This window comes from Microtus pennsylvanicus, chromosome 3, assembly GCF_037038515.1.
Source record: "Microtus pennsylvanicus isolate mMicPen1 chromosome 3, mMicPen1.hap1, whole genome shotgun sequence".
Lineage (NCBI taxonomy): Eukaryota > Metazoa > Chordata > Mammalia > Rodentia > Cricetidae > Microtus > Microtus pennsylvanicus.
In genome coordinates this window covers 127,965,079-128,515,358 of record NC_134581.1, presented here as the reverse complement: position 1 = coordinate 128,515,358, position 550,280 = coordinate 127,965,079, and the positions used below count along the sequence as shown (strand labels likewise).

General features: G+C 38.5%; 2 protein-coding genes, 1 non-coding gene and 1 pseudogene across 9 annotated transcripts; 2 read left to right on the top strand and 2 right to left on the bottom strand.

Moving 5' to 3' along the window:
* Positions 1–22,679: 22,679 nt before the first annotated feature.
* Hsdl2 (hydroxysteroid dehydrogenase like 2) lies at positions 22,680–61,325 on the top strand. 5 transcript variants are annotated; one of them, XM_075967109.1, is made up of 13 exons: positions 22,713–22,854; positions 32,160–32,323; positions 34,641–34,739; positions 35,218–35,332; positions 37,805–37,908; positions 39,096–39,194; positions 42,682–42,876; positions 44,453–44,524; positions 49,562–49,627; positions 49,724–49,759; positions 49,793–49,912; positions 51,653–51,781; positions 60,270–60,544. In XM_075967109.1, exons 1-13 carry the CDS (start codon positions 22,838–22,840, stop codon positions 60,380–60,382), a joined length of 1,329 nt encoding a protein of 442 aa, XP_075823224.1. In that variant the 5' UTR covers positions 22,713–22,837; the 3' UTR covers positions 60,383–60,544. The 5 variants fall into 5 exon arrangements, with proteins under 5 accessions (XP_075823220.1, XP_075823224.1, XP_075823223.1 ...); XM_075967108.1 differs by having other exon boundaries at positions 49,724–49,912; XM_075967107.1 differs by having other exon boundaries at positions 49,688–49,912.
* A 33,557-nt stretch (positions 61,326–94,882) lies between these two features.
* Positions 94,883–491,193, top strand: Sntg1 (syntrophin gamma 1). 3 transcript variants are annotated; one of them, XM_075967101.1, is made up of 19 exons: positions 94,883–95,121; positions 249,749–249,822; positions 324,059–324,112; positions 333,237–333,371; positions 345,855–345,911; positions 346,779–346,836; positions 347,852–347,895; positions 347,984–348,025; positions 386,555–386,657; positions 387,312–387,394; positions 393,899–394,029; positions 402,743–402,872; positions 417,463–417,501; positions 464,855–464,971; positions 466,911–466,982; positions 470,057–470,209; positions 473,431–473,523; positions 485,535–485,645; positions 489,725–491,193. In XM_075967101.1, exons 3-19 carry the CDS (start codon positions 324,086–324,088, stop codon positions 489,881–489,883), a joined length of 1,554 nt encoding a protein of 517 aa, XP_075823216.1. In that variant the 5' UTR covers positions 94,883–95,121; positions 249,749–249,822; positions 324,059–324,085; the 3' UTR covers positions 489,884–491,193. The 3 variants fall into 3 exon arrangements, with proteins under 3 accessions (XP_075823216.1, XP_075823219.1, XP_075823218.1); XM_075967104.1 differs by lacking the exon at positions 347,984–348,025 and having other exon boundaries at positions 489,725–490,191; XM_075967103.1 differs by lacking the exons at positions 94,883–95,121; positions 249,749–249,822 and adding an exon at positions 316,661–316,750 and having other exon boundaries at positions 489,725–490,200.
* On the bottom strand, positions 247,861–247,963 carry LOC142847409 (U6 spliceosomal RNA). The gene has a single exon (XR_012910170.1). It is a non-coding gene; the product is annotated as a U6 spliceosomal RNA (small nuclear RNA).
* On the bottom strand, positions 474,181–483,950 carry LOC142847333 (aldo-keto reductase family 1 member B1-like; annotated as a pseudogene).
* Positions 491,194–550,280: the final 59,087 nt, after the last annotated feature.

The window sequence follows — 550,280 nt, the reverse complement described above, 5'->3', positions numbered from 1 at the left end:
TTTATCTGTGTCACTTTGTTGCCTGCCATGGGGAACTAGCTCTTGTAGACCTGAGACTCATTATCTATACCAACTTGTCATTCCAAAAAATCCATAATAAAAAGATTATATGCCTGAATAAAATGAACAAAGCTGTACTTTATTTCCTAAACAAGCCCAGTGTAACATTAGGGGCTGTTTGTTGGGGTTCCTTTGCTGCCCAGTTCCACAGCCCCAAAGAATCACACAGAAGTCTACATTAGATATAAACTGATTGGCCCATTAGCTCAGACTTCTTGCTAACTCTTATAACTTATATCAACCCATTATTAGCCCATTATTATTATCTGTGTTAGCACATGGCTCAGTACCTTTTTCAACGAGGCAGATCACATCCTGTTTCTTCGGTGGTCTGGGCAGAACTTGAGAAATAGCTTCCTTCTTTCCAGAATACTCCTGTTCTCATCACCCTGCCTCTACTTCCTGTCTGGTTGTCGCGCCTGGCTACTGGCCAATCAGCCTTTATTTAGAACATAATTGACAGATACAGAATTGTTCCACACTAGCCCAGTTTTGTAACAGAGGCATAGATAAGTGGATACAGTTTATAAGAGAAAACAAGGCAAAACTTTTCCTTTCCCACGGCCCTGTGTCCTAAATTCAAAGGTTTGAGCTCTGTGAGCTTGTGTGCCACTCTGAGGGCCACTGTGCTGTCCTGATAGCCTAGTCAACCCAAATCAGAGAGCTCATTCAGTGAGAGACCTTGTTTCAAAAACAAAGTGGAGAAGGACTGGAGAGATGGTTAGGAGCACCCGCTGCGCCTGAGGAAGTTCCCAGCACCCACGCAGTGTTCATAACCATCAATAATTCCAGTTCTAGGGTATTCGATGCCCTCTTCTGACCTGAGACCTCTGAGAGTAATAGCACACGTGATACACATACATACATGCAGATAAAATACTCATAAAATAAATAAACCTATCAACCTAGCATGGTGGCACACATCTTTAATCCCAAAACTCAGGAGACAAAGGCAGGCAGATCTCTGAGTCTGAGGCTAGCCTGGACTACATAGCGAGTTCCAAGACAGCCAAATTTCACAGAGAAACCTAGTCTCAAAAAAACAAAAACAAAAAGTAAATAATAAACCATACATGTATGCTTGTATGCATGTATAATAAAGTAGAGAGCTGTTAACTAAACACCAGATGCTGACTCCTGTTTTCTGCAGGCATGTACACACGCAACAACAACAATTATTACCACCCAAGGAAAGAATGGAGTTTGCAATCTTTTTTTTTTTTTTTTTAGGTCTTCCGTAATTTCAACAGAAGGTTCTGGGTTTTCAGAACGATTCAATATTACCCACATGATTTTGGAATTAGCATTTAAGCACTTTATATTATGATATTCTGTCTTGGTGCCAAAGAGGTTAATCTCTGCAGAGTCTTATATACTTTAAAAAAGATAGTTCTAAATAGTTTGTATTTTTTCCCCTGTGTTTTTGTTCTGGTTTGCTTAAGAATTTCCCCCCTGAAACTTGTTTATCTAATAAGAGGCACACCCCTTCATTATTATGTTTACACAAAAAGTAACCTTTGAACACTTAAGCTATTCCCCTATGCAGTGGATGGTTAACATTTAACCCACATTGATGTTTACAGGTTAAGACTTCTTAAGACATAAAAGATGCCATTTAAAAAAAAATGCCAATATAGTTCAGAAATAATACTAGCCATTAGTTGAGTCTCAGAAGGTCATTATATGAACATTTTATCTCATGACAATTCCAAAATAATAACCATTAACATCTGCTGCTTAAAATGGAAACCTCTGAAATCAAACTAAATGGGAAAAGCCAGTTTCAAAAGCTTATATACTGTGTGACTCCATTTCCATAGCATTTTCACAAAATTGCAGAGCAAAAAAACCAGTCAGTGTTTGGAAGAGATTAAGATCAGGAGGCGGGGAGTAGATGCCTGTGACTGTAAAGTCTATGCAAGGGGGATATTTGCGGTGATGAAAACTATTCTGAATCCTGATTTGCAAGGAAAGTGTACTTACACAAATCTTCCCGATAAGATTGTGTGGCGCTTCAGATACCCAGCCGTATAAAAGGGACAGGCACGTGTATACACCAGTGTCAGTTTCCTGGTTTTGATGATTTGCTCTAGTTAAGATGATACCAGTAGATGGAACTGGGCAAGGGAACACGGGGCGTTGTTGCATTATCATTTAAATTTCTCTGTAAGGATATTTCATTTATATTTCAATAAATAAAGCGTGTCCGAAAATCCGAAAGTAAAACAGACATCCTGGTCAGCCTTACACACCAACAAACCTTTAATCCCAGTAACCACACTAGTTGCCATAGAAACCGAGCAGTGGTGGTGCAGGCCTTTAATCCTGGCACTAGAGAGGAATATAAGATGGGAGGAGATAGCTCTCACACACAGCCTCATTCTGAGACTCCTTGAGGCAGGATCGCCATTTCAGACTGAGGTAGAGATAAGAGCCAGTGGCTGATTGTCTTGCTTTTCTGACCTTCAGATTGAACCCCAATATCTATCTCTGAGTTTTTATTAATGGTGATACATTTCTGTATACTACAATTATTTCAAAATAAGGCAATAGTTTTAAGAGATCAAATATCTGACTGTTCCCTTAGAATTTGTTATTTGCTCAGCACTTATACAATACCAACTTCAAAGGCTTCACAAAAAAACATTTCGGTATGGTCTTCCTGAGACTTTCTCACTATGGTTGTCAAATGAAACCGTAATAGCTGATACATACAGAATCTGTGTGGCTTCAGCCCTTCTTCAATTCCTTCCCCACGGTTGAAGGAGGTGGCATCAGTGTCTCCCATGTGCTCACTTCAGATTACTGTGCACTCCAACAGTTTAAAATAATTTATGATTTTTTCCTTGTATTTTTCTTCTAGTTTGCTTAAGAAATTCCTTCCCTGGAATGACCACGAGTAATGTCTATTTTGCCCCTCCTGACTTAGTGCTGTGAGCCTCAGGGTCAGCAGCTGGTGCAGAGGAGTCCTGGTTATATCACATCTGGAATGAACACTCTGTTACCTCCTCCCGCTGGAGTTAGAGTATCGAACCCTTGCCAGACTTGCTTTGGACATTCTGAAGCACTTTTCCAAAAAGGGAGGAGATTCCCGTCTTCTGTCTTTTTGTCATCCTATACCACAAAGCTCCCAGAGTTGGCCAGAATTTTTAATATAACTATTCTTATTTGGAGGTGGGGTATGAGACAGGGTTTCTCTGTGTAGTTTTGGAACCTATCCTGAAACTCACTCTGTGGACCAAGCTGGCCTCAAACTCCCAGAGGTCTACCTGCCTCTGCCTCCCAAGTGCTGGGATTAAGGTGTGCACCACCCCTGCCCAGCTGTCCTTATTTTTATTCAGAGGAAAATCTTTAGGGCTTAAACCAGAGGGTAGTCAAAGTGATAAACACTAATGTTTTAGGAATCACTAGACTTAGAGACTGACCTTCTGTCCTTAAAACTTGTACCCCTAGCTGGGTGTAATGGCACACACATTTAGTACCAGTACTCAGGAGATAGAGGCAGGAGGATCTCTGTGAGGTCAAGGCCCAGCCTGGTCTGCATAGTGAATTCTAGGACAGCCTGGGCTACACAGAGAAACTCTGTCTCAAAAAAGCAAACAAAAAACCAGCTGTGGAGTGGTGGCACATGCCTTTAATCCCACCACTCAAGAGGAAAAGGCAAGTGGATCTCTGTGAGTTTGAGGCCAGTCTGGTTTACAAAGGGAGTGTCAGGAGAGCCAGAGCTGTTACACAGAGAAACCCTGTCTTGAAGACAAAACTGGTACCCCCTAGTCTCTGCATGAAGTACAAGTTCCTAACCTAGAAGTCTCCTGAAGTCAGATATCAGAAAGATTAAACCACTGGGACAGTAGAGAATTTCTACTTTCGGCCAACCACTCACCTCCAGGAAAGAGGTGATTGAAGATTAAACTCTTGAGAAATTCTTGAGACAGAAGGTTTATATAACTCAGAAGTAAAATATCTATTCCCAAAGGTTGTGGTGGCACAACGCAGCACTCGGGAAGCAGAGACAGGTAGATCTTTGTGAATTCAAGGCTAGCCTGATCTACAAAGATTTCCAGAGTAGCCAGGGCTTCGTTACCCAGAGAAACCCATTCTCGAAAAACCAAACCAATGTGTATATGTGTGTATGTATACATATATATGCATATGTTCACATATGTGTATGTGTGTATGTATATATAGATGTGTATGTGTCTGTATATATATGTATATGCATATGTAGTATGTATGAAAATACTTTCATCCCCAACACTCAAAAAACCAACTACAACAAAATTCTTTTAATGTCTTTTTTTTTTTTAAAAAAAAATGTTATATGTATGGGTGTTTTGCCTGCATGGATGTCCATGCACTCTTGGCATACCTTGTAGGTGGAAGTTCCTTTCCCTCCCAGTCCAGCAGCCATTCAATTCCAAAGAAACACACAGAGGCTTATATTAATTATAAACTGTTTGGCCTATTAGCTCAGGCTTATTATTAACTAGTTCTTACAATTTTAAAGTATCCAATAATTCTTATCTATGTTTAGCCAAGTGGCTTGGTATCTTCTCAGTAAGGCATTCTCATCTTACTTCCTCTGCTTCTGGATGACAATTCACTGCCTTTCCTCTTCCCAGAATTCTCCTAGTCTTCCTGCCTGGCTACTGGCCAAACAGCATTTTATTAAACCAATATGAGTGACAAATCTTTACAGTGTACAAAAGCATTATCCCTCAGCAATGCCTGATACCATAGAAGCCAGAAGAAGGCATTGAATCCACTGGAACTGCAGTTACAGAGGATTGTGAGCTATATGGGTACTGGAAATTGAAGCTGAATTCTCTGGAAAGAGTAGCTGATACTCTTGATCATCTGTGTTGATCTGAAAGAAAATGGCCCCAAAGAGACTGGCACTATTAGGAGGTGTGGCCTTCTTGGAGGAAGTAAGTCACTGTGGGGGCAGGCTTTGAGGCCTCTTTTGCTCACACTTCCCTGTGTGATTCCAGTTGACTTCCTGTTGTCTGGAAAATGCGGGACTCTCAGCAACTCCAGCTCCACATCTGCCTGCACACCACCATGCTCCCCATCATGATAATACTGAACTGAACCTCTGAAACTGTAAGCGAGCCACCCCAATTAAATGTTTCCTTTATAAGTATTGCCATGGTCATGGTGTCTCTTCACAGCAATAAAAGCCCTAACTAAGACACACCATCTCTCTAACTTCTGTGGCAAAATTCTCACAGAGATCCTATGTACTTCCAGGTTTCTGGATACATGAAAGTGTTGGGAGGATGGTGTTCCCAGAGATGGCCTAGAAGTTCTTCTTTCACCCCTGTACCTGACCATATGGACCTCTTCTGCCTTGATGTTACTGTTGTGTGCTGTGTAATAAGCCATCCAAAACAAGTACAGCGGGGTTTTTGTTTGTTTGTTTTGTTTTCCCAAGTGTGCTTGAATTTCTCATCCCTCTGCCTCCACTTCTCAAATGTTACAATTATAAGCATGCCCTGTTACAGCTGGCAAAAATTTTTAAATTAACCATAACTTTGAGCAATTTTGAATTTATAGATACATTTCAACGATAGAATTTATGCATATTCTACACCATTTCTGCTATTGTAGCTTACATTGAAGCAGCATATTTAATGAAGTTAAATAATTCTGATATTATTGCTGGTTTTTATTAAGAGAGGTGACTCAGAGGTTAAGAGCACTGACTGCTCTTCCAAAGATCCTGAATTCAACTCCCAGCAATCACATGGTGGCTCACAACTCTCTGTAATGGGATCTGATGCCCTCTTCCAGCCTGCAGGCATACGTGCAGGCAGAACACTGTATACATAATAAATAAGTAAATCTTAAAAAAAAAAAATAATCGGGGGGTGGTGGCACACGCGTTTAATCCCAGTACTGGGGGAGGAGAGGCAGAGGCAGGCAGATTTCTGTGAGTTTGAGGCCAGCCTGGTCTGCAAGAGCTAGTTCCAGGACAGGCTTCAAAGCTACAGAGAAACTCTGTCTCAAAAAACTAAAAAAAACTAAAAAAAAAAAAAAAGAGTTGCTTAGTTTTTAACCTATCCTATATATCCTATAATCCTATCTAAGACAGCAAGTTCCATTAAGTCATCGGGTCCCCTGAGGATCCTTTTCTCAAACTCTGACATCTGTAAACTCTAGTGTTCAGAGGTCTTGTAGGATGTCCTTCAAATGGAATTTGACTTTTCTGTCATATAAACTGAATTATAGGACTGGAGAGGCAGCATACAGAGATGAAACACCATTTTTCACACTGTATCTAAGGTGCATATTGTACTGTGAATTGTCATGGCTGAGACTGACTTTGAACACCTGAGTGAGATAAGAATTAAGAATTTATAGTTTTTGAGGCTCTAAAACTCCACAGAGAAACCCCGTCTTGAAAGAAAAAAAATGTAGTTTTTTTAAACTATTTTTTCTCTCTTCATCCTTTTTCTAGATTTTATTCTCTGGGAAGACATCATCGTACACAGCTCCAGCTTAAGGAATGGGTACTGCTCTCCACTTCCTCCAAGGGACAGCATTTGCCTAAGTTATTTGGGATTATGTGTTGTCGTTCTTCCCCCATGAATTTGCATACATAACCACTTAATTTTTTTTCATTACAGACTCACAGACCTTCATTTTATAATGTGACATTCATATTATAACCTAGTGTCATTTCATCTTCATTTCCAAATTGTTCTAGCCATTGGCCAGTGGGAGCTATTTAAGCTGATTTTTGTGTTCCTTAACATACTCCCATGGGTGTTGGGGGTATGTTTGTGTATTTTTTCTTTAGTCTCCCAGTATTTCCCAGGTTAGTCTCAAACATACAGACACAAGGAATCCTCTGTCTCAGCCGCCTGAGCCCTAGGACCACAGGCACAAATTGCTGGCCCCAGCTACTCTTGAACACTTCTTGACTTTTAACTCTATGGTATTACAAGATGTTCCCAGTCATCTTGTTTATTTTCTGCCCCTGTGCGAGGATCAGTCATTTGTCAAAAACAAGATTTGGGTACTAAATATGTTCACTGCTTCTAAAGTTTAACTTGAGAATTTCCAAAGATCCATCCTGTAATGGAGGGAGAGAGAGAGAGAGAGAGAGAGAGAGAGAGAGAGAGAGAGAGAATATACATGTGTTCAGGTATGCATGCATAAGTGGGCATGTGTGTAGGCCAGAGAACAACCCTTATACTATTCACTTTAGTTTTTCAAAGCCAGGTTTTCCCGCTGGCCTGGAACTCACTGAGTCTAATGAGCCCCAGGTATGTGCCCGTCACTGCCTCTCTAGCCCTGGAGTTACAAACACACACCATCACACCCAGATTTCATTCTTACTTAAAATTTTTTTTTAAAAAAAAAGGAAAGAAAAAAGAAAAGAGAAAAGAAGTTTGAGGCTTAAACTCTGGGTCCTTGTGTGTGGTACTCTATCAGCTGAGATCCCACTCTCTGCTGCGGGGGCTTTATACTACCATCAGTATAAATGTATACTAGGGTTTACTCTGGGCCACAGTGGCAGATCAGCTTGGCAGGCCACTCACCCACCCTTCAGCCTCCCTTCACGTCCATGTTTCAATAATGGATCAGGAAACCGAATCCTGAGAAATAGAAACATATGGTGCATTGTCTCTTCTTCGGGTCTCCCTCTCTTGTGGGAACGGCCCCCAGGGGTGTTCTTAATTTACAGACCACACACTTTAGCTCTAGTCTTCACTCTCCCAAGCTGCTACTGCGCCTTCAGGAACATCTCACTTGCTAAAAATGGCGCTGAGCTACCCTTTGGAGGGGATTCTCGTCAAACCCCATTGCTCTCCCTGATTTGGGGACACAAAGCAAAGTATTCTTCATAGCCTGTGGAGTGTACTCTATCAGTGTCCTGTAGTCATTGACGTTTCTCTTCTGGCCATGGTCCTGTCCCCCCCCTTTAAGGGACGCCATCTTTCCCAGACGTTCTCCAGCAGTCAATGACTTCCACTGAAGCCCTTTGACACTTCTCATCCAGCCTTTCACCAGTCCTTAGTATGAGTTTTTTCTAACTTATCTAGAGCTAACTGGCTAAGAAACTGAGCCCTGGGCCTAATCTTTTCACAGAAGGAGGGGAAAACTGCTCTCCGGTACCAGAAAATTGCTTTCCTCCAGCCGGTATATATGTATCAAGACAGCTTCTGTGCTGAGTCAGCATTCCTTCTGACTGCTGGAGTACAAAGTAGATAAATATTACAGATGCCTGTTGTTGAGAGGGACCTTGGCAGGCCAAGGGGTCACGGAGGGTGAGGGACAGACACGCCGCTGTGCAGGCAGAGCTTATGTGGGAGGTGGTATTGAGATAAAGGGGGTGGGGGAGGGAAGAGAGAAAGAGAAATACAGAGGAAGAGATAGAAGAGGCAAGGACCAGTCTGCCTCTTCAGAGGAGCCACGGGACGAGAGAGCAGGAATGGGCAGAGCTTGCCTCTTACAGGGACCGTGTGCCCCTGTGTACAGACGTAGTGATGTAGAAGCCATAGGACCTGAGCTGGCCAGGGTGTTGCCTGAATCCTAACAATGCCCGCAATAGCATTACCGTAATAACTGGTCTATGGTGAGGGTGGGGGATAATTTCTTTTCAAGTATCTGAGAGCACATAACAAGCATGAAATATAATATTTTTTTTTCTGGGCGGGAGGTGCCACATATAGCCCTGACTGCCTTTGAACTTGCTATGTGTTGTAGACCAGGCAGCCCTCAAACTTCCAGAGATCAGCCTGCCTCTACCTCCAAAGTGCTGGAATTAGAGGCTTGGGCCACCACACCCAGCAGGGAATAGAAGTTTTATTTTGTAATTAGAACAAAACCTTCACCCTAGTCAGTGGTTCACACTCGTCCACGTAATTGTCTGCCAGAGTCTTTAGCATAGAGCCAAGCGGGTTGGTTAGCATATACCTGTCCTCTGTTTCCAGCCCTGCCTTTGTTGAAGTAATAGCCTGACGTAAAAAGGTAGTGGGAAAGTTCCTGGAATGTGAGACAACTGGCTAGAGCTAGCTGTTCTCCCTTCCCCGTGTGGCTCTGAAAAATGTTTAACTGCCGACGATTCCACAGGACGTCAGGCAAATGTTCAACCCTGAGTAGGCAAATAAGCAAAAGGTCAGTCTAAAAAAGAAGAACAATCACACACACACACACACACACACACACACACACACACACACACACATGAAAACAGAACCCCATCTGGAATGTTGCTCCCTGAGAATGCATTATTTATGTAACTGGGAAATCGACCCTCCCTGCCTCCCTCCCACCGCCCCTGGCAGCAGAGTGACTTGCACCAGGGCCTTAGGTCTTCATATCTCCTGTCTTCCAAAACACAGGGAGGATGAGACCTTAATCAAAAATTTCATTTTGTGGAGGCAGCAGGAGGATGGCACCTAGGAGGTTTTGGCAGAGACTAGAAATACAGGGTGTTTCCAAAGCTGTTGGCCTCTCTGTGGCAAACTACAAGCTATTAAGAGATCTAGGGAGAGGCCCTGGGGCTGGATTCTTAAACTAATTTCAAAAAGGAGGCACAATCTAAAAGCCCAAAGGCAAAGGACCTGTTAACTATCCTGCGTCCTCACGGAGGAGAAAGGAAGATTACGCTGATAAGGAAATGTCAAGCAATTCTCTTTCTCAACACGTAAATGCAATAATTCTATTTTTCATAATTCAAATTTCTCTTTGGAAAACGCAGGTACATTTGCCATAATATTTCCTGACAGGGCACCCAGAAGAATTAGGTGAAAAACTCTCCAATGAAAGTTGGGCTATACATGCTCACCCTGGACTTTCTTGCTAGTTACTTTCAAAACAAAATGAGTGATTCAGACAAGAAAATGTTTGACTTGGGAAAGGAGGCTGGATCCTGGCGTGGGAGCAGCCCCGTGCGTGGGGAACAGCAGCAGATGGAGGTGGGGAAGGCAATTGTAACGAAGGAAATTTGCACAAAGGAGATGTTCTCAGAGTAGAACACTGGGAGTGTGGCTGTGCTCAGGAACCCGGCGATGGCTCATGTTCTGATCCTTTTGTCTTGAGATAGGGTATCAGTTAAGAATTGGGCCCACCCATATTTAACAGAAAACTCAAAGTAACTAGGAAAAAATTGCTTTTTGTTTTTTTTCGGTTTTTTTTAAAGATTTTATTTATTTATTATGTGTACAACATTCTGTCTCCATGTATGCCCGCAAGCCAGAGGAGGGTTCCAGACCTTATTACAGATGGTTGTGAGCTACCATGTGGGTGCTGGGAATTGAACTCAGGACCTTTGGAAGAGCAACCACTGAGCCATCTCTCCAGCCTTTGTTTTTAATATTGTACTTCATCAGAAGAAGTTCGGCTCTGGGTTCAGGCTGGTTCATTACAAACCCAGTCTTCTTTCGGTTTCATCCCGTTGAGCATATGACTCTCTCAGCGTCATAAGTGGCTGAAAAGTCTTCAGAAAACTTTTCTCGAGTCCGGAGAGATGGCTCGGCGGGTAAAGGGCTTGCTGCACAGGCGCGAGGACCTGAGTTCAGATCCCCAGCACCCACGTAAATGCAAGGTGGGCATGGCGGCCCAGCCATGACCCCAGCTGCAGGAAGACAAAGACAGGATCTCCAGAGCAAGTGGGTAGCTGGACTATCCAGGGCACTCTCTGGGTTCAATAGGGAGCTCCTGCCTGGAAGATGCCCAGTGCCAGCCCCCAGGGCCTCCCTAAACACTTGCAAACACTTCTCCTCTGCCCCTTCTCCGGACACCTTTAAAAAAGAAATGAAAAACAAAGCTTTCCCAGAATCTTTCCAACTTCTTTCTCAGTCACACTTTGGTCTCATGACCACGATTAGTTGCAAGAGAGCCTGGTACAGGCAGTGCTTTTGCGGAACGTACTTCTATAGGTCACTAGGTGTCAAGTTGGGAGCGTTGGCCCCAGTCCCTCCCATCTATCCCAGCCCACAGGCTTGGCCTGGACTCCAAATCCCAGCAGGCCAGGTCCTGACTCCGCCCTGGACCACTCCCCAGGCCCTTTCTTCCTTCCTGGGGTCGCTCGTTTCTGCCGCTTCCCGAGAGCGCAGATCTCCCATTAAACCTGGATATTTCTTAATTTGGCTTGTTTTGATTCGGCTTGATTGGGAATTTTTGTGTCGGCGGGGAGCTTGTATTAGGAAATATTCTTAACACTAGGAATCTCTGCTAAAGCTGTTGTCATATAAAGGGAAAACCTTTTTTTTTTTTTTTTTCCTCAGGACAGGTTTTCTCTGTGTAGCGTTGGAGCCTGTCCTGGAACTGTCTCTGTAGACCAGGTTGGCCTGGAACTCACAGAGATCTGCCTGCCTCTGCCTGGGAATGCTAGGGCACAGCCACCATCCGGAAAAACTCTTCTCTTATGTACTGGTGGTTTTACCCACAGGAGGGAGGACTCAACAAGATTTGGAGCTCCCCAGTGGGAGCCTGGAGTGCAAGCCTCAGGGACAAAGAGCCTTTGATGGCCCCCAGTTAACCAGGGATGAGTCAGCGACTCTGCAAAGATCCCTGGCAGCCAGAAACAAATTTAAACTCCTGGGCGCAGATTCTCCAGTTCCGCTCTGCTGACAATTTAGGGGGCCCTCTTCCTCACAACCTCGCAAGGCAGAGAGAAACACCGGAGCCACCAAACTTGTTTGGGACACCTTTCGATGGTTTTCCTTCTCTCCCTAGATTTGATGCTCTCTCACAATTGGCTCTCATTTTCTTTGTTTAAAAGGATGTATGTTGTTTTTTTATGTGTACGGGTGTGGGTTTGTGCACATGAGTGTGGGTGACCTCACAAGCCAGCCAGAGAGGGTGTCAAACCCTCTGGAGCTGGAGTTAAGGAGGTTATGAGCCCCCCACCTCCCCAGCATGGGTGCTGGGAGACAAACTCAGGCAGTCTTCACGAGTGGTCCTCACTCTTACCCGCTAAGCCCACTGTCCAGCCTGGATTGGTCCTTATTCTACATCTAGTCTTCAAACAAGGCCGTACCCCCCCTAGCATGAGGAGGACTTTAATTACATTTTGGGTTAACATGAGATTTTTTTTAATTATTATTATTATTATGATATGGCTTTTTTGTCCCAGCAGTAAGTTTCCATTTCCCCAAGAAGTAGGTCACTTCCCCTTACCTGAGATGAGTCTCTCTGCCCATGCTACACCACAAAGAAAAGAGGGGGGTGGGGGCCAACTGTAACCCCGGCCACCAACAACTGTTTGTGTACTCATACATCAGTGCAAGGTACCCTATTACAGCTGTTTCCACATCAGTGTAATGCGGTGGGTTAGGAGAGAAATGTCCCCCCGTGGGCCCATGGATTTAAACACTTTGCTGCTCTTTTGGTGGAAGATATGAGAGCCAGAGTTATAGCCAAAGTTATGTTTTAAGTTTTAGTTACTGTGCCTAAGAGGTCCATAAAACAAAAATGCCTCTAACCTGTAAGCCCCTTCTTCAAGGACAGATACTCCCTGAAATTCTGGAGGCTATTGCCCCCCTGAAGGCCCATGAGGCTTTGCTGCCAGTTTAACACTGTTCGGAAGTGATAGAGTAGGGGCCTACTGGAATGGCTTTGAGTTGTTTGGAGCTTTTCATCCAAAGGGATTGTGGGACCTGTCTCTTTCTCTGTCTTTGTTTCCTGGCTATGAATACGCTTACTCATGAAGTATGAAGCCCAGTCACATGAAGCACGTGATGTGCTTCCTCACACAGGACTAATGTCCTAGCCAATCATGGTTAGTGCCCCTGCTCTCTATACGAGAAGCCCCAAAGCTCTGTCTAAGCTGATTATCTTAGCTATTACAGTAATAGGAAGCCAACCTGGATAGGCTTCTACCGATTTCACGAGAATCCCTTTATATAAGAGCCAGACTCGGGATGTTCTAACGCTCTTCCGAGTTATTTCAATTTGCAGTCAAAGTTAATAACTACTGTAGCAGGCAGGGGATGCTGGTGTACACCTCTAATTCAAACACTAGGGGGGCAGAGACGATCAGATCTCTGTGAGTTCGAGGCCAGCCTGGTCAGGACAGGCTCTAAAGCTACAGAGAATCCCTGTCTGGAGAAACAAAACAAACAAACAACAACAAAACTACTGTATTAGGCAGGGAATGGTGGTTCACATCTTTAATCCCAGTACTCAAAAGGCAAAATCAGGCAGATCTCTGTGTGTGTGTGTGTGTGTTTTTAAATATATTTATTTATTATGTATACAATATTCTGTCTGTGTGTATGCTCTCAGGCCAGAAGAGGGCACCAGACCCCATTACAGATGGCTGTGAGCCACCACGTGGTTGCTGGGAATTGAACTCAGGACCTTTGGAAGAGCAGACAATGCTCTTAAGCTCTGAGCCATCTCTCCAGCCTGATCTCAGTGTGTTTGAGGCCAGCCTGGTCTACTTAGTGAATTCTGGGACAGCCAGGGCTACACAGTGAGACTGTGTGGTACCCCAACTGTCTGGGGGTAGTGGGGGCGGGGGAGTCGCACCAATCAAGAAGGAGAATAAGGAGAAAGAATAACTTCTGAGCTTAAGGTCTAGTCTCTTGGTTATTTATTTATTTTTGGGTTTTTTTTTTTTTTTTTTTTTGAGAGAGAGGGTTTCTCTGTGGCTTTGGAGCCTGTCCTGGAACTAGCTCTGTAGACCAGGCTGGTCTCAAACTCCCAGAGATCCGCCTGCCTCTGCCTCCCGAGTGCTGGGATTAAAGGCGTGCGCCACCATCGCCTGGCCAGGTCAAGTCTCTTGAAACCCCTCATTCAAATGGGGTTGAAAGGGAGGCAGCACATATTGAGGGGTGGGGGAGGGGTAGAAGCAACACTTGTGCTCTCAGAAATGCTATCCTTCAGAAGTCCAGCAGGAATGGAGACACCCCACCTTCTCAAACAGGCAGAGTGGATCCGTCACCGCCAGACTGGTCTGAAGAAACAGAGAAAGGAGTCCCCTACCAGAGGTGAAAGGATGTTATCCCTTCTGGTAAGTATGGGCACGTGTGAGAGCTAACACAGAGCACACACACCCGAGAGAGAAAGTCAAATCTCAGCGTTCTGAAAACCGCCAAACCACAGAGACACAAGAAAGGAACAAGTACGTGCAGAACCACCTGGACGAAAATCAGTGAAGTTTGTCTTTACTGATCGACAATAACCTTGAATACGAACAGATGTATTTTCTCAGTGGAAAGGGAGAGACTCACTGGATGGATGAAAAAACAAAAACCAATGAAGACGCCATGAAATGTGGCCTATAAGAAACTGTCTTTACTAGAAAAGACACACACAGATAAAAAGGAAGGGGTGGGAAAAGATCACCGGGCAAACATAAATCAGAAGGGAACAGGAGTCATTATAATTGTGCAGATAGAGTAGGCGTTAAAATTATATTTAAAAAGATAACGACCTGAGTGTGGTGGTGCATGTCTCTAGTCCTGACAGAGGACTAAAGGTGGATCTTAGTGATTCCAAGTCAGCCTGGTTTACACAGCAAGTTCTAAGCCAGCCAGAGCTACAGAGTGAGACCCTCCCTATCTGGGGAAAAAAAAAAACATGTTGCTGAATGATGTGTCTGAGTTCCAGGACAGCCAGGCTACACAGAGAAACCCCAAACAAACAAAAGAAGATGTCAGTGTCGTTCCCAACTACATAGTGAGTTTAAGGCCGGCCTGCGCTTCATTAGACCATATCTTTAAAATAAGAAGCAAAAGAGTCAATGAAGTTGAAGTTGTCTCTTCATTGATGAATGAATAAAATGATAAAAGGACAAATCCACCAGGAAGAAATAGCTATTTTAAATTCATAAGCACACAATGAATGCAATAGCGCTTAATTCTAGAATACAAACACTTTTAGGTATAGACGAAGAGACAAATTATAATACAATATATCCAGACACTTTAATATCCCTCTCCTATTAATACAAAATTCCCCATACCAAAACCCACAAAGAAACATTAAACTATACGATCGGCCAAATGGCACTAACAGATATCTTCATGGTTTGTCTTCCGGCAGGCTGCAGAGTAAGCAGCAGGGCTCACACTTCCTTCCCATCAGCAAGTGAATTATTCTCTAGGACAGACTGACTGTATGCTGGGCTATCATCGGAGTCTCAGCAAATTCAATAAAATTTAAATCATGGCATTTTTTTCTCTGAGAGAGAAGAGCCAGCAAGAGGAGCTTTAGAAATTGTACAAATATGTGTAAACTAAGTAACATTTTCTTGAATGAATGAGCCCTTGAAAGATAAAAAAGGAAATTTAAAATGTCTTCAAAGAAATGAAAATGAAAACACAGCATATTGAAACCTCCGGGACCCAGTGAAAGAAATGAAAACAAAAAGCAGGACTCAGAGGAAGGAAGTCTGGAGGAGCAAGTGCCTGCATCAACAATGCAGCAAAAGATTTCAGGAACAGGTGAACAGCGCATCGTAAGGAACTAGAGAGACAAGACCAAACCAGAACTTAGCAAAAAGAGAGAAGTACATGATGTGACAAGACTCAAGAAACAAGACTGGGGCTGGGGATACAGCTCAGGGGGTGAGGACCTGAGTTAGTTCCTAGAACCTGTGTACAAAAAGCCCTGAGCCATGGCCTATGGGGAGGCAGACAGGTAGTTCCTGCAGCGGGGGTGGGGATGGGGTGGGAGGATGGGGTGGGAAGATGGGGTGGGAGTGGGGGGACTCCCTGGTCAGCCCAGCTGGTCTAGTCAGTGAGCTCCAGGTCAATGGAAGACCCCCCCCCCACACACACAGTGAATGACTCGTAAGGAATATCCAAAGGTGACCTCTACATGTCCAGGCACATGGGCCACCATGCACGTGTGAACATGCACAGGAACATGTACTTAGAAAGACACACACAAAAAAGAAAGAAAGTAGCAACGAAATGGGCAGGTTGGAATGTAATGAGTTGGAAAATGTAATGATAATTTCCTTCCAAGACTAAAATTAGAAGAGGATGTTCTCCCCTCCTTTGTTTTTTGTTTTTTATTTATTTATTTATTTATTTATTTATTTATTTATTTATTTATTTATTTATTTATTTATTTATTTATTTATGAGACAGGGTTTCTCTGTGGGATGGTCTGGCTTTGTAGACCAGACTGTGCTCACAGAGATCCGCCTGCCTCTGCTTCCCAAGTGCTGGGATTAAAGGTGCGTGCGCCACCACGCCCAGCTTCACGCCCCTTTGTAGTTGGAATTATATACCACCAGAAAGAATACAAATGAAAATACAATGTTGAAGCCATCCTACGGCCATTGTGCAGCCACTGGTGGGACAATTCTATGTGGAAGGTTTGGTCCCATATCAGAAGCAACTGCCACGCTCTCAAACTCCCAGGGATTTCTTCCAACGTGACTCGGGGGCAAAGTGACCTATCTGTGCAGGAAGAAAAGGAGTGTTTTGGGCTGGAGAGATGTCTCAGTGGTTAAGAGCGGTGGTTGCTCTTCTAGAGGTCCTGAGTTCAATTCCCAGCACCCACATGGTGGCTCACACCCATCTGTAATGAGATTTGGTGCCCTCTTCTGGCATGTAGGCATACATGCAGAAGAACAGTGTATACATAATAAATAAATAAATCTTAAAAAAGGAACGCAGTTCAATTTAATATTTAAAAAAAAAAAGTAGTGTTTTTCAAGAGACCCCTGAGTCTCCTAAAGCCACTGCAAACATCTGCTCTTGGTTATAACATAGACTAAATTTCTTTTTAAAAGATTTATTTTCAGGGCTGGAGAGATGGCTCAGAGGTTAAGAGCATTGCCTGCTCTTCCAAAGGTCCTGAGTTCAATTCCCAGCAACCAGATGGTGACTCACAACCATCTGTAATGAGGTCTGGTGCCCTCTTCTGGCCTGCAGGCATACACACAGACAGAATATTGTATACATAGTAAATATTAAGTAGATTTATTTTCAGCTGGGCGGCGGTGGTGCTCGCCTTTAATGCCAGCACTTGGAAGGCAGAGGCAGGCAAATCTCTGTGAGTTTGAGGCCAGCCTGGTCTACAGAGCAAGTTCCAGGACAGGCTCCAAAACTACACAGAGAAAACTCTGTCTCCAAAAACAAAAACAAACAACAACAACAACAAAAATCATGTGTGTATGTGCGTGTGCGTGTGTGCACACGCACATACACACACACACACACACACACACACACACACACACACACACACACACACACACACACACACACGAGGGTACACACAGAGGCCAGAGAGGGCTTTAGGAGGCCTGGATCTGAAGTTACAGGTGGTTGTTAACCTCCAGATGGAGGACCACTTAATGGTAAAGTATTATTTTTCTGAGCACACTAACTGTAATTTTAGTTCTTGAGAGGCAGAAACAGGAAGATTGAGAGCTTGAGGTCAAAACATTTCTTTTAGGGATTTAAATTTTGTGTATTTTTAAAAAAGATTTTTTTACTTATTATGTATACAATATTCCTTCTATGTATGCCTGCATGCCAGAAGAGGGCACCAAATCTCATTATAGATGACTGAGCCACCATGTTGTTGCTGGGAATTGAATTTAGGACCTCTGGAAGAGCAGTCAGTGCTCTTAACCTCTGAGCCATGTCTCCAGCTCCCCTTGTGTAATCTTTTTTGTTGTCCCAAAATACATATTCTATTATTATTATTATTATTATTATTATTATTATTATTATTATTATTATTATTATTATTATTATTATTTTGATTTTCGAGACAGGGTTTGTCCGTAGCTTTTTGGTTCCTGTCCTGGAACTAGCTCTTGTAGACCAGGCTGGCCTCGAACTCACAGAGATCTGCCTGCCTCTGCCTCCCGAGTGCTGGGATTAAAAGTGTGTGCCACAACAGCATGGCATAGTCTTACTTTTTATAGCTTTGCCTTAACTCCAAATGTAATAGTCTATCACAATGTTAACAGATTCAAGTGTTCCTGGCTAATAAAATTTGAATTTTAAGGCAACACCGCCACCTGGCGGCGGTTGTTTTGAGTGTTTTCCTTTATCTCTCGAATGTGCGCAGAGACGCCGAACAAGGCGGTTATCTGAGATTGTGACACCACTTTCTAATGCTTCCTGCACCATTTTACATTCTCTGCTGCGACGTCTGAGGGTTCCAACTTCTCTGTGCCCTGAACACTGGTTAGCTTCTCTCTTTTTCATTCGTAGCCATCTTAGTAGCTGCAAACTGATGCAGTCTCGTGGTATTTAGGTACATTTCCTTTTATTTAACGGGGCTGTACTTTTCTCCATCGCCCGACTGGATACTTGTACTTTATGAGATAGATGATTTATACATTTGATTGTCCACTCTATCAATTGTCCTTTCGATTTCTATTTATTTTAGACTGGGTCTCATGTAACTAGGCCAACACCAAACTCACTGTGAAGTTAAGGATGGTCTTGAGCTTTTGGAAGCTGTAACCCACCGCCCCCCCCCCTCCAGATCCTGAATTTCTGGTAAACAACTTGTTTTCCTCTGCTCTGAGACAGCCTGCAGCTGCTCTGAGCAGGAGACCCTCAGGAGTTCCTGATGACAGGGGAGTGGTTTCTGGTGTGTTTGGCTGGGGCGTGGCTATCGGTTAATGATCTCTATATAAGCTGCCCCTGAACACAATAAAGGGGGCATTCTTGGGGCATCCTGGGATCAAGGATGACCTGTGTCTCTGTCTGTGAGTCTTTGTGTGTTTCAATCTTCAGCCCCTTGCCCGGTTCCCAAACTGTATGGTAGCGCATGGAGCGAGGGCGAGGTGTGCTACATTAAGCTCCTGATCTACCTGTCACCACTTCCCTAGTGCTGGGATTACAGTCGGTCATGTGACAACATGGCCAGCGGTCTTTCCATACCTTGAGAGCATCTTTTGAGGCACAAATATTTTTTTTTTTTTTTGTTTTTCGAGACAGGGTTTCTCTGTGGTTTTGGAGCCTGTCCTGGAACTAGCTCTTGTAGACCAGGCTGGTCTCGAACTCACAGAGATCCGCCTGCCTCTGCCTCCCGAGTGCTGGGATTTAAGGCGTGCGCCACTACCGCCCGGCGAGGCACAAATATTTTGAGTAGCTGAAAAAAGAGGCTCAGAAATTAAAGTAAACTCCCCCGGTTCTCTCAGGAACCGGGGTAAATGCAGGGCAGCTGTGGTACTCGCCTATAACTCTGGCCTGTTTCCTAGACAAACCGGTTAGTAAGACTAGGCATATTAGACTGAGAGACACCGCCTCAAGGAGTAACGCCCCTGACGTCAACCTGTAGCCTCCACTTGGATGCAGACACATGCTTATGCGCACCACACATTTCTACCCCCATACATGGAAGAGCTCGCATACACACATGTGAATATTGGAAAAGGGAAACTAAACACACTCAGGAGGGAGAAAATCGGTTTTACTGAGGACAGGGCGAGGGGCAGCAAGTGGGCTGACAGTCCTGCACTAGTCTACCCTCTGTCTGAGGACTTTTAAACTCCCATGGACCCCAGCGCCTGGCACTTCTTGTCTGTGCTTTTGTTGCTCTATTGAAAAATCCATCGCCAAATGCGAGGCTATGACCGTTGACCTCTGTGTCTTCGTCTGAGATCTTTGCAGCTCTGGTGCTTGTGTTCAGGGCTTTGATCTATTGTGCACTAGTTTTTCCACGAAGGTTTGCTCCAGTTATACGCCTGTGGATTTCTAGTTATCTCGACACCTTGCAGAACAGGATGTTTTGGCCCAAACTGAATGGCGTGTACATACTTGATGAAAGCAATTGCCAGCAGTCGGGTGAATTCCTAGGCTGCCGAGTCCATTGCGTTGGTCTACAGGCTGACTCTTTTACTAGTACCTTCCTGGCTTTTTGTTGTTTTGGTTGAGAAGGATCTGAATTTCACCTTGCATTAGTGTTCTGTCGCTGTGACGAGACACCGGGTGAAGACAACTTAGAAGAGTTTGGGGGTGCAGTCCGTTCTGTCGGGAAGGCAGCTGGTCACTGCATGCAGAGAGAGCCAGGAAGAGAGAGATGAATAGCAGAACTCAGACTGTCTTCTTTTCCTCCAGTCCTAGAGCCCAACCCATGGAATCGGGCCACCTAATAGTGTTAATCCTCCCTCCCCAGTCAAACTTTTCTGTAAACACCCTCGATTATCCTTTCAGAGAGGTGTTTCCATGGCGATTCTAATTCAGCCAAGTTGACAATGAAGATCAATCACTGACCTGTTACTCCTCTTTATCGTAAACACCCCAAATTGGTGTGTTACAGTTGATAGAATTAATGATCCAACACTGACCTATCTGTGAAGTCCATGGTTTACCTTAGCGTTAATGTTATGCTGCACATTTTACGGTGTGTCTTGTTCAGGGACAGCATCTCACCATGCAGTTCTCCGACAGAGTCCTGCTCAGTTACCCAGTGTTAACCCTGAGTTTGCTATGGAGCCCAGGTGGGCTTTGGTCTTGTCACTCTCTTCCTTCATTTTTCCAAGAAACTGGGATTATAGAGGTGTCAACATGGCTGGTTTTTTTAAAAATTAATTTTGGGGAAGCTGCAGCGCTGGCTTAGTGGTTAAGAGCACTGACTGCTCTTATAGAGGACCCATGTGGTGGCTCATAACTATCTCTAATTCCAGTCCCAAGGATCCAGTGCAATCTTTGGGTTCCAGAGAGAAATGCCTACATAGGAGGCACTGAAATACATGACTGACAGACATAAAATAATAATACACCATCATATACCACTGTATGGTGGCAGAGCATAACTTTAATCCCAGCACTCAAGAGGCAGAGGCAGGAGGATCACTGTGAGTTTGAGGCCAGCCTGGTCTACCTAGTGAGTTCTGGGACAGCTAACAAGACTGAGTCTTCCTTGCCCATTCACCACCTATATCATTGCTTTTGTTTTGTTTTGAGATGGGGTCTCACTACACAGATTAGGCTGGTCTCAACCTCCTAAAGGCTAGGTAGAAGCACAGCCCCCCATGTCTGCCTTGTATGCTACATTAATCACTACTGTGGAAGGCTGTGGGTAGCTCTAAGTCATATTTTAACACTAGTCAAAATAGTGCAGTAGACTTAATCATTTAATTATTGTTTAATTAAATCAATAATTTATTTAATTTCTGAGATAGGTTCTCACTAGATAATGTCACCTGCCTCAGCCTCCAGAGTGCTGGAACCAAAGGTGTATGTCACCACGCCTGACTATCTTTATGTGTCTGTGGATGCCCATGTGTGGGGGTGTCTGTGGATGCCCATGTGTGGGGGTGTCTGTGGAGGACAATCAGAGCCCCAGGAGCTGTACACGCAGATGGTTGTAAGTCACCAGATACAGGTGCTGGGAATCAACCCCAGGTCCTCAGCAAACACAGAATTAATTTTAAAGCATGGAGCCATCTTTCCAACCTTGTTATTTATTTTATTAATTTAAAGATTTAATTTAGGGCTAGAGAGATGGCTCGTGGTTAAGAGCACTGGCTGCTCTTCCAAAGGATTCGGGGTTTGATTCTCAAAACCCACAAGGCAGCTGACATCCGCCTTTAACTCCAGTTCTAGGGAACCTGACACCCACTTCTGGCCTCTTCTGACAGTTGCAGACAGGAAGAGTACAGACATGCAGGCAGGCAAAACACCCATAAACATAAAATAATAAAAATTTTAAGATTTCATTTTAACATACCTATAAAAATTGGCACTAATAATTTAGAAATAAACTTTCCACAAATGCATCCCTCCCACCTAGTTTAGGTGTGGGCTTACAAGATACCAGTTTTTTGTTTGTTTGGCTGGCTGGTTTTTAGAAACACGGTTTCTCTGTGTGGCACCGACTATCCTGGAACTAGCTCTGTAGACAAGGCTGGCCTCGAACTCACCGAGATCCACCTGCCTTTGCCTCTGGAGTGTTGGGATTAAAGGCGTGCACCACCACCGCCCTGAAAGATACCAGTTTTATGACTGAAAAACTTCATAATTTTCTTTTTCCTTAAGTTGGTTTCCTGAATTAGGCTTCAGATAATCTCTTTAGCATCTTTTCTACCGTTACAAAGTACAAAACAATTTCATTTCCAGGGTGGCTGAGTTAGGTATAACTTCCAAGGCGAAACCGGATCCCAGAATCGATCTCATTCCAGGACTAAGGATTTTCTTCTCCAAATTTGGCTTCTGTGGCCCAGATAAACGATAAATTCTTGGGGGTGACCCTTGCAAAGACCTCTTCCAGAAGGTCCCCTCTCGTCGCCTGTCTACAGACACTGGAGGTCTGGGCTAAGTCCAGATTCGGTGGCAGCTAAAAGGCGACGCAGATCAGCTTATGCAAAAGCATTTTTCAGACGTCCACCACCTTTCCCGAGGGACCTCGGGGCGAGCGCCTTGGCTCGGGGATGGACAGGGGAGGACGACGCTCAGCACCCCCAGATCAGTCCCCGGCGCGCCCCTCCAACGGCTATCCTGCCGGACCCGAGCGGGCGCAGCGCCGAACCTCGGACTGCCCAGAAAGCCTACGTAGGGCTGATGCTCGGGACACGCCAGCAGTCCGGGGTTGAGACTGATTGTCCTCGCCAGACCCGGGAAAGGGGCGGGGCGGAGAGGGGCGCCTGAGCCGCTTGCGCAGAGCGTTGGTTTCCTGGGTGTCGTTTGTGGAGCCGAAGGAAGTCCCGCCCGGTGCCCGGCGTGCGCAGGCGCACTCAGCGAGCTCCATCTTGTTGGGAAGCCGGTTCCCGAGCGGGCTCGGGGCGGGGCGGGACGGGGGGCGCGGCTAAATGCGGAGGGCGGGTTCGCCTGTCACTCACGGCTCGCCGCTGTCCCTCCGTTGTTAACAAGTCCTCCGAGCAGGGAAGGTCATGCTGCCCAACACCGGGTAAGGGGTCCGGGGTGGGTGGGGAGCGGGTCGCGAGGTCGCCCGTGCTCGCCGTGCTCCCCGGCGTGGTCCGGTGAAGCTGCCGCGCGCTCCGGATCTCCGGTGCGCCGCGAGGATCGAGTCTCTGGGACCCGCGGAGACAGCGCGTGCACAGGAACCCAAAGTTGTGTAGGATGGGGCGCAGCGGGGTTAGCTACCCCACAGGGAGGGTCGCGAGGGTCGGTGTCCCCGACATCCCAGTGTGGCCCCAGCCTTGTCTTTAGCTTGGCCCGGTGACAGCATTGCTTTCGGCTTCTAGGTGAAAGGTCTCTTGGGACAGTAACTTTAAACTTTCTGTTTGATTCCTATGCTCGATTGTAGAATAATAAAAGAATGGTGGTGTGTTTTGAAAGTGGTTTTCAAGTTAACAGCGAGTTAAAATGTTACAAGTATCTTTGGCTGCAGTTTCTTTTCTTTTTAACGTAAGGTGAAGTGTATTTGCCCTAACATAGCCAGACATAATGGCATGAGATTTTAATCCCAACAGAAGGATTGAGGCTATCCTGGTCTACATAGTGAGTGCTATGTCAACAAAGGCTACAGAGTGAGACCATGTCTACGCCTCACCTCCTCCCCCGCCCCCCAAAAAACCCCTCACACATATATTAACACGGTTGTGAAGCCAGTCGCCAGGACTTCTCGGTCTTGGGAAAATCCAAACAATGCCCATTAAGCAATGTTCTTTCAGTGTCTTTCCCACTACTTAGTCCTTGCCAAACGCAGGACTACTGTGTTCTATGAAGTTTGGGGTATCTTAAGCCAGTGACAAACCCGTTCTGTAACTAGCTTGAGACATATAGACAGCTAAAAGACTTAAATATTCAACTTCTTTCTGATATATTTGTAATCTTTACATTTATAAACATATTTTGTATACCCTACAGGAACACCTCTTATTTTTTAGAAAATAGTAGCAAACTCCATTTTAGGCTTGCTGTTTTTTTTTTTTTTTACCTGATGTGTCTTGGGGTGTACATAGGTTTCCAGTACATGCAACTCTTCCTTGTCTTCTTTAATGGTTGCATATTATTATTGAAGACCATCATTTATTTAACCTATTCCTTATTGTTGGATATTAAATCACTTCCAGTTGTTTTGTTATTTATTTATTTTTTATTTTATTTTGATTTTCGAGACAGGGTTTCTCCGTAGCTTTTTGGTTCCTGTCCTGGAACTAGCTCTTGTAGACCAGGCTGGCCTCGAACTCACAAAGATCCTCCTGCCTCTGCCTCCCGAGTGCTGGGATTAAAGGCTTGCGCCACCACTGCCCAGCTTGTTGTTGTTGTTGTTTTTATTCCATTTTTGCTCTGGCAATATCTGAGAAGACTGTGAGTGTCACAGCTGAAAGGAGATGCTCAGGGAGTGGAGCCATGAGATGCATGCTGGCTCCTTACAAGCAATGCGCAGCCTCCGATAACGGAACTGCGCAGTCCGAAATGCCAGCTGTGCAGAGACTGGGATGAATGGTTTAAAGCCATCTCTGTATCTTCTTATTTACCTGCTTTAACCAATGAGGTCCTTTCGTCAATTGTGTCATCACTCTGCTCTTTTAAGGCTGTTTTGCTTTTGTGACATGCCTGGAAGACCACACTACACCAAGGTCCTTTATTTCAGGTGGCATTCTAGTGCATTATGGTCTCACAGTGTCTTATTTACTCATTTGGTAGTGCTGGGGATTGAACTCAGGGATTCACATGCCTCAGCCAAGTTCTTCTAAGCTAAACTCCCCAGCCCTTACTGCTATACTTTTAATAAATATTTTACAGCAAGCATATATACATGTGTACTATATTCATATTTTCTCATCCACCTAAGGTTTATTTTGGACTAGGAAGTAAGTTAGGAAGCTCACTTCATTTTGGCTCGGATGGCTTTCCCACTGTCACAGCCAAAGTAACTTGATGATTTCATTCTTTCTTTTCTTTTGGTATACTTATACCGCTATCACGCATGAAGGTTTTGTGTGCCTAGGAATCTGTTTCTAGACTCTATCCTCTATTACCTAGTCTGTCTATTCATGTGTTAGAATGAAGTGATTTTTTTTGTTGTTGTTTGTTTCTCTGTGTATGGCTCTGGTTGTCCTGGAACTAACTCTGTAGACCACGTTGGCCTTAAACTCGCAGAGATCTGCCTGCCTCCTGACTGCTGGGACTAAAGGTGTGCACCACCACTGCCCAGCAAGAGTCAAATATTTTTAATTACTTTAGTTTTATAAGCTATTTTAAAATCTGGAAAAGCCAATTCTCATTTGCATTATGTTTTAGAATCTTCCTGGCTATTCTTGGGTATTTAGTTTAGAAACTTGAGAACTTGAGACTGGCTAGTGTATCTTTTTTTTTTTTTAAAGAAGTCGTTATTCTTTTTAAAAATGGTTATAATTTCATCACATTTACTGTAATTTTGAGAAACTCCTAGTAAATAAGAGTTTGGGTTGTCTCTGCATTTGCAGATTCTAGCTACCTCCCAGGGGCATTAAGAATGCCCTTGCTATTGGCATCCTTATCCTAGTCTTTGCAGCTGAGGGCCTAGCAGACAGATCTGGCTGCCTCTGCTGCTCTGGCTGCCAGTGCCCTGGACTCCCAGTGAGCACGAGTGTGCCCTTTATTCTACTGGGATTCAGTCCAGCTGTGTTACAGGCAAAGGGATATGCCTGTAAATCAGTTGTTGGCAGACATTTTTGTGTGGGTACTTATCCTTAAACATCTCTTTATTTGGATTTTTAACTTTATTTTCATATGTGTGTAGCATGAGTATACAGTGCCCATGTAGGCTATAAGAGGGGGTCAGGTTCTCTGGATCTGGGCTTAGTGTGAGCTGCCGCTGTGCGTGCTTAGTACTGAACTCTGGTCTCTACAAGAGCGCTGAACTCTCTTCTTTAGCCTCTGAGCCATCTCGCTAGGCTCTAAACATCCCTTTGGTAGTTTATGTATACTTTTTGTTTTGATACAGAGTCTCACTGTAGCCCTGGCTGGCCTTGAACTCACAACGTTTCTGCTGCAGTGTGCGCTACCACAGCTGTCTTCTTATGTGAGTGTGAGGAATGGAATTCAGGTCTTCAAACTTGTGGAAACTCTTTAATGACTGAGCCATCTTTTCAGGCCTCTACATGTCTAGCTCCTGTCCTGTCTTATTGACAGATCACATGGCATCTTTGTTCTCTCCTTTGACATGGGTGAGAGCCTGGAAAACTTTTTATATTCTCTAACCCGGCTCCCAGGTCCTTGTTCTCCCTTGTCCCCATTTAGAGGAGTCAGGTCTCTGTTAGTATCTAGTAATTATTATCCAAAAACTCAGTGATTCCTTTTTCTCCCCCTCTCCTCTCCCCATTCCCCCTTCTCTCTTCTGTCTTTGAGGTAGAGTCTCTAACCCAGGTTAGCCTGGAACTTACTTTATATTCCAGGCTAGTCTTGAACTCTTGGTAATTCTTTGCTTTAACATTCCAAGAGCTAGGATTTCAGGTGTGTTCAGCTTAGAACTTCTGTGTCACGCTTCTAACATGACGGTTTATTTTTTCCCTTGTGGCACTGAGTATCAAACTCAGGGCCTCATACTCACTAAAGCATGTGTGTGCTTTTGATCTATTGGCCTATACCCTCGACCTCAACCTTTTTTTTCTTTTCGAGTCAGGGTTTCTCTGTGTAACAACCCTTACTTTGTAGACCAGGCTGGCCTTGAACTCATAGAGATCCACCTGTCTCTGCTTCCGAGTGCTGGGATTAAAGGCCTATGTCTCTACTGCCCAGATTTTTTTAAACAATTTTTGTTTTGTTTTGTTTTGCTTTTAAGACAGGGTTTCTTTGTGTAGCCTTGGCTGTCCTGGAACTTAATCTGCAGGGCAGGCTGGCTTCCAACTCCCAGATCGACCTGCCTCTGCCTCAGAGTGCTGGGGTTAAAAGTATGTGCCACCATGCTGGGTTTATCATAGTCTTTTGTTCAACAAAAGCTAGAAGGTCAAGCCAGAATCCAGGACTGGGAAACATGCTTTTTCTCTCTGTGGAAGGAGTGTCCCAGAATTTGTGGTTATCTTTGAGATTTTCTTTGATCCATAACAGTGCCATATAAGATCTGGTGGTTGATTTGTGAGGAAGGGGCATAACCAACACACTCCTCCCCCTTTACATGGGCTAACTCAGGATCCTGTGTACCGGAGGCAGCCACCCTCTCCTGATCTCAATTATTTGATTGGATTTAGAGTCATCAGGTGCCATGCCTCTGGGTGTGTCTGCAGGGGGTTTGAAAAGGGGTTAGCTGAAGATAGAAGACCCACCCTGAGAATGCGGAGATGCACCATAGCATGGGATGGGGCTGGGCTAAGCAAGAAGGAGGAAGGAAGAATCAAACAAATGGGTAATGGCTTTCGTCTCTTTGCTTCCCGTTTGCAGTCACAGTGTGACCAGCTGCCTCACTTTCCCACCGCCATGCCTTCCCTGCTGTGGAGCCCCTGAACTGGGAGCCTAAAGAAACTCTTCGTTGCTGTTTAAAAATATTTATTTTCTTTTATGTGTGTCTGTTTCTGTGTGTCAGTGCGTGCCTACAGAGGCCAGAAGGGGGAGTCGGATCCTTCGAGCCTGGAGTTAGAGGGATTCATAAGCTGCCTGAAATGGGTGCAGGGATCCACATTCAGTCCTATCTAGTCCTGCGATAGGACAGTTAGCACTCGTAACTGCCGAGCCAACTCTCCAACTCTCCGCATTGCTTTTAAAAGGATTTTTTTCTGAAAGCTTTTTCAGCATCTAACGAGATGGCCACGTGGTTTTTATTTTTCAGTTTGTTTATATGGTGGATACACTAACAGATTTTCGTATGTTGAACCATTCCTACTTCTCTGGGATGAAGCCAACTTGGTCATGGTGGATGATGGTTCTGATGTGTTCTTGGGTTCAATTTGCCAGTATTTTATTTAGTATTTTTCCATTAATGTTCATGAGTGAGATTGGTTTGTAATTCTCTTTCTTAGTAAGTCTTTCTGTGGTTTGGGTATCAGGGTAATTGTAGCCTCATAAAAAGAGTTTGGCAATGTTCTTTCTGTTTATATTGTGTGGAACAATTTGAGAAGTATTGGCCCCTCAACCAAAGAATGGATAAGGAAAATGTGGTACATTTATACAATGGAGTATTACACAGCATAAAAAAATAACGACATCTTGAAATTTGGAGGCAAATGGATGGAGCTAGAAGACATCATATTGAGTGAGGTAACCCAGACCCAGAAAGACAATTATCACATGTACTCACTCATAAGTGGTTTATAAACATAAAACAAAGAAAACCAGCCTACAAATCACAATCCCAGAGAACCCAGACAACAATGAGGACCCTAAGAGTGACATACATGGATTTAATCTACATGGGAAGTAGAAAAAGATAAGATCTCCTGAGTAAATTGGGAGCATGGGGACCCTGGGAGAGGGTTGAAGGGGAGGGGAGAGGCAGGGAGGGGAGCAGAGAAAAAATGTAGAGCTCAATAAAATCAATAAAGTAAAAATTCTTGGAAGAAAAGGAATTTTGTCACACTGAGACAAGAAACCAATTCATAAGGGAGCAGTTTCACTGTTGTGTGTGTGTGTGTGTGTGTATGTGTATGTGTGTGTGTGTGTATGTGTGTGTGTGTATGTGTGTGTGTGTATATGTGTGTGTGTATGTGTGTGTGTGTGTATGTGTATGTGTGTGTATGTGTGTGTGTATGTGTGTGTATGTGTGTGTGTGTGTGTGTGTGTGCTCTAGAGACACTCTAGCACAAGTGACTGGAAGATGAATTGGCGACATTGGTAGCACTATTGCTGACAGTAGAATAGATAACTTACAATATGTTCATGTGTGGATTCATGTATTGATGAAAAATAATAAGTATAGTTATTTAAGTCATGGGTAGCTCTCTAAACAGAATTATATATTTTATGAATCTCTTATTTAGAGCTCAAAATTAGGCAACAACCCTAGATATTACATTGTTCATTTTTTTGTAAAAGGTCAGCTGTTAATACTAGGTTTTGTGAGCCAAAGGCTACATTGGCGGTGGATACACTTATATAGTAAGACATAAAAATCAATCTCCTTAATATTTTTACTGTTTTTTGTAGTGCAGTATCATGAGCAGTTTTGAGGGCTGCTAGAGTGAGCTAGCTTCCTAGGCTGCTATGACAAAGCTCACAAGCTGGGGTGTTTATCTGTAAAGGGTCATTCTTAGCTCTCACCCTCCCTCTACACACATAGGTAATGATTTGGACTTAGCTTATGGGCCATAATTGCCTGACCCTGGGTTAGATACAGATGTATAGATACTGTAAATTATTTTAAAAGAAGGAATAATAATATTTAAAGTAGTTTCTGCTTTGTGGGGTGGAAGAAAAAAGCAGGTAGAATTGGAAAATGTTTTACTTACTTTGCATTGCTATGACTAAAATACCTCTCAGAAACAAGGAAGGGAAGGCTTATTTTGACTCATAATTTCAGAGGGTCTCAGTCCATCATGTTGTGTGTATGTGTGTGCGGCCAGGATAGCAGGGAAATGTGGAGGCTCCACATCACAGTGGACCAAGATGCGACCAAGATGCGGAGAAAGGGGCATGAAGAGGGGGGGCAGATATAACCTTCAAGGGCCTGTCCCTAGTGACCTCGCTCCAGCCTGTCTCCTACAGAAGCACCCCCAACAAAAACAAGACTGTGGAGGATGTTTCTTTTTCCTCTCTCTCTCTCTCTCTCTCTCTCTCTCTCTCTCTCTCTCTCTCTCTCTCTCTCTCTTTCTCTCTCTCTCTCTCCCCCCCCCTTTTCATTTTTTGGTTTGTTTCGAGATAGGATTTCTCTGTGTTACAGTTCTGGCTTCCAGGAACTCACTTCGTTGCCCAGGCTGGACTCAAACTCACAGAGATCCACCTGCCTCTGCCTCTGCCTCTGCCTCTGCCTCTGCCTCTGCCTCCTGTGTGCTGGGATTAAAGGCGTGCACCATCACTGCCCAGCTGGTGGCTTTGGTTCTATTCTGTTTCTTGGCTTGGATAGTAGGTACGCCATTGTTTGTTTTTCAATTTATTTAACTTTATTTTATGTGCATTAGTACAAAGGTGTTGGACCCCCTGAAGCTGGAGTTACAGACAGTTGTGAGCTACCATGTGAGTGCTGGGAATTGAACCTGGGTCCTCTGGAAGAGCAGCCTGATGTGGGAGTGTCATATATCAATCTGTTGATTTCATTGGTTAAGTAATAAACAAACTGCTTGGGCTCATAGCTTAGAACATAGGTGGGTGGAGTAAACAGAACAGAATGCTGGGAGGAAGAGGAAGTGAGGTAAGATGCCTCAGACAGAGACGGACAGCTCTGCTCTCTGGAACAGAGACGTCATGCTCCTGGCTCCTGGGCAGACACACGCAATGAAGCTCCGACCCAGGATGGACGTAGGCTAGAATCTTCCCTGTAAGCGCACCTAGCTGTGCTACATAAACTATTAGAAATGGGCTAGTCCAGGTGCGAGAGTTAGCCTAGAAGAGGCTAGATAGAAATGGGCCAAGCAGTGATTAAAAGAATACAGTTTCCGTGTAATTATTTCGAGTAAAGCTAGCCGTGGGGGTGGCCGGGTGCTGGGGACACAGCCCCGCCGCTCCTATTTCAACAGTAGCCAGAGCTCTTAACCCCTAAGCTGCCTTTCCAGCCCCCTTCCCATTGTTTGTTTCTATTAAAGCTTTATCTGCTCATTTTTCAAGGTTTTTTGTTTGCTGTATTTTACATTTTTGTCTCTTTCCCACTTCTTCACTTTGGTTTCTTCCAATCAAAGTGATTTATGATGATTTGAATGACTGTTTTCCATAAGCTCAGATTCTGGAGTATGTCACTGGGGTGAGCTTTGAGGCTTCAAGGCCAGGCCACCATTCCCAGTTTGCTCTCTGCTTCCTGCTTGTAGTTGAGATGTGAGCTTCCCAGGTTGGTGTTGAGCTGGCAGGCCTGCCTGCTGTATTGGATGGTAGGCTCCTCTCCTTCTGGCACCGTAAGCCCTCTTCTGTAAGTTGCTTTAGTCATGGTATTTTATCACAGCAATAGAAAAGCAACTAATATATGATTATTCCTTATTTCAAACTGCCACTGCCTGCACCTAGGATGCCCTACTCTGGTGTAATCCCCCCGATTGGCAGGCACTGCTTGTCTCTCTGTTAACAAATCGCCGGTCTCATTATCACTTTTTCTTGTAGTTACCCTAACAGCAGAGTAAGTAGAAAATTCAGTGTGAAGGTAGGAGGTGTAGAGAAGTGGGAGCTAGGGATGTCAGGGTGTTTGAATCAGGGCTTTTTCCAGTCAGCCTGTTCTTGCTCCTTCTAAGTTTGCTTAACAGCTTTACTGAGATGTAATTCTTACATCAATCAGTCAGTAGTTCTGTATCTCCGGAGGAAAAAAGTCACCACAATCAATTTAAAACCTCTACCATCCCAGAAAGAAGTTCCTAGCCCTCAGCTGTTGGCTCCCAAACCCTCTCCCTCCCTCTCCAGGCAGCTGCTGGGCTTGGGTCTCCACAGGTTGATTTCTCTGTCCATGTCATATAATATGGTCAGTGTGAGTAGATGGTTTGTCCATACTGTGGCACAGCTTGGTAATTCATTGCATTTTGTTGCTGAACACTATTCCATTGTGGGGTAAACCACTTATATTCATCCTTCATTACTTAATCCATATTTGGTTTTTCCACTCTCGCTACTATTTGTAGACAACTTTTTAAAGATCATGTGTTGTTGTAGTAAATTTGACAAGTACTATATGAATGTGAAGGATAAAACTTTATGTGTGAATCTGTCACTCACAAATAAGCCTTGTTGATGTGCATAGTGCTCCCTGCCTGTATCCCAGCACTTGGAAGGTAGAAACAGAACTAGGGGCCCAAGGACAGACTGTGCTGCATGAGACTCTGTCTCCAAACAACAGCAAAACAAAATCTAGACTGGTGGATGAGTCCGTGGGCAAAGGGGCTGCCGGGTAAGCCTGAGGACCTTGATTGAAATCTCCAGCTCCCCTGTACAGAGCTGGGTATGGTACACTAACCTGTTACCTCATACTCTAATTCTTTTAAGATTTACTTTGTATTTGAGCAGATTGTGTTTGTCAGGTCTCAGTTAAGACTGGCCAACTGCAATTGTCATAAATAATTTATCAGTCGTGTCCAGTGGAAATATAGAAGGATTCTAATTTGTCAGGTGGGTTGGGGGTAATCAGGAAATCACAAAAATGTGTGTAAGCTGGTATAGATAAAGCAGTGAAGTTTCTAATAAAGTCACCTTTGCTCTGTTTAGGAAGCTAGCGGGATGCACGATTTTTATCACGGGTGCAAGCCGAGGCATTGGCAAAGCTATTGCATTGAAAGCAGCGAAGGATGGAGCAAATATTGTAATTGCTGCGAAAACCACCCAGACACACCCGAAACTCCCAGGCACAATCTACACTGCTGCTGAAGAAAGTGAGTGTGATGACTGCCATTGCATGGACTGCTCTTACCGTGGTCTCAGTACATAGTTTGCTGTAGGGTTTAGTGTACACTGTTTGAAAGTTACTCAAGAAATAATTGTGTTTAGGGCTGGTGAGATGCTCAGCAGGTAAAGAAAGGTGCTTGCTGCCAAGCCCGACAACCTGAGCTAGATCCCCACACCCACACTGTGGAGACTGAAAGACCCTCAGAGAGGACCTTTTCCTCCAATGAAGTCCCCAGAACCAGGACACTCCGAGTCCAGACCACAGGATGCAATTAGCAAGAGGTTTATTGAGTAAACACAGGTACCTGCGGGCAGCAAGTCTTTTGGAGGACTTGCGCGCCTGCAGACTGGGGGGAGGTCTTTTTATAGGGAAGAGCAAAAAGCAAGTTTACAGAAGCAAAAGCGTGGTTATCGGTTGATTGGAATGAGGCGGGGGCATGAATGGTTTCCTCTCTCAGCATGGATGCCTGGCCTATCTTATAGATATCCTGTTTTGCAGTCAACCTGCTTTGTTGATGTCCTATCTTATCGATATCCTGCCTTGCAGTCTTCCTATCTCATAGACATCCTGCTCTCTCAAGCACATGGGATGTTCTTACAAGAGCAGGCTGGCTGCTGGTCCGGAGAATTTTTTTTTTTTAAAGCAAATAGGACGTTCCCCCGGGAGCATGCTAGCTGCGGGTTTTGAGGAGGGGGTCTGTAGGGTCTTTCAGAGACAACTGGCTTTCTGTAAGTTATAGCATGTGCACGTGCAATAAAATAAAGTAAATAAATGGTGGTGCACATTTTAATCCCAGCACTTGGGAGGCAGAGGCAAGCGGATCTCTGTGAGCTCCTGGCCTGCCCAGGTGGTGGTGCTGAGTTGGTCTCAGCTACTTTCCTTCCAACCCTGAGTGGGCACACAAACAACGGGGCCCACAAATGCCATTCAAATGCTCCATAGCTAGAGTTTGCATTGGCAGCACAGCCCAAGAAGCTGCCTTATTAAAAAGGTGTGGCTTTTTTTCTGCTACCAGTGCATCAGGAAAACCTCCGTTAAGGGAGCGGCAACACGCCACCAGCTGAAAAAAAGTGAGGCTAAACTTTGTTTTTCTGTGTCTAGAATTTTTTTCAAGCTTTTTTGGGTTTTACATGGATTTAGTCCACCACATTGCCGTGCCAAACTGTTGCGAGGAAGCTGCTTGTTGGTTTCCGGCTGTCCGGCTAGCTTAGACCCAAAACAATCCCACAGAAATTGTATTAATTAAATCACTGCTTGGCCCATTAGCTCTAGTTTCTTATTGGCTAACTCTTTTGGTGTAGGAGGTCCTTCTGTGTATTGGTTTATTGTTTATTGTTTATTGGCTAATCAGTAAAGAAACTGCTTGGCCTGCTAGGGCAGAACTTAGGTAGGTGGAGAAGACAGAACTGAATTCTGGGAGGAGGAAAGCAGAGAGAGAGAGAGAACCGTCATGGAGATGCCAGAGTCAGATATGCTGAATCTTTCCTGGTAAGCCACAACCTCATGGTGACATACAGATTGTTAGAAATGGGTTGAATCAAGATGTGAGAGTTAGCCAATATGAGGCTAGAGATAATGGGCCAGGCAGTAATTTAATTAATACAGTTTCTATGTGGTTATTTTGGGTATAAGCTGGCCACGTGGCCGGGATGAAAAGCAGGCCCTTTCTTCCTACTACACTCTTATATTAATTTGACCCATTTCTATTAATCTTTATATTGCCACGTGGCTGTGGCTTACCAGGTAAAGTTCACAACATCTATCCGCAGCAGCTCCATGGCTTCTCTCTGACTCTGCCTTCCTCCTCCCATGCTATAGGCCAATCCAGTTTCCTTATTCATTAACCAATAAAAGCGACACATAGACAGAAGGACCTCCCACAACAGGGAACATTTTATTTTTAGATGTTTATTTTATTGCATTAGTGTTTTTACCTGCATGTATGTGTGTGCGCTGTGTTGATGCTTGGAGTCTGCAGTGCCCCAGTTGGCTGAGTTAGTCCATCTGTCTATTGTGATTGTAAGACCTTGTAATGTATCTCGATTGTGCTGGAAATGGGGATTTTTTTCTATTGTTGCATCAGAATGAAGGTTTAATTATAAACACCTTCATGCAGCTGGGCAGTAGTGGCACATGCTTTTAATTCCAGTACTTGGGAGGCAGAGGCAGGTGGATCTCTGTGAGTTTGAGGCCAGCCTGGTCTACAAGAGCTAGTTCCAGGACAGGCTCCAAAACTACAGAGACTTGAAAAACCAACAATAAAATAAAATAAACACCCTCATGTGTTTTTGTCTTCTTTGTAGTTGAAGCGGCTGGAGGAAAGGCCTTGCCGTGTGTTGTTGATGTGAGAGATGAACAGCAAATCAACAGTGCGGTGGAAAAAGCTGTCGAGAGATTTGGAGGTAGTCCCTTGATTCTGAAATAATTCCTGAACATTGATGAAATAGAGATGTAACCACCGCCTTTCTCAGAAAGGTCATACATAGGTCAGGGAGGACTAGAGAGGGTTTGACCCAACGTTCCTGGAGCCAGTGAGAGAAGACTGATACTTAAGGGTTGAGGCTACAGCTTGTAAACACTAAACCTCCTTGCAGTTTTTCATAGAGCTGGTCATTGGCTGAATCTCCAGTGTGCCAGCAAAAATAAGTTTTGAAAGATTTGCCGGATCTGGCATTGGTATATTGGTCAGTCATATAGTCTAATTATGTATGTGTGTGTTTTATAGACCTATGTATATGTATGTATGTTTATATTTTTGAATCAGCTGAGGGATAAACCATAGAGGAAATGTTTTGTGTGTATGAGAAGGAGAGAGAGAGAGAGAGAGAGAGAGAGAGATGCTGACTTGCATCAATATGGAACTGATTTCTTTGGACACAGGAATTGATATTTTGGTGAACAATGCGAGTGCCATCAGCTTGACCAACACGTTGGATACTCCTACAAAGAGAGTGGACTTGATGATGAATGTGAACACCAGGGGAACCTACCTCACGTGAGTCAGAAACAAGGATGTGGGGCAGGATGTCCTATTGTGTTCGCAGAGAACTTACATATAAACAGATGGGACCAGACAGCAGTACAGCTTAAAATCTAGTTGGCATATGATTAAGCTAATGATATTAATATCTGTCTTAGGGTTACTATTGCTGTGATGACCAAAAACAAGTTGGCGAGCAAAGAGTTGAATTGGCGTACACTTCTACATTGAAGTCCATCATTGAAGGAAGTCAGGGCTAGAACTCTATCTAACAGGGCAGGAATTTGGCGGCAGGAAGTGATGCAGAGAGTATGAAGGGGTGCTGCTTACTGGCTTTCTCACTCTGGCTTGCTCAGTCTGTTTTCTCATAAAACCAAGACCACTCACAATAGGCCAGGCCCTCCCATATTGATCACTAATTAGTTACAGCCTGATCTTATTGGGGCATTTTCTTAATCCAGGTTCCCTCCTCTCAGGTGACCTTAGCTTGTGTTAGGTTGACAAGAAACCGTCCAGCACAGTGTCTAAGTGCTGAGAGTTTTCAATTTGATATATAAGACAGAGCTTATGTGATGTGTGATGTGGATTTGTAACGTTAGTGGCCCTACTGACTAGCAAATTGCAGCTGGCAAGGTTTTATCTAATAGATAACAGGAAAGCCAGTGCATTTGATGTAAACAAGACGAATCCCTCCTCTGATTGCAAAGTATGGTCTTATTAGAATGGACTCAGTTTTTCCCTATTGATTGGTTGAGGTACAATTTTAGTTTTAATGAAAATCAGTTATAATATTGTTTGCCTGTCCTCATTTCAACTCTATGAAAGTGAAACACTGGGCTGGAGAGATGGCTCAGGGGTTAAGAGCACTGGTTGCTCTTCCAGAGGTCCTGAGTTCAATTCCCAACAACCACATGGTGACTCACAGCCATCTTTTTTTTGTTTTTGTTTTTGTTTTTCGAGACAGGGTTTCTCTGTGGTTTTGGAGCCTGTCCTGGAACTAGCTCTTGTAGACCAGGCTGGTCTCGAACTCACAGAGATCCGCCTGCCTCTGCCTCCCGAGTGCTGGGATTAAAGGCGTGCGCCACCACCGCCCGACCATCTGTAATGAGTTCTGGTGTTCTCTTCTGGCTTGCAGGCATACATGCAGGCAGAGCACTGTATACATAATAAATAAATAAATGAAAAAATATTTTAAAAATGAAATACTTTTAGGAATGAAAAACAGTTTTTTTGGTTAGGGTTAAGGTTAGGGTTACTATCAAAACCACTACAAATATAATCAATACCTCTAATCTGTAGTAGCATTGATTGTATTTGGTGTCTAAACTGCAGTGACTGAGCAATGGTGGTGCACACCTTTAATTCCAGCACTTGGCAGACAGAGATAGGAGAATCTCTTGAGTTCAAGGCAGCCTGTTCTTCAGAATGACTTCCAAAACAGCGAGGGCTACACAAGAGAAATGCTGTCTCAGAAAGCTAAAAGGAGAAAAATGTGGTAATTGGTAACAATTTTGTGTTTGTAAAAAATAATAATAGTTAAAAAAAAACTGATGTAAATGAAGGGTGGTTTAGCTCACAATCCGCTCTCACCCCTTTTTTTTTTTTTTTGGTTTTTCGAGACAGGGTTTCTCTGTGGCTTTGGAGCCTGTCCTGGAACTAGCTCTGTAGACCAGGCTGGTCTCGAACTCACAGAGATCCGCCTACCTCTGCCTCCCGAGTGCTGGGATTAAAGGCGTGCGCCACCATCGCCCGGCTTCTCACCCCCTTTTTTATTTCAGTGTTGGGGCTTGACCTTTATGCTTTATATATCATAGACATATGCTCTACAGCTGAACTATGGCTCCAACTTCAAGAATTCCTCTTGTTGTACTTTTCAGACCGGGTCTCCTATGCAGCTCAGGTTGACCTGGAACTTGCAATCCTGCCTCAGCTTCTTGAATGCTGAGATTATAGTCATGTACTGCCATGTTTGATGTCCTTAGATGTTCTTGAATATGAAATAAGGTTATAACTGAGCTACAGTATGTTGTTTAGCTATATGATGTTATAACTTTAATACTTAAAATTATAAAAATATTGAATATAAATCTTTTTTTAAAAAGACTTACTAAGAACTAGAATGCAGATTTACCCAGTGACATACAAAGGGGGAAGAAGCAGGATTTGAACCTTTGACTATCTGACAGGTATATTAACTGCGTCTGTAAATTGTGTGTTTGGGTGGGAGAATTTGGGAGAAGTTGTGGTTGAAGATATCCTCGGTTGAGCATAAAGCTAATAGAGAAAGGATATGATTTTTTTTCCATCAAGCAGATCATGTGGTCAGGGTATGAAACATTGGTTTCAAAGCATGAAAGTTCCATTTATTATCTTCTTTCTTGGAACTCTACCAACAAGATGTACCAGACAGATCACTGAGCGAATTCAGCTGCTCTGTGAAGTACTTTTAAACGTAAGCTATTAACTTGTGTTTTCTTTCATTTTCAGATCCAAAGCGTGCATTCCTTTTTTAAGAAAGAGCAAAGTAGCTCATATTCTCAATCTCAGCCCACCCCTGAACCTAAATCCTCTGTGGTTCAAACAGCACTGTGGTAAGTGTTAGCTGAGGGGATAGTTTGTTTGGCTAATTTGTTTGGAATTAATCAGTGTATTAATCATGTAAGCATAGTCTGGACATGATGCTTAATATTGAATGTCAGTGATCAAGATAGTAAATTCTTTCTTTCTTTCTTTCTTTCTTTCTTTCTTTCTTTCTTTCTTTCTGTCTGTCTGTCTGTCTGTCTGTCTGTCTGTCTGTCTGTCTGTCTGTCTCACCAGATAGGGTTTCTCTGTGTTGCACCTCCCTTAAAGTAATATCATATATTTAGTTCTTATTCTTATATTTTACTCTTATTTAGGAAGGCTCTGGGGTAGGAACCCGCAGAGCAAGACTAAAGTTATACACTGGTTGATGAAGTTAAGTGAATCGGAAGCCTTTATTTTTTAAATGATGTGAGTGTGTGTCTCTGTGTGAGTATGTGAATGTGAGTGCTGGTGCCCTTAGTGGCCAGGAAGACATCAGGTCCCCTGGAGCTGGAGTTACAGGCACTTGTGAGCTGCCTGACATGGTGCTCACATGAGGACTCAGGTCCTCTGCAAGAACAGTATGCACTTAGCTGCTGAACCATCTCTGCAGACCCTGATTGCTTTTCATTTTATGGTGCTGGAGTTGAAATCCAGGCTTCACAAATGCTAAGCACATATTCTACTGCTAAGCTACACCACCATACCTGTGTTGTTGAGTTGTGAGTGAAACTTTCTCTGTAAATAATCACCTTCATTCTTTGTTTGTTTGCTTTGTTTTTGAGATAGGATCTTAGTATGTAGCTCTGGCTGTCTGGGAACTTGCTCTGTCGATCAGGTACTCACATTAGGCAGCGTACGACTGCCTGTGATGCCAGCCCAGGGGCATCTGACAACTCCAGTCTCCTCAGGCTCTCACTGGCACATACGCACACACAGATGTATGCATATCAACAACAACAAAGTCTTTAAAAACAAACGAACAACCCCAGCATATTTGGTTAATGTGTAAACTATACTCCCAGTACTTGGGATGCTGAGGCAGGAGAATCAGGAGTTTAGAGTCATTCTTGTCTACATAAAGAATTATCTTATGTATTTTGTAATTTGAAAAGAATTGTCAAAAATTTTCTCAGGGAGAAAATAGCAGCAGAAAGTTGGGTGTTTCCACTCAAAGATTAGTTTCTCAATTATTATTCTTTGTGGTTTCTTTCAGCGTATACCATTGCCAAATATGGCATGTCTATGTGTGTGCTTGGGATGGCAGAAGAATTTAGAGGTGAAATTGCAGTCAATGCCTTATGGCCTAAAACAGGTTTGTACTTAAAAGAAATCCTTAATTTGATTTTTACCTCTCCTCCACACCAGGCTCAAACCCATTGTCTCACTTTAGTGAACACTCTACCAGTGAGCGAGTTCCTCAGTTCTATCCTTGACATTTTGTGAAACATCTCAGGTCACCTGAATCTTGATGTTCGCTGTGCAGATGACAGTCTTTAACTTAGACTAAGTGGCTGACTCTTTAGCCAGCAGCTATGATGGGAGCATAATGCTAGAACATACAGAATGTATCATAGAAGCCAACAGGAATGGTGTCAGCAAATTCTCTTAGATTTTTTCAGATTGAAAGACTAATTGAAAAAGTGGTAGTTGCAGTTAGGCATATATACCTAGCGATTGTCCAGATATACCTGAGATGGTGGCAGAAGACTCACTTGAGCATGGGACTTCACAGTATGCCAGAAGGTAATAATGTTTGTAAAAAATACAGTAAAATTAGCAGTCTCTGGCACTGAAGAGAGAAGGTTTTAACTTATTTATTCATTTATTTTACTTTTTTGGGACAGAGTCTCTCTTTCATATAGCTTTGGCTTTCCTACAATTCACTATGTAGACCAGGCTGGCCTTCAAATCACAGAGATCTATCCGCCTCTGCCTATAAGTGCTGGGAGGCACCCAGCCAGGTTTTACCTCCTAATAGCTCAAAAAGTTTCACTTTTTTGAGAATGTGGATTTTGAGCAAAGATTCGGAAGTGATTGAAGTGAGCCTTGTGGCTGAGAGAAAAGTGTTTAAGGATGCAGCCAATGCAAAAATCCTGTGGATGGAAATGCCTGTTATCAGGATCCAGGAACAGTGAGAAGACCTTAAAAAACTCACTGAAACCTACAATGACTACAGTAAGATTAATTGTTGCAGGATATTTGTACACTGTGTGAAGTTGTATTACTGAGACTGGTGTAATAAAGGTTGAATGGCCAATAGCTAGGCAAGAGTTTTAGGTGGGATTTCTGGGCAGAGCGAGAACTCTGGGAAGAAGACAGAACTACCCACCAGATATGGGGGAAGCAGGATGGATAATATGGAGATGAGGTAACAAGTCATGTGACAGAATGTAGATTTAAAAATCTGTATTTTATGATATGAATGCTTTGCCTGCATGTACATCTGCACACCAGATGAGGGCGTTGGATCCCAGGAGACTACAGTTCTAGATGGTTGTCGGCTGCCATGTAAATGGTGGGAATTGAACTCAGGACCTCAGGAAGAGCAGCCTGTACAGTTTACCACTGAGCCCTCTCTCTAGCCTCAGATTTCAGTGAGTGTTGATAAGTAGTAAGTGGATGAGAGAATGTGCAGTATGCCTGCCTTCTGCTAGCTCTAAACTGGTCCTTCTGAACAAAGCTTGTGTAATAGGTAGACATTGCATAACAGGAAGGATGGAGGGTATTATCAGGACTGAAAGGATTTGCTGAGGTCTTTGCTAGCTCTGAGGTATTTGTTTTAGGTGGTTTACTAGACACTTTGGAGCCACTGGTATCATTAGGCCCTTGACACCACTGAACTTACAGTTGTGTTCTTTATGATGACTGATACAGTAGTCACATAGAGAGCACTTTGGAAACACAGAAGGAGGCCTTGCAGCCCATGTTAAAGAGCTAAAGAGTTTCAGATGGAGGTATAAATTGAAGTATGGTCTCCAGGGGATGTTGGGGTCAGCAGGAAGGAAACTAGGCAAGATATTCTTGGACAGTAGAAACAACAGACAATCACGTGCAGCATGGGAAACCTGTGTGCATAGTGGACTGCCGGAGATTGAGGAGGTGTTTAATGGGTGTGGGCTGTCATTTCCCACAGCAGTCGAGCATTCGAGCATCTGCAGTGCGCCAGGTTCACTGGAATGCTGGGTAGAGCGGGTGGGAATGGGTGAACTAGACTTTGGTCTATCATGTCAACTTAAGCCACCTGATTTTTTTTTTCCTTACTTCTTGGCACAGAGGATTAAACACAGGCCTCACACATCCTAGGCAAGTACTATTAGAGTTCCTTCCCTAGCCTGGTAGCTTCAGTTTCAAGTGATTCAGTAGAGAGCTATTGGAAAGATTTTAAAAGGAGAGTGGTAATAAGCGGGGGGGGGGGGGGGGTGTAGGAGCAGTAAAGTCATCTGGTGTTTATGTAGACGTTTAGGCTGACGTGGTGGGTGAATTACAGAGAGGAGCCTGACGGTTAGCTAGACTACTGCATTGTTCATGAGTGAAGGCAAATGAAAGTGATTCAAGAGAGTAGCTGTGCTCCAGGCTGGAGGTGAGGTGTCTGTGTTTAGGAACACATTCCCTCTTGTGTAGAGTCATCAGGAATCTCCCCTGACTGCCTTTCAAGGAGACGGGGATTCATCCTACTTAGTGGGATGGACGCCAGGAAACATATTATTATAACAGCGGTGTTTCAGCTGTCTGCTGGCCTTGGCTGGGCTCAGCATTGCTTCTCCACACTGGCAGCTGTGCCCTCCTGGCTATAGACTTTGCCTCTGATGAATTTAGCATGTACAGAGAAGGGATGGGGCCAGAGGAGGATCTCGGGTTCTCAGCTAGGTTGTTTTCAATTGTGATTTTTTTCTTTTTACAAGATCTTTTCAGTTTCTGCTGAGTAGAGGGAGTGGCTGCCTATTAACTTTTGGCAGGTCTGGATCTGAGTGGTGGAAACAGAACAGTCCACTTTGGAGCAGATTTTATGCAGGCGGGGGTGGCCCTGGAGCTGCTGATTTGGTTATGGCAGCAGAGAGGAGAGTCACCTCCAGCCTTGTCATTCCTGGTGGTACAGTAACAAATAAGAAATATGTGTTTTCCAATGCAAGGAGCAGAGACGAAAACATTGGGAAGAGAGCTTTATATTTTAGAGAAAGGAAGTTCAGATCCAAAGGGTCATAGTAGCTTGCCAAAAATCTTGGCCCAGCCTGGCTGTGGTGGTACATGCCTTTAATCCCAGCACTCGGGAGGCAGAGGCAGGCGGATCTCTGTGAGTTCGAGACCAGCCTGGTCTACAAGAGCTAGTTCCAGGACAGGCTCCAAAGCCACAGAGAAACCCTGTCTCGAAAAAAACCAAAAAAAAAAAAATATCTTGGCCCAGTCGGTATAAAAACCCCACTCGCCCAACTTCCAGCTCAGTGCTGTTTTTGTTAGTCTTCTCCCAAGACTGCTGTACAAATTCTTGAACATTCTATTCTAAATGAGAACTCTAAGGAGGTTTGCTGTGCTTCTCATGAAGGATTTCTGCAGGTGCAGTCTGCATTGAGTAACGGACGTATCTGCTTGTCTGTCTCCTTGGTTCTGTGTTGAGGAAGGGATATGTTTGTTTCTTTGTCTTCCTGGTTCTCTCTATAGAATGTTAATAAATTCCTTATCATGGCCTTATTTTTCATCATCTGAGAAAGAAATTTGCCTTGGCAATTTTGAGTAGAGTACCGTCTTGTTATTCCATAGTCTTCTTTGACATGGAGTGATGTGCATCCATGTTTTCTCCACAGCCATACATACTGCTGCTATGGATATGCTTGGAGGGTCTGGCGTGGAAAGCCAGTGTAGAAAAGTTGACATCATTGCGGATGCTGCGTACTCCATTTTCAAAAGGCCAAAAAGTTTTACTGGCAACTTTATTCTTGATGAAAATATCTTAAAAGAAGAAGGAATAAACGATTTTGATGTCTATGCAATTAAACCAGGTACTGCTTATGGCTGTTTAAAGTAATAATGTCTTCCCACATTTTATGCAATCAACAGACATGTTTCGTGTGTGTTTGTGTGGTTATAAAATGAGTATATTATGTTAGAAGCTATCTTCCACCGAAGGGAAACCTCCCCACCCCCTCCACCCTAGAAGTGAGGCGAGAGCTCTTGGAGTTGCAGGAGGATGCAGAAGCTTGTTTCAGTTATCCGCTTCCAAATTAGGAGATTGAACATTTTGAAGTTAGTCTTAGAAATCCGAGTAAAGATTCAGACATGTCTGACACATGACTCAGGAGTAGAGTTCTTTATTCTCCTTTTTCTCAAACAAACAAACAAAAATCCACCCCTTTAAAAATGTTTGCTGTTAAGCACAGCCTCGTAGACCATGGGGATGCAGGAGCAAATCTGCCTTACAGAGTTGTCTGACTGGAGATTTCCAGAACCTCCCACTCTTTAAAATCTCTTCCTTTGAAATTACAGATACTATGATAATGAATATGGTGGTACATGCCTTTAATTCCAGCATTTGGGAAATAGTGAATTCAAGGCTAGCCTGGCCTACATAGTGAGACTGTGTCTCAAAAACGAGAAAAACAAAAGAAAACAAAAAGACCTTCAGGCATCTGAGAAAATGGTGGAGTGTGTCAATTGCTTTCTGTGGAAACATGAGGACTTGAATTTGGATCAAGTCAAAGATTAGGGACTGTAGCCACGTAGTAAAAGGCTGATGAGTGTGTTTTGTACCTTCTGATCTCAGAGCTGGGAGACAGGAGACGGATTTGTTGGGCCATTGGTCTAACTGAATCAGTGAGCTCCAGATTCAATGAGAGGCTGTAAAAAATAAGGTGGAAAGTGACTGAGGAGGACCTCTACACACATATACGCACGCACGCATGCACGCGTGTGCGTGCGTACACACACACATACACGTGCACAGAGAAAGAGAGAGACATGGGTATGCAGAACCACACATACGTGTAGACACGCACACTTTTATATCCCTGCATACAAATACATACCTGGCATTAGTCACATATAATTCCAGTGGGTGGGAGATAGAGGCAGGAGGATTGCTGCAAGTTTCCTGGTTCTAGGTTAGCCAGAGCTAGTAAGACTTTGTCAGAAAATAAAATGAAACAAAAAATTAGATCTTAGCCAGGCAGTGGTGGCACACGCTTTTAATCCTAGCACTTGGGAGGTAGAGGAAGAGGGATCTCTCTGAGTTTAAGGCCAGTCTGGTTTACAGAACTAGTCTTAGGACAACCAAGGCTACACAAAGAAACCCTGTCATGAAAAACAAAGCAAAAAAATAAATAAAATTAGATTTTAAGATGAAGTTTGTCATAGTAGAAGAGGATAACTAAGTTACAGAAAAGAATAATAAATTAGATCAAATAGTTCAAGTTACCTGTGGGCCCTTTCCAGTGACACAAAAGGATTTTTTAAAAAGGATATACATTTTATTAAAATTGTTAAATTTGTATGTAATATAGTATAATTATTATACTATGTTATAATATAATTATAATATGTTATAATTATTATAACATTATTTGGTGGTTAATTTTTCAGGCCATCCCTTGTTACCAGATTTCTTCTTAGATGAACATCCTGATGAAATTATGAAGGAAACAGAATCCCATGGTAAGATTCTAGGGCACGCTTTATTTTATTATTATTTTTTTTATGTGTATGAGGATTTTGCCTTCCTGTATGTCTGTATACCACATGCATGCTTGGTGCTGCAGAGGCCAGAACAAGGTGTTGGATCTCCAAGTGGACTGGAGTTAGAGATGGTTGTGAGCTGCCATGTGGATGCTGGAAATTGAACCTCTGGAAAGGTAGCCAATGTTCTTAACTGCTGAGCCATCTCTCTAGCACCAAGATTCTAGAATGTATATATATATATATATATATATATATATATATATATATATATATATGTACATATATATATGTGTGTGTGTGCGTGTGTGTGTATGTATACACATACATATATTGAAACAGTCTCACTATATAACCTCGGGTGGCCTTGAACTCATAGAGATCCACCTGTCTCTGCCTCCCAAGTGCTGGGATTAAAGGTGTGTACTGCCATGTCTGCGCAAACCATACTTTACTGTTTCTTGTAATACATGGAATTGATGCTATAACAATATTTTTGCCTTCTGTCTCTAAACCAGAGGTTCTCAACTGTCCTAATGCTGTGACCCTTTAATACAGTTCCTCATGTTGTGATTGACCCCAACCCTAAAATTATTTTCTTTGCTACTTCATAACTGTAATTTTGATTCTGCTATGAATCGTAATGTAAATATCTGATTTGCAAGATATCTGATAGAGGACACCTGTGGAAGAGAGGGATTGCAACCCACAGTTGGGAATCACTGCTCTTAACTATTTTGTAACTTAAACACATTATGTAAAATTCTGTAAGGCTAGAAAGAAAGATTTTTGTTTTGTTTTTGTAACTGTCCCCAAGTTTTTTTTTTCTTGACAGCTGTCTTTGAATAGTTTATATTGATATTTGGAGGAAAATGTGTCGTATTAGAGTATATCTAACATAAGTTTTACAGTGTGCTCCTGAGTGCTGGGATTAAAGGTGAGTGCCACCACTACCCAGCTAGGGAGTTCATTTCAGAGGAGGTTTTGGGCTTCCCTCATTTTGTTTTTGTAACTCAGAGACAGTGGGCCTTGAATTATGGGCCTGTGTGTGTGTGTGTGTGTGACATTTTAAGCCTTGTGATCTATCTAGCATACTTATACCCGTGCTTTAGTGAAACACACCACAAGAAACATAACAAAAGTTTCTAGGAACGAATTTTTTTCTGTGCCTTTAAGCTATCTGTAGGACCTTGATGCATTTACTGCCAAGCTTTATTTCCAGGTTAGTCACATCTTCTCTGTGTTTATGCTTTGTCTAAATTTTTGAAGAAGCTAAAAATTAGGTAAATAAAGGATAATTTTTCTTTTGTACAATTAAAAAAAGCTATAGAAAGGAAAATAGTGACTCATAGCCCTACAGTCCAGAGACTTTGGATTTAAAAGTTAGATCCCAGATTTACCAGGAGGAAAAACCCAGGAAACAAGATATCAGTCTCTTTCTCAGAAGGTTTCTTACAGAATAGCAGAAGTCACCCAGAACTCTTAGAAAATCTTGTTCTTGACCCAACACCCTAAGATTGGCTGTCTTTGGGTGGGAGACATATGAACCGAGTTTAAAGTTCTTGTTTTCAAATAAGAACCATCTCATTGGTCATCTTACATTCCTTAGTGCCTCCTGTGCTGAGTGCTTTGGCAGCATTGTTTAATACTGAGGACCTGCAGAGCTGTGCTCACACAGCTTCAGGTGGCAGAACCAGGGTTTAGATTCACGTTTTTCTAATTCCAAAGCCTGTGTCTTTAACCAGTGTTCACAACTGGTGTTCCTAAAGCCTGAATCCTTAAAAGTCCTTTAAAGTGTTAGAAGTTGTCCAGTAGTGCCATATATATATAACGAGGAGTTGCCACGGAGACTAACTATGTAGTTGCTGTGTTCAGCAGCTCTCTCCCTTTGGAACAGTATCAGCCAGACGGTCGTGTGTGATGTGGAGTCAGGACAAGAGGGGTTAGAAGAGTGGAATGTGAGACCCTGACCCTCAGCTTCGGCGGGTAGATTTGTCATTAGCTATTTCCATTACCAAAGTGTTCCTGTCCAGAGGCCGGGACACTCCTGTCTTTTGGCAGCCTCTTCTCGACACAGTGCTCAAGACAGCAGTGAGTTCTGTAGCTCTCTCTGCCTGTCCTTTCTGGGGTCACCACCAGCAGGTACAGTGGACATCTGTAGGCATCGCGGTGCACTTACACAGGCAGTGGTTAGCACATCTGGCCTGCGGTGGGGCTTGCCTCTGCCAGATGTTTTTTCGTGTGCATATCCAGATCTAGTGCATGTTTGCTGTGTATTTTGACTCAAAAAAGCTCTGTGTGTAGCCCTTATTTTCCTGGTTAGAGATTCACATTTCTTTTGAATCCACTACTGATAATTTGTTCTGTGAATATTAATTAATATATCTGTATATGTACATAGATACAATACAAATTAACACACATACATTATATGTGTATTATATATATTCATATCACACACATATATACATTTATCTGATACAAAATATATGTTATATATAGAGGGAGAGGAGCGAGAGTATAAACATTGCACTTGGTTTTAAATTAATGGAGTTTTACTTTTTCCAGCACTTGTTGTTCCTTATCTTAGCTCCCTGCTGGAACACGGAGCCTACTTGGTCTTTTCTAGTTTATTTCTCTATTGTTACTTAGTTATAGTTTTGGTTGCTTGTGTTCATTTGCTCTGAGTTCTCAGAAGTGTGCATTCCTAGCTTGGCTACCCTCTCCCTGTCCCCTATAGTTAGCGGCACCCTTTGTTAGTCTCTCTTCTTGCATTTTTTCTTCTGTATTTGGAAAAACCCTGTCAAGTTTATCTTCAGTATTATAGAGAATAATCTGCCAAGAATCTCTACAGTTTTTTTTTAAACAGGATTTGTCTGTGTTACCCTAGCTGTTCTATTCTAGAACTTGTTCTATAGACCAGGCTGGCCCCTAACTCAGAGATATCTGCCTGCATCTGTCTCCCAAGTGCTGGGATTACAGATGTGCGCCACCACTGCCTGACTGGAGTTTATCTCTGTTCAATTGTCTGCACTGAGAGCAGTCTCTGTTGCACTTTGTTTCTCAAGTTACTGGCGTCAGAGTTGCTTCTGTACTTCATCCTCTTGTTCCTCTGTGATGCATGGTTTCACACCTATTCCACACAGTGTGTCTGTAAGGCCTGAGGTTTCGGAGAAGCTTCAGGTTCACAACAAAATCAGAGGAAGGTGCCAGATGGCTGTCTGTACCCTGTGCCTGTTGTGGTGCCGCCATCCTTCATGGTGATGTACTTGTCACACTTGAGACCAGCACAACGTAAGCATAGCTTTCATGTGAAGGAACTGCTGAGTTTTGTAATGAACTGATTGTATAATAGACTTTGGAGTTTTTTTTTTTCAGCATAATTTACTCCTACTCCAGTGGGATACTGTTTTCACAGCATCAAGTTATTGTTTCATTCTTGTTAATCTGTTCTCTTGTAGGAGATACCCTGGAGCTAGTGTAGTGAGATGGCAGGGACATAGTCATTGCTTTTGCTCCACTCTGTCCTTCTAATGAATTCCTTTCTCTGTAGGTTCGAGCTAGGACCATGGTACAAGGCCAGCATAGGCCCATCTTTGCCTCTGCTAGGGAAAATCCTCTTCTCGCTTTTCCTGTTTATGTGTATGAGGTTTACCTATCTGCATCCATAGATATCACATGTGGACCCAGTGCCTGCTGAGACCATAAGAGGACATCTGATCCCTTGGAACTGAAGTTCCAGCTGGTTGTAAACCAACATGTGGGTGCTGAGAATTCAACCCAGGTTCTCTGGAAGAACAGCCAGTGCTCTTAATTGCTGAACCATCTCTCTAGACCCTGCCTTTCCCATTTTTTATCAGCCTAGCTGCGGGCATGTCCTTTCCATGATAAGTACCACTGCAGGATTCCTTCTCCCACCCAGGGCTCCTTTTCCCACAGAATCTCACCCCCAGCTCTTCCAATAGACTTGACCCACCCCACAGAACTCACCCTCCTCTACTCTCTGCTCTTCTCCTTTGGGAGCTTTAAGCTTAGAACTCGGAGTTAAAAGATGAGAAGGAAGAATAATATTGAATCATTCTCAAAAAGCAGCATCTGTCAAACAGAAGGGTAAGCTCCGACTCTAATCCAGAGGCTCAAATATGTGAGTGCCTTTCTCCTTTGTTTAAATAGATTGACTGTTCCTGCTTTGAGATTTCTCTTGAGCCAAAGCACAAGCAGGCCTGTGTTTATTAGGCTGATTCTGTGTACCATAGAGTTTCTTCCTAGATTCATACAGCAGATTGTGTATGGATCTAGGTAGTGTGTGTGTGTGTCTGTGTGTATCCTGTTCTGGAGATTAAAGTCAAGGCCTTACACATGCTAAACAAGTGTTCTAATAATACATCTGCAGGCCTGTTTTGGTACATTAAAATTATTTGTGGGTGTGTGTTTTTGGGTGTGCATGCGTGTGCATGCAAACATGCACACACGAGTGCCCAGTTTTCATGGCACACATGGAAGTGGGAAGTGGTTCTCTCCTGTCACCTATAGGATTTAGGGACGGAACTTAGGTTCAGTATGTGGAAGAAAGATTAAGTGAATACATTTTACTTACAAAGTAATATTTACTTGTCTACTAATTGAAGCTAAGTCTTGCAGATCTCCATCTTTCTTACCATGGCATCTTTTTTTCTTATTTCATTTTATAGCTCAGATGGACCAGCCAAAAGGGTGATTAATATCCCTTAAATTAGAGTTACTTTGTTTAGTAGTGACTTTGGTTTGGTTGTTTGTAACCTGTTTTAAAAGCCAGTCTTTTACTTTAGAAAGATACTGTTTTAGCATTTATAGCCATATCTGACGTGGTTGGCTACTTTTCCCATCAGTTAGGTTTATGCCTTTAGATGCCTTAATGGCTTTAAAATCATTTGGTCAAATAGGGCTATTTGCTAGTAAGTCTGTCTTGCTTTAATTTTGTGTTTGACCTTACACTACCAAGGCCTTAAGGCTGTTTATGTAAATTATATTTTACAGATCCTGTGCCGGAAGTAAAAGAAGAGAAGCTGCAGTCAGAGCCGCAGCCACCACCGCAGCCACAGCTGCAGTCACAGCCACCACCGCAGCCACAGCTGCAGTCACAGCCAGCACCGCAGCCGCAGTCACCACCGCAGCCGCGGTCACCACCGCAGCCACAGCCGCAGCCGCAGCCGCAGCCGCAGCCGCAGCCGCAGCCGCAGCCGCAGCGACCACCACCGCTGCTGCAGCAACAGCAACCACCTAGACCACATTTTGGAGCTGTGGAAGAAACATTTAGAATTGTTAAGGACTCGCTCAGTGATGAGGTTGTTAAAGCCACCCAAGCAGTCTATCAGTTTGAACTCTCAGGTGAAAACTGTGTCTGACGATTGGGGCTTTTATGAAACAGTGGGAAGAAAACCAGCCTTTGGTACCTGGATTGTTAGCTGTATCTAGAACTATTGAATATATATGCTCAAAAACAGCAAATAATTATCGATTTGTATTTTTTGAGTTAGACTTGTTTATATGGAAACATGTAGAATACATTTTCACAGCATATACTTCCAGTGTTAATGTAATACAGTAATTTGTCAGTTGTGGGCAGCTGACCACTTTTATCTTTAAATTAGGTCAGTATGAGTACAGTATGAAAGCCTCTACACGAGCCAGACTGTGGTAGCACACGCCTTTAATCCCAGCACTTGGGAGGCAAAGGCAGGAGGATCTCTGAGTTTGAGGCCAGCCTGGTCTACGGAGTGAGTTTCAGGACAGCCAGGATTGTTATACAAGAAACCCTGTCTCAAAAACCAAATCAACAACTCTTAATGTTTTCCCATATAATAAAAGTAATACGGGTTGGTGGTGGTTTTAGGAAGTATTTTGGTTCCGCTGTATGCATACTTGGTCACTCTTTATGCTATTCTCTGTCACATCTTAATCTGCCCTTCTTTTTACTTCCTTTTTGTTTCTGAACTCATAGTCTATTCTTGAGTCTTTTTTTCTCCCTGACATCCCAAACCTGCTGAACCTTTTGTGCTTATTTAATGACTTGTCTATCAATGGCTTAGTTTTGGATGCATCAAACTATCTGGTTGCCCCACAGTTGCTTCAAGGCTGCCCAGTCTTTTTAGACAAAAATTAAAGTAGCGCCATCAGCTGGACTTACAGGGATCATCTATTCTCCCTCTTCAGATAGGTCTAAGCAGCACTTTAGACTTCTCTGTTGTCAGCTCCCTGCCCTCAGATATAAGTCAGCCACGGGCCCTCCTTTTCTCCCCAGTGGGACCCCTTATCTCTCCATCAGATCCCAAGCTTGATTAACTGTACTGGACTCTTCCTCAGATGGAGAGTTTGATCCAGTAGGTAGGGGGCATCTGAGTGTCTCCATTTCTGACAGATGGGTACTTCTAGCAGTGCAGGGGTCTAGGTCCCATCTCCTCCGGCCTCCTCAGGAGTCGTTCTGCTGACTCTTCTTCAGTGTGTACACCCTGCAGCGTCCCTTCCGGCAGTTATTTTAAAGTTCGCAGCTCTCGTCTCTTTTTACAACAGAATGTAACGGTAATCCCAAACCGTGCGCTTGTTCAGAGCCATACTTGCTCTTGCCTGCAGCGTACTCTATTGAACACGGTCCCTTCGGTTTTTCTCTGCTCTGCAGAATTTGTTTCCACCACAGTCCTAGATGATGGTTGTGCCACCAGCGGGGGTTTGTTGCCCCTCCCTGTAGCACCTCTGCAGTTTCTGAGGCTGTTGACCACTTCTTATAGAAACACCTCCACAGCCTCTGTTTTCTTCAAACTGAATGCTATACCCAGTAAACACTGAGCCATTTCCTTCACTCCCGCCCTTCTTAAGCACTGTTGTTTGTGAATCCCACTGCTCCGGCTTTGCCACTTCTCTATTCACATGCCTAAACCACCTGTTTCCTCTCTGGAGAAGAGCCTGGCTTTTCTCTTTGTTACTGAATGTTTTCCAGAACCTAGTACGGCACTTGAACCATAGTAAGTGCTAAGTTGGATGGTAGCCTGAGGATTTTAGCCAGGGCCAGCGTGTTAGCAGGTTGTTAACGCAGAGGGATGATTGCGCTTATTTCCACATTTATCTGTGCAGGGGAGGATGGTGGCACATGGTTTCTGGACCTGAAGAGTAAGGGTGGGAGAGTTGGACATGGAGAGCCCTCCGACCGGGCGGATGTGGTGATGAGCATGACCACCGACGACTTCGTCAAGATGTTTTCAGGTGAGTTTTCAGCTCTCTCAGTTTACTTGTTTTAAATAGACGATTTCTCTTTTCCCAGATAATGAAGGTTCAGAACTGTTCCTAGCAGTGGGTGCTACCTATGCTGAAAGTACATAGTCTTGGGAAGGCTGTTCTTAGGTTACCTCGTCTGCCGCTTCTACCCCATCTGACAAACGGAAGATCGATGGGAGATCTTTCCTTGTTCATCACTGAGAAGCTAATAATATAATGTTGGGAACAAAGAGATAATTAAAAAGATTGCTAAGTAGGCTTTATTCTACCGGAACTAAGGTACTGTACTTTCAAAGCGTAGTCACTGGAGGTTCAGAACTCACAAATAGCTCACTTATTAAAGTCAAGTCCTGCTTCAGCCTCACCAGATGCCATAAGGGAACCAGGAGCCAGCTTTTTTGTGTGCTTTTGTGGAATTTCTGTTCCAGGGAGTCCTTTGCATGATTTTATGTTGTACTCAGTTAGCTCTAACAGTGCCTGTAGACAGAGACTGTGCTTTCATCTCCGGCCGCCCAGACCTGAATAACCACACAGAAACTGGACTAATTACACTATTTGGCCAATGGCTAAGGCATTTTTCTAGCTAGCTTTTATGTCTTAAATTAACCCATTTCCATTAATCTGTGTATTGCCACGAGGCTGTGGCTTACGGGTAAGGTTCTGGCCTCCTTTTCCTTCGGCAGCTACCTAGCATCTCTGTGACTCCGTCTACTCTCTCTATCTCTGTTCAGATTTCCCACCCGGCTTTACTCTGCTAAGACATTGACTGAAACATCTTTATTCATCAACCAATAAAAGAAACACATACACAGAAGGACATCCCACATCAAGTGCCAAAATAATTTTAAGAGTGATTTGTTCTATTTTCTTCTCTAAGAACAGTACTCAAACTGGCAAGTTAACACAAGTTCTAAAAAATTAGGAACAGTACTCTCAATTAAGATTTTATAATATTCAAATGTAAAATCTTTCATGTAATGAACTATAAAGTGTTAAACTCATATGTTCATTCTTTTTAATTCTTGTTTTTTTTTTTTTGACCAAATAACATCTTTATTAAGGTAGAGTACACGTATGGCATAATTCACCCGTTCAGAGTGGATCGCAGTAACCAGTAGGTGCATTTTATCCCTGGGAGTCCCCCCACCCCGGGCACATGCTTCAGTAGTCACTTACACCAACAGTCTCAGTTTTTTTTTTTTTTTTTTTTTTTTTTATTGAGAAAAGGAAAAAAAAGTTTCAGCCTCCTCCCAGCCTCCCATTTCCCTCCCCCTTCCCCCCACTCCTCTCTCCCTCCCTCTCCAATCCAAAGAGCAGTCAGGGTTCCCTGCTCTGTGGAAAGTTCAAGGTCCGCCCCCCTCCGTCCATGTCTAGGAAGGTGAACATCCAAACTGGCTAGGCTCCCACAAAGCCAGAACATGAAGTAGGGTCAAAACCCCGTGCCATTGTCCCTGGCCTCCCATCAGCCCCCATTGTTCGCCATGTTCAGAGAGTCCGGCTCCATCCCATGCTCTCTTATTCACAGTCCAGCTGGCGTTGGTGAGCTCCCACTAGATCAGTCCCACTGTCTCAGTGGGTGGGTGCACCCCTCGTGGTCCTGACTTCTTTGCTCATCTTTTCCCTCCTTCCGCTCCTCATTGGGACCTTGGGAGCTTACTGAACAGTATCAGTACATTTTGAGCCCTCCAAAGTTCTGTTTTCCAGTTGTAATTAAGGGATACTAGTGGGGGCTACATCATATATGAACCCAATCACCAAAGTTTAACTATTATGTGTATGTGTGTTCAGGTGCAAATGCCCAAACATATACATATGAAGAAGGCAAATGAGGACATCTGGGACCCTGCTCTATCATGCTCTTCCATATTCCCTTTTGACAGGGTCTCTTCTGAAACCTGGAGTTGGGCTGCCTGCCTGCTAGCAAACCCCAGCAGTCCTATCTCGGGTCCTCACAGCTCTGGAGTTACAGACGTGTGTGTAGACATGCTCAACTTTTACACAGGTGTTGGGATTCAAACTCAGGTCCTCCAGCTGTGCAGCAAGCACTCTACCCGCCAAACCATCTCTCTACTCTGTTTAACTTTTATAGTAGTATTAAGTGTTCATTGAGCAAAAATTAGAAAAAAACACCAGAAAGAAGAAAACACAATTGTTTTTTACTACACCATTGAAAGATGATCAGTTAATTTGGGTTAGCATCCTATATACATACACATATATACACACGCACACACACACATATACACACATACGTTTATAAAGCAAAATTATATGATTATTATATTTGATCTTTTCAAATTGTACATGTATAACATCTTCATGAATTTTTGCTTCCAGTCATTTATAGTAGTTTGCTGTATCTAAAACTATTATTTTTGATTTACTGGAGATTATGTGGCAATGCTCAGTAAATGTTTGGTTTGTTTTGGTTTTGTTTCTGTTTTTTTTTTTTTTTGAGACAGGATTTCTTTGGGTAATCTCGACTGTTCTAGAACCTACTCTATAGACCTGGTTGGCCTCAAACTTACAGAGATCCGTCTGCCTCTGCCTCCAGAGTGCTGGGATTAAAGGTGTGCACCACCATCACAGCCCAGCTTTGTTTTTGTGTATTTGGGACAGGGTCTCTCCTGACTGTCCCAGAACTTGCTCTGTAAACTAGACAGACATTGAATTCACTGAGATCCTCTAGCATCTGCCTACTGAGTGCACCACTGTACCCCAGCCTAAATGTTTGGTAAATATGAATCATAGATTTTTTTTAAAATTAAGGACAATTTAAATTAAAAGTGTATTGTGTTGGTCTTGGTAGTATATGATTATAATCCTAGCACTTTGGGAGGCTAACACAGGAAGATTGTGAGTTCAAGGCCCTATGTAATGAGTCTGAGGCCCATTCAGATCCTGTCTCAATAAACAAAGTGAAACAAAAAGGCATTGTCAACATCTAAACTGAAACAAGTTAACCGTACTTAATATTTATTATCGTGTAATTGCTGTAGGTTAAGAAATATATGTAGCTTAAGATAAAGTATTTTTCACTGGGGCTGGAGAGATGGCTCAGTGATTAAAAGGACTGGATGCTCTCCTAGATGGTCTGTATGTGGTTCCCAGCAACCACATTGTGGTTAACAATTTTCTGTACCTCCAGTCACAGTGGATTTGACCCCCTCTTCTGTATATAGTCTATAGTACCTCTGCAGACACTATATGTACATGTTGTACATATAGTCACAGTGGATTTGACCCCTCTTCTGTATATAGTCTATAGTACCTCTGCAGACACTATATGTACATGTTGTACATATAGTCACAGTGGATTTGACCCCCTCTTCTGTATATAGTCTATAGTACCTTTGCAGACACTATATGTACATGTTGTACATATAGTCACAGTGGATTTGACCCCTCTTCTGTATATAGTCTATAGTACCTCTGCAGACACTATATGTACATGTTGTACATATAGTCACAGTGGATTTGACCCCCTCTTCTGTATATAGTCTATAGTACCTCTGCAGACACTATATGTACATGTTGTACATATAGTCACAGTGGATTTGACCCCCTCTTCTGTATATAGTCTATAGTACCTTTGCAGACACTATATGTACATGTTGTACATATAGTCACAGTGGATTTGACCCCTCTTCTGTATATAGTCTATAGTACCTCTGCAGACACTATATGTACATGTTGTACATATAGTCACAGTGGATTTGACCCCTCTTCTGTATATAGTCTATAGTACCTCTGCAGACACTATATGTACATGTTGTACATATAGTCACAGTGGATTTGACCCCTCTTCTGTATATAGTCTATAGTACCTCTGCAGACACTATATGTACATGTTGTACATATAGTCACAGTGGATTTGACCCCTCTTCTGTATATAGTCTATAGTACCTCTGCAGACACTATATGTACATGTTGTACATATAGTCACAGTGGATTTGACCCCCTCTTCTGTATATAGTCTATAGTACCTCTGCAGACACTATATGTACATGTTGTACATATAGTCACAGTGGATTTGACCCCTCTTCTGTATATAGTCTATAGTACCTCTGCAGACACTATATGTACATGTTGTACATATAGTCACAGTGGATTTGACCCCTCTTCTGTATATAGTCTATAGTACCTCTGCAGACACTATATGTACATGTTGTACATATAGTCACAGTGGATTTGACCCCCTCTTCTGTATATAGTCTATAGTACCTCTGCAGACACTATATGTACATGTTGTACCTCCAGTCACAGTGGATTTGACCCCCTCTTCTGTATATAGTCTATAGTACCTCTGCAGATACTATATGTACATGTTGTACATATAGTCACAGTGGATTTGACCCCTCCTCTGTATATAGTCTATAGTACCTCTGCAGACACTATATGTACATGTTGCAAGGACAAATATGCAGGCAAAAGCCCATATACATAAAATAAAAATAGGTAAATTAAAAAATAATAGTTTTTATGGGCTGGAGAGGTGACTCAGTGGTTAAGAGCACAGGTGCTCTTTCAGAGGACCTGGGTTCAATTCCCAGCACCCACATGGTAGCTCACGATTACCTATAAATTCCAGTTCCAGGGGATCTGACACCCTCACACAGACATACACGCAGGCAATACACCAATGCAGTACAATAAAATTATTTATCTAAAAAAGGCTGTAAAATTATGTATCCAGGTGTTTAGCTACGTTTGAGCACCACTTGCATCCCTGGTACCGAGGGAGACCAGAAGAGGGCACCAAATCTCCTTCAACTGCAGTGGAGTTATAGACATTTGTGAGCCCCTTCATGTGGATGCTAGGAACCAAACTCAGGTTTTCTAGAAAAGCAGCAAGTGCTGTTAGCCACCGAGACATCTCTTCAGCTCCCTAACTTCTCATTTTTAAATTGTCTTTTGTCCATAAGTTTTAAGAATTATTTTTAGATTTCCAGGTATATTACATGCAAATACTTTCTTTTTTTTTTTTTTACTCATTTTCTTCTTCTTTTCTTAAAAGATGTATTTATTTTTGTATTTGAGTCTGCATGTCTGCCTGAATGCCAGAGAGGGCATCAGATCTCATTATTGATGGTTGTGAGCTGCCATATGGTTTGCTGGGAATTGAACTCAGGACCTCTGAAAGAGCAGCCAGTGCTCTTAACTACCGAGTCATCTCCCCTACCCCTCCTTCACTTTCTTTTTTTTTTTAAGAAATTTTTTTTAAAAAAAAGATTTATTTATTAATTATGTATACAGTTTTCCCTGCTGCAGGCCAGAAGAGGGCACCAGATGTTATTAGAGATGGTTGTGAGCCACCATATGGTTGCTGGGAATTGAACTCAGGACCTCTGGAAGAACAGTCAGCGCTCTTAACCTCTGAGCCATCTCTCTAGCCCCTTCACTTTCTTGATGATACATTTTGAAGCAATTTTAAAAAGTTTTGGTAGAAGTATAAATTTATATTTTTCTTGTTGCTTATGCTTCTAGTGTCATATCTAAGTAAGGTTCTAACGATTTGCCCTTTGTATCGGTTATGTTGTATCGTTGTGGTGAGATGCCGTGACCACAGCTCCCATACACAGAGTTGATTTCACCTACTGCTCCAGAGGGAGCATCCATGGTGGTGGGGAGGATGGCAGCAGGTGCGCAGCGCTGAGCGATCACATCTCTACTGTACATAAGAGACAGAGAACACAAGCTGGGAACCAGGTGTTCAAATACGTGAGCCTCCAGGGACATCCTCATTTCATTCACAATACCCCCCCCTTTTTTTCTTTTAAGACTTTAAATTTTTAGTTTTTATATTTAGGTCTGTGGTCCATTTTGAGTTAACTTTTTAACCTTTGTGTGAGCTGTGTGGATGGGGTGGATGGGTGTGTGTACCATGGCACTTCTGTGGAGGCCGGAGGACAACTTTGTAGATCTGTTCTCTCCTTTAACCTTCATGTGGGCTGTGGGTATTGAACCAGGCTGACCCATCTCTCCAGCGTCAATATTGTTATTTTTTATTATTACTACTAATATTATCGCTAGTAATCTCCACCATCATGAATTATTTCAGGGTTTTTCTTCTGCACCTGCATTTCCTAGTATCATCAAATTCCTTTTTGTGCATTTTTTGCTTTGTTTTGAACCTGCATGTGTCACAGGTGAGAGGTGCACTAGGCCACTAATGTTCCAGACCCGTGCTGTGCCTTCTGCAGATATGAGCAGTGTCTAAACTGTCAGAACGTGAGGAGGTCGTAAGTGCTAGTCGGGCATGCCTGGCTGAGAATGGGAGCACAGCTGTATACCAGCTGTGTGCCTTTGAGCAAGCCGGATTCTTCCTTGACCTTAGTTCTCCTATTAATCCTGTGCTCCAGATTGAGCTGACAGTGAGTTAATAGGAGAAAGGAGAGCAAAGGTCCTTTTCTACAGAGCTAATCTTATTTGTTAGTAGCTACAGCCTTTGTGGGGAGGAGTTGAGACAGGGTTTCTCTGTGTATGTAGCCCTGGCTGTCCTGGAACTAGCTCTGTAGACCAGGCAGGCTCTGAACTCACAGAGACCCACCTGCCTCTGATTGCCAAGTGCTTGGGATTAAAGGTGTGCGCCACCACCACTCAGCCTACATTTATGCTTACATTTCTCTGGCAGAAAAAATACCAGTATCTTTTTGTATTTATAGAGTATATTGTAGTTGGATTTTTCTCACAAATAATGACACAGAGACTGTTATTAATTATGAAAACTCAGCCTTAGCGTAGGCTTGTTCTCAACTAGCTCATAACTTAAATTAACCCATTTATATTAATCTGCATTCTGCCTCGGGGTGTTATCTTTCTTCCATCCTGCACCTCCTGTTTCCTGTCCGTGTCTCCTGGTGAATCCCGCCTTCCCAGAGTTCTCTCTGCCTGCAAGTTCCATCTGTATTCTCCTGCCTAGCTATTGGCCATTCTGCTTTTTATTTCACCAACCACAGCAACTCATCTTCACACAGTGTACAAATATCCCATAATATTATACTTAAAAAAATCATTTCTTAAATAGTGTGTCTGTCTGGATATGGATATACCCAGGCTCAGAGACCAGAAGCTTCAGATCCTTTGGAACTGGAGTGATGGCCATTGTGCTGGGAAACAAGCTCAGCTCTTCTCAGAGCACTGTTTAGGTTCTTCACACTGAGCCGTTTCTACAGTCCTACATACACTGTACTAAACATTTTAATGTACGAGTGTTTGCATGTTCATTTGAGTACACGTGTTTGGGTACCACTGTGAATACATGGAGATTAGAGAACAACCTTGGGTGTCATTCCTGTCTTCCACCGTTAGGCAGGCTGTCTCTGTTCAGTGATGTATATGCCATGCTAGCTGTCCGCAAGCATCTGTAGATTCTATCTCTGTCTCCCATCTCAAGGTAGGAACACTAGGATTATAGACGTACACTTCTTTGCCAAACTTGACAGAGGTTCTAAGGTCCTCACGCTTGCGCAGCAAGTGCTTTACCCTCTGAGCCATCTGCACAGTTCCTACACTATATACTTACCGGTCTTAAGTTGTTTTTCATTTTGACACAGTGTTTAGCTCAGGCTGGCTTTGAACTTAGGATCCTCCTGACTCAGTTACCAAGTGCTGGTGTTAAGATGTGTGTTGCCATGCCCAGCTTAGTAATCATTTCTTAGATTTTTTGCACCATTTGATTTTTTGAATTTAAACTTGAAATAAAGAGTTTAATGAGCTGTAACAGATTGGAACATTAAATAACATAGTATTTACTACCAGAATTAAATAACATAGTATTTACCTACCAGAATTAAATAACAGAGTATTTACCTACCAGAATTAAATAACAGAGTATTTACTACCAGAACTCATCTGGGGGCTGCATTTCTGTAGGGTGCTGTAACCAGCATGTGTATGAATGTATGTAACCAGCATGTGTATGAATGTATGTAACCAGCATGTGTATGAATGTATGTAACCAGCATGCGTATGAATGTATGTAACCAGCATGTGTATGAATGTATGTAACCAGCATACATATGAATGTATGTAACCAGCATGTGTATGAATGTATGTAACCAGCATACGTATGAATGTATGTAACCAGCATACGTATGAATGTATGTAACCAGCATGTGTATGAATGTATGTAACCAGCATGTGTATGAATGTATGTAACCAGCATACATATGAATGTGTGTAACCAGCATACGTATGAATGTGTGTAACCAGCATACGTATGAATGTATGTAACCAGCATGTGTATGAATGTAGCTTGTTGCCATTACTTTCTGCAGACTGTTTCTTACGTTATCTTTTACATGACAGGATATTGTTAACATCCAAGTCAGGAGCTGAGATTCCCAGGGTAGTAGTATGCAGTGCTGTAACAGGAATTTCTGTGCTCTGGGGTCCCTCTTAGAATGCATGTTCTTGAAGTGGCACGACACTTAGGGCACTAATGCTGCGTTCTCTGTCTCATTTCACATTTTAGGGAAGCTGAAGCCGACCATGGCATTCATGTCAGGAAAACTGAAGATTAAAGGGAACATAGCCCTAGCAATCAAACTGGAGAAGCTAATGACCCAGATGAATGCCAGACTATGAGGGACAAGAAGCAAAAATGACTCGTAGAAGTAAAAAGCTCAACAGTTAAAAATCTGTTGTTTCCTCCACTGTCTTATAAGGACACATATGTTTTTTCTGGAAAAATTAGAATTTCTGTATCTATAAGACTTGAAATTGTAATTAAAACAACTAACCAATCATGTTTAAGTCTCACTAAGTGGCCTCCTAATATATTGTGTTTTTTATCTTTTTTCAGTTTTTTCCTGGAAGCCTTTATTTCATTCATGCTTTTTTTTTTTTTTTGGTTTTTTTGAGACAGGGTTTCTCTGTAGCTTTGGTGCCTGTCCCGGAACTAGCTCTTGTAGACCAGACTGGCCACGAACTCCCAGAGATCTGCCTGCCTCTGCATCCCGAGTGCTGGGATTAAAGGCGTGTGCCACCACCGCCCGGCTCATTTATGCTTTCTTGCATGAAAAGTAATATTATGTATCCAGCACTAGAATTAGCTATTTACAAAACTTCTCATGTAAAATGAAGTTACCTTATCTTCACAAAGAGCTGGGTGAAGAACTGAATCTCTTTCTTATCCACTGCCCCTGCCTTCTTAAAAAAGGACTTTGTCAGTGTATAATACTTGCAGGCAAAATTTTGTTTAACTTATAACAAGCATTTTATACTATTGATACTATTCTAGATATCTTTAAATTTTTAGCTTTCCCCTCTTTTTTCCAGATAGGGTTATCCAGCTGGCTTTGAACTGAGGCAGGTCTCCTGCCTCAGCTTCCATAGTGCTATGATGACACACAGGAGCCACCATGCCAAGCTAAATCCAGTTTTCAAGTGCTAATTTATAGAATTAATTTTGCGAGTATGCCTTATGCCAGGTAGTAGTTCTCTCTGCTCACTACCTTAGCAGCTTTTTAAAAACAGATTCTTTAAATCGTGTTACCCTTCAAATAAAGATGAATTTATCTCTTTTTCATTCTCTGTGCCTTTTTTTCTTGTCATATTATACTGTTAGGCCAATATAGCGGTAATAATAATGTTAAGAATAGATACCCTAGCCTGTATAACACAGTAGACCAGTCTCAAAAATACAACAGTATAGCCGGGCGGGGTGACACACAGCTTTAATTCCAGCACTCAGGAGGCAGAGTGGATCTCTGTGAGTTTGAGGCCAGCCTGGTCTACAAGAACTAGCGCTAGTTCCAGGACAACTGGGACTATAACACAGAGAAACCCTGTCTCAAAACCCCAAAGACATACACACACACACACACACACACACACACACACACACACACACACACACGAAGAATTTACTTACAGATTTATCTATATATATAAGCAGTATAAAACAAAACCCATTTTATCTAATATGTAAATCACTATATAGTCCATTCAGTATATATATAATATACTGTCGTATAATACACTGTTCTGTCCCCACCCAGAGTTAAGCAACCATCACCACAATGAATTAGAACCTTAAAAGAAGCCAGGCAGTAGTGACATAACACCTCTAATCCCAGCACTCAGGAGTCAGAGGCAGGTGAGTTTCTGTGAGTTCAAGGCCAGCCTGGTCTACAGCCAGGGCTGTTACACAGAGAAACCCTGTCTCCAAACAAAACAAAACATTCCCTCCCCTTCTCCCTCCATCCCTTCTTTGCTTTGTGGCGTCAGAAATCAGTTCTTCCTTCCACCATGTGGGACCCCGGAGTTGAACTCGGGCCATCAAGACTGGAGACAAGAGCCTTTGTATACCTTGCTGTCTTACAGCCCCAATCAAAATGTTTATCACCTCCCCAAAGCATACAAAGGCGAGCTAAACCTGCAGGGTGGGCTGTCTGTGTGCCCTGCCAGGGGCTTGGCTCTCGAAAACATCTTTGGTGGTTGTAATTTCATAGAAGCTCTTCATTTTTTAAGTGTCTGTCTCTAAGTCATAGAAGACTGAGCTTTTGTTGATTTGGGCGGGGGAAGTTTAAGTCTTTTGGAGAAAATGGTTGGTAATAGCTGACTTCCTGAGTCTGAAGGTGCTTTGACCAAATTTGGTGTTAAAAAGGAGAAATCTGCGAACGCAGATAGAGTCAGTGAAGTGACAATCCTTTTCTTTTCTTGTGGTGCTGAGGATCAAACCCAGGGCCTCACGCACCTTCGGCAAGTGCTCTACCACTGAGTTATAGCCTGAGCTCAGATGTGGCAAACTTCTTTACCTTCACATTCGCTCAGACCCTTACAAGTCTAGCTCCAGGTGGTTCTGGTTTGGAGGTGGGTGGGACTGGCCCGCAATAAGGATGTCATGAAGATGGTGGCTTCCCAGGGAATGGGTTGGGTGTCCTCTGAGGTCCTTGACACTTTTGAGATAGCAGCTCCAACTCACACTTGCCTCTTCTGAGCCATTTACTTACACCAGCACTCTAGCAAAGACGCTGTGTCCAAATTATTTCTCCTGCAGACAAGGGCATACATAGAGCACCTGCTAGTTCTTGAGTCACTGGCTGGGTACATGTGTCCCTGCAGGGGATATTTTCTTATATGGATGGATTTTAGGTTTTTGGGCCTTGAACCTTGTGTGACTTTCCTTTTCCTATGTCTCTTTAGCTTCCTGCTGCCAAAGGCTTTGTAGTCGGTAGCTTTTACTCTGGCTTAATGCCTACTGAGTTTTTCTTCCAACAAAGGTCGTAGACAGCAACTGTGGCTATCCAAAGGGGTTGGAAGTCTGCTTGCATCCCGCAGGCTAGTCAGATCTGTGCCAAGGTCCTGTGTTGGTGGACCACTCTTTCCTGTGAAGACAGAAGATGATAGTTGTCGGAGGAGCAGGAGTGTGGCTGGAGAGGGCCAGAGGGAGGTGAAATGCTTGAGGAGCTGTTTTCCTGGGGAGCAGAGAGTCCTTTGCTGCAGCTCTCTCCAGAGTGAGTCTTAAGAAGTCCTAGTGGCTTGTGAGTAGCAATCAGCTTTCCTATCAGTTCACTGTGTACTTCCCTGGTCCCTTCCTTGGGTGCTGGCCCCTTCTCCTCCTTTCAGCAACTCCAATCTTCACAGCTCAGCGAGACAAAGACGATGATGTGGACCAGACACACCCGTGAAAGGCAGAACTGGGAAGACTCCAACGGGAGAGGTGAGGAATCCCTTTTGCTCACAAGAAAATGCCAAGCTTCTTCTCAGCAGGTGAGGAAGTGGCACAACAGCTGTGGGAGGGGCCTGCAGAAGAGGCCCCGCGCCTGTGGACAGTGCGTCTGTGCAGGCCTGGCATGGGAGAGGGACTTGAGAGTGGAGGCCAGTGCTTTGCCGTTTTGTCACGGCAGATCTCAGAGTACACTGAAGAAGTTTTTCTCCCCGATGACTGCTTTCTTCTTCTCAAACTCTCCCTGGAATGGATGCAACTTATGAGACTAGAGGTGTGTCAGAGAGGAAACACGTGGAGGTGATCCGGTGGGTCCTGAGACAGGTGCTGACAAACCAGCAGGAATTATCAGCAGGTAGAGAAGCAAGGTAAAGATTTTGGCTGGTCTTTGTTGTTGGTCAAACAATAAACAACATAAAAGAAAACAGCATAAAACTGTTTTATTGTTATCTGTATCAAAAAGCTGTCTGGACTCCTGCTAACCCAAATACAATGACCTGAGCTCAGAAAGAAATTTTGAGCCCTGACCCTAAGTGCAGCCGCAGCGGCAGTGGGTGGTCATCGGCTGCTGCCAGCAAATCTGTCCGAACCGTTTGTTCCAGCTCTCTGCTTGCAATAAAACTTGTGATCACACCAGAAAACACAGACAGAACTTTTCAATACAACAAACACACACCATTTTCTCAAGAAACAGGCCAAACTTTTCAATAGGACAGTATTTTCCAATCAGAATTGTTGGAGACAGCTTTGACAAGGATACCATTGACGAGGGTAGGGGCATGGGGACTAGAAAAGTAAAGAGAACGAAGATGTGAGCGAAAATAATAGAAACAAACGATAGTACTGGGAGGAAGTTTCAGTGAATACGGAAAATCACTCCCATTTATTTTCCATTTGCTTAAATACCCTGACCCTAAAAGGTAGGAGTAAGGTAAAAAAACAAACAAACCTGCATCCATGTGATACAAGGAATGAGCTGACCATTCATTCCTAGTTAAATATTCTGTTGCCAGAACAAGACAAGGAACGCTCACCCTAGACAAAAATATTCTGTAGGAAAACCATTCCCTGGGTAGAATCCAGTGTTATCTCCCTAAGGGAGTAGGAACTTAGTTGGGTCCTTAGACTTTTGTTTGAGGCAGATACAGATCTACTTCTCTATACCTGAAATACAAGGTCTAGATATTAGCCACACCTGTTGACAATAACCTTGAGAGAGCAGAACTCTCTAATTTAAATCAAGGTGGGACCTTTAAGGTAGAAACAGACAATAGCTTTAAAGGAACAAAAGTAAGTTCCAAATCTCTGACCTTTAGTCAGGATGGACAGGATCTACCTGTATGGGGCATCTTAATGTCCAAGAACACCAAGTAGCCATACCTTAGGTCATGGTGTGTAGCCCTACTTGTTTTCAACAACTGTGAACAAGCGGAAACTCTCTGACCTTCAGACGACGTGGAAATAGGCTCACATTTTTGGGCCTCCACACAGAATTAACCAAATATGGTCAATTAACTTTAAATACCGACCCCTTTAAATGATATTTATAAACCGTGGTATCTGAATGACCAAAGTATCCCTGGTGGAGCTAAAATAGGCCTTGGCTACACATCACAACATGGAGCCAAAGTGTGGTCAGGTTTGGCCAGAAGCTGAGGCAGGCAACCCCCAGGGGACACTGCAGGAGCCCCATCCACCATCATGGAAAGGGGGCAGCACACTGGTATGGGAGGCCCTTTTGTATATGTGTTGCTTTTATTTGTTAATGAATAAAGAAGCTGCTTTGGCCTGTGATAGGGCAGAGTAGAGCTAGGCAGGAAAACTAAACTGGATGCTGGGAGAAAGTAGGTAGAGTCAGATGAGAAGCCATGTAGTTGCTAGAGAAGAACGAGCTTTTATTCTCACAATCATAATTCCTATCTATGTCTAATATATGAAAACTATTTATTGACTTTTTATGCTTGTGTGTATGTGTTACATGTGTGCATGAGTGAGGAAGCCCTCAGTCAAGATCAAATGTCTTTATCGGTCTCCATCTTATGATTTGAGGAAGTGTCCCTCAGTGAACCTAAAACATGCCAATCCAGCTAGACTGCCTGACCACTGAGCTCCGAGGATCCAAATGCCTCCTCCAGAAGCCCGCAGAATTGCACCACCAAACTTAGCTTCGATGTGAAGACTGGGGGTCTCCATCTCTTCAGTCCCCTACACGGGCCTGAGTAAACAAGACATCCAATTGTGTAACAATTTCTCAAAGAGAAAACTTTCCACTGTAGGAAGAAATTCCTTAAGTATGGTATTTGAAAGCGTAGCGAAACGTTTCGTATTTCAGGGAAGTTCTTAAGCTCAGGAAATTAAAAAAAAAAATAGCTTCTCTGCGAATGTATTCAGCAAAACTTGATCAGATGATTACCGCTCCCCTAGTTTAGCTCCACAATGAGAAACACACAATTATATACCCAGATGCTTAAGAAACCCAAAACTCTTCAGTTTGGTTGAAAGCTAATCTTTAAGGACAGACAGAAGATTTTAGAATTCTTTACTGTGAATCTAACTTTTGTTAACAGGCAGCTGAACAAACTTTTATTACTGAAATAGTGTATGTTCTTTTTAAAATAGCCACAAGAGGGCAGTCTTTCCTAAGAAATAGGTTAAAAATGATCCTAAACCTGTGAGACAGCATTTCTTTTTACAATATATTACCCATTATAAAGTAAATTTAAATACACCACACATTAAATCCAGTGAAGGTATCTAATCTCTGAAAAGTCAACAGAAGATAGCAGAAGATCCTAATGATCCTATGCCTACAATTTTAAGTTCAATGCATAAATTCATTTAATCCCTAAAAGAGCTTGCAGACGGATCTTTACCATCTCTGTTTGTTGTGGAATAATCTTTTTGTTCACCGCGAAGATGTGTTTTTGCCAAGGTACCTTCTGATTGGTTAATAAAGAGCTAAATGACCAGTAGCTATACAGGAATTATAGGCAGGTCTCTAGAGGACTCTGGAAAGGGAGGAAGAGAAGACTATGGAGACTGAGGACGAGGAATGAGTGACACACAGAATGGGAATGAGGTAAAGGCCACATGGTAGAATGTAGATTAATAAAAATGTGGGTTAAGGCCGGGCGCTGGTGGCGCACGCCTTTAATCCCAGCACTTGGGAGGCAGAGGCAGGCGGATCTCTGTGAGTTCGAGACCAGCCTGGTCTACAAGAGCTAGTTCTAGGACAGGCTCCAAAACCACAGAGAAACCCTGTCTCGAAAAACCAAAAAAAAAAAAAAAGTGGGTTAATTTAAGTTGTAAGAGCTACCGGGACAAGCCTAACATAAGGTCAAATTTTCATAAATCATAATAATTTCTATGTCATTATTTGGGAAATGGCTGGCAAGACAGAGAAAGACTCACAACATCTATTTGTGGAAATACTGGTTACTAAGAAGTTAACTGTTAATCTAAATGTACCCCCCCTCTCCAAAAAAGAAAAAAAGTAAGAGTTAGGTGCACAAACTAAAACAAATGAGGTAGATTTTTCCAAATTCCATTCCACACACTGCATGCTCACCTTGCCAACTATCATGGCAGACACAGAGTTTTTCTACTGTTAGGTCACAGAAGCCATGATATGGACTGCCCCAATTGAATTTACAGTATGGAATATCAACATGCTTCCCTTTTCCAGTATTGATCAAATTCACAATATACTAGACTTGCAACAGAGACATTTGTAGATGGAAGTTTCTGTCCCACCCAGTCCCAAAGAATTTTATAAACTGTTTGGCCTATCAGCTCAGGCTTATTATTAACTAGCACTTAAAACATAAATTAATCTATACTACTTGTTCATGTCTAGCATTCTTATCTTGCTTTCTCTACATCTGGCTGGTGACTGACTCTGCCTTTTCTCTTCCCAGAATTCTCTTATTCTGGTTGCTCCATCCAGAATTCCTGCCTGGCTACTGGCCAATCAGCATTTTATTAAACTAGCAAAAATCTTAACAATGTACAAGAGCTTTATTCTATAGCAGACACTAGTTGTATACTTTCCATAACCAGAGCAATTGTTAGGGACAAGAATTGATAATGTAAAACATCATTCACAGGCCCAGATATTATTCATATACTCAAAATCAAGAAAATTAAAAAATAAATTTGAGTGATTTTTGTAGACTTAATTTTTATCTTTTCATTGGTGTTTACTAATTTAACCTAATTTCACAATGTGGCTTTGTTCTTTGTTCTGTATCCCATTTTTAAGAGGCAGGGTCTCAGTGTAGTTCAGGCTGGTCTTCTACCTCAGCCTCCCAGGGCTGGCATTGGATAAGCTGTCACACCACAGCTTCCCTTCCACTACTCATAATTTCAGTTGTTACCTATTTGTCTTAGTTCATCAAATAAATATATTTTGTCTCAAATTCTAATGTGTAAGATTCACACATTTAGTTTCTGAAGTTTCTGTGCAACTCCAAGTGTGATATTTATAAATCCTTAAATAAATATTTTGAATATGTAGTTTAAGAAAAAGAAAAGTTTATGAACTCCTGAAACTTAAGAGAACCAAGAAATGACTTAGCTATAACCCTAAGACACATGCTACCACCTGGACATCCAAAAAGACATGGTTATAACATTTTATTTTATTTTATTTTTTTGATTTTTGAGACAGGGTTTCTCTGTGAACATTTTATTTTAATGCCTTTTAACTGATTATATTCTAATATATTTTCACTTTTCCTTGCCTAAGTATTTGGATACATTATTATGCAAAAAATTTGGTAATAAATTGTTGATCCAAAAGTATTTTAAATACTTTATTTCTGATGAATTTTTTTTTCTGATCAGCAATTTGTATTTTCATGAAGAAAAGAAAAAAAATCAATTTTTCTGTAGCCATTCCTCTAAAAGCAGCTGAAAGCAACTCTTATTACTTCATCCCTCAGATTCTACATTAAAAGGTTTTTAATAAAAATAAATATGTTAGAGAGATGGCTCGTGGTAAACAGCAATGGCTATTCTTCCCAGGAACCCTGGTCCAATATACAGCACCTACATAGGGGCTCACAACTCTCTGTAACTGCAGTTCTAGGGTCTCCTACATCGCTTTCTGGATTCCATAGGCATTAATCATGCATGTGATACACGAATGTGCACAGGGACAAAACACACATGCACATAAATACAATTTTGAATATTTAAATAAATAACTATTTTGAACAAAGTCAAAGAGAACACAAAGTTCTGAAGAAAATCAGAAGACACTAAAACATGGATAAAATAATGAAGCCAATATAAGACTTCAGCAAAAAGATGAAAATATTGAAAAAAAAAAGCAAACGGTGTTGGAGGGAGAGAGGCTGCTTGTTGGTTCCCGGCCACTTAGACCTGAAATGATCACACAGAAACTGTATCAATTAAGTCACTGCTTGGCCCATTAGCTCTAGCTTCTTATTGACTAACTCTTACATATTAATTTAACCCATTTCTATTAATCTATGTATCGCCACGTGGCTGTGCCTTACCAGCTAAAGTTCCGTGTCTGTCTCCAGCGGGGCTACATGACATCGCTCTGACTCAGCCTTCCTTCTACCTTGCTATAGGCCAAGCCAGCTTCTTTATTCATTAACCAATAAAAGCAACACATAGAGAGAAATTGTGGAATGAAAAGCTTAAAAGTCAAATAAAAAATGTGAAAAGCCCTGTCAATAGACAAATCAGGTGGAATACCAGAATATCAGTACTTAAAGGTGAGGTACACACATGAATAGGGCATGTGAGACCACTTTAAAGCCAAACTTTTAAATCATGGGTAATAAAAACACAGAGAATACACTTATTAAAAATCATAGTAGAAAATTCTCCAAATATAGGAAAGAAACGGCCATCAGATGCAGGAGCCATGTAGCTTCCCAATTAAGACCAGAGAAGAAGTTCCTATACCAAATGTAAGTAAGTTTTATTTTATTTTATTTTATTTTTTTTTAAATTTATTTATTTATTAAAGATTTCTGTCTCTTCCCCGCCACAGCCTCCCATTTCCCTCCCCCTCCCCCAATTAAGTCTCCCCCCAGCCCGAAAAGCAATCAGGGTTCCCTGTCCTGTGGGAAGTCCAAGGAACCCCCACCTCCATCCAGGTCTAGTAAGTTGAGCATCCAAACTGCCTAGGCTCCCACAAAGCCAGTGCGTGCAGTAGGATCAGAAACCCATTGCCATTGTTCTTGAGTTCTCAGTAGTCCTCCTTGTCCGCTATGTTCAGAGAGTCCGGTTTTATCCCAGGCTTTTCCAGACCCAGGCCAGCTGGCCTTGGTGAGTTCCCAATAGAACATCCCCATTGTCTCAGTGTGTGGGTGCACCCCTCGCGGTCCTGAGTTCCATGCTCGTGCTCTCTCTCTTTCTGCTTCTGATTTGGACCTTGAGATTTCAGTCCTGTGCTCCAATTTGGGTCTCTGTCTCTGTCTCCTTTCATCGCTTGCTGAAGGTTAATATTCAGGAGGATGCCTATATGTTTTTCTTTGGGTTCTCCTTATTTAGCTTCTCTAGGATCACTAATTATAAGCTCAATGTCCTTGGTTTATGACTAGAAACCAAATATGAGTGAGTACATCCCATGTTCCTCTTTTTGGGTCTGGCTTACCTCACTCAGGATAGTGTTTTCTATTTCCATCCATTTGTATGCAAAATTCATGAAGTCCTTGTTTTTTATTGCTGAGTAGTACTCTAATATGTATAAATTCCATACTTTCTTCATCCATTCTTCCATTGAAGGGCATCTAGGTTGTTTCCAGGTTCTGGCTATCACAAACAATGCTGCTATGAACATTGTAGAGCATATACTTTTGTTGTATGATAAGGCCTCTCTTGGGTATATTCCCAAGAGTGGTATTGCTGGGTCCAGGGGTAAGTTGATCCCGAATTTCCTGAGAAACCGCCATACTGCCTTCCAAAGTGGTTGCACAAGTTTGCATTCCCACCAGCAATGGATGAGTGTACCCCTTTCTCCACAACCTCTCCAACAAAGGCTATCATTGGTATTTTTGATTTTAGCCATTCTGACAGGTGTAAGATGGTATCTTAAAGTTGTCTTGATTTGCATTTCCCTGATCGCTAAGGAAGTTGAGCATGACCTTAAGTGTCTTTTGGCCATTTGAAGTTCTTCTGTTGAGAATTCTCTGTTCAGCTCAATGCCCCATTTTATAATTGGGTTGATTAGCCTTTTACGGTCTAGTTTCTTGAGTTCTTTATATATTTTGGAGATCAGACCTTTGTCAGTTGCGGGGTTGGTGAAGATCTTCTCCCAGTTGGTGGGTTGCCTTTGTGTCTTAGTGACAGTGTCCTTTGCTTTACAGAAGCTTCTCAGTCTCAGGAGGTCCCATTTATTCAATGTTGCCCTTAATGTCTGTGCTGCTGGGGTTATACGTAAGAAGTGGTCTCCTGTGCCCATGTGTTGTAGAGTACTTCCCACTTTCTCTTCTATCAGGTTCACTGTGTTCAAACTGATATTGAGGTCTTTAATCCATTTGGACTTGAGTTTTGTGCATGGTGATAGATATGGATCTATTTTCATTCTTCTACAGATTGACATCCAGTTTAGCCAGCACAATTTGTTGAAGATGCTCTCTTTTTTCCATTGTATACTTTTAGCTCCTTTATCGAAAATGAGGTGTTCATAGGTTTGTGGGTTAATGTCAGGGTCTTCTATTCGATTCCATTGGTCGACTTCTCTGTTTTTATGCCAATACCAAGCTGTTTTCAATACTGTAGCTCTGTAGTAGAGTTTGAAGTCAGGGATGGTAATGCCTCCAGACATTCCTTTGTTGTATAAGATTGTTTTGGCTATCCTGGGTTTTTTGTTTTTCCATATAAAGTTGATTATTGTCTTCTCCAGATCTGTGAAGAATTTTGATGGGATTTTGATGGGGATTGCATTGAATCTATAGATTGCTTTTGGTAGAATTGCCATTTTTACTATGTTGATCCTCCCAATCCAGGAGCAAGGAAGATCTTTCCATTTTCTGGTGTCCTCTTCAATTTCTTTCTTCAAAGACTTAAAGTTCTTGTCAAATAGATCTTTCACATCCTTGGTCAGAGTTACCCCAAGATATTTTATGCTATTTGTGGCTATCGTGAAAGGTGATGCTTCTCTAATTTCCCTCTCTGTTTCCTTATCCTTAGTGTATAGGAAGGCCACTGATTTTTTGGAGTTGATCTTGTATCCTGCCACATTACTAAAGGTGTTTATCAGCTGTAGGAGTTCTTTGGTAGAGTTTTTGGGGTCGCTTATGTATACTATCATATCATCTGCAAATAACGAGAGCTTAACTTCTTCTTTTCCGATACGAATCCCCTTGATCCCTTTATGTTGTCTTATTGCTATTGCTAGAACTTCAAGCACTATATTGAAGAGGTATGGAGAGAGTGGACAGCCTTGTCGTGTTCCTGATTTTAGTGGGATGGCTTTGAGTTTTTCTCCATTTAATTTAATGTTAGCTGATGGCTTACTGTAAATAGCTTTTATTATATTTAGGTATGACCCTTGTATCCCTAATCTCTCCAAGACTTTTATCATAAAGGGGTGTTGAATTTTGTCAAATGCTTTTTCAGCATCTAATGAAATGATCATATGGTTTTTTTCTTTCAGTTTATTTATATGGTGGATTACATTGATAGATTTGCGTATGTTGAACCAGCCCTGCATCTCTGGGATGAAGCCTACTTGATCATAATGGATAATTTTTCTAATGTGTTCTTGGATTCGGTTTGCCAGTATTTTATTGAGAATTTTTGCATCGATATTCATGAGTGAGATCGGCCTGTAATTTTCTTTCTTGGTTGGGTCTTTGTGTGGTTTTGGTATCAGGGTAACTGTAGCTTCATAAAAGGAATTTGGCAATGACTCTTCTGTTTCTATATTGTGAAATACATTAAGGAGTATAGGTATTAGCTCTTCTTGGAAGTTCTGGTAGAATTCTGCATTGAAACCATCTGGTCCTGGGCTTTTTTTGGAAGGTAGATTTTTGATAACGGTTTCTAGCTCTTCGCGACTAACAGGTCTATTTAGATCATTCACCTGGTCTTGGTTTAGCTTTGGTATGTGGTACTTATCTAAAAAAATGTCCATTTCTTTTGCATTTTCTAGTTTTGTGGCATACAGGCTTTTGTAGTAAGATCTAATGAGTCTCTGAATTTCCTCTGTGTCTGTGGTTATGTCCCCCTTTTCATTTCTGATCTTATTTATTTGCATGTTCTCTCTCTGTCGTTTAATTAGTTTGGATAGGGGTTTGTCGATCTTGTTGATTTTCTCCAAGAACCAACTTTTTGTTTCATTGATTCTTTGGACTGTTTTCTGCGTTTCTATTTTGTTGATTTCCGCCCTCAGTTTGATTATTTCCAGTCTTCTACTCCTCCTGGGCGCATCTGCTTCTTTTTTTTCTAAAGCTTTCAGGTGTGCTGTTAAGTCTCTGGTGTATGCTTTCTCTGTTTTCTTTAAGTGGGCACTTAGTGCTATGAACTTTCCTCTTAGCACTGCTTTCATTGTGTCCCATACGTTTGAGTATGTTGCCCCTTTATTTTCATTAAATTCAAGGAAGACTTTAATTTCTTTCTTGATTTCTTCCTTGACCCAGGTGTGGTTCAGTAGTTGACTGTTCAGTTTCCATGAGTTTGTCGGCTTTCTGGAGGTAGGATTGTTGTTGAATTCTAACTTTAATCCGTGGTGATCTGATAAGACACAGGTGGACACTGATATGTTTTTGTATCTGTGGAGGTTTCCTTTGTTTCCGAGTATGTGGTCAATTTTCGAGAAGGTTCCATGGGCTGCAGAGAAGAAGGTATATTCTTTCCTATTTGGGTGGAATGTTCTATAGATGTCTGTTAAGTCCATTTGCTTCATTACCTCCAGTAGTTCTCTTACTTCTCTATTAGGTTTCTGTCTGATTGACCTGTCCATTGCTGAGAGAGGTGTATTGAAGTCTCCTACTACTAGTGTGTGTGGTTTGATATCTGCCTTGAGTTTTAGTAATATTTCTTTTACATACGTGGGTGCTTTTATATTAGGGGCGTAAATATTCAGGATTGAGACTTCATCCTGACAAATTGTTCCTGTTATGAGTATAAAGTGTCCATCTCGATCTCTTCTGATTGATTTTAGTTTGAAGTCAGTTTTGTTAGAAATTAATATGGCCACACCTGCTTTTTTCTTAGGACCATTTGCTTGAAAGATCTTTTCCCAGCCCTTTACTCTGAGTAGATGCCTGTCTTTGTGGTTGAGATGTGTTTCTTGCAAACAGCAGAATGTTGGATCCTGTTTTCGTATCCAATCTCTTAGCCTGTGCCTTTTTATAGGTGAATTGAGACCATTAATATTAAGTGATATTAATGACCAGTGGTTGTTTATGCCAGATATTCTTATTGTTTTTGGAAGTAGAATTTGTGTGTCTCCCTTCTTTGAGTTGTGCTAGCGAAGGGTCGCTAGATGCCCGAGTTATTGTAAGCAGTGTTGGCAATGTTGGATTCCTTGGGTTGCGATTTTCCTTCTATTACTTTCTGTAGGGCTGGATTCGTGGCTACGTATTGTTTAAATTTGTTTTTATCCTGGAATGTCTTGATTTCTCCATTTATAGTGAACGAAAGCTTGGCTGGGTATAGTAGTCTGGGCTTACATCCATGGTCTCTTAGCTTCTGCAGTACTTCTATCCAGGACCTTCTGGCTTTCATTGTTTCCATAGAGAAATCAGGTTTAAGTCTGATCGGTTTACCTTTATAAGTTACTTGGCCTTTTTCCTTTGCAGCTCTTAGTATTCTTTCTTTAACCTGTATATTTTGTGTTTTGATTATTATATGGCGAGGGGATGTTTTCCTTTGATCCAGTCTGTTTGGTGTTCTATATGCTTCTTGAATATTCAAAGGAATATCTTTCTTTATGTTGGGAAAGTTTTCTTCCATAATTTTGTTCAAAATATTTTCTGGGCCTTTGAGCTGTGACTCTTCTCCTTCTTCTATTCCTATTATTCTTAGATTTGGTCTTTTTATTGTGTCCCATATTTCCTGAATGTTTTGTGATGAGAATTTGTTGGCTTTGCAGTTTTCTTTGATCAGAGCATTTATTTTCTCTATGTTGTCCTCAGAATCTGAGATTCTTTCTTCTATTTCTTGTATTCTATTGATTATGCTTGTTTCTGTAGGCTCTGCTCGTTGACCTAGATTTTCCATATCCAGCTGTTCCTCAGTTTGTGTTTTCTTCCTTGCTTCCATTTCAGTTTTCAATTCTTGAACTGTTTCCATTACCTGTTTGATCGTTCTTTCTTGGTTTCCCAGGGTATTATGTACGTATTTACTCATTTCTTCAAATTTTTGGTTATACTTCTCATCCATTTCTATAAGGGCATTTTTCACATGTTGTTTAAGGGACTCTACAGCTTTCATAAAGTCAATTTTTTCCACTTCTTCTGTGTTATGGTGTTGGAGACCTTCTGTTGTAAGATCGTTGGGTTCTGGTGTTTTCATGTTGTTTTTCAGATTATTGGGTGAATTCTTTCCTTGGCGCCTGCCCATCTCCTCCTATCGATGCTATCTAAGGGGTCTTTTAAAACTGGTTCAGGTTCCCCTGCTGGCCAGGGGCTCCTCTTACAAAATGCCCTTGCTCTGTTTCCTGGTTCCTGCCGGGGGCCAAGATCCCTCTCACCCCTCAGAAAGGTCTTCAGGAATAGGACCCGGCTCCTCCTTTGCCAGGGACCTCCCCAACCGAAGGCCTACCTCTTTGGTTTAATTGTAGTGGGGCGATCTGTTCTTGGTGTTGCGCGCGGTCCCTGCAGCCTGCTTCTGCTGCTGGGACGGTTCCTGCCGCCAGCAGCCTGTGTCCTCTGCTGCCGCTCTGGTCCCAGTGGGTCCCTGCCCGCTGCGCTGGGCGTCCTCCGGCCGCGTTCCGCCCGGTTTTCCGGCCGCGTTCCGCTGCCCGGTGTTCCGGCCGCGTTCCGCCGCCCGGTGTTCCGGCATCGTTGCGTTCCGCCGCCCGGTGTTCCGGCCGCGTTGCGTTCCGCCGCCCGGTGTTCCGGCCGCGTTGCGTTCCGCCGCCCGGTGTTCCGGCCGCGTTGCGTTCCGCCGCCCGGTGTTCCGGCCGCGTTGCGTTCCGCCGCCCGGTGTTCCGGCCGCGTTGCGTTCCGCCGCCCGGTGTTCCGGCCGCGTTGCGTTCAGCCCTGTAAGTAAGTTTTAAGCAGAGAGAGCAAACAGTGGACGCTGGAAGGTGTCTAAGAAAAGATCAAGTCACATACACACAAGGTAATCAGAATCACAGATAATTCTCACTACAAAAGATCAAGCCACATACACAGAAGCTAGTCAGAATCATAGAAACTTCACACAAGAAACTGTACAAGCCAGAAGGGCAGAGTAACACATTTCAGTCACGTAAAGACAATACTGACACCTGAGATGCACCTGAAACAGGGAAGAAGAGAGTCAAGGTGATAACATTTATCAAGAAGCAAAGCCAGTTTCATAAGACAAATACTGTTTATCATTTACCAAGAAGCAGAGCCAATTTCATAAGATAAATACTGTTGGATGTAAAGACAGACTTACCACAACACAATAGCAGGTGGCATCAGTACCCCACATTCAACAGAGGGGCCACACAGACAAAACGTTCAACAAAGCTTGTCAGACTTAAATGACTTAGTGGACACCTATATGACATTTTAACCCAGACATGCAGTCTGTACAACCTTCTCAGCAGCCCCTGAGGATTCTCTCTAAAAATGGAACACAATTTAGGACACAGAAATGTCTTAACAAACATCAGCAAATCGGAACAGTATTTGTGCTCTCTTTGATTACAGTGGCATAAATAGAAATCAACAGGAGACTAGAAAATACACAAGTCATAGAGGCTGAAAAATACATTCCAGAGTCAATTTTAAAATCTCTACAGACAAATCAAAATGAAAACTCAACATACCAGAACCTATACATTAAAATAAAAGTGGTTATACATGGTTATAAAACCCATTCAGTAAAACTGTAGGAATATCAAATAAAAAAACTTAATGATGGAACTTCAGGTCTTAAAAAAGAAGAAAAAAAAAACAAAACTAAAGTCAGTAGGCGGAAAAAAGGTAAAAGTATCAAGGTAGAAATTAATAAAACAGAAATAAGCAATCTAAAGATTAAACAAAATGGGATAGTTTCTTCAAAGAGATAAGACTGACAGACCCTTAACCGAACTATCCAAATAAAGAGAGAAGATCAAAACTAATAAAATCAAAGCTGAAGAGAAAGACAGTGCAACACATACCAACGATACCCAGAAGATCACAGAAGAGCTATGAACCATAGGATCATTAAATAATTAAACCAGACACATTCTACAAGATCAACCCATCAGAGTCAAGGGTTTTTTTTTTTTTGTTTTAAACCAGGATGCAAGACATTTTGTAATTATTGCCTTGTGTATAAAGTGGATGTTTCTTGGGGTAAATTTCTCTCTGTAGTTTACTCCCATCTGTTACAAACTTGGGATTTATCTCCCACAGTTCAGCACTATTTAATAATTTACTGATTACTATCTTCCCTATGCTTTTGGGGTTTACTGAATACATCCTCTAGCTATGTGTAGAAGCAATTTCCCACTACCAGGTGTTTGTTCCTTTCTTACTTCCCTCCCTGCAATTACCTTTATTGATAGGCATTTGCTCAGTGCCTAGGGCCCAGGCAAAGCATTCCTATTTTAGACATTCCCAGATATCCAAGGACATAGAATTACTACATGCCCAAAGCTTTTGGTTCATAGCTGCTCAGATAGATGGAAAAAATGTTCATGCCCTGGTTTTACCTTACTTATAGGTAAGGAGAACAATGACCTGGTGTGGGAGGTCATTCTGCCTGTGTGTTGCTTTTCTTGGTTAATGAATAAAGAAATTGCTTTGACCTGTCGATAGGGCAGAGCTTAGGTAGGCAGGGAAGATGGAACTAAATGCTGGGAGAAAGAAGGATGGAGTCAGAGAAACACCATGGAGTGGTTGCCACAAGGGATAGACGTGTTGAAACTTTCATGGTAGGCCACGACCTCGTGGTGCTGCACAGATTAATGGAGATGGGTTAAATTAAGATGTAAGAGTTATACAATAAGAAGTTAGAGCTAATGGGCCAAGCAGTGGTTTAATTGGTTTAATTAATACAATTTCTGTGTGATTATTTTGGTTCTGGGCAGCTGGAACAAACAAGCGGCCTTCCTGTTACAATGACCCAAAGCTAACCTTGCATTAAAAGATCCCTAGGTCCTCACACTTACTGTCACTTCAGATTTTAGCTCAGGATTATTACTTGTGTCATACTCTCAGGAAGAATAAGTGTATACGTGTATACTACTATACAAGAGACTAAAAGACAAAAACCACATGATGATCTCTTCAGACACAGAAAAAGCCTTTGAAAAAAATCCAGCATCCCTTCATTATGAAAAGTCATGAAAGACGAGGGATATAGGGAGGATAAATATTATGTCATAATAAAGATAATATACAGCAAGCCCACAGCCAGTATCAACATAAACTGAGAGAAACTGAAAGCATTTCCATCAAATCAACAAGAAAAAACTGTTCATTCTCTCCATACCTGTTCAATAAAGTAACTGATGACAATTGATGACTTACCTAGAACAACAGGACAGCCGAAGGAGATCAAGGTCATACAAATAGGAAAAGAAAAAGCCAAAGTGTGTTTATTTGCCAATAATATTATTTTATATGTAAGAACACTAAAAACTCCACAAAGAAACTTCTGCAGCTGAAAAATACTTTCAGAGAAAAGGAAGGATACAAAATTAGCACCCTAAAGTGAGTAGCCTTTATTTATACACATGAAAGACTAAGAAAGAAATCACAATTACCTCAAAAAAGTAAAATATCTGGGAGTAACTTTAACCAAGCAAGCAAAAGTCATATATGATAAAACTTGTAAGATAAAAGCTTTAAAACCTTGAAGAAAAAATTGAAGAAGATATCAGAACATGGAAAGATCCCCCATGTTCATGAATCTGTAGGATTGATACAATGAAAATAGCCATCCTACCAACAGCAATCTAAAAATTTAATCCATTCCCCACAAAAGTCCAAAATAATTCTTCACAAGAATGAAAAAAATTTAGCTTCATATTGAAAAAATAACCCAGAATAGCAAAAAACATCCTGAACAATAAATGTGTTTCTGGAGTTATTTTCATCCCCGATCTCAACATGTATGATAGAGCTATAGCAAAATAAGCAGCAAGGTACTGGAATAAAAGCATACGTGTTGATCAATGGAATGATATTCAAGACTCAGATTAATTCCACTTATCTATACACACCTGAATTTTCACAAAGAAACCAAAATATCCACTAGAGAAATTATAATATCTTCAACAAATAAATGAAGGTAAAACTAGATGACTAAAGGCAGAAGAATACATAAATATCAATATTTATCATACTGCAAAAACCTTAACAAAGACCAAGTACATTAACAACAGGCCAGATACCCATAATCTGATGGAAGGCATTTTGCTGGGGAATAGGCTTGAATGCATTATCACATGAAAAGAAATTCTGAAAAAGATATTGATAGAGTAATTGAAAAGTTTCTGTATGGCAAAAGACACCATCAATCAGACAAAGTAGCAGCCTACAGAATGGGAAACGATCTTTAAAAATTACACTTAAATAAATGGTGAGTATCTTAAAGATATAAAGAACTAAAAATTGGACATCAAAATCACAACTCAATAAAAACGGGGTATGGATTTAAGCAGAGAGTACTCAAAAGACAAAACATAAATGGCTGAGAAGTACTTAAATTTTCAACATCATTTGTCATGAAATAAATCAGATTAAAATTTACTTTGAGAATTTGGCATACACTAATCAGAATGGCAAAGAACAATAAGATAAATGAGAGATAGCTCTTGGTGGCAACGATCTGGGGAAAAGCGAAAGTCATCCCTTGCTGGTAGGAGTGAGAGCTTTTATAACAGCTATAAAAATCTGTGTGTAAGTTCTTTGTGGTTGTGATTTGTAGGCTGGTTTTCTTTGCTTTATGTTTAAAAACCACTTATGAGTGAGTACATGGCAAGTAGAAAAAGACAAACTCTCCTGAGTAAATTGGGAGCATGGGGACCTTGGGAAAGGGTTGAAGGGGGGAGGGGAGAGGCAGTGAGGGGGGCAGAGAAAAATGTAGAGCTCAATAAAAATCAATAAAAAAATCTGTGTGTTGGTATCTAGTGAAGCTAGGAACAAATAGACCTCAAGATATAACTATATAATTCCTGGGTATATAGCTATAGGACTCTACATCCTATTACATTTTTCTGCTACTTGGTCACCCATGTTCATGACTTCTCTCTTCCAGAAATTTAATCATCCTAGATTAAATTGTGCAATGAAACATTATTAAAATGTTAAAAAATGAAATTATGAAGTTTTGCAGGTGAGTGGATTTAGATAGAAAAAAGTCATCATTGGTAAGACAAACAATGTACGATTCCTCTTCTATGTGGATATTAGATCTTAAGCCTTCAACCTGCATACCACAATACATATAAATATCAAAGGTTAGCTACCTAGTAAGGCATTAGAGGGGAAGATATCTTCTAAGGAAGGAGGAATAGAATATATTATTATAAAGATATAGTAGGAAGACAGGAGTGAGAGGACTAGATTGGGAGGGAAGTAGGAGGGGGGAAGGGAGGGAATATGGAGAGGGACAAGTGATACTAAGGGCCATTTGAGGGGCCCTATGGAAACCTAGCACTTTCAGATACTACAGATATCTAAATGGAGTTATCAAATAATACTGGAGACATTTCCCTAACTAGATAGCTTACATCAATAAATGAAACCTCCGATTTCAGAAATGTGCTACAATTAGTTGAGTCATTGACCAAAAATACACCAAGGAAAACGCCAAACTTCTCAGGCTTTGGGTGATGCCCTTATAGCTTAAGAGAACACTTTCCTACTCCAACGTGTAGCTGTTAAGCTGCTATCCAACTAAAGCCTTCATTACTCCTGACTACTGTTCATGGAACTGAAAGTTATTGTAAATACTCTTGGGAGAAAACTAAGGATTAATCCAGACACAATTCCTTCTACACACAATGGTGAGCTACCAGGAAAATATGCCGGGGCTACAGTGGCACAGATGTTGTGAGTAATCAACAATTTTCTGATTCATTTAAGATCCCTGAGATGGAACCCATATCTTACACTGCTTGGGGCCAAGAAGCTGAGACTAGAAAACCAAATACTATTGTTTTTTTCCACCACCCACCTGCTCAGCACACTTTAGCACTGTGTAAGCTTAACTTCCCACGTGTTTGATTTCAGTACATTCTGGAAATAAAGTATAAAGTCCTGTATCAGCATGTTTCTGCCTCTAATTCTGGAGATCAATCATGAGCAGTAGAAATAGCTTATTGTTTGTGGGACACCTTGGGCTCCTCTGGTTAAAAACTCATAAAGAGGCAGAAGTAAACCTCTTAAGGCAGAGACAGAACTTTCATAATTGATGTCTCTGTTTACTCTGAGATAATTAGAACTAAGGATATATTTTCCCTGAGCTAAGTTACTCTCATTTCATATGTGCCAGTAAGTTTATTGCTATATTTCACAAATTTTATTGTATTTGCCTAACCTCTTCATTTAATTATTGTAATCTTTATAGACATCAAAAGAGCAGGGTTTATATGCAAATTGCATATGATTATAGTCATACAAACCCTGCTCTTTTGATGTTTTCTCAATAAAAAAAAAGAAAAGATTAGGGCATTCTGACTGAAGAGCATATCAGGTAATACCCCGTAGGCGGAGACTGCTCGTTTGTTTCCTGGCTGCCCAGACTTGAAATAATTACACAGAAACCATGTTAATTAAAACACTGCTCAGCCTATTAGCTCAGGCTTCTTATTAACTAACTTTTACATCTTAAATTAACCCTTTCTATTATTCCTATTAAGGCTGTGGCTTACCAGGTAAAGTCCTGCTGTCTGTTTCCTTTGGCAGCTACACGGCATCTTCTTGACTCTGCCTGATCTCTCTCTCTTTTTTCAAGTCTGTCTATATTCTTCCATGGTATAGGCTGAAGAAGCTTCTTTATGAACCAACAGTAATAAAACATATTCATAGCATACAAAGAGGAATCCCACATCATTTCTTCTTTCTGTCTAAATAAAAAGGAAGGTTTTAACTTTAACATAGTAAAATTACAATAACAAATCAGATATCAAGCAAGAATTATAGTTACAATATTTAGTCCATTTACATTTGAGAAATTAAGGAAAATACTCTATCATCTATTCTATCTTTGTGAATCTAAAGTTTTATATATAATTCATCCTGTATCATAACTAAGGAAAATTGTAGCTACCTTTCTTCAACTCTTCAAAGACCCTAGACAGATATAATGCTACTTAAGTTAGCAATAAGTGCATTGTAAACAAATTCCAAAACTCTAGAATTGACAGAGACATATTGCTGCCTGGAAAGTCACCCAAAGTTCTTTTGTAACATTGGGGCATCCATCACTAGCCTATAGGTCCGTAGTATCTGGCAGACTTTTCATGAGGCAGGTAATTTGAAAGACTGTTTTGCCTCTATTGGCAGTTGGTTAGTCACTTTCTTCTCTTATCCTGTAGAATGTCTGACAGACTCTTTCATGAAACAGGAACCCTGAAGAACTGTTTCATCTTTAGGTAAGTTTAGCAGTCATTTTGCTGTGGTGCTGCATGTCTGGTTCATAGAGCATATCATCAAGCAGGCCAAGCAAGAGCAGTTATTTGCCCAAATGGCTAGCAAACTTCATAAGGAGCCACTTTGATACTCACCATCCTCTTGAAGTAGACTGGTGCTGCTAGGAGCAGATCTCTCTCATTGTCATGAAAAGACAGTATCTTAAAGGCTATCAGCTGAAGGAGTTCCCCCAGAAATACCCAAATTGTAAACAGTAACCTGCAGAATGAAATATAGTGTACGGCAATTTTTGTAGTTTTAGATGCTATTGAAAGATTGTAGATCCTTGAGAGAAAATTGCTTTATGAGAGGTATTTAATACTCAGAGATGATATTAAAGAGAACGAGTGTTCTTAACTTTTTCCCCTGTTGAGAGTCTGAGCTCTCGTGTTCAAAGCCTTAAGACTAAGCAATGACTATTTAGCATCTACCTGATTTGACATGACAATCAATTTCACTCTACTTCTCTGAATGTGGATTTTGACAGGCTTCAGAAACAAGGGGAGAATGGAACTAGAGGTGAATGCTTGGCATTTAGAAAACTCCAGCATACAGGGACTAATGTCACCATTACAGTGATCACTATTGCTATAGCTGTCATTCATTCACCTAAGCAACAATCATATGAGAAGTTTAACATTGGGGAATTTAGAGAAGTGGAGGCAATTCCTAGAACTCATTGATCACTCTTAAAATATGGGTGTCTAAATGGTATATTTCAAGCTGAATAATGCATTTCTCTTATGGTTATATTAGGGCTATTTTAGAGGCTCACAACTGTGTCCATTCTTACCAGGAAAATATGCAAAATTTATTCAGCAATTAATTTTTCATCTAAAGGTGTCCATAAGATCCCTAATTGAGAAATTTTACTGGAATATGCATCAGCATGTAGCATATAAATGTGCTTAACTATCTGTAAAAATGTTAAACCCTTCATGGCAGACTGTGCATCCAATCAATTATTGATCAGAGTAGCAGAAACACATCAAACTGTGACTTCAAGTGCTAATCAGCCCTTGACTTCTTGTTTTGCTTGATGTTGAAGTGTTGTAATTAATGGTGACCACTTTGCTACTAAGGAGGGCAAACACTTTCTGAACAGTCACCAAGTATAGTTTGAAGCCAAACTAAACTTGGCTTAACTACAGATGTCCTTAACTACAGCACATTAAAAGGACAGAAGGTAATGAATTCCTGGCCATCCTAAGTCTCTCAGAAAACAAGACAAAAAAAGTCAATCAAACAAACACACAAAATAACTTTACAGGGCCTTTTAGTAGCTACTTAATTTTCTTGAAAATTTGAGTAATTAACACCTATGTTAATTTTGTATATATATATTTATATATGAATCCCACTGAATTATAAAGTCAAAAATTATCTACAAGAGAAATTTCATATCATGATGTGGGATTCTCTTCTATATGCTGTGATTACTGTTGATTAATAAAGAACTGCTTTGGGCCTATGGAAGGGCCGAACAGAACTAGGCAGGGAAAGCAAGGCTGAATGCTGGGAGAAAGAAGGCAGAGCAGAGGGAAGCCATGTAGCCCCACTGGAGACAGATGCTGGAAATTTACCCAGTAAGCCACAGCCTCGTGGCAATACATAGATTAATGGAGATGGACTAACTTAAAATATGAGTGGGATTCCTACTGTGTGACCTTGCTAATAGGTATCTGACTATTGAAACAACGGTCCAAATAAATTGTAATTTTCCATGCTAAAAAGCAGGAAAAGAATAAAGCTTTTGCTAGACAGAGTAGAAGCAGATTTCATACCATTTTATTAATTTGCCAGATTGCCTTGCAGAAGAGACTGGAACATAGACAATCATTGTAGTATGATTTTCTGTTGCTATAATTAAATACTGACCTAAAACAACACAGGGAGGAAAGGGTTTATTTCACCTTCAAGTTCATTGTTGAAAAGAGCTCAAGTAGGAGCCTGGAGACAGGAATTGAAGCCAAGGCCGCGGAGGAGCACTGCGTATTGGCTTATTCTCTGTGCCCTGCCCAGTTTCTTCTCTTCTATATTCCAGGACCATCTGCCAAGAGGTGGACCTGCCAACAGTGGAGTGGCCTTTTCAGGTCAAGCATTAATCAATAAATTGTTCCCAGAGACATTCCCAGAGGCCAATCTGATGGAGGTTACTTTTCAGTTGAGTTTCCCTCATCCCAGATGACTCCAGTTGTGTTAAGTTTACAAAAAGTAACTAGAACAACAATAGTGTGCCAATGATTTGTATGACCATACTTTGACCAGGAAAGCTTAGTTTTATATAATTTCTTTTTCTTCATATGAAAATTTCTGGTTATAACTTGGAAGACTGTGTGTGTGTAGATGGTGCTTTCACTAGATCTCTTTTTTCTTCTTTTCAATGTTGCCACATCAAATACATCTCTTGTCTATGTTTTCATTTATTTTCTCTTTAGCAAGAATATTGAGGACAGGTTAGTGAACCGAGGTGTTGGATCTTCAATTGTCCAATCTTTGACCCTTTAATTCTGAAAACTATTTTCCATTTTGATGTTTTTCTTTGACCTGTAAGTCCTCAAAAGATTCACTATATGAGTGCTGAATGAAATCATGAAAGAATCAAATTAATTCTCAATGTACACTGGTGCTGCAGAGAAGCATAACTTACAGAGACATTGAATCTCTCTCTTCCTAGCAGAAGTCTCACTCAGGAAATTAAGTTTAGATTTGTCAAAGTCACCACGACTTCTGATATTACAAAAAGTCACAAAAATATTTTGTTCCAAAAGTATAAATCTCCATTTATAATAAAGTCTGTGTTGAATATAAATGGGGAAGGAGAATTATTACCTAAACATTTTTTAAAGGTTGGAACCTGCAAACAAAATAATGTGATAAAATCTATTAACACTTATGACGAGTCATGAGACTCTTGACATTTCTCTTGAATGAAAGAGCTTCAGTCAGTGGTTCAAGGGTTCTTCATAGACATGGAAGAAAAAAAGGGGATAGCCCTGACTGGTCCCCATGTTGGTTAAGTATGCTCCCCTCCCCACATGCTCACAGCTTCTTAATGGGCCTGGAACCTCATCACCTGAAAGGAGAAGGCAAGCACCAGTAACCATTGCCTTCCAGCATCATCCCTTAAGGAAGCCTATGTGCCAGGTCTTCAGCTGAATCAAGGAAAACTACAGTGAGTTGTAAATCTATGCTACGCATATATAAAAATGACTGACAGGGGCAAAAGAACTTCTTTTTTAAATTAGGAACTCAATCCATTTTACACCATCGCTCTTACTACATTGTATTAGTAAAAGCTAATCCTGAAGCTACACGGAGTCAAGAGGTAAAGAAATAAAGCACATCTCTATGGAAATCGCAAAGATTCATTGCAGAATGCACACAAAGTATATCATTAATTAAATCTGTTATTTTAATCACTCCTCTAGATAGCCAGGGGTACCTTGAGGTTGCAACTGATAAGCAGTTATGTTCTACACATCTGTGTATCTGATTAAGAGACTTTGGCACAAAGACAAGCCTACAACAGAACATACATCGGGTTTCTTCAGAGAGTTACAACTTTCCATCTGTGGAGGCAGAGAAGGCTGGAATTCAGCAGTAAAACAGGATGATATTTATGCTATATACAACAAACAATTTTGAAATGCATCAAAAATTTATATTTTCACATGTTGTATTCCAGATACTGATTCTAACATTTCTAAAGAAATAAAAATATTTAACTATGCCCTACCCTTCCTTTTAAAGGACAGTTTATACTCTATGATGTTGAATGTTAGGACCAATGTAATTTTGTAAACTTTTATAAGGGTTGACAGTAATGAGATGAAGATACTTTGGGGTTTGAACAAAGTTGAGACTTTTAAAGACTATGGGGACTTTTAAGGTTAGATTGAATACATGTTTCCTTATGAAATCATGATAAGCCCCATGAGAGACAGGTGGGAGTTTCTATTCTTTTTTTTTTTTTTTTGCTTCTTGAGTGTGGATGCAAAATGAACAACCAGATTCCTTCTCTGTAGCACAAATAATAAAAACCCAGAGTCAGATATATTGGTTCAACCCAAAAACCAGAAAAGCAAAGCAGGCAAGCCACTGGAGAAAGAAGGCTTACCACTACGAAGGCTACCATAGACTAAACAGACTAAGACTCTCTTCTCCTCCCATTTTATATTCCCTCTAGTGCTGGGATTAAAGGTGTGTGACTCCCTAGTACTGGGATGAAAGGTGTGAGCCACCACCACCTGGATTTGTTTCTGCATTGACCATGTGTAACCCAGGGTGGTCTTGAACTCACAGAGATCCATCTGCCTCTGTCTCCCAAATCCTGGGATTAAAGGTGTGTGACACCACTGCCTGCCCTCTAGTGACTTAGCTTTGCCCTTCTGATCTTCAGGCAAGCTTTATTTACTAAAACATAAAGTATCACTATGCTTCTCAACACAAAGCCTTCCTACTGTCATTGTCTCCTCTGAAGTGGTGGAAACTATTTCCCTGGGATGATAAGCCAAAATAATTCACTTATTCATTAAGTTTATGTTGCTAGGGTTTTTTAATCATAATAACAGAAATATACCTAAGAGAGTAGGTGAATGACGATGAACATCGGCATAGCACATTGGTTGTGGGCTTTAACCAGGCTAGGATGGAATATTAGAAACAGAAAATGGACAGCCCAGTATTTTTACTAGATGGTGACCCAAAGAGTGGTGTCAGATATCTCACGCTTGTTTGCAAGCTTGGGGAACATTCACATTAAATATTGAAATGTCAAATACACAGACTCCATATATTTGTAACTCAAAGGCTTGGTCTGCTCTTTCATGGCTTTGTTGTTTTGTTTTTCTTCTTTACAGATAAAGTTATTAATGCCATATTTAAATTGTTTAGTTTTGGTTTTATTGTTATATATTATATTATATATTTTATATTGTTATCTCTTAGAAGCCTGCTTCTTTTCTGATAAAGAACAGAAAGGGAGTACATCCAGAGAAAAGGGGAAGGAGAGTGGAGCTGAGAAGAGTAGAAGGAGGGAAAATCATAATGAGGATATATTATGTAAGAAAAAAAATATCTATTTTCAATAAAGGGGGCTAGTGCTACCAAAAAAAAAGCAGTGGAGATATGGGGCTTCCTAGAGTATATCTATTTCCTCAGCATTCATGAAGTGGGCACAGGAGTATCAAAAGTACAAGGTCATAACTTTAGCCAAAAATACCAGACAAGTAAAAGTAGAGGGGTAAGAAGTAATCCTGAAGAAACCCAAGGTTGAGAGGCTGTGACAATATGTTTTCAGCATAGCAGACTAAAGGGAGTATTGCTGTGTGTGGAAAGAATCACCTCAGAGAGGAGTGCATGGGGGTTGCATGGGGGGGGAGGGTGGGAGAGAGCAGGAGGATGGGAGGAAGGGGGAACTGTGGTTGGTTTGTAAAATGAAAAAAAATATTAAAAAAAAGAATCACAGTAACTGACGGACAGCTTAAAAGCAGACTGCAATCAGGACAAATATAGTGTTCAGGGCAGGGAGAACAAGAGGTGAAGTTTTCAGGACTGAACTCATTAGGGTTCTTGACAGAGAGTCCAGATTAGAAGCGTCTAAGGAGGTAAGAAAAAGTAAAAACAGGAAAGACACATTTTAGAAACCCTTTTCCAAGCTGTTTTCTCCCCTTTGAAATAAAGCACTGAAATTCACCAGGAAGCATATCTCCAAATGTTATGTGACATCCATTTCTTTTTGTTTATGTGTATCTGCACACACATTCACGTACATCCATTCATAGGCACACATATTATACATATACATGCACACATACAGAAGCACAAGAACCTTTTTTTAAAGAAAGGAACTTTGGATAACATGCTGTTATCAAAAGATTAGATAAAATGCTAACTATTAAAACCATTTAATAAATATTTAGTTTAGCTTGGTAAAACTGGTAGTGTGCTTTCTAAGTAGACTTTTGTTTTTGAAATCAATTGTTGGTAATTCATTGCTAGTAAGGTGTAAAGGTATTTCCATATTTCTAAAATCAATTATATGTATGACATTTCTACCCATTGGCGCTTGGTGCTAAGGAATCCAAGATGTACATGGAGGTTTAGTTCCTGACAAAGACGTGTGGAGAAATGAGGTTGTGCGGAGGGAAACTTCTCAAGATGCAATATTCTCCAGAGGGAGAAACACATCTTACCCTGCATGAATGATCTTTACAATCCAGGGTGTTCTAATGGACAGTGACATCCCTTCTTTTGGGGAAGGTTGAGTAGTAAATTAAATAACTCAGCGGCTTTAAGAAATCTTGGAACTGGCAAAACGCAACAGGTCTCTCATTCCCCATGCTTCTAGAAAAAAGAAGGACGTCTGAGAGACGCTTTCAAACAAATTAACAGTCTACAAGACTCCGAGAGAAGACAGGCTGCCTGGAAGAGGCAGACAACCTGAGTTGCGTAGGAGCAGCAGGGAATCACCAGAGCTACCTGGAAGAGGCTCAAACGAACAGATATTCCTGGAAAAAGTACTCTTCTACTTGTTGAGATGCCTACAGGTTAAACAGGAGACTCTGTTTCCAGTTTCTGTGAGTTGTCAGTCATTGGAGTGCATAACGCCTGTCTGCGCTCTATGCGCTACCATACAGTTCACGAGCTTTGGGCAAGGGACTGGAGATTGAAACATACAAACACACACAGACAGACAGAGACACGGACCCCTAGTCGCTGGTAAGAAGCCCTTTATTTAATAGCACCATGGAGGCTTATATACCCAACACAGTCAGGTGGGCCAACATGTGAAAACCGTATCCTCTGATTCTCAAGGCCAAGGCAACACGTACTCGTGAAGCAGAGCTGGTAAACAACTTTGACACAGCCTTCAGTAATTCAAATCAGAAGGAAAATAAAGATCACTAGCAGGGAAGAGCAGCTGGAGGCCAGGACTCCGAATGGTCCCAACAAGTCGTGGTGATACAACTGTTATCTTTGTTGTTGTTTTGTCAATTCTGTGACTGTAAGAAGTTCCGCATCCATATTCCTCTAATTAAATCCAATAAAACTAATTGGTTCATGAGTCAGGAGTTGGGTGTTATTCATACTTTAGTCTCTCCTCAGTTCCTTGTCTGGGTGAGTAAACATTTGCTCGTATCTGCCCAGGAAGAGTGCTACAATGCTAAAGACGCAGGTGGAGGCCCAAAAATGTGAGCCTATTTCCACCCTGACCAAAGAAAGAGGTCAGAGAGTTGGGACTTCTATACCTTCAAGGTTATTATTTGTTTCTATCTCAAAGGTCTCGCCTAGATTCAGATCAGAGAGTTCTGCTTGCTCAAGGTTATTGTCAACAGGTGCCGCTAACAGCCAGACCTTTTACTCCAGGCACAGCGAAGTAGATCTGTTCCTACCTCAAACAAAAGTCTAAGGACCCAACTAAGTTCCTACTCCCTTAAGGAGACAGCTATGGAATCCACCTAGAGAGTGGTTTGCCTACAGAATGTTTTGGTCTAGGGTGTGAGCGTTACTTGTCTTGTTCTAGCAACAGAATGTTTAACTAAGAATGTAGCACAACATTCAACTGGTCTGTTCATTTCCTTGTATCATGTTAATGCAGTTTTTTATCTTACTCCTACCTTTTGGGATTGGGAGTATTTTAAGCAAATGGAGATTAAATGCAAGTGATTTCAGTATTCACTGGAAACTCCCTCTTGGTACTATCCTATGCTTTCCGTCAGAATGTCCTACTGGAGGCCAGTTAACACCGAGTTCATGTGTTGAGTGCTTACTCTGTGAAGTAGGTTGCGTTGTTTTCATTTTAGGATAAAAAACACAGCTGGAAAAACTTCTCAGTCAGTAAAGTGTCCATCACACAAGACTAAGGACCTGAGATCTATGTATTTGAACAGATAGGCATTGCATTGTGTACCTTTAATCTCGCCACTGGGGATGCAGGGAGTGCTCCATGGGGCACTCCGGTCAGTCAATTCATCTGAATAGGTCAGCTACAGATTCAGTGAGAGAGTTTCAAAAAAATTATGTGAGGAGTAATCGAGAAGGCCTGCTTGTCTGCTTCTGACCTCTGCACACACACACACACATGAGAATGTGTGCCTGTAAACACATCACACACACACATGAATATATCATATTAGATCAAGATTGATGGGGGTAACATGGAAATACAAGAAGGCAGACAACCATCTCCAGAAACATAATTGTTCTTTTAATCAGGACAACTGAAGGGATGGGGGCTCTCCTTCCAAAAGGAGACCGCACGCGTGTGACATCTTGGACTTTGGGAACTTTGGTAGGTGAAAGAGTCCATCTGCAGGTCATTTCCCCTGAAGTGTGTGAGTGGATGGGAACCAGCGAGGTTGGTCTTGGATCTCCTTATTGAATGCTTCCAGAGGTGATATCAGTCAATTTTCTTGTCTGGAATTTCTCAGCCCACGCTAGGCTTTTAGGTAAGTTATCACATACCAATGGTAATAAAACAAAATGAAGAATATATTAAAACATTCAAATGCAGAAAGTGGCATTCTCTTTCAAGTGGGTCAGCACTGGAGTCAGAATTGCTTAAGAGAAAACATAAGAAGTGTGGACTGGAACAGCAGGGAGTTGGCTGTGGTTGCAATGACTCATTTTCTTAGGTTCACAGACGTCTGCTTGTCACTCGTCCCTCTGTGCACAAATAGCATTGAGCAAATTGTACCGAGTTCTGTTCCTCAGTCAAGGAGAGACCTCTGTGTTCATCCGCGACCAGCTGTGCTCACTGCTCCAAGCACAGGACGTTCAAAAGGCTTACCTGGTGATTGTTCAACAAAGAATATCTGCATGATTAAAGGCAAAACACCCTGACCAGTCCCTATTGACAGAAAAGAAGCAAAAAAAGTACCACAGAGAAACACTTTGTTAGAAAACCCTCAGAAGAACGCTTTCAAGTAACTATTTCATTTGAGTAATAATCTCCTACAGGTTAGCTTTAATTGTATTTGATACAATAGAAACAAATGAACTAAAATTAAAATGAAGACATTGAACCTGTAAATTGACCATGTTGCCAAAGTAGGTGTTATTCCTGTTGCTTGAACTCTAAATATTAAGTGAACCCAGATAAAGTTACAATTGTTTGTTGATACAAATAAAGTCTCTTAAGTTGCCTGTGCTTGTAATCAAGTGTAGCCGCAGCATTGAAAGGCCATGCCTGAGACGATACAGCTTTTTTTTTTGTAGAAATATACAAAGCATAAGAAGTTTTCTTTCCCTCCCTCCCTCCCTCCCTCCCTCCCTCCCTCCCTCCCTTCCTACCTTCCTTCCTTCCTTTCTTTTTTTAAACAAACATTGGTGGTTCCATATGACCATGAAATTGAAATGGCACGAAATACCACCCTTTTCATCCTTGAAACCTAGATGACTAAACGGTTAGCAGGGTTGGAGAACCTGTACAGGCATGAGCGAAAGGTTATAATAGTATCATGTTCCATTTAACTCTCGCTTTGAACTGCCAAACACTCCGATACCAATTCACATTGTCTCCAAAATGTGCCTAACTATTCTGTTTCTAAGATCCTGGCCTTGTGAAGTGTGTTAGGTGAGGCTGCATCTAAATTGAGGATTGACTAGTTGAGGACTCTAGTCACTGCCTGTTCCTCACAGGCTGCTCTGCTGACTTACCTTCTAATATATATATAAATATATATAAAATATATGTATATATATACATAATACACACATGTATGTGTAAATACACATAAAGTACAAAAATATATACACACGTTTGTATGTATACATACACATATAGTATAGAAGATAGGTTACTTTTGTTTTACATATATATACTTCTATATATAAGAACACATATAGAAAACAAAAGTAACTTTTAAGAATAAAAATGATTGAAATTTTCATTGTACAAGTTTTATTCAACAGCATCTTTTTAAAGACTAGTTTTCCAATGCACCTCGGCCTATCTGCCCTTTTAGTATTCTTTCCATGCGTTTGTCCCATCGGATGATCCTCCGCATTTGTTCATCACCATCTTCATTCAACAGTGCTTTCCGAACCAGGAGAAACGTGCAACAGATTTGCTTCTTCAAGAAAAGACGTCAAACTACTATAACCTGTTAGTTCCCGACAGCTTCAATTAATCAACCATTTCTTTTTATGTAGTGGCCACAGAGAGGGAGGAGGAGAGGGCTGAGAGCGAGGCTCTGCGTTGGCATGAATCTGTGCTCTACAAAGGGAAATCTGTCCCTGTGGTTGGTAAGGATGTGCATTTGCTTTAAATTTGCAGCATCCCTGTGCTATATTTATAGGCTTTTGTTCGCCGGGCTAATTTCCTGTGATGATTTATGTCTCCATACATACAAGAAACAATTTAAACAATTACTTGAATCAATTGAAGTAAGCATGTAACGAAGCAAAGAAAACAAACACAGCCTTTAATTTAAGCAAGCTATTTTTATCCTCTGACAAAAATAGGGTACCTTCTGAAACGTATTTGGACAAACACGTATTTGTTTACACGGATACAAGAAAAGCGTGTTTGCACTGGTGGTAAGAAGAGGGAAAAGTAATTTACCATAAGCCTTTCCCCAGGAACCGAAAAACAAAACAGCTTTTTAAAATTAGCTAGCTCCCAAACTGCGTCTTTGGATCTTGTGCTCAGGCACATCACCATCACCAGGTGCTCGTGGGACTCCGGAGTTATAATGTGCCCCAGAGTCAGGTTCAGACCTGTAGTGAGAGAGCATGGGCCTGGCCCCTCGTCCTGAAATGAGGGCTGCGCTAGCCTGGGCCTCTCGCAGCAAGAACCACGAGGAGCAGGAAACAGGGAATGGCCCCAAATCAGGGAAAGCAGGCCCAGCTGCTTGAGGAACTGCGCTCCTCGTGCTTTTTTCCCTGAAGCCATGTCCTCTCCGGGCAGCAGCCTAGCCCTTGGCGGGGCTGCTGCCTCCCTTCCTCATCCTGCAGCCCCGTAAACTCCGCAGAACGCCATCTGGCGACGCGGGATGACCCGCAGGCACCGAGCCTCCAGCGGAGGGGAAGCGAAAGCACAGCTGGCGGGAGTGCGGGGGGCGGGGGAGGCGAAGCGTGGAATAATTCCATGACTTCCCCAGTCAGTCCGAGGCGTGGGAAAAGCAAGAACCGGTGCGGGCGGAGAGCGGGCATCCATCCGCATCGGGTGAACCCTAGTGCCTTGGCAGCGACCCTGTGCTCCGCTCGTTCGGGTCCCTAGGTGGGAACAAACTCCGGGTGCAGAAGTCCGCGCTGCACAAGTCCTTTGGCTGGAGTTAGGCGCTGCCCAGGCTGGTGTCAGCCGGCGATTTGCAGCTTTCCCATAGTCACTCCCGGCGCCGCAGGGGCGCGGTTTTAAGCAGCTGGCCCCATTTTCCCATGCTGTGTATTTCAATTGCCCCATCTCACTCCATTCGTGGAGGCACCGTTTGCCACGTGTGGATGGCGGAGCCCTCAGCAGCCTCCTATAGGGTCACCAATGTGAGCCCGTGTCCAGCTCCACAGGAAGCTTCTCTAATGGAGTGGGGTTTGCACTGCACCGCCAGGAGCCGGACTGCTGAGCTTAGACGCCTGAGCGTCTCGATCCTATGCCTAAACCTTACCCAAGTCTTTTAGGGATGGCCTAGCAGCCCCGCTTACCTGATCGACTACACTCATCCAGTCTTTTGTTCCGCGAGACGCTTTCGCCCCTGCGGAAACCCAGGCGGTGGGAGGGTCGGTGCTAGAACGCAATCTCCTTGGCCTGGCCGCACGCTCGGACTTCGGTGTCTGTGGCTAGCTCTCCACCGCGCCACAACGCCTCGGGAACAAAGGTATCCCAGTCCTCTCCCTGTCCCTTCCTCCTGTTTCCGCATTCTCTGGCAAGACTCTGTCTCTGTGTGAGGAGGGAACTGGGCATCCTTACTTCGTCATCTTGGAATTCCGCTTAGGGCTTCGAAATGTGAATATGTCCCTGCCTTGGGAAGCAAGATTGCTGGCCCCTTCAAAATAGTCCTTCTCGTTTCATGTGGTTAAAGATTCACGAGCTTGCCAAGCACCTCTACAGTTTGCACAGTGCTCAGCTCCCCTCCTCCTCCCCTCTCTTCTATGTCTCTTTCTCTCTGCACCCCCCCCCCCCCAACCCCGCGTGCGCCCGTGCGCGCGCCCATGTTCGTGCGTTCTTTTCATTTCTACCATTAGGAAACCCACTCAGAGCCTCCGTGAACTCAGAAGACGCTCAGTTCTTATTTCCCACGGATTCCTGACTCTCCGGAAACGCTGACAGCGTATACACTGGAGGATATTATGCTGGAGAGACCACTGATTCTTAAGAAATGAGCCATGGAGAAAAAAACGGCAAAGCTGGAAGCCCTGGAAGAGGCCTTAGCACGAAAATAGGATCTGCGTTCGCCTACAGGGTCCTAATCCCTTCTCTTCAGCACCGGAGGGGATGGACAGCGTCTCCCAGCTGGGCCTCCGTCTTGGGGACTTAGGTGTGCTGCTGCGGCTGCCTCTACTGCTGTCCTTGTGGTCACTGTCATGGACAAGAGCTCTCGGCAGCTAAAAGGCGGTGCCTCCGGTCCCCTTCCTTGATGGTTGAAAACCTGCCTTCCTCATCCTCTTGTCACTCATAGGAACCCGACTCCGCGTGGTTAAACTCTGGGCAGCAACTCCAAAAATAATTTTCTGCATGGGCTGGAAGGAAAGCAGGCAGAAGAGTGGAGCTGAAGTTCTTAGAAGCACCAAGGAACTGTAAGCGCTGCAGCAGGAGTTGAAATACCCACAGACCCACAGTTCTTTAAACAAGAACTTCCCGGACTGGATTGCAGCTGTGGTGGAAACAGCTTTGCGAGAGGTTGGAGATACCCCAACATTAGAGTAGCCGAAAAGACTCCATTTCCTCTGCTCAGCAGGTATGTGATAACACAATTATGTCCATGTTTCCACGCACACTAATGACTTTGGAAAAGATGAATTTATATGTTGAGGATTAAGGAAAGTAAGTATTTCTGGTTGTTTTAAAATGGTTATTCCCACACTAGTATCTTGTAAAAATCTGTTCCTTGATAAATTGGTCTGGAATTTTATTTTTCTAGAGTCTCTTAGGTGACGGTAGTGGCAACAATATGTAGGTGGCTTACATTAGCATAGCAAACTTTTACTTGGCCATTTTCTTCCTGCTTAGCTAGCACCTCTGGGTATCTGTGCACGTCTTACTTGTTATTTTCTTTAAAACTAATGTGCGCTGGTGTTTGGTGATCATGACCATTCAGCTAAAAATGTTTCTGGTTGTGTTATATTACATCTGAAACTCAGTCAAAAGTTGGAAATGGTTCAATCACTTGTAATATTTTAGATGGTGATAAGTTGCTAAAATATTTACAGGGACATATACACACACTTGTGCGTGCATATGCACGCATGCACAGACACACATATTTCAATATCTGACCCCTTTTATATTGAGGGCCTCTAAGTGTCGTTAGAATCTGCAGACTTATCAACAGATACCTCAAGGTGCTCTGTCAGCCTTGATCCTCTAGAAGACAGGATTAAGCACCTTCCTTGTGCCTCTTTAAGAGTGGGATTTTCCTCACCATTCTGACTGGTTACTTCTACAAAACACACTTGTCTCTGAAATCAACTAAGAGGCAGAGACTAATCAGTTCTTCACACACTGTACATTTAACATGATGATTTTTTTTTTCTTGATACTTCTACCCAGACTCTTCCTCTACGGCTTTAAAATCGCACCTTCCACAATGACCTTGGTGAGCACTGTGCTTTAATGGAAAGGTTTCCCCTGTGAAACTGTCACACAAATGTAGAGTTCATGCCTGACATTTCAGAAAGAACTCACCCAAGTCCAGTGAGCGCATTCTGCTCATCCGGAGAGCTCGGAATCACAGGAAGGAATCACACAGTCGTGATGGTATATGCTTAACCAAGCCTGTGGAATGAGTTTGTCTCTGAGAAAAACTGCAGGGGTTTGGAGGATTTATTTCTTTTAATTTTATATATCACGCATAGCTGAAAATAGAATACCTTCACATCCCAATCACTCTAACTCTCACTTTGTCAATTTGAGCACCGACTCCTCTGAGACAGGGTGGTATTTGTTGGTGGACCAATGGCTGCCTGTTTCCCATTGACTGGGATGAACAGTTCTGCTCTGAAGAGCTGTCGTTTCTTAACGATCACTGACCTCTCACCAAGAAGCAGCTTGCATCACAGATAGAGAGCAGGAACTCCTCGGGGGCACGGCTGCCCTACATAGGTCAGAAATGATCGCCAGAAGAATAGGAGGCTGCGCTGATTGATGTGGATTCTTCTAGTGTGCCCCATGCAGAATCATTTTATTTTCTAATCCAAGAATGCAAGCAGATTTCAGGAGAGTTGCAGCATGTGACTCGACTATCATTTTGGATGTTAATTAATTAATGTAAATGGACTCCCCCATTGAGTGGCGCATAAAATGAAACGTGGGAATGTGTTCTGGAATGAAGCCTGTGTGTCTTATGATCGTTTCCTTCTCAGTTGTGGAGGGGGGCAGGCTTTCTCCATGTGGAACAGAAACTGAATGAAGTAAAAGGTATCTGTGCCTAATCCCCTTGCAGATTTGCTCACGGAAGTAAATAATTCTGATTCACCACTTAAATATCAAGAGAGTGTATTGACGCACTTGCCAGCTGCTCTCCCTGGGGAAATGTAGCACTGAGATAGGATTTTTGTTAAGACTATTTAGTAGCTATCTAAAGGGTCATCTCTAATCACAATTAACTGAAAAAATAAGGGTGTAAACAGATACGTGAGCCGATAAAGGAGTAAGAGGGTTCCTGTAAATCAGCCTTCATTTTGATTCCACTCATCTCTGAAATGAAATCAACACTTGATTTGAAAAGTGTCTCCAATGCATGCAATCAGTCCCTGTCTAACTGGATATTTTGTTTTATATTGGAGAAAGGATGTCCAGGCTTCACAAATACCAACTCAATTAGTATATTAATCCTAGAGGTGAGTTGAATCCTGGAATCTCTTCTAGTGTTTTCCTCTTTTTGCCTAGACATGGAGTTATAACAGGTTGGAAAGAAATTCTGACTCAAATCTTTGCATTATAAATTATTATAAAAACAGGCCATGGATGCTGGGAATGATAAATAATATGTCTAATTTAAACATTGAGGAAGCTGATACAGGAGAACTGTGTCAAGTTTGAGGCCCATATGTGATATAAAGTGAGCTGTAAATTAGTTTGGGCAAAATATTCAGATTCTATTCGCAAATATCTGAAAACCAAAGTCAAATACAAACTAAATCATAAAACCATAAACCATTTGTCTAAACTTTTGTGTAGACTACATGAATGTTAATTGACTATCTAAAGGTAATTCTCATTAATTGTAGATCATTTCAATTTGAGGGTCTGAGGCTTGTCTTTGAAATTGTTCATTTTCTTGAGTTTTAGTAAATTAAAAAATTTTAAATATGAGATTATCATTTTCAGATTTAAGAAGGTCCTTTGATAGTTGGTATTATTTTACTATTTAAAAGGTGTAGTAACAGGCAATGAATCTACTCACTGCAATCTGACACATGAAGTGAAAGCTACTAATGAAGAAAAGAATATTGCTAGGCAGAAATAGGTCATCATACATCTCCCAATACCTGTACAGTGAGAAAGAGTAGAACACTTACTTAGTATCTTCTTCCTCTGTAACCGAATGTGATAAACATGGTATACAGCAAGTGCTTTTTGGTGGTGAAACCATCAGGCTTCCTGGAATCCTGGTGTAAGGTGTAGGACAAGTCACTCAACTCACTGATGCTTGATTTTTTCCCACAAGTTGGGAAATTTTTATCAGCCAATAAGAAGCAAATCTTTACACATAGAGACACCTATATTTCTTAAATGTTAATTGACAGGTTAAATGATATGTATTTTATGGACAAGTAGGAAGTTAACTATGATGCTCTGAGAGTCTCCCGAGAACTTCCGTGCTTTATCTGTTAGCTCTCATGAGGAATTCCTAGTAGCATTCATTCACTCATGGAAAGGTTTCCTAAAGTTGCTGCATGTCGAGGATGTAGAGAAAAGCCCTCTTGGTGAAAATGGAAAAAATTCCTGATAATGCTGCTCTCTTTACACCTCTGTCCTTTATATAAAAATGTCAAAGTAGGTAGAATTTGGTTTAAAAATGTTTGTCATTCAGCATTAGAGTCATGTCATCTACCAGTTGCTCAGATCTAGGTCAGCACCATCCCACTCCACTCTAACAACTTCCATTGTGATTTCTGGACATGTTGTCACTGTCTTTGTGTGTGATTTTTCTCTTCTGGGAGGGAAGAATATTTATTACTGATTGTATGGACACAGAAACTCAGAAGACTATATAGACTTTGAAACTGTCTAAAGACTACTGAAGAATTAAGTTTGATTTATGGTCAGTGGGGCTGGGGAAATGCGGCTCTGTGGGGCTGGCTGTTGGGACAGTCAGGTGCTATGAAGGTGCAGTCTTCATCTGGTCTGCAGCCTAGGGTATGCGCAGATGCCTCTTCAGTGCTCTGTTTCCATCAGATGTCATTTTCTATGATGTCACATATTTTTATTTCTGTAGGAATTAGGCTACCACTAAAAATACTGGTAGTATGTTTAAGATGAATGATTGCTTGACAGAATAGTCATTTCTAAAATGTTTTGTGGTCAAAATATTTGGTGATTGGTCTAGAGCCTAAGAAATTGTAATCATTTGGGTGTAGGATTTTTAATTATGAGAATTGGCTTGTTTCTTATATAAAAGAGAAGGAATGAATGATAAAGATTTAAGGAAAAGAATAGAAAGTAAAGACAATTTCTTACCTGAGAACTTTGTCCTTTATCAGTGATAACCTTGCTTAAAATTGTAAATATTCCAAGAACTAGAGAAAATTTGGGCTTTTAGTGACTTGACTTTCAACTTGCCAGCACAGTCAGAGTATTACTGTTTACTAAACAGTAATAAACAGTTCTTTAAATATTTGATAATTTCAGGTTGTGGTAATATTTTTTTAAGTTAAAAACAGGAATGAACACACAAACCAATACTATTACAGATGTATTTTATTGAGTTTATATTTTAGTGATGAAGTTGTTAGAGATATTGTCTTGTACTTTCTGACTTTATCAAAATGATAAAGGATTGAAAGTCATAATTTAAGAGCATTTTTCAGTCATGGTGGGCCAAGCTTAGTTCTGATGAGGACAACTGCATCCCAAGGGGTGAAATTCAGAGGACAGTCAACCAAAACCGGGTGACAAGATGCCATCAGGACACAAGGGAGAATCAAGAGTCAGAACTAGCTGACCTGTGTACGCTTTGTACCTGTCATGTCAATGCCAGTATTTTATCCATACATAGTACTCTTCAGAAGGATTTAAAAAATTGACAGAGGTGGGAAGTTGCATTTCATGAGAAAGGGAAAACTAACACTTTTAATACAGTTATCTGAATGGAGATACTGCTGAAGTTTTAAGACTCTGTAAGCTATTGGAGAGAATGATCATATATATATATTTTATGTTAAGTATATTTATATTATAACACACACACACATATATATATACTGAATCATAACAAATACACATACACAAATACACATGGGAGGGAATTTCTTTTGTTTAATATGAGTTGTTATATGTTATTTTTTAGGTAACCATGTAAAATACACAGGACAGACCAATAACAAGTTTGCTTTAGTAACTACACTACTGACTTTCATAGTAACATGAAACATGTTATTTACTTGAGGTGGAAAGAAATCTGGAAAAATGATATGTCTGTTTTTCTTACTATACCTTCCCTCTATATATTTTCTTTGTTTTTGATGTGAAAAACTTAGATAATTCTGAATATACAGAATATACATATGCATCTTATTTCTTACATTTTTTCTTTTTTGCTGTAGATTTTTTTATTACTTTCATTTTTTATTTGTGTGGGTGAGATGACATGTGCAAGTTCATGATATGTGTCATGCATTAATGGAAACATGACACACACTTCATTGGAGCTTAAGCAACAACTTAGCATGAAGTAATGGCTTCTCTCCCTGTCATTTGGGTCCTAGGGATTGAAATCTAACCATCATGTATGGCAGTAAGCATATTTGCTCTGTGACCTAGAAGACCAAAAGAGGCTAATTCCATAGGATAGCTAGGAATCCCTAGGTGGTTGAGGCAAAATGTTAATTTCTGTTTGTTGATGCCCAGGTTCCTTTCTTGAGCCGCTCAGATTCTCTGTGTAACCGCCTGGCGTTATCACGTATCCTACAGGGGTAAATTATTGACGTTTCTGGAGGCCAATTAAGCTTTCTAAATCAACAATGTACCATTTAGCAAATTACCTCTTCACCACACTTAAAGGCTCCCCAGTAACCTAAAGGAGTTAATGTACCACCAAACCATGGGTAATTTATTCCTTCTTTGCTGGTAAATCAGACAGCTGAATGCATTAACGGAAGCTGTTCCGGACTGTCACTGTGGAGCACCAGTTCACCACCTAAGCCATGTAGATTAAGAAGGTCCTGATCAGCATGGAAGGGGTGAAGGGTGTTGTATGCAGTGCTGTTACCTGGATTTGTCAGAACAACAGTCAGGTCTCAGTGGCGTCCCTAAAGGTCATCAGTGCACACCACCTGTACATGTGGAAGCATAGGTATGTCAACAATCTGTGGTCTCAAAGGAATGTCTGGTCGTAGATTTACATTCAAGTGTTCGTTTTGAAATAATTAGCACCCTTATCCTTCACACAGTGGCAATTGGCTATTAATGTCTTGACCATATTTGTAAAATGCAATAACCTATTCCTTCTGAATTAAAAATAATTCTATGTAGATAATTGTATGTAACCCTTTTGGCTATAACCTTAAAAATGCAGTGATTCAGGCCTACCTTTTATTATTTACTATTGTTTTTTCTTCATATTGCTATTCTACCAGAAGAATCTGGAAATCCAACTAGAAAAATGATTTTCAGTTATTTTTCCTTTTAACCATGTCTCCTAATCTTTTAAAAATAAACATAATATCTGATATCTGATAAATTTTAGAACACTGTCAGAATTACAGAGCAATGCTGAAAATGTAATTGCTTTGTGGCACAAAGGCCTTTTCTCAACTATGAAATTTCTTTGGACTCTTGTCTCATTTCACTCTGATCAGAAACTCTTTTGGAAGAGGATAAGGAGAAATAAGGTATAATCACAGAAAAAGAAATCAATTGAGTTCTAGAAATAATTACTTTTTAAACCTTTTTTTTTTTTTTGACAGGATTTCTCTGTAGCTTTGGAGCCTATCCTGGCACTCTCTCTGTAGACCAGGCTGGCCTTGAACTCACAGAGACTCATCCGCTTCTGCTCCTGAGTGCTGGGATTAAAGGCGTGCACCACCACAGCCCAGTACCAGTTTATGAAGCTTTGAACAGGATGTTTTTCATGCTACGAAAACAGAATTGCAAATCCCATAGATTCTTCCTTTGATATGCTGCCCCAGAACATTTGAATAGGAGCTTCATTTTAGTATTCTCAGCTAAGCCAATTCCTATCCTTCTACATGTAGAGCAAGGCTGCATTTTAAGAGGCTGAGCCTTAGGAGCAACATGGCACTCAGATTTAAAAAAAAAAAAACAAAATTAAGTGTAAACCTTAGAAGATATCATACTTATTCCTGTTGAATGTGTATTTTGCACACTTGGACCATAAAAACTATATGGAGATTTAAAAAAATAGTTGGCACATGATGAATTACTTAGCATATATTTTTGTAAAGAATGAAAATTTCCTGGCTGGCAAATAGGATTTGTGATCTGTATCGCAGTATTTAGAACAAGGCGATCTTTTATAAATGATGTCCTAGTATTTATGGAATGAATATGAGATGCAGCTGCAGGTTTTAATGGCTTTTCATAAAATATGCTATAAAATGCATTAGTAGTAACTGTCTAACTGATGAGAACCAAGACATTTTAAAACATCATTAGACATACATATTGGTTTGTTAAAGTAATATGTGTTCCTGTAATATTAGTGGCTTTGTAATTTTCTATGGTATTTTGAAGAAAATTTCAAGTCAAATAAATTTTAGTGATTCAGATTAGTACAGAGATGAAATCTGTTAAAAGCAATATAGTTTAAGATATACAAATGATAAAGGGTTGAAACAGTCAAATTTAAATAGTATGTAGAATTGTCAAATAATTTTCACACTTAACACACCAAAAATAATATTTCAGTAGCTTTTGATTAATTAGTCTTTCCTTAAAAATGGATATACTAAATAAGAGAAAATAACTTACAAAAAGTCTCTGTTCAACAGTTGTCTTGCTTAGTTTACAACTCTTGCTTTCAACATCAAGTGGCCAGAATACTGATGAGATGGCAAGTACAATTTATCATTCCGAGACTTCTTTCTGTTAGTTATTTGCAACTGGGTAAAACCTAAGGTTTGCCACCAATTTGAAGAAGATTAGAGTGTAATGAAGTCTGGCAAAATCAAGATGGCATTACAAGACAGAGCTAGCTATGCGCTTATTGTTTGTAATATCCAGTTGACCATCCGAAAGTATTAGTTGTTTGTTATGATTTTAAACTTTAGTTCATGCCTGAGTTTAAACAGAGCCATTTACTTCATGATTATATTTGAAGATCAGCGAGAGAAAGTTACCTATGGACATGTGATTTTAACTCCAGCATAAAAAAGGAAAATGAGTAAAGAGCTGGAAGAGAAGCAGGGCAGGGTTCAAGCTTTACTAAGGTATATAAATTTTGGATTTAGATAACGACTGTTTCATATGTTTTTATTTTGAGATCATTATGAACTTTAAGGGAACTGTAAAAATAGTTTCTTGTGGGACCTCATCCATCATGCCCTGATGTAACATCTTACAGAATTACAGTTTGGGGTTAAACCTAGGTATTGACAATTGTGCAGTACAATAAAATAGAATATAGCCATTCTTTGTGTCTCACCATTGTTAACCTGAACTCATTTGTGACTGTGAGAATTAAAATAGGAGCTGTTCTTCAAAGCTGGTATGAAGATCCAGTAGTAGAGCCCCTATCCTAAGACTGTTTGGGAGTTTCTTCTAAACATATGTTTACTAAAGATCCAGAAATCATACAGCATGGCATGTACCCTAATGAACTGAAAACATTTATCTGCACACCAAATTTGCCCAAGAATAGCTATAATGGGTTTATTCATAAATACCAAAATTGGGGCAACCAATATACCCTCCGTCTACTGTAGCACAGACAGACAACCTGCATCATGAGACATGAAAAAGTGCACATTTGTATTTATATCCACAGACTGGTACAGTTCTTTACCCTTGACGGTAAAGTTTCTCAGTGTAGTGGGCAATGTTTATGGTAGAGGAACATTATGTCCTTTGTGGAAAATAAAGAACTGTAAATACTTAGCCTTAACTGTGATATCTATATCAACTCCTCCAGCTTCACAGCTCAGGGAACACTGAGTAAATGGGGCTAAAAGAATAGTAAGAGCTGGAGGAGACGTAGGAAGACTTTTCTTTCCTGACTGCCAGTTCCCAAGTAACGGAGACAGAGATTTAATGTTAATTTTAGCTGCTTGTCAATGGCTCAGGGTTATTACTAATTTAGCTCTTGCAGCTTAAACTAAGTCATTTCTATGAATCTATAGTCTGTCAGATGGAGTTACCTCTCTTTCATCTTGCACCTACTATTTCCTCTCTGCATCTCCCTGGCAACTCCTCTGACTCTGCCATTCTTCCTCCCAGTCTCCTTAGTCTGGTTCTCCTGCCTGACCTTATCTTGTCCAGCCATTGGCCAGCCAGCTTCTTTATTAAGCCAATCACAGTATAATTTCCACAGTATAGGAATATTTCACAAGTGGTACTGTGCAATGCTGTCATCCTAATATCACATGTCTATTTAACACATGAACTGATAGCCACAGAGATTACCTACCCAAGACCTGCATAAGATCCAGCATGCCAAAAATTACAAACACGGAGGAGGGATGGACTCCCAAAGCCACGTCCACAGCTGAGAAGCTATTGACAGCTGATGACTGCTGTGTGAAGGGCAGTCACTTTTATTCAGGAGTATAGTCACTGGAAGGTCATTGATGCTCCACGGGATGGCCACATGTCCATTGGCTTGGCAAAAAGGGGAACGATAATACAGAGTATAGGGACTTTTGAGAGCGGTGACACCAATTTATGGAATTGTGATTAAAGATACACATTTTCATACATTGACTAAGCCTATAAAATATGCAATAATAAGAACAAACCCTAGAAATCTGCATCAATTGTCACAAACAGTTGTGCTTTTTGATGGCAGACATCTATCACAGGAGGTCTGTGATAGGCGCAGGGCACTTATAAGAACTTTGTATTTTCTGATCAACTTTCTGTTGATGTAAACTATTCAGTTGGTGGAGTGACTGCCTAGCATGCACAGATCCCTACATTCAACCCTAGCACCGAACATTGCTATTATTCTGTACACTTGCAATACTATCACTTAACAAGCAGTAGCAAGAAGATCAGGAGTTCAAGAGACTCTTGGTATACATGATACCCTATCTCAAAAAAGAGTCTTTAAAATTTTCAAAACTAGAGAATTCCAATATATTTAAAAATTAAGAAACATTTTACCTGTATAATGACAAAATATTTTACATAGAACAATAATAAATACTACACACAAGATGTTGTAGAGCACAGATAATTTAAAGGTAAATTTCTAGCCTGAAATATTTTTTAAAAAGTAAAAAAAAGGTAAAAGTGATGAAGAACATTGATGTAAATTCTAAACATATAAAAACATCACATTGCAAAATTAAAGTAAGGCTATAGTTAATATCTGAACGCAATTAGCATAAGCAAGAAAAACTTAGTATGGAAAAGTCAACAGTGTAAAAAATGGTTCTTTAACAATTTGTTGGCAGAATGCTGGACTTGTGGAACACTCGTGAGTAAGGACTGGGCGGAGTCAACAAGCATAGTGTTCATAGGTTTAGGAAGTATGTTTTTCAAACTTTATGGCATTCTCTGAGTTTATCTGTGGTTCTGGCGATGGTTGAGATATAAGGAATCAAGTGATTCATGCAGGAATAAAGCCAACTCGTACTGGGGACCCTGACTGCAGCTGTCATGGCTGTTGCTATTAGAGCTTGAATCTAGCCATGGGTATCTTATAAAGCAACCCATCCCTTTGCTTTACAAACCTAAAATAGTATTGCATGAAGAAGTAGAAAATTGAAAACCTAACCAAAGGAAAACAAAACTTAGAGCAGATAACAAGAAATTTCTGTGAGCAAATAAAGGACTTGAATTATTGACCCCCCTTACATCATGGAAAAAGAAATAAATTCCACACAGCTTTAGAGTCAAGGTGCACTGAGTAGTTAAACTATTCTAGAGAATATAAAAAGGAAGGCTGTTGCAAATGCTATGCATGTATTATGGTTGAGTATGAAATGTCTACAGCAGGTCTGGATGCTAGAATCTTGCTTCCCAGACAGTGGGGCTGCTTTCCTAGGTGATGGAAGCATTGAGAAGTGATGCCTTGCTTGAGCAAGTATGTCATTGGGTTGTGCCTTGAGGATTATTTGTAGTCTTCAGTCCCTTCCCCTTTCACCATGTCCTCTTCTCCCTGAGCTAATGTCTACCTGCCACATACTGCTTTGCCATGCGGCTCAGCTTCTCCAGGTTCAGAGTAAGTAGGTCGAAGCACTATAGACTGAACTTATGAAGACATTAACCAAACAAACCTTTCTTCTTTTTATGACTTTCTCCTATTAGTGAATTAATAGTGGCATAAAAGTGATGCATGCTTTAGATTCAAATTTTGTCTACTGATACATGAAAATAGTAAAATGCAAAGCACAGAACAAAAAATATTAACAAGCCACAAACAGAAACATTAAACACAACCATTAAGACTGAATTGCCTGGGTAAAAGTAAGCCAAAAGCATCTTAATTATTTATAAAGTCTCAGAGCTGTTAATAATTGGGAGAGGGCCAGCAAGATGGCCCAGAGGATTGAAGCACTTGTCTCCAAACCTGGTGACCTGAAATTGATCCCTGAGACTCCCATGGTGCAAGGAAAAAGCTTACTCAGTGTTGCTTGACCTCTACCAGTACATTGGCAAGTATGTGCCAACACATATTTATAAATAAGTGCACATGCACACAGAAATGAATAAATGTGCTTTCTCAACCTGAATTATATGCAGATACATGTGTATATATGTATATTTAAGTTATTTGATAGTATGTCATATATGATTATCATATATTCATAAATATTATTGAGAGTTTACTTTTATTAGTTTTTCATGCTACCTTTGTAAGTAATGGATTTCATTATGGTTTTCTATACATATGTCTCATTATACTTTGTTCTTATAAGGTTACCTTCATTATTGTCTTTTTTTATGCCTTTTACCCTCCCATGGCTGTTTCTCGTCTTCAAGTCCCATTTTCTGCTTTATTAAATTTTTTCCATTACCCTCATTTACCTTTTTCATTAAGCTTCTTCCTCCCAACTCATGAGCTTCACTTTATTTTCATGTCCCTCCTGATGAACACACATAGACCCCCCCACTTCTCTTTTAAAATAATTTTTATGGAAAATAATATTTTCTAACAATATATTCCAGTTATGATTTCCCATCCGCCAACTCCTCCCTGCTTCCCCATACACCCAATTCCATTTCTTTTTCTTTTTTTAATTATTTATTTATTTATTTATTTATTTATTTATTTATTTATTTATTTATTATGTATACAATATTCTGTCTGTATGTATGTCTGCAGGCCAGAAGAGGGCACCAGACCTCATTACAGATGGTTGTGAGCCACCATGTGGTTGCTGGGAATTGAACTCAGGACTTTTGGAAGTGCAGGCAATGCTCTTAACCTCTGAGCCATCTCTCCAGCCCCCCATTTCTTTTTCGATAAAAAAACACAAAAAATCCAAACAAACCAAAACCACAAAATCAAAACAAAACAAACAAAAGCCAAAGAAATACCCTCCCCCACACACATTGGAAACCATAATATATTAGCAAAAGACCCATAAGACCAAAAATGCCCAAACAAAGCAATATGATACAAAGTGTCTACAAATATACCATTGAATTAATTTGATTTGTGTTGGCCATCTAATGCTGGGTTTAGGCCCACCCTGAACCATGGTTAATATACACATTTAGACTGCATTGGAAAAATCTGTTTTTTGTTGTTGTTGTTTTTGTTTTTTTGGCAAAAGTGTATCAGTTACAGATAGCTTCTTGGTTCATGTTGAGAGCCCATGTCTATGTTCCTGTCTCAGGGCTTGGACCCAGTCTGCCTTGAACCTATAAAGGCCTTGTGCATATTGCCTCAGTCTCAGTGAGTTCATATTGTAAGGGTCTGACAATTGCTGAAAGCAGATGCCAGACTCAAATAGTATGTAAAAACAAAGAACATTTACTCTACAGAAACAGCCAGCATGCGGGGTCAACCTCTTACAAAAACTGGTGACCCAGACAGGGACATGCAGGTTTCTTTTAAGCACAGCTATAGAAATTCCAGGAAAAGTTAGGTCATTTCAAACATGACTAGTCAACCAAGCAGCAGTTATACCAGTATAATGTTGATTGGCTGGTATTTTAGTTTTCCCATGTTTAGACATACTTGGGCAAGATTGGGCAAATCCAGACATGTCTCGAAGGGGGTTGCAGGAGCTGCCCTTATCTGTTCACTGCCTTGAGATACTGGAGGGGCCCGGCACAAATGTGGTACATGCTGTTTCCTTTGTCCCTGTTATCATGGGCAGCAGATTAATGGTCCTTTGTTTTTTCTGAGAAAGCCTTGCTGTTCTTTCAAAAAAAAAACTGGAATTCAGTTCTAATGGTACAAAATTGGAAAATTTAAACCCTTCAATATGTGTATCATTAAAAAAAATATGTGTATCATTGCTGTTGTGTTTGGAAGACACTGCTTCCCTGGCGTCATCCATCACCGCTAACCATCTTTTTGTCTTCTCTTCTGCATAGATAGATCCCTGAACCCTGAGGGAAGGGGTTTGATGAAGACATCGTACTTAGTTAGGGTTGAATTCTCCAAAGACTCTGTTGCTCTACATATTTTCCCATTGTGGGTCTCTGTGTTCATTCCTATCTACTTCAAGAAGGAGCTTCTCTGATGGTAGCTGAACAATGATCTATGGGTATAGCAAAAATGTCATTAGGAGTCACTTTATAGCAATAAAATGTCCCTTTGCCAGAAAAATAGCATTTGGTTTTCTCTAGAGCCATGTCTATCTAGACTCAGGTTCTTAGATACCCCAGCAATGTCAAGCATGGGTTTCATCTCATGGAATGGAGCTTTAATTCAACCAGAGTGGTGGGATAGTCTGAAAACTGTTTTTATTTGCATGTCTTGGATGGCTAGTGATACGAAATGCTGTTTACCTATTTGTTGGCTATTTAAATGTCTTATTTATTTAACATTTTATCGTTTGACAGTTTCATTCATTTACAGGAGTTTTATTTATTTTCATCCCTTCAAGCTTATTATTCTACACCCCACCACCAGTGGAAACTTTCTTTTTGGCAAGCACACCTATATTCATGTCGGTGAGTGTGTGTATCTCAAATAGTTTAATTAGACTTTATTGCAGGGGCATATGTGGAGCAAAGAATCAGTGGCTATACCCCTGATGAAACTGACTGCACTTCCCCCAAAACCGTTAGGTGCCAATAGTCTCTAGAGAGGGGCGTGGCCCCACCGGCTCCTCTTCTGCTGCTGCTGAAGTGTCAATAGGCCCTACGAGGTGCACGTGTTGTGCAGATAATGACAGAGAAGCGCAATAGCCACGCATGTCCACAGGCATTCTGTTGTACATCTCCCGTCCTGCAGCTCATACTGCAGCTCATTATTTCCATATCCTCTTCCCGAATGTTCGCGTACCTCAGAGGGAGTGAAAAAACTGCCCCGTTGTGCGAGGCGGACTTTGGCCAGCTCTGGGTTGCTACTTCAACTGCCTCCCACTGCAGAAAGAAAAAAGCTTCTCTGGGCCCCTAAAACAATGCAGGATATTTCCATTACTTTTGCTTGCCAACCGGAATTTTATGATAAGACCTTATTACTGAAAACACTGTGCATTTTGGTGACGAGACATTGAGAAATCAAGCTAGATCTGAGCTGGAAATGTCTTCTTAGAGACATTTGATGACAATATTCACCAGAAAGTCAAATTCTACTCACTCCGTATAGGAACCTGACAACAGACCAAAGTACAGATTTTATCAAAGCCCTATTTGGAATATTGGGGTTACCTGCAGGAACAGAAACTTCTTAGGAACATTGGCATCACCAAGGCCCACCCCAGCTTGGGCGACAAGCTCCGAAAAGCTGGGAACCTGGTGCCAAACTTCTAGGCTTTCTGGGCTCAGCCGCTCCCAGGCAGCTCAGCTGGTCTTTCTTCTAGGTGATTTGATGGATCTTTTTCTTCCAGGCTGCTTCACTAGGCTCTGGTTTTCCAGGTGGACTCTTCGGGCCCAGCTTCTTCTAGGCAGCTCAGTTTGCCTGAAGGTGTCTCTCAAAAGCCTTGATGCTTATATCTACTTGGGGAGGAGGGGCCTAGTGAATCTCCTCCATTCCAGTGACTTTCTGAAGCCGTGTTACTTGTTTACCTCCTGGGGATAAACTGTTTCACTTTCCCTTAGAACATCCTGTTGTTTCACCTTCCTGTAAATATCCCGTCTTAAAATACTCTGTTTTTCAACCTCTTTTTCACATCCTATTCTTAAGTAGGTTTCCACAAATATGCAAGGTTTTTAATCTTGGAGTGAACTATACCGCCTCTTAGTGCCAGGAGAAGATTCACAGTCGTAACAAGCTGTGAACCACTTCCGAAGCTACTGCTGAGCGAGATGTGCCCTCTACTGCAGCAGTGGCTTGGCTGTTGTCCTGTTGTGGTATTGGTCTGGGGTCAATCACCCAGTCTGGCTCAAATTTTGGTTTTAGTAAGTTGGAGGCTTTTTATTTAAAAGAGACTGGCCAGGAAGGAAACAGAAGGAGCCCCAGTTCTCATTAGCCAAAAGTTTATAAAAGTGGTTAACATTCGGGGGAGTCAAATTAACTTATCCTGTCTGGGTGTGGAAAAGGCTTGATTTTGTAACAGATATTCAGCAGGTGCCTCAGCCGTCCAAGCGGCAATCATTCCATACAAAGGAGGAACCGTGCAGTTAGCCTGTTTGCGTGACACATTACCTTGGAGAAAAAGCTGAGGCAGTAAAATATAGTGCAACAATAAGCTATTTTCCAAGAACAGCCTAGCTTCACAAAGAAGAGGTCCATCTCGGGTCAGCTAACAGTGAAGATTCAAGGGAACAACCTCCTTATGGGTTATATAGGCTAAAAATAATTTTGTTTGTACAAGGCTAGCACAGTAAATTTATCTTCTAAACAAAATGTTTACCATCACAGTTGTGGGTTAACCAACCAACCACTTTATTTGAAGCCGATTGCATGAAAGAGATCTCATGATCGTTACTGAGAACCTGATCAAGGGGTTCCATGATTGGGGAACTCGTAGGCCTTAGTTAGTGGAAAGCTTTTGGAAACCTCTCTCTCCTCTTTTCCCTGTCGTATGCTTTGTTTTACTAAGTTTTTCTTAGTAGCTCCTGTTTGGTTGGCATAAATGATGCAAGAGTCAACAGTAATTAGTAGGAACAGAAGAGTCAAAGGCCCTGAAATGGCTGACATCAGAATTACTATCTACTAGGAGCCTGGAAGTGAGAATGGGGACTTGCCATTTACTTCATATCAGGTCATCCCCCATTTTTTTTATAAGTACAGCCAAATTATCTCTAATCCTGAGTGGTTTGTATAGAAGTAGCATTTTTTGAGCTATATATTAACCTCTCTGTATTATTTTTGTTTTTTTGAGACACTCTGTTTTACATAGAGCAGATAGAGCTTCCTATCATGTTATAGAACTATTTTAGATAATGAATCTACCCATATGTAGATCTGGACCTATTTGGTTTTTAACAGGTAGCTTTCTTGGTATTTCAATAGGAACCATAGGTAGCAAATCTCTCCCTTACGTAAGGGAGTCTCCTCCCAATCCAGTGTTGTAGCTTGTTAAGGACATGTGGTAATTTATTCTCCATAATTACTTCCTGCTGAAATTAGAGCATCATCACGATGTCCAGGAAGGCTGGAGTATTAGTTAAAGGCTGGGAAAAGATTTAGGCAATGGAGCATTCATCAGAAGCATCTGGTTCATTTGCCCAACTGAAGAGACAGGGAGCAATCACATCGGCGGGACTGGTTCACAACAGCTTTGAACAAGTTCAGAGCTCACAGCAATTTGGAGCTATTTATTCCTGGATGGAGTCTGTCGGTCAAGTGGAAATCTGCTGAAACAGATACCTAGTAGGGACAGAAGTTCAAGTTTAGGAACTTAAGAGAAAGTCTTATATTTGGAACTTTCAGGCACATTGTCCTAGTAGATATGGCAGAGAAAGAATCTCGAGACCAGGAGAGAGAGATGGAGAGAGAGAGACAGAGAGAGAGAGAGAGAGAGAGAGAGAGAGAGAGACAGAGAGAGACAGAGACAGAGAGAGACAGAGACAGAGAGAGAGAGAGAGAAAGAGAGAGAGAGAGAGAGAGAGAGAGACAGAGAGAGGGACAGAGAGAGAGAGAGAGTGAGTGAGTGAGAGAGAGAGAGAGAGAGAGAGAGAGAGAGAGAGAGAGAGAGAGAGAGCGAGCCCATCCTCAGGAAGAGAAAGGTAGGGAAACTTACTTACCTGCAATCTATTTGACTCATGAGAGGTGGATACAAGTCTTATGTCTCCCTCAATTCCCTGAAGCTTGCAGGAGTTTTTAGTTTATAAAAAGAGATAAAATTTTAGATATATAAGCTTTACCATTGCTGGTAATCTATACTAATATCCGTATTGTAGAAAAGGCAGCTAACAGGTATGTATAAGAAACCTCAGTATAGCAATAGCATAAAGGGGGGAAATCTTTAACAAATTTTTATCTTTTTATATATCTGAAATCATTTTTATATCCTCAGAACTCTTTGAAACTTCGATATCCACAGATATTTATATACTTTAGAGTATTTCAGATACTTATAACTTCTATGGACTTTAAACTTGTTTTTAAATCTAATCATTTATTAGAGACATGAGTAGTTATTTAAATAAAGGAAGAGTAAAAAGAGTAAAAAGTTACATCCAAAACCTCTTTATCCTTTAATATAAAGCAAGGCAAACTGTCTGTTTTTTTTAGCAGGATGCTTTGGAACTCTGGAAAAAAGCAAGGCCTGATTTTTATATATGAATATGAAATGAACTAATAAGGTGGCTTAAGCTTTGGGGGAATGGACTGGTTGTCTGCTGCTTCCAAACTGACAAAGCTACCATTAGCCTAGTCAATAATGCTATCAGTTCTGAGAAGATTAAATTACAGCAAGAAGTATAATGCGAATGGCCTATTTGTCAATTGAATTGACAGAAACTTACCCATAACCTAGACAGACACCCCAGCAGGCTTCTGTGGTATTGATGGCTTCATTAGGAACAGAGGTCCCAAAGGCAGTGTAAGCCTTTTGTTGCCAAGGCCCACAAGGTTTAAGGGGCATTCCTGTGGAGGAGGATTATGGAAGGAAAAGTGGGGCAATCAATCCTTCAGTGTCCTGCGTGTCCGTAGTTTGGGTAAGGTCCTGGCAATGGATGAGCTATGGGGCAGTTTGTTTAGTGTTGAGCATTAGCATAATCCGTATGGAGGTGTCCTTTCCTTTCCCATCGTCTTCTTAGGAGGAACTGAGGTCAGCTCTAGGGGCTGGAGTTCTATATGTCACAGCAAGCTTTTTCCACCAAACATTTTAAATGTCATATTAATCAGATCGCTGACAAGTTTGAGGTCAAATATCTATTTGTGTCTTAATTATCTTTAAGAGTTTATAATATGATTCCTGCTGGGAAATGGAAAATCAGTTTTCTCTAATGCGGTGTTATTGAATATATCAACCACACTCGAGGGTAGGCCCTAACCAGGATTCCTTGACCAACACAAAATGGAACTCATATTTTTGGCATATTTTATTTAGTTTTTCTGCGTTTGTTGTTTGTTTTATGTTTTCAGAGAGAGAGAGTATGAAGTTGGTTATCTAAGGAACTGGGGAGGATCTGGGAGGAGTTGAGGAAAGGAAAAAATGTGATGAAAATATATTATATTAAAAATATTAATTAATCAAAAAGTGTTTATAATAAGTTATTAGCTTTTATAAGATTAGGGCTTAACTTCATCTCTGTTAAGTATGAGGCTTAAAAATAAGTTTCTGAGTTGATGCTCCTTTTAATATTAAAATAAAAATTACAAATAATGCTGCTATGAACATAGTTGAGCACATACTTTTGTTGTATGATAGGGCATCTCTTGCACTACTGCACGTACTGGCTTTGTGGGAGCCTAGGCAGTTTGGATGCTCATCTTACTAGACCTGGATTGAGGTGGGTGGTCCTTGGACTTCCCACAGGGCAGGGAACCCTGATTGCTCTTTGGGCTGATGAGGGAGGGAGCCTTGATCAGGGGAGGGGGAGGGAAATGGGAGGCGGTGGCGGGGAGGAGGCAGCAATCTTTAATAAATAAATAAATAAATAAATGAATAAATTAAAAAAAGATTTTAAAAACAAAAATACAAAAAAATATTAAAATAAAAATTTAAATCATGAATACAGGCGATTGGGAGACTGACAACTTTAGCTTCTTGGTCCTTACATTGTGTACTATAAAAGAATATAAAAGTTTCTTGTATGACTCTGTTTATCCAAATATCTAAAGCTTAACATTGTTAATAAGACAGAGAGGTAGGGATTCATGCTTAAGCCAGTCTCTGTTAGCCTGAATAGACCTTAGGCTAGGAGAAACTCTATGCCAGAGTGCTTAGGTAGGAACATCCTAGTCTCTGGGGTTTAGTGTTTGATGTTCATAGCTGTGGACTTAAATTTTTAGCCTTTTATTTATTCATTTTTAAGGATTCTATATCAACAAAGGAATCCTCTTAAAGTTTAAAATCTCTTAACTGTGTGCTCCTGTAATTTTTTTTTAAAATAAAGTACCATTTTTTACTTCCAGATGGAAGATGCTAGGCAGAACCACAGTCTGAATCAGGCAAAATCAAGCTCCAAGTGCAAAGGAGTCAATGTTCACTACCTGGGATTCATTTGTCACTCTCTGGGATTTCCCAAGGGACTCAGGTTGTTTCTTTGGCTCATCGTTGGCTGCATACATTGCCTGTTTTTTGGGTTCCAGCCAACTCAACTACATTGTGGCTGGTGTTTCTGGTGATTATTAGCTGGCACTAGCATCTCTGAAATTGTTAGGGCTTCCCATTGCATTTGGGCTCTCTTTAATAATTCCAGCCTGGCCACACAATGACAAGCCTCAGCCGTACTCCCTGACCCCTTGATGTCTTTAAAACTAGTATCATCTGATTTCAAACGCCCATGTTAGGCCCCTTTAGTCTCATTCTCTGTTTGCAGGTCAAGATATGTTAAGTAACCTTGACTTATTGCTATAGCACCACGAGTGCTTCTGTGATCCCACTGTGCCCTTGCCTTGGTGCTAATGGACTAACCCTCTGAAACTGCAAGCAAGCCTGCAATTAAATGTTTTGTTTTATAAGGTTCGCCTTGGTCATGGTGACTCTTCACAGCAGTTAGCATTTGGACCTTTATAGAAAAACTGTGATTGTATGTTATTAGCAAATTAGGAAAGCCATCATATTTGATCAACATTATATTTAGATATTAAAAGTAATTCAATAAAATATTTCTATGACTAAAAAAAGTAAAGGCCATTATGAAACTAGGGGACAGAGTTAAAGGCAAAGTTGTGATTGACATGTCATGGGAAATCAGAACCTAAATGCTGTATATCTAATGATAACTTCATTAGGAAAGTAAAATTCATGCTATATAAGTATAATTGTCATTGCTATGATCATGTGTAGAGATCATATAACTTTGCATCAAAAGCACAGGAACAGGTATAAGAATAATATATTTATGTGTGAATGCAAAGATGTCATACTGTTTTGATGGTTATGAAATTGATTTTGATGTATTATGGTCATAAGAAAATATAAAAATCCTCTCAGTCAAATAGTGTTGATAAAATTTTATTACAAACATATATATCCTTTCAAAGACAAATTTGTAATATATATGATACAGATATTATATGTAAATATAAACATATAGATATATAATACAAATGTGTTGTGAAAGGATTAGATGAGGAAAACAGGGAGAATTCCCTTCCAGCCCCTGAAAAGACAGAAGACCAGAACTGAGGTTTGCAGGACCATGTTGATATGCAGCTTAGGCCTGTCTTCCCTTTCACTCCTATAACTGTGTTACTCAAGACAAAAACCAAAGTTCCGCAAATTCTGACGCCTGGAAGAAGCTGATAGACCTATCAGTGAAATGCCTGGCACGTGCTTATTCATTAAAGTCCCAAGTCTTATTCTTCTTTCTGTTTACTCTCAGTTTCTCTGTTGGACTTTGAAGTATGCCTGTTTCTTTTCTGTTTTCTAATTGCAGTCATACCATTTGTTAATTCACTGGGCAGATAGAGCAATAGATTTGTCATTTACAATTCAAAGGGATTAATTGGTAATATATACATAGTCCAACACAATCCAATAAATGTTGAAATTAAATTATAAGTACTAAAAGGAATCTGTACATAAAGGTATCACGTAGACTTAGATGACAGTGGTTGGCTCTTCAAAATGTAAGGAACCAGGGATCATTGCAAGTTAAATCTTAAGAATCTTAACAGAAATAGGGATCACTACCAGACTTGAAAAAGTTTTTGTCAGGTAACTGTATACCTTGTATAACTAAAATTAAACTTTGATGTAGACAAAACATTATGCAGAGTCATTATAATCAGGTTTTGTGGTATAAAGTCGCAGGTACAGCACTCAATAGATGAAGGCAGAATACACACAGGTTTTTGCCTATTCAGAGCTACGTAGGAAGATCCTGTCTGTAAGGAATCATTATAGAAATTGTAATTTTAAAGGATTATAGAAATGCCATTTGTATATATAATTAAACAGCAATGTTTTAACTTATTCATGTAGGCTCATAAAAATATCATCAGAAAGATTTAAAATTAGCAATAATAATTTTTATAAAACTTACTTTGAAAATCTTTGTGATTTTTTAGAACATGATCTGTTCCATATATCTATCTATATATATATTGCATAGGTACAACATCTAGTAAAAACATATATACAGTATAACAAAAATAACCTTAAATTTGTATCATTATAGAAAAGTCCATACCATTGTGAAATATTTAAGATAGTGGTTGTTCAAAGCAGACTCAACAATCCACCCTTTTATCCCATCATTTCTATACTATATCCACCTTTTTATGTTCAGAAAGAGATACCTAAATCTAATATGCATTGTTTAGCATTCTTCCTGACTATGATCAGTAACAACTTGGTACCACCTCTTAAATGATCACAAACACCCATAAACTACCCAATGACAAAAACCCCCACCCCCACCTCTTAAGAATGTGGGTGTCATGTTTTCTAGACAGCTTTCTGTTGTCTGGGGCAATGGAATCTTTAGGGTTCCCTGGGATAATTAAGATAATTGTCAAATCTTGGGAGAGATAGCTGTATCATTTATTTTCCAATCTCTATGTAAATGGGCAAGTGCAGGGTTTATCTGAATTCCCAGAGAGTAGGCTGAGAGGCTAGACCATCTTAGATAACAGCTTTGAAGATGTTCTAGATGCAGAATTTGGAGGAAACTGCAACAGAGACTTTCTGAAAGGCTGGATCCCCTGGGCTAAATGTCTTCTTTGGTATCTGGTCCTTTTTTTTCTTTCTGAAAACACACAAACTACTCTTCCTCTCTCTTTCTCTTAACAGAAGTCCTGCCTAACCACTTCCAACCTAGCTGTTGGTCAGTCAGCTCTTTCTTTATTAAACCAATCAGAAGGAGCTTTGGAGAAGACACATCTTCACATTGTACAAAAAGTTATACCACAACAGCAAGATGTTGTAATCTGATATAAAATCAACTTAAAAATCAGTAATCATGTTTTCTGCCAATAAGAAACATGCTGAAAAGAGAGTATAGAAACAATGCCATCTACAATAGCCTAAAAAAATCTTTAAAAAGGAAGCAAAAGACTTTTAATTTTAAATTCTGGAAAGAAAGAGATTGAGAAAGACAATAGAAGATTGAATGACCTCACCTACTCACGGATTGGCAAAGTTAAAAATGCGAAAATAATTATTTTACTAAAAGTAATTTACAAATTCAGGATAATCCCAACAAAAATTCCTGGAATCATCTTCACAGAAAGAGGAAAAAAATTCTAGAATCCACTGGGAAGCACAAAATACTCGTATAGCCAAGGCAATCCTGAAAAAATAACACTATTGAAGGGATCACTACAACAGATTTAAAGATGTATTGCACAGCTGTAGTAATAAAAACAGCATAGTATGGACACAAAAGCAGGCATGTAGATCAGCTGAAGAAAACAGAAGCCCCAACCACTATTCCATGTATTTATGTTTGACAGAGACGCCTAAAGCATGCACTCTAGTGAAGGCAGCATCTTCAATAAATGGATCTGTGCTCTTCATCCCAGGGTAGGGGGTTCGGGCCCCATGTTGGGCACCAGTTTGTTGGTGGAGACTGCTAGTTCATTCCTGGACACCCAGATTCAAAATATTCACTCAGAAAACTATATTATTTGTAATAGTGTTTGGTCAATAGCTTAAGCGTATTTTTAGTTCACTTTTAAATTAACCCATTTTTATTAATCTGTGTATCAGAGTCAGCTCCCACTCCTACTGTTAGGAGTCCCACAAGAACATCACGCTACATAACCATAAAATATACACATAAGATCTAGTTCAGACCCACACAAGCTCTCTGATTGCCACTTTAGATTCTGTGGGTCCCTAATATCCCTGGTGAATTGATTCTGTGGGTTGGGTTCTTGTGATGTTTTTGACCCTCTGGTTCTTACAGTCCTCCCTCCCATTCTTCCATGGAATACCCTGAGCTAAGTCATCTGTTCCTATCAATTACAGGATGGATCCTCTCTAAAGATGATTATGCTAGGCTCCAGTTTGTGAGTATAGAAGTATGTCATTAGGAATCATTTCATTGATTTTTTTTCCTTTCGCCTGTCATGTTTGGTTCTATCCTTGGTCCCTGCGATATCCAGCCAATGGTTCCTGGCCACACAGGCAATGTTGGGTGTGGGATCCCTCTTCTGACATGAGTCTCAAGTTGCAGCACGCATTGATGAGCCGTTTCCACAGCTTCTGTGCCACATTTATACCAGCGCATCTTGCAGCAGGACAAATTATAGGTTGTAGGGTTTACGGTGGGGTTGGTAACCCAGTCCTACCACTAGAAGCCTGGTGTGGCTACAGTAGCACCACCCTCATAGATTCAAGGCTCTGGCTTTGGCTCACTCACTCAGCAGTTGCTCCCTTGTACCCGTTCCTGTGGAGTTGGCTGTCTGAGGTCTGCTCCAGCCCAGGTTGCGTGCTCAGTCCTCTCATTAGAATTTTTGACAGCAGGTTACAGGTTAGGAAGAAATAGTCTAAGAAAATATCCGTGACAATTTCTACTTGTGTTCTCAGGTTTCTAATCAGGATTATAACTTCATTAGCATTTTTCTATAAAGATCTACCATGACAACGTAAGTTTCAGGGATTGAATGGTAAATCAGTAGAGAGACCCCAGGTCAGACCACAGCACTTTATCACTCAGAACAACAGCTGCTCAGCAGATCAGCTTTTCCTGATCATCACCCAGGCGTTCTCTCCAGCACTGCCCTGGCTAGCTCACCCAATGAAGCAGACAGCAAGGAGCAGGGCCAGCTCTCCTGTTCTCACACCCTTGGGTCCAGCTCATCGGCAGTCACACCACCAGTCCAGCTCTACTGTTGCCCAGGGCTGGTGCAGGGCTGGCTTTCTGGTTGCCTCACTTGGACAGGAACAGCTCTTCTGTTCTCATGCCCCCGAGGTTGGCTCTCCTGCCTCGCAGATGACCATGGGTAGGGGGAAGGCTTATTTCTCTTACCCTTGCCATCCCATGGCACACAGGGGGCAATCAGTGACATCTCTCCTGCTCTCACGCCTATAGACCTGGCCCACCTGGGCCCCCACCAACAGGGTCAGCTCTAATGTGCTGCCCAGGTGAGGTCCTGCGCCTGCTATCCCGTGTGCTAAAGCTGGCGAGGGGAAGGGCAGCTCTCTCACTCTTGTGGCCCCCAGTGCCAGCTTTCTCACCCGCCTCAGGTAGCAAGGGGTGAGGGGAGGGAGGACAGTTTTCCTCACCCATACCGTCACATGACAGATGAGGTGTGTGTGTGGGAGGATCAGTACTCCTGTTCTCATGCCTCTCCTGGTTTCTTCACCTGTGCCCATGCCTACAGGGTCAGCTCTATCATGCTGCCCTGGAGAGTGCAGGGCCTGCTCTATCTAACACTACTGTCGGCAGCGGACAGCCAGTTCTCCCACTCTCGTGAGCTCAGGTCCTGCTCTCCCATCCACCACAGGCGGTGAGGGGTAGAGGAGCGAGAAGGTCATCTCTCCCTCAGTCACTCCACCATATGGCATATGAAGGATGGGGCCAGACCTCCCATGTATATTCCCGGCACCCGATCACTTGTACCTCTGTCAAAGGCGTCAGCTTTACTATGCTGTCCGTGATAGGCGCAGGGTTCAGTCTTCCAAGTGCTGCAGCGAGTGAGGGGCTGTATAAGCTCATCCATTGGTATCACATCAGCTGTAGAGAATATTGTATTTCCTACTGGTTTTGCAATAATAAAAAGTTATGATAGACTTGTTGGAATTTTGAAAATGGCAAGTTGAATGCATGCTGCCTGAAACTAGACAGTCCTTGCCAGCCCTCCGTTTCCAGGAGCTCCTTTCCAGGTGATGTTCAGAATAGGAGAAGGTTTTGTGAATGTGCTGCTGATGCTGCAGGCTCAGGGAAGATCTGCAGGGTAGGATGATGTTCTACAGCGCTTAGCAGAAGATGGGCTTAATGGCCCAATTGAAGTGGACTGGTTTGGGGTCACATGTGCCAGGCTTCCTGGGATATTTGCAGTGGGAAAGAGCAAACAAATTCCAGATACCACAGGGCACCCTCATGTTAGGTGCAGAGCACGGCAGAATAGCAAGCATTTGCAAGCAACGTCTGCTCTCTCTCTCTCTCTCTCTCTCTCTCTCTCTCTCTCTCTCTCTCTCTCTCACACACACACACACACACACACACACACACACACACCACACATCTGTCACAGTTGTGTAGGTAAACGAGTCAGAGTCAGTAAAGTATAAGTGGATGGATAAATGTCCTAATCTCACCTTAGAAAACATCCGTTTTCTTCCTCTTCAGTGCCTCCCTGTTTGGACCCACACACTCAGGACACGTGCCAGCCGAGAGCACACTGTGAACACCTTTCTGGAGCTTGAGTGACTCCTGGGAGAGGAATGAATTGGAACTGAAGCTAGGGAATGCCCAATTCTTAGGTGATTTGGGTTCTATTTTAGTCTTGGACTTTTCATAATTATTTATTCTTGAAAATGTTTTAATTATTTGCATTGTGTGTAAGTGCATGGGTGCATCACATCGTAATACACATGGATGTCAGAAAACAGGCTGAAATCTTCTTTTCTGTTTCTACCATGTGAGTTCCAGGCGATAACCTCAGGAAGGCAGGTTTGGTACCCATTGGGGGGGTCTTGCTGGTGTTTGGTGTTGATCTTTATGTTTCCATTTCATGATCTTGTTTCTGCATTAAGTTTGCAAAGACAAGATTTATAATGTCTGAGTAGTTATTATTACAATACATAATTACAAGTGGGCATTTTAACTTCCCTAACCTTTCCTTTTTCCCTCGACTTTCTGGTATTTAGTATGTTTTCCAAAAAGAAATTAAGAGTCTTCGATCCTGTTTCTTTATTTTCTGGAGAATGTTTGTGACTGGCTGACCAGGCCTCTTTTCAGGTTGCAGAGAGGAATTCAGAGCCCACAGCGTGCGGTCTGGGTTTTCATTTGCAGGAAGCTGCCGTTTCTGTACTTTACTCCTGATGCCTGTTTGAGCTCACCGGCCTGTTGTAGTGCGAGGAACAGACCACCGTCCATCTAGAGATTCTAAAGATCTTTGCGGTATGGGGCCACAGCGACACTGCTTTCCCCTCTGTTTCCCAGGGACGATGAAACAAAACTTTAATTGTGAACTTTGCCAATAAAAAAGACTTTCTACTTGGCTCCCCACAAATATTTAATTTTAAAAACTTATTTATGAAGATCAAACTGTGAAAGCGCTATTAGGTCAAGTCAGTTATATGCCAGACTTTATGTGCCAGCACGGCTAACTGGACCCCGTTTCACAGATGCCACGGAGCCCTGTTCACTGCAGCTATGCCACGTGAGCCTGAATGCACAACGGCTGTCATCGCCCCTAACTCTGTGATGTTTATCTCCTCCCTAACTCGTTGTGTTTTTTGTTCTCCTGACCATTTTTCATCACCGTTCGTTTTCTTTCACTGGGACCGACATGGGCCACGTTCCTGAGATTTTGTTCTGGCTTTTGTGGAGACCCTCATCTTGAGTTTCCTTCCCCTTGCTCCTGCAGTTGAATCTGTGTAGTTTTGAATATCATTCCCCAGCGTTTTCACCCTGTCACGTTCGCCTTAAAATATGTTAGACTTGTGAACTGGATGGCTCTTCACAATCACATTTTGAATATTTAGCGACCATTATCATTTTTCTTGTTGAAAAGTCGATTTACTCTTCATCATCTTCAAAGAGTTTATTTTGTGTTCATTTCTGTGATCGATTTTTGTGATAAGAAAAAGCAAATGAAGACTCTGGGAATTGTTTTCCTTACCCCTTAGTTATTTTTGTACATGTTATTTTTTGTGCACCTAGCACATGCTAAATTGTGAATGAATAAATGTCTTAAGATTCTACCTTACCAAAAAATCGATAAATTATGGATTGTTTAAATTTAGCATCACAACATGATTGTGCCAACAGATTTTTTTTTCAATATTTCTATAAATAATGCAGACGATCCTTTTTGTACTCCATTAAGTAGAAAGATGTACTCAAAGGTTAAATGACATGTTCCTATGTCACATGCCTGATGAAACAGCACAGAACGACATGAAGAATGAAAGCCTTGTTTGGTTTTATGTGTGTAATGATAATTCTATCCTTATACCACATGTCAGAGCCCTTGTCTTCAGAGAGACTGCATTCTTCTCATGCTGTGATGTTTGTCATTACACAGCGTAACTCTTTATTGTTGTCATTTGCTCCACTATAAAAATCTATTTTTACTGCCATGATTCCTGATAAGTTGTCTTTGTTTAATTTTATTTCTGATATACAAATTCATTCATTGCTTGCTTACTGCATTTGTTAATTCATTACAGTGTATGGACTTTTGCAAAGGTTTTAAGGGCTGAATTTTTTTTCCTTCAGACCTTTTCTTTATTTTTCTGTTGCAGTATCTATTCTTTATTTCCCTGGAGATTTCCTTCTGTCGTTCTTGATGTTTTCCTTCTAGAACATTTTAACTCTATCTTTATTCTGACCATAACAGCTTATACACCCCAGCAAAATCTCTCCGGCAACATAAAAAACACAATGTGGTTACATTTTGTTTTTCAAGTGAATGATTACAATGAATAAAACAGTAAAAATAGCATGTTTTCCATATCCCTTACAAGACTAAACATTTTACATATTACAGGTGAAAAATAAACTATCCTAAGAACCCACATACATTCCTACCCAAGCAAGACTTGTTATAGATTAACTGTGTGGGCAAATAAACTATCCTAAGAACCCACATACATTCATACCCAAGCAAGACTTGTTATAGATGAACTGTGTGGGCAAGCAAGGTATTCTTCAGTCAGGTCTTCTACTGGAAGGCTGCATTTCGCAGTTACAAAGAAATAGGCAATTATTTTAATATTTATCTTGAAAGGTAATCATATGTAATCTTAAAGAAATCACAATCCTAAACTTTTATATATGGAAAAGAATCAGTCAGCTCTATTTTAAACCTTTAGGATACATACCTACTCATTAATAGTTTCTTATATCAGGAGATTGAGGGCAGAAATGGGTATAAAGAATTAATAATCACATTTGGTCATCAACCAATTTTAGCAAGAAAAACATATCAGGCAATGATAATTGGGCTGCTTTGCTCTTGTTCCCTGACCTTAATGAGTTTTGTATTCAACTTTGTGACTCTTTAAACCTTTAGATTGCCTTCTTGGGTTTTTGGCCTCAAAGATGTTTGACAAAACATCTTAGTCTAAGTTTAATTTATTTTTCAAAGCTTTGTTTCACTATGGTGCACTCTGAAACCTGTTGACCCATCTCCCAACGTTAAGGCTAAAAGAATTTAAGCTAGCTGAACTGCTGGTCTTGATTGTTTTACTTTCTTTCTTCTTCTTCTTCTTCTTCTTCTTCTTCTTCTTCTTCTTCTTCTTCTTCTTCTTCTTCTTCTTCTTCTTCTTCTTCTTCTTCTTTTTTGCTTTTTTCGAGACAGGGTTTCTCTGTGGTTTTGGAGCCTGTCCTGGAACTAGCTCTTGTAGACCAGGCTGGTCTCGAACTCACAGAGATCTGCCTGCCTCTGCCTCCCAAGTGCTGGGATTAAAGGCGTGCGCCACCACCACCCGGCTTGATTGTTTTTCTTAATCATTAAACTAAGGCACAGTTAATAGAAAGTCATGTGCTCTAGGTGTGTGACACTTTTTGCTTATGTATATTTTTTTATTTAAATAGCACTTTTTTTTCATTTACTGTACACACCAACCAGTTTCCCATCCCCCCATCTATTCCCCCTCCATCTCCACTCAGAAATGGACAGGCCTCCCATGGGCCCACACATCAAATTTGATGCAAAATTGATCTCCTCTTCCCTACATTGAAGCAAGACCAGGCAGTTCAGCATGGGGAACAGGCTTCCAAAAGCCAGTTAAGTGCCAGGGAGAGGTCCGGCTTTTACTGTCGGAAGCCTTACTAAGAGACCAAGCCATGGGATTGTCACACACATGCAGAGGACCTAGGTCCATCCCATGCAGTCTCCCTGTCTGTTGGTCCAGTATGATCTCCCACAAGCTCAGGTCAGCAGTCTCCATGGGTTCCCCTACCACGACCCCCAAAGGGTTAACTTAACAATGCAATTTCATGAGGCATAATTTCTATATGTTCTCAGTCTCCCTGTGCCATGTTAGTGGAAGATGTTCTTAGTTTGTCCCTTTCTCTGGAATATCCTTCATTTGTGGTGAGATCTACTGGGTGTTAATTACCGCTGACAACAAGAGTAGATCTCCTAAATGCCCCGTTCAGCACGAGAATCAAGGTGTTGGCATTTTGTGAAAGATTTTAAGCAAATATTGTAAGAATCCTTTATGATATTTTGCTATTAAACTCTGGTGGTTTTTAAAAAAATAGCCCCCATAGGCTCATAGGGTGTGGCACGATTGGGAGGTGTGGCCTTGTTGGAATAGAAGTGACATTATTGGAGGAAGTGCGTCACCGATGGTGGGTTTTGAGTTCTCAGATGCTCAAGCTAGACCCAGTGTGGTATTCTCTTCCTGCTTCCTGCTGATCTGGATATAGAATGTTCAGCTCTTTCTTTAGCAAAATGTTGGCCTGCATGCTAACATGCTTCCCACAATGATAGCAACAGACTAAATCTCTGAAACTGTAAGCCAGCCCAATTTAAATGTTTCTTTTTGTTGTTTATTAATTTTTAGTAATTTGCCACCATCATGTTGTCTTTTTACAGCAATAGAGACCCTAAGACAGCTTCTGTAGTTTATGAGGTGGTGATTAAATTCTGGTTTTCATAGATGCTTCTCGGTCACTGTTATGTGGGAGGGCATTTCTTTGTGTCGCATGTGTTCTTTCGCAGACAGCAAAATCATCCAACCGATGGTCAAGTCTCTTAGTACTCTATCCCTGGGAGAACATTTTAATTTTATACGAAAGAAACGGAATAGTACCTGTCCCATGTGTGTTTCCTTTTTCTCTCTGTAGCATTTCCTTTGGGAGCGAAAATGTCTCTGGCAGAAAAATAACTGGCTGATGTCTCTATTTCTACCTTATCTACATCTAAATCATATCTCACATACTCCTCTGACACTGAAGATTTGGGATTTATTATTAATGTTGGTGGTGTTTAACAAAACATCACACGCTAACTTCTAGAATGTCAGCACTATTTTGTATCTAATTACCACAGAATAGAGATCTTAACCCTCCTTGTAACTCTTTTTCTCTTTGATAATTATTTTATAACTTGACAAAACCAATAACACACACACATACACCCAAAAAACAACTAAAACCAAAACTTCCAGTCAGGAAGTAAATACAATCAGTGAGATTACATGAAAATTTTACTCACCAATATTTCAAACAAAAACCAGAGTAGTGGATAAATAAGAAATATAAAGTAAATTTTATGTTACTCATGTCTTGTAAGGAATTATAAAGTAAAGCATGTGAGTTCCTCCAACCGAAGCCTTCTTCATAGGACAAAACATATTTTGTGTGCTCAGATGCAGCCTGATGGGCCAAGCAACACTGAATCTCGATCTGGGAGAACAAGGGCTATGTCTTCATTGGAGACAGCCTCCTACCACAGGAGAGCATTGTTATTCCCGTAATTTATAAAATTTTAATTCTTCCTCGAGATTTACTGCAGGCAATGTGCTGTCAAGAAGATGAGCAAATCCAAGGTACACGTGAGACTGGAGAGGAGTTTGAACCACTCTGCAGGAATGGGATTGGGGGAGGACATTTCCAGATTCCAAATATCAGTTGGAATATAATTCTTTAAGTGAATGGAAGCAGAATTAGAGACAAGGCTTATGATAATTTGTCCATCCTGGTAGCTCATGGAGTAGAGGCTTGGATGGATTTTATATAACTCAGTTATTTATATTATTATTATTTTTCTTTAATGAGAGAAATGAATTTTTTACAAACTCAGTCCACTTTTTAATTTTCTAATTTTAATTAATTTTAAGTCTACAGAACTCTTTGAGAAACATTAATTCATAGAAATTCTGGGATTGTTTAACTCAGGGCCCACAAGTTATGTATGGGGGATGTGAAGACATAAACATTCTCAAGAGCAAATTTGTTTTTAAATCATCTGGTATTTCAAATTGACATATCAAGGGAATGGTCAGAGAAAGGAAACCACTGTAAAATCAAGACAGAGATGATACAGTAGTGTGGATTCAAGCTTTCAAAATTTGGAAAGTAGCCTTTTATTCTGCATCTTTCCTTTCCCAGTGTGGCAGACGCCACGCTTCTCCTGTCCAAGACTGACGCTGGTTAGACTCATGCCGGTAAGCCACAACCTCATGGTAAGCACAGATTTAATAAAAATGGGTTAATCAAGATGTAAAAATTAGCCAAAAAGAGGCTAAAGCTTATGGGCCAAACAGTAATTAAATTAATACAATTTCTCTATGAATTTCAGGGTTAAGCTAGCTGGGCGGCAGGACGCCGCCCGTTCCCCTCTACAACACCATCCACTCTCCTCATGCTGCCACAGAGCTATCTGCTAATCATGTTAGGGATGGGAGGAGCTACTTGTGTTTTTTAGATGATTAAACTTTTGCAAGGCAAGACTGACCTCAGATTTTTACTATTTATTTTAATTAAACTGCTGTTCCATGTACTGATTTATGAGAACACTGGCAACAATCTTGGGAAGCTTAGCGGATGGGAAAGAGAAGGTTTGCAGCAATCATGGGAAGAGCAGAGGATGGAAATAGAGGTATAGAATGCACCTTCTTTTCTGCATGATGTCGTATTATGAAAGGCTTCAATCGTTTTAACAACTCCGGTAATAACATCTCCATTTCTCACTTTCTTGAAAAAGTTCCCAGTGGCTGTTTGATGAGGAACAGAGTCTGCATGGCCATTAGGCAATTGTGGTCACAAAGAACTTAAGCCACTGTTTACATCAGTGGATTCCACTGTAAACGCTGGCATGTGGGATTGTTTCAAAAGAATGCACTTTCTGCTCCTTATTTCTGCTTCATTTAATACCCAAACCTTGTTGATCATGTACTATCTGAGCCCCAGTTCTCTCCCAGGACACATAAAGTTGTGTCAGTTGATATTTTTTTTGTCCTTAAGCATCTCAAATAACCGTTATCAAACTGTTCATGTTATTAGAAACATAAACATTCACATCCCTAAGTTTCAAACTTACACAGTTCTTCCTTGTCCCTTGAGAATATTTTTTTCTGCCCTAGATTCTGCTGCTAGTGAACACCGAGAAGAGTTTATTTATAAATGCTAACGGCTCCTTGCTCCCACCTTGAGCACTTGGCAGCTGTGGTTAAGGAGTGATGCCAAATATGAGTAAAGTTGATTTAAAGGTACAGCAGATCTGGGGAAGCAAGCAGTGCAGGGAGGATTCAGCTCCCAGCTTGCTGTAGAGGTAAAGTACCTGGCTGTGCTTCCGAGGAGATAAAACTCTCCGCTTCATTTTGATAAGTCTCACATTGCATAAAACATGCAACAATAAAGAATTCAAATAATTCAAGAAAGGTCTTAAAAAGTATAAACAGTACACTGGAAATCAGACTGTTCTTTGAAATGACTTAGCATTTATCAACTTACTTGAATTTAACACTTTAGAATCTGAAGATTAGTGAAGAAGAGGGAGCAAAGGAAGATTTACAGACACTAGAAATGCAAATACCATAATAATTGACCCTATTTGATAACCTAAAATGGATTTTGTGTTGCAGTTGCTTTGCAATGTACATTGACTCTCAGTTTGCAACTGAAATATGAGAAGAGTCTTGATATTTATACTGTTATCCGCAGCACCATTTAGAGGAATTGGATTTCCTAAGAGCCTGCTTGGCTGCTTATACTTTGGATTCATTAATTTTATCTTCCAGTTCAAGTTTTTATACTTACACTAGTGTGTATGATGCTCTCCAAAGTGACTCAATGTATGCTCCAAAATTCCATTTTTTTCTGATTTTTTCTAATCTACACATACAACTTTATTACCAAGTAAAACAATAACTGTGGGTTGAGAATATTAATTACCAAAATTCATATCTTTATTTCATTTCTTTTTTCTGTCTTTCTGTTTTGTTTTTCAAGACAGGGTTTCTCTGTAGCTTTGTTGCCTGTCCTGGAACTAGTTCTTGTAGATCAGGCTAGCCTCAAACTCACAGAGATCCTCTTGTCTCTGCCTCCCGAGTGCTAGGATTAAAGGTGTGCACCACCACTGCCCAGCTCATATCTTTATTTCTTAAGGAGTGGAACTCAGTGAATTACTATGGCCTCCAAATTCTCAGAATGGGACAGTAATGCTTCCTGACCTCATGCCATACACAGGACTGATATATTTTACTCACGTCTTTGGTCTTCTCAGGAACTATGTAAGTAGGATGATAAAAACACAATAACTACTCATCAAACTGAAGAAACTGTATATACCCAGCTTAATATATTTAACAAGGAGTAAAATTATCCTCAGGTCTTTTAAGTTCAAGTCTATCTCAACAGTGATGGCCTGGGAAGTTAAAGAGCCCAGCCCTTCTGTGTGAGTTCAGCAGTGTGACCTTGTGGTTACCCTTTAGTTGTAGAACGAACACTGTAAACCACATTTTTAGTTATTTGCGGCTATGTAAATCAGCAATTCTATTTAAAATTATGTTTCAGAAATTTTCAAATGTATTATTAGAGTGTCTTGCTCTGGCTTTCTCAGAATGCAATTGTAGACAATAACTAAATGTGTCTTCATATATATTATGGGCATGAATGGGAACATAGGTCATGTGACTGAGGAATTCAGGATAAAGAATGTAAAACCTGTCTCTCCCTAACATACGATGTCTACTAGAAAGAATTTGATTTAGACATGGCATGTTCAGGGTGAACATCGAAAAGTAGCTAGAGGATGTGGGTCCTGGTGGTAGCTGAACTGGTCAGTCTGGGTCACTGGGATCACCCCTGTCATGGGAGGGGCAGAGCCTGCTTTTCTAGTCCCACTGGCTTGGGGCCAGTTCTCCAATGATGGTTATGAGGGGTGATGTTGTCTCTCCAGAGTTAGAGGGCCAGTTCTCCCATGGGGCTTGGGGCCACGTCTCTTGCTGTAGTGTACAGCAAGGGGCAGGACCAGCCATCCCAGGGCCAGTGAGGGATGGTGATGGCTCAGCGTGGCCCTTGGATTTCAACAAGCATGATTCTTATGACCCCGTCCCCCACTGTGACATGGGCCATGGACATCATCATAGACCCCAGATGCAGCAGGAACATGATTCCAGACATGCAGGGGCCACACTCTTAATACTGGCTTTCCTTCCTCCATCTCTTCTTGCCAATAACCCTTTGATTAGGGTGATATCACAGCAACCTTCTTATTTATGATGAGTTTTCATCTAGTTTCAACTTACACAGGTCTTGTAGCTGCTGTCATAGCAACTTTTGAGTAGAAAATGTCCCTGCAAATTTCACGTGCGTCTTAGTGAAAGCTCCCTGTTCTGTTCAGGGGACACTTTTTTTTTGGTCATAGTCATCTATCACCATTGGTTTTTACAACCTTTCCACAATTATCTGTGAGCCTGGGGAGGAGGATACGAGACATGGATAGTCCATTTAGAACTGGCTGCTTCACAGTTTTTATTTTGGTTAGTTGTATTTGTATTTGTAGCAGTGTTGATTAACATCTGCTACAAACAGAACCTTCTCTGGTGACGATTGAGATATGCATCATTCTATGGGTATAATGATAAGTCACATGATCATGCCATTATTTCAGGAAGGGGTATGTCTTATCAGGCTAGCCACTATTTTAGCTTACAGGCTGATAACTGACAGATTAGCATCTGAAATATAAAAACTGAAATAATAGGAACTTTAACAACTCAATTAAAAAAGGCAGTATGGAACTATAAATAGAAAGTTCTCAGAAGATGAACTACAAAAGGCTAAGAAACATTTTTTTTTTAATGTTCAGAATACCCAGCCATGTCAGTACAATGCAAATTGAAACTCCTCTGAGATTTCATCTTTCTACAGTCAGAGTGGTTAAAATAAACAAAAACAAATAAAGAAGAACAAGAAACACTGCAACAGCGGAAGACAGCTCTGCCGTGGATGCAGGGGAAGAGGAACCCTTATTTACTACATGTGGGAAAAGCAAATGGGGGCAGCCACTAAGGAAATCAGTGTGGGGATCTCTCAAAAAGCTGAACATAAATCTGCCACATGACCCAGCTATAATGTTCCTGGGCATACAACCAAAGAATTTTGTGCCTTCCTACAGAGATACATGCTCATCCTGTTTATTGCTCCTCTGTTCACAAACATCCATTAAATGGAAACAGCTAGATGTCCAGCAACTGATGAATGATGGAATGGTACATTTCACCACATGGTATCCTTCAGCTGTGAAGAAAATACGAAATTTGCTGGTGGATTGATGTTACTGGTCGATTGATGGAGCTGGAAACCATTATTCTGAATGGGGTTACCTAGAATAAAGTATTTTTTTTAAATTAAATTCTCCAGTCTCCTTACATTTGTAACTCCTTTGTTGCTGCTGAATCTGGAAGATTATTGTTAGAATTTAAATCATGTTCCTCACTTTATTTTCAACATTTTTTTAAAAAATACATGTTACAAAACACATACAAAATAAAATTTACCATCTGCACCATTTTAAGTGTCCTGTTAAGTGGTACAATTATATTCAAATTACCATACAATCAATTTCCAGAGATCATTATCTCACAAATGGAACACAGTGAAGAATCAATTTCTTTCCTACCTTTTCCTGAGAAGCTCCTAGAAACCAAGGTTCTGCTTTCTGTCTTTGAGTATTTATTCTTGTAGGTAGTACTCAATGTGTGTGACTTCCTTTGATCAAACAGTTGTTCTCCAACAAACAACTGTATACTCCAGGTACTACTAAAGAACTCCTAGTCTAAATTCTTTCCCCTTAACACATCCTTCTCTTCCCCAGCTTCTGCTTCCAGGTTTCATGTTTTGCCCTCTTTCTCTTGTCCCAGCTAACAGATGGTGGTTCGAGCTCTTGGTCTATATATGTGCTTCCTCTGCTCCTGGGCAGCTGGACTCATAATGAAGCACAGCTGTTGACAGGGGCTGCTCGTTTTTTTCCTGGCCACCCAGGTCTGAATAATAACATAGAAACTGTATTAATTAAAACTCAGGCTTCTTATTAACTAATGCTTATATCTTTTTTTTTGTTTTTTTTTTAAAAGATTTATTTATTTATTATGTGTACAGCATTCCTTCCATGTGTGCCCGCATTTCCAGAAGGGGGCGCCAGGTCTTATTATAGATGACTGTGAGCCACCATGTGGTTGCTGGGAATTGAACTCAGGACCTTTGGAAGAACAGTCAGTGCTCTTAACCACTAAGCCATCTCTCCAGCCCCCTAATGCTTATATCTTAAAGGTTCTGGGGTGTCTGTCTTCTTTGGCAGTTACATGGCATCTATCCGACTCTGCCTTCTTTTCTCCTCCATCTCTGCTTAGAATTCCCACCTTGCTCTATTCTGTGCTACCATAGGCCCAAATCAGATTCTTTGTTAACCAATGGTAATTAAACATATTCACAGCATACAGAGGGGAACCACACATTATAACAGCAAGTGTTTTGAATTGTTCTCAGGAAAAAAAATAAAACTTAAACTGATATACTTATGCCTGGAAGTTATTTCTACCTTCATGTAGTTGAAATGGTACTAATGTTAGGTATTCCTGAAATATAATATGAGTGTATGGCTCACAACAAAAAGTCAAGATTCAATAAAAAAATTATTTAACAGAATGTGTTGCTGTACATTTTAGAGAAAATACACCTAAATTATGGTGTTGGCTACCTATCAAATATACAAATAAGATAGACACCTGATAAATATTGAATTGACTTTCCTGTGTCCCTGTAACAAAGAAGACTCCAGCGCTTGAGACAAAGTTAGCAAAAAGTCTAAAAATAAAGAGAAAATCAAACAGCAGAGACCAGTGTGTATAACTGGAGGGGCCAGTGGACAACTGAAAGCACAGAACCTTCCCTCTAAGCTCAATTCTTTGTTCCACGTTTCAAACTCCAGAATTTTGCCATTTCCATGCTAGACCCTAGAAGTGATTGTTCTGTTTATGTTGGAGGCAGCTGGATTAGGATCATGGAGAGCGAGGATACTATGACATCTAGTTTGACAATGCTAAAGGGTTGTTTTAAGGGCATTATTGATTAAAACAGGACAAAATGTCAGACCAGTATAATTTGGGTAAGTCTAACCTTCATCCCTAGTTTGCATAGGTTGGTGCCAACTATGTTAAAAATCATCTAAAAAAATAATAATTTGGGGTGAGAATTAATAGTTGAAATAATATAATGAGTATGTTTATGTATATGGCAACTTATTTCTTAAATCTATAGTAGAATATTTGCTTTCAAGTAAAAAAAAATACACTTTCCTGGCTTGATTTATGTCAACCTGATACAAGTTAAAGTCATCTAAGAGAAGGGAACCTCTTCTAAGAAAATGCTTCCATAAGATTGACTTGTAGGCAGGCCCATTTTCTTAATTTCTGACTGATGGGGATGGGGAAGAACATTGTGGGTAGTGCCATCCTTGGACTGATTCTTTGATGTGGGATTCCCCTCTGTATGCTGTGAATACCATTGGTTAATAAAGAAACTGACTTAGGCCTGTGATAGGGTAGAGTAGAGCTAGGTAGGGAAAACTAAACTGAATGCTGGGAGAAAGGAGGCAAAGTCAGGGAGAAGCCATGGAGCTGCCACCAAAGACAAACATGCTGAAACTTTGCCAGTAAGCCACTGCCATGTGGCAATACACAGGTTAATAGAAACGGGTTAAATTAGTATGTGAGAGTTAACCAATAAGAAGCTAAAGCTAATGGACCAAACAGTGATTTAATTAATACAGTTTCTGTGTGATTATTTTGGGAGTCTGGGCAGGCTAGCAAGCCATGATAAACAAGCCAGTAAGCAGTGCTGCTCTGTGGCTTCTTCATTAGCTCTGATCATCACATTTGAATCCTGTTTGATTTCCTGTCCTAACTTCCTTTAATGATGAACAACAATATGGCAGTATAAGCCAAATAAACTCTTTCCTCCCCAAGTTGCTTTCAATCATGGTATTTCATTAGAGCAATAGAAACCATTACAAAGGAATACAGTATAAGCCAAATTTAATGCACAGGATTCTTAGGACATATAAAATTTCTAAATATTTTTGTAGTAAAATAATAGTAAGAAAATATGAAATTCCACCTTTAAAGTATCTACATGTTTGCTATAATTGATGTGTTTATTGTTGGGATGTGGGTAGTGTTTACTACAGATCATTGTTAAATAAGATATACATTTCTTATCAAAAGCATACTAGTGGCACAGTTCTGTGTAGACATAATTTGTATCAGGAAAAGCATATCTGTGCTCTGGAGAGTTGTGTAATGAACATTTAATGGTTTCAGTTCTAAGGAGAGTGAATGTAACTCCTTCTCGCTGTTCAGCTGCTCAGCTTTTGGCAACAGGATGCTTCACTTTGAGGGATCAAGGTATTATATGGATTAGATTGAGTTTAGTTTTTAGTATACTTTTTACATAATTGCTAATTGCTAAGCCCTGTTCTAAGTTTTATAAATAGAAAAACATGGAATTAAGTCCTGGTTTTTATATATTATTGATGTCATTACTATGTACGTGCAAATATTTCCTATTCCAAAGTATTGTGTACACATATTCACACAATATTGTTTGTGGTTGTAAGTATAAAGTTATTTTTATGTTACCTTAGCCTCTATTTGCCTTGAGACATCTGATGGCAAGTTTTAGATAATAAACAAATGGATATTTGTCTGGAAACACAGTGCCTACAAGTTTCTCATAATTATTCATATCCGGTTAGAATACTTAAGTCAGTGATTAAATAGCAAGAAAGGAATATCGAGTGTCATTGGTGTGGGTTAACTGAACTGAGTTGGAAAGTTTTTAATATAAAGTAAAACATTAAACAGTATGTACCATTGATGTCATTTTAAAGCCTGAAATGCCTTACTGACGGTGTTTCATAGATACAGATCCCTCTCCTTAGCCAGAGAATGGTTCCAGAAAAGGAGGATTTATGCTATGCTGTTTCAAGGACCATAAAGTCTTCAGTAGCTGCAGAGCTCTGTCATCACTCTGAGGCCTGGCTACTGTGTGTGATGGATACTTTTCCTTTATGGGAGCTCAGCTGTAACTTACAAAGGAAAAATTTAAAAAAGAGAATTCTGACAAATCTTTATAAAGAAAGAGTTATCTACATATCAAGTAAATTTCAGATGAACTCAATAAAATAAAGTATTTTCTATACCTTAAAAATGAAATAACCACTCTACAAAATTATATTCATAGTGTGACCCTGTATAGATGATGTTACTTATTTTGTGTTTGGTTCTAAAATATTGTTCTCAGTCTTTAATAAACTGAGTAAGAATTTTATATATGTAAAAATCTCTCTAACATTCTGTTTGGGTTTTCTCATACTTTAAAAATAATCTTATTTATCTTTTTCTGCTGGAAATTATGTGATAGACTAATGCAACTCTACCAATGAGACAGCATATATCAGAGCACGAAGTGTAGTACAGAAATGTATAGAAACTTGATGTCTTCTTGGTGTTTCTAAAGTTAACTATGCCCTGAAGATCAATGCCAAGTTACAAGTATAGAAAAATGAGCATAATTCAACCACAGCTGCCAGGGTTGGGGAACTGCTTTAGTTCCCTCCATCTAGTTAACTTGAGGTTTTTTTTATAGGTTTGTATAACACAGCATAGAGAAGAGCCGGAGTTACACAGTCCTTCCTTTGTCCCCCTCTATAGAAAACAACACACACTGCTCCACAGAGCATCATTTCTCTGTGTTCAACCTTATTCACCTGTTGGTCACAGTTAGATGGGGTAGGACTGTCAACTCATGGCCATGCTAGGGTCTTAACTTAGGGCACATGCATTCTACTGGTTAGCCGTTCTTCCACCAGTTTCTTTACTCTTTACTCTCAGTGTTGCCAGTTTCCTTTGGGGGACATTTTATCTTCTAGATGGTAAATCGAAAATTTGACTTGACGTACCGTCTAAACATGTACAAGTAAAACTCAGGGTGTGAGTAAAAATCATCCTTGTTTTTCCATAGCATTTTTCACTTCAAGAGGAGGGAGATCAGACAGGAATCATGTGCAGCAATACCAAATGAAGGACTTTGAATGTAGTCTTGGTAATGCCTCAATTCTCAGTGCATAGTCTATTATTCGGTTACTGTAGCAGTCAGTTCTCTTCTTTCAACAAGCATCCAGACATTCCATGAATGCAAACTGAAGAAGGGATACTTTCTCACAGGAACAGGTGATTATTCTAAATGAAGAGCAACTTGAAGAAATCCCTGCCTAACTTGTTTCATTACTGAAATGGCACAGCTCCTGCAAGACACCATTAACAATCTTTGGCGGAAGATGTGGCAACAAGGTTTAGTTCACTCTGTAGTCTGTCTGTACCTTGTTAGCATCTAAAGTGCCAAGAACTCTAGCGGTCTGTTGGAGTACATTTTCTGACCCCTTCCTTTCCTTTTTTCAGATGGTAATTGTCACGAAAGCACATTTTATTGAGTTGTAACTAATTGGTGTTTCCTCTGGATTTCCAAGGAAACGAAACCCCATAATAACTCAGCATGAGGCACAGATGGATAGCTGGTGTATACACAATTTGATATGAAAGTGGAAGCAATCAGTGCTTTGTTCCATTAATAATATTACAAATGGCCGGGCGGTGGTGGCACACGCCTTTAATCCCAGCACTCGGGAGGCAGAGGCAGGCGGATCTCTGTGAGTTCGAGGCCAGCCTGGTCTACAAGAGCTAGTTCCAGGACAGGAACCAAAAGCTACAGAGAAACCCTGTCTCGAAAAATCAAAAAAAAAAAAAAAGAAATAATATTACAAATGTTGTTATTTACTTTAACCAAAGGAAAGAAAATTTTATCCTTACACTTAAAATTTGAGTAGTTAAAATCTCAAAATATTTCATATACAGTATATAATAGAATAAAACAATGAAAGAACACACTCAGATGAAGAGCATTTTTTGACAAAGGAAATCAACTATTTCTTTTTATTCTTTTCTAATTAATTAATCATTTTAAATTTTTTCTCTGCTCCCCCCTTTCTTTTTCCTTCCTCCTACCCTCCTCCATGCTCCAAATTTACTCAGGAGATCTTGTCTTTTTTCTACTTCCCATGTAGATTAGATCCATGTATGTCTTTCTTAGGGTCCTCATTGTTGTCTAGGTTCTCTGGGATTGTGATTTGTAGGCTGGTTTTCTTTGCTTTATGTCTAAAAGCCACTTATGAGTGAGTACATATGATATTTGTCTTTCTGGGTCTGAGTTACCTCACTCAGTACAATGTTTTCTAGATCCATCCATTTGTCTGCAAATCTCAAGATACCATTATTTTTTTTTCTGCTGTGTGGTACTCCATTGTGTAAATGTACCACATTTTTCTTATCCATTCTTCAGTCGAGGGACATTAGGTTGTTTCCAGGTTCTGGCTATGACAAACAAAGCTGCTATGAACATAGCTGAGCACATGTCCTTGCAGCACGATTGAGCATCCTTTGGATATATCCCCAAAAGTGGTATTTCTGGGTCTTGAGGAAGGTTGTTTCTGAATTTTCTGAGAAATCACCATACTGATATCCAAAGGGACTGTACAAGTTTGCATTCCCACTGGCAATGCAGGAGTGTTCCTTTTATCCCATATCCTCTCCAGCATAACTTGTTATCAGTGTTTTTGATTGGTCATTCTTATAGGTGTAAGATAGAATCTCAGAGTTGTTTTGATTTGCATTTCTCTGATGACTAAGAATGTTGAACATTTCCTTAACTGTCTTTCAGCCATTTTAGATTCCTCTGTTGAGAGTTCTCTGTTTAGATCTGTACCCCATTTTTTTCTATTGGATTATTTGTTCTTTCGATGACCACTTTCTTGAGTTCTTTGTATATTTTGGAGATCAGACCTCTGTCTGATGTGGGGTTGGTGAAGATATTTTCCCATTCTGTAGGCTGCCATTTTGTCTTGAAATCAACTATTTCTAATTGTCACACAGAAGGAGTCCTGCATTCCAGTCTCAGTGATTTGTCCCTCACCCCAGGGTGACATTTTCATGAGTTTTTTAAAAAACCTTACAGACAACTCCTTTTTTGGCATTTATTCCTCTGAATATAATATTGGTACCCTTAAATCTGTGTCAGTCTGTTTTATAAGTAAGAATTTTTATCTTAAAAATTTTGTGACTCTCATTAAAATAATTCATTTTAATAACAAGGACTCCATCAGAAAAAATTAGATTGTTAAATGATTTAGAATCATTTACAGTTACTGAAGTGAATTTTAATTTGGGGTCTGTTGTAACCTGCTATTTTATGTTCTAAAACACACCAAGAAGATTCTAAACAGGTGTATTGAAAGATATCTAGAAATAATTTTCTAGAATTCTGTTATATAGGGCTCTTATTTATTTCTACTAGTGACTTTATTTCAGCCAAGAAACCCTAATTATATATAGAGGTGTGTGTTTGTATGTTTGGAAAATGTATACAAATTAAGCATATGCTGATGAATATATAATTTTTTTATTTAAAAATAAAAGAAAATTTATATACTAATATGATATGTATGCTTTTATTATTATGCAATTACTTATCTTTTGGTAGAATATTTGGTGCTTTGGGATACAGGTTGTCTTCAACATTTTTCAGAACTGACTGAAATCTTTTTTTTTATATCTATGCTAACTGCGTTTTCACATGAATATGTTGCAGGAGATGGCAGAAGCATATTCAGAGAAATTTCAGAAATTACTTGAGTTTGGCCATAGTGTTACAAGTCCTTAATGTCAATATCTAGGCGTAGAGCACAGAGACAGACAGATTGCTTTTTTTTATTTAAAAGGTTTTTTCATTTTACATACCAATGACAATCCCCACCCCCCCCTGCTGCCTCCTGTTCCCTCTCCACCTTCCCCCACTCAATCCCTATCCACTACTCAGAAAGGGTAAGGCTTCTCATGGGAAGTCAACAAAGTCTGGCATATCAAGTTGAGGCAGGACCAAGGCCCTCCCCAGTGTATCAAGGCTGAGAAAGGTATCCCTCCATAGGGAATGGGTTTCCAAAAACTCAGTTCATGCACTAGAGATGAATCCTGGTACCACAGCCAGTGGCACTGAAAACTGCCTAAGCTACAGAATTGTCACACCCATTCAGAGGGCCTAGTTCATTCCTATGCAGGTTCCCCAGCTGTCAGTTCACGGTCAGTGAGCTCCCACTAGGTTGGGTAAGCTTTCTCTGTGGATTTACCCATCATGATCTTTACCCCTTTGTTCTTATAATCTCTCCTCCATCTCCTTGAGTGGACTGTGGGAACTTAGGCCAGTGCTTAGCTGTGGATGTCTACATTTGCTTCCATCAGTTATTGGATGAACATTCTATCATGACAATTAGGGTCGTCATCAATCTGATTACAAGGAAAGGGCAGATTTACTCACCTTCTCCACTATTGCTTGGAGTTTTAGCTGGGGTCATCATTGTGGATTCCTGGGAATTTCCCTGGTACCAGGTTTATCCCTAACTCTATAATTGCTCCCTCTGTTAAGTTATCTCTTTCCTTGTTCTCCCTCTCTGTCCTTCTTCATTCCATTCCCTCTTGTTCTCCTTACTTTTCTCTTCACCCCTACCTGCCTCCCCCACTCCTTATATATTCAGGAGATTCTATCTATTTCCCCTTCCCAAGGGCATCCATGTATGCCTTTCTTATGGTCCTCCTTATTAGTTACCTTCTCAGGAGTTGTGGATTGTAGCCTGATCACCTCTTTCTTTACATCTAATATCCATTTACGAGTGAGTACATATCATGTTTGTCTTTCTGGGTCTGGGTTACCTTGCTCAGGATGGTTTTCTTCTAATTCCATCCATTTGTCTGAAAATTTCAAGATGTCATTTTTTTTTTACTACCACATTTTCTTTATTCATTCTTGAGTTGTGAAGCATCTAGGTTGTTTCCAGGTTCTAGCTACTACAAATAATGCTGCAATGAAACATAGTTGAGCAAATGTTCTTGATTTCTGAGAATTTGAAGCTGGTCTGATATACTTGGTGAATATAACTTATATACTGTATATTTTTATTATTTCATATATAAGTTAAAAATAAATTTAAATTTTGTGAATTTGAATAAGATCCCAAACTTTGATCAGATCAGCAACTACTTAACTAATTGTGTCATGTGTATTCTGAATGGACAAAATAAGTCACTATTGTCAGTGAGATTCAGGTGTATCGTCCTAGCACATATGATTCATCATCTCAAAATTATGACTTTTGAGGCCAGACTGCATTATAATCAATTCAAATCTCAAAAAAATCCTCATGGAAGGGTTTTCATCAGAATAAAGGAAGTGACTGTAGCACATACTAAAATACCTTACCATAAATGGTATTTAATTTGACTCTAGAAATAGAGAAAAGTCTTTTGTATTAAATATTGAAGTTAAGATTCAAAAATTTTCATAATTGAAAAATTAAGTAAGTAATTCCATTTGCCCTTAGTTTATTCTGGAAAATCAGAAGTGGGCTAGGTTTAGGGAGACGTAAAAAAAATTACAATGAGGGAACATTGACCTTGAGTCACAGGTTGGTATCCATGAGGAGACAGAGTCACTCTGAAGGGATATACTTGGCCCAGAAGAAGCTGAGTCGTTTCTATGCAGAATGACTATATAAACAGAAAATAAGTTAGTGGAGCATGTAATAAAAAAGCATGAGATGTATGAAATTTGGTGTGTATAAAGTCATGAAACTTAGAATGTTATGACAATGATTTCCACATGGCACCACAGGGGAAAGAATGAAATAAACAATCAAAAACAATAAGAATTTTAAAGTTTTTGGAAATTATCCTAAATGCCATAAATCCAGTGAATAAAGATTTCAGAAATTTACTAGATGTTGGAAATAAAATTGGGAGTCTACATATGGGCTACAACCAACTACACCACCACTCACTGCAGTGTAGCAAATGCTTTACCTTCCCTGGTGTACCCAGGAATACAGAACCCACTTTCTATGTAGCTCCAACTCTTAGGCTACATGTTTTTTCCTTTTTGGAGACACAAGCAAACCATATTTCTCATCATCTGTAGCCTTTTTCTGTAGCAGCTCTATTCTAGTACAGTAAAACTTCGTATCTGGGCATCATCTTATTCACCCAAATAGATGTGGGCTAGAAACTCTATGCAAAATATTGCTGGTCATAAATCCTGGTACTAATTTTCTTAGTTTCAGTGTGTAAATGGCCCTAAGCTAGGAGAGAATAGTAAGGCCAACACTTTGTTCATATACCCATAAGGCCTCACAGAACAGAATATATCAAATGGAAACAGCTGTCTCAACCTAAATTCTGGTTCTGTGGCACATAGGATTTCACAGGAAGACACGAAGCCTTAAGATAGCATTCCCTCAGATTCTTTTAAAGGAAACGATTTAATTTGGTGCAGAACAAGGAGAAACACGTTATAAACAATTAAAAAAATGTACGAAGACCTTAGTTGTAAGCAATTAAGTGAGAATTGGCAGATCTACAATGACAGCTGGATCCTGTTTTACTTAAAACACAGAGAACTAATGACTCAGAAGAGACTGCCTGGATAAGAATAATGTGGAAATATTTCCTAAAAATTTATTGCTGCTGATTTGTTTGAGGTAAGCATATATGAAAATGTCACAATGAAATCCATTTATTTGTATAATTATTATATACCAATAAAGACTATGCCTTTTCAAATTTAATTGGAACAAATAAAGGAGCAATTGGTGCCCAGGGAATTTTTGCTTTCTTTATTTTTGCATAATAGAGTGATCAATCTAAAATGAAATGCGTTCTTTAATTAGCTGCCTTGGTCATGGTCTTTTATCACAGCAATAGAAAAGCAAGCAATTAATTAGTCAGAAGTTGGTACCAGAAGTAGGGTTTAATTTGGAGTTTACAGTGTCAGAGTCAATGAAGACAGAGCAAAGGCAAGGCGTGGCAGCAGGAACAGATGAAAGTTTGCAACTTAATCTCCAACCTGGAGGCAAAGGGGGTGCAGGTGGGAATGATACAAATCTTTCAAAACTTCAAAACCCACTCTCAGTAATATACACCTTCCAACAAGGCCATATTTCCAATGGTTCCCAAGGTGTTTTACCAGCTGGGAAATAGCTGCTGAAATATTCGAGCATATGAGTCTGTGGAGGCCATTCTCGTTGAAGCCACCAGATGCTCTCTGCATTTTTCAAATGCGGAGGGGTGTTGTGGGAGACATTTTATACCGTAGAGCCTACAATTCCTGTTTTTTTTTATTTTTTTCACCTTTGATATCATGAGTACCATTCTGTGGCACAGTCACTTTTTCAGGTGACTTAACAGGAAAATACCAAGGGGATGAAAAGAAAGAGACACGTGGGTAAAGCTGTAGTTCTTCCAAGTTGTTGAATGGAGCCCATTGGAACTTCCACTGGTTAGAGACATGCCCACTAAAATGGAGGGAGTCGTTAGTATAAACCTATATAGAGGATATAAGCAAGTCACGGTAAGGAAAAGTGGCTGCCAGGAAATGTAGGTTCCATAGTTTTCTTCCCAGATCAGACTTGCCAAAATGGCTATAATTAAAAGACACATCAAAAATGTAGTCACTGTTTTATTCCTTGTTCTTTTTAGTTTTTTGTCAACTTAAAACAGGTTAGAGTCATTTCTGAGAGGGAGCTTTAATTGAGAAAATGCCCTCAACACATTGGCTTGTATGAAAGCCTATGGTATATTTTGTCTTTTTAAATATATTCTTTGAGATTATAATTTGATTAAAATATTTCTCCCTTCTCTTCACTCCTTCTATACCTTCTATATACCCTTCCCAACTTTCCATGAAATTCATGGCCTTACTTTTTTTACTAATTGTTTTTCTTTCATGTATGTATATACATATATATTCCTAAATGTAAACTGTTAAATCTATCTATTTTTACCTGTTTGTTTTCAAGTCTCACCATCTGGCACTGGCAGTCAATAGTGTTCTTTTCCCTAGAGAAGATCACCTCTCCCATTCCCAGCTTTTCTCACATGCCTGTAGCTCTTTGTGTTGGACCACAGTTTCATGGACTTTCCTCTGGCCAATCTGGGATGTTCATTGTTGTCATCTTTGGTCACTTTCTCCATTGAGGATTGGTGTCGGTGTGACCATTGCACACGTTAGTGATGCCATCTCTGGGTTAGTGATGGCATCCTGGACTGTATAAGAAAGCAGACTGAGGCCGGGCGGTGGTGGTGCACGCCTTTAATCCCAGCACTCGGGAGGCAGAGGCAGATGGATCTCTGTGAGTTCGAGACCAGCCTGGTCTACAAGAGCTAGTTCCAGGACAGGCTCCAAAACCACAGAGAAACCCTGTCTCGAAAAACAAACAAACAAACAAACAAACAACAACAAAAAAAGAAAGCAGACTGAGCAAACCCTTGGGAACATGTCAGTGAGCAGCACTCCCCCGTGGTAGGTCTCTGCTTCAGTTATTGCCTCCATGGTCCTGCTTTGAGTTCCTACCCTGACATCTCTCAGTGATGAACTGTAACCTGAGAGTTGTAAGCTGAAATAAACCCTTTCCTACCCAAGTTGCTTGATGGTCATGGTGGTTTACTGTTGCAATAAAAACCTGAACTAGGATATCCCTTAAAACAAGGCCTCATGTCCCTTCTTCTGTCGTTTGATCTGGATTCTGGGGATCAGCTCACTCAATCAAGGGAAATCAGTTAAAACTATCAGTTTTGCCCCAAATCTCTCATGCTAAATATGGTTAGATATAAAGAAGTGAATTTATTTTCCCTTAAATATCCTGGAAGTCCAGAAATAAGGTACCATGTGGCCATGAGTTGGGTGACAATGTCCGTGCCCAGGATACCGGACAGGTCAAGCCAATCGTGACATATCAATTCAACATTACGTCTTTGTTTCTGCAGGTCCCAGGGGTACTGTCAGAGCTACACTTGTCCCCTTTTTAATCACTGTCGTGACTGTCTCCTGGAGACAAGGCCTCAGTCTTTGTACTCAATGGGCAAGAAGTGTGGAGACAGGGTGCCTCTGGGCCCAATTTGGCAGAGTCCTTTGTGAGAAAACAGCTGCAGATTTATAGCACAATGTATAAGGCCCACTCTGTATATTAAAAGTAAAAGTCAGAGTATTTTTGGATCCTTCAAAAATTTGTCTGTCTCTCAATTTTCTCAGTTAATACCAAGCAGCCCACCTTCCTATTTGTCTGGAAACTGAAAACATGTCTCCTGACCACAGCCTAAGAACTGACAAAGCTGTATTATTTTTTTCCGTAAGGAAGTAATTCAATGGCTTCTCAACCTCTCCTTCTTTCTTTTTTATTCTTTTATATTCCATTTTTTAAAAACAATCTTTTTTTATATGCCAATTCCAGTTCCCTCTCCATCCCCTCCTCCTGCTCCCCCATCTTCCCCCTACCCCACTCTTTATCTATTCCTCAAAGATGTTGAGCCCTCCCTTGGGGAGTCAACAAATTCTGTCACATCACTTAAGGAGGGACCAAGACCCTCCTACCTGTATCTAGACTGAGCAATGCATCCCTCCATAAGGAATGGGAACCAGAAAGCCACTTCATGTACTAGGGATAAATACTGGTTACACGGCAAGTGGTCCCCAAAACTGTCCACGGCTACACAACTGTCATCCACATTCAGAATACCTATTTCGGTCCTATGTAGGCTCCCCAGCTGTCAGTCTAGTCCAGAGTCAGTGAGCTCCCACTAGCTCAGGGCAGCTGTTTCTGTGGGTTTTCCCATCATGGTCTTGACCTCTTTGCTCATATTATCACTCTCCCCTTTCTCCAACTGGGCTCTAGGAGCTAGACTCAGTGCTTAGCTGTGGATTTTCAGTTACTGGATGAAGGTCCTATAACGACAATTAAGTAGTCATCAATCTGGTTATGGGAAGGGCAGTTTAGGCACCCTCTTCACTATTGCTTAGGTTCTTAGCCGGGCTCATCGCTGTGGATTCCTGGGAATTTCCCTAGTGCCAGTCAACCTCCCTTTCAAATACTAACACATAGCTACCATTCCCTGTCTCCGAAAGATCAGAGAAGCAAAAGAACAGCCAGTCTCTGACTTCTCTGATCTAAAAGGGCGAGCTCCTTGTGAGCTTGTAGAATTTCGAGAGAATGCTGCCAGTAGTCGAGGCAAGGGCAGTTTCTTTCCCAGTGGCTTACTTTTGCTACACATTATCCTCTCTGAAGTAGATTGGTGCTGCCTGGAGCAGACATGTCTCCTTGTCATAAAAAGAATCTGTGTTATTAAAACTTCTTAAATGTCATATTCTCTAGATCTCTGTAGTGTTTGAAAAGCATCTGTCTATCTAAAATCTATCTCTGAACTAAAAACATCTAGCATGACAAGTTTTGATTGAAATATGTGACTAACTACTAACCCACATTTTTATAGTATCCTAAAAATTTTGTAAGAATAACTTTCAAGGACGAAAATTTGCATTACATTGTTAAATGAGATGTATATGTATACTAACTTGAACAAAATTAGAAGTGTATACAGAGTAGGTTCTAACAAAATAACCTTAAATTTGTATCGATATAGAAAAATTTATATCCATGTAAAAATATTTAAAACTAGTAGTTTAAAAGTGATTTAGTAACCTACCCTTTTATCCTATTATTTCTATAGCATATTTACAGTGTATCAAAAATAACCTCAATATACAAAACTCTAAGCCAATGTAAAATATTTAAAACTAATTGTTTTTATGGTTTAAAAGACGATCCAATAATCTACCCATTTACCCTATTTCTATACCCACTTTTGCTTTTCAGAGCAAGATACATGCATCTGAACTGCTTTGTTCAGCTTTTTCCTGACCACTACCAATAACAACTTGTAACCAACCTCCCTAAATGGTGACAAACATCCGTAATCCACTGATAAGCCAGAAACTACTTGCTCAACCTCTTGGGAATGTGGGCATTGTATTCTTAAAAATTACTTTCTGATGTCTGAGGATGGTGGCATCTTTAGGTAACTCTGAAAAAAATTAGGATAATTATCAAGTCCTGGGAGAGCCAACTGTATCATTTATTATTGTTGTCCATTCTCTGTGTAATGGGAAAATTCAGGACTTATCTTAAGTCCTGGCTAGAGTAGCCTTGAGGCTGGAACATCTGAGCTAGCAAACTTGAAATTGTCCTGAGCAGTTTGTAGTCCAAAGGTGACCATTCCGTGTTGTTTGTTGGCTTAGTGACATTACTGGAGTCCAGACAGAATCATCATTGTGTGGCTACATCATTCTTTTGGAGACTTCAAAGGTCACTGGCAAGCATGGTCTTGGTTCATTGCAGAAAACATAAGCGTTTTAAATGTCATATGCAGCAGATCTAGAAGAGGCTAAATGATTGTAATTTGTTATATACATCCAGAGTACAAAAACTTAATTTCTAGTTACCTGATAGAGACTCAAACTCGAAATCATGTACAGGAGGCTAGATGAAGCCTTTTCCTAGAATTAGTTAGTACTCCATATAATCATTAATATCGTGACAAAAGTTAAAAAGTTGTATACATTGTATATATTATTAAGAAATATATATATAATCTTAGGAATTTTGAGGTAATATTTATACCTTAATAAAAGCTTTAAAGAGTAAAATTAAAACCAAAGGATTATGAGATCAGTGGCAATAAAATAATTCCTAATTTTGGTTTTCCTTCTGTCCCATGTCAGGTGGTTCCTCTGACATGGTACAAAGTTTTTATTTTTTAATTTTCTTTTAACAAGGATTTAAGAGAAGGAGTTTAAAGCAGGAGAGAACCATGCTCCAACTTTAAAGCCAGATTTAATTTTTAATTGAACTGGGACTACAAAAAAGACCATTTGCATTATGTGTTGGTAAAGAACAGGAGAAGGAACATTTGGGAAGATTTATGAAATTTTCTCCTGTTGGAGATGTGATATACCAATAGGCTAATTTACTCTTTTTTTTGGGGGGGGGGACATTATTTCTGGATGATTTGTCCTTTTCCTTCAGGTGTCTCAGTTTCTCAGTCATTTTCAGATTCTTTAGTTGGATGTCCTCATTCTTGTAGAAAGACAAAACCAAAACCTTGCCCCAATCCTAACTTTTGGGAGGTTCCCTTTTGGCTAGTTATGTCTGATCAAACAAAAAGCATTTGTTAGTTTCATAAGCTAGTTTAGATTGAATGGTTACTCTGTTTGATGAACTATCACATATTCTAATCATGAGGTCTCTTGTTTGAATCTAATTTTTATAATATTTGCTTTCTGGTTTCTCATAATTTTTTTATTTTCTAAAGTTGTTCTATCATACAGAACAGTTTAGTTTTTAAAAATAGGCATTAGGTTCTTTAATTGCTCTGAGAAGGAGTTTTCCCAATTATGAAAGGGAATGATTGTACCTAATTTGATACAGGGGCCTGCAAGAGGATCCCTAAGGCATCTCCTGATTGTAAAGGGTTAAAAACTGTCATTTGTTGATCTATATTCATTGGTCTAATGTTGGCCTTTGCTGCACCTTCTACACACTCCCAGAAGGGAGGGGTGTTGTGGTACTTCATTCTGCCAACAACTTTTGGGGCACTGGCTCATTCAGGTGTAGTCTGAGGTACTACATGTGGACTGATAAGCACAGATAGGAAGTTTGCTCTTTCTCTTGTGTGGTGGTTGGAGATCTGATCACAGCTTCCTGCACCCCCAGGGCAGAAGACCGAGGTATCTCTACCTTTATTGTGTAAGTGCTCCCCAAATAAATATTTGTGATCTTTTATTCTGAGCTCTTATGGACTTCCTTAGTTATGCTTACAGAGGGGCATTCTGTTTGGATTTTTCTTAGAAAAAAACAGTTTTTCTAGGAATGTTCTGCCTACAATCTCTTTTTAAGTGACCTTGTTTACTGCAATTAAAACACCTGACTTGATGTTTCTTCATGCCTCTGGAAATCACCTCTTGTATCCAAGCATCATCAGGGCTATAAGATTCAATATTGGCTATATCTCAGATCTATTCCTCTATAGATGCTCATCTTGCCTTTAAAGGCCTAATTACTATTTTACATTGTGAATTAGTATTTTCAAAAGCTAGAGATTCAATTGCTATTTGCCTAGCTTCTTAATTTGCTATCATTCTATTTACCGCTTAAGTCAATCTTTGTAAAAAAAAAATCATTGATTTTTTTTTTCGAGTCCTGTATAACTTTAGTAAATGACTCAATTCTCTTTCCAACTCTTTCAGTTCTGTCCCAAACATTCAAAGCTGCTGCATGACATAGAGCCAAGGTGTGGTCATCATATATAGAATGTCTTTGTACATCAGCATATTCACCCTCTCCAAGAAGCTGGTCTTAGAACATTTCAAAATTCAATTTCAACCTTACTTGGTTGTTCAATGGCCCTAGCCTCATCTTTTCACTCTAATTGAGGACCAGGCTCCAATAATGCTATAATCAAGTCTCTCCAATCTTGTGTGATAATTCTTTTACAAGTTGACCATGAGTTTGACATCTGCTTCACAAAAGGTGAATGCATACTTTATGAGACTACCACTTCCTTAAATCTTTTGAAATCTAACATTTATGCAGGAGTACCGTCAGCTCTTACATAGTCTTGGAAAGACCTGTCATTTGCAAGTTCCTCTAAGGTGACTGGGTAAATTAAGGTTGGCTGTTTAAAAACCTTGGACTGTTCTTCTATAACCTTAAAGTGTAATGTAAAATATAAAACCAATACTGAGATTGGTTCTCCTTTAAATTCCTGTCTGGATCTGAATACCTCTATTATCTGTTTTAATGGGTTTTTCTAAGACTTGTATTTTGACACTCATATCAACCAACTTTTCCAGGGATAAAATAAAAATGATCAAACTAATAATGTCTATAATTGACATTACATAAATCCTGTTAATTATGCCCTCATATAACTGTTCTATTTTAACCTACCCATTGTGTAATCATACAGAGACCTAACTCCCTCCATCGTAATGGTGTTTCCCGTTTTCAAGTGGGAAAAACTCTCTCTTCTTAAAATGAATTCCACCTTGTAAGAATCCCAGTTGTCCCACTAAACCTGCTGATGATGTCGGTGAAGATGACAGTGAGGATGTTGGTGAAGTGTGAGGCTGGCTTCTGCTGCACAGATCAGTAGACGTCTGAGTGGGTCTTCAAGGCAGCTCCTAGTTTGGCAGCAGTCCTGGGTAAGCCCACAATCCACTGAGAGAGGAAGCTCTCTGTCTGAAAAATGCACACATAGGACTGGGGGGGGGGGGCAGAAGCACATGTGGCAGGAACTGCCAAAAGACAGAGCTGCCTGGTGGTGAGGAGTTAAGTCAGGGAGCATTTGGAGCCCAAGTACCTGTGGACTTTGCTACAAAGAGACTGCAACCAAAAAATCCCAGACTCGTGCAGAGTGCCTGGGGAAAGAAAAGAAAAACCTAGCCCAAAGTGTGATGCCTCTGGCCCCGTGCAGCACCAGCCTGTGCCAGTGGCTGCAAAACTCCACGCTAATATCTTTTTTAGGAGTTTGTGCCTCAAAAGTTGAATGCCAGATGAAGCATGATCCTAATTGGTTTTATCAATAAAAACCTGGAGTCAGATATTGGGGGTAAAAGCTTAAAGGTCAGAGAACCTAAGGAGCAGTGATAGTCACTTCTTACCAATTTGATTCCTCTGACCCAGAAGGGTGAGCTCCTGTCTACAACCTACCTTATCACTTCCTGTCTCATGAAGTGTTATCTTCCTGTCTCCTCTCTGTACAGACCTCCATGATGTGGGAAGGTCATATGTCAATCCAGATTTCTATGGTGGCTAACTAATGGCTAGTTTTGGCCTCTGGTTTCCAGGCAAGCTTTATTTGTCAGAACACAAACAAAATATCACAACACAGAAAAGGGGAATTATAGTAGGAATTTCCCCTGATTTCAATAGGTTTTTCATTTTGGTGGAATAAAAGTAGGTTTCATCTAATCATAAGCCCCTTGTGTACAGTTAAGTTTTGTTTACTTCGGCAGTCCCTAATTTATATATGTAATCCAAGGTTTAATTTTAAAAATATATTCTTAGTGAATAAAACTCCCAGAGAAATAGTTCAGCCTGGTTTATGTAAATGTAGCTGATGGTGTTATATTGTGGTTTTGAATGTACTCATTTTCTGGGCTAGCTATTAACTATGCACCGAGGTATTGAAAATGAAATAATGTAAAAGTATACAATGGAAAAAAGAGAGCATCTTCAACAAATTGTGCTGGCAAAACTGGATGTCAATCTGTAGAAGAATGAAAATAGATCCATATCTATCACCATGCACAAAACTCAAGTTCAAATGGATTAAAGACCTCAATATCAATCCGAACACACTGAACCTGATAGAAGAGAAAGTGGGAAGTACTCTACAGCACATGGGCACAGGAGACCACTTCCTACGTATAACCCCAGCAACACAGACATTAAGGGCCTCATTGAATAAATGGGACCTCCTGAGACTAAGAAGCTTCTGTAAAGCAAAGGACACTGTCACTAAGACAAAAAGGCAACCCACTTACTGGGAGAAGATCTTCACCAACCCCGCAACTGACAAAGGTCTGATCTCCAAAATATATAAAGAACTCAAGAAACTAGACCGTAAAAGGCTATTCAACCCAATTATAAAATGGGGCACTGAGCTGAACAGAGAATTCTCAACAGAAGAACTTCAAATGGCCAAAAGACACTTAAGGTCATGCTCAACTTCCTTAGCGATCAGGGAAATGCAAATCAAGACAACTTTAAGATACCATCTTACACCTGTCAGAATGGCTAAAATAAAAAACACCAATGATAGTCTTTGCTGGAGAGGTTGTGGAGAAAGGGGTACACTCATACATTGCTGGTGGGAATGCAAACTTGTGCAACCACTCTGGAAAGCAGTGTTTCGGTTTCTCAGGAAATTCGGGATCAACCTACCCCTGGACCCAGCAATACCACTCTTGGGAATATACCCAAGAGAGGCCCTATCATACAACAAAAGTATATGCTCAACTATGTTCATAGCAGCATTGTTTGTAATAGCCAGAACCTGGAAACAACCTAGATGCCCTTCAATGGAAGAATGGATGAAGAAAGTATGGAATATATACATATTAGAGTATTACTCAGCAGTAAAAAACAAGGACTTCTTGAATTTTGCATACAAATGGATGGAAATAGAAAACACTATCCTGAGTGAGGTAAGCCATACCCAAAATAGGAACATGGGATGTTCTCACTCATATTTGGTTTCTAACCATAAATAAAGGACATTGAGCTTATAATTCGCGATTCTAGAGAAGCTAAATAAGAAGGTGAATCCAAAGACAAACATATAGGCATCCTCCTGAATATTATCCTTCATCAGGCGATGAAAGGAGACAGACAGAGACCCACATTGGAGCACCGGACAGAAATCTCAAGGTCCAAATCAGGAGCAGAAGGAGAGGGAGCACGAGCAAGGAACTCAGGACCGTGAGGGGTACACCCACACACTGAGACAATGGGGATGTTCTATCGGGAACTCACCAAGGCCAGCTGGCCTGGGTCTGAAAAAATCTGGAATAAATCCGGACTAGCTGAACATAGCGGACAATGAGGACTACTGAGAACTCAAGAACAATGGCAGTGGGTTTTTGATCCTACTGCACGTACTGGCTTTGGGGGAGCCTAGGCAGTTTGGATGCTCACCTTACTAGACCTAGATGGAGGTGGGTGGTTCTTGGACTTCCCACAGGTCAGGGAACCCTGATTGCTCTTTGAGCTGATGAGGGAGGGGAACTTGATCAGGGGAGGGGGAGGGAAATGGGAGGCGGTGGCGGGGAGAAGGCAGAAATCCTTAATAAATAAATAAATTAAAAAAAATGAAATGATGTATCTTCAAAAATTTCCATGTGTAATATTTACATGTTAGAAATATCTAGATTGAAAAAACACTAGTCATTGTATGTATACATAGATACACATATAGATATACATGCATATGCACACACACATATGCATATATATATGTTGCAAATGAAGTGATATTTCTTCAATCTTTGGGTTTCTGAAAAAGTTCTACTCGTTTATATATGTGTATGTATGTGTGTTTGTTGTGGTTCACAGCGTTATATAGTGAAGGTTCAACTGACAATCTCTAGGCTGCCCCACGGGAATCACATATTCCATTGGAGAAAACCCAACTTGCAAAGCTTTGGGAACATTTGCCTTTGGAACGTTTGCTGTCTTTTCTGTAAAACCCTTGTGAGACCGTGTGTTCACCTTTCCACGGTGGGATTTGTCTCAGATACCTCTAGCAGTGCATTAATCAATTACCGGGCGTAACTCCCTAAAACACGGTTACACTGTATGACTTCTCATTTGGCTGTAAAATCTTGATATATAGAATATACACTGGATGCCTTGAATTCACGAAAGTCCCCAAAGAAAGGAAATTCTTCTCACTTGGACATGAGCAGAAACAAAGCCGCCACTTAGCCTGGAGGCTGGAAATACCAGGTTCTGGGTTTATACTACCACAGATTCCCCTTTGATCTGGGCACCTTAGATGTTGTCTCTAGGGCTAAGAGATTTGCTTCGTTTAAACTTTATTGGCAAAAATAACAATGTGGGTCAAGTGGCGTCCACTTCATTGCTGCAGCTTATGCTGGTTGCCATGGCTTCTACAAACACTGAGTTCCCGGCTGGCACTGGAGAGGAAGTACTTGGAGACTGCACAGCAGCGCTTTGTTTGCCTTCAGTCTTTCCCGACATTTCTCAACTACAGCTTCTAGCTTAACTAACCACACACATTGATGGCTTCTGATGGAGGAGCAGGGGGAGGAATAACTGGTGTGGGTACGGGGCAGAGGTGGGGGGGTGACAATTTAGCTTTCTTTAAGGGGTTGGACACTGGGCCTGGTCATTACTACAGCTCCCTTGCTAGATGCCCGGTATTGTTCTTGTCTACATCCTTACCCACCTATTTCCACCATTTGATACATTTGCACACCCAGCAGAAGACAGCTTCTGACATTGGAATGAGTTTGGCTGCTCATCTCCTCTTTCTTTCTGGACACACCTTTACCCAGAACCCCATGTTCTTCTTGTGTACCTATGGTCTCTCCATGTGGCACTCTGCACTTACTGTCCCTTCACATCTGACACTTTGCTCTGACATCTTTGTGACTTTCACCCTGCCCTCCTCAGGCAGACTTCAGTGCCATCTATACAGTCATGACTACCTGGCCCCTCTTCTGAAACTAGGCTTCATTTCTCTGCCACACCATGGCATACCATCCTCAGATTGTGGAATATTTTCTTCTTTGCTCTTATCATTACTTTGTATGTTAGTAGAGGAACACATGTTCTTCAAGACCTGCGATGACTTTTGTTCTTTGTCATTGTGTAGCATCCACAGAGCTGCATCAGGTCTGAGGAGCAGGGTACCTTAGATATTGATACACACTCATGCCCATCATTCATGCAGTGTTGTGTTTGCTATGTGGACCTTCTTGAAGACTTGACATCAACCATGAATACCCATATACCTCACATAACACCTATACTTCTGCCCTTGTTAGGGTTTCTATTGCTGGGAAGAAAACACTATGACCCAAATAAATCCTGGTGAAAAGGGATTTTGCCCTATACTTCCATATCATGGTCTATCATTGAAGGAAGTCAAGATAGGAATTCAATAGGATAGGAACCAAGAGCCAAGGCCATGGAGAAGCCCTCCTTATTGGCTTCTTCAAGGCCTTTTTTTTTTCTGTCTGCTTTCTTACAGAACTCAGGAATACTAATCCAGGCATAGCACGATCCACAATGGGCTGGGTTCTCCCCAACCAATCACTAAGTAAGAAAACAACTTACAGCAGGATCTTATGGAGGAATTCTCTCAAACGAGGCTACCTTCTTTCCCAGTGACTTTAGCTTGTGTCAAGTTGACATAAAACTAGCCAGCACAGCAGGCAAATAGTTGTACTTTTGTTTTTGAAACATGGATAACAATGTCCACATGCATTGAAGTAAATACTCTATAAATAGGCTGATGGAGGCCCACTGTGTTTTGTTCTCAGCTCTATCCCAAAACCCATTACACTGCTTGAATAAACATAACCGGTGTTAACTTTGAATCGTTGGTCTCTGCTGAAGAAGTAAGGTCTACTCCTAGTCTGCCTAAAGAATGTGAGCATTCAACTTATGTCTTTGTCTTGAAGTACTGGTTTTAATAACTGGGTCTTGCCAAGCAAGCCTGACTGCCGTTTGTTCTTGCATTGAGCTTCATGAACTGTTTTTTCTTCTTAATTCCTTCAATTTATGCTGAAATGGTTGCCTGTCACCCAGTGTTAGTACTTAGAGGAAAGCGTATCAGTCCTTTCCTAGGATGCTTTCCTGGTATTGGTTTTAGGCACAAATATTATCTGCATATAAAATGTTTTCAGCTTCAGTTTCCCCAGGCTTTTAAATCAGCAAGATAATAATATTCCCAGGACCTCTTTGTTCACTACCAATCCCTGCTCTTCTCTGCTATTCTATAGTGGTTTCCCTTCGCATTACATTAAAATTTCCCTCTGAAGGCCTTTCTTGCAGATATGCCTCTTCTTGCTAATGTGAAATCTTGAGGAAAAAACTCTTTCCATTCAACCAAAAACAAAACAACAACAACAAAAAAACTTGAATGTTGAGACTGACCTGAGAGAAGCTAGCTCACAGCCCATACCACAGACTCTGTGCTGCTTCTTATGAGCAGTTTCAAACATTGTCCTTGGTTCAGGCATACTGAGCTTTGATTTGACTGCCCCTAACTATCACATGAGAGAACAGGGAACACACTCTGAAAACAGTCCTCACCATCTGCCCCTGCTGCTAATGGAAAGTCTTCCATTCTGTTTTGTTAGAGCCCCAAAGATAAGGACCCGAGATTATCCTCAATCCAGTGGCCGACAAATTTGTCTCAGGTGTCTGAATGATATTGTTTAGCTATATCTGAATATCTAGCTCTTTGAAAGGAGCAGAGATTCCTTGCTGACCATACGAACACAAGAACTCTTTTGTCCCTGGTTTTCTTTCCAAGAAATTTTTATTAGCTGTAAGAACAGAACGCTGTGTGAAGTTGAAACACAGGCTTTAATGAACAGCATGCCACTGAACTGCTGAACTCCATCTCGAATTGCACAGGGCTGATGAGGATTGATGGAGCATGTGATCAAACTGGACTCTCTGAATGTGACTGACAATGAGGACTGACTGAGAAGCCAAAGACAATGGCACTGAGTTTTGATTCTACTGCATGGACTGGCCTTGTGGGAGCCTAGTCTGTTTGGATGGAGGGAGGAGGACCTTGGACTTCCCACAGGGCAGGAAACCCTGACTGCTCTTAGGTCTGGAGAGGGAGGGAGAGAGGGAGTGGGAGGAGTGGGAGGGAAATGGGAGGAGGGGAGGAAGTGGAAATTTTTAATAAATAAATTAATTAAAAAAGATAGCTGAAGCAAATCATCTTAGGGAGAGGAAAGGTTTAGTTTGAGTCCCAGTTCCCAAGGTTCAGTCCACCTTCATTTTTCCCATTGAAGTCAGCATCACCTTGACTCACAGTGGGAACACATGTCATCCTAGAGAATATTCAAGCCTTATGGTGGACAAGAAACAGAGAAGAGGGCTTGGTTGGGTATTCCATAAAAACTTTCAAGAGCCTATCTCCCCTGACCATGTGACTTACTTCCTACCACTATGCTCCACCTCTTAAGAGGTCCATAACCTTCTAAGTATCAGAGACTGAGGACTGAGTCTTTTTATTTTTTTCTCCTTTTGTTTTTGTTTGTCAAGACAGAGTTTCTCTGTGTAATAGCCCAAGCTCTCCTAGAACTATCTCTGTAGACCAGTCTGGCCTTGAACTCCCAGAGATCCACCTGCTTCTGTCTCCTGAGTCCTGTGATTAATTGTGTGTGCCATCACCACCCAGCTCTGAGGACCAAGTCTTAACTCACAAGCTGATCCAAGCTACAGAATGGGACATGAAAAGTTACCCAAGCAAAGTAGTTGGAAGAGTTCGGTTCATGTTGTGGCTAAAATCTGGGGTACCCCTCATGGATTTATGCCCTGAAACTTTGATTTCAACTACTGGCTATTTCATGAAGGCTCTGGAGGCTTTCAGAGATGGGGCCCAATTGGCAGCAGTGGTTCACAGTAGGAGCGGTTCTTTGAAGGATATCTGAGCTTTTCTTTCTGGCCTGCTTTGTCTGCTTCTGAATCTGCCACAAGAGGATGCTGCACCGCACATGCTCCTCCCGTAGAGAAATTCTTCACACCAGCAGGGCTTCATTGGCCAATGTTCAGGGGGCAATTGGTTTCCCTTGCCGTCATGTATGTTTGACACTGCTGCTCTCTACTTCCACTGAGGAACTAGTTGCCCTGGATTTTCTGAAGTTTCTGGCAGGTCTGTTCGACAAGAAGAGAGGTCTCCTGGACCTAAGAGCTAGGCTGCAAGACTCCTGTTCTAGAAGTCCTCCTGGTGCACTGAAATTCTTCAAATCCTTTACCTTTTATAAAAATGCAGTTTTCACCTCCCTTTCCATTGCACAGAACAAACCTTCTCGAAGTTGAACAGTGGGTTATCATCCAAATTTATGGTTTTTAAAGGTGATTTTCATGCATCAGTGCATGTAATTTAATTGAGATTCCTGGAGAAAGACTATGTTTTGTAGCAAAGAACATTCACTGAGGTGAAAGCAAGTGACTTGGCTCCTAAGTGGGAACATCTAGGGAGATAGAATCTAGGTTCTATGGGTCATGGTGTCTCCAAAGTGGCATCAGTTTCATCCTGTGCTTAGCTTCTCCATCCTGAGATGCTGTTGGTTGTAGCTAAAGCTTCTGTTACTTAATGATGTGGGGAAGCTATGGAAAAACTGCTGGTGAGTTGATAACGTTATATAGTTTCACCAAAGTGATATGTGACCAAAAGTGTTTTTAAAAGGTCCAACTTCAGTTCTTTCCTTTCTCCTCTAAACTCAGAATGACAGGGACAGTTCTCTTAAGCACACATAAAATTCTCTCCCCTTCCCCTTTGTTTCTCTTGCCTTCCTAACTATTTTAAGATCTGGGATATATAGGCTATATTTCTTTGTATATTATTGCTATGGATTTATTTACCGTTTACATATATTTTTTAGGAGTAGCAATTTCTCTTTAGGACTATTTAATGATGAATAATGTTGAATATAAATTACTTATGTTAAGACTTGAGCATAGTTTGTATAATAAGCATATAATACAACTTGAAAATATGTATCCAAGAAAAATTTAAAAACATATCCATATAAGAACTTGTACAAAACCTTATATAAAGATATTATAACAGCATATTTTATAATAGGCATTGCAACAAACCAATGTCCATAAGTTTACTTCATAAGCAGATGCAGTATCTATCTATCTATCTATCTATCTATCTATCTATCTATCTATCTATCTATCTAATCTATCTATCATCTATCTACTATCTATCTATCATCTATCTATCTATCTATCTATCTATCTATCTATCTATCTATCTATCTATCTATCATCTATCTCTATCTATCTATCTATCTATCTATCTATCTATCTATCTATCTATCTATCTATCTATCTATCTCTCAAATGGGATATTATAAAGCCACAAAAATACAAGGTGTTGATCTGGTACAGTACTAGTAAACTTTACCAGCAATATACTGAGTGACAGAAGCAAATCACCAAGTGTTGGGAGCTGTGAACCTCCAGATCCTGAATTTCTTGTAAACAACTTGTTTTCCCCTGATCTGAGTGCCTACAGCTGCTCTGAGCATGAGACCCTCGGGAGTTCTGATGTCAGGGGAGTAATTTATGGTGAGTTTGGCTGGGGCGTGGCTATCCCTATATAAGCTGCCCCTGAACATAATAAAAGGGGCATTCTTGGGGAATTCAAGGATGTGTCTCAATCTCTAGCCCCTTGCCTATTCATGAACTGTATGGCAATGCATAGAATGCAGATGGGCGTGGTGTGCCGCAACCAAGGATTATGTGATATAAAGCCCATTTGTATTTAGTGCGAAGAACAAGCAAATCCAAGAAGATTAGGTGTAGATTTATGTGGGGAGTACAAGATGTGATTATTTTTACTGTTTATGGATCATAATTGCTTTTTGGGGTTGATAAATTTTCTGGGATTAAGTTGTAGTAATAGCTACACAATTTTGTGAATTTAATGGTATTTTAATTGCAACGCTGACATTCAAAAGATAGTTATATTGTATATCTGCTGTGATGGTTTGAAAGAAAATGGTCCCCAAAAGGGGTGGCACTATTAGGAGGTGTGGCTGTTTTGGAATATGGATGACATTGTTGGGGAAAGTGTGTCATTGGGGAGGCAGGCTTTGAGGTCTCATATGTGCTCATCCGGTGGGACAGACCGTTTTCTTGCCTGGACAAGATGTAGGACTCTCAGCTCTGCCCAGCACCATTTCTGCCTGCAGACCACCATGTTCTGCCCTGAGGATAACGGACTAAACCTCTGACGCTTCAAGTCACCCCAGTTTAATGTTTTCCTTTAAACAAGTTTCTGTGGTCATAGTGTCTCATCACAGCAATGGAAACTCTAACTGAGACATCTTTTTAAATGAAAAGAAAATAACTGCTTGCTTTTATTTAAAATATAAATGAAAGATAAACACCAGAGCTATATTCCAAGCAGATTTATGGATCTTTTGGGAAATGAATTTTAGGAAAATGTCACAGAAGTTAGACAATATTGATCTCTAATTAAGTGCCCAAACCAAAAGTGTACATTTTAGTTAAAATATGAATTTTAAATTTAGGGATTAATTAATATCTCACACATTAATTATATCTCAAACATTGATGTAATTGCAAAAATATTTAATTTCATTTTAGTCAAGTTTGGAAGTTGTTTTTAATTAAAGGGCGTGCTTATAGTATTAAATTGCCATTTCCCTAAAGAGTCTCTGAGGAGAAAAAAAATCTATTTTACAGCTTTAATTGATAGATCACTTTTTTTTTCTGAGAGAAGCTGTCTGTGCATATAATTAAACATTGTGCTCATGTGTTTAGAGGGAATAAAAATGATTTGGTCATTTTTTTTTCCTAAAATCACCCAAGTGAGAGCTGCTTGTTCATTTGGCACTAGCAGTTAGGATTAAGCCATGCCACCATGGGCTTGCTTTTTGCTGGAACCGCATCAGGACCCAGAACCAAGAGAGTGTGTGACTCTTGGGAGGGATGCAGCAGAGTGTGTGTGGGGGGTGGCTGTCACTATATTAGCCTAGAGTTTTTGTAGTTATTGCTCCAACTCAGACATTTTGCCAAGGACCCAAATAAAAATTTGGACATTTGTTCATATTTTGATCTTGGAGATTTGCAAAATGATGGAGTGGATACTGGATGAGCTTTGAGTACTCTGGGGGCTCCTGTGTCATCATGGGGATGTTGCTCAGTTAGTGGATGTAAAATGAAGCTATTGGTAAATATTTTTTAAGGTCTAAAAGGCAAAATGTACTAGAAGCATTATCACCTTAATACGGGGTGTGTGTGTGTGGGCAAACACTTAGCCTCTATCCATTTTTCTACAAGGGACTCTTATTTTTCCAGACAAACTCACTTTGTGTAAATCAGATTCCAAAGGTCTAAAAGTGTCTGAAACTCAGAGTGATCTGTGGAAGCACAGTCAAACAAAATTATTACAGGAAAAGTAAACAGACAGTTTCAAATCCTAATAAAGAGGAAAAGACAACCTATGCTAACAAGGCTCTCAGGGTTTCAGAGTCCTAGGAGCTAAGCTTGCTACAGCTTGCCAGACTCCTCTTTGCTTCTCTTTGGTTAGTCTTCCACACCTCCCCCTGCCCACGCAGCAATTTTTCATGAAGCACACTGTCTCCTGTCCCTATAGAGCAGGTCACACTGCTGAGGTCTAATGTTTGCTGCGCTGGCAGATCTTGTTTACATTGTTATTTGCATGTGATCCAATAACATCTGATATTCGCCACAGAGAGATTTCCAGGGTCTATGGATAAAAACTCCCTTTAGTCTCCTCAAATAAGTTCCAGAAGACACACTCAAGTCACAAGCAGCCCTATGTCCACTGAGAACTAAGAGAGACCAATATTAAAACAAGTAATTCTGGAAGCTGAGCAGAGCTTGAAGCCCAGACTGAAGTGCCCATACCTTATTGTAACCCACTTTAAGTCATGCGAGTCCTCTTCTTGCAGATTATTTGCAGGATTGGAAGATATTCCTTCATTGCAAAGACAGCTTGAATTTGACTTTATTTTGTTTCTGTAACCAAAAATATATTGAGATAGTTAAGAGTGATATGCTTTTATGTTATGGATACTGCAACATTGTTTTGTAAAAGGCTGAACTTCATTTCTTCATTTTGGTAGTGATGAGATAAAATAACACATTTAAGAAGTTAAAAGTTCACTCTAAACATGGGGACCAATGAATGTGGAGTGAAATGTAATGTTGCTGTGATTGTTTTGGGCTAAATGCAGTCAACTTATTTTTTTCTGGTAAAATACAGTGTTTCCTCCCAGGATTAAGGAAAAATCTGTCTTTATGCTGTGATATGATGTCACCTTTAACTGAATGTCCTTAAGAGGTTTATTTTTTCTGTTTTTCATCTTGTCACAAAGAGGAAATTGTTAAGGGTGCAACAAAAGTGGAAATTAATCATATGGCGATGAATTACAGTTGGGTATATATTTGTCAGGATTCTCTAAAACAGTGGTTCTCAACCTTTCTAATGTTTTGAGCCATTAATACAGTTCCTCATGTTGTGGTGTGGTGACCCTCAATCACAAAATTATTTTTGTTGCTACTTCATAACTGTAATTTTGCTACTGTTATGAATTGTAATGTAAATATCTGATATGCAGGATGTCTGATATGGGACCCCTGAAAAGATCGGGGTTGACTTTCCCAGGGGATCGAGACCCAGAGGTTGAGAACCACTGCTCTCAAGGAACAGAAGTGATAGATTGAATATATGTAAGTATGTATATATTAATGTATATATTTATGTATGTATAAAGGGGATTTATTAGAGTAGCTAACAGTCTGTGGTCTGTGTAGCCCAACAACGGCTGTCTCCTGACAGAAAGGCCAAGCATCTGGATGTTGTTCACTTTATGAGCCCGAATATCTCAGTAGTACCAGGCTGGTGCCTGAGTACCAGGGGAGTTCCAGAGCGCTTCCAAGGTTCAGTCTGCATTGATATCTTGAGAAGTAGGTTCTAACACCAGAGAAGGGATGCCTCAGCAAGAGGGTAGATGAATTTTTCAGAAAGCATGAGAGCAATGATGCCAAAAGCAGAAGACTTTTGTTCCATGTTCCTTTATGTGGGCTACAATAAAAAAATGTTGGTGGAGATTTAAAGAGGATATTCCCACCTTAAATGCAACAATCAAGTAAATCCATCACAAGTGTGTCTGCTTGGGTTTTAGTTAATCCCAGGTGTAATGTAGCTGACAACCAATATTAACCATCACACTTGTTAAACAAATATTATTAAAATGTGTTTTCATTCAAAACAAATGCAAAATATACAGAATGAAATACAACACAACACATCATGTTTCTTTATGCAATCATCTCTGAAATGTAATGAGAGTGTGGTTTGTATTTACAGGCTTTCAGTTCGATACCACATGGTAACTACTTGTAGCACCCAGTACAGAGTAACTTGGATGGTAGGTGTTGATTTGCTCCCTGGGTAGTTGATGTCAGTACCATTGAGTTGCTGAGTCTGCATATACCTTTACACAGGGATAAGTCTCTGCCTGGCTGGGGGAGGTCTCCATTTACTTCCAATTCTACCCTGTCGTTTCATTCAGACACTGAGACCATCCATCGTGGTGTGAACATTTCCATTATTCAGTCTCAATTTCATAATGACGCATTTTATAATTTATCTTCTTTGTTGGAATGTTCTATTTCAAGGGAACTTGCAATAACTTTTATGAAAGCTCTTTAAGCTGTTCTTTAAGATCTTTAAGTCTGATGATGAATCAATGTGTGGCTCTAACAGTCTCTTAGATGACCACTTCTTTTTGCCTCCACAGTTCCCCCTTTTCAATCTAATTATTAATGTCCACACTTCTGCCACAGGACAGATGACTGGGCCTATCTTTGGTTGCCTTATTCAACTTTCATTGGTACACATATTCCAGCACGCATGTTCTATCTTAGATTGACAGGAGGCAAAAAAGATCTTACCCATCTTTGATTACCAACCTCTGTTTATCAAGGGTTAGGGGAGAGTGTGCAGCTCAACACCATGTACCTCTGAGCCTACTTTCTATCAAGAGTTCACAATTAACTTGATAATCATAGGCAAGTAGATAATACCAAGAGATACACATGTTCCTACGGCTATAATAACTCCTGATAAAGGAGTAAAGGATGACCAAGATGTAGTGGCCTATTTCTAAATTGGTACAGGATGTCTCCTGAAGTTTTAGCTGCAATCAAAATCCAAAGGTGCCTTATTAAACAATCAAATCTAAGACTCTTTAGCATCATGCCAAATTTCTCTCAGATAAGCCCTAACCTTTAATCAACCAGTAACATTTTCCTAGTGAACAGAAGTGGCTAACATTAAGAGGTCAATACCATAATTCTAGTATGAATATTAACAATGAACATACAATTGACTAAATTGCAATTTATATAGCTTTGTTCTAATCAATAGAAATGTTTTATGGTGAGTGAGGTATGAGTCTTATTCCTCTCCTAAAGTCCAATTGCATTGCTGCTACCAACTTCCAAAGATGTGTTTGAGCTGGTACAGTCCCTGAGTATGGAACACCATCAGCAAAACCTTAAATCACTCCTCCTCATATACTGAATATGGGTTTTAGCCTCTCATCGCCTCCAAAATAGTGTTTAATTCCTTTAACAAGTCTTTTTCCCGCAGAGGGGAAATTTCTGAGGTCCCAGTTCTCCAGGCCCTCTACTTCAGCAGCACATGAAACACTGCACTGGCAAAGTTAACCATCTCAAGATATAGTGTAGATATTTGGCCAATCACTCAGTGTTTCTCGGCCAGATCCAGAGTAATAAAAGTCACAGAGGTCTGGGCGGTCTGTGCAGGAGGTTTGCCAAGAAACTGGGAATCGTTAACCATTGCCATAATCTCTTTCCCTTCTTGGACTGCAGAGTGATGACATCAGAGGGTCAGGAAGATAGGTTCAGCAAATCTTACTCCAACTCCTTTGGGAGGGCCTCAGTAGCTATGATGTCATCAGGGTTGGTATTCCTTTCTCTCATGCACTGCACCAAATGTTCAGAAAGGCATCAAGCTTCATTTTCTTCCTGTGGGGAAAAGCCCCACAAACATGCCCTCAACCCCCCTTTAAAACAAGGTCAGGGCCCTTCCATAAACCAGTAGATGCCTCTTTCTATTTGACCTGAACAAATTTTGTGGGGGTTCTTTCATGCCAAAATCAATGACTTGCAGATTTTACAGGAGCATCCATGTTAAAATATTTAGAATAAAAAGGGCATGATTCAGTGCTTTATGTGGTGACTGGGGGTATAACTCCTCTTTTTTTAAATTTATTTATTTATTAAAGATTTCTGTCTCTTCCCCGCCACCGCCTCCCATTTCCCTCCCCATCCCCCAATTAAGTCCCCCCCCCAGCCCGAAAAGCAATCAGGGTTCCCTGTCCTGTGGGAAGTCCAAGGAACCCCCACCTCCATCCAGGTCTAGCAAGTTGAGCATCCAAACTGCCTAGGCTCCCACAAAGCCAGTGCGTGCAGTAGGATCAGAAACCCATTGCCATTGTTCTTGAGTTCTCAGTAGTCCTCATTGTCCACTATGTTCAGAGAGTCCGGTTTTATCCCAGGCTTTTCCAGACCCAGGCCAGCTGGCCTTGGTGAGTTCCCAGTAGAACATCCCCATTGTCTCACTATGTGGGTGCATCCCTTGCTGTCCTGAGTTCCTTGCTCGTGCTCTCTCTCCTTCTGCTCCTGATTTGGACCTTGAGATTTCTGTCCGGTGCTCCAATGTGGGTCTCTGTCTCTGTCTCCTTTCATCGCCTGCTGAAGGTTAATATTCAGGAGGATGCGGGTATAACTCCTCTTATTTGTTTTTTGAAGATGTATTTTCAAGGAGCCGTGGTCATACTCCACAATTCTTTGTCCTTGAGGATGATAAGGAATTCCTGTTTTATGTTCAATATTCCATTGAGAACAAAATTGCTGAAATGCTTTACTAACAAATCTGGACCCATTATCTGATTTTATAGTTTTAGGAATTCCCATATATAAAAAGCATTTATATGTTATCACATATAAATGAGTTATCACATGTTTAATGGCTTTTCCAGCTTGTTCACTGGCCATCAAAAATCCTGAATCTGTATCAACTACCACACACACACACACACACACACACACACACGTCTGTGTGTGTGTGTGTATACATATATATATATATCTTAATTTGCTAAATTTTAAAAAAAATGAGTAACACCAATTTGCTATAAATGATTAGGAAGCAGTCCTTGAGGACTTACCTCTAAGTTAGGCACAAGTAAATACTGTGGGCATGTATCATATTGCTAAATAATCTGATGAGCAATTTCTCTTGTAAGGCTACATTGTCTTTTTAAGCTTCTGCTATTCTGATGTTGAAGGACACGTGACTGCTGAGCCAGTTCTACTTGTGATAAAGTGACCATCTTTGTTAATTTATTAGCTGGCTCATTACTGTCAGCTAGTGGGCCAGGAAGTTTGGTATGAGCTCTACATGACCCATAAAGCATTGTAATTTTCTTTGATGAATGGCATCTTAAATTCACTGAAATGGTATTCTGACTTGATTATTACAAGTTCGAATGAAGGGACCAGTCTCTATGACTTGAAGAGCTCTACAATTATCATGACTGCCGGTACAGAAATTAAATGGACTCTTTATTAAAAGCTGGAAAACCCTAACTACAGCTCATAATTCTACTAACTGAGCAGAAACTGCATCCATTTGTAGCACACAGCCTCTATATTAACAACATAAGTAGCTCTGCATTGGAGGAACCATCTGTAAAAACCAACAGAGCATATTTTAAAGGATTTTTTGTTACAATTTTAGGGACTATAAAAGAATGCACTTATGCAAATATCAACAATTGATCAGCTGGAAAATGATTATCAATTTGGCCCAAAAATTGAGCAAAAGCAATTACCCAAGAATAATTATTTTGAAACAACCTGTTTTTTTTAGTATAAGGAACATTGATCACATTATGTTTTCTGCTTCGCTCAGGATTCTGAGTCTGACCAGTCCCTTCCAGCTGTGTGACAGTCTGTGTCCTTGGCCATGTTGAAGGCCATTGATTGGCAGTGGTAACAGACACATCCACACCACTATCTAGCAGGCCAGAAAAGCTCTTTCCACTTAGAAACAAAGTGAGTTCTGGGCACTGTGGACCTATGGCTTGTAGCCAATAGCCATCAGCTGAACCAAATGCAGACTCTCCTCTCTTATCTCTTTTAACCTGATTTTTTTTTGTTTGAACGTGGGGAAGTAAAATCAGTTGTGCAGGTCTCTGCCCCGTCTTTACCACAGAAATTCCTTTAGGTGAGTGAGTCAAAACCTTGATTTCTCCTTCAAAGTCAGAGTCAATCATTCCTGGAGCAACAAAGATTATCTGTATAGTGGTGCTACTTCTTCCCAACAGCAATCCTACAGTGCCTTTCAGCAAAGGTCTATAAACACCAAGGGGGAGGGCTTGCCTGCCCATTTCAGAAGTCAAAACCCAGTAGGTGGTTGAGCAGAGTTGTGCTCTATATAGGTATTGAATGGATTTCCTTGTGGAGGGACCGACTGCTGGACTGCCTGATCTGATATCCTATCTGACCACATCCTAAGCATTTTCCATGAGCTCCTGCAGTCCTCTCTGGACCATGATCTTTTTGTTGAGAGAGAACATATTTAACCGTTTTACCCTGTTAAGCAACAGCCATAACTAGCCCCTGAGTATATGAGGGGCCAATATCAGAAAAATTCGAATGTAATCAGAGATGTCACCTTTCTTTCTAAAAAGTCTCAAAGCAGCCTGACATACTGCATTAGCATTCTCTGTTTATCAGCCAAACGCCCCGCTTCTGCATCCCCAATTAACCTGCTAGATGTCTTCATCAGCCTAGAGACAAAGACCTGAAATAATTCATCAGGTCCGTGCCTTATCTGAGATAAGTTCTCAGTCTGCTCTTCAGAAGATGGAATTTTATTCCAGGCCTTCTTGACAGCTGCACTAACGGGGGCAACGCTGCCACATCAAAATTTAACTGCTGATCTATTCCCCTATAGGCTCATGGCCCTGGGGCCAAGCAGAGCAGGGAGGCAGCTGTGCTCTCCAGGCTTGACAGTCCCCCTGGGGACCGGGAACCCACAGTCCTCAGCTCGCCAGTGTCCACTGGGTCTGGGTGGGGAGGAGCTGTGCCCTCTGCAGTTTGGTGGTCCTGCTGCAGACCTGGGTCGGGCCACAGCAGCAGTGGAGGCTCCCAGAGGTCTCCGTGGTCTAATCAGAGGCCAGTGGTGGTGGGGGCGGGCAAACTTAGCTGCAACATAGGTGTGCGGGTGGCCACCGTTGCAGCAGCTACAAGACTGTGGCACCCATATGCTGGGCCTGATGGGAGCTCGGGTGGGTGGGGCCATGCCGCTTTCACTTTCCCCCTTGCCATGTGCACTTTTCCGTGCCCAGGAGCAGTTTGAAAATGGCAGAGGCTGTGTCACCAGTATGAGGGAGGGAGCAGGGAGTTTAAAATATCTACAAACTCTAAAAATTTCGTTACCTGTTGCTGCTCTACCTGTGCTCCTCTGGCTTTCAAAATATACCCAAGTAAATGCACAAATAACTAACTGCTATTATTCTACCCCATATTTACAAATTTATTTACAATTTTACTTCCGAGTTACTCACAGTGCCTTCACTTTACTTTCTTCCTCCAAGCGCTCACTTTTCACTTACACGTGCAGTGGCCATTCATGTGCTGTCTATCATGATATTCCTCCACATCCACTCCCCACATTGGGTGCCATATTTCAGGACTGGACTGACACGTCCCTATGTTCCAGAGGAAGGCAATGTGGAAAGGTGGGACAGATCCACTTCTGTGGGCCTCTACACAAAAAAACAACAAAAGATTATTTTAGTCCACGATAAAAATATATGACAGTTTACCAGTCATTATTCTAAAAATAAGAGTTTGTAAAGCTATCGAAGTTAATATATATTTCTTAATCCTCTTCTATTCGCTTTTACTCAAATCTTCTCAGTTAAGCGTACATTTTATGGTGTTTCAAATGATTTTATTATTTATATTTCGTTGATTGGTAATTTCATATAAGATATTTTGATCCTACTCACTCCCCAGCTTCCTTGACATCTACTTCTTCCTACCAAACCAAATACTTTTAGCTTCTTTCTTCTCTCCTCACCTATGCTCGTAGAGTACGGTTGTTGCCCAACTATTCTCTACTGTGGAACTTTCCTTGGAGTGTGGCCAACTTATCACAGCTCATGCCATTAAAGAAACCCAACTCCTCCCTTCTCATCAATAGCTGTTCAGCTGGTGGGAGGACTACTGTACTGTCATGCCCACCCTCAGCTTGGATTTTGTCTGGTTTGAGTTGGGCTGGTCTGGCAGGTACTGCCATACTCACTGGGAGTTGACATATGCAACTGCCCAGTTATATACCAAAAAATGATTTCTTTTTTACAGTAATTTTCTGCCCTGTCTTATAATCTTTCCATCCCTCTTCCACAAAGTTCACAGAGACTCTGTAAAGAGTGCCTTTTAGGGATAAGTTTCTGAAGTCTCTTATTCTCAGCATACTAAGCATTTGAGTGTCTCTGTTAACTACAATCTACTAGAAGATGATGCTGGTTAAGGGACACTGATTTATGGGTATCACAATATGTCATTAGAAATCATTTTAAAGATGTTACATTTAACAAAATGACAGTATTAATTTCTCCTCCAGTTTCATGGCCCATATTGCCACAGATCCTTTTTACCATGAACACAGTTAGGAATAAATTATATTTAGTGGAAATAAAAAATGGATGGTGGTTGGTTACTCCCTTAATGTTGGTAACACTATCATACCAGTGGTCATATCTTTCCAGGCAGATAATTGTTATAGCTTGCAGGATTCAAAGGTAGGTAAAATTGAAGATTATTCCCCACTTCTGATTCATCCATAGCCAGTTCTACTGGAATGATATCTATTCAGGAGGGAGAAAGCTTCCAGAAATCATGTACTAGCTTGATTTCTCTATGTTTACTATGTTTATTATGCGATATCTTCAGCAATAAGATCTTCAAATTCTGAATGATAACTAGGAGCATTGAAAACAGCCTGTACTGCTTAAAGATCTATGGGACCCCATTAGCCATCAACTAACAAAGATATAACCCATGACTGGCACTGGGATTTTTATTTGCTAGAATAAAATGTCTAATTGGAGTATTATTCCCACACTGTACAGTAACTCAATTAAACTATTTTATATGTGTATATATTTATATTTTATGAAGCTTCTATAGGAGTGGGATCTCATATTGGTTTTCCAGAAGGATTTTAATGTGAGTTATGGGTTCCCATAATTACTCCTCTACCCTGCTCTCCTATGCCCTACCTAAATTTTATATATTTATATAAAATTTCTTTACGCATTTTTTTTGGAATTTCATATCATGCACCCCAGTAGCTCTCATTTCAAGGTCCCTTCATATCCACCTATCATTCCACAACATCCACCGAAGAGCAACACCCCCAAAATTAATTTAAAAAATAAAACAAAAAATTCAATTTGCTTCTCCAACTTTTCTACATCTCCAACACCTTTTAATTCATCCTAGTTACACTGGAAGCTGCAGTATGTTATGCAGTATAGACTTTTGGTCAATCAGCCTCACCCTGTCCCAATTTAATCCTTTCTCTTCCTTTATTCCTCTTTAATTCTTTATATCAGTGTGTTCTGTCTGTCTTGTCTGATACCAACAGGTATTACAAATGTGCAACAAAACCAAATATTGAAAACCAACATCCATAAAAAGAGAGTATGCAATATATGACATTCTGTGTCTAATAACCTCACTAAGAATGATGGTTTTCATCGCTTGCTGAAGGTTAATATTGAGACAGAGACCCAAATTGGAGCACAGGACTGAAATCTCAAGGTCCAAATCAGGAGCAGAAAGAGAGAGAGCACGAGCATGGAACTCAGGACCGCGAGGGGTACACCCACACATTGAGACAATGGGGATGTTCTATTGGGAACTCACCAAGGCCAGCTGGCCTGGGTCTGGAAAAGCCTGGGATAAAACCGGACTCTCTGAACATAGCGGACAATGAGGACTACTGACAACTCAAGAACAATGGCAATGGGTTTCTGATCCTACTGCACGCACTGGCTTTGTGGGAGCCTAGGCAGTTTGGATGCTCAACTTACTAGACCTGGATGGAGGTGGGGGTTCCTTGGACTTCCCACAGGCCAGGGAACCCTGATTGCTTTTCGGGCTGGGGGGAGACTTAATTGGGGGAGGGGGAGGGAAATGGGAGGCGGTGGCGGGGAAGAGACAGAAATCTTTAATAAATAAATAAATAAATTAATTAAAAAAAAAAGAATGATGGTTTTCTACTTCCACCCATTTACCCTCAAATTTCATAATTTAGTTTTTCTTAATATGTGAATAATAATAGTATATTATGTAAATATATATTTCCATTTTCCATCTGTCAATTGATGGACACCTAATCTTTTTTCATTTTTTTGGCTATTGTGAATAAGGCATCAATGAGTCTAGATGAACAGGAATCTCTATGGTAGGGTATAAAGTTCTTTGGATATATGCCCAAGAATCATATTTTAGTTTGTTTTCTACTGATTTGATATGACATCATGGCCACAAACAACTTGGGGAGGAAAGAATTTACTTTGGCTTTCGTTGTACAGTCTCTCATAAAAGAAAGTCATGGCAGGCACTCAAGGCAGGAACCTGGAGGAGGAACTGAAATAAAGATAGGGGAAGATCTCTGCATACTTGTTTGCTCCACATGACTTGCTCAGCCTGCCCTATCTTTTACTACCTAGGACCACATCTTTAGGAATGCTAACTCACAGTAGGATGATATCAAACTCTCATATCAATCTCTCATATTGGATCACCTCCCATATCAACTATTAATAAAAAATGCCACACAGACTTGCCTACAGTTAAATCTGATAAAAGCATTTACTCAATTGAGAGTCTCTCTTCTCAAATATGTCACATTGAAAACACAAAACAATACAAACAAAACAAAATAAAAAAGAACCAACTAACACATTACATCATTATCTCATCACACAAACATCACTATCAAGCCATAAACTTTTCTTTTTTGTTTGTTCCCAGCATGTGATAAAATATGAAACTTAGTATAACTTTAACATTTTCACCATCTTTAAAAGTTTAAAACCTAATGGAAGTTCAGGCTCTTTAAAATATCCAGAGTCTATAAAAATTTTAAAATCTCCCTAAGAGTCTAAAGTCTCTTAACTATGAACTTCTGGAAAATCAAAATTAGTTTGCATTTTTTTCTTATTGCAAGGCAGAAGAACCCAGGTGCAAATACAACAAAAATCAAGGTAAACCCAAACTTAACAGCAAAATAATTCATTGTGCAGTGTCTTGATTAACTCACCATCTTCTGTGGTTCAAATGGATTGGGCAGTACCATGCCACTAACTCTGCTGTTTTCCTCATATATAGCTGTCAGACTGGCTACAGTTAATATAATTAAATAGTTGCCTGTACACATGATAGACATCCCATGGTACTAACATCTCCAATATCCATAGTCTCCCCTGAAATTGGGACTACACTTCTCTTCTGAAACTGAGACTACACTTAAGCCCATGGCCCATCCTAGATTCTTTTCAGGGACAACAAACCTACTGAATTCTGCCAAGTCTCAGCCTTTCTTTATGACCCAACCAAATCTAAGGTTTATACAGAAATTGAGGTTGAACCTCTATCTGTGGTCTCTCTTGGTATTTCATAGCTCAACATTTAGCTGCCTTTTATGGCCCTTTTCCCCTTTCGAAATTAGTAGTGCATACTAACTTTGGCTACCAGCATGCAATGCAGCTTTGGTATCCTCTGGACCACAGCTGTTGAGGATTGACAATGAGGAAATCTTGAAGATTTTGCTTCAACGATGCTGGTCAGTTCTTAATCACTGTTGATTTTTCAGCCCCAGCTTGATAGCATTGACTGTTCCCATTAGGCAAAGATTTAGTTGTCAGTTTTAATAGTTCTGGATTTGTATTAATTACAGTTGATTCTGTAGATCAGGATAAAAGATAAACAGAAGCTAGGTTTTTTTTGTATCAACGTATCAAACAAATATCTCAAATACAGTCTTTGGGTAAAAAAATTCTGAAATATCACAATGCAGGGATCCATCACCTTTGTTGCTCTCCACATTTTTTTTTTCGAGACAGGGTTTCGCTGTAGTTTTAGAGCCTCTCCTGGAACTAGCTCTTGCAGACCAGGCTGGCCTAGAACTCACAGAGATCCTCCTGCCTCTGCCTCCAGAGTGCTAGGATTAAAGGCGTGCACTACCACAGCCCCACGCTCTCCGCATTCTTATATCCAAATTTCCCACTGCTAATGACGATCTGAGCACTCAATGCCTTTTCTACCACCAAGACCCAAATTTCTTTTATGATCTTCTTCAAAACAATAGGATCAAGCCTGTTCCAGGACTATCCCATGATCCTAGTACCTATTATTGTCTCAGTTACTTTTCTGCTGCTAAGAGAAAACTTATAAATTAAGTTACCATGGCCAAGGTAATTTATAGAATAAAGCATTCACTTGGGCTTATGATTACAGAAGTGTAAGAGTATGTCATGACAGAAATCCATGACAAAATGTGGTGGGAATGTTGCCTGGATCAAAATGCTTATGAATCATACCCATTACCATTAGAATGAAGCAAAAACTGAATTGGAAATTACACAATTCTTTTAAAGCCTCAAATCCTGTCCCCAGTGACATAGTTCTTTTAACAGAGCCACAAATCTTAAATCTCGCCAAATGGCTCTACCAACTGGAGACCACTTATTCAAATACTCAAATACATGAACTTAGGTGTAAAGGTGGGGGCTTAGATTATTCAAGGTGGATTATGTGAACAATCTATTTCCAACTTGTGGAGGAGTATCAGCATTGATTCCTACTCTGCTTTTACCATTTGGTTCTCCTTTCAGCAAGGAATGACTGTTCCCTTTTCCCATTTCAATGGTGCTGTCCTTTTAAATGTATTTAAATATCTTGGTCATGTGATTCAGATGATAAGAAACTTCAAAGAAACTTCACCTTGGAGTTTCCTCTTTGTGGAAAGATTGTTGACATATTGAAAACAGATTCTATCCATTTGTAATTCTTGGTTTGAGAGTACTATGTGTAATGCGTGCACCATCACTTGGCTGCTTTTTTTCTTGATGTTGTACACTTTTAGTTCTTTGTTTATTCTACATACTGAACCTTTGTTGGATAGAGAGCTGTCAGAGAAATTTTTCTATTATAAAGGCTGCTTCTGATGTTTTTTTTTAATTTTTTTTATTGATAAAAGGAGAATAAAGAAAAGAAAAAAAAACAAATTTCCACCTCCTCCTAGCCTTCCATTTCCCTCCCCCTCCTCCCACTCTTTTCCCCCTCCTCCCACTCTTCTCCCCCTCCTCCCACCACTCTCCCCTTCCCCCCACTCCTCTCCCCCTCCCTCTCCAGTCCAAAGAGCAGTCAGGGTTCCCTGCCCTGTGGTAAGTCCTAGGTCCTCCCCCCTCCGTCCATATCTAGGAAGGTGAACATCCAGACTGGCTAGGCTCCCACCAAGCCAGCACATTGCATAGGATTAAAACCGCGTGCCATTGTCCTTGGCGTCTCATCAGCCCTCATTGTTCACCATGTTCCGAGAGTCCAGTTTTATCCCATGCTTTTTTTGGTAACAGTCCAGCTGGCCTTGGTGAGCTCCCAGTAGATCAGCTCCACTGTCTCAGTGGGTGGGTGCACCCCTCGTGGTCCCGACTTCTTTGCTCATGTTCTCCCTCCTTCTGCTCCTCATTGGGACCTTGGGAGCTCAGTTCAGTGCTCCAGTGTGGGTCTCTGTCTCTATCTCCATCCATCGCCAGATGAAAGTTCTAGGATGATATGCAAGATATTCATCAGTATTGCTCTAGGATAGGGTCATTTCAGGTTCCCTATCCTCAGCTGCCCAAGGAACTAACTGGGGACCTCAGCTTGGGCACCTGGGAGCCCCTCTAGGGTCAAGTCTCCTGCCCACCCTAAAGTGGGTCCCTTAACTAAGAATTGTGGTTCCGTGCTCCCCTATCCAACCTTCCTTTATCCCGATCCTCCTGTTTCCCCAAGTCCCCCCTCCTTCCCTTCTACCTTTTCTCTCCCCATCTCCCCTAACCCCCATCCCACCCCACCCCCAAGATCCCACTTTTCTCCCCGGCAATTTTGTCTACTTCCCTTATCCAAGAGGATAACTATATGTTTTTCCTTGGGTTCACCTTCTTACTTAGCTTCTTTAGATTCGCCTATTGTAGACTCCGTGACCCCTATTTATGGCTAGAAACCAATTATGAGTGAGTACATCCCATGTTCATCTTTTTGGGTCTGGGATACCTCACTCAGGATAGTGTTTTCTATTTCCATCCATTTGCATGCAAAATTCGAGAAGTCATTGTTTTTTACCGCAGCATAGTACTCTAGTGTGTATATATTCCATACTTTCTTCATCCTTTCTTCCATTGAAGGGCATCTAGGTTGTTTCCAGGTTCTGGCTATTACAAATAATACTGCTATGAACATAGTTGAACAAATGCTTTTGACATGTGATAGAGCATCTCTTGGGTAAATTCCCAAGAGTGGTATTGCTGGGTCCAGGGGTAGGTTGATCCCGAATTTCCTGAGAAACCGAAACACTGACTTCCACAGTGGTTGCACAAGATTGCATTCCCACCAGCAATGGATGAGGGTACCCCTTCCTCCACAGCCTCTCCAGCAAAGGCTATCCTTGGTGTTTTTGACTTTAGCCATTCTGACAGGTGTAAGATGATATCTCAAAGTTGTTTTGATTTCCATTTCCCTGATTGCTAAGGAAATTGAGCACGACCTTAAGTGTCTTTTGGCCATTTGAACTTCTTCTGTTGAGAATTCTCTGTTCAGTTCAGCGCCCCATTTTTTAATTGGGTTAATTAGCATTTTAAAGTCTAGTTTCTTGAGTTCTCTATATATTTTGGAGATCAGACCTTTGTCTGTTGCGGGGTTGGTGAAGATCTTCTCCCAGTCAGTAGGTTGCCTTTGTGTCTTAGTGACAGTGTCCTTTGCTTTACAGAAGCTTCTCAGTTTTAGTAGGTCCCATTTATTCAATGTTGCCCTTAATGCCTGTGCTTCTGGGGTTATACCTAAGAAGCGATCACCTGTGCCCATCTGTTGTAGGGTATTTCCCACTCTCTCTTCTATCAGATTCAGTGTTTTCGGGCTGATATTGAGGTCTTTAATCCATTTGGACTTGAGTTTTGTGCACGGTGATAGATATGGGTCTATTTTCATTCTTCTACAGGTTGACATCCAGTTGTGCCAGCACCATTTGTTGAAGATGCTTTCTTTCTTCCATTGTATACTTTTAGCTCCTTTATTGAAAATGAGGTGTTCATAGGTTTGTGGGATAAAATCTGGGTCTTCTATACGATTCCATTGGTATCCTCTTCAGTTTCTTTCTTCAATGCCTTAAAGTTCTTGTCAAATAGATCTTTCACTTCCTTGGTTAGATTTACCCCAAGATATTTTATGCTGTTTGTGGCTATCGTGAATGGAGAAGCTTCTCTGATTTCCCTCTCTGCTTCCATATCCTTTGTGTATAAGAGGGCGACTGATTTTTTGGAGTTGATCTTGTATCCTGCCACATTACTAAAGGTGTTTATCAGCTGTCAAAGTTCTTTGGTGGAATTTTGGGGGTCGCTTATGTACACTATCATATCATCTGCGAATAATGAAAGTTTAACTTCTTCCTTTCCAATTCGAATCCCCTTGATCCCATTATGTTGTCTTATTGCTATTGCTTGAACTTCCAGCACTATATTGAAGAGGTATGGCGAAAGTGGACAGCCTTGTCGTGTTCCTGAGTTAAGCGGGATGGCTTTGAGTTTCTCTCCGTTTAATTTGATGTTAGCTGTCAGCTTGCTGTATATAGCTTTTTATTATATTTAGGTATGACCCTTGTATCCCTAATCTCTCCAAGACTTTTAACATAAATGGATGTTGAATTTTGTCAAATGCTTTTTCAGCATCTAATGAAATGATCATATGGTTTTTTTCTTTCAGTTTATTTATATGCTGGATTACATTGATAGATTTTCATATGTTGAACCAGCCCTGCATCTCAGGAATGAAGCCTACTTGATCATAATGGATAATTTTTCTAATGTGTTCTTGGATTCGGTTTGCCAGTATTTTGTTGAGGATTTTTGCGTCGATATTCATGAGTGAGATCGGCCTGTAATTCTCTTTCCTGGTTGAGTCTTTGTGTGGTTTTGGTATCAGAGTAACTGTAGCTTCATAAAAGGAATTTGGCAATGCCTCTTCTGTTTCTATATTGTGGAATACATTGAGGAGTATAGGTATTAGGTCTTCTTGGAAGTTCTGGTAGAATTCTGCATTGAAACCATCTGGCCCTGGGCTTTTTTTGGTAGGGAGGTTTTTGATAACAGCTTCTAGTTCTTCGCGACTGACAGGTCTGTTTAGATTGTTCACCTGGTCCTGATTTAATTTTGGTAAACAGTATTTATCTAAAAAAGTGTCCATTTCTTTTACATTTTCCAGTTTAGTGGCATACAAGCTTTTGTAGTAAGATCTAATGACTCTCTGAATTTCCTCTGTGTTTGTGGTTATGTCCCCCTTTTCATTTCTGATCTTATTAATTTGCAAATTTTCTCTCTGCCGTTTGACTAGTTTGAATACGGGTTTGTCAATCTTGTTGATTTTCTCCAGGAACCAGCTTCTTGATTCATTGATTCTTTGGATTATTTTCTGTGTTTCTATTTTGTTGATTTCAGCCCTCAGTTTGATTATTTCCAGTCTTCTACTCCTCCTAGGTGAGTCTGCTTCTTTTTTTTCCTAGAGCTTTCAGGTGGGCTGTTAAGTCTCCAATATGTGCTTTCTCTGTTTTCTTTAAGTGGGCACTTAGTGCTATGAACTTTCCTCTTAGCACTGCGTTCATAGTGTCCCATAAGTTCGAGTATGTTGTTTCTTTATTTTCATTGAATTCAAGGAAGACTTTAATTTCTTTCTTTATTTCTTCCTTAATCCAGGTATGGTTCAGTAGTTGACTGTTCAGTTTCCATGAGTTTGTAGGCTTTCCGGGGGTAGCATTGTTGTTGAATTCTAACTTTAATCCATGGTGGTCTGATAAGACACAGGTGGTTAGTAATTTTTTTTGTAGCTGTGTAAGTTAGCTTTGTTACCGAGTATGTGGTCAATTTTCGAGAAGGTTCCATGAGCTGCAGAGAAAAAGGTATATTCTTTCCTCTTTGGGTGGAATATTCTATAGATGTCTGTTAAGTCCATTTTCTTTATTACCTCCATTAATTCTCTTATTTCTCTGTTAGGTTTCTGTCTGATTGACCTGTCCATTGGTGAGAGAGGAGTGTTGAAGTCTCCTACTATTAGTGTGTGCGGTTTGATGGCTGCCTTGAATTTCAGCAATGTTTCTTTTACGTACGTGGGTGCTTTTATATTAGGGGCATAGATATTCAGGATTGAGACTTCTTCCTGATGAATTGTTCCTGTTATGAGTATAAAATGTCCCTCTCCATCTCTTCTGATTGATTTAAGTTTGAAGTCAACTTTGTTAGAGATTAGTATGGCCACACCTGCTTGTTTCTTAGGTCCATTTGCTTGATAAGCCTTTTCCCAGCCCTTTACTCTGAGTAGGTGCCTGTCTTTGTGGTTGAGGTGTGTTTCTTGTAGACAGCAGAATGTTGGATCCTGTTTTCGTATCCAGTGTCTTAGCCTGTGCCTTTTTATAGGTGAGTTGAGCCCATTGACATTATGTGATATTAATGACCAGTGGTTGTTAACTCCGGTCACTTTTTTAGTAGTAGGGTTTGTGTGTTTCCCTATTTGAGTTGTGCTGGTGAAGGGTCTCTAGATGTCTGAGTTATTGAGGTCTTTGTTGGACTCCTTGGTTAGTGATTTTCATTCTATTATTTTCTGTAATGCTGGATTTGTGGCTACGTATTGCTTAAATTTGTTTTTATCCTGGAAAATTTTGTTTTCTCCATTTATAGTGAACGAAAGCTTGGCTGGGTATAGTAGTCTGGGCTTGCATCCATGGTCTCTCAGTTTCTGCAGTACATCTATCCAGGACCTTCTGGCTTTCATGGTTTCCATAGAGAAGTCAGGTGTAAGTCTGATAGGTTTACCTTTATAAGTAAGTTGGCCTTTTTCCTTTGCGGCTCTTAATATTCTTTCTTTATTCTGTATATTTTGTGTTTTGATTATTATATGGCGAGGGGATTTTTTTTTTTGATCCAGCCTATTTGGGGTTCTGTATGCCTCTTGAACCTTCATAGGTACATCCTTCTTCAGGTTGGGAAAGTTTTCTTCTATAATTTTGTTAAGTATATTTTCTGGACCGTTGAGCTGCACTTCTTCTCCTTCTTCTACTCCAATTATTCTTAGGTTTGGTCTTTTTATTGTGTCCCATATTTCCTGAATGTTTTTTGATGAGAGTTTGTTGGACTTGCTGTTTTCTTTGATCAGTGCGTTTATTTTCTCTATGTTATCCTCAGAATCTGAGATTCTTTCTTCTGTCTCTTGTATTCTGCTGGTTATGCTTGTTTCTGTAGTCTCTATTCGTTTACCTAGATTTTCCATGTCCAGCCGGCCCTCTGTTTGTGTTTTCTTCTTTGCCTCCATTTCAGTTTTCAAGTCATGAACTGTTTCCATTATCTGCTTGATTGTTTTTCCTTGCTTTCCTAGGGTATCATTCACTGATTTACTCAATTCCTTGAACTTTCTGTTATACTTCTCATCCATTTCTATAAGGGCGTTTTTTTATATGCTGTTTAAGGGTGTCAATCACTGTCATGAAGTCAGTTTTTTCTCCTTCTTTCTGATTAAGGTGTTCATGTCCTCCTGTTGTGAGGTCGCTGGCTTCTGGTGGTTTCGTGTTGTTTTTCAGATTGTTGGGTGAATTCTTGCATTGGCGTCTCCCCATCTCTTCCTCCCAATATTCTCCTATGGATCTTCTTTTACAGGATCAGGTCTTCTTGCCGACTGATGTACCTTCCCAGTGATGTCACTCCCCAGTGATGTTTCTCCTGGAGTCCAGTTCGGATCTCCTTGCTGCTTGGTTAGCTCGCAAACAAAGGGCCCACCCTGCTTGCTTCAGGCAGGCTATGGGGACAAAGGAGCTACCGAGCTCCCCTTTACCCTCCGCTTTGGGTTAGGACCCAGCGCCCAAGCAGGCAGAGCAGGGAGGCGCTCTGCCACCAAGGAAGGGAGGGGGGAGGGAGACAGGGGTGGGGGGATCTGGATGTAAGCTGGATGGGATAGGAAGAGAGAGCTGCTTCTGATGTTTTGTTGGACAGAAGCTTCTGTTGACTGAGGTTTCTGTCCTGCCCAGTTCCCGCAGTTGTTAAGTCCCAAAGAAATCACACAGAGGTCTATATCAATATAAACTAATTGGCCTAATATCTCAGACTTCTTATTAATTTTTATAACTTATATTAGCCCATAATTCTTGTCTGTGTTAGCCACTTGGCTTGGTACCTTTTTTGGTGAGGCAGTCGCATCTTGCTTGCTCAGTATCTGGCTTCCTGTATCTGTGTCTGGAGGTGATGACCGCAGACTAAAACTTCCTTATTCCCAGAATTCTTGTTGCCCCACCTCTACTTCCTGCCTGGCTACTGGCCAATCAGCATTTATTTAAAATACAAGTGACAGGGTACAGTCCATTGTCCCACAGTAATTTAAGGTCTTTGAGGTCCCATTTATTAATTGATGGTCTTATTTCCTACAGTATTAAGGTTCAGTTCAGAAAATATTTTCTTGTGGTAAAGAATTCCAATATATTTCTCTTCTTTAGAATCTTTCTCTTCTCTTCTCTTCTCTTCTCTTATCTCTACTTTCACTTTTTTAAGATTCAGAATATCAGATTTTATTTTAAGGTCCTTAATCTATTTTGAGTTAATTTATGTGCAGAATTTCCTTCTTCTGTGGGTAGCTATTCAGTTTAATCAGCACCATTTGTTAAAAAAAAATCAGGTGAATGAACATGTGTATACTTAGACCTTGTTTTCCTAATATATTGCATTGATCAATAGCTCTGATTTTGAGTCAGTGCCATTCTGTTTTTATTAGTATAGCTCTGTATTATAGTTTAATATTGGAGATGATGAAAATTCAAGCATTATATCTTGTTGTTCAGGATTATTTGAATATATTGTACCTCCTGTGCTTTTGAATGAAATTTGAGATTATTTGATTTCTGTGAATGAGTTCAAGTTTTGATAGAGATTTAGTTGAGTCCTCAAACTGTTTTAATAAACTAGCCATTTTAACACATTAATTCTAAAAACCCATGGATGTGGAATATCTTTGCATTTTCTATATTCTTTATTTTCTTTCCTCTGACTCTTAAAATTGTAGCATATAGTCTGTGGCATGTTGTATCACAAGATTTTTACTAATTTATTTTAGACTATTGTGAATCTATTGTTTGCATTTTTGTATTGTGCCACTTCGCTGAATGTGTTTATTGCTCTTGAATTTTTCTGGAGAAGTATTTTGGTATGGAATTGTGTCATTTTTAAATAGGGATAACTTGCTTTTTATTTTTATATTTGTATTTCTTTATTTTCTTGTTTTATCTTCTTGCTCTTTCTTAGATTTCAAATATTTTTTGAAGAGGAAAGGTGACCATAGGCACTCTTGGCTTGTTGTTATTAATTTTAGTATAAATATTTTGAGCTTTTCTCTGAGAATGATGGTTATGAACTTGTTGTATGTAGTGAGTTTATCATGTTATGATATGTTTTACTCAGAACCAAAATTTGTTTTATCAAAATTGGTGGAAAATAAAACATTTAGTTCTGTGAAATATTTAGTTCTAAGAAAGAAGAGTGTTTTACCTTGCTAATTATACTTATCATATAAAATATATTAATGCAGAGAACTATTAAATTCGGATCTGGGAAGAAAGTAGGTGAGCAAAGTCATACCCCAAATAAGTCCTACAGCAGAATAAAGCTATCCTGAGAGTTTTGAAACCTTCAGCACCAAGTGAAGTTTCTAATAGTTTGGAAAACACTTTATCTCTGTAAATTATGCCATATTTAAAAATTATGGTAGTTTCAGCCTGGTTAAAGCAGTAAATTCTTCTCTCACTTCACTGGTGCTGTTGAAAGCAGTTTCCTCAGTGATGGATGGCCCTTCCTCATAGCCCAGCTCATAGGCTCCATGTTGTGCTGGGAAAGGGCATGCCACTGGCTCCACGGAAGTCACTAACTTCACTTCACACTCAAAACAGAACAGCGCTTATGTAAATGAGCTTGCAGGCACTCTGAGTTTGTCCCCAGAACTCTTTATTTAGGTTTGTGGCCCAGATTTTCTTAAAGTTTAGGCTGATATATATTTAGAGTAGAATACAAATGAGTTTCAGAATATAAATTGCCTAAATTTGAAGTCTACCAAAAAGCACATATTTGTTCTTGTGTTTTACTGGATCCCCCTGTGTCATTTTCAGTCAGCTTGAATTTTATTACAGATTACTTAATTTTAAAAGCTCCGTTGCATTTTTCTAAGTCGAGTTTCTATTATATTTTGATACATACATATTTTTATCAAGATGATTTTGCCTCATGTGTAGGATTTTAAGAAATGGTATCTGTAGAGGGTTGTAATATTGATTTTCTGCCTCTTTTCTCTGGGAAGACGTTTTCTATTTAATTCTATAGTGCCTTAAACTACTTGTTATGGGTGTGTGCAAAAGGACCTGATGCCTTTTCCTTCTCTAATTGTAGCATGCTTATTTGTTCTGAAAATTCCACAATATATGTGGAGTTTGTGCCAGAGGCGACATTGGACCCCCTGAAATGGAGATGGTTAAAAGATGTAATGTGGGGTTTGAGGAACTGAATTCAAGTCCTCTGGAAGAGCAATCAGTGCTTTCTCTTAATTTCCAGCTCTTCCCCTTTCACCTGAAAACTGAAGCTGTCTTACATTTTCTACTTCTTCCTTTGGCAGCAACATGGCAGCTCCTTGACTCCGCCTACTCTCTCTCTATCTCCTCCAGCCTGGCCTTATTCTGCCCTGCCATAGTTCAAAGTAGCTTTATTCATTAGCCAATAGAAACAGCGCATATACAGAAGGACATCCCACATCATTTCTCCACTCTCTGTCTCTGTTATCACAGACTCTCCTTGTATGTATCTGTGTGAGTCTCTGCACAGGTTGTATGGCACACCCTAATCATTGTGGTCTCAGCCCACCTATACCTGTTTGTGAACTTTTTATCTGAGCACAGCCATATTTGGAGATTCTAGGTAGACAGAGTCTTTTGAAGGGCTTTATTGATGCCAGTACTGATAAACAGCAAATGTATAGTATGTATCTGGATGTGATTAGTGCCTTTGCCTAGTTACTAACTGTTGGGGGAATGGGGAAGTCACGGCTAGAGAAATATGCAAGCAAAACCCAGAGCCCAGAACAAAGCGTAGGAAGTACATGGTTCCATAAAGTCAGCTGACACTTTGCGATGAAAATGACCTTTGATTCCTTCCGCTACTAAAACACACTCTCTTACCCCATTTTTTGTGTGAGCATTTTGATTATATAAACAAGATTATCAATTTTCCAAGGTTTGTTGAGACTTATTTTTTGTCTACATTTTACCTGATCACAATGAAATGAAGCTGGATATCAACAATAGAAATAGTAAAAAAACAAATACAATAAATTGTAGCTGTAAAACAATGCATCCTGAATTAAAACTGATTGAAGGTAGAAATTAAGAAGGGGAATAAAACCTGATTAAAACTGAATTAAAATGAAAGTACATGTCCAAATGTCCAAAATATCTTTAAGGCAGTGCCACGAAGAATGGTAGTGGCTCTAAATGCCCACACCAGAAAACTAAAGAGATCTTATATTAATAATTTAATGATACACTTGAAAGTCTTAGAAAAAGAAAAAAAGAAATAACCCAAAACAGTACATAGGAGGAAATAATTAAACTCAGGTCTGAAATTTATGAAATATGAATAGCAATAACATAAACAACAGAAACAACAAAACTAAGACAAAGAGCCAAGATTTGATTCTTTTAGAAGGTCAACATGATTCACAAGTTTTAGTGAAAAACCACTAGCAAGACCATACTTAAACTCACAAACTTAGGGTTGCATACAGACATGTCAATAGAAACAGGATATTCAGAGAAGCATGAGGTCATACTTTAAACATCTGGATTTGTGGGGGAGGGGAGGATCACTAGAGAGAGGGAGAACCTCTGTTTCCCCTGTGTTATTAAGAACTAGAAAGCATTTTGTTGTTGTTTTGTTAGCTGTTTTCTTAAAAGTCACACATGGAAAAGATAAGGAAGAATGGAAACTATTTTATCAATAACAGTAGAGGAAAGTTTGTTATATTCTTTTACTGCCATAGACCAACCAACAGGATATATTAGAAGTGAAAAGTTTTCTCCTTCCCATTTAACAGACAGCATAAAAATCTCCAGCTTTCAGATACATTTCATACTGGACTTGGACTCTGCAAAATATTACCATAACCTTTCTTCCCAGCTCAAGTAAATTCGAAAACTAGATCGCACACATCTTGCCAGAACACTTACAAAACATGCTCATTCTCATCCACATGTCCAACTCCATCATAGACATGTTTCTCTTCATTTTCTTCAGTCTGCAGTAAGCTATTCTCAGCAAACTTGGAATGATCATCCTCCTGATGTCTTCTGTCTGTCTACTCTCTGGATGAGAAGTCACAGTGGGTGGGACGAGAACCTCACTTGGGCATCTCCAGCTCATCACTCTCTAGAAATTCAAAGCTGTTGAAAATGCAGGGCATCTCTGAAGATAAATATGTATGCTTGTTTGTCTGCATATGTACTCAGACTGTACCCAAACTTCTTTTCTTTAGTCAAGCTAAACTTTTGCTATGAGTTTAGAAGGATTGGTTTCTTTCTGTCACTAATGTGATATCATCAGTCATTTTGTCTGAATTGTGTCCTAACCATAGATTTTGTCCACTCGTGGGTATATTAGTATGGAACTATACACTTGCATAACATGCTAAAACTTACATAGGAAAAGTAATGATTATATAACTTCCAACCTTGGGCCACATGTGTCTTTGTAAATGTGAGTGATACAAGCTCATAAGTTACTGGACACCTGAAGCTTCTTCATTCTACCCCCTTCAAAAATGCTTTTAATTCTTGACTTACATCATTAAGTGGTCCAGGTTCTATTTTAAAGTAAGTACATGTGGTAATTAGTTAGAAAAGTCTTTATGTTTATTTCCTAAGCTTAGAAAACTACTAGCATTCTTTATATCTTCACAATTTAATCAGTTGGCTAGTTGACAGCTTTTTAAAATTACCTTTTCAAAGGTATGATTTTACTGTAAACTATTTTCGAAGTTCTTTCTAAGTGTCCTCTTGCTAACCCTGTGTCTCATCTTTGGCTTCTTCTATCTGTCTCAATCTCCCAGTTCTCCTTTTCTCTCTCCTCATTTTCTTTCCCTTTCTTTTTCTCGAGGCGTTTTGCTAGATAGAGCTGGCTTTCCTCAAATTCCCCATCACTTTGCCTTACCATCCCACCCTAGATGCTAGGTGTGTACCCAAAGGTCTTTCTCACCACTCTTGATCCCCATGTTGTTGCAATCAAGTAAAGAGCCTTGCACAAATGAGACAGCTATGCTCTTACTGAGACACAACCTCAGTCCCTAAAACTGCTTTCAGTTAGTCAAGGAAGGAAAATGGACACTAAATTTAAGACTGCCTTAGTAAAATTGCTTAAAAAGCTGGAAGAACTTCATTGAGTGGTTGTATAATCTTGCTCTTTGATGATCTAATAAGGTACAGGAGGTTACTCCAATATTTTTGTATCTGTTCAGGTTTGCTTTGTTACCAAGAATGTGGTCAATTTTAGAGAAGGTTCCATGAGATACTGAGAAATAGGTATATTCTTTTGTGTTTGGGTGGAATGTTCTAGAGATGTCTGTTAAGTCCATTTGAGTCATGACGTCTGTTAGTTCTCTTATTCCTCTGTTAAGTTTCTGCTGGCAGTCCTGTCCAGTAGTGAGAACAGGGTGATGAAGTCTCCTACTGTTATTGTGAGATGTTTGATGTGAGAACGAAGGTTTAGTAATGTTTCTTTTACATATGAGGGTGCCCTTGTATTTGGGGCATAGATATTCAGAATTGAGATTTCCTCTTGATGTTTTTTTCCTGATGAGTGGGAAGTGTCCCTCTCTATTTGTCGGGGTCCGATGCCCCAACATAAACTACTTTTCCCTCTTTGGATTGGTGTGAAAGCGTGGGAAAAATCAGATCTACACAATGTCTGTGAACTGTGTTTCTTTATATTGTCACGTTACTAAGAATTTTACTGATCACGAGATATGGGAGGTTTAGGAAAAATTTACAGATAACCTGGGTGTTTGATGATATGAGAAAACTATTTGAAGAAGGACACTAAAAAAGAAATCCCACACTAGCTCACAATTGAGTATAATAAAAGGTTATTTATTTAGGGGTAGACTCATAGATCATAATCTTCTGCTCAAATGGGGAACAGCAACCGAATCCAGCAGTAGGGAAGAGGCCAGAGGCACGCTTTAAATCAGCATATATGGTATAAGAGGCCACGCCCCAGTGGGCAGGTAACTAAAAATTTACTGGTGGTAAGAATTCCTACAGCAACTGATTGATTTTATTATGGAGTTCATAGCACTGTTTTTTTTTTTTTAAATCTAGACACAAACAAGGAAGTTTCTCGTTAAAATACAGTGGCATCAATAAAATACTTTAAAAGTTAATAGATATTGATGGAGAAGGAAGGCAGATGATGGATACTTGTCCAAATCTTGGTAATGTTGGGAAAGGAACAACAGGGACAAGCAGGTTGACTAACTCATTCTGATGCGTGATTTTTGAAAATGAATAAATTATTAATGGTAGCTTCATGAAGATTTTATTAACAACTTCAAATATTTAATTTATAATACTAACGACAAAGTACAACCTGCACAATGATGTTTTTAAATGAGTACAATGTAGTAAAGATAGGAAAGATAAAGGATAGAAATTTGAAATGTCTTTCATGTGGGAAAAGGGAAAGCTACCTGTGGTTAAAAGGAACCATCTTCAGTTCTTAACGTGTGCACACCTTTTATTTTATTTTTTATTTTTTTATTTTTTTAATTAATTAATTAATTTATTAAAGATTACTGCCTCCTCCCTGCCACCGCCTCCCATTTCCCTCCCCTTCCCCCGATCAAGTCCCCCTCCCTCATCAGCCCAAAGAGCAGTCAGGGTTCCCTGATGTGTGGGAAGTCCAAGGACCACCCACCTCCATCCAGGTCTAGTAAGGTGAGCATCCAAACTGCCTAGGCTCCCCCAAAGCCAGTACGTGCAGTAGGATCAAAAACCCATTGCCATTGTTCTTGAGTTCTCAGTATTCCTCATTGTCCACTATGTTCAGCAAGTCCGGTTTTATCCCATGCTTTTTCAGACCCAGGCCAGCTGGCCTTAGTGGGTTCCTGATAGAACATCCCCATTGTCTCAGTGTGTGGGTGCACCCCTCGCGGTCCTGAGTTCCTTGCTCGTGTGCACAACTTTTATATCTTGTGAGTACTTCTTTCATCTTAGCATCTTCAGAAAACTCCATAGCTCTGATCCTGCAGAAACACCTTTGTGCTTTAGCTGAGTGGAAAATCCTCCACCTTCAGTGCTTTTGTCGACTATGACTAGTTTCTGGATTTAGCATCTGATGGCTTTCTGAGGCTTGGTAAGGAACACTGATCTTAATAAATAGTTTGTCAATATGCAAGATGAAATGATGTGTCCCTCCTTAGGACAGTAACATTGTAACATTGTTACTTGAAAAACTGTCGGTCAGATTCTTAGCTATAACTGAACCCTGTGCTGTTACACTTCACAAATTTGTTCTATATTTCAGGTCTCTAGATTTTTTTTATTGCTTTTGTCAATCTTTATATATGTCATAGATTTATTTTAGTTATTCAACTCTTTTAACCTTCAATGTAAAGTATATACAGTAAGAAAAATTAGCACGTGTTGTCTACATAAAAAGGAAAGCTTTTAACTGTCACAAAGTAAAACTATATGCAATAAGAACAGTTTTCAAGTAAGAATTATACTCACAATGTTCAGTTCATTTGTATTTGGCACAATTGGAGAAAATACTTTGTTATCTATCCTATCTTGGTGAGTCCAAAGATTTGTACCTAATTCACTTTCTATCATAACTTGTTTTACCAATGTAAATACATCTTTTTTAGACTTCTGGCTGCGTGGGCAGTCATACAACAGAGAGGAACTAGAACCATGGTTCAGCTGGTAAGAGCCCTTGCTACTTTTCCAGGAGACCTGAATTTACACAGCAGCTCAGCTCCAACCCCAGAGGATCAAACATTTCCTGTAGCCATTTGCAGGTACCAGGCATGCATCTGGTATGCTGACATACATGAAATACACGACATACCCATGAAACATACAACATTAATATACATAGAGAAAAAACCCACACAGACAAGAAGCTTCTAGGACAGCCAGGGATACACAGAGAAATTCTGTCTCAACAACAATGTAAAACCAAACCAAACCAAGCAAAACAAAAGAAACCCTAAAAAGCTTTTTAGATAGCAGGGCAGTGGATCTGGGAGGAGATAGGGGAGAAAAAGTGAACAGAATCAATAAAAAGTGTTTTTGAAAGTTAGCAGTAATAGTCTCAATAAAAGCACAGTGACAACTCTACCAGTAAAGTGGCCTAAGTTTCTCTATATTTCCCCCCGTTTGTGGTTATTTATATGACTATCGTAATTGAAAGATTCTTAAATTCACAAATGATTGAGGATCGTTAAGCAAGTAACTGTGTGTTAGTAATCTGGCTCACTGTGATAAGAATGTAGGAAAATTATATTGAAGCTGTGTGACTTTCCTTGTTTAAAAGATTTAAGATTTTAGTGGAAGTTTTTTAGTTGCTTGATTCTTGGATATCTGAATGGGTGATTTTCTATGGTGAAGCCTGTCTATGGTGAACCTATGTACTCCTTTATTCTAGCACTTACTAATCTATTGGAAAATCCCCAAACAGAAGTAAAAAGCAGGAAGAAAATTATGAATTCCTGTAGGAAACTTCACTGCAAAAACAGAAAAATGGAATTTATTTATAGTTGTGCCTGCGTGTCGCTAATGACATCAAGCAGCAGCAGTGTTCACGCCTGTTATTCCCATGTCTCATTTTTGAAGACATAATCAGTGTTGTCAAGTATGCCCACTTGCCTGTTTCCCATTTTCCTTCAGAGAAACCTCCAGAAAAATTCTCAGTGCCGTCTTGCTTTGAATTTAGTACTCCTCCTTTCTTTCTTTCAGTCGTTTTCTGTTATGTCTCAGTGCCAGTAATTTAAAAGATGCTTTACAGAGCTCAAAGCATTCTTAGTCTACATATGCAGATCTTCCTGGATTTATTTCTAAATCCAAATGAATAGCATTGCTTTAAAAGCGCAACTATTATTTTACACGCCATTTAATTTTCAATTGCATTCTGAACCTAATTTAACTTTAAATTTACCTTTAAGCAATTAAGCAAATGAGATTAGAGGGGAAAGAATCGAAGTTCCTGGTCTCTTTATTTTGATGCAGAATCTGATTTCAAATTGGCTTGTTTACTTAGCTCAGTGTGAATGCAATCGTTTTCTGAAACAATCCTCCCAGCACTTACGTTTTATTAAACCTTTTTAATCTTCTCTTTAACAGTTTGTAATTTGTTTTCATTTGTCTCTTTTGTAAAAGGCATTTCTTTAATCTCTTCTCATATGCTGTGTTTCCTTAGTGGCCATCTGCGCATGGTCAGCTCCCCCATTCTGTAGGAGCTCAATGGTTTGAGTTTATGGCATTTGTCACCATGCAATCTTGAACGGGTTCACGAACAGTCTAGTCACTGATGACCTTAATGCAATATTCAGAGACCCCATATACCAGTGACAGTTGGGCACACCCGCCCATGGGATTGCTCAAGACAAGGTCTGAATCATAAATTACGGCTTGAAGCCTAGCTCAGATACCTCTAGAAATCATCATCTTCTTTCCACGTATTTTGGCCAAGCACACCTAAATATTCCTGTCAAAAAACATAAGCCAAGTTTCATAGAAAGAAGGTGTGGAAGTAAATGGGGTTTTGTGTGACAAATAGTATTCAAAACATTGAAAAATGAAATAAAGGATTCAAAGAAATATAAAATGCCCAGCCGTGTCCCCAGGTAAACTATCTGCATGAGAGTATTTCTGTATCCCAGTACAGGTTTGAATAATCTGAACTCTGTTCTCCACGGGGCCAATGAATAGTATAGAGCGTGGTTCCATCCTATTTTTTGGCATGCCTTTTCATCAGATGATGTCTGGCACATCACCCCACCCCCATCACAGCTTCTCTTGAAGGGATGTGAAGCCCACACCACAGCAGTCACAGTCCTGAGCAGGAAATTCCTTGAAAGTGCATCTAAAGAATTTAGCACAGAGCAATTCTAAGGACTTGCTGTGACTGTCATCCAAAGTGTCCAGATGCTTAGAAACCACCTCTGTCAGCAAAGACAGTTTCTGGTCTCTTGCTTCTCAGTTATGTTTTTCCAAAGCACAGACACTTCTTAACACGCTCCATGCTACTTCATCACTTTTGATAGCTACACTCTCTCACCGAAATGTCTTGATCATTTTTAAGTGTTTTTTTTGGCAATGTCCATAGTACCTGAAACTGCCTGATAAGCCATGGTCAGTGCCTGAAAAATGAATACCCTGCTCCTGAAAGGCTGGCTCTTACTAATGCTCACTGTCCCTTTCCCTCACCCTTGCCTGCCTTTTCTGAACTTATCCATAATATACTATTAGTTAATAAGTAATGTTTAGATCTGTTCATTTTACAAAGCCATTACAGCACATAGTTATTGAGAAAATAGAAAATGGAGCACACATCTTATTTTCCTATGGTGTACAATTTACCTGTTTTTTCCAGTGTCACCACAACATATCCATGCCTTCCCTTCAAGCATCATTTTTGAGAGAAAATGTTGCATGGGTTATACAAGGAATGTTTGGAAACCAGGTTTTAATAAAAGAAGCAAAGGTTGGTCTACTGGAAGAGAGGACAATAACCTCAATATTGTGGGGAAATGACTTAAAGCAGCTCAGAAGAGCCAGCCGTGACATAGCATCCTCACTGAGTTATCAGACCAAAGGAAGGACGTTGTTATTGAAACTGAGGATCACAACTATTGTCCCCAGTCATATCTGGCCACCGATCTTTGTTAAATCCATAAAAAAGAACCAAATTAATAGTGGAAAGAAGACAAAGATTTACATAATGTGGTCACATTGAGCTGAGGAGTAAAGAGATCCAACAAATACCTCAAGTTCATTATGTGGTCTTAAAGTGAGATCAAATATTGAATACAGGGCCAAAGATTTACACACCTATGCAGTCCGAGCCACAGTTCAATCATACCCACCATTGACCCATTGCTATCATGGCTCAAGTGTCCTCTTCTAAGGTGGTATGACAAGCTATTAGAACTGATTGAAATCTCTCTCTAGAAGGCAAGCTCATTCTCCGGCTGGTGCTCTTTTCTTTCCCCTGCATGAGATTCTTGGGGGAAATGACCATTTCTTTAGGGTTCATTGTTCCAGTAGTTCAAGAGTCAGGCTGGAAGATACAAGTTTTCTTTAGAATATATATTTATGACTGACCAGTTACAGATCCTGGGGGACTGTTTCAGTCACAAATACCACAAATGCTACAATGAAGCACTCCCGGAGATATAAATCTTCTTTTTCAACTTTCCATTATTAATTTGGCTCTTTTTATTGATTTACTGAGGACCTGTGACCAGATATGGCTGCAGGCACAGTAAATTGTGAAATATTTGCCATAAGGGTTTGCAGGATACCAATGAGGTCAATTCAGTCTTTAGTTACTTATTATACACTATCAACTGTTGTGAGACTATGCTTAGTATAAAACATTCTGTAAAATAATTAAACACTGCTAAGTTTGCATATCTAAAACAAGGGCTTGTTTTGCTGCGTTTGCTAAAGTCAAAAATCTTTCCCTTGGTTTCCCCATAAGTCAGGCTCAATCACTTTCCCTCAACAGGCCAGTAAAACAAAAGCGAATAGTGAAAACAGAAAATAAAGATTTTTTTAAGATTTTTTTCTAGTGTTAGGTTAAAGTAGAGGTCAAGCGTCTCTCCCCTTCTATCCACCTTTTTGGTGTTGGCATGTGTTTCATGGCTAAATAGAAGACAAGAGCTGTGCATAGTTAAGTCGTCCTCATCAATGTGACGCAGCCAATCATTGTTCTATCATTGCGTGGGCTCTGCTATCTCCTGGGAGAAAATCTGACAAGTTCTAAGAACTGTGGGACATCTCATCACAAAAAATAAGCTTTTCACCTAACTGTCACAATGCTTTAGCCTTTTCCTGTTCCAGCATACAATTCCTGAAGGAATTTCCAAAGTCTTGGGTTCCATTGTTCTGGTCAATATCTATCTAACCAAGACAGGGGCAAGGATCTTTTTTAGAATATCTTCATGCCTACGAAGGCAGGTACACTTGTGGGTGTCGCCAAAGTGTGCAATTAGGTATGATGTTTAGATGTGTTGTTTTTCATTTTTTTTCTTATACAGAAAAGACATAATTTCATTTAATATAGAAGACTTTCATTTGGTAAGCACACTCTGCCCTTTCTCCTCCTTACCTCTGTCTATGGTACTTGGTAAACACCTGACACCTGGTATGGTGCTGCCTGGCAATTATCGCTGCTGTACTACTCCACATTTTGATTAGTGAATAAGTCACTAGATATCATGTGGATGTGGTCAGGATTCTCCAAGCAAAGCTGGGATAGGAAAATCTACTTTTTCTTGTAAGTCTTCCCTGAGGCAGTTCCAGTCTCTCCTGCCTATACTGCCACAAAAGTACATACACACACACACACACACACACACACACACACACACACACACACACACACACGCATGCACATGCCTGCTTTCCTGACGGTATGCGCAGTTGGAAAGCAGGAGTCTATTTTTCCACTTGACAGCTTCCCCTTCCCCCCTCTGGTTGATGAGTATAAACTGAATACTAGTAAATGACCCAAAATGTAAAGAATACCTGATAATGCTTGGTGAAATCATGAGCAATTAATAGATCCATTTGTAAAAATATACCTCCTACAACCATTAATGTTTCCTCCAAGTCTATCTTTTGATAAATCATCAAACATATAATAAGCGGTACTGATAACCTTAAGCCAGGTCTGTGCTGATAACTAGAAAGTTCATGATTATGGTGATGATATTCTACCAGATGATAAGCAAAATGACCTAGCACCAGCACTGTATGGAAGGCCTGTGACATGATGACCACGTTCCACGTCTCTGAAAATCTGTATGTGCAGAGACACATACAGACACGTAGATCGTAACACACAAGGAAAGAGTTTATTAAAGAAGAGAAAAATCATCCAAGTTTGGAAATGGGCCAGATCTGGGGAAAAAATCAACCCCCAGAAATTATGGGAGCTTTTCACTGTTCAAGGCCATCATATTGTGGATTTATTTGTGTATACTTTATTTTCTTCCATATGGTTTACAATGAAGGAGCAGAGGGTTCCCGTCTTTCTCTGCTATTGGTGTTTTTATATCTTGATATCTCTGCAATCTCCTTCTCCACCATGTTCTACCTCACAAGTTTATTCTGTTTAACAGCCTTTATTGTCTAATTCTGTGTTGGTTCAAAAATCCTTATTACTATCAGATAAAACCTTTGTGGTGTGTTTAGACAACAGACTAATGGGTACCACAAACCCAAAAGCTAAGAATGTCAACAGTTAGAATCTGAAACCTGCTTTGATTGAAACTAATCTTCTGACATCCCCATCCGTTTACTTGGTAAAATATATTGATTTGTGAAACTGTCTTTTTTTTTTTGTCAATAAAATGTCATGTGTCTTTTTTCTACAGTGGAACAAGGCATTCAGTGTATTCTGAATCTAGGTTTCTCTGGCCATGGTCACTCATGTTTGGCTTATAATAAATCATTGTTTGCATACTTTGAGCTACAACTATATTTTCTATCAATAAAGGGCTATATAACGATGAGAATTGTTAAACAGCACTTTTAGAAATTTCTGGATGGATTTTCCCCCGTCACTTCAGGAGTTGAGATAAGAAAACAAAAATCATTCTTTTGCTGTTGTTCTCATCATCTGTAAACAATGATAATAAAAAACTGCGCCTCTTCTGTTGCTCTAAAGTTTTTATGTATTGAAAACTTCATTGAAAACTTATCATGCATCCAAACCTAAAAGCATTTATATCCTTCTTGCAAGCAACTGAAACCATAAGGCCAATTCATTTTTTTTCTATTACTCATCAACCAGCTGCACATCAAGGCACCCATAAACAACTGGTCATGCAAAATAAGCAGTCTCTTTAGACAGAGTCCAGAGAAGCAGACTTGATAGGATTTCCCAGTCAGAAAAAACAACAAACCCCAAACCAACAGCACAATGTCTTCAAATACATTATGCAAATAACCTTCGGCTGTCTTAAGCGGGTTATTATGTATTGCTGTAAAACAAGCTACATTTCTACATTGCTGGTTAAAACCTTCATCTAGTGAAGATGTGGGTCATGAATTTAGGCAGGTTATTGGTTGTTTATTTCTCCCTTCCTTCATTTTGTTAATTATAGCAAGTTGGTGGCTGGTTAGAGGTGCACTAAAACTTTGCCTCTGTCTTTCTCTGTGTCTTTGCTAACCTGCTTCTCTGTCTCCACCTCTCTCTTTTCATCAGAAATTTGGACTTCCCATAACAGTTTTCTTACAGAGGATATCATAATCACAAGGAAGTGTCTCTTGAGAGATGATGAAAGTGGAAACCATCTGTGTAGTCACTTTTATCACTCCTGATTTTATCACTTGTGATTGATGAGCTGGGACTCTTGCACCTGTCAGAACACGATGCTGGAGACAGCTGCTTATTTCATGGTATCTAGGATGCAAGAAGAAGGGTATGGAGACTCAATATGCCCACCAGGGTTCACAAACAAAAAGTCACCCTTCAAAAAGATACTATATCATAAAGATTAAAATAGTACCCACAGACTAGGAATTAACTCTGGAGCACATGACTTTTGGAGATCATTTCACATACAAACCACAGCAATCATGAGTAGAACTCTGATAATATTATGACTGTAAAACATTCTTAGAGATATCTCAAATAGACATTAAGAACCTTCTTTTGGACAGTAGGGGAATGACAAGATATTCTGCAATTTTATGGAAAGCAGGGATGCTACAGGATATACTTGTGTGTTGATTCTGAATATTTGATACATTTGTAACTGTGTGTATGTGTATGTGTGTGAGTATGTGTGTATAATTGCTGAAGGAATTTTCTTCATTAAATTATCATGACAGAATTGGCAAAACTTATTTATTTATTTATTATTTATTTATTTATTTCATATACAATATTCTGTCTGCATGTATGCCTGAAGGCTAGAAGAGGGCACCAGACCCTATTACAGATGGTTGTGAACCACCATGTGGTTGCTGGGAATTGAACTCAGGACCTTTGGAAGAGCGGGCAATGCTCTTAACCACTGAGCCATCTCTCCAGTCCCAGAATTGGCAAAACTTGTTTGAAAATAATTGAGAGAATGTTGCTCATCTCAGTTTTGATTGCAGATTTTCTGTGTTAGGAGAGGCCACAATCTCCATTTCTGCACTGACAGCAAACTTAAAGTCTGTGGATATGTCTTCCGCATTTATTCCCCTCAAAGTTGCTTTCAAGTGCTCCTTCTTTGCATTCACATACAAGTTTGCAATCCACAGTGTCAATGTTTATGGAGAGAACCTCTTGGGCTTGGGGTAGAAACTGCATTGATCCCGAGGTGCAATTGCTGAGGAATGTACTCAGCAATACTTATGAGCAGAAGAATATTTTGTATTCATTTCAGTTTCCCTTGCTATGCCTCAGCAATATTTCGTGTATTTTTAGTGTACAGCTGGTACATTTACTTCCTGGTATTTTGTAACTTTGTTGCTATGATGAAAGATTGTTCTTCTAACCTCCTTCTCTAACACTCAACACTGTTATTTGCAAAAACAGTTTACATTTATGGCACTCTATAAAACTAAGGCCTTACCAACAATGTTTATTGAAGTTCTGTTGTATATTCCATGGTTTATTGTATATTCCATGGCATTTTCCTGTGTTCTTGTGTATCACTATCAAGTTAGGAGTTATGAAAGGTCCCAGTTTTTCTTATCTTAAACACTCATTTGATATGGATGAAACTGCTTTTGGTTTCTGACAGCTGTACACTTTTCATACTTCTATCTTTTAATCCTCAAGCTGTTATGTTCTTTGATATAAGCTCTGTCTCTCCCTTATAACATCTAATCACATCTTGCTTTTCTGCCAATAGCAACATATAGCCCATAAGCAGGATCACTGATCCACTCAAACTTAATGTTGCTTTTAATATGTTCAAGTCTGCAATTTGCCTCTTATTTTACCAAACCAAAACCTTATGTTTTCCTAGTACCTCTGGTTTTCAATTTCTGCCTCACTTTTTACTAAATTAGCACATTCAATGTCATTTTACTTTCTCTGCGTATAACTTACATAAATTATTTTGATTCTTTTATTTAATATCTGTGGAGACTTGATAAATGTTTCTTTTTTTATTTTATTTTTTTTAATTAATTTATTTATTAAGGATTTCTGCCTCCTCCCCGCAACCGCCTCCCATTTCCCTCCCCCTCCCCCGATCAAGTCACCCTCCCTCATCTGCTAGAAGAGCAATCAGGGTTCCCTGACCTGTGGGAAGCCCAAGGACCGCCCACCTCTATCCAGGTCTCCTAAGGTGAGCATCCAAACTGCCTAGGCTCCCCCAAAGCCAGTACGTGCAGTAGGATAAAAAACCCACTGCGTTTGTTCTTGAGTTCCCATTCTTCCTCATTGTCCTCTATGTTCAGCTAGTCCGGATTTATCCCATGCTTTTTCAGACCCAGGCCAGCTGGCCTTGGTGAGTTCCCGATAGAACATCCCCATTGTCTCAGTGTGTGGGTGTACCCCTCGCGGTCCTGAGTTCCTTGCTCGTGCTCCATCTCCTTCTGCTCCTGATTTGGACCTTGAGATTTCTGTCCCGTGCTCCTCTGTCTCTGTCTCCTTTCATTGCCTGATGAAGGTTAATATTCATGAGGATGCCTATGTGTTTGTCTTTGGGTTCACCTTCTTATTTAGCTTCTCTAGGAACATGTATTATAAGCTCAATGTCCTTTATTTATGGCTAGAAACCAAACAGAGAAGTCGACCAATAGAATCGAATAGAAGACCCTGATTTTAACCCACAAACCTATGAGCACCTGATTTTCGATAAAGGAGCTAAAAGTATACAATGGAAAAAAGACAGCATTTTCAACAAATTGTGCTGACAAAACTGGATGTCAATCTGTAAAAGAATGAAAATAGATCCATATCTATCACCATGCACAAAACTCAAGTCCAAATGGATTAAAGACCTCAATATCAGTCCAAACACACTGAACCTGATAGAAGAGGAAGTGGGAAGTACTCTACAGCACATGGGCACAGGAGACCACTTCCTACGTATAACCCCAGCAGCACAGACACTAAGGGCATCATTGAATAAATGGGACCTCCTGAGGCTGAGAAGCTTCTGTAAAGCAAAGGACACTGTCACTAAGATAAATGTTTCTATAAAGGGAATGATGGTACAGAGTTTAAACATTGGAACATCTGCTTGCGTTTCCACTGATCAACTCTGTGGCTGTTGTATTAGAAGGTCTCCTGAGAAGATAAGATCAAATTCTGCTACCTCTTCCAGGTAAAAATTTTTGATCAGGTTACAGAGCAGCTTGTTCTAAGAACCTTGCTCCCTCTAATGTGTTACCATCTACTAATGAATCATAATGGCTTAACTTGAGTTACATATACAAATTATGCTCCATTATGGCTGTTTTCTCTCCCACCTATTTGGACTAATACTGTTATACTTGTGATATCCATATAATGTAAACTCCAAAATATGGTGATGTAAGTATTTTCTTATATCACATTATGTATTTTAAATAAGATGATGAAAATATTATAAAAGTATAATACTATACTAATTTCCATAAAAGATCAAGTATATTCTGATTAACTTTCACCCTAAAAGGTTTCTTTATATTATGTTTTGCATGTTGACTAACAAATTTTTTCATATTTCTTAGACTTTATGTTGGTTCTGTTGGTTATGGAATTCTCCACCACTGGTGACCCTTTTTGGTGGCCACTTTAGGAGCATGTTATTTCTTTTTTTTTTAAATATTTATTGATTTATTATGTATACAATATTCTGTCTGTCTGTATGTCTGAAGGCCAGAAGAGGGCACCAGACCTCATTACAGATGGTTGTGAGCCACCATGTGGTTGCTGGGAATTGAACTCAGGACCTTTGTAAGAGCAGGCATTGCTCTTAACCTCTGAGCCATCTCTCCAGCCCAGGAGCATGTTATTTCCTGTCTTATTTCAGAGATGTCAGATATCAATCATGTTGTATATGGTGACTAACCTACTTCTGCTAAGACTTCTCTGTCTCATACTTCAGAAACTCTACTGCTGTGTGTGTGTGTGTGTGTGTGTGTGTGTGTGTGTGTGTGTGATTTCTTCATTTTAATTTTATTCGAACCAGCTGGGTTTTTCTATCTCCAGTGGAAACATTACGGTGAGATGTTTCATCTTTCCATCTCTCCTCTCCTCAGATTTCTCCTTCTCTCCTCTGTTCTTTCATGATGTTGCTGTGATTTATATTTTCCAAAAGTTGTGGAAGCATCGTTGGATCTTACCTAAACTTTTTTCCTATTTCTGAGATTTATTTAGTGCTATCATTAAAGTTTAGTGATTCAAATTCGTGCTAAACTCCCCTAAACCTAATATGCTTTCCTCATCATTTTCATCTGATTCTTTTTAACAAAGTGCATACCTTTCGGGGCAGCTGGACAAATCCTTGTGATTTGCTGCCCTTTGATTCCTTGGGTATGTTTTCCCCACTTTGAAATGCATGTGCTTCTCCTTCCCTTCTGAAGTCCACCTCTGTTAAGAAAGACAGTGTTTATGTACTTCATTTTTATGGAGATCAACCATCCTTTCTTGTCTGCTTCTACAATTTGGGATCATGAATATTTCAGTGAATAAATTCTGAATTCTGACTTCCTCTCTGTATGTTGTCTTGTTTAGTTACTTGTCTAAAGCATTACAAAGACTTTTTCTTCTTTCTTTCTTTCTTTCTTTCTTTCTTTCTTTCTTTCTTTCTTTCTCTCTCTCCTTCCTTCCTTCCTTCCTTTCTTTCTTTCATTATTTTTTTGATTATTTTATTTTATTATTTTATGTGTACTGGAGTGTTATTTGTATGTATGCATGAGCAACACATTTGTGCAATACCCTCAGAAGTCATAAAAGGGCACCAGGTCCCCTGGGATTGGATTTACACATCATTGTGAGCCACCGTGTATGTGCTGAGAATCAACCCAGGCCTTCTGGAACAGCAGCCAGTACTCTTAAAAATTGAGATATTGCTTCTGTCCCACAAAGACTTTCTTTACTGCAATGGGAGTCTGATTATTTCTCTAATCTTTCAGTTTTTTTTTGAGAGTTTACAAATGCCATACCACTGTCTGCCCCTGAATGCCTTCTCTGCACATGCAGTCAGGGACCTTTGGATGTGTAGGCCCTTACAGTTTCAGCTAGCGATATAAAACAAGAATATGTAGACAGCATACCAAGTCCACTGTAGTCACCTAGCACTTGGTCTTGCTCCTATGATATCTACACTGTTTCTCAAGTTAGGTGTTGATTCACTAGGACCTCCACGGCCAGCTGATTGGATATGCATTCTCAAATCAGCTCAGATTAAGTCCTCTGGGACAGTGTTCAGACCCTAGGTTGGCCAGCTCTCCTTGGGTGGGGAAATTTGATTTCTCTGGTCTCTCAGCATGCATGCACAACTGACACAGAGCCCAGAGCAGAATAGGGGCTGTTCCCAACCAAACCCCAGAACTCTCCTTCCTGCATGCTGCCAGACCAACTCCAAACTCAGTCTGCTGACCGAGTGTCCAATTTTGCCACAGGGTTTTGAGGTAAGGTTTTGTTAAACTCCTCATGCCCTATGTCAGAACAAAATTTTAATATGAATGCTTACATAGATAGCCAAAGACATCTAGACACCTTTCCAAATCCACCACTCAATAACAGGAGCCAACTTTGTGCCCACAAACCAACACAGTGAAAACTACAGGGAATATAACCTAAGCCTCTTAAGGAAAACAAAACAAAACTAACAAAATGGGTTTGTAATGAAAAGCAAAGAATGAAACCGGAAATTTGTTTGCCATCGTTGCTCACAGTTTGCTAAGCTTGTGAATTTCACATAAATCAACACCCTACTTTAGTAATTCATCGGAAATATTACACGTGTATGCAAGCTACGACAGTTTATAAAATGTTGCTTTAGCGTTCATATTATTGATGTGATAGCACTCAGTTCTAGCCTGTGCGTATCTGTGTCAGGATATTAATATTTCTGCTCCTCAAGATGTATCAGTCACGAGTTCTCCTCTGTTCTCTTTGCCACACTTTCTCTTTACCCAAGTGCAACATCAGGTTAGCCCAATATATGAGTTTGTAATTACTGTAGAAATCAATATAACAGGGAGCTGAGAGATGGCTTGGGGGTTAAGATGACCGGCTGCTCTTCCAGAGGAGCCAGGTTTGAATCTCAGCATACACTGCAGCTCCCAGTCCTCTGTAACCCCAGTCCCAGGGGTTCTATGCTATCTGTACTATTCAGACTTCATAAGCAGGTGGTACACAGACATACACGAGGGAAAATACCCATACGTAAAGACAAAAGGGAGAATTCTCTGATGTAAAGGATTGATTTGGTGCCAATTTATTATGAAGAAACAAACAATACTTTCAAATTTTGTTGAGGGTTCAGACAAATACCACAGGGCCACAAATGCCGAGTAACACTCTGGATGAGGGAAGAATGGCAGTTCCATTTGGTTTGAGGTGAGTCTTAAAGAGTTAATTGGGAATTTTCAGGAAGTTTGGCAAAACCCAGAACTCCAGTGTCAATCCTCCACTCCAGTGTCAGTGTGGAAACAGTCGTAAGTGTGGGAGGACCATTGTCAGGTTGTCAATTAAGAGGGACAATGCATTTAATTCGTACTTTGGGAAAAAGTATAAGGCAAAGCCATCGGCAGAGAGATTCATAGGAAAATGTCCAATAATATATGTAGTCATTGGGTTGTGGTACTGATCATGATAATAAAAACAAGGTTCGTAAGAAAGAGGATAATTTTTTTTTTTTACATAGTCAGGTCTTGGTGCCATTTGTGGAGACAGAACAAACGTGGAGGTGAACCTAAAGGATAGGATCAAGGAAGCTGGTTTTTGTTCTGATCGAGTTTCTGAGTCACACTGTGGGTCCAGATCCAGAGAAAAAGTGGAGCGAAATGGGCAGAAGCCGAGCATAGCAGCAAGATGAGGAGATCTCGGCTCCGTGCTGAAATAGACGAAAATATGGGCGCAATACCCAGCAGGAGAAGAAAAACAGCTTATCCACTCTGTTGAAAAGAGCCTGCAGGCTTATTGTATATCCTAAGAAGTATGAAAAACCAGTAATGGCAGGTTTTAACGTGATGGCTTCTGAGACTTGATGGAATTGAGCCTGAAAATAGGCAGGGTGTTGAGAACACTCTGTTCTAAGTGTGCTGGATAGGTCACAGTTCCAAAGTGGGGTCATTGGTGTGGCTTTTTCCTTTTTTTCTATTATATTTTTTATTATTTAAAGCAATGTTTACATATAAATATATTTGATCATACTCTTTCCCTCCCACAAGGCTTCCCAGATCCTCTATATCTCTCTACCAATCCAATTTTAGATTATTTCTCAAAATACTAATACTACTGCCAAAGTCCCCCAAACCAAGAGAACAAAATAAAATGTCAAAAAAAACCCCAAGGTAAACAAACCACCCCCCGCTAAACTATACACAAATAAAAGTACATACAAAAACACCGGAGGGGTCCATTATATGTTTGTCAACTACACCTGAAAATGAGGCCTATCCTGGAATGATTGACATACCCCGTATCATACCATTGGAGAAAACTGATTTTCCTTCTACCAGCAGTTATAAATGACAGTTTAGTCTTTAAAATTTACCCTAATGGCTGCATTCATTCATTCATTCCTTCATTCATTTTTTTGTATATAACTAAACAAAAATAAGCTACAACAAAACTATCACATTGAATTTGAACAAAGCAATGCAACAGAAGGGAGAGAGTCCATGAGAAGGCACAGAACCAGAGACCCGCTCGCTTGCACATCAGGAATCCCGTAAGAACCCTAAAGTGGAAGCCCTAATATATGTACAGAAGACCTGTGCAGGCCCTGTGCATGCTGATTTAGTATCTGTGAGCTCATATGAGCTTCTGCTCATGTTGATTTAGAAAACCTTGTTTTCTGGGTGTCCTCCATCCTCTCTGGCTTTTTCACCCTCCACTTCTGCAAGTTTCTCCGAGCTCGGAGGGGAGGGATTTGAAGGAGATATCCATTTAGGGTAGAGTATTTCAAGGTCTCTCACTATGCAGAGTGCCTGGTGTTTGGTATCTTTATTCTTCCTGTCTGCTACAGGAGGATTCTTCTCTGATGATAGCCATCGCTGACTTTGGTGCATCCGCGTAAATCTATGGACAGCATTGTTGAGAGGCTCAGTTTTCAGAGTCCAGTGGTAATCATTTTAGGATGGGATCCAAGTCTCTTGAATCCCAGGCAAGTGATCTCCTACTCAACTGTGAGTCTTACTCACATAGTTTTTGGTCTTTGATAGTTCATTTTAATAGCTGTAAAAGGAATACTTTTAAGCAAACCGGTACGGTAAAAGCGTGAGAAGTCTTGCTATTCACTCTGAAAATTTCTGGCTAGGTCGAGGTAGATCTATAAATGATTAGCAGGGTCAGCTGACGACATTTGGGTGCTCTCCTGCCTCCAATTATACTGAGTGACAGCCAAGCAGGAATTGAGCTCACAGACATTTTCAGAAGTATCATCTCTCATGATAAGTTGTGTGCTGCACAATGACGCAGAGAGTGTGAATGATGCGCACTAAATAAAGGGAAGGGAATTAAAGAAAAGCAATGCATTGATTTTAAAGCCACATTTCCTGTGGACTACTTCAAGCCACTGACCCATTGTAGTGGGACTGGGGGTATCGTTCCCCTGGGAAACATCAGTGTATATTCCTTTGTGCCTTGGCTGATAACTTTTTCACTCTTCTCTGCTTCAGCAGCTTTCTAGGACCCTCCCTCCACTGCCTTTGTTCTTCACTTTAATATAGATTGGAGTCTCTAGGTCAGTGCTTCTCAACCTTCCTAATGCAGTAACCCTTTGTTATAGTCCTTCATGTTATGGTGACTCCCAGCCATAAATTTATCTTCATTGCTACAACATAACTGTAATTTTGCTACAGTTATGAATTGTCATGTAAATAATATCTAGTGTTTGAATAAAACCTAAGAAAAATGATTTTGCTGTGATATAATGGACACTTCTGGCATTAACTGGCTAAACACACAATTCTTTTAGTATATTCAAAGACTCACAAGAGCATTCTTTTTTTTTTGATTATTTTTTTTTATTGATAAAAGAATAAAGAAAAAAAAACAAATTTCCACCTCCTCCCAGCCTCCCCTTTCCCTCCCCCTCCTCCCACTCTTCTCCCCCTCCTCCCACTCTTCTCCCCCTCCTCCCACCCCTCTCCCCTTCCCCCCACTCCTCTCCCCCTCCCTCTCCAGTCCAAAGAGCAGTCAGGGTTCCCTGCCCTGTGGTAAGTCCAAGGTCCTCCCCCCCTCCGTCCATATCTAGGAAGGTGAACATCCAAACTGGCTAGGCTCCCACCAAGCCAGCAGATTGCGTAGGATCAAAACTGCGTGCCATTGTCCTTGGCATATCATCAGCCCTCATTGTTCGTCATGATCAGAGAGTTCAGTTTTATCCCATGCTTTTTTTGGTAATAGTCCAGCTGGCCTTGGTGAGCTCCCAGTAGATCAGCTCCACTGTCTCAGTGGGTGGGTGCACCCCTCGTGGTCCCGACTTCTTTGCTCATGTTCTCCCTCCTTCTGCTCCTCGTTGGGACCTTGGGAGCTCAGTCCAGTGCTCCAGTGTGGGTCTCTGTCTCTATCTCCATCCATCACCAGATGAAAGTTCTAAGATGATATGCAAGATATTCATCAGTATTGCGCTAGGATGGGGTCATTTCAGGTTCCCTATCCTCACTGCCCAAGGAACTAACTGGGGACCTCAGCTTGGGCACCTGGGAGCCCCTCTAGGGTCAATTCTCCTGCCCACCCTAAAGTGGGTCCCTTAACTAAGAATTGTGGTTACGTGCTCCCCTATCCAACCTTCCTTTATCCCGATCCTCCTGTTTCCCCAAGTCCCCCCTCCTTCCCTTCTACCTTTTCTCTCCCCATCTCCCCTTACCCCCTTCCCACCCCACCCCCAAGATCCCACTTTTCTCCCCGGCAATTTTGTCTACTTCCCTTATCCAAGAGGATAACGATATGTTTTTCCTTGGGTTCACCTTCTTACTTAGCTTCTTTAGGTTCGCCAATTGTAGATTCTGTGACCCCTATTTATGGCTAGAAACCAATTATGAGTGAGTACATCCCATGTTCTTCTTTTTGGGTCTGGGATACCTCACTCAGGATAGTGCTTTCTATTTCCATCCATTTGCATGCAAAATTCGAGAAGTCATTGTTTTTTACCGCAGCGTAGTACTCTAGTGTGTATATATTCCATACTTTCTTCATCCATTCTTCCATTGAAGGGCATCTAGGTTGTTTCCAGGTTCTGGCTATTACAAATAATACTGCTATGAACATAGTTGAACAAATGCTTTTGACATGTGATAGAGCATCTCTTGGGTAAATTCCCAAGAGTGGTATTGCTGGGTCCAGGGGTAGGTTGATCCCGAATTTCCTGAGAAACCGAAACACTGACTTCCACAGTGGTTGCACAAGATTGCATTCCCACCAGCAATGGATGAGGGTACCCCTTCCTCCACAGCCTCTCCAGCAAAGGCTATCCTTGGTGTTTTTGACTTTAGCCATTCTGACAGGTGTAAGATGGTATCTCAAAGTTGTTTTGATTTGCATTTCCCTGATTGCTAAGGAAGTTGAGCACGACCTTAAGTGTCTTTTGGCCATTTGAAGTTCTTCTGTTGAGAATTCTCTGTTCAGTTCAGTGCCCCATTTTTTAATTGGGTTAATTAGCATTTTAAAGTCTAGTTTCTTGAGTTCTCTATATATTTTGGAGATCAGACCTTTGTCTGTTGCGGGGTTGGTGAAGATCTTCTCCCAGTCAGTAGGTTGCCTTTGTGTCTTAGTGACAGTGTCCTTTGCTTTACAGAAGCTTCTCAGTTTTAGTAGGTCCCATTTATTCAATGTTGCCCTTAATGCCTGTGCTTCTGGGGTTATACCTAAGAAGCAATCACCTGTGCCCATCTGTTGTAGGGTATTTCCCACTTTCTCTTCTATCAGGTTCAGTGTTTTCGGGCTGATAATGAGGTCTTTAATCCATTTGGACTTGAGTTTTGTGCACGGTGATAGATATGGGTCTATTTTCATTCTTCTACAGGTTGACATCCAGTTGTGCCAGCACCATTTGTTGAAGATGCTTTCTTTCTTCCATTGTATACTTTTAGCTCCTTTATCGAAAATGAGGTGTTCATAGGTTTGTGGGGTAAAATCCGGGTCTTCTATACGATTCCATTGGTCGACTTCTCTGTTTTTATGCCAGTACCACCCTGTTTTCATTACTGTAGCTCTGTAATAGAGTTTGAAGTCAGGGATGGTAATGCCTCCAGAAGATCCTTTATTGTATAGGATTGTTTTGGCTATCCTGGGTTTTTTGTTTTTCCATATAAAGTTGATTATTGTCCTCTCCAGATCTGTGAAGAATTTTGATGGGATCTTGATGGGGATTGCATTGAATCTATAAATTGCCTTAGGTAGAATTGCCATTTTTACTATGTTGATCCTCCCAATCCAAGAGCAAGGGATGTCCATCCATTTTTTGGTATCCTCATCAATTTCTTTCTTCAATGCCTTAAAGTTCTTGTCAAATAGATCTTTCACTTCCTTGGTTAGATTTACCCCAAGATATTTTATGCTGTTTGTGGCTATCGTGAATGGAGAAGCTTCTCTGATTTCCCTCTCTGCTTCCATATCCTTTGTGTATAAGAGGGCGACTGATTTTTTGGAGTTGATCTTGTATCCTGCCACATTACTAAAGCTGTTTATCAGCTGTAAAAGTTCTTTGGTGGAGTTTTGGGGATCGCTTATGTACACTATCATATCATCTGCGAATAACGAAAGTTTAACTTCTTCCTTTCCAATTCGAATCCCCTTGATCCCATTATGCTGTCTTATTGCTATTGCTAGAACTTCCAGCACTATATTGAAGAGGTATGGCGAAAGTGGACAGCCTTGTCGTGTTCCTGAGTTAAGCGGGATGGCTTTGAGTTTCTCTCCGTTTAATTTGATGTTAGCTGTCGGCTTGCTGTATATAGCTTTTATTATATTTAGGTATGACCCTTGTATCCCTAATCTCTCCAAGACTTTTAACATAAATAGATGTTGAATTTTGTCGAATGCTTTTTCAGCATCTAATGAAATGATCATATGGTTTTTTTCTTTCAGTTTATTTATATGCTGGATTACATTGATAGATTTTCATATGTTGAACCAGCCCTGCATCTCAGGAATGAAGCCTACTTGATCATAATGGATAATTTTTCTAATGTGTTCTTGGATTCGGTTTGCCAGTATTTTGTTGAGGATTTTTGCGTCGATATTCATGAGTGAGATCGGCCTGTAATTCTCTTTCCTGGTTGAGTCTTTGTGTGGTTTTGGTATCAGAGTAACTGTAGCTTCATAAAAGGAATTTGGTAATGACCCTTCTGTTTCTATATTGTGAAATACATTAAGGAGTATAGGTATTAGGTCTTCTTGGAAGTTCTGGTAGAATTCCGCATTGAAACCATCTGGTCCTGGGCTTTTTTTGGTAGGGAGGTTTTTGATAAACTCTTCTAATTCTTCGCGACTAACAGGTCTATTTAGATTGTTCACCTGGTCCTGATTTAACTTTGGTAAATGATATTTATCTAAGAAAGTATCCATTTCCTTTACATTTTCCAGTTTTGTGGCGTATAGGCTTTTGTAGTAGGATCTAATGATTCTCTGAATTTCCTCTGTGTCTGTGGTTATGTCCCCCTTTTCATTTCTGATCTTATTAATTTGCAAATTCTCTCTCTGCCGTTTGATTAGTTTGGATAGGGGTTTGTCAATCTTGTTGATTTTCTCCAGGAACCAGCTTTTTGTTTCATTGATTCTTTGGATTGTTCTCTGTGTTTCTATTTTATTGATTTCAGCCCTCAGTTTGATTATTTCCAGTCTCCTACTCCTCCTAGGTGAGTCTGCTTCTTTTTTTTCTAGAGCTTTCAGGTGGGCTGTTAAGTCTCCAATGTGAGCTTTCTCTGTTTTCTTTAAGTGGGCACTTAATGCTATGAACTTTCCTCTTAGGACTGCTTTCATAGTGTCCCATAAGTTTGAGTATGTTGTTTCTTTATTTTCATTGAATTCCAGGAAGACTTTAATTTCTTTCTTTATTTCTTCCTTAATCCAGGTGTGGTTCAGTAGTTGGCTGTTCAGTTTCCATGACTTTGTGGGCTTTCCGGGGGTAGCCTTGTTGTTGAATTCTAACTTTAATCCATGGTGATCTGATAAGACACAGGTGGTTAGTAATACTTTTTTGTAACTGTGGATGTTTGCTTTGTTACCGACTATGTGGTCGATTTTCGAGAAGGTTCCATGAGCTGCAGAGAAGAAGGTGTATTCTTTCCTATTTGGGTGGAATGTTCTATAGATGTCTGTTAAGTCCATTTGTTTCATTACCTCCATTAGTTGTCTTATTTCTCTGTTAGGTTTCTGTCTGATTGACCTGTCCATTGGTGAGAGAGGAGTGTTGAAATCTCCTACTATTAGTGTGTGCGGTTTGATGGCTGCCTTGAATTTTAGCAATGTTTCTTTTATGTACATGGGTGCTTTTATATTAGGGGCATAGATGTTCAGGATTGAGACTTCATCCTGATGAACTGTTCCTGTTATGAATATAAAATGCCCCTCTCCATCTCTTCTGATTGATTTAAGTTTGAAGTCAACTTTGTTAGAGATTAGTATGGCCACACCTGCTTGTTTCTTAGGTCCATTTGCTTGATAGGCCTTTTCCCAACCCTTTACTCTGAGTAGGTGCCTGTCTTTGTGGTTGAGGTGTGTTTCTTGTAAACAGCAGAATGTTGGATCCTGTTTTCTTATCCAATCTCTTAGCCTGTGCCTTTTTATAGGTGAGTTGAGACCATTGACATTAAGTGATATTAATGACCAGTGGTTGTTAACTCCGGTCATTATTTTTTAGTCGTAGAGTTTGTGTGTATCCCTTCTTTGGTTTGTGTTGATGAAGGGTCTCTAGATGTCTGAGTTATTGTGGTCATTATTGGATTCCTTGGTTAGTGATTTTCCTTCTATTACTTTCTGTAAGGCTGGATTTGTGGCTGCATATTGTTTGAATTTGTTTTTATCCTGGAAAATTTTATTTTCTCCATTTATAGTGAACGAAAGCTTGGCTGGGTATAGTAATCTGGGCTTGCATCCATGGTCTCTCAGTTTCTGCAGTACATCTATCCAGGACCTTCTGGCTTTCATGGTTTCCATGGAAAAGTCAGGTGTAAGTCTGATAGGTTTACCTTTGTAAGTAATTTGGCCTTTTTCCTTTGCCGCTCTTAATATTTTTTCCTTATTCTGAATGCTTTGTATTTTGATAATTATATGGCGAGGGGATGTTTTTTTTTGATCCAGCCTATTCGGTGTTCTGTATGCTTCTTGCACCTTCATAGGTATATCTTTCTTTAGGTTGGGAAAGTTTTCTTCTATAATTTTATTAAATATATTTTCTGGACCATTGAGCTGCACTTCTTCTCCTTCTTCTACTCCTATTATTCTTAGGTTTGGTCTTTTTATTGTGTCCCATATTTCCTGAATGTTTTGTGATGAGAGTTTGTTGGACTTGCTGTTTTCTTTGATCATAGTGTTTATTTTCTCTATGGTATCTTCAGAATCTGAGAGTCTTTCTTCTATCTCTTGTATTCTGCTGGTTATGCTTGTTTCTGTAGTCTCTATTCGTTTACCTAGATTTTCCATGTCCAGCCGGCCCTCTGTTTGTGTTTTCTTCTTTGCCTCTATTTCAGTTTTCAAGTCTTGAACTGTTTCCATTATCTGTTTGATTGCTTTTCCTTGGTTTTCTAGGGTATCATTCACTGATTTATTCAATTCTTCAAACTTTCTGTTATATTTCTCATCCATTTCTATAAGGGCGTTTTTTACATGCTGTTTAAGGGCGTCAATCACTTTCATGAAGTCAAACTTTTCTCCTTCTTGATTAAGGTGTTCATGTCCTTCCGTTGTGAGGTCGCTGGATTCTGGTGGCTTCATGTTGCTTTTCAATTTGTTGGGCGAATTCTTGCCTTGACGTCTGCCCATCTCTTCTTCCAAATACTCCCTTATGGGTCTTCTTTTACCAGATCAGGTCTCCTTGCCTACCCAACGCGGCCTCCCAAATGTTGGCTCTCCTGGCACCAAGGGATCAGGTCTCCGTGCCCAACCCTGGCTCGTCCCAACGCTGGTTCTCCCCAATGCTGGTTCTCCTCAACGCTGGTTCTCCCCAATGCTGGTTCTCCTGGGGCCGAGAGATCAGGCCTCCGTGCTGGTTGGGCAGCTCGCAAACAAAGCGCCTACCCTCCTTGGAGCAGGCAGGCCACAGAATCAAGGGCAGTGGAGCCCACCCGGGCGCCGGGAGGACTGGGCAAGAGCATTCTTTTGTAATATTAAAGGGTATCTATCAAAAAGTTACAAACTAAATACTAAGAGGAAAAAAATGTGTTACTAATCAGTCACTGGCCAATTCCCAGAAGTCCATGCTTGAGAAATTTCCCTGAGACAAAGCATGGAAAATTCCAGAGTTCTACAAGGAGCTGGCCACAACAGTGCTACCTTCTGTCCTAGAGATCTTTCATTCAGATCTTCCCCAGAAGAGAAGGTTTGTTCAGAATGAAATGGATGCAGTAGGGAGAAAGAAGATTCCTCGTAGATTTAATTATAAAGCTCTGATTATAACGATGTTCTGGCGTGAAAGATGTATGTGTTAAAACACCTTAAAATGCATGAGAAAGCATGCCAGCGCTGCTGAATTCTGATAAGGAGTTGGCTTTAATGAAATATGGCTCTGTCCATGTTTTGTCCAAAGTCTTGCTTTTGTCCATTTTGGCTCATATCAGATGATGGAGAAAGCTATATATGTTTAACTATTACAAGGTTAAAATACACTGTAGAAAGACTGGAAGGCTGTGCTTTTTAAAATGGGGATTACTATAGAAAGATCAATCAGGTATGTTTTCCAGCAACTAGACTATAATTGTAAGGCTCCTGGTAGTTCACTTATACTTCAGGTTTCTTTTTTTTTTTAAAGAAAAATTAGATATTCAAATTTATATAATGTTGTGAGTGTTCAAATGAAAGGCGTGGGAACAGCAAGAACCTCAAGTAAGACTCAAATATATGTGTGAAGTTTTAATTCAGTTAAATATTTTAGGGGGTTTATTTTAAAGGGTGTTTAAGCAGAGACTGCATGGCTTGAATATATATTGGTATGAGGCTTGTCTAAATGTTTGCCTCTGGGTGGATTTGAGACACAGAACTGTGCCCCTTACAGTGGGCATGGTTCTCAGAAGCCATTTTGACAGAATGAAGTCACTGTTTTGTCAAGACAAAAAAAAAAGATATAACTTTTTTCTACAACAACAAGGTTAATTTTAATTGACAATAAAAGAGATACTTGAAGAACAACAAGAATCATTTACAAAATGGGGCCTATTGCTGCTTACAGTTTTATGAACCCTCAGATAGAAAAGTATGTAGATGAGCCAATTACCAGGTTTTGTTTTTCTTATTTTTTTTTTTGTTTGTGATGGTTGATAACCATTAGATAAAAGGGGGAAAATGAAGGAAGTCTCTTAGTAAAGACTTAAGTCACATATTTTGCTTTTCAGGATCATGCCTTAATGTGCTCTTGTTTTTAACTGGAGTACTGTTCAAAATTTTTCAAAAGGGCTTGAGAGTATCACAAACATTTGGTCTGGTTGTTAAAATATATGTGTATGGTATTTTGAAATGTAAAAATGAATACAAGCCTATAAACTGATAACCTAATTGTTATTGCTCGAATCTAAGAAACATTTCATGCACAACAGACATTTTTACAGACAACAGTGCCCTAGTCAACTGAGTTCTATGCGTTTCAGTGAGATTCATTTTATCCTGTTAGCCTTCACAATGAAGGACAGTCTCCTCGTGTTGCCTTCACAAGCTCAGATGGCTCGCAATTTCCAGAACTGCAGTTGATCATTCAGATTCCATTCATGTCACTATCCGTCTCCACTGACAATGCCTCCTGACAATGTATTAAATATGAAATAATTATAGATGGTGACAACAAAATCTTTAAATTATTATAGTTTACTTTGTCACATTGAAAATCCAGAATGACTCTGGAGAGCACAAGTGAGGTACACTTTGTGGTATCTACCATTTCAGAGAACGAAACCTAAATGTTTCTACCGTGAGAGAAAAATAAAGCAAAAATACTTTGTGCAAGGTAATAACATTTTTGCTATACTCTTACTGAAAATTAATTGTATTTCAAGAAGGTGGAAAATTATATTTATTCTTTCATAATATTATCCATTGAGGAAGATCATAAAATTTGCACAACAAAGTTTAGAGCTGTAGTCCTTTATTTTTGAATCAAACTCGATGATGGGTGCTTTAAAATTAATACTTTTTGCTTTCTGTACACTTGGTTTTGTTTTCAGATAAGCACATGAGGAAGGCTTGTGAGACGCTATTTAGTGACTTACCTGCCAGGGCCTGTGGTCTCATTCAGGGCATCCATTCAGGATAAAAATGAACAAACAATTCAAGCATTTATGTGTGGAGATGGAAGTAAAAATTGTGTTACTAAGAATAGTCAAAGGAATGTCAGTTTGCAACACAGAGTTCTTACTATAGAAAATTACTGACATATAGTTCAATACAAATTATATTTAAATATAGCTAACACTTGATATAACTCATGTCAAATAATTACTCTTTGGTAATGTCTTACAGCTTTATTCAGGTCTTTTGATGTAGAAACTTTAAAAAAAATGTATCTGTTTTTGACAGTATCTTAAGAACAGTGTTCCTAATCACACTCTTTCATCCTTTTGAAGCTACTTAGTTACAAAGTCTCACGAAGTTTAATATTTAAGGTGCCGGGAACCAGCCTCAGCAGAGAAATTGGTCTGGGATCTGGGATGTCTGGAGGGGAACAATAAATACGAGAACACAGGATTCTGATGCAAGCTGACAGGCTGACAGCTGCAGGGCATGTTCTTCTCCTTCTCCCTCTTCCTCTTCCGCTGCTGCTGCTGCTTCTTCTGCTTCTGTTTCTTCTTCTACTTCTTCTGCCCTGAGCTTCAAACCTCAGTCTTTTATTGTAAATTTTATACAAGAAAAATGAATCTTTTTTTTCTTGCCACAGGTTAATCATTACCTGGGCAAAGCAGTTCACAAGAAGTAAAAAGATTCTTTGAAATCAGAACATCATCATTCATTTTAACATTTTCCCAGTTCCCAAGTCCCATGCCAGCCACTATATTCTTAATTCTTAGCTTAGTTAATCATAAAACAGCTTCTGAGGCTTTCACCTCGGAGGCAAACTACTTGCAGTTTACGGAAGCATAGATCAGTATAGAAAAGTACTCCTTTGTCGTACCTTTCCTACTGTTGGCCCTCACAATTACAATTTTGATTTATAAGACTATAGACAATCAGTCTAAAAGCCCTAAGTTCCTCAGAAACTCTATTTATCATAGCCAAGTTCCTTTCTGTTTCAGTATAATTCTTTTGTCAAGTTTTATAATCAGGTAAAAGAACAATTTCTGCATTTTCCCCAAATTTCCCCAATTCTTTCATCAGTCAGGTTTTTTTCCCCCATAACCTGCTTTACAGCTTCAATGCCTGCCCATTTTATCAGATCAGGAAGACTCATATGCAGCACATCCATATTTTCAGAAGCGACTGGTGTGAAAGAGAAAAAGAACATGAAGAACAAGTATGCTAATAGAATTGCTGTAACCAGAATCATCTGTAACATTGCCAAATGTGTATGCAGACGCCATAGAAGCGGTCCTTGGGGAACATAGCTGTTTTCTCCTTGGCCCTCAAGTAACATTCTCATTTAGCTACCACTGGGTTGCCTGGAGGGAATTGCTTCGTGCATCTCAGGAACCGCCTGTGGAGGGTGGCTATGCTTTGCCGTCTCCGGCATTAAGACAAAGAGTGCTTTTCGTATGATGTGGATTTCTATATGCTCCCTAAAATATAAATAACACTAGGGAAATTCTGAATGAACATGGGAAAACTTGAGGGCTTCCATCTGTTATAAATTTTGGTAATTAGCAGAGTCAAGAAATGTGTATGAGAGGTGTATGTTGCATATGTGTTCAAATGTGCTCAAGACACAAATTTTAATGACTACAGCTATCCTGCTAAGCCATTTAGAAGAGTCAGCATGAATATTTTGAAAGCTGCTAACATTTTAAGTGAAAAGACTGTGGGTTCTTTCTTCCCATTATCCTCTTCAAACCTCTAATTGTCACCGTTATTTTTCACATGGAAATAGGGGTTTCCATGGACTCAAATGTAATTTTATCTCTAGGCAAACCAGGTATAAAGACAAGCTTTTATCTTTGTTACTTAGAATCCTGGGGATCATTCTCATGAGGTAGAGAGTAGTAAGAGACTGCCCAGACATGAATAATCTCACAGAAATTATATTAATGACAACAGAGTTTGACCAACGACTCTAGCGTATTCCTAGCTAGCTTTTCCATCTTAAATTAACTCATTTCTATCAATCTGTGTATCACCACAAGGCTGTGACCTACAGGCAAGGTTCCTAAGGTTCCAGTGCGTCCTTCTCCTTTGGCAGCTACATGGTGTTTCCCTGACTCTGCCTATTCTCTCTCTGTAACTTTTCTAGCCTGGCCATATTCTGCTCTGCTATAGGCCAAAGAAGCTTTATTCATTAAACAATAATAGCTACACATGCAGAAGGACATCCCATATCTGTGGAGCATTACCACTGTCTTGGTCTTACTGCTCAAAAAGAGGCTGTGTGCCATAGTGTCCTAATAAAAATGACAACCACCAAAAGAGTCTTTCAGTAAGTATTTTATTTTGAGGGGAAGTAACAGAATACTTAGTCAAGCAGTGACATAGTGTGAACTTTATTTATTTATTTATTTAGTTATTCATTTTTTTTTGAGACAGGGTTTCTCTATATAACAGGCCTAGCTTTCCTGACCTAGCTCGTGTAGACCAGGCTGGCCTCAGATTCACAGAGATCCACCTGCCTCTGCCTCCTTAGTGCTGGGATTAAAGGTGTGCCCCACCACCGCCTGGCTACATGGTGTGAACTTTATACTCAGACAATGTAATCTGTGTAATATTGGTGTGAAGATTTTATCACTTTAAACAGTGTTTGTTTAGAAATTATACATATTAGGGAAGATTTTTCAGAAATAATATGTGCATTCCCTTATTCCTCAGTAAGGAACTTCTATGGAACAATTTTTTTTCTTTCAGAGTACATCAGTATACATGATGTTGTTTATACACAATACTGACCAAACAACACTGCTGTTCATCTCGGGGAAGAGTATCATGCCACACACCTGTAGAATGTGTGCAACCATTTAGAAGTTACAGAAGGGTTTTAGGGTTGTTGACATCCTCGCTGAGTTTAATAATATAGCAAAGGAACTCACAAAATATGGGTGAAACAAATAAAATCTGTGTCTCTCATGGTAGAATTCCAGATTCCTTGTTAACTTTAGCTGAAACATATTTAGGAAGACTTTAGGACTTTAAAAATTTTCAATTAAAGTAATTTTAACTAAATTAAAAGTTCAATTTATTTAAAATATAAATTAAGTTTCTTAAGCTACTCTTAATATTTTCAAGTTAAATGTATCTTAACATTTGAGAAACACTTAAGAGTTATTCTAGCTTCTAAAACAAAATATAACTTGGCTAAGCTGAAAGATACTTCTCCTACATATTTATTAATATTATAGAAAGAACATTGGCATCATGAAAAATTAGATATATAGACAGATAACAATTGATATATTTTGACGCATGGAATTTAAAGGTTGGGTTTTATAAGGTAAAATTTTATGAATTATTTTAGTTTTCTTTATCATTTTATCACGAATGCTTAAGTTACCAAGAAGATTGTTTTGAAGTTTAAAGTAACATAAACTAAGGTCCATAATTTTAAAAGAAAATAACTGGTGGAAGATTAAATAAGTTGAATAAGAATGTTTATAAATGTCCGCATCATACAATTAAATTCTCTTAGAAAAATTGTTGTGCTTGCATTTTCCATGAGTATTTCCTAAAGTCAGACTACAAAAGTGCATCAGTGTTCATAATAACTGTAATATCATATCTAACTAAGATATTGACATTCAGGCTTTGCCATAGATCCAGATTTGAGCAACATAGCATAGGCCATGGTTCATATGAATGTTGACTTGCATGGTTTTCTGTCTTCAGATATCACTGTTTTAATAAGAGTAGCTATTGCTGTGATTAAACACCATGACCAAGAATAACTTGTTGGGGAATGACTGGTTTTATCTTGTAAATTTTCTTGTAATCCGTCATCCAGGACAGTCAGGATAGAAATTCAAGGCTGGAGCCTGGACTTAGGGACAGATACAGAGGCCATGGAAGTGATGAGACAGATAATTGACTTCCCAGGGAAAGCCTTAAATTTCTGAGAAGTGGATAGGGGTTGGATTGTGAGAATGTGGGAGAGAGCAAGAAGAGGGGGAACTGGGATTGGTATGTAAAAATAAATAAATAATAAAATAAAATAGCAGCCACGCAGCTTGCCTCTGTCTTGCTGGATGATCTCATCAGGATGGAAGCAACCATGCAGCAGGCAGCCATCTTTAGTAAGGTTAGAGAGTAAATGCAATGTAACATCAATGCTATCTTGAGTAAGATGACCACGTGGTATAAACCAACTAAGGCAACAATTATAAAACTTCTTAGGCCCTCTGAGCCTTCAATTTATTATTGCATATTCTTTTATACTAAGGAACTAGCAACAGGCCTCGAATATTTTGGATCAGGATGGATTTTTGTATAATGACAAATTTGATAAATTCCTAAGGTTATAAAGGTCTGCTTAGATTAAGAAAAGCTAACCTAAAGATTTATATCTAGCTTCCTGGCCCACCCAGCTTCCGTCCAGAGCCCTCCCCACTTGGACCCCCCCCCCCCGCCCTCTTTTGGCGCGTGGCATTGGGAGCTGGATCCCAGTCCTCGGGGTGCCCGGGCGGGCTCCACTGCCTTTGTTTCTATGGCCTGCCTGCACCAAGGAGAGTAGGCGCTTTGTTTGCGAGCTGCCCAACCAGCACGGAGGCCTGATCTCTTGGCCCCAGGAGATCCAGAGTTGGGCTTCTGTCCAGAGCCCTCCCCACTTTGGCCCCCCCGCCCTCTTTTGGCGCGAGGCATTGGGAGCTGGATTCCAGTCCTCCCGGCGCCCGGGCGGGCTCCACTGCCTTTGTTTCTGTGGCCTGACTGCACCAAGGAGGGTAGACGCTTTGTTTGCGAGCTGCCCAACCAGCACGGAGGCCTGATCTCTCGGCCCCAGGAGAACCAGCATTGGGGTGAGTTTCTGGCCCGCGGCGCCAGCCAGGGACAGGGATCTCGGGGGTCCCTTGGCCTCCTGTCTTTCTTGGGCTCTCTGCAGGACCTCTATTCCCTGGTTACTGCCTCTTTCTTCCTGGCCCACCCAGCTTCCGTCCAGAGCCCTCCCCACTTGCCCCCCCCCCCCCGCCCTCTTTTGGCGCGAGGCATTGAGAGCTGGGTCCCAGTCCTCCCGGCGCCCGGGCGGGCTCCACTGCCCTTGTTTCTGTGGCCTGCCTGCACCAAGGAGGGTAGGCGCTTTGTTTGCGAGCTGCCCAACCAGCACGGAAGCCTGATCTCTCGGCCCCAGGAGAACCAGCATTGGGGTGAGTTTCTGGCCCGCGGCGCCAGCCAGGGACAGGGATCTCGGGGGTCCCTTGGCCTACTGTCTTTCTTGGGCTCTCTGCAGGACCTCTATTCCCTGGTTACTGCCTCTTTCTTCCTGGCCCACCCAGCTTCCGTCCAGAGCCCTCCCCACTTGGGCCCCCCCCCCGCCCTCTTTTGGCGCGAGGCATTGGGAGCTGGGTCCCAGTCCTCCCAGCGCCCGGGCGGGCTCCACTGCCCTTGTTTCTGTGGCCTGCCTGCACCAAGGAGGGTAGGCGCTTTGTTTGCGAGCTGCCCAACCAGCACGGAGGCCTGATCTCTCGGCCCCAGGAGAACCAGCATTGGGCTTCTGTCCAGAGCCCTCCCCACTTGGGCCCACCGCCCTCTTTTGGCGCAAGGCATTGGGAGCTGGGTCCCAGTCCTCCTGGCTTCCGGGCGGGCTCCACTGCCTTTGTTTCTGTGGCCTGACTGCACCAAGGAGGGTAGGCGCTTTGTTTGCAAGCCGCCCAACCAGCACGGAGGCCTGATCTCTCGGCCCCAGGAGAACCAGCATTGGGGTGAGTTTCTGGCCCGCGGCGCCAGCCAGGGACAGGGATCTCGGGGGTCCCTTGGCCTCCTGTCTTTCTTGGGCTCTCTGCAGGACCTCTATTCCCTGGTTACTGCCTCTTTCTTCCTGGCCCACCCAGCTTCCGTCCAGAGCCCTCCCCACTTGGGCCCCCCCCCCCCCCCCCCCCCCCCCGCCCTCTTTTGGCGCGAGGCATTGGGAGCTGGGTCCCAGTCCTCCCGGCGCCCGGGCGGGCTCCACTGCCCTTGTTTCTGTGGCCTGCCTGCACCAAGGAGGGTAGGCGCTTTGTTTGCGAGCTGCCCAACCAGCACGGAGGCCTGATCTCTTGGCCCCAGGAGATCCAGAGTTGGGCTTCTGTCCAGAGCCCTCCCTACTTGGGCCCCCCGCCCTCCTTTGGCGCGAGGCATTGGGAGCTGGATTCCAGTCCTCCCGGCGCCCGGGCGGGCTCCACTGCCTTTTTTTTCTGTGGCCTGACTGCACCAAGGAGGGTAGGCGCTTTGTTTGCGAGCTGCCCAACCAGCACGGAGGCCTGATCTCTCGGCCCCAGGAGAACCAGCGTTGAGGAGAACCAGCATTGGGGAGAACCAGCGTTGGGACGAGCCAGGGTTGGGCACGGAGACCTGTTCCCTTGGTGCCAGGAGAGCCAACATTTGGGAGGCCGCGTTGGGTAGGCAAGGAGACCTGATCTGGTAAAAGAAGATCCATAAGGGAGTATTTGGAAGAAGAGATGGGCAGACGTCAAGGCAAGAATTCGCCCAACAAATTGAAAAGCAACATGAAGCCACCAGAATCCAGCGACCTCACAACGGAAGGACATGAACACCTTAATCAAGAAGGAGAAAAGTTTGACTTCATGAAAGTGATTGACGCCCTTAAACAGCATGTAAAAAACGCCCTTATAGAAATGGATGAGAAATATAACAGAAAGTTTGAAGAATTGAATAAATCAGTGAATGATACCCTAGAAAACCAAGGAAAAACAATCAAACAGATAATGGAAACAGTTCAAGACTTGAAAACTGAAATAGACGCAAAGAAGAAAACACAAACAGAGGGCCGGCTGGACATGGAAAATCTAGGTAAACGAATAGAGACTACAGAAACAAGCATAACCAGCAGAATACAAGAGATAGAAGAAAGACTCTCAGATTCTGAAGATACCATAGAGAAAATAAACACTATGATCAAAGAAAACAGCAAGTCCAACAAACTCTCATCACAAAACATTCAGGAAATATGGGACACAATAAAAAGACCAAACCTAAGAATAATAGGAGTAGAAGAAGGAGAAGAAGTGCAGCTCAATGGTCCAGAAAATATATTTAATAAAATTATAGAAGGAAACTTTCCCAACCTAAAGAAAGATATTCCTATGAAGGTGCAAGAAGCATACAGAACACCGAATAGGCTGGATCAAAAAAAAACATCCCCTCGCCATATAATTATCAAAACACAAAGCATTCAGAATAAGGAAAAAATATTAAGAGCGGCAAAGGAAAAAGGCCAAATTACTTACAAAGGTAAACCTATCAGACTTACACCTGACTTTTCCATGGAAACCATGAAAGCCAGAAGGTCCTGGATAGATGTACTGCAGAAACTGAGAGACCATGGATGCAAGCCCAGATTACTATACCCAGCCAAGCTTTCGTTCACTATAAATGGAGAAAATAAAATTTTCCAGGATAAAAACAAATTCAAACAATATGCAGCCACAAATCCAGCCTTACAGAAAGTAATAGAAGGAAAATCACTAACCAAGGAATCCAATAATGACCACAATAACTCAGACATCTAGAGACCCTTCATCAACACAAACCAAAGAAGGGATACACACAAACTCTACGACTAAAAAATAATGACCGGAGCTAACAACCACTGGTCATTAATATCACTTAATGTCAATGGTCTCAACTCACCTATAAAAAGGCACAGGCTAAGAGATTGGATAAGAAAACAGGATCCAACATTCTGCTGTTTACAAGAAACACACCTCAACCACAAAGACAGGCACCTACTCAGAGTAAAGGGTTGGGAAAAGGCCTATCAAGCAAATGGACCTAAGAAACAAGCAGGTGTGGCCATACTAATCTCTAACAAAGTTGACTTCAAACTTAAATCAATCAGAAGAGATGGAGAGGGGCATTTTATATTCATAACAGGAACAGTTCATCAGGATGAAGTCTCAATCCTGAACATCTATGCCCCTAATATAAAAGCACCCACGTACATAAAAGAAACATTGCTAAAATTCAAGGCAGCCATCCAACCGCACACACTAATAGTAGGAGATTTCAACACTCCTCTCTCACCAATGGACAGGTCAATCAGACAGAAACCTAACAGAGAAATAAGACAACTAATGGAGGTAATGAAACAAATGGACTTAACAGACATCTATAGAACATTCCACCCAAATAGGAAAGAATACACCTTCTTCTCTGCAGCTCATGGAACCTTCTCGAAAATCGACCACATAGTCGGTAACAAAGCAAACATCCACAGTTACAAAAAAGTATTACTAACCACCTGTGTCTTATCAGATCACCATGGATTAAAGTTAGAATTCAACAACAAGGCTACCCCCGGAAAGCCCACAAAGTCATGGAAACTGAACAGCCAACTACTGAACCACACCTGGATTAAGGAAGAAATAAAGAAAGAAATTAAAGTCTTCCTGGAATTCAATGAAAATAAAGAAACAACATACTCAAACTTATGGGACACTATGAAAGCAGTCCTAAGAGGAAAGTTCATAGCATTAAGTGCCCACTTAAAGAAAACAGAGAAAGCTCACATTGGAGACTTAACAGCCCACCTGAAAGCTCTAGAAAAAAAAGAAGCAGACTCACCTAGGAGGAGTAGGAGACTGGAAATAATCAAACTGAGGGCTGAAATCAATAAAATAGAAACACAGAGAACAATCCAAAGAATCAATGAAACAAAAAGCTGGTTCCTGGAGAAAATCAACAAGATTGACAAACCCCTATCCAAACTAATCAAACGGCAGAGAGAGAATTTGCAAATTAATAAGATCAGAAATGAAAAGGGGGACATAACCACAGACACAGAGGAAATTCAGAGAATCATTAGATCCTACTACAAAAGCCTATACGCCACAAAACTGGAAAATGTAAAGGAAATGGATACTTTCTTAGATAAATATCATTTACCAAAGTTAAATCAGGACCAGGTGAACAATCTAAATAGACCTGTTAGTCGCGAAGAATTAGAAGAGGTTATCAAAAACCTCCCTACCAAAAAAAGCCCAGGACCAGATGGTTTCAATGCGGAATTCTACCAGAACTTCCAAGAAGACCTAATACCTATACTCCTTAATGTATTTCACAATATAGAAACAGAAGGGTCATTACCAAATTCCTTTTATGAAGCTACAGTTACTCTGATACCAAAACCACACAAAGACTCAACCAGGAAAGAGAATTACAGGCCGATCTCACTCATGAATATCGACGCAAAAATCCTCAACAAAATACTGGCAAACCGAATCCAAGAACACATCCGAAAAATTATCCATTATGATCAAGTAGGCTTCATTCCTGAGATGCAGGGCTGGTTCAACATACGAAAATCTATCAATGTAATCCATCATATAAATAAACTGAAAATAAAAAACCATATGATCATTTCATTAGATGCTGAAAAAGCATTCGACAAAATTCAACATCTATTTATGTTAAAAGTCTTGGAGAGATTAGGGATACAAGGGTCATACCTAAATATAATAAAAGCTATATACAGCAAGCCGACAGCTAACATCAAATTAAACGGAGAGAAACTCAAAGCCATCCCGCTTAACTCAGGAACACGACAAGGCTGTCCACTTTCGCCATACCTCTTCAATATAGTGCTGGAAGTTCTAGCAATAGCAATAAGACAGCATAATGGGATCAAGGGGATTCGAATTGGAAAGGAAGAAGTTAAACTTTCGTTATTCGCAGATGATATGATAGTGTACATAAGCGATCCCCAAAACTCCACCAAAGAACTTTTACAGCTGATAAACAGCTTTAGTAATGTGGCAGGATACAAGATCAACTCCAAAAAATCAGTCGCCCTCTTATACACAAAGGATATGGAAGCAGAGAGGGAAATCAGAGAAGCTTCTCCATTCACGATAGCCACGAACAGCATAAAATATCTTGGGGTAAATCTAACCAAGGAAGTGAAAGATCTATTTGACAAGAACTTTAAGGCATTGAAGAAAGAAATTGATGAGGATACCAAAAAATGGATGGACATCCCTTGCTCTTGGATTGGGAGGATCAACATAGTAAAAATGGCAATTCTACCTAAGGCAATTTATAGATTCAATGCAATCCCCATCAAGATCCCATCAAAATTCTTCACAGATCTGGAGAGGACAATAATCAACTTTATATGGAAAAACAAAAAACCCAGGATAGCCAAAACAATCCTATACAATAAAGGATCTTCTGGAGGCATTACCATCCCTGACTTCAAACTCTATTACAGAGCTACAGTAATGAAAACAGGGTGGTACTGGCATAAAAACAGAGAAGTCGACCAATGGAATCGTATAGAAGACCCGGATTTTACCCCACAAACCTATGAACACCTCATTTTCGATAAAGGAGCTAAAAGTATACAATGGAAGAAAGAAAGCATCTTCAACAAATGGTGCTGGCACAACTGGATGTCAACCTGTAGAAGAATGAAAATAGACCCATATCTATCACCGTGCACAAAACTCAAGTCCAAATGGATTAAAGACCTCATTATCAGCCCGAAAACACTGAACCTGATAGAAGAGAAAGTGGGAAATACCCTACAACAGATGGGCACAGGTGATCGCTTCTTAGGTATAACCCCAGAAGCACAGGCATTAAGGGCAACATTGAATAAATGGGACCTACTAAAACTGAGAAGCTTCTGTAAAGCAAAGGACACTGTCACTAAGACACAAAGGCAACCTACTGACTGGGAGAAGATCTTCACCAACCCCGCAACAGACAAAGGTCTGATCTCCAAAATATATAGAGAACTCAAGAAACTAGACTTTAAAATGCTAATTAACCCAATTAAAAAATGGGGCACTGAACTGAACAGAGAATTCTCAACAGAAGAAGTTCAAATGGCCAAAAGATACTTAAGGTCGTGCTCAATTTCCTTAGCAATCAGGGAAATGCAAATCAAAACAACTTTGAGATACCATCTTACACCTGTCAGAATGGCTAAAGTCAAAAACACCAAGGATAGCCTTTGCTGGAGAGGCTGTGGAGGAAGGGGTACCCTCATCCATTGCTGGTGGGAATGCAATCTTGTGCAACCACTGTGGAAGTCAGTGTTTCGGTTTCTCAGGAAATTCGGGATCAACCTACCCCTGGACCCAGCAATACCACTCTTGGGAATTTACCCAAGAGATGCTCTATCACATGTCAAAAGCATTTGTTCAACTATGTTCATAGCAGTATTATTTGTAATAGCCAGAACCTGGAAACAACCTAGATGCCCTTCAATGGAAGAATGGATGAAGAAAGTATGGAATATATACACACTAGAGTACTACGCTGCGGTAAAAAACAATGACTTCTCGAATTTTGCATGCAAATGGATGGAAATAGAAAGCACTATCCTGAGTGAGGTATCCCAGACCCAAAAAGAAGAACATGGGATGTACTCACTCATAATTGGTTTCTAGCCATAAATAGGGGTCACAGAATCTACAATTGGCGAACCTAAAGAAGCTAAGTAAGAAGCTGAACACAAGGAAAAACATATCGTTATCCTCTTGGATAAGGGAAGTAGACAAAATTGCCGGGGAGAAAAGTGGGATCTTGGGGGTGGGGTGGGAAGGGGGTAAGGGGAGATGGGGAGAGAAAAGGTAGAAGGGAAGGAGGGGGGACTTGGGGAAATAGGAGGATCGGGATAAAGGAAGGTTGGATAGGGGAGCACGTAACCACAAGTCTTAGTTAAGGGACCCACTTTAGGGTGGGCAGGAGAATTGACCCTAGAGGGGCTCCCAGGTGCCCAAGCTGAGGTCCCCAGGTAGTTCCTTGGGCAGCTGAGGATAGAGAACCTGAAATGACCCCATCCTAGCGCAATACTGACGAATATCTTGCATATCATCTTAGAACTTTCATCTGGTGATGGATGGAGATAGAGACAGAGACCCACACTGGAGCACTGGACTGAGCTCCCAAGGTCCCAACGAGGAGCAGAAGGAGGGAGAACATGAGCAAAGAAGTCGGGACCACGAGGGGTGCACCCACCCACTGAGACAGTGGAGCTGATCTACTGGGAGCTCACCAAGGCCAGCTGGACTATTACCAAAAAAAGCATGGGATAAAACTGAACTCTCTGATCATGACGAACAATGAGGGCTGATGATACGCCAAGGACAATGGCACGCAGTTTTAATCCTACGCAATCTGCTGGCTTGGTGGGAGCCTAGCCAGTTTGGATGTTCACCTTCCTAGATATGGACGGAGGGGAGAGGACCTTGGACTTACCACAGAGCAGGGAACCCTGACTGCTCTTTGGACTGGAGAGGGAGGGGGAGAGGAGTGGGGGGAAGGGGAGAGGGGTGGGAGGAGGGGGAGAAGAGTGGGAGGAGGGGGAGGGAAAGGGGAGGCTGGGAGGAGGTGGAAATTTGTTTTTTTTTCTTTATTCTTTTATCAATAAAAAAAAAATTTTGGACTGGCAAAAAAAAAAAAAAAAAAAAAAAAAAAAAAGATTTATATCTAACTACTTTTTTCTTTGCTAATTTCTCAATACCAGGCTTCCAGAAAATTTCCCATAATCAGCAGCATGTGTTTGAATAAGACATATTTGATAAACAAGGTTCCTATTTCTAAGGCCTACTCAGCTTAACAGTAACTGACTTTCAGATCTATGTCTTGTCTTTTTGTCTTTTTAAATTTTGTTAAGCTTCAGATCCTTGGATAAGCTGAGTCATACAAATAAAGAACAAAAATAACAACAACAATGAAAAAGCTCCTGATTTTTCACAATGGAAACCTAGGAGAGGATCAAACATAAGATTTCTATTTTCTATGTGAAATATATTTATGGTCTTATAAAGTTCCCCATCTCTTTATTCATGGCTTAAAATTATGTTTTCATGCTTAAGGATCCTTAAATAAATTTTCAGCTCAAATTTTAAGGCTAAAATATAAAAAGATTAAATTGCAAAATCCTAATATTATAAAAGGTAGTAACTCCCTGTAAAAAATGAGAAGCTTTATTTAGCCTCCTATAGGTTTTAAAGGTTAAGTATTAATTGCCATAGCATTCCTTACCTTAGTCGAACAAAAAATCCTAGGTTAAAGCAAGTAACTTTTAAAAAGTAATGTTTATTTGGGATAAAGGAAAATTAATAGATAATGGTCCTCAAACTCTTTGGAGATCTGCTGAATATAGCATTTAAAGTATTTAGTAAGAAAGTTACCTATGATAAACAGACATTTCAGCTATTATCAGTGACCCTAAGGTCTCCAAAGAAGACAATGGGGCACAGATGACTCCAACTGGATTGCATAAAACCACCTCATATCTTGCCCACTGCCAAGGACCCAGCCAAAATGGATACTTTGGGGTTTTCCCTAATCTGCCTGGCTAAGGTGAGTCAATTTTCCCAAGTTCTCTTTCACTGGAAAATCTCTCAGCATTTCTGGGTGTGGTTGCTGTCCTGTATAGCAACTGAATATGTAATGCTATCTTGTATGCTAGCCAAAGGCCTACGCCCTGTCCTCCCAATGAAGCCATCAAGACCACAGGAGCCTTGGGTAATTGTCCAGGTCACTATAAGTCCCTGTCATTTTAACTGGTACTGTGGCCATTTGGATTATACTTCCTGCTATAATTTATCTTTTCCAGACCTCTGATGATATCTTCTGCTAACTGTAGTTTTACGGTAACAGCAGCAAGCAAACCATTTCCTCCCCCAAAGCTGAAGTTGCCAAGTCAGCTCGTTTCATATGTAAAACTAGGACTCACTTTTTTCAAGAGCTGCTGGGTCTCTTGCAAAAAAGGACAGATGCAGACAATTTAACTTGCTTGCTGACTAGGAAAGAGATAAAGATAAAATTACAAAAGAGGAAACTGCTTGACACTACCCTTACTTAACTGTTTCCATCCTAGTGGTGAAAGAAGCAGGTTATTGAAGATCATGTTTCATGGGGCATTGATAGGACAAGGACTTTATTTTATTTTTGTCTGACAGGTTTTTTTTCATTCGAGGATTTAACCGTTTCTTTTTCTCATGTCTACTTTTTTTTTTTTTTTTCGAGACAGGGTTTCTCCGTAGCTTTTTTGGTTCCTGTCCTGGAACTAGCTCTTGTAGCCCAGGCTGGCCTCGAACTCATGGAGATCCGCCTGCCTCTGCCTCCCGAGTGCTGGGATTAAAGGCGTGTGCCACCACCGCCCGGCTTCATGTCTACTTTGTAATATGGGTAAACACTGGGGATGATAGCTAATTACAGTAACTCCTGAGTAATATAGAGTAATGTAAACAATACCACAGCAAGGAAAAAAAAACTGTTACTGTCTGTCATGTAATTGTATACCCAGAAAATTGAAGGTACATCCCTTACATTGCTTTGATGGCCAGGAATGGGAGACTACATAAACAAGAGACCTAAGATAGAACCAAAAATCACTGGGAAAAAAAAAAATCAGTGAACTGATTCCTAATGCTATTCTGCTATACTCATAGACTGGTGTCTTGTCTACTCGTGATAAAGAGGTTTCCTCCAGCAGCAGATGGGGCAGATGCAGAGACCCACAGCCAGACATTATGCAGAGAGAGAGAGAGTCAAAATTGGAGGTCTCCATCCAGTCTTTCCCCTCAGAGATAGAGACACCCCACAATGAGAAGGAAGATGAAAGACTGTAGGAGTCAGAGAGGATGGGGAGAGGGCAGAAGGACGTAACCTATGGAGTCAATTAAGCAGGGCTCATATGGGTTTATAGTGGCAGTGGATGTTCCTATGATTCTTTACCCTGCTGTTGGGACTCATTCCTCCCGTCAGGTTGCCCTGCCCAGCCTCAATAGGAGGCCTTTTGCCTTGTCTTACTGTAACTTCTTGTTTCATACTGCTTGAATGTCACCTAGGAAACAGAGGAGAGGGAGTCAGGGGAGCTGGGATGAGCGAGGTAGGGAAACTGTGGTGATGCTGTATTGTATGAGAGAAGAATCTTATTTCAAGGAATAAAAACAGCAAGCCATTGTGAAACACAACAAAAATTTAGGAGGGTTTAGTTTTTTTTTCTGTTTATAGGATTTTTCACTGTACTCATGCATCTTTTTTATTTTAGTTAATTATGGATCAAATTTTAATCCATACTCTGCATCAAAGGAAGTACCGTGCGAGCAAACATCGGTAATTTCTGATTAAATCTTGTTGATTTAAATTTTATGTGTCTGTGTGAGTGTACAACATGTGTGTACAAATACTCGGAGAGGCCAGAAGTGGGGGTTACTTCCTTCGGCGCTGGGGTTACGGGTATTTGTGAGCTAGCTGACTTGGAGGCTGAGAACGAACGTGGGTCCTTTGAAAGAACACTAAATACTCTTAACCACTAAGCCACTTCCCCAGTTCAACGTTCATAGCTATTGTCTTAAATAGCTCAAGTTCATCATAGCAGTTCCCAGATCACATGCTCAAAATCACTCTAATACTCTCTATTGTTTTGCACTTTATGAGTGACAAGTGAAATCAAATACTCTCCATGACGCCATGAAAAAGGATGAAACTCAGAAAACATTTTTAGCACAGAATCTGTCTTCCTGCCTGACCCTCACTGACTGGGTTTTCCAAACTTTACTCCTAGTTCTGGGATCTCTGGCATTGTTTTTTGTAGGAGGAGAGTTGCTTCTTCATCCCGACTTCCCAGAACAGAAATAATCACACAGGAACTGCATTAATTAAATCACTGCTTGGCCCACTAGCTCTAGCTTCTTATTGGCTAACTCTTATATTAATTTAATCTGTTTCTATTAATCTGTATATCGCCACATGGCAGTGGCTTACTGGCAAAGATTTGGCATGTCTGACTCTGGCAGCTCCATGGCATCTCTCTGACTTTGCCTTTTTCCTCCCAGCATTCAGTCCAGTTTTCCCCGCCTACCGAAGTTCTGCCCTATCAACAGGTCACAGAAGTTTCTTTATTCATTAATGGTAATCACAGCACATAGAAGGGACCCCCACCTCAGTTCTTGTTCTTCCTTCACTCTACCTTGTTTATAGCTGCAAAGCTTCATTAACTCCCACAGGATGAGATTCTATCCACCCCTTTCTCCATCCTCACTCTGTAGCCTATTCTTCTAAGTTTCAAAGCATATAACGATTTTGAATCTGCTCTCCTTGTAGAACAGAGGATGTGTCTGGAGTGTGTGACAATTCAGAACTTTTGACTCTTAAACTGTAATCTGTGTTTTACTCCTGTTATGGAGTTAGGTTGATAGTATGCCAGGCTTTATTTCACACTCAATTCCTCTTAGCGTTTAGCCTGCGGATTAATGTGAGTGCTTCTCCTTTCCCTAAGCAGACGTCAAAGTCTTAATATCTTAATATATCCAGAGCTCTAGGAGGCTCACTTTGGAAATTTATTATTCGACTCTGTCTGAGCATGCGTTAGTAGAATCACTTGCAAAATTATGAAAAACAGAATGATATTTTAGTCATGCAAGTTATAAGCACCGGCATATTTTATTTTAAGAACACTGAAGCTTTTGCACACTTGTTAATTTCTTTTCTACCTGGAATCATTTTTTTTAGTGGAGACTGGGTCTGTAAAGAACGTGGTATTTTGTGACTTTGTCATCAATGTCCACATTATAAACCTTACCTTGTATTAGTGGAGCCAACCATTTTCATCATTCGGCTCTAAAGCTCCCTCCCTCAGCAGACTAAAGCGTTTTGCCTGTCACTGTTTCACAGAAGTGCACCAATGTACAGATGTCCATCTGCACACTGCTTCTAGAACAAAAGCACACCAATGAATCTGCTGTGACGTAAAATCTTCTTAAACTAAGGAAGGATGCAATTCTTTGCTATCGTTTCAGAGATCACATTGTATCCAGCATATGAAATAAACAATGCCACTGTCTGAGCAAACGTATTTGAGTCCTAAGTTTGTGGGGCATTCTAGTAGAGGGGTGGGGTTTATTAGCCTATTAGTCCTATTGGACATCAGGCACAGTTTTTTTAATCTGTAAGCTTAGTGACCTGGGTTTGATCCCCAGAACCCATGCGAAGGTGAAAGGAGAAAATCAACTCCAGAATGTTTTCCTATGTCTTCCACATGTGTACCATGGCATGTAGACACACACACACACACACACACATACACACACACACACACACACACACACACACACACACACACCAACACTATATTTTGATTCAAGAAGACAAATATTTTCCATTAGACTGACTTATTAAGTGAGTATTTGGTAATTTTCACCATGTGTTTCACATTTGAGAGCATTAAATATAAACATTTAGCTGACGGAGTAATATCATAAGGCAGAGTAGATGGAAGCAGGTCATAACTTTAGGTCTTACACCTCTCAGAAAAGCCATTGGCCTTGCAGTTCTATCTAAAACCTAAGAATCATTTGCTTTAAATTTTTTTTCCAAACACTTGAATTAGTTCCATTGAACCAATTGTCATTGCATTTCCAGTGAAGATCGACATTGTTCTGGGCCATCAAAACCAGTTCTTCACTGCTGACATGTCACAATAGGCGTGGTCAGCAATGGAACTTTTTGGAAGAAAGAAGAAGGCAACATTTCCCTTACTTTTTAATTTCATTTTTTAAATTTCCATTTTGTGTGTGTGTGTGTGTGTGTGTGTGTGCGTGCCTGTGCCAATGGATGCACACGTGCGTTACCCACAGAGTCTAGAAGGTGATATTAGAACCCCTTTAGCTTGAGTTACAGGTGTTAGTGAAACATCTGATTTGGCTTCTGAGATCTGAACCCTCGTCCTCTTCACTAAGCAACAAGCACTCCTAAACACTAAACTATTTCTCCAGCTCCCTTAGCTTCTGTTTTCGTTGCAGCCCTGAAACCAGGTTATGCTTTGATTTCTTCCCACCGTCTCATGAGTTTACACCTGCAGCTGACGAAGCTGAGTGAGGAAAATGAATTTGGGAGCTGGGGACCACCAAGCAGCCACTGCTTTTAAGAGATTTCAGAGGCCTGCTGCACATTCAGGTTGTGTTCCACAGAAAATACCTGCTTGGTTCTCTTGTTTGCAAAGCTATGCTCTCAGACTCAGAAAGCGTACCATACGCAACTACTGCTTCCTTAATATTATTTAAATCTTTCACATGAATAGATTCTCGTTTTCAGTCTGTATATCCTTCAGAGTACTTTTTATTTGCTTGCCTTCCATAATTAGTAATAGGATAACTCATGGCGGGTGTGCTAACAAACCCAGGCAGCTCATCTCTAATTCTTCAAGGTAATGGTGAGGTTGACACCTCCCTAATGTCTTCCATCCGTGTCTGAATTCTCTTTTTGTCAGTCTCAATAAGTTCTTCTAAGACTTGGAATCTATTAGTAGTTGCCTTTTGGAGGCTCTGCACCTCCTGAACAGCGGGGCCTTCTAACGTCTTCACTAAAGCAGTCAATTTCTTATTCTCATCATTCATAAACAATCCTAATGTTTTTATCTTATTAATCAAGGCAGCCTTGTTACTTAGTGACCATCTGTATGACTTGCAAATTATTTTCCAAAGTTAATGTTCTTTCTGCCAATTTCTTGTAACCATTCTCCATGATGTGTGTAAACACCTCTAAGGCCGTTATCTTATCTTTCAAGGCTATTTTGTCTTCATTAGTGACTAATTGAGTGACTTGCATATTACCATCCAAAGCCAAGGTCCTTTCTGTCAGTTTCTCATAACTATGCTCCATGATTTTTATTTTGCCTGTAATTTCTCATTATCCTTTTGCAAAGTCCATTTTTCTATTGAGACAGGACTTCTCTGTTAGCTTTGGAGCTCTGGAACTAGCTCTTGTAGACCAGGCTGGCCACAAAAATCGCAGAGATCCACTGGCCTCTGCCTCCCGTGTGTTGGGATTAAATGCGTGCCCCACTACCACCTGGCTATCAAACCATTTTTAAGTGTAAGATGTGAATTGCCAGACTAATAACAATTATAGCCAAACATGCACACATCCCATGTAGCATTCCCTCCACAATGGAAATCAACAGGGTCCTAATTGCCTGCATAGTGATAGTACCTGTCATTAGCGTGGGAAGAGTTTACGAATGGTAAAAATGTTTAAAATTTATTTATTAGTCTAGAGTTTAGAGTTATCAAGTAATTTACACCATCTAAGATCCTCAGAAGAGTGTCGTAGGTGGAATAATCTTGGTTGACCTGCAGAGAGATCCGATATTTGGGTAGTTGGGTCGTGTGAAGATTTCAGGATGTAATAATGATGTCTGGCTAGCAGGTTTCACACACAGGTGTTGCACCAAAGCATGTCCTGGAACATTGTAGCCGTCCACTGGCTTGTGCTCGAGGAGATGACTGACCTGTGAATCTTAAGCAGAACTGAAACGAACTACACCAAACAAATTTGGTTAGAAAGAGCCACTCGGAGTCCTCAGTCTGAGCAGGTGCTCAGAAGGCTGGACCAGGCTGAAAAGGGCAAGGGCAGAAAGCACCCGTGGAGCGCTGCCACATGCAGGCTCCTGCAGCTAGTACTCCGGGGGGATTTGCAGGCCCCCCTGGAAGCCTGGGCTGGGGTGGGAACATAGACACTGCTGGCTGATCTGAGGCAGGTGCTGTTGCAAGTCGGGAGTGGGGATTTTAAAACCCTGAGTTTGGGAGAGAGCTGACTTGCTTTGGGAGCCAAGCCGGTAGCACTGCTTTCTCCCAAATGTGGCACCCAATCCGCTGAAGGCACACACCTCTGGTGTGTGCATGGTGAGTCTTGGCAAACCCCACTGCCCCTGCCAGCCAATTGGGAGATTTAAAAACCTGGGTGTGGGCATGTGTTGGCTACCACAGTCAGAATGGATCTCAATCCCCCTAACTGTGTGTGAGTTTCAAGAGATTGGAAAATATTTCAAAGGATTTCAGAGGATTGGCTGTGTGTGGGTTAGGGGGAGGCCTAAGGGCTATGTGTATTAGGCTATATTGGGCGCTAGAGGAAGTAAAATTCATAAAGCCTTGTCAATAATTTATTAAGGGGTGCAATGAAAAAAACAGATTCATGAATATGAATAGATGTCACTGCTGATCCAGTTGTCATTGTCATTGTCCTGCCATTCTGCCCAGGGTGATGAGGAGCAACTGCAAGGCTTACTCCTGCTCCAACTATGAGAGACGAGAGAGAGAGAGCGAGCCAGGGCCTCCTCAGCTTTATCCGGTCACGTATCCAGGGAAAATCATGCCCTAGGGCTAGTTACCCCAAATACCATTGGCCAAAACAGATTGAATTTCCTTTACTGGTATCTTCTTTGATTTTTCTGTGGGGGCATGTCAAACGCTTCTAACGACAGCCCTATCTGACACTTATATCTCATGCACCAGAGGGTCTGCTGGATCTTATGGTCCAAGTGGTAGAGCAGCCTGCAAATGTTGAAGGGCCTTCTCCTTTTCCAGGCCCCACACAAAGCTTACGGATTTCTAAGTTACATGGTACAGTGGCTGGGGTAGCACATCAAGTGGGAAGTCCAATAGGCCCACTGAATGTTGTGTTTCTTTCCTTGTGGTGGGAAGAGCCAGATGCAATAGCTTATCCTTCACCATGGAACGATTATCAGTGCATTCTCCACACCACGGGACTCCTAAGGATTTCACTTTGGTAGAAGGTCTCCTGGATACATTTCCCATCCTCTGACACCCATATGGGCTACCAATGATTCAAAGTGGTTGCTACCTCATGCTTACTTGGTCCAGCCAGTGTTAGTCTTCCATATAATACATGAGTGTAATATTTGATGGAAGTCACAGATGATAAAGATCCCCTATGAGTAAGTAATCACACAAGAGAGTTAATATATCCCTGAGGCAAAACAGTAAGGACATTATCTCTGATACAGCAGCTACAATCTGAGTTATTACTTGATTGATGTTTTTTTTAATAGACAATGACATTCTCCATGATTCACCTGTATTTTCCACTGGTTAGACAGGAGTGTTAAAGGGAGGTGTGGTGGGAAACCTCACCCATACATCTTTAATTTCTACAGTTCCTCCAGGGATGCCATATTGTTTTGATCCACTATTTTTTTTTTTTTTTGCAGAGGCAACTCTAATGGCTTCCATTTACCCTTTTCAAACATAATAGCCCTCACAGCAGAGGACTGAGAACTAATGTGAGAAGTCTGCCAACTTCTAAATTTATCTATTCCCAAATATACATTCTGGAACCGGAAAAATAACCACAGGAAGAATTTAGGGGACCTGCTAGCCCTACTGTGACTCAGATATCAGCCAAAACTCCATTATTCATCTGGCTTCCATACGCCCCTACATTAACTGGAAGGCCACAGTGTTTCTTGGGATTTTCCAGAATCAGTGTCAGTTCAGAATCAGTATTCAACAGATCCAGGGAAGTCTGATTGTTTCCTTTCCCCCAATGTACATTTACCCTTGTAAAAGGCTCTAGGTCCCTCTGGGGGAATAGCTGGAGAAAGTCTAACCAAAACGTTTGGGTGTCTTATCAAAGTCATTTCTCAGAGGAACCTGTTTACTGCTTCATTTAAGGCTCAAGTCTGGAAATTGATTCAGTGACCATGATTGCCTTTTGCTGTGACCCAATGCAACCTTTCTTTCATTTGTTTGAGAATTTTTTTCTGTTCATATCAATCAATCAGAAATTCAGTGGACTTCTTATCTATTTCATGCATGGAAACACCATAACTGATTAGCCAGTACTAAAGATCTGCATAAGTCATGTCACTATAAATTTTCCCTTGCCTGTGATAACCATTACAGGCTAGGTCATTATGAACACTGTTTTGTCTACATTGGTCAGCATGATAACTGTACTACCTTGACGCTGGAGATTTAATGCTGCCACCTGGACCCTGTTATCTCGCTGCCCAACTAAACCCATTGCATTTAATTCTTCCAGATGAGCAGTAGCATCTGCAGTGCTAAAGTCTGGCACAATGAAAAGGACAACAATAAAACTTTTCAAATGTGCTGGTGCCCCTTTCACTATTTCTCATCTTATAGGATCCATGAAGGACATGTTTCCTGGGCCTTTCAAATAGGAAGGACTAGCTTTTGCATACCATACCCACAATAGCATTGCAATTTTCCTGATTCTTAAAATCCCTTAATCAACACTAAGCCAAGGGATAGCAGGCATCTCCACCTCCTTTTTTGTAGGCCATCTTTTGATAAATGCTTCAGCCAACCATTCATCCAAGATTTCCACACCTTTATAAGCTATGTGAGCTTCCATATTAAACTTAGAATCTCAACTCAGAGGGCCCATATCAATAAACTCAGCCTGATCTAATTTTATGATCCTTCCACCACTATCTCACACCCTTAACATTCATTTTCACACATATTCCCTGGACTTATGTTTGAATGAATTAGCAAAATTATTAAGCTCCCTAGTAGTGTAGTGTACTAGGGAGTACTCTTTCATCTCCCTTATATTATAGGAGCCTGCTCTGCCTTGATTCTGGTTATAGGTCTAGAGGCAACTATTGGTGGGGCTTGAGGGACATCGAAATTGTCTTGCATTTCATTTCCTTTAGAAAAAGGTAAAAGGTGAAAAGGGGTTTCAAGGAGTGCTGACTGGCTGGATCCTGTAAAAGCCAGCACAGCTGCTCTGAGCTCATGACCACTGTGATCCTGTCATGTCAAGAGGACACTGTTTACGTAGGTCGTCCCTGACCTCTGGCTTGTCCAGTCTTCCTTTGCCCTCTTCTGTGATGCACCCTAAACCCTAGGGGAGGGGTGTAGATATAAATGCTACATTTGTGCTTGAGAACTTTCCTGCTACTTAGTCTCTGCTCTTTGACCTGTTAGGAAATTTTTTGTTAATCAGCATGCATTGTGCACAGTGTCCTGATGAGATCTGAGAGCTTCACTAATATGTTTGTAGAGAGATATGAATTCAAATGGCAGCTTTATAATATGACCATTGAGCAAAATAATAGTATTTGGCTTATCTCTGTGTCTTCTGTACTCCCTACTCAGGAATTCTTAGACAGATGTGCAATATAAAGCATATGTTTCTTACTCGTGTAACTGAGTAGACTGTGACTGTGCATTCGTTTCCCAGCTGCCAAGACCCAGATAATCAGACAAAACTATATTGAACTGAGAGTAGTATTTCCTCAGGTGAGATAAGCCCTTGAGAATGCAAAAAGTCAACTTCAATAGGGTCCTCGCACACATCACATCCCAAGTTTGTTACTCCCATATTGCAATGGGAAAGTGCTGTGATTATTAATTTTCTTCCCTTGAAATTGGAATGCTGAATAAAAAAGCATAATACAACTTAATGCAACTTTAGTTTGGCAATTTAACAGTTGATTTTGTGAGTAATTCCCAGTACAGGGGCCAGGGCTCGACTGTGTATCATTAAATGATTCTATCCAGCATAAATGTATTACATTGGAAATGGTCTTCCAAAGGTACCCATTTCAAATGCATCTGTGTAAATAAAATTATAGGTGCAAGTCACTTATCAGGAGCATGAGAAAGTGGCTTAGGAAAACAGACATGCTATTGTTTGCGTGCACAACTGTTTGGTCCACAGGATTTTCAGAATGTGTTTTATTGTAGCTGAAATAAGCACATACTTACATAAAGGTAAGTACCTTTAAAGGTATATATGCATATATATGTGTATGTATACATACATTAGACAGCTAGAGGGGTATTTTCTTATAACGGTAAGAATATACACTTGATCTCTGCTGCTGTTCAGAAATAACAGCACAACCAACACTAAACTTTGGGATCTCCTTAACACAAGGTGACTGAGTTCTCAGCAAAAAAGTGAAAAAACTTGAACCGAAGTTAGCCAAGCAGGCACAGTCTCACCTGCTAGTCTCCAGACCCAGGCAGAAGCATGAGCTCAGGGCATTTTGTCAGACTTAGGGAAAGGTGCACCAGATAGAACTGAATGGCACTACCTCTTGGTGTACTACACACCTTTAACAGTTGAAGTGCTTTCTAATATTCCTGAGAAAACATCCATTTTTAGGTATCATTTTTAACGATGCATCATCTGTTTAGAGTACAAAGGAAAGTCAGGGTCAAATACCAAGGAGAAACTACACAAACAAGAAAATAATTTCAGATAGACAATGTCTGAAAGAAATAAAAATAGAGCTAAATGTTTGGCACAGGCTAGGGCAACCAGTATGGTACCCCCTGAGATATTTGAAGTGTTGCATGAGTGGTGAGATGAAGTCAGATATGCATATATTTTCAAGGAAGAGTGTTTTATGCAGTAGGAGGCACTAAGTTAAAATACTGAAATGGGAATAAATAAAACTATTTAGAAAAAATGGTGACTCAGTAAAATAGAGACAAGTTGTTTCTGCAGAATTTAGGTGTTTGGGGATGTTTAGGTAAAGTGGATATTTTTTCACTATATATATATATTATAAGATGATACTGGAGAAATTTAAATAGGGAGCATCCTATCCTGACTTATGTTTTGATTATTGGTAATTGTATCATTACTCATTTAATGGGATGAATTACAGTGAGCAATAATGAACCAGGGAGCATCTTTGGAAATCCAAGGAGAGGATCAGACATCACAGGATGGAGGGAATCATTGTGATGAAGAGACCGTGTGCTCTCCACTTCTGCTGCAAATCAGCAGATCAGAAGGAATGCGTTGTAGCTAAGACTGGTTCAAGAATTCAGTGTATGTTGAGGGTTGAGCAGTGTGGGAGGGTTGCAGTTCTGTTCACACAGACACACAACACATACAAACAAATGTGAATACATACATGCACACACACACACACATATTCTGTCATCTTACATGTATGATCCATGGCTATCCTATGAGGAGAAAAAGAGAGTCTATTCTTTTAAAAAGGAAAGGAGGCTCTGTGGTATTGAAATGCTAATTTATTGTTAAAAGCCCTAACAATCTTGAAGAGATGTTATTACTGTAGTAAACACAATGGCCAAAAGTAATTTGGAAAAATATGATTTCATTTTATGGCTTATATTCTACCATGATGGGGGGCTGAGGAGAGTGCTTAATCATTAAAGACTAAGGCCACAACCACCAGCAAGGGAAGTCAGTATAAGAATGCAAGGCAGGAAACTAGAGGCAAGAACTGAAGCAGAGGCTGTGGAGGAAGCCTGCTTATTGGCTTTCTCTTCTTGACATGCTCAGCCTCCTTTCTTGTATAACCTAGAACCACCTGCCTACGGTCAGCACCACTCACACTTGGCTTGGCCCTTCCACATTGATCGTTAATTAACCAAATGGTTATTAGACTTGCCTAAAGCACAATTTTATAGAAGCTTTTTAGATTGCCTCTTCCTAGATATCTCTAACTTCTGTCAAGTTCACATAAATTAATCAGTACATGAACATAAAAACTATAGGCAAATCTCATAAGAATTTTTGAAACAGATAAACATGGAATCCAGACACACATCTCACTGGAAGAAATGATTGACTTTATTTCTACTTGAATGCTCTTTTATTTTGGAAAAAAGAGCACATAGCTTTTTAAAAATTACAATCTTTTAATAATCATTTTAATAAGCTAATAATTTATTTGTACTATAGTTCATTTGTGGTTATTTATTATGCTAATAAACTAACACCAAAGCTAGTAGATATTTTCAAATCTCATTCAAGTCAGAGTTGATCAAGAATTTGATAAAAATGTTGGAGCCCATTTGCACATTTACTAAAATTGAACATAGGTGTGCAGCTTGAATACCTACACTACATTAAAGTCATTAGATAAGGCACAGCCTTAGAATTATATAGAGAAGCTGGTGCTAGGACCTCTCATATGAGTGTACAGAAAGAATAATTATTCTTTGTTTTGATTTTTTTGTTTATTAAAATAGATTCTTTTCTCATACAAAATGTCTTGATTACAGTTTTTCCTCCCTCTACTCCTCCCCATCCCCTCTCCTACCCCCGACTTCTAGAATCACTCCTTTTTTTTTTATTTCATTAGAAAAAATCAGGCTTTTGGTAGATAACAAAGATGACAGAATAAAACGCATTAAGATAAAACAAATATCATTGCACCAAAGCTGGAGGAGGCAAGCCAACAAAAGGAAAAGAGCCCAAGATAAGGCACTAGAATCAGACCCACTTGCTCACAAACTCAGGAGTCCCATAAAAATACCAAACTGAAAGCTATAATACATGTACAGGGGACTTGATAAAGATCCAGACTGCCCTGTGTTTGCTGCTTTAGTCTCTGTAAGTTCATATGAGTTTTGCTCAGTTGATTTAGAAGACCTTGTTCTCCCGGTGTCTACCAATGGCTCTGACTCTTATACAAGTTTCACCTCTTCTTCTTCTTCCTCTTCCTCTTCCTCTTCCTCTTCCTCTCCTTCTCCTTCTCCTTCTCCTTCTCCTTCTCCTTCTCCTTCTCCTCCTCCTCCTCCTCCTCCTCCTCCTCCTCCTCCTCCTCCTCCTCCTCCTCCTTCTCTTCTTTCCCTTCCTTCCTCTTCTTTTTCTTCCTCCTCTTCCTCTTCCTCCTCCTCCTTCTTCATTGCCTGAGCTCTGAGGGGAGAGAGTTCATGGAAACAACCCACTTAGAGATGTGTGTTCCAAGGTTTCTTTCTTTTTCTTTTTGTCTCTCTGACTTTGTAATTTTCTCTCTCTATGTAATGTCTGGCAGTGGGTCTCTGTATATTTTCCCATCTGCTACAGGAGGAAGGCATTCTGATGATGACTAAGTGAGGCACCAATCTATATCAGAATATCATTATGATTAATTTTATTTCTTTTTTTCAGACCAGTGGGTTTTGCTTTTCCCTTAAGTCTCTGGGCTATCTAGTCTCTGGTTCTTTGTCACCTGGTATCAGGTATGGATTCTGTCTTGTGAAGTGTAAAATAGAATAGAGTAGAGGTGGGTAAAGGCATGAATAGGAAGATCAGGTGGGGAAGGTTAAGATAGAGTTTAGGGATGGAATATGGGGAAAGACAGTTAGAATTGAGGGGCATTTGAAGGATGGTATGAATTCCAGTGAAATGGAGACTACCTAAAATATAAAAAGGTGATCCTAATAAAGTCTCCTAATAATGGGGTGACAGAGTTACAACTGGACATCTCCTGTCACAAAACAAGTCCTCCAGTACCGGGACTGGATTGCATTCAATTGAGCTGTTGACCGATGGAGTCCCATGGAAATCCCCAAACAACCCAGATTGTTGCAAAGTAATGGGTTGCCTTCTACAAACTGTCTGCAGGTCCCATTGCCAAGGACAACAGTTATACAACTCACTGAACGTGGAGAAGTAGGGCTGGTGCCAATACAGAGCCCTTGACGTACAATGTATCCTGCCTGCAAAACAGGCTTGCACAATGATGGTGCAGAACTGTGGAAGTGACCAGCCAATGTCTGCTTGACTCCCGGTATTTTCATTCATCCATTTCAATTCAAAGAAAGGAAACCTGACTACTTGTTCAAGAATGATAAAACACTATTTTTATTTGTATCTCTATATATTTAAAAATTTGTAAAGAAGTTTTGTTACTTAAATAATTTGAAAGTATGAGTTTCATTTACAATCAATATATAGAGAAATATAAAAGCAGTGAAATTTAAATGTCTTTATAAAGGGCATGGGCCAAACAAAATATACTTATTTAAGTACAAATAAAATAAATATAGAGATAAAAATTAATTTTATACAAGAAGTTTAGGAAAAATTAGAAAAAAGATAAATGTATAATATTCTGGTTGAATTTACCAAAATTTTTTAAAGAAAAACAAAACCTATATTTGAAATTTTTCCTATTTGAAATAAAATATTAATGGAGCGTATCTCTTCTACTTATGTGCATATGCATTTTCAGTTCACCCATATGAATGATTACATAGTAACAAATGGCTGACTCTAAAGGGAGGTGTTACTGACACAGGATGCTGCAATCATGTTTTCTGTGATTAGATATTGAGGACTTTAGATTCCTGTTTTTTTTTATCCCCCGAATTTCAAGTTGTGTTTAGGTTTTCTGGATTGAACTTTTAAAATGACATCAGACATGTGATTTTCAAAGTTTTCTCTTAGTAGATGACTTTTCTTAGATTTTAAAAACTGTTTTGCTAAGCAAAGCTTTCACATTTTTTATATTCTAGGATTTGCTTTTTTGTGTTTTATTTTTTAAAATTTCATTTGTAATAATGTTTCATCTAAAGCTAAAGATAAAAGTGGCTGAACACAAGACGGGGACTTTGAACATGATTAAAGTCTCATGATGTGGGTGGTGCTTCAGTGCTAGATAGCTTCATTCCAATTCAAATAGCGAGCTTGAAAACCAAGCAGATTGTCAGGTTTTGACAAAAGCTATTGGTGCATTTAAGCAAGAAAACAAAAGCAGAGAAATAATAACTGCAGAAATATTTCTATGAAATTATTTATTCATATGTGTATGTAAATATATATCCATATATATGTATCTGTGTGTGAGTGTGTAAGTGTGTGTGTGTGTGTGAGTGAGTGAGATATGGACAAGGGGCTTACTTTAGTTCATAATTCCAAATAATTCTAGGTTCTGCATTCAAACCAGTGCATGTCTAAATCATATGATTTATAGGATAAAAATGGAGAAAATACTTTTGACTTAATATATATAGGCATTAGGATTTCAGAATTAAAAAAGAAATACTAGATATTTAGAATATTCTGTAAATTTTAAGTCACAAAAATCACCTTGAAAAATACTAAAGGACAATTAAAAAAATCACAAAATTTTTGAGATGAAGCTGAAGTCGTAATTAGAGGGGATGTTATATTTACTGTTTTTTAATTTCAGGAAAAGGTTTATGAAAAATCTCAGCTTTCCATTTACTATGTGTGACATTTTTAATAAAACATGAAGGAAATAAATGACATAGATAGCAAAAAATCAGATAATCACAAGATTTTATTAAATATTATCTAACCATACCTCACAATAAATAAAGATATTGTACCCCAATATTGTCTTAGACTTTTTTTCTGTTTCTGGGACAAAATACTCTAATAAAAACAATGCAAAAGGTTTTCTTGCAGGCAGAAAAATTATAGGTTATAGTTTATCATTATGTGGAAGTCAGTTCATCAGGAACTTAAATGCAGCTTTTAAATATTTTTAAAATACTTAAGTTTGTTAAATATTGCATCTACAGACAAGGGTAGAGAGCAATACATTGACAGGTTCATGTTTACTAGTGCTCAGCTTGCTTACAGCTCTCTTATACAGACCAGGATGCTCTTCTCAGATACAGGTCCCACCTACAGAAGGAAGATCTCTTAACAGCTGTGAAGATAACACCGCACAAACATCCTCACAAGTCAGTGCCGTCTAGGCAATCATTCACTGATGTTCCCTTCTGAGGTGGTTGTAAAAGATGATCACAATCCACTCTTTACCAACTTGACACACAAACACATCACTTTTAAGATATAATCTTTAACCACTTTTCGCTAAAGTCCCATGCTTTTCTCACAATCTAAAATATAGTCTAATTTTAAATTCCCCACAGTCTTTGAAGATGCCTTCACCTCTTAAGTCTCCTGTTAGCTGATGTGAAATCAAGTTTTATAAATAAAGTTTATACACACACATATGGTATAGTGACATAGGATAAACATTTCAGTTTCAAAATGAAACTGTCGAGGTCCAAGGAATGATCAAACTAAACACCAGATTCAAGCAGCAAAGACGAATCTAGCAGCTTTGTCTTTTTGGCTGGAACTTATGATGAAAAAATATGCTAAGCTTCAAAGGGTGAATTATCACTACCCCTCCAGCTCTGCAATCTGCTGGGCATTTATCTTTTCTTTGAGGCTTATGATGACTCCATTTTACACCTGCAGTTCATGTTGTTAGATATCTCATGGTTTTCACATTTAACTGTGGTCCGTGCATTCTCACACAGTGTTCAAATTTGCATTGCAGTGAAATTCTATGATATGTTTTTTTTCTATTATTTAAGCTACAGATGTTTTTCCTTCCTTCCTTCCTTCCTTCCTTCCTTCCTTCCTTCCTTCCTTCCTTCCTTCCTTCCTGTCTTTCTTCCTTCCTTCCTTCCTTCTTTCTTTCTTTCTTTCTTTCTTTCTTTCTTTCTTTCTTTCTTTCTTTCTTTCTTTCTTTCTTTCTTTCTTTGAGACAGGGGTTTTCTGTAGCTTTGGAGCCTGTCCTGGAACTTCCTTTGTAGGCCAGGCTGGCCTCGAACTCACACAGAGCTCTGCCTGTCTCTGTATCTCGAGTGCTGGAATTAAAATTGTGCACCGCCCACAACCACACAGTGATGTTTCTATTTCTTTAGTCTTTTACTATCATAAAATCATTTGAATCAGGTAGTTTGTATTCCTACTAGAGCAGTGGTTCTCAATCTTTCTGATGCTGTGATATTTTTTTTTCTGTGATAATGGTTTTAATTAGTGGGCAGTTCTTTTCTGCTGTTGTTAACACAGTTTACTGTTAAGAATTTCTGAATTAGGGGCTGGAGAGATGGCTCAGTGGTTAAGAGCACTGATTGCTCTTCCAGAGGACCTGGGTTCGGTTCCCAGCACCCACATGGCAGCTCACAACTGTCTGAAAATGCAGTTCCATGAGATCTGACACCTTCACACCAAAAAACATAATAAAGTTAAATAAATAAATAAATAAAAGTTAAAAAAAAAGAATTTCTGAATTAAATAGTTTCCATTATCTAACAAAAGTATAATGCAGGTATTTACTATAAAATTACAGTACAAAGAAATGGTTTGATAACAAAGTCAAGAATGAGAAACTTTTAGAAACGACACAGACTTTACAGACTAGTAATGAGAAGTTGGCTGAAAGGACTCAATACATTGAAAATGATCATAATAATGTGACAGGCAAAATTCACTCCATGTCAATGGGTTATGAAATAAAATGGTAGTGATAGATTATCTGAAAGAATTCATACTATTGAAATTGACAATCAAAATCTGTTAAAAAGTTATGACAAGATAGTAGGTAGAACATCCCTCCTGGAAGGCTCTACACACCATCCAAATAAAATCTGAGGATGGGAAGATATCATTAATGGAAAAAAATTCAAAACTTGGAATCACATGTGCAGAATAAAAGCCAGAAATTAATTGATTTGATGAAGTAATTAGAAATATTCACAGGTCCAGAGACTCAGACTTTGTTTTTTTTATTTTTTTATTCTTTTTAAAATTTATTTATTTATTAAGGATTTCTGCCTCCTCCCCGCCACCTCCTCCCATTTCCCTCCCCCTCCCCCGATCAAGTCCCCCTCCCTCATCAGCTCGAAGAGCAATCAGGGTTCCCCGACCTGTGGGAAGTTCAAGGACCGCCCACCTCCATCCAGGTTTAGCAAGGTGAGCATCCAAACTGCCTAGGCTCCCCCAAAGCCAGTACGTGCAGTAGGATCAAAAACCCATTGCCATTGTTCTTGAGTTCTCAGTATTCCTCATTGTCCGCTATGTTTAGCAAGTCCGGTTTTATCCCATGCTTTTCAGACCCAGGCCAGCTGGCCTTGGTGAATTCCCGATAGAACATCCCCATTGTCTCAGTGTGTGGGTACTCATGATCCTGAGTTCCTTGCTCGTGCTCCCTCTCCTTCTGCTCCTGATTTGGACCTTGAGATTTCTGTCCCGTGCTCCAATGTGGGTCTCTGTCTCTGTCTCCTTTCATCGCCTGATGAAGGTTAATATTCAGGAGGATGCCTATGTGTTTGTCTTTGGATTCACCTTCTTATTTAGCTTCTCTAGGATCGTGAATTATAAGCTCAATGTCCTTTATTTATGGCTAGAAACCAAATATGAGTGAGTACATCCCATGTTCCTCTTTTTGGGTCTGGCTTACCTCACTCAGGATAGTGTTTTCTATTTCCATCCATTTGTACGCAAAATTCAAGAAGAGACTCAGACTTTGTAAAAGACAGTGATAAAAAGATTTGGATTGATTGAGAAGCTTGTCAGAACTGATACACAAGGAGAGGAGGTGCAGGCAAAAGACAATAGTAAAGATTTAGCATCACCAGTACCTCTCAGAGTCAGAGATGACTTACCAAGAGTTTTAGCTACTTATCCTGTTACTGCCTCTGAAAAGCCAGAAAATACTCAATACCCAAAAGGATATACAGAATGTAAATGGGAACCTATATGTATGGAAGATCTAAAAGATATTAAAGAAGCAGGAGTATCTTATGGCATGCATTCACCATATGTGGGGGAGTTGGTAAAGATAAGGGACTCAAGAAATAGCACATGATTGGCTTTAACTAGTCTCAGTTGTACTAGACCATGATCCACAGCTTCAGTGGAAGGGTTTTTGGAGAGAAGAAACTAAGGCCCTTGCATATAAAGGTAAAGTCAAAGGTTTTGAGGCCTGCCAAGATAAACTTCTTGGTGAGGGACCTTATGCTGATCTGAATAGTCAAGCTACATACAACGAACACATATTGTCCTTATGCCATAGAGCAGCCTTAAATGCTTGAAAAAAGATTCAAGAACAAGAAAAAAGAATAGAATCATACACTAAGGTTATACAAGTCCCCAAAGAACCCTTTAGTGATGTTTTTGACAAAGATTTAACTAAAGCTGTGCAAATAGGAGTAGCAGATCCAGAAGGGAGATGAGTCCTCATTGAATCTCTAACTTTTGAAAATGCTATCTTAGAATGCAAAAAGATATTTGGGACCTTAAAGGTCAGATCAGCACCAATGGATGAATGGATACTACATACAGCCAATATTCAGTTATTTGGCCCTATGCCAATATTTTATAAGTTAGTCATGGAATATGATTTGTAAGCACTTTCCTGAGTCTCTAGTTCACCATTACATGGACAACATTTTGGTAACTGATTCAAATGTAGATACTTTAGAAAGAATGTTTGAGAAATAAAGGAAATTTTGCATCTTTGGTGATTACAAATTGACCCAGAAAAAATACAAGAGGAGAGTCTATCAGTAATCTAGGTTACAAAATAGATTTACAGAAAATTAGAACACAAAAAGTACAAATTAGAAGAGATTGCAGACTCTTAATGATGTCCAAAGATTCCTAGGAGACATTTCCAATCTATGGCCCATTTCTGGCATCAACCTGATCAAATAATTCATTTAAACAAAACCTTAGATGGTGACAAAGACTTAAATAGTACCAGGGAATTGGCCAAATCAGAGACAGAAGTGCCTTTGATTGATGAGAAATTACAGAAGGCACATGTGGATCATGTGGATCTGAAGCGTAACTGCGTTCTGGTCATAATAACCTAAATAGTCCCATACAGGAATTTTAATACAGAGGGAAGATATTATCTTAGAATGGATCTTTTTTTATCACATAAACCCTGTAAAAAATTGAAAACTTTCATGGAAAAGGTCTTTGAATTAATTATGAAAGGAAAATTGAGCCTTCATCATTTAGCAGGAATAGACCCAGAAGAAATTATAGGAACTTTTAATCATGATGAAATTAACAAATTATGGGAAGACAGTCAACTCTGGCAAAGAGCTTATACTATTTTTTTTGGAGAGATTAATAACAACTATCCCAAAAGTGAGAGAATTTGACTTATAAAGAGAGCTAATTGCATTTTTCCCCACACTGTATTGAACACACCAATAATTAGAGCCTCTACATTCTATACTAATGAAAATAAATCAGGAAGGGCAGGTTACAAATCAGAATATTTATGTAAAGTGGAACAAAGCCCTTATGATTCTGCTCAATGTTTGGGGATTTTATTAGACTACCTCCTGATCAATAAATCAAATGTAGGTTTCTCATGTCTGACATAAAGGTATTGATCTTTGGGAACAAGGGGAAAGTAGCTCTCTTGGTATCTGAATGTAATATGCAAGCTGGAGAAAAATCCATTGATTGTCCTACCTATTTGAAATAGGTAATAAGGACCAAGCTGGTAAAATATTCCTTATGATGGAGTGAGCACTTTTATCTTGTGGATAAAAAAATCCAAGAGCTAGCTAATTGGATTTAAGTCTAATCTACTCAATAGGAAGAAATTTATGCATGATGTTATAAACCTACCCAACTACTCATGACGAAGAAAGGCATAGATGGATCCTAGAGAAGAGCCCAGTAATTGTCAGTTTCCTAAACAAATATAATTTCTAGCTTTATTTTATGGAATTATTTCATGTCTACAGATAAATGTAGCTCTCATCCCTCATGAAAGAAACATCTCTTTTACAACAGATGAAGGTGGTAACAGGGATCCATATCTGGCCAATGCGCAGAATATTTGTGACTTTGGAATTCAGAGCCTCAGTTAAAACATCTGCACCTTAGGATGAGTGAAAATTAAAGAAGAAATAGCTGAAAGATTAGATAAAAGGAATCCAGGGACTAGCATGTAAAATGAAAAAAAATATTTTAAATAAAAAAGAACAGCAGGGAAAGGATATCTGGAGATAGATAGTGTGTCCTTGGCTCTCAATAATATTGTTACCTAAACAAAATCAATATAATGGCAATACAAACTGACATATCAATAAAGGTTGTGGAAATTTCACAAGGCCCTATCATTAGTTAAATAGTTTCAGGAAAGCAGTGACTGCTAAGAGAGGAAGGATTAGTTTTCTCCATGAAAAAAAGCTCCTTCATAGGTTATCCTATTCTTAGTCATCAGCCTTAAACTCAAGTAAATGCACATAGTAGCAAATGGGCTGAGTAGACCGTGTGTGTCTGTAATTAAGGAAGAAACGGGCATGGAAAGGATACAGGAAGACTTGGAGGTGAGAGAAGAAAGAGTGAATACAGTACTTGTGTGAAACGTTCAAGAAAAATTCAAAATTTAAATAAAAGAGATTTTTACACCAGGAGATATTCTGTTTCAGTGTCAAGATGTTAAAGGGATGCCTGTCGGTCATGCGCCGTGAGTGGCAATCCTCATTCACTGCTGTGTGTCAGTGTAGAGACATACTTTTCAGACATGAGGACACTTAAAACTGTGTTGCATCAGGCGATGAAAGGAGACAGAGACAGAGACCCACATTGGAGCACGGGACAGAAATCTCAAGGTCCAAATCAGGAGCAGAAGGAGACGGAGCACGAGCAAGGAACTCAGGACCGCGAGGGGTGCACCCACACACTGAGACAATGGGGATGTTCTATCGGGAACTCACCAAGGCCAGCTGGCCTGGGTCTGAAAAAGCATGGGATAAATCCGGACTTGCTGAACATAGCGGACAATGAGGACTACTGAGAACTCAAGAACAATGGCAATGGGGTTTTTGATCCTACTGCACGTACTGGCTTTGGGGGAGCCTAGGCAGTTTGGATGCTCACCTTACTAGACCTGGATGGAGGTGGGTGGTCCTTGGACTTCCCACAGGTCAGGGAACCCTGACTGCTCTTTGAGCTGATGAGGGAGGGGGACTTTATTTGGGGAGGAGGAGGGAAATGGGAGGCGGTGGCGAGGAGGAGGCAGAAATCCTTAATAAACAAACAAATAAATAAATAAATAAATAACTGTGTTGCATTTCCTTTATGGTATATCACATAATACATGCCGTGCCATAAACTTTTTTTTCTTTGTCTGTTTTCTTTCTCTGTCCCTTCACCACTCAGATTTGCTGATATACAAATAGAAATTTCCATTCAAAGCACCTAAACTGTTTTGCCTTTCACTCTTTTCAGGATCCAGCCTTGATGGGTTCATAAGGTCCAGGGTTGGGGCATGTAGATTAGAAATGTTAGGCAGAAGAAAACAGTACAAAAGAAAAGACAGAGACACACGATAGAGTCAGGAGGGCAGCCCAGTGAATACTGAATCCACCCACATTTATTTTTCATAGGCTTATATACCACAATCCAAAGAGGAGTGGGAAGAAAAAAAAAGACCTCTTTACCAAAATGCAAGAAACAAACAAAGTTATCACCTTCTCAAATGCCCAAAGCATCAAGTAGCCACACCCTGGGTCAAACCTCCTGTCAATAACCTCGAAGGAACAAGAATAGGCCTGAACTCTCTGACCTTTGGGCACCAACATATTCCCACTAATTTATTATTTAGGCCTGACTTCTACTACAGAATATACTACTGTGCCTGCCTTAGGATGTCTTCTTCCACCTTTCAAACTTACCTGTAATCAGTACATACATCTGTCAGGGATGTGCTCACTTAGATTGCTTGTACACCTAAGAAACCAAACTTTACAAACAGATTTAAATATTTGTTCATTAAACAAGTTTAAAAAACACTACATGATCTAGAAGGAATATTATCAGTAGGCATCAGTCTCTAGACAGAGATATTTTTATGTACTTAAAACAATGACTGTCTAAAAAGCAAAAGTTTTGTATGATGGAAAAGCATTGATTCTCAGTTTATTGAATTAATCTATAAAATGTTATAGCCTTTATATTATTGGCAACTATATTTACTTTTTAAATAAAACCATTTTCAAAATAATTTAATCCTAGCATTATTATCGTTGCAAATGTTAGAAAACGATTTTAATGAGATCATTTTATTGACTCATCGCATTTCTGCCGTGCAGCTTGGCTACTTTATATCTGATGAATTTATTCTATTTTAATAAATTTTAAAAAGAAAAATGTTTCATTTGGTTACATAGGAAATATTATAGGTTTGTATATAGGAACACTATTATATAATCAATGGTATGGTTTTTATTATAGCAACTATCCGTGGCATATTAATTTTATGAAGAAAAGATTTTATTCCTCTCATGCTTCATAGGTTGAACATTGCTTAGCTTGTTTAGGGAAGATGATGTCATGGTAAACTGTCATGCCAGTCACAGGTGTACAGAATGAGCAATCTAACCTCCAATTAACAATCAGAGCAAGACTGCAGTCCTGACAGAGCTGTTGGCTCTGCTTCACCTGTTGGTATGACGCTCCTCTTCCACAGTATGTGACAAGACTATTTTCATTTCTGTTAATTCTCATGAGGGACTCCTCAAATCCAAACATTTTGTGAATAAGTCTTTCCTTTCTGATTTTCCCAGCGTTTCTCTAGTCATTCAGACATCTTATGGTGCTCGACCGGAGTGGTTGCCCATTTGGTTAGATCCTCTGTACAACCAGCATGTTAGATATTTCCAAGTTCTCTGCTGCCATGTAATGAATAAAGTTAAAACTATTAGGAGTACAATGATTAATATTACATTACAGCTCCTGTGAGTTATACCCTTGGGAGAAGCTAACCCGTTAGTGTAACTAGTTAAGCTAGAAGTTTAGGACTCTGAGCATTTCCACTTCCTTCCCTGGTGACTGGGAACACAGCATTTGTATCTAGAGTAACCTGCAGGCTTAGAAGGAAGGTGGAAGTGCTTGCTTGGCAGAGGCACCATGCTACCTGAATTTCCTTGCTTGGCAGAGGCACCATGCTACCTGAATTTCCTTGCTTGGCAGAGGCACCATGCTACCTGAATTTCCTTGCTTGGCAGAGGCACCATGCTACCTGAATTTCCTTGCTTGGCAGAGGCACCATGCTACCTGAATTTCCTTGCTTGGCAGAGGCACCATGCTACCTGAATTTCCTTGCTTGGCAGAGGCACCATGCTACCTGAATTTCCTTGCAGCCCAGCGGGGTGACTGGTGACTGCTGGCACCCAAGTGGGAAGGAATTTTTTTCTCTGGGACTGGTGTAGTGACCTAGCCCCTTTCCCCTGCATCTCTAGAGGTAAAGGCATAAACAGTTAATCTCTTGAGCTATGATCTTGTGTTAATTGAAACCAAGGTGAAGGGTAAAGAGAGAATATTAATAGCTTGTTAGGTTAGAGCAAAGGGCCAGTAAATTACACCTTCCTGAGTCTGCTGCTAGAGAATTTAGGTGGGTTCATCAGTAAGAGATTTTGATGTTAACCACATCAACAAAATTATGAAGTGCTTCAAGGATTTTTATGTCATGCTTGCACAGGGGCCAAGCTCATTTTCTCTGCTTCGGTCTAGTTTTCGTGTCCATGCTGCCAAAGCTAGGACTCACTTGTAACTCTTTACTGCTACAGATTTTCTGCATGGCGTATCTCTTCCTATGGCGTGCATTGAGCTGCAAGAGCACAGAACCACAAGCGTGAAGCAACAGACTTCTGTCCCTTGCTTGGAGGAAGCTGCTGCCTTCCCAGTCTACAAAACAATCATTATTTGTTATCCCAGTGTCATTGGCTCAGAGGAATAAACACAAGTAATTACTTTCTCAAGGTCTCATAAGCCTATACTTTCTGTGTCATCCCGGCTACATTATCACATGGACCTTGGGCTCTTTCTCCAAGCTTATTTAAATTGCCAATTGATTGTAGCTCTTTAGTTTCACAGAGATGAGGCCCATTATGTTCCTGTGTGATGGAAAAGAATGCTTTGAATTCCCAGTCCCTAGATTTTAGAATTCTTGGGTATGTGGTCATCTCTAAAGCATCTGCTTATCTCCCAAGTCTGCAAAAGAACATGTTTCTTCCTTTTATTTGGGAAGATTACCAACTGAGTACCCATGATTATGTCATCTAAAATCGTGCTTGCAAAATTAAATGTGATTCAGACTTTACCAAGCTGTTTAACATAATGTGTATCTGTAGGCCGTTGCATAAATCTGTTTGATAGTCTGTATTAGAAGGTCTCTCTTCCATCTCAGATACTTGTGTAAACCGTAGAAACAGTTTCCATACCACGAAAATAGCAATCCAAGCTGATGCTAACCTCTGCTCCCCTGTGATATAGACATCTCCCACAACCATCATTTCCTGAAGGGTTAGACTTTTGGAAAACTATAATTGATTTCAGAAAAAAATGCAAATAAGAATATTAAAAATTAGTGGCAAAAGCAGAAACACAGTTTTATCATCTGAAATGAATAAGATGTTGCCAGTCCTTGAATTGCATTACTTTGTGGGGTTAAATCCTTGCCATACATAAGACTGAGTTAATACCTACATCTCATTTAAAAAAAATTCAGAACCAGTTGTCAGTCAGTCAGTAAATCATTCCTCTTAATGGAACCTTTAAAATATCACTGTGAATTTGAACTTGGATTATCATTCTCAGTGTCTCTCTGTAGGCTGATAGTTAAGATCCAAGGGCCTGGAACTGACAAAGGCAAGTGTGGGCATGATAAAGTATATTCACTTGTAATATGTTTACAGCTTATCTCCCAAAATTGTGTTTCATAGAATTTAATCTTATAACATTTTGTCCTAATTAGGGATACTATCACTGTAATGAAACTCTGTGACCGAAAGCAAGTTGAGGTGGAAAGGGTTCATTAAGCTTATATTTATCATCATCACTGAAGGAAGTCAGGGCAGGAGCTCAAACAGGGTAGGAATCTGAAGGCAGGAACTGATGCAGAGGCCATAAAAGGGTGTTACTAACTGACTTTCTCAGCCTCCTTTCTTATGTAGCACAGTACCACCAGCCCAGGGATTCCACCACCCACAGTGAACTCACTCTCTGCCATCAATCACTGATTAAGAAAATTCTTTACAGCTAGAGCTTATGGAGACATTTTCTTATTTGAGGTTCCTCCCTTTCAGATGACTATAACTTGTGTCTGGTTAATATAGAACAATCCACTATGCATTGCTATATTGAAAATATTGTATTTTTCTTTTCAGTGATGTCAGGGACTTGGAGTATGATTGATGTGTACATCAACATGTATGTTAAACTCTGGGGGAAAGCCAGTATGTTCAATGCATCGATCCATTGCTTCTACATGGAATGCTTTGAAGACTTATTTATGTTTTTTATTTTTCTATTTCCCCTTCTAGTCTGCTCTCCAGGATGTTGAGATTGCCCAAGAAATAACGCTGCAAAGAAGACTTACCACTCTACCCAAATTCAAGTAAGACATCACTTGGCAATAAAATAGCATTTGCGGATTTTAATTAATGAAAAAAATTACTATTTTTTTATGACTGTAATTATTATCCTGAATGTCATGTTTTTTTTTTTGAAACATCATTTGCTGTTTTGAAAAATCTGGGGGCTCTTACCCTTTTTCTGGTGTGGGAAAAACAGCAGTATTCTGAACATGCCAAGATTTTAGTCATAGTGTAGTATTGGATGAGTCTTTTGTGAGGACGGTATTGGTTGTATTTATTTCATTCTTCTTACACATCATTCAGGAGAAGAGAAATATCTGCTAGTTCTATATATTTGCATGTGTGTATGCAGGAGCAGTTCTCAACCTGTGAGTTACATCCTTTGTAAAATACTTATTCAATAGTGTTAGGAATTGAGACACTGATAAGTAGCAAAATTACAGTTATGAACTGTCAATGAAAATAATTTTATGGATAGAGATCACCACAACATGAGCAACTCTATTCAAGGGTCACTGCAACAGGAAGTTGAGAAATACTGGTATGTAGTAGTGTGTGTATGTACCTTTATATTTATATTGAGTTTGTATGCGCAGTGCATAGCCCGTGTGTGTGTGTGTGTGTGTGTATGTGTGTATGTATGTGTATGTGTGTGTGTATGTGTGTAGTTGTTTTTATAGAAGGCAGCATTCAATGCTGGGTGTCTTCCTCAGTTTATCTCCACTAAGATTTTTCAGATAGTGTTTCTTTCTGAATCCGAAGCTCACAGATTGGGCTAAACATACTTGCCAGTCAGGGAAATACCCTGTCTCTGCCTCTCTAGTGCTAACATGACAGACACATACTACCATACCCAGATTTTTTTTTAAACATGTGCTGACAGGGGTCAACTCAGGTCCTTAAACACAAGCTTTTCCTGTTTGAGGCAATTCGTTTAAAATACAAGTATATTTGGTATATGATTAGATGCCTCATCATGACATATACTGGAGTCTCATTTGGCAGAGAGTTGAACTGCCTTGAATAAGAGAACATAAGTAATGTCTTCTGGAAGGATGTATAAAAAATATTCCCAACATGCTCCATATCAGGGAAAGTGGAAATTATCATTTGTCTAGTGATGATTTAGAATAAAGCTTCTTCCAGGAGCTGCTGAAAGATTAGTGTGGTCCATAACCTTATGCCAAGAAAAATGCCACACTTGAAGGGACCACATACTACTTATTAGAAAAGGTAGAACCCTTGTTCTAAAGTTGAACTGGTAATTCTGTTTATTTTCTTAATAAATCATCATGGCATAGTTGAATTCTTACCGTGTGGACTGTAAAGAACTGCTTTGTGGTATTAATGACAATCAGTGAACTCATTGCTCCTGTTGTATTTCACGAAGTGCCAGTTCTTATGAGTGTGTTGTGTGTGCTGAGGTTCATGATACTTCTTTAGATATACAATTGGAAGAATGTCTGAGTGCATGTCTTCCTGTTATGGAAAACACAGAAGTTTGGAAATTCATGCTTCAGGTTTTTACGAGTCCACCACCCTGCCTGAGCTCCATAAAGCTAGAATCCAATTCAGAAACACATGAGGTTAAAAGCTACCAGGCCTCAGTCTACTTTGCTTATCATCCCGTGATACCAAGGAACTTGAAAGATACCAAGAATCTGTTGCGTGTGGGAAAATGTACTGGGCCATGAAATATACTAGGTTTATGAAGACTCCACTCAAAAGATAGAAGTATCTCTCATTTATCAAAATCTACGTTTTCATTTGCTATAATACCAGTTGCCTAAAATCCATTGCATTTCAAAATAATACATGATATTTTTCAGAAATAAAAAATTGGAGAATTTAAGAGCCATGACTTTTTGAGTGTAGTGTTAATATCTTGCATCGTTAACACTTGTCCCATCTGAGCAAAAGTCACCAGCAAATTATTCATTCCACAGCTCTCTCTGTGAACAGGGTGACAGTTGAGATATGAGAGTGTATGCTAAAGAAGCATTCCTTTTTCATTTTGTAATTAATGGCTCCGCATTAGAAGAACACCGATGCTGATGATATCATTAGCGTATACTCTCATAGTATTTCTTTGATATCATTAGTTATTGTTAACCTCTTCCTGCACCTTATTTATAAATTCAATTTTATACTTACTATGCCTATGAAAAATTGGTATGCCTACAGTTTCACACATCTACTTGTTTCCAGGCCCATACTAAAACTGATGAGATCTTAGAGCCCTAAGTGTGATGGACAGGGAGAGGGAAGAAAGAGCTGGAATGTTGGGGAGGTTCACTTGGTGGCTAGTCACATCCTCAAAGTATGTTCTGACAGGTACACAAGAGCAGTTAACATTTCACTGTTTGCACTCTCATGTAATGGACCTCAAATATTCTTCCTGCTTCTTCTGTATACAGAATGCACATGCTTAGGTCCTGCTCACATATACTCATATGCAAAATAAGCATGCTTCCATTCTTGGATGGGGCAGGGCCCCTGAACAGTAAGTAGTGACTGTTTGACCAAGGTGCCAATGGCTGTCCAAGCTGCCTGATCTTGTGTTCACTGATATAATTCTGTCAGGACAAGATTATGCTATGTGTTAAGTATTCTAATTCTGAAATTTGAATGTTGCTGTTCTTTTTGTCTGTGCTACTGGGATGTTCGTGGCATAAACATTTTCTTTCCTTTGTCATATCACAGCCTGTTTTCTCTGTGCATGATCAGCTGCCCAGAGAATCTATCTTCCCTTGAATTCTCTACTGGAATTGTTCAAGTTTCTGGTCCTTTTGGACATATTAATGATTCTGAAAGTCACTGGTTTTCCTTAAAAAAAAAAAAGTACCTGTTGTTAGTTTTTCTGGCTAACTGTTCATGTTGGATAAAGTGGCATAAATGTAATGCAAGCCAATTTAGCTTACTTTAGTGATTGATTGACCTGTGCGGCTCCCTTTCTCTTTGTCTTCTTTCTTTCTTTCTTTCTTTCTTTCTTTCTTTCTTTCTTTCTTTCTTTCTTTCTTTCTTTCTTTCTTTCTTTCATTTATTTGAGGCAGGGTTCCTCTGTGTAGCCCTGGGTGTCACTCTGTAGACTAGACTGGCCTCAAACTTGGAAATCTGTCTTCTTTCCTAAACTTTTTTGATTGGGTTCTATTTGTTGGTGTTATGTTTCTTTTCAATTTTCTGTATATTTGTATAATATTTTCTATATGTTAACCCCCAGTCAGAGATATAACTAGTAAGATTATTTTCCCTATTCTCTAGGCATTTTCTTCACTCTGATGAGATGTAATTTCTTGAACACAAATTATGTAGTTTCATGAGGTCCCATTTATCAATTGTTTTTTCTAATACCTGTAATACTGAAGACCTTTTTTTATCAAGCCTTTTAATTTACCTGTGAGTTCAAATATAATTGACGTTTTATTCCTCCAGCTGATTCTGTGTTTAAGGTCTTATATTGGAGTCATTTGCATTTGAGTTTCACAAAAGGTCAGAGATAAAGATCTAATTTTATTCTTTTATAAGTAGCTACCCTATTTGAATGGCAGCAGTTGTATTAGATGCTTTACTAGCTATTTTTGGATCTCGTTCCAATCAGAATAACTGAGATTAAAAATTAAAATGACAGTGAATGCTGGCATGGATGTGCAAGAAGAAGAATATTTATTCATTCTTGATGGGAATACAAACTGGTACAACTACTACATAAATCAATAAGGAAACTTCTCAAAATAAGAGGAGACAGGCGCACCATAGTACCAGCTATACTGTTATTCGGCACATTCCTGAAGGGTTTGATATCTTTCTGCAGAGTTATTTCCATCCATGTTCATTGCCGCTCTATTGACAATACTCAGGTAACATTCTAGATGAATAAATCATCAAAATGCACTACATATTAAAAGTGGAATACTTTTCAGCTTCACATGAATGTTCAGATGAATGAACAGATCTGGAAATAATTTTGAATGTGGTCAACCAGACCTAAAAAGAGATAACACAAGTTATCTTTTCTATGTTGATTGTCAATTTGAATTTTTGGGTAAGTATGCTTAAATTGGAGTACCTGTAGAAGGCAGGAAATGAGTGTAAATCCATTCAAGGAATTTTGAGTAATGAGGATAGAACACGAGTTGTGTGAAAGTGGAAATGGAAACATTAAACTGGGGTGGCTACCTGGGGTGAGGAATATGTGATTTTATGTGTGGTATGAGAGCCAAAGAAGGGAATATTGCAGGTAATAGGCCTCAGATGGGAATAGGGAAGGGAGTTGAGGGGTTGGAAGGGAGGGAGACTTGATTCAAGCTAAAGATCCATAAATAAGTAGTATGAAATTGGAGCACTGGACTGAGCTCCCAAGGTCCCAATGAGGAGCAGAAGGAGGGAGAACATGAGCAAGGAAGTCAGGACCCTGAGGGGTGCACCCACGCACTGAGACGGTGGGGCTGATCTAATGGGAGCTCACCAAGGTCAGCTGGACTGAGACTGATGGAGCATGTGATCAAACTGGACTCTCTGAACGTGGCTGACAAGGAGCACTGACTGAAAAGCCAAGAACAATGGCACTGGGTTTTGATCCTACTGCATGTACTGGCTTTGTGGGAGCCTAGTCTGTTTGGATGCTCACCTTCCTAGACCTGGAAGGAGAGGGGAGGACCTTGGACTTTCCATAGGGCAGGGAACCCTGACTGCTCTTTGGACTGGAGAGGGAAAGGGAGGGAGTTGGAGGGAGGGGGAGGGAAATGAGAGGAGGGGAGGAGGTGGAAATTTTTAAGTAAAAATAAATAAAACTAAAAAACTTTTTTTACAAACTAATTTAAGAATATAATAACATTCACTGCATAGGTATATAATACCAATCCCAGAAGCCAAAGGTTATTGTAAGATACACCTCTGTTGGTTGTTGACAATAAAAGTTCCAAGTGCTATAAACAACATCCAATGGTTTTTGGTTGCAAAAGACACCATTCATATTGTACATAGGAAATAATGAAATCATGCTAAAATATTCTCCCTTGTTGGCTAGCTTTCATTGTGTTAGAAGTTGCAATGTTGTCAACCAGAAATGTCATTAATGTTCTTACCCATCTGTGGACCTTGCATGATATAATGCCAATATGTCAGTTAAGATATATGCTCGTTGGTGTAATAGTGGCATGACTGGTATAGAGGTAACAGTGTTTTGTTTGGAATCAGGGCATACTTCTCAGAAGCAAGTCCATTGGTGACATTGCAAAAAAAATAAAATAAAACAAAAAAGCCCATGATAGGGAGGCTATAAGTTTCAGGGGTGAACTTACTACTTCTGTTATGTTTAATGAAAATTTTGTCAAAACAACTGATAAACATGTAGGCTTATATCCTCAAAATAATTCTGTCTAAGGAATTATTCAAAGAAGTTTCTTATCATAGTAAATGGAGGTTAATGAAGAAAGTCATGCCTAGTCAGGTTGCCGAGTGAGAATAAGAACTGATGTGTTCTAAATCTTCAACTGAAAATCCATAAGATCCCTTCAAGGCTCAGAAAACAACTTGGAAAATTAGATTACAATCTTAAAGAGTGTAAGATCCAGATGGTGGTAAATATGGCTTTAAAATCTTATATTCTCACCGTGACTTTACTGATGCACCCCTAAATCAGAGAGACCAGGATTCTTTAAAACAAGTCTACATAATACTAGACCCATTAACAGAGAGGTGTTCTTTGGACTGGCTTCTCTCTTGAGAAATATTGGAAACTGATAGATTCTGGAGGAAAGTAATCATTGTCTTCAATGGCATTGCTTCTGGAGCAGTTACCAATGCTCCAGAGAATACCTCAACACCCATGACTTAAATAAACAGCACTAGTAAAATTCCGTAAGTCACAGAACAAACCACAAACAAAAAAAGCAAAATATAGGAGAGTTGTTCTTGTTACTTTTTATTGTCAATTTAACACAAATTAGTATCATTTGAGAACTTCCTTTGAAGAATTGAGTCAATCAAATTATCTTGGGGCCATGTATTTGAGAGATTGTCGTGGTTGAAGACCGGTGTTGGAAAGTTCAGCATACTATGGGTAGCACCATACCTAAGCATTTGGCTTTGGAGTTTATAGAGAACTTCCAAAACATAGGAGAATAAATATATTTTATGGTTTCTGCTTCAGTTTCTACTTGATTCCCTGACTTTGATTTTCCTCAGTTATAAATTGTTATTTAGGAGTATATGCTGAAATCAACCATTTCCTCTTCTAAGATACTTTGGGTCATGACATTTATCACAACATCTGGAAGAAAATATATTTAACAAAATCATAAAAAATTTTCCTAACCAAAGAAGGATATGCCTGTAAAAAGTGAAAGAAGTTTACAGAACACCAAATAGATTGGATCAGCGAAGAAAATTCCTATGCCACATAGTAATCAAAACACTAAACACATAATACAAAGACAGAACATTAAAGGATCCAAGAGAAAAAGGACAAACAACATCAAGGCATACCTACACCTGACTTCTCCTACAGACACTCTAAAAACCAAAAGGGCCTGGACAGATGTCTTGCAGAATCTAGGAGATCACAGATTCCAGCCCAGACTACTAGCCCAGAAAAATTTTCAATCATCATACATGGAGAAAGCAAGATATTTCATGAGAAAGTTAAATTTAAATATCTACCCACAAATTTAGCCCTGTAGAAGGTACTAGAATTACAACTCCAACCCAAAGACCCATGAAAACATAGGTAATAATCTCACACCAGCAAAGCCCAAAGAAGGGAAACACAATCACACATACACACACACACACACACACACACACACACACACACACACACACACACATATTCTACCATCACCACCATCATCAACAGCAATGAAATAATAATCATTGGTGACTAATATCTCTCATTATTAATGAATTCAATCCCTCAGTTAAAAGACTCAGACTAACTGGATGGAAGCAAAAATAGTATTCGTCCTTCTACTGCATGCAAGAGACATACTTCAACACCAACATTACTTCAGTGAAAAGGGCTAGAAAAAGAGGTCCGAGCAAATGAAACCAAGAAGCAAGCTGGTGTAGTCATTCTCATATCTAACAAAAGAGAGTTCAAACCAAAATTAATTTAAAAAGCGGGAGAAGGACATTACATAATCCTCAAAGTAAAATTTAAAGAAGACATTGCAGTTCTTAACATCTACGTTACAAATGCAAGGAATCCACATTTGTAAAGGAAACATTACTATAGCATAATTCACACACTGAACTTCACATATCAATTGTGGGAGACTTCAATACACCACCACTGAGGGATAATGCTTTTGTACACTGTAAAAATTTGTCACTCCTATTTGTTTAGTAAAATGCTGGTTGGCCAGTGGCCAGACAGGAAGTATAGGTGGGGCAACCAGACTATGAGAATTCTGGGAAGAGGAAAGTTAGAGACACAGTTGTCATCCACAAGCAGAGGAAGCAAGGTGAAAATTCCCCAATGAGAAAAGGTACCAGCTGCATGCTGAAAAATAGATAAGAATTATGGGTGAATTTAAGTTGTAAGAACTAGTTAATAATAAGACTGAACAACAGGCCAAACAGTTTATAATTAATATAAGCCTCTGTGTTTGTTTGGAACTGAATGACTGAGGGACAGGGTGGGACAGAAACATCTGTCTACATACCACTCACCAATGGACAAGTCATTCAGACAAAAACTAAACAGAAAAATAATGAAGCTAACAGATGTCACGAATCAAATGTACCGAATCAATATCTGCAGAACATTTCACCCAAACATGAAAGAATAGACATACTTCTCAGCACCACACTTAACATTCTCCAAAATTGCCCACATACTTAGTCACAAAGCAAGCCTCAATAGATAAAATAAAATTGAAATAACACTCTGTCCTCTTGAACCACGGAGGACTAAAGATGGATTGCAACACAAAAGAAGCAATAGAAAACCTTCTGCCACATGAAACTGAATAACTCCTTAATGAATGATCACTGGGTCAAGACAGAAATAAAAAAAGACATTAAAGACGTCCTAGTATTCAATGAAAATAAATGAACAACATTCCTAAACTTATGGGACACAATAAAAGCAGCACTGAGAAGAAAGTCATTAACACTAAGTGCTTTTATAAAGAAATGACAGAGATCCCATACTAGCAACTTAACAGCACACTTGAAATCTCTAGAACAAAAAGAAGTAAACACACCCAAGAGGATTACAAGACAGAAAATAGTTAGAGGGCTGAAATCAATGAAATGGGAACACAAGGAACAATATGAAGAATCAATGAAGCAAAGAGTTGGTTGTTTGAGAAAAATCAACACCATAAACAAACACTTACCCAAATTTACTAAATGACAAAGAGAGAATATTTCGGTTAATAAAATCAGAAATAAAAAGAGGCTATGAAATAGACAGTGAGAAAATGCAAAGAGTAACTCTATCATACTTCAAAAACCTGTACTTTACAAAGTGGAATAGCTAAAAGAAAAGGACAAATTGCTCAACAGATACCACTTGCCAAACATAAGTCAAGATCATACAAACAATGTATATATTTTTTTGTTTTCTTATTTTTTAATAATTTATTTAAATTTATTTTATCTACATTGGTGTGAGGGTATCAGATTCCCTGGCACTGGAGTTATGTGAACTGCCATGTGGGTGCTGGGAATTGAACCTGGGTCCTCTGGAAGAACAGTCAGTGCTCTTAACCGCTGACCCATCTCTCCAGCCCCATACAAACAATGTAAACAGACCTATAATGATTAAGGAAATAGCAACAGTCATTTAAAGACTCCCAATCCAAAAAGAAAAAAAGAAAACAAAAAGCAGAGGGCCAGATGCTTTATGCACAGAATTTTAGAAGACTTTCCAAAAAGAGATAATCCCAACACCCCTTAAATTATTCCATGAAATATAACCAGAAGGAACATTGCCAAATTCATTTTACGAGGCCACAGTAACCCAATCCACAGCCAGACTTACCAGATAAAAAGAGAATTACAGACCAATTTCCCTTATGAACATGGATGTAAAAGTACCCAGTATTGTACTCAAAAACCGAATCCAAGAGCACATCAAAAAGATTTTCCACCATGACCAGGTAGGCTCCATCACAGAAATGTAGGGCTGTTCAACCTACCATATAAAAATCTTCTAATGTAATACACCATATAAACAAAATTCAGCATCCATTCATGATGAAAGTCTTCGAGAGATCATGATACAAGGAACATACCTAAACATAATGAAAGCAATATAATGAAGCCAACATGAAATTAAATGGAGAGGTTTTTGTTTTTTTTTTGTTTTTTTTTTTTTTGAGAGAAGCAAGTGCAAGTCTTTATTTCTGCTTGGGGTGGGCGGGAGGGGTGGGTGGGAGGGAAGGATCCTGTGACTGCAGATGGACATCTCAAAGTTGGTAGCTCTCACCTCTTGCCGGCTGGCAGCTTCGGCCACTTGGGCACTTTTCCCAGGCTTCTCCTCACAGGTTGGCTGTCCCCTGAATGGGTTCTGGGGGTCCCAATGCCCCGTCCTCAGCAATTGGCTCAGACTCTAGGGATACAAGGTCAGGAGCTGGCAGCAGAGGTGGGAACCGGTGGCCCGGTACTTACACCCAGCCCCCAACGCTTTAGCTGCAGATGGGGAGACAGTGTGTCCTAGCAGTCCGGAGTTCAGGTACAGACCTGCTGGTTCTTCAGCTCCAAAGTGCACAAGAGCAGCAAGGAAGAGGTTTACCTGAAAGAGAGTCAGCGTGTGGTCATCCAGGACCATTTTGGGAGGAGCGATGAACAGGTAAAAGGAGAGCTCGCGATTCCCCAGGTGGCTCCTATCAAAGTCTCGCAAGTCCTCCACTTGTTTTAATCAAGTCAACGCTTTATAATCAGTTTTCATGCTTTATAGAAAGAGGTGTGGAAAAGGCCAGGGTTGTAAAAAAAAAAAAAAAAGTCACGTTCTACCCATTGCTCTATTTACACGCAACTGAAGGGGAAACCCACGTCAGGCTCAGCAGCTACACTTCTCTGAAGCCTCTTTCCAAATGCAGCCCTGGTAGCACTTCACACACCCCATGGGGCAGCAGGAAAAGCAGCTTTTCTTGCATGTGGTGCATTTGCAAAACCCGGCTCAGGAGCAGGATCCCTCAGGAGCACTGGGGGTCATGAGTGGAGGCGGTGGCTGAAAACTGACAAACCGAAGTTGGAGTGCTGGGAGAAATGTAGTTACCTACAGACCTTAAAAGAACAATACTTAGCTTCATGCGGAAAGACAAAAGACTTAAGATAGCGAAGACAATCTTCTACAATAAAAGTGCTTCTCAGGGCATCACAATCCCTGATTTCAAGCTGTTCTACAGAGCTTCAGTAAGAAAAATTGCATGTCATTGGCATGAAAACAGACAGGTCGGTCAATGGAATTGAACTGAAAACCAGACATAATCCATACATCTATGGACACTTGCTTTTTCATAAAGAATCTGGAAATACCCAATGGAAAAAAAAAAAACTTCAACAAATAATGGTGGACTAACTGGGTGTTATGATGCAGTGCAAATTGATCCACATCTATCACCCTGCGCAAAATTTCAAGTCCAAATGATCAAGACATTAATATGAATTCAGATCCACTGAAATGGATAGAAGAGAAAGTAGGAACAACCTTGAACACATTAGTGTAGGCATTAAGATCAACAATTAACAAATGGGACCTTATGAGACCGAAAAGCTTCTGTAAGGCAAAGGAAACTCTCAAAAGAACAAAAGCACAGCTTACAAAACGAGAAAAGATTTTTACCAACTCAATATCTGACAGAGAGCTAATATCTAAAATATATAAAGAACTCAGGAAACCCCTCAACTGAAGAATAGATAAAAAAAATGTGGTTCATTTACACATTGGAGTTATCACTCAGCTGTTAAAACAATGACGTGATGAAATTTGAGGGAAAATGGATAGAACTATAAAAAAAATTATCCTGAATGAGGTTGTCCAGTATCAGAAAGACAAGTATGCTTTGGACTCAATTATAAGTGAATATTATTTATAAAAAAAAGATGGTCATGCTAAGGCCCACAAATCCAGAGAGGCTAAATAACAAGCGGAACTTAAGGGGGTATGCAAGTGTTGATTGCCTTGGTGGGTTACTTAGTCTAGGGGTTGTAACCCACCTGGCAGTTCAGTTATTCCAGGGTCACGGAGAGGCACTATCTGGAAGATAAATGGGCTAGGAAAGAGGAAGGAGGCTAAGCGGGGTTCTTGTCAAAGCCTCAGTTTATTAGAGATGGGGTACAGCTTATATAGGGTAAGGAGTTGGGGGGTGGGCACAGGGGCCTGGGCTCTTGCCGCGTGGTTCACATTGGTCACATGGTTCACTTTGGTCACGTAGCCAGGGTTACCTTCAGTCAGGTCACTGTGGGCCAGGAAGTCACTAGTTGACACACCTAGTTCTCTAGATAGTTTGGAATGTGGGGTGGGTTCCGCTAACAGTTAGCTCTTTATTAACAGTCAATTTGGGTGTGGGGTAGGCTCTGTCAATAGAACGATTCCTAACACAATTAGAGGTGTGGGGTTCATCATCACCCCAGGGTGATGGTTCCTGTAATGATTTTAGGAGGAAATTGGCTCCTGACACGCAAGGATTGCACAGGGAAGGGAAAGTATAACAGAGTTTGTAAGTAGACTGGGGCAGGTGTGGTTGAGAACGGGAGGATCAAGAAGCAAAGGGAGGGGAAAAATATGGGAAAAGAAGGACTGGAATTGGGAGGCTGTTCGGTGGTGAGGTAGAAACCTAGTGCAATGGAAACTCCATAAATCTACTAGAGTAATTCTAGCAAAAACTCCCAGTAATGGATGATATGGAGCCTGAACTGTCTATTTTCTTTAACCATTCATGGCCTTAAATGGAGGGATTGTGACCCCAACCCAGTCACAAATCCTTCGACCTACAGTCTGTCCCGCCTGCAGAACGTTCTGGAACTAGAGCCCTGTAGAATCCTCAGCAAAGAGATCAGAGAGACTTTTATCCAACTTCTGATGGGTGATAGATGTAGAGTCCTGCAACCAAACATCAGGCAGAACTCGGGGAGTCCTGTGCAGGAGAAGGAAGACAGATGGATTGGAGGAATAAGAGGGGTCAGGGACACCCAGAGAACATGGCCTGCAGAATCAATTGACAGGGACTGATGGGGCTTGCAGAGATCAGGAAGCCTCTAAGGGTCTTACCTAAGTCCTCTGCATACATGCTTTGGATGAGTTAACTTCATGTTTTTGTGGGATTTCTAATAGTGGGAGCAGCAGAGTTCGCTGACTCTTTTACCTGCTTACGGAACCCTTTTCCTCTTTCTAGGTTGCCTCACCCAGCCTTGATGTAAGTGTATGTACCTGGTCTTATTGTAGCATATTATGCCATAAGGGATTGCTAGCCAGTATGGAGCAGAAGTTAGCAGTTTCAATGAACACAGTGAGGCTGGGTATTGCTGTGAGAATTCTGCTTGTGTATCAATACCTCAGAGCAGATAATTTGTCATATTTCAAAGAGAAAAGATGTCAGTAGTGTGAAAACTGAATATTTTAACACTAACATAAAAACTTATAAAATAGAGATTAGACTTCAATTTGATTTCCATAATAGTTCTCAGGATTAAAGTTCTTTTAATTTTTGATGTAAATCTAAGCTAAACTCTGTAGGGTTAATTCTCCAGGGAATGATTGAAGAAAGGTTGTTTTGTAAACAGTGGGAAAAAGGTTTTCTTGCATTATAGGTTTTTCTTATTTTATATTGGAAATCTGAATTATCCCTAACAGGTTTATAGTTGTTCCCATTCATTTTTAATCTATTCAATGACTATTACAGATAATCCATTCTATTCCAACAGCTGTGATTCAGAGACAGATGCTGTATAGTTTACTGTATTCGAAAGTACACAGTCCAACTGTGCTACCACTGAGCTTCTGTAGAGGAAGACAAGTCTTTTGCTTCTAATTCTTTATAGAACAATTTTAAATTTCATTAGGCAAACTCTCATACTATTGCAAAATGTAAGTCTATCATATTTTACGATTATCTCCATGATGAAGGACTTCAATCACAGTACTAAGAGTAAGCATAATGTCTGCTCTCAGGATTACAACTCAGAGCTGCTGTTATTAAACAGTCGGATAGTGGTGACATCAGTAATAATGTGATTCCTGGAAATTAGTTTCAAATGCAAAGCAACAGTTGATTTAAATTGTTTCTTCTGAGGAAAAACATAAGAATTAATTAATCATCAATAATTGGCCTCTTATGTTATTAATGCTCCTCTGAAACAATTACTTTTATTGGTCTGTTGTTGAATAACACTCAGGAATGAGATATTAGTGTATAAACCTGGTAGATCAACAGAATGACAGAGAAACGATCAGGTGACTCTGCCTCTTCACAGGTCTCAGATCAAAATGGCCTGCAAAACTTTCTAAGCCCTTCCCTATTCCCTCCTATGTCTCTCTATCCTAGTCTGGGTCTTCCAAAAAACCCACAGTTAATTCTTGCCAGCTAAATGTTGACTTTGCCCCATGATTCAAAGTTTAACTTTAAGCTGGGCGGTGGTGGCGCACGCCTTTAATCCCAGCACTTGGGAGGCAGAGGCAGGCGGATCTCTGTGAGTTTGAGACCAGCCTCGTCTACAAAAGCTAGTTCCAGGACAGGCTCCAAAACCATGGAGAAACCCTGTCTCGAAAACCAAAACCAAAACAAAACAAAACAAAAACCAAAGTTTAACTTTACTGACAGTCTTGGGAGCATTAGAGTGTGATATCCCACAATAGCCCTCTCCACAGGAAACCAAGAAAAGAAAGTTTTCTTTAGAAAACAATGCTGTTTGTCCAGGTCTTGGTGGAACACATCTTTAATTCAAGCACTTGTGAGACAGCCAAGACTGTACAGAGAAAACTTGTCTTGAAAAACCAAAAATAAATAAATAAGCAAAAAAAGAAATATCAACAATGAACAAAAATAAAACAGCACAATCCCTCAAAAAATAAAACAAAACATTTCTAGTGGTTTTCAGAGATAAATTGTTTCCACAAAGCTTCTCGCACACTCTCGCACCTTGCTAACCCTTTACCATATCCCACTGACAAATAACAAGGTGCTCTACCCAGCACACGGGAGGCCTGCTTGGTCATTGGAGGCATGCAGCCCAATTGATTTCAGCAATAAGGAATCCAACCTGACTCTCCTTTCCACAGCGGGAGAAAAGCAGCTTGAGAACATGAAAGGAAGTGGTGGTCTGGAAAAATAATAAGAGTAAATTGGGCTGAGAGCAAGGAGTGCAACTACCCACGGTCTGTTTGTTATTGCAGGGAAGCATGCGACTGGCAATATTTGCTGGATACATACTTCATTATTGTTTCCTTTCACTGCGATTTTCTTCCCTTTGCACGTAACTTTTTCAGTATTTCCTGTCTCCATCTTTCTTGCTTAGCTTCAAAATAGTCACTAAAAATGAAGCTGAAAGGTTAGCCTTTTCTTTTGGTCAGATAGCTTGTCATTAAAAATGAAGCTAAGAGGTTAGCTTTTTCTTTTGGTGAGACAGATTGCTAAGGGTTTGTTCATAATTGTGTTTTTTGTATGAGGATATAATTTTTTTTTCAAGGGAGAAAGCAAACCCTCTGCCTTTAACCTGTATGTGTAGTGTGTTCTGTTTGGATCACGGTTGGGCAACAGATATTTTATTCTAAAGAGTTTTTATTCTCATTCTGGACCCCTAGAAGCAACATTATGAGTAAAAATAGAATGGTGTTTGGTAAATGATATTAATTCTGAAGAATTAAGTACTTGGCACAGCTTGACCCAAGCCCACGAAATGAATCTGTGTCATCTGTGTCGTTCCATTTTGATGATGAGATAAATCAGAGTAGCTACAGAAACCTTGTTGTCTTGAGCTGGAAGAGCACAAGACACATTTGCGAAGGACAGCCTTCGCGTATGTGGCTCCAGAAACCACTTATTGTCCATTGTCTAGTCTCCTTCACTGCATTAGAATATTATGCTAGAAGGTAGATTGTCAATAATTCCTCATGCGGTTTTCATTCTTTAAGCTTTGCAAGGAGAGGGTTACAGAATCAGAGGACTTTTGAGAAGCTAAGTGAGGTTGAGCCAGCCTTCCAGGGCCTTAGCTGTGGAAACCAGAGGGAGTTCTTGGGCTATCAAGGTTGATATGGCGTGAGTTTGGACCTTGGCATGTCCCACTGTGAATGATGACCATGGGGGAGGTGAATGACAGAATACACCATGCACAGAGAGCTGAGTGTGGAGTTTTATTAAAAGGAAGAGAAGAAAAAATGAGAGAGAGACAGAGAGAGGGCTTCAAGTCCATATTCCATCCTCAATTTATCTGGGGGCCGGGGAAGAACGTCCAGCACATGAGTTTTGTGACTCACATTCAAATCTGTCAGCACCCAAAATTTCTTCACAAAATCTTCTTAAAACTGAACTCTGGAATCCATGGATTAATGAACCTCTCAGTCTCATCAAAGAATCTTTCATTTATATTAGGTAATAATTAATACACCAACTGGCCAAAGTACATAGAATAAGAGATTATAGAATTCTCAGATCTAAATAGGATATACGTGTCATACCCCTTTCTCCTAAAGTTCAGGAATTGTTGGAAAAGGGAACAGTAAGAGTGTTAGAGCAGAGCTGGCAGAAAAATATAAAGCACCAGTCTTTGGGACACAGCAAGGCATCTAAACATACAAGCTCACAGTAGTTATAATGGAATATAAACCTGTGCAAACTCAAGGAAGGCCAAATCCCAGCGTGGAGAATGGAAATAGACACACTGGCCAATCTTTACTCAAAGAGATATTGACAACTTATTATTACTGGGAGGAGAGTTAGTTTGCTTAATAAAGTTGCCTCTAGCAAGTTGAGCCCTGTGGAAGGCAACATATCATGATTGCAAAGGGAGAAGGTTCCCAATCTGTGGGTCACAACCTTTAGTAATGTGGCAGGATACAAGATCAACTCCAAAAAATCAGTTGCCTTCCTATACACGAAGGATAAGGAAGCAGAGAGGGAAATCAGAGAAGCATCACCTTTCATGATAGCCACAAATAGCATAAAATATCTTGGGGTAACCCTGACCAAGGAAGTGAAAGATCTATTTGACAAGAACTCTAAGTCTTTGAAGAAAGAAATTGAAGAGGACGCCAGAAAATGGAAGGACCTCCTTTGCTCTTGGATTGGGAGGATCAACATAGTAAAAATGGCAATTCTACCAAAAGCAATCTATAGATTCAATGCAATCCCCATCAAAATCCCATCAAAATTCTTCACAGATCTGGAGAAGACAATAATCAACTTTATATGGAAAAACAAAAATCCAGGATAGCCAAAACAATCTTATACAATAAAGGATTGTCTGGAGGCATTACCATCCCTGACTTCAAACTCTATTACAGAGCTACAGTATTGAAAACAGCTTGGTATTGGCATAAAAACAGAGAAGTCGACCAGTAGAATCAAATAGAAGACCCTGACTTTAACCCACAAACCTATGAACACCTGATTTTCGATAAAGGAGCTAAAAGTATACAATGGAAAAAAGACAGCATCTTCCACAAATTGTGCTGGCAAAACTGGATGTCAATCTGTAGAAGAATGAAAATAGATCCATATCTATCACCATGCACAAAACTCAAGTCCAAATGGATTAAAGACCTCAATATCAGTCTGAACACACTGAATCTGATAGAAGAGAAAGTGGGAAGTACTCTACAACACATGGGCACAGGAGACCACTTCCTACATATAACCCCAGCAGCACAGACACTAAGGGCATCATTGATAAATGGGACCTCCTGAGACTGAGAAGCTTCTGTAAAGCAAAGGACACTGTCACTAAGACAAAAAGGCAACCCACTTACTGGGAGAAGATCTTCACCAACCCCGCAACTGACAAAGGTCTGATCTCCAAAATATATAAAGAACTTAAGAAACTAGACCGTAAAAGGCTAATCAACCCAATTATAAAATGGGGCACTGAGCTGAACAGAGAATTCTCAACAGAAGAACTTCCAATGGCCAAAAGACACTTAAGGTCATGCTCAACTTCCTTAGCGATCAGGAAAATGCAAATCAAGACAACTTTAAGATACTATCTTACACCTGTCAGAATGGCTAAAATAAAAAACACCAATGATTGCCTTTGCTGGAGAGGTTGTGGAGAAAGGGGTACACTCACCCATTGCTGGTGGGAATGCAAACTTGTGCAACCACTCTGGAAAGCAGTGTGGTGGTTTCTCAGGAAATTTGGGATCAACCTACTTCTGGATCCAGCAATACCACTCTTGGGAATATACCCAAGAGAGGCCCTATCATACAACAAAAGTATATGCTCAACTATGTTCATAGCAGAATTGTTTGTAATAGCCAGAACCTGGAAACAACCTAGATGCCCTTCAATGGAAGAATGGATGAAGAAAGTATGGAATATATACATATTAGAGTATTACTCAGCAGTAAAAAATAAAGACTTCTTGAACTTTGCATACAAATGGATGGAAATAGAAAACACTATCCTGAGTGAGGTAAGCCAGACCCAAAAAGAGGAACATGGGATGTACTCACTCATATTTGGTTTCTAGCCATAAATAAAGGACATTGAGCTTATAATTCATGTTCCTAGAGAAGCTAAATAAGAAGGTGAATCCAAAGACAAACACATAGGCATCCTCCTGAATATTAACCTTCATCAGGCGATGAAAGGAGACAGAGACAGAGACCCACATTGGAGCACCGGACAGAAATCTCAAGGTCCAAATCAGGAGCAGAAGGAGAGGGAGCAAGAGCAAGGAACTCAGGACTGCGAGGAGTGCACCCACATACTGAGACAATGGGGATGTTCTACTGGGAACTCACCAAGGCCGGCTGGCCTGGGTCTGAAAAAGCATGGGATAAATCCGGACTAGCTGAACATAGAGGACAATGAGGAATACTGAGAACTCAAGAACAATCGCAGTGGGTTTTTGATCCTACTGCACGTACTGGCTTTGGGGGAGCCTAGGCAGTTTGGATGCTCACCTTAGGAGACCTGGATAGAGGTGGGCGGTCCTTGGGCTTCCCACAGGTCAGGGAACCCTGATTGCCCTTTGAGCAGATGAGGGAGGGGGATTTGATCGGGGGAGAGGGAGGGAAATGGGAGGCGGTGGAGGGGAATAGGCAGAAATCCTTGGTAAATAAATAAATTAAAAAAAATAACAAAAAAAAATAAAAAATTACTTCAGCTTTGTTTTTCCAGAATGTGGTGTAATGAGACATGAGCACATTGTGGTTTTTCTCAGGCTAGTTTCTGCTCACTAATCAACATGCTGTTTACTCAGTAGCTTCCCAACTTGGTAATGAATTCATTTACTGCTGAATTCCATTTTCAGTGCTGCTGATGAAGCAAGCCATCTACTCACTTACTGAAGGTTGTCTCAATCACTTACACTTTTTGTCAACAGGAAATAAATGGCTAGGAAAACCACTCTCTTTGGAAATAAGTTTTCAAATTGAACAGTATGTGTGAGTACAACTGGTCAAACACGTAGAAAGACTATTCTTTAGCTTGCAAAATCTGTCCAACTTTCTTTGTAAGAGTCTCTATCCTTTGAGTCAGGATATGCTTTTGTTTGTTTGCTTGTTTATTTTTGAGATTGGATATAACTATGGCACTCTCTCTGAACTCCGTCAACAGTTGGCACTATTAGATCTCTAGAGTGTAAGCTTTCTAACAGGTGTGCAATGATGTTTCATAATTTGAATTTTATGCTTTTCACTGAGTAACGGTTGCAGTGAGTGAATTTTAATGTTTGTTAGCTCGCTATAGCTATATAGTATCCACTGCAGAGTGTCCTTCAGAACCTAGATCCATTTTCATGCAGATTGCTTAATTCTTCTGCTATTTTGAGAGTTTACAGCCAATCTTTTACCACTCAAGAGTATCAACATATTTTTACTAAGCTATACTTGAATTTTCAATTTTTGATGGTATCTTTTAAAGAGCAAAATTTTCTATTTTAATTTAAAAATATCTAATTTTATAATCATTCATTTCAGTTTTCAAGTTATATCTGAAATGTCATCAACAAATCCAAGCCCACTGTATTTCCTCCTGTATTTTCCTGTAACAATGCCTTTTTATATATGGTTGTCATAAGCCACATTTTGGGGTGACTTCTACCACGATCCTAGCCATGACGAGCTCCCACTTTCCAGAGTAGAAACATGAGGATTAGAAATATTAAGTAGGAAGAACAGATATAAGAAAGAAACAGAGACACGGGAGAGTAACAGGAGGGCAGTTCAGTGACTGCTGAATGCCGAGTTCTGAGTTCTCCTGTGTTTATTTTCCATACACTTTTATACCCAAATACAAAACGGGGGAAGTGGCACAGTGAACACATCCTAGGCCAAGTATCCTGTAGGCAGTCATTCCCTATGTCAAAAGTCCTATTTTAAATGAAGGAGAACAGGAGAAGGCTTGACTTCTCTGACCTTTGTTCAGAGTGAAGCAGATCACCTCTATGGGCCATCTTAATGTCCAAAACACCAGGTAGCCACACCCTAGGTTAGGATATCTTGTTTTATAGCCACACCTGTTGTCAACAATTTTGAAAGAGCAAAAATAGGCTCAAACCCTCTGACCTTCAGACAAGGTGGAACAGGCTCACATCTGTGTGTTCCCCAATAATTCCTCTCTTTTTATTATATTTAATAAAGCCCATGCTTCCGCTTCAGGACAGATGACTGTGCCTGCCGTGGGGGTTGTTTTCCCATTTTCCAGGTTTACCTGTCATCACTACATACATTCTGTCATGTGTGTCCTGTCTTAGATTGCCTGGGGGGGAATCTTACCTGTTTTTGGCCACCAGCCTCTGTCAATAAAGGGTTAAGAGAGAAAGCATCTCTTGACGCTGTCCACCTTTGAGCCAACTTTTTGTCAAGTGAGTATACCAACAACTAGATAAGCATATGCAAGCAGATAATGCTTTGCGATATATATGCTCCTGTGGTTGAAATATCTCTTAATAATGGAGTGAAATATGATTAGAGGTGGAATTGCCTTTTTAAATTGGTCTACGATATTCCCAACAGTTTTTAGTTACAATCAAAATCCAAATTTGTCTCTTAAACATATCAAATCTAAGAATTTGTTGGCAATTTCAAAATTCTCTCAGACAAGCTCTAGCTCTTTTCCAATCAATAGCATCCTCATAATAAACTAAAACAGTTGCAAACATTAACAGGTCAAAATCATACTTTTAGCATAGGATTTAACAACAAACATGCAATTTGTCAAATCACAACAGGTCAATATCATAATTATAGCATACAAATTAACAATAAATATTCAATTTGTCAAATCACAATTTTCTTAAATTGTTCTAATCAAAAGACAAGGAAAGCTTTCTGTGATGGGTGAGTTATGAACCTTCTTTTTCCCCTCCTTTAGTCCATCTGTCTTACTGCTTTTAGGTTTCAAAGATAAGTGTGAGTTGTTCCAGTTTCTGAGCAGTAGCCTTAAGAACCTTTAGGCTATTCATCTCATTTCTGAAGAGGGACTTTGGTCACTATTTGTTACTAGTCTTTTTTTCCCCAAAGGGGAGATTTGAGGCCTTAGTTTTCAGGTCTATTATTTTAACAGCCGATTGAATACCATACTGGCAAAATGAATTCTGTATCCCAAGATATAGTATGGATAAACTGTCAAACATTCAGTCAGCGTTCCTGGGTCAGCTCCAAAGCAAACAAGGCACACCAAGGTCTAGAAGTTTGTGCAGTAGGTCCACCAAGAAACTAGGAATCTCCAGTCGTTACCATGATCTTTCTTTCCTTCTCACACTGAAGCATGATGGACTTAGAATGTCAGGAACACAGATTTAGGAACCTTGTTTTGACTCTTCTGTGGGCACACCAGCGACTGCCCTATTACCAGGGCTGAAAGCCTTCTGCTGTGCACATTGAACTAGATATTTTGGAAGTCATCGTGCTTCACCATCCTCCTGTGAAAAAACACAGACACATCCTCGACCACATACTGATACAGTGCAGGAGTCTCTACCTTGCTTTAGTGAAGGTCACCTTGGTGACATCATGCCAAAATCTGTCCATGGCAGACTGCTCATTAAATCCACATTCAAGATGTTTAGAGTTAAAAGGACATGATGTAAGGAATTATGTGGTGGCTCAGGGTAAAACACTCCCAATTTTATCTTTTGAAGTTGTATTGTATGGGCACATTAATTGTATGCTTTTTTAGAGCCAGCATTTGCTTCGCAGCTTCTGTGAGCTTCCTAGGGGGAGTTAGAATCATTACGCCCCTTAATAATCTCACCGAGGGGCTCATGATCCCCTGTAAGCAACAATAAATAGGACCATAGCCGTTGGATATTTTATTTAAGTTTGTAAGCTGTCTTTCTACACCAGGCTGCAAGTCTTGCTAGCTGACAGGCTCTAAATTGCTCATTTACATTTTCACAGACACCTGTCTGGGCAGGGCGGAGCTTTGCTGCAGCTGGTCTGCTACTCTTGGGCAGCTAGCTGGTTTATTTTGCAGCTTGGCTGTTTGCCAGGAACCTTGGAAAAGGCAGCAAGGTCCCTTATTGTCTGTTGTGCCCGTACAGGGCACAGGCCACCCTCAGCAGTCCCGCCACAGACCAGGAGCAGCTGACAAATTTTTAGGTGTAACTCAGGTTCCCAGGTGCCCGGCAACGAAGCTGCTATGAGGCCTCCGTGTGCATAAGCTTAGGCTGGTATAGCTGCACGGTTCTTATTACCCTTACTTTTTTTATTTTAAACCTTGTAATGGTTAATGCTCTGGACTCTGAATCCAGCAATCTGAGTTTGTTTCTCGGCGGAGCCTGTTTTTTGAGGAAGAGACCAGGTCCGTCATGCTCATCAGCTCAGACCATGAAACCCAATATAAATGGGCTGCCCGTGCATGCTTCAGCATTGCCGGGACATGTTTCATTTTTTGAATCACAAAATTAGAAGAATTACTATCAGGGTACGCTGTCTCTAGCCATTTTATGCCAAGTAGTCTGGATGCTGGCTGTGGGAAATCAAGTCCTCCAAACTTTCCTGTCTCCTGCTCATCAGCAGCCACAATCTCAGTGGCAGCCCCGGCCTTGCTGGGCTGAACGCCCCGCACTTCTTTCGTTCTTTGCAATTCCTTCCCCATGGTCTTTTACTTTCCAGTCTACTAATACGAATATGTTTTGTCAAAATTACTACTAAATATTTCCCTTTTTGCTGCTGCTTTATCTCAAAATGTTGCTTCTTTTATACACAATTTAAGAAAGGAAAGCTTTATTGTGACTCATAACGTCAGAAATTTTACCAATAGATTCTTGGCTCCGTTGATTCTTTACCATGCTGAAGCAGTACTTCATGGAGAGAAGAAGCGTGGTTGACAAGGAGAAAGAAAGAAGGTTTAGGGCTCAAGTTTATCTTTTAAAGGCACAACGCATATGACCAGCTGCCTTCAGCAAGGCTCTGCTCCTCAGCTTTTTCTTACCACCTTCTAGATTTCTACCTACCACCTTCATCAAGCCCTAAGAAATGAGATCACACACTCCATACCTCCATCTGTACAGAATATTTCATATTTAATCTATAGCACTCAATTTGTATTCTGTGAGTTTGCCCTATGGAATGTTTTATTTCAAGAATATTTTGCATGGGAGTGAAGGGGTCATTTTCTTGGAACTACCTAATAATTACATCATTGGAAAACAGAAACAATTTTTAATTCTAATCTTACTGTTCTACTTATTCAAATCTTATTATTAACTTATTGTCTTACTGTCCTGACTTCTGTTAGGCTCCCTAATGGCAGTGGTGAGTGATTAAAGAATATTAGTGGAGAAAAATCATTAATTTTTACCTTGGACCTACTATTTCTTGCATGTAGTTCCTGTTATCTCAAAGAAGTGGTAGGTTTTTATTGAATTATATGTATCTTCTCCCATGTCATTAGACTTTTCAGTGTCAAGACTAATGAGATGGTGGATTTTATTATTTGAAATTTTATTTTATTGAATATTATTATTTTAATTTTGTTATTTGAAAACCAAACAAGCCTTTCATTCCACAGGTGTGATAGACAGTTCTTTTTGTTATTGGAGTTCCTGTTGATATTTTCTTTCTTTCTTTCTTTTTTTTTTTTTTGATTTTTCGAGACAGGGTTTCTCTGTGGTTTTGGAGCCTGTCCTGGAACTAGCTCTTGTAGACCAGGCTGGTCTCGAACTCACAGAGATCCGCCTGCCTCTGCCTCCCAAGTGCTGGGATTAAAGGCGTGCGCCACCACCGCCCGGCTCTGTTGATATTTTCTATAAAGGTCATGTCTATATTCACAACACACATGGATCCCTGTGTTTCCTACAACAGTCTGATTTTAATTCTAAAGTAGGGCTAGCCTCAGTGAAGAAGCTAAGAAACCAAGCTTTTGTTTCCATTTTCTGTGGGAGATGTAGAGATTTTATTTTATTTCTTTAGTCATTTGATAGACTGTTCCAAAGCCAAACATTTTTTTTGAAGACAATGAATTGCTACAGTTTCCTATTTATTTGTGTCTACTTAATATAGCTATCATAAAATAAGTATATATTCTCTATTAGTTGTATTGCATGGACTATTTTTTTTAATTTTTTTTTATTGAGAAAAAAAAATTTCCGCCTCCTCCCAGTCTCCCACTACCCCCCTTTCCCCCACTCCTCTCCTCGTCCCCCCATTCCTCTCCCCCTCCTCCCACTCCTTTTCCCCTCACTCTCAAGTCTGAAGAGCAGTCAGGGTTCCCTGCCCTGTGGAAAGTCCAAAGTCCTCCCCCCTCCATCCTGGTCTAGGAAGGTGAACATCCAAACTGGCTAGGCTCCCACAAAGCCAGAACATGAAGTAGGATCAAAACCCAGTGCCACTGTACATGGACTATTTTTAAAAATGATTTTATTTGAATCGTCAAACTTATGGGAATATTCTCAACACATACTACCTTGGTATCCTTTGATCTAATGGAGTAATAAGCCTGCATTATATCTAACTTTAGATATTTCTTCTCTTCATCATTGGGTAACCTACCCATAGTATTATTGTATTGGCTAGTTTTAGAGTCATTTGGAAGAGGGAGCTCCAGTAGAGAAATGTTACCACCAGATTGACTTTGTACAGGCTTGTGAAGCAATTACTTATTTCGCAATGAGGGACATTTCAACTGATTGTGGGTGGTACTATTCCTAGGCAGGTGATGCCCAGGTGAATAATAAGAGAACAAATGGAGAAAGCCATTTGTATCTGCACTTCTACCTTGTATCTGCATCACTTCCTGCCTCTGTCTGGGTTCCTCTCCTGTTTGAGTTCCTGCCCTAACTTCCCTCAGTGACAGACTATGATGTGGAACTATAAAAATGCTTTACCTCTGGAGGCAGAGGCAGACGGATCTCCGTGAGTTCGAGGCCAGCCCAGTCTATAAGAGCTGGCTCCAGGACAGCCAGAGCTACACAGAGAAACCTGTCTCAAAAACAAATAAACAAACAAAAAACCAACCAACCAACCAACCAACCAACCAACCAACCAACCAACCAACCAACCAACCCAAAACAAAACAAAAAGTTTTATCTCACAGGTACTTTGGTTCACTAGAAGCCCTACTAAGACTATCATGAATTTATTTCTTTTGCAAAACACTTGATGTTGATTTTATTTTACCTGCCATTTGCCTGTTTTCTGCTCTACTGATTTTGGCTCTAAATTTTGTTACCACTTTTCCTAAGTTGCTTTAGACTCATGTGGCTTGTCTTTCTGTAATTTTCCCAGGTGCACATTTTGGCACCATTTTATGTTATTCTTTTGTAATCAATGCATTTTCATGCTGTAATTTCCCATCTAACAACTATATTTCATTATCTTTAGATCAGCTGCATACATGTTTTTTTTTTTTGTGCTCCATGTATTATTTTATAGTGTCTGAGTGTGAAAGACAAGGGTATTCTTTGCCAAACACTGAGGAAAATGCATCCATCTTTCTGTTACAGAGATATTATGATAATTCCATGTGATCTGAAGATTTCCAAATATATCTCTATTTTGTTTCAGGAGATGGTCTGCTTTGGCTGAGTGTCCACAGGAACGTGAATGGAGTGGTTACATTTTTCACTAGCACCATCCACGCCCATGACATCTTCCCTGTGTCAGACTTGTGGATTTTTAGTTGTGAAAAGCGGGTGCAATTGTGAAAAACAGCTCATTTGTTTAACAGGATTTTAGGAAGCTTCATGAGTTTTCATGCTAGGTATTTACATTTTTAAAATTAATTAATATTAATTTAAAAGCAGTCTTTTCTCATATTACATAACAATCCTAGTTCCCACTGCCTCCCCTCTTCACACTCCCCCCACGCTCCCCCACACCACCCCCTATCCACTCCTCAGCAAGGGTAAGGCTTCCCATGGCCAGTGAACGAAGTCTGGCACATCGTTTTCAGGCAGGACCAAAGCCCTCTCTCCTATATCTAGGCTGAGCAAGGGATCCTTTCAAAGGGAATGGACTCCGAAAAGTCAGTTCAGCAAGGGTGTTCAATAATTGACCGTTAGAAAAATCCCTGCTTATTTCTAATAATTTTCCTTTTTAATGAATCTTCAAATTCATTACATTCTTGCCAGCTTTCTCTCTCTCTCTCTCTCTCTCTCTCTCTCTCTCTCTCTCTCTCTCTCTCTGTCATTATTTTTTATTGAGCTCTACATTTTACTCTGCTCCTCTACCTGTCTCTCCTCTCCCCTTCAACCCTCTCCCAAGGTCCCCATGCTCCCAATTTATGCAGGAGATCTTGTCTTTTTCTGCTTCCCATGTAGATTAGATTTATGTATGTCTCTTTTAGGGTCCTCATTGTTGTCTAGGTTTTCTGGGATTGTGATTTGTGTGCTGGTTTTCTGTGCTTTATGTTTAAAACCCACCTACGAGTGAGTACATGTTGTAATTGTCATTCTGTGTCTGGGTGACCTCAGTCAAAATGATGTTTTCTAGCTCCATCCGTTTGAAACTGGAAACAACCTAAATGCCCTTCGACCAAAGAATGGATAAGGAATGTGGTACATTTACACAATGGAGTACTACACAGCAGAAAAAATAATGACATCTTGAATTTTTCAGGCAAATGGATGGAGCCAGCTTTCTTTTGATTTAGAGAAGTGAGGACATTGCATTATTCAAACTTTTAATGATAACCTATCACATTAATTTATGTAAAGTGATATTTTCCATAATTTATCACTGAGTTTTTGTTTGACAATTTGAGTTTGCTCTTCTTTACGCCTATTGTTTACTTAAAAATTTTATATCGCCCAAATACACAATGATTATTGAATGTCTGCAGTCATATCTGCTGTCCTCATTGCAACTTGGCATACATTGCTTTGGGTCCTTTTTCACTTTTTCTGACTTCTTGGGTTTTGGACACACATTTTTTAAAAAAAGATTCAATGTTTTCTCCCTTCCCCAGCATACCAATAATATCCATTGTTTATAAAGGTTTAATGGATGTGCTAGAGTTTCTAATTAATGCTTGCAATAATTTAAAAGAAGGAAATATCAATGACTTTCAGATCAGCAGTGTCCCCTTCCTCATACATGTTCCTTAAGATCCATATTCTTCTTTTTACTTCTTTATATAGTCTTGTCTCCGACTGAATTGCCAAAAATTTTTTTAAACTGGAATTACATTGGAATAGATCAAATGTGAAGGAGAAAGTATGATAGACCTCCTTGCTTTGTTGGTTCATTTTTATTTTCCCCTTGTATTCTTCCTTTCCCACCTGACTATCTTATAATTCACTGTGTAAGACAAGTGTTCCATGCTCAATTCAGTCTCTTCTTTTCCCGATTTGATTTTTGTACCCTCACTTTCTAGTGGCGTGTTTGTCTTTCACTCACCTTTGAAGTAAAAATTTCCTTGCTATAAAAACACAAATTTTAGACTGTTTTTCTTAAAAAAAAAAAGACAAATTACAACATGTGCCAATAGTTGTGTGCATCTCTGTGTGAAAAACTAAACAAAACATGAATTTTACCCTTGTTCATAATGACAAGGGCCTCTCCCCATCTCCACTCACAGCTGTTTCCAAGACTTCCCCTTTGCTTAGCTTGTGAGATTTTAAGAACTGCCCAAGTATGAATTTTGTTTTTATCTCACTCTGTTGTGCCTGTGCCTGCAGCTCTGTTGATCAGTAACTGTGAACAGCTCCCAGATATTTGGCCCTAGATCTTTTTACTTATTTTAAATCACTTGTTCTCACAACTACAAGCTTTTGGTACATGGTCATAAGCATGTTTCTTTGCAGGGTTTGGGTATGTCATATCTTTTGATTACTTCTTCTATTTTTGTTTGTGAGTCTAGCCTTTAACGGCTGATCCATTTGTCTAGCACAGTCTTTTGATTATTTATTAAAATTTAATTCTGTGCAGCAGGTAACTATTTATACTCCCATGCTCTCCAGCTTCTCTAGAAGAGTCTAACCTTTGTCTCACCAGAGTCTCCTCCAGTTGGGTTTAACTTACCTGTTTTCTGTATCTGCCCATCTCTCTAATTTAGAGAGGCAAAGGCCCTGATACCTCATTTCTGAGATGGTCCAAAAGGTCATTGAATCTACTGTGACTCATAATTCTTGTAAGGGCGGAAATGATTTCTAAACATTATGCATGTTACAGCTAAGAAAAGAAGCTGCAATACTTAATTATTCATTTATTGAGTAATATTTCACATAAACATCTACCAGACAGAGCATCTAACTGCTAATGTAATGAGTTTATTTTTTTATAATTTTTATCTAAACATTTTGTTTGTTTTTTTAGTTATTTAGTTACTTTTTAATTTTTTATTTTATTTTTGAGATTAAAAATTATATAATTTCTTTCTTCTCTTTTTTTTATCCAAACCATCTCATATACCCTTCTTTACTCTCTTTAAAACATATAACCTATTTTTCGTTAAATGTTGTTAAATGTGTATATGTGTGTGTGCGCGTACGTATATATGTATATAATATACATACATGTTACCTTCTCCGTATGAATAAAGTTACTTGAATGTTTGTTTTCAGGGTTGACCATTTGCTATTGGATAAGCAATTAGTATGTTCTTCCCTGGAGAAGAATGCTCCTGCCCTCAGCATTCTGTGGTTGCCTTTAGTTCTTTGTGTGGGGTTGAGGCCTCCTGTCTTTCCCTGTTCACATTAGTACGTCTATTGGTTTCTTTCTCATTAAGCTCATGTTTACATAGTCATGTTGGTGAGACTTTATGAGTGTAGCTTCTGACATCGGTAGCAGACACAGTCTCACTACTCCCTGCCCCCCCGCCTCTTGCAATCTTCTTCCCACTCTTCTACAATGTTCTCTTAAGCTGAAGGCACTGGCGTCTTTGCACACGTACTTATTCAGTGAGACTGAACTCCACGACTCTGCATTTTGACTGATTGCAGTTCTCTGTAATGTTTTCCATCTGTTTCAAAAAGATGTTTCTTTGATGAGGACTACACTGGTCTGTGTGTATAAGGATGAATATGTATAATGTAATTAGATATTATGCCGGTTATATAAATTTCAACTGTGCACTCTTCTATATGGTCTGTGACTTACTTAGGCATATGTATTTGGCTAGGTTTTGAATCCCAGACATTCTTTCTTTTTGAATCAATCATAAGTCTAACTAGAGCTCTTGGTACTTTCAAGGTGGTATTCATGTCGCTAATGTGCCCATAGAACTATTTTGCAAAGCTGTGCAATGTAGCGGTTCATAAAGAACATAGCTGGGTGGGAGTATTGGCTATCTCCCTCACTTGGAAGCTTGCCTGGTGCCTTCTGGTACCATGAAAGCTAATACTCTAGTAGAAAACACTCATGCCTGTACCAGATCAGGTCCTCTGGCACCTGTACTCCGTGCATGGTGTCTGCTGAATTGAAGAATTAACTTCCACATCTTGTAGGCAATCAGAAGCAATACTAATAGGGTGTATGGTTTTGAAGTCTCTTGAACAACTGCGATTAACAGCACAGAAAAAGAATTCTTATGCCTGGTTTGGAGTTTTTGTTAGGTGGTCTTCAGATTTTGGAGGAAATACTGTCAGCCCAGATAAGAAAAATTCATTTAATCTCTATACATGTATTTATACACAGACTTAAGATTTTGGGTAGGTAAATAGTTGGTAGTATAACCCTGTATAACCTTTCCATATAGACTTAGAGTTATTTCACCCTCCTCCCTCTTCACTCCCTAATTGAAGACTATTTCCCCCCATTTCCCAGATAGATCACCTGCACCCTTATATTTCCCCCTCTATTGCTCCTCCACCCCTTTACCTTGCAAAGATCCCTTTGTGCTTTCCTGGTTTCTGTAGTTACTCCATGCTGTGTATACACTTCTAAAGTTTGGAGTAGGAAATTCTGATGAGAGAGAATATGTCACATTTTTCTTCTGTGTTGGGTTATTTCCCTCACTATGATCTTTTCTGGTTCCGTTTACCTGCGAAGTTTATTATTTCATTTTTCTTTACATCTGAATAGCATTTTGTAGACTGTATGTACCCCATTTTCATGACCCATTCAGTCATGGAAGTAAATTTAGGTTGTTTCCATTTTGCAGCTACTATGAACACAGTAGCAAGGACAATGACTGTGTAAGATCTGTGGAAGAGGATGCTGAGTCCTTGGAGAATATGCCGAGGAGTAGTATAAATGTGGTTTTTAATAGCAACATTTATACTTTTCTTTCTGAGTATATTCTATCTGTAAAATCTAAACGTTATAAGTGCAAAATGTGTATATATCAACCAACATTCTGTTGGTTCTTAGGACAAGAAACCAGGGATTTACCAGGGAATGAAAAATTAAACCTTTCATTCATTGCACTTGCCAATCTTTAAGATAAATATGTCTGTATCTGTTTGCTACAAATGTATGTATATAGTGTATACATATGCATTATTTATATTCATAATTAAATCCCATAATAATTAATAATGTAGTGAATAATGTCATGATATTTTTAGCTTAAAAATAAATTATAGAAGGAAATAAAATAACTTGAATGTCTACATGCTGTCAATACAATTTTGTAGCAAATTTATAATATTTCAATTGAATACATTTGTTGTTATTGATGATCTCTATAAAGGGTAATCCCTGCTTTTATGACCTTTCAGTATGAAAAGATTCTGAATACTTCTGTGATATTCTTGGGGGAAAGTAGCTAGTTTATTTTGTATATAGACATAACATTGAAGTTAATTCTACAATATTTTAATACATTCAAGCAAAAAACCACGAATGTCTGAATTCCCAAATTTAAAGTTGCCTAATGGGACAGCAAAAAACCTTGTAAATCATATGTAAATGTGTACAGCTGAGACTGATTTCTTTCAATGAGGACATGAAACTACTAATGATTATGATTACCAAGTTGCCCTTGGTAACCTAAAAACACAATTTGTGCTCCAAAATTGCTACTCATGCATTTTATATTTTATCTTTAATTCTGTACTATGCATACAATAGCCTTTTGTTATTACGTGAATGCAATTCTGAGATAAACTCAAGAGAATACTAGATTATCTGAATTCAAACATTACTCTAGTGGATTGTTGTGAGAGGACAATTTCCCTTGCCAACCATTGCGTCTCTAACCACAGAGGTGTGAATGACCTATATCTCAAGTAAACACTTTGGAGAACATCAGCCTAGAAATTGCATGAATATGAACACACATGTTGGAAACACATTACTCTAAATGTACAACCAAGTTGATATTCTTTATGGTATCATGTTTAATTTAAAATAAAACCAGATTTTGTGCAAGTGATAGGTAGATTTCCATCTTGGTTTGTGAAAATACAGAGTTTTATCAAGTATTTCAAAGGATATGAACACAACTTAAAAACACTTTTGTGGTGTTTGATAATATAATGTAAATATAAATGGCAAGGTTAAAAAATTAATCAACCATATTAACAGCCAGACTGTATAAATACAGTGTTGACTTTCTTCATGATTAAAGTCACTCACTGTCTTTCTGCTGTCCTGGAAACTGTGTAACAGTCTTCAAAATGTTGTTTCTCCATGACAATTTATGAGCATTTTTTAAAGCTTAATGTTGTTAATTCCATTATGTGTAAAGTCCAGTGGAAGGATAAAGTAACACAATTTAATTTTAAAAATATATAAACTGATCTAATGAACAAACATTAAAGCCTATCTCTAACAATAAGTTTCATTATGGTACATACCATGTTTTGTTACGTACTGACCTTCTTATTTTCTTCTTTTGGTCCCTTCCACCTCTTCTTTCTAGCTCATGTTTTAGACTGATTCCATAAGTCATCAGGGAGTGGCCATGACAGAGTAAAATTCATAGCAACCAGGAAGTGGAGAAAGTGCAATGCTGGTTCTCAGCTGGCCTCTTCCTTTATTTATTTTATCCACGTATTTCATCTAGGACACCATTCCATAGTTTTACCCACACTCAGGTCACTTCTTCCTTTACTTAGTAAATCAGGTCTGGAGCAGGCACACTCCTACCCATATGGAGTTCCCACTATTCCCAATGTCATCATAACCAACTATGGAAGCTCATGCCTTTTCATCAATTTCTGGGTATTTCTTCTTTATCACAGATGTTGACTGGGATTTAAATTGTGGGTATGCTTTAGCCTTCACTAAAACTAATATAAAGGGCTGTACTTAATTGAAATGGAAATCTCTTCCAACATCCTGAGGTTGAATTTACTGTGAACTATTGACAATGGCTCTTAGATAAACAAAAAACTGCATATTGATTCAAGTTTAAATGCTCATGCTGTTATAGGCTGTCTATGCGTCATATATTATGCCCCATTTTAGTAATTATTAATTATATGAGTGTTCTGAGAAATAGGTCATGAATGGCCCCCAAATCAAAATATCTCCTGCATGAAGTAAAAATAAAATGTGGGAAAATAAAACAAAAGAAAAAGCTAGATGAGAAAATGGCAGAATTTTTGAACTATAAATTATAAGAATTAATAAATTTATGTTTCTAGGGTAAGAAAGAGCAGACAGATATTTTCATTAGTCACTATGTCTTTAATGTTTATTGTCTAAAACTGATTTTTTAAAAGATGTTTACAATTGAAGAGGATGATTTAAGATGATTTCCTGCCATTTACTGTTGTATCATGTCCAGGAAACATGTGTTGCCTTGCGGAAGCCCTCCTAAATATCAGTGCTGTCACAGAAACACAGCGGAGACCCCTGCAGGCACCTATGCAGTTTAGTGAAAGCCGGAGTTCAGAAGTTCCTGCAGATATGAGCCTTTTATAGTCAAGCAATAGCTGCTTCCTGAGACCTTACAGGCTTCGTGGATAAACACAAAAGTGCTGTGCATCAGCCCCTTGTGACTTAAAGTGGGAGGGTAAACGTTATTTTACTTAGAAATACTGAGTTTTCCTAAAGTAGCGAGGGAATGAAGGAGGCTGAGGAAAAGCACAAAACAGAAGATATGGACGATGGCTTGAAGAGGCCTTTAAAAGGTCTTTCGTGTCTGCTATGCTTTTTGTTACTAACATAAACAAAGAAACAAAAAAGCCCTAATAAGTAGTTTAAGAAATCTTGTAAAAAGCAACTTAATGAAGTTTACCTCAGTAAGGTTTTATAAGCTGGTGTCAACATATATTTTCTTTTGGTTTCATAGGCTGACCAAGAATTACTTCCTATTAGTTCTTTTGTAGCCTGAAGGCTGCTTCTTATCTTCATATTTTTTTCCTATTGTGCCCGTCAGTCTCTTGAACTTCTCTTTTGAAGCTACTAGAGCTCCTGAGGACTCAATCACATCCACATGACCTTGTTTTAACTTACTGGCTGATACCTCTAAGTATGGTAATATTCCCTGATACACAGGGTGAACACTTCAACATGTGAGTTTTGAAGCAAAAGAACTGAGCTTTTATTATTCAGATTGAATGTTACATATGCTCTCTGTTTTGTTTTTGTATTTGGTTTTTGATTTATTATTGTTTTATGTTTTTTTGAGAGTGGAATTTACAATGTAGAATAGGCTGGCCTCCAACTCCCAACAATCTACCTGCCAGACAACAGAGTGCTAGGGTTAAAGTATATACTACCACATCCAGCTTGTAAGTACTATGATTGTAAAAATATGAATTATTATTGTTACTTCATAGAAAATATTTTGAGATATTATCTACAATAATGATAAATTGATATAAACTTTATTAACAATATGGAAGGTTGTACAAATAGGCACACATACATATCTACCCTCTCTTTCAACCTCAGACACGTGAAATAATGAATGAAAAATAATAGCATAAATCTTTGGAGTATAAAAGCTAAAAATATTATAATATTATATTCAAAATTAATTCCTACATCTAAGAAATTTATTGAGTCTAACAGGAACAATTTAATCCTACATAGCTTACTCTGGCATGTATGGCATGTTAATCTAGACTCAATAGATATAATATAACAAAGTGACTAAAATTCTGCTTGATACTTCAGGAAAGCAATGTTTGGCAGAGATGCAGAACATATAGGATACAAGATTTTAAAAAGAGATGGAGGAATTGGGTCAAATTCTCATATAAGCAACCTAAGCCTTACATCTATTTATCTCAGAAAGCACCATTCCAGGGTACTGAAAGAAGCTATGCTGCTTTGTATGTTCAAAGGCTGTTGACTAACAAATGTAGGCAAAGGAAGGATGTCAGCCTTTATTTCTGTCCTCACTGTCAACTGATTGAAAGAGAACCACCTACATTGTGAAAGCAATCTGTCAGGAGCCATTTCCCCCCAAAATTATTGCAGGGACCATTGCCCTGGGGAGTTTGCAGAGAGCCCCACACCCAAAAGGTATTTAGAGCTGTTTTATTGGCAGAGCCTATTTCACGCCCAACTATTTTGAGAGCTATCTGTTAGCGGAACCCGCCCCACATTCCAAATATCTAGAGAACTAGGTGTGTCAACTTGCGACTTCCTGACGGAGGAATCGTGACCTCGCAACCGGCTGGAACCATCCTGCAAGATTTCTTCCTGCCCATGCCCCTGCCCCCCAAATTCCTTATCCAGGGGCTATATGAGCTGTAACCATGACTCTAATAAACGGAGGCTTTGACAAATCTGCTTGTCTTTCTTCCTCTTTCCCGCTCATGTCTTTCAGATAGTGCCTCTCCGGGACCCTGGAATAACTGACCAGCCAGGCGGGTTACAACCCCTAGACTAACTAACCCGCTGAGGCTTTGTTAAGTTACATTTTTAATGATAATTGTCATTCAAAACATTCTCCTAGAACATTATCAAATTTATACATTACTGGAAATCTGAGCATCATGTTTCAGTCAGTTTGATTGATAAAATGAGCCAGTGTAGTAATTTATTTTCCTCGTACCTTGTAAGTATGAATCAATCTGAATGTTAGGTAGGAAGGAGCTTTGCTGGTCAAGGCCATGCCTCTACAATGAAAGTCCTAGGATTCCACAGGAACTAGTAAGTCCCCCTGCCCTTAGATACCAACAGGGAGATTTAACTAACCACCAGACCAGAGAATTTCTGATGAAAAACACATACCAAACATGTAGAGCTGCTTAATAAAGAAAGAACTAAGGCAGTCTCTGCCTCCAAAGCAGTTTAAATTAAGAATACTTGCAAATATTTTTGAAGACTACCAATTAAACTTGAATCAGTAGGGGAGGATGTGTATGTAGCTCAGTGGTAGGGCCCTTGTAGAGCATATGGCATACTCTAGATTTAATTCCTAATGTATAAAAAATAAATAACAAGTAGCAAATGTGTTCTCTAGGAGTATCTGTCTGTAGATGGGAAAGCAACACTAGCATTGAGAAGAACTGAAGCAAAGGATGTGATTTCCGCTGCTCACTTCCATCTCCAGTTTAAAAGGACCCCAGCACCTCTACTTACTGCAAGATAGCCTGGCATTGATCATTTCCACCGTTTTCCTTGACATGTTTCTCTACTTTAGTAAAATACAAAAAGAATGTTTTTTTTTTTTAAAGAAAATTTTGATCTAAATTGAACAATGTGGCACTGACTGTCCTTGTGGCTGTTTAAATAAGAAGTCATTTCCTGATTGGTGCTAAAAATATGAATGGAGTCAACACCGTTCCCAGATCATGGTTTGCTGCTTCCCGTGGCTGTTTAAAAGGGGAAAACATCATTCTCAATGAACACTGACATAGAGAAATAACACTTCTGGAGCATGGCTATTCTCATTGTTACAGATTTTCCTTAATTACTGCACCTGGCATTTGCATAGCTGCTCAAATGGCAATTTAGGAGAGATTTAGAAACAAGAGTACCTTGTAGAGACGGAGACTCCAGAGTCAAGAATATGTTTGGACAAACAGTTTTCCAGTTGGTCACTAATTACATTCCAGGGACTTTGATTCTTAATGGCTGACGAATCTGGGATGGAAACATAGCTATGCTGCATCTGTGGTGGTTTTGTGGGGATGAGTATCTCAGGTCCTAGACTGGAAATTTTACACTTGAAGATACTGAAAAGTCAACTTATTCTGTAACAGAATTGGACTCTGCAACTTATTTGAGGGAAAATTACTAGGAATGGGAAGCAGAGGCTGCCACTTACAGCGAAGTCCTCAGCATTCCCTGCAAGGACTTTACACTGTATTTCAGGAAATCAGGAAATTGTTTACTTCTACAGTCGCAACCACAGAAGATTTTCCGCTCTTCTGTGCCCTCTTATCTCACCACACAATCTAGAGTTAGGCTGGTCATTATCTGGATTCAAACTTCCCAAGAACATAGTCCTCCTAGCCATCATGACTTTATTAGACTGCAGCACTTCTCCATGAACATCCTAGATAAAAATGGTTTGTTAATGTGAAAACAAATGCAAGGTATCAAATTTTTGTCTTAAAAGAAACAATGAAGAAACAAGCAGATGTCCTATATATTCCACAGAAAGGGATGAATGTTATCATCAGCCAAAACAATTGACCCCTTGTCAACCTGACACATAAACACTCCATAATTCTTCTGTGACTTTTTCTTTCTCATATTAGTAATAATATTTCAATATCAAATATAAATAACCCTAATAGTTCCACACTCTTTAAATTTTTCATAACTTTAAAAGTCTGGTCTCTCCGGGCGGTGGTGGTGCACGCCTTTAATCCCAGCACTCGGGAGGCAGAGGCAGGCGGATCTCTGGGAGTTCGAGGCCAGCCTGGTCCACAAGAGCTAGTTCCAGGACAGGCTCCAAAGCTACAGAGAAACCCTGTCTTGAAAAAAAAAAGTCTGGTCTCTAAAAATTCAAACTGTGGACTCCTATAATATCAAAAATAAATTAATTACTTTTTTACTCTAAGAGGGAAGAACCAGGACACAGTCGCGATCAAATCACATCAAATTAAGATTCAATAATATAAAAAGTTTAGTGCTTGCTGTCAGTGATTTATCATCTTCTGGGCTCCAAAAGGCCGTGGCAGCTCTACAATTCTGACTCTGCCATCCATAGCACACAAAGCTTTAACCAGATCCTCTCTAGAGCTCTTGTTCTTTCCAGTGTTCAGCCCATGTGGGTGGTATCTCCACTCTACAGGGGTCTCAACTGCATCCAGTGGTCTCCCTTTTTCTCTCCTCAGATACTACAGCCCTGACGCACAGTTTCATGCCTCACCTGTTTTCCATGACCGCTTTTTGTCTTCCAAACCAGTATCACTTGGGTGACTCCAACATATTATGATATGTTCACCTTCCAGCATGAGCTACAGTTTTGGTGTTATGACCCCAAGGAAATACTCCCAGACATTTCCACCTCATTGATGCTGGTCTCTTCTCAATTACTACAAGTTCGTAGTCCAATCATTCCAGCAAAAGTTTCACTTTAATGGTGCTGCTGTCTTGTTAATCACAACAGAATCTTTAACTTCTGCTGACCTGTGACACAAAATACACACAAAGGCCCAGTAGGGTCTTTGTATTGCGTTGAAATTCCACAAACCAGGCCTCCATTTTCGGCATTGTTCTCAATGTCCTTATACTAAAATTTTACAGAATAGCCTGCTGAGCTCTGAGTACTCGAAGGATTTGGCAGCCCGTGTTCCAATACCACCACAGTTTTTGCCCCCAAAAGACATGGCCAAATCTGTCACAGCAATTATCCATGATCCTGATTCAAAGTCTAACTTAATTTGATTTTGATTTATGTAACAAAGATCATGGCAAATAAAGCATAAGAAGGAAAGGGTTTCTTTGGCTCACATATCTCTGATCACAGTACATTGAGCAAGGCTAAGTCAGGAGCTCTAAGCAGGAAGCTGGAGGTAAGACCTGAAGCACAGGCCATGTAGGAACTTGTTGTCCTGGCTTGTTCCCCATACATAGCCTGCTCGGTCTGCTTTCTTGTACAATCTAGGATGCCATACAGACTTTCTTACAGGCAAAATATTGGAGACACTTTCTCAATTGAGCTTCTTAGGTCCAGATAATTCTAGTTTGTGTCAAGATAACAAAAACAAAATTAAAAAAAGACAACCAATGATGTAATCCTTGCATCAACTGCATTGAGATGCTCTAAATCATGTTTTCATGTTTGATTGAAATTAATGAACTTAGTAGAGTTATGGAGCATTACAAAAATATGCAAATAAATATGGTTAAGGCAAAGTGATTATTATAAAGAGTATGGATAGTATAGTTATTTCAGAGCCACATGACTTAGGATAGTTCTTAATGATTCACTAAGAAAACAAAAGACCCTGGACCCTTTCCAGAGAACTCATTGCAGGTATTCAAAGGGGAGTGTTCTGGTTTTTCCTTTGTGTTTTTGTTCATATTCAATATTCGTTTGTTGAGTTGAGCAGTAATAAATTATGAAATGTTCCCAAAGCATGAAAATCTACATAATTACAGAGTAAAAATAAGATTTGTGAAATAGATAGCAAGAATTGAAAAAGACCTGTTGAGGAAATGGGCTACAGGATAGGGTGAGGAATATCCACTTTTACTCAATTTATCTTGACTGCATAACGAAGTCTTGTCACCCTCATCCAGAGCGGAGATATTCCAAGCGTTCCTCTAGAACATGGTACACGTTTAGAATCTTAGCAAGTTTTCAAATAAATTTGCTGAAGGGATAAAGCTGCTTTAGAGGCTAGCCTAGGCACACATCAGTGTCAGAGAAAATATGTGAGCAAGTCAAAGGCTTCTGATAGTCCCAGTTAAACTCAGTATCCATAGGTGATTTGAAGTCTGCAATAGGGAGTGCTAAACCTATGAATTATCAGGGACATTGTCTACTAGTTTATTGATTATTTTTTCCCCTGGTCTCTCTCTCTCTCTCTCTCTCTCTCTCTCTCTCTCTCTCTCTCTCTCTCTCTCTCTCTTTCTCTCTCTCTCTCTCTGTGTGTGTGTTTTATTTTTTGTTTCCAGAAATTTAACCTTTCTCTTTTGAGACTGAGCATTACTGTACAACATGTTCTGGTCATGAACTCTTTGGTTCCAATTCTTCTTCCTTTCTCAGGCTCCTAAGTGCCTGTGCACCTTTCATATATTCACTTATACAATACATTAACAAAATTATATTATACTATCTCTCAATATGATGTTTTTGCTCTTTTAATCTGGGCCTTGACTTTTTATTGAACCACATACACTAATTAAATAGAGTTAGTTTTCCTGTAAACATGACTCCTTTACTGTTTTTGTTAATGCTATTTTATTTTTCTTTTCCATCCTGGCTGAGTATTGATTTCCTGTGGATCAGTCTTATTTAGTGCCCAGCTTTTTAATATATATACATAGACAAAACACTAATTTTATTATGCAAAATATTTTTATGAACAGTATCAAGTTTATATAGCAATGCATTCAAAATTTACAGTAACAGAGAATACCAGGCAGAAAATAGATACTTGCAAAAGATCCTAGAAATCAATTAAATCTAATTTAATTATCATTTGACAGCGTTTCTTCAATTGAAGGGAGAGTTCTGAACTCTACAGGAAACTCTTAATTTTTAAGGACATTTCCTGAGGCACAGGGAGGGAGGAGAGGGGGAAACTTTAGTTCATGAGTGCCCAGCTTTTAAATTCTTGGAGGATGTGCTTAATTGAGTACTCAGCGGGTCTTTGCCACTGCATTCATGTGTGAGTTGAAAACATACTTCATGGAGACGTAATATGTAAGTTTGGCTTGCTTTTTCTCTCTAAAGCAAAGACAGCTATCTCTGCCCACGCTCACAGCATTATGAGCAAAATGTACCCCCTTTAAAAGGTTCCAGACACCCAAGAATGCTCTGTCTTGTTTGCACTCTGTCTCCCAGTCTCTCTGTCTCTGCCTCTCTGTCTCTCTCTCTCATGTCCCCACTCCTAGATGGCCTTTTACCCTCTCTTCTCCCCCAATGAACCTCTTGCGTTAGATGTGTTGTGTGGCATGATCTCTTGGCAGCACACCTTGGCCCCCAACTTGCAAAGGCACCCTTTCACTGTCTTATCCTAACCAAGAGGAAGAGACTTCCATTGTAATGGAGTTGTCCGATATTTTTGATCCTCGGGTCTCCTTGTGAATTCCTGACTGCTCTACTGCTTGTGATTATCAATACTATGACCTCAGACTATGATATTGTCATTCCCTGATTGTTCATAATTACTCCGTATTTTACCTCTACATGGTGAGCAGCCCAGTCCATAGCTCACTTGCTAGAATATGAAGTGGAGAGCCACTGCAGATATAAGAGTTTCCACTCCGTCTTTACCCAGGGTCAGGACATTTTCTGCAATAATGTAATTCATAATTTGCTTGATTTATGTGTTGGGGGGATGAGTGGGTGAATCTATAGTGATTTGAAATAAATACATTTGATAATTTCCCAATTACCATTGTTCTCTCAGGTAAAAGCTGCCCACTGATATCTCCACTTAGTATTTCCATAGTCATGAGTACGTTTTGATAAAGAAAATAATTACTACAAGTGCTTGTAAATCACTTCATGCAATCAGTGTCTTAAAATGGAAATGTGAAAATCTAATGTATTGGTGGAATTTAAATGGCCTTCTATTATCATTACAATGTTCTATCAAATATTTTATAAATTATCTTGTAGTAATATGGGCGCAGCAGCGGGGCTATGTCCCCAAAACCCCAGCCGCCTGCCCGGCTAGCTTATGCCCCGAAATAATTACACAGACACTGTATTCTTTTAAACACTGCTTTGGCCCATTTCTATCTAGCCTCTTCTAGGCTAATTCTCACATATTAATTTAGCCCATTTCTAATCATCTGTGTAGCGCCCCTAGGTGCGCTTACCGGGAAGATTCTAGCCTATGTCCATCCTTGGTCGGAGCTTCATTGCTTGCGTCTGCCCGGGAGCGGAGCGTGGTGTCTCTCTGAAGGCGTCTGCTCCCAAGAGGAGAGCTGTCGAGTCTGACCTCACTTCCTCTTCCTCCCAGCGTTTTGTTCTGTTTACTCCTCCCACCTATCTCCTAACCAATGAGAGCCAAGCAGCTTCTTTTATTTTAACCAATGACCTTCCTCCATCATTATCTCAAAATAGCTTTCCTAATTCTTAATTTTAAGTAAAATTAAATTACTTTCTGAGAATGGTGATTATTACCTTTGCAATTAAAATTTCTCAGCATATTGATATTTGTATAATACACTCAGAGTTGTACATCAAATAAATGAAGATGAGAAAAGACAATTTGAAATGGGGCTGGCGAAAAGTCTAGGTGGTTAAGAACACTCGCTGCTCTTCCAGAAAACTAGGGTTCTATTCCCAGCACTCATATGGTGGCTCCACAATTATCTATATCTCCAATTTCAGGTAATCCTTAGAATTAACTATGACTAATTTTTTTTATGTAATGAAACTCACTTCCTTGGAAAAACATGGATTCTCAAAGATATGAAGTAACAATATAGGGAAAACATACTAGGTAAATACAGAGAAAAGAAGAGAGGTCATACAATTGATACCTGACAAGATTTGAGATTGAAGTCATATTTAAATTGATTGAACAGTTGCTTTGTGCTGCTCTCAGTGATGCATATTGTTTATGTGGGCCAAAGGTCATCAAAGAGTCAGCTACTTTGTATTGTAAATGGTCATTAGCAGTATTGGCAGTAATGTATAGAAGACACCGTTGACACTCAACACATCCCTTACTCACTGCCGCTTCCATCCCTACTTCCACGGTTTAGGCTTTGTTTCCAGCACCTTCAAGAAGTCCTCATGGGAACATGCTGCCAGTTCTGACAAGCTCATTGCAGTTTCTCATGACTTTTATACTTCAAAGGCAATTGCATAGATCACATTTTTATAGAGTATCATAAATACATTACTCCATTTTCTTTTGACATAAAGAACAGAATTTGGAAAAAACACATGAAGGTATTTCATATTATTTACCTCAAATTTTCCTCATTTAATAAATACATCTTTGAATTTTCTTTATCTAAAGTCTAGTATTTTTACAAGAATATGCCATTATGTTGGTCACTTGGATTTCTTTGGCCAAGCTTAATATGTGTTAATTTCCAGTTAATTTTAGGTTCACGCTTTTTTGTTTGTTTTGTTTTGAGAGAGGATTTCTCTGTGTAGCCATGGTGTTTTTGTAACTCCCCCTATAAACCAGGGTGGCTTCAAACTAGATCCTTTCATAAGCATCCATAGATACGATTACACTCTTATAGTTGGACTTTATATGCTATTAAATTATTTTGTTATTGCTGACTTTCTACCTGTATTTTTCTGTGCAAATTTGATTTCAAAACTAGACAATTACCAAAGGATAGTGTTTGTTTTTTTAATGGGGTGCCTCTATTCATAAGTCACACATTTGTCCTTAATAAATAGAAAACATTGTTTTAATCTATGCATCAAAGAGTTTGAATAGATTTTATGATAAGAAAAATATGTGTGTTTATCCATTCTTTGCATTTATGGTCATTTGTAAAGAGCTAGTACTAAAGAGCTATAAATGTATCTTTTTGTAAAAATGCTATATGGCATTTTGGCCCTTTACTGAGTTTGACCAAGCTCAAGTTCAGGAGGTAGAGAAAGACAAACACATTTGGTTATTGTAATATGCTTGGAAGTTCCGTAGGTTTAAGCTCCATTTGCCTCCTCAGTGTCCCTCTCTACATTACAGCAAACAGTCTGTCATGATGGGTGGGGAGAGCATATGCATTCCTTTTTTTTTCTTTCGAGACAGGTTTTCTCTGTGTAGCTTTGTAGCCTGTCCTGGAGCTCACTCTGTACACGAGGCTGGCCTTGAACTCAGAGATTCACCTGCCCCTGCCTCCCAAGTGTGTGCCACTACCATCTGGCAGAGCATATGCATTCTTAACTCTTTTTTTAATGGTTATAAATATAAAATGGCCATGCCTCATTTTCATCACTGAAAAATAAGCTGTTCTGTAAAACTATATTTGTTATTACAACAAGAGAAACTTGGGAGGTTTTTACTTCATTTGCGCATGGCAGAATTACTGCTGGGAGCCGAGGCGTTTGAAGCCAGCAGGACAGCATGGCATTGGAGCTTCATGGAGAATTTTGCCATGTGCACTGCATTCATTCATTTATTCATTTAGGGCAACTCTTTTTGAGAATTTGGGGTTGGGGATATAAGGTTTTATAAAGCTACCCAGTTGACAAGGGACAGTTGGACCTAGAACAAGTATTCCCTATCATCTCCTAAAACTGAGCATTTATTCTCAAAAAAGACTGGCTTTGGCTCATAAAAGAACACCTTGTAATTTAAAGCAATCATAAACTTAACACACTTAATCAAATATTTTCAATGAAGCTTTAGATGATAAGAGGAAAAAAAATTAATAGTTAATATAATATGTAGTAAAACTTAAAACCAATACCTTGCATGTACAAATAGATTGTCTAAAAACTTTGGGTTTTGGTTAAAATCCAAGAATCTGACAGGTTTTAAATTCATATAATATTCCAGAATGTATATGACAAATATTTGTCTTATGTTATTAAAAGTGAAAAGTCTGGGTAGCATGTGTGGGCATCACTGCAGCTCTATGGTGAGTTTGCAGTTCACAATGAAGGCCAGTGCAGGCCAGTCTTCTGGTGGCTCACATAGTAAAGAACTTAACTTGCTCATGGCTTACTATATTGGCTGAACAATTAGGACTGCAGTAGAAAAAAAAGCATTAATATAAAATACACGATTCACATAGAAAAACGAGTGTGGTATGTGCGTATGTGTGATGGATCTGTGTATGTGTGGTGTGTAGTGTCTGTGTTTGTGTGTGGTGTGTGGTGTGTGTTTGTGTGGGTGTGTGTCCTTTATGTGCTCACATAAAAGCACAACTGAATCATGAATCATAATAGCTAAAAGAGTTTTAACAAATAATCAATTTTAACTCTCAGTTGTTACCGCTGACCTGAAAACAAAAGAGAATCTGATCAGAAAGTTCTTTTCTAAGACATTAATTACTGAAGGCTCAGCGCTAAGAATCCTTGACCAACTAATTAGGTACCAGAAGCCAGCCTTCATTATCAGGGGCTGCAGGAGTCCGAGAGCTAAGCCCGTTTAGCAAAGGTCATGATCCATTGTGGACAGCAGTATGTGTACTGGTTAGTTTTCTAACTTCACCTTCAAATGCAGAGTCTGTCCTTTAATGATCACACTGTGATGCAATTTGTGCTTGCATGTGGTTGTTGGAATGAAAGTGAATTTAATCATTTATTAACAGGGGAGCTTCAAGAAGTAACCGTGTGGAGGCTTTTTGCGTAGAATTGCAAATAACCTTTTCTATGCAAATGTCATGTTTTAAAAATGCGTCTTTTTATATGCATAGTGAGAGTGGGAACTACTAATGATTATGATTACCAAGGTGCCCTCGGTAACCTAAAAACACAATTCATGGTCTAAAATTGCCACTCATGCATTTGAGTCCATTCCTCTTGCAGAACTCTAAATGGAATTTATAAGAAAAACATCTTTATAAGTAGGTAAGAATTGAAAATTTTTCATCTTAAGGTTATTGCTTAAAATATGTTTTAGAAAATGCACTGAAGTACACTTATGCCTTTTGAATTACCCAAGAGTAATGTGCTCATTTAAGCAAGTTGTCAGGGTAACCAAGTCTACACTTTGAACTTCATTTCTCTTGTTTAGTTATTTGACGTTGTGCATCATCTGAACTCTTGAGATCACCATGGAATCTATGTCATCCCTACTAATGGACAGAGCTGAATAGAGTTTCTCCATAAAAACAGTGCATTTGGGACATACCTTACAATGAGTCTGTCCTAGATGTATGTTAATATAAATGATGCTTAATCCACACAGGTTCTCAGTCTGGCTTCAGTGTTCATATTTTGAAAATGTGCTCATTTAATTAAATATTAATTACAAAGTTATTATGATTTATACAAGCTGTGATCTCAGTATTATTGTGAAAACATTAAATGAACCCCAATTCTATCTCTAGAATAGAGTACATTTAACGATTATTTATGAATAATTTAAGAAGATGGCTTAACAGATTTTCTTAAAAAAATCTTAGCAGATTTTTAGTATTATTTTTCAATAATCATAACTAAATTATTCTATTGTTTTCTTTTTTAAAAAATATTTATTTATTTATTATGTATACAATATTCCGTCTGTGTGTATGCCTGAAGGCCAGCAGAGGACACCAGACTCCATTGCAGATGGTTGTGAGCCACCATGTGGTTGCTGGGAATTGAACTCAGGACCTTCGAAAGAGCAGGCAATGCTCTTAACCTCTGAGCCATCTCTCCAGCCCCTCTATTGTTTTCTAAATTCTTAAAAATTTAGGACTCTAAACCAAATTTAGGAGCCTAAAATATTAATTTTTATGTATATTATATAAAATTTTAGGAAGACATCACATCATTCTTTGCTCATGATAGACTTCCCAAATAAGGTGAATAAGAAAGTGACATAGAAAGTAAAACAAGAACTAGAACCTGGTCTTGGTTGCCTCTGTATAACCAGATAGGACCTTCTACTTGCTTCCGAAGAGTCTGAGCTCAGAGCACTGTGATTTATAGCTCAAGTGTATATGAAAATAGAGAACATAGTTTAACATATGGCCATACCTTGGCACTGACCTAAAGAGCAACATATTTTTGTTGTATGGAACTTCTCTATTCTTTTTTTTCTTTCTTTTCTTTTTTTATTGAGAAAAGGAAAAAAAAAGTTTCCCCCTCCTCCCAGCCTCCCATTTCCCTCCCCCTCCTCCCACCCTTCTCCCCCTCCCCCCACTCCTCTCTCTCTCCCTCTCCAGTCCAACGAGCAGTCAGGGTTCCCTGCCCTGTGGAAAGTCCAAGGTCCTCCCCCCTCCGTCCATGTCTAGGAAGGTGAACATCCAAACTGGCTAGGCTCCCACAAAGCCAGCACATGAAGTAGGGTCAAAACCCCGTGCCATTGTCCTTGGCTTCTCATCATCCCTCATTGTTCGCCATGTTCAGAGAGCCCGGTTTTATCCCATGCTTTTTCAGTCACAGTCCAGCTGGCCTTGGTGAGCTCCCAATAGATCAGCCCCACTGTCTCAGTGGGTGGGTGCACCCCTCGTGGTCCTGACTTTCTTGCTCATCTTCTCCCTCCTTCTGCTCCTCATTGGGACCTTGGGAGCTCAGTCCAGTGCTCCAGTGTGGGTCTCTGTCTCTATCTCCATCCATCACCAGATGAAGGTTCTATGGTGATATGCAAGATATTCGTCAGTATTGCTATAGGCTAGGGTCGTTTCAGGTTCCCTATCCTCATCTGCCCAAGGAACTAAATGGGGACTTTGCCTTGGGCTCCTGGGAGCCACTCTAGGTTCAAGTATCTTGCCAGCCCTAAGGTGGCTCCCTTAACTAAGAATTGTGCTTCCGTGCTCCCCTATCCAGCCTTCCTTTATCCCAATCATCCTGTTTTCCCAAGTTCCCCCCATCCTTCCCTTCTCACTTTTCTCTCCCCATCTCCCCTTACCCCCAACCCACACCACCCCCAAGATCCCACTTTCCTCCCCGGCAATTTTGTCTACTTCCCATAGGCAAGAGGATAACTATATGTTTTTCCTTGGGTTCACCTTCTTATTTAAAGCTTCTTTAGGTTCACCAATTGTAGACTCCGTGTCCCTTATTTATGGCTAGAAACCAATTATGAGTGAGTACATCCCATGTTCATCTTTTTGGGTCTGGGTTACCTCACTCAGGATAGTGTTTTCTATTTCCATCCATTTGCATGCAAAATTCGAGAAGTCATTGTTTTTTACCGCAGCGTAGTACTCTACTGTGTATATATATTCCACACTTTCTTCATCCATTCTTCCATTGAAGACATCTAGGTTGTTTCCAGGATCTGGCTATTACAAATAATACTGCTATGAACATAGTTGAACAAATGCTTTTGTTATATGGTAGGGCATCTCTTGGGTATATTCCCAAGAGTGGTATGGCTGGGTCCAGGGTTAGGTTGATCCTGAATTTCCTGAGAAACCGAAACACTGATTTCCAAAGTGGTTGCACAAGATTGCATCCACCAGCAATGGATGAGTGTACCCCTTCCTCCACATCCTGTCCAGCAAAGGCTATCATTGGTGTTTTTGATTTTAGCCATTCTGACAGGTGTAAGATGATATCTCAAAGTTGTTTTGATTTGCATTTCCCTGATTGCTAAGGAGGTTGAGCATGAGTGTTTTTTAGCCATTTGAACTTCTTCTGTTGAGAATTCTCTGTTCAGTTCAGTGCCCCATTTTTTAATTGGGTTAATTAGCATTTTAAAGTCTAGTTTCTTGGGCTTTTTATATATTTTGGAGATCAGACCTTTGTCTGTTGCGGGGTTGGTGAAGATCTTCTCCCCCATCAGTAGGTTGCCTTTTTGTCTTAGTGACAGTGTCCTTTGCTTTACAGAAGCTTCTCAGTTTTAGGAGGTCCCATTTATTCAACGGTGCCCTTAATGTCTGTGCTGCTGGGGTTATACCTAGGAAGCGATCTCCTGTGCCCATCTGTTGTAGGGTACTTCCCACTTTCTCTTCTATCAGGTTCAGTGTGTTCAGACTGATAGTGAGGTCTTTAATCCATTTGGACTTGAGTTTTGTGCATGGTGATAGATATGGGTCTATTTTCATTCTTCTACAGGTTGACATCCAGTTGTGCCAGCCCCATTTGTTAAAGATGCTTTCTTTCTTCCAATGTATACTTTTAGCTCCTTTATCGAAAATGAGGTGTTCATAGGTTTGTGGGTTAAAATCTGGGTCTTCTATACGATTCCATTGGTTGACTTCTCTGTTTTTATGCCAGTACCACACTGTTTTCATTACTGTAGCTCTGTAATAGAGTTTGAAGCCAGGGATGGTAATACCTCCAGAAGATCCTTTATTGTATAGGATTGTTTTGGCTATCCTGGTTTTTTTGTTTTTCCATATAAAGTTGATTATTGTCCTCTCAAGATCTGTGAAGAATTTTGATGGGACCTTGATGGGGATTGCATTGAACCTATAAATTGCCTTTGGTAGAATTGCCATTTTTACTATGTTGATCCTCCCAATCCAAGAGCAGGGGAGGTCCTTCCATTTTCTGGTATCCTCTTCAATTTCTTTCTTCAAAGACTTAAAGCTCTTGTCAAATAGATCTTTTACTTCCTTGGTTAGAGTTACCCCAAGATATTTTATGCTGTTTGTGGTTATCGTGAATGGTGAACTTTTTCTCTTATTTCCCTCTCTGCTTCCATATACTTTGTGTATAAGAGGGCGACTGATTTTTTGGAGTTGATCTTGTATCCTGCCACATTACTAAAGGTGTCTATCAGCTTTGGTGGAGTTTTGGGGGTCGCTTATGTAGACTATCATATCATCTGCAAATAACGAAAGTTTAACTTCTTCCTTTCCAATTCGAATCCCCTTGATCTCCTTATGTTGTCTTATTGCTATTGCTAGAACTTCAAGCACTATATTGAAGAGGTATGGCGAGAGTGGACAGCCTTGTCGTGTTCCTGAGTTTAGTGGGATGGCTTTGAGTTTCTCTCCGTTTGATTTGATGTTAGCTGTTGGCTTGCTGAATATTGCTTTTATTATATTTAGGTATGACCCTTGTATCCCTAATCTCTCCAAAACTTTTATCATAAAGGGATGTTGGATTTTGTCAAATGCTTTTTCAGCATCTAATGAAATGATCATATGGTTTTTTCTTTCAGTTTATTTATATGATGGATTACATTGATAGATTTTCGTATGTTGAACCAGCCCTGCATCTCTGGGATGAAGCCTACTTGATCATAATGGACAATTTTCCTAATGTGTTCTTGGATACGGTTTGCCAGTATTTTGTTGAGAATTTTTACTTCGATATTCATGAGTGAGACTGGCCTGTAATTCTCTTTCTTGGTTGAGTCTTTGTGCGGTTTTGGTATCAGAGTGACTGTAGCTTCATAAAAGGAATTTGGCAATGCCTCTTCTGTTTCTATATTGTGAAATACATTAAGGAGTATAGGTATTAGGTCTTCTTGGAAGTTCTGGTAGAATTCTGCATTGAAACCATCTGGTCCTGGGCTTTTTTTGGTAGGGAGATTTTTGATAACCTCTTCTAATTCTTCGCGACTAACAGGTCTATTTATGTCGTTCACCTGGTCCTGGTTTAACTTTGGTATATGGTATTTATCTAAAAAAGTGTCCATTTCTTTTACATTTTCCAGTTTTGTGGCATACAGGCTTTTGTAGTAACATCTAACGATTCTCTGAATTTCCTCTGTGTCTGTGGTTATGTCCCCCTTTTCATTTCTGATCTTATTAATTTGCATATTCTTTCTCTGCCGTTTGATTAGTTTGGATAGGAGTTTATCAATCTTGTTGATTTTCTCCATTAACCAGCTTTTTGTTTCATTGATTGTTTGGATTGTTTTCTGTTTTTCCATTTTGTTGATTTCAGCCCTCAGTTTGATTATTTCCAGTCTTCTACTCCTCCTAGGTGAGTCTGCTTCTTTTTTTTCTAAAGCTTTCAGGTGGGCTGTTAAGTCTCCAATGTGTGCTTTTTCTGTTTTCTTTAAGTGGTCACTTAGTGCTATGAACTTTCCTCTCAGGACTGCTTTCATAGTGTCCCATAAGTTTGAGTAGGTTGTTTCTTTATTTTCATTGAATTCGAGGAAGACTTTAATTTCTTTATTTCTTCCTTGATCCAGGTGTGGTTCAGTAGTTGACTGATCAGTTTCCATGAGTTTGTAGGCTTTCTGGGGGTAGCATTGTTGTTGAATTCTAACTTTAATCCATGGTGATCTGATAAGACACAGGAGGTTACGAATATTTTTTTTGTAACTGTGGAAGTTTGCTTTGTTACCCAGTATGTGGTCAATTTTCGAGAAGGTTCCATGAGCTGCAGAGAAGAAGGTATATTCTTTCCTATTTGGGTGGAATGTTCTATAGATGTCTGTTAAGTCCATTTGATTCATTACCTCCATTAATTCTCTTATTTCTCTGTTAGGTTTCTGTCTGATTGACCTGTCCATTGGTGAGAGAGGAGTGTTGAAGTCTCCTACTATTAGTGTGTGAGGTTTGATGGCAGCCTTGAGTTCTAGTAATGTTTCTTTTACGTACGTGGGTGCTTTTATATTAGGGGCTTAGATATTCAGGATTGAGACTTCTTCCTGATGAATTGTTCCTGTTATGAGTATAAAATGTCCCTCTCCATCTCTTCTGATTGATTTGAGTTTGAAGTCAACTTTGTTAGAAATTAGTATGGCCACACCTGCTTGTTTCTTAGGTCCATTTGCTTGATAAACCTTTTCCCATCCCTTTACTCTGAGGAGGTGCCTGTCTTTGTGGTTGAGGTGTGTTTCTTGTAAACAGCAGAATGTTGGATCCTGTTTTCTTATCCAATTTCTTAGCCTGTGCCTTTTTATAGGTGAGTTGAGCCCATTGACATTAAGTGATATTAATGACCAGTGGTTGTTAATTCCGGCCACTTTTTTAGTAGAGTTTGTGTGTTTCCTTTCTTTGAGTTGTGCTGATGATGTTTGAGTTATTGTGGTTATTGTTGGACTCCTTGGTTTGTGATTTTCCTTCTATTACTTTCTGTAAGGCTGGATTTGTGGCTATGTATTGTTTAAATTTGTTTTTATCCTGGAAAATTTTGTTTTCTCCATTTATAGTGAACAAAAGCTTGGCTGGGTATAGTAGTATGGACTTGTATCAATGGTCTCTTAGTTTCTGCAGTACATCTGTCCAGGACCTTCTGGCTTTCATTGTTTCCATAGAGAAATCAGGTGTAAGTCTGATAGGTTTACCTTTATAAGTGACTTGGCCTTTTTCCTTTGCAGCTCTTAATATTCTTTCTTTATTCTGTATGTTTTGTGTTTTGATTATTATATGGCAAGGAGATGTTTTTTTTTGGTCCAGTCTATTTGGTGTTCTGTATGCTTCTTGAACCTTCAAAGGAATATCCTTCTTTAGATTGGGAAAGTTTTCTTCTATAATTTTATTAAATATATTTTCTGGACCGTTGAGCTGTACTTCTTCTCCTTCTTCTATACCAATTATTCTTAGGTTTGGTCTTTTTATTGTGTCCCAGATTTCCTGAATGTTTTGTGATGAAAATTTGTTGGCTTTGTTGTTTTATTGATCAGTGTGTTTATTTTCTCTATGGTATCTTCAGTGTCTGAAATTCTTTCTTCTATCTCTTGTAATCTGTTGGTAGTACTTGTCTCTGTAGTTCCTGTTCGTTTACCCAGATTTTCCATCTCCATCCTTCCCTCGGTTTGTGTTTTCTTCATTACTTCCATTTCATTCTTCATGTCTTGAACCACTTCCCTTACCTGTTTGATTGCTTTTTCTTGTTTCTCTTGGTTTTCTTGGGTATCTTTGAGCGCTTTATTCATTTCCTCTACCTTTTTGTTTGTAATCTCTAATTGTTTATGGCAGTTTTTCACCTCCTGTTTAAGGTCTTCTATTATTTTCATATAATTCACTTTTGAGTCGATTTCTTCTAATTCTTCTAGAGTAGGGTGTACAATTCTTCTTATTTCGGGATCTCTGGATTCTGGTGATGTCATGTTGCCTTTCAGGTTGTTGGAGGAATTCTTGCCTTGGCGCCTTCCCATCTCTTCCTTCAAATGGAGCCAGGAGAGGCCTGGTGTCTTTGTCCAGTCTTTGCTGTGACTGACTCTCTGGTTGTAACTCTTCAGGGTAGAAGCAGGAACCGTCCAGTCCAGATGGAACTTCTCAGCACCGAAACATAGACGCCTGGTAGTCCAATGACCCGCGGACAAAAGGGAGAACTTGGGGGGCAGGGCGGGGACGAGTAGAACACAGGACACCCTGCCGCAAAAGCTGAAGGTGCGCGTGCTCCCTTTGGGGGGGGGGGTCCTTGAGGCCTGCCTGGTAGGCAGGCACTCACCTCTCTGGGTGGGTAGCCTTAGTGTAGGAGCAGAAAACTTTTCCTGAGCAAAGGACCTAGCAGATAACGCAGGCTTGTGTGTGTGGGGTTGGGTCGTGTGTAAGAAAGACAGCCCTGCAGAAGGAGCTGGGGGAGGGAGGATTTGTGGTCTCTTCCTGGTCAATCTGCCCCTGGATCGCACACACTCACCTGTCCAGATGGAACTCCTCAGTACCTAAACAGGGCTGCCTGGTAGCCCGATGATCCGGGGACAAAAGGAAAAAACCTGGCGGGCGGGGCAAGATCCGCTCTGGGTGGGTCGCCCGTCCAGATGGAACTCCTTAGTACCTAAACAGGGCCACCTGGTAGCCCGATGATCAGGGGACAAAAGGAAGAAACCGGGCAGACGGGACGAGATCCAGGAGTGCAGAGCACCCCTGGAGCACAAGCTGAAGGTGCCCGGGCTCCCTTTCGGGGGTCCTTGAGGCCTGCCCGGTAGGCAGGCACTCACCGCTCTGGGTGGGTCGCCTTAGTGTAGGAGCAGAAAACTGTTCCTGAGCAGAGGACCTAGCAGAAAACGCAGGCTTGTGGTGGTGGTGGGGGGGGGTCGTGTGTAAGAAAGACAGCCCTGCAGAAGGAGCTGGGGGAGGGGGGCCTGTGCTCTCTTCCGGGACAGTCCACCCCTGGAAAGCACACACTCACCCGTCCAGATGGAACTCCTTAGTACCTAAACAGGACCGCCTGGTAGCCCAATGATCCGGGGACAAAAGGCAACTTCTCTATTCTTAATAGTACATTCTGATTGTGTTTGTAAATAGAAAAGAAAGAAGAAGAAGAGAAGAAGAAGGAAAGGAGTAGGAACATGTAATTTCTTTTATGAGGTTTTCAAACTATAAGGATTCTAAAATATAAGTATCCAAATCAGTGACATATAGATCAATTTCAGATTTATGCACTTTAGATTTTAACAGTCATGTGTAACGATAAGATATTCCAATTGACACAGATATAATGATATAATGTAGTCTCTACCCATAAAGCTTAGTGAACATAAAAAGGAGCAGAAATATTGCAAAAGCCAAAGGATCCAGATATCCACTAGGAGATAATGTCTTCGGCATGGGAAAGTAAGCTATACTCATAAAATCTCAACAATCCATTATGTAATGAAGACCTACATGACGGTGAGACCAGTGGACATCCCTCATTAATGGAGAAAATCTCACAATGCCCATTATCTAATTGAAGAAGAATAACACTAATCATGGGTTGAGCCCATGACAGGCGTCCCTAAGCACATGCACACAGGAGCAGCATGAACAGAACTTAGCATATGTGCAAGGATAATAACTAAAGAAGAGGTTACCAAGTTAAGAAACAGTGGGGGCACAGGAGAAACTAGGAGGGAGAGTAAGGGGGTGAAATGAGATATATACAATATTCATATATGGAATTCTCCAAAAAGGAACATACATCTTTAAAAATGTGCAGAGTTTCACCAAACAAATAATGACAAACATAACATTGTATGTAAGGCTTTTTATGTAGCAATAAAGAAGAACGAAATTATTACATTCACAGGAAATAGTTAGAACTCTAGATCTTTATATTCAGCAGAATGCAGTCATAATCTTATAGAAAAAACAAGACTATTTGTTTGTACTGGTTAGTTTGTCACCTTAATATAAAGTAAAGTCACCTAAGAGAAGGGACAGCAATTAAAGTATTGCCTCCATCAGAATAGTTTGTGGGCATTTCTATAGGACATAAAATATTATTATGGATTAATGTGAGGGGACCTGGTCCATTTGGGTGGTGTGACCTCTGGCAAGATGATTTTGGTTGAAAGCAAGCCAGTAAGAAGACTACTCCATGGTCTATGCTGTAGTTCCTGCCTTTGAGTTCCTGGCTTTGGTTCCCTCAATAATGGATTTTGACCTAGGAGTGTAAGGTGATAAAAAAAAAAACCTCCTGCTTAAAAAATATATTCCAGCCTCACCAGTCAGACGAGTTGAGATGTTAAAATGTCTACACCATAAATCTGATTCACATACAAGAAAATCCTATTATTGTTCTTTAAAGAAATACAGGGAAAGAATGATCTTTTAATAGAGTTATGAGAATCTGCTTATACCCAGTGGACAAGAGTGATACTGGAGGACACCTGCTCCATATGCAAAAATAATCTTAAAATTGATTAAAAGATTATTTTTATACCTGGTACTCAAGAAGCCACTTGAAAGAGGCATAAGAAACATTATGTTGCAGGTACTGTGAGTTCTCAGGTAGGGATACAATAGTTCAAGCCAAAATAACTAAATGGGATCTCATTTATATGGTAACAGCCTAAGAGACTGGTGTGTGTGTGTGTGTGTGTGTGTGTGTATGTTTTTGAGTGATGAATCAGTCCAAAGATTTACAGAATTATCCGCAAACCATAACATGTTTGAAGTCTAATAAAGTAGAAACAAATCACATGCCAAGAAACACTTATTAAAGAACAAGAAAATAGGGTCTGGAGAGATGGGCCAGGGTTAAAATCACTTGTAGCTCTAGTGTGAGTTTGAATGTCAGCATTCACATCAAACACCTCACCTGTAATTCTAGCCCCAAGGGATGTTTTTTTTTTCTAGTTTACTGACAGCTCTGAAAGCCATGCTACTGCCCAACTCTGGGAAGTTTCTAGGTCCATGCCACCACTGAGTAGCATGCTTGTCCTGATGGATTGTGTGATAGACCTGTAATATGCTTCATGTTACAATATTAAAATTGTTTCATCTTATTAGAGACATATGCTGGAGCACTGTCAGTTTTATGTATACCCATGAAGGCCATAACTTCTAACAGGTGTGTAATTATAGAATCAGCCCTTTCAGAACTCAAAGCAATTGCCTATTGAAATCCTGAAAAAAAGTCTATTGTACGGTGTACATATTTTAATTTTCCAAATGCTGCAAAATGAAACACACCCATTTGCCAAATTTCATTTCTTTGCCTACTTTTAGGGTTGTTTCCTGCAGATAAAGGAGTTTTGTTATAGAAGGAACAGGGAGAGTAATTTTTAATTATTTCTTTGACTTGCTGCCAAGTGATGGAGAAATCCTTTTTTAAACCTTTGCTATTGACAAGGCATTTTTTATGAATTTCTGAGGCCCCCAGCACACTTTCTATTAATAACCAATCAATTTTTTAAACAATATTTTTTTCCATTTGACATACCAATCCCAGTTCCTTCTTTCTCTCCTCCTTCCATTCCCCCTACCTTCCACCAGTTCAACTTCCCATCCTTTCCTCAGAGAGGTTAAGGCTTTCCGTTGGAATCAACCAAATCTGTCACATCACTTGAGGCAGGACCAAGGTCCTCCTCCCTGTATCAAGGCCAAGCAAGGTATCCCTCCATAGAGAATGGGTTCCGAAAAGCCAGTTGTACTAGGGGATAAATATGGATTCCATGGCCAGTGGAAAACTGCCCAAGTCACACAACTCTCACCCACATTCAGAGGACCTAGTTCAGCCCTAGGCAGGTTCTCCAGCTGTCAGTCCACAGTCAGAGCTCCCACTAGCTACAGTCAGATGTTTCTGTGGGTTTCCTCATCATAATCTTGACCCCTTTGCTCATATTATCGCTTCTTCCTCTCTATGACTGAACTCTAGGAGCTCGGCCCAGTGTTTAGCTGTGGATCTCTGCATCTGCTTCCATCAGTTACTGGGTGAAGGTTCTATGATAACAATCAAGGTAGCAAGCAAGCAAGCAATCTACTTACAGGGGAAGGGCAGTTAGGGAGGCATGCTCTCAACTTACATTACTAACACTGCTTGCTTAGATACTTTTTTTCTTTCAAGACAGGGTTTCTCTGTAGCTTTGGAGTCTGTCCTGAAACTAGCTCTTGTAGACCAGACTAGCCTTGAATTGACAGAGATCCATCTGTGCTGGGATTAAAGGCATGCACCACCACCACCTGGCTTATTGCTTAGATTCTTAGCTGGGGTCATCCTTGTGGATTCCTGGGAATTTCCCTAGTGCCAGGTTTCTTGCTAACCCCATAATGGCTCCCTCTATCATGATCTCTTTCCTTGCTCTCCCTCTATGTCCTTCCACCAACTCAAACTTTCCAATCCCTCATGTTCTCCTAACCCCTCTTCTTCTCCCTGCCCCATACCTTCCCATCCTCCCCTATCCCATACTCCCAATTTACTCAGGAGATCTTGTCTATTTCCCCATTCCAGGGTGATCCATGTATGTCTCTCTTTGGGTTCTCCTTGCTTTCTGTCTTCTCTGGGGTTGTGGATTGTAGGCTGGTTATCCTTTGCTTTAAATTTAATGTCCACTTATGAGTGTGTATATACCATGCTTATCTTTCTGGGTCTGGGTTAGGTTTTCTTTCCCTAGTTTCATCTATTTGTCTGCAAATATCAATATATATATTTTTTTAACCACTGAGTAGGTACTCCATTGTGAAAATGTACCGCATTTTCTTTATTCAATCTTTGGTTGAGAGGTGTCTACATTGATTCTAGTTTTTGGCTGTTACGAATAATGTTGCTATGTGCATAGCTTAGCAAATATCATTGTGGTATTAGTGTGCTTCCTTTAGATATATGCCCAACAGTGGTATTTCTGGGTCTTGAGGTAGATTGATTCCCAGTTTTCTGTGAAACCACCATGCTGATTTACAAAGCATCTGTACAAGTTTGCACTCCCACCAGCAATTGAGGACTGTTCCCCTTATTCCACGTCCTCTCTAGCAAAAGTCATCATTAGTATTTTTGAACTTAGCCATTCTGACAGGTATCTCAGAGTCGTTTTGATTTGCATTTCCCTGTTGGCTAAGGACGTTGAACATTTCCTAAAGTGTCTTCCTGCCATTTGAGATTCTTCTGTTGAGAATTCTCTGTTTAGATCTGTATCCCATTTTTAATTTTATTATTTGGTGTTTTGATGTCTAATTTCTTGAGTTCTTTGTATATTTGTATATCTTTCAGATGTGGGGTTGATGAAGATATTTTCCCATTCTGTAGGGTGCTGTTTTGCTTTTTTGACTATGCCTTTCACCTTATAGAAGCTTCTCAGGTTCTGGAGGTCCCCTTTATTAATTGTTAATCTCAGAATCTCTGGTACTGGTGAATAACTGATCAATTTTATTATGACCTTCAGCTAGAGGCCCTGGCAGACCCATATGTGATCTGGTGTGATATATATATATATTTGATGATTTGTATTCCTGATTGTCTCCTGTAGTTGTATAAATAATCAAGCTAATACTATCTCATCATGAATAAATTCAGTCATTTCAATGTGTAAAACAACTATTTCTGCATGTTGAGAGTCAGTAACTACATTGTGAGCTCCTATAAAATTAATTAATATCATGAGACTGGCATGCAATTCGGACTTTTGCACAGAGTTGTAAGGGCTCTAAATCAATTTACTTAAATTTTCTGAAATATATCTGCCTTTCCTGATTTACTACATTCAGTATAGAATGAATGTAGGGGCTCCAGAGATCGGCGATTTCCTAACAATGCACGGAAGGACTGAAGTGATTCTTTTTATGACTTCTTTTAAAGCAGTTCTCTTACTTTGGGGATTATTGTTGTTAGTCTTTCCTTACAAATTACTGCAAGCTCTTTGCCAATATTCATTATCTTTTCCTAAAGAGAAAATTTCCCAATTATTTAAAGGTACTATAATTTCTTCTGGGTCCATCCTGTTAGTTGACAAAGTCTTAAAGTAAGTGCAGGTTACTGGAGAGCCTAGAGAAACCAGTTCAGTGAGACCAGACGAGATGAAGAAAAATTTCTTCTACCATATTGTAATGTGATTTTTAAATTTATTATTATTTAAAAGTTTTTGGTTTTTGACAAGGAGTTGAATAAACAACACATATCCCCCAATTTTTTAAAACAGTGTGTAGAATAAATATTGATGATATGCCTTTGGCCATTTATTGCTTTTAACTGAGCTAATTTATAAATATTTGCATTTTACATTATTTGATAACCTATAGACTGCAAATATTTTAATACATATATTTTTTATAGAAAATAGTATGGAAATAGGTGTAACAGTTTGTTTTTAAACTTAATCTTCTGAATATTCTGAAAGCTAACAAGTACATCACCACCTTGCAGGTGCAGACCTGGGGGGAGCTGGGCTTGGGTCCTGTGCCTGCTCCTTTTCTTTGCCTCTGGCCTGTCACCCAGCCTTCCCGGTGCCTTTCCTAATTGCCTTGGGAACACTCAGGGTCCAGGCAGTCTGTAGACGTTAAGACCGGCCAAGGGAAACAGAAGGGAGGAGAAGGACCCGGAAAGGTTCCCAGTTCCCACAGGAGGCTGTATGTGTCTGGGAGTCCCTGCCTGCGGGTTCCTTTTTCCCCTTTGGGGTGCTTCCATTGGAGACCATGCGCTTTCATTCTCTGACCCTGACAATCTGCATATTTTGCCTTATTAGAAGGTTACCAGTAATCTAAATACCTTTTTAAATACCTTTGGAATTTTTATAGAAGATATCCCAAGAGAGTCAGGGAAAATAGATAATTGCGGGTACTGAGTGTACCAGAATCCTGTTTCTCTCAGCAGTTTTATATCCTTAAGTATACCATTTTCGTTTCTATGTTTGCATATACATGTGTACACACTTGCACATATGTGTAAATGTGCCTATAATGGCCAAATGGCAAACTTTCCCAGGTACAATTAACTTGTTTATTTATTTATTGGAGTAGAGTCCCTATTTTGGAACTCAGTTGATTAGATTAGCCTGGATGTTCAGAAAGCCCCAGGGCTTTTGCTGTCTTTAGATCAGAAGAATGTCACTTCATCCCTGTCTTTTATTGTGTGGTTTCTGGGAACTAAATTCAGGTCCTTTTACTTTCAGAGCAAGCACTTTACCAACTGAACTATCTCACTAATCTTCATCTTTATGTTTTCAAGTCTAGTTCTCACCCAGAAGCAATATGCTGGTATTTGTAGTCCCAGCAAAACTCCAAGAAGTTGAGATGTAATTGTACATTTGGGAAGTCATCACAAAGTGCACCAGCCCAAGTGTGGCTGTTGTGACTGTCTCTAGAACATCACACTGTCAATGTTCTAGAAAATCAGGCTATTTCCATCTAAGTTTAAACATTGTCTTAGGAGGTCCCATATGAGTAAGATTAGCTTCTTATCTTATTCTATCATTCTATGATAGATACAGAGATGACAGACCACATATTTGTTGGCTTAAAAATACCCACTTACCACCTTGCAGCTCTGTTTGATTGTTCATAAAACATTTCTAATGCGTGTGTTTGACTATTAGAATCTTTTTGAGTTTCCCACCATTGTACATCTTTGTAGTGTGCATTGCTCTAAAAGTCTGAGAAGGTTGCTGCTCTTGAAATTCAGTCCTAACTATATAATAAGATTCTTGTTTATAAAACAATTTCAAAGTAATTTTATGATAAAAGCTTTATATGACTACCAATGGAGCATCTCTTAGCAGTCACTTTTCTTATCTAAAAATGGATAGCTATAACAGTTACACACCAGACTGTAATAAATTACTAGTACTTTGCCTAAGAGAAATCTCAAAAAAATTATATATGTCCACGATGCTTTTAGTCTATGTCTTTATTGCTTATGAATTGTTAAAGAAAAATAAAAAGTATTCCTCAATAAAAGTATGAGTTCATGTCCTTGATTTGGTATATCCAGATAAGAGTAAGACAGAGAATATTTGAAATTTTTGAGACTGTATTTTAATTTTCAAGTGGAATTTAATTTATTTAGCAAAAATCTTCACCTATGGGACTTATTCAGATAAATTTCAGAAAGTTATCACCTTTTGCATTGAGTTGCTTCCCCTGTTTTTGTGGTATGTGGGAATTTGCAGACTGTGTCACAACTTCGACCAGAAGTAAGCAGTAAGCACTGTAGTGGTTTAGCTCTAAGCAGCCTGGTGACCTTGCCTTTATTCTTCTATGTTTTAACTGTGAAAGTATTAAATGAGGTACTCTTGGCACACAGTGGCGGGATCAATACTATCAAGACAGTTCATGTCTTGGAATTCAAATCAAGAAACAAATAAAATTACCTTTAATGTTTTCTCTTCCTAGTTTGTGGTATAAAGAAACTGATCTTAGTGACTATTTGCCATCGATTTTATATGAGTAATATTGCTTCAATAAATATATAGTTCATTTGACAAACATTTATGAAAACTTATCCCACAAGTTTTTCTGAGAGAGTTATATTGTTTCTGGGATTCAGACACAAATGATAATCTGTAAAATATTAATGTAAGACACTGTCACCTGACATGATGAATGAGACATACAGAGTGTTCTTATTTCATATTCATTCACTCATTTGATCTTGTGTATTGAACACAGGACCTGCTCCGATTGGAACATACTCTATCACTGGGTTCAATGGTCTATATTCCTGACCTCTAAGAATAAGTTTAGATTGCAGGAATGAGAGAAATTATATAGATTAAAAAAAACCTGTTGTTGGGATGTAACTTAAATATTTAATTCAGTTTTTGAAATGAGATGCATTTTCATTATAGGAATGTCCTAGTGAATTTAAGAAGACACAGGACTTCAGTTGATCTTTGATAAACGAGGCAAATGACATGGCAGGTCTCAACCAACAATACATGACATCTTAGTAGTTGAGGCCATAACTAGATTAAATGAAAGCATGATCTATGTTTTATATTTATTTTATTTTGTACTAGAAAAGTGTCAAATAGATTTTTCAAAACGCATTGTTTTTTCATGACAGCCTATTTTGTCTCTTTTCATATCCAATGGTTTTTACTGTCCCAAACATACTGATTTCCAACGTTAGTTCATACGAGCCACTCAGACCAGAAAGACATAAGCCCGACCTAGCCAGTAGTTGTTAATTCACATTTTAGTCGGTACGTGAAGGGCTACAAAACCATGTATCTTCTTTCTGCTCCACAGAAAAGTAGGCAGTTAGAAAGGGGTGTTTTTCTCTGGCTCATTTTATATAATTGTGAATGAAATTGTTTTAAAGCTTCCAGTAAGATAATTTTTATTCCTTCATCATTTCAGAGCACTAGCTTCCAGAAAATAATGTAAGTTTTAAAATTAGGAGTCTTCATCTATATCTATATTTATATCTATATGTTCACATATATGAAAATTTAATAGCAAAACCCTATATGCTTTGAGTAGATAATAATGGCTTTTTATTTTAGTATTGTTTTAAGTCCAAAATATACTTACAGCTGACTTGAGACAAATTATATATTCTGCATATAATAAATACTTGCCTATATAAAAATCAATACATAGAAAAATGTTTTTCTAAGTTAGGTAGACAGAGTTATATTTTGAAACATATATGGCTCTAAGTATTTAAAACACTTCTACTGTTTTAATCGCTAATAGCTCAACTCTAATCTGTTCTAAAGTATCTTAGGTCTATCACCCATATTCCCTATATGAAATTGAGCCATACTATTAGCAGTATGGGGTTATTTAAAAGAGTGGCTTCTCTAATTATAAGTGAAACATAACATTTGAGGAAAAAATAACTCAGTCATGGTGGTGTTTATTGCAAGATAAGTTTACTTGTCTTGTTTTGTCTGTGTATATGTGCTGTGACTTCCCTGTGGTCTTACAGTAGGCAGGATAAAATGGCCAGGGTGAGGTAAGAATGAAACTCTGCTGAGCCCCAGTCCCCAGCACTGGACCAGGAGTTCTAGAGCCTGGCCCAGCACATTTTATTTTACTCATATTTAAGCACAGGGCAATTCTGGAATAAAAGTATTCAGATAACAATTAACTCACTCCTAAGTATACAACAATTTAAGACATGCTTACATTGAAGCTCTTTGCAAAGTACATAAAACTTCATCCATAAGATGGTTTCTTGTTGACTTTGAAACCATGCTCAAGGTAAGGGTGCAGGGAGAGTGACTGAGGTAAACACATTTCTTTTGGGAGTCAGGATAGGCATGGCCCTAAAGTAACGTGGAAGTCACTTAGACTGTTGTAAAACACACGTGACTTCACTCACAAGAATAGGTTTCATGGCCTAGGAGTAGTACTCAAGGTTTTAGGAGGGAAAGGATCTGGGATGCAGGAAGCAGAAATTCCGGGAGACACAGATGGAATCTGTCTCATCAGACAGTAAAGCATCACCAGGTTGGAAAATTGTATCATACCTGGCTTTTCAGGAAGAGCAGCTATGAACCTCATTCTATTGAAGCTCTGAGCTGTGTCTTTAACATTCCTGCCTTCTGAAGAACTTATCGGTAGGAATAAGGTCTTTTTACCTTCTACATACATTTAAATCTCCTCCACAAATAGAAACATTTTCTGTGCACTAGGAATATGTGGTCATTTAGACAGTCTCCTTCTGTGGCAGGAAAAAAGAGTATATTACCTAGTGTAATTCTGGATTTTTATATTCTTTTTAAACATTTATATCTCTCTGTGTAAGTATATATTTATATCATGTATGAGAAGGGTACAGAACAACTTTTAGGAGTTGGTTCTTCTTTTCTAACATCTATACCATGTGGTTCTTAAAACTCAAGTCATTAGACTTGGTTCAAGCGTCTGTAACCATGGAGCAATCCAGCCAGCCCTGTTTTATTTTTAGAGCTGAGGCAAATGAGTCCCAGAGAAGTAGTCAAGTCGAGCTGGAGTGAGCTCCCTGGCAATCTTGCCAGGGGAATGCCTTGATTATTATATCACAAACACCTCACAAGGAAAGCTCTAGGGAATTACTTTGAAAAGAAAAAAGACTCATGAATATAAATCTAGAAAACAAACTCACAAATAAAAATTAGAAAATTTGTCCTTGAATTGAATATTTCTAGTATTTTTTTTAAATCAGAAGCAGTAGGATTTGCATTCAGTCGAATTTGAAAAAGGCTAACCACAGCCAGTGTGAAGTATTACAACCCAGACTTGAAATTAGAAAGACCTAATAGCTCCTGAAAATTATAAAATCCTTTATAAACCAAATATTAAAAAATAAGTCAGTGTTATTTGTGATATTTATGTCAATGCCTCTCTTCTTTTTGTTTCTTTGAGTTTTAACAATATTCAACCCCTCTTCCAACTTTCTCTAGGTCCAGCCAGCTCTCTTTCCCTAATGACTTAACTTTGTGTCTTTTTCCCCCCTTTTAACCTGTCAGGTTTAATTTGGGCTGCCCATATAGCCATGGTTGCGTGGCCTTACATTTGAGTGTTGTTTACCTACCAGCTGAAACACTCTAAAAGCCTGACTCTATTCTGGAAGCAGCTGTCAGCTGACAATGATTCCATGGACAAGAGTGGGAATTTGTGCCCACCTCCTTTGTTATGGATACTGGGATTTGGTTTAGCTTAAGGTTGCTCAGGGTTTTACATGACGTCAGAACTGCTTAGAGTTTATATGTGCAGCTGCCCTGCTGTGTCCTTGTATTTATTCACTCACCTTGTGTTAATTCTGTCCTTCTGCGGCAATGATCCCTGAAGTCGGTAGGAAGGGGTGTAGTATCAATGCCCTTTTGGAACTGAACATTACATAATCTTTATTCTCTATGCCTTGTCCAGTGTCGCTGTATTAATTACCATCTATGGCAAACAGAAGTTTCATTAAAGAGATCTTAGAAATGTATTAATGTATGGATATAACAATAAGTCATTAGGATTCAGTTTAAAACTATGTCCATTTAGCAGAGTTATAGCAGTAGGTTCTCCATTAGGATCTATGATCTGCCTACCCAAGGATTTCTGGCCTAGCAATAGTGACTCATATTGGTTTCATCGTGGAGCAGGATATAAATTTAACCATAAAAGGGTTGACTATTTCCAGATGTATGAGCCACCAGTGGGAATATCTTGCCATACCATTATTGTAGGGTTCACAGTTGGGTAAAAGGGATCATCACTTTTCTCAATTAGTAGATTCATAGTATCATCTGGCACAATAAACGTTAACGAATACAAATAAAGCTTCCTGGCCAATACTAGCTTAATATCTCCATATTCTCAAGTATATAGAGTCTTCAGTAGTAGAGTCTTACCATATAATTCTGAAGGGTAACAAATAGTATTGGTAATAGCCAATAAGTTTTTTCTGGGAGGTGTAGTAGAATCTTCCGGCCAATAACTCTGAAAGTTAAAAACAAAACAAAACAAAAAAACCAAAAAAAAAAAAAAAACCACATTTCTGACACTGAACTTTGCCAGCCTTCTGTGACAAGTAGGGGCCTGCTGTCCAATTAAAGGTTGTAGCTGGGGCTGAAAAGGTGTGGTATCAATGACACAGACACCCCGGGGGTCAGGTGAAAGGGGAACAGCAGACTCCTTTATTTAGCAATGGGGAAAAGCTTATATACCCTCCCAGCACCCAGGCATTCCAATCCCTTGGAATCACATGGTAACCCCTCATTGGCTAGGCATGACCAGGACCCTCTGACAGTGCCTGTTGCTAGGCCCTCAGGCAGAATCATGTGATCACCCCTCATTATCTAGGCACAATCAGGATCTCTGACAGCACCAGACAGACTCCAGGTGGCTCCTCTTGGCCTGGTAGACCTTACCCTAGAAAAGGGTAAATCAATTTAGGAAGCCTCTACAGTGGGAGCTAGATTTCCATGACTTTTGAGAAACATCTTTAATATTATTTTTCCTTCCTAATATTCCTTCCCCTAATCCACCTCCCATTCCCTACCCCAATTTAGCCCTTTCTATTCTATTAATCCCCAAAAAGTTTTTAGACCATCGCTTTCTCCTCTACCTTGAAAGCCCCAACTTCCCTGAAGTTTTACTGATTTCTCAATATGTATATATATTTCAAATGAATCATAAATATATCAAGAGTGCAAGTAAACATCTACAAATGGGAAAACTCATGCAAACTTTATCTGGGTTACCTCACTTAAAATGATAGTTTTAGGCATACCTATTTACTTGTATCCATAATTGCTAAATAATATCCTGTTGTATAAACTCATCATATTTTTATTATCAGCTGATGAACAGGTAGGCTGATTTAATTCCCTGGATATTGTGAATAGAGAATCAATGAACACAAATGAGGAAATATTTCTATTATGGGGTATTATCATTTTTTATATATACTCAAAATTACTGTAGCCTGCTAACATTGTATATCTATTTTTGGTTTTTATAAGGAATCTTTGCAGGATTTCCACAGTGGTTTTACCAGTTTTCACTCTCACCCGCAGTTATAGGCCTTCTTATTTCCCAACATCCACATCAATTCTTTGACTCTCTCTCTCTCTTTCCTTGCTTGCTTGCTTGATTTTAAATTTGAGCTAATCAGACCAGGATAAAATGAAAACTCAGGAGAGTTTAATTTGCATTTTTTTTAATTGCTAAGAATCCTGAACAGTTTAAAAAGGTTTCCCATCCATTTGCATTTCATCTTTTGGGAACTCAGCTAAGTTCTATCCCCTATTTTAAAAGTAAACTTCAGAAAGTATTCAAATTGGGTGTTGAATCTAATGGCATTGAATGTAAAAAATAATGGCACACACACACACACACACACAAATCCACAAAACAAAGACTTACCTGTTTGAAAAGATTAACATTATCAAAAACATGTGGCCTAATTAACTAAAATACAGAGAGAAAATCTTGGCTTAATGATCGATGTCTTTGATCCCAGCACTTGGGGGTTGAGGCAGATAGATTTCTGTGATTTGGAGGTCAACCTGGTCTTCAGAGTGACTTCTGGGACAGCAAGAGACCCTGTCTCATAAAACAAAATAAAAAGAACTCAAGAAACTTGCCTTCAAAAGAATAAATAATTCAATAAAAAATGCCCTTCAATCAGAGAATAGGTAAAGAAAATGTGGTACCTTTATATACTGGAGTACTACACAGTGGTAAAAAAAATGACATCTTGAAATTTGCAGGCAAATGGATGGATCTAGAAAAAACCATATTGAGTGAGGTAACCCAGACCCAGAAAGACATACAGTATGTACTCACTCATAAGTGGCTTTTAGACATAAAACAAAGAAAAACGAGTCTAAAGTCCACAATCCCAGAGAACCTAGACAACAAAGAGAACCCTAAGACAGACATACATGGATCTACATAGGAAGGAGAAAAAGACAAGATTACCTGAATAAATTGGGAGCATGAGGGTCATGAGAAAGGGAGGAAGGGGATAGGGGAGAAAAGAAGGGTAGCAGAGAAAAATGTACAGCTAAACAAAAAGAAAAAATGAGAGAAAATATCTAAATTGATAAAATTAGAGATTAAAGAGAGACATTATAATAGACACTGAGGAAACTCATAAATTCATAAACATATATTTTCGTTATCATAAGTACATTATTATAGAGATGAATACTTTGAATATGTATGGATCTTGGTCTATTGATACAAATTTAAAGTCAATTTTGTTATATGTATATTTCTGCTCTTGATTAAGATATTGTGTTTTTGCAGCTCATTTAAAAATGTAATGTACAATTAAGAAATACAGGCTGATAGATAGTTATCTATAATAGTTGAGCTTGTAGTCCTGTTAGTACAGAGTCTAGATGTATAGAGATATATTTTAGATAGGTGGGTATTCTTCAAACCTTTCAGAGACTAACAGAATATGGCATTTAAGTTGTTTTAAGAACTTAGGACTTTTCTTGACAGAGATGTCTCACTTCTTGGACAATCACCCAAAGTTACTCTGTAGCATTGGGGCATCCATCTTCAGCCTACAGGCACATAGTATTAGCAGACTTTTCCACGAAGCAGGAAATTTCAAAGACAGTTCCACCTATATTGGCAGTTTGTCAGTCACTTTCTTCTGTGTCCTGCAGAACATCTGACAGACTCTTGAAGCAGGAACCCTGAAGGACTGCCTCATTTTTAGGCAAGTTCAGCAGTCATTTTTTTCTGTGGGTCCTGCATGTGCAATCATACAGCATAAATAACATCAAACAGTTCGAGCAAGACCAGTTTCCTGCCCAAGTGGCAAGTAAACTTCATAAGGAGCCTCTTTAATGCCCATCTTCCTCTTGGTGCTGCCAGAATAGATGTGAGTCATTGTCATATTTCACCAAACTTGAAAATGTAAAGGAGATACCCAGTATATATGGTGTACCAATGCTGCTACACAGTGATGAAACAAGTATTTACACAGACATATAACAACCAATGAAGTAAAAACAGTAACTTAAAAAAATCTTCCAGCTAAAAAAAAGCATAGCAACATATGCATTCAACTTAGAAATATAGCAGATATTGAAAGAATTAAACAAATTCTCCTCAAATAATTCAATATATTGTGAGAGGATACATTAGTTCCAATTTGTTTTTATGACTATAGTACTACACTGATACAAAAATCATACAGTGATTCTGTAATTAAAGAAAAAGAAGAAAGAAAATAATTTATAGGAGGAAATGTTTTTTTTTTCTGTTCTCTCTGTTTTGTAACTTCTTTTTTTTTCTAAGATGGATGAAATGGAATACCAGATGATAAAACAATCACAGTATTGACTGATGTACATACAAGCTCACAAACTCAGCAATGGCACATCAATAACAAGCATAAATTAAGGTAATTGGTGTGAAAAATCCATTCTTAACTGTAGCCTGCCATTGCTATTGATGTTCTCTGATTGAATATGAAAGCCAGATATAAATATCTGTGTGGAAAATGCTAGCAAACTCTTTCTCATGTATTTTAATAGAATTATATGTATTCCAGGCTGACCTCCATATCACTGACTGTGCGGCTTTGGTTGGCCTTGAACTCTTAGTCCTTTTGTCTCCACCCTTGTATTTATAACAAAGACTGGCTTACATGGTGCCAGAGATTCAACCAGGTTTATTTTGATTTATTTTATGTCTAAGATATTTTAAGATTCTTTCTGTTTTGCTTAGCTTTCCAGTTTTCTATTAGAAAAATTATATTCTACAAAGAATGCTGTGTGTTTCTGGGTTTTGGTGTGGCCTTTTGTGCTTTGTTTTTGCTAAAGACAGGGAGACACAGCATTTCTGCAAACATGTCTTCAGAGTTCCTTTCCACCTGATGTGCTTCATAACTAAGAGAAATGGCAACCCTAACACTGTTTCTCTCTTGCTTTTCTGTAGCTGGAGGTTTCTCTCCACCTACCACTTCCAGAAAACCACTCTGAGGCTTAATATTAATTGCAAACTGTTTGGCCTATTATCTTAGGTTTATTATTTAGCTCTTACAACTTATATTAACCCATTTCTATTATTCTATATTTTACCACGAAGTTCATGCCTTGTCATCTCACATCTTGCTTCCCCTGCAGCTGCTTGCATCTCCCTGACTTCTCCAAATCTTTGCTTGGATTTTTCCACCTGACTCTATTCTGCTGGCTCTTGGCCAAATCAGCTTCTTTATAAAACAATGGTAATAAAACATATTCACAGCATACAGAAGGGCAGCCCACACCACGTTTCTTACTCTTGGTGTTGGAGTCAGTTGAACTTCTCTCACTTGATTTTACCAATAAAGTCTAATTGAATACTCAGAAAATGTCGATCCAAAACACGACTCTAAAGATCTTACTTATAAACACATAATAGAGTGCTACAAAACAAAGACCCAGGAAAGTAGACTTATGCAAATTAACTGTTAAAAGTAAATAAAATTAGACAATTACCTCAACATTAGGAACCAATTTTAAATAAAATTCGAATAGTGAGTCCTAATTTTAATTGAATCCCAAGGAATGGGGAGAAGACACATGATTTCTTTGTATTCATGGGAACCCTGTGGAGAAGGGAGCTCTTTGTCTGGTATCACAACTATTGAAAACATCTGACATTCTCAATTGACTTCTTATCTTTCTATTTGTGGAAACATCTGGTGCACAAATTAAGGTAACCATTAAACAGACTTTCAGCTCAGGTTGGCATTCTCTTGCCTAACCTCACAGTGCTCAAAGGTTTTAGATTACTTAGGACAAACAGCTCCTGCTCACCTTAACCAAGGCATTGCAGATGGGCAGGGACATTTCAGTGTTTTATTATTTCAGGAATGCCGAACTCACTGAAGTCAAGAACAGCCAGGATATTGTACTTGAAACTGTTACATGGTGTGAATTGTGATCAGGGTTAAGAAACTGGCATGTGTTCATGTTGTATCACGACCTTCTGCACGAAAAGCTCAAGAGCAAACTCAGCCATGCAGGTGTGAGCCTGAATTTTGTTGAATAAGACACCGAGGACAGAAACCACTTGTAACTGTTTTTTTTTTGTTTTGTTTTTTTCAAAACTAAGGCTCTCATGTCAGAAAGATGTGTCTTCCTGGGCAGATCCAATGTGGAGATAATCTGCGTTCTCTGTAGACCTCTTGACATAGTCATTGCTTTTTCTTTATTAGCCATTTTTAAAGCAAGCCTTGGTTTGCGTTTCCTTAAACAAATTCTTAAAATTTATAGACATTTCACCATGCCTGCTGGAAACAGTCAGAGACCCATATTTTATCCGTATTTTTTTTTAATCAAGTCTGAAAACTAAGGCACAGGTAAGCTAGCTTTAAATTAATATATAAAAATATTTGCAATTCCCTTACCATCACATCTTATATGGAAGACTCTGTAAGATATTAGTAACAATATTTTTTCCTCTTTATTTCTTTTCTTTTTTTGGCAAGTTTTGGGGCACTTGGGGGAAAGGATCTTATTTCCATGTGTGGTATCAGTACTGAGACTTGTCTATTGTTCGAAAAGTAATTATCTAGGAATAAATGTTTTACCTTGTCTTGCAGACTAGTAGTGACTTTCAGGCAAAACTTGCAAAATTGGGCAATAATGTGACCCTCTTCCATCGTAGTTACCAACTTTGTCTAACTGAGAAGACAGCATATTGCCTTGACACAGCCATGGATTTTCTCACAGTTTCAACATATATGTGGTGCAGAAGCAGCTCCCCTGGCTGTGCAGGTCTGAGAAGTTAGGGCTGCAATCAGAGTCTCCTTCCAAGGTCACATAGTCATATCAGAATTCTTTTTATCATGGGGTTTACTACTCCATTTTCCTTCTGACTGAAAGTAGAAATAACTATGGAAGAAATAGTCATTAAAAATGGGAACTACGTATTACCTGGTTGACTGTAACTGGAGCATAGCATTGGTACAAGGCTTTCTGAAGGCTAAAGCTCATAGGAAAATACATTGAGATATGAGAAGAGCACATGTTTTGTCATCAACAACACAAAAATACGGCATTGTGGAGGCATATTTCAGACTAGGACACATGAGGCCTGGGATTTGTGTAAGAACTTGTGTGGATGTCTCTTTCCTTTCATCTCCTGCATTATTTACTTAAAATTGTGTCTCACAGAAGGCATAATTCCAATGCTACATTTTATGCATGAAGAGGTAGAAAAATTTGAAAATTGAAAACCAGGTGTCTTCTTGTGCTCCTTCATTCATTTTCATATAAATCAGATTACAACTGCGGCCTACACGATAAGTTCACATTTCTAACTCATGATAAAATACAGTGAGATGTTACCAATGAGTAGGAAAGTTTGTCTCACATAATCTCTTCCAGACACCTGTCAAAAATCCAAAATTATAACAATATTTTTAGATAATTGTAACTTTTAAGCCATGGCCTTATTTTTACTCACTTGGTTTACAATTGAAGAGATCCATTATACATCTGGAAGACATGGCTATCTTTCAAACATTTTGGAATGATTAGTTGAGAACCATTTTGTCCCGGACTCTAAAAAGCTCCATAATCTTTTGCATCAACTACTGCTGAAAAGAAATTTAGTGCTCAAATATTTCACATTTGCTTAAGAATCAACTGGGAGGAGTAAAATAAGCCTGTGAGACTCTTGTGCTGTACGATGAAGGATGCTAATAGGTTCACATTTTGTCTTAATTGGCACAGGAGTAAACTTAGTTTCATCAGTGAGGAAACTTCTGACTATTTGCCTGGAGCGAATTAGGCCTCTAAACATAATTGGATGATGGATTCTTCATAGTGCTGAGACCCATTTTACCACTACATGCAACCTTGTCACAGTTTGTCTTGCCTCTCTTGTCTTTTCTTCTGTCAAATGTATTCCACTTCTTTAGGGCTTTTGTCTCCTGGTATTTTCAGAATATTGTAGCTGTCCCATTTCCTCATCCCCTATAGCCTTCACCTGAGCGTTGATTCCTCTCTCATGTTTGTGTCAGGTTTATTACCAGAGAGATTCCAATCTAGTACTTGCTCAGTTTGCTCTTTTGTTTTAAAGGCAGGATTTCCTTATATAAACGAGGCTCGCATTAAACACACCATCGTCTTGACTCACTTCTCAAGTGATGGCAGTGTGGGGGTTCACCACTGATACAAGCAGCTAATTTGACATATTGATAGGGTTGCCTGGAGTCATCGCTAGCCGAACTACTTCACTGAGCTTTCAAGGGAATACCTGATACTGAAGCTCAAAGAAACCCAGGCCTGAGAATCACTGCTAGGGTCCTGGTGCAGAAAGAGGAGTCTAATAAGTATAGGAATGTTCATGTGGACTGGACTAGTGATTTATAGCTCATAGAAAATGTTCAGTTTCACTGAGACAGTGGAAGGCGATATGCTGAAATAATTGCTCTATCATTTTAGAAACTAGATGAATCTTAAAGGGCAGGCATTTCTTTCTGCAGTTTTTGGGGCTGAGGAGTCTAAGTAAGATACCTGGAGTTTGGAGAGGGTCTACTTGCTGCATAAAGGTGGGAAGGGAAAAAGAGATGGTCTTTCTAAGTTCAACACTTTTAAAAAAGTACCTAATTCTACTCTTGATGGGAAGCGACCTCTAAATCTTTCCTTGAAAGCCACTGCATAGGCCAACAAATTTTAAGACCAAAATGCTCTTGAGTCTGTTGCTTAATCATAATGTAACTCAGTGGAAGTCACTAAAATAATCTGTGTTCAGTACTCTACTGGGGTTTGTTCTGACAAATTTAATGATGTCAATTAGGGACAATGTGAGCTGGCTCTGGCTCTGCTTTTTGTATCATAGTAAGCATTGGGGAGGAGCTTCATGCTGTACTGCACTTGAAGTTGCTGCTAAGACCAGTCACATGACCTTTCTTCTTTCTCTTTTTCTTCTGCTGTTCTCTCAACTGCTGGGTTTCACCATTTGGCATTATCTCAGAGCAATACCCTCTTGCTACTGTCTCTTGACAGATGTTCTCTAAGCCTGAGTGTCCCTGCCTTTAGTCTGTGTTCCTCAACCAGAATTTATCTATGGGGTACTGTCTCAGCCCCCAAACATTCCAATCCCTCATTGGGTGGGATTTAAGTTATTGAGTATGTATATATTTTCAGAGATAGGATTTTCAGAAATGCTTCATTATGTCTTGGAGGTAATAGTAATTCTCAGAGCACCATGCACAATCATTTTTGAAAGTAAGTACAAAATTACATTTTGAAGTCAGTAGAGTTCCCTTGGCATTTCTCCTCGCATGACCAAGCTGGATAGAGTGCCTAATACATTAACATCGCTTTTCTGGGTAGTCAGAATGGACTAAAATGGAAATCAATGCCCAGTGATCCTGAAACTGATCCTATGCTGTCATCTATTATCTTCCTCCAGACTCCCATCTGTCCGTATCCCTGCCTTCTTTTTTGCAGAACGGCTTTTACACTCTTCTTTTTGCTTTTTCTAACCAAAGCTGTCAGCCAGTTCTTTTGGATGGGTGGGTTCACAAGCATCATTTTCCAAAATAGGCATATCTTTGATTCTTCACCTGCCTGTCTGTTTGAGTCCACTAACTTCAATGATGAAATCTATTTCCATCTCCACACAACGCCATGGAGATTTATTTTCATAGTAAGCTTTCAGTTGCATTCCTCTGAAATATGTTGATGAATAAGGCAGCTTTATGCGTGAGACCCCATTTTTATTAAATAATTTTTTACTTCGTTGTGTATTTCATAGTTGTGTTGATCATATTTGCCCACCATCCCCTGACCCTTCCCAGATCACTACTCCTCTTCAGTTTTAAGTTCCTGCAAAACATTACTGACTTGTGCTGCCCAAACATTTTTGGATATGTGAATCATGGTCAACTATCATAGGTTATACTCCTAGAGAAAACTAAATCTCCCTCTCCCAATGGCTATCAACTGCCAATAGCTTCACCGCTATGTTTCTGCATCTTCAGCACAGAAAGGTACTCTGCACACTATCAAAAAAGAAATGTAAACACCAAGCTAGCTTTAAGTCTTCATCTACAATGATGTCCTTACTGAAAATTATGCTAGGGCTATGTTGGCACAGCACTTGTGGAAGTAACTTTCTGATAACTGATTATACATACCTATGAGATAAGACCCATACTTAGCATTGCTTGGGTGATGAAGAACCAGAGGCCCAGGGCAATACCAAATAATATTTGTCTAAAAATGGGAAAAATGAAGTGATTAAGTGATTCCTATGATATTATCTTATACTCACAGGTTAGTGCTTTTTTCTCATATGATCAGAGAAGTTTCCTCCTGAAGCATATGGGCATGTGGGTAGAAATATAGAGACATTATACATAGAGTAAGAGACTTTGGGATACCCAGCCATAAATCTGATGTCTCCATCAAATACCTGCCCTCAGAGTTCAGGGAATGCCACAGAAGGGGAAATGGCAAGATTATATTCTCCAGAGGGAAAGGAGGATATCAAGAAAACAAGACCCTCTAAATTGCTGTTTCTCATCCTTCGTAATGCTTTTGCACCTCAATAAATTCTTCAGGTTATGATGACCCACAACCATAGAACTATTTCCGTTGCTACTTTGTAACTGTAATTTTTAAAGGCTAATGATTTCTTATTGTTTTAGTATAGGACAAACTATCTTCTTACATATTTTAGTAAAATAAAATTAGGTTTACATCCACAAAACATATTCTGTATACTTTATATGTCACATAAAATACCTAGGTCTGTTTATTTATTTATTTTTACTGCATAATTGCAAATTTCAATTCTGTGGAAGCCAAGCAATCATGAGAGTGAAGGCTCTTCCCATACTATTTTTTTTGTACTTGCTTGATCAAGCGTTCCTTGATCTCATACAACACATTGTGACACAGGAGGAAGACTTTTACTCCTTCAAAGACAGTAATTTTTAAGTAGTGGAGTGTTTTCTATTTTGAAGACTAAACATTTTTCTCTGAGATTTTCCTTGTGTAATCATTATTTAGCTGGACACTTTTATTTTATAATATAGAAATGCTTTTCTTTGTAAATGCTTAGTTTTCTTAACTTCAAAATATATTGGAAAGATAATGCTAAAATAAAAATTTTAAAACACTGTATGCATTTAAATCTGTCTTCATCGCATAGTTATACAGTCACCTCTATGTGAAAATGTTGAACATTTCTATTTTCAATTGTTTTATTATCATGCAAACTGATGAGTAACTTACTTTATTGCATCTTAATTGTCTGAATAAAAATTTAAGTTCCAGAGATAATAATTCATGCATGTAACATTTCAGTTACAAAGAGTAAAATTAATTCACCTTTCATTCAAGAATCAGATGAAAGGCAACGTTTAATTATACCTTTTGAAATTCTCCCTCTCAAAGACTGAGGTTTCGAAATAAATGGCACAAATGAGGAAGAACCTGAGAAATGAGCCTAATCACATGGCCAAATATCCTCTAAGAAGACAGGTGGAGGGATTTGGAATTTCTCCATTGCACTACATGATTAGGAGTTGTTCAATCCTCGCCAAAGATTGAAGTGAACATTTTTAAAGGCCTCCTTTTCCCTGTGGTTTTGCTTCTTTTAGCTGGCTGTTTATACTTTTCCCACAGCAGTATTTGGGCTTCTTGTGCTGTGTTCTGTGTTGCTCTCCATATTGCCTGTAACAACTCACTCTCTGTCTTTGCAGAACGCATCCTTCAGAGTGCCACAGCACATGGATTTCAGAACTACCTGTGAGGAGGTAAGTCAACAAAATTTCTGCCTGCTGCAGATTTTAATCAGAAAACACTGGACCAAACTCTATAAACATGAAACTTTTCCTAGGGAAAAGACTCATTAACACCAGAATACAATTTATTTGTTTGTTTGTTTATTTATTTATTTATCTATCTATCTATTTTATTTATTTTAAATTGTTTTTATTGAGCAATATAGTTTTCTCCTCTCCTCTCCTCTCCTCTCCTCTCCTCTCCTCTCCTCTCCTCTCCTCTCCTCTCCTCTCCTCTCCTCTCCTCTCCTCTCCTCTCCTCTCCTCTCCTCTCCCCTTCTATCCCCTCCTATGATCCCTATGCTCCAAATTTACTCAGGAGATTTTGTCTTTTTCTACTTACATTTAGATTTCTGGATTTGTCTTTTTTTGGTGGCTGTTTTGCTCCCTGGTGTCTGTTTTCTCTCTTGATTTTCAGAGAGTGTGATACCTGTGCATTGTCTAGTAGGAAATTAACTTTGGATTTGATCTCATTGAGGGCACTGGTTGATCTAAGTAAAGCTCAGTTCTGGGTAATGGGAGCTGATAATTAGGAATGGGGATATGTTAGGGGGCCTGACAGGGTTCCCAGGAGGTAGGAGAGCAGAGTGTTCAACCCAGATGTGCTTATTCAGTCTCTTTTGAATGGGGGAAGTGGAAAGAAGTCATCCCAGAAGGTCTGGTATTGTATTGTTAATTATAATGGGGGCTTTAATTAGAGGAAAAGGAGACAGATGATCTACAGACAGCCCACCTGCTACAATATCACTTGTGGCCTATGGGTTAGCAAGAGGTTGGGGCTAGGATAGAACGAGAGTTGGGGGAGGAAGGTTAGGAGTGGATGACCTGTAAGATGCACAAGAAATGTGGTGGTGGGGACCGCAGCTGGAGCCCTGCTCTAGAGCTAAGGATGAGAGTGGGACATTTGATTTGTAGGGGAAGGACGATGGGTGAATGTCTTAAGTTGGTACCTGTTTCAATGGTTTGCTTTTCATGTGTGTTTCCAGTGACTTCTGGTGTTGGAGGGTGGGATAACTGGATGAGATGGGGAAAGAAAGATGAGAGGGGAAAATCTCTGTGATTCATTGAAAAATGAGTTCAGCAAGGAAAAGGAGAGTGTCTGAAAGTTTCTACTACAGACAGGGAAATGAGACTGAGGAGGTTGGATCTGGAGGAGAAGGAGAGGTATGGATCTGCTGTCATCCTCTCGATGATTAATTGCTAATTTGTACCTTATCTCATTTAGATAGATGTTCATTCCTGCTTTTTTATTGTTGTTTATTTTTACCTTTTCCTGCTTGTTCTATTGTTTGTGTTCATACTATTTATTTTTAGTTGTGGAGTTGAGGTTTTTTTTTTTTTTGCCTTTTCCTGTCGGTTGTGCTATGTTTGTTCACATCTGTCAGAGTGGGTGATGTCATGGTATGCATGTGATATTCTCTGCAGAGACTGGTCCTTGAGAGCTGTGCTACAGTTTAGGATGAGTGAACCGCTTGTTCATCCCGGCCTTCTGGCTAGCTGAGCCCCAAAATAACCACACAGAAATTGTATTCATTAAAACACTGCTTGGCCCATTAGCTCTAACTTCTTATTAGCTAACTCTTATATTAATTTAATCCATTTCTATTAATCAGTATATCACCATGTGGCTCTGGCTTACAGGGAAAATTCCCAGTGTCTGTCTCTGGTGGCTCAATGGCTTCTTCCTAACTCTGCCTTCTTTTTCCCAGTAAGCCATTTAGTTTTCCCTGCCTACCTAAGTTCTGCCCTATCAACAGGTTAAGGCAGTTTCTTTGCTCATTAACCAATGAAAGCAACATATAGACAGAAGGACCTCCCCCACCATTTCCACTTTTCTGTTTAAACAAAAAGGAAGGCTTTAACTTTAACATAGTAAAATTCCATATAACAAAACAAGTATCAAGCAAGAATTAGTTACAATATTCTATTTACTTTATCTTTTATCATAACTAAAGAAAACTGTAACTATCTATTTTTTTGGTATAGACCAAAGAGTTGTATTGTTGGGTCTATCTATGGTAGATCTGATTTATATTGTGGAAGCTACTCCACACTGATTATCATAGTGGCTGAACCAAGGAATTGGAGCAAACAGCACTACGACACACTATAAAGCCTGTGATCACAACAATGATTAGCTTAGCAAGATATCCCTAATGCTATAATAGACTGCTTATTTTGTAGATAATCATCAGCTACCTAATTGAATAAAAAGCTTGCTTGATAAAAGAAAATTCATGTCTTTTACCTAGCTAATTGCTCACAGCTGGAGTCGTTGTAGGTGCTAAGTATCTACTAAAGCAATTTTCCTAAACTTATGTAGTTTTGAATTATATTTGAAATATTTCTTAACCCCCCCAAAATACATGTATTTTCAGTCCACATCAAAGGAAAAATTAAATAACGAAAAGAAAACAGGGGAATGCATCCATGAACTCTCAAGAATATAGTTATCTGAACAGACCAACAAAATATGACCACACCACTTGTCATGTCAACTGTCTTAGTCAGGGTTTCTACTGCTTCAATAAAACACCATGACCAAAAATAAGTTGGGAAGGAAAGGATTATTTCCTTACGTTTCCACATTGTCGTCCATCATTGAAGGAAGTCAGGATGGGAATTCACACAGTGTAGAAACTGAGAGGCAGGAGTGATGCAGAGACCATAGAGGAGTATTGCCTGCATACAGGGTTGGCCCCATGGCTTGTTCAGTCTACTTTGTTTTACAATCAGGGCCAACAGCCTAGAAATCTCAAAATTGCCTAGTCCCTTCCCAATCAATCAATAATTAAGAAAATGCCTTTAAGCCAGATTTTATGAAGGAATTTTCCCAATTGAGATTTCATCCTTTCCGATAACTCTAGTTTGTATGTCAAGTTATCATAAGACTAGTCAGCCCATCAATAAGGTCTCATCCCTAAGAGAATAACTAGAGGTGGTCAATGGCTTTTGAGAGAGAGAGAGAATCAATTACTTCCGTGGGTGAGCTCACACATAGGTTGCCCAACCCTAAATGATTAGGTCTGAACACATACAGCATGAGTGATGCTAATTAAATCCAATAGCTTTTATATGCAGAAGAGATAATGAATTTCAGAAGAAGTTGGGCAGAACTGAGGCAAGGTAGGGTTGGAAGTAGTTTAGGTACAGTGCTCATGTATGACATTGAAACATAAAATCTTAAATGGAAATAAATTTAGCTAAGTATGATGGTGTATACTTGTCCTATTACCACTCAGGAATTATGGGCAGGTGGATGTCTAGATGTGAGGCCAACAAATTTGCAATAGATTCCAGGACATCTAGAGTTATACAGGGAAACCTTGTTTTGAAAAAAAAAAAGCAAAAATTAGAAAACAAATTGCTTAACCTCTCACAGCAAGCTATGCAGTGGGAGAAGATCTTTAAGAATTATACAGATGATTGGTGGTGAATATCTAAAATATATGAACAACAACAAAACAATTGGACATAAGGAAAACAAAACCCAATTAAATGATGGGTACAGAAGTAAACCCAGAGTTCCCAGAAGATGAAACACAAATGCCTAACAAAGAAGTGGTCAGTGTTCTTGGTTTTCAGAGAATGATAATCAAAACTACTGTGAGATTTTGTCCTATACCAGTCAGAATGACCAAGATCAATAAAGCCAATAGCAGTTCATGTGACAAGGATATGGGGAAAGGGGATCTTATTCTGTGCTTGTAAGAGTGCAAACTTGCACAGCCACTTTGGAAATCAATGTGACGATTCCTCAGAAAGTAAGGAATAGTTCTACCTCAAGACCCAGCTTTATCACTCTTAGGCTAGTGCCCAAAATTATAAATCCTGCTTCCTCATCTATGTTAATTGATGCTTTAGTCATAATTGCCAAAAATTGGTAAAAGCCTAGATGTCTATAAAGATGAATGGGGTAAGGAAAATGTGGTACATTTACACAGTGGAATACTAATCAGCTATTAAAGGTGAAATCATGATGTTTGCTGGTAGATTAATGGCTAGCAAAAAAATTATCCTGAGTAAGTTAACTCAGAAACAAAAGAGAAATATTACATGCATTCTCTTATATGTAGATTTTAGTTTTTGAACTATTGATATATATGTATATGATATATATATATATATATACAATATATGTATATATATATGTATTACTACTGTGGTTAGGTATAAGTATAAAGTAAGAGACTACCAGGAAATGGATGATTTTTTTAAGGAATGGTAGATAGAATATATGAATATATAATTTTGGAGAGAGTGGAAAAGGGAGATAGGAGTATGAGTATAAAATGGTGAGGGGAAAAGAGCATAAGAGAAGGAATATGAGCAGTAACATCTAACTCTCAGGGTCATTTGTGGAGTCATATGGAAATCTATGAGCTTCTTAAATTTAAGGTTCATTAAATACGTGTATAACTGAAAGAAATATAAATGGAGTCACAAAGTAATGGCAGAGACAATGCCCCAACTAGGCATCTCACATCTCTGCCTTAAACATTACCACAACCTAGAGAGAAACCAGCTCCTAGACTGCCCGGGATATGAAAAAAATCCGCAGTGTCAGCATACCAAGACTTTTCTATCTGAGGGTTTGTGGAAAACAGACTCTCATGCACTTTTCTGATAGATCCTTCTCTGTTCTCTCATGTTGCCATAGCTTGCTTTCTTTGTTCTTCACAGCTAGATATACCCATCAAAACCTTTCAGGAAATACAGGAATCACATATGAAAGACACATTCCATTTCAGTAAATGATAAAAATAGAGTCATCTTGACAACTCATAAGCAATAAATCTAAATAACTTGTCATAGATCAAGAAAGTAGCATGTTTCTCAGACAACCCCCTTATTAGTGGGCTGTAACTTACAGCTGCAAAGAAAGAATCAGTCATTAATTATCTATCTAGAGATGAAATCTTATAAAGGGTTTTAAAGGCATTATAATCTTAACCCACTGAGGAGTTTAAGAAAAGACTGTAACATATACTTTGGAGCATATAGACATTTTGAACTAATATTCTGTGAACAGAAGTTGTACAATGCTGGGCTTTTTGTTGGACTCGGTGCGTGCCGTGTTTGATGTGTCATAAATTCTTTAGTTTAGGCCCATGGTGCTGTCAATCTTCTAGTATCCGCTTAGTTGGCACTCCCCAAGGCATTGTGACACTAGTAGCGTTCTAAATCTCAGAATGTACTTTCTGTCCTGCGCATAACTCTAGATGATAAAAAGGAAACATAACTATTTCTCAGGGAAATGAGGTCAAATTACTTTCTTGTAGCACTGACCAGCAAGATCTTCTCTTCCTGTGGTGTTTCTGAACAAAAGCTGAATTAATTACTGTCCTAGGATAACAATTACACCAAGTAATGAGACTGTGTGCAGCAAGTAGGTTGCTTTGCACTCTTAAATCTGGCTCAACAAATCAGACAGCTTGGCTATATATCCTTGTAAACTAGATTGCATTTCTAGGAATAGTTTATCTTAAAAACCATAAGCAAGGCATCTAGTTTAATGTAAAGCTATTTTGAAGTTTTATATCAGCTGATAGTGCACATCTCTCCTGGCAGCTGGGGAAAATTCCACCAGTTTCCTGTCAACCTAAGCTGTGATGTAAAACATCTCCTAGGAGTAGCTCATAAACTTTAACTTTGTATCATTTTTTTAATTCATTTTTAATCATCAGAATTCTATAAAAGCTAACATTATTGATATCAATTATGCAATACAGGTTAAGGAGGAATCATCTTCTAGACAATCCACAGATAAAAATGCCCAGTAGATTGTGATGTACTCATGAGTCAAACACACTGTGATAAAGGGAAATTTGCATCAGCACAGGTGGAGTTACAGACAAAAGCAGAAGATATTCCAAAGTTTGTAGCCTCGTGGCCTTTCCTAATGAGATTTTCCCATCACAAGTTTTCCTCCTGACACCTTGAATATTAATTACCATCTGCTGTTAATAATGCACAGCCCATGGCAAAATATGTCAGGATTGGTTTATATATAATTCAGTTGTTGGCCAAAGGGATCCCATGGAAACCCCTAACAACTTGGGCTGTTGAAAAGGCTGTTAGTTGCTCTCCACCAACTGAGAGTAAGGCTCTATTGTTGAAGAGGATATTTATATTTCTTCTTGAACATAGAGAAGAGTAGTTGAGCTGGGGCTTAACTATAGCCTTCATCTCTGCTGACCAATATTTATTGAACTGTAAGGTACTCTGCATACTAACAGAGGAGAAAGCTAATCATCAACCCACCTATAAACCTTTCAGTCTATGATAGCAACCTGTTTGTAGGCTAAAGTCATACAAATGTGGGTGTAACTAACTACTCTCAGTTTGGGTTTAAAGCCCATTCCGCAAGATGAAGCCCATAAACAACGTTGCTTGGATTGTTAAGAACCTGAGACTAGATGGTCCATGACCTAGGCAAAACCAAGTACTGCTGAAGTAAGTTAGCAATAAAATGACTTCTTAGTGATATCCTACTACACCTGTAGATCAGAGCTTCACTCAGCCATCATCGTAAAAAATTTCTCTTGTAGTAAATGGGAACTCTTGCAGAGACCCACAATAAGACAATATGCAGAGAGTGCAAGTATTTAAGACACTGGTTCCTGAACTGAATTCTTTTCTTCCCAAGGATCAGGGGGCTATGCGGAAAGGGAGGTGAAAGATTGTAAGAATTAAAGTAGCTAGATGACTTCCAGGAAAGAGTGATTTCCAGACATAAGGGGACTAATGTACATATGACTTCACAGAAACTTTGTCAGAATGTACAGTTCCTGCACAGATTTATCCTAATTTTGTCCCAGAGTCGAAAGGGGGAATTAGGCATGAGCTCCCAATCCTAAGAAGGTATCTCCAATTTGCAACTCTTTGCAAAAGAAAAATAAATTTTCCATTATGGAGTCTCAAAGGACATATAAATCACACTTTGGGGTTGGTCCTGTGCTATAGTAATTGATCAATACAAAACAACTCAATGTTACTTTTGTAGGTTTTACTTGCTTTGTTTTTTAAACCTCATATTGCTTCATTTGGGCTTTTGAAAATCTTACTGGTACTTTATGTATTATGGTTTTAGCTTCTATGTTTTTATGTGTTTTGTTTGTGTATGATTTTATGGTTATGTCTCTCTGTGTATGATTCTTTTTAAATTGTCTTTTTTTTGTTTTCTTCCTAAAGAGAGAGAAAAATATTATATGGAGGTGTAGAGTTGGACAGCTGGGGAGATGGGAAAGATCTTGGAAGAAATGCAGTAGGGGAAATTGTAATCAAAATATACCCTGTGATAAACATTTATTTTCAATATTAATAGTGGGGTTTATTACCCAGAATACTGATTGCCATTCAAAGGAAAAACAAGAGGATTGTGAAACTCAGGCAAACAAAAATCAATTCCATATCAAATATATACATAGTCTGAGGTGTTTCTGGCATTCTGATTTTTGGTTTCTTTGTGAGACTTACTGAAGACTTGATTCTAACATATAACAGGACACTTTGCTTTGCATATACTATCACATCAAATGAAGCCAATGCACGCTGACAGAAAATTTTAGCTCATATCCCCTGCTACTAATTGTTATGAGCTTTAGTGTTTTTACTGTGCCTACAAAGTTCTGCTCCTATGGAAATATAGTGGTTTTATTTAAAAAAACAAATCACTTTAATATTTTATACTATCCTTACATAGTTTATAAATGTGAAATTAATACACCTTTGAATTTTGTGTATCATGATGGTTGATTTGAAAAATTATCATCTGAGTTGCTGATTTCAGTTGCAAAAATTATTGAACGAATTTCATCTTGGGATTAGGATAAAAATTTCAAAATTTTCAACAGTTTTTGAAAAGCCTACAAATGTTTTTTGGTCCCTTTTCCCTGTGGTGTTCTTAGAATTGGTTGCTATAAATATCAATGAACTCTAAAAAAGCTTTGAAATTGCTCTATGTCCCGAATATTAAATATCCAGATATAATTCTTTGTGCAAAAATAAACAAATCCATCTGTTTACCATGACCCACACAAAGAGTAATATTGGATGTTAAGTATATTGTATTTTTATAAACACTATAAGACATTCTTGGGAAACAGACCAGCTAATGTCCATGTATATAATCTTATTCAAGATCAAGCTTGGTATTATTTATTTAACTACATACTCTCATTAAATAAGATGAATACACATCCCTAGATACTAATTCATTGAGCCAAGTATGACCAGTATTTATTTAAAAAAAACCTATCTTTTGAAGTAATCTTTGTTCTTATTGTCTTCTTGATTCACAATCAGATGAGAAAGGACAAATTTAAAAGTATTCAATCTGTTCACACAATTCCAAAAAATGTGTCAAGCAAATACACAAGCTTTAAATAAATCTTTTTTAGTTTATAGTAAATCTGTCTATAAATATTTCCATTCATTCATATAGTTTTCAAACCCTCATCTTCACTTCTTTATAGATTCAAAAATGTTTGTGGGTGTGCTCACAACTAAAGGTGATAACATAGTAGAAATCTAAGAAAACCCTAAGCATGTTTTTTTTTTCAATTTTGAATTTCATATCGAAGACAGAAGGTGACTTAATGGTCACTAACTCAAGAATGAGTCATAGAGACCAGATTTGCAGGATTGTTCTTTCTTATCTTTCTTTTTGGAGTAATCAGAGTTACTTGAAATTTATTAGACACTTGTGCATGGTCCAGAATATACGTACACAAACTATGACTTACAAACATTAAAATGTTGAACTCCATGCAATGTAAAAGAGATCTCAATGTACCTATTACTTTCATATTTTAACTCTTAATATTTCTATCATTTCTCAGTGTAATGAAGCACGTTTGATGCAGTCTTTCCTCCTGTGTCTCAGTGTGGTCTCTCTAGCATAGCCCCAGTTATTTATACTTCCATATTGCTCAAAGTTATTATCCATTCGTTAGCACGTCTGTAAAGTCGTGGGTAACGTAAAGCATTTCCCTTACCTCAAAAATGTTACCCATCACACTTTGCTGTCAGTAGTTCTGAGAATCATAACCCATGAATTGAGCATTTTTCTCTTTCTTGTTCTTTTTATCTAAAGTCGAAGACAGGGGTTTGCTTGCTACAAGATGGTAATCAGGAACCTTTTAAAGTCCGGCTGCATCTTGCCAGAGATCTGCTGATGCTACAGGAGCAAGACGTTCTGTGTGTGTCTGGTGAGCCTTTCTATTCTGGTGTAAGTACCTCTCCCTTTGACATTTTTGCTTGTGCTTTTGATGATGAAAATGCTTTTTCAAAGAGAATGTTGAATAATTTCTCTCACTTTGGAACCAGTCAATGGTCCTTTAGGTAATTTGTGTTCACACTGCTCAGTAAGCTATGTCCCTGTTTAAGGACATTAATTATGCCACAACACACTGTAGAGCCTTCTTTCTTTGTCTTCTCAGTCCTTGCTCTCATATGGCAGGGAATGCAATCTGATTATGAAAGACTGCAGATAGTTTTCAACTATGCATCCTAATGCCCTTGGTCCTGAGCTTATCATGATAATACCACTCAAGATTGGTACTGAATGTGATGGTAGAAATCACTTCCCAGTGCCTTTGAAGAGATTCAAGGCACTGCTCACCGAATTCAATTGAATTGTTTCCCCCCTTGACTGTAAATGTAATTCACAACTTACCAACCAGAAGGCATTTAAAGATGAATTTGACATGTGTATAATATCTATCCTGAAAGCTTCGGAACATGACAAATAAAAATAATTGAAAAAACAGGGTAATGGAAGAAAATAACAGTGATCAGCATGAATTAAAGACTACATATTGATCTGATATCATATTCTCCCAAATATTTCAAAGCAGATTAAGACAACTTGTAGTGTAAAAGTGATACTTGGGTGGTATTTGTCAGTTTAGTGACATTACCACCCCTCCAGGTAGAATCATCCTTGCGAGGCCCCCTCATCTTTTAGAAAACTACAATGGTTTTTCTTTAGAATGGTCATGGTTCACCTCAGGATGATTATCCTCACAAAAATAACTTAAACTTCCTTATTTTGAACAAATTTTTGAAAAGTACACACCAGAGAGAACATACATCTTCAATAGTTAGTGGCTAGAAAATAGAATCTCTAAATTTAGAATAATTAAACTTGATCTTTATCTTTTGTCTTACATGAAAACCAATTCCAGGGAGATTCAAACACTCAATGTGACAACTGAAACTCAAAAAAGTGGCAAAAGAAAATGTAGGGAATATGAAAAAAAAGCACTATAAACTTAAGTAAGAATTTTCTAAATAGTATTCAATCAAGTCAGAAAACAAGGTCAACAACAGACAAATGAGATGAGAAATAGAAGGGCTTCCTCCATCAACTGTTGATATGTTTGTCTTCCACCAAAAACTCCGGGAGGCCCTGAGGAACAGGAGATGTGGTACCAATCATCCAGAGATACTCAGTCACCCAGCAAGGAGCTCTCTTAAGAGTGTTCTATGGGATTTACTGTGAGGAGTGAATTTTTTTCACAGAAAGGTTTGCACTGGAAAGTTGAAAATCTCATTAATTTGAAGTTATGAGGAGCCAGTCTGGTTATAGGGCTACAGATCTTTTCTCAGCCACTTCTGTTAATATTTAGCCCAAAACAGATTTGAGCCCACAGCCATGGCTGTGGTAAGAAATATGAATGTGCTCATTCAGAGGAAGAAGTCATGGGTGTTTATAAAGCAGGCAATAAAGAGTGGTTTCTTCACCATATTTGTACAGACATGAGTGGAACAAGTACAGTCAAGTAAAGAAAGTGGGTAAGATAATGAAGAGAGGGGAACAAGGTTTCTCTGAACTCTGTGTGGTCACAATAGAATGTAATTCTCATTTCAGAACTTGACGTGGATACGGAACAAGGTGAAGGGGACTGTTGACACAGGAACACTAAAGTCACTGTGCAATACGTGAAAGAGGGTGGGCCCTAAGATCACCAAGAATAGTTCCATGGAAACCTGAGGATGCTTAAATCCCTTCTATAAAACTAAAGAATACAATAATTATCTACCAGATACTTCAAATTTGGAGTTTAATAGAAACTCTCCTTTTATTTTGAATTTGCCTCTTTCTCAGGACTGACACAGCTGTTGCTAGGCAGCAGCGGGAGCCACAGTTCTGTCAGTCAAGCAATGCATAGGGATGAAGGGCCCTTCTTTTCCAGTCTCCCTTCCTATTAGACTGTGAATTAAATAAGCTTTTGACAATTGTGTTTTCAAATAGATTACATCATCCAGCTACAGCCTTATCTAAAATGCGGAGACCTCAGCATTTTCCTGTGAATCACAGAGCTCCTCTGCATGCTATAAATCATCTCTCGTGATTTCAAAACAGCAGGCATGCTGCAAATGAATATTTAAGTATTTCTTTTGCCTTCCTCTCTAATGAATAAAAACATCATTATGTCCAGTATATGTATAAATGTTTTTTTTTTCAAGTATTCTTGAAATCTGTGGCTAATTGAATATGTGATGACGGGAGGCTGACTGTATACTGAACTACCACAGATCAAAGCATTAGATACACAGAATAGTTGCAATCTCAGTTGAAACATTTAAATGTATACGTTAGATAATAGTGGTAAAATTTATAAAGAATAGGAATATCAGTGAGATATAAACCATACACATGAATATTCGCTGCATTTACAATAAATGTGTTCTAACATTCAGGGGTACTGAAATGTTCTCAGAAAGGGCCATGCAAATGAAATATTTCTATAAAGTCTTATAAAGAGAAAGAAAACAAACAAGCGCAAAGAACTAGCTTGTTAATTTTGAATTAGGATTATTACAGCATCTATGATTCTTTCTCACAGTACATCTGTGAGTTTCATTTGTTTTCCAAGCATCTCCTCGTTACATCTATCTATGTCCTCCTAATATCAGTTCATTGTATTCATGATAGTTTGCTCCCATACAGAGACTCACTGCCATCATGGACATCTCAAATATGCTCCAAGAAAATCTGTTTTCATTTTTTTCAAGAGCCTAAGGATGCTAGCAAGCCAAATATTTTCTTCTTTTCTAAGTTTCCTTTTTACTATAACTTCTTAAAAAATATTTTTAGGTTATTATATAATGACATCACTCCTCCCCCTTTTTTCTCCCTCTCTTCGACTGGACTTTGTGAGCTCAGTCCAGTGCTCTACTGTGTTTCTCTGCATCTGCTTCCATCAGTTGCTGGATGAAGGTTCTATGATGACATTTAAGGTAGTCATCAATCTGATTACAGGGCAAGACCAGTTCAAACATTCTCTTCATAATTGTTTAGGGTTTTAGTTGGGGTCATCCTTGTGGATTCCTGGGAATTTCTCTAGTACCAGATTTCTTACTAGCCCCATAATGGCTCCCTCAATCAAAATATCAAACTTTCCGTGTTCTCTCTCTCTGTCATTTCCCTGTCTCCACCATCCTGATTCCTCCAGTCCTCCTTCCACCTTCCCTTCTACACTTGTGCTCCCCTCTGCACTCGCTCTTCTCCCCACCCCCATGCTCCCAATTTTCTCAGGAAATCTGATCTATTTCCCCTTCCCAGGGGATCCATACATTTTTCTTAGGGTTCTCTATGTTACTTAGCTTCTCTGGGTTCTTGGACTCTAGCTTGGATATCCTTTGTTTTATGTCTAATATCCACTTATGAGTGAGTATATATTGTGCTTGTCTTTCTGTTTCTGAATTACCTCGTTCAGGATGTTTTTTTCTAGTTCCATCTATTTGCATGCAGTTTTTCAAGATGTTGTTTTTTACCACTGAGTAGTACTCCATTGTGTAAATGTATTACATTTTCTTTATCCATTCTTCAGTTGAGGGGCATCTAGGTTGTTTCCAGGTTCTAGCTATTATGAATAATGCTGCTATGAACATAGTTGAGCAAATGTCCTTGTGGTATGAGTATGCATCCTTTGAGTTTATGCCTAAGAGTGGTATTGCTGGGTCTTGAGGTAGGTTGATTTCCAATTTTCTGAGAAATTGCCATACTAATTTCCAGAGGGTCTGTTCAAGTTTGCACTCCCACCTGCATACTCCATATCCTTCTCAGCATAGCTATCATTGTTGTTATTTATCTCAGCTATCCTGACTGGTGTAAGACGGTCATTTTGATTTATCTTTCCCTGATGGCTAAGGATTTTGAAAAGTTCCTTAAATGTCTTCTGGACATTTGAGATTCTTCTTTTGAGAATTCTCTGATTAGATCTGTACCCATTTTTTAATTGGATTATTTGATATTTTGATGTCTAGTTTCTTGAGTTCTTTATATATTTTGGAGATCAGTCATCTGTCTGATGTGGGGTGGGCGAAGATTTTTTACCATTCAGTTGGCAGCCTTTTTGTTTAACTGACTGTGCCTTTTGTTTTACAGAGCTTCTCAGTTTCATAAGGTCCTGTTTATTTATTGTTGCTCTCAGTGTATGTACTACTGGTGTTACATTTAGAAAGTGGTCTCCTGTGCCCATGTGTTCAAAGCTACTTCCCACCTTCTCTTCTGTGAGGTTCAGTGTAGCTGGATTTATATTGATGTCTTTGATCCATTTGGATCTGAGTTTTGTGCATGGATCTATTTGCATTCTTTTACGTGCTGACATACCGTTAAGCTATCACCATTTGTTGAAGATGCTTTCTTCTATTTGTATAATTTTAGATTCTTTGTCAAAAATCAGGTGTTCATAGGTGTTTGGATAAATATCAGGGTCTTTGATTTGGTCCTATTGGTCCACTTTTCTGTTTTAATGCCAATACCAAGCTGTTTTCATTCCTGTACAGCTATAATAGAGCTTGTATTTCCAGAAATCCCTTGGTTTATGTTATCTTCATTGCCTCTATTTCAGTTTTCAAACCTTGAACTGTTTTCTTCACCTCTTTGTTTTTTTTTCTTGGTTTTCCTGGGTTTTTAAGGAGACTTAATGATTTCTTCCAATATTTTGTTTGTTTTTGTCCTCCATTTGTAAAGGGAGTTTTTGTTTCCTCTTTAAGTGTCTCTATTATCTTCATAAAGTTATATTTGAGATTTTCTCATGCTTCTTCTGGGTTAGAATGATCAGGTCTTCCTGTTATATGACCACTGGGTTCTGGTGTTACCATGTTGCCTTTTAGGTTGTTGAATGAATCCTTGCATTGGTGCTTACCCAACTCTTCCTCCAATTGTCGGCAGTGTCTTTGCCTCTTGGCTCATCCATTGCTTTGGTGTTGGTGTCACAGGGATCCGCTCTTGGACCAGTTGTTGCAGTTGTTGTCTGTATCTTAGGCAACCACTCTTGGTCCACTCTGTGAGATTGCTTACAGTGTCTCTGGAAATCATTTATTTCTCTGGGGGTGGGTGGGTGAAGTGAGACTTGCAGGTTCAGGGTCTGATTGATGGAGGGTTTTGGCTGGCTACCCTCATACTAAGGCTCTAGACTGGGCTGTTTAACTGGGGAGATGGTCACTCACTTCTTGGTCCACTCTGCAGTAACAGTCCATGCATAGAGATCCTCTAAGGTCATGGGAGATGGGTAGGTTTGGGGCAGAGTGGGACTTATAGTTTACAGGGGGAGGGGCCCAGAGTTTTGCCCAGTACCTAAGGTCTAGAGATTGGGTATCCAGCTGGGTGGCTGATCTATTGAAATGGATATAAATCTTTGGATATGTGCCCAAGGGTGGTATAGTCATTAGCATCGTAGACGCTATTTTGATTTTCTAGGAAATGAATACACTGTTTTCACAGTGACTGTGCCTATTTTCACTCCCACCAACAGTGCCTAAGGGTTCCCCTTTGTCCACATCACCAGCACTGTCGTGCTTGTTTTTCTTGTCCTTACCATTAAGACAGGGAAAAGAAGCCCTGAAACACCTGATGTCAGTGTCCTTAAACATACATTTTTAATCCATTTGCATTTTTGGAACATGTTGTTCTGTTCATAGTCCACATTTTAAATGGGTTTCTTGGCATTTGTTTTTATATTTTAGTTTCTTTTGTATTTTAGACTTCAGATGTATAGCTGGAAGATATTTTGTTTCTTTTCTTTGACCTGATTATTCAAGCGATTAAAAGTTTTCCTCACGGTACAGAAGACTTTTAATTTTATGAATCGCCACTTGCCAATTCTTTACTTGGCAGCCAGAGTCTTGTACAGAAAACCCATACTTGATCCTATATCCAGAGTGGGTATTTATTATCATTATTACTATTATTGTTACTATTCTTATTTTATATGCTTTCATTTATGAATTTCTAATTTTGTGGCCAAACATTGAGATCTCCTGTACATCTGGAATTTATTTTGCCTCAGAGTCAAGTTTCATTTTTCTACATGTTGATATCCAGTTTTTCTGACATATTTTTTAAAGATGCTGACTTTTCTTTAGTGTGTGTTTTCATTTCTTTGTTAAAATATGACAGCTATAGGTTCTGGACCTCTTTCTGGGTCCTTAATTCTATTCCATTGATAAATATACCTATTTCTCTATGGGTTCTATGCTATTTTAGTAGTAGAGCTTGAAACAATATATGCTGATAATTCCTCTAATATCCATGGCTTAACTAGCCCCAGATAGTTGGCCAGCTTTCTGCTACCAGACATGACTTCCCTTATGTTCAGCAGGATCTAAGCTTAAGGAGACAGCTGGAGCTACCATCAAACTGGTGCCACACTTAAGTAATATTATTAGTTGTTTCTCTCCTTTAGAAACTAGAATAGCATCTTCTTGTACTATAAAAGTTATTCCTCAGCTAAAAGGCTTTCCGGTCAAATCTAGCTCAGATATTGAGTGCTACATTTGAAGGGCCTGATGTCTTCAGCTGTCAGAACTTTCCTTCAGCCCCTAGGGGACAATCAAGGCTAACAGCACTAACCTGTATTGTTTGAGAAGTCTCATGGACTTCTCTGACCAGAAACTTGAAATCACATTTCTTATGCCTGCTATTTGGGATTTTGTTAGATAGTCTATGTCTTTTTGGAAGGAACAGTGTCATCTCGAGTGGCATACTTCATTTACACTCTATATGTAAATATGTTTACATATATATATTTATATGCAGTTTGTATAATTTAGGTAAAGAAATACAATACGATTATGGCCATCCTAAATGTTCTTTTCACTCTTTCTGCCTTCTTCTATATTAATATCTCTATCCCCTTCTCAACTAAAGACATTCATTTTCCCCTTCACCATCATATGACTTTCATCCTGCTATTTTTTCTTTTGGTTCTTCCCTGGCCCAGTGTGTCCCTGTTTCTAAAGTTATACAAAGTTATATATTCACTTTTGAAGATTTTGGACTAGTGATATCAATGAGAGAAAACATGCAGTATTAGTTTTTCTGGGATTGGGTTTACTCAATCAATATAATAATTTCTAGTTATAAACATTTACCAACAAATTTTATGCTTTTATTTTTTCTTTGCAGCTTTATAGTGATATATAGCACACATGAGTTTTGTATCTATTTTTCAGTTTAAAGATGTTTATTTAGGTTCATTCCATTTCCTGGCTATTGTGAATGTAGTGGTAATGAACAGGGCCAAGCAAGTATTTGTGGAGTATGATGTTAAGTCTGGCATTCTTGTTTAAGGCTGTTTTGTCTGTCCTGAAACTATTTTGCTTCTGCATGAGGTTAAAGACCATTTTTTAATTTTTTTCTGAAGAATTTCATTGGAATTTTTGGTGAATTTGCCTTGAATCAGTAGATTATTTTAGATTGTATGGCACCTTTCAAAATATGAATCCTACAAATCCACGAGCCTGTGGGGGATGTGCTGTTCCCTCCTCAGGTATCTGTTCAGTATTTCTTCCTTCATTGTTTTAGAATATTCACCTCAGAAGTCTTTCACCTCTTTGGCAAGATTATTTCAAGTATTTACCTCCTTAGGTTATCATGACTGGGATTATTTCCTTGAATTCTTTCTCTGTGTATTTAGCATTGGCCTACAAGAAGGTTACAGATTATTGTATGTTAATTATATTGTATATTCTGTCCTGCTACTTTGGTAAATATGTTTATCAACTTTACCATAATTCTGCTAGACTCTTTTGTATGCATGAGGCTTACAACAACTAAAATGATTTAAAAATGAATAAAAGACTTGGAAGATTTGCAGTTTCTGACTTTAAAAAACTTTCTGTGGCTAGACACTGGCACCAGCTGTGCTGATTTTCTGCCAGGTGTATACATGTGAAGGAAGGGGAGTTGGGAAATAAAATCCCGCTGGCGATCAGTTGCTTTTCACTGAGAACACCATGACTAACAGGGAAATAACCATTTCCTCCTCAAATGATGTTGGAACAACTTGATAGACACATATAAGTTAATAAGCTTGGATACCTGCTTCAAATTACATAAAAATGTTATTCAAATTAAATAAAATTTAAGTGTAAGAAAAAGACTATGCAACTGTAGACAAATCTTAGCCATAGCAAAAAAAATTGTTAAATTGCCCATCATCAAAATTAATAATATTTTTCTTCAGAGAACACTGCAAATTAAAAGAAAAGATGGGACACATAGTGAATAAACACTGTTTCTCCACCATGTGACTATCTATTGTATAGAATACATAAGGAACTATTATAACTGGGTAATACAATTTGTAACCGGAAATTAGTCAAAGAATTTCAATGGTTATTTTTCAATAGAAATTATATAGGGAACCAGTTAGTAAGTGAGAAGATGTGATCTTAGAAACATCATCTGAAGAACAATTAGAACAATAGGCAACAACAGGAACAAGGAGGCTGTTTGAAACTGTTTGAATACTGGGAAGGGAAGGCTAGCATCTCACTGCCTTTGGAAGCAGTTTGGTTCCTCAAACATACACTTTGGTTGTAGCAAAGAGAAATAAGACACATGTCTAAGCAAAATTTCATACTCACACCCACAGCCTGACATTCATGCGAATCAAAGGGGAGAAACAAGTCACGTGTAGGCCTTCCGTGGAAGAACGCATACATAACCAATGGTACAACTGCAGTAGATTGGGAATTTCATAAGGGAAGTACAAGTAGATTCTCAGAACTAACCCTTCTTCAGTAGGCGGATGCCTCATTCCTTCTGAAAATATGCTACATGGACTATGTCTGACATTCATCCTTCTGTTCCAACTACAAGGGTTTCCTTTCCCCAGCCAGGCTCAGAGCGACAGCATGTCTCTAAGCAGAAAAGACCACTCATCTGAGTCTTACATGAGTAAGCTTCCCTATACCATAAGAAAAAATATTCCTTAAATATGCTGGCCTCATAACTAATGGAGCATTATAAGAACTGTAACTCTGTATGAGGACTTCCTTTCTCTGGGGCAGCCTGAATTCACTGCAGTCTTTCCTGCAACCTCTGCCTAGCATTTCCACATCACGGTAAAGACCGCCTTTAAAACTTGTGTCTCTGTTCTGATTTTATGCATGTCTAATTTCCTGATGCACTGTAGCACATGCATGCAGCAGACCATTATTTAAAAGGAATGAAACATTGATGCATTGATTCATAATAAAAAGGCAAAAGGAATCGCTACTTAATTACTGTGAGGGTCCAGTGTGCAGGTTTAGAGAGACCACAATCAGAAGGATGGGTACTGATTTATACAGTGGGGATGGTTTATTTTAGAAAAATTAAACCTATTCCTTAGAAATAGAGTGTGCAGTGCTGTGAGACACACAGACGTAGGAACATGGACATTTGAAGTAATTACAGAATATTCTCACATTGCCGTTCAAGTTTGGACCCCCTTCCTTAACTTCCTAAATGTTATGGTAAACAAGCAAATTTGCTTATTTGTGCTCTAAAGTTTTGTGGCTTCTACAAATGCATGGAGTTATGTAGCCACTACCGCAAAGCCACGAAACCAGTGTCTTTGTCACTGTGTTTGCCTGCCAGCCCCACAGGATTGTCTTGTTAGAATGTCAAAGGATGCCTTCCATTCAGCCTGACGTATCTTACTCGCCTGCATGAATTTCAGGTCCCACTTTTTCATTCTAAGACTACCTTTTGTTTATTTATTTTGTATTGATTTCTTTTATTGAGCTCTACACTTTTCTCTGCTCCCCTCCCTGTCTCTTCCTTTCCCGCTTCAGTCCTCCCCCAAGGTCCCCATACTCCCAGTTTACTCAGGAGATCTTGTCTTTTACTACTTCCCATGTAGATTAGATCCATGTATGTCTCTCTTAGGATCCTCATTGTTGTCTAAGTTCTCTGGGATTTAAAACCCAGTTTGACAGTGCATGAAGAAAATAAGCCATGAATTTGTATTGGAGGGTTTGGAAGGAGGAAAAAGAAGGGAAAATGTCATTATAATCTCAAAAGAATTTTAAAAGAAAAGAAGTTTGAAGTATATAGCACAGCTGAGAGGAAGGTATGGGAGCTTCCTGTTTTCTTCCTGCTCCTCGACTTCTTTATCTCTTGAAAGAGTGGGAAATCATTTTGCATAAAGGACCTGCACTGAGAAGCCATTCCATACCTGTTATCAGCTCCTCAACACTCCTGGCCTTTAGCATGAAAACCATTTCACTGCCAAGCAGTTTCCTCCTATTCACCAATTTACTTCTTGCATATTTGGCAATAATAAATATAACAGCTACAACTCTAATTCCTTATGGATTAGAGGTCTATTTAAGTTGTTTTTTATCACCTTAATTTAAATTTGGCAAGTGATATCTATCAAAAAATGTTTATTTCTTTTAGAGTTTCCAATTTTGTGAAGTACTGGTTTTTGATTTATGACCTAATTAATTTTTGAATTTCCTTTGTTTGTTGGTATATTCCCCTTCTTGTTTCTGATTTTGTTAATTTCTTAATCTCTCTCTTTTATTTAGTTTGGATACGGATTTATCTATTATGTGTGTTTTCTGGAAGAACCAATTTTCTGTTTCTATACATTGTTCTCTTTCTGTTTGATTGATTTCAGACTCCATTTTGATTATTTATTGCCTTCTACTCATCTTTATGTGTTTACTTTTTTGTTATGGATCTTTCAACTGTCCTGTTAATTTGTTAGTATGAAATCTCTGAAATTTATTTATGAAGACAATTAGTGCTATTAAATTTCCTCTTAGTACCACTTTCATAGGGTCCAATAAGTTTGGGTATATGTATATTAATCTTCCTAGTATATCTTCAGATAGTCTTTATTTCTGTCTTGACCCAATTTTAATTCAGTAGATTGTTCAGTTTCCATGAGTTTGCAGGCTTTCTGGTTTTTATTATTATTATTATTATTATTTTGTTTTGAAATAAAATTTAATCATTGGTCTGAAAGGAAAAGGAAGATTACTTCATTTTTTTGTATGTATTGAGACTTGTTTTAAGGATTAACTCTTAATAAATGCTACAAAAAGTACATTTTAAAAAATGTTTTCTTATTTATAAAATGTTTTGGCTTTTATTTTTAAATATTCATTCACATAGTTCTTAAGGAAAAGAGAGAAAGTATTGATGTAGAAGTAACAGAACCATGTTTGCATTTGAGAAATGAGATGTCAGGTAAATGAGTTGGAAATATTTGGAGATATAGGTACAATATTACAACATCTCTCTTACATGCAAGAGAGAAGGCAGGTGGTCAGAGATGACTGGTATAAATGATTAATGATATAGATACAGCTTCCTACCCTGCAACTTTCTTCCAGAAAACTGTGCTGCAAAAACTGTTTCCTTAAATCCCCCAAAATTAATTTTTCCTATTGAAAATTTCAGAATATGTTCAGGTATGATCCATGTGCTTACACCAAGGTCCCTGAATTGGTAGTTTTATTTTATTTTATTTTATTTATTTATTTTGGTTTTTTGAGACGGGGTTTCTCTGTGGCTTTGGAGCCTGTTCTGGAACTAGCTCTGTAGACCAGGCTGGTCTCGAACTCACAGAGATCCTCCTGCCTCTGCCTCCCGAGTGCTGGGATTAAAGGCGTGCGCCACCATTGCCCGGCCTGAATTGGTAGTTTTATAGCTGAATTCTTGTTTACACTAAGGGGTACTAGTGATGTACATTAGTAATTCCACTGTCATTGTTATAATGTAAGTTCTTTTTTTCCCAGCATTTAAAGTAAGGATTTTAATACAGCTTTCTCATCGTGTGGTGTAGCTCTTAGACAGCACATTGCTCTCTGAAGTGCTAGGCTATGAAGACCCTGCATCTTAGCTCTTAAATCACAAATCTATCACTCGCTGGTGCAGACAAGGCTTCAGCTGGGGGATTCTTACCCTTTGCCAGTGAGATACTATTAGGCTACTCAAGAATATGCAACATGAAAATGAGAGTACAAAAAAGTTCTAAAATTGGTCTCAAAATAATATTGAAAGACATTTTTAGAGACTGTGAATTTAGGAGCATTTATTTTGGCAAATAGAGGATTAACTTTTGATTTAAAAACTATAAAATGTGGCCAGGCAGTAGTGGTACACACCTTTAATCACAGCACCTTGGGAGACAGAGGTAGGTGGATCTCTGTGTGTTTGAGGCCAGTGATCTACAAGAGCTAGGTCCAGGACAGGCTCTAAAGCTCCAAAGCTACAGAGATACCCTGTCTCAAAAACCTCTCCCCAAACAAAAACAAAAACAAAATCCTGTAAAATGTTCCATTAATTGCAATATTTGAAGTATTTTTGTTTTCGAAAATATTTCCCTCTACATTTCAAACAGAAATTGAAAAAACAATAGGGAAAAGTATATTTAGTGTACAGAAACACTTACCACTCTTAAATCTCGTCTTTCAGGAAAGAACGGTGACAATCAGAAGGCAGACAGTAGGAGGATTTGGATTAAGCATAAAGGTAGCTACTTTTCCAGTCTTTCTTTGCAAAGGCTGAGCTGTAAAGGCTAACATTTTGTGTGCGTTAAAATGTTGGTGACTCATAACAGAACAAGAATGGCTCTGTGATGTTTAGAGTAAACTGTAATCTGGGATGCTCTTATAGAACCTGACTGTCGTTATCTTCTGATTTAACTATTACAAGAAAGGACTGGGGACCTTACCTAATATTAAGTAGAACTACTTCAAAAAGAATTCATTTCTTTATGAATCTTTCTATTAATTCTGGTGGCAAGAAGCTTTCCTTTATCATCCAGCAGCATGGAAAGTTGGTGGATAAAAAGGGAACAAGTCTCTATAGAGGAGAAATGGGAACAATTGAAACATGAATTGTATTTTATATTTATTATTTTACTCAATTTCACTTTGTTAAAGAGATTGGTAAATTTCATTTATCAATTTCAAGTTCTCTCTAGTTATTTAGCACTGAGAACGAATCATTGAAAGAATGTCTGTTTGGTAAAGTACAATAATAGTCAGAGAATTGAAATGTACGAATATCTGATGCTTGGAATCCCAAGTAACAAATATCAAGATACCTTGCATTCTTTTTAATGGATTCTGAACAGAATGCAACTATGGATATTAATTTTTTGAGAAATAAAAATTTTATAGTTGATTGTTACTAATTATTAAATATCATTATAGTACTTCAAAAAATTTAGCCAAATTTCATGGAAATGATGCTTACTTAAAAGAAATTCTATAAATTTGCTTAAATTCTGCTTGGTATTCACTACATGAACTATTTATAGTTTTCAATGATTTTATATTTATTTATTGGCTAAAAAGTGACTTAAAAATATGATTTATGACTGTCTCTTTCTAGGGAGGTGCAGAACATAACATTCCAGTTGTCATTTCTAAAATCTCCAAGGAGCAAAGAGGTAATGTGCATAGCTAACCTTGTAGCTGTCAGTCCTCTGTAATACCATGCTCACTGATTGGGATGTGAGTGGCCCTCCTGGATCCGCAGCTTCATACAGTGAGAGGTTAAGTCCGATTCTTCAGTTTCCCTAGGTTCTCCTTCAAAAGAGAAAGGGAAAAGTCATGGACTCGAATAGTTCAAATGACCGTATATGAACCGACCATGTATGAAATGGCCAAATATGAACAGCTTCTGAACTGTTGGTTAAAGACACAAAAATTAAGTCACATTTCATGGACAAATACAGATGCAATTGTTTTTCTCAATTTTACTCACTTTCTTTGAGGCTACATCTAAAACCCATCATGAATATACAAATCAAGGGTTTATTGGCAATCAGGAAAACAGCAAAGTATTTCCTCAAAAGCATGAAACTGACAGATTGAAAGTCTTAGATATTTGCACAGAGATATCATAGTATAAAGGCATAAAACAGTTGGTAACCCACTAAGAAAAGGTATCAATTTTTAATGAATATGCATATATACATACATAATATGTACATATTATATCTATATATATTGGGTTTTGAGAGCTATTAATAACAAGCTTTGATTAAATTCCTATCATTACTCTGACCTTTCAAGATCAAAATACAGAGTACACAACCAGAGTGTACAACATGAGAAGTCAACCATGCTACTGTGGAAAGCCACACAGCCAAGATTATTTGGACAGCACAAATTGGTCTTGCTGAAAAAGAAAAAAAAAATCACAAAGTTGGGAGGGTACTGATCATGTTTTAAGAGCTATAATGTCATAAAATGATAGAACCAAAAGGAAATGTCTGCCTATTTCAGCAACTGAAAAGAGAGAAATCATATTATTAATTTATGTTCTTTGGGGAATCTTATAAAATGCTCCTAATTAGTTTAAAACACTTATAATTAGTTTACTGTTTTATCCTTAATTAAGACAAAACTCTTTATTTGACTGACAAATGCCAAGGTGTATTTAATTGTTCTTCTTCACAGCGGAGCTTTCAGGACTGCTTTTCATCGGAGATGCAATTCTGCAGGTATACATCTCATTATTGTCTTCGTGGATGCAAACAAAAGCCAGTCTGTAATACACTATGTGAAACTGGGAATTTCCTTCCATTGCAGATAAATGGAATTAATGTGAGGAAATGCAGGCATGAAGAAGTGGTAAGTTTGCTTTTTTCCTGATGCTATCATTTCTCAGAGTCATGTCAATTACGAAGGTACAAAATTATGTAGCATGTTACTGATCTATCAATTACTTCGATTCAATTTTGACTCTTAGAAATACAGTTAAAAGTACTATCATAATGAAATGTATCTCAAAGTAAAAATTATATATGTAAAGTGTTCAAATGCTTGAAAGCTTATGACAAAAGAATTGATTTCTGTAAATTTTTAAACAGCATTTGGGGCAAATGGAAATGCGCGCATGCGCACTTGTGTGTGTGTGTGTGTGTGAACAGGAGTGCATTTAAAAAGAGAAAGGGGTGATGAAAAGACAAGAAAAGAATTTGCCAAAATTTTCATTGTGTTATTTTCTTGAATTTTTTCCATGTTTGGAGCAGCATATTACAGACATTCTAATTTAATACAACTGGGACATAGAACTGAGTTTCAGCAACCACTATAAATGGTTAAACAGTAGCTGTCTTCTAATCCATACTTCAATAGAAAGGTTAAAGAGTCCCTATTGCAGGTAACGAAATGGCATTATAAAGCTAAATGAAAGTGTCAGGCGTTTGGGGAAATATTGGTCACAAATGAATAAATACCATGAAGAGCTCATTGAATTTTGTACTATTTCCTACTGAAAGAGATAAAGAAGAATATATTTAAAGTATGCTCAAGGGTCAAAAAGAAATTATTTTGATTCATTTATACGTTTAAAGTCTCAGCAAGGAAGCTGCAAGTATCTGTGTGAAACTTCCATTTCCCAAGTAGTGCTGTTGCAGAGAACTGGAAATCATGGTCTGCTGGTGTTTCCCAATGACTTCGTACTCACAAAAGCATATTCAAATCACCCTTTTGCCACTCTGTGTTGAAAATCCTGTACAAGTCTCCGACTTCCTATGAATCTCTGCAGAGCAAGGTGACATTTCAAAGGACAATTTGCAGCAGATGAAAGACCAGCGCGGTGCCTGTTCTGCAGATCCCAGGGTACCTTTAAGTACAGTCACATAAACAAAGGAACTTTGTCTTCTGTCTTGGAGCTCATTATCCAGAAAGAAAAAAAACCAACAAAACCAAAATGCATTTTCTTTTCAGCCTCATGCTGCTAGTTTGAATCATGCTTGTAATTTGTTCTTCAGAGGCAGGTAACTAGTTCAGACCAACTATGCTAGGACTTTCTTTTATTCAACAGATAATCATGGCATGGGAGATTAATACTAATATCCTGACTTAGGATGGTATGTATGCTGATTCTAAAGAAAGTCATTAAACATTGTATTGCTTATTATACATTGTTACTCATAATAAAGATATTTTTGGAGAAGCTTAATCCTATTAGCTTTGAAATACAGGTACCATTTTTGGTTGTTCTTTTTTACTATTATTTGTTTGTTTTTGTTTGTTGAAACAGGGTCTCTGCATAGACCTGGCTGTCCTGAAACTCACTATGTAGACCAGACTGGCTTTGAACTCACTAAGATCTGGCCTCCTCTGCCTCCTGTGTGGATGAGTCACCAAATCAAGCTATACTAATGTTTTTATTGAACTGTAACCTTTGACTTTACAAAAGCAATTAGATATTTTCCCCTCACTGTTTTAATTCCTTTGTGAATGGAATCATTACCTTACAGGGGCTGAAGTGTTAATTTCATGTTGAAGAACAAATGTATATGACCTGAAATTCACAAAAGCTCAAAGTATGAGTAACTGTGAAGGAGCATGCTCATACGAACAGTTCTTCTGCAGCTCCAGATTCCAAAATAAATCGATGAACACAACAACATGGTAGTTTGAATTTCCTTTCTCTTTCTTCCATAGATAATCTTTTCTCTCTCTTTTTTATAATATTTTACTTTTCATTTTTTTTTTTTGGAGACAGGGTTTCTCTGTAGCTTTGGTGCCTGTCCCAGAATTAGCTCTTGTAGACCAGGCTGGCCTCCAACTCACAGAGATCCTCCTGCCTCTGCCTCCCGAGTGCTGGAATTAAAGGCGTGTGCCACCACTGCCCGGCTTTACTTTTCATTTTACATACCAACCCTACTTCTCCTTCTTTCCCCTTCTCCTGCTCCCAACTCCTGCTTCCCATCCCCCATTCATTCCTCAGATGGAGTAAAGTCTTCCTTAGGAAGTCAACAAGGTCTGGCATACCAACTTGAGACAGCATCAAGCACTGCCCCTCTTCCCCGAATCAAGACTGAGCAAAGTATGGCACCATAGGGAATGGGCAAAGGAGCCTTTCTTTAGTTAGTCCCTGGCACCATTAGAAATGATTAATTCAGTTCCACTTGAGTATCAGTTTTATTCTGTGGAGGTCATCTGCCCCCCCTGGGGAAGACTTGCTTCTGGGTTTGAATGCAGGTTTATGTCTGTGTAAATTGATCGTACACTCTCCACTGAGATCACTCAGTAGGGATTCATTAGCCAAATCGCTTAAATGATCTCAGTGTGTCAATCAATTTAGACTTAAATCAATTTAGACTTACATCAATTTAGACTTAAATCAGATCTGGGCTTCACACATTGCCCAGGTCCTTTACTTGAAGTCTTAGAACAAGATTACTGAAGAAGGAGAATTACAGGTTCTTCAGTATAAATTTCGAAACAGTGTGCCGGGCCACCTTGGGCAGTGTGAGATGGTGTGTCCTAAATCTCAGAAGCAGCAATGTACAATTATTGTCTAGATTGCTTTCTGATGATGTAGATTCAATTTATTGAATTTACGGTGTCTGTGCCTCTGTTATTCATTAGCAAGAATAAGCCGATGAATGTTGCCATGAGACCCAAAAGAAATAACACATGATTCTCCTAGCCAATATTAACACATAGAAAACAATGAGTTCCATTTTCTGTCTCTACACACACACACACACACACACACACACACACACACACACGCAGACACACATAGATATGTATATTGTTTTGATAGATTCCTAGCAGGAATCTATATGGATGTTCATGAGAAGAAGGACATAGTCTTTTGAGGAACGAGGGTCTTTTTTTCATCTTCTTAGGACTTCTTTTTGTGTCTTATGTTCCATTTCCTTCATGTTTCCAGGGATTCACCTGACTGGATCCACAAGGGAATGAAAAAAAGACAAACACAGGTAGAGAAACTGGAATTGTGTAGACTGGGCTCTTTGGCAGAGAATCTGCGGCACCCAGGAAATCTCAGTGTATTTATTCCCTACAGCTGAAAAGCAGGGTGGCATATGCTATAGACAGCTGAACAAAGAACTGGAGTTTGCGGCTATGCAGCTGAGCAAGGAGGCAGGTTTGGCTAATCTCCGTAGGAGCAGGGTCTTCGGAGGAGCTGCCTTCAGGCTGTAAACATCCAGGGAGAGAAAGCAATGGTAGAAAATTTCTGCATATCACAGTCAAGATTCACACTCAGAATTGAAAAGGCCTTTTCTGTTCACTTGTCTCAGATCTAGGAAGGTTTTGGCACTCTCGATAGGAGACCTTTATATGTCTGTGACCATGTCAACAGCACACATGACTTCACTTATGTCATATACTTGTGTGTACATGATTCATCACCTTTAAGCTTTAATCCCATAATATCAAAACCCCCTAATGTTGCAGGATTTTTCTTTAAAGAGAACTGTATCTATTTTCTTTGCTGTGTTAAAATTTATGCTGCTTGGTCAGGAATTGTGGCACACAAATATTGTAAGGACTTGGGAGATAGAGGCATGTGGATCTCTGAGTTCAAGGTCAGCCTGGTCTATCTAGCAATTTTCAGATCAGCTTGTACTATACAATGAAACTGCAAATGTCTCAAACAGTAACATAAAGGAAAAACGAAGAAACAAACAAAACAAAACAAAATTTAGATGCCAAAATGGTTCCGCCTTCCTGTCTATGAACTCTAAGCACATCAAACTGACATTCACCTTTATCTTGCTTTTCGCATAAATCTTCTCTTCATAAGGTCAAATATCAGAACTTGATTGTGTGACACTCTGTGAATTATACTGTCACTGAGTTCTGTGTGTTTCTATTCTGACAAAAACTCTATGTGGCTCAAGTCTCGTGGGTATGTGGGCAGAGTTTGTTTTGTTTTGCAGAATTTAATAACTAAGAAAACATGTAAAATGTTGGAAAAATATTGGAAAGAGGAAATATGAAAATAGTGTTTGACTTACAGTAATCATCATAAAGTAAGAGTGGGTGACTAGTATGCTTGATAGATGTAAATAGGAAATACACCAAAATGCATAATAAATACAAAATATGCACTAGGAACCAATATCAGAAAAGAACCAGCTGATTGGAGGGTTCCTAATTTCATTTTCTTTATTTTATGTTTAATTTTTATTTTTGTTTGTATGTATATGCATGTTTTGCTTGCATATATTTCTTCATACCACTGACATGGCTGGTGTTGGTGGAAGCCAAAATAGAGTATCAGACTCCCTGGAACTGGAGCTACAGAGAGTTGTGAGCTTCCCTGTTGGTGCAGGAATGAAGCTGTGGTCCTTTGAAAGAACAGCTTATGCTCTTAACCACTAAACCATGTCTCCATCCCCAAGAATCCTGAAGACAGTAATATAACTGAGACTTCCATACAATAAGACTTTTAAAATTAGTAAATAATCACCATGCAGAGCCAAATGATGGATGAGTAAATTTTTTTTACAGAAGTTTAATTCTATATAAGCATTTCTGCCTTAAACTTATGAATGGCAGGAAAGGGTATGGCTTCTTTTTTCTCCATGACTCTTACAATGAGAAATCATTCCATAATTTGAAATGTGAATAATTTTATCTTCATATTAAATTTAGGACACTGGATGAAGTTCTAAAGCATAAAACCTTTATATATCTTGTGAGAGCCAAATGAGGAGCTAAAATTTTATCATTTAAATTAACCCATTTTAAGGGAAGCAAATATTTAGAAACTAATACACAACGCTAATTACTAACATTTTCACTCTTTTAGTAGAAGCTTTACTTAATTCCAAAATTTCACATGGGGATAAAAAGCAATGTTTCCTTCCAGTTGATTTTAACCAGAGAACAGTATTTCATTATTTACACCAAATACTCTAAAATTCAGTGCTTCTTTATGTATGAGCAGGAGCAAGGAGTGTGCAGCAGCAAAGATCTCATTTAAGGTGTGATCAGGTGATGCAGGCCACCTTAGACACAGCAAATGAGGAGAATATCATCCAGCTCCAGATCGTTCATTAACTGGCTCACAATTCAGAAATTGATTTTGTGCAGTAATTGATTAATATCTTCTTCTAAATTTGAACCACTGTGGTCAATTTTCCTTTGAATTAATTCCTATCAAGGAAAGCCATCTGTGAAATTATTTAATTTTAATATTTTCAAATTGTTAGTGACATATTCATTGCCAAGACTAAATGGTCAGAATCGTTGATGCCCATGGTATCTGATTTTATAAAAATTGAAATAAACAAGATTTTTTGCAGTATTTGTTACTTAGACTTAATTGGTACCCATAAGAGTTTCCATCTGTGAATTTGTGTCAGCCGCCGATTATATGGTGAAGTCTGAGGTAACTATTAATGACTGAATCTTTTCTTGACTGCTGATTTTCATTAAATTCTTATATATAGCCTTATTTTTTGAGCAAAGATGAAAAATATATCTCAAAATTTCAAAGTTTTAACTTCTGTAACAAAAGGGCAAACCCAAACCCCGCAAACTATTGTTTGGGTGGGCATTGCCATTTTTTTTATATTACATTAATTTATTCTTTGACAATTTTATATATACCCACATCCTGTCTTTTCATTTCCCCATTGTTGTTGACCTTCACCTACTTCCTCCAAGTTACCAAGTTACCAGCCACATGGTAAATGTTTTCTCCCCTGGTAGTATGGATAAACAAAACAATGAAAGCAACTTGAGAAGAAAAGGTTTTATTTGACTGCACTTACAAGTCAAAGTGAGAATTCTGGGGAGGAATTTAAGGCACAAACTAGGCAGAGACTATGGAAGAACCCTGCTTCTTGTCTGGTTTCCCATGTGTTTTTTTTCCCCATTTTAATTCTTATACAAACAAGAACTTACCTACCCACAGTGGGCTAAGTTCTTCAACATTAAACCATAATCAAGAAAATATCCCCATAAACATGGTTCTAGGACAGTCTGATGGAAGTGATTTTTTGATTATTTTCCATCAGACGACTCTGATTGTGTAAAGCTGACAAACTAATGAGAATATATGTTAAAATATTTTGGGTTTTGTTTGTGTTTTTACTTTGTGTTCCACTGAGTTTAACCAGAGCCATCAGTGTAGGCATGGGTGTCAAGCTATCTACTGGAGTCTGAATAACTCACAAGTGGCTGCATCACTGACACAACTACTTCTCCTCCATCAGTTGGTTTTTCTGGGGATCCATGAGCCTTTTCCGGATCTATGACTAAATGTTTACAGTCTCAGTCAGATGCAAGTCCTATACAGATTATGGTATATATTCAGTGATAAGTACCTCAGCCAATAGGGCAGTGTTTCGAGGTCAAACACGCTATTATTCTACTCTTACATTCTTTCTACATCCTCTTCTGCAATGTTCCCTTAGCCTTAGAGAGAGTGATGTGGATACCCATGTATTGCTGAGCGACGAAAATTCTCAGCATCTTAACTAGCTCGGAGTGTTTATATTAACCTGTATGTGTTGCAAAGAGAAGCTTCTTTATTCAAGGGTGAGAAAATAGTCTGAGGTTGTAAACAAACATTTAAGGGACATTTTGACAGCACAAAATATGATGCTTCACGTGAAAGGTATACTATGTAACAATCATGAAAAGGAAGAAATAACACTGAGCATCATCAACCATGATTATCCTTAGATTTCCATATCTCTCTTCTCATCTACCACCTTCTTTCTTTTCTTCTGTTTTTCCTTTCAGGTAGCCACACACTTTGTGGACCAGTGCTTGAATGTCTAAACCTGAGAGCACTACAGGATCCAAAACAAAACTGAATGAAAATGTTCTAGGGAAAAGACCTGACATCAGCATTCAATGAGCGATGTATTGCTATCTATAAAAAAATGCCTCACAGACCTCTTTGGTTGCCTCTGTACAGTGCAGTGAAATACCTGCTGTGGTACAGATTTAGCCACAATGTCAGAACAGGCAGCATTGGCAGCCAAAGTCATTAGTGACTAAGAGACTTAAAAAGAAGGCACTGCAGAGACATAAGCACTTGTACTCATCTGAAAACATGTTTTCCTCATTTATTTCAATTCTTTGAGAAGTTCATGCAATGTATTTTTATCATATGATCTCCAGCCCAACTCCTCCAAGATACAATCCTTCTCTACCCATATACTCTGTTTCCATTTCTTTTGTTCTTTAGAACCCATCAAGTACAATTTGTGTTGCCTATGTTCATTAGAATATGTGGCTTTCAAAGGGAACATGTTAGATCTACCAAGGGGTACACCTTCAAAGAATACTGACTCTCCTTTTCCAGCATGCTAATGGCAATAGCCCCAAGGGATTTCATGCCTACTTCCCATCTCCATGCTCAGATTCTCTCCGGCTTGAGACTGTATAGGTCCTATGTTAGCTATTGCAACCATTTTGAGTTTGTATGTATAGTTTCCCTGTTGTGTCCAGCAAACACATTCCTTCTAGTTATATATACCTCTGGCTCTTACAATATTTCTACTCCCTCTTCCACAATGTTCCTTAAGCATTTGGAAAAGATGTAATATAGATTTAGTGAAAAACATTCCACAGTTTCTAATTCTCCCACTTTGACCAGCTGTGGTCCTATATGTTAATTGAAAGTTAAATATCCGTGAATGACTGAAGACAGAGCTAAGAAGAAAAAGAAAGTAACAGTTTTATCTGCTCTGAATAGGAAGTATTCTAAAGGTATGAGTCCTCTAAATGGAGTTTGGGTTTGATATTTATTGGGCAATTGCATCTTACTCCTGTTTAGATAACCACACCCATGGCTTCCTGCCCTTTCTCCTCTCAATGTCTTCTTGTAACAAGATTGCCCTCTCAGAGTTGTTATTTTTAATTTTCCATCCATCTGTATCCTTCGGTCTCTTTAAGAAGTTTGATTGCTATCATCCATATCACAACTTCCTGTAACAGCTACTCCAGGGAATTCAAAGCTTATAGACTTAGAAGAAATCTTAATTAAAATGCGCATATGTACTGGAAGATACATTTATATACACACAATTGAAAATATAAAAATAAATATCTGTTTATAAGAAAATATAAATCGAATGAGGGTCATATGCTGAGCTTTCATTCTAAATTGTAACTCAAGAGAAGAAAAAAACATGAATCCTTGAGATTTTAAGAACTTCATAGTGGGCAGAGCCTTCTGGAACTCCCATTTAATTCTGGGATCTACTGGAAGTTTTGCTATAGGTTTCTAAAATAGGCCTTGAAATAATTTTAAAATATCTCATATATTGAAGTCAATTTGGGCAGAATTATGACCACAATTTCAGGATCAGAGGTATGGGAAAATAAAGGGAAACAAAGCCCAAAGTATCTGTTAGAAATCATTGTATCTTTGGTCACCCAAAGTTTGGAATGCTGATAGCTTTACTGCATAATGGTGTCTATGGTATTTCCTATATACTTTCTTTTCCTTTTTTAAAAATGACATCTGGTATCCCAAAGTACTTTTTGGGGAAATTCGCTAGAGATCCGTTCTTTGAGTTTCTCAACCATCCCAGCCCTGAGCACACCTTGTGATCTTTTTTGGGATAGAATAAAGCACAGCAAAACATTTTTCTTACCCCTTTAAAATTAGTTATCAAAACACGTTCAGGGACTTGTAAAACACAGTTTCTAAGAACTTAGTACAAAATTGAAAGAAATGAGGTGTTTTAATAACCTTTACTTTCTAAAAGATATTAATTAATATGACATAGAATGTTTGAGATAGAAGTTAGCGAATAATGAGAGATAGTGCTGGTCAAACGTTGCTGGCGATTTTACATGAAAACAGTATCTATTGAGTGGGACTGTCATAGGGCCTGTGGGCAAAGCCAGCATTCATCATTCCAAGGCCGAACTTAGAGGGTTTGATATCGTGGAGTTGAGGGATAGTGAGTGGGAGGATATGAAACAGAATTCACTCCCTGAGGCACAGACAAGGGATTGAGGGACTTGTGGACTTTGCATCCAGAACACACATTGTTCCCGTCACTGCTATTTCTTATTTATTTATTTATTTATTTATTTATTTATTTATTTATTTATTTATTTATTATTGAGAAAAGGAAAAAAAAACGAGTTTCCGCCTCCTCCCAGCCTCCCATTTCCCTCCCCCTCCTCCCACCCTTCTCCCCCTCCTCCCACCCTTCTCCCCCTCCCCCCACTCCTCTCCCCCTCCCTCTCCAGTCCAAAGAGCAGTTAAGGTTCCCTGCCCTGTGGTAAGTCCTAGGTCCTCCCCCCTCCGTCCATATCTAGGAAGGTGAACATCCAAACTGGCTAGGCTGCCACAAAGCCAGCACATTAAGTAGGATCAAAACCCCGTGCCATTGTCCTTGGCTTCTCATCAACCCTCATTGTTCGCTATGTTCAGAGAGTCCAGTTTTAACCCATGCTTTTTCAGTCACAGTCCAGCTGGCCTTGGTGAGCTCCCACTAGGTCAGCTCCACTGTCTCAGTGGGTGGGTGCACCCCTCGTGGTCCCGACTTCTTTGCTCATGTTCTCCCTCCTTCTGCTCCTCATTGGGACCTTGGGAGCTCAGTCCAGTGCTCCAGTGTGGGTCTCTGTCTCTATCTCCATCCATCACCAGATGAAGGTTCTATGATGATATGCAAGATATTCGTCAGTATTGCTATAGGATAGGGTCATTTCAGGTTCTCGAATTTTGCATGCAAATGGATGGAAATAGAAAACACTATACTGAGTGAGGTAACCCAGACCCAAAAAGATGAACATGGGATGTACTCACTCATAATTGGTTTCTAGCCATAAATAAGGGTCACAGAGTCTACAATTGGTGAACCTAAAGAAGCTAAGTAAGAAGGTGAACCCAAGGAAAAACATATAGTTATCCTCTTGGCTATGGGAAGTAGACAAAATGGCTGGGGAGAAAATTGGGATCTTGGGGGTGGGGTGGGATGGGGGTAAGGGGAGATGGGGAGAGAAAAGGGAGAAGGGGAGGATGGGGGGAACTTGGGGAAAAAGGATGATTGGGATAAAGGAAGGTTGGATAGGGGAGCACGGAAGCACAATTCTTAGTTAAGGGAGCCACCTTAGGGCTGGCAAGAGACTTGAACCTAGAGTGGCTCCCAGGAGCCAAAGGAGATGTCCCCAGTTAGTTCCTTCGTCACTGCTATTTCTGTCCTCTCAGAAGAGCAGTCAAGGTTGCTTTATTTTTTTAAGTGATGACATTAGAGGACTTTTCCTTGAGCAAAACTAATCTCAGAGAAATAACTCTCAGACAGTCCATTGGGCTTTCCAATACGTGTTGATTTCCCACTAAAAACATGACTCTCGGGCTCTTCTGCACATAAAATCTGTACACTTCACCTTAGCTGTCAATTTTTGATTCAGTGACTCACTCTTAAATACTCCAATGATTGTTCACATTTGAAGAAAATTAACCACATCAAAGGCAGAGTCTGAAGCAGATGATAGAGAAAAAATAGAAGAAAACAGTTAAACAGCAAAATAATTTTATAAAGAAAATGATACCAACATTTTATATATAAAAGAAATATAGAACAAAACTGAAAGAGTTTATTAAATTTTAATAAATTTATTATTAAATTTTTGTTTTAGCAATGCTGAAAACAATAGAGAATATAGCTATATAAAACAAGACAAGAATCCTCAACAGGGATAAAGAACCACATTGGGCAAGATGATTGAAATAAGTTTGATGTGAGCAACATTAAGCAATGTTTATACTGAATCAATAAAATTAAAGAAGAAAATACATGAGGTAAGAGAAGGAACCATTATCAAGGAGTAATGAAAGAAAAGTACCTGGACTTGGAGTGCAGGTTTTCAAATACAAGCAATGACAAATACAAGCAAACTTAAACCAATCTGGTTTGTACCTCAGAGTTTCTTTGGAGACACATCATGATGTGGCTTTACTCTCTGTTTCTACTCACTGAGAGGACTAAAACTAAACATCTTTGTGTTTAATAGATGTTCTTGTATCTCTTGTGTGAATTTTGCTGAGTTACTATTTATTTTTAAGAGTTTTTGTATAGTGTTTACAATTTGACTTAAAATTTGTAAATTTATTTCCCCAGACTATGGCCTATATCTTAGTTTTCTTCATAGCATCCTCTGAAGCCTAACGATGTTGATTGTCATGACATGTTTTGACTATTATGTTGTTTGGCCATGAATATTTACTACTATGCTTTATGCTAAGGGATTTAGTAGTTTTAACTTCACCCTTTCATTTGTGATCCTTTATTTTCTCTTAAGAAAGCAAACAAGTAAAAGAAATGTCAAACAAGCAAGGATAACAACAATAAAAAACATACAAAAGTGAAAAAAAATAAAGACCATCACATACCCTCATAGACATACACATAAAAAGATAAAATCAGACTCCATAAAACACAAACAAAAGGCGAGGTAAAAGAATGCCCAAACAAAGCAATATGAAGCAAATACCTCCAAAAAGTACTTTGGAGTTTATTATATTGCTTATCTACCGCTAGGTATGGGGCCTTGAAGTATGTTTTGTGTTCTGGGTGATACAGCTTGGAAAAAATTTATTTTTTCTTTTTGAGTAGTTGTGAACTGTAGATAGCTTCAGGATTAGGAATGAGTGCTTGCATTTACTCCCCCATCTCAGTGATGGTACTCCATCTAGTTTGAACCTGCGTAGGCACTGTGCATGCTGCTAAGTATCTGTGAGTTTACATGTGTGTTATATGTGTGTCTGGAAGACATTGTTTCCTTCTTCCAGGGAGGTCTATGAAACCGGAGGGGATGGATTTGATAAAGACATATCATTTAGGACTGATGTTCCAAGGTCTTTCATTCCGCTCATCATCCAGTTTTGGTCTCTGTATTATTTACCCTCTACACCAAGGATAAGGCGTTTCTGATTAGTTCTGGGTGAGACTTTTATTTATGAGTATATCAGAATGTCATTATGAGTCATTTTATTGCTAAGTCCTTTAGTTGGCCAGTGTATTTGGTTTTTCTCTAGGTCTATGGCATACCTTAGATTTTGTTATCTAAGTATGGGCCACATCTCATAGAGTGAGCCTTAAATTTATTCAGATACTGGCTGGTTACTCTAACAATGTTTGTACCAGTATTGCACCAGTTTATCATGCATACAGGTCACCACTAGGTTGGTGGTTACCGTTCTCTTCTGGGAGAGTTGTGAGTACCTTGCAGTACAATAAAGACTAGTCAGCAGGAGTGAAGGTTCTACTGAGGCACCAGGCCTCAGTATCTCTATGTGTTGGGAGCTGCGAAACCCCTCCCATCATGAATTTCTGGTAAGCAACTTGTAATGCTTGCAGCTGCTTTGAACACAAGACCCTCAGGAGTTCCCAATGGCAGGGGAGTGGTTCTGGTGCATTTGGTGGGGTGTGGCGATCCCTATTCAAGCTGCCCCTGGACACAGTAAAGGGGACATTCTGGCATCAAGGATGACCCGTGTCTCTGCCTGTGTGTCTTTGTGTGGTCCTGTAGTGCAGGTGCCACAATACAGGAGTATACCATACTGTCACATAGTACAAGGAGTAGTATGGGTGCCACATCTATGTTCAGTAAGATATGTAAGCATCTTCTTGAGCAATAGAGCCTCACCATAACAACCTTGGCAATGGTCTAAATAGTCTGGGGATTCTATGGGGCCACTGTGTCAACAACTTATATAGATGGAGTCCTTTTCTCGCCACTGGAGGTTTTTCTTGGGGGCCAGAGATGTCTACTTAGGGCTTTGTCTCCCTGATTACTTGGAGTCTTTTATCCCTGCTGGCCCTTACAACTTTTTTTTTTTTTTTTTTTTTTTTTTTTTTTTTTTTACCTTTCCAGCACAATTCTCTGAGATCTGAGGGAGGTATTTGAGAAGAAATTCCATTTAGGGATGAGTATCCAATGTCTCTCAGTCCTGCAGATAGTCCAGTGCCAGCCAGGTCCCTATATTTGCTATCCTGCACTGCAGAAGGAAAAATAGCAGAGATTTTTTTCCCCCTCATACACACAGACACACACAGGCAAACACATGTTGTGCCCAGATCACCACCCCCAGAGGGAGACCACCAAAAACCAGAACAGACTGAACTGCTTAAAATGCAAGGTTAATTCTTTAATCAGGCTAGCCAGGAACTTCTCCTATACCCCAAAACTACAAGGTAGCAAGGTGGAGAGAAGTTCAAAATTCCTTTGCAGAGTTAGTTTTTAAAAGGTGGAACTACAAAAAGACCTTTTGAAGCTGCATTGGCACGGGTGCAAGGTCTTTTGCTCTGTCCCATCCTGCTATGTCAGCTAGTTCTTCAGAGCAAGGTTATTCGGCTTGTCTAATCACCAGGTGGCTGGAGTGTCCTTGTGTTCTGGAATATCTTGGGTGGGAGGGGGAAGGAAAGCACTTGTCAGTGTTTCTGATTTTAAAACATTCAGCTAGGAAATTCTCATCCCTTTGATCGCTCATATACACACACACACACACACACACACACACACACACACACACACACACACACAGAGAGAGAGAGAGAGAGAGAGAGAGAGAGAGAGAGAGAGACTCGTAGCAACAAAGGACTCATCCTTGCTAACAATGCTTCTTTGATTTCCTAGCACATACGGAATAATATGCCATCTCCATATGGGGTTTAACAACTCCAAAATTCACAACTCATATGGAATTATTCTAACTTACTATGATCCCGCCTCTTCCATATTTTGTTGGGGGTATGTGGAGAGAGTGTGTTTATGGAGGTCAACAGTTCATTGATTTTTCTCATGACAGTCTCAGAAGCCTGAGTGACTTCCTGTTTCCTCTGCTGGCAATTGTATCCACAATCTACTCACATTATTGATTTTCCTCCACGATACATATAAATGAAGTATAATTTGGGATGCCAAGTCACATAAATCTTCCTACAGAAAAACTAATTCAATATAGTTTAACAATGATCCTCTCACCCCCTCTAAAAAAAACTAGTAAAACATTTAATGAAGCGACCGTGACCCCTCAGTGACCGTAGCTCCATAATAGATAAAATGTAAGCCAATGGATTAGTTTCAGGTGCAGGATGCTCCTTTTGAGGATTTGTAGCTCTACGGTATTAGGTCAACGGTGTCATTGTTGGGTTACATGCTGGGATTGGAGTCAGATCAAAAATTCAGAATAGCAGGATAATATCCCTTTTATTCCCCTGTTGTCACCCCCTCTAAGTAAACCACATTTTGACCAATTAACTTCACATTTTGTGTAAACACTTTTGGTCTTAGCAGAACAATGAATAATTAGCTCTGATTCTGTGAGCTAATAACTCTCTAAGTTAATTTTAGAAATTTTATCCTTGTATAAAAAAATTAAGACCCAGTTAAGAAAAAGAAAATAACATTTTAAGTTAAGAGTGGATATAATTGAAACATCATCCACATGAATGGCTGGAGAGTTCTCTGCATCCATGAGAAAGGAAATGTACCATGGACTAGCTTTTGTCAAACAGTAAAAGAGGCTTTGAGCTACATATCTGAGCACAAAGCACAACACACAAAAAGTTTTATACTTATATGATATTTAAAACATGTTTTAATAAACTACATGAAGCTGTAACCAACAACATCTTCTTCAACATATAAATGAATAACAATTTAAATGTGGTATAACTCTAGAGTGAAATAGTATTTGATAATCAAAATTAATCATTATAGCATTTGATATAGAAAAAGTTCAATAAATTAAATGTTTGCATAATAAAAATGCCTCATAATAGAAAAACTACAGTATATAAAAGGTTATGTATAAAAAATTCAAAGCTAAATAATAATGTAAAGACAAGAATTTCCTCTTAAATTGTGAATAAGAAAAAGAAACCTCATTTATAACTTGTATTTAATTCAATAAAGATAAATTGGCAAGAACAATCAAGTGAAGAAAAAAGAAAAAAGAAAGAAACAGAAAGGTAGGAAAAAAGAAAGGTCTTTTGACATGCAATAAACAAATACAATTCCCCTTACGATTACAAAAATTTCATGTAAAAAACTCACAATATATTAAGCCTTATACCTTAAACCCATATTTAAGAAAAATATTTTAAATAATGGACAAATTCTATAAAATTTTGAAATAACAAAATCAAGACAAATCTATTGTATGCAGTAATAATAAAAAACTGTAGAAAGATACTAGAAAATGAGCTGATTAATAGTATATCAATAATTAAAGAATATAAATAAACATAATGTAGAAAAGGAAAAATATTTACACATAAAAAATCCTAAAACAGAAGTGAAAAAAATCAAAAAATGCACAAATAAATAGAAACACAGCTCATATCCATAGATTGAGACTTATAACTTCTTTAAGATGTCAATACTAATCAGGGCTTTCTACAGATATGATATAATGTTAATAAAAATAATAATAGTATCTTATGAAAATAGGGCAATCCTTACAAAATGTCTATGATGTCTCAAGAAACTATATAGTTACAATAATCTTAAACAGAATAAAATTGATAATGTTACACTTTCTAATTTCATAATTTAATACAAATCTTGTAAAGACCGAGTGGTACTAGTGTTGAGATGTTGAGATGGTTGATATGAATGATTAGACAGATGGAAAAGAACCCCAATTTATGATTTTCAATAAAGGTTCTATGATAATTAAATTCTGAAGAGTTATTTCAACAAATAAGTTTGGGACAATTGAGTATTCATATGAAAAAGAATTACGTTAGTCTGTGGAAGGTAGGGAAGATTCATTCCGATTTACAGATTAAGTATGATTTAAATATAGTACTGTATAAAATTCTCAGAAAATAAAATCTTTAAATAAAAAAACATGGAAGTCGGGAAGGCATTGTAGCAGAAATGTGAAGCAGCTTGGTGTACTGTGTCCACGGTCCGAAAACAGAGTGGACAGGGAGGAACCTCAAAGCCTATGCCCCTGCCTCTCACCGTTATTCACTTTCTCCACTGAGGCTCCAAATGCTGGGGCTTCATAATCTTCCATATAGAGTTTACATTGGAGTTGATTTTTCAAACGCATGAGCAGATGGGGGACATTTTACATTCAAACCACAACAAAGATTGAGGAGTTGGGACTGCAACATAAAAATCAACATATGGGAAAACAGTTGATAGGGACAGTTTGGAGGCACTTTCCCACATGTATTTCCTAAAACAAAATGAGCATGTTCCACTGAGTTTTCAGAGAAAGGCATGAAGCTCTTCTTCACCTGGACTTAACTAACAAATGTGAAGGAAAAAATATGGGGCAGTAAGAAAGATATGTTCTATGTAAACACACTAAACAGAGACATATCCCTGGAGCCACGGTGCTTTTAGGGTCTCCTTTAGCTTAATGGCTCATTCCAATTCTCATAGTGCTTTCAATTTGTTAACAAAGTGTCTATATTCCTTGTGTGTGTGTGTGTGTGTGTGTGTGTGTGTGTGTGTGTGTGTGTGTGATTTCAAGTTATATGCAAAGCTTAATTGTAACAGCACATGTGGAAATGTGATGGATGATTGAACTACAGAAGTACATGAGCTGTATGTACTTGCTTTCAACTGGAGAAAGCTCCTCAACCTTGGCACTGTGTTAGCTCATTGCTTTCCTGATAAGACTTTTTAAAAACTTCTTTATGATGCTATCTAGTTTTCTTTTTTTAATAGAATAAAATATGTAGATTTTTGTTAGATTCAATACCACACTTCTAAATATTAACATGGGAGAAATCCTATGATTACACATATCACTGCGATGTGCCTTTAGCAGTATGTTCATAACAACAGCAAAACATTAGAAATACCATTAATACAAAATGTATCTCAGCCAAGAATGGTCTTTTTTGAGTTAAGTCAATCAAGAATGTGAGGAAGAAGAGTATAAAATAGGATTAAATATTTTCAAGTTATATATTTGAAAAACTGCTAAAATAGAATGTATATGAAAAAAATTCATATAATTTAACAAAAATACCTAATTCAAATAAAAAACCTAAATATCTAAAGTGTTTTTTCTGCAAAGCCAATTACATAGAATATGCAACACAAAAAATGCTAATTATCAGGGAAATTAGAATCTTAACTATAAAAGATTCAGCTCAGCCACCAAGAAATCAGTGTCAAAAGTTAAATTAATAGCTCAAAAATAAGGTGTGTGGAGAAACTGAAACTCTGTACACTACTGTGGGAGTGGAAGAGTACATCTTTGTTGTACAACTGAGGAGTGCCTCAAAAAATCAGAGGTAGAATTGCTACATCATCCGCTAATTTGTGTGTACCCAAATAACTGATGTATACATCAATATTACCCATTTCATTAACTTATCAATTTCAGTTGACATATTTAACATTCTCATAATAAAAGCAGACATTTATTCAGTGAATATGATGTATGTATCTCTTCTCCTAGCATCTTGCTGGCAGCAAACAAATAATTTCCACAAGTATACTAAATTGATATGATTATTCTTGCCTTCTCAAAGATCTGGAGAATGTCAAATCGGTTGCTTATGGCTATAAGCAGCTGACGAATTATGGAAAGACAAATGAAAGTAATAGAATTGGAGCAGAGCGAACATTTCAGAAGAACATGCCATTTAGAGTTACAAAATTCGGGAAGATTTTAGGGATAAAATCTTTGTTGTGATAATGCAGCAGGAATAAAAATTCTTGACTTTCTGGTTGTTATTGGAGAATGAATGGCACCTGGTAAGGAGGGATGTGTCAAGGACCAGACTTGGCAAAAATACCACTGGACCTTTCTATGTCAGTCGTTAATCAAGAAATGCCCTACAGATTTGCCTAAAGGAAATAAAGTGGAGATATTGTCTCAGTTGCAGTTCTTCTATCTAGATGATTTTGCTTGTGTCAACTTGACAAAAAAAAACCCAATCAACCAACAAAACAAATAAATAAACAACCACTCTTTATATCTCATATAACTTAATAATATACTTTAAGGTCAGGAAAAATTAAACCAAAACAAGATAAAAATCAAATTCAAAATAATTAGATAAAAATCAATAATTGATGTAAATTGAAAAATTAAGGAAGTAGAAATAAAAAGTAAAAATATAAATTAAAACAAATTAGTTCTTTATAAAAATAAAGAAAATTGACAAACCCTTAGCAAGAGGAAGCGAGAGAAGATCAAAACTTTCAAAGAATTAAAGATGAAAATGATACACAGGTATCAATAAAATTCAGAAAATAAATACGACAAACTTTAAAGACATATAGTAAATTAGAAAACATAACTGTGTAGATAAGTGTATAGATGTATATGACTTGTCTAGATTAAGTCAACATGATGTAAGTGATTAAGGCAGAAATGTAATAAACAATGAGATTAACACTTAAAATTTCTCCCAAATATGAAGAACTTCCAGGACTAGAGCTGATCACATTTGAAGTCTATTGGTCTTTTAGAGAAGGAAAGAACATCACCAAACTTTTTATAAAGTTAGTGTTATGTTTATATAAAGCCAGATGAAGACACTCTGACTAAAGAAAATTATGGACTACTGTCTCTGATGAACTAGGATTCCAAAACTCTAAATGCTTACAAATGGAATTAAGGACTAAGTCAAAAAAATCATGATGAAATTAACTTCATTTTAGAGTTTCAAGGATGTCTCAACATGTCAAGTAAAACCAAACTTTCCACATGACTATGAATCACAGATTCATTTCAGTTGATGCAGCAAAGCCTTTTTCAGGGGGATTATTGTGAAGACAGGGTTTGTCTGTGCAGCAATCCTAGCTGTGTCCTGGAACTACCTCTTGTAGACCAGGCTGGCCTCAAACTCACAGAAATCTGCCTGCCTCTGCCTCCTGAGTGCTGGGATTAAAGGCGTGAGCCACCACTGCCCAGCAGCAGCAAAGGCTTTTTGATCAAATCCAACACCCTCTCATGATAAAAGACTTGGAGAAACTAAGAATATAAGGAATACATATCATTATAATAAAAGCTATATGTGACAAACCTATTGTCAGCTTTTGTGGGAAATTCAAACAAGAATGTGTACTGTCTCAATTGTATAATACAACTTGAAATGTTTGCTAGCCTAGGAGGACAAGGGAAGGAATAAAGAGATACAAATTAGAAATAAAGAAGGCAAAGTGCCCTTGTTTATAGAGGATATGATTATTCATATAAAAAATCTTGAGAGTCAATTTGCCTTTCTCCACATTCCTCTTCCCTCCCATCAACTTGTCTTTGTACAGTAGATATTTATGTGGATGCTTCTTCTCTAGGTTGCTATGGAGACAAGGGTGATAATAGATAAAGAATGGAAAGTGGCCCTCTTTCCTTTTTATTAATATAAACGACCAGAACTTATCCCTTTCAAACATTAAAACGAGAAGAAATCATTTGGAGAATAAGAGAAACTCAAAGACCCCGAACCCATATTGTTAACTATTCAGACACAGAGAACACAGCTTCCCTGTCCCCAGAAAAATGTTATCCTCTTCTTTGAGGCCACTTATAGACTGCAATGGGGTTTCATTTGAAAGATTTTTGTTGTTTGTTTTACCAAGCTCACACACTGGCAATGAACACTCATTCTTCAACCATATGTGTATCTCACTATCTCTTTTTTGTTTATTTTTTTATTAAAAATTTCTGCCTCCTCCTTGCCTCCCTTTTCCCTCCCCCTCCCCCACTCCCCACGCTCCCCTCCCCTCTCCCTCCCTCTCCAGTCCAAAGAGCAGTCAGGGTTCCCTACCCTGTGGGCAGTCCAAGGTCCTCCCCCCTCCATCCAGGTCTAGGAGGATGAGCATCCAAACAGGCTAGGCTCCCACAAATATCTTAATTAAGGGAGCCTTTTAGGGTTGGCAAGAGCGTTGACTCTAGAGGGGTTCACAGGGGTCCAGAGAGATGTCCCTAACTATTTTTAAGATTATATTTTAATTAAAATGTTTCTCCCTTCCCTTTTCTCCCACTGAACCTTCCCAAATAATCATGTTTGTTCTCTTTCAAATTCATGGCCTGTTGTTGGAAGTTTGTCATTGGTTTCCCGGCCACCCAGACCCGAAATAGTTACTCAGAAACTATATTAAATATAATGCTGCCTGGCCAATGACTTAAGCGTATTGCTAGCTAGCTCTTATATCTTTTTTTTAAGTCCATGAAGAGTTTAATTATAGTGTAAATTTCAAAACATACATTTCAAAACATACTCTGAGGGAGAAGATACAAATCCCAATTCCTAATGTTGTTAAATCTGAGACTTTACAATCACAACAAAGTTGTTATATAAACTAAGATAGTGTACAATCGCATTCATTTTAGACAGCAAAAACAATGCAATGGGAAGTAGGGGTCACCTGTATGTAAGTGGAAACTATTATGCAGGTTCTTTTGTTATTACTCTTCAATTGTTACCATAGTATAGTTCATACAAACCATGTTAAACCCAGGTGTGCACATGAGAAAGACCCAAGCCTCTGATAGTTTGGTATTAGCAATTAGATGGTCATGACAGATGAGCTGAGAGTTCTCTCAGAGTTCTACTACACCTCTGGTGGAGTGTATTGGTCACTAAGACCAGCTACACTTAGCTCTTATGCTTAACCCATTTTATTATTTTATATTTTATCATGAGGCTCGTGGTTTACTGGCAACATTCTGGCTGGCGGCTTGCATCTTTCTCCTGTGGCAGCTACATGGTGTCTCTCTGACTCTGCCTACTCTCTCTCTATCTTTTCCAGCCTGGCTATATCTTGTTAAGACATTGGCTCAAAGCAGCTTCTTTATTGACCAATGGCAATAAAACATATTTACAGCATACAGAGGAAAACCACACATCAATGGCCTTTTTTAAAAATCATTTGTTAGTGCATGCACAAATACACACATACACACAATATGGGTCTATAAAATATATACATGCATACACACACATATATATGCAATAACAAGTAATATAGCATAACAAATATATTCCTAAACATTATCTGTGGCATAACGTTACTCATATGTATGTTTTCATTGCTGAACATTTGTGCTCTTCCCCAGGAATAACAGTGTCTCCCACTCCCACTAACTCCTGTAGTACGTTGTGTGGGAATGAAGACTCTTAGGCTTTTCACCAGTGGTTTTGTCATGCCCATTGGTGGTGTCCTTGTTCAGCTTTTCTTTGGGCTGTCATGTTGGTGAGTCTTTACATGTTGATGAGCTTCATTACATAAAGGAACTTATGTTCCCTGTTACTGTCGTGATGGGGCACAGAAAACAGATTCCAGATGGCCCTAGGAAAAAATGCAATGGGACAGGGTAGACAATAAATACTGGCAGTAAATCCCTTTTTATTACTGACATTGTTGTACAGACATGTCAATATTATTTTTTTTTAATTTATATTCCTCCTTGCTTCTTTCCTATCTTCTCCCTCTGCTTTTCTGTGGAACACATTCCTTTATCCTCTGGTTTATGCTTCTCCCCTCTTCCACATGAATGCTCTTTCCCTTCTCTGCCTCTTTCTACATTTTTACCTAATGTAACAGATGTATACACACACACACACACACACACACACACACACACACACACACAACTTCTCTCCAACCACAATTCTAGATGATTACAAATGAGAGAATTCATTTGGTATTCATCTTCTGAATCTGACTCATTCCATTTAACAGGATGGTAGTTCAATCAATTTTGCTGAAAATGTCGTAATTTCATGTTTCTTTAGGTTTGACTACAACTCTATCATATGTTTGTACTGTACCCGCACAAAATAAAGGCAATGCAAATAAAGGCAATGCAGATATCAAAGAATATTTACCACTTTAATGTTAAACTTACAGAACCAAAGTTCCAGCGTAGTACAGGTAGGGAGGAAAAAAGGGAGCGAGCCGCCTCTCCGCGCACCATTTATTGGCAGGCATTCGCCTGAGGCAAACCCCGCCCTCTAAAGGGGGCTGTCTTAACCCTACATCTCCCCCTTTTGTCTAAATAAGACACAACTAAACCAAATATAACTATAAACAATAATAACAAATGATAAATATAACAAACAATATTGAGAGCCAAAGTTTTGCTAAAGAGTAACTACAATTAAATAATCTTCAACTCCATCAAAGATCTGAGAAGGGAGTAAATATTACTTAACAAAAGAGAGATATCCAAAATGTGTAACAAATGACAGAAAACTGACTGCCTGGGCAATCACCCAAAATCTCGTTTGTAATGTTGAGTCAACCAACTTTGGCTAAGGCCTAACATAACTGACATACCATTCTCAAATGCAAGGAACTTTCTTAGGATTATCCTACCCTGTCTTGGCAAGATAAGACAATCCTGCTTTATATCTTAGTCAGTAGTTGAGGTATGGGTTTTTCTTAACCCAAAGGCCAGTTCTGCCAAGAAGACAAGCTCCCAGTGGAGTGTCTTTGGTGCTCAACGTTCTCTCGGGAGTAGAGTGGTGTTGCCAGGAGTAAATTGTGTCTCGATGGCACAGAATTCTAGGTTAGATTAAAGGCCATTTTCTACAGCTCTTCAAAGAGGCTGAAGATTATACTATCTATACTGAGAATAATCTCTATGTATCTAAAAGACCTGATTAACCTAAAAATAATATGGCAAACATATAATTCTCAATACCTATCTAATTTGAAAACTAAGAGAATAAACAATTGTGCAATGTATGAAGACAATGATCTTTACCTGTAAACAATGTCATTACTTATCAAATGTAAACAATGTTATTACATAAATAGTACCAGAGGTAGAAATGTACATTGTGATATGATAGATGTATCCATACAATATAAGCATACTCTTATACCAAAATAGAGGTAGGAACACTCACATTTAATATTCAATATATCAATATACAAGAAACAGTACCAACATAATTTTCTAAAAACAGTAAGTCACAAATACCAATCATCCCATCAACCCAGTTAATCCCCCTCTTTTTTTTAATATTATACCCCTAATTTCATACAATATCTCCCCATCCCCTCAACCCTAAACCAACCACTAAAAGATGTCCCTAACCCTGTGGGCAAACTCTGTTGGGAGAGGGGACGTCGTCCTCTTAGATTGCTTATAGCTGACATGGGGGCGACGTTCTTCTTAGGGGCCCCTGTGAAAGCAAACGATGGTAAAATTTCCAAATTAACCTTTGACTTAAGAAAATTATAATTAGTCTCTGTGTGTTTCGAGAAGGTCCGGCCAGAGCGATGTCAAAAATGTCTATCATATGAAATTGTCTCTTGCAGTTGGTACCAAAAAACAGGTCTAAAATTAGTGCTTAAAAAAAAATCCATGACGTCATAAAAACCAGATTGAGTTGATGTTGTGGGGTCCCATCTTCATCCTGGAAACTTCAAAGATTACTGTAGGAAAATATGTTGCTTGTTATGGGAAATTTAAACATTAACAACAAGGACATGTACTGACATATAAAGAAAGACACAGATGTGAGGGAAGACAAAGAAAGTTTATCAAGTATAAAATTATTCTTATTCTGTCCCATTTCATGGCTCCTGACCTGAGACAGAAACTTTGAAATATCTCTTATCAACAGGCTTGGAATTGAAGAAGGACTGAGCCATAGTCCAACTCCAAAACCAGCTCTACACATTTATAAAGAAGTGTTCAATAAAACATATATATATATATATGTATATATATATAATCAATACTTACGATATGTATAGAATTTTATTGTTGATGTTTAGTGGGTCGTAACTATTTTCCATCCATCAGTAATTAAATATTCAGGGTCCCTCAAATTCTTTGGAGATGAATATTTTCCTGTGGAGATAAGAAAAGAACCCTGCCCCCATCCTATCAGTAATCCTTACCATCTGTATGTCGGTCATCCTTGTGAATGAATTGTTATTTATCTTTTTCAATTGACTTCTCTTCCTCAAACCGAACCTTTATTAATTTTGACGGTATCCATAATTTTTCCTCACCTGTGGAGATAAGAGCAAAACCCCTTCCCCAACGCAGCACATCTCCTGGCTTCCATTGTGAGGTCAGTACATCCTTGAAATAAACTGGTTGATTTAGTTCAGCAGACTTTTTTATTATCCAATGTCTTTCTGCAGCCGTCGTTCCCTTCTCATTAGAGTTGAGAAAATTCAAGGTTAACAAAGTCCGGCTAGCTCAGTCAGTAGAGCATGAGACTCTTAATCTCAGGGTCGTGGGTTCGAGCCCCACGTTGGGCGCCAAATGTACCCGCACAAAATAAAGGCAATGCAAATAAAGGCAATGCAGATATCAAAGAATATTTACCACTTTAATGTTAAACTTACAGAACCAAAGTTCCAGCGTAGTACAGGTAGGGAGGAAAAAAGGGAGCAAGCTGCCTCTCCATGCACCATTTATTGGCAGGCATTCGCCTGAGGCAAACCCCGCCCTCTAAAGGGGGCTGTCTTAACCCTACATTGTACCAAGTCTTAACATATTACTTTTGACGTTTTTTATTGCCTATTGAAAGATTTGGGGGAAGTAAGATAATGATTTGGAGAGATTTCAGGTGGTACTGCGCTCTGAGCCTGAATTCTACAGCATGAATATGTCAGAAGTCCTGAAAGATTCATGCACTTGGAAAACCAGGAATCAGGTGAAGTGGAGGCCCTTTCAAGATGCTGTTAATAAAGAAGTGCAATAGGAGCATAGTCTAGACAGAGAAAAAGCCGAGACAACACATAGGTGGTAGTGCCATACACAGCCCTTCTCAGTAATTTCTAATAAGTATGATACAAAATGTCATTCAGATACTTATTAAGAATTGAGAAATTCAATAATATTTATGCATCTAGTACAATTCAATAATCATCTTAACAGTGTTTACAAGGACTGTAATCTGACATTTTATGTGTGTGATAAAGTACATCTGAAAATTAGGAATAACTACTGAGCACCAGAATTAATACAGCTTCATATCCTTAACAGTAAAAATGAGACTAGCTTCCCATTTCATTAAAAGCATCGTATGTGAGGCACTCTTGTTCTGAAGTGTTTGGAATTTCAGCACTTTCACAGACACCATTGCTTCCCATAGCTGATAATGAAGGTTTCCTGGATCTTCAAGCAGTGCTGGAATTGTTCCACTTCACTGTGCTCCTACCATACATTATATCATGGTAATATAGTCTTTATACTGTGCTCAGAATAGCAGAATAACAGAATTTTAAATAGCATCTATGTGACTCACGCAGACCAGAATGACAGAGTAATCAGGTGAGGGCAGCCTAAGCTGTTCTTAAATGTTTACTTCCAAGTTCTATGTGGCAAAAAACATTTTGTGATAACACACATAAACAAATATTGAGCATTCATCTTCTGCAGCTGCAGATCTAATGTGGGTGTGATAGTGTTTAGACTTTTTTTTTCAGATTTTGACAGTTCCATATACTTGAGATAATCTTCTACAGAATATACAAAGTTTAAGAAAACATTTGTTGGGTTTCTGTCCTGCCTTGTTTCTGTCCTTCCACCAGGCCCCACAGCCATTTAGCCCCAAAGAAATCACACAGAGGTCTATATTAATGATAAACTGATTGGCCCATTAGCTCAGGCTTTTTATTAACTCTTATAAGTTATATTAGCTCATTATTCTTGTCTATATTAGCCACATGGCTCACTACCTTTTTTGGCAGGGCAGGTCACATCTTGCTTCTTTTGTGTCTGGGCAGGACTAGAGAGGAAGCTTCCCTTTTTCCAGAATTCTCCTGTTCTCTTTGACCCACCTCTACTTCCTGTCTGGTTGTCCCGCCTTTACTTCCTGCCTGGCTACTGGCCAATCAGTGTTTATTTAAAACATAATTGACAGAATACAGACAATTGTCCCACACCACTAACATTGATTTCTCTCTTTTATAAGAACTTGTTAAATCTACTTTATAAATGACAAATTATGCATTTGTTAAGCCATGGGTTTTATTGATTTGCAAGGAAATACATGTATAGTTATCATGTGATTAAATGGAGTGTTATCTGTGTGAGACCTTAAATTTTCCATATTTTATTAACATATGCAAAATATAAAGACATCACTTATTTGACTGCTATATAGGTAATTCTTTGTATAAGAAATGTGTTGTAAATCTGGACATAGAGACATAAGCCTAAAATCCACAGATCTGGGAGACTGGATAAAGGATCTTGAATTTCTAGTTAAGCCTATGCTACATAGCCCATAAAAGTGCATGTTTCTCTCCTGTTTCCAGCAGTGAGGTGGTGGTATAGAACTTAGCTGAAATGTATTTTCTTGTTTAATGGTTGCATTTATGAGTATATTTCCCATCACTGAGTAAAGATAGGGAACAATCAATAAAATGACTAGGGATCTAGTAAACATTTTACTACATTTAATATTTTCTGATGAGTGGCCTATGTGGACTCTGTCAATGTTGATAGAAAACTTCTTGAAGCTTCATTTAGAAAGGGCAGGACCTCACAGACTATTGCCTGCTTTCATTGTGTTCTGCCCACAAAACAAAGGGTACTTTTCAAGACTGATTAGCCACAAAGTAACTTCACAGAACCTAACTCCCAAGCTGAGGAACTTTGCTTTGTGTGTTAAACGTGCGAAACTTAGTGCTGAATGGTCCTCTGATGGAGGAAGGTCATTGGATAATAAAGAAACTTCTTGGCCCTGATAGGTTAGAACATAGGTGGGTGGAGTAAACAGAACAGAATGCTGGGAGGAAGAGGAAGTGAGCTCAGACTTGATAGCTCTCCTCTCTGTGGCAGACACGATGAAGCTCCGACCCAGGATGGACATAGGCTAGAATCTTCCTGGTAAGCGCACCTTGGGGTGCTATACACATTAGTAGAAATGGGCCAAGCAGTGCTTAAAAGAATACAGTTTGTGTGTTATTATTTTGGGGCATAAGCTAGCCAGACGGTCAGGAGCTGTGTGGCAGGAACGCAGCCCGCAGCTCCTACTACAGTCCTCCTTCTGTATCCCTCTGTTCCTCAGTCTGTGAAAAAGAAGTGTAAAGGAGTTTCAGAGTTGTTAAAATAGAAGTGCTGTCCCGAGGCTCTTCCAGCTCTGTCCTTTCTGATACTTCACACAGTGTTTGAATGTAAAGCACAATGAGAGAATTTGAATTTTTCAAAAGTCTACAATCATTGATCCCCAGAGAAAATATACATGGTTATGTGATTTATACAAAGGCAGCATTAGCAGCACAGAAAGAAATACTTATTTTTTTGCTCTATTTTTGTATGTCTAAAAGGGTGTTGAAGGACTTTGTGTCTAAAGGACTGTTACCTGCTTCCCAGAACAGGTCAGTGAAATGATGCTGTAGAGATGAATGAACTCTTTAGAGAGAGAACTTTATAGAAGCAGATAGGAAACAATCGTCATCTTGAAATATGGTTTAAAATAAAATGTGCCTTCAAATAAAGTTTGAAAGATTTCTCATTGACTTTTTATTTTTTTGAAATTGTATTCTAATTTTATTTCTCCTTTCTCTAGACGTCTTCATATTAATGACCTCTTTTTATATTTGTTATCATTGCATATAGGGCAAAAATAGTACTACATAGATAAATTACTATAGAATATATGCAATATATATGTATCTATATTTATTTATATAATACTAAATATAATGATTTTATTTCATATATGTTACTTGTATATATTTGACCCGGGCTGTTTGTTTAACACTGGGATAGCAATTGATGTGCTTTTTCCTGAAGAAAACACACCTCTTGTTCTCAGATTTATTCTGTCTACTACTTTGTTTAGGGTTGAAGCCTGATGGGTTTTCAGCCAACCATTATTATCTGTTCATTACTGTAGATGGAAGTTTCTGTTCCGCCTGATCCTGCAGCCATTCAACCCCAAAGAAACACACAGAGACTTCTATTAATGATAAAATGGTTGGCCTATTAGCTCAGGATTCTTGCTAACTAGCTCTTGTAACTTTAATTAACCCATGATTCTTGCCTATGTTTAGCCATGTGGCTTGGTATCTTTTCTCAGTAAGGCATTCTCATTTTGCTTCCTCTGTGTTTGACTTATAACTCACTCTCTGTCTTTCCTCTTTCCAGAATTCTCTTAGTCTGGCTGTCTCACCTTTACTTCTTGCCTGGCTACTGGCCAATTAGTGATTTATTAAACTAATGTGACTGACAAATCTTTAAATGTACAAGATAATTATTCCACATTTCCCCTTGTTTTTCATTTTCGAAAGAAAAACTTTAAATGTAATCTTCTATGTTTAACTTTTTCCTGATCGTTTTCCATAACTACTTTCAACCAATACTCTAAGCAAAGACAAACACCCATAATCCATTTTTTGGGGGGGGGGAATGTGGGCATAGTTTTCTAAGATACTTCCTGCTGATTATGAATGCTGATAATCTTATGGGGACCCAAAGAAAATTTAGGATTATGGTCAAATCATGACTGGAGAATTCTGTGAGGCTGGATTATCTAAGGCAGCAGTCTTGAGGCTGTTCTGGATATAGAACTCAGAGGAAACTGCAACAGGGGTGCTTTGGATACATTGATTTAATCTACATGGGAAGTATAAAAAGACAACATCTCCTGAATAAATTGGGAGTATGGGGACCATGGGAGTGGGTTGAAGGGGTGGGCAGACAAAGGGAGGGGAGCAGAGAAAAGTGTATAGCTTAATAAAATAAAATGAAAAATAAACAGAAAAACATCTGAAACCTGTTAATTGTGGATTATGAAGCCTGTGAAAGAGGCACACCTGTCTGTACTTTTAGCGGGAAACTTTACTAATGAACTACCATTAGTGTAATGCTCAAACTCCACCAGATAGATCTGAGAGGGAGAATGGGGGGCACAAGCCCCAGAAGCAGCACTGATGTGGGTGTACCTCTGTATATATGTTGCTATTATTGGTTGATGAAGAAAGTTTATTTGGCTAATGACTTAGCATAGTAAAACCAGGTGGGAAATCTGAACGGAGATAGAGTGAGAGAGTAGGAAGAGTTGAGGAGAAGCAATGTAGCTGCCAAAGGAGTAACATACCTCACCAGTAAGCCACAGCCTGTGGCAATACACAGATTAATAGAAATAGGTTAATAATTAGCATTAGCAAGTAAGATGCCTATGATATTGACCAAACAATTGTAACTGATAGTAAGCCTCAGTCAGAGTGGTTATTTTATAACTGGCTGAGGGAACTAGCTAGCAAGTCTCATGTGTGAAGAGAAAACCAGTCAATTGTGATTCGGTGGGATGGAGAAAAGTCTTCTGCCTACACAGTACTTACCTTTAGCTGCCAACTTTTCTGCGTAGCCGGGAGTTGGGGAAATTGGCTTATCTGTCTTGGCAGGATGGAAGCAGCAATTTTCCCCATATTGTGTTGTCCAGTCCAGTCAGGGTCTAGTCAGCTGAGGTGAAAGGAAACTTTTTGTTGTTTGGCTGGCTTTGTCACATCCAAAGCAAGCCTCCAGGTGGAAGTTCTTCTGCAGCAAGCCATCTTCTTGCTTTTTTGGTATGCTACAGGAGCTGGAATGTCTCTCCATCATAAGATTTTATTATTATTATTATTAAATGCCATACTCTTAGATCTGTAAAGGCACCTTAGGACCAGGGTACCATTCCATGTCAGGTGTATGTAAATTAGACATACAAGTTAAATTTGGACAAACAGTTTATACAATCAGTCACTGCTTACCGATGTTATTAGAGGCAAGAAGATGAGAAGGAATATTACAGTCCCTAGTTTTCAGCCGTGGTCCTGAAACCTAGAAAAAATAAATTGCAGTGGTGCAGGTGGAGGCTGAGAGTCAGCAAGGTGAGAGAAAGCCAAGAAGGAGCAGAAGAGAAGGGCTCAAATCCTTTGAACTCATAGTGGCCCAAAATCCGTGTGAGACTGTATGCGGTCTGAGTAGACACCTACAGGCGGGGTACCTGAGAAGATATTCCAGGGCCCATCTGTACATGATTGATCCCTCCAGTTAATTTTGGATCCCAGGACCCTTCTGGTTTCTATAAAAAGATGAGCAGGTCACACCCACAGAACAGGTTGGGGCTATCGTCTTCGGTTCAGCTTTGCCTCCAGGTGCCAGGAGCACTCCTTCTTGTTCTGTGTACTATTTTTTTGTTTCTTCTTTTGTTTGTCCTCATTCTGCTTTACAAGATTGATGCTGATAATACGGCACAGACTCAAAGCATGGCTCTTTTGACTTTGATACTGAATCACTTTGGGGGGGGTTGGGTCTAAAAAGGGGTATCTTTTCCTGGAAGGGATGAAGCAAGCAATCTTTACCTGCCTTAAGCATTTCTTTTCAAAGAGAAATGTTCTTGGTTCATAGCACATGGGCAACATGGCAGGCAGGGCCAGGTTTGCTCTGGCAGGTCATCTTAGCACCCGTATGCTTTTATGGATGGGGTGACTGGGCTATTCAGCCTCGTTGTGACAATGTAGCAATGCTGGCAGCCACAGTTTGCAAAGGGCAGATGTGCCCAGTAGGATTTCAAGTGTTAAACAGAGTATCCGGGGTTAATTACTTTGGCTAGAAACATTAACAATCTTTTGCCCCCATGCTGCACGCAACTCTCTTTCCATGCTGGTGGGCCATGGCCTTCCCTGGGAGTTGCCCTCCTCAACTGCTGTCCAAACCTGGTCCACAGTCTGGCTTTCTGGTTTCTAAGTTACAGCGAGCATGTTGTGATGCAGAACAGGCTGTTACAGCTCCCCGGATGTGTGGGGTACGCTTTTGTCATTCAGATACCATGGATTATAAACATTATTTAAAGGGGTTGCATGCTTCACGCTGCTGCAGGTTTTGATGTGTTGATAGAAATTTAAAGTTATTTGACCATATTAGGTTAATTCTGGTTAAAAAATTTTTTATTGGTCTCGTTAAAAATTTTGTCTATTTCTCGAGAAAGTTATGCATGCTTGTTTTGGTGGAAAGTTTAGTCTGTGTTTCCTGGTGAGTTTATGAGCTTTGTTGCAAGCGTGGAGCTGAAACAGAAATGCTTTGGGTATTTTCACTGTCTCTGTCACCTACTGCTGTTGTGATCACGTTTATGGGCATGGCTCAGAATTTATCTCTGAGTATATCTCGTCACTGGATTCGGGGTAGCAGGATTTCAGATGTCTTTTTGATATAAATAATGTTAAAACTGTTTTATGTCTTTCTTTATTAAAAAGCTGGCTCTAGAATTGGATTATGGCTCTTTCTTTGCTAAATGCAGGCATGCTTATTTAAAAGTTTCCTCTATGTTACTCTGCCCCTGACACAGTGACAAGGGAAAGAAAACAAAGCATAACAGACAAAATAAAATTTTGGACTTGGTTTATGTAAGCATTATCTGTTTTAATATCTATAAGTTTCTTTTGTTATATATGGTTAAAAATCTATTAAAATTAAATAGTACTAATTAAAATGTCAAAACTAGTAACAGTAAAAATTGACAATTTAAAATCCATACACAGGAAACTTTAAAGGAACCCTATGACATGATTCTAATTTGGATTGCCACCAAGTTTTAGTCAGTCTCATGGCTGTTTGCCATTTTGCTGGAGTAAAAAGAACATGGATGTCATGATTTGACCACCATATTGATTAGAGAAGACTGTGTAAAATGGACCTGACTAGGAGACAACAAGAGATCTCCAAAATAACTTAATTTGGGATAGATTTTATAAGACAATTCATGACTTGTCCAAAAAAACAAGGTTTATAAGAAAAATAAGATTTAAAATAGTAAAGCTGTACCTCAATGCTTTTATACTCAAAAATGTACTTTGTTCTGTCAGCTAAACATTGTAATTTAAATGTCACACAGGTAATAATAATTTTAAGGACATGAAGGGATCATTGAAAACAGCCGGGGCTTGCAAATATAAGGCAGGACTCGAGTCCCAAAGAATGTGCAGTTGCAAGGATGGACCTTAGCAGTTTTAGAAATGCCAGTGCTAGGTGATAGTCACCAGAAGCACCAGGTACAATGAAATGGAACAGGCTATGTATTGGTTATTGAGGGTAGGTACTTTATTTTTGATATTTCAGGAGGGCATTTAAGACATATAGTCATCCTCCTGGATATTAACTTTCATCAGGCGATGAAAGGAGACAGAGACAGAGTCCCACATTGGAGCACCGGACAGAAATCTCAAGGTCCAAATCAGGAGCAGAAGGAGAGGGAGCATGAGCAAGGAACTCAGGACTGCAAGGGGTGCACCCACACACTGAGACCATGGGGATGTCCTATCGGGAACTCACCAAGGCCAGCTGGACTGGGTCTGAAAAAACATGGGACAAAACCGGAGATGTTAAATTTTTTAAGAACATTTTAAAAATATTTAAATTTATAAGGCTATGAGACAAATTAAATATTTTATATTGTTAATATTTGGACTTAAGAGACTAAAAATTAGGGTCACAGCCATTATCATTAAATGCTAACCAGAAACAGGTGTTCATTTATTATTATTATTTTAGTAATGCAGAAAGATAATGACCGAAGTAGTCTGGCAAATGGCTTGGAACAATTTCTCAGCCCATTGAGTCTTGACCCTTAGTGGGTTAAAAAGACCTTTTGACAGGTGAAGCCTAGGATCACATGAATGTCAGATGCTTACATTAAGATTTATAACAATGACAAACTGTAGTTGTAAAATTGCAACAAGAACAATTTTCTCATGGGGGGGGGATAAACACAACATGGGAAACTATATTCAAAGGCCAAAGCATTTAAAAAGTTGAGAACAAGTGGCTTATAAAATGTCTCCCCTTATTTAAGGACTATTCAGGCTTAAAAATATGTGTCTAGCCTTCTTATCCTTGCTAACTTTGCTAAGCTTAAGTGATTTGGATAAACTGACTCATATAAGTCTTTTATGTTTCACTAAAAAGAGCTTCAATTCAAAATCATTATTTTTAAAAACTAAACCTGACAGAAATGTAATATAAAGTTCTAGTTTTATAAAAGCTGCTAAATTATTTATTGTAGAAGGTTAAAAAAGACAAGTTAATAGCTATCCTAATAATGATCAAGTTTGTTAATTGTTGCCAAGCTAAGTACTGCTGATAAAATTAATGACAGGGATAAACATTACTTAGTTCTCTGAGCCAGCATGCACTGTGGTATGCTAATAGGTATCACAGTTAGCCAATTGTCCTGAATTTCTCATGGACCTGACAGGGACCAACTTTTAAATTCAATTTTAAGAATGTGGTTGGTTACTTCTGTTACTTTTGTGCCAGTATCTAACTAGTGGACATATCTTGTAAGTGGGTTGTTATTGTAGCTCATGGGCAATGTAACTGAGTATCATTGATGCCCGCTTTTTCCCTCCAGTAACAGGTATAGCACATTCCAGCATTAAGAATGAACCAGTAGAGAAGAAACTTTCAGTTAAATATGAGCTACATTTCTCAACATTCAATGACATGAGTAAACAGTGTCTTCAGAAGCAGAGATTTGGCATAAGATTGAAAGGAGGGAGACAATAGTATTTGCAATAGTTTGTAATGTTTAATGTTTTCTATGGAACTCATTTGTTCAAGCACTCAAAATTTAAAAATGCATTTCTGATACTGGTCATTTTGGTTTGTAGTATATAATGTTTAGTTGTGATATTGCTGAGATTGCTTCCCTCCTACCCCATTATACAACTCCATATAAATATGTATATATTCAAAGAAGTGTCCTACAATATACAGCTTCAAAATGGTTTTTCTAAGGTCTTTAATGTTAGCTATTCTTCCTCATATGTCCTTCTTCACCTGCCATCCGATCCCTATCTATTAATCTCCCTATTCTAACTTTCCTTTTATAATTTTATTGAATTCTATTCACAAGTGTTTGAATTTTAAAAGACCATGAGACTTTAAAGTTATACTATATTTTGTATTGTCATGCTAACATGTCATAATGGAGATAAAAACAGAAAAACATAATAATATAACAAATATATAACAATATTAAATAAAATATAATAAATATATAAATAATATAATAATTAATAAAATAAAAATATAATAAATATAATACAATAAATCTAATAATAATATATTTGTGTGACATGTAGGCAAGGGTTCCATTGTGGTAGTTAGTTTTTGTTAATTTAAAGCAAACTAGATATACCTGGAAAAAAGGAACCACAGTTAAGGAATTGCCTCCAAAAGATTGGTTTGTCGGAATGTGTATAGGTTATTTTATTGGTAAACGATTGATATGGGACAACTCAGACCACCAGGGGCAAAGTCATTCCTGTACAGGTAATCTTTTATTGTATCAGAAAGCAGGCTGAGCAAGACATGGAGAGCAAACCACTAGGTGGCACTTCTCCATGGCCTCTTTTTAAATGTCTGCTTCCAGATTCTTAGCTTAAGTTGCTGCAACCCTTTAATACAGTGCCTCATGTTATGATGACCCCCAAAATAAAATTTTTTGTTGCTGCTTCAACCACACCTTTGCTGCTTTTTATGAATCATAATATAAATTTGTCATATGCATGATACTTGATATAAGACTCCCATTAAAGGGCCTTTCAGTCCCCAAGGGAGTTGTAGCCCACTGGTTGAGAACCAGTCCTGTAAACAGAATAAACCCTTTCCTTCTCAAGTTTCTTTTGGTCAGTAGTTTAGCACAGCAATTTTTAAAAAGGCAGACCAAAATCTATGAAATTATGAAAGAAAAAATTAATAAAAATCCTGAACCATAGACTAAGTAAACACAATAGACATTTACATCTTCAATCCAGTTAACTATGAAATAAACATTCACATCAGAACCCTATGTAACATTTTTTGAAACAATAAATCATATTTTAACATAATTTAGGGCTTCATATATGTAATAAAATGAAATATTGCTTCCTACCTTATTAGGTCATTATGAAATATGAGCTAGAAATCAAAAGTAATAGGAGACATACTAGCTAAAAGATATTGAAAAATATGTTATTCAAAGAAGAGTAGTCAAAAAATAAATCAGAGAGAAAACTTTTAATATTCTAATCCTTTTTAATTTTAAGAATTCCTAGAAAATTGAAACAAATTATCAGAACTTTTGAGATACAATAAAAGTGGTCTTAATCCTTGGACTTCCCACAGGTCAGGGAACCCTGTTTGCTCTTCGAGCTGATGAGGGAGAGGGACTTGATCGGGGGAGGGGGAGGGAAATGGGAGGCGGTGGCGGGGAGGAGGCAGAAATCCTTAATAAATAAATAAATTTAAAAAAATTAAAAAAAGTGGTCTTAAGACCACAGGTTATAGCTTTGGGTGCATACACTAAGTAATCAGACCTTGTAAGAATCTAATAATGCCCTTCAATATATTAGGAAAATAGGAATAAACACAGTTGAAATAACAGAGATCACAGAAAAATTCATGAAATTAATGCAATATAGTCTATAGGAATACAAAGAATCAATTAAATGTAGTTGGTCCTTTGAAAGTAAATACAGTTGAAAATTACTAGGCTAAATCAGAAAGAGAAAGTGAAAAATCAATTTCTATGATGAACATCAATGCAAAAATTATTGAAGAACTTTCAAATCGAACACACACTTTTGGCCACAATGAACATTGATGATGTATTAGTTACTTATCACTTGTTGCAACAAAATACGTTAGAAAAGTGTCTTGGAGAAACTAATTTAGATTTCCAGTCTCATAGCTTATGTTCATCATGGAAAGGGAGAAGGTGTGGCTGTCCCCGTTGAATCCACCTACTGTCAGTAACTTGAAAAGTTGAGACACACAGTAGCCTCTCAGGTACTCTAACACTGACACACATTGATATATCTGTAGAACCTTGGAAGAAGACATTGTTACACCTCAGAGTGTTTTGCTTTTTATTCCTGCAAAACCAGTACCACATGAGTGATGCAGCCAAGTTCTAATGCTAACTCATGATGGAGCCTGGATCAAATTTTAATCTGTTTCTGGCTGTCAATTCTGAGAAAATACTTCCTAGTGATTTGTTTGGAGAGATTGGAAGGCCTTTAGTGGTTTCTCAAATTAAACACTCTTCTGTCAAATTGACTTGCATTTTCAGAAGATTAAGTTGATTGATGGGGTCTTGCCCTCAATACCTTTCCTCTGGTATTGTTGAAGTTATCTACTTTTCTTTAATGGTGTTAATCTCTTTAAATATCACAGCTATTTTCACAAAACTAGCCTTTTTGTAAACTTTAAGCTACCTCAAGACAATTCATTTCTCCCTTTTGAATTCAGATTCCTATTTTTTAACTCAGTGTATTGTTCTGAATTAGCACCTCCATTAAAAAATTGACTAAAGTAATTATCATTAATAGACATATTTTCATAAGCCTGGACAATTCTGACTCTGTCTTTCTTCATTTAGGATGATAGTGTTCACAGTTTTTTTTAAAAATTACATGTATCAACTCCAGAAAGTCTGATTCTGTTCTTATTCAGTGTTTTATTACACATGTGTACTTATTTTTGTAAACTCTTTATATTCTGGGTCAACTTAACTTTTTAATATGATTAATTACACAAATTCAGTTTTTAATGCTAAATAGTGCTGCATTCATAGATTGAACTCCACCTGATCAAGAGGTAGTATCTTTACATATTTTGGCATTTTATTTATTTAAGTACATTTAAGAATGGTTCACACGTGTGCATGCTGTCTACCACTGAAGCTCTTCTCCCTGGTGATTCAGTTTTCCTAATTCTCTAGCAAGGCTCTCTTCTTTACTCTAAAAAATATTCTACTCATGCCATTATACCTTTCTGTTATATTAATTCTGTTTTGATAATTTTATGATTTGATATTTCTTTGCTGAGTGTTTATACCATTTCAATTGAATTTATACAAATGTAACTTTTTGTCCGATATTTTAAAGGTAATTTTATAGTTTTTCTCATACCATTCTAAAAGGCGGTTTCCCTTGTCATGAACTGGTTAAGTTCTCTTTCAACTGTTATTGCTTTGCTTTAAATAATTTTTACTTCACCTTCACTAACTTTTTAGAATTGTGTTAGATAACTGTTAAAGAAGATCCTATGTTAGTTCCCTATTTTTTTAAGTTTGGAATTAACTGTTAATTCACAGGTCTGGCTATGGATCCTTTTAGACTATGTAGTAAAGAGTCTACTTGCAACGTTTTGTTCTGGTTGATTGATCTTTTTCTCACAGGAAATCCGACCGGTTTCTGCTTTTTTAGCCTGAAGAGATGAGAGAGCTTTCCAGATCAGCGTCCTGGTGTCACTAATTAGGGAAGGGTTGTTTTAGCTGGAGGTTTCCCTTCAGTCAGCCCTTGCACTGAGGGAGGGGGCAAGTTGATGTTAATGGTGAACCTTCTTTACCATCCTAGGTTTTTTCTTCAGGGTGGGTTTTCTGGAGTTTCAGGATGAGAAACTCTGACCTCTGTTCTGGCTGCACAGTCTCTCTGTGAAAGAGGATTTAGGGAACACCATGAAATCCCCAACATGAAAGAGATTGTCTGTTGATGAGCAATTCATGTTTTTGTGTTTATTTTAACCACTTCTTCATTAAAGATTCCTAGATCTATCTGTGGTGCACATCAAAATTTATAATCATACCCATGCTTGTGAGATTTGCTACAACTACATTGTGACTTACACATCTCCGACTCAGCCTTTCATTCTTTTCTTACGTTGATTTTCCATTGATTACCTTTTATTGCATAGATTTTTTTTGGCTTTTATTTTTTTTATTTTTTAAAATTAATTTATTTATTAAGGATTTCTGCCTCCTCCCCGCAACCGCCTCCCATTTCCCTCCCCCTCCCCCGATCAAGTCACCCTCCCTCATCTGCTCAAAGAGCACTTAGGGTTCTCTGACCTGTGGTAAGCCCAAGGGCTAATCACAACTGTTTCAGCTGAGAAAACTTGACCTACTTCTTCTATAATTTCAAATGCTGAAAATTACTGATGATCCCAAATGCTTTTGCTTTCTCAGATTTTCAGGAAAAAGAAAAGCTTTAGTAAAATTTCGAGGAAGGGTTTTTATAAGTTGATGAAGCTTTACAAAAATTCTCTGGTCTATACCAGCAATATCATTTTCCTTTTACCATCAGAGATTACTCAGTTTTACACTATAAAAGAGATACCAAATAAATAGCAAGTAAATTAACAGATATACTGGCTCCAAAATTACTCAATGTCTGCAATTCCGTATACCCTATGATCTCATCTCTAACTCTGCCCAATTTAAACTTGACTCAAGAGGTGCTCCGTGGATGTGACTGAGAGATTTGCAGTACAGCTTATAACACTGCAGCAAAAGGACGTGTTGGGTCTATGACAGAATTCTTGGGGAAATTATTCTTTTATCTTTCACGGTGTTTCTAGTAACAAGGGAAAACCAAGTGGTGGGAAAACAATCAATATTGCCCAGGACTGATAATTATAAGAAATTGTGTAACTAAGGATGGCTACATTCTTTTCATCTTTTCTGTTTGCAGGTCCAGGTTCTCCGGAACGCTGGGGAGGAAGTGACTCTGACGGTGTCATTTTTAAAAAGGGCACCTGCTTTCCTCAAGCTCCCACTGAATGAAGACTGCGCATGTAAGCATTTGTAGAGTGGAGTGAGGAATCCCAGCACTGCATTTACCCTCTTCCCCGTCTTCTTTCCGACCAGTAGTTGGCATTTTTTCATAGAGTACAATGTGATATATTAATACATGGACATGCACATTGCATGTAGTCACCAAATCACGTGGCATTAGCTTCTCTTGCAAGATAAGAGTTTGTAATTTCTGTATGTTGAAAATATTCACACCTCTGCTTTCTGGTAATAATGAAATTACCCACACTGCTATCCCCTGCATTTTCATTACACCCAGCATTTTACTGTGCTCTATCTGATTCTTAGCATTCTTATTTCTTTGGAATAAATGCATTTTCAGAACATTTTTACATTATTTAAAACAATTTTTTCTTCTTGTTGAGGTTTTCCTTTCTCTCCCTCTTGCCCTCTCTCCCTCTATCCCTCTCTCTCCCGCTATTCCTCTCTCTCTCTCTCTCTCTCTCTCTCTCTCTCTCTCTCTCTCTCTCTCTCCACACCTATGGTCACTTGCCAAGTTCTAGTATTGGTGTAAGTCAGATTTCTTTGTGTTTTATTTTCCAATTTTAGATTATCATCGAAAATAATTATACACGGTCGTTTTGGAACAGCATGACATTGTAACCTGTAAGATGTTATGTTTTTGTCTCTTGCAGGTGCTCCAAGTGACCAAAGCAGTGGTACCTCTTCTCCTCTTTGTGACAGTGGCTTGCATCTCAACTACCATCCAAACAACACAGTAAGACAGCTGGATACAGTTGAAACTAATAAGGATGGCCTAAGAGCAGAATATACCTGTATTTGTGGTTTGTTAACACCATTATTTTTTTCTGAAAAAGCTGTACTTCTTGCTGACATCACTAAGATTTAAGTGATAAGATGAGCCAGAAGGAAAAACCAACAGCCAGGTTTTTTGCGCATGACATTTTTAAATCAGGTGTACCTTATTAGTCCTCTGGCCGTGCTGGAGACTGGACTAGGACAAGAAGAGGAATAGAATCATATATTATTTCAGAGATTTGCATGCCATATAGAGTTTCAGGAACTACATGATTTTACAGGATTTTTAACTTTTATTTTGATACCAGTTAGGTAAATATTTCCATCATTTGTTATTTTTTTATGATCTTTAACCATATCATGAAACTACTACAAATAGAGAAAATTTTAGCATATAAATTATGATAAGGAACATCGAATATCAAACTGTGCGTTCAATAAAACATGCATTAGCACTCTAGTTTTATTGAATTTAATTAAATTTTTAGTGGTGAATTTTCCACATTTGTTTTTGAGTAAATTAGCTATCTTTATTAAATACTTCTGAAATTTCTTATTTTAGTATTCAAAACACATGTTATAAAGAAAAGAAAACTAATCACTCTGATTATATGTAGACTTAAATATGAACTAGCCTTGCCGACCTTAAGTACATATTAATTTTTCTGATCTCCAATAAAGCACTATTCATCCAATATTAAAAGCGTTCATTTAATTAAGGAATTTTATTTCAAAAGAAGCTTCTGAAAATTTGCAAGTCCAAACAAATTTTGTTGTTCCTGATTACACTGACCTTATTCTATAGCTAGATGATATAGGTTTTCCAGGTTAATTACCATATTTATTTATTCATTTATTTTGTAATGAGAAACATTTTTATAACTTGTAATATAGCATGAAAGAAAATATCTTCCAGTTTTTTATCACTATATTTGTCAACAATTAGGAGTTTCATTATAATGTTTCCATACATGTATATGACATTCCATGGTTACACATACACATACACACGCGAATCTCTATCTATCTATCTATCTATCTATCTATCTATCTATCTATCTATCTATCTATCTGGGACTCTATAACATTTTATTATCCTGTTCTCCACTGATTTTTATTATTATATATTTATAATCTTCTATCTTTTTTCCTTTCCCACCCCAGATGCCATATATGAGAAAAAATATACTTTTCATATTGTGTGAGACCAGATAAAGCCCAAACTACTGATCATCTAATGTTTCCAGGATCTGAGTGATTTAAAACTCTAATTTTCAAGTGAGCAAAAAAATTACACATACAGAAGCAGTGATCTGATCAATACAAATGACAAATGTCTTGCATTGTCCAATCAACATGTGTGTGTGTGTGTGTGTGTCTGTCTGTCTGTCTGTCTGTGTTACTTGGTTGGACCCAGGGCTTCTTTATGTTAGGCAAGTAATAAGTGATATTACACTGAGTTTCCCTGGCCCCGTTTGTTAACACACACACACACACACGCACACACATACACACACACATGCACACACGTGCACACACACATTTATAAATTGTTGCTCACCATTGTTTCCTTGGTGCCCATTATCCTCAATTATTGTGCTTATGCTGGTGATGTGAACAGCTGTGTCCTTTCATAGCCGATCGCTCTTTTCAAGTGTTTCCCTGAGAGTCACGGGCCCCTGAAGTGAGTTCAGGTTTTCTGTGTGATTTGAGTAGGGGAAGGAACAAGAATGACTTTCTCTAGATGATCAGCAGAGGAGGTGGAACAAATATTTTGACAAGATATTGGCTATAAAGCCTAAGCTTCCTCCAGTCTTCCAGGTTTCCTCTGAGATTCCCCATTAGTCATGTTCAGAAGACAGAAAACCCACCTCATCTGCTTCAGCCCTGAAGAAAGGTGTTTGTTCATGTTCTTAATGTAGATTTTGTTTGAAGTCCTTTATCTCCTCTGCATTAATGGGAAGCAGAGAAGTCAGGATGAAAGGCTCAAGAGAAGGAATCATTATGGTTTGCTACTCATTGCATTGTTTTATATAGAAATAGCACTATCATTCTTTAGAAACGTGTAATTAGGACATAGCAATTACATAATAATAATTACATATTATTACTAAATCTGCAGCCTCACTATTTTCATCATAGACAGTTGTATAGAATTCTGAATACAACATGACATATACATTCCATGCTACCATAGGTTTATTCATAATGTATTATTATTTTTATCATTAATGTTGAAATATATTGTTACATTGATAGATGTATTTTAGTGTAATGAAAGTCTATAATGGTGATATAAAGAAGAATCAACGTACAAATTCAAGCAAAACATATTATAATGAGGAAATATTGGTGTATTTCCATCAAATAAAGTCTTGCTGAAATCTAGAGAGGCATTTACTGGGGTATTACAGGAAGTACTTAATTGTGGTTTCTGGCCTCCAGAATGTTAAATACCTTTAATAGAAAGAACGAAAGAACTAGGGAGGTGTTAAGACTCTGAACATGGATGTAGTTGAGATCTGAAAGCTGGAAGACTATAAAGTGAAGGTGGCTCTGCTCCTCTTGGTGCATCTGCTGATTCTGTCTTCTGACCTGAGTGCAGTTGTTCAAACCAATTTCCCTTCCATGCTCTGGATAAGCTTCAATACAAGAGGAGAGACTAGAAACTCTTCCTACTCGCAGATTTACAATTATCTTCACTATTGTTTAATAACAAAGAAATTGTATGGAACTGCATTTTGAACACCTATGATTTTTTGTTTTTTGTTTTTCAAAACAGGGTTTCTCTGTGTTACAGTCCTAGCTGCCATGGAGTTAGCTCTTGTAGACCAGGTTAGCCTTGAACTCACAAAGATCCTCCTATATCTGCTTCCCAAGTGCCACCACCACCCAGACCCAATATCTATGATTTTTAATCAAATTTTGAGTAATCGGATATTGTTTTGCTGAACTATGATTTTAGAAAAGCACTTTAAAAATCAGGAGAAATCAAGCCTTAAATATAAAATTTCGGTTTTTAATGGCTACTCCTACATGGACAAAATGTCACTGATTTCAGGTACACAAATATCCCTTCTATTGCTGAAGCTGAGTTGTCTGAATCCTGTTCCTTATTTTTTTTTCTGGAGGTGAAGTTAAGAAATTCCTTCCTAATCAATGGAAAATGACACTTACTCAGATAGTCAGATAATACACTTTGAAAACACATTCCTTGTCTTCACACCTAGAGTCGGCTTTCTATGCCAACTTATTTTATAAAATATTCGGACTGGCATTTTATTCCACGTATAATTCTTTTTTTGGCAATTTTGTTGTTAAAGAAGCCTTGAAATCTGTATTTTATCTTCATAATCAAAATAAGAATTATTTTTAATGGTGTTAAATATTCAGCTGTGAATATGATTTATAGTAGCATCTATATCAGGCTAAATTATTCTAAAAGTTGAAGTTGGGCATATTTTATAGATTTTCAAAGAAGTATAAAATGAAAAAAATGACCTTTTCCATTTTAATTTATGAAGGTATTAAATGCAATGAAAATATATTTTCAGATCTATTACTCCTAACAGTGTTATGTAAGCATCATGCCCACTTATTGCTGTCATTGTCCTTGATATCACATTGCCCCAATCCTTTAATATTCTTTCATACATTCTCTTATGTATTCATAGAAAATTATAACCAAGTGGAGGAATTCATATTCACAGAATATGAAAAATCACTGTTAATAATCTACCAAATATATTGCTAATATGTCAAATAACCAACAAAAAATCTCAACTATTCTTTTAATTATTTCATATCCGCTTATAAATGTGAGATGTGTTGTGATAGATGTTTTTACTGTGGAATCAAAGAGGAGTTAGTTGTAATGAATCAATCATTCCTGGCTGTCACAGGTTGGATGACTTAGCAAATGAATTTCTTATAGATGCCCATCTACATAGATGAGTGATTGACTACCATGATGTATAACATAAATAATCATTCCCATTACTTGGCTCAGCAACCCTGAAATCTGGCAGGAGGACAGCAGATGGAAGGTCCTGATTAATTGGGAAGCTTTGTTTATCTGCCTAGACTATGCTTCAAAGTATGGAGGCTGCCCCATGTTTCTCCTTTAAATAAAATGATTCATTGCTGCTGCTGAACATAGTTCTGTATTCACGCAGTAACATGAGCATTATCTTTATCTTGAAAAAAAAACATTACAAAGTACATAATGAACCAGAGATAATAGTATAGATGATAATAATAAGGAACATGTGAGCAGATTTTTGTGAGACTGTAGAAGTGCTTTTCCTATAAACCTCATACTTATAAATAGCCTGGCCACTTATGATTTTTTTTTAGATAAAATATAATTGCATAGTTTTTCCTTTTCTTTTTACTCACTCCGATCTTTCCCATGTCAACCCTTGCCCCCTCTCAAATTCATAGTTTTTTCCTATGTTACACAAACACAGAGACAGACAGACAGACAGACACACACACACACACACACACACACACACACACAAAGAGAAAGACACAAAGAGAGACAGAAAGAAATGCATAAATGTATATATTCAATCTCATAAGTATGTTTAGTGCTACATGTGTGATTATAATTTCAGGGCTGACCACTGGATACTAGCAAATCAAATAGGTAGCTCACCCCTAGGGCATATTAAGTATCCCACTTTCAGAATTTCTTAGTTATATCTACTTCTTTTTCTGTGATTGGGTACTGGAAGATATTCCTCTCTGACATTGGCGTATCTGTTGGTACTGTCATGGTTCGGGTCGTGACTAGGCAGCTATAATCCCAATCCCATTAGTGAAGGCTCCATATCATTTCTAGAAGACACAATATCAGATTCCCAGATATTTTTGCTCTTGCAATCTTACCCCATCTTCTTAGATGGACTCCAGTCCTTAGGTGGAAGAGTTGGATTCACTGGAATTAGGCATCCCAAGATTATGTTTTGTCTATATTTGGGGCAGTTGTTGTTGTCTGTAGTAAATTTTCCTGCAAGAAGATTCTTTGAAAAGATTGAGAGTGGCGCTTGCTTATGGGTATAAGGAGAAGCAGTTAGAATGCAGCTAAGAATTGTGCTCATTTAACGCAGTGAAAACATTATGTTCTCCTCTTAGATGCATGGCCTTACTAGCTCCAACTTTTGGCTAGATTTCAAGTAGTAGGTGTGATTTTCTTCTAATTGGACCTTAAATTCTATTAGGCAGCTTATGATTATAATCAAGATGTGAGTTCCACAACTGCACCCTTAGGGGTAGCTTTCTATTCTGTTCATTATTGTAGTTAGTAGGTGTCACAGCTGTATCGGAGTGATTATTGGTTGCTTTCCTTCATTGAAAGCTTATTGCCACAATTTGAATTGTTAATATGGGGGTGCCAAGTGAATTCTAAAACAATACAGACTGCTGTTGTTTCCCCTACTTGCCTTCAGGAGATTAAATATAAGTCCTTCTTACTGAAGACACCGTGCACCTCTGAAACAAGACTTAAAAGACATGAGCTGTATCTGATCAGAAAACATCCTTTCCTTTCTGAGTTCTATATTTAATGATACCAGAAAGGTCTATTGATTACACAATATCAAGTGGTCATTCCTGAGAACATATGCACTCTAGAAAGATTACATGAACTGAGCAGATTGCATGTATGTATTTAAGAATACACAAACACAATGTAATAAAGAAAAAGATGGCATGAATTGAGTGAGGCAAAGATGAGGAGTACACAGGAGATTTTGAAGGGAATTAAAGAAAAGTGAAAATTATATAAATATAATCTCAAAAATTAATAAAAAGGTATTTTAAAAATCCCCCAACAAACCAGTTATAATATTGAACACATATAATATTAAAGGAATAACTATATCCTTGATATGACATGAAAGTGATGTAAAAGGACCTAAACTTTTTGAAACTAAATGAATACAGTGTTCAAGACTTCTTAGAGCAGGGTGTTATAGATTCACTTGCAGGAATGCTCATTAATTCAGAAATATTTTCGAGATTCATAATGAATATGTTCAGTGTGTGTTTACACATTGGCATTTAAAAGATATTTGTAAATATGACAATGTTTGGACACTTGCAGGCACTCAAAACTCTTGGCCAATTGAACAATGACTTCATCTTCCAAGAGGTTTTGTTGCTTCCCCGTGGTAGTAACTTTTCCAGTTTCTTCCATTCTTGAACAGATTCCACTCTGTTACAGTTTCATGTTTTCTTCCTCTTCACCCATAATTTTCAGGTATTTTCTTGGTCTTTCCTAGCCTTCTTACAGAGCTCTGTTAACAATGACATTTTGAAGTAGAATTCTGGGCCCAAGAGTGGGGGATTACTTAGGCTTATCAAACTATTAAAAACAATTGAAAAAATTAACGTCCCCCAGTGATAAGTCTGGGAACACATGGAAACACAAACCTTCTGAACATGTCACTCTTTTCAGGATACACTTTCCTGCTCTTCGTGGCCCACATCTCCAGGCCTGCGGTGGGAGAAGCGGTGGTGTGACCTCAGGCTCATTCCTTTACTGCATGCCCGCTTCTCCCAGTACCTGCCCGGGACTGACCTGAGTCGGTGAGTCTGTTTACAGGTTCTAATCTCTGATTGAAAAGGGTCAATGCTCAAACTTTCAGCATAATGTGCCATGTCGTTCTTATTTTAGCATGTTTCTGATAGTACAAGAGAGTTGTACAGGAATTCTCTCCCATTGTAGACCATGGTAAATATGGAACCCAAGGCAGTGGAAGCCCTGTTTCTGTCATAAATAATTGCAGTGGATCTGATATATATATAAAACTATAATTTATTGGGCTTAATATTTCTCGAGTTAATTTTAATAAGCTGTTTTATATTCAAAATACTCATATTGCTTGTACATTTATCTTTTTGAGTGATGCTAGGAATCTAACCGAGGGTATTGAGTAACACCTGAGACCTTTGAAGTTAATTATCTACCATTGTCATGTTAACAGTTTTGTAAATTAGTATATATGAGTTTGCTTTTCATTTTTTTAATCATGCTCAGTATTGCTAAGGATGTGGAATGAATTGTTTTTCAATAGCAGATTTGTGGGTTGTGTCCATCCCTTCTTTCCATAGAATTTAAATGAAAAGTTTCTGCATTTTTTTCTTGATTTTTCTTGTTGTTGTTCTGCTTCCTGAGTCCCTTGGTTTGATATTGTGCCTGATGCTTATTATCATCGTCATTATTATATATTTTTTGAGATAGATGCCTCAGGGACTGAGAAACCTCTTTGGAAAGAAGGGATTTCTGTCTGTTTCCACCAAAGCTTCTTGATCAGCTCAGACACACAGCTGGCAGCTGCTCACTAGGTCAGTCAGGCTCCAAAATGGTCCTTTGGTTGGTTTATACCTTCTTGTGTCCTTGAGCTCAGACTTGTGACTTATGCAGCTTATAGATTTCCAGTGTGGGAGGCATCTTCAAGGCCCTGCTAGGGATGGGTAAGATAAGGAACCTCAAGGTAACAATTATCTTGTCACCACTCAACTCCAAGGTCCCTCTATAACGAATGATTAGCCTTTCCTGGCCTCCTCTTGCTAACTGCTTGTAGTCAAGGTCTTCAGCTGAGAAAGGGGACCCCAGAAGTATGCAGCCACTTTTTCCTTGTCAGCATCTAAAATTCACTTGGGTTAATAACCATCTCTTCTCATGTACTAAATATTTTTAAACCATGGGCTACATGAGAATGTACTTAAAAATTTTGAAGGAGTTAAGAAGTTGAATTGTTGTTTTGATTTTGGCTTTTTTTGTGATTTCATCATGGATAATTTTAAACCTGTGATATTTGTTGAAAGCAAGTTTTTCTCCAATTGTATATTATTTGGGGAAATGTCTCTCCTGTTTTTATAAAAGCACTGGCATCATCATTTTGTTGTGGAGTTCTACATATTTCAGTTTGAGCATATCCATTTATGAGGAATTTTGATCTTCAGAATTGTGTATGATAATTTTTTTTATGAATTATAAGAAATGCATTGGCTGAGTTAGAGTCCATTTTGATGATAAATATATGTATTTCTACTTTTAGTTGTCTGAATTTGCTCTCTATATTTAACTTTAATCTATAGGATACACAAAGATTTAAAATTTCTATATCTATGCTTATTTTTTAAAAATTACAGTATGTTTTCTTTGTTCAAATGTTTATCTATATGACAGGAGATTGGTATTGATGAGTAAGTGCCTGTATATTTCTCCCTTCCTTTAATAATTCCTATTTTCTAAAAAAATCTCTCCATGGTAGCATATGTTTGAAATTTTTCTTCGTTTTTTGTTTTTATTCCAAATTAAAAAATTACTATAACTAGATTATTTAATCTAGTAATTTCTTTGAATTTAGGTAATGATATATGTTGTATTATATCTACTAGTCTGATACTTTTCTATATGAAATACTATTTTTATGATTATACCATTTCTGTTTTGAAGTGATTGTGGAGTAATATTCAGGCGGAAGAAGTGATATATAAGATTTTTTGTACCTTTAACCATTTTTATAATAAAACAGCTTTCAAAACTGTAGTGTGATTTCATAGCCAGAAAGTTGGCATTGATAACATCTTCATTCCATTATTACTTTGTGTGAGTTTCTTACCTCTATAAGATCATTGTGGAATTTAGTTTAAGATGTATTACACTCGTTTATGCTGTGTAATGTTTGTTTAATGATGCTAAGATGTGTTTCATTCTTTTATATTGCACTTGTTTAACTCTGTGAAGTTGTGCTGCTTTGCCTATCTAAAATAATTGATTGATCTAATAAAGAGCTGAATGGACAGTAACTATGCAGGAGAGAGGATAGGCAGGGCTTAGGCAGAGAAAATAGAGGAATAACAAGAAGAGGAACAGGAGCAACAAAAGAAGGAAAGAAGGATGGCAGGGGCCAGACACCCAGGCACACAGCTAGCCACTGAGTAAGAAGTAAAGAAAGGTATAGAGAATAGAGTCAGGTAAAAGCTCAGAGGCTAAAGATAGATGGGATAATTTAAGTTAAGAAAAGCTGACTGGAAACAAGCCAAGCTAAGGTGGGGCATTCATAAGGAAGGATTAGCCTCCATGTTTTATTTGGGAGCTGGGTGGAGAGCCCCCAAATAACAAATAGTAAAATTTCAACAACATGGGATGATGTAGCCTGTGCATATTTCTTCATGTAAAATCACAATTGAGACCATAAACATCTCCCTCATCTATGAATCCATTGTGGTCCTTCATGATACACTTGAATACTTTTGTCCTACAACCTTTGCTGTTTGTAAGCCTCAGCAATTACAAATCTATTCTTTATCTCTATTATTTCATCATTTTGATGACATTTTGTTAATGGATTCATTTAACACAAAGGCTTACAAGATTCAGTATTGCTTAGTAGAATTGGTAGCTTCCCTTTTCAACTCTTCATACCCCACTATTTTTTTCCTTTTCAAAGTAGTTTAATCATTTTTTAAAAAAGTAATGACCATTTTTAAGACATTGGGTTTTATGATAACCGGTGAATAGCACAAATGATATAAATAGTGGCACAGAGATTTGATAGATGGTAATTTCTTTGGAAAGCATTGGCTGGGAGATTTGTAAGAGCTCGATGAATCTTTCTAGCGTCAGTCTGTCCGTGTCCCTTCTTACTACAGGTTCGAGAGCTTGCCAGTTGCTTTGTCCTCCCAGGGCATGTGATACATGCCTCCTGCTAATGCACATTCTAGTGATGTTGACCAGCTTTTAATTATATTTGCCAACTAAAAATTTTACTTTGATGAAACGTCTGGTTATGTCTTCAGTCCATTCTGTAATTTCTAAATTTATTATTTTTAGTGTTTACAACTGTGAGCCCTACATATGGTCAAGGACTTTTCTTTGAGTCCTTTCTCTCAATAAGCTAACTGTACTAATCTATTTTATTTTTTCTTTAATTTTTAGGTAGTCATTTGTACTTCTTTATTTTCTCTATCTTAGGCTGATGCATAATGTAATACACATATCCATTTATTGTTTTAATTTGGCCTTAACTTCACACTTGCATGGCTGTTTAGTGTAATATAATACATTGATTTCAGTTTTTCTGGAAAAATTATATAAGTTCAGAACATTGAACATTTTGGGCTTTCCTTGTCTATTCAACATTTGGTAAAATTTTAATGATATTTATCACAGAGTTCTCAAGACATATTATTGCTTTCATAAGTCTGTCTATTTAAACATACCCTGCTTGTAATCTATCTTTAAGCTCCTTGAATACTTTCAGAGATGTATGATGATTTAATTTTTGTGTGTATGATGATTTAATTTCTGTGTCCTAGACTTCATCTATATAATACTCATTGTCAAGCATTTTCACATGACTGGTCAATTTTGGCCAGAAAATACAGGCTTAATATACTGTTGGTACTTCGGAGATAAGACTGGGCCTTTGGATTTTCTTTATTTGATTTAACTTTGTTATGGATGAAGTAGTATTGGGGAGAAAGAAGAATGTGGAAGCATACTAAGCCTAAAAGTTAGAAGTAGTTTGGATAGACACAGTCAGGTATTAAGATTTGGGTCTTAGTGTGTGTGGGTGCACCCACACACACTGAGACAATGGGGATGTTCTATCGGGAACTCACCAAGGCCAGCTTGCCTGGGTCTGAAAAATCCTGGGATAAAACCGGACTCACTGAACATAGCAGACAATGAGGACTACTGAGAACTCAAGAACAATGGCAATGGGTTTTTGATCCTACTGCACGTACTGGCTTTGTGGGAGCCTAGGCAGTTTGGATGCTCACCTTACTAGACCTGGATGGAGGTGGGTGGTCCTTGGACTTCCCACAGGGCAGGGAACCCTGATTGCCCTTTGGGCTGACGAGGGAGGGGGACTTGACCGGTGGAGGGGGAGGGAAATGGGAGGCGGTGGCGGGGAAGAGACAGAAATCTTTAATAAATAAATTAAAAAAAAAAGATTTGGGTCTTAGCTGGGTTTACAGGATGTGATTCCTGTTCCGAGGTGGGAATGTGGGAGCAGATAAGACTTTATGGAAAGGTTGGGTGTGACATAGAGGAATCTGTTGTGTTGTGGGTAAATAGGAGGATATGGGTCCAAGCATAGAGTTAAAGGAGAGGAGACTAGTTTTGGCTGCAGCACAGGTTGTGAGAACCTGATCTAAATTTTGTAGATTATGGAAAATGTGTGGATGAAGAGGTCAGAACAACACATCTTTAGACGCTGGAGGAGGACTTGGGAAGTCTGGGTATTGGGTTGGTGAATTTCAAGGGTAGAACATTATAATTGATATGTATTCCTATAAGGGTCAGCAAACCTTTTTCTTTTAATAGAAAAGCTGAAAGAAGAGTCCCAAAGTCTAATCAGGGCAAGAGGACAATGGGCCTGCTGCCAATGATTTGAGAACAATTGTTGAGAGCTAGAGCTCTCGTTTTGTTTCTTTCTTTCCTTTGCAATTACTCGAGATTAACTAATTGTCCAATCTAGGCATATATGGAATAATTTGCAAGCTCTTATAGATGAGGTCTTATTATAAACAGATCCAGCAGCCATTCTTTCTCAAAATACACTGTGCCTTTTGCACCCCTATGTTCATTTTGGGTTTCTTATTTCTGTGTAAAATTTAGGCTTTCCCCACCATAGATGTTCTGTTTTTTAGGTCAAAAACCCTGGAGGAATTTTGGTTCTGTTGTCTCTTACTATTCATTTTTAATCATGGAGCTATTGAACTGCATCCATTTGTCCAAGTGTCCTAATCCATCTGTGTACCTTAGAAGATTTTCCCAGTCATACTACTTTCCCTAATAATAGGCTGACCCACACTGCTTATCTACCCATGGTAACAAATGCTTACCATGGATCTATGCTAGCTTTTCATTGCCAGGAAGTCCCACAGAGCCTTTACCAATTTTCTATGCCTATTCTGTATCCAGTATCAAGCCACAATAATTTTGTATACTTAAGTCTCTGAAATTCTTGTTTCTAATGCACAAATATAATTTCTCTTAACCAAACCCTCACAAAGTAAGACTTATGACTTAGAATCAATTATTGATAAAAATAAGAGTAATTGACTTCAATAATTAAAAATGTATGTATTTACATTCATTACACAGAGTATAAAAACTTGTGTTAATATCTAGGTCTGATGTATAAAGTATTAGTTTTTCAGATTTATTCTATCAGGGACTACATAAGATATAAGATTACATAAATTTTAGAACTGAGCAGCTAAAATTTCCTAGTTGTTGTCCTCTTATTGTAGTTTATAAAGAAAAAGTCACGGCAAACACAGAGTGGAAAAAAGTATACATTGCTACATTCAAATTTGATCTCATTTTCCATAGATGATTGTGCTTCTGTCTGGACATTTAAAAAATTATTGACGTGTATGTTTGTTTAACCTGAATGTATGTCTGTGCAACAAGTAGATATTTAGTTACCCTGAATTTCAGAAGAGGATGTCTGTCTCCAGGGACTGCTGTTTACAGCGTCCATGTGGGTGGTGAGAATAGAATTTAGGTCTGAATGAGGAGTCTTTGCTTTTAGTTGCTGAGCCTTCTCTCCAGCCTTAGGTCTGGATATTGTAAACACCTTACTCACTGTGGAGCATTGGAATTAGAGCTCAGGGCTAGAGAGGTGGCTCCACCATTAAAGGCTAGACTGTCAACCAAGTACATGAATTAAACTTAATGTATGGCTGAATTTTGAATATACTTTTTTTAATGAAGCATGTTTTTATCACAAGAAGTTTAAAATCACTTTATTACTAATAAACATCTATTTTAAGAGCAAGTAAATGATGCATGTTTGAGCACTTGTCTGTCTTCGGTTGGAAGCATCAGGTATGAGAACTACCGCCACTTAAACTGTTAACAGTGTGAATACACAGTGGTTTGGAAAACAAACCTATCAGGCATCAAGTTTTCCATTAGAGACTGGATCTGGTCTAGAGAAAAATTAAATAGACAGAGGCCTACTCATGACTCTGGGTCAGATATACACTCCCTGGGTTTTCCTTTGTGTCAGGGAACACCTAATATCCTCAAATGCTCAGTTGTAAACTGATCAAGCCAGTAAAGGGGTGTATTTGAATATTGAAAAAGAAAATATTTAAATATTGATAAGTATTGGAAACCCAGTAGGGGGTCGGGTAACAGCTGTTAAACTGGAAAACCTATCAGTGATGTGGGAAGTCCTCCTGTATATGCACTGCTTTTATTGGTTAATGAACAAAGAAGTTGTTTGGGCTTACAGCAGGGCAGAATAGAGCTAAGCTGGGAAAGCTAAACTGAATGCTGGGAGAAAGTAGGTGGAGTCAGGGAGAGATACGATGTAGCCACCAAAGGAGAAACACACCTGCAGGAGTTTGCTGGAACCTTGCTAGTAGGTCACAACCTTGCAGTGAATCACAAATGGGTTAATTTAAGATATAAGAGTGTAGTAATAGGGGGGCGGCGGGGCTGCGACCCCAAAAACCCCAGCCGCCTGCTCGGCTAGCTTATGCCCCGAAATAATTACACAGACACTGTATTCATTTAAACACTGCTCTGGCCCATTTCTACCTAGCCTCTTCTAGGCTAACTCTCGCTCCTGGACTAGCCCATTTCTTATCATCTGTGTAGCACCGGTCTTACCGGGAAGATTCTAGCCTAAGTCCATCCTGGGTCGGAGCTTCATAGCGTGCGTCTTCCCTGGAGCAGGTAGCATGGCGTCTCTCCTGCGTCTGCTCCGGAGAGGAGAGCTGCGGAGTCTGACCTCACTTCCTCTTCCTCCCGGCATTCTGTTCTGTTTACTCCACCCACCTAAGGGTGGGCCTATCCAATGGGCCTAGCAGTTTCTTTATTGCTTAGCCAATGAAATCAACAGATTGATATATGACACTCCCACATCATAAGAGCTAAGCCGGGCGGTGGTGGCGCACGCCTTTAATCCCAGCACTCTGGAGGCAGAGGCAGGTGGATCTCTGTGAGTTCGAGGCCAGCCTGGTCTACAAGAGCTAGTTCCAGGACAGGAACCAAAAACTATGGAGAAACCCTGTCTCGAAAAATCAAAAAAAAAAAAAGATATAAGAGCCAGCTAGAAATACACTTAAGCTATTGAAATTAATATAGTATCTGTGTGATTATTTCTGATCTGGGTGATCAGGAAACAAGCGAGCAGCCTCCATGTAAGAGGATGCATTTGGTCCATCTTGGCACAGGTGGAAGAGATTATAGGACTTTAATTTGGGAGCAGGATTTTAGTTTGGGAACTTAGCAAAAGTTGGTCTGAGGGTGACAGAGGCGGGATCAAAGGAAGCCTGGCTTTCCATAGCCAAGTGGTCTCTGGAAAGACTCAACTCCACCTGGGCTCAGCGCAAGATGATAAGTATTAGATCCCCAGTAGTGTTGGTTTTTTTTTTCTTCTGATGGAGTAAGTTAGTTCAGGCTGAATTAAAAGTCCAGGTTTAATGAACAAAGCAGCTCTGATGGTCTCAGAGAAACAGAGGGGGTGAAATCACCTGATAGCTATAAGGAATAGAGCCTCATTACTCTGTAGGCACAATCTTGAGCAGCTACCGGGGAGGAGATTTGTGAGGGGCCAGATTTGGAACGGAAGGAGTGGGGCCAAGTCCCCAGTTGATCATCTGGGTGGTGTTTGGAGTGGGGCATAAGCTGAAGATTCCCCCATAATACATGAAGCTAGTATTCTATTTTGAATGCTCAGCTGTGGAAACTTTGTATGGCACCATCATTGGTGGATTTAAATATGCCTTGTAAATTTCTAAAGTGTACCATGTTACACAACAGATGAGTGTTCAGGATCAGAGCCTTTGGGGGCTTCTATTCATGCTGTGGTTTCTTGTATTCCTGACCACTAATCCAAAGAACACTCAAGAAATTAGCATGAGTTTTACAATGTAATGTTTAATGTTTGTTTATGTTTGCAATCTTTTCACTGTAAGTCAGGAAATGTAATGACACATGTCAGAAGATCAGAGAAAGAGTCATAGACTGCATGTTTGGCCAAAGGGAAAAGATGCCCCTGAGTAGAGGCTGTTCAATTCCACATACTTTGTCCACATTTACCTGAATTTAAGAATGTTATCTAACTATTTGAAATTGCATAATATCTTGATCTTTTTGTTAATTTGTTTAAAAACAGATATATGCATAAAAATAATCAAATTTGACTCTGGAAGCTGTTTGTTCAGTTGTATGAAGAAGGAACTCTTCTAGGTACAGGACTGAGTTCCAAACAGCTAACTAACTAGGTGTTTGGTCTCTTCTGCTCTGATGCAACTTTAGGCAGAACGCTTTCCAAGTTGTTGCTGTGGATGGAGTCTGCAGTGGAATTATTCAGTGCCTGTCTTCTGAAGACTGCATGGATTGGCTCCAAGCAATAGCAGCTAATATTTCAAGCCTCACAAAGCATAATGTAAGTACTGATTCAAGGAATAATTATACAGCCAGAAAGACTTTCAGTAGTCCCAGGAGCAAGTCTTCCAGCATTCATAGGGTTATTTGGTGGCATTTAACTTTGCTTAATCTGCCTAGAGACATAATAAGAATGAGCCTCCTTCTACTTCGTCGGAACACTTCTGAAACACAAGAGAATAATCTCAGCTCACCATGAGAACCCAGACACGTGAGAAAGCACTCACCGTTTTCCTTTGCCAAAAGAAATAAGCAACTGTGTTAAATAAACATGAAACAGAATTTGTCCTGGAAAGAGTATGTTTACTTAAGAGCAATAGGATACTGAATTTCAAGGAAATTTTATTGATATGTCTTCAGTGACTTCAGGACTGCTGCTGAAAATATGGGAATGAGGAGGTTCAGGAGAAAGGTGTTAATGAGGATATTGAAAGTCGACCTTAGAATCCTTCAAGCACAATGCTACTGAGTGGATGCCATTATGGGATGCAGGAATTTGTGCAGGACAGCCAGGTCTCTGTCATTACATATAGCTTCCCTCTTAATCTGTCTTTCTAAGCCCCTTTCTTCTTCCTCAATTCCTGTGTGGTTTTGTGGTCATCAGGTCTTTGTTATCATTACATTGAAATACTTCATCCTTTCTTGGTATTAATTTTAGAAATGTAGCCCTCCAAAAGTTTGAAAATTATAAACAAGTGTGAAGTAGAGAGCTCAGTCTATAAAATTCTTTCTGAGTAAAGAAGAGGACTTGGGTTTGATCCCCAAATCTCTTATGAAGAAATCTAGTGCCCTACACATTTTAATCAGCACTGGGGAGACAGAAAGAGTGAAACCACTGGCATTCACTAGTCAGGAAGCCTCAACAGCTTGCCAAGGTTTGACAAGTTGATATTCTGGAGAGAAAGACGCTATTGATGAGTAATGGATGGAGACCAGCTTCAAGTGGGTGGGTTGCGGGGGAGTTCATATCCCAAATAGGATGTGTGGAGGCAGTGAACAGAAAAAGGAGACGGACACAATCTGAGAGTGAAACAGTGAATCAGGATGGCTACCAACATGTCTATTAAAATAATATACCTTTTATACTATATAGTTGCACATAGGATTAAATGGGTAAGAAGCGGCTTATGAACTGGGGTGTGACTTCAGATCAGGGGTTGAGGAATCTAGTATTGACCGTGATGAGTTAATAGGCACCAGTCATGTGTTAGTGAAAGGGCCAAAAGTTCCTCTGCTAGGGAGATAAGGGTGTCTCCCTTTTGAGCAAGCAGGAACTTTCCTCAAACCCCTGAGGGAATGGAGGTCCTTATCCAAATGCCTGTCCTTGGGAAAAAGGACTTCTGGGGACCAGACACTCCACTGCAATTTAAGAGTAATTTTCATTCTCTAAGGGGCATGATACACTATTTGTGCTGAGCTGTTCCCTAACTGTGTACTCTTGTGTCTTAGTCTTACTATATGGTCCAGTTCTTATATGCTCCCAAAAGGGAAGGTCCTATGTTTTATTCTTTCCTCATTATGTGGTACCATTCTGATCTCTCAGCACTTATTAAATGACTCAGGTTCTAGATCTGGATCGTCATTGTTTCAACCTTGGGATCAGGTGTGTCTGGTAAATCTCTTAACTTTCCCGTTCTTGGGGCAATTTAGGAGGGTACCATGTTTTTCTGGCTCTGCACTGGCAGGGATTTTTTTTTCAAAAATAAAATTTTGTTTTAAGGAGGCTGCAATATTTACATTTTCAACTTTCAAACCCCTCACAAAATTTCCCAAAATAAAAGGCATAAGAAAAAGCTCATAACACATAGTGAGAATCATTAAAAATGAAAGTTAAAAGGTGCTGAAGAAGTGTGATCCTCAATGTTAAAATGCTGGAAATTTGTCAAGCAGCAATGATCGTCATGAGTTCCATGCCAGGTAACATCTGAAGCTGCTCTCTAGTATGGTGAAATTTTATTCAGGTTTTATAAATAAAGCTTTGAAGACCAGAAGGTAGAACTAAGCCACTAGAGGCCAGGCAGTAGTGTCACAGACCTTTAATCCCAGGATTTGGAAGACAGAGGCAGATGGATCTCTGTGAGTTCAAGGCTACCCTGGGCTACACAAGATCAATGCAGAAACAGATCCACATGACAGATGCTACAGGAACTAGCTCTGTGTCAGTCTGAGGATTTCTTAGAGTTAAGAGCTCTGTATTGGCTTGGCTGTTTGCTATTCTGATCTTCAGGTTGAACCCCAATATCTGTCTCTGGGTTTCTATTATTCAAGCTACACTCTAGTATATATATATATATATATATATATATATATATATATATATATATATTTATACACACACATTTGCACATGAACAAACAGGCTTGTGCACAGACACACCCACCCACACCCAGTAGTGTCACATTGTTAAATGTGATAGCTTTATTCCATTTTTGAAAAATAAAAATACTTTGTCCACCTATTCCTTTACCTCTGTTTCTTTCTGTGTCCACAGTTGTTTAATAACTTACTGGAATATTTGTGAAATCCTCAGGGAAACTCAGAACTTTGAAATCATCAGTTAGGCAAAATATTTAAATCTTAACAACTGATGAAGTCACAAGTCTGTCTTAAAGTAAATGCCCTGTCAGCTAGAATAACAATGCGGATTTGCTTTGGACTCAAGAAAGATCTTAGTATATATATTGTATCCTTCTTTAAAATAATGCAAGGCAAGCTCTTATAGCCAGTATTTGATGTGTGCTGCTTTTTGAAACTTCTGGGGGTGAGATCACACATGAAGTTGAGCTCCATTGTGGTGCTAATACAGACAGAGGAAAATATAGCTCTGCATGAATGGAACCCATCAGCCTGGCCAAAACACTTTCGGCTTGAGCAAGAGTGAAGCTCTGCTTCCTGCCAGCCCATCCTGTTAAACCTGAAGTGATGAAGATTGCAATTCTACCCCACTTGTGTTTGGGATCCAATGGCTTATGAAAATGTGACTATGTCTCACGGCAGCAATGGCGAGAATGCCTTACTTAGGAAGCAAGGTTCTGTATGTGTTCTTTTAAAAGAGCAGAATGCTAGGCTTTAAATATTTCTTTCTCAGAGCTACATCTGGATCGTCAGTGCCCTAGATCCTAGGAAGGATCTTGGAATATCTGTTCCTTGCAAGAAATGTTTAGTTGGAAGGACACCAGTCACCTGACAACACTTGAAAACCTAGTACTGAGATAGAGAGAAAGTAAAGGTGCAGAGTGCTTTGGCATCAAGGAGCCCAACGAAGCGGATGACACCTTCATGGCGCAATTTCCATGATGAGACATTTTCACAATGGCGTGTAGGAAACAGACACCACCTCTAAACTCTTAGTTGTTTCCTTTCTGAAGCTCTGATAAAAGTAACTTGAATACAAAAAACTTAAGAATCTATTTGATTTAATAATCCATCAACAAGGGAAGTCGGAGCAGGAAGTCAAGCAGGAGCTTTATACATACTTCTTCTAACAAGGCTGTAGCCACTCCAACAGAGCCACTCCCTTTGAGATTATGGGATCAGTTAGACCCATTTAAACTACCATAATCATACAACTTCCAAGAAAGTCGTGGGAGGCAATATCAATACTCAAATCCCGGGAATTTTCTTTAAACCAATCATGAATTTTCCGAGAAAGAAATCAACAAAAGTAGACTTACTCACAATAGTCTCAGAAAAGAAGTACCTAGGGATAGTTCAGGAGAATAAAGACTTCTATGGTAAAAACTGTCAAGCTCTAGAAAAACACTGAAGATGGTAATTGGATGTGGAAAAGAATCCAAATAAATAAATAAATAAAGAAAGAAAGAAAGAAAGAAAGAAAGAAAGAAGGAAAGAAGGAAGGAAGGAAAGAAATTAGGAACAAAAGCTGATAAAAATATAAAGAGATCTTAAACACTAATTGGTAAGTTGAATACTGGTGCTGGCATTGTAGAAATCAAAATGAGTGAAAGTCATATAATTTAGTTTCTAAAAAAAACTAAAAAATAGAACTGCACTATGATTTGGATATATTCTTTCCCTGGAACAAACCATTATATAACTTACGAATGCGTGTCTGCATACCACAGAACAGAGAAACATGTACACCATGTTAACTGCATCATTCTTTTACCTGGTATATAGAACCAGCCTAATTTCCAAGCCAAATATGCCCAGTAGCAGATGAAGAGGTAAAGACAATTTGTTTATAGACACTGGAGTTTTATTCAGCCATAAAAAAGAAGAAAATGTCTTACCAGTACTGAAGCCTTTGGCAGCTCCACATTAGGCTTCAGTATACTCAATAAAAACCTTAGTTTTATAGCTTTTATCTATTTATATTCATTCTGTTTACTTTTTCTTTGAATTGGCAGTTACTCAGCTATGTAGAGGAAATTATTACATTTTGTAATCTCAATCGTCCCTATAAACCATCAGATACTGCTCCCTGCCCTGTTGAAGGTCATTCTCTACCTCTTCTGTCCATCTCACTGTCTCTGTACATAGGTGCTACTCAGAACCTGAGTATTAGTCATATACCTAATTTTTATTATTCTCGACTCAAATATTTTATAATTTTTATTTTCATAATTTATGGAGAATTTCATGTGTGAGTCCTGCATTTCATCTCTCCTTCCTTCTCTTTTCTACTCTTCTGATGTCTATCCACACACTTCCAAATTTAGTGTCCCATGTTAATTATTGTTTTTACACACATGTACACACATGTGTGTGTGTAAACACAACTTGTTGAATTCATTTAGTGCTGATCATTTATATGCATTTAAGGCTGACACCTTGAGGTTGGATAATCAATCAGGGAGAGAATACTGATTCTTTCTCTTTCATGTTGCTGTTAATTGCATGTATCTCTTCATCTAGGTGTATCTCTTCATCATGGGTGTGAGACTCACCCATGTTCTGACATATTTTCTAAGTCTCTGATGCCATTATAACAAAAACTCCCAAAGACATAATAGTTGAACTTTTATTTTTATTCTCTAATTATCATTATTATGAAAACATGACCCTAAATTAATCTTTATAAAAACAAAACTAAGTATCTTATACTTAAACTAATTTTGAAAAAGAAACCTTGATTCTACCAATGGTTACACTAGTTGCTACCCTCAATAAAACAAGCTGCCCACTAAAACATTCATCTGAAGACCAGTGTTGAAGACAGAGATAAAGTTGACCTTGCCATCCTTACTAGGAAATAATGATGTTAAATAAGGTACTGTATGTATGCGATAAATGCCACAGTCACAAGGTATTGCTTTGAAAAGTTTACACTTATAAGAAGCTAATATTTGTCTCATATCTTGAGTTGAATGTTACACAGAAAAGAATTCAAATATAGTTGTTGGTATATCTAGTAAACATTCACAGGTATTAAAAGTAAAAATTTTGCTAGGGAGTATTATTTTAAACAATGTTGCATTTTTTTCTGCTGCTCTTGTTAACAATTCAAAGTGTGTTTGACAAAATAAAATTAACCTGCACATAGGATGATGGGTCGCAGGTAACTGACAGAAAGCTGGTAAGGAGGAAACATGTGGAGGATGGGTTTTTTAAGTGGGAGTGGAGAGAAGGAGATGGGGGTTTTTGGAAGATGCCAGAAAAGGGAGAAAGTTAGCTACTTGCTACTCAGCCTCTCTGAGTGAGCAGAATTCCATCTAAAACCTTGAATTGTGAATTCTTTTGATTTAGATAACCTTTGCCATGATAGTTGTAACAAAGTCAGTGCCTGAGGGAACAGCATCCCTTCAGGCTGTGACTCTTATAGCAAAGTTTGCTTAAGGAGCAGACACTGTAGATAATAATAATAAAAAACTTATAACCACAAATTTCTTTCATTATTTAGTTTGTTCCTATATACTGAGATCTTTCACAGCGTTTAGATTGGAAAGAAGAAATTGTAGTAGTGTCAAGTCAAATTTCACAGACAACAGTCAAGAAATGACAACAAAGTTGACAGCTTGTTCATGTGAGGTCTGATAAAAGTGACACCTTGAATTTGTGAATTTCTCTTAAAATCTGTAATCCCTGTTTCTGTGTGAGAAAGCCTCACGCAGATCCCAACTCATGAGCATTATGGAATTATTGGATACACAACTTGTAGGGACTTAAAATCCCTCCATGAACAAAACCATCTTGAAATTTGCTAAATAGTGTGGCAACAGAAGTCTGAGATTCATCTGATTGGAGCTGGCAATGTTGGATGTCAGATGTGAATGCATTGTAGCTTCATGACTCCCTTATCCACCAAACTGAACAACTGCTGCTTTTATAGAAGTGTGTGTGTGTGTGTGTGTGTGTGTGCTTTGCAGAAAAGCATGAGAGTTGGTATCATTAAATTTGATTTAAATCACAGCTTCACAATCTTTATGTGAATCTGAACTCCTTAAAGAAACTGAGAAAACTCATTGAAATAAATTTGAAGTAGTGGCTAAACTATCAAGAAGCTGCAGGTCTGTATCCAAGTTCCCTCTTATGTGAAGTAAATGAAGAGGCAGGTAACATATAGACCCATCCTTCAGGTACTAACAGCTCTCAGTTCTTCCAAATAATTCTTTCCTTCTGCATTTCTGAAATTATCCTAATGCAGGTCTTCTGAGAGAGTAGTCTGGTGTTGTTGTTTAACCACCACCAGGAAAGGGGATCATCTTTCTTATTCTAGATTCAAACAAAAGTATCCCATGCCAGTCATTGATTGTAAAGACATTTCACTTTAAACTATGTGAAACATGATTGTAAACATGCATATGTAAATTTAAAATACACATATGTAGTGAGTACACAGGATGATCTGTATTTAAAGTGAGAGAAATGTATTGACTGAGAAGAACTTTTTGTCTTTCTGCCTGACAAAAATTCAGGATTATAGTTGCTGCTGAATGTCTCAGTGGTTCTGGAATGCCTTTAAGAACTTGTCTTGCATTGCATTAACCTGTGCTATACACACACACACACACACACACACACACACACACGTATAAATAGAACCTGCTGAGTCCATTTTGTTGTTTGTGTGTATGTAGGATTTCAAGACTGGTTGCTCTGTGGGAGAAACTAATTCTCCTTCCCCCACCGACCAATAGTTCCTTCACTTCTTCATCTAGGATTGAGATCCCATTGAATTTTCCCCATTCCACACTAACATGTCTGACTGAGTCTTGTTTACGTAGCCATTTCTAGGAGAGGCTGTTTCACAGCAGACTTTCTGGTATTCTTGCTCCTCTCTTCTTTCTTTTCCCAATCCCATTATGTTTTGTAAGCCACAGATGCAGGTTGTGGGTTAGATGTATCCGTTGGGCTTAGCTCATTGATCATTGTGTTGTGTACAAATGTGCTATAATTCGATGGTCTCCATTTGCTGTAAAGAGATGATTCTTTGATGAGGAGTGTTAGTTACATCTGTGAGTATAAAGATAAAATGCATTGAGTAACTATGCTGATCTCGCAAAGTGGTAATAATAGGTTCTATCCTAAGATCTACAACCTTAATAGCCTCAGAATGGTGGGTTAGTTTCTAGTACCAGGCTTAATGTTCTTTTTGTTAAGATCACTGTGAGTCCAATTAGTATTTTGTTATAGACAAGTAAGTGCTCCTTCTAATACCTTTATACAAGTCTTGTCTTACTGGTTGTTATTATGGTTCATAGGTGTTGCAGCTGGGTAGGCCTGTTTAATTGCTTCCATCCCTTGGCAGTTCCCATAATATCTTCTGGAACAATAAAAGTTACATCATTGGAATGAAGTTTTCATGTTGGACCTTCTTTTTCTGTCTAAATGAAAAGAAATATTTTAATTTTAATATAGTAAAATTACATATAACAAAACAGATATGGAATAAGAATTACAGTTACAATATTTATATCTACTTTATTTTTTTTATCATAACTTAGTAAAACTAAAACTATCTATTCTTCAACTCTATCAAAGACCCAAGAAGGATATATTACCAAAGTAAACAGAAAGTACATTGTAAGCAACTTCCAAAACCCTAGAATTGACAGAGACATCTTGCTACCTGAACAGTCACCCAAAGTTCTTCTGTATCATTGGGGCATCCAATCTTCAGCCTACAGGCCCATAATATCTAGCAGACTTTTCCACAAAGCAGGAAATTTCAAAGACAGTTCTCCCTATATTGGCAGTTACATTTCTGTGTACTGAAGAATGACTAGCAGACTCTTTCATGAAACAGGAACCCCTAAGGATTGTCTCTCCTATAGATAAGTTCAGCAGCCATTTCTCTGTGTGTCCTGCTTGTCCAGTTCATACAGTACAGCGTCAAACAGTCCAGGCAAGAGCAGTTTCTTGCCCAAATGGCTAGCAAACTACCTAAGGAACTCTTCGATGCCCATCTTCCTCTTGAAGTAGACTGGTGCTGCCAGGAGCAGATGTGTCTCATTGTCATGACTAAATACTCCTTGTAGATCAGGTCCATCTTTCTACTGAAAGACCATTCAGTTCCATGCATTGATCTCACTTCTGTACGAAGTTTCTAAGTTCAATGAGTGAATTAGAATACATTCAACATTTTCTTTCTGTGGTTTGCTGTACTTTCACTATGGGAAACTGGGGCAACTAGGAGAATTCTGGGAAGAGGAATGTTAGAGAAGCAGTCACCAGCCATACACAGAGGGAGCAAAAATGAGAATGCTTTACTTATAAAAGGTGCCAAGCCATGTGGCTAAACACAGACAAGAATTATGGGTTAATTTAATTTGTAAGAGCCAGTTCATAACATACCTAAGATAATAGGCCAAACAGTTTATAATTAATATAAGCCTCTGTGTGATTTTTGGGACCAAACAGCTGCAGAACTGGGGAGGAAAGAAATTTCTGTCTAAAGTATGGTTACCCTTAGCTCTGTGGATTAATAGTTTTATCTATTTGGTAAGTCATCAGTAACATCCTGCCTTCCCATTAGTTCTCATTTTCTTGCAAGATCTTTATTAATTATATGTGCTCTAAAATTTTTGATAGCTTTGGTGCTTGTTTATATTTAATATTTGGATTCATTTTGATCTGATCTTTGCTTATAAAAGGGATGACCCAAATTTATTCTCCAGTTTTTGATATGCACAAATGAACTCAGCAATTTTCCTGGACAGTTGCTTCATGGTTTTCAGAGAATATACAGAACTATCTTCCATCCACCCTCATGTTCAGTAGTGGGTTCGTATCCAGTGGTTTTGAGAATTTTTGTAGCAAATTTAAAATCATTGTCCAATATTCTTCTGGAAAGATAAAATGAAGATCAATTTCACTTATAATATCATCAATAATTAGAGGATAGCTTATCAAAAAGAAAAAAATAAAATTTAAACTGTCAAACATCACTGAAAGAACATAAAGAAGATATAAATAAATTCTCCATTAAAATTACTTATGTGATTGTGACCATTTAAGTTTCCCTGTGAATTCAAGGATATTTTTCTTTTGTGTTTTTTTCACAATGCAGAGGATAATAGTCAGGCTTTGCTCTAGGACTTGTTATACCTCTGAGCTGAATCAAACCTGAAAAAGATTTTCTCTATTTGTTCCTAAAGAAAAGAAGTATATAATAGAATTTCATTGAATCTATATAATTATGTTAAGATACTGATCCTGAAATAGGAAATCTGAAAAGTCATCTACCAGGTAATAGTGTCACATTTCTTAACATTTTCATTAATTTCTTTTGATGACATTTAGTAGCTGTGTTTTATGATTTCTTTCTTTTTGATGATACCCTTTAAGTACTTTAGTTGCCTTTTATATTATAGTAGAATCAATTTTAACTAACCTTTCCAGATTGTTCCAGACCCTATTACAGTGGAAAACTTCAGTCTTTCACTATTAAGTATGATGTTTATTGCGAGTTTATCATCTATCACTTTAATGGTTATAACGATTCTTTTCTCACTACTCTTATGCATGCATTTTAACATGAATAGATGTTAAATCTGACCAAGTGCATTTTTATTTTTCAAGTGAATTAATAATACATAATGTTGTGGGAATTTTATCCTTTTTAGTTAGTGACATTTGGGATGACTAGGCACATGGTTTACTCTGATACATGACTGGATAAGAACTGAGATCTAGGGATTGTGTTTTCTCTCTCACTTGGATGTGGAAGGCTTCCTGATACACAGTTCAGTGACCTGATCATGACTTTTCCCATTCTTCCCCAGATGAAGAGGCAACAGGGTCATTTCCCCCTGTATTCATGAGTGTGATCCTCATTTTATCCCTTAATACATAATCCTCTGCCCAGATATCCATGGGTTTCTCACTTTATCTGGCACCCAATGTGGGGATGACTCCAAAAGGTCCTGCTGGGGTCCACTGTACTGCATGACCAGACATCTGTCTCCCATTCCCCCCCACCACCTCGCCTCTACATTCAAGCATGTGGTTAAAAGAAAAATTCAGAGTCAGGTGGTAGTTGCACAAGCCTTTATTCCCAGCACTGGGGAGGCAGAGTCAGGTGAATCTCTATGAGTTCCAGGCCAGCCTGGTCTACAAGAGCTAGTTCTAGGATAGGTTCAAAGATACAGAGAAACTGTGTCTTTAAAAATAAGAAGAAAACAAAACCAAACAAATAAAAACAAAGAAAAAGAAAAGTTTTAAGATGAGTTTCTATCTCATATTAAAAAGCCACCTAAGTTGGGACAGAAGAAAACCAAAATCTAGGGACTACTCTTGTCACAAATCTCTTTCATCTCATATTTATTCTTTCCTCTTTAGAAAGTTTCTTTACATATATCACTATCCTAAAATTTGTTTTCATATTAATGTTTAAGATTTTCCACTGTACCATACATTTTCCTAACAGTGACCTCTGAAGTCTCCAGAAAGATGATGGGGTCCCACGACAATGATGCTGCCTGATCCATATCATGCCTTTGAGTCAAAAAACACCACACAAAGATTGACTTTGGACTACAGACTGCTCAGGACAATTCTAAGTTGGCTATTTTAGATGGTCCACCTTCCTATACCACTCTAGTCAGAACTTCTTATAAGAAGCAATACCCATTACTCAGAAATTGGCTACAAGTGTTACAGCTTGTCCTCATGAGACTTAACCATTGTTTTGGTATTTTACTGCATTCAGTAGAGATACCTTCATCCATTCCAGTCAGCTGGAAGTACACAACACATTCTCTCCCAACATGTGGGATGGATGGTTTCTGTTTTTTTTTTCAGGGTTATGAAAAAATGTCATCTGTTAGCGGTTGGTTATAAGTTGTTATAGTGTTGGGGGATAAAAAATAAAAGCTAGACTCAGGAATATCATTTGGAATAGAAAAAGGGGGATAAATAGGATAGGATAACAATAAAATAAAATTTTATCTACTTGTAAACTAAAATACCAACTATCAGTTTTAGATAATTTGCATTGGTATGGGTTCTTGTATATTGATACAAATGTAAAATTTTTCTTCAATTTCTATTTAAGATAATTTGTATATTGACACAAATTCAAACTTATATTTGTTATACTTTATATATCTTCCTACTTCTTTTCAAAATGTTTTTGTATATTTACACAAATGTAAAATTATTTCTGTCACACTGTTTGTGTTTTGACTTATGTTTAGTATATTTTGTAAATTGATACACATTGAAACTATTTTTGTCATGTTGCACTATGCATTTCTACCTCGAATTAAGATGCTTTGTATATGTAACAATTTCAAGGCCATTGGCTTTATACTGTACTTCTGCTTAGAAATTGTTTATTTTTATAATGTGAAACATTAGTCTTTAAATTCTATAGGTTGTTAAGAACTACAGATTCAGTCATCTATATTTCTCATACTTATATTAGTTCCACAAAGATGTATTCTATATAAATATGTAATCATTTAAATGTTTTGACAGCTTATGATTCTACAGATGTGAGAAATGACTGCTTCTGGCAGCACCTATCTACTCCAGAGAGAATGATGGGTACTGAAGACAGTCTATAAGGAGCTTGTGTTCTTCTTGGAAAAACTGGCATATAGCCAAAGTTGATTGCCACAAATTGAAGAGAGACTTTGTGTGACTGTCTAGGCAGCCAGCTGTTTCTGTCATTTCTTGCATCATTGGGAAACCGTTTGCTTGTACTTCCTGCTTACTCAAACAATATTATCTTCCTTCTCAGGTCTTTGATGGCGTTGAAGACTAGATAGATACAGTCACAACTCCCTCATGTCTTAGCTAAGGGTTTATTACACACAAGACAGACTCTTTAGGATAGGGCTACGGAGCTGTCTTTGTAATTTGCCAATTACCTATGGCCTGGACATTTAGAGAGTGTTTCTTGCCTGATTTTGCTCTTGTTGATTGTAGTTTTATTTATGTTTATGCTATTATCTTTTCTTTTCCTGCACAATACTTTATCATTGTTCTTATTGTTTATAGTTTTATGTTAAGATTAGAACCTTCTTAGAAAAGGAGTGGCAGTGTAGTGGGAATTTGATTTGTTTTGGCCAATGACATTTGGGATGACTAGAACTCTGGGCACAGTTTTCTCTGATACATGACTGAGGTCGGGAGTCTCTCTCTCTCTCTCTCTCTCTCTCTCTCTCTCTCTCTCTCTCTCTCTCTCTCTGTCTCTCTCTCTCTCTCTCATTTGGATGTGGAAGGCTTCCTGATGCATGATTCAGTGACATGGTCCAAAGCTTTACCCATCCTTCCTTGTTGAAAGAAGAGGCAATAGTATTGCTTTATCCTGTATTTTTGAGTGTGTGATCCCCATTTAACCCTTAATAAGTTTTCTTCCCAGACATCTGTGGGTTGTTCACTTTAATATAATGTTCTCCGTGTGTGTTCATATGTGTATGTGTAAACGTGTGCATTTATGCGTGCATGCATGTGTGTGTGTGTGTGTTTGGATCTAGGCTTATTTTAATAATGTATCCACGTCATGTGTGCGTGTGCGTGTGTGTGTGTGTTTGGGACTAGGTTTATGTGAGTAAGGTTCCAAGTCCTGGGATACAGCAAGCTGCCTGTCCTCAGCATATACTATACAACCATTGCCTCCTGTATTGTAGTACCTGTATACATGGCCAACACGCTTTTCCAAATAAGGTTTCTCAGAGTATTTTTCAGACTTAGTCAAGTTATGAATTTTTATAGTGCACTATTAAGGATAAAAAGCTCCACATGAACTATTAGCCAAAAAGTCAGGCGGTGGTGGCACACACCTTTAATCCCAACACTCGGAAGGCAGAGGCAGATGAATCTCTGTGAGTCTGAAGCCAGCTTAACCTGCAAGAGCTAGTTCCAGGACAGGTTCCAAAGCTATAGAGAAACCCTATCTCGAAAAACCAAATAAATATATTAGTCCATTTCTATAATTATTTCAAAATTGAAATAATTCAAGGAGTTGTTTTACTGATGTTCAAAGAGATTACTGGTGAATTAGTATGTGATGTTTAGCAGTCAAATTTGTTTGTTTTTTCAACTTGTAAATATTGTGGAGAAAGAAATAGGAAGTTGGGAATGTGTAACAGATACCGTAGTGTGTGAGGTGAGGATTCTGGGAGCAGGCTAACATTGTAATTATGAAAGAAGGACAAGGTTTCTTTATAAATTGCAAAACTTGCTCAAAATATATTTATTTTTAAATCTTCTTTAATTTTTACATTTTAAAGAATTAATACCTAGAAAGTCAATTTGTACTATTAGAAGAGATTTTGATAATTTTTATAACTTTGTGCCTACAGGTATCTAACTGCATATTTCATGTTTACTAGATAATTAAAGGGAGTTTAAAAAGAAAAGAAAACAGAGCAATTGCATAAATTATCATATAAATAATATACATTTAAATTTGGTCTAAATTCATGCCCTATAAACCTGGTATTGAAATTTCTCCATAAATATGATGTGGAATAATGGATTCACTATTGTTTCATATATTTGTCATCTATGACCATGTATTTTAATTCACTTTTTCAAGTTTGTTTCCATGAATTAATTCAGAGGAGATGTTTCTGGAGATTTTACATTCTTACACAATAAAATTCGAAAGTAAAAATTCCTCCTTATTTAGATGCTGACTGAAAATACACATATTAAACTATATCTGCTATGTTCTCAATATTAAACTTAATTTGTTGTTCTGTGATTTCATAGTATGATGTTAAATAGTAAGTCTACTTTCTTTAGATTTGTGGCAGATGCTCATTTATATCACATGGAAGTAAGATTCATTACTCACAAGTGAACAATTACTACTCACTTTTCAAAATCTTTATATGTGAAATTGTACATGACCTCTCATTAAAATGGGTTTATGTGTAACAATTTTAGTATGCTGAGGTTTCTTTTTAGTATAGCATATCACCCTCTCAGACATGTTTTGAGACAGGTTCTAACTATGTATCCTTAGCTACACTGGAACTCATTGTGCAAAGTAGAATAGCCTTTGCTTCCCAGAGATCAGCCTGCCTCTGCCTGACAAATACTGGTTTTGAAGGTGTGTACCAACATGCCTGGATCATATAAAATAACTCCTAAAATTAGATAATCAGATATATTTAGGGATTACTTTTTATACTTTTGTTGTCACTGATTTATTGATTAATTTATCATTGCAGATCAAAAAAATCAACAGAAATTTCCCTGTAAACCAGCAGGTAAGATCAAGCAATACTTGAAATACTGAATCATACTTCTCTTTAAAATGTCTATTATAAAAGGTAATCTTGGTGCCATCTGATTCTTATATAAAAATAATTAGTACTATAAGCTATCTTTACAGAAAATTTATGTTGGATTAATTTATGACTTTAATATATTTTCTTCACTGAATATATGCAAAGTATGTTTTAAATATATGAAGTCTAAGATAAAAACCACCATTACCCAACTAATTAAACTGATTTGTGTAAAAATCTGAGGAGCTAGACATAGTATTTCTATAAGGTAGTTTTAGTATATCTTAAGTTAAATATTGTTTTATGTGTTTTGCCTATATATACGGTTGTTCATGGAGTACCTTCAGAGACCAGAAGTGGGTGTCAAGGTCTGGATGTTCAGATGGGTATGAGTGCCACATGGATATTGGGAACTAAACCCTGGTCTTCTGGAAGAGCAACAGCTCTTTACTTCTAAACTTTCTCTCTAGTGTCTAGTATATCTTAATTTTTAAAGACACCCTTAAAACTGGTCTGAGTACATAATATGCTGACATACTTCCAGATGAGTATAACTTAGTGAGTAGAATGAAAATCATATATGATTGATGCAACAGGTTAATGAGCTCATTGCTCTTAATATCAACTTTTACTTATAGCCATCATTCATACTCTAAGCATGCATCACTCTTAATATGTTAAAAGGCTTTGACAATATTTTACTTGCAAAACTTGTAGAAAATCACTTTTCTGATATACAACATTTATATAAAAAGAATTATTTTCTAAGCTTTTTTTGAATATTATATTTACTTAAATAAATACCCTTATTATCATTAGAATTGCTGCATCTTAAACATGATTTGTTATATGGACAGCAGCATTTTTTTTTAGTGTAGACTATGCCATTATTCTGGAGAAGACTAGCTCATAAAGTTGTTCTTGAAGGAAATAGCATGAAATAGCTCTGTGTTTCCACAAAGATCTGACATACATCTGTCACCTTTGCTTACCTACACAGATGGCCATCTGTGATCATATTTAATAATGAACACATTCAGAAGGTGAAACAATGCTAAGTTTAGTAATTCTCAAATGCATATTTGAGATACTTGATATTATCGAAAATACAAGAACGTGGAGTCTCAGATCACTAACTGCAATGATACTGAGTTTAATCCCTGTGTGGTGCTGTCCTCTTGAGAAATTCATTCTGGAAGGCACCAGAGCCAACTTCAGAAGAAATATTAGTAATTCTGTAGGACTGTGTTAGGGGTAGGGACATAAATAAGAAAATATTTGAATATAAAGAAGCAGGCAATATTAGGTAAATCTTTGTTGCTGTAACTCAGATAAATATGGAAATTTGTAAGTTTTGCATATCTTGAAAAAATAAAAATGATAACTCTTTCTTTGATCTGTGAACATCCCCAGCCTTCCTCTTTCTAGCTTCAGCATGCGAGTCTGAGTCTAAAAGGTTAATTTACTGTATTTCATAACCTAAACAATCCTATGCCATTTTTGTACTTATGATGATAGCTACATTTTTAAACATAATTCCTAACTATAAAAAATAAGGCAAAGAGATTTTTAACAATTTATTTGAATGATAAACTTCATGAGCAGTGAATGCTAAAACACAGAATGGAGAGAAACGCTTCATGTAGTAATGAAGTGGGTTTATTTGGTCTATCTTAGTGGGAAGACCCGAGTTTCATAACAATGTTCTCTGTCAGTTATGACTGACTAAACTTAAGTTTTGTTTGTCTTTAACATAAGCTTTATAGTGACTAGATTAAATTGGCTCATACATATTGATACCAATCATGTAAGGTTTTGGTCACTTGTAAGAGCCAAAATTTAACAGAGTGTACTTACTTTGTCCAGTAGCAGATCTTTTCACTACCTGTGTGTCTATCCAGACTAGAGTAATATTGAATGAATTAAATAGGAATCACATCTAGGAAACTTGAAAGACAAATCAGACTCTAAAGTAGTTACCACAGACAGGAAGGCCTGAGTTCAGTCCCCAACACCCACATTAAAAAACAAATACAAATCCATTTTTGCAGGTTCTTTAGTATGATTGTCCTGATTTTGTTTTATCTGCCGCATTGGTGAGGCTTCATGAGAATAAATTCTCTGATATTCCTAGGAGATACAATTTCAGAACAAACCGTCCACTTCTCTGGCTATTACAGATTTTCTGACCAATCCTTCTTCAATGATATCTAAATCTAACATGCCGAAAGTGTGTTGTAGATGTCTTGATTGTGACTGAGTACAACGGTATCTCTTTCACTCTACATTTTTGATAGGCTGTTTTCTGTAATGATCTCTGCATATTTCAAAGAAATAGCTCCTTGATTGGTGAAAACTGTGGGAATAAAGATAAATATTTAGAATGTAGTTTGAAATTATTCTGGCTTAGTAAAGTGACAGTTGTAGATTTTCCTGTGAGATCTATGATTTTACTAGCCAGGACAACACCACTGGTTGTGCTAACACTCAAAGGACAAAAAAGAAAGGGAAACTGGGAATCCTGAGAAAGAAAGAATTGTTCTTTCCTAGTAAGAGACCTCTAGTTGAGCAATGGTAGTGCACGCCTTTAATCCCAGCACTCAGGAGGCAGAGGTCAGTGGATCTCTGTGAGTTGGAGGCCAGCTTGGTCTACAAGAGCTAGTTCCAGGATAGGCCCCAAAGCTACAGAGAAACACTGTCTTGAAACACACACACACACAAAAATTAAAAAAGAAAAAAAAAACAAAAGAAACCTACAGGTAACATTATAGAGAACGAGAAGACATTACATCTGCATTTAGAAATGTATATATGTGTATATATGTGTATTCATATACGTCTATGCATATATATCACATGTGTATGCATGTATATATGAATGTATGTGACAATACTAAAAAAGACATGAATTTGAGAAATAGCAAGTGTAGTCATTGAAAGTTGGATAGAGAAAAGGGAAGGTAGGAAAACATAATTATATTATAATTTCAAAAATTGAAAAAAAGATATAAAATAAACAAAATACCTGAGCATCATGGCCCAGATCTTTAATCCCAACATTGAGGAGATGTATGATGGTAGTTCTCTGAGCTCACTTTCCTGTAAGCTTGTTTTATGATATGAGTCTCTAATCAATGAATACCTTGTCTCAAAAATTGAGACAATTGGCTTCACTGGAACAACACCTAAGGTTGAATGATCCCATTTACATGCAGGTACAACATGTTTGGGATAAGCAACAAAGCTGCTTGATATTATATAATACTGTTCTAACATGCATTCATCAATTGTAACCATATATATGATTTAGTATGTGTATTGATTCATTTTCCAGTAGATTGTCCTGTGTCTGTGTAAGGTATAGAAAGAGATTTACTTAGTTCATAGTTTTAAGCATCCCATTGATTTAGCCTCTTTTGAGAGTATCCTTGTTTACATGATACGGTAATAGATGATGTCATGTCAGCCACAGGTTTACAAATGAGAACTAGATTAGCCTTGCTTTTCTATTAACAACTCTGGAAGAACTAATTAGTACCTAAGGAGGACTACATCAATTACTCTTGAGGACATAGTCTCCAATGACTTAATTACTTCCCTTAGATTCCATTCCTAAAAGAATCCTCAGAACTCTCAAAAAGCTCTTTTGCATAATGCCTAGGAAACATAAATATGCCAATTTACTTCAAGGTAGAATTCACATTTTTTTTTAATTTTTTTCCATTCAAAAATTTACACTCCCCTCCTCCTATTTCTTCCTGCTCCCCCACTCTCCCTCCTCCCTCCCCCTCCCTCCTTAAAAGAGGGCTGGGAACCCTGCCCTGTGGGAAGTCCAAGCCCCTCCCCCCCCTTCCAGGCCTAGGAAGCTTTGCATCCAAATAGACTAGGAATAGACTAGGATCCCAAAAACCCAGTGCCTGCTGTAGAAACAAGTCCTAGTGCCTTTATCAATGGCTTCTCAGTCAGCCCCCATTGTCAGGCACATTCAGAGAGTTCAGTTTGATTGCATACTCATTCAGTCCAGGTCCAGCTGGATTTGGTGAGCTCCCATTAGAACTGGCATACTGTCTCAGTGGGTGGACTAACCCCTCGCAGTCCAGACTTCCTTGCTCATCTTCTCCCTCCTTCTGTTCTTCAAGTGGACCTTTTTTTTTTAATAATATTACTAATTTTGGGGTCCGAGAGTGAGCAACAATGGAGACAGATCACCATAATTTATGAATCCATACACAAACTTTATTTAAGAAAAGAGAAAATAAAAATCACCATGAGACACAAAGGCTTACCAGGCCCTGGGACCATAGCCAGAGGTTGGACTTTTGAAAGTGTGGTAACTTTGGCAGTTTTTGAGTTCCCCTTTTATAATAAGAAGAAAGCATTAGGCATGGATAAAAGAATTTTTATAATCTTGGGGTAAAACTTGGATGCAAATTGCTCTTACAATTTTCATCACCAAGATGTCCAGCTGAACTCGTGTTCACATTTGTCTGTTGTTCCTTTCTTGCCCCTCTAATGGTGTTAACAGAAATTTTGCACTTCCCTGGCATTTCGCAGCAGGGAAGAATATGGAGCCATGCAAACAAAGAGTTGTAGTTTATCCTGGCTTGTTGTTGCTGCCTGTGTGCAGTCTGCATTTCCCAGGGAGGGAGCAGGGGGCGAAAAGAAGCTAAGTCAACAGCACAGACTCAGGGAGGTTCCAATACAGAAGCTCTTTATTGAAAACAGGTTGGGGATTTTTATAGGATTAGGGAAAGTTAACTGCTGCAGGAACATTTCTGGTTGGTCTTTTGGAAACTGGTGGTCGCTGCTGGTGTGCTGTGATTGGCTAGAAGTGCGCGTTTATTAATTACCTAGTTTTGGTTCCCTAATAGGTTATCTTGGCCAATATTTGCTTACTCATTGTGAGTTTGCATTTGCTTGCTTGTGCTTACACTGTTGCCCTACCTCAAAGAATCTCATACAAAGTGGCAGGGGGGTCATCTAAAAGTTTTCCAGAGAGCCATTGTAAAATGCTAACCATTGGTCTCCAACAGAGCCTCAGCTTTTAAATCAAGGGAACCCATTGTTAAAGTTAATTCCGAGTTGCTGCCCAGGGCTAGTGACTGTCACCTCATATTTCTTTTAAGCTACAAATTTATATTTCTGTATCTCTACATTTCTATCCCTGCATCCTTAGTCTCAATATTTTTATTTCTGGATCCTTCATTGATAATACTGATCTTTTATTTCAGACTTTAGCATCTAAAATCTTTAAAACATCACAAAGAATTTCCCAAGATTGTGTAAAATGAGAGATAATGGTTTTCTCCTTATTACACTTCATCATATGAAGGAACAGTTTCAGAAAAAGGATCGGTGTATTCTTCTACCTTTATCTTTATGCAGTTAGGAATCCGGCTTGTATATGGTGACAGTGAAAAGGTTAAACTTTATACTCACTCTAAAGAAAATATAGGTTTTTTTTTCCTCAGGCAAATGCGAGTAGCCATGACAGAAACAAGGATTGAGAGTACTTGAGTGCTTTATAAAGTCATCAATCAATTTACCTGCCAAATATATTGATGGTTGAAAAGTTTCTGCACCCCAAAAAGCTTCTCCGATGATGCAATAATCTGAATCAGATCAAATCAAACTGAGTTAGAAAAAGCCTAGGTTTAATGGATACCAACACTCCCAGATGGCCTCCCAGAGAGGAGGCAGGGAATGAAGACTGGAAAATCATGTGTTTGTTCTCTGAGGTACAGTTTAAATACCCTGTGGGAGTGGCCTTGAGCATATCCTGGGAGGGGTCATTGTTTGGAGGGCTTTCTCAGAGCTGGAGTCTGTACTGCTACAACTTCAAGTGGAGGGAACTTGGGATGGAACTTCCAGCCAAACATTCCATACTCTTTGAATATATGGATGCCAGGGGCTGTGATGAAGCATGAACCCAAATATTCCAAACTTATTTTGTATATGGATGCCAGGGTCTGGGGTGATGATTACACCCAAACATCCCAGACTCTTTGGGGATGGAGGCACAGGCTCAAGTCTGGTTATGTCTTGTGGTCGTGGGGCAACATGGGGGAGAGGAAAGTTGGGAGTTGGTGGGTTCATACTCAGCAGGAGGTATGGCTGGAGAGGCATCTGGTTAACTGCCATCTTGGAGACCTCAGGCATTTGTTCCTTGAGGGAGATGAGAAGGCAGATTGCTAGGAGAAGAAATAGATTGTTATTGTCAGCTCTATGAATGGGGTTAGCCTTTGAAAAACTGATTTAACTGCCAGAGGAGAGACAAGGGTGAGTGAATGAGATGAGAGCAGATATGTCCTTCAAAACCAGATTTTAGTTGTTGGATAAGTACCCATTTGAGCCTGGAGAGGTGGTGCCAATAGTGAAGTCTCAGGAGCTGGTGCAGGTGTTGGCATTATCTGGAGGGTCCTCTTAAGTATGTCTTCATCCAGACAGGGGTGACCTGTAAAATATGCTTGAAAATGGGTAGAGTTAAAATAGGCTCTGAAGACTGTCAGTTTTCATTGGACCATAATTTTTGATATAGCAGCAGAACGTTCCCCAGGTAGAGTTTGCAGGTATCTATCTGTAAGGCAGCCGAAAAAGATTTACATCTTAGTACCATAGCAAAAGGCTATGGCTTTAGGATAGAGAGCATGAACATTTTAGAAGACAATGAAAAAAAATTAGAACCTCTGAACCTCTGAATATGCTTCTGAAACCTGTTAATTTTGAACTATGAAGCCTGTGAAAAAGACACACCTGTCTGTATTTTTATCAGGAAACTTAACAAAGGAAGTAATAAGCTACCAGTACCTTAAGTCATCAAATGCCATCAGACAGATCTGAGAGGGAGAAGTAAATGAGCGGAACTGAGACAACTGTTTTTAGCTACGCAGGAAATCCCAAGTCTCTTCGTAGTCTTTGGTGAATACCAGTCTTAGAAGCAGTACTTGTCTTTAGCTGCTAAGCCCATGAGGCCCGACAGATTTTGCTCTGTGGGTAGGTTTTGGTCTACCTGTCTTGGCAGAATGAGACAATCGATCCTCCAGTGTTGTGTCCAGGAAGCTGATGAGGTCGAAGGCAGTGTTTTGTGTGTGTGGGGGGTGGGGGGGTATCTTTGCCATATCCAAAGGAAACCTCCAGGTGGAAGGTCTTCTGCTATCATGTATCTTCTTGGAGGAGCTATAGGATGTTGCAGGAGCTAGCATGTCTCTGTCATAAGAAGCTCTTTTGTTGATTGCCATACTGTCATATCTGTAAAGGCACTTGACCATAACGTTAGGTATATCTAAATTAGACATATAAGTTATATTTAGACATATAGTTTATCCAATCAGTTACAGCTTACCAATGTCAATAGAGGCAAGAAGATTAGAAGGGATAATTTTGTAAGCCAAAATACATTGGAGGTGGAATGTCTCCTTGGTAGGTCCAATGTACATAGATACTCTTATCAAAGATAGTGCTGAGGTTTCTATTTTGATCTCAACCAAAAAAGACAGTTATCCACGTGTTTGTATTTTTTTCAGAGCTGTTGTAATCTGGAGTTACAAGTTTTACAGATTTTAAAACAAGCACACATACACACACAGACATCAAACAAGCATATGGTGGCCACATTGTTTATACATAAATATTAAGAGAAGGATTAACAAAACCTTTTCTAGGAAACTGTCAGCTGACCAACTTAAAAATCTTGGAGTAAGCTGCAGAAGCCAGGCAAACACATAGGTGGTTCCATTGATCAGCAAACAGCTAAAAAAGAAGCAGGGAAGGGGGTGGGGAATGGGAGCCAGAGTGGGAGCACAGCATGCAGAAACCACGGAAATATGGGGGTTTATTTATTTGTTCCCACGATGGCAAACATTTTTAGGTGTTAAAGGATGTATGGTGTCAGATAGCCCCAATTTAAAAAGATTTTGTAGAGGCAGCCTTGGAAATCAGATCTTACTCTGACAAAGCCAGCCTTACCTGGTGGAGAGAGACCAGGTGTGGAGGAGAAGGGTGTTTTCCCAACACAAGGCCCCAGGCCAGTGGGAGAAACAGCACCCTCGTTGGGACCTCCAGATGAAAAGTTTCTGCACCCCAATAAGCTCCTCCGCCAGTGCAATAATCTGAATCAGACCAAATCAAACCAAATTAGAAAAGCCCAGGTTTAATGGATACCAATGCTCCCGGATGGCTTTATAGTCAGTTCCCGAAAGAGGAGCTGGGGGAGGAAGACAAGAAAACCCCGTGTTTCTTCTCTGGGGTGCAGTTTAAATGCCCTGTTGGTGTGGTCTTGAGCATCTCTGGGGAGGGGTCATCATTTGATGAGCTTTTTCAGGGGTACAGTCTGGACTGAGGCAACTCTCAGGTAGGGGGACTAGGGATGGAACTTCCACCCAAAAATTCAAGGCTCTTTGGATATATGGATGCTGTGGACTGGTGGGAGGCTTCCACCCAAACAACAGATATTTGGAACGCAAGCTATAGGAAAGCAAGAAAGTCTATAGTATGTGTCTCAGATATTACTAATGACTTTCTTAGCTTCTGACTTAATGGAAGTTCCTGGTTTGATAAGTTAATTAATTTCACAGGTTTAACCTGCTAGTCATAAGCTTTGTTAGACATAGATGAGTTATAAAAGTCTAGGAAGAGAATTAAAGATAGTTGCATATAATTTGACTGCCAATGAGCAATATTCTAGCTCTCTACAATCATGACACAGACTAATCTGTCAGCCTTCAGAATCTTTAGCACAGAATTGAGGTTTCCAGCGAACGGCAGTTCCCATAAACAAAGCCTAAGGGAAGAGAGGGAAAATCCTGCACAATAAAATGGGGACAACAGATGAGACAAGTACACGTCATCCCACAGCGTTTGTGTTCACACAGGATTTCTGCGTTAGCCTTGAGTGTGCTGAACTGTCTCCGTCTCAGTGTGTCCATAACTTGATATTCTTGGTGGATTTTCAAGCGTAGATTCAATGTAAGTCTCTGTTTATAAAATGTCCTTTGGGGAGAAATGTGATTTATACAGCCACCTCCTGTTCCTGAATGCCCAGCTAATAATAAATAAAATAAGAAAAAGTAATTAACTCAAGATTCCCACAGTGAAAAATCTTTTTCTTGTGAGATTTGGTTGTAAATTCATTCTACATGTATTTTTCCACACATAAGAGGAAAAAAAAAGAATGAAAGAAAGAAGGAGATCAGAACCTCCTCCAAAGGGATAAAGTAGCTGTACCGCAGCAGAGACTGCTGCTGGGCATTCTCATTGCCAAGGGGGCTTTCAGGATCCCTTTCTAATCTAGAGCCTTGAGCAAAATTTATAAGGCATATAGGAGATAAACCAAAAAATGAATCCATGAGTTAAGTTGTTTAATAGGAACAGGACTTAGTATCAAAATGTGGATTTACAGGTGATATAAATGTATGTATATATATATATGATTACCTATATACTTATGCATTTATGCATACATGTACATATATGAATACATGATTGAGATTAATTTTAAAATGCATCTATAAAAGGATTTGCAATTCTGCAGAAGGCCTTGATTAACCTCCATCAGGTTCTACAGAGACTATTTAGAAAAAGGCCAGGATCTTTTGTCCCCTGTGTTTTATCTTCTTATATCATCACTCCCATAGGAATCAAAAAAGCAAAAGTTTTGCTTATGAAGGGTGTTCAACTGTCTTCCCAGAGTCAGAAGAAGTTGACAAGGATCACACTTTCAAGATGGAGCGCATTTCCTAAGCTGTATCTGATTGCACTTCACTCTTCAGTCATAAGAATCAATTGGAAATTTCTTTCAGGAGACAAATATATGACAATTATATATTTAGCATGACACATTCTATGGGATGCTCTATACATTCTACATTGGTAGATAACATATTTTTTTTACAACTTGTTTATCCTTACATTTCTGACAAATGCTACATTAAGAATGCAATATTGATACTTTCTCTTATCTTTGTGTTCTGTTACACACGATTTAAGATTTTTGGAAAGTATTTAGAATCATCACAAAAGAAGAACAATCTCTCAGCCATAATAAGCTGTAGCTTAATATATTTTTAACTTACAAAGTGGTAACTTAAAGGTGTCCATAGACTTAGTAAAATCTTGAGTAATTTATTAATTCTCAGGAGTTAAAAATGAATAATTTACTCAGACTTCTTGAGTTTTTTGTTAGAAGGCATTGTTCTTCAACTAATAACAGGGAATTCACTCTTCCTTTCTGTAATTGTCCATAAGTCCTGTGAAATGGTGGGCTATATATCAGAAAATAATGACTCATTTTAATCTATGCATGTGAAATGAATTTAATAGGATATATAAATTTGGAGGTTAGAAGATAAGAAAAATGGAATTATGCTTTTTTCTAGGCTTATGACATTAAATATGGCTACTCATTATGCCTGATTAAGAACACCTGACTTACCTTTTACATTCACTTGACTTTGAAAACAGAATGTGCAAGTACATTAGTAGGAAGTTGAAGTGGGCAGATCCTCCAAGACTCAGAAAATAGTCTTAGGCACCTACACAATGTCTACATTTAGCTGCAGAGGTGTGCTGTTTATCTGATGGGACATGCACATGCCTTGATATAGGTGCTGTTCAGAAATGAGAAAAGTAAGCCTGACTCAGTTTAGTTCCTGGAGAGGCTAAAGGAACAAGAGTTATAAAGAGAACAAAAAAATGAAACAACAGGCAGTTATTAAGGCTGCTCTTTAGGTACACAAAGCAAAAAAAGACACTTTAGAAATAACAGAAAAATGTATTTTCAAAATCTAATTGTAACGTTAGATAGGAAGATTAAGTTTATGGCAGGATTGCTTTTACTATCCTGCCATTTATGCCCATGATTCCTGTATGAGGAGTCACTTGGAAAACATGTTTTTCACAGTGAGATGCAACAGGTAACATACACATGGTTCCTTCCATTTCGGATTATTTTATTCGAAATGTGGAAGGAGTATAAAGGATGTCTTTTGTAAATAAATACAATAGAGCCAAACCCACCAATGGCATGACTATTGTGAGTAGTGAGTTTAAATAATGCATTTGAGAATCCAAAATAAAACCATGAATTCAATTACATGTGATGTCACTATGAAGTGATATAGGTGAAGGAAGCAAGGTGAGGGGAGCTGCATTCTGACTGTGCTTAATCACACAGAAATGAACAATACTACACATATTATAAAGTTACAGATATCATCATTAAATTAAAGGAGTGAGTTATAGTTATGAAACACATGTTTATCAAAGTATTGCTTTAAGACAGATACAGGTTCAGAAATATATGCAACTGAATGGTCCATTATGTATATTTAGAGAGCATCACTTTGAATTGAGTATCAAATTTTATGTTGTATATTCTATTTGTACATACCAATTCTGCATTTTTTCTTTTAAATGAATGCTGTCAAAGGAAATTCTGTGTAATATAAAACTGAAAGTCCCATAATTACCCTACCAATTTATGACAGGATACATGAATATTTCAGTCATACAATGAATGTAGGTATGTCAGCGTTGTCAGTGTGCTTAAAGGGATCTACATGTGAACCAGGGCCTATCACAGCAGTTCAATGGGTTAGTATGTGCAGAAATAATAGTTCTAAGATAACACAAGCAAAAATGTAAAAATATATCTAGTTACTGTGTGTGTGTGTGTGTGTGTTTGGTTTGGTATTTTGAGACAGGGTGTCTCTGTATAACAGCCCTAGCTGTCCTGGAACTAACTCTTGTAGACCAGGCTGACCTTGAACTCACAGAGATCCGCCTGCCTCTGCTCTTAAATGCTGGTATTAAAGGTGTGCAACACCACTGCCTGGCTATTTTGTGTCTTTATAGACATTACGTTTCAAGTTTTAAGATGACATCTATATGATGGTTAACACTGAGTGGTGAAATAGGTGGAAATAGGTGACGACAGTGGGGAAAATGTTAACTTTCTTTATTAAATTTTGTTTGCACAAATTATTTTGTAAGGTTTTATATTATTGCTACCTACTAGTGAAAATTCAGATAAGATACCCATGTGTTGTTTAATATAATTTCTTATGCAAAAGAAGAAACCTACATGGGGTATATGTTTTTCTTTTTATTTGTTTATTTATTTATTTATTCATTTTATATACCAACAGCAGTTTTCCCTCTCTTCTCCTTCCATTCCCTTTCCCACTTCTCTTCTACCCCCACACACATCTACCCTCCCCCCCACATCTACCCTCCCCCCCCACATCTACCCTCCCCCCCCCACATCTACCCTTCCCCCCCACATCTACCCTCCCCACACACATCCACCCCCCCCACACACACACATCCACTCCTCCTCAGTCTCTGTTCACATGGAGCAAGTTCTCTTCCATGGGAGTCAACAAAGCATCATGTTTTATCATGTTGAGGCTGGATCAAGCTCCCTCCCCCTTGCATCAAGGCTGGGCAAGGCATTCCACCATAGGGATAGTTTCAAAAAATTCAGCTCATGTGTCAGGCACAGGTCCTAATCCACCTTCTAGGGACCCCACAAAATACCAAGCTATATAACTGTCACCCAGATACAGAGGGTTTAGGTTGATTCCCTGCAGCTTTCCTAACCATAGGTCCAGAGTCCATGATTTTCCACAAGCTCAAATCAGCTGCCTTTGTGGTTTTCCCATCATGATCTTGAACTGTGCTTGCTCATATAATCCCTCCTGCCTCTCTTCAACTGCTCTTCCACAACTTGGCAGTGCTTGGTTGTGGATCTTGGGAAGTCTCTAATCTGATTACAGGGGAAGTCCATTTCAGGCACTATATTTTCTACTGTTAGGAGTCTTAGCTGGGGTCATCATTGTGGATTCCTGGGACTTTCCCTGGCTCCAGGTTTCTATGAGAGACTTTGGAGAAAGAACAAGGAAGGGACAAATTATGTCATTTTATTATAGTCTTAAAGTCTTTTGTTTATTTTTCTTCTTTTTAATTTTATTTAATTAACATTTTCATTTATTTTATTTTACATACCAACCAGTTTCTATTCACTCATTTCCTCCTGTCACCTCTCCTTTCCCATCTACTACTTCTCCATCCAGTCTTTCTCCACCTCCATTCACAAAGGGGCAGACCTCCCATGGACTTGCATGCACAAAGCATGACACATCAAGTTGGGTCTGGACCAAGTCCCTCCCCTTTTTGAGGGAATCCAGCATGGGGACCAGCTTATCAAAAGTCAGCCAAGTGCCTGGGAGAGATTCTGATATTACTGTGAGAAGCCATACTCAGAGACCAAACAATACGGTTGTCCCACACCTGCACTGTCTAAGTCAGTCCTATTCCGGCTCCCTAACTGTTGGTCCAGCATCCATGAGCTACTTTGAGCTCAGGTCAGCTGTCACCATGGGTTTCCCTATGCTGACCACGATTGCTCATACATCCCCTCCTCCCTTTCTTTCACAAGACTTTCTTGAAGGTCAACACAGTGCTTGTCTGTGAATTTCTGCCTCCACTTACTGTTGGAGGGAGGGCCGCTTGTTTGTTTCCAGCTGCTTAGCAGCTCAGGCCTGAAATAACCACTCAGAACTATATTATTTAAATCACTGGCTTGCCCATTCACTCTAGCTTCTTATTGGCTAACTCTTACATATTAGTTTAACTCATCTCCATTAATCTGTGTGTCTCCACGTGGCAGTGGTTTACCGGCCAATTTCTATCTGGCTCTGGTGGGGTTACTTGGCTTCTCTCTGACTCCACTTCTTTCATTCAGTTTAGTTTTCCCCACCTATCTTTGTTCCCCTATAGCTCTGCTATAGGTCCAAAACATTTTCTTTATTAACCAATGATATTCACAGCATACAGTAACACTATTGTTTCCACATTTTATCAATTTAAAATATATCGTGAACTATTTCCTTGCAGGAAAAAAAATGGGAATACTAAGTCAAGCAGAGCTGTGAGCTAAATACTGTAAAACCCCAAAATGTAAATTAATTCAGATCTTGGTACCTGAAGAAGGGTTTCAGGCTCAAAGAAGTTATGTGGACATGTGTCAAAGGAAGACTAAAGTTGTTAGTTTCATAGATGCAGAATGAAGTAGCACACGTGCCAGTCATGGCCCAGGGAAGGAGCCGTGGAGCACATTTGAGCTAGATCAGCATTGAACTGAGGTTCCTGAACTCTAAGAGAAAAGAAGATTTAGTAAGAAATTATGCTGGAAAAATGAACCAAGGAGCAAGTAAGAGTTAAACGCTTAGCAGGAAGGGAACTGTGGAGAAACTGTTCTTTATCCTCGGTTTGATGGAACTTTATCATAAGAGTAATTTTAAAATAAAGGCGAATGAAAATGTGCTACATTGAAGGGACACAGCATGTTCGCCCATATAGAAACATTCCATCATTGTACAGGGAAGCGTGTGAGACTCGTGATTCAGTGCAGGAAGCAGCTTGATGTCTGTGAAACAAAAGCTTTGGAGTGGATCTAGCAATTCATTGCAAAGGAAAGAAAGCCCACAATCATTTTCACAGCCGGCGCTGGGTGCAGGTACTATTCACTTCTTACTTTAGAACGATTTTGAGCACCAGTTCTTAGCCAGAGCACTGGCCGTGCTTTGCTTAGCACCTGTTTATTCTAATTGCCCTGACTGTTCCTCTCTATGCTTCTGCTTTTCTCAGGAGGTGTGGCTACTCACATGTCTCCACTGTTAAAGTAAGAAGTGCAGCAACTGAGTTGTATTTTCTGCTGTTGTTAATTCTTAGTTTTCCCCCAGAAACATTTATTGTCAAGTTTCAGTCCCTAGAAATACTCATGCTATATAAGGTGACTAGGCATTTAAGAGGTATTGGACTCTACCTCTGTGAACAGGCACTATCTGGTCTACACTGGCTACTCAGAAAGAAAGTTGTTGGAGAGTGTTTTACCTCGTTTCTAAGTCTGATAATACAGAAGTGATTCTGACCCAAGAGCAAAGAGAAAGTCATGTTTATAACCATCAGAGATTTGGGTCCCAGTCTGGTGGGATGGCTTAGCAGGCATATCGAACGAGCGTGGGATCTGAGTTTGAAACCCCAGAACCATATAAAGCTCAAAACAGTAGCATGCAACTGTCTTTCCATCATTTCTATGACGATAACAGAAGCAGATATTGGTTAGTTCCCGGGAGATCACAGACCAGCTAGTCCAGCATGCACACCATCAAATTTAGACAAGATAGGAAAAAACTGACACCAAGGTTGTTCTTGGAGCATGGTGGGGTACACTGAACTCTTAAATGCACAAGCATACATTCTCTCTCTTTCCTTTATGCTTTAAGGTAATGAAAAATATAATAAGATAAAACATAAGCTAACACATCTGAATTGGGGGAAACAAAGAAGCAAACAGGAGAAAAGTACAAGAGAAGGCACAATAGCCAAAGACTCACTCATTTGCACACTCACTAAGCCTCTAAAAATACTAAACTGAAAGTTATAAAATACATGCAGAGGACTTGGTGCAGATACATGCAAGCCCTATGCATTTTGCATCAGTCTCTGTGAGTTCATATAAGCTTTAATTATGTTTATTTAAAGGGCATTTTTTTCTTGGTGTGCTACATACTCCCTGGCTCTAACATTCACTCTGCCTCCTCTTCTGCAGTGTTCTCTGAGCCTAAACAAGAGGGATTTGGTGGAGATATCACATTTATGGCTGAGTGTTCCACATTCTCTCACTTTTGCATAATGTCCATCACTGGACTACTGTATTAGTTGCCATCTACTTGCAGGAGGAAGTCCCTTGAATGATGGCTGAGCAAGCCATTGATCTAGGAGTATAGCAGAATGTCAGAAGGTCAATAAAGGACATTTTCTTTGTGTGTGTGTGTGTGTGTGTGTCTGTGTGTCTCTCTGTGTGTGTAATCTCTATTTTAGGTCCCTGTGCTATCTAGTCTCAGGTTCTTGGTCACCCAAGCACCTTTGGTATGGGTTCCATATCATGAAGTGGGGCCAAGTCAAGTCAGATATTGATTAACTATTCCCATAAGTTTGCTTCACTACTGCTCTGACATATATTGTGGTTAGAACATCATCATAGATCAAAGGGTTGTGACTGTGTTGGTTTATAAGTTTCTGTTTCATTAGCCTTCAGAGAACTGCACTGTATGAAAGACTCTATAATGCAAGGGCCAAGGCTCTATGCAGGCACCTGCTTGACTTCTCCATGTTCAATGAGTTGTATATCTGTTGTCTTCAACAATGGAGCATTGCCGTCAGTTTGTGGAGAACCCCAAAGTCTCGGCAACAACTGGGAATGTTTGACCTTTCCCATGGTGTCCCTTTGGCCAACAACTCAATTAGGTTAAATGGAATCCAGGTACTAGAAGTCCTATTTGTTGAGAAGATATGGTCTGCTGAGGCTGTCTCCCTCATTATATGGCAATTTAATTTAGATCACCTTCATATGTGTGAATATTTTAGGAAGATTTTGCTTACTGTGCTAGATTTCCATGATACCCCCAAATGACCCTTAATTTTAGCTATCTTTCCTTGAATTCTTTCCCTTGACAACATCTCCCCTTCACTCCTGATTTGATCCCCCCATTCATATATTAATAACTATCTCTACTATTTTCGACCCTAAGAAGGCTTATCTGTTGCCCTAAGTCCCTTACTACATATCCTCTGTGGTTCTATGCATTATAACTTGGTTAACAATGATTGAACAACTAATATCCACATATAAGTGAATATATACCATATTTGTCTTTCTGAATCTGGGATAAATCACTTGAGATATATTTTTCTAGTGCTATTCGGTTGCCTACAATTTTAAGATGTAATTTTTTTAAATGACTGAGTAATGCTTCATTATGTAATTGTATCATATTTTCTTTACTTTTTTCTGTTAAAAAAGATATTTAGGTAGTTTTTAATTACTGTTATGAATCAAGCAGCAATAAAGATGGTTTAGCAAACGTCTTTGTAGTATCACAAATCATTTTTTGGGGTATCAGCCCCAAAGTGGATAGATGGATTTTTAGATAGATCAAATCCCATTATTTCTGAGGAACCACCACATTGACTTGCATAATAGCTGAAAATGTTTGTGCTCACACAAGTAATAATATTGATCCTCTAGTTTGACATCCTTGTGAGGATGAAGTATCATTTTTTTCGGTGTACAATGAAATCTCAAAGCAGTTTTGGATTGCATTTCTCTGATGGCTAATGATGTTGAACACTTCTTTTCTAGAGTTTATTGGGTATATTGATATTTCAGTTTTTCCTATTGAGAATTCTGTTATGTTCCATGCCCCATTTTTAATTACGTTATTTGGGTTTTTTTTTTTTAGTTCTTTATAGTTTTGGATATTAGTCCCACATGAGATAATTCTGTAGACTACAATTCGTTCAAGTGACTGTGTTCTTTGCCATGTAGATTTTTTGTTTCATTAGACCACATTTATAAATTATTGACCTTAGAGCTTTGCAAATAGTGTCATGTTTACAAAGTCTTTTTTTTCTTTTTTTCTTTTTTCTTTTTTTAGGTCAATGAGTTCTAGACTACTCTGCATTTTCTCTTCTATCAGATTCAGTGTATGTTGAGGTCTCTGATCTATTTGGAGTTGAATTTTGTACAGGGTGATAGATATAATTCTATTTGCATTATTTGACATGTAGTCATCCAGTTTGGCCAGAAAACGTTTGTTGAAGATGCTGCCTATTTTTCACTGTACATTTCTGGTTTGATGATTAAAATCAGATGTCTGTAGGTGTATGGATTTATGCCTGAGTCTTCAAGTTGAATCCATGGATTAGTGTATTCATTTTTATTCCACAACCATGCTGTTTTTATTATTAGCTCTTAGTACAACTTGCAATCATGGATAGTGATAATTGCCATAGGTCGTTTATTATTCAGGATTGTTTTAGCTGTAATTTTTTTTGTTTTATAGGAAGCTGAAAATTGTCCTTTCAAGATCTGGGAAGAATTGTGCTGGAATTTTTATGGGATTACATTGAATCTGTAGATTGCTTTTGGTAGGATGGAAATTTTTGCTATATTAATCTTACTGATCAATGAGCATGTGAGATCTATCTTCTGATACCTTCATTTTTTTTTTCTTCAATGTCTTTAAAGTGTTAACACACAAGACTTTTACTTGCTTGGTTAGAGTTACTCCAGGATATTTTGTATTATTTGAGGCTAATGTGAAAGATAATTTCTTTTTCAGTCCTTTTGACATCTCTATGTAGTAGGGCTTTTGATTTTTGTGAGTTAATTTTGTATCCAACAATTTGCTGAAATAATTTATCTGAATATTTATATGATATATCATACCATCTCCAAATAAAGATAATTTGAGTTCTTCATTTCAATTTCTACCAATTCTAACTCCTTCAGTTGCCTTATTGCCCTACATGAGACTTCAAGCACTGTCTTTACTAGGTACAGAGCAAATAAACAACCTTATTTTTTTGTGACATTAGTGGAATTTTTTTTTTTTTAGTTTCTCAAAACTAACCATTGGCTTGCTGTAAAATGCCCTTATTGGGTTAAGGTATATCCCTTGTATTTGTAATCACTTCTGGAAGTTTTATCATTAAGGGCTGTTGAATTTTCCAATGGCCTTTTCTGCATGCAATGATAGTATCATAACATTTTTGTCCTTAAATTTATTTCTATGATGGATTGCATTTATCATTTTATGTATGTTGAACTATCCCAATATCTTTGTTATGAAAACTGATTAATCACAGTATATGTTTTTTTAATTTGTTCTTGGACTTTGTTTTCAGGTATTTTATAGAGAAATTTTGCATTAATGTTCATAATTATTTTTCTCTGTTGGGTTTTTATGTAGAGTCAGAGTAAGTTTGGATTTCTAAAATAAATTGGGTAATATTCCTTCCATTTGTCTTTTGTGTAATAATTTGAGGAATATTTGGCATTAACTCTTCTTTGAAAGTCTGGTAGAATTCTGAACTAAAAGCATCTGGTCTAAAAGCATCTGGTCTTGCGCTCTTTTTTGTTGTTGTTGGTGTTTGTTTGAAGACTTGTAATCACTCCATCTATTTCACTATGGAATATAGGTCTATCTAAGTTGCTTATCTGATCTTGATTTAACTTTGATAAGTAGTATGCATCAAGAAAATGATCCATTTCATTTTCCAAATTGATTGAGCAAGGGTTTTATTTTTATTTATTTATTTATTATTAAAGATTTCTGCCTCCTCCCTGCCACCGCCTCCCATTTCCCTCCCCCTCCACTGGTCAAGTCCCCCTCCCTCGTCAGCACAAAGGGCAATCAGGGTTCCCTGCCCTGTGGGAAGTCCAAGGACCACCCACCTCCATCCAGGTCTAGTAAGGTGAGCATCCAAGCTGCCTAGGCTCCCACAAAGCCAGTACATGCAGTAGGATCAAAAACCCATTGCCATTGTTCTAGAGTTCTCAGTAGTCCTCATTGTCTGCTATGTTCAGTGAGTCCGGTTTTATCCCATGCTTTTTCAGACCCGGGCCAGCTGGCCTTGGTGAGTTCCCGATAGAACATCCCCATTGTGTCAGTGTGTGGGTGCACCCCTCGCGGTCCTGAGTTCCTTGCTCGTGAGCACAGGTTTTAAAGTATTCAGTATGCCCTTTTGGTTCTCTGGATTTCCTCATATCTATTGTTATATTCCTGTTTTCATTTCTAATTTTTTAATTTGGATATTCATTCACCACCTTTTAATTAACTTGCATAATGATTTGACAGTATTATTGGTTTTCTCAAAGAACCAACTCTGTTTCAGTGACTCTTTATAATTTTTGCTGTTGTTTGTTTCTACTTTATTGAATTCAGCCCTGATTTTTTTTTTATCATTTTTACCATCTACTCTTTTTGGGTGTGATTTCTTTTCATTTTAGAGCATTTAATGTCTGCTGTTAAATATGATTCTAATACATTCTGTTACTCTATTTTTGGGGAGAATCAGACCTTTGATGTTGAGAAATATAAAATCAACATTTTTCATTGATTTTTAGTATTTTGTTGTTTTTGTGATTGTTGTTGGTGGTGTTCATTTGTATGTTTGTATCTGCTTGTGTGATTCTCTTCTTTTGATAAATTGATTTGGGATTATTTATACCATGTCTTTTTGTGAGTGTGCTTTGCTTCTTTAGTTTGGGTTTTTTTTTTTCATGCCTTCTGGAGGGGTAGATTAGTAGATAGACATTGGTTAATTTTGATTTTATCATGGAAGGTCTTATTTTCTGCATTTGTATTTAAATTTTTTCTTGCATTTGTGATCTCCTAGAGTCCACAGAACATGCCCAGTTCCTTCTGGGCCAGAGTCCCACTCCAGCAGGTTTCTGATCCCAGAGAGCAGGTGCGGAGCTGGCCATGGAAGGAGGCTGACATGATGTGAGGGTGATCAGGATGGCAGTCACTTTTTTGAAAAAAAAAAGGTTACACCTTTTATTTTCTACAATTGTACAGAGGATTGAATGGGATTGGGAGAAAGGGAGCTTATGAGCTGGAATGGGGCTTGTGAGGAGGGATCGAGAGAACTAACATTGACCTTGATAAGTAAATAGGCATCATACTCCTGTGTTAATGGAAGGGCCACATGTTCCTCTTGCCAGAGATAGGGAGAATGACCCCCTTTGTATTAAACAGGGACTTTCTTCAAGCCCCTGAGAAAATGGGACCTTTTGTCTAGATGACTAACCTTGGGAAAAAGAGCTTTCTGGAGAGAGATCAGAAACTTGACTAGAGAACATTGCAGGTTTTTGTATGGCTTAGTTTATCCAAATAGCTAAGGCATAAAGTGAGCAAAAGCACAACTAGACAAATATTATCGTGAATCTTAGTAGACCTTAGGAACTTTTAAACCTTGATTAGCAAATAAATCTTAATTATTAAACACATGTTTTTTATTTTGTGTATTCTATAGCAAATAAAAGCTTGCCTGATGATCAGAGGGTGGAGTTAACCACAAGGTAACCATTGAGGTCTTAAGGTCTATACAGACAGACACAAAGTGATACAGCTGGGCAGAGAGAGGAATACAAGGTGGGAGGAGACAGGAACTTGTGCAACAATTGGCACCCAACTTTACAGCACTAATTCACACACACACACACACACACACACACACACACACACACACACACACACACAAAATGCTAACCCATGGCTTTGTAGCCACTGAAAAACTCTGGAGGTGCATGCAGGGGCTTCTTTAAAAGTTACCACCAGGCCAGCTAGGGTTATTTTTTCCTTTTTTTCCCAAGTCTCTCAGCAAGTTTGAGATTTGCCTGTTGTAACCTTTCTAAAAGAGTCTCCAACTGCCAACCAAACTCCTAAAGCCCCTGGGCTCCTAATACCACAGGACTGACTCACCCCACACTGGTTGGCCCTGGGCTCCTAATACCACAGGACTGACTCACCCCACACTGGTTGGCCCTGGGCTCCTAATACCACAGGACTGACTCACCCCACACTGGTTGGCCCTGGGCTCCTAATACCACAGGACTTACTCACCCTACACTGGTTGGCCCTGCCTTCAGGCAGTTTCACTACATGTGCTTCTTCCACACTATCCCATGTGCATTTTTTCAGACAGTCAGTTCCCCTTTCCCTGTGGGTTGTGGGTATCCCAGAACCCCTTCTCAAGATGCTACCCCACTAGGTAGCTGCCTTGACACCTGCTCAGGCTTCTCCTGTTGTTGCAACCACTACACACTCTCAGCTCACTGTTACATGTTAGCAATTGCAGCTTTTATAAGCAAGGTTGTACAACTGTGCTCTCCCCTCAGATAAGCTACGTGTAAGCAGCCTCATTCTCCACTGTCAGCAGATTTGGTGAGACAATTGGGAATTCTTAAAAAGGAGAATTAGTTAAAAAAGAGACTCCTTCCCTCCCAAATTAAAAAATGGGAAAGACAATTACAAGGGAGAGAATTAGGTTTCTGTATGATAGTGCTATGCATAATTTTAAATTGAAACAATTAAATCAATTAAATGAAGGAATGATCAACTTAACTGGGATTGACATAATGTTAAGTATTGTCTTGATAATCCCTGTTTTATCTCTAAAATGGTTAGTTGATATGAATGCAAAGATATAGGCCTTGGAAAAACTTATTGAAACAGATGGAGATATTCAGATACAGACAGAGGAATTTAATGGAGAACCAATTTCAGCATTGCAGTATAAGGCTGAAGATAAAAGTCTAAGAATTTTAAACAACCTAATGTAATTTATCCAGTCACCTTACAGGAATAACAGCCAAATGATAGATATTCCCAAAGCTATGTAAAAATTAAATGGACCCTTATAGAAGTGTTAGATTTAAGGAGACTCAAAGAAGTAATAATCTCATGTGGCATGCATTCACGTTTTGTGATGCAAATGTTAAACTTGTTTAACAAGTTAAATCCTATATCAACTTGAAACAGAATTATTACTTAAAACTGGAGAGAATTGTTTACAGCTGTTTTGTAGGTTGTACTCAATCACAATGGAGGACCTAGTGGAAAGATGAGGCTAAAATCATTAAACAATGGAGTTGGGCTAGTCGTACAGAAATCTCCCAACTTCTTGAAGAGGGAATTATGCTGATATACAAAGACAGTCTCTATATGATGACCATGTCCTGGATTTATGCCATGCAGCATCTTCGAATGCTTGGCACAAAATTGGAGAAATAGGAAAGAAAATTGGGTAATTTATTAAAATTTTACAGGGCCCAAAGGAAACTTTCACAGAATTCTTACAAAGATTGACTTCAGTAGCAAATAGAGTGATACAAAATTTAGAAGCTAGACAAATAATTGAATCTCTGGCTTTGGAAAGTGCTAATTCACAATGTAAAAGGATAATTATCCCTTTAAAGGCAAGTTCAGCACCCTTAGAGGAATGTATCTAAGATAAAATAAATATTGAATGTAACGACCATTACGATGCTTGGATAGGAAAGGTGATTTTCAGAGGTTTGAAGAAAATTGAAATGTCAAGTGTTTCAATTGTGGCAAAAAAGGTCACCATAAAAAGTACTTTGATCAGGGCATTTCCAGAAACAATGATTTTTCTAAGCATAATTCACACAGAATGACTCTCTCTTCTGGAGTATATAGACGGTCTGGCAAAAACAGGCATTGAGCTAATGAATGTAAATCAACAAATGACAGCCAAGTACTTTGCCATTGGGAAACACCTTAATAATTTATTCAAAACCTTAGATGGTTACAAGGACTTAAAATATGCCTGGAAATAATCAGCTGGAGCTGAGACAGAAGACTTCGGTGGTAGAGAAATTACAGAATGTTCATGTGAATTATGTGGAACCAATGCTTAACTGCATTCTGATGACTTTTTTATACTATTTTATCATCTACAAATAGTGAAAGTTTGACTTCTTTCTTTCCAATTTGTATCCCCTCGATCTCCTTTTATTGTTTTATTGCTGTAGTTACAACTTTGAGTACTATTTTGAATATATAGAGAGTCAACAACCTTTTCTTGTTCCTGATTTTAGTGGATTTGATTTGAATTTCTCTTCATTTAATTTGATATTACTGCTGACTTGCTATGTACTCTTTTCATTATGTTTCAATGTTCTTGAGGGAGATTGGTCTGTATTTCTCTGTCTTAGTTGAGTTTTTCTGTGGTTTTGGTATCAGAGTAACTGTAGCCTCATAAAAAGTGTTTGACAGCATTCCTTCTGTTTTTACTGTGTGGAACAATTTGAGAATTATAGATGTTAGCTCTCCCTTGAAGTTCTAGTAGAATACTGTGTTGAAAGCATCCAGACCTGGGCTTTTTTAAAACTTTTCATCACTGCTTCTATTTTCTTAAGTGTTATAGAACTATTTAAATTGTTTAATTGGTCTTGATTTAATTTTGATATGTGGCACCTATCAAAAAAGTGTCCATTTCTTTTAGATTTTCCAAATTTGTGGAGTATAGGTTTTTCCAATGATTCTCTCTATTTCCTCTGTATCTACTGTTATGTCCTCTTTTCATTTCTGATTTTGTTAAGTTGGATGCTCTCTCTCTTCCTTTTGATTAGTTTGGATAAGCATTTGTCTGTCTTGTTAATTTTCTCCAAGAATGAGCTCTTTGTTTCATTGATTCTTTGTATTATTTTTTGTTTCTATTTCATTTATTTCAGCCCTCAATTTGATTATTTCCTGTCATCTAATCCTCCTGGGTGAGTCTGCTTCTTTTTTTCTAGAATTTAAGGTGTGCTGTTAAGTTGCTAGTGTGGATTTCTCCATTTTCTTTAAGTAGGCACTTAGTGCTATGAACTTTCTTCTTAGGACTACTTTTATAGTGCCCCATGGGGTTGGGTGTGTTTTGCATTCATTTTCATTGAATTCTTGGACATATTTAATTTCTTTATTTTTTTTCCTTGACCCAGGGGTGATTCCATTGAATACTGTTCAATTTCCATGAGTTTGTAGGCTTTCTGCAATTAGTTTCATATTTGAATTCTAACTTTAAGCCATGGTGATCTGACAAGATACAGAGCTTATACCATCTTTTTTTCTGTATCAATTGGGGTTTGCTTTGTTACCAAGTATGTAGTCAATTTTAGAGAAGAATCCACGAGGTGCTGAGATGAAGGTATATTCTTTTCTTTTGTTTCTCAAACAAATAATGTAATGATACACTTTATAGTCTTCAGTGAAAGAAAAGCAAACCAAACTCATAATAGTGGAAGGGAAAAATAATAAATTACAGAGAAAAAGAACTGAAATTGAGACTCAAAGTACAATACAAAAGAGCAATAAAATGAAGGGTCCATTCTTTCAAACTGTAAACAAAATTGTCAAACCCTTGGCCAAATTAGCTAAAGGAAACATAGAAAAGACTAACATAACTATAAGGAGAGGGAAAAGAGGCATTACATCAGATACTACAGAAATCCAGATGATCCTTAGGAAATATTTTCTAATTATAGTACAACAAACTGTAAAACTTGAAAGAAATGAACAGGTTTCTAAATACAGAATAGACCAAAATTGAACCCAGAATATAAGAAACCTAAACATATCAGTAACAAACAATATGATCAATGTAGTAATTTTTTAAAATTCCCTTGAAAAATGATAATTTAGGATTAGATAGATTCACTGATGAATTTTCTTTTGGGTGAAATGTTTTATAGATATCTGTTAACTCCATTTGAGTCATGACATCTGTTAGTTCTCTTATTTTTCTGTTGAACTTTTGTCTGGCAGACCTGTTCATTGGTGAGAGTGGGGTGTTGAAGTTTCCCACTGTTAGTGTTTGGGATTTGAAGTACAATTTAAGCTTTAGTAATGTTTCTTTTACATATGTGGATGTTCTTGTATTTAGGGTGCAGATGTTCAGAATTGAGAATTCTTCATGGTTTTTTTTTTCTGTGATAAGTATGAAGTGTCCTTCTCCATGTCTTTTGACTGATTTTAGCTTGAAGTCTATTTTGTTAGATATTAGGGTAGCTACACCCACTTGTTTCTTAGATCCATTTGATTGGAAAATCTTTGCCCAACTCTTTGCTTTAAGGTAATGTCTATCTTTGAGGATGAGGTGGTGTTTCTTGCATGAAGCAGAGGGATGGATCCTGCTTTCGTATCCATCTGTTAGCCTGTGTCTTTTTATAGGTGAATTGAGTCCATGGATATTAAGAGATATTAATGATCAATGATTGTTAAGTCCTGCTAATTTTTGGTTGTAGCATTAGTGTGTTTGTACTCTTTGGGGTGTGCTGGTATGAGGTGTGAGGTTATCTGTTGCCTGTGTTGTTTGTGCAGCTAGATTTTTGGGTTGAAGTTTTTCTTCTAGTACCTTCTGTAAGGCTGAATTTGTGAATAGGTGTTGTTTAATCTGGATTTGTTATGGAATATCTTGTTTTCTCAGACTATGGTAACTGAAAGCTTTGAATATAGTAGTCTGAGCTTGCCATCATGGTCTCTTATTGTCTGCAGCATATCTCTTCAGGAACTTCTAACTTTCAGAGTTTCCATTGAGAAGTCAGGTGTAATCTTTTTTCATTATACACACCAACCCCAGTTCCCACTTCCTCCCCTTCTCCTATTCCCTCCAATTACTCCCCCAACCCCCATCCACTCCTCGGAGAGTGTAAGATACATTGCTTTGGGGGAAGGTCCAAGGCTCTCCCTACTATATCTAGGCTGAGCAAGGTATCCATCCAAATTGAATAGGTTCCCCAAAAGCCAATAAAAGCAGTAGGGCTAAATCCTGGTGCCACTGCCAGCAGCCACTAGTCTGCCCCAGCCATGCAACTGTCAACCACATTCAGAGGGACTAGTTTGGCCCTTATGTTTTTTTCTTCCCAGTGTGGCTTGTGTTGGTGAGCTCCCATTAGCTCAGGTAGACTGTTTTGGTGTGTGTACCCCGCTTAGCTCATATTCTCATTCATCCCACTCTTCAAGGGGACTTTAAGAAAAAATATTAAGAACTGCAAAGGAAAAACGTGAAATAAAATATAAAGGTAGACCTATTAGAATTACACCCGGATTCAGAGTTTAGAGTACTAATTATTACACCATTGGATGTACCTGATGGTCCTGTGGTGTAATGATTAGTGCTCTGAACTTTGAATCCAGGTGTAATTCTAATAGGTCTACCTTCATATTTTATTTGGACTTTTTCCTTTACAGCTCTTAATATTCTTTCCTTATTCTGTATGTTTAGTGTTTTGATTATTGTATGATGAGGAAAATTTTATTTGGTTCAGTCTATTTGGTGTTCTGTAGGCTTCTTATACCTTCATAGACATATCCTTCTTCAGGCTGAGAACATTTTCTTCTATGATTTTGTTGAATATATTTTTGTGACTTTGAACTGGTGACCTCTGATTCCGTTCTAATTAGTCTCAGGTCTTTTTATGGTGTCTGAATGTGTTGTGTTAGGTATGTATTGGATTTAACATTTTCTTTGACTGATGAATGTATTTCCTTTATTGTATCTTCACCTTTGAGATTCTCTCTTCCATGTCTTATAATCTGTTGGTTATATTTGCATATATTATTCCCATTCATTTATCCAGATTTTCCATTCTCATATTTCCCTCAGTTTGTGTTTTCTGTTGCCTCTATTTTAATTTTTAAGTGTTGAATTGTTTGATTCACTTGTTTGATAGTTTTTTTATAGGTGTTCTTGGCTTTCTTTAAGAGATTTATTGATTTCTTCTAATTTTTTGTCTTTTTCTCTATTAAAGGAATTTTTGTTTCCTCTTTAATGATCTCTATCATCTTCATAAAGTTAAATTTAAAGTCATTTTCTTCTGCTTTTTCTGTGTTAGGATATTCAGGTCTACCTGTTGTATGATCAATCGTTTTTTGTGGTGTCATTTTGCTTATTATGTTATTGTATGTATTCTTACAGTGTAGTCCGTTTATCTCTAACTCCAATGGAAGCATGTAGGGTCTGTGCTTCAGGGGTTCTCTCTTCCTCCAGTTGGTGCAGGTGGGGTCTGTGGCTTACATGGTTACTCTTTCTCCTAGTGAAGGCAGGGCTCTGACTCTGGTAGTCACTGATGCGACTCCAGGGCTCCTCTCCAAATACAGTCAGGTCCAAGCCTTTGGTGTCCAGAGATGCTGTGGGGATTGATTTTGGGTGTGGGGAGGCTGTTCCTAGGTTTCTAGGAATTCACTGGGTGGGGGTGGGGTGTGGGATGTGCTTTTGTGGACTATGGCTTAGAGAGTAGGGCCCTCTAGACAGGTACCCAGACACTCACCTCTCCAGGACAGTTAATTGCTTATTTTCTATCTTCAGGACTTGAACTCCTTTATTTATTTATTTTCACTGTTCAGTTTTGTTTTCATAGACTCCTTTCCAGATTTATTCAGTTCCTCTTTAAGAACTTCTATCATATTCATAAATGCTACTTTAATGTCTTGTGTGTGAGATATATAATTCTCAAGACCTGGAGAGGTAGGGTTGTTACCTCAACAGTAGTGAAGAATATTGTCTTGGCTATTATTGAATGTGGTTTTACTGGCATTTTTGTTAGAAAATTGCATCATCATGAATAGGAAGCTACCAAATAGTGGGTTACTGCTCACGTTCCTGATGACTGAATCATGCAAGGTTGTCAGCTATTAGAAACCACGTTAGAGTATACTTCCAACTTTTGATTTTTCTCAAAAGAATTATTGATCCTTTTTAACCTAATTATAAAGGAATGTTTTAGAAGTTCATTATTCTGGTTTAGTCAATTTGGGGTAATATGGCAAACTACCATACATTTCGTGGACAGTAAGTTTTTGTTTCTCTCTATATATTGAGTCAGAGCTCCTCTATAGAGCCCTTTAGGTTCTGGAGCCCTCCTTGTGGACCATAGTGACCTTGAACTCACAGATATCCACCTGTCTTAGCCTCCTAAGAACTGGAATTACAGACATGAGGTGCCATGTCTGGCCTCATTTCTGCATTTCAAAGGAATGGAAAATATCCAATAAAAAGACACCATTAGATTTTGTATCTGGTGAGGATATGATTATTTGCCCACACACAGCCATCTTACTGCTTTAATGATGAGAAGGGTAAGAGAATTCACTGATATATTGAGTCTCTTCCAAGACGACTCAAGCTATATGACACTATCACCTTCCATAGAACCTTAGAAATACTCTCTGTTGGGCAATAGGATTTAAAATATGAGTGTGAAGGATGCAGACACTGGAGTGTATAAAGCAAGCTCTTTGAAGAATTTGTGATCATATACAAAATGACAGTGACAAAAGCCTGGAAACTCAAGGAGAGGTGGGACAGCCAAAGGCAATGTAGCATGCTAATATTTAAACATATCCTGTGAGACTTAAGTGTGTCATTTAAAAATTACTTAACATTATATAAGTTTTTTTCTCATAGCCATAACACAAAACTTTATATATTTTTGTAGCTGGAAGTAAGTTGCCATTATAAGTTAATGGAATTTGCAACTTTATAAGTTAGTGTAGAGTCAGCATATTTTAAAACAATGTTGATTTCTTTCTCCTGTACTTCTTGAGCGGTTCAGTACCAATAATTTTTCCCAGAATACTGGATACTCAAAGATGACAAAACAAAGATTGTTTAGTGATTATCTGAACAAAAACTCCCGTTGGAAATACTGATATGTACTGATGAGCACAGAAACAAGTTTCTCCTATGAATCTTGGTGTTTACAAAACTTCTAAAGTTCTGCGAGTAAAGTCTTTGCAGGAGCCCACCACATATCTCCAGCAAAAGAAAGCAGCATTTGTCACCTTGACACTTTAATCTCACTAAGGATTTGTTTGAAAATTACAGTGTACGGTGGAGCATTCTAAGAACAGTGCCAAGATTTTTCTTACACCAATAGGTAATATCACATTGCTGTGAATACATAAATAATATGTAAACGTCAGTGTAGGTGTGGACTGTACTGATTTAGCTAAAGTTGGCCAAAAAATGAACTATCATTATGTGGTTAAAGATTCTTGCATGTTTTATAGGTTAACATATTTCCTTGTCCACTTTTTTTCTCTCTATATCCCTGGTTGTCCAAGAAACCTTTCTCTAGACCAAGCTTCCCTTAAAGATCCACCTGCTTCTACTTCCCAGTGCTGTGATTAGAGGCATGCACCATTATATGAAGTTCATGTTGTCAATTTTAAAACTTTTATGATATTCAAATATTGCAGTCCATTTAACATTGTAAGAAGTCATGCTAGCTGCAACTTGATAGTCATCATTTCATTATCGTTTATGCCCTGGCAATGCTTAAACATGCATGGGCAGCACGTTTATGGCGGTTCTCCAGTTGTTCCTATCCTGGGCAGTCCCAGATGCTTGTTTAATTGTCATACTAAAAGTTCTACAGACTTCCTTTATGCTGTCTAGCCAGCATTTTGGCTAGACTTCCTCTTAGCCTTATCACATGCACTTCTCCAAGCAGTGCTATCTTTGCATATCTGCCTTCATTCATTCTCATTCCGTGACTGAAGTATCTCAAGTGCTGTTGCTGTATCCTGTAGTTTACTTATTTCTATAGGTGAAAATGTTCCTTAACACCATCGTTGTACAGCCTGTCTCTTCAGGTGATGTCTAGAATCCTCCTGGTATATGCCATTTCAAACACATTCATCTGCTGTTCTGAGGAGTGTTTCGTTGTCCCAGTTTCAGAGTTGTGAAGAAAGCAACTCAAGACAAACTTCTCAGATACTTCTAATTTTGTTGTTGTTGTTATGACTCTTGCTGACCAAACCTTTCCTAGTTACTGGAATGCAACCCTTGCTTGCTATCCCTATCCACCTCTTGATGTCTGAAATAGTTCCTTCCATTGAACGGCGGTTTCTTCCCATATTTGCCTGAGGTTCAGATTCTTTATTACAGTGTTAAAATCCTTGTTGGAGGGAGCAGGCTGCTTCTTCATCTTGGCCGCCTGGCTAGCTTAGCCCTGAAAAAACCACACAGAAACTGTATTAATTAAGTCACCGCTTGGCCCATTAGCTCTAGCTTCTTATTGGCTAAGTCTTACATCTTAATTTAACCAATTTCTATTAATCTGTACATCTCCACGTGGCAGTGGCTTACCGGCAAAGCAAGTCTATCTTCACTGGAGGATCCATGGCATCTCTCTGACTGTTTCCTTCTCCCAGCATTGAGTTCTGTCTTTCCCGCCTACCTGAGTTCTGCCTTATCAACAGGCCAAGGGAGTTTCTTTATTCATTTACCAATAAAAGCAACACATGGACAGAAGTACCTCCTACATCAAATACTTGTGTGCCCTTCCTGTATGAATCTCAGTATTATTAATGCTTACTTTCATATCAAGGTTTTCACTAACTTCCATGACATTTAAGTCTTTTCCAAATACTTCACTTTTTTTTCCCTGCCAGTTGCATCAAAGTGAAGATCTAATCATTAGTGCTCTGGTTAGCTCTTAATCTACTGTGGGCCTCTCCTAGGATTTCCTCTGTTCTGCCCTTGATCCTTTGCTGGATAATGGAGTAGAAGATCTTGCTGCTATGATGCCTCTGGAATTTGAACAGTCCAGGTTGTCCTTCTTGTGCATGGAAATTATGACTGAGTCCTTCCATTCCGTGGGAATCACTTTATGTTCCCGTGTCTCTCTGAAGAGTCTCAGAATCTCCTTAGCCCCTGTGTCTATGTTGCCACCTCCAACTCCTCTACCCTGGTGCCATCCACTCATGGGACCTTCCTGTATTTCATTCTCTTGATAGCTTCCCTTATCCAACTCCTGTCAATATTTAATATTTCCTCATTATCTCTGGTGTTTTAATGGCTGTGGAAGTATTTCTCATTGTAGTCTACATTGACAGCATTAGGGCCATTATATAAGGTCTCAAAGTACTGTCTTCATCTTTGCTTTACTTCTGCTGATTCTGTTAATAAATGACCTTGGTCATCTTTAATTACCTGAATTAGAGACGCATACTTAGCAGTTTTCTGTCTGATAGCCTTATAGACAAGATGTGATTTATTATGGAATCTAGCCTCTTTAACCTCATTGCATATACCTTGAATATACAACTCTCTATTCTTCTTCGCTCATTCTTTGACCTCCCTGCACAGGTAGTTGTGGTGTTTTCTTGCCAGTGGATCGCCTCTTCATTTGCTCTTTAGCTTCCTTCTCTCTTCAGACAGGTTAATTGTCTCTTCAGTAAACCATTCTACTGGTGTTGCCTTTTTTTTTTTACATAACCAAGTGTCTCCTTTGAAGACTCCTGTATAGTGCTTTTGATTTTCTCCCATTTGCTTTTTGTATTTGTAAATACTTGTTTAATGAGTTCCCTTATCTTTCTTTCAGTGGATCCCTTCTACTCTCTCCATACAGCTGGGTTCATAAGTTGTTTATGATTGATCTTCCGGTTTGTTTTGCCTGGAAAACTTGTCCTAACTTTTAGTTGAATGTTGTCTGTAACAAGTTGGTGATCTGATCCCAAGTCAGCATTAGGAAACGATCGGGTTTTGGATGCCAGATACATGTTTCCTGCTGACCAGAATGTAGTCAATTTGACTCCCAGTTCTGGGATTAGAGGTATGCACCATCATAGGCAGCTATGTCACCATTTTTAAAACTTTTAAGATATTCAAAACTTGCAGTCCCTTTAACATTGCAAGAACTCATGCTAACTGCAACTGAATAGTAAGGAGATTTTATTATTTATGCAAATAAACCTAAAATACTTTGTATAGAAGTTTGAAGTTTTGCAGAGGGAATGCTCTATATTATTATAATCTTATGTGGTGCTGTGTTCATGGAACATGTTCATGGAATAAGTCTTTGCTACTCTTCTAGGGCATGTTTATTTCCAGAGGTTCTTGAGTTGTTGGCTTTTACCATAATAGGAAAGGGCTACGGAAGCCTCACTAAACTGATGCTTCTGTAATGTCTTCTTTTTCTATGCTTTTTAAAATCTACACAGTTCTCTGAAGTGTTTTATGTGTAACTGCAATTGTTTTTTCTGAATTGTGTGATAGCCATCAAAGCAAAGTGCTGTGATGAGACCTAAATAGTAGTGCTTACCTAGGTCTCTCCATGTAAGTCTAGTTTATTAGATTTGTATTACCATTTTCAGCAGAATTCTAATCATTCATATAATATAATTATTTTGTATAACATATGGAATTATTTATAGAATATACAGAATTTTACAAATTATTATTAAAACTCATTACCCTTCTACTGTAGAAACACACTTTTGAAAATATGTATTGATGCATTGAATTCATACTTCTACTTTTGCATCCCATGAACTGAGAAACTGAAGTTCAAAACAGTAAAATAATATTGCCTTTTATGGAATTGTAATATTTGTGCCTTCTCAGCAAGCCATCCTTATAAGAATTTCCTTATAAGAATCTCCTTTCTTTATGGATACTTACTGGCAATGGCATTCCTACCTACAACTACTGCTTGTAATTGTTGGAAAATGAAGCAACATATAAGGCTTTATTTATTTATTTTTTCATAACTATACTATTGTCACTTCAAATCCACCTTTGTCATGAAATTTCTTGGGTATTTTCAATGTGCTTTTAAATATTGTTAAATCTCATCACCAAAAATGAATTGACAGATTTCTTGGTAAATTCATGAAGTGTGGCAAAAAGAAAATCCGGATCTCTAGATTAGTTTATGTATTGAAAACTTACAATTTGAGAATACCTGAGGATAGAGGGGAGAAGATGCTTCATGTCCCATACATTTAACCACGAGGAAGGATGAACTTCTTTGTTCTGTTTATATTTTAGATGCTTTTCTTCTCTTCCCATCTCCAGTTCTAAACATAGAGCCCATAAAGATGAATATTCCTAAAGGCAAGTCCAATAATCTGGAAACCCTCTTTTATGCAGTTCCCGAAAGCTAGGGTCTTTTTTCTTTCTGCACTAATTAACTCTTGAATCTCCTGTGGAGAACTGTTTGATCAAATAGAGCTACCACATGGTAACTAATTTTCTTCCATTTTCCTCTCACTAGACATGGCTACAGGCTGACATTCTTAATTTATATACTGAACACATGGATTTTCTTTCATGATGTTCTTGACCCTTCTGACTCTTAGAATCCATATTCCTTCTCTTCAACAGTATTCACTGAGCTCAGCCTAATGTTTGGCTGTGGGTCATGTTTTTTCCCATCAGTTACTGGTTGAAGGCTCTCTGATGACAATTGGGCAAGTCACTAATCTGATCTGATCACTGGGGATGGCCAATACAGGCTACCTATCCACTCTATCCACTATGGCTAGGAGTCTTAGCTGGAGTTTCTTGTAGATTTATGGGAATTTCCTTTGTATCTGGTTGCTGCCTTACCCTGAAAAGCTCTTTCACCTCTTTCAGTCTCTCCTCCTCTACCCACCACCCTACCTGATTCCTTAAATTCCCATCCCACCAGCTCTTTGTCCACGCAGGAGATTTTTTCTACTTCCCCTTCTAAGGGATATTCACACCCATCACAAACATGGGGGCATTCGCAGAAAGGGCAGAAATGATGACCCTTTTGGCCCCACCCTTCAAGTGGGCCCCAGCCTTCTCCATGGTGGTGAAGACACTGGTCGACTCCACAACATACTCGGCGCCAGCATCACCCCATTTGATGTTGGGGGGATCTCACTCCTGGAAGATGGTGATAGCTTTCCCGTTGATGACAAGCTTCCCATTCTCAGCCTTAGAGGTGCCTTTGAACTTGCCATGGGTGGAGTCATACTGGAACATGTAGACCATGTAGTTGAGGTCGATGAAATGGTCATTAATGGCAGCCCTGGTAAACAGGCATCCAATATGGCCAAATAATCCGTTCACTCTTTCACCATTGTGTCTCTGGAATGAGGCTGACACTGCACGAAAAGATGCGCCTGTCTCTAGAACAGGGAGGAGCAGAGAGCCTTAATATTTATTTTTTATCTTTACTCTTTTAATCTATGACTGTCTGCACTCTTTTATATTACTTTTACTGTCTCTTTAAAGACTTCATTTTATTTTTTAAAATTATTTCTTTCTGTAAGTGTGTAAACTTTCTTTATTTTTCTTAAGCCTACATACATTTTTTTAAACACACTGTGACCCATTCAGAGGTTTATTTTTGTTTGAATCTGTCTTTACTGTGTATCTGTAATCCTTTTATGATCATTGTTGTGAACTGTTAAGGAGGCATGGCTAGGACTAGAGCGGCTGCTTTGGCTGCTGGTTCTACCCTGCTTGGCTTCCCTACATGACAGAGGTTCATTTTCTGCTAGCTGGGTTTACCACTCCAGCTCTCTGAGGGTCTCAATTTGCCCCATGTAGTGTCTTTCATTGTATCTTTTTCTTATATTGTTCTTGTCGCTTTAACACTGTACTTTGATGTAGCTATATAGCTAACTGCCTCAGTATTTCACGCTTTTGTTAAACACAGTCTGTTTCTGAGACCACATGATGATCAACACTATAATTTTCATCCTTTCCAAACACTCATTTCTTCCCTTGCATATTTTATTTACTTTCTGGTTATTGCCTTTAATACTTTTCTCCACATAATACACATGTATTATTTTTCAGTTTGTACTCTTCCAAACTTAAATGCATATTTGCCTGTTTTCACTGCTGTATCCCAGTCAGTGTCTATGACAGAAGCTTGTGAAAATTATATTTGTTCAACCAAAAATGTTGCTCATAAATGCTGAAACAATGGATTTCATGATATCTGATATTTATCTTGGAGAAAAGTAAAAATAATCTGGATTTTAATCTCATTCATGAATAACGATAAATTAAAATGTTTTCATTGTCGAGAACATTCTATGAAGGGCAATTTTTTAGGGAACATGGATGCATATGCCCAGAAAATATACATCCAATCTTCTGTCAGTGTTTCCTGCCCTGCTTACAATTCTGCTTCTGTTTCTGTGTGGACACAGGTGTGTATCCTTTCTTTCTTGATTGCGACTGTCTAAATTGCTCTGGTTTTATACCAAAACACCTAATCTCAGTGACTTATGAGAAGCCTTTGTAGTTATATTTTTACTGTGACAGATCAGAGTAATTGCCGTGGCCTCCAATATGGAGTTTTTAACACAAAAGTCCAATTTGTGTTAAAGAAGTAATGGCTGTTCAGCAGGAGTTTTCAGGGAGCACCTGCCAAGAGGAAAAGGCAGTTTATACAACTGATAGAAAAATAACAATAGGCTCATTGGAAAATTAACATAATTGGAAATTATGCTTTTCTCCCTAAAGTGAAGATATTCTTTTTAAGCACAGGCACAGATAGTGTGTGGAACTAATCATGCCACATTGTTCATATTGACAGTTCTCTGTGAAATTTATTTTGCTAATACAGCTTTTATAGAAATACTTACACAGCAAAAGTCTTAAAAATACTTTAGAAAAAAATTGCTCAAGCCATGATCAACTGATAATTGGTTTAATGCAAGTAGAAGTTTGCTGGAAGGGACTGTGGGGTATGTTTCAACTTCTATGATAAGAAAGGAAGGCAGGCTTTAGCACATCAGTGTGCATGTAAATGTCACAGGCCATCAAAGGCTGGGTTATCTGTGAACTGGATTTTTACCTGGAGCTAAATAGTCACCCAGGATGCTACCAATGGACAGTAACAGTGGACAGAGAACAAAATCTACATCAATATTAATAAGTAGATGAACAAACCCTTGATTAAATGTCAGTCCTTCCAGGTGCTTTCCTAGAAAAGAGGCAGCAACAGTGAACATACACAAAAGGCGCCAGGGACGTGAAAGGTGACTGGAAAGCCACATAGTGTCACCAGCATGGACTTTGCTCTGCCAGAACTCTAGGAACAATATCAAAAGCAGGTTTAGTGACTTGTGCTGGAGACAGCATTCTCTGCACAATGCTAAGCAAAATGACATTTAAAGAGGACTTCAATCTTGGGGAGGCACTCCTACCTTACCCTGACTCAGACTGAAGATAAAATGAGCATTTCTAGTGAGGAAGAGCATCTTGTAAAAAAGGTGTAAGCAAACCAGGACTCCTCTGCATATAACGTGAGCACTATTGCCCATTGTTATCTAGATGTATCTTAGCCTTAGCCTAGAAAACATCTATTTAAAACAGCTTCTGGCTATGAGATTTTAGCTTTAGTGAGAGGCTGTGCACATCTATAGCAAGAAAGAGAAAGACAGGAATTTTAATATAAATTGTTTCAGATTGCTTGGTAGATTTCATACAAAGTGACTGTTAAAATCACTTAATTCTGTGTCTTTTATTTGCCAATATATAAAAAATAATTTAGAAAAATCCAATGTATTAAGTCCATAATTTTCATAAATTTGTTATTTGATATCTATTTTATTCTTTATAGTTTCTAATCACCAACTATGAGAACCTTCTCATATTATGCATACATTATAAGTATGTATGATTACTTATTCAATTTTTGCACATAGTGATTTTAAGCTCTGCCTCAGAATTACTCTCTTGTCTGGCCAAGCTTTCCTGTTCTGCCCCAGAAAGTTCTTTATTTTCTAAATTATATTTTTATCTACATATATGGCTCATAAACATTGATTAAAGAATATGAATTAAATAAATTATATACCAATAATTTGGAATGTCAAATGGTGTTTTCTTACTCATGAATGAATTTGCTTTTGTTCCTAACCACATAAAATTGTGTACTATTGCTTTGACCCTAGTCAAGCCTAGTTCCCTTCCCACTGGCACAATCTGTAGGAAGCATTGCCTATTACTTAACATTTTGTTCTTCCTTACAGACTTTGCCTGTTGTTGTTTTGTTTTTTTCTTCCCTTTATGCCTCTTTCATCCAACATATGTTTTTTAGGATCTTGAAACTGCAGGGATTCATATTCCAGAAACGACTAACTAAATTATGGAAAGAGGGGAGGGGCAGTGAAGTGAGTTACCTTCTAGATTTCTTAGATTCCTTGGATATTCTCTGTTCCCTTGGTGGCCTTGTTATGCCCTCCAACATGTTTCGCCATCTGTTTAAAATGTCCTGCTTACTTGGCTTTGTTTCCCAGGTGTAGATGCAATCTACAGCAAAATAGCTTTGACCTTTCCTGTCTATTTGGAGATGTTCTGGACGTCAATCCCTCATATCTCCTGCACTCTCTTTCATGTCCCAGAGCACTCTCCATGTGGTTTCTTCTGCTTACATACAGCCATGATCTTTCTTAATGGATACCAAGTATAGTATATTTTAACATAATCAGGTGATCTTTTGCCATATTTAAGGAATAGGTATCACTCCAAGATGCAGACTCTGTCGCCATTATCTGGAGGGCTTATTAAAATAGTGGAAGCTGACCTGTGCCAGTTTCTTTGTACTTCAGAAGCTCTGGGAGAGACTTTGGGAATTTTTCCATCATCGTTTCAGAGATAATACAGATCCAGGATCACACAGTCAAAGGAAGATGAGAGAAGGCAGAACGATGTGCCACGTGTCTGTCTTCACCTTGTGCAAACAGACAGACAGATTTATGGACCTGTTTCTAGTAGACAACTGAGTTTGAAAATCATTAATAATTTTTCTTCTATTTTCTTGAATTTACTTCAATTATTAACCATTCTGTGTACTCCTTCACTGGTTGTATTCAATCTGCTTTATTAAATGCTTTGTTTCCCAAAATCTATGAATAAATATGAAAATTATTTAAAATTAAATAATTTAAAATCATTTAAAATTCTGTCAATTCCATTCAAAATCTTATAAAATATTGTTGCAAATACAGACAATTGTCTCTAAAGTTTATATAGAAAGACAAAAGCTCAAGGTATTCACAAACATGTTGAATAAGAACAACGTTGGAAAGTAAGGCAGTGTGACATCAGGGGACTCAGACATCAGGCTCAGTGGAGAATGTTAGAAGGCTCATAGCCCAACAAAGACAATTAATTGACTTTTGAAAAAGATAATGGTGCTTCAAGGGGAAAATAGTTTGTTCATTTAACAAATAGAGTAGGAGAAATGAATATCTATATTTAATAATCTACACAGACATGGTGACTTCATAAAGTACAACACATGCCAGTGAACTAAGAATGAAATGTGTAGCTGTTAGACTCCTAACAAATAATAAAGCAAAAAGTAGAGATGACTTTGAGTGTGTTTATTGATGACTTCGATAAAACAGCCAAACAATAACCTGTGAAACAATTGATATACAGGGCTTCAGTGAGAGTAAAATTCTCTACGATAAAAGGCAGTGTGGAAAATGAGAATTCAGTGAGAAAACTTAAAGCATTTCCAAAACAAAGTCAATGGATAACTATTATGAAAAAATACTGTGAACCCTTGAAGTCAAAAATAGCATAACATAAGAAAGAAGCTTCCTGATTAAAACAAAATTTTCAAAGTCCTCATCAAAGAAAGAACACAAATGATAATAGCGATTTCAAATTTCAATAAATAGCTAGATTGGATTTTGATTATCCAGTGCCTTTTGGACCTGTCTCTGAGGGCTTTTCTGGTAAAGATTGGCTGGGATAAAGCATCCACCATGAGAGTTGTGGTACATTCCTATGGGCAGATTGAAGCAAAGTTTGAATAAGAACAAAACTTACTTTTTGCTTCTCAGTCTGCTCATGTGTGAGCAGGAGCTTCATACTCCTGTGACCACAGCTGAGATTGGTTTGTCACATTAGACTGCAGCCCTTCAAACTGTGTTCAAAATGAAAGTTATGACAGCATGGAACCTTGAATAAAATTTGAGCTGCAGAAGGCAAGCAATGTGCCCCAGGGCAGGTTCTCTTTGTGGAGCTTCTGGGTGGGTTGTGCATAAAGCTGTTAAGGTAAAGCCAAAGTTGCAGTGGAGAACACAGGATATTGGAGATTTCATAAATGTTGCATGTCTTCTAAGGGAAGTTGTAACTATCCAGAAGAAACAGTATCAGAAATAGACCAAAAATTTTTTGCAGGCAACACAGTTGGAAAGACTGCTTACTTAAACCTGTATACCAACTAATTCCACAATAGCCCAAGGTGTTGTACATAGAACTCTGCCAAGCTTTTGTTTTGCTATATTAAACTTCTTCTCTTTTGAAGTCAATTTTTTATTGTGTAATTGCATAATTAAATTATGCATATTGTTTAAGATTTTGCAAAGGCTCACAATTTAAAGGTTATCTTTAACATCAGAAGAGATTTTTGTGTTTGTACTTTAGAAAGTATTGATGCAATTATATCTGTGGAGAAGCTTGAAGTTGTATTAAATAAATTTTGCATTGTGTGACAGACATGAAATTATGAGAACCAGGCAAGGAATGTCAAAACTTGAATGTGAACACTCCTCATGCATCTAATTTGTTGGTTAATTTGCTTACCAGTTCTAGGTTCTCAGACTTTGTGAGTTGTCATCTCTGCTGGGGTAGGCTGTTAGTGATGCAGCTCTCTTTGAGGAGTTTTGTTCCTTTAAGTAACCCCTGATCTTTTGTTCTTATAAGTATCCCCAATAGTATTCATAGTTGACCAAATTGAACTTTGTTGTTATTTGTATCTTGGTTAATTATAGGTTTCCTATATGGAAAGAGGAAATGTGTATCTCTCTAGAGAGTATATTTTCACACATTATAATTGGCATCTGAACGGGAACAGAATGGAACTAAAAATTAATTGGGGACAAATGAATGCATGGTCCTGGCTCAAGGTAGCAAGGCATGCAATTTAAACTGAACACCCTGATTTGCAAATAGCCATGCAGGAAATTCTAATATAGCCAACTTTTTCTCTATGATGTTTATTGGTGTATCTTTTGTTATAGCAGCAGTTGTGTGGTTCTTGCTATGACTGGTGAGGCTTGCAAGTAAGTCTGAGATACAGGGTTAGAAGTGTCTTTGGGAGGAGTCACAGTATGGCAGTCTTAGTCTGGGTGGTAAGGAGTGGCATACCTGCTTGATGATTGGGGTCCACCATGGAAATACAAAGATGCCTTGAAAATATTTAAATGTTCAGAGGAAATTTGGCAGCCACTGAGATTAGTGCACAAGGCTTGAGTCGTTGGCAAGCTGCATCAGAGTTTGTGTGATCTCTATTGTGTTTAGGAAGAAATGCATCTGAGCCCGAGATGGTTTTTTAAAAGGCATTTGTTTGTGTAAAGTAGGGATTGCAACAAGAAAGGGAGACTTTATCATTTTCTATATTAGTTTGTGATTTGTCTAGTACGTTAGATAAACAAGAGGATGAGATGGAGGTATTGGTTTGGGGGCTAGATAGAAAGAGAGTACAAGCTAGATAACAGCTTAGAAGCACTTACTAGCATTCTAGAACTTAGAAACTATGGGAGAATTTAGAGAGTGAAAAGATATCTGTCGGGTCTAACTTACAATAGGGAAAAGGTAGAAGTGGGTTCTGGAATCCAGTATGCTTATGTGGACACAATAGTTTAGTGTAAGTAACTACAGTAATCAGGGAATAGCTTGGGCAGCTAGATTTGGGGAAAAGTTTTAAACAAGTAATGAAAGAGCTTGCCACAGTCTAGGTTTTGAGGCTGTGGGATGTGGAAAAGCATGGGATCAGTTAGACTGCTGGGGAAGCAGCCAGACTGAATAATGTAACTCCCCACCCCTGCCTTAAGATAAAGGCTGCAAAGCCAGAGACAGTATAAAGGAATTCAGTACCTAATGGGCTAGCTTATCAACACCATTAGGAACTTAGTTATCTCCCTCTGAAGTCCCCATAAGTATCATGATTTTGAGGACCATCGAAGAGGGAAAGGTGCTATTGAGGAAATTTGGAATAAGAGAATTTGTGTTTGAACCCAAACTCACTGGGACCGACACACCTATGTTCACAGAGATAAGGTTTGATCCAGCAGGAACCTCAAGGCATGTATGGGGCTTTAGAAGCTCTATTGAACCCTTTAAGGAAGGATAGATCTTCAAAAAGTCTGAAAAGCTTTGACAGATATAAGAGTAAGTAGTGTCTAGAAAGTCAGAGAGTAACAGAGAGGAAATAGGAAAAAGGCAAGACAGGGGAAGCACTTATTTGGGCTACCTGATGACAAACAAGATTTACACCAAGCTAGAGTTCCTAACGAAAATATTGAAAGTTAACTTTTGCACTTGTGTGCCTCTGGATAGTCTTTAGACTGATAAGCAGTTCACCAAAGGACGAAAGGATTAACATGCATGAAGATCAGACAGGTAGTCGGGTTTCCTAGGCTGCAGTGGAAGAGGTGCTATCCAAGATACCTATGACAAGGTAGACAATGAGACCTCCTGACGAGTTACAGCCATTAATGTTCAAAACATTTTGGCTTTGGTGGATACTGGGCTGAATGTGCCAGATTTTATGGCAGTCCCCCAAAGCATCAAGACAATGGGAAACATGACTATTGCAATAATATAGTATAAAGTAAAAAGGAATAAACTGGTTAGGGGTATGTGTAGTTATTCCCAAATGTATACTGTCTCGATTTCTTCACTGCATGGGAGCATTCTGGAGATGGATACATCCCTGGGCTATGTACACTATATACCACTGCTGTAGACTTCCATCTAAAAGTGTGGAAGGTCAAGTCATGCATTTTCTAGCAAGAGGGAAACTTATAAATTTGCGTATTCTGATTATAGTGATAGAAGTCAAACAGTTTAGATTCTCTGAGGTCCACAAAGAAATTACAAAAACCATTATTAAATTTTAAAAGATAGAGATTACTTACCCAGGTCAGAGCCCTTTCAACTGTGAAATATGACCTGTGAAAAAAACAGACGACTCTTGGACATTCTCTGCAGATTATAGCCTGTGTCCATAAACAAAGAGTAGTTACAGGAGTTTGGGGAGCTCTTAGGATACTGCCAATTTTTTTTTTACCCTGTCTAGACCAAGTGGCCTGTCGCCTGTATAATTTGATCAAAAATAGTACTATATAAGTTTGAGGCAGAAATGTTCAAGAGAATTTGAGCAAGCCACAATCATTTTACTTTTACAGGATCCCATAGAAAAAACATCACCCCCATGACAGCAGGAAGCAATTCTAGAAAGCAACCTGGCTTCTCCTGACAAAGTTTGTCCTCAAGGTTAGAGAAGCTATTTAGGGGTTGACTATTACTCGCTTAGGGTTGGGGGTTGGGGTGGAAATTATATAGGCCTAGAAATCTCAAAAGGGAAGATTGAATGAGATAATAGGTAATTTAGTGTGAACTTCACTAATAATTGTAATAATAGTGAGTAATAGAATGAATACTTGTGAGCTATTATTTATGGATATAATTTACACTGGTGTAGTTTCTTGTATACTGATACAAGTTCAAATTATATTTGTTATTTCTGTTTACAGCATTTGTACACCTATGCAAAGTTATTTTATACCTGTAATATGCTTTATATTATAATAAGCAAAAAACTTGTTTCATTTTCATAGACACATATGCTGGACCATTGTCTGTTTTTATTTGTGCAGGTATACCCATGATGGCCACAACTTCTAAAAAATGCAGAATTACTGAATAAGCCTTTTCTGAGTTCTAGGCAATTGCCCACTGAAAACCTGAATAAATGTCAATGGTGTGGTGTACATATTTTAATTTTCCAAATCCTGTAAAGTGGAACACATCCATCTGTCAGATTTTATTCCCTTGAGTACCCTTTGGGTTTGGTGTTTGGTTATAGAAAGAGCAAGTAGGACATCTCTTTATAATCTCCTTAGTTTGTTGCCATGTAATAGAAAACTCTTTCTTTAAACTTTTGCTATTGACATGGTGTTTCTTATGAAATTCTGAGGTCTTCAGCATGCTTCTAATCAATTTCTGTATTTCCTTATGCTAGAGGACCTGGCAGACCCATATGGGATTGATTGTGTGTTATGTATATGGGACAAAGCTTATTCCTCATTATATCTTGAACCTGTATGAATAATGAAGTCAATTGTATATCATCTGGTATAAATTCAGCAGTTTCAGTATGTAAAACAACTTTTTCTGCATATTGTGAATCAGTAATTATATTGAGAGGTTCTTTAAAATTCCTTAGTGCCATGAGAATAGCATTCTGCCTTTAGGGCAGAATTATAAGGGCTTTGTTCCCCCTTACATAAATCTTGTGTTTTGTAACCTGCTTTTTCTGATTTATTTGTGTCTGTATAAAATATATGGGCTCCAGTTACTGGTACATCATGTACAATTCAGGGAAGAATCCAAGTAGTTCTCTTTGTAAGGTTAATTCTATCACTTTTGGGACAATTGCTATTAATTTCTTCCAAAAATTAGCACAAGTTCTTTGCCAAGGTTCATTGTCTTCCCATAATTTTTTAATTTAATCAGCAGTAAAAGAGACTATAATTTCTGCTGGGTCTTTACCTGCTAGTTGACAAAGTCTCAATTTTCCTTTTATAATTAATTCAGAGACTTTTCCACATAAGATTTTAATTTTTTTCTTCATTTGTGTGGTAAAAAGATCCATTTTAAGATAATATCTTCTGGTAGAAGAAATTCTGGAAGGCAATATGACTAAAATAAAACTAAGATTTGGATTCAACTTATCCACATGTGCCTCCTATAATTTCTCCTCAACAATTGTCAATTCCTTTTCTGCTTCAGCTGTTAATTATCTGGTACTATTCAAGTCTTTAACACCATCTAAGGTTTTGTTTAAATGAATTATTAGATCAAGTATTATACCAATAGCTGGTCATAGACTGAAAATGTCTCCTAACAATCTTTGAAAGCCATTAAGAGTCCACAACTGTTCTCTCCTAATTTTGCCTTTTGTGTTCTAATTTTCTGTAAACCTATTTTGTAACCTAGGTAATTGATAGAATTCTTCTTTGTATTTTTTTCAGGAGTAATTTGTAATTCCCATTTAGGCAAAACTTTTTTTACTTCTTCAATCATTCTTTCTAAAGTATCTGCATTTGTCATCAATGTAATGGTGAATTATAGACTTTGGAAATTGCTTGTGTATTATTTTCAATGGCTGATTTATAAAGTATTGGCACACAGTGGAACTATTGAGCATTACCTATAGGAGGATGGTCCACTAATATCTCCTAGTAGGTTGAGAATTATTATAAGTAGGCACTGTGAAATAAATTTTTCTCAATCTTTTTCTTGTAAAGGTATAGTAAAGAAACAATCCTTTAAATCAATAACTATAAGAGGCCATCCTTTTGGTAATAGTGAAGGCAGAGGAATTCAAGACTGTAGAGGGCCCATAGGTTGGATAAACTTGTTGATAACTCTTAGATCTGTCACCATTCTTCATTTTCCTTATTTTTTTTAACAAAAAATACAAGAGAACTCCAAGGGCTGGTTGATTCTTCAATATGGTGAGCATCTAATTTCTCCTCTACCAGCTGTTCTAAAGCCTACAGTTTGTCTTCTGTTAAAGGCCATTGTTTAACCCATGTGGGTTTCTCAGTTGACCATTTTAAAGGCAAGGCTGTTAGTACCTCTGAAGGCTGTTAGTTTCTTTGTGTTCTTGTACAGACTGAATGGCTGGTGATGTTTGTTTATAATATCTATAATATCCTTCCCAGAAATATGAGGTTTTGGGGACTGCAGGAAGGTTAACCTGGGCATTCCATTGTTGCAATAGGTCACAGTACCATAAATTCACTACATTATTAGTTACATATGGTCTCAGCCTTCCTTTCTGTCCTTCAGGCCCTATGCATTCAACCCACCTCATGTTTTGTTTTACTTGAGATAGGGTTCCTTGGAATTGAATATCTGCCTCTTGAAAAGGCCAGTCTGGATGCCAAGATTATGGGGTAATGATAGTCACATCCACACTTGTGTCTAGTAATCCCTCAGTTACAATATTGGTTAGCTCTTCCTGACTTCTTCAGTCTTTTTTCTTATATCATCCAGGAACATCTTCAGAATGGTAGCACCATCCATTGTGGGATGGAATGTTCTACATCCATTGTTAATTAGGATGCTCTATAGACTGGATCTCTGGCTAATATGCTGGAGAATTTTCACAATTGATGATCCTTCTACCTAAATGATTAAAGTTTGCTTCAAGTTGGCAAAGACTAAGTAGGAAAAATATTATTTAATTTTGTTTATATTCATGTATGTGTTGTTGTAGAATGTTATTTTAAATTGTGGTACATTTGTTTATGCTGTGAAACATTTTTTTAAGGATGCAAAGCTATGTTTCAATCTTTTATGTTGTATTTGCTTAACTCTGTGAAGCTATGGTTTTTTGCTTGTCTGAAACACTTGATGATCTAATAAAGAGCTGAATGACAAAGAGTGAGTCAGGAGAAATGAAAGGTGGGGATAGCAGGGCAAAGAGAATAAATAGAAAGGGAAATCTGTGAGGAAAAGAAGGAGCAAGATAGAACAAGGAGAAGATGACATCAGGGGTCAGACATCTAGCTACACAGCAAACCATGGAGAAAGAAGTAAGATGTACAGAAAAAAAGGAAAAATCCCAGAGGCAAAAGACAAATGGGATAATTTAACGTAAGAAAAGCTGGCTAGAAACAAGCCTTTGTGTGTTTATTTGTGAGTTGGGTAGTGGTGTCCTCCAAAAGTCAAAAGAGTAAAAAGAGTATAATAATTAACAGCAATGTGTCAATGCATATCTGTATGCATGTATGTAAGTATAAACATATATATGTAAAAGTTTTTTATGATGAAAGTAGCTTTATTGCTTTCAATGTTTGATGTCATTCTATTAATTGTAGTTGATTATATAAAAATAAATACAAATAACATTTTGTGCTTATATCTTATCATTTGATTAAAAACTGAAAAGTCAATGAAGAGTTTAATTATAGTGTAAATTTCAAAACATACATTTAAAAACATACTCTGAGGGAGATGATACAAATCCCAATTCCTAATGTTGTTAAATCTGAGACTTTATAATCAGAAGGAACTTGTTATATAAACTAAGATAGTGTACAATCCCATTCATTTTAGACAGCAAAAACAATGCAGTGGGAAGTAGGGGTCACCTGTATGTAAGTGGAAACTATTATGCAGGTTCTTTTTTTATTACTCTTCAATCTGTACCATAGTATACTTCATACAAACCATGTTAAACCCAGGTGTGCACATGAGAAAGACCCAAGCCTCTGGTAGTTTGGTATTAGCAATTAGATGGTCATGACAGATGAGCTGAGAGTTCTCTCAGAGTTCTACTACACCTCTGGTGGAGTGTATTGGTCACTAAGACCAGCTACACTTTGTTGTGTGTTAAATGTTTTATTTGTCATAGCAGGTTTTATAGAAAAGAATAAAATGGAGGGATCAGTCTCTGAAAGTCATTAAAAAAATAAAACCTGTGAGGTAAGAAGAATTTTCCAATACAGAATCAATGAAGTGTCTTTGGATAAACCTATAATATTTAATATATTTGTGTGAGATTGAGTCCTATATTTAGCAGCAAAGCATGAGGAACAATGCATAGCTCATGATTTTCCCATAGAAACTGATCTCTCACAGTCAACGAGACCCAGTGCTACTATCAGTCACTGAAAATTGATGTGTGAAAAATGAATCTCAAAAATTCTTTTAAACTTTTAAAATATGAGAGCATATCTTATACCCCCGAGGCTAGGGTTCAGAACAAGGATGCTAACCATTCTATCTTGTGATGCTAGAGGATATAGACATCCATTATAGTCAATAGACAGCAAAAAAGGTTTTTACTGCTCATTTACATTTTTAATATTATGAGCATATTCATTATAATAATCATTGGAAAATCAAGAGTCCAGTTAATAGTCTAAGTGAAAACTTTAAGAGCAGGAAGAGAAGGGAATCAGTGGGAAAGTATCTCACGGCAGTTGGCATGAGGCAACTCCTTTGAGTAATTCATACACATCATTGATGGGAAGACTGGTATGGTAAACTTTGGCATCAATCAATTAGATAATTTTTCGTGAAATTATAACAGCACAGGACACACAAATAGACTGTGGTAAGTTCAGTGTGGTCTGGCTGTTAATAGCACTTGCTTTCCTTGCAGATTGTTTACATGGGTTGGTGCGAAGCACGGGAGCAGGAATCACTCCAGGACCGTGTGTACACACCTGTCTTTCTCGCCCTGAGGGGCTCCTGTCTGTACAGGTTCCCTTCACCTCCAGTAAGTGCTTGCAACCAAATGTTTGAGCTCTTGGAGATGCTGTTAGGAGACCGACATGGCATAAATGATGCTTATTTAACAATACATTTTGAAAATGAGGCACAGCACAATTAGTAAATAGTTAATATCTATTTAAAATGTTTTGTCAAATGTAAAGTCTTGAAGAAATTAGATGTTTTTGCTTAAGAATCTTCTAAACAGAACAAGTCATAATATTGTTAAAAGTTCTGTGAAGTGATGGGGAAAGATTTAAGAAATATCCCCACATATATGTGAGGGAATTCAAACAATTTGATGAAGAAGTAAAGAAAAGGTAATAGGTAGAATAAGAGATTTTAAAAAAATTATTAAACATTAATTCTATATTTGCAGATGCTTTGAGTGTCCTTAGTCTGTATTTGGAGTGTTTCATTGTCTACATTAAATGTTCAATTTGTGTTTAAATTTTAGTAACCCACAATATATAAAACCTCAACATAGTAAGTCAATATTAAATCTAGGTTTGTAAACCCAAATTCTATGATGTTAAAACTTTACATGAAAGGCAGGTGTGATGGTACAAGCCCTCGATCTCAGAGGCTAGAAGATTGAGGAAAGAAGAGTAGGTGTTTAAGGCTGGCCAGGTGAGCGTAGAGAGACTGTCAGAAAACCAACTACTTTAATACAGCAAAACAAGAGTAAGCTTAAAAATATAAAAAGATCAAATTAAATTACCTTGGGGAAAGAGAAATATTTTCGGGAAATACATTAGTTTTCCCTACGGTAAAAATTACGTAGGTAGATCGACCACTAAAGAAAAAAAGGTCATCTTGTCTGTGTCAGAGGATTCAAACCCTGACCATACAGCCCTAAACAGCTCTGGCTTAGAGCAATGTTGTGCAACATGGTTGAAGTACAAGCCAGGGAAGGCTGCTTACCTTATAGCAGCCAGGATATAGAAAGAATAAGAGGACTTGGGTTGTTAATGCTCCATGAAAGTTCTTGTCTCTGGTGACTTAAACTTCCTTGAATTATATCCCAACTTCTAAATATTCTGCCATGTCCAAAACTATAACAGACCATTGACAGCCGTTCAATACATGGGTCTTTGAGATATTCAAGTTCAGCTACAGCATTAAGCTGTCACTTTCAAATCAACATATGACCTTTCATATGATGTAGTTCTTTTGGAACTATGTTTGCAATATTTTATATTGTATAATCTACATACACTAAACATGTCTACACATCTCTTTCTTCAAAGCCTTGCTTTGAAAACATGTACCTTACAGAGAAGTAAAACTCAACAAATATTTATTGGCTGTAAACACAAGATGTCATACTGCTCAAAGACAGGTTTAGTAATATAAAGGATCTAGGAGTTTTCAAGTCTGAATCATTGTTATTTTTAATGTTTATGCCTACACAAAATTCATAGTACCAGAAAAAAAGTTTATATTTCTTGCTGTATTTCTTTCCTGAGTAATTTCTTGTGCTTGGAGAGATAAAATATTTCAAAATAAGTAAGGGAACTATCTTCACAGTGGTGTTGTATCCTCCCAGTATCTCAATAATTTTGGAATGCTTTTTAAATATCAACAACTTATTTTTAAATTATTGAGATACAGGTTGATATTTTATGTCCTTCCCTGCGTCTTACTAAAGGAAAATACATACATATTACTTGCATTAATATATGTTTTCAGAGAGTACACAAATCGTTTTTTTTTTAATTTGTCAAATAGAAAGTGTTACTGACAACTTAAAATACTTTCTGAAAAGAGGGATACAAATGGTCATAAATTTGGAAAAAACCCATATGGCGTAGAATGAACTTTCTATGAACTCCATCACTGATGGAGAAAGCAAAGAAACGCATATGTGAATGTGCCATTATCCAGATGAAGCAGACGGGAGCAGAAGTGTGTTACTAGAGCAAATGGACTGTTCTCTTTTAAAGGTGACCACATGGGATTGGACACGAGCAGAGAAAACCTTCTCCATATGTGAGATCATGTGCAAGGTTCTCAAGGTATGTGCAGCAAGGGCGGGAGTTTCAGTCTGCCATGTTCTGCAGAGTCGGGATCTGAGCTCATGAAGTGCTCATGAATACAGATAACAGATAAATAAAAGAAAATATGAAGAGAGAAAATAAATGAGAATTAAAGGAGGAAAACTGGGACATACAGAAACACACAGTTACTCAGAGAGCAAGTCTTTGAAATTAGAAAACATGAAATTAAATATAGAAAATACTTGCTTTGCGTTGGGATCTGATAATCACTGTATATCATAGATCAGTTGATTTCTCTGTGTGTGACTCATAGAATTCCCATGGCAACAAGTCATTAGAAATTCTGAAAAAAATTTTAAATGACTTACACAGACTGCAGTAAGAATTAAAGTGGTCTATTTGGAAGAAATATCAGTCCAAGTTTCTCTTCAAAATTTTTATTTTGCAGGTTTAATGTCTACATATCTATAACATGATGCTATGGAAATATTCCATATACTAATATGTAATATAATATATAGAGATAGATGACATAATCTTGAAGCAAACTTTCATTTTCTTCATATCACAGGTTCATTCTTAGTTATCAAAAAAGACAAGTATTTTCAAGGTTAACAATAATTAATATTATTGTTATGGGTAGTATATGCAAATGAATATAAGTACCCTCAAAGCAATATATGACTAAGGCAGAATTTGGTATCAGGAGTGTGTCATTACTGGAACAAACCTGACCATTCTGTTCTTTAGAGATTTGAAAGACTTTGAGACTTTGGAGTAGAACAGTGTTTGAATTGAACGATTTAAATGGGGATTAGGCTATTCTAATAGGAGCCTGCGAGATGGTTGTGCTGAGTATGCAATATTGTAGGGGCCAACCTCAAGAGGTTTCAGAGGGCAAGATTATTAGTAAATGGCTTTAAAAACTCCTTTATAACTAAGAGACTGTTGTGCTATTTTGGCAAACAATGGGCTACTTGCTGCCCTTGACCAAAACATTCTTCCTGAAGCTAAATTCAAGAGTTTTGTATTAATAGTGTTGACAGAGTAGAGTTCAAGAAAGACTAATATTGACTGAGCCATGTGTTCATAGATTTCACGCAGATATACAATGAAAAGATGCAAGCAGATCAAGGAAAAATACAAAATATTCAGCTTGAAAAGAAAGGGAACACTAGAAAATGTCATGTTGAAGACAGAATTTTATTTATTAAACCAATTCAAAAGGTTATATACTTACACTCAATATTAACATAAAAATGACTATAGAACTTACATGCAAATTGAGAAAAGAGCAAGTTTTAGTTCAGGTAAAAGTGATGGCTCTACAATTCACTCCTTTTGATCATTATCTATTTTCTGACATTACATAAGTTACAGCAAATTCCCTTCACTTATGCTCATGTTTTCAGCAATTATGCAGCATTAATTTGTGCATCTTTTTAACTGCTTGTACTTAATGTGTAAATTGTTCTTACACAGCAGAAATGCTTGAAAAAAAATAGCAAGTTATTGGATGTTGTCTAGCCTCTCTAAGTCGATAAAACCTTCAGCCTTATTGTTGACTCTAGAACTTGTCTCTTAACCTCCTGAAATCTCAAAACTTTTAGTATTTCTTCATGAATCTCCTCAGAGTCCATCTTCATTCTGTAGAAGTGGCAGCGAACTTTGAAGTGAACACTCTTTAAAACTTTGAAGAAATTCTCTCACTCTCTAACATTTTCAAATTCTGTTGATTTTTTATGCTTTGCTTTATTTTACTCAAACCAAAGTTTCAAGAAATAGAAATGCCATATGCCTTCCAGGTGGGAAGTGGCTACACCAAGACAGTGGGTGATACAGTGCAGGCATTCAATGACTTCTTTATAATTGTCAACTATATGTCTATGATAAATATTTCTGTAGGCCAGTAATAAACCAATTACTGAGGTAATGAGTATATATAATCTTGACTGCCAGCATAAAGTGTTTACACAAGTATATGAATTTGTTTAAAATGCATAACAACAACTGTGAGACAGTGGGCAGCTAAGGAGACAATGGTGAAAGTCACCCTCTGAAGCCAGAGTCTTTCTTTAGAAAGGGACTGTGAAATAAGCCAAAGATATTATAAGATGTACCAACAAGCACTCTGTGAATATTTTGACCCCAGAGCATTCTTTCTACCACAATGCATCATGGTAAGTAAACCCATTTTGTAAGAATATCTTAGCATTGCAGTTCCAACAGTGGTCAGCATGCTTCCCCACAAAACATGGTAATAATGGCTCATACTAATACTTAGGAAGAGCAGTGAAAATTAGAGAATTCAACATTCACCACATATTCAATGTTACCTGCATTCACTACTTTTTGCTCAGTCATGTTTTTAAGACTTTGAAAGATTCAGAACATGTTGAGTGTTTAAGAAAGTGAGATAATAAGATAATTAAATGTTAAAAAAAGGAAAATGTGAGGAAAGTTACCATACTATGCTTCATTGAGCTTTGTACAGAAGAATCTGAAAGATGACTTAATAATTATATTTAAGATAGAAAAGGAGTCTTTTAAATAAACTGGTGCCCACTCCTTTTTAAAAACATCTAAAACATGTAAAAGGAAAAGTTCACAAGGATGGAAACATAACTCAGCAGTTAAGTGAACTGATTGCAGTTACCAAAGACTTAGGTTTGATTCCCAGGAGTAGATGGTGGTTCACAAGTAACTGTAAGGCCAATTTCAGGTGATCCAATCCATTTCATCTTCTGGATGCTTCAGGCAAACCCCCATAGAATAATTAAAAAATAAAGCTTATGTAGAGAAGCTAAATAAGAAGGTGAACCCAAAGAAAAACTTATAGTTATCCTCCTGAATATTGGAAGGAGACAAGATTGCCAGGCAAAAATTTGGAAACTTGGAGGTGGGGGTGGGGTGGGGGGAAGGGGAGATGGGGAGAAAAAAGTGTAGTGAGTATTCTGATAAGATTAATGACAGTACAGAATTTCACATGTTTTATAGAATCTACACACTGTTTTAAGCAGCATTGGTAGGTATTTTCTGTGCTGAGTATGAATTGATGTATGCCAGCCTGTGTAACTCCAGGTTTTCATCAGGACAGTGACCTGCTGGATCGGCGGAAACATTGCTTTACTATGCAGTCTGAGTGTGGGGAGGACTTCTACTTCTCGGTGGAGTTAGAGAGTGACCTTGCCCAATGGGAACGAGCCTTCCAAACAGCCACCTTCTTAGAAGTAGAACGGATACAGGTAAGAACCTGTGTGTGTGGTACCTGGGGATATCTAACCACTCACTTGAGTTCACAAATACATGAGCACAGTTCTGTGAGGTTGCCCCCATCTCAAATGTTTAGCTGTTATTGAAAAATGAATAATTAGTCATATTATTTAAGTTCTTTTTACATGATTTTGCCTTTGCAGTCTACTTCCTAATAAATATTACTATAATTTGAATCTTATATAAAAATGCTCTGAATGTAGGTCACTATTTATGAGGTTGCTTCAGTTCTATAGACTTGACCACCTAGTTTCTAGATGCCTCCCTTCATCTCTGCCTTTAAAGCAAAGCATAGTATGTGAAGCTTTCTTCAAAGGTTACTTCATGCGTGGCCAACCTCATAATTTCTAAGGTTTCCTACCATACCCCTTTTACATGTATTTGAGTAAGTTAAAGGACTTATCAAATCTGACTTAGATATGACTTCATACTGAAGAACTACAATTCAGTAAGTACCCACTGGATACTTGTGATTTGCAAAATGTAGTAAACTTGAATCCATAGAGGAATAAAATAAGCAACCTCTGACAACAAATGTTTCAAATACATAAGATCCTGAAACAAGACACCTCATAGAATTGGTTTTGTGGTTGGCTTGGAATAAGATAGAGCAAAATTCAAAGTTAAATTGGTTCCTGCCCCTTGCAGTAGACTCTGAGATCAAGGACAAACATACATGGACAGTTATTTTTTTAAACACATACGGTGACAGAAATCAAAGGAAAATATTTGGAATTTATTCAACTTTTGGGTTGTTCATAGTTCATAATTTCTCTTTGTTTATTACATTAGAAATGGGTACATTTATTTGATTGGCTTGGATTTTTCATTTTCATAAAATTTCATTTGCAAATGTGAATAAACTAACGGGAAGAATGTTGTTCAATATGTATAGAATGACTGTCTCAGTTTTGTTAAATATGGGAAAATGGAAGATACAGACTGGCAATACTTACCTATAATCCCAGCAATTGGGAGCTAAAGGCAGGTCAATAAAGTTGAGTGTCATCCTTAGCTGTATAAAGTAATTTGAGTCAAGTCTGTGCCACATGGGACCCTGTCTCAATATAGTAAAATACAATAATAGGGAAAGTAGACCTAATGAAAAATGCACAAAAGGAAAACTAATAACTTCATTAATGCTATTGAAAGAGATGATATATAAGTGTTTTTATTTTGAAATAAATTAATATTGCAAAGACTACAAAGTGATGATGTCTACCTTCAAATATATTTATTTACTTATTCATATTTTATTTTGAACCTGTAATAAACATAGTATAGATGCTAACATATTTATTTGAAAGGATGATCCATGAAAGCACACACTTTGAATACAATCTGAATTATCATTTAAATTTATAATTAAACTTAAGAAATGTAGTGAATATTGAAACATAAAAACCACAACTTAGGAAAATAGGTTACATTTCCTAACTTAAAAAATAATGTGACGGGCGGTGGTGGCGCACGCCTTTAATCCCAGCACTTGGGAGGCAGAGGCAGGTGGATCTCTGTGAGTTCGAGACCAGCCTGGTCTACAAGAGCGAGTTCCAGGACAGGCTCCAAAACCACAGAGAAACCCTGTCTCGAAAAACCTTAAAAAAAAGGAAAGAAAGAAACCCTGTCTTGAAAAACCAAAAATAAGTATATAAATAAATAAAAATTACAATTTCCTAAAAAAATAATGTGAGATGTAATTCATTTAGGCTAAGATTATTGCCTTTATAATTTTACTAGGGTCATTGACACATTTACTAGGTTCAAGGACACATTTATTTATAACTATAACTAACATTTGTCATAACTATATACTAACATTTGTCATAACTATATACTAACATTTGTCATAACTATAACTAACATTTGTCGTAACTATATACTAACCCAGTTCAACAGTTACTTCTTTAAATATGTTTTGGAAAGTACACTAATGTCAAAAAATAATTACGTTTATTTAAAATTATTTTTTATTTTTTTCTGAACATGTCTTTATTTGGTAGTAAAAATTTATGTCCAGCGGTTCTTTAAGATATTTATTTTATGTATATTTTACCTGTAGATGCTATACAATATATAATTATGCAAACATCTTGCAAAGTGATTCATTTTGGAGCTTCCACAAAAGAATATTTTTTTCACAGTAAAATAACTTTTCATTACATAAATGTAACAATTAAACAATAAATAAGCATTTTATTATATAAATGCATTAAATACACTCAGATTTGTTGACATTTTAAGTTATACAGGAAGGCTTTATTGGATCTCAACTTATATATTTATCTATTTATTTGTTTCCATTTAATGATTATTGAGGCAATATAATTTAGTTAGGAATGTTGAACTTAATGAGAAAATTCTATTGCACTATAACAAATACAATTTCACCTGGAATCTTCCTTTTAATTGGATGTACAAAGAAATGGCAAATAATTAAGACTACATAAAAGTAAACACTGTAGCCTTGAACCCTCTTTAATGTTGATCTTAGTTTTAATATATTACTAATGAGTGAATTCAGCTATTTAAGAAGCCCATGTATTAAACAAATACAATCACACCAAAGCATGTACTTTTTTGACCCATTAAGTATGGCTTCTAATCTACTATTTTAACTCTAAATAAATAGTTATCATGGTTTTAGGTTTCTAATGCAAATTAGGCTTTAATCATATGTATATAATATTCTGATAAAAATAACTTGTTATGGTAAGTCATAATTATAGGCACTTGTGATAGGCAATACATTATATAAATATAATACAAACAAATACAATATAAGAATTAGCATCTGAAAATTGCTGAAGGAAATAGTTCCCTCACATGTTATTTATGATTATAGTTCATCTAATAGAACCATTTAGCTTGAAATGAAATTCAAAAAAACCTAGAAAACTAGCTATAAAAATGTTTCATGTCGTATATGAGGCTTAAATTGTTTCATATATGAGTTATGTCCTTTTAATATTTTAGTATCTATATTTACTTATCTTTCCAAAATTTTACAAGTAAAATTATGATGCAGGGGATCAAACCTAGAGTCAATATTCATGTTAGGAATTTATTATTTTACTGAACCTCACTTATGCACATGCTAAGTATTACATGCATAGAGAATATGTTATATTCCCCCTTGATAGTGATGCTGTACCAATCACCTGGAAGCTAACAGTATTCTCTGCTTTCCCAGTGCAAGACCTATGCTTGTGTGCTGGAGAGTCACCTAATGGGCCTCACGATTGACTTCAGCTCGGGTTTCATCTGCTATGATGCAGCAACAAAGGTAATATGTTCCGGGTGGCGGGAGAATTAGAGCGACAATATTGTCAACTGAGAATGAGTGAAAAGCCTTTGAAGTCTTTGCTGGACTCAAAATAATTGTATTTTGCGTTTAAGATCCTCATTTTCATTCATGGAACATAATTTACATTATAATGTGTTTTTCTTAAACAAAGTTTGAATTTTAATAAAGCATGATTAATGGATAATTAATATACCAAAGTAAATATATATCACTCTGTCCTGATATACATATAAATATAGAAACAGATGATTGATTGATGGATTTTATAGAGACAGAGACAACATATAGGTAGATTGTGGAAAGTACATGAATAAAGGAAAGATAGATGATAGGCAACAGCCAGTCTAAAGATAGATGATAGAAAGATGCATAACAGTTGATTAATAGTATATACAGATTTATTCTCCTTTTGAAAATATAGCTTCATACTTTTGTTTGTTTGTTTGTTTTTTTTTTTGGTTTTTCGAGACAGGGTTTCTCTGTGGTTTTGGAGCCTGTCCTGGAACTATAGCTTCATACTTTTGGGAAATTTTTTTCCCTAGATATTATTTTGAAGAGTTCTGTCAGTTCTGTCACGATTTTTCTGAATTAAATCTAGATGATGAATATAAGGAACAGGCTTTTATAGTTAATGTCTCAGAATTCCGTATGGAATGGTGCAGCTTGGGTGTTTGGAAACTCTAACAAATGAAGGTCTGCCTTAAACACATGAATTAATGTGGATACTGAATATTCTGATGGGTTTTGTGTTTCACAAATCATTCATGCCCTTTGGGAAGAAATGGACTTTCCTGAACAATCATAGTTTTAAAAATAGTCAGTCTGGTGGATTGTGTAAAAAACTAAAGTATTCCATTCTTTATTATCAGTTGGAAGTGATCTTCCAGCTCCTCTAGTTCCAGTCTCCTAGTTCATGCTACAGCATCTTCAATGGTCTTCAATTTGCAGGAATGTGTCTTGCTACTGTCTCCTTTATTAAAGGATGGCCTAGGTTGGTATTAATTGAAGCATTCCCTCTCAATAGTTTTAGAGACTAATGAGTAATCTGTTCTTAATTTTCTCTCAAATTATTGTGTGCATAAGATTTTCTATAGAAAATAAGACAGTAAGACATAGGTGAGAAAAGTAGAGTATAGATTATTTAGGGATGAAGTGGATCGAATGGTGTACTGAACTGGTCATGTGAGCAAGACACTAGCACATTCATAGAGAATTACGATGGTTCATGACCCAGCACCCGTGACTATCATTCAGAAAGATCCCACTATCTAAAGATTGCAATGGCAGTTTCGTGTTCACAGTGAAATCCAATAAATCATGCTAGAAGAATAAAATTATGTCACATAATTTGTGGTCTCTGTGGGATGCCTAAAGAATACTCAGTAATTAAAATTTCCAGATGTACCCTTCTGATATGTTTAGTAAGGCTACTATCAAATAAAAATAAGCTTGTGGGTGTTAATCTAGTGAAATAACTAATCTACTGATTAATTAATCAACCTGAGTATTAAAATAATTTGATAAATATATATAGGAATAAATGAAACTTATTTGAATGAAAATAGTCTTTTTCAAATTGGAAATGTTGTGTTTACTTAATATGAGTCAATATAGCCAGCAGTCTATACTCAGTCATTTGTTAGTCTCTAGGAAATATTTGAAAAATTTGATCATTTACTTGTGGCTGTTGTTATGAAAATTAACAGCCTTATTAAAATATAATATACACACTATATCCTCCACTCCTATGATACAGACTAAGTACAGTTACAAAATGGTGTAAACATCACCAAATCCACTTTGGTAACTTTCCATATTCCCAGAAGAACATTTTTATTTATTAGTGATTTCTCTTTGCATCAGTTACTTTTTGAGAAATTTAGAATTTTATATATTTATTTTGTGTGTTTCAACATTTTCCCTATATGTATCACTATGTACTCTGTGCACATGGTACCCATGAAGAAAAAAGTCTGTTAGATACCCTAGAACTCGAGTAATGGACAATTATTGACTGCAGCGTAGGTGCTGGGGATCAGACCCGTGTTCTTTGCAATAGAAAAAAGTGCTCATAATTGTTGATCTATTAGACCATATTTTTAAAAATATTATCATTCTTCCTCTCCTCTGTGCACCCCTTCTATCCCTCTATTTTCTCTCAAATTCATGATGTTTTTACCTTTGTTATTGTTTTACACACACAAACAAATACACCCTGCTGAGTCCATTTAGTTTTTCTGTGTGTATGCTTTCAGGGTCAATTACTTCTCATTGGATAACCAATTAGGGCATTGGTGGGTGTATATTTGGTTCTCTTATCATTGATACTGCATATTATTCAAACATGTTTTTTAGTAAAAATTTTAAAACCATCTTGTCTCTGTTACAAACAGAGGACAACTGAACCCAAAGAACATAAGCATGCTGGCATCAAATTGCCCATTGCCATGACTCACCTGCCGCTTCTTCCTAAATCACAGGAGCATTTTACACACAGGGCATTTTATGCTGCATAAATGTCCAGAGTAATGATGAAGGCAGAAAAGCATTCATTCTCCAACCTGGTTAAATGTTTAGTCAGTGTTATCTGTTATTGGTGTTTCTCTGTGAGATAGCTCTGGGACTACCAGCTTTCAAACATGGTTTTAATCTGTTAGGCTTTTATTACTGTTGCTGCTACAGCTTCAAGATTGAATTATATAGTACATGATTAATTCTAATATAGGCTACTCGAACCAGTTCTTTTGTATGAGATATCCAATAGTCATAAATAACACATAATGTGTTAGTATTTCATTTTAAGATAATGATTAGCTCATATCTTTTAAATTAATACCCATAAAAGATTAATAATATTTGTAAGCATTAGTCTATTGTCTGAAGTTGTTATAAGCTTATGGTCTTCCTTATTAATTATTATTAATTTTAATAAGATATAAAATGTAAATATTATTTTTGAGAATATGTAAAATTCATGCCATGTGTAACAGCAGTAATTTCTAAAACTTGCACATTATAATATAAAATTTACTTAGGGCATCACATACTTTGAAGACAAGACTTGGAAAACTAAGCTGGAACTGACCTGGAAGCCTCCTCCCAAAGGAGAACCTCTGATACCAATGGAAGGAATTATGCAATGCAAGTTTCCAAGAGAGAAAAACAGGCAATAGTCATTCTCATCTATGAAGCCTATAAACCAAAATACCAATCCTAACAGGAAATATTCAATGGTGCAAGAGTGAGTGGTAAATAGTCGTTAATAGTATAATCATAGTAACCAAGTTTGTCTGATTGGATTAAGGCAATTCAAAAATAAAATAGCATCAATAAAAAGTATGATGGCATGTGTACTCAGAAAACTAGAGAATTGGTGTGACTACAAACTGTACTCAAAGTTAAAAGTTATGAACATCCACCCGCAGAGAACACATTCATGGTTCACTCTATTGGAATTTTTTCTGTAATGTGTTTCTACAATTATAACACAAATTCTACCATGCTATTCTTTATGCTTCTTTTCTATAGTGTTTTAATTATTTTACATTGAAAGTGACTTATTACGATTCAGGAAGAAAAATTGAAAATAAGAAAGATAATGTGTGTTAGCAACTTTACACGTGGAGCCACGTATGACAGTACTCCTAGGAGTCTGACCTCTGCACAGACGCTCTGCGGAAGCTTGACAGCTTTCTTCTAGCAACCTAACCGCCTAATAAATATCTCAGAGGCAGACAAGTTATTAACCTGCTGGACTTTTTAATGTTACTTTTCAGTTAAGTCAATCCCTTTTGCTTTGAGGAAAATGAAAAACTTTGGATTTATTGTAAAAACACACACAAAAGCTCATCCATTTACAGAAATAATCTAACAAATAATTCTTTTCTAGTGCTTGCATACCTTAAATCAAATCTAAGCTAAAAACTCAAGGGATATATGACTCCAAAGTTTATGTGAATATTATGCAAATACAGCCATAAAATTCCTGAAAACTCTTACTTGAATATATTATGGAGTAACATGAAAATTAAGATGTACTTTAGTGTCCATATTTATAATTCAAAGTGCATAATGACAACATCAGGTAAACGACAAAAGTATTTTTGCTAAACAATAACAACTTTTCGTATTCTTTGTACTTGACATCTTTATCATTTAAATTTCAAAATTTTCATTTCTTATACATTTTGATAATTTTCTTTTTAATGTGATTTTCATTAAGAATGCTTGACTTAATTATTTTTAATGTATTTTAGTTAGTTTATATTGGAATTATGAATTTTACTTACGTACAACTATTTAAATAATTTAAAAACCCATCTTGGAACACTTCACATATTAAACAAATAAATAAGTGTTATACATCAACCTTATAATGTTATGCTGAAATTATAACATTTAAAGATTATTTCTAAGTAGCCCATATTTCAGTGGATGTCGTCTCCATCATAAACATGTTATTTCCTCTGGCCATGCAATCTGTGTTAGGAGACATGTTGTTCCTGTGAATTGCTTGAGAGAGAAAAGATTTTGTTACAGAGTTTCAGAGCTACTAGTCCATGAAGCAATGCTTTCTTTGTTCTGAGCCTGTGGTAGGGGACATCATGGCCAGGAAGAGAAAAGAACAAGAGTCCTGCCATATCCTTTGTGAACATGGCCTTAACGACTAGGCTTTATCCCATTAGCTCACATATTTTACCATCACAGCCACTTTCTGCAGTGTGATCTTGGGGCTGAATCAAACAGCCAGGCCTCTTGACTCTTCTCCAAATCATAGCTAAATACATTGTGCTTGTTTCCTGTTTTGATTTACCATGACAACACCATGTTGCTCCTATCCTCTAAAACATGCTTCTGGCAGGCCCTGTAAATAGGAGAAAGCTACTATGAACCTGACTGTCTTTCTTTCTTTAAGGCAGTTGTTATACATGAGACCCTACCCTCACTAATGGACTGGTGCTCCTATGAGGAGTTTCAGGGAATACTCTTGTTTCTTTCACCTCTGCCTTTTATCACATAAGCTGGCAGCAGGAAGATGCCATCTTGCACACAAAGTGTGAGCCATTGTGCTTCCTTCTGTGGAAAGAAGGGAATAAACACTTGCATGCTCAATGACAAGCACCAATACGTGGACTTGATCCACCATCCCACACAAATCTAGCTTGATCAGCCTACTGGGCTATGTGTAAGGAGTGTCCTAGAGAAGCCCAAGTGATCAGTAGCAGCTACAGGAATTTCTATGTGGGTGAGAGCTATCAAGTTGGTAACAGTAGAACTGAAGTGTCAGTGTAGTAGAAGATGAGGCAGAGAGGGAGCTAATTACGTCTACATGATCCTGTGGCTGCCTCTACATATTGTGGAAATACTCATTTAAGCCCTGTCCTCTGCAATAGACTTTAGGTTTTGAAAAGGGATTTTACAGTTCTAGTATCTAGCAGTGGTCATCAAAAAGCCATAGTAGCATGCTTAGTCCTCCCTGAATGCCTGACACTGCTCCTCTAGAATAATATAAGCCTGAGCTATCAAAACAGAGCAGAAAATTACTTAAACTGCAAGCAAAGCCAGAACTAAGGCTTTTAGTGTTAAAACTAAACTACAAGCACACACTTTCCACTAGAGTGGAACCTCTACATTGGGCAGAGTGATGCTGTAAGCCATAATTCTCTAGCAGTTGCTTTCTGCTTTTACAACCTTGTTGAAAAGCTTTGTGAATCTTGAAACACTCTGAGCTTCAGAGATTTTCTTTTATTACTCAAGCTCTGTTGATTTTATTGGTTTCCTCAGTCTTGAGAGCCTCTCTTCTCTTTCCAGGGGGTAGCACTTCAATTCAGGACAAAGTACCTAAACACTGTGAGTTTTCATCATGAACTATATCTGTTATGATACTGTTGATATTTGGCTTCCAAGTCAACAGAACTATAAAAAGTGGTGTTACTTGTGAATTACCCAGTATCTACTATTTGGTGTATTCAGAAACAAACTCTGTCACCCATAGAATCCAAAACTCCTGCCAATTAAGCACAAGTTTTGCCTGTCTCTTAATTATTTAGACACATGCAACTTTTAAGAAAATAAACTTAGTAACAAATAACATACTGACCTAGCTGTTGATTATTTTTTCTGTCTAAATAAAAAGGAAGGTTTTAATTTTAACATAGTAAAATTACATAAAACAAAACAGGTATCAAGCAAGAATTACAGTTACAGTATTTATATCTACTTTATCTTTTATCATAACTAAGTAAAACTATAACTATCTATTCTTCAACTCCATCAAAGACCTCAGAAGGATATAATATTGCCTAAATAAACAGGAAGTGCATTGTAAGCAACTTTCAAAACTCTAGAATTGACAGCGACATCGCTGCCTGGATAGTCACCCAAAGTTCTTCTGTAATATTAGGGCATCCATTTTCAGCCGATAGGTTCATAGAATCTAGCGGACATTTCCATGAAGCAGGAAATTTGAAAGACTGTTTCACCTATCTTGGTAGTTTTTCAGTCACTTTCTTCTGTATCTAGTTGTTGATTTTTGCTTTTAATTTTTGTTAACATGACACAAGCTAGCATTATCTGAGAACTGCAATTAACAAAATGCCTCCATAAGATTAAGCTGAAAGGCCATATCTAGCCTCTCCATTCAGCCAGATGCTGACCATTCCTCTCCAGAGTCTATCATCATAAGTGATGTCCTCATCCTGCATCGAGGTAACTTCATGCAACAAAGGGAAACTGATGCAGAAAACCACAACCAATCAAAGTACAGAGCCAGAGAATCAAAAATCATCCAGGCCCAAGTACTTCTCTCTCTCCCATTGTCTGCATGACTTAGTGTTACAGCATCACTCTGTCCAATGGAGAGGTTCCATTCTGGCTTAAAGTTTGTGCTTTTGTTAGACTGGAAGCTTCTCAGAGATCTGGCATTTGCTTGCGTTTTAAATAATTTTCTGCTCTGCCCTAGGTTTCATAGCTCAGGTTTACACTACTCTGATGCATAAAATGTCGCTGATCCTAGAATCTTCTTCCAAATCATTCTCACCTGTCAGAATCCACTCTGAGAGGAATCAGCAAGGAGTACTTGGAAGGGGGCGTGAGGTTATAGGAAATGGAAGGTTAAGAGAAATGAAGACAGAAACATAGGATAGATAGGGAGGACTGAAGACCAATACCAAACAGCCCTGAGTTTATTTCTCAGCATATATTCTAAATACAGTCAAAAGGCAGAACAATGAACAGTACAATCAGTTAACCATCTTCCTGCACTGTCCCTGGGAGGAAGCTCAAGCAGGTGTATTATTTTATTGAGCTAAGTAGCTTCTAATCTCTAAGAAGGAGTGCCTCTGGCTGGCACACACCATTCCAAATCTTAATAGAAAAATGTACTCTTCCCACTGGACAAATTGCTCTTTCTATGGGCTAGCACAGCTGTTGCTCATAGCCCTCAGAGATACTGGATGAAGCAGAGCAAGCAAGCTTGAACTCAAAGACTTCCTTAAGCCAGAAATGACTCCAGATGGAAACTGGTTCACACGTGGGCTCCCTCACTCACCACCATTCAGAATTCCATATCTTTTTTATGATTGCATATCACCTGTTCACCTCTATAACACTAGTATAAAATTAAAGCCTGGCAAAATTATCAGCTTGAATTTCTTCCTACAGACTAAAGCATATAGAAGGAACAGAATTACTTCATAGGTACAGAATTACTTCATAAAGAAAAAATGTATGGATGAAAAGAATATCATGTAAAGAAAGAATTGAGAGAATTTTACTGTCATCTAAATATAGGATATTTGTAGTTTGTACTTTTATTTTTTGGGATGGTTTAGGTACAAAACTTAAATATAAGATGCATTAGTATATTTATTAGTATATTGCATTTTCGTAGTGATCTGTGTAACATCTTATCATGATGTCATTCTCTTCCTGATTGGTCAGGAAGGTGATGCGGCCGTTCCCAAAAGTTCACTGGAGTGTGTAATAAGTATCTGTGATATGTGTTTATCTCAAATATTAAGCAAGTTGTCTTCAACAAGGAAGGACACAGTGCTCAACATACCCCCAATCTCCTCATACAAACTGACATCTTATCACACATAGGGATTAATTTTTGGTTGATATGACATTGAAACTTGAATTCTGGCCTGAGGATGAATGGGATCTTAAAACTCAAATCATTTTTATTGTACTGACCTTTCACCGTTTTATTTCAGTATAATCCAAGATATCTTTGAGTCTATTATAAATAAGAATGCTCCAATGCTCTCTTTCTAAGAATGTTTATTTTCAAATAAGAATATTTTGACTTCTTCATTTCCTATTTATATCCTTTTAATTTCCATCTCTGCTCTTATTGCTGACTAGGATTTCAATCATTATATAAAGAAAAGTGCAGGGATAGTGAAGAGCACCATTTTGTTCCATATCATAGTTCAAAAGCATAAGTTTCCTCTCCAATTAGGACAATGTTGGCTGTAAGAGTGTCATATATAGCCGGGCGGTGGTGGCGCACGCCTTTAATCTCAGCACTCAGGAGACAGAGGCAGGCGGATCTCTGTGAGTTAGAGGCCAGCCTGGTCTACAAGAGCTAGTTCCAGGACAGGAACCAAAAGCTACGGAGAAACCCTGTCTCGAAAATTAAAAAAAAAAAAGAGTGTCATATATAGCCTTTATTAAATTGAGATATATCCCTCCAGTCCTGTTCTCTCCAGAGCTTTTATCATAAAATGAGTGTTGGATTTTCTCCAAGACTCTTTCTGCATCTACTGAGATAATCATATGCTTTTTGCCTAAGAGTTCACTTATAAGGCTTAATAAGTTTATTGACATAATCTATACCAAACAGATCATGAACCTCTGAGTTACTAAAACTGAGGTCATGTGTTGTGTGGTCCTCCTTGAATACTTATTCATATATATGAAGTCACATAAAACAATTAATTCACTTCTAAACCTAGATAATTTTTTACCTGTCAATTCACATTACTTAAAACATTTTTTTCTGACTGAAAGTTCTGCACACATTAATGCTATTTTTGTTTGTTTATATATTTATATATAAATATATTTATATTAAATATGGTTATTTAGACGTAACCACCATCAGATTCAACAAATCAAGATTACCATAGTTAGCAGGAAATATTTAATGAATAAATAAGATCCAATTTTCACATTCTTGAGAGAAAATCTTGCACAGTCCCTGAAGCACACTCGCATATATCATACACTGTAAAGACAGAAATTGCAAATTACTCTATAGATTTTTGTATATTTTGACCCATTTATTCACTTTTTCCCTTTGATTGAAAATGGATTTTTTTTCTCACATAATATATCCTGATTACAGTGTCTCCTTCTTCTACACCTGGCAGTTTTTCCAACCTCCCCTCCCAACTGTATCCACTCCGTTTTGTCTGGATTTTAAGGGAAATAATGAAATAAAACAAAAATAAAAGAAAAACCGACAGGCTGGAATTGTATAAAACAAGCCGAATGAGGTAATCCTTGTGTTTAGCACAGCTCATCAGAGTGCACACCCTCCAGTTCCTGTTGTAGCTGAGTAGAGTGGTCACATCCTCCTTGCTCAGCTCAGTCAAACCCCTTCAGATTTTCAGTATGTTGTGCTGGTGTCACAGACTTTGGGATCCCCAAGTTCCTTTGTTTGGGGAACCGGATCAGCACCTGGACTGTAGGTTTATTGTACTTGTATGCAATTGCCTTAATCCTGGGATCCTCCAGAAGAGAAGAGTCTTGGAGCTTAGCCTTGGGCCTGTCAGGAGAGCCAAGGGGACTGTATGCAGTCACCACAATGCCTTTGGAATAGCAGTGCTCAATCAGCTTCTGTTGAGTTAGGTATAGGTGGCACTCGATGTGATTAATTGCAGGCTTCTCTTTTAAGCCAGGTTTGTTTAGGATCCTCTTAGTCTGAGAGGGTTGAAGTTGGAGACACCAATTGATTTCACCAAACCTTCACCCACCACCTCATTTATGGCTGCCCAATTGTCCACAAAATCATTGTCACTGGGAATCACATTTCCTGATGCATCCAGTAGGAAATAATCAGACCCAGGCTTGAAACCTATTGGCCAACGAATAAGGTAGAGGTCCCGGTAGTCCAGCGGCAGATCGCTGAGCGTCTTCTGGAAGGCTCCTTTCACCATGATCTTGTGGAACATGCACCACAGCTTGCTGACAATGAAGAATCACTGCTGGAGCTTCTCCTGGAGGGCCACTCCAACCTCCTGCTCATTCTGGTACACCTGAACACAGTCAATGTGGTCGTACTCAATGTCAATGGCAACCTTCATGACCTCAGTCACCTGGCCAAGAGGAGACTTCCAAGTGCCCAGGCCCAGGGTGGGCATCTTGACGCTGTTACTCAGCTCCAGATGGCTGGCCATGACTGCTGCAGGTTACACACCCTGACCAACAACTCTATGCCAAAGTCTGAAGCTGCGGATACCTGCTCTCCCCAAAACGATTTACACATGATCTTCCTGCTTCATCTGTCCTTGCAGGAAGTCCTCCTTGATCAACCTGATCATTTTTTAAGTTTGAATGACTTCACTGCTTTTCATTTTCTATGGAAATAGAAGCAAAATCTCTCTTCCAAATTAACAGACCCTTTGTCTTAAACTCTGATGTCAAGTTATTCTTACAATATATATATTGGTTGAATCTAGCACTTTTTTTATAATTAAATGTCTCTTAGCAGCTAAACAATTCAAAGAAGACAACAATATACATGATCTAGACTCTCTGTGTATTGCCTATCTTTATGTGGCTTATTTATCTTATTTTACTTTATACCGTGTTAAGGATATTTTTATTATTTTAAAACTTTGTTTCTTAAGTATAATACTGTATATATTCATTTTATTCTCTCTTCTAAGTCTACACATTTTTAAAAACACACTGTGACCCAATTAGTGGCTCTTTTTGTCTGAATCTGTACTTACTGTGCACCTGTATTATTTTCTTATTGTGTGAGTAAAAACAAAAAAAACTGTTGTAACTTGTATCATGGTATGTTGGTGATTGACACTTCCCTCTCAGTTCTCTGAGAGTCTAGTTTCATGGAGGAGGCATGTTTATGACCCATGTTTATCGCCCAAGTCTGGGAAGTTACTGGATCCACACCATCACTGAATAGTGTGCCATGGTTTCTTGGTAGCTGCATTTTTTTTGTCTGCTGGTAGTGAGCACAGATGTGGCTTCTTTAAAAGGTGACTTCATGGCTCAATGCTATCAGCAAAAATGGTGGCTTTTTTAAGAGGCTCTACTACCAAACACTTTGATGGTATTCATGTTCAGCATATGGTACACTATTCAGGGATGGTGTGTATCCAGTAACTAACTCCTTTCACAGGAAATCTAACTGATCTTGTATGTTGTAAGAAAAATCTGAGGTATTAAAGCTGTACATGCCCCGATTTCCTTAGTGGTTGCTCAAGTTTGCACTTCCACCAGCAATGTAGGAGTGCTCCCCTTACTCCACAGTGGATTAGTTTCTCAATGCAAGTAAACTAAATAAGCAATAATGATGACATACTGTACGTATTTACGTATATACTTTGGTGAAAAACAAATATTTTCCTACCCATTGTTATAGACTCCTATGTGTACACTTGAAATTGTACTAATCTTATTTTTTCAGGACTAATGTTAGATAACCATAGAGGCCAGAATGTCTACTGAAGACATTTTTCTCTTTACTAGGAAAAGAATAGTACTACCTCACTGAAGAATTTACTTAAGTGATGTCTTTGAAAAACTTTGGTGACACCTGATATATATGTTAAATGATAGATTGAATATTAAATATTAAAAGATAACCTTTAAAGAATGAATTTAAATTTATATATTAATATTGGGGTATATTACTACATATGATTAACTTTTATATTTAAAATACATGATTTCTTGGCTTTAATGCAGACATAAACTTTGTTGACTTACTTGTTTTCATTTCTCTTTTCTTTTAGGCCATACTTTGGAGGTATAAATTCTCTCAGCTTAAAGGCTCATCAGATGACGGCAAAAGCAAAATAAAATTTTTGTTTCAGAATTCAGAAACTAAACAAATTGAAGCAAAGGTAAACACAAAAGAGCCATCACACAATACATTTCCAAATACATCAGTGCCTTAAAGATGCAACGAGGAGAATGTGTAGGATCAATAAGCACAAATGTTTTCCGCCTACCTTGAAATAGCACTGTGATCCTAGAGTACTTTTACTTGAAGGCTCTAGTGACAGATTTTCACTGAAAAGCATTGCTCCAGATAAATTACGCCCAACTGATTCTGGGTCGTAGTTTTAATCTGGTATGAACTATAATTACATAAGACTAAAACAACATGCCAAGACCTGAAGGGGCCATACAGCAGTTTCTTAATTTTAAAAAATACCTTGGAAATTTAGCTGCTTTATAGTAATCTATCAAACCTTAAATAGAAGTATAAATTTGCAAAGAATATGGTTTTAAACAACTATGGAATAATTGATAAGTAGTTATGACTTAAAGAAGATGAATTAGTCAATAACTTTCCACATAGTTTTACCTAAGTTATAGTCAACTGGAATATGATAGTGCTGTTGTTAGGTCAATGGAAATTTTAAACAATTTTGTATGTATAAGGATACTTGCAGAAATTCAAAATTTTACTTTTTTCTATTACCCTATAATGAAATCAACAGTAAGATTTTTTAGTTTAAATAATTAATAAAAATATTATTCCTCTGTGGAATAAAGAATAAATAATACGGAATTGTAAATTTAATCCTGTGGTATGGAAACCTACTGTACTTTTTCTTTTATGAAGTCATTGGCAAAATTTATTTTTGCAATCATTTACCTGAGTTCAGCGTGAGTCTTAGAATGGCTTTCAAGGACTTCCCAAGCATGACTCTGTGATGTTCTATACAGTAGCTTACCATGCTGTTCTACATCCTTACCATAAGCCTTCCTTTCAATAATGTGATTCTTCTTTCTCTAGTATGTCTACCCAGGCATTTTTCCATTGTTCCTTCTTGAGAACTTTCTCCATTTATATTTTCATTTCTGAAGTAGGAACTGTGATCATAGCTTTTATGTACTCATTCCTTCTCTTTCACATCTCCAGCGCATAGATGTAATTATCTTCTTGCCTTGCCTTTGTATCCCATGAGGTTAGAAAAGTTCCTTTTTCATTCCCTTTTCTTGTGGCTTGGTTTCTGAACCCTCAATCTCATGTGTCTTCCACACATTACTTGCCTCTGTTTCTTGCTCTTTCTTTTCTCCATAACTATCAATGAAGCATCATTGTGCTTGCACTTACTTTGTTCTTTAAAATGATTTTCCATGTTCTATAAATAAAATGTTCTATAAATGCATATTCATGTAAATTTATTAATATTAACGTTGGTTGGCTGCCTTACGTTTTTAAGGAGGTGCACCATCTCATTTAACCAAGATAGAATCATCTTCATCAGTTTGTAGCCCCAAACCGATGGTGCTATCAGCAAAATGGCATCATATCAACCAGATAGAATCATTGTTGTGGGACCACATCTTCTTCCTGGAAACTTAAAGGATTAATATATAAAAATTTATTAATCATTGTGGAAAACTTAAACAGTATTCATATCAAAACAGAGAGTATGATTTTCTATAGACATGAATTTGAAGAAAGGTACCATAGAAACAAAAATAGGTATGGGGAGAAGAAAAATTTTGAAAGCAGAGGTTTGATAAACTTAGTGCCCTAGATTTTATCTTCTTTCTGTCCCACATCAGGTGGCTTCTGATATGAGACAGAGACTCTAAATTTTTCTTTTAAGAATGTGCTTGAATTTAGAGAAGGAGAGCTACTGCCTAACTCCAAAGTCAGCTTTGATTTTCAAGTGAGTTGCAAATGCCATTTCATATATATGTTTAGGTGTGAGATTTTACCCTGCAGAGGATATTGGTATCACAAGCCATATTTTTCTTTGCTTGGTGATTCTTTTTGGATTGCTGTCTTATTTCTTTAGACATCTAGATGTCCAAGATCTCTTGACTTTTTGAAGATGGGTATTTTTCTGCAAAGACAAGAACAGAACCCTGCCCCAACCCTTATGAGGTTTCCTTGGAATCTGTAGAATTGTCACCTCTGTGAATAAGTTGTCATTTCTATTTATCAAGAGATTTCTCCTTTTCAAAGAGTATCTTGATTAATTTTGATAGTATTCATAGTTTTTCTTCTCCTGTGAAAACAAAAGCAAAACCCCTGTCCCAGTGTAGCACATCTCCTGGTTTCCATTCTTAGGTCAACACCTCCTTGAAATACACTAACTGATTTAATACAGAAGTTTTTTTTTTTTCTGTTACCCAATGTCTCTCTGAAGCCATTGTTTCCTTCTCATTAGTATTAAGAAAATTTAAGGTTAATAAAGCATTATGAAATCTACTTCTGGATATATTTTCCATCCCTTTCTATTTGTTTAACATATCTGTTATAGTTCAATTTGAAGTTTCTGTAAGTGTCTGACCTGTAGGATTTTGTAGCATATCATAATACACTTTATATTATAATAAGCAAAAAACTGTTTCATTTTCTTAGAGACATATCCTGAGCATTGTCTGTTTTTATTTGTGAAGGTATACCCATGATGACCATAACTCCTAATAAATGTGTGATTATCAAATCACTCTAATAACTCTTGATTTCTCTGATGTACCATCAGACTTTTCTTATCTATCATCTTTCTTTCTGATCCATGTTTTTCAAAAGAAAGTGAAGTATTGTGATGAATATTTATTGAATGACCAAATACTTAAATTTTGAAATTAGGTTTTGCTTAGTAAGGCTCGTGGAAAAAAAAATGTCAGGAAAGTTCTGTTGTAAGGAAACAGCATGTAAAGCCTCTGGATATTGGAAAGTCTCAGAAAAACAAAAAAAAGTGGGTAGAAAGGAAAGACTATCCTCTGTGAATTCATACAGGTGTGAACAAGGAAGCCTGAGGGATGGCTATGACTGTAAGAGTTGATCATGGGGCAGAGCAGGTGATGTTGAATTAGGGTCAAACCCAGATCCATCAGTCTCCTACAGTCTATTCTCAGTATCTATGTCTTCCTATCATACACTACAAACCTTAAATTGGTAAAAATAAAAAACTGTAAGGTCTTGATCAGCATCAAATTATTGGACAATAATGAACCAGATGGGTAGAATAATTAAAAACCTAGATCTTACTTAAAGTGCCCAGATATTTAGGTAATTGGAGAGACTAAAAAACAAGCTATAATCTTCAACTTAATAGGAATAATTTTAAGAAACACCGCTTTAATATTTGTGTTCAGTGGCATTCAAAATTTTTTATCTTTGTGAACTGAGAAGAACACATACACACTTGTATAAATCTATATATAATATCTATACCATATAATATTATTATGGTATAATATATTATATATAATGTGTATATATATAATCAGAGAAGATGAAACCGTAGATTTAAGAGGGAAGGTTGTAATAGGGTAGTTGGGATGGAAAGAATGGGAGGAGAGGACATGGTAAATATTGCACAGAGGAGAGAAAGAGGAAGAGAAAATGATATAATATTTTAACTAATTTTTAATTTGAATAAAATAAACCTTAGCTAATAATGACAGAATTTTAAAAAGACTTTGTAAGTGGAAAATTTTGGGAAATACAATAAAGAAGTGAATGTATTTTACTACTTTCAGAAACTGCACTATACTAATCTGACTCTGAACTATGAAAAGGTAAAAGACGACTGTGGAGACACTGAAGGCTCTTGTGTTCCTATCGCAAACCCCAAGATAACACAGTAGGCCTGTTAATTTTCTCTAGGAGTTCTCTGATGTATTATAATTTGTTCTAATTTCTTCATCTTCCACCACAAATGTGAAACTAAATAACAAAAAATACGCATCATTAATCTCAGGTGTTTACAACGTATGAGTTACTCTCATTGCGATCATAAACTGTATATCAGTTTCACTAAGCTTATAAATTTCTTAATCAGTCTCCAATTTTCTTGGCATTATAACATGTCTATGAGAGTATTGTATTTTAATATATTACACATGCTAGATTCCAGATGTTATACATAAAAATGACTGCTTATTGACAACTTTGTGAAAAAAATAATTTTTTCCCCTGATTTACATCTTTCTCCTTTCCTTCCAGGAGCTGGAATTTTCAAATTTATTTGCTGTTCTTCACTGTATCCATTCATTTTTTGCTGCCAAAGTAGCTTGTTTGGACCCTCTGTTTTTAGGCAATCAGGCTGCTGCTTCGGCTCCTGCCACCTCTGCTTCTACAAGCAAAGCAAAGCACGTGGCTTGACAGACTGAGTTCTGCCTAGCAGCCCCACTGTCATTCCTTGTTTGCATCCGAGACCATGCTGTCACCATGTCAACAGTGGAGTCAGACTGCAACTCCAGCGGGAAAAATGTCAGGAGGTAGCTGCAGTAGATCTTACCCTGGCAGGTATCCGCAAATAACCCGGAATGGGCAGAGCAGCCTATTCTTTCTCCTCTGATCTTTATCAGGACACAGCTGTCACCGTGTATGGTGATGAATGATTGGTGTAAAGTATGTAAATAACACAAAAATTGTAAGCTACCTATAAATAAAAATACCAATTAAATGGCTATTTCTCTATTTTAGATTATTTTGTATGACAGAGACATAGTGGGCAGATCATGAACCTATCATTGTATTGTGAGTGTAAATAAATTAAAAAGTAAAGCAAGGCAAGTAGCATGCAAAAATAATAATAAAACATTAAAACCTCAAGGATAGAAGTACCTTAACCTACCCACATGAGTTTCTTCCTATATTCCCATCTTATGTTTCCACATGAGCACTCTGGTTGTGTTTACCAGATTTTAAATCTTCTGAAGAATAAGTAAAGATAATCACATTGGCCTGTGATACACACTAAGAAATGAAACATTCCTTCTTGAATGAATGCTACAAAAAGGTTTTATATTAAAAATGGTATTAGTCCTGAATGGCTAAAACACTCATGATTTCCCTGTTCTTCATGTAAACACTCTTATACTCTTTTGCCTAATGATATTTATGAACAAACTAAACTTTAATAAATTGATATGACCCAAAATTCTTACAGAGAAAATTATGTCAACAAATTCTGTTTAAGAAATAGGACTTTGTAACCCTCTTCTGTTGAGTCATGAATTAAAAAGTTCCTGAAAAGTAGCCACAGAGGCAATAATTTCATTTGAGTATATTTATTGAGTAAAATAAGTGAGATTTGGAAATAATTCTCAAAATACATGTCCTAGAATGCCATGGAGTATGATGAAGTAGTTATAATAGATTAAGACTGCTGTAGCTAGCTTGTGTTAGCGTTAGAAAGACGAAAAGGACAGAAATAGGCAATATGGAGAATGTACTCACAGCTGGGAATGGGGTCTTGCTAGTCACACAAAGCAGGAAGCATTCTCTGGCCCTCATCTAAGGCTCTGTAGATGTCTGCTTTTAAACAACTGGGTACTTATTGAAAAGTAAAAAGGAAGCCCATTTTTGCTTGTTCACATTTCAGTTGATAACTGTTTTAGCCCTTTTTAAATGACCAGTTTTCTAACAGGGAGTTCACTAATGTAAGATTGGAACTAAAATGCCTTTCTAAAAGAACAAAAAAAATTTAATAATAAAAGTTTACAAACACTATAAGAAATTCAATGTTTCCCTACAATAGTAATATTGAAATTGTTGCTTACTATATCAACCAGACACAAAAATTATGGCAAATTTTGGATGTCACCAATATCAGAGTTCTGACTGTCTAACATAAAGTAGAAGGAGTGAATATGGACATATTTTACTATTTCTCTGAAACCTCTGCTACTGAGCAAGGTGCAGCCACATGGTGGGTGACCTGGTCTTGTGATATGCCACAGTCATCAAAACTAATAAAAGGAAATAATCTGGGGTTTTAAACAATGCAGAATTCTTCTGTAATCATGTAAGATAATTTCATGGGGCTGGAGAGGTGACTGAGCTTTAAGGATTATTTTTGCTCCTGCAAAGAAGGCAGACTTGCTTTGAGCACTCATTCAGTGATCTGTAACTACAGTTCCAGGGGTTCTGATGCCATTTTCCAGACTCAGCATCTCTGGGGATGCGTGTGGTGCAGGTGAAACAACACATAAAATGATGTAGATTTTACAAGGTTCTCTTTATTTTTTTTTTTTTCAGGTAGAAGCAGTTAGCATTTTATTGCTTTTTTTTACTCTATACTGTGAATTAATTTTCCATTATCAGCCTTATCAAGAGGTGGTAACCATCAATCTCTCCAGGAAGAATTTCCTCTAGCTTTACTATTCCAGATATTCTTTTTTTTTTTTTTTTTTTTTAATTTATTTATTTATTAAAGATTTCTGTCTCTTCCCCGCCACCGCCTCCCATTTCCCTCCCCCTCCCCCAATTAAGTCCCCCCCCAGCCCGAAAAGCAATCAGGGTTCCCTGTCCTGTGGGAAGTCCAAGGAACCCCCACCTCCATCCAGGTCTAGTAAGTTGAGCATCCAAACTGCCTAGGCTCCCACAAAGCCAGTGCGTGCAGTAGGATCAGAAACCCATTGCCATTGTTCTTGAGTTCTCAGTAGTCCTCATTGTCCGCTATGTTCAGAGAGTCCGGTTTTATCCCAGGCTTTTCCAGACCCAGGCCAGCTGGCCTTGGTGAGTTCCCAATAGAACATCCCCATTGTCTCAATGTGTGGGTGCACCCCTCGCGGTCCTGAGTTCCATGCTCGTGCTCTCTCTCTTTCTGCTCCTGATTTGGACCTTGAGATTTCAGTCCTGTGCTCCAATTTAGGTCTCTGTCTCTGTCTCCTTTCATCGCTTGCTGAAGGTTAATATTCAGGAGGGTGCCTATATGTTTTTCTTTGGGTTCTCCTTATTTAGCTTCTCTAGGATCACTAATTATAAGCTCAATGTCCTTGGTTTATGGCTAGAAACCAAATATGAGTGAGTACATCCCATGTTCCTCTTTTTGGGTCTGGCTTACCTCACTCAGGATAGTGTTTTCTATTTCCATCCATTTGTATGCAAAATTCATGAAGTCCTTGTTTTTTATTGCTGAGTAGTACTCTAATATGTATAAATTCCATACTTTCTTCATCCATTCTTCCATTGAAGGGCATCTAGGTTGTTTCCAGGTTCTGGCTATCACAAACAATGCTGCTATGAACATTGTAGAGCATATACTTTTGTTGTATGATAAGGCCTCTCTTGGGTATATTCCCAAGAGTGGTATTGCTGGGTCCAGGGGTAAGTTGATCCCGAATTTCCTGAGAAACCGCCATACTGCCTTCCAAAGTGGTTGCACAAGTTTGCATTCCCACCAGCAATGGATGAGTGTACCCCTTTCTCCACAACCTCTCCAACAAAGGCTATCATTGGTATTTTTGATTTTAGCCATTCTGACAGGTGTAAGATGGTATCTTAAAGTTGTCTTGATTTGCATTTCCCTGATCGCTAAGGAAGTTGAGCATGACCTTAAGTGTCTTTTGGCCATTTGAAGTTCTTCTGTTGAGAATTCTCTGTTCAGCTCAATGCCCCATTTTATAATTGGGTTGATTAGCCTTTTACGGTCTAGTTTCCTGAGTTCTTTATATATTTTGGAGATCAGACCTTTGTCAGTTGCGGGGTTGGTGAAGATCTTCTCCCAGTTGGTGGGTTGCCTCTGTGTCTTAGTGACAGTGTCCTTTGCTTTACAGAAGCTTCTCAATCTCAGGAGGTCCCATTTATTCAATGAGGTCCTTAATGTCTGTGCTGCTGGGGTTATACGTAAGAAGTGGTCTCCTGTGCCCATGTGCTGTAGAGTACTTCCCACTTTCTCTTCTATCAGGTTTACTGTGTTCATACTGATATTGAGGTCTTTAATCCATTTGGACTTGAGTTTTGTGCATGGTGATAGATATGGATCTATTTTCATTCTTCTACAGGTTGACATCCAGTTTTGCCAGCACAATTTGTTGAAGATGCTCTCTTTTTTCCATTGTATACTTTTAGCTCCTTTATCGAAAATCAGGTGTTCATAGGTTTGTGGGTTAATGTCAGGGTCTTCTATTCGATTCCATTGGTCGACTTCTCTGTTTTTATGCCAATACCAAGCTGTTTTCAATACTGTAGCTCTGTAGTAGAGTTTTAAGTCAGGGATGGTAATGCCTCCAGACGATCCTTTGTTGTATAAGATTGTTTTGGCTATCCTGGGTTTTTTGTTTTTCCATATAAAGTTGATTATTGTCTTCTCCAGATCTGTGAAGAATTTTGATGGGATTTTGATGGGGATTGCATTGAATCTATAGATTGCTTTTGGTAGAATTGCCATTTTTACTATGTTGATCCTCCCAATCCAGGAGCAAGGAAGATCTTTCCATTTTCTGGTGTCCTCTTCAATTTCTTTCTTCAAAGACTTAAAGTTCTTGTCAAATAGATCTTTCACATCCTTGGTCAGAGTTACCCCAAGATATTTTATGCTATTTGTGACTATCGTGAAAGGTGATGCTTCTCTAATTTCCCTCTCTGTTTCCTTATCCTTAGTGTATAGGAAGGCCACTGATTTTTTGGAGTTGATCTTGTATCCTGCCACATTACTAAAGGTGTTTATCAGCTGTAGGAGTTCTTTGGTAGAGTTTTTGGGGTCGCTTATACAAGGTTCTCTTTAAACAGACAAAAACAAATTATGCTTTTATTGTTGTTATCTCAAATATTCTACCAGTGTTCCCATTGTGAAAACAGCAAAAGTATGAGATGATATCTTTGAGTATAGAGCTAGTGTACTTACAGATACATAAGTACATGTATAGAGACAAGTATAAATTGTTGACCTTAATTATACTGAAATAAATTTTTCCACATACATATATAGCATAATTTGAATTCAGCTATAAAGTGTTGCTTGAAATAAAACATATTAAAACAACCTTAGTATTGTTACTATTTATAATATTGATCGGCATATCTTCATGCTGAAATTGCTATTTAACACGATTAGTGGCGCAAAGCAGCAGTTAGGAAAATACTGCTCTGATTTTCATCAGTTTAACAGTTAGTGTTTTATGCTTTCTTTATAGTGCTATTAATCACTGTTATTTGCTGTTGTTCCTTGGGCTACTTCAGTGAGAAAGTTTAGAAATGAATTGAAACACAGATTTCAATTTCTCCGTAACTTAGGTAGGTTCCAATATAGGAGATTTTTTTTCAAAAGTTGCAAGTTTGAGTATTAAGCACATATGAGAATGCTTCATGATGTTTTAACCCCTCCAGTGCCTTGGTGGATGTGTATGCACATGCATGTATATGGGGGCAAATTAAAGGGCTTATTACAGTGTGCACAGTATAAACTTAAAGGGCAATGTAGTTTTGGGAGTTAGAGACAGGAGTTTCAAACCACTTGAAAACTGTTGAGAATGCCTTTTATGTGATTAAAATAGCAAACCATCAACACTGAAATATATCAAAGCAGGGGCATTTGAGTCTGTTATAGTGCAATTTCAAAAACACTTTAAAAGATGATTTAAAAATAATAAATACTCCAAATGCTTCCCATCCAATCTTTCTTTTAAGGAGCAGCATGAGCTACTGCGTTCTCATACATTTCGGTCATGAACAGACCTCTTATAAAGCCTTTGCTAATAAAAGTCGCCCAATGAGAAGAAAGACAATGAATACCAAGTCAATATGGCAAACAGAGAAAGAATTTTTATATAGACAGTGCGGTTTTCTTCTGGATACATGAGCTGATGAGTCCACATATCCTTTGCTTAGGTCACAATGATTGTTCATAGTATATTCCATGTCAAATGCTGGGCTTAAGTGATGCTTGATTTATCACTGAGGAACAGTGATTCATAGCAATCACTTCACTTTACTGTTTCAAACCCGAAGTGTGGAGAAGCTCTACCAGTGCAAGGACAAGCTTAAGCTTAACTCTGTAAGGTAAGTGTCTGTGTTCACACTTAACGATAAATATTTTGTTCCTGTTACTATTGCTGTGCTCAGGAGCTTAAGGACTCTCTTGATCCACATCTCTAGAATTTCTGTTTGTATTTTATTCTGACTCCTTAATACCCTAAACTCATGTCACTTTATGTTATACCTTAACTTTAATGATAATAAATAATATAAATGTTATATATTTTATACATATTACAATGTAGTGAAATAGAAAGATAAAATGTAAATATATTTATTTCCTATTTAAATGTTTGGTGGATGTTTCTAAAATGTAAATTCAGATCTGTTATAACTTGCCACTCTGTCTTTGGGTTCATTAATGATTTATTACAAAATAAAGCAAACAAAAAAAAGAAACCTTTCTTAATGAAGCATACTAGAAAATAAAGATGGAAGCTTTTATTACTTTCAATTTTGTATTTCTTTGTCTGCCTTTGATCTGTAAATTTCCCACAAATTTAAACTCTAATCTTGATGGAAGAAAATTGAATGTAAAAGGGAAAATCTGACCTCTCTGCCAAGAGTACAAACCAAAAACACAATCTGCTTTGGTTCATTAATATTCATGAACATTTGGTGTCTGACTTCTGAATTATAGCAGAGACCTAAGGAAGGTGATATTTACCAAATTACTTAACCCACCAAGGAGTTACAACTCTTGAAAGCATTACCACTTTGATATTTATGCAGCAGTCCATTAGGAACAGTATCTAAATTGAGAAGGAAGGCCAAGGACATCATTAGCTTGTCACTAAGAACTGAATTGTGGAGCAATTATTGAGGTATCATGTTCCTTCCTTTAAGACGGTAATTGTTATTCAGGTGATTACAATGTCATAAAAGCATGCCCACAAGATTCTCTTCAAAACAGTTCCAATATTGTCCTTGTTACTAAATGAACTCCAAAACGTCTCCAGCTTGTTGCTGTTGTTCCATCTTTTTCAGTTTGAATAGCAGAAAGAAAATTAAGCTTCCTGTGAAAACGTAGTAAATACCCATCATGTATATTTCCAATAACTGAACTGAATACAAAGAAAAAATATAGTAAGTCTTAACCCCAGTGAAAATAAACAAAGCACATTTTAGATGAATGTTACTACACCCATCATTTTTTCACACAGAGGCAAATAAAGTATTTTAAATTGATGTACAAGCATGTGCATCAAGTGTCTTTATAAAAAACAATTAGATTTGTGTAGTAATTTATCAGTGCAGTGCTGATCTAGCAAGACTAATATCACTGGTTCTCTTCCTAGCACACTAGACAAATAATATTTATCATAAATATTATAACAAAATGCTCCATGATTTTAAAAATGCAATAGGAAACAGTTATTCAGAGGAAATATATGAACGCAATTGATATAATACATATGTTTTCTTTTAGAAGTACTTTATTCATCCTTTAGGAATTTCTTACACCATATATTTTTATCTTCTTCAATCCCTCTTTGCAATTCATCTATGATCCATCCCCATCTCCCTAGAAAGTTATCATTTTGGGGAGGGAGAAAATATCCTGGAGCATGGTTGACCTACAAGGATTCTTGTCTTTTTTGCTTGTTTGTTTGTTTGTTTGTTTTTGTTTTGTTTTCCGAGACAGAGTTTCTCTGTAGCTTTTTTGGAGCCTTCCTTGGACCTATCTCTTGTAGACCAGGCTGGTCTTGAACTCACAGAGATCCGCCTGCCTCTGCCTCCCAAGTGCTGGTATTAAAGGCATGCGCCACCACTGCCAGGCTAAGGATTATACTCTTAATGAAAGCTAATTCTGCCTTTCCCATCAGCTGTCAGTTGTTAATAAATCCCCAGATAGGGATGAGGCTTTTTGTAAGCTCTTCTTTCCATGGTTAAGTGCTCATTTCCATTGGTTTGACTTGAGCTTCTGCAGTTCTTGTGCGTGCTGTCACAGTTCCTGGGAATGCGTATGTGCAACTCCTCTGCTGGGTCAGGAAAAAGGCTTCCATGTAGTTTTTGGCCTGCTGTGGCGTTTACAAACAGTCATGCCAGGGTCTTGGGAGTAGACCATAAGATATACGTGTCCAATTTGTGGCTAACAGTTTTTAGCTTGAATAACAACAAAAATATATTTGTTTTACAAAATGTATGCTTTTCAAAAGCAAAGTAGATATTAGCAGAAGGGGAAGTATACCTGTATTTGAAAATCAGTTGTTCTAAAGAACTTAAATTAAAGTTTTTGTTTCAGAATAAGTTCTTTGTGTTTGGTAAATAAATATAGGTCTGTAGCAACACTAAGATTAATACTTAAAATGATTATCTCCCCATTTCTCTCACATGCACAAACATATAATACATAAAAAACTAGTTAGTACCAATTCCAATACCTTATTCTGGCCTGTCCACCACTCTACAACTGGTCCCTTCTTAGTAGCTGTCTTTTTTACCTTCCTTTTTCTTCTTCCTTCTTTCTTTCTTTCCTTCCTCCCTTCCTTCATTCCTTTCTTTATTCCTTCCTTCCCTCCTTTGTTTGTTTGCTCCTTTTTTCCTTCCTTCCTTTCTTTAATTTGGTGTGTGGTTTATGCCAGAGGTATGTCAAATGTAGGTGTCTGCTACTATCTCTCTGCGTAGTCATTTTTTTAAGCAAGGCCTTTCCTTCAACCTGATTCTCACAAAATAGCTATACTGGCTGGCCAGTATATTGAGATCTACCTCTGTCCCTCACACACACACACACACACACACACACACACACACACACACACACTGCTAGGTTTATATACATGGACTGCTGTATCTGGTTTTTATCTGGATTCTTGGAATCAAATGTCACTAAGCTATTGCCCTAGTCAAAGTTTTCCATTTTCAAATATGTAGTACAAAACGTGGCAGCTTTGTTACTGAAAGTGCATCTGAGTTCCTATCATGCTGTTCATCATTTTATGTGATTTCATTATGGAAATTTATATGGAGCCTTTATGCCTTGTGTCTTCTCACCACAGATGAGTGTTACTTGGGTCTAGTTTTTGGTGACCACATAAATATCACTCTACAGTTTGATGTACATAGATATACTTGTAGTAGGAAATTTTCATTTTACATTATTAAGTTCCTGGGATACTATTGTGTTGCTCTAAGGTAGGTATATTTTTTAATTTGATTTCAAAGTAGTTCCCCACTTTCTTATAGCTTTCAAAGCATTGTACTTGCTCTTCCAGATCTCAGTATGACTTGGCATTGCCATTAATGGATGTTATTATGAAAGGAGCAGAGAAGCTAAATTTATTTTTTTCTAAGATGAATATCTTTTATATGCTAATGTGACAGTTGTTTTAGGCTTGTTTTTCCTTTCTACTGCAGTTTCTTTTAAAGTACTTTAGCATTATACAAATTTTATGCAACAATATTGGTTTTATTAGGCTTTTAAATAATTTGTATTTTATGTGTGAGAGTGTTTTCCTGCTATCGTGTTCATGCTATGCCAATAGAAGCCTGAGGAACATGTTGGATCCTTGAGAGCTGGAGTTATAGACAGTTGCTAGACACCATGTGAGTGCTAGGTCCACTGGAAGAGCAGCCAGGACTCCTAACCACTAAGCCATCTCTTCATCTCTTAATCACAGTGATTTTTAATTATGAAATTTGTGTTGGTACATATTAGTTCTAAATGTGTTTGGGTTCATAAACATATTTTCCTGCATGAAAATCATGTACTTAGAACACATTATCCTCTACCTTCCAATCTCTTCATCACTCCCCTTCAAATATTTGCGACTGTTACCCAGGAACATCTCACTTCCAGGGTCATGTCATATGGAATGTTACATAGTATATTAATTTATAATTAATTAGTAATATATTAATATATTGCATATGACATGAAATTAGAAGGGATATATAGAATACAAAAAAGTGAGAACATGCAATTTTTTCTTTCCTACTCTGATATATTTTATTTAATTTGATGATCTCTAGCTGCCTCCATCTTCTCCCAACATTACATTTTCCTTCTAGATTAAGGCTGAATACAGAAGAGATTTCTAAAGTGTTACAGTTGCTGAGAAATAAAACTAAACATTGCGAATGTATCACAGGAGGTTAAAAATCTTCTGCTAAGTAAAACAGTTAATGGAAAGTCCAGTCTACAGAACAGGAGACTATCAGTTGCTTGTACATGGGAAGAGGATGACTCATACCTAACAGCAGAACTAATGGTTTCTTCTTCAGTATGGAAAAACTTTTAATCGTGATGGGAGTCCTCTATTATATAAATCTCAGCCAAACACTGTAACTCTTTGTTTTCATTCTCTTAGAAATAGTGAATGTGTATTCTGAATCTGATAAAGTATATTTCATACTTTTTTCCTTTTTGTTTCATTTTGGTATAAAACACAACTTAGATCTTAGAAATTATTTTGGATAGAGGTTTCAGTTTTTCTATATTTATCTCAAGAGGTCTCCATATTCTAGACTTTAGCTTCAGATAAATTTATCAACTATTTGAGATTAGCTTACATATAATAAAGTTGCCTTTTTTGTTTCCAGATGTATACACAACTGTTTGAGTAATGTTTGTTAAAAATTATTCTTGAGATGATAATGTAGCTCAGTGGCAAAGAATTTCCCTAGCCTACGCGATGAGGAACTAAGTTCAGTTCCCAACAATCTGAGAAAATAACAACAACAACAACAAAGTTTCTATGAGTTTGGAAAGACGGCACATTCATTAAGAGTGCATGCCCTGAAGATGACCTGTGTTCAATTCTTAGCCTCCCATCAGGCAATGCCAGTTCTGTAGGGACCTGATGCCTTATTCTGTTCTTTATGGGAACATGCACACAGCAAATCTAAAACAACAACCAAAATAAAAGAAACAAAGGAAAGAACAACTTCATCCTGGTACAGAAACCTGTGTGATACAAACATCCCGAGACTAAGGACAGAAAACTCGTAGTTGGAGATAATCCTCGATTAGAAAGGGAGACACTTTTTCAAAACCAAATTAAAGAGGTGAAGAGACGGTTTGTGCTGAGCCAGCTGGCCTCACTGACTACACAGGCTTGATTCAAAGCAACCGCACAGTGGCTCAAAATTTACTGTAATTACAGTTCTAGGGCACCTGACTTCTGTTAAAACTACACTCCATTTGACATAGTTGCTTCTGCTAACTGCATATTGAGTGGAACTCTCAGCATTTTATACAGCACCATGTCTGCCTGCACACTGCCATGCCCCACCATGATGATAACGGCCTAAATCTCTGAACTGTAAGCCAACCCCAATTAAATGTTTTCCTTTATAAGAGTTGGCATGGTAGCCGGGCAGTGGTGGTGCAAACTTTTAATCCCAGCACTCGGGAGGCAGAGGCAGGAGGATCTCTGTGAGTTCGAGGCCAGCCTGGTCTACAAGAGCTAGTTCCAGGACAGGAACCAAAAAGCTACAGAGAAACCCTGTCTCGAAAATCCAAAAAAAAAAAAAAAAAAGAGTTGGCATGGTAATGGTGTCTTTTAGAGCAGTAGAAACTGGAAGACACTCTTATATCAAAGGCTTTTGTGAAGTTGATTATTTTTCAACTAGCATGTTTATTCATTGGATCATTTCCCAAATAATATACCCTTGTAATGGAAGTTTATTATTTATAGTTAACTCTTTCTTGGTAATTCTGAGTTTAAATTAATAGTTTAAATTTTCAACTTTCTTTAAATTCCATTATAATAGAACCACTTGCCAAATTCATAGCATCTGATATTAAATCATAATTATAATAATGAGCAGAGAAAAATGTTTATGAAAGTGTAAGTTTTTATAGAAGCTTAGTAAATATTTTGGAACTCATATACTTATTTTATACCTAAGAAAAAATGACTACAGCATTTTCTATAGAAATCATTGAATTAACCTTACTGAATTGAACTTTCTTAGTACAGAATACTTTGAAGTTGGATATAGCCACAAACTGAGTCTTAATTAGGAAAAAAAACTAATTAGTTCTAGCCAACAAAAAGGTAATATTACAAGTAACTTTAAGGATCAGTCCAATTTTATTCGAGAAAAGTACAAGAAATAAAGCATTAATTTTGTATAATTAGTTATACAAAATCATACTAGTAGATACAAATCAAAGAATGATAAATGAAATCACAAAATTATAAATCCCAGACAAATATCAAAGATTGAAACAATAGTTTGAACACTGCAAGGTCCAGAGGTCTCAAACCAGTATTTTCTTCACCAATTATCATTAACAGCCAAGATTATGGCAAGCTTGTGTTTCATAGCAAGATTTGAGCCGTGTCATCTCATTTCAGTAAATTGTATTTGATTATGATGCTTTATTATGGATTTTTGTTGTTTTTATCCTGTTTGAAGAGTTTGCAGAATCTTAAAACTGCAAACCTGTGTGTGTTTTATGAAGTTAGAAGCTTTCATAGCCTGGAACGCTCACAATTACACCAATTAAAAACTGGGGTACAGATCCAAACAGAGAATTCTGAATAAAGGGATTTCAAATGGCTGAGAAACACTTGAAGAAATGTTTAACATCTTTACCTATCAGAGAAATGCAAATTAAAACTACCTTCAGATGGCTTAGATCATTAACATAAGTGACAGTTCATGATGAGGTTCTGGAGCAAAGGGAACATGCCTCCAATGCATATGGGAGAAGAAACTCTTCCAACCACTATGCAAATCAATGTATACATAAAACTGAATCCATCGAACTCAAGATGGATATGTTACTCTTGTGCATATTACCAAAAGTATGGTCCATACTATCACAGAGACACTTGTTCAGTTCTGTTCATAGAGACTTTATTCATAGTAACCAAAAACTGGAAAAAAACCTAGATGAACCTCAATCAAAGAACTGATGTAATCAAGGTGGTATTTTTATACAATGGAGTACCACTCAACAGTTTAAAAATTACATCATTGTTGAGCATGTGTCCTTGTGGTATGATTGAGTATTCTTTGGGCATTTGCCCAAGACTGGTGTGCTGGGTCTTGAGGTGAATGATACCCAATTTTGTGAGAAGTCACATGCTGATTTCCAAAGGGGCTGTACAAGTTTGCACTCCCACCAGCAATGGAGGAGTGTTCCCTTGATTCCACATGCTTTCCAGCATAAGATATCCCTAGAATTTTTTTATCTTAGCCATTCTGACAGGTATAAGATGATATGTCAGATTTCTTTTGATTTGCATTTCCCCAATGATTAAAGATGTTGAACAATTCCTTAAATACCTTTTGGCTATTTGAGATTCTTCTGCTGAGGGTTCTCTGTTTATCTCTCTGCCCCCATTTTTTAATTGGATGGCTTTGTATTTTAATGTCTAGTTTACTGAGTTCTTTTTATATTTTTGGAGATCAGTCCTCCATCAGATGTGGTGTTGGTGAAGATATTTTTACCACAGGCTTTTCACTTTCAGGAAGTCTCATTTTTTGATTGTTGATCTCGGTGTCTGTGCTACTGGTATTATATGTAGGAAGTGTGTTGTAATATGGAGCGGCGGCGGGGCTACATCCCCAAAACCCCAGCCGCCTGCCCGGCTAGCTTATGTCCCGAAATAATTACACGGACACTGTATTCTTTTAAACACTGCTTGGCCCTTAGCTCTAGCCCTTACTGGCTAATTCTGATATCCCAATCAACCCATCTCTAATAATCTGTGAGCACCGGTCTTACCGGGAAGATTCTAGCCTGGTCGGAGCTTCATAGCTTGCGTCTTCCCTGGAGCAGGTAGCATGGCGTCTCTCCTGCGTCTGCTCCGGAGAGGAGAGCTGTAGAGTCTGACCTCACTTCCTCTTCCTCCCAGCGTTTTGTTCTGTTTACTCCTCCCACCTATCTCCTAACCAATGAGAGCCAAGCAGCTTCTTTTTATTTAACCAATGACCTTCCTCCATCATTTCCCCTTTTTCGGTTTAAACAAAAAAAAGGCTTTAACTTTAACATAGCAAAATTGCATATAGCAAAACAGTTATCAAGCAAGAATTACAGTTACAATATTTATATCTATTTTATCTTTTATCATAACTAAGGAAAACTATAACTATCTATTCATTCTTCACCTCCAGCAAAGACTCCAGAAGGATATAATACTACCTAAGTAAACAAGAAATAAGAAAACTCTAGAAATGACAGAGACATCTCGCTGCCTGGACAGTCACCCAAAGTTCCTCTGTACCGTACAGGCCCATGGTATCCAGCAGACATTTCCACAAAGCAGGAAATTTCAAAGGCAGTCACTATCTGCTTGTCCTGAAGAATGTCTTGCAGACTCTTTCATGAATCAGGAACCCCGAAAGATCATCTCACCTTTAAGCAAGTTCAGCAGTCCTCTCTCTGCGGGTTCTCTGTGTCCAGTTTATGCAATAGTCCAGACAAGAGCAGTTTCTTGCCCAAATGGCTATCAAACTCCATAAGGATCCTCTTCGATGCCCATCTTCTTCTTGAAGTAGATTGGTGCTGCCAGGAGCAGAGTGTCTCATTGTCATGAAAAGTCCTCAGTTATTAAAACATTAAATGTCCTATTCTGTAATCTTTGAAAGACATGAAGAATATCTATCTAAAATATATCTCTATATATCTAGAAAATCTAACTAACATGACTACAAGCTTTACCATTATCGATGATTATCCATTAACAACCTATATTTCTTAATTATACAGTACATATTTAAATGAACTACACAATCACAATACCTTAATCAAAATCAGAAACACTTATACATATAACAAAATTGACCTTAAATCTCTATCAATGCAAATTATTCATACCTATATCATTTCCCCCTTTAAATGTAAAAGGACATTTATAAACAATATTTGGGAACACGGGCGCAGTTTTTTCTCTCCAAACTGCTTCCTGCTGAATGGGGGCGTCGTTAATTAGATTTTTCATGGTATAACCTGTGTGCTAGTTTCATCTCAGTTGGCAGTTGAGCAAAGCAATTTTCTGAAGATGTTCACAGCAACCCTTCAGGAGGACGTGGTCCATCATACCAAATCGGAATAGAAGAAATCCATAGAGTCTCATCCTCTGTGAAAACAAAAGAAGACTCTCTCCAAAGCATCATATCCTTAGACCCAAATTCTGAAATCGTAATACCCTTATATCCATTCTGGTTTAGCTTGGCAGCCCATGTAATGAAATGTCTCTCTGTACTTAGCTCCTTCACAGTCAAAAAATTTAAAGAAAACACAATGTACATAATCCAGACTCTCTGTGAATTTTCCATATTTATGTGGCTTATTTTTACTCTATCACTTTACTTTATTCTGTCTCTTTAAAGACTTTACTTTTTTTTTTAACCATTAACTTTATTCTCTATATTCTTTTTCTTCTCTCTCTCAAGCCTACGTACATTCATCCAACAGTGTGACTCATTTAGTGGTCTGAATCTGTCCTATTGTGAATCTGCAATTTTTTACTATCCAGGAGCACTTTTGATTTGCACCTTTAAATCACTAGACGCTTAAGAATCTAAGCTGTGACATTCCTAGGTTAACTTTTTGCTTTTTGAGCGTATATCTGTAGACCAGGCTGTCTTTGAACTCTCAGAGATCCGCCTGTCTCTGCCTCCCAGGCATTGGGATTAAAGGTGTTTGCTACTACACCTTGAACTCACAGAGATCTGTTTGTCTCTGCCTTTTAGGCACTGGGATTAAAGGCGTGTGCTACCACACCTTGAAGTCACAGAGGTTTACTTTAAGAATTTTAACTTTAAGTCTGCATATATTTTAACACACTTTTAACCATTCAGAAATTTTCTCTGTCTTTGAATCTCTCTTTACTGTATCTCTCTCTGTTTTTCTGACCACATGAGTCTTTAATTTACCAAGCAATCTCAGTAGGACTAAAGGCATGGCTTTGCCACCTAGATCCAGTCCATTCCTTAGCTTTCCAGCCTCATGGCGGATATACAGGCTGCAGCCATGTTTATAGCCACACCTCTATGGCATTTCAAGGTCCCTGCCAGCCAGCGAGCTACAACAGACAACACTCAAGTCCTCTCTCTGTAGCCGGCCCTCCTGCCTCAAACAGTCAGAGTTTGCCCTGGCAGGATGGCCCAGAAAGCCGGCATTTTTAACGCGCAGCTTTTTTCATGCTACGGCTGAAAACCGAAAAGCATACGTTCAGCTTTTCGTCACCACCGTTTAAGTGTTTCGTGGCAGGACCTCTTAATGAGCTGCAGGGATTTGCAGCTGATGCTGAGTCAGGAAAATTTCAAAATGGAGGACGTACCATTTTGTGCTAGCTCTGGGGCTACCAGGTAGGAGCGGCACTCTGCACTTTAATTCTGAGACTGAGCGTGCAGCACAGAAATTCTTTTCATCCAAGTTACATCCAAATCTGACATGCAGAGCACTGCGCAGTCTGAAAACATGTCTCTCTATGGCGGCAGGAATCCGCCATGCTCTTCCGCCTGCCTAAGCCTGATTCGGCCGTCTGCCCAGGTGCAGGCGGGGAGCGCTGAGAGCCATCAGCATGGTCTCAGAGCACTCTCCTTCCGATCCCAAGTGGGAACACAACATAAAGCCAGAGTTTGCACTGGCAGCACAGCCCCAAGGAGCTGTGCTTTAAAATGACATAGCGTTTTTTCTGTTGCTGTTGCCGAATCAGGAAATCTCTCTACAGCATGCCACCAACAAACAGCAAAAATCTGTGTTAAACTCTCTCTCCATTATTTTTAAGCCTTCTCAGGTTTTTTAAGTGGGTTTAGTCCATCACGTGGGGCGCCATTTGTAGTAATATGGAGCGCGGCGGCGGGGCTGCGTCCCCAAACACCCCAGCCGCCTGCCCGGCTAGCTTTACCCGAAATAATTACACGGACACTGTATTCTTTTAAACACTGCTTGGCCCTTAGCTCTAGCCCTTACTGGCTAATTCTGATATCCCAATCAACCCATCTCTAATAATCTGTGAGCACCGGTCTTACCGGGAAGATTCTAGCCTAAGTCCATCCTGGGTCGGAGCTTCATAGCTTGCGTCTTCCCTGGAGCAGGTAGCATGGCATCTCTCCTGCGTCTGCTCCGGAGAGGAGAGCTGTAGAGTCTGACCCCACTTCCTCTTCCTCCCAGCGTTTTGTTCTGTTTACTTCTCCCACCTATCTCCTAACCAATGAGAGCCAAGCAGCTTCTTTTTATTTAACCAATGACCTTCCTCCATCAGAAGTGGTCTCCTGTGCCAGTGCATTTGAGGCTGTAATGTTTAAAGCTGCATTATTCATAATAGTCAGAATCTGGAAACAACCTAGATGCCCCTCAACTGAAAACTGAAGGAGGGATGGAGGACATCAAAGGAATAAGTCCCTCTAAGTAAAAATGAGTGGAGCTCATATGAGTTCACATAGACTGACATGACATGCACTGAGCCTGCACTGATCTGCAGCAGATCTTCTATGCTTATATTATGGTTTCTAGTTTAATATTTTAATGAATGTGTCTCTGAATCTTGTCCCTTCTGTTCTGCTCTTTCCTTCTGTTAGTATGCTTTTTCTAACTTTGATGTGATAGTTTTTATTTTACCTTATTATATTTTATATTGTTACATTTCAAAATGAATGAGTGAATGAAAACCTTGTCAGTAATATAAAGGTCAACAATTGAGTTATCATTTATACCCTCTGAAAGAGGGAAAATCAATTTTCTCTGAAGGATTGACATTGGTATATCAACCACTCCCACTCCAGGGCACACTTCATGTTATGGAGTAGTTGACCAGCATATGCTGGGCTCAGCAGTTTTTTGGTTTGTAATGTTATTTACAGTTCATACTTGGTTGGTGTTTGGAGGAGGTTGTTTTCTTAGTTTGGGGGATTTGGTTCATGCATTTGGGCTTTTGTTTGTTTTTTGAGAATTAAAGTTACGTGGGTGGGATGTGAGAGGATGTGGAAGGACTTGTGTGAAGAGAAGAATGTGATCAACATATACTTAAACTTCAAAATGTGCTGTAAGTAATAAAAATATGATAACAATAAAAAGAAACAGCTTAACAACCTAGGACTATTTTGGCTTTCCTGGGTTTTTTGTTTTTCAATATGAAGTTTAGTATTCTTTTAAGGTCTGTGAAGAAATTTTCTGGGATTTTGATGGACATTGCACAGAATCTGTAAATTATTTTTAATTAGATTGCCATTTTTTCTATGTTACTGTTATCATATATATAATAATCAGCAATGCAATTAGAAAACAATTTTAGCAAAATTATTTTGCTTTATTCTATAGTATTTTATTCCAATTATTATGACTAACAAGGTTTCAAGAGTTTATTGGTTTATATTTTTCTCTTGTCAACAAATTTACATTGAGAGAAATTATTGATAATTGCAATCTTATTTATTAGTTGAGCATTGGTATCTTCATAATTCACTGTTTATTTCTAGGTTAATATAACATCTTCAACATTGTCAGATTAATTTCTCCTAATTTTCATTTTGTTTAAATTGTCTAAAAATATGTATTTTTATAGTAATTACAAATGTTTAATAAAAATAAATACCTAATTAGAAAACAATTTAATATTTGAAACATTTAATATAAACTGACCATATCAATATATATTCTCATATATATTTAAAATTCAAAACAAAAATATATTGCAAAATATTTCATTATATAGGCTTTCAGAAAATAGGTTTAATTTCATTCTTAATGGTATTTATCTGGCTGGGTGGTGGTGGTGCACACCTTTAATCCCAGCACTTGGGAGGTAGAGGCAAGTGGATCTCTGTGAGTTTGAGGCCAGCCTAATCTACAAGACTAGTTACCGGACAGACTGCAAAGCTACCGTAAAATCCTGTCTCTGAAAATCAATATATAGATAGACAGACAGATGATAGATAGAGATAGATAGATAGATAGATAGATAGATAGATAGATAGATAGATAAGGGAATATTTATTTTAGTTGGATAGGTGACGTATTTCTTTAATTTTGGTACTTGGGGAGCAAAGGAAGGTAGATTTCTTTGAATTCAGGACCAGACTGGAGTACATAATAAGTTCCAGGCCTGCAGAGATCCCGCCTATATTTTTGGGTGAAATTACTGATATGTTTCAATGCTCAGATAGTTGATTTATATACTTTGTGAGCTTGTATTTTCAATTTTAATTGTAATTCTTACTGAAACATTTAAAAATGTATTTCATATACTTTACAAAAATTTTCTGAAATTTATGAAGAAGCATTTATGTCCTTAACTCTAAAATTCATTTTCAATGTTTTCTTATTTCAAAATTTCTATTATTATTGGGATTTAATGATTTTAAGTGATCCCAATATATCCAACATCACAATTTCAAGTCTATATAACAACTGTGGTTTTACTTATAAGATGGTCTCTTTCTTTTATAAGTTTAGTATGCAAATAAAAATAAGAAGCTTCCATTTCTTATGGGCAAAATAATATTTTCCCTTCAAGTATATTTACGAAATGAAATTATTTGAACAACTCCGTTACTATTTTGCTTAAATCCATTCATCATATTCTGCAGTTCTACAGATTCCCCCTGGAGTAACACTAAGAAATATGTACTAATCTTTAAAAAGAACCAAGAAATAGCTTTTTACCAAAGCCATTACAATAGCATGAAAAGCAATACCCCGAAGACCAGTTCATGAGATTTAACTAAAATCGAATTTCATGCACTACAAGGTTGCTACATTATAACCAATTTTATTTTAAATAAATAAGTAAAACAGAAATCAAAACTTCAAGGAAGGTCTTTCAATGTCTAATCTTGGGACTTCCTCAAATCCTTCAAAATGCTAATAATATCACACTATGTTCTATTTACATAGTACCTGGGCACTTTCCCCCTAAAGCCCTAAAACCTGGACCGTAACCAAAATGCAATTGAATGGTTTTATCTTCAGCACAGAAAATAAAAGTAAACAGAAAATCATTTGATTATTATTCATCAACCACAAACCAACCATGGCACAACTATTTCTACTGTATCTGTGAATTCCAGGTAGACTTTGGAGTATTCTTTGATCTCTTCTTGTATACTTATTCTAAGAATCTATATGCTAATGTGGTCTTATGCCCTATTGTGTCACAGATATGGAATCTACTTGATTTATCAGCAACTCTATTATCCTTTGGGCTTGAATTGATATATTTTTTTCAGTAATGAATTAAGAAATCCATGTTGTGTTCTTAAACATTTAAATGAAACTATTACTTTTAGAACAGGTGCTCCATACTTTTACTGTTATGTAAGGATACCATTTGGGAACAGTCTTCTCATACAACTCTGTGAGATTAATGCTAGTAGGACTGATCATCATTTTTAAGATTATCAAAATATATTCTGAAGAATAGTCTACTTATGATTTATAAAAGCAGGAAATTTGAATTGGGTCTTCGAGGTTTTTGCTGCTAAAATACTTGCTTCTTAAACAGGCAGGCTATTGTGAGTATCTGGCTGACTGTGGAATTAGAGCGGATTCATAATGTCTTCATTCTTTGATAGTCAGAAGAATCATATCAGAGTGTAGTTCTTGTTACACTATAAAATTCCTAGCAATAAATAATAGTCTTTTAGAGTTTTGGTGATAAAGGATGTACAGTGGACTAACTCCTTAGTGAGCTCATACAGTAGCATACTGAAAAGACCTTCATCTACTGTTCTGCATGTCCAGTTCATACAGTATAGCATCAAGCAGTTCAGACAAGAGCAGTTTCTTACTTAAATGGATATCCATTACCATAAGGAGCCTCTTTGGTGCTCATCATCCTCTTGAAGTATCTTGGTGCTGCCAGGAGCAGATGAGTCTCGCTGTCATGAAAAGTTTTAAGTTCCCTGTTACTTCGGTCAATCAGTTGCTAATCCGGCCTCTCTGAGCTCAGGTTAATTTTATTTTATTAACACAAATGCAACACATCTTTACACAGTTAACAAATGCAGCACAAACAAAATGTAACACAGCTTTCTTTACAATGTGAACAAAGGCAGTAGAAGCAAATGTAGCTATCATAGCTTCACATGGTTAAAGTAATATTCCACAGCAAAAACCCATGTAAAACATCGTTTCAAAGTCAAAGTACTATTCCAATCTGCATCTAGCTGATACTATCTCTGTGAAATGTATCTTACTAACCATGAGAAATGTCTTAGACTTGTATTTTCAAATCATGAAGGCTGGAACACAGCAACACAACACATCACATCATCACATGTGGTTAGTGAATCTAGATAATGGGGCTTCTGGTATGCTTCGTTGAGCTCATGTAGTTAATGAAGCTCTTATGACAAATCAAAGATGTTAATGAATGGAGGCAATGACTGTCCTAGACACAAGTATAGCTACTTGGGCTGAAGTCCTTTTGCAAAGGGACATGTGGGAAAGATGGCAAAGAGATGACTAGAGATCTTGGCGGTAGTGGTGCACACCTTTAATCCCAGACCTCAGGAGGCAGAGGCAGGCAGATCTCTGTGAGTTTGAGGACAGTATGCTTTATAAAGTGAGTTCTGGAAATGCCAGAGTCATTACACAAAGAAATCCTGTCTCAAAAAATGGAAAAATATGACTAGAGGAAGAAAGTGAGATAGCAGAGGAATGAGCCATAGGTAGGTCTGAAAATCTCACTACTTGGTCCAACCTTGAACTGTGACAAAATATTTCACTAGCTGTCCCCACTTATGAGACTAAAAATGCCCCCCAACATGGTCTTGGGAGTTGACACATGGATTGTAAAAAGTGCATTTTAACTTACGCCATGTTTAATTTCCAAATAAAACAATAACCAAGCCATAATTATGCATTACATTATGTAACTATCCCCCATGCAATCACAAATGCATTACACAATTAAGCAATACCCTTCATGGTACATTCTTTTAGAATATCAAACTTAACTGCAATAATCATTGATTTTCCTTTAAATGATGTGAATCACATGATAAAGAGATTGGGAAATCAAAATACAAATTTATGTACAAACACATTCCTAAGAAAACATGCATGCCAGTTATAATCTTCATTTGGGCAACTAGTCATATCGCCTTAGATCATATTTATAACTACATATTTATATCTACTACACATTCTCTACTTTCTCTACCCTCAAAAAGTACTTCAGCAGGTCTTGACTCTTTTCCTGTTGGCGTTATCCATACCTTCATTCTTCATAGATCTGTGCCCTTTGTCATCCTGCCTGGATTGGGATGTTATAGTTTCCCATCGACATTAATCACAAGACATGGTAGCATCATGAGACAGCCTGAAGGATCTCCTGTACTCCAGACATAATCTGTCTTACTTCTGTTTGTAAGCAAGATCAATCACTCCTTATATCACTGTTATTCTTTTCTTCGCTTGTTGTATTAAGGGCATCAGATGCCCAAGTGGCCAGAGGAAATCTGAGCTTCCAGTCCGTAAGATGTTTGTTGTGGCTCCTGACAGGAGCACTTCCCCTCTGAAACCAAAATCCTAGGCCATCAGAAGTTAATGTTACTGAAAGAGAAAGTCAAACTTGCCCTAGAGGGTCACTAGGAGGGATTGTAAATGGATTTGCTCCCTTCTCCTCCCCTTGATTCTTGGACTCTCAGAAAGTTTTTGTACCCCAGTAAGTTCCTTCGCTGATGCAATAATCCAAATGAGACAATATCAAACCAAATTAGAAAAAAACCCAGGTTTAATGGATACCAATGCTCCAGGATGGTTTTCCAGAACCCCCCAGAGAGGAGCCAGGGAAGGAAGATCGGAAAACTACCTGTTTGTTCTCCAAACTACATTGATAATCATGTTATAACTGAAATAAATAATTCCTCACTTAACCCCTGCCAATTAAAATATTTAGATTTCTCATAATAAACAAAACTTTGTTTTGTTCTAATTTCTCTCCAGACTCTATTTTAATTTATGTATACTTTGGAGTCAATTGCCTTTCTTTTTCTGATATTGGGGCAGAATAGATTCCCCAAGTTATTCCTTTATAAAATAATCTCAACCTGAATTTAACAGCCAAAGTCCTATACCAATCCTTAACAGTCAACATCTAAAGCCACTGCCCCCAATCTATTGCTAAATATAACTAACACCCTTCCTGAGACTCCAGCTGCCTTCTCAATTTTCTCATTAAATATCATGCCTCACCTCCTTAGGTTTTTGCCAAATCTAAAACAAATTTGCCTTAATACCAAATTCCAAATAAAAGATAGCTTGCTTGTTTTTACTATTTCTTCATTTAAAGAAATTCATTATACAATGCCTGCTTTCACTAATTAATCCTCGTTGTCTCTTGATTATTAAATAAAAAGATGTTTTAGTATATAAAATTTTTATAAGGATTTAATGTTTGATTAAACTATGTTTTGGGTCTGAAAATAATATCTAAGGACTTAAAGCTTAAATTATGATATATAGGTCAAGAAAAATAAAAGATAAAGAAGTGGAGGTCTAAGATAGGTCTATAGTTATGACAATATATATTAAGGTAAAAAATAAAAGTTTCAATAAGTCTCAATAATTTGAATAACTTAAAAAGAGATATATATATAAAGGCTTAGCCAAAAACATTTCAAATAAAAAAGCAATTAAGATAAAATGCAAATTATTAGGATATGTAAATGCAAATTATGAAGTTCTGAGTATAAAAAGGCTTAAATACTGATAAAACAAAATGATTTGAGATGTATAAAAATGAAATATGGTTCTTATTTCTTTTCTCTTCTATGATATTGTTATATAAACATTTCAAGAATTCAAAGTTTATTATTAATAAAATTCTGATAAATTGGTATAGAAATAATTGTTTGCTATTTAAATCATTAGCTCAGGATTCTATATTCCCTTTGTTCATTTTTTAAATATAAGCTTAAAATGTTTCTGATTTTTTTGGAGACATCTTCTTGATTTATATACATCCAATCTTGAAAACAAATAAAAATGAATATTGTTGCTATTAATCAAAATTATTTTTAGGTTTACAGAGTTATATTATGATTTAAAATCTGATTCTCCATGCCTCTTCTACAACATGGATTTCAATAGAGGCTACAAATTATAATAATGCCAACATATTTGATAATTTTGCCACTTAAAAAGGTCCTTATAAGCTTTAGGAGATCAATTTGAATCTACCAACATCATCACAGATCAAAATCAACTCAGATAATTATTACTTGTCAGCAGTTTGTTTTCCCATTTGCCTAGTTTTTGGTGTGTGTGGGTGCTTTCCCTCTCTCCCTGACCAAGAATGCCCTTCTCTCGTCTGCCAAAACAGTGTACATATAAGTTCCAAATGTATACCTGAGAAAGAAAGTTTACTCTCTAAAAATCCCTTAACTTTGTGTTCTGGCATTAATATACATTTATAAATAGGCCATGCTGCAAGCGGGCTGAAGCTTGAATGCGAGAATATAACATGACTTCTTGCTTGCTTCCTTCTCCAAAAAACGGTGGTGGCTCCTCAGATTCTGAGTATCTTTTACATGTCACCAGGATTACATAGACATCCCTTCACTCTTATGAACGCAGTATTATTAAATTATTCAGTGGACTGTTAAGTTTGCTGGTTTCAGACTTTTTCCAGATAATCTCCCGACGCTGACTTTAGTGTTCGGTAGGGAGAAAGTGTTAATGCTTCAGGATTCAGAAGACAAAAATGAATGTGAGACAACTGAGCTGTGGGATCATGGTTCCGCAGCTTGTCCATGACGGTGTCCCGTTGCCAAAAAGAAATAGCTGCTTGTTCTTAATTCACCAATTTCTCACTGTGAAACGAGAAATATATATATATATATATTGAGACAGGGTTTCTCTGTAGCTTTGGAGCCTGTCCTGGGACCAGCTCTTGTAGACCAGACTGGCTCGAACTCACAAAGATCCGCCTGCCTCAGGTTCCAGAGTGTTGGGATTAAAGACAGGCGCTACCACCACCCAGGTGAGAAATACATTTTTGAAATCAAGCAAAAAGTCAAGTGCCTTGCTTTAGTACTACGTAATGATGAAATATCTATTACTTATGCATCCTTCAGTTTTCATCATTGTGAGATGGAAAATATTTGAGATATTCAGCTCAGAGTTTGTGGTGATGATGCAGAGGATTCAGCCTAGGGTTGCTCACCCTTCCCCGATGGCTTTGTATTTGTGGAAGTTCAGTGTATTGTGGCAGGAACCGTAGGTAGAAAGGATGCTCCTGTACCATATTGCCAGGAGGCAGAGACAAAAGGAAGAAACTGCAGTTCCACCACCTCTTATGATCACACACCAAATCCTGATTCTTTCCACTGGGACCCATCACAGAGGAGTCCACCATCTCCCAGCATGGGAGAGGCATCTCTGACACACTTGCTTAATATACTTACCATATCTGTCTGATTTCAGATAACACATCAAAGGACTAATAGAACTTCCCATCATGGTCCATAGTCATCAGTGAACAAGACAGGCACTCAGGAAGTAGAGCATACATGTTGTTGTCAGTAAATACCAATTTCACAATTTCTTCTTCTCTCTAATATTTATTGTGCTGGGAAAAAATACAGTGCAACCTTTGCAACGTTGGCTTCACTGGGATAATATGGTCTAGCTTTACCATGGGAAAACTTAAGGAATCTACTTCCTTACATAGTACCTTCTTTGGTCAAAGTAATTATGTCTAAAAATATATTTTCTCATAGAATATTACTAAGTTACATGTGTAAATTAACTAATTTAACTAAGACTAAGCAATGCACAAATTATAATCATAAGAGCATAACAGTACAAAGTGAACCTTTTAATGTAAGGGAAATGACCACTTCCTTCTTTCCAAGAAATAGGAAAATATAAGAGCATCAAAACAAATAGGAAAAGTTACATAAGATCAGTCATATAAGAGACAAGAAAATACATCATTAGGCTAGAGGAATCAGTAGTAGTTGGGAATTAGTGGGGTTGCTAATTAAATTAGTCTAGGTTCCCGCTTGAGAACAGAAGCCAGCTACAGCTATGTTCCTATCTGGATGAATTAGAAGCTGTTGTCGCTATCATGCAGATTTCTTGCTCCTGTCTCCTTACTTTTTGAACATCTGCAAACATCACAGTCAACAGATCTGTGTTATCTTCCCCTCTGGACACATGGGATTTAAAGGGAACTGAGAAAACAGTCTTTACTTTCGCTTGGAATTTAATAAAAAAACAAGTATGACAAATTTCTATTAAAATGTGAATTTTTGAAGTCTGAAATTACATTGGGAAGAATTCACTGATTTCTGAAGTTGAATAATTTTCTGCCTCTTTCAAATTATTACATTAAGAATTATAAATGTGCATCCTTTACTATTGTGCCTGAGGCTTGTCTGGCCACTGAAGTTTCCTGATTTGCTCCGTGAAAATGATGCCCTGTTTCTTTTGTTTCTTTAGTTTTGCTTGTTTGGTTGGTAGGTTTAGTTTGATTTACATATTTTATCTCATTTATTTAGTTATAACTCTGAAGAAATATCCATCTCTTTATAGTTAGTTATATTTATGTTGAGACATGCTCCTACATAACTTGTTCAGTTGGATTTGAATTTAGATTGCAGTGCAGGCAGGACTTGAGGTCAATTTACTTACCTCAGCTTCCCTGGCAACTGAGGTTATAGGTCTGTGCATCGGGCATAAATAACTGGTTTCATCCACTCTGAAAGCAAACGAGTTGTCTGTTTTGTTTTTGTTTTGCTTATGCGTGTGTATTTTTAACACAAGCGTAAGTTCATCAAATATAGCTGGGTGGTGGTGGTGCACACCTTTAATTTCAGCACTTAGGAAGAAGAGGCAGGTGGATCTCTGTTGGTTTGAGGCCAACCTGGTCTATAGTGAGACTTCTAAGACAGATTCCAAAGCTACACAGAGAAACCTTGCCTTGAAAAACCAAACAAAAAATCTACAAATAAAAGACGAAATGATATACTTATTTTCATAAGTAGCTAACACTTAAGGATCCATTACTTCTTTTTAAATCACTTCTTGAACCATCTATATTCAAAGAGAATGTATTGAAAACTCTTTTTAAAATAGTCCAGCTCTGTTAGATATTTCTTCTCTCTGGTTGCATTGCAATATTTCTCTCATAAGTATTTGTCAAGCTGATCATCATCCTTGATTCATTATCAGAAATCAGAAAACATGAAGACAGCATGATACATTGAGAAAAATTTTTATGTGTATTGCATAAATCCTAGCTTTGCTGTGTGGAGTGTATGTGACTGTAATTTCACAAAGCTGTAGGTCAGCATTCTAGAGCACAAGGAGCATGGAGCTCTGGCCTGGAGATGGTTAATTCAAGAGACAAGCTTCAGCTGGAAATTTTGAGTTAAAATGTGATTCTGAATATTTTTTCTCTTCTTTCCATTCTTATAATCATGCCTCATAATTTGACACCCATCTTGTGGGAATGACTAGCTCCAAAGACTTTATCTAATGAGACAACAATTGCAGAAAAGAAAAACAAGCAATTGACTATTTCTTTAGTTCCAACCAACAGTCCCCAGCAAGCCTTCTGCTACTTCATGTTTACTCTGTGGAGGCTAACATTCAACCCAGACTCACTGGCTGTGGGCTCAGCAGGGAATGTGCAGCCCTCCTACTTATTTGTCTTGTGAACTAGCTACCTTGAGCTGTGTGAGTGGGAGAGAGAGGGAAGATTCCTCTGCGTCCTCCAGTATCATAAAGTTACCCCAATTGAAAGACAGATCCAAGGCTTCCACAGACCTCCCTCACTGACTGCTTCTACAGAAGCTAATTTTGTGCCAGCATTACTAAATTCATTGCAGCACAACCCTGTTCATAGACTACAGTCTTTGTTTTTCAATTATGATGAGCAAATGCCTAAAAAAACTTCAATTAAACCCATGTTTTTAACATCAGCTAATGGGAAAGATGCCCATTAAGGGTTTTCCCATTTAGTACTCAGCTGTAACCTGAGTGGTGATTCTGGAAAGCCAGCATGTTATTGTAACAACCTCACCAATGGAAATCGGTTGCCACCAAAATGTCCTTGGATGGTTTGTAATCAGAACATAGCAAAACCCATTAGCCATGTCAATAAGCAGAATGTGGACTAAGTTGCTCTGGTAATGGGGATTCTAGGAAAAATGGACCTGGGTTATGAGAGAAATCCACTCTGAAATATCAGGATGGAGATTGCTTTAGTGACCTGGAGCATTAAATAATGCTGCAAATGCATAAAGTATCTGAAAAAAAGCATATTTTTCACTCTACAAAGCCTAAAAATTAACTGCTAAAAATAAGCTTGTCTTTTATTTCACACCAAGGAGCCTGTCTGGACAGAGCGCAGACTCACATTCACGTGGTCTTTGCAAAGTGACAACCTGCGGATCAAGACGAGTAAAACCCACCATGAAGTGAATTGTATCTAAAGAAAACGACACAAATTTTACTATTTTCTACACAACTATGGTAATAGTTGTTCTTCATCTTTTCTTAGAATACTTCTGGAAGTGACACAGGGACTCAACAATGATGAGTCTTAGAGCTGTAATTGAGCTGAGAACGGCAGTGAGAAAATAAGCATGTTCTGTCTCCAGCAGACACTCTCTGGGAGCATGCGGCCTCAACAGCGTGAGTCTGGTCTTTCTCACAGAGAACAGAAAATGGTTATTGCCAAAACTATTCAATTTCCACCGAGAATAACTCAAATAAATTACGGGCTTCTAAGATTCTATATGTTGAGGTAGCTTTTTCAGTTAGGTTTTTCTTCTTCCATTTTTTTTTAGTTGTTTGTTTGCTTATTTTTTCAAAGTATCAAAGCATCTAGTCGAAAAATACAAACTCAATTTAAACTTAAACTCTGTTCCTGGGAGCCTAGGGGATGTTTATGTCTAAACTCATTTCCAAAGAAGCCCTAAGTCCTTTTTGCTGAGAAAGTTGACCAGGACATGGTTTTCTAGAAAGGGAAAGTGGTCAGTATAGCTGTCACGACTTCTTTATTTACCCAGTCGTCACAACACAGAGAAATGTGGGTGAAACTGGAAGTCTCGATTCTATGCTCTTATGTTGCTGCTATCATGAAAAGCTGAAAAGTTCCCTCTTAAGTAAATTGCTGTAAAATATTCAGTTTTCGTGGAAACATCTAGCAGAACACTTATTGCCACCATGATTTTTCTCAAGCTCTACAAGAGGCAGGAGAGAGAGATGGGAAAAATGAGTGTGCTCACCTATTCTGGTGGGAAACTGTTGTCCTTGAAGAGACCAGTTAGAAAAGATGGAAAAATGTTCATATGTCACTAATAAGAATCCTGTGAATAAAAATTCTACAAATACCTGAGTCCTATCTTACCCATGGTCACAGATGTTAATAACTGGTCAACTGTGCTTCTGGCTACTCTAACTATGAAGACATCAAGCATATGATCCTGGAAATTCATGCTCCTGTTCAGTACAGCACCTGTGTGGTGTTTCAGGGTACCTGTCTTCCTCTACTCATGTTATTTAAAGCTTCATATCATTCTTATCTACTCTTAATAAATTCTGCCCAGACAATAATACTTTATTAATTTATCTCTGGATTTTCAAGAGCACCTTACAAGTTTTCATTTGTTTTCTTTTTTTTTTATTTTTTTATTTTTTGATTATTTTTTTTTATTGATAAAAGAATAAAGGAAAAAAAAAACAAATTTCCACCTCCTCCCAGCCTCCCCTTTCCCTCCCCCTCCTCCCACTCTTCTCCCCCTCCTCCCACCCCTCTCCCCTTCTCCCCACTCCTCTCCCCCTCCAGTCCAAAGAGCAGTCAGGGTTCCCTGCCCTGTGGTAAGTCCTAGGTCCTCCCCCCTCCGTCCATATCTAGGAAGGTGAACATCCAAACTGGCTAGGCTCCCACCAAGCCAGCAGATTGCGTAGGATCAAAACTGCGTGCCATTGTCCTTGGCGTCTCATCAGCACTCATTGTTCGTCATGATCAGAGAGTTCAGTTTTATCCCATGCTTTTATTGGTAATAGTCCAGCTGGCCTTGGTGAGCTCCCAGTAGATCAGCTCCACTGTCTCAGTGGGTGGGTGCACCCCTCGCGGTCCCGACTTCTTTGCTCATGTTCTCCCTCCTTCTGCTCCTCATTGGGACCTTGGGAGCTCAGTCCAGTGCTCCAGTGTGGGTCTCGGTCTCTGTCTCTATCTCCATCCATCACCAGATGAAAGTTCTAAGATGATATGCAAGATATTCGTCAGTATTGCGCTAGTGGATGAAGAAAGTATGGAATATATACACACTAGAGTACTACGCTGCGGTAAAAAACAATGACTTCTCGAATTTTGCATGCAAATGGATGGAAATAGAAAACACTATCCTGAGTGAGGTATCCCAGACCCAAAAAGAAGAACATGGGATGTACTCACTCATAATTGGTTTCTAGCCATAAATAGGGGTCACAGAATCTACAATTGGCGAACCTAAAGAAGCTAAGTAAGAAGGTGAACACAAGGAAAAACATATCGTTATCCTCTTGGATAAGGGAAGTAGACAAAATTGCCGGGGAGAAAAGTGGGATCTTGGGGGTGGGGTGGGAAGGGGGTAAGGGGAGATGGGGAGAGAAAAGGTAGAAGGGAAGGAGGGGGGACTTGGGGAAATAGGAGGATCGGGATAAAGGAAGGTTGGATAGGGGAGCACGGAACCACAATTCTTAGTTAAGGGACCCACTTTAGGGTGGGCAGGAGAATTGACCCTAGAGGGGCTCCCAGGTGCCCAAGCTGAGGTCCCCAGTTAGTTCCTTGGGCAGCTGAGGATAGGGAACCTGAAATGACCCCATCCTAGCGCAATACTGACGAATATCTTGCATATCATTTGTTTTCAAGAAACAAGCAAGATGGTTTCTTGATTGAGGTCATGTGTATGTGGTTCAGGAAGAGAGTGCTTTCAGAAAGGGAAAGATAGGCTTTGTCACCTTCTCTTGTGTAGCTGACCCCCTTCCTCTTTGTGTGTTTTCATTCCTTGTGGCATTCCAAGGCACCGCACATGCCTACGGCACACAAGTAAACAAACCGGAAACCTGCTCATCTCTGCTGAGAAGCAGTAGAGATAGGGGAAAGACGGACATCAAGATATGAGGCAAGAGGATCACAGGTTCAAGACTAATGGAGGCTACATAATAAGATACTGTTTTAAAATAGAGTGGAAATAAGATTCAAGTGGGTATGAAAGTAAATTACTTTATGAAGAATGAAGCTTTGCTTGGTACAAAATATTTTCAGTACACCAAAACAATACAATTTTTGTCGTTAACTTTAAAGGACATTTTGTGGAAATTCTTACCAAAAGTTTGGGTACCATTTGTAGCCAGGAGTTTTTGTCCTGCCTGGTCCTGCATTTGTTCAGTCCCAAAGAAACACACAGAGGCTTATATTAATTATAAACTGTATGGCTCATTAGCTCAAACTTATTAATAACTAGCTTTTATAACTTAAATTAACCCATAATTCTTGTCTATTTTTAGCCATGTGGCTTGGCATCTTTTCTCAGTGATGCATTCTCATCTTTCTTCCTCTGTGTCTGTCTTGTGACTGAATCTTTGCTTTTCCTCTTCCCAAAATTCTCAGTCTGGTTGCCCCACCTATACTTCCTGCCTGGCTACTGGCCAATCATTGTTTTGTTAAACCAATACAAGTGACAAATCTTTACAGTATACAAGAGCATTATATTTTACAGAAGTATGTGGTTCAGTGATGGGCTCAAGCTATGAAAGCATCTGGAATCAAGCTCTCTTAATAGAATATATCTCAGCCTTTGTCCCATTTCTGTCATTGATTTGTAAAATCCTTAGACAATGGAAATCAAACGACACTGAAATCTCTTAGAAATCCCTCATCTCGATGATTTCCTTTACTATTTCTTACCTTCTAGGTTTTCTTTAGTATTTCTTGAGAAAGCTTACTTCCCTTTAGCACGTTGCCCTGAGGAGATGCCTCTTTAATTTTTCATTGGCATGAGACAACAAACTCAGAGTCACTGTCCCAAATGGAACTTTGATGAAGGTGAGTGCCCAATATGTTCGGTAACTGGGTCATGATTAACTGGGTTGTACAGAGTTACATTGCCTTCAGAAACTGTGTCAGTAGCAGAACCGAGACCTGAGATATTGTGAGCATAATTTCAAAAGATTTTTGTCTACATGATAGCATATGTTTCAGGTATGCCATTTATTTTATTTTTGAGATGATAATATAATTATATATCTTAACCATCCCATATACCCATATTCACTCTCCTTTAAATTCAAGGCCTCATTTTACACTAATTTATATTTCATGTATATATGTTTCTGTACAATGCCAAAAATTAGGACCTATAAGAAATAGCATACGGGACTAAACAGGCTATATTTGGCAATGTATATTAGCCTGTGCAGTCCCTTCTGCTATTTCTTATGGGTGCTAATTGCTAATTAACAGGAAACAATTTACATTAGTCAGCAATAATAGTATTTCTTGATGTTATATGTACATGATAATTACATTTGGGCAAAATATATTTTTATTCTTACATGTTCAGTTCTGCATTCTGACTACTTGTAGTTTTCTTTAATGGTATCCATCTGTTGCAAAGAGAATTTTCTTGGTAAGGAGTGACAGCTACATCGATCTGTGGGAATCAGCATAAGTAGTTGGAATGCAGGTGGGGATTATAATTTTGAATAAAGTGGTGAGAGTAGGCTCTCCTGAGATCCATGTCCTCCTTGTCTCTAGGCAGTTGGCTAGATTTGTGCCAGGCATGATTTTATTCTTATTGATTGTACCTTCCTTAAAGTACAATTAGACAGCTAATTGGAGGGCCACTATGGCAATCATAGGGATTTCTTGTCATGCTGACCATTTTTGTGGCCTGTGTGAGTCACAGACAGGCAGCACTATTTGTTGTTTCTCTCTTTTGGAGCGTGAATAGCAACTTCTGGTACTACAACAGCTAATCTCCAGGAAGAAGGTTTTCACATCATACCCAGTTGAAGACAATATCCTCAAGAGCTGATACAGAGACCATGGATGAGTGTTGCTTACAGGCTTGCTCCTCATGACTTTCTCAGCCTGCTCTTTATATAACCCAGGACCAGTAGATCAAGGTTACCACTGCCCTCAGTGATCCAGGCCCTTTCATATCGACCATCAATCAAAAAAAATCCCTATAGGCTAATCTGCTCATTGTATTGCCTCAACTGAAGTTCCCTCTTTCAAAATGTTTCTAACATGGGTATGGTTGACATAAATGTAGCTATCACTGTTACAGAGGCCATTCTGTATTGCTATAGTGACATATATTTCAACTGGCACCCTTGCATTGATCAAAAACCCAGAACTGACATCTATCTAATTATTTACTATCCACAGGAAGCCAGTATTCCGGTTAAAATCCCTTCTAGCCCATGTCAGTAACTAAAACATTTCTCTTCTGGTTGGATGCTGGTAAGCCTGGGCCATTACCTTCTTTTTGGTGACTTTAGTAATCCTTCTGCATTTCTGTGAGGCCATTTTCATATATCAAGGAGAGGAGGTCTTTTGCTCACCCACATGAAACAATGCCCCCCCCATTCCCATCACAGCTCCTTAGACTGACAGTCTGGAGTGAAGGCTTAAGATAGAAACAGAGGCAGAGACCCTCATCGGAGCACTGGACTGAGCCCCCAAAGTCCAATTGAAGAGTGGGAAGAATGAGAATTTGAGCAAAGAGGTCAAGACCATGATGGGTACACCCACTGAAACAGCTTACCTGAGCTAACGGGAGCTCACCAACTCCAGTCGGACTAGGAAGAAACTAGCATAGGTCCAAACAAGTCTCTCTGAATGTGGTTGACAGTTGAATGGCTGGGGAAGACTGAGGGGCCACTGGCAGTGCCACCAGGATTTATCCCTACTGCGTATACTGGCTTTTGGGAACCTCGTCTCTTTGGAGGGATATTTTGCTCAGCCTATATATAGTATAAAGGGCCTTGGACCTTCCCCAAAGTATACTGTGTCTTACTCTCTCTGAGGAGTGGATGTGGGGTGGGTGAGGGGGTTATGTGGAGGGAAACGGAGCAGGGGAGGGAGGGAGAACTGGGATTGGTATGTCAAATGAAGAAATATTTGTTCGTTTTCTTTTAAAAATAAATAAAAACAAATTATACCTTTTGTTCATTTGGCACTAATATAAATATTATATATAGTACAATCTGAATGTATGCATGTATATAGGTAGGTAGGTAAGTGGGCATCTTAATCACCTTACTTATAGGTAATTTTACTCAGTAAAGTGAGGTTATATTGTGACTGGAGCTTATCGTGTGAGATCAGGTGTCGAGTTTTCTACTTACAACAACATTCTAGCTCCTTAAATTTAAATATTTGAATAATTTTAGATTTTGGATATTTTAGCAGTATTCAATTCATGAATATCTAAGGAATGATAAGCCCCAAATAATGGTATATATTTCTATGCCTGTGAACAGACTGTCCGTTACCTTGAGTGAAGCACCAAGTCTTTGGATGGGTGATGTGTCTTCTATGATCATAAGATGGCCTTGGGATATAACAGAGTTACAGAACATGGCATTGCATGGGGGTAAAATTCTACTCTCAATCTTTATGTCTAAATTATAGACAAAATGATTTTCTTTGATTTTTCTTTAACTATATTAAAAAAAATACCTACCTGCTCAGTGAAGAAAACTATCTGACAAAGTGAAGTCCTGATATTGCTAGACACTTAGCTATCCTGTCTACTTTCTGAAAATTTTAGTCTGCAAATATCACTAACTTAATGCATACAAAATGGATTAATTGTAGGGTGTGTTATCTACTATAGCATAACTATTAAAATCAAATATATATCCTTTTTTCTGATTTTCATGAATTGGTGTGTGAATAGTTAACTTTTCTTTATAGACCATATAAATAATGTAATATTTAGTCACAGCTAATTTCAATGACTTTTTGGATATAATTTCAGAAGTTTGAGATGGGGTTTGGCATGGAATTATTTCGGTTTATACTCTCTATGACAGATTTGTGAAGTTTGAAAGAGTTGCTTGTCTATTCTTGGAAATTCTGTACCTCTGTCAGAGTTCTGAGTTGGAACTTCTGTGGTGCTCTGTGTAGACAATGACAGACATTGTCAGAATGACAGAGAACTCAGTTACACTAGTTTCTCAGGACTCCTAGGCTATCAGTGATGTTGTAATTGAAAGAAGAAAGTTCTGCTTGGCAAAATGGAGTTTTCTCCCACAACCTATTTTCCAGATGCTGTTTGCAGCTATTCTGTGTTGCCAAACAATGGAGGAACTTACTTGACATGGCTGATGGTCTCTAAATTCTACAAAAGAATTTTCTCATATGCTATTTAAATGAATTACCCTAGATCACTGAACCAAAACCTAAGAATATAACAACTTACTTGATTCTGAGTAACCGAGGAGCATTATAAAAAGTTTCATATTGTTTGTGTCTTCCCACAACTAAATTTAAGATGAGAAAATGATTTCACAGTGGTAATCATCAGTATTTCAAAACTGTTGACAAACATCATTTGTATTTTCATAATTAATGTGTAATCACATGACAGTTACCTCAAAGAGCATAGCTAATCACTGATCCACGACTTTATTTAAAATTAGTCTGTAATGAGCTGCGTAATTTAGGTTCTCATCTTTTTATGGACAATCAAAATGATAAATAAGTTTGTAAGAAGGTGTTAGAAGCTTACATGGAAATAAAATAATGAGAATGTTTGGAAAGTATTGTTAGTGCATGATGAACTTCTCAACAGCTTTCTCTCCCCCAGAATATTCCATCCTTGATATCTGGGTGCAGCTAAGTTTTTATCTATGTCCAGCTAAGTTTTTCTTCTGTCTGTATTTAAATTTTTCTATAAACCCAAGATATTTACTGTCAATTTTGACCTCAAGAAATAATATAAAACATTAAATTTGCAAGAACTGTTAAGTGAGTTTTATAAACATCTATTGCTGGGGACCATAGGTTGGCATATGCCAGCCCCACAAGCAGGATGGCACTCTGAGAACTAGTTCAAGGTGTTTTGAAATTCTAACAGTACAAAAAAAGGTCATGATAACAAAATCACAGGGGCAGTAGAATGTGTAATAATGGGAGATATTCTTAGGTTTGAGAAAAGACCAGGATGTCCACTGTTAGCACTTGAGTCAAAAGAGACCTGAAAGTCCTACCCACAGGAATTAGGTGTGAGAAAGAAATGCGCACTAATTAAAGGAGATAAAGTAAATGCCAAGCATTCCCAAATAGTGTCCTGCTATATTCAGGAAATCTTGAAAATTACACTGTTATCACAATATTCACATGGTAAACATGTGCCCCATTTGGTAAGTAACAACCAGGTTGCCCAAAAGGAAATAAATCCAGAGCATCTGCCTCCCCTTCCTATCTAGTTCCCAAGATATAGATATGCACACAACATATAGAAGAAAGTAAAAAAAAATATAACAACAATCAAACAAGAACCAATATTATTCTGTTGTTAATAATATCAGATGCCAAGAAAGAAAAAAGCAATATTCTTGTAATCTTGAAAGCAGAGATTTCTGTTGCTAATGAATATCTATGGTTAATTTTATAAGCCAAATTCAATTTACTGAATAAAATATTTTATTCTTAGAAACCCATGAATTGTAAAAAGGTTTCTCAGAGCCATTTTGATTTGCATTTTCCTAAGAACAAATGATGTTAACAAATTCCTTAAATGTCTTTCAGCCATTTGAGATTCTTTTCTTGAGAATTTTCTGTTTAGATATGTACCCCATATTTAACTGCATTGTTTGGTATTTTAATGTCTCGTTTCTTGGGTTCTTTATATGTTTTGGAGATCAGGTCTCTGTCAGATACGGGGTTGGTAAAGATCCTTTCCCATACTGTAGGCTGGCATTTTGTTTTATTTCCCAAGTCTTTTGCCTTATTGAAGCATCTCAGTTTCAGGAGGTCCCATTTATTCATTGTTGCTCTCAGTGTCTGTGTTACTGGTATCATATTTAGAAAGTGGTCTTCTGTGCCCATGCATTCAAGGCTACTTCCCACTTTCTCTTCTATTATGTTCAGTGTAAACTGGATCAAAAACAGTGATGACTGCTGATGATGGAGAGGATGCAGGAGAAAGGGAGCACTCCTCCTCCAATTGTAAGAGTGCAGACTTGTACTGCCACTTTGGAAATCAGTTTGACAGTTTCTCAGAAAATTGGAAATCAATGCACCTCAAGACCCATCAATAACCCTCTTGGGTATATACACAAAGGATCTTTAACCATACCACAAAGACATTTCCTCAACTATGTTTCTAGCAGGATTATTTATAAAAGCAGAATAGGTGCCCCTCAACTGTGAAGAAGAGATAAAGAAAATGTATTACATTTACACAATGGAGTACTACTCAGTAGTAAAATACAACGTGATGAAATTTGTAGGCAAATGGATGGGAGAAGAAAAACATCATTTTGAGTGAGGTAGCCTAGGACTAGAAAGACAAACATGGTATGTACTCACTCATAAGTGGATATTAAGTTTAAAGCAAAGGATAACCAGGCTACAGTACACAGTCCTAGAGAATCTAGGTAATAAGGAGGACCCTAGGAGTGACACATGTGAATTGTCCTAGGAAGGGGAAATAGAAATAATCTCCTGAGTAAATTGGAGGAAAGGAGGAAAGAAGGGGGGGGAAGGGGAATAGGAAGATGAGGGCACAGAAAGGTTGAGTTGGGGTGGGTCAGAGAGGGAGAACAGTGAAAGAAGTATCTTCAAGGAGGGAGTCACTATGGATTTAGGGAGAAATCTGGTGCTGGGGAATTTCCAAGGAATCCACTGGGATGATTTCAGCTAAAACTCCTAGCAATAGTGGAAAGGGTGCCTGAGCTGCACTTCTTCTGTAATCAAACTACTGACTACCATAACTGATAGACGCAGATGCAGAAATCCACAGCTGAACACTGGGCCAAGCTCCTGGAGTCCGGTCAAAGAAAGAGAGGGGGATTCTATGAGCAAGGGTGGTCGAGATCTTGATGGAAATACAGGGAGACAGCTGACCTGAGATTGTGGGGACTCATGGACTTTGGACTGACAGCTGGGGAGTCTGCATGGAACAAAACTAGGCCCTCTGAATGTGGGTGACAGCTATGTGATTTGGTCTTTTTGTGGGGTCCCTGGCAATGGGACCAGAATTTACCCCTGGTGCATTTACTGGCTTTTTATAGCCCATTCCCTATGATGGGATTCCATACACAGCCTTGATACAGGGGGAAGGGCTTCATCCTGCCTCAACTTGACATACCAGACTTTATTCACTCCCCATGTGTGGTGAGCCCACAAGACTCCACAGAAAATGCACAGCTGACAGTCAGTGGGCAGATCCACAGAAAGTGGATATGCACACTTCCACACGGTAAAACCCATCCAGCAGAGCTGCGGGAACACTTGATATTTGGAAAAGCCACTATCAAATCTGTAAAAAACCTTGTGAAATCATGATTCTTTCCTTCAAAATGGGATTAATTCCTAAAATACCTGGAGTGTAACTTCTGCTCAGGCAATAGAATGATCTTTCCATTCCCCCAAACCTGGGCCTTGTACAATAACATTCACTATTTGCTCTAATAGCCAAATTTACACAGTCAATCTCCCAAAATTACCTTTGCTAACAGACTACATAGGAGTTTCAAAGGCATAGGAAGCCACGGCCCTTACCAGACAGACAGTTCTGAGGGTGTATGAAGTCCAGGGCTCAGGGGCATTTAGTAATTTTATCTAATGATTTGCAATGTCAGTTATTTCCCCTTGAATGCTAGTCCCTCCTGGGTCACGTCACCCTTTCCTGGAGTGCTACTTTGTCATCGTCTACCTGCCTTCTTTTAGACTCTGAAATGCATGTGTTATCATTGTTATGCCTATGTAATTTTTAAATATGTCTATAAAATCTAAAACCCTGGTGGTGATTGCCCTTTTTATCCCTTCTCTAGCTGCTTCTTCACTTGAAAGGAATAGAGAGCATGAGGAGGAAGCGTATATGAGTTGACTTATTCCATTAACCTAGGTTTTTTGCTTGCTATAGTGAATCTTAACTGGACCCTGTTGGGGTACTGAGGCTGGTGCTCAAGGCTTCTGATACCAATGGGAGGTCTTACTTTTTCTGAGGCGTGGATGTAGGGCAGGGAGAGAGAGGGAGAAAAAGGGGGAAAAGAGGAACTCTGGTTGGTATGTAAAACGAATGAAATAATTTAAAAAAGAATCCTATGAACTGAAATGAGGAAGATTGAGCATTCAGTGTTCAGAATTTCTTGAAAGAGAGGACATGCTGATCTCTTAAAATTGAATTAAAGTTAGCTTCCATTGTTAGTGTTCACAATTTCTACCTTGAGCAACCGAAAAGAAATAAATGTCTCCTTGTTATAACTGGAAACATCAAGGAAAAAGGAACTGAGATTGTCTCAGGTCTACGTATCTGAAGGGTCTTTTTCAAATTTACCAAATTGAATCTCAGCAGGGAGAAGTGTCTGAGAGATAATCAACATAAAAAAAAAACTTGGAGAGGCAGCTGCTGGTTCTTAAGATTGATTCATAATCCATGTTCTTCACTAAATTACTAGAAATTATTTTTTATTAGAAGCCATAAAATTACAACCCTTTTTACACTATCATTCTTCATCATTTGAATGGAAAAATTAAGCTTGATATATATCAGAAAACAGCATCTTTATCTGCCTCTCTTTACCTTTGTTTACATTGATCTATGAACACACACACATGTGTACACACACACACACACATACACCCTGAGAAAACTAATTTCAAGAGAGAAATCAACAAATACTTTAAAGTAAAAATTATTATTTCCAAATCTTATGTTAAAAAAGTCTGCTAAAGCTATATATACATTATGTGGAAACACGTAATTAAACGGAAAGAAAACCACAATTCTAAAAAAAACAAAATGTAAAATATCACAAATGTAGCATGTTTAAACCTAGTTTTTTTTTACTGTCACACCTCTGATTTATATTGCAGAAATTCAGTCATTTCTGTTTTAAGTCACAAGAGAAATGAGCTGGCAGAGATACTGTCCTATCTTTGTATCACAAAGTATCCCAAGTAGCAAGGAAGCTGTGTTGGCGTTAGTAATACTTCACAATGTCTGGCATTAGTAATACTTCACAATGTTCAAGCAATCTCCAAACAAAGCATACAGCAAAACTTTCCATGTGTTTAAACAAAGAAATGTGGTGTCTGCTAACTTTATGCGACATATATTGATTTTTTTACTGTACCATGGGACTCACGTCATTCTTGGGACCACAAACAATATTTTATGAAAATTTCTCCCAGAGCTCTCCCCATTTCCCAGAGGTCTCCCTACACATTTTGCAGCAAGAAGAGTAACTTTCCTGTATATAATATAACGGGAAACTAAAATGGTATTTCTGTTAAGACATACATAAATGGGAGAACAGAAGAGACAAGGATTTGATAGACAATCAAGCAGAGACAGAAAGATGATAGCTAGATAGATACATAGATAGACTGATAATTTACTATACATTTGAAAGGAGTAAATAGAATTTCTATGCTATTTGCTGTATGAACAGGTGGACATTTTATCAGCAAAAGAAGACATCATTCTTATGAAGTATATTTTTGGCAGAGATTACTGTATTTATGTCAATTACAAAGCAAATGATCAAGGCATTTTAAAATAGTTTTGGAAAACAGTTGCATTCAAATAATCAACTGAATAGATATCCACATTTCTTAAGTCTATCACCCTGCATACAAAGATGGCATTTTTCTTTATTGTTATCTAGAATTCACTGGCTCTCCTCTGTCCATAACCTCACAAGCCTCTCAGACCCTGCATCAACTTTCCTCCAACCATTTCTCAGAAATCAACCACGTTGGAAAAATGTTTATATGTGCTTACCAGTAACAATGGGGATTTCTAGGGGAACCCAGCTGTGGTCCCCTTTCCATTTCACATATCTTTCAGCCTGTTGAAGAACTTTTCTTTTACTTTTTTTTTCTTTTGAAAGAGCTGACACATTAGAGGTTTCCTCAGAGAACTTTTATAAGGACATTGATTGCTGATTGTTATCCCCCATTTCTCCAGCAATCGATCCATCTGTGTCTTTCCGTTCCATCTATTCCCCTTTGCACTTCGATATCAAACATGTATTTTTCCCATTTCCAAATCTTTTGATCTTCTCATGAGTCACTCTCTATGACCTACTGAAGGCAGACTTTTCCTATCCTATAGCTGCCCTCAAATAATCACTCGGGGCTTAATATTTATTACAAACACGCAACCAATATCTCAGGTTTGTTACTACCCAACTATTACATTTTAAGTTAAGCCATATACCCATTTATGCTCTGTGATGTGGTGATATGACTGTTAGCATGGTATGACCATCTCCTGCTCCCTCTCCTTCTGGCTGGTGACTACTCTGATCCCACCCTTCTTTCTCATAGCATTCTCCTAGTTTGGCTCTCCTGCCTAACTTCATCCTGTTCAAGTATTGGCCGGTGTGTAAAAAAACCACAGCACAAGATCTTCACACAGTGTACAAAAGGATTATTCTATAGCACCAATGCTCACATAAAAATGAATACTTAAAATTACAGACTAGACTGCTCATATAAAAGAGAGCATGCAGGACTTCACTGTATGAGTCTATTATGTTTTTTTCTAGTTTGATTTTTCTGAAAATTTCATTTTCTTAACAGATAAATAAATTTATATTGTTTATATGTTTCATGTCTACTGATAGGCACACAAGGTGATTTTAATGCCTAGTTATTATGAATAGGGCATCAATAAACTTAGATGTACATGTGTGTCTTTAGAAGGTTATATAGTCCTGGGGGTATATCCCCAGGAGCGCGGTGGATCTAAGTTTTGACTATAGCTTTTGGAGGATCCTGCATGCTAGTTTCCATGGTGGCTGAGCCAGTTTGGAACACTAAGAGCAGATTATAAGTGTTCTTCCTTCCCAAAATCCTCAACATCATTTTTTGTCATTTAATTTCTTGTTGGTGATTATTCTGATTGAGGTGAGATGAAATTGCAAAATGGTTTAAATTTGCATTTCAATAATGACTAAGAACATTAAATATTTAAAAAGTTTTATTGTTCATTTCTATCTCTGTTCATGTTGATTGATCAACTTTCGTGTGTGCACTTGCCTCTGTGTGGGCATGTGTTTAATTTTTGCTCTTCTTTATGATACTAGGTTTTTACTCATGGCTGAAATGTAGCCTGCAAAAATTTTTTTTGCCATTTTTTAGGCTTACTGTTCACCTGGTGATACTTTCTTTGCTATATGAAAATCTTTAAATTTTACTTAATCCCATTTGTCAATGTTTGGATCCATTTCTTGTGATAGTAGAATTCTTATTCAGAAAGTTCATATCTATACTTGTATCTTAATGTTAGCTCATGTATTACTTGAGGAGATTCGTGTCTCAGGTTTTATGTTTACATCTTTGATCCCCCTTGATTCAGGATTTATCTTCAGAGTGACAAATGTCTATTTACTTTCATTTTTTGGCAGATGGCTATGGAGTTTTTGCCAGTACACTTTGGTTGTATAGGGTGTAGTTTTTTTCAAATCTATATTTTTTGACATTTCTGTCTAAAATGGGGTAGCAATGGTTTTGTGGAGCTATTTCTTGGTCCTCTATTTTGTGATATTGCTCTGTATTTCAAGTTTTGTGCCAGTACCACAGACTTTATCACAATAACTTTGAAGTATGATTTGAACTCAGGTGTTGTGATACCTCCAGCATCTATTTTTTTCTGCTTATGATTGGTTTGCTATACACTATTTATGGTGTTTAAATGTGTATTTCAGAGTTGATTTTATTTTCATAAAATTAGGATTGTAATGGGAATTTCATTGACTCTATATATTACTTTCAGTAGAACGCAAATACTTGGAGTATTTATGCTGACAATTTAGAGCACGGGGGGCCTTTCCATCATCTAGTGTCTTCTTCAATTTGCTTTTTCAGGGTCATAGAGTTTTAATGTCACAGATATTTCACCTCCTTGGCTTTTATTACTACTGAGGATTTTGTACTTCTAAGTTATTATAAGTACTATAGTTTTCCTTGTATCTATCTCAACAGTTTCATTGTTTGCATATATAAAAGCTACCAATTTTTCTGTAATTGTTTCTAATCCTTTAGCTTTACAGAAAGTGATTGTCAAGTCTGCTTGTGTAGGAGTACCCTGGGCTTTTACATACAGCACTGCTCTCCTCTTCTTGTTCCCCACCAAATCTTCACTTCCCACTCCTGACATTCAAGACCTTTTCCTTTAGTCTAAACCTTCTGCCACCATCCTCATTACCTTCTCTTCCTTGGAGGGTAATATGATAACCTCAAATTATGATATAATTATCTACTACAGAGCTTGAAGTACAAGCATATTCCTTTCCCCACATTATAATTATGCTGTCCCTTGTGGTATTCTTATGAAATGTCTCAGTGTTATATTTTTAGATTTTCTTAAACCACAAAAGTATAAACACATTTCTTAATACTTTTCTATACTCTCAACATCAGGGAAGAACTACAAACGAGAGATACTGTGAATTTCCTAAGGGTTTGCAGTCAGATCATTATATTTGCATCACTCTCTCTTCCCTGCAATTTCTTAGCTTGGAATCAGTTTAGTTTCCAAGCAAAATTATTTGGAACTTTATTAACCCACCTGAAACTTTGAAAGTTATAATAAATATCCCAGCTATTTTTATGTCACTTTGAGAGCTAGAGTCATCAGTGAGGAGGCCATAGTCTTAATTGGGAAAACGCCTCCATAAAATGGGCTGCACACAGCCTGGGGAGCACTTTCTTAATTAGTGATAAATATGGGAGGACCATATCCATTATAATTGGAGTTGCGCCATGGCTGGTCCTGGGTTCTATAAGAAAGCAGCCTGAGCAAGCCAACTGAGCAAGTCAGTGAGCTGCATGCCTCCTTGGCCTCTGCATCAACTCCTGCCTGCAGCTTCCAGACATGTTTGAATTCCTGTCCTAGCATATATTGATAATGAACACTGATGTGGGAGTATAAGCCAAATATATCTTTTTCTCTCCCAGTTGCTTGAGTTATTCTGGTTCCTCAAACTATCCCTAACTAAAGCAACAACCAATTATTTTTTCTGAAGGATTTCTATGTATGCACTTATGATGTGTATGTGTTATGTGCATAAGCATAGGTTTACTCAGCCCACAATGGGTTTGTGGAGGTCAGATGGCAATCTTGGGTGTTAGTCTTCACCTTTTATCTTTTATGAGCATGGTATGTCTTTTACTTACTACTTCCTATGCCAGGATAGCTCCTTGTGAGCCCCTAGATATTCTCTTGCTCTGCTTCCGATTTTGGCATACAGGCACTGGGATTAGTGACCAGAAATACCACACCGGATAGATTTACATCAATCTTTAGTTCTCAAGATTACAGGAAAAGCACGTTACCCCCCGAACAATATTCTTGTCCCATTATCGTTTGACTAATGTTCAAAAGTTCATTACAGGGAAAGGAGAACATAGTCTGGCCTTGCTTGGGATTCACAAGGTTATTACAGCCCTCTGTATTTTACAGTGTTGGGGATGGAACCAAAAACATGAAAATTCTGGGTTCTACCACTGAGTTTCAATTCTAATCCCCAGCCAGATATTTATCACTTAAATGAGTAGTGTCAAATATTTTAACATTTAGCTACAATAGAGAAATAAAATCATTATTCCCATGATTGTCAGGTTTTTCTGACTGCAATAGCTTATTAAAATCATACCTAAAGATAGCTATAAACTGCTAATACCACCTACTCACTTACAGCAAAATAATTGTTCCCTATAGGAAAACATAATCTAGCAAGGAGATTTCGAATAAGTTGTTTTTCTGTGTTAATGTGTGTTTTATTCATTTTTCATTTATTACTTGATATCATCTCAGATACCACACTCTTGCCCCTAACACTAATGTGTATGCCCACTAAGTATCACTGTGCTACTCGCCTCTAAGCAATGTGAGCTGATTGCATTTCTGACTATTTAAGTAAGTCACAATCATTGGCAATGTACATTCACGACTGGAAACACATGAAAATTTACTGTAACTGCATGAAATAAAAAAACCTTAATTCCATCAAACAAATCATAGTATTTGAATTAATTCTAATAGTAAGTCCACAACAATCTCTTTGTACCCTGACAATATTCATCCTTAAATAATATTGAACTGCTACGTCATTTTAAAAGCATAATGGAATATTAGCCTGTTTAACAATGTGAAATTTTTTATTTGTATATGCTTTTCATTATCCTATTGACTGTAAATTTTCTTTATAAGGCTAAGATTTAGAATATACTAATCTCAACGATGTACATGTCATTTCAAGGTCACTGGGCTATTCTGCTCTTTTCCTACATGACAGAATAAGAAACAGAAGTGTTAGTATGTGTTGCATCAAAAACTTTCGTAGTCTCAGATAATATTGCAATTCTTTTCTGTTATGCTTTGAATCCTTATGATACTGGCTTTGAAAATCCATCAGACCCAGTAACTGCTTATAGTTTTGTTCTAAAGAGTCACTCAGCTGCATTCTATAACATAAAGTCAGCAAATCGAACCTGAGTTGGACTTGATTTAATTAGTTTGTCTTACTGGAAATCATGTTAGGTTTATAAGAATTCTCTGGCTTCCTCCAGGCTTTATTACTCAGCCTGAGCACAGCATGTATTTTCTGTATCCAGTTATGGAAAAGCAAACACTAACAAAAAGTTTAACTACTCAGAATCATGCTGTTTGTCAGGGTAATCCAAGAGAAATTGTAGAGGAATATAATGCCTCTCAGCAAGAAGAAATGCTTTATAATTTTGATCTTTCCCACTATAGTACAAAAGAGCAAAGACAATCTTTGCTGTGCTACTCCTTCATTTTCAATCCAGTCTTCACCAAGAGCACACAAATGTTTTCTCAGGTTTATTAAGAGATATTTTAACAAATTACCGTCTTCTTATCTATGTAATATTGAATACAGTCATATTTATACTTGATCATTAGTATTAGCCTCTAAAAATCCATTTTTTAAATTTATTTATTTATTAAAGATTTCTGTCTCTTCCCGACCACCGCTTCCCATTTCCCCCCCTCCCCCAATCAATTCCCCCTCCCTCATCAGCCCAAAGAGCAATCAGGATTCCCTGCCCTGTGGGAAGTCCAAGGACCACCCACCTCCATCCAGGTCTAGTAAGGTGAGCATCCAAACTGCCTAGGCTCCCACAAAGCCAGTACGTGTAGGATCAAAGCCCCATTGCCATTGATCTTGAGTTCTCAGAAGTCCTCATTGTCCGCTATGTTCAGCGAGTCCGGTTTTATCCCAGGCTTTTTCAGATCCAGGCCAGCTGGCCTTGGTGAGTTCCCGATAGAACATCCCCATGTTCTCCATTTTAATAACCCTACTTATTAGTGTTTCTTTCGAGAAATTTGATATAACTATATGAATATATGTACCAATTTATATTAATATACTCATTTTATTTAAAATAATATCTACATAATCTCCTAGAATCACTTTGTGTGTAAAGGCAAGGCAACCCCAGGCAAATTGTATATCTAAATGTAAAAGACCTAACACAAGACTTCTCAAACCTTGGTAATGCATAAGAAGTCTACAGATAAAAATAACCAACAAGACACATGCTAAAATTACTGTCAGGGCTTATTCCCAGAGCACTGAAAGCCCGTGAAGTTTTGATCGTCTCAGTTTTGTTTCCTTGAGTATCAGCCTTTGCAATAGAGTTGAGGCCTACTTAAGTATAGTATACCAAATATTGCTTCTTCCAAGGAGACACCAATAACTCCAGTTCCCATAAATCTTAAAATAATTTATACCCGTCCTAAAACTATTGCTAAAAAGGAACACATTTCTTTTACGTCCCTTACCAAATCTCCCCAAAGTCTTCTTTCTTTCTTGTGGGTGAGTGTGAGTACAAATCCATGTTTCACGGTCTTTATTTACAACAGTGGGGGGGGGGGGGGTCTTAAAATTAAATCGGCAAAGAATAACTGGATTCTATTGACTAGGACTTTCTCACTGATTTTCAGGAGTGTTTTCTTTTCTCTCCCCTAAATCAGTATTCCCCCGCCCCCACCACGCCCCCATCCAATTTGAGCTTATGGGAAAAACTTCTTTTCTAATAGCTCCAGGAAACTTTCTTAACTGCATAATGGCATGGCCACTCGATGGAATGGTTAAGGGGAAGGTATTGGCTGAAGATAAGAGGGGGAGAACAGCCGGAGGCATCGGGAAGAGTACAGAGGAGAAAGGGGAAGCAGTAGACTGAACATGGCCAACAGAGTGAATCGGGCCTGAGAGAAATAGAAACAGAGTGGGAAAAGCAGTAACAGAACATAGGGAGAGGGAGAGCAAGATGGGGGAAGAGAAAGAAAGAAGACAAAGGAAGGGGAAGGGAGGCAGACCAAGCAAGTTAGGCCAAGCAGTAGTGTGTGCCTCAGCTCCTCAAGCAACCACTAAGAGCAGGGGTGATATTTGCCAAGTACTCATTGATCGTCGTCAGCACCACAAGGAAAGGGAAAACAAATATAGACCTCCATTCACTGCTTTGTTTGATAAAAATTTCATGTGACAAAATGCAAATTGAGCATCTGTTATGTGAAATGTTAGGGGATACAACTAATTTGAATTTCAAGGTATTAATCTTAATGTTAAACATCTTAAATATGAGACAAATAAACATGAAATTTATCAATATTTTATATCACACATGAACAGCATGAAGGCAGTCCTGTACTGCATTCTCACCTCAGACACAGGATTTTCACTTGTGTTGTCATGCAGAACATTAGAAGTTTTGGGTTGCTCAGTCTATAGACCAGTATCAAGCCATTGTGTCTCAACATGATGCTATTACATTCATGGGTGGAAAGTTTTATAGAGACATCGGCTGTGTCTTAAAGACCAATTTGTACCCAGAATTGAAGCCATATATTTTCATTTATTGATTTATGTTATGGTAACATTTTTATAATTTTTAGCAGATCATTTGCTCTAAAGGATTCGCAGCCACCAAATCTGTGAACATTCAGGCACAACATACTTTGTCTCAGTGGGAAAGAAAGCCACGTTAATGCTGCCGTCCAGGAACAGCACCATTTTTAGAAAGCTCATCTGTTAGCTGCCAGTGTTACTCAGGCACCTAGCTCTGAAGAATAACCACATCTTGCCTTGAAGGTAACATCAATTTCTAGGAATATTACCAACTCAGTCACAGTTCCACAGAGAGGCCCTGCTGTACAGATTGTCTAAAATGAATCACTTGAAATAGCTATTTCTCATTTTGAACATGAGGTATAGCCATTTTCTACAGAAATGGAGTATTTTAATTTTCAGACACTCTCTACTCAGTGATTAAAGCTACATGTTTTATTTCCTATCTTATTCTTTAGTGGTTTAATTTTTTAATACTTTGCATATACTCATTCAGAATTTATATACTTCCCCTTGTCTTATTTAGCTGTACTTAACTACTTTTAAAACTACCTTGCTATAACTAAACTAAAAAAAATGAGCCAAATCCAGAGCTCTAGGCATTAGTACTTCCTACTGAAAATATAGAATATTTATCAAGCAAGTACTAATTGATGAATTTGCAAAATAATCTCAAATGCAGGCCAGCTGAATTCCCAAGTCAGGGTACTGCGTGCGCAAACACACAGGAATAGAGTTGAGGAGTTATAGTTACAATTGCTCTCTATCTGTAAATATAAATAAGCTAATCTACTTTCAATTTACTTGAAATTGAATACAGTTTAGAAAGATAACAATGAATAGAAATACTACCTAGGGAATGCCTGCTTCCTCTTAGCACTGAGAGAGAAGTTTCATACGTTAACCATTTCCAGCCGGTGGCTTCCATACAGCACTTTGTGGAAATCCTTAAGTTCTTTGATAATTGGAATTAAAACCTGCAGTTTATTAAACTGGAGAATGAAGTCTTTCCTGGTGAATTTACTCATGATATCTAACTTTTCATTTTAAGTCAAGCATAACATTATAGTTTAGTTCCTCTGTTGTGGTGATAAATATCGTGACTAGAAACAACTGAGAGGGAGAAGAAGTGCATTTTCATCTTACCTGTTCACATAACAGTTCATCAATGAGGAAAGTAAAGGTAGAGAATTCAGGCAGAGACCATGGAGGAAAACTGCTTGCTGGTTTGGCTTCTTACCAGGTTATCATTCATTGCCTTCTTTATACATTCTAAAAACACCAGACTAGAGATACAACCATTCACAGTGAATTGGGACCTGCTACATCAATTACTACACAAGAAAATGTCTGAGACGTGGTCAAAGGCCAACTCAATAGAGGTGATTCTTCATTCGGGTGCCATCTTCTCAGCCTAGGTGTACCAAGCTGACAACTGGGGTTAACTATTTTGTACAGTAACTTAGTTTGACATGAACAGTTCAATTTTGTGCATTCTAATTAATTTCAAGAATTTATTCAGTGATGGACCACATGGAAGATCAAAGGTCCAATCAGAACCTTTGGAAATTGTGGAATTTCACACATCTCTATAAAAAGCACTTTCAGAGCACTGGAAATGGGGTTCTGAACAGAGAGATGAAACACTGAGGTTTCTTCTGAAAAAAAAAAAACCATTTAATTATGATAGCAGTTTTTCCCCAATTCTTGTCTGGGGTGAAAAGCCCAACCATAAACAATTATCAAGGCAACAAAAACAAAAAAGGGCTTTCGTGACTTTTGCTTCTTTGTTTCCCTTATGTTTGGTAAACTCCTGGCTCTTACCTCACTCAGAGGTCAGCGCACCAACCACAATTCTCAGCAACTATGCACAATGAATCAGTATAATTCTGCCTGACTGGTTAGGCTCCTTAGTCTTCCTTGAGGATATGAGAGGTGCTCATTTAATCTCTACACTTTAGTGATATGTCTTTAATTTGAAAATGTTTGATAAAGTGAAGGCCAGAGAAATTTAGAGAGCTGAGATCCTCCTCCTTCAGAAAGGGAGCCATGAAGATGTGACATTTATTTGTTTGTTTATATTTTATAGACTTTCACTCTGTTTAAATGTCACTAATAATCCAGTGAGTCAAAATTATTTTGAAAAGCATAGTTTCATATTAATATAGATGCACCTAAAAGGAATATATAAATGTCATCATTACCAATCTTATTTACCTGTGCATTTCGATCCAAAACATAACTCTATAACTGTTCCCTGTACAGAAATACTTGTAAAAGTGAATGTTCCTATTTATTTTTATTCATTACTTTGAGAATACCTATTAGTAGTCTTTCATGCCAAAATTTCTTAGAAAAATTATCAATTTCTTCTAATTTGACTTTATAAATTTTTAGTATCAAAATACTGTGATCAAATTTGTTTATAAGGAAGAAAATAATGATAATCAACATGAAATACATGTAGTTGGTGGAGTCTACAACAACAGGTGAATGAATTGGAATGAATCCTGAAACCTGCTTTTTATGTGATTAGACATGTGAACTTTCTGACATCTATCTGGCTCACCTAGAGGAAATCATTAAAATGGAGGCATGAGACTTGTTAAAGGCATTCCCCTTAGTGAGACCTACCACATAAGGCAATTTCTGTTAAGAAAATGACACCGCTGCCTATTAGATTACTTAGATGAATTTTCTCCTAGCTGTATTCTAGTTGCTGATTTCTTCAAGGGTGTGGAAATAAGTGAATTTATTATGTGTTTCTTTGCACTGGGTAGGAAGATGAATTCCTTTTTCAATGTATACCTGTAGGAAGTTCTTTTCACCCAGAGAAAGTAACATATACATTAACTATCTATGGAAAATATAAAATTTTCATCTCTATGATATAACTACTAGATATAAATAAATAGGTTCTGGGTGTGGTTTCACCCACAAATCCCATGTGCTAAAGCTTTGGTTCTCTATATAGTAGGGGGGAACTCCAGGAAATAGAGATCAAGGTGGCTGCGCTCTTATAAATGGAGAAATGACTCAGCATTTTATGAAGGGATTTGTTTTCATTAGATTATGTTGTTACACAGCAGGTCTGAATCATGCGCTCTTCCTTCTGCTTATGCCCGGTTCCTTGTTCTGCATGTCTTACCACTATAATGATGCCATAGCAAGAAAAGCTCACATGGAGCCAACAGATGCCAGCACCATACTTACAAATCTCCAGAACTGAGAGCTAAATCAACCTCATTTTTCAAATAATGAAACAGGTATGGTGCTATAGAGCAGAAAGTGGATAACGACACTCGTTTATCCTGGAAGCTCAAAGACTTCTTTCAAATGTCGCAGAAAACATTAAAGGCACAACTTAACTTATTAACTCTCATCCAGCCTTCAGAATATCATGACCACCAAGGAAGACTCCGCTGATTTCCTACACTAGTCTGTGCACTGAATTAACTCATTACAGTTTTACTTTCTCAACCATTTCCTATATTTTGAGAAAACCTTTTCTATCCTGGGATTGTGACCCATTCCAAACATTATAGTTAAACTGAGACTGGTAGACACCATAATATAGCAAGGAATAGGTTTTCTACAAGGTACAATATTTGAATGTTCTTCGAGCCTGATTTGACATTGAGGATGAACCACCTAAATTTTCAGGAAAAAAAATGTTGGTATTGCAAAAAGGAAAAATGAACAAAGGGAAAGTATCTCCTCAAGACAGCATCTTTTTTGCAATAAAAATTGTGCATGTCGAAAATCCAAACTGGGATACATAGCACATATGGGCAAGATAGCTCCTATCCCTGACATTCATGGTAACTGTCTCAGACCTCTAACTGGAGCCCAACCCCACAATCTGGCAGGACTAGTTTCAACATGGCGGGAGGGGATATTTCAAGAATATATGTTGGTGTACTGTTTTTCATACTGCTGTATTGCTCTAAATTGCCGAAAACGAGAATACCCTCCCCCTTTCAGTGACTAAGAGTTAAGGTTTTGATGATGAGTTCTCAATCCTGTATTTTCCTCCATCTTCTTTTGACAAGTAGGTCATCAAGCTAATGTGTACATTCTTCTAAGGGACTTCATCTGAGTCTCAACCTCATCCCCATGCTCTAAACAGTGGTGCTAAATGTTAGATAAAGACATATAAGGAGGATGATCAGGAATCTATGTGAGCTTAGGAGAGCAGAAGAGACACAATGCCAGCCTGAATAGCTTTTTTGATTAGCATTTCCGTGAAGAACACTTTTAAATAGTTAGGAGTCCATGGCCCATAGTTTTAACCCCAGTTTTTAATCCTTTGTTCAAGGTTTCTCCACTAAAGAGGAACTCATATCCCAATTCCAAAGTTCGCTCTGAAAATGTGAGTGCGAACCTTGCCTCTATGCCCTCCCAACATTGAAAGACACCCAGAAGACTGGGTAGCTTTAGAACAAAGTTTACCAGTCATGTGCAAATCAGTGTCTTTGAAATTCCCTTACTTTTAAAATTCTTATCACTGTCATCTCTAAAAACCTAAACACATTTATCTACTTTTTTCTTTTCTCCTCTTTTCACCTTCAGTTCTAATGTATAGTCAATTATGCAGTTCTATAAATTCTGTGCTTCCAAACCCTTCATTTTCTTTCTCACAGCTGTGGCTCTAACATAACAGCATACTTTTCAGTAGTTATGGAAATAGCCTCCTATCTGGGTCACCATTTTCCCAGTTTCTCTGAATTTCAGTTTGTCCCCAAACATGTATGAGCCCTTTGACTTGAAGCTCCTCTGCCTTGCATCCTGGGCAAAGCTAGCCTGACGTCCAAGATGCCTACCACCTTGGAATAGCATCAGAGAAGGCTCTGCAGTGTATATCATGTTACAGAAAATCGCAGTATTCTGCTTCTGAATGATTCTAGATACGTGATTTTTCAGCCTTCCTAATGCTCTTCCAAACACTTCCTCATGTTGTGATGATTCCCCACCCGTAAGAGTATTTTCATTACTACTGTATAACTGTAATCTTGATACCATTATAAATTATAATATAAATATCGGATATGCAGAATATCTGACATGTGACCTGCAAGGAGGTCATGATCCAGACATTGAAAACCTCTCTTCTAGATATTTCTGTCCTTTATGAGTTTTTTCCTAGCAAACCTGGCCTGAAATGTGATTATTAACTATGTAATTTCTAAATCCTAACTCAAAACACAATGCCAACAGACCTGAAAACAATAGCAATCTCAAAGCCAGTTTGCCATGTGACAACTACTTTAACAATTTACAACTCATGGTTCATATATATTAAAAACAATCATGTTGCCGGGCGGTGGTGGCACACGCCTTTAATCCCAGCACTCGGGAGGCAGAGGCAGGCGGATCTCTGTGAGTTCGAGCCCAGCCTGTTCTACAAGAGCTAGTTCCAGGACGGCCTCCAAAAACTTCAGAGAAACCCTGTCTTGAAAATAAAAAAAAAATCATGTCATGATTTCTGTTTTCATTGTAAAGCAAAACAAAACAAAAACTGACTGCTATTTGAAATGGCTAAGCATTGTGTAGAATTTTATTTTTAGCCTTTTTTATTAAAGTTTTTTCATTTTTTTATTTTTGTCTTTTTATAATTTTGTAGTTCTATATAAAGTATTAGGGTCCTATACCTTTGCTACCTCTTATGACCCCACTGGTCTTCATTCTCCTTTTCTCACGTAGCACTCTTAATTCCCTTGTTAGTTTCATGTCTTGAGTGTGTGTGTGTGTGTGTGTGTGTGTGTGCGTGCATGCGCACAGGTCTTGCCAGGTGGCCCCTTCTGCTGCTCATTAACTTTTGCCTCTACTACTGTATTTAAGGCATGCATATATCCTCTTTAACATTTAAATTCATTGAGACAAGTCTTTTTCCATGAGCCCCACAGAGAGTGAGTAGTTTGTTCAGACTTACTAACCATCACAATCTTAAGATGTACATCGTGAATCTACCATTACAGAGCTACTGGTGGCTTCTCTGGGGATTTTTTTTCAGCATTTCAACATAACTGTGATGATGCAGCTGCAGGAGTCAAAGTTATGACTTTTTTCTTCTTACCTTGCAATGTGTCTTAAACCTTCTTTTTTGATTCTGGGCTGTGGATAGAGAAAACTACATCTCCATTCGCCATGAGATTCTGGGTGAAAGCAATCAGTCTTCTCTAGGTTAAGTTATATTAAGTGTGTCTTCGAGCAAAAATAGAAATGTCAGCCATAGTTTCTTTTCACAAAGGGTGTTCATCCCATCTGGCATCAGTAGCATCTGTCCTCAGTGACTTCTGACTCCAGTCTTTATCTGACAATGTCTCATCTGTTGTTCTAGCTCGCCATCCCAAAGGTCACATTTCTGTGAAGTTTATTTTTCTGCATACATTTGTCTATACCCCCTTGCTCTTCTGGAATATTATCATTGGAGAGCTTGGACTTTAGCTATTTATTTGTTATTTTTATATTGTGATTTTCTCCAGGCACCTCCAATAACCTGAAGTGTCTTCAAGGATTGATTCTACTTGATTACCTCTCTCCCCTTTCTCTCCACAGCGCTTACTACATTGTTTACATAATAATTGATAAAAATTATCTTAAGTACACTTTTCATCTTTCTTGTCCTGATATTAATCATAATGAAAAGCTTAATTCCTGTAATAAGAGGAATGTCAGAACATTATAAATTGCCAAAATATTACAATTTAAAGGATAGGATTCTTCATTTCTCCACATGAAACAATTTTGATGCATCTCAACATGTAACTGAGCCATCATGCTATTTGCTGGTCTCACAAAGTAATCAAAGATAATGGGTGACAATTACACTGCCTGGTGTTAACCAGGAGGAAAAGAGACAGCATGGCAGGGCGCACTTTTATTTTTATAAAACACAGCTGGCAAAGCATGTGCCAAGACCTGCATCGGTTTTGAAAACTCTCAAGACCACATCCACTCTTATGGATCTGAGAAATACCATTGCCCCAGTCAGTGTCCCAAGCACAAACTGGAACTTTTGTTATTTAAAGGAAGGAATGTATTTCTGTGAATCACTAGTGTTTTCAGTCAGCTTACACATTCTTACTAGATAAACCACATCTCTGCCTTACTAACAAGACAAACTGGATGAAATCTGTAAGTCTGAAGTTTCTCACTAGAGTGAATGTCAATTGCCTACTGACATTTCTTCCATTTCCCTTCCTCGCTCACAGATGATGCTCATGATCAAGCAGATTCCTGTTACAGTTCCCAAAGTGAATAAGGAAGAATGAAAAACATCAACAATAGTATCAGTCCAAACCTAAAGATCTGTGTTTCATTTTTGTTGCCCCGGCTATGATATCTTTTCATATTAGTTTCTCTGTCCTTTCCCTGTTCTGAATGATCAAAAGCTACTGGTGTATTCCCCAGGTATGCTCAGACAACGTTCAGAAGATTCTTCACTGACCTTATATTTCCTGACATATTTTCAGTAGATATTGGAAAGAACTCTTTTAAAGATGATATGTATGTTTATCAACTTTTTCCTTTAATATTTTCATACACCATAATTTGATCATATGCTTCGTCCTCCCCAGCTCATCATCAATCCTCACCATCTCCCTATGTACTCAACTTGATTGAAACACACACACATTCTATCTATCTATCTATCTATCTATCTATCTATCTATCTATCTATCTATCATCTATCTATCCATTTAACTCTCAAAAAACAATAAAACCAAAAAGAAAAAAGAACAAAACCAATAAAACAAAAAATACCAAAACAAAACAAATTTTGCATTTAAACTCCACAGGGATAAAAATGGAGTCTGTTTCATGGTGATCAACACTTCTGGGAATAAGGCCTGCCCTGGAGTATGGTTGATATACCACATCCAGTGACATTTCATTGATAAAAACCATTTTTCCTTTTTTACACTCAAATCAATTGCAAATAGCTTCTTGGTTAACAGGGGTGACACATTTTGTTCACTTCCCTTTTTCTGTGCCTAGGATTTTATCTGGTTTGAACCAGTGCCATACTTGTGTACCCATTCACAAACTCTTTTAACATCTCTTTGGTGTCTGGAAGGTGCTGGTTCCTCAGAGTCATCTACCTCCTCTAGTTCTTACTATCTTTTTTTTCATTTCTCTTATTATAGATTCCTCTACCTTGAGGGTAAGGGCTTGATAAAAACAAATTAGAGTTGACTACTCCAAAATCTCGCACCCTCTGCATATTGTCTAATTGTGGGTTTTTGTGTTACTCATTATGAAGTTTAAAGATGAAGCTTCTCTGCTGAGGCTTTAGTAGTAATCTATGAGTATAGCAATATGTTATTACAAGTCATTTTATTGCTATGTTACTGTAGTAGAATAATCATAGAAAGTTTCTTCCTAGTACCAATGACCTTCTAGTATCAGATTCTTGGACAGTTTATGGCTTATAGGTGTGGATTGCATTTCATACAGTGAGCCTGATATCAAATAAATACATGATTGATTATTCCCATAACACTTATGCCACTATTATACCAGTATATCTGATAGGCAACTCAGTATTACAGGTAGCCAGACTACCTGGGTGATACTAATTATTGCATTTTTCCTCCAACAGCATGCAATATACCTTCCCACACCTTGAATACTAATCACCAAGAGTGAAGCTTCTAGATAGGCAGAGATTAATTTTTCCATGTTCAATGACATAAATAAGTGGTGTCTTCAGTAATATGTCATTATCATCACATTGTTAAGAGTAACCACAGCCTTGTCTGTAGCCTATAATATTTGGGGAGCAGGGTCACAGGAACCCCTGTGGATAATGACGCTAATAAAATGAAACCCATTCCTGACACTAGAGGTTTTACTTGACTCCATAAAATGTCTACTTGGAACACCATCTCCCCCATTATGTGGTGACTTCATTTAAATGCCTTTCATATATTCATTCCTGGGTGTATTGAGTTGAATAATGCATTATCCCAAAGCACGTTCATATTCTAACCTTCAGAACCCATGAGAACCTTTGTGTGTGATATTTTTAGGGAATATATTTAAAGGATTCAAATGAGACCATTCAGGATTATTGTGAGAACCTACATGCCGAGTAAATGGAGATTGGGGATACAAATGACATAGGTAAAGGTACAGGGGAGAAGATGAGAAATTCTGAGTAGTATTTAGAGCAGTGTAGTCAGAAGGTCAGTACATCCTGGGGCTACCTGAGGAGAGAAAAAGATTCTTTCCTGGGATCTGGAAAAGGAATGCAGCTCTCTGTTATAAAGAATTGTGGAGAATATATCTATTGTTTAAGCTTTCTTACATTGTGCTGCAGTCAAAGAAAACAGATCGGGAAAGCTTGACAATATAAAGACTAGTTTAATAGTTCAGACTATTGCAGGCATTTTACCCTGGCTTATAACTTCATGTACAGGATATTACCACTTGAGAGGTCTTTGTGACTTTGTCATATTTCCTGATAGGGTGACACAATCTACGCAGCCAAGCTATATTGTTCCTCATGGGCCCTAAGTATCCTTGCCATTATTTGGGATAAACATCTGAGTATGGGACAAGTTCCATGTATGACAGTGACTATGGGACATGGTCTGCAATCAGTCACACAAAGGCCCGTGAGAAGTAAGTCATAGGAGGATGCTGGACATGGTAATTTCCCTTCTCCATCCCTGTGTAAAGCTGCGTTGGAAGGTGGTTACAGTTCTATGGAGAACTGTCTATATCATTGACACTGACATGGTCAACTTTACTTTTGTTTGCTTAGCTTTTCTTTTTCACCACTTTACAGCCAATCATGATTTTGAACCTCCAAAAGTAGGAGCAGCTAAATGCTGGCTTTAAATTCCAAATTCTAGAGGAACTAGCTTTTATGATAATTGGTGAAATTACTGCTTCAAACTAATCACACACAAACGACAGTCAGCAATGTCTTATGGGATTAGTTCTTAACAGCTGCTTAGTTAATTCACTTTCTTGTTTAACTCAAACATTTCTGACAAATTGCTGATAGATAACTTAGATCATCTGAATGTGTTGGTCTAGGGAGCTTCATCTACTTTCTATGATTTAAAAGTCTGGTTTTTCCAACTATGTACCTATTTTCTCAATTTTATTTTCCTACTTCTGCTTGCAATTTGGCTAGTTGTTTCTTGAAATCGAATTATTATATTTCATTTTTTCAAAGATTCACATATCTTTTTCTGCTCAGACAATACATCTTTAAACATAAAGTGATTATACAGAACAGTATATATTTGATAGATATATGTTTAAAATCTAACTTTTTCTTGAGTTGTATTAGTTTGACACATTAATAAACTTGTCAGAGCCTAGTTCTATAATTGTCATAAATTATCCATTCTATATAACAGGTTCAAGAAGTGAGTTAAGAATGTGATAAATATCTTATAAAGGACTTAGAATTAGCCATATGTGACTTATGGTTGTGATGTCCCAAGAAATATAGACAGAAACTAGGCATGTGTGCACACACTTGTAAGAGTTACAGAAGCAAAGAGTGTTCAAAGTCAGCCTTGTGTGAGAGAAATCGGGAAGAAAGAAAGAAGGAAGGAAGGAAAGAAAGAAAGAAAGATGGAGAGAGGAAGGGAGGGAGGAAAGGCAGGAGGAAGGGAGGGAGGCACGGAGGGAGGAAGGGAGAGAGGAAGGAAGCAAGAATTTTAGCCAAAAATATGACCAAATAACTTTCAGTAAGGAACTGGCTGCTTGGTAGAAGTGGAACTAGATATACTGTATATTTAGTCCAGAAATATAATTGCCAATATATAATTTTTTAAGTTGGGAATGAGATGCCTGTGATGTGGCTTAAGCTAATTTACTGGAGGTGAATGTACTAAAATGTAATCACCATTTTGAGGTACTTGGAGAGGAAAACAATCTAACTCTGGTGCTGCAAGTTGTGGCTTTAAGAGGGTGATTAAGATCAAAGCAGGTCATTAGAGTGATCTGATTAAATATAGGTGGTGAGGGCGGAATCACCTCATGAGCTCTTGTGTCATCTGCCCTGTGACGCTGCAGAGTTAGAAATGCCATTACCACATTTAGTTCCTTAGACCTCCAGAAACTTGAAGAAATAAAGTCCTTTCCATTATGAAGGTGATCAGTTTCATGTACATCCTGGTCTTAATGAAAAACAGCGCCATAGACTCAGGTATTTGAATATTGATACCCAGTTGGTGGTGCTGTTTGGGGAGGGGACACATCCTTGCTAGAATATGTATGCTTTCGGGGATGTGTTTTGAGAATGTATAACTTCACTCTACTTCCATTTAGTTCTCTACTTCCTGTTTATGGCTGAAGAGGTTTGCTCTCAGGTTCTTGATCCAGTAACCTGCTGCCATGTCCGCCACACCAGCATGGACCCTAGGCCTCTGGAAACATTAGCTAAAATTAATAATTTCTGCCATAAGTTGCTGTTTGTTATGGTATTTTATCATAGCCACAAAATGTGACTAATACAAAGTATTTTATTATAATTATGCCAAACAAACTAAAGCAGGAATATTTAGATAATGTAAAAATGAATAAAGAAAAATAGTCACTGACAAAAGATATCTAAAAGGGAGCCAAGGAGTGAAGCCAAAGCTTTTCTGGAGAAAAACTAATAAAGATATAAAATTGAGATTTTTAAATATTTTATTCAGAATTCAACAGCAGAGACATTTGTGTGAGAGATATACAAGCACTCTTTATAAGAGACTTTGTATGTGAATATAATATCTACTCAGACTTGAATCTTAAAGTCTTCTATAAAGATAGCACTGAAGTAGCTAACAGGTAGAAATATAACCCTGTAAAACCCAGAGATAAAATCTATTTTCAAAGAAATGATTGGTAATTGAAAGTAGAGTGAAACAAATTCGTTGTAAAAATAAATAAATTAGTTCTTTACAAAGCAACTTTATAAGAAAAAAAGTAAAAGGATACTATTTACTACCCTCAGATATGAGAAGAACATTCGTTTATTGAATGGATATTTGTGGGTACTAATTTCCAGCTTCAACTTTTAAAGGGGCATCATTAATATTGAATGGACTTGGTGGACACTGAGTGTATAATCAAGCAGTGCTGCAAATAACTCTAAGATCACAAATTTGGGTAGATGAAATGAACTATTTCTGTGAGGAACAATATCTGTATAAACAGAAGTCGAAATCTGCTTGTACTGATTAAGGATCAAAACAATAACTAGTAATGACAACAGATGACTTGATTATCTGATGGATTCTACTGCGAATTTAAACAGGAAAAAATCTCTCTTTCAAACTTTATGAACTTCCAAGATTAGATGTGTTGAGGTATATGCCAGATCCTATGGAAAAATTGAGGACCATTTATTGAGTAAGAGGAAAAGAAGTCAATACTGAGGGTCAGGGAAGAAGACAGTAAAATAGCACTAAGGGTATCTAAAGAAGTCATAAAGATATATTATATTATTTATTTACCTAAAATAGCATTTAGTGCATATAAATACATTTTTCAAATAAAATTATCCCCTATAGACTGGCCGTGTTTCTCCAAAGAACTACAGGCCATCTAACTAAAATCCCAATGATAAACCTTATTTAAGTTGTTTGCCAGGAGAATTCCCAAAACAATATAGAGTTTTGCCATTGTCCTTGGTTGACGTCCAGAAGCTGAAGAAACTCTATTACTGAAGACACCATCTACTTTAGACACAATATTTAGAGGATCTTCATTTTAACACTACTCCACGAGGAATAACATCCATAGTACTGGAGGATTGCAAGCAAGCTTCCACAGCTTCTTTCCAAGTGATATCTTTGATCCACG

Excerpts from the sequence above, each read along its gene's own strand:
- Hsdl2 (XM_075967105.1), top strand. Across the intron at positions 34,740-35,217 it reads AGCTGTCGAGAGATTTGGAG|GAATTGATATTTTGGTGAAC; the intron begins GTAGTCCCTTGA and ends CTTTGGACACAG. Across the intron at positions 42,877-44,452 it reads TGTCTATGCAATTAAACCAG|GCCATCCCTTGTTACCAGAT; the intron begins GTACTGCTTATG and ends TTAATTTTTCAG.
- Sntg1 (XM_075967101.1), top strand. The coding sequence starts at position 324,086 with ATGGATTTCAGAACTACCTGTGAGGAG. Across the intron at positions 345,912-346,778 it reads GATTTGGATTAAGCATAAAG|GGAGGTGCAGAACATAACAT; the intron begins GTAGCTACTTTT and ends GTCTCTTTCTAG. Across the intron at positions 347,896-347,983 it reads TCGGAGATGCAATTCTGCAG|ATAAATGGAATTAATGTGAG; the intron begins GTATACATCTCA and ends CTTCCATTGCAG.